Here is a 448,967-nt window from a genome sequence, read left to right on the forward strand (position 1 = left end):
ACGTTTTTGGTTAAAAATGACTTTTGTCATGGTAAGGATTTGGTCATATCACACCTTTTAAAGGGTTAGTTCACCCAAAAATGAAAATTCTGTCATTTATTACTCACCCTCATGTCGTTCCACACCCGTAAGACCTTCGTTCATCTTCGGATCACAAATTAAGATATTTTTGATAAAATCCAATGGCTCAGTGAGACCTCCATTGACAGCAAGATAATTAACACATTCAAATGCCCAGAAAGGTACTAAAGACATATTTAAAACAGTTCATGTGATTACAGTGGTTCAACCTTAATGTTATGAAGCGACAAGAATACTTTTTGTGCGCCAAAAAAACAAAATAACTGCCAAAGTCACGTGATTTCAGTAAACGAGGCTTCGAAGTGTTTCGAAACGTTTTGAAATGTCAATGGTTCACGTGACTTTGGCAGTTTGATACACGCTCCGAACCACTGATTCGAAACAAAAAATTCGTAAAGCTTCAAAGCTTCATGAAGCGGTGTTTTGAAATCGTCCATCAAATATAGTTATTGTTATTGTTCTAGATATTGTTGAATAAAGTCTTTATTTTGTTTTTTTGGCACACAAAAAGTATTCTCGTCGCTTCATAACATTAAGGTTGAACCACTGTAGTCATATGAACTGTTTTAAATATGTCTTTAGTAGCTTTCTGGGCACTTCAAAGTGTTAATTATCTTGCTGTCAATGCAGGCCTCACTGAGCCATCGGATTTTATCAAAAATATCTTAATTTGTGTTCCGAAGATGAACGAAGGTCTTACGGGTGTGGAATGGCATGAGGGTGAGTAATTAATGACAGAATTTTCATTTTTGGGTGAACTAACCCTTAAGTAATTAAAACAAGGAGCTGCTGAAAAAGTCAACAGATGATGAGCCAGAGGCGAAATGGAATGAAAAACTCAGTTTTGTCACTGCTTGTGTTATTTGTGTAAGACTTAAAGCATTGAATTTTATTAGTTGGTTTTGTTTTTTATTTTGTCTATGTGGACCACAAACAGCGAGGCATCTCACTAGGTTTTGGAACAGAGCTCATATTTTAGATGTGTGCGTGTCTTCTATATGTTTTTAGAGTGCGCATTACTAAAAAAGCTTTTGTTTGTGAAGAATTTGCATGTGATTGTGTTTGTGAGTTTTTCCTCACAAAGCCTGTAAGTTCATGACCGTGTATCTGCAGTAGCCCAGTGGAAATAGTCTTGTGAAAACAGCCTCTACACCTGTCACCTTTCATCCACTCCAGTGTTTCCGAGGGCAACATCATAATTAGGAGAGCTGTTAAATTTTGCATTCTGCTGCGCTGTTCTTTTAGGCCGGCGCGCTCCTTCCAGCCTCCTCAGCCTTCACGCGGCCATGCTTTAATCTTCATTTTCATTTCTGTAATGTGTTTTGCTTGTAGTTCCAGTAAAGTAGGTCTGAGTCTGATCTCACAGAGCACCCCAAGCTCTCTTTGAAAACTTTTTGGCAGGCCGCTAATGATAAGCTATTACTGTGTTCCTGAGCGTCTGGCGAGAAACCCATTTATGCCATTCAGTAAATGTGGAATGAGGTAAATCAGGGCTGGATGATGGTTTCCCAAAAACAGAACTGGTTCATAATTGATATGAATTTGATTACATATGAAGTATGAAACTTGCTACCAGAATGCCAAAGGAAAAGGACTGTTCAGACAGGATTCATTTTCTAAAGGACATTTAAGTTATAATTATGGGATGTCTGTCATTTCATCTACTGATTCAGATGGGATTGGGATCATTGTAGTTAATACTAATGTGTCTGAATGTGGGCATTATGGACGTTAATGCTCTTTGGATGTGATTAATTATCTAATTAAAACATTATGCATGTAATTAAGGGAGGAAATTGTAGGAATAGTCCAATCAATAATGAAAATTGTGTTATTTTTACTCACCCTCATGTCGCTCCAAACCACTTTGACTTTCTTTCATCTGTGGAAGACAAAAGGAGAATTTTGCCTGTTTCTCTTTTCATTGTGATTTAGTACCCATGGGAACTGAGGCTTTCAGGCTTCGAAAAGGATGCTAAAGCACCATAAAGGTATCATAAATGTGGTCCATACAACATGCTATTCAGAGTCTTTCGAAATCAAATAGTCAAATAATCAAAAAATTCATTGAGTTGAACTCGAGAACCAGATCAGTCAGATTTGTTGGTTTTGTGAATTGTATTCATTGAAAAGATTTGACCCATCTGATTTGTTCATGAATCAAATATCACTACTTCTCTTATGAACTCTCAAGAACAACTAGGGCTAATCATATGACCTGCTTTTAAGATACATTTCTTTTCCGTTCTTTTTTGAAGCATGAAAGTCCCAAATCCATATAACTGAGGGAAAAGAGTTTTTATTCTACAACATTCAGTGTAAGAAAAAATGTCATACAGGTTAAGAATGACATGAAGATACATGAATTACTTAGTGAATTAAGCCAGTGTTGTTGTGTCATGGAATATTTTAGCATGAAAAATGACACACTTCAGTAATTGTAGAAATAATCACAATCAGACATGATTTTATTTATATATATATATATATATATATTTTTTTTTTTTTTTTAATGAGGGGAAAGAATGACTGTACATTTAATTCATATGTAAGTTATTTTATCTCAGGCAGTACATGCAGTTTCCTATTCACCCTGTGAACTTTGTGACAAGCTCTGCCCCCACCAAGAAATAAGTGACTCAACCAGCGGGCACAATGCCAGCCCTCTACCCACGCTTCATGACCTCTCTCTCTTGTGCACAGTCACATTCTGGCACATGCACACTTACAAATAAACACTCAAACTATTTTTTTGTAAAGGAAGGTCTCTCTCTCTCACCCTCTGCTTCTCCTTTTCCCCTCCTCTCTGCCTGGCACTGCACCAAACACGTATATAGTCTGACTGCTCTGCAAACGGAAAATGACCATGCCTCTGTGTTTTAGTCCAGTTCTGATATTCATGCTGGTCAGCCAAAGTCAACCTTGACTGGTTAGAACAATAATTTCAGCTATTATCACTTCAGATACTAAGTTCTTTTTACAAAAACAATTCTCCATAATTGTGAAATTAATCCTTCCATCCATAAATTTGGCTGATTTGAAGTGAAATGAGAAAGTTATATGGTGATCTCTTTTAGGTTTAGCTAAAATGCTTGTAAACTCTTACATAAGCAAGTGAATACCACTGAAAAAAACGACTTCCTCTTTCCCTCGCTTGAACCATGCCAGCGTTGCAGCTAATATCTGAAACCTTTTCCTACATCCTCAAACAGCTTGTTCTCATGGTTTTTTGTTCTCTAATTTATTGCTTTTTTACCATATTTGTATTTAAATGGTTTAAGAAATAAGAACATTAACAAAATTAAACTATTTAGCCATTTCAACACAATCAAAAGCCTAATTGAGTAAACATACTCTAAGTCAAACAAAAATAAATGAGTTATGAATAAATTGGTATTGACATACAGTGCTCAGTGTAAATGAGTACACCCCCTTTGAAAAGTAACATTTTAAACAATATCTCAATGAACTCAAAAGCAATTTCCAAAATGTTGACAAGACTAAGTTTTATATAACATCTGTTTAACTTATAACATGAAAGTAAGGTTAATAATATAACTTAGAGAACAAAATTTTCAGTTTTACTCAAATTATGGTGATGCAAAAATGAGTACACCCCACTGAAAGTCTCTAGAGCAAAGCTAAATTTTAGACCACAAATGTCTAATTTAACAAGAATTCAACCATAGGTGAGTCTAATTATTCATTACACAGGTGTCCAACAGACAGTTGACTATAAAAGGGTGTTAAAACCCCTTCCCATTTCATGCTGTCAGCAATGGCACCACATGGAAGAGAAATGTCGCAAGACCTGAGAAAGAAAATAATTTCTTTACACCAGAAAGGTGAAGGCTACAAGAAGATCAGCAAAGCTTTACTTATCAGTCAGAATACTGTAGCAAAAGTGGTACAAAAAGCTGCATTTCATTGATGGCATCATGAATTCACAGATGTACTGCTCTATACTGAAAGAGAAGATGCTACCATCACTCTGTACCCTTGGTCGTTGTGCACTTTTCCAACATGACAATGATCCTAAACACACATCTAAGGCCACTGTTGGATTTCTGAAGAAGAACAGGGTGAAAGTGATTCAGTGGCTCCTGATCTGAACCCAATCGATCACCTATGGGGAATTCTGAAGAGACAAGTTGAGCATCACTCTCCATCCAGCATCCAGTCTCTAAAAGAGGTCATTCTTGAAGAATGGAAAAAGATAGATGTTGCAAAATGTCACCAACTTGTTCATTCCATGCCTAGAAGACTTGGTGCTGTCATTAAAAATCATGGAGGCCATACAAAGTACTAGATATAGTAGTTTTTGTTGTGGGGTGTACTCATTTTTGCATCACCCTAATTTGAGTAAAACTGAAAATGTGTAATCTAAGTCATATTATTAACCTTACTTTCATGTTATTAAACTTAGTCTTGTCAACATTTTGGAAATTGTTTTTGTGTTCATTGAGATATTGTTTAAAATGTTACTTTTCAAAGGTGGTGTACTCATTTACGCTGAGCACTGTATAATAAAATGATAAATATTCTATGCATGTAATGAAATTAAATTACATTTAAATAATTAGTCTGTAAAAACTGTTCAAAAGTTTGAGGTCTGTAAGATTTTTTTTTTTTTTTTTTTTTTTTACTTTTATTGAGAAAAATGCACTAAATTGATCAAAAGTGACAGTAAACACTTCTACATTGTTAACAAAACAATTCTATTAAAATAAAAGCTGTTCCTTTTAACTTTATATCTTTCAGTTTCCACAAAAATATTAAGCAGCACAACTGTTTTCAACATTAATAATAAGAAGAGATGTTTCTTGATCAGCAAATCAGCATATTATAATGATTTCTGAAGGATCATGTGACACTGAATACTAGAGTAATGGCTGTTGAAAATTTAGCTTTACCATCACAGGAATAAATGTAATTTTAAAATATATTAAAATAGAAAACAGTTATTTTATATTGTAATAATAATGTTTCACAATATTACTGTCAGTATTCACAATATTTACTGTATTTTTGATCAAGTAAATGGAGCTTCTGTGAGCATAAGAAACTTCTTTCAAAAGAAGAGAAAAAAAATCTTACCGAGCCTGAATTTTTGAATGGTAGTGCAAACATGCAGGTATATACAGTAACTATGAGGGCACAATCTAGTATTTTATGACTTGGAATTTTGGACAAGATTGTATATCTATCCATTTTTTTCTATTATTCATCCAACAGAGGTTCTTGATTCCCCACATGTACCTCCACAGTCTGTTACCTGTGGCGGTATTGACTTAAACCAGCTTTTTCTATAGGCTTTTCACAATTGAAAAATGTGAAGTTGAACCCTAGGTCATTCTTAACTTTATCTCAGACTTTATTCTCCTGTACTTTACTTTATCCTGGGTTGTCTAGTTTCAAGATTTCAAACTGTAAACTGGGGTTTATTGCATATTTATGAGGATAATCATATTGATTATGCAAATACAATATGCCACGACTTTGTTTTAATAACTGATTGTCCATCTGTGCCATGTAATTTTGCTCAGGTTATCTGATGTCTTCTGAAACTCATCAAAAACTAGCCTTTGTCTGCAGTTTAAAAACTCTTTGTTAAAGGGATAGTTCTCCCAAAAAGGAAAATTCTGTCATCATTTACTCACCCTCAAGTTGTTCCAAACCTGTATGAATCTCTTTGTTCTGTTGAACACCAAGGAAGATTATTTTGAAAATTGTGGGAAACTGAACAGTTCTGGGGCACCATTGACTTCCATAGTATTTATTTTTCCTACTATGGAAGTCAATGGTGCCCCAAAGTGGCCTGGTTACAAACATTCTTCAAAATATCTTCTTTTGTGTTCAACAGAACAAAGAAATTCATACAGGTTTGGAACAACTTGAGGGTGAGAAAATGATGACAGAATTTTCATTTTTGGGTGAACTATCCCTTTAAGTGTAGTGTAAAAAGCCCTGTACTTTGTTTGGATGCAATTAGTCATAAACTAATCTTCATTTGTTATTCCTCAAGGCATTTTATCCACAACTATATTTTTCGGCATACTTGAGTTATTTATTTGCACAATATTATTTAAGGACCAGGCATGGGTATAGCATGTGGATGTGATTTGCTTGACCTTTTCCTCATTTATGCCAACATATTATGCCAATGGTCATAATTTAAATGGCTCATCATTCTCTGTTGGTCCATAAAACTTTACTGAACAGAATAGATCTTACTGAAGTATAAAGCCCCTCCTCACAGGTGATCATAAAATCTATCTGTTACCATGTGAATCTGCCAGAGGCTTTAATATTAAGCTTTAGCTAGTCTCTGCGGTCTTATTCAGACCCAGCCCTCGTTCCTCAAGCATTGATCAACAGTGGCTTTCAGCATCTTCATCATTGGGCCAAATCACTCCAGCTGCTCAAACACAGCCCCATGTTTATGGAGCCCAATAAAGCATGATTTCCTCCAATCATATTAAACATGTGATTTAAAAGAGTGTCATTAGAGAAATGACTACACTATGTGCAAGGCTGATATATCAGGCCTGTTCTCAGTCATGGGTCGTGTCTCTGCCGATGAGTTTGGCCCGTAAAGCATTAGATCATGGGGTTTGGTGTGCCCATAGATGATATCACTGGGAAACCATCATCTGGAAAAGGGAAGGCTGGATACTCTTACTTAACACTACTCATGCTAACCTGTTATGACTAACAAATAAAGTTAGTCATGTTATATTCGCAGTGAATATGCAACAGCTAGCTTGGCTTGTTAAACAGATAATTCATCCAAAAATTAAACTTTTGCCATCATTTACCTACCCTCATGTTATTCCAAACCTGTATGAACACAAAAAGATATAGTGAAAAGTGTGTCAGTGTTTCTTCATGTCATCCAGTGTTGTTTATTCCCCACTGACTTTCATTCTTTTGTTTTACGCAGAAGAACGAAAGCCATAGATGATTGGAATGACATGAGGGTGAGTTAAAAATGACCCAAAAATGAAAATTCTGTCATTAATAACTCACCCTCATGTCGTTCCACACCCGTAAGACCTTCGTTCATCTTCGGAACACGAATTAAGATGTTTTTGATCAAATCCGATGGCTCAGTGAGGCCTGCATTGACAGCAAGTTAATTTACACTTTCAAATGCCCAGAAAGCTACTAAAGACATATTTAAAACAGTTCATGTGACTACAGTGCTATAACCGTAATGTTCGAGTATGGGCCTGAGTGACGTAAACGGGGGCGGAATTCCTTGTACGGGCACTTCTCCCGGAAGGGAGCGCGCACACACACGTTGACCAGAGAGAGCAAGAGCTCGCCCATCAACTCACGTTCAGCTTTACGGAAGTCGTCGGCAGCGCTGCACAGGTCACAGGACTTCACAAAATCAACAATGTCACCAAAGAAGTGTGTTTTGGTTGTGAGGGAAAAATAACTTTGCTTCCCAAAGAACCCAGCGTTAAGTGGAGCTGAGAGTTTTGTGCTCACACATTACATCGATGTACTCTCGATATTTGTCATTAAAATAACCATAGAAACTGATAGTTGCAATAATGTTTTTATTGGTTAAAATGAATGGAGAATATCTCATGTTTTTCCGTGGCTGTTTGAGCCCTCGGGATCAGCGCTTATGGTTTCATAAACAAGGCCCAGTTCTATGCTGGATTTACAGATCATTTGAAACTGAAAGATGGAGCGGTCACAGCAGTAATGATCCAAGTCATGAGTCGGAACCGCAGGTAGTGAGTAAAACTGCTTCAGATGTCTGTTTTGTTGGCAATAGACGCCTAAGTGCATATAATGTAAACAATATGAACGTAGTGAATTCATAAATTCATTATTCATCATTCACTATACGCTATATTCATTATAGTGATTCAGAAGTTATCCATGGATAACGCGATGGTGTATTGCGTGTGTTTAAATATATTTGTTTAGCTAACCATTGATAGCTTGTAGCCAATCTCTACACAAAAGCTGCACGTGCTTGTGACAGCTCGTCACTCTATCTCCGCTCACAAAGACACGCCTCCAGGCACTCGGCTGTTTTCGGAAAGACTCGGTACAGCGTATGTATCTTTTATAAATATGATAAAACTAAAGACTTTTCGGCGATATGAAGGATGCTATACTACTCTATAGGTACTTAAGATTAACATGAGATTGGCAGAAACTGTGTGTAATACCCCCCTTTAATTTTTTTTTTCTCATTTGTGGCATTTTCTGTCTGTATCGTCGCTTTTCTGCTGCTGTCTTTCTTGTTTATCTCACCATTTCTTCCTCTGTTTAAAAATTCATTATTTAACTTTTCTCAGTCCTCCTCTCTCTGTAGCATCTAATGTAGGATCTGTGAATTAGGTACTTCATGACTTCATAAGCAGCCACATGTGAGCCTGATTACCTGTGTATCATTGGCAGCATTGAAGGACTGCGGACCTTCTGTGGTGGTCCACACCAGTGTGCCCTTTGGCATCCAGCACCTGGAGGAGGAAAAGAATGTGGTACAGCCCATCATCCTTGAAGAGTTGAAAAAGGTGATGCCAGAGCTTCCTGAATCAGACAGCATCAAGTGTCAGAAGTGGAGGTATTCACAGGTGAGACGATATTAGTCTGTGTGTGAAAACTTGTCCAAAAGCCTTAATAATAATAATAAAAACAAATATATGACATCCAAAGTATGTAAGGTAGTACAACTAGATCTCTTTTATTGAATCCAAAAGGTTTTAATTATATTTTGCTACATATAAAGTAGGGATGCACCAAGCTCATGTACTTGTACTCATAAAAATACCCCCGATACCAAAGACCGATACCTCACGTGACATAACTGACAGAATTTTCCGTGTACAGAGACACCGGCGGCAGCAGCATAAACAATGTCAGCCTTAGAGGTGTGATAATAGACTTCAAAATTAATGATGACAACCCACACATTGCGAGCTGCATGCTTTCAATCACAATTCGTTATCGATTAGTGAAGGCGAGATAGGCGGAATTGCGCTGAATGACACAGACCAGAAGCGCTCTCTCTCGCACGCGCTTTCTCTCTTTCTTGCGCGCGGAAGAGAGAGAGAGAGAAAAAGTATCGGTACTCGTACTCGGTCCTTAAAAAATGGTATCGGTGCATCCCTAATAGAGTACCTCATGGATGACGTGTTTTTGTAGGCAAAACCCGGAAGCGAGTTAGCATTTTAGGACTTCCGGTTCCATCGCCCCGAAGTCAATAGGTTTTTTGAATGGGTTTTTGCTAAATCACCTGAAATAAGGTCTGTGGTTAACAAAGCCTCTAAATATTTTCACTTTTTTATCTATGACATAAAACACACCAGTTATAACCCGCTTGTGATTTTTTTTTAAAAAAAACCTTTATTGTGTCTTAAAAACGGCGGTTGCTAACAAATTGCTAAAAGGGACTACTTCCTTTGGCGGGGACTTTAGACGTCATCATGACAAACAGGACATTTGGACAGCATTTCTCATGAAAAAGTGGATAAGTATTCATACACAGTGCAGATCATAATCAGCGAGCATGTTTTTAAATAAAGTTGTTTTCTAAATAAAGTTTGAGGAAGCTTGGTGGTGGTGACGTTGATCCGCGACCATGGTGTGCTGTAGTCCGTTTATAGCCTACTGTTAGCTTTTTATATCTGACAACTTTATTTAGGCTTCAAAATGTATAAACGTTGTGTTAACTTGTAAAGATTATCTTGATAGACAAAACGTGTAAGTGTCATAACCCGTTGTTAAACACAGAGCTTATTTTTTGCAATTTTCCAAAAGTCTATGGGAAAAATGCATTGGCTTTGGATCGAGGGAACCCGTGCACCGCTAACTTCCGGGTTGGCCTACAAAAACATGTCATCCCTGAGGTACTCTATATAAAGGTATTTTAAAGATTTTGAAGTGTCAAAAGGTCATTCGGTTTTACTATTCAAAGGCCAATACAGCCATTCATTTGTGATTAAAATATCTTAAAATGTAATCAATGTATTTATTTTTTATTCTGGCATAATATATAATATCATTTATAAACATAGTGCAAAATGGTATTAAAATTATTTGTAGAAGTTGTTGCTTTGTTATGAGAGAGAATGTCTGGAGAAATGAATTGTATTGATGTCATTCGGAGTAACCAATATAAAGGGACCGTTTTGGATCAAGTCATGCAGTCAATATCAGGATGTGACATCATTCAGACACCTGCAAAGGACCACATGGTCATGAAGCAAAGTAACTAACTCTCTTTTAACAATTTGAAAAATTTATGTTTTCACTTGCTCCTAGCTAGCTAGATATCAGCCTGTTAGCATCGTTTGAAAATACTGTCATTCAGTATAACCAAAAGTGTCATTCGGTATAACTGAAATTTTGGTGGAAAATTTTGTCCATCTTGTAAAAAATGACAAAAGTAGTGTTAATTGAATATAAAAACCACATAATCTTATTGTTAACACTTAATAAAACTTCGAAATTAATTATATCTCCATTATGTTTGTTTTTTTTTTCACTTTTAAAAACCTTATTTGTCAATGACCTATATATATAATTGTTTATTATTAATATTAAATATTATTAAAATAATAAATTCTACATTCTAATAATATTTCACAACTGTTATTTTAAAAACTTTTGAATGGTAGTGCAAGTAATAATGTGGATTGTTATGAGTGTTAGACTGTTTTCATACTTGACAATTATTTGGTCTGAAACAGAATTCACTGTGAACTTTGACATCAGATAGTTTGATAGAATCTTAAACTAGGGTACTGAAGGCAGTGCCATAACAAAACATTATTTAGTTATTTTTATCATTCCATCCCATCATGGGTCAGTCCTTTATAATTCATATATAGTTCATTATTTTTAGATTTCATTTTTATTTTATCTCATTTCTTTTAGTTATTTTATGATCCCCTACATTTTGAATTTTCTGGAGAATTTTTCTTTAGTAAGGGTCCACTGTAATCTGTGTAATCATATATAGCAAGAGTGAAACGGAGATGTTTCGACTTATCCAGGCAAGTGCTACTAATAAAAGCCTCCCTGCTATACAGCAAAAGACATTCATTTTTAATAAAGCCAGGCTGATGGCTTCTTCAAACCACACTATTGAATGAAGAGAATGTTCTGCACTGCAAAAAAAAAATCTTCTTTATAGTTATTTTTGTCTTTTTTCCATGCAGTAAAAATATCTAAATATCCTTAAAACAAGATTAACTTGAGAAGGAAAAATGCATAAGATATTAAGACTTATTTTCAGATATTAAGACTTGTTTTATTTTTCTTATACCTTTGACAAATAGTTCTTCAAGCTTGAACCTAAATTTTGATCAGAGAAACCTAAAAAATTAACTTAAATTTAAGACACATTCTCTGTTTTATTATCTTCTGCAATTTTGCTTCTCTAATAAATAAATTAGAAATGGATGATGAATAAAAAATATATATTTTTACTGGAAAACAGACAAAATAAAGTTTAAGAAAAAACTAGTGTAACTTTTTCAGAAGAGTCTTGGTAGATTCACACACATAGAAATCCATACTTTCCCCCCACTCACTTGGCACACACACACACACAATCTTACAGTAGTACTTTATGCATTCACACACTGTGTGGGACTGCGCCCTTTCTCGCACAGTTGCATTCTCTCTCACACACACACACAGACATTCTCTGTCGAAGCCCCCACACTCTCAGCTCCTCTGTGACACGCAGCGTTGGGCCTCAGTTTGAGGTCAAAGGACATAGAACATCTGTGTGGGAGCGCTGAGCTCGCTGAGTGCCAGAGAGTGGGCCAAGGCCCGTTTAGACTGCACGGCCGGGAACACAACGCTTACTCACACACATACGCACACACATACACACACCTGTGCACGTGCCAGTTCCCGGTCAAACACACAGAGGGCATGGAGCAGGAGTCGGTCTTACAGTCATTTGCCACATCACAGTTTGCTGAGCATAAACCAGCAGCACACATTCGCACTCACCACATGTCAAAGTCATTGACTCCTCCAGACTCTAATGGCTGGAAAGACTCTTCAAGAGTCATGACTTTCAATCTACTGTAAATGTAGACTGCTTTTTGCAACAGGCACTATATTGTTTGTGCGTAGAACATTTCTTTTGTTGTGCTTAATAATGCATAACTTCAATTCATAATTAAAAGGCATGGTGGATAATGCACACACCACCTCAGTCACTAAACCATCTGTTGGGGTCTAGGTGTACCATTATATTCCATTTAAAATAATAAAATTACATGTGTAGGATTTAGGGCTGTCAAACCTTTTCTTCTCCCTTTTAAATTTGATAAGCTTATTTATTTTCCTATCATAAATGGGTGATTATACATTTAGCATATGTTTGCATTTAGCATTCAGAACAGACGTACAACCCATTTTTAGGTCACTGCTATAAAAAAGTTTGCATGACTATTTCAAAAATTAATGGTAAACAGTATGTGACAAATGCTGGTTAAAGTTCTGCAACTTGTTGCAACAAACCCCTTAACTTGAGAAAATACTTGTAATTCTCTTATAATTATAATATTCTGGTGTAATAGTAACTAATAGTGGTTTTATTAAAGGGTTAGTTTACCCAAAAATGAAAAGTCTGTCATTAATTACTCACCCTCATGTCGTTCCAAATCCGTAAGACATTCATTCATCTTCGGAACACAAATAAAGATCTTTTTAATGAAATCTGAGAGCTTTCTGTCCCTCCATTAACAGCCTACACAACTACCACTTTCAAGCCAAAGAAGGTGTTCCGAAGATAAACGAATGTCTTAGGGGTTTGGACCGACATGAGGGTGAGTAATTAATGACAGAATTTTCATTTTTGAGTGAAAAAATGAAATTTCTGTCACCATTGTCTGTCCTTCATGGTGTTCCAAACCTGTATATTTTTATTTTTAGGTAAACTATCACTAAAGGACATTGTTGCAACAGGCCCTGCAGTTTGATGTACCAAAGTTCCAACGTGCTGGAACTTCAATGTCTGAATGTACAGGAACGTGGGGTGAAGCAGAATTAAGGAGGTTAAGGAGTTCAGCCCTACTTACATCAGCGTACCTCTAAAATAAACCAAACAATTTGTTCTTGGCCAAGTTTCAGGCCAAACGTTTATCAATTGATTTACACACAGATTACCATTTAAAGATTCAAGAGGGGAGGGGGAGTTTGGACAGAATGATGATAGCGCTCGCTATGTAAGATGCCTAGCCCCAGGAAATGGACACTATTTCCTTGGCTCTAGTGCGTTGCACCTTGATGTTTATCTGGCGGAGGGTTGGGGCCGGCTGAAGCCTTTGTAATGGGCCGTACAGGGAATGTGTTTACTCTCAGTAGTCATTTACATGCTGCATTTCTACATTTAAACATTGTGCAGAGACGCCATTCTCGCTGTGGCTCTTTTGGAGCTATCTGCAAACGTGGGTCAGATTTACAGTGAGGACCTGTATCATTTACTGCTGACTGTAGAATACATACATCATTTTAATGAACCACAGAGGCAGTTTATAAAGAAGTTCAACCCAGATATTTAGTTTGCAGTGTAACATGTCTATCCTCTGTAAATATTAATATGTAAAAACTATACAGTTACAGCACACCCAACGTATACAGAGCAGCCACAAAACATTTCCCTGTAGTCAGTTTAGAGTTTTGAATATTGTCCTGAGACAGTTGTCCAGATAATTTTCTATCTAATCTATCTATCCATCCATCTATCCATCTATCTATCGCTTAACTTTCAAAAACTTTGTAAAGCTTTTTAAAGTTTTTTTTTATTAATATTTTAAAGTAGGGCTTTGAAAAACTTTGCCTTTCTAGTTATAACCTGGGTTATGCGCAGGTCACACATACCATTTGCTCTTTAGAACCCACAAGCCACAGAGACAGCGAGTATCATCCAAATTCTCCTCATTTTACCATTAAGTCTATTCTTGACTCTGGTTGACCCAATGAAGGCGCCTCCACTGCTATTAAAAGCTCTATATTTAACCAAATATATTAACAGCCTTTTCCCTCCCCCATCTCTTGTAAGAATCTTCATTATGAGGAAACAAATCTGCAGCACAACCAGTAGGGATGGCTTGATACCACTTTTTCATGTCCAAAACCAATACTGCAATTTTTTTTTAATCTAAAAATAAATAAGTAAGTAAATAAATAAATAAATAAATAAGACCTCTAATGAAAAGCAACATGGAGTCACAGGCAAGCCTTGCTCCACAATGAAAAGTTCATAACAGTTAGAGAACAAAGAGAATTTGTATATTATATTATGGTGCACAACACTGAGAGTGTTGCATCTGTCCAACAGTTTACTGAGCCTATTTCATCAGAGTTTTAAATTCCAGTTACTGTGTGAATGAGTTTTATTCAGTCCTCCGGTCCTCTCATTCGATAGCGAGTACCACACCATTCAGAATCACCAATAACTAGTTTTGTAATATGGAATAATAATTTTTATAATGAACCAAGCAACTGAAGTGAAATGAAAATTGCAACTGTACTCAACTGCCAGTGATCAAACTGCTTTCTCTATAGTCCTTCAAAGAAACGTGCAGCCCTTGTGTCACAGATTCCTTAACGAATGCTGAGTTTGGCTGATCAGCAAAAGCCATTTTCACTAAAACCTGACATTTAAATGGATATGTAATACATATCTACAACCCGAATTCCAAAAATGTTGGGACGTTTTTTAAATTTGAATAAAATGAAAACTAAAAGACTTTCAAATCACATGAGCCAATATTTTATTCACAATAGAACATAGATAACATAACAAATGTTTAAATTGAGAAATTTTACAATTTTATGCACAAAATGAGCTCATTTCAAATTTGATGCCTGCTACAGATCGCAAAATAGTTGAGACGGGGGCATGTTTACCATGGTGTAGCATCTCCTCTTCTTTTCAAAACAGTTTGAAGACGTCTGGGCATCGAGGTTATGAGTTTCTGGAGTTTTGGTGTTGGAATTTGGTCCCATTCTTGCCTGATATAGGTTTCCAGCTGCTGAAGAGTTCGTGGTCATCTTTGACGTATATTTCTCTATAGGTGAATGATCTGGACTGCAGGCAGGCCAATTCAGCACATGGGCTCTTCATAGTCACATAGATTCATAGTGCCTTCCAAAACATGCAAGCTGCCCATAACATATGCACTTATGCACCCCCATACCATCAGAGATGCTGACTTTTGAACTGAACGCTGATAACACGCTGGTAGGTCTCCCTCCTCTTTAGCCCGGAGGACACAGTGTCCGTGATTTCTAACAAGAATGTCAAATTTGGACTCGTCTGACCATAGAACACTTTTCCACTTTGAAACAGTCCATTTTAAATGAGCCTTGGCCCACAGGACATGACAGCGCTTCTAGACCATGTCCACATATGGCTTCCTTTTTGCATGATAGCGTTTTGTTGGCATCTGCAGATGGCACGGCGGATTGTGTTTCCTGACAGTGGTTTCTGGAAGTATTCCTGGGCCCATTTAGTAATGTCATTGACACAATCATGCCGATGAGTGATGCAGTGTCGTCTGAGGGCCTGATGACCACGGGCATCCAAATAAAGGTCTTGGGCCTTGTCCCTTATGCACAGAGATTTCTCCAGTTTCTTTTAATCTTTTGATGATGTTATGCACTATAGATGATGAGATTTGCAAAGCCTTTGCAATTTGACGTTGAGGAACATTGTTTTTAAAGTATTCCACAATCTTTTTACGCACTCTTTCACAGCTCTGCCCATCTTTACTTCTGAGAGACTCTGCCTTTCTAAGACATTCCTTTTATAGCTATTCATGTTACAGACCTGATATCAATTAACTTAATTAGTTGCTAGATGTTCTCCCAGCTGAATCTTTTCAAAATTTCGTGCTTTTTCAGCCATTTGTTGCCCCCGTGCCAACTTTTTTGAGACCTGTAGGAGGCATCAAATTTAAAATAAGCTCATTTAGTGGATAAAAGTGTAAAATTTCTCTGTTTAAACATTTGTTATGTTATCTGTGTTCTATTGTGAATAAAATATTGGCTCATGTGATTTGACAGTCTTTTAGTTTTCATTTTATTCAAATTTAAAAAACATCCCAACATTCCCGGAATTTGGGTTGTAATTAGTTTCTAAAACTTGATTGTGTTATGTCGACAAATTAATATTTTGTAACATTTTGGACGATTCACCCCATCACCCACATGCAAAAACTCCTTGGTTCTAACTAAATCACATGAGCTAAATGACATATTTGGACTTCAAAATGCAAAATTTACCAAAAGGTGATGACTGTTAATTTTGCACAATACAATAATTGTTGAAAGTAATTATAAAATGTAAAAAATATAATTTGGCTCAAAAAACCTGAGGGGATATGTCTAGCGCAACCTTCTTTAGATGCATTTACTGTCTGCATCAAATATGGATGTACAGTCTGTCCACCATCCTCTTATTGTGTCTTATAAATAAAGTAAGTGAAACTTTATTTACACTTCAGGCAAAAAAGTATCTCCACAATAATTCAAGTCAAGTCACCTTTATTTATATAGCGCTTTATACAATACAGATTGTTTCAAAGCAGCTTTACAGTGTTAAACAGGAAAATAATGATTCAATGATGCAAACAGAATTCAATTCTGCTGTAAAGCAGCTCTAAAAAGACAATAGTAAACAGTCATTATTCAGTTGAAATCAGTTCAGTGTTGATTCATTTCGGTTCAAAAACTGTGTAAAGTACATCAGTAATGAAATTAGTTCAATTCAGCTATAAAGCAGCTCTGCAGAAAAGTGATGTCATCATCCAGCTAAGTTGAGTTCTCATCCAATAGTGTCAGTACAGTCAAAATAGGTAATATTGCTGAATATTAAGTGTCCCCAACTAGCAAGCAAGCCAGAGGCAATACTTTCCACTGTCTTTGAAGCCTGGACACCATAAACCACAATGTGGTTTTCCTGATATTGAAAAAGCAACCTATAAATGAAGACTTTGTCCAACTAAACACTTTTTGGTATAAGCAGTTTTACATTTTCCATGTGCCACATTCAGTTGTCAAACAGGTCTGTTAGGCAGCATTCAGAAACGCTCTGTATTTTAGTACTGTCATACACTCAGACAGACTCCACGCTCGCAATCCAACCATTGATATCTGTGATCTGTTGAGGTTATTCAAAACATTACAATTGACTCCACCCTCATAGTCACCATCCAGATATATAGTAATATTTCTGTTGTAAATGAGAAAGAGATGAGAGAGAAGCCTTCCTGTAAACACTGTGCTGATTGAGTTCTCTAGAAATTACTGTACATACTTTCAGTAATAATTGGCTTCACTATATTCATTTAATTACAATTGTTTACAGAGACTGTAAGATGCTTAGTTTAGCATTTATTTAAATTATCATAAGTCTTAAGGAATATATTTACATATTATGTATGTATGTATGTATATAGCCTACATAAAGCTGCTTTGGTGCTTGGTTCTTGTGTTTTGCCTCCCTGAGTATCAGTGACATGAAATAAACAGTCCAATAAACATCCAGTGTTATATATGCATCACCCACAAAAATTTTCACATAGGGTTATGAGCACAATACTTTCAGTGTGCATTTATTTGCATACACACACACACATACACTCACGTTTTTTAGGACACTAAAGGTTAAAGGCTCAATATCAGAGTAAAAATGAGGTTGCATCAGTTATCGGACGTCCAATCACTCAATTTTGTTGTTCTCTAATTAGGTGACCAGATCGGTGGCTGATTGCCCAGGGCAGATGACACTGTTCTCGCAGCCTTTGCTGGTGTGTGGGGGGGATGGTTTCACACACTCCAATTTCGACGGCTGCATCGAGTCTGCCCTAAAGGTCTTTGAGGTTCTGAAGTCTTCTCTCTAAAAGGGGGGTGGGAAAGTATGCCTTTATTTTTGGTTTTTGTTATGGAGGATGGCACATTGATTTAGATTTAAGCCCCTCCCCACAGGAAGATGGATATACTGCACAAAGCACAGTAGAACTGTCTCGCCTGTGTCTGCAGACATGCATTTTGTTACAAAAACCAATTATATCGTCTGTGCCGGATGCTGAGGATTAGAGGACAACAGAGCACTGTGCAGGTTCAGTTGTAATGGAGGCTGATGCCTCATACTGGATTTGACACAATGTCTTGAACTATTGTATGATGTGTAGCAAACATTGTGTATGCGTTCAGGTATTCTCAACCTTCTCCTGTGATTAGTCTCAGATTAATAAAATAATTAAAACATGCTTGATTGTGTCTCTGTACGTGGGTAGTTGATGTTTTGCAATGTGACACACTATACTCCATTTAAAATATTTTATTACAGTAATTATTATATATGTATAGCTCAGAATAAAAATGTGAACCTAGCTCTAACCCTAATGTAAACCCGTGTAGTTACCTTATATTACCCAGTATTTTCTTAGGTAAAAGAAAGCAAAGTGTCAACACACTGATGTGTTGTGAAATGTGCATACAGAATTTTTATACAATCTTACTGTTCGTAGGTCAATTTGACACATATAGGCAGCAATTCAAAAACAACTGTACAGACCCAAAATACAAAACACTTCTGTGTTGTATGTCAGAGCTCGTCAACTCTAGTACTGAAGTGCCAGTGTCTTGCTGAGTTTAACGGCTTTTTATTTTCAAAGTTTGTGAAAATATAAAGTTGTTTTACCTGTTAATTGTCTGTCCCACTTTTGGAGTATTTTTTGAGTTTTCCAACTTAAATTGTTAAAAATCTTGAATACTTCAGAGCACAGATTTAAGTTTGTTATCTTTTTAAAGGGAACACTTTACAGATTATTGTAGAAGTAAAAAAAAAAATTGTTAAAGTAAAGTTTAAAAAATTTGTATAAATATATATTTTACAAAACATGTTCAACTCTAAAACTTATAAAAATAAAAGCTAAATATCTGAACAAGTTCTGTGCCAAATTTTAGGTTGATTATCTCAAAAACAAACTTTCAGTAAGATTTTTTGTGCAGAATACCAAACTTTTTCAGTAGATGACTCCACCAGTGACCATACAAGGACTCTTTGATTTCCATATATGGTTTGAGTGATCTGAACCATATTTTTCCATACTTTTCAAAAATATTTATGAAGTAGACATCCTATTCAGAAGAAGTTTGTGCAGTAATGTTAATATTTTATTTGAATTCAATCCCTAAAACACATATAAAAACATACGGAAAGAATCGAACGTGTTATAGTTTGGCACCACATCACAAATGAAGACTCTACCGCTATTTATCTATTGCTCTGTCATTTCTTTTGAAAATCAGTCACCAAATATGAAAACTATTGTCTGAAAGCTTTCAAATGCTATGTAGTTTGTCAAGATTACTTTAGGTTTAGACTAAGATATTATTGTTATAAATGAATAACGGGTGTCGGGGAGGGGCAGTCTTAAAAATAATATTTAAAAACATTTTTATAAATCATAAATTCAGATATTTATTATTTGGAATGTGTGAAAAGTATTGATATTAAAAGTTAATTATTTGTACATGATTGTATGTTTTTTTTTTTTTTTTTTCATAGTGTGATTTTTGGGGAACTGTATTGAATCCAATTAGGGTCAATTTGACCCGGAGGGTTAAAAAAAAAGTTATGCATCAAGCACTCTTGTTTAAATGTGTGTTTGATCTGGGTTTTTGATTGCATAGCCCAGAAGAGCTCAGAGATAATTTGTGCAAATCAGACCCATCTTGCATTTGGTTGTTGAGTGCAGGAGTGGGGGGAAAGTTGGCCCAGCTCGGCTGCCACCCCCTACTGCTCTGTGTACTGTAATTCTGCTTAGAGAAGCGAGAGCAGCCATTGACCGACTTGTGCAGCTTAGTGCTGCTGCATCTGGGCCATAATCTGGGACAAAATGTTTGGCAGCCAGTCTGGAGAGAGAGTCAGTCATAATCCAGCCATAATTATGGCCGGGTGGGCCCGGGGCCCACTGCACAGCTGGGCCTACCTCATTCTCTTTCTTGATCTCTCCCTTTCTCTCTTTCTTTATCAGTTACTCCCCCACTTCAAACTTCTGTTCTCACTACTAATATTAGCCTCTGTGCCCTTACCAGGATTATATTACTTCCCTCCTGAGATACACCACACTATCATTAATACAGAGTCAAAAAAAAAAAACATCTCAAGATGGATGGGTTAGATGAGTTTGAGTCAAACCTGATAGTCAGGTTCTCCAGCATGATTTCAGAATGATCCAAAGAGCATCTTAAAGGGTTAATTCAACCAAAAATGACATTTCTGTCATTAAGTACTCACCCTCATGTCGTCCCAAACCCATAAGACCTTTGTTTGTCTTCGGAACAAAAATTAAGATATTTTTGATGAAATCCAAGGGTATCTAATCCACACATAGGCAGCAATGACATTGCACCTTTTGACATCCAGAAAGGTACTAAAGACATTGTTAAAACCGGCGACATGACTACAGAGGTTCAACCTTAATATTATGAAGCGACAAGAATACTTTTTGTGCACAAATACATAACAAAAATAAGGACTTTATTCAACAAATTTGGTGCAATGTCGTTGCTGCCTATGTGTGGATCAGATACCCTCAGATTTCATCAAAAATATCTTAATTTGTGTTCCGAAGACAAAAGAAGGTCTTACGGGTTTGGGACAACATGAGGGTGAGTACTAGTTATTTGAATTTATAAAGTTGTAAATATGGATATCTTTCTTACAAAAATGCATTACTTCGCTTCAGAAGGCCTTTATTAACCCCCTGGAGTCATATGGATTACTTTTTTTTAATGGATGGATGCATTATTTTTGGCTTCAAAAACACGGCCCACCATTCACAACCATTACAAACCTTGGAGGACTAAGGATATTTTTAAATATATCTCTGATTGTGTTCATTTGAAAGAAGATAGTCATATACACCTAGGATGGCTTGAGGGTGAGTAAATCATGGGATAATTTTTATTTTTGGATGAACTATACCTTTAAGCTTCAATGGAAGAACATTTGACTTAGAAATAGTGCAGAATATTAAATTTTTATAATAAACTTTATAAATGTTTCAATATCCTAAAACTTTCTGTTTATTTCCATGTTTAAATTTGGTCCCAGAGTCCCAAATTTTCAATTCAGTCTCATACATTTAGATTCCACTGTATATATTGGTATATTATCTGAATATCTTTTATTTGTGCCTTGAAGAGTTTGATCATGTGCCACTGTGATTTTCCAATATAAACTAATCATCCATGCCTGCCATATTAAACAAATAGCAAAGCCGGGCTTCAGCAAGAATTTCATGTGGTAGCTACTTTCAGGAACGAAGCTTAGAGCAACATGTTGGAAAGGCAAGTCATCACCAGCATGTTCTGATTTTAAAGGAACTAAAAAGCAAAGGTTACACAGATAAAGATAATACTTTCCATTTTATTATATATGAATAACAGCCTTTTGTATGTGTTCCTCTTTCTCTCGCTGTGCTGGTCTGATCTGCTAGAAAGAAACAGAGAGCGGGAGAGAGAAAGAGCGAGGCTTTACTCTAATGGATACATTATTCATACAAGTCATCCTGCAAGGAATAGAGCTCAGCTGCCTGGGTTGCAAAAGCCTTGCCACAATGTTGCATCAGCCACCTCACTTTCATTAATACGCACATTACCGTCTAGGGCTCTTTGATCTTTTTTTAGCAGTCGATAAAAAAGAATGGGCTATGGTAGAACACTCCATTGCAGGGTTGACATTGTTAGTGATTTGATTTGGGTTGAGGATGATCGTCCTAACAGACTGATGGACAAGCGTCGGGGGTGATCGTGAGCCGATGAATGTTGTGCCACTCTCACCGACTGCTTGTGTGCCTGGTAGATGACACAGTCAGGCAAAGCCTTTGTTTTGCTGCCAAGACTCATTTCAAATGTTCCCCTGACTCCTTTCGCTTCTTACTTTCATCCCTCTCTGAAATCTTCTTGCTCTCATTTTCTTTTATCCTCTCTCTTCATCCCTGGTGACATTTCCCATGTTCACGAGGGTCCTTCTAGACTCTTTCTCTTCCCCCTCACTGTTCATTCCCCCCTTTTCTAGCCGTAAAGCCACAGAGAGCGTTGCCGCAGACACAAGGATCATAGCTCCACTGACCTATTTTTATAGGCTATCCCAACGGAGCATGGCTGCTGTGCATTCTGGGTATCTGATTTGCATTTTTGCAAAGTCACTGGCAGATGGCACCAGAGCTTGACGAGACAGCGGTAGGCTAATCCCTACCCAATTGACACAGACACATACAATCCTTCTCGGCATCATACACAATCCCATCCCCCACTCTGAGGCAGATGAATGGCAGTCATGTGTGTCCTCTTTAGGAAGACCCCCCTAGAGCTGGCTGTAAAGCGCTGGCTTCATATCAGAAGTGCTTAGGCCATCACTCACATTGAGAATGGGAAGGCATTTGTAGCTGGATTCAAGGGCATCACTAATAAGATTTTTTTCCCCCCCTTCATATTTGGTTAGAGGGAGAGATGTTTTCTGGGAGGAAATGAAAGGAGATAGTGCCTGGGTTTAGGGATATGAGGATCCTGTGTGGTTGTGTGTGTGTGTGTGTGTAAGCAGCAGACAGGAGATTGGGATGTTTAGACTCCTCTCCCTCTCTCACATCTCTAGGGAGCTCAGGCTTGTTTAATTAGAGGGGTGGTGCCACGGGTAATGGGCGCTGACGTCATGGGCCTCTTCTTCTCGCTCTCCCGCTTCTCCTCACAGGCCCAACAGCATGGCTTTCTCAGCAGTCAATATACCCAAAAGCTCTCTATTGATCTGGGAGGGACGGCTTCACTCACATGGCAGCAAACTACCCTTAGCTAAAGGCTGGAGCACGCTAGATGACTTTTGCACAGATTTTTTCCCCTGATTTACAGTCTGGAGGATTCAAAACTAGAGCCAGTCTGCAGATTTTGGTCTGACAGTTTTTGCAGAAAATCACATAGTGTACGATGGGCACAGGCTGAGATTTTTAGTTTCAGACTATGATTTCATACAGTTAGATGATGTTTGAGACTTTTAGCCAATTATAGAACACATATTGTTTTCATTTGTCTCCTGGTAACAAGGCACATATTCCAGCATGAGTTAGCTGTCTTCTGAATGACTTGAAAGTCTGGTTGCGTGTGATCTAGAAGATGGAAGGTGTGGTCGCATTAGCGAAATTTCACGGGTCCATTGTCTCTTGTCAATAGAGTAGCAATCTATAAAGCACACCTCACACAGGACTCACTTTCAAACCAAGCAGCTTTCTGTTGGTCAGAGTGGTGAATTTTCGCCCTTATTTTTCATGCGGATTCATAATGGAAGAACTCAATTTCTCCCACGAAATTTCGCTGAGCAACAGTAAATGTGATGGCACATTCAATCGTTTAGTGTACCATGTTCTGTTTTTCTCTAACCGTTTACAATTTCGGCAAGTGTATGATGCCTAGTGTTTTCGAATCTGTTCAGATTTTTAAAAGTTGTGTAGTGGAAATGAGTGGCACTAACAGCGTGTTCAGTTTTATCCAAAACAGATTAACATAAATCTGGCACGTTGGTTGTTGTAACGTACACTATACCCTACTCTAAATCTAACAAAACCTAGTGTTAGTACTTAAAACAGCACCTTTTCAATGCTACAGTAGTTAGCTACCTTACAAGCTAATAAAAAAGTAGCTAACTACATTGAAGCTATTTTGGCAATACCAAAATAACTATCATAGTATCTATTTATTTATTTATCTTGTAAACAGACCCTGTATCTGAATGTTCCTTTTTCCTTACTATGAAGTGGACAAAACAGTATATGAAAAGAGTAGGCGAGAAGTAACCGAATGACCTATCACTTCCGCTGAGATTCTGAAGAGTGCATATGATGGATACTTTACTATCCCATGAGGCCATGGGAGATGATTTGTGAATGGTTGTGAAGCGACACAAAGGAAACTGTAAGTCACATGACAATAAATAGCGATTTAGCGATTAATGAATCGAAACAACTAGCTTGATACTGCAAAGGCTACTCATTTTTTAAAAAGCCAGGTTTCTTTCACTCTGTTGAAAAATGTGGTTAAGTTAGTAGCTTCACAACTTCTCAGGACTGATAGCAGCATGTCAGCTGTCAATCTGGTATCAGCAGCTGCACATTAAACTGTCATGTCCTCTGTCCTGCCCACAGACTGGCAAAAAGCTAGACATCAAGGTGACTTGAGAACAACCCGTCCAACTAGTGCAAGCTTCCTGCCTGGGCTCTTCTCAGGAATTGTTTTGAGAGTGCAGAGAGTCATTAACAACCCTTATGCTTTGCGCAACGCTAGCAGGATCCGCGCCATCTGTAGCTTGTGAAATGGTGCCACACCACAAAGTAGGCCTTGTCAGGGAAATGTGTGTCCCCATAGGATGTAAAAATCACAAATGAGATCTCTTTCATATCTCAATTATTTCAGCAGTGCAATTCACATTCATTTTATTGTTTTATGCTCTTACAAGTATCTTTTTATTGTTAACATTTTTATTTCACCTAATCAGTGTTTAAAATTAACTTTTTATTGTGCTTTTGTTCCTCGTGGTTTTGTTTTGGTGGCTATATTCTGCATATATATTGCCACATGAAGTTCTGGAGGGGAAAATAATACTCTTTATACTGTATAATATTCTTAAAAATATTCAATATTTTGTTGCAATAAAGTTATCGACCAGCCTGTATTTTATTCACATGCCAAAGCCAGTTTTTAAGGCCTTTGCACACTGAATCCGAAATTTTCGTATTCGTGATCCTAAAAATTTGTCACGCACAGAGACCTTGCACACTGAGTCCGATGCGTATTAATGAATCCGTTGTGAAAAAATTCGCAAAACAATACAAAATGGAGTCTTCAAGCAGTGAGCAAGATTTAGTTATCCTCTCTCTTCTTAAAAAGAGAAAAAGAAAGAGGAAATATTGGGTCCATCCAATCCCGAGATTGCATAGAGAGAAAATTCACCAAATCAAGGAGCTGCATGATTATCCCGAGCGCTTAAAGTTTACTTCAGGATGTCAGTGGCTCAGTTTGATGTTTTGCTACTGGCACAATCTGTGTCTATATTCTGTCTCTTTGTATTCAGCACTTTGTTTGTCATACAGTGCTACTGCTTTGTGCTGTAGATGACGTGGATCAACTTGTCAGATGGCATTTGGGATTTTGGCGTTCGCTTGGTGGCTCTGAATTGTCAAAACGTCTCTCAAAATGCGTGCCACGGATGCGAAAAACGCAGAAAATCAAACCTGATCCGAATTTTTTTATGACGGACGAAAGTTTCGGAGGCAGTGTGTAAACGTGATTGACATAACGTGAGGTCGTATTTATTTTTTAACATGCGAAAATTTCGGATGCGAATTTCGGACTTAGTGTGCAAAGACTTTTACTCTCTTTTAGCACTTGATGAGTTTCAAAGGGGTCAAATAATGCCACTTTTACAAGATGTAAAATAGGTCTCTGATGTCCCCAGAGTGTGTATGTGAAGTTTTAGCTCAAAATACCCCACAGATAATTTTTTTGTGTATGTCCCTTTAAATACAAATGAGCTGCTGCTTCCATGAAGAGGGCGGAGTTTCAAGAGCTCATGTTAGCACATAGTGTTAGCAACTCCGATTACCTCACGAAGACTCACTGAAAATGTCAGAAACTCTTCAGCCTTTTATGTTCAAACCGAAGTCAATATGGAGAGACTCAAGAAGAATTGACAACATGTAGAATGCAACAGGACGTTTCTGAATGGTTAGTTGATGAATTTATGTAGCCGATGTGGAGTTAACTATCTTAAAGTCATTGATTAGCATATTCTGTCATAATAATCTATAAATCGTTGTAACTGTTGTAAGATGCCTACAGAGCTGGAGAATATATGCTGCATGAAGATAGAACAGGTATAGTTTAGTAACACCGCTAATGAGAAGACGAGCACATGGCGGTAGGTTAGTGGGGAAATAGATTTATTTATTATTCAGAATGCGCATTTAGAAGGGAAATATATTAATAAACATTTAAGTTGAAGGTTGAACATAATTAATGTTAATGCAGAGAATATGATTAATTGTTTAAAAAACATTTGGCAGCCCTAAAACCCTAGTAATAATTTGCGTTTTCATGAGAAGCTCTCTGTATATAAGTGCGCTGAACGCTGACCGGAAACGCTCGAGCCGTAACAAGTAGAACGTGTAAGTAGTTGTGCAAGTAGTCCATTGCAATAGAGTACCTCAGGGATGACGTGTTTTTGTAGGCCAACCCGGAAGTTAGCGGCGCACGGGTTCCCTCGATCCAAAGCCAATGCATTTTTCCCATAGACTTTTGGAAAATCGCAAAAAATAAGCTCTGTGTTTAACAAGGGTTATGACACTTACACGTTTTGTCTATCAAGATAATCTTTACAAGTTAACACAACATTTATACATTTTGAAGCCTAAATAAAGTCGTTAGATATAAAAAGCTAACAGTAGGCTATGAACGGACTACAGCACACCATGGTCGCGGATCAACGTCACCACCACCAAGCTTCCTCAAACTTTAGAAAACAACTTTATTTAAAAACATACTCGCTGATTATGATCTGCTCTGTGTATGAATACTTATCCACTTTTTCATGAGAAATGCTGTTTAAATGTCCTGTTTGTCATGATGACGTCTAATGCCCCCGCCAAAGGAAGTAGTCCCTTTTAGCAATTTGTTAGCAACCGCCGTTTTAAAAACACAATAAAGGTTTAAAAAATCACAAGCGGGTTATAACTGGTGTGTTTTATGTCATAGATCAAAACGTGAAAATATTTAGAGGCTTTGTTAACCACAGACCTTATTTCAGGCGATTTAGCAAAAACCCATTCAAAAAACCCATTGACTTCGGGGCGATGGAACCGGAAGTCCTAAAATGCTAACTCGCTTCCGGGTTTTGCCTACAAAAACACATCATCCCCGAGGTACTCTATTCGGTTGTTAAGTCTGACGTCATACAGCAGCGCTTCCGGGTCCAAACGCTCTATCTCATACCACAAGAAAACAATCTATAAAAGAAAATATAATCATAACCTTTATCTCCATACCAAAATCCCAGATGGCCAGACAGTGATTCATCTTTTATAAATGTTAAAATATTAATGTCTGTGACGCTGTGAGCACGGAGACGGTTGTGTAGACTGTAAGTCTTTTCAATGTTTAACTTTTTAAAATGTTAAATGTTTAATATGAATAAATAGCACTCATAAACGGCCGTCGAGACGGCATTCTCGAGTGAAACGAGTCGAGGCTTGGACCCAGAAACGGCATTCCTTACGTCATGACTTAACAAGTAGATAACATAGCCTCACCCCATTTGTTGCATGTTCCTGGGGGCAGGGTTTATGTAAATCGGGAAGAAGCTCATTGTAGTCCCTACCAGCCTTTTGTTGTAGTCCTTAAAAATCAATTTCTTTAAGATAAAATATCTCCCTTTGCTTTGAACTTTGAGCGTCTTTACTTTGCATATGTTTTTTATGTTCTAACAGCAACATTACACACTTTTAACTAACTAATATTAAAAAAGTGAAATCATAATCAACCACCCCTTTAATTCTGGACCCAGCTCTTAAAGGGATAGTTCACCCAAAAATGAAAATTCTATCATTTACTCACCCTCAAGTTGTTCCAAACCTGTATAAAAAAAAATTTCTGCTGAACACAAAAGAAAGTATTTTGAAGAATATGGGTAACCACACAGTTGATGGGCCCCAATGACTTCCATAGGAATTTTTTTTTCCACACTATGTAAGTCAAAATATCTCTTTTGCCCTTTTGCGATCAGGGGAGTAAGGTTTACCTGCGCAGCTCTCACTAGCTGGCCTCCGTTACATAAGCATACAATTTTCCTCTGGGTCCTTTTTTTCCTACAGGGGTGCTTCTTTGCATCACCCTCAAATCCTGTGCACCAGATCCCAAAATGCATATTTTAGTACTTGAAATGGTAAACATTTTGCTGTAGCTTCAGAGGTCTGGTTGTGTTGTCATAAGAAAAGCATTCTCAGATCAGAAAGCACGGACAACAGATGGGCTCGGAGCTCCAGCATGCCGAGGATGGACGGACACTGACCACTGCCCCACAGGAAGTGATGGCTCATAGCCCTCTGTTCAGTGCTGACGTACAGCCTAAGCTGTACAGGAACCTTTGTAAAGATGAGCAGATCAAGAGCGCACAGTGCTACCTTTGAGCAGATGCTGAATCAGTGATTTGTATGAAACCTTGAAAAGGGTTTTGCAGTTAAAATAGTTTGTGCTGGAGGCTGCGTTGGAGGGTACATGCATGGTATTGCGCTTAATGAGTATCCATGCATATGAATTGGACTCAGACATTATGTAAAACTAAGAAGACCATATGTGTCTGGAGCTCAGTGACGGGTTAAGTGTATGTTAAATTGCCTAACCTCTCATGAGAGGAGAAGAGTACTGAGAAGACTGGTTGTACATGTACTGCGGCAGCGGCACACCCTAACCCTTAACTTCTAGGGGAAGTGTGCACACTCACACTCTCAGGGGAGTGGAGTCGTCACACACACACACACACACACACCACTTAATATCTGTAAGCTTGAAACGCCACATGCCTCTCTTACTGACTGCAGCCAGACAGCTTTACACATTGAAGTTGTTTTGTTTGGGGGTTTTTTCCCACTTATAGTTTATTTCCAGGGCAATCTAAAATTATAGTTCTATTTTTACCAGCCCCAGCTCAGAAATGTATTAACTTTATATTATGTTAACTTAAAATAAAGTAAAACATGTCAGGGTAATTCAACTGTCCTGATATCAAAATGAAGAATATTAGTTTATGTTATAAAATGTTAGTCATTTGGTGCAACTCCAAAACATCAGAATATTTATGAATTAATCAAAATACCTTAAAACATAATTAAAAACTTAAAATTTTAATATGTGTACACTAACAAAATGAAATAGTATGTTATTTTAATAGAAAACAAACAAGGGAGTAAAGAAATATGTTTTGGTTTTATTTTGATAGTTACACCACATGACATTTTTCGAGTCATTAAATTGAAAATAAATTGAATTAAATTGAAATGAAACCAACTTTCAGGTGCATTTTGCCTTCATTAGACATAGAATAGAATTATATAAAATAGTTTTTTTTTTTTTTAAGGATCGCTCACGTGAATTTCTGACCCTGGTCTGGACCTACTTCAACTTCCTGAAAACAAAAAGAAGTTGGCCTACCAATGCAGTTTGAGTGCTATCTTCTCAGTGCTATAGACATTTTACAGTCTTTCCTTCATTAATCAGCTTTATAAAAGGCCTGTGTATAGAAGGAAGAGTGCGTTATTTGGCCAGAGCCATGAACAGGACAATCTAACGCTTGGCTAAAGCCTTTTCAGCTCAGATTAGACCAGCGCTCTGTATTACACACAATAGCCCTCCCCTAGTTGTAAATCTGTTACAGCTTTGGACTTTAGACTGCAGAAAAGAGGGCAGAAATCTGGGAGAGCTGGCGCGAGCACTTCTGCTCATTTTGGGGCTGAGTGGGGGAAGGGAGAGCGAGCGAGAGCCTGGGAGGCACAGCCAATCAGATGTAAGGACACGTCTGTTGCTTTGTTTTGACTGGTCACATACATTTCCCATCATTTTCCTCTCCTCAATGCCACAGAAACATTCAATATTCTCAGCCTGGTCTCATATGCAGTGTATTATTCATTTAGATGTTCAAAGGTATATTGCTTTCAATAGAATGGAGCATGTATATTGCATTTCAGACAGCCTTGAGTATATTAAACAGTCAGACAGAGTCTCTATAGAGAAGAATTCAATCGCTTCTGTTCAGTCTTATAACGTTTTCTGACACTGTCTGAACTGATCTGAACCCCACTAGAATTCTGTTTGTGTTTGAGTCTTTGATGAGAATATTAACTTCAGTCTGAACGTTAAATACATTCTTTGAATATATTTGATTATGTGTACCAAAAATTCACTATAAGAGGATATGGATAATGTTTTTGTTGTTGTTGTTGTTGTTGTTTTGGTAATTAACTTGAGGGAAGTGTAAACTCTTTTTACCAAAAAATGTATTTCTCAAACTATAATTTGGGAATTATACAGTACAAGTTGTATCATAAAAGTCCAGAACTCTCTCTCCATCTCTCTTTTCCTTTTAGATGATGCAGTAATAGGAAATATTAAGTGGGTCAATGACATGATTTATTTATTTATTCGTCAGGATCTCTTCGTTTATTCAAAAATACATTAAAAATGGGATTACAGTGACTTTATACAATAACCTCATGATGAGCATGTTTTAGTTTTTTTTTATCTTTATTTTTTTGGGGGATGCACATAAAGTAAAAAATATATAATTAAGAAAGAAGTTAATGATTCATGATATTTATAAAAAAGACTTATTTTTCAAAATATATGAATATATACTTTTTAAAATAATTATGATACGCTCAAAATACATTATCAAGGTGCAAGAATAAATATTGTTATATGCGTTTACCACACCACATAACATTTTAACCTTTTCTTGAAAATGGTATAAAAGTTTTTCAAAATCATATAAAACCAATAAGAACACAAAGAGTAAAATAGATTTAATTAACCAAATCAAAACAGGCACATTTAGGCCACTGTTGGATAAACATAAAAAAATGGCATTTTGCTCAAACTTTGTTTGTTTTCTTTCCCTTGCGACAGTAATGTTGTCATAGATACGGATGTTTTGGATTTGTCAACTAATGCACAACTCATCATGGATTTTTGGTCATGGACTTTGTGTTTTTGTTTTGTTTTTGGTTTTTTTTTGTTTGTTTGTTTTTTTTTACTTTGTGGATATTGAACCAAGGGGATTTCATAGTACACCTCTACTGTAACTATACTGTTTTTTGGGTTATAGGTCAGCAAAAAGGGAGTGTGATGATTTTTTATTTTATTTTTTCACTTTTTCTGCACAATTTTAGAGGAAAACTCTGCATAATGCATTCAAAGCTGGTGAACTGTGTTAAACAGAGCTGAAAACATTCAAATTATGTGAACTAGATGGCAATATTAGGACAAAGAATCTCAGAGTTACAGTAATTATTGGCATAATCCAGTTCAGAGCTTGCAAAGCAGCACAGTTTAGCTACTCCTCAAACATTATGGTTAGGGATTTGTTCTGAAACCCATGCTGTTAAGAAAGACACATTATCGTCATGGAAGTAAAGTAATTAGGACATGTAAGGAGAGTGGGGGATAGAAAAAGAAAGAATGCAACAGCATGAGAGGGAGAGAGACAGAGAGAGGGACTGTATCATGGTTTACCCGCTGCAGTGGCAGGCTGTGGCCTGCAGACTCTGGGGCTTTTATGGCTGTGGGAAAGGCCAGGAGGTCACCCAAATTTCGTCAGACATCATTTTTTTTTTAGAGAAAGCGATTTCAGCATATTTTTTCCCTCCACATGCCGTGTTTACTTTCATCCACTTCCCACTGTGTGGCTCCACTGCAGTCTGGGGAATATGCGCTCTGCGTTTGTACACCCCTTCCCTGCCTTTGCCTTTGGCTTGAGTGGGACGAAATCCATAAGCATGGTGCTTCAGGGGCTACATTCACACAGAATATACTTGACGGTACTTTTTTAGAATGACAAATACATTTATGTTCATGCATAGTGCGGTTAAGAATGATATTCTGTAAATGAACTTAAAACTGAATTGAGAGTGAGTTCAGTTCAGCCTGTGATGTGTGAACAGAACCCAAAAATTGATTTTAGATTAATCACAATCTTCATTTGAATGATACTTAATACTTACTTGATAGTCCCCCTGAAATCAAAATTTAAGTTTTTTAGCTTTAAGTATGAATATGTTAGCCTTAAGGTTATGAATAAGCAGGTGTGTTCCAAAACAGTGACAAAATTTGCATTTAGGAGATATAAGCATTCAAAACTTACAATCTCTTATTTCTGCTAAAATGGATCACGGATTTCCATGACTTCACCACGCACTTCAGCTTCTCATCAAATCTTCTGTCCAATCAAATGCTCTCTAGAATCTGAAGTCCCGCCCCCTCCTACACTCCAAACAGACACTGAAGCTGTGGCTGAAATTGTCATTTGTTTAAACATTTACTAGTTTCTACATGGTGAATGGCACATAGTGCACTATACAGAGGATAGGGAACGATTCAGAAAGTATAAATATGCTTCCATTGACGCGAATGAAGTCTGTTTTCATGTCAGTGTCACGTGAACCAACGCAGCATGAGCAGTCTGCTCTGGTCCAGAGACACGAGAGCACAGAGCGGATCATATCCGTGGACCACGATTTGGCTCAGACCACAAAAGGTATCGGACCCATTTGAATTCTGCACAGAATGCTGTATTTTAAAGCGAGATAGAGGAGATTAGGAGGAGAAGCTGTTAGAGATTAGAAGGAAACTGAGCTTTTAACGAGTTTAATGGCTCTGGCCGAGCTGTGGAATAAACGACACACTATTGGCTATTTTTAAAAAAGGGGCGGAGCTGTTCGATATGTCCCACCCCATCTTCCTGTTTCAGTTGAAATTACATCAACACGTTGAATAATGCTGCGCGTTCCAAGGCAATTCAGTGGGCCTTTAATATCCCAAGAGCAATCTTTTATACTTTATGTCTGTGTCAATATGGACTTAAAGCCAGTTATTTTTAGTGAATCAAAAAAACAAACAGTCAGTGTAGTCCGATTCACAAACACATATCTCTTAATGAGTCCGTTCTTTTTAGTGAATCAAAAACTTGCAGTGTGACCAGTGTAGTTCGATTCACTAACAAATAACTCTTAACAACCAGTTATTTTTAATGAATCAAAAACATACTGTGGAACCACTGTAGACAGATTCGTGAAACTAATATGAGATGTTTTTTTAATGAATCGTTCAAAAAGACGTTACCGGTTTGAATCACACTGAAGTACCACCCTGTATAATTTACAGCAGGGATTTTTCTAGCCTTTTAATCACTACTGGGACACAGGTCATCAAAAATGTGTCAGAATATTTTGATTTATCAGTAATATTTTACTAAGGCACAGTGGTATTTCACTGTGGCTTGTTCCTTAGTAAAAAGGGTCTAACAACGCCCCTAATTTACAGCATTACATTTCTACCATAAAGACTCAGAGGGCAGGTGAACGTTTACATGGTATTTATTCCATAAAGTATAAACAGATGGTAGTGACAGATGGTACAATTAAACATGGTACAATGTTTCATGTTTAGTTGTACGGAAAAGTTCTTTGGCATAGGCCCCGTCCTTCGTCCGAATCCTGGGGATGCAGATTTGGCTGATCCTGCCTGAAGATAAAGGCAGGGGCGGAGCCTACCCCTGATGGATGGACAGGGCCAACCTGGTGGTGGTGGGGAGGATGGAGGGGAACGTCAGCGTCATTAACTGCGAACGTGAAACAGAGAATTCAGTGCTCATTTAGGTGTCAAGCAGCGATTGGCCAGACTTATTACGAAGGATGACATGACAGTAAGTCTTCCTGGTAGAACTTGCGCCAGCGCTTTCATTTACACATTTGGCAGACACTTTTATCCAAAGTGACTTACAGTGCAATTTAAGGTATACATTTGATAAGTTCATGCATTCCCTGGGAATTGTACCTAATTGGCATTGCTAGCGTCCTGCTCTACTGTTTGAGCTACATGGATACAAGAATATAGCATTTGCTGGGATCCCAAATGAATCAGAATCAAATCAAAACAAATTGGAATCAAAATGGATTTGAGAGATTGGGAATCTAATAGCAGAAGTGTCCAACTTGGTAGAATCCCTCCTCTCTGGTGTAATGATGGGACTGGGAGATAGACTACTGGCATCCTGCTGCCTTTTTTGGGAAAAGGGAAGAAGTGGTGATCTTAAGTTTCATAAGATGGGACATGGCTTCAACTTGACTGGAAATCTCATTAGCAAACAACTCAGGAATAACAATGTGGTCACTGGACTGTAAAAGTCAGGAGAGAATCAAAGAGATTCTTCTCACTCCACACGCCAGACCCTCTGTTTAGAGCGCCAAAGCCCAGCTTTCTGATTCCACATCCCCCATGGACATTAATATTAAAACAATCTCGCTCTCCGAGAAGCAGCATTAATGACCAGTGAAGTAATTATCCTTACGACATACTGCAATCTCGACTTTCTCTGCTCATGTGAAGAGTGGCAGTGAGGAGGACCCTGCGACCCAGGCACTGATTATACTTGGAAGAACCGTGTAGTGCTTTGATCAGTCCCGACTTCCTGCAATGATGAATCTCTCGTTTGCTCTTGCCCCGCGTTGAGGCCTGGATGGAAGTCTTTGGGGGCGTTAGACAAACAATGGTTCGAGCTGTGGTGGGGGTGATGGAGGCACTGAGCTTGGAAAGAGAGCGAGAAGCTCAGCGGCTGTTTTGATGGCTTACACAGATGTTTGTCATCCCTAAAGAGTGGAGGCTTTCCCACCTCTGCCCCTGCAGCTCTCACAGGCTCTTGCACCTGAGAGCAAGTGTGTTCATGTGTAAGAATAAAAGACAGAGGACAGGACTGGCCATCGAGCTGTGACTGATGGCAACATGGGGGAGAACAGCCACAGGGCATCTGGAAAAGTGGGTTAACCCGTATCTGGCCCCACTGCCTCTGTGGGGAAAAACTACACAGACCTTCACAATCAGATACACGCAAAAGCTCATTCACATACACTAATGTGCTGTTTTGTTATTTATAATCAGGCTGTTCTAAAAGAAGACTGTATCCTTATTTGCATCCTAAACAATGTTTGCGATATTGGAATTATCATGTCCTGATTCATATGTTGAAGAGAGTATGACGGTTCACTTGAGAACTATAAACGTTAAAGGATTAGTTCACCCAAAAATGAAAATTCTATCATTAATTACTTACCCTTAAGACCTTCGTTCATCTTCGGAACACAAATTAAGATATTTTTTATAAAATCAGATGGCTCAGTGAGGCCTCCATTGCCAGCAAGATAGTTAACACTTTCAGGTGCCCAGAAAGCTACTAAAGACATATTTAAAACAGTTCATGTGACTACAGTGGTTCAACCTTAATGTTATGAAGCGACTAAAATACTTTTTGTGTGCCAAAAAACAAAATAATGACTTTATTCAACAATATCTAGTGATGGGCAATTTCAAAACACTGCTTCATGAAGCTTCGAAGCTTTATGAATCTTTTGTTTCGAATCAGTGGTTCGGAGCGTGTAACAAACTGCCAAAGTCACGACCCCAGTGGTCGACCATTGAAATTTGGAAACACTTATGATGTAACGAAGCCTCGTTTACTGAAATCACGTGACTTTGGCAGTTTGATTTTAGCTCCGAACCACTGATTCGAAACAAAAGATTTGTAAAGCTTTGAAGCTTTTGAAGCAGTGTTCTTTTTTTGCACACAAAAAGTATTCTCGTCGCTTCATAACATTAAGGTTGAACCACTGTAGTCACATGAACTGTTTTAAATATGTCTTTAGCTTCTGGGCATCTGAAAGTGTTAATTCTCTTGCTGGCAATGGAGGTCTCACTGAGCCATCGGATTTTATCAAATATCTTAATTTGTGTTCCAAAGATGAACAAAGGTCTTACAGGTGTGGAACGACATGAGGGTGAGTAATTAATGACAGAATTTTCATTTTTGGGTGAACTAACCCTTTAATAAAAAAAAGAACAACAAACATGGTGGTGTGTGAGACCAACTATGTTGTCATTACTTTTTGGAAGTTTTCTTTTTTGTTTTGTCCAGTACCAATAAGGAGACAATTATTTTTATGTTATGACCCATTAATGACAGTTATTAAATGTGTGTATATTATTAAATGAAACATTTAATTGATATAATTAATTAAATATTTTTATTTCTAAATATTTATTTTATATTTATTTAATTTAAAATGTTATTCATTTCACTATTTTGCCCAAACCATTTTTTTTTATTTTTTTTTATTTAAAGATTATAATTTACAGTGTTATTGAATTATTAGTTGTTAGATTAACTAATTATTAGATTAACTTTAGCGAAAGATGACAGCAATGGTAAACTAAATGGAACAATAGAGAAAATGAGCAGCGCAATGAAATATCCAATATTTTTTTCTTTTATATGCAACAATACCACTAAATATAACACAAATATCTAATACTGGCTGACAACCGATAAGGTGCAAATATATTGTGCATAATGGTTAATACTAATTCGCCTTTACTTGATTTATTAAATGAACAATCAGCTGCTCCAGGGAACTTAAATGCTGCTCTTAAAGACTTTAAGTCAAACTGGATGATTTTATGTGAATCTACTGTGCGTTTAATGCTTAAGTAAATGTGTCTTTTTATAATATAATCTATAAGGAAAATTGTCAGCCTCATGGATTTAATAAATAAAAGCCGTATTTATTTTGCCATTTATTGTATCACTCAAATGTGGTGGGGGTCAGATGAGGACTGTTATATTGATCTGACAGATGTGACGCTGCCAAACCAGAAATCAATAAAGAGCTCCAGTATAGCGTCATGTGTTGTGTCATTTTAAATGCATAATACTACATTTTTACTTAAAATGATAATGTGAATCAAATTTTAACTTCATCAAAATGATTTATTTGCTGTTATCCATGTTATATTTCATCTGAAACACATTGTGAACACACATTTAATAAAGATGCGGATTGTAAAATTTCAAAAGAGGGATGTTTGGCTTGCATTAACCGCGCATTATTAAATGCATCATTATTCAAAAGCATCAGCAGAACTTGATGCATGAAAAGACCGCGATTGGCAGGTCTTCAATGTACTTTCCCATCCCAAAAACACAATATAGTTTTACTGCATGTCTAAGTAGGTGAATTGGGACACAGTGGTGTTACACAAATAGTTTTGACTCTAAATTCTAATTGGATGAGCCACGTTTGAAGCCGTTGCAAAATGCAGATGGTTATGTTTATGTGCCAAGTTGTTATGTTGCTTGACAATTGAAAGCAGCCTGAATGTACAGCATGTCTATCCACAGTCAAAATGAAGAAAAATGTGATGTATCGCAATTACTATTATCAGAACATATTTGATGTTTAATACACGTGGATTGGTAATTTAGACAATTTTTGTATCACTTGCCATGGCCGTGGCTATAAAAACTCAGATTTACTTGATATCGCTTTACGCATCTGATTAACAATCTTAGGCTAATAAACTAAATTATTTGGTGAAAAAAATGTTTAATGTGAATATTAATAAGAATAATTGTAACTATTTATTGAACACTGGTATTTTTTTTTCATAATGCCATTGCCATCTGTTGCCTCAATTATTGGTGTTATGCTTTAGCTTTTTTTTTTTTTTTTTTTTTTTTAAATAAATTACATTATAAATAAATCGCTTTTGTGAAACAGATTGACTCTTTCTCTTAATCTCTCTTTTTCTTTCCTCCCCCTCCAGCCACCTCTCGCTCCCACGCTAAACGACACGCTCTCTGCAGCCAGAGGGTCTGGTCAGCGGCCCAACAGATGGTAGTTAATAGGCTGGTTGTAAAGATACTTATTATTTTGTTTCGGGGCTAAAAGGTTCCATCTCGCTGGTTGGTAATGTGGGTTATCTGAAGTAAATCCGTGGTATTGTTCTACTGGCCATTTAATCTGGGGTTGCGCTCCCTGACTAAAACCTTTTTAACCCTTTCACACACTTGTGTATATGCTTAAGACCCCCTCTGACATCCTCATTAACCCCTGCCAGCAACCTCCACCCCCACTGCACACTTGACCTTCAGAGCCACTCTTACATTTCTCACAAAAAAAAAGAAAGAAAAGAAAACCACTTTGGAAATGCAGGTCTGTCATGTTTAGCAGTATTGAAGAAATATTTACTTTCATTACTTGTTTTTGTATTATTTTGGTTAGTCCTTCTTATTCCAAACATGTGGACAACAGAGATGCAAAGTTAGGCAAAAGAACATAAATATGTAATAACATGTTAACATCATTTAAAGTGCCCCTATTATGCTTTTCGTATACCTTCCATGCAGTGTGTAATATAGCCATTTGTGAATGTAAAAGGTCCTCAAAGTTTCAAAGATCAAAGTGCACGACAAATAAAGTTATTCTGAAGTTAGTTAGTCCAAAGTTATTTTACTAAAAGAAAGAATCGATTCTGAACTGCCGAAACGAGTTGTCAGCAATTCCAGTCTCACTTCCTGTTACATACCTACATAACAATGTAACATAATGCCAGCATATATGGTCTTCATTTGCTGCCCATGAATGTCTACTTTGACCCACCATCTAACACTGTTGTTGTTGAGGCCTGGAAGTGTTTGGTTCGAGTTGTTGACATGTCAAGAAGACGCTGTTTCCAGTGCTGTGAATCCACTTTGCATGTACTTCAAAAGGATAATGGGCCTCATTTATAAAATGTTGCGCAGAAACCGTCCTAAATTTGATTACGATCATTTCACCGATGTGCGTACGTGTGATTCATAGAATGAACGTACACACAGAAAACAAGCGTACGCCTCTCTTTCAGATGTGAAATCTATAAATCGCAAATGATCTTGAACTTGCACGCAGCTGAATGGTTTCAGTTCTCCACGTTTTAAGCGACACCTAATTAATGTCATTTACATATAAAAGATCACCAGTCATCGTCCAAATCCTTGGCGAGCTGCAAGAATACCTTAGATTTCCAAAAACCTGCAGTAATCTGACAAGGAAAAGTGTGTACATCTGCTCAGACCCTGACGTGGCTCTAAGCACTTTTCCACGTCAAAGACCGTTTTATAAATATGAGCGTTGACGTGGATTTAAAGGGTTAGTTCACCCAAAAATGAAAATAATGTCATTTATTACTCACCCTCATGCCGTTCCACACCCGTAAGACCTTTGTTAATCTTCGGAACACAAATTAAGATATTTTTGTTGAAATCCAATGGCTCAGTGAGTCCTGCATAGCCAGCAACGACATTTCCTCTCTCAATATCCATTAATGTACTAAAAACATATTTAAATCAGTTCATGTGAGTACAGTGGCTAAATATTAATATTATAAAGCGACGAGAATATTTTTGGTGCGCCAAAAAAACCAAAATAACGACTTATATAGTGATGGCCGATTTCAAAACACTGCGTCAGGAAGCTTCGGAGCGTTATGAATCAGCGTGTCGAATCATGATTCGGATCGCATGTCAAACCGCCAAACTGCTGAAATCACGTGACTTTGGCACTCCAAACAGCTGATTCGACACGCTGATTCATAATGCTCCGAAGCTTCCTGACGCAGTGTTTTGAAAACTAGTCAACAGTATCAATGTTTATGTTTTTAGTACATTAATGGATCTTGACAGAGGAAATGTCATTGCTGGCTATGGAGGCCTCATTGAGCCATCGGATTTAATCAAAAATATTTTAACTTGTGTTACGAAGATTAACGAAGGTCTTATGGGTGTGGAACGCCAGGAGGGTAAGTAATAAATGACATTATTTTCATTTTTGGGTGAACTAACCCTTTAAGCGTACGCACACTCCAAGATCAAATCTGTGCATATGCACGCTTTATAAATGAGGCCCGAAAACTCGTGTTGGAATTGATACGTAAAAAAACTACACCAACGTTACTAGTCGTATCACTGTTTGTCGAGTGCTGAGGAAGCCTCTGGAGCTTAAATTCAGATATGGTAATGGTAGTTTCGTTTCCGACATGTGCTGTAACTATCAGACCAATCACAACATACTGGGCCGTCTGACCAATCAAAGTAGAGTAGGCTCTCAGAAAGGAGGGGTTTAGAGAGACTGAATCTTCTAAACAAACCGTTTTCAGACTCTTTGAGAAATGAGTTGATGTGCAACGTATATTATGGGAAAATTAAAGTGTTTTTTTGACCTTTGATGCATGTAAATCTATTGTAGACCTCCAAAACAAAATTAGGAACCTTTAAAATAGCATAATAGAGGCATTTTAAATTATGAACACAGCATTTGTATGAAAAACACCTTTTAACACCAGTTTATCTTGTTTTCATGTGGTTGATGTGCTTTTTAAATCCAAACACACATGTAAGACATACATACCGTTTCTATTTTTGGTGCACTTGCAGTGAACTTTGAGACACACTTGGAGCAGGGAGGCTGTATGAACTGTCAGGGGAGTGCTGGAGTTCACCGGGACCCGAGTTCTTTTGGTTCATCCTGGATTTAAGAGCACAGAGTCAGGCACAGATCCCGAGTTGTTCATCTGTTCATCTCTAGAAAACTACTTAAGTGCTGGGTGGATGCACTGCAGTGAACTTGATTTTATCAAGTTCAACATGTTCCTCATACAACAATCCAATCAACCAATCAGATTTAAGGGGCAAGTTTACAGTTTATGTGAAGTTTAGGCTTACAACCAGGGTTAGGTGCTCCTACATCAGTGTTATTCACCTATCATTTCACTCCGATTTTAGGGATAAGTTATGGGCAGGGTTTGGTTTAGGGGTAGGGATAGGGTTAGGACTAAATTTTTTTGACAGAAATGTTATTCCAGGATCAGCATAATATGTTGATGCAGGAACATATCTTGGCAAAATCATTGTGACCTAATATGCAGTTCTATATTTTGAATACTATGAAATTCTTGAATAAACAGAACTTAATCAAAAAACAAACAGTTAATAAAAGTACAGTGACATCAAAAAATATGGATACTTAAAAATTCATTAATATCTTTGCATGAGATACAAAATATCATACCAAGTAGCATTCATAAAAGGACAGCACACTTTCCAACCACAACAAAAGTTTGCTGAAATGATAACATATACTGTTCAAAATTAACAGAAAAAATATCAGATGTCAGATGATTATGTGCTGAACCTGCGTGAACATCCGCTAAAAACACCTTGAGACCAAATGGTAAGTAATTGCAAAAGAATTGGCCCAGCTAAAAAGTGTTGTAGGAAAAGGCTATTTACAATATCATCACTATTTAGGAGTTTGAAGATAAACAGCACAAGTTCCAGCACATTACCGTCTGTAACAGTTGAACCTTCCTGTTTCTGATTGTGCTATATGGTCCGAAGCAGACAACAACACAAACACACACATCTTTCCGTCATTACTTTTGTGTGGTATTTATCCACCTGCAGAGGCTGTAAAGGTCTGCCGCATTGCTTCTATGCATTGCCTTCATGTGTGACTCATCCCATGACCTCTGGTAACACAGAGACAGGCAGAACAAGAGAGGCAGTGTTGGCCAACATCTCACTGGTCTGAGCAGAGAGCACACGAGTATACAGGCCTCCTCCGGCCTTGCGGGGGGAAAAAAGATCCTTTTCCTTCAGTGATAGCCAGCCAAAGCAAACAGAGCAAATGAATAGAAAAGGAGGAACACACTGAACACACATTCTTAGGTCCAACTAGAGGATGTAAAATTATCTTGTTAATAATGATGTCTCCGGTTTGCTTAATCATAAAATACCTCATTTTTGCATCTGATGAAATAATCTAGTCATCCAGCAGCTGAGCTACATGCTACAGTTTTGATTTATGAATTCTTTTTATGTAAGTCCTTTTTTCAGTCATTTCCAGAGGTCTGAACTCTTCTATTACTGGAGGCAGGATCAAAATGAAGAGATCCTGTCTGTATTACTGGAATCTACATACAATCATGGCTTTACTTAAGTGGTACAAAATGTTTCCCTGCATGTCAAGCAGCAGTGTGGGAAAATGGGATAGCGGGAGCTTCTATCCAAGACAGTTCAGTTCAGTTGACTGATAGCATTACCACCACAACAAACATGTTGTCCCAATAGGATTTTTTTTTTTTTAAGTTAGAGAACTAGTCAACAGTATAAATTGAGAACTTGAGATAAAATATGAGACATATGATGTGTGAAGACAAGTGAATGTCACTAGTAAACACAATATTTTTATTGTGCATGTGTCCAAAAAAGCTGTATTTGTCAAAAAGTTCTACAAATGAAGAGTTAATTTGCAAAAACAGAATTCGTTTTTATTCATTCTCACTAATCATGGTTTTTTTTTTGCTTGTTTTTTTTATTGTGCATTCCAAGTAATATCAATCAAACTGCAGATGGGTTGTTTTAAGTAATAATAACAACAAAAAATACGTGTAACTTACAAAATTAAAGTTCATTGAAAGTAAGTTGTTTTTTTTTTTTATATTAATTTTTTTTCTTTTTTTTCAAAAGCAGATAACTCCACATTTCATGTTAAACCAAAGCAAGTAATATCTTTGCAATAGAGTACCTCAGGGATGACGTGTTTTTGTAGGCAAAACCCGGAAGCGAGTTAGCATTTTAGGACTTTCCGGTTCCATCGCCCCGAAGTCAATGGGTTTTTTTGAATGGGTTTTTGCTAAATTGCCTGAAATAAGGTCTGTAGTTAACAAAGCCTCTAAATATTTTCATGTTTTGATCTATGACATAAAACACACCAGTTATAACCTGCTTGTGATTTTTTAAACCTTTATTGTGTCTTAAAAATGGCGGTTGCTAACATATTGCTAAAATGGACTACTTCCTTTGGCGGGGACTTTAGACGTCATCATGAAAACAGGACATTTGGACAGCATTTCTCATGGAAAAAGTGGATAAGTATTCATACACAGCGCAGATCATAATCAGCGAGCATGTTTTTAAATAAAGTTGTTTTTTAATTAAAGTTTGAGGAAGCTTGGTGGTGGTGACGTTGATCCACGACCATGGTGTGCTGTAGTCCGTTTATAGCCTACTGTTAGCTTTTTATATCTGACGACTATTTAGGCTTCAAAATGTATAAATGTTGTGTTAACTTGTAAAGATTATCTTGATAGACAAAACGTGTGTCATAACCCTTTGTTAAACACAGAGCTTATTTTTTGCGATTTTCCAAAAGTCTATGGGAAAATGCATAGGCTTTCGATCGAGGGAACCTGTGTGCCGCTAACTTCCGGGTTGGCCTACAAAAACACGTCATCCCTGAGGTACTCTATTGCATTTACACACACACACACACACACACACACACAAACTGAAAAGGACAAACAAGGGATGTAAGACGTGTATGGTGTACAAGGACTGACAGGAGTCAAAATTATACATCCTTGATCACTTTTAGTCAGCTTTGACGAAACTTCCCTCAGCTAGCGCATCTTTTTGAAGTGACTTGAAGCCTTGTCACCTGACCTGAATACTGCGCGCTGATTCGCTAAAACAGACTTAACGGTTTCTGTACACAAACAACAAGGGCGCTTGTCGGTTTCTGCTGTAAAATGTGAACTCGCGACGCCTTGACAGTGGACAATACCAGCTTTTCTGACAAAACGTATTCAGGGTTCAGAACGTGCTATATCTGGAGAACAACGCACAGCAGTTAGTTCTTTTTTTTTTTTTAAAGTGGCGTTTATCGGTTTTTGCAAATTAACTCTTCAAATATTATTTTTGTTATGATACATAAAGTCATACATAAATTATTTTAAAATGTCATTTTCACCACAAAATGATATCAAAAAATGCCCATAGTTGAAGAAACATCCTTTGACTGGATACAAAGCCAAAGAATGAAATGCAGCAGTGTAATGAAAGATGATACAGCCATCATTTCTCTGCTTTCTTCTATAATTTCCGTTGATGAGCAAACTTTGATGTCCCACTCACTCCATGGGTTGTTGGAAACAGGTTTCTCCATCCTTGTCCATCTACATCCTCCAACTTACATGACTCTGCCCTTGTTTAATTTCCACTTCCTGCTTTATTCTTGGCTTAATCCAAACGAAAGACAGCTGTGCGGCAGAGCGAGGGGGCGGGTTATATGAGAGAAAGTGACCTCTTCAACTGTTTTAACAGATTGTGGGAACCAGAGTGTGCGCTGGTGTGTAGCACTATTGATGCATGGCAGTGTTTCCAGCCTTCTGTGTGTGATTTCAGTTTATATCATTGCAAATTGTTAACTATATTATTGCACAACTATCTATATAAAAGATAAATAAAGGTGGATATATAGTATATCCATCTTTATCTGCATACATACAGTATACTCAGGTAAAGTTATACACTACATAGAAACATCTAAACTGCTTGATTGTTTATATAATCTCAAATTGTAAACTATATTATCCCCATATAAAGTTGAAAATTTATATTTATATATATATATATATATATATATATATATATATATATATATACATACATAAGCAATATATACATATAGCAAATGTCAACTGCTTGATAGTTTATATTTTGCAATGATACAAACAAACACTACAAGACAAAAGTTTGGAATAATTAACTTTTTTTAGTGTTTTTGAAAGAAGTCACATGTTCACCAAGGCTGCATTTATTTGAACAAAAATACAGTGAAAAATTAATATTGTGAAATATGAATACTATTTAAAATCACTGTTTTCAGAAATCATGCAAATTTGCTAATTTGGTGTTCAATATTATTCACATATTATTATTATAAAATAATATAAATAATAAAATAATATAATAATAAAAATAATTATTATAAAAAGTCTTATTCCAAAATTTTGGCCTGTACGTATGGTATCGTCTAGCTCTAATCTGCTAAATGTGACAATAAGGCATGAAGATTTTATAAACATTAACATCGTGATTTTCTGTAAAGCTGCTTTGAAACAATGTGCCTTGTGACCAAAGTGTTGCTAAGTTCACCATTAGCCATATTTTAACCACTGCATGTACAACACATGTAAAAATAAATAAATAAATAAAACATTCTATGTCTTTAATGGTAATGTTTAACTAATCAATAAATTATTCAGTAAACCCATATGACAGAAGTGTTGCTATTTGTTTACCGCTCTTTTAAAATAAAAAGAACTTTTATAAGGCAACAGGACCTGAAAAAAGTAGCTTGAGTAAATATAAATTTAGCACACAAGCAGTGGGAAGAAGTGATTTTATAAAGACTTTGGGGCGAGGAAGAGAAAACAACTGACTCATTGAGGGTCATTTCATCTTCCCTTTCTTTGTTTTTTCCATCCACATACAGAGTTTTTGATCAAATGCTCCTGCAAGGTCATTCCTTCATAAAAAAAAAAAAAGAAAGAAAAAAAAAAGATTTTTATACATCCTCAGTTCATGTTGTCCATAGTGCAGTCTTGTGGAGAACTTGAAAGGCTTCAGTAGGGCTCCCCAGGGGAAGCTTCGTGTCTGTGTCTGCTCTCCTCGGGCCTTGTTCTGGCTTCTTAAGAGGGGGTAGGCGGATGGTGAGGGGGGTGGGGGTGGAAGCGACTGTAGTGTGTCCCCTCACCTCCCCAGGGTCATTGGGTTAAGGGCACAGGTTGAGCCCTAAACTGGGCGGCCCAGACAGGACATCTATCTCTCCCAGCAAGGCTCTGGAGACCGTAGGGACCTTCTCCCAGATGGGTTTCAGAAGAATCCATTCCCATAGCAGATGTTACAATACAGCATGTGGACATTTTGGTCTATGTGTCCAACGAGTGGCTTTTCCTTAAAGGGATACTTCACCTACTGTTGTTATCATCCTCATGTTGTTTCAAACCTGTATGCCTTGCTTTCCTCTGTGGAGCACAAATTCTTCTTTTTGAAGAATATTCTTACTCTTTTCAATATACTGTAATAGTAATGTAAGTGAGGACAAGACTAGGCTGTATCCAAATATGCATACTTCCATAGTAGGTGAATACCAATATGTGAAAATAGTTATCAAAATTCACAGTATTCATAAAATGTAGGCGAAAAGTACTTCCTACTTGCAGTGAGATTCTGATGTCTGCATCCACTGGACACTGTACTATCCCATGAGGCCATGGAAGAGGATGTATGGATGGTAGTGAAGCGACACAACTGACACTGGTAGGTCACAGGACATACACATATTCATACTATAAAGAACATACTTTTTACATATCGCAAAGTAATTTCTTATTCAAAAGAAGTTTTCGATTGCAGCCCTAGTGTGAATGATTTGTTCATGTATCTTTTTAATCCGGGTCTCAAGTTCAACTGACTCACTTTATGATCCGTTGCCATTAGAGGAGAAAATTAAAATGAATTATGACAGCTGTTTCTATCATATGACTTCAGATGACTTGCACAAGTCATATGGACTACTTTTATGATACTTTAAATGGTGCTTTTGTATCCTTTTTGAACCTTGAAAACTTTCTTTGTAATTGCGGCAACCAGCACATTATTAAAAATTCACCTTCTGTTCCACAGAACAGAGGAAGTCATACAGCTGTAGAATAGCATGGGTGAGTAAATGATGACAGAATTTTCATTTTTGGTTGAACTGTCCCTTTTTGAAAAAACTCTTATTTATCTCAGACTGAGACCTTGAGGGGTTTTGGTTGATATTAGTAAGGACATTCATGATTCTCTATTTAAAAATGACTGAAATGTATCATATTAGATACACCACAAAGACGGCAAAGAGATCAAATATCTTGTAATATTTTAGATTAACTTCTAAAATATTTCAAGGACAAACTCAAACCTCTCAGAGAGAGATCACCGCTTTACACAGATGAGGAAATTTGATCTACGGATGTATTTTTGTGGTATGAATTGAGAAGAGCAAGGAAAAGTACTGCTATTATAAATGTGATTATATAACAGATGTAGCAATCAAACAAATTTAATGAAGTACAAGAGAAAATGCTTTTCGTCAACTTTCAGACCACACACAACCTAGCCTTCAGCAAACAATGACTATAATTTTTGTCAATAACCCTAGACTAGCTGTTTATTGGATAGATTAAACCAAAACAATGGAGTCTGAATGTGATGTTCAGTTTGTGCTCAGCACTTTTAATGGGAAGGACTTGATTCATTACAGATGGCCACAATAATGTTTGAGGGCAAGTGTCACCAAATCAGACCAACAGTGGTGGCACAGGAGCAGCCAAGACACAATGTGAACACTAAACCTGCTGAAGTTAGTCTGACATACTATCTGGCATGTTAATGCCATATCGAAAATGCAAAAAATAAAAAATAAACCACTGACCCCAAACTTTTGAACACTATTGTGTGTGTGTGTGTGTTTGTGATTTATCTGGACACAAATTTGTACCACTATTACGACGTAAACATGAAATATGAGGACATTTCATGAGTTCTCATATTTAAAATAGCTTTAAAAACATAAAAATGTAAAAATGCAGAATGTTTAGAAGGGGTAGTGTAGGGGGATAGAATGTACAGTTTGTACAGTATAAAAACCATTACGCCAATGGAATGTACGAAGCCCCTGACATGACATGCAGGAAAAAAATAGTAGGCTAAATTGTGCGCACAATTTATTAATTCGTTCCCTCAATTTGCTAAAACGTGCGCACTATTTACTATTTCGTTTCTTCGATTTACTAAAACGTGCACACGATTTAGTAAATCGACGGAACGAATTAGTAAATTGTGCACACGATTTAATTTTTTTCCCTTGCATGTCATGTGCGGGGCTCCGTAGGAATGTCCTCACTTTGATAGCAAAACAAACCTGTGTGTGTGTGTTGTTAAATTTACATGTATATATACAGTTGTGGACAAAATTAGAGGTATCATACATGCATGTATTTTTTTAGTACTGTCCTGAATAAGATATTTTACATGAAAGATGTTTACATATAGTCCACTAAACAAAATAAAAGTTAAATCTATAAAAATTACCCCAGTCAAAAGTTTACATACACTTATTCTTAATACTGTCAATGGATGATTCACCTGGATGATGTTTTTGTTTTGTTTTGTTTGTGATGGTTGTTCGTGAGTCTCTTGTTTGTCCTGAGCAATTAAACTGCCCAATGTTCTTCTGAAAAATGCTCTATAGGTCCAACAAATTCTTTGGTTTTCCAGCATCTTTTGTATGGCCACGTTCACACAACGGCAGAATATGGTTGTCAGTCCTGTATTTGAGTCCTTAATACGGTTACGTTCACACACAGTACGGTTATTTACGGGAGTGACAACCGCATTCTATAACCGAACTCACACCCATAAATTTTCAGGTCTCACAACCACATTCTCGGAATATTCGCGCTGTGTGAACGGAACAGGACTGGACAACTAATTGTCTGTCACGTCATACAGTGCAAGAGAGCCGCTCTGCTAAGGTGTTTTGTGTGTGGTTTCGCTTTTGGTAACTTACTGCGCAGAGATGTGAACTGTGTGTCATCTGAAGGTGTTAGATCCAGTCACTGTTCTCCACCGGAGCGGCTCCCGTCAGTTTTGTGTTTCTTTTCCAAATTCAAATGCCGTGTCATGCGCGAGACGTCGCAAAGGACGTGACACGCGAGTGCAAAGGTTAAAGACTCCGACTAGCGCGTGTTTCCATGCTGCTGTTGGGTAATGAAGTTTTGATGGATGAACTCGCGGTTCACTTAGTCTCTTGTCATGTCAAAAGTGATCATACTTTTCAGTTTTATGGACGTCGCCATCTTTAATATTACGTTGGTCACTGTCGTTATGGTTACTAGTAAGAGAATATGAGCTTGATTCTCGTTGCACGTTCATACAGGCAGTGTTCCAGACGCTACTGTAAGTTGCTGTGTGAACGAGACATTTCAAGACTCACACCTGTAAGTAAATGTGGTTGTCAATCCCAAAAACCGACAGTGTGAATTTGCCTATATCTGAACCCTTTCCAGCCATGACTGTAAGATTTTGAGATCCATCTTATCACACTGAGGACAACTGAGGGACAGGGCAAAAAGAAATATAACTGGCAGGGAAAAAAGTAGCAAAACAAACAAACAAAGAATATATAAACATATAAAAAACTTAAATAAGGACTATCTTATTTAGCTAACTAATCTAAACTACAACTCCCACAGGGTTAAAAGTTTCCTAACAACCGAGAAAAACAAAAGAATCTTCCCGGACAGCTTACTTACCTACGCTTTCCCTCTATTCTTCTAATTCAACTAAACAAACAACAACTCACCATCTTGTCCAAAAAAAAACAACCAACATGTCAAAGATGTTTGAGGCACAATTTTAAAGTTTTAGGAACATTTTCTAATGCTAATTTACAAAAACCAAATAGTAGGCCTATTATGATTATTCCTGCACTATGGTGAATCACACTTGCCCTCTGCTAGAGATGAGTAAGCTCCTCATTCACCATAGCCAAATGAGTTACATTCAGAAGCATGCTGCCTGTTGCTGTTGAGCAGTGTTTGACTTTAGGCTCAGTCTGTTATACTCACTTATTGCTCTCTTGCACTGTTATACATCATGATTATCAGCATGTGTATGTTTGTTTACCCGTACAACTCTTTAGATTATCCATAGATAAAACTGAGATTACTTCTCATTACCCATGACCCTTTGTAATGACAGAGGTGCCAGACAGACTGAGAGGTCTCCATTTTTCTGTCTGTCTGCACTCAGCCATGTTGGCAGTGGAAGTGCTGATGACTGTGTAATGTCTTGGCTGGAGACGGAGAGGAACAAGGCACACCTGTCTGTCTGTCAGCAGACCCTCCACTCCAGCCAGAGCCAGCCAAGACACACGACCTCTACCTGGCCTCTCTGTCTCATGTCTGTATACAGAGCTGTGGATCAGAAGCCAAATCATGTTTTATTGCCCTCTTTTTCCAGATTTCCTACTCATAATTAAGCTGCCTTACACAGGCAACACATGATAAATGAGTAGTTTACAAAATATATATTTTGTAAGGATTTTTACCAACCAGCAATATTTTGTACAATGTATATTCGGTTATGTTCTGTTTTGGTTTTGTTTTCATTCTGTTTGCTCTGTTCCTGTTTGCCTAAGTTCCTATTTAATTTCCCTGACTGTTAATTAGTTTTCACACACCTGTTTCTGCTCTCCTTGATTATTTTCCCTGTGTATTTAAACCTTGAGTTCTTTCTGTTCAGTGTCCAGTATCATCTATGTAATGTGGTTGTGTTTATGATTAGCTCCTGCGATCTCATGCGTGTTCCGTTGTTGGTTTTTAAAAATACTGTTTTTGTTTCTCTACTCCTTCATGCACATCATTACAGCCACTGTGACACTATAGTTACAATAATAGTAATAGCAATATTTCGTTAAAAAAATTCAGAGAATATATCTTGAATTAAAGGGATATTTCACCCAAAAATGAAAATTTGATGTTTATCTGTTTACCATTGTCAAAACGATGTTTATCTGCTTACCCCCCTTAATTTCTTTTCGACTGAAGAAAGAAAGACATCAACATCTTGGATGACATGGGGGTGAGTAAATTATCAGAAATTTTGGACATAGTGGTGTATTAGAGGTAAAAAATGATATAAATACTGTCCGGTTTCTCGCACAAACTGATCGTTTCGTGTCTTAGGACATCAATGTGTCGTCACGAGCCGCAGGGTTTAATTTGGATTTGTCTGTGCATGTTTTTTTGACTCTTATAGATTGTGTTCCCATTGACATGCATTATATGACTGACAGACTGCAACGGTTGGAGTTAAAAATCATCATTTGTGTTTTACTGAAGAAACAAAGTCACCTACATCTTGGATGCCCTGGGGGTAAGCGGATAAACATCAAATTTTCATTTTTGGGTGAACTATCCCTTTAAGATTATTATTATGATTATTTAAATTACTATATAGTACTTTTATTATTATTATTATTATTATTATTTTGCTTAAAACAAGACTAAAACAATTTGCCAACGGGGTAAGACAAGTTCAACATGTAAACTGAGGGTATGTTTACATGACAATGATATGGTTAAAACGGAAAAGTTTTTCCTTTGAGTTTTCGGCATACAGATGACACCATTGTCAAAACAATTCCCATTCATACAAATCAGTGAAAATGACTAAAAACGCTGTATTCTGCTGGCAGGCCATTAGATGGCGATGAAACACTATAGACTGAACATGTAATGCGCATGTGCATGACATCATCGTTTTCACAGATTCGCGTTTTTGTTGTTTACACGGAAACCGTTTTCAAAAACTTGCACTTTAAAACCCGTTTTCAAAAGTTTGCATTTTCAGGCCACCAAAACGCCGTTGTCGTGTAAATGAACGGCCAAAACGCATAAAAAGTTTTCCGTTTTTAGTTGAAAACGGTGTAGTGTAAACGGCCCCTTATGAGATGGCGTTCCCCATGCTGAAAAAAACAGCATATGCTGGTAAGGTAGGTTTTGAAGCTGGTATGCTGGTTTGAGCTGGTCCTATGCTGGTCCTAAGCTGGTCCAGGACCAGCACTGACCAGCATAGGACCAGCATAGTCATGTGCAATTTTTTACCTATTGTATTTCCGATAATTCCGAGAGCACGTGAAGGCAGCATTAGTTCAAGATAAATTCTCTGAAAACAAGTATATGTAAATGCAAATATTTTATTTAAAATTGACAAAAATTGAAGAGTTGTGAATTGGTATGTCACCGTTTTATCATGTATGCGAAAACCGACCGCAGCTCCTACACATGCTTTAAGTACAAACAGTCTGATGCTGGTCTTCATGCTGGAAGACACAAGTAAATACGGCTTATGCAAGACTGTCCAACAGCACGTCTCACAATGAGACGCTTGTGACAGGCTGGAAACAGACAGGCTGTTTCATCCTCTTATTTGCTTCTCTTGTGAGAGTCTAATGTGGGGGAAAAAATGTAAAGCAGCAAAGTCTCTTATTGCCATTTTCCCAAACTCCAAGAAAAGGCATGATTTTTCCACACAAAATTACTTTCACAGAATGTAACTTTCTTTTTAAGCAAAATTTCCCCAGCTCCCAAAGAACAGCTTTTTCCCTCTCTGTAGCTACTAAGGCAAGAGCGTGTGGGAGGCGGTTATGTCATGCTCCTCTTGGGGAGTTACTATGCTGCTGCTGTTGTTAGGTAACTGCGGCACAGCCCTGAGCTTCAGTCAACTTCACTGAAAAGAAAAGCAGAACTTCAAATCCATCCGTTACATCTGATGATCAGGGCCACAAGTGGAAAACATACAGCAGAACCAGGCCTGCCATCAGGTCTGATTGTTTAGCCTTCAAGACCACAGCATTGACACTGATTATAGCAATGACACTCAGTACTTAGTTTTGGAATTGCAATAAACTTTCCTTGAAACCTCGATTATGTATCATTTTTAAAAATGTGTCTTAACCACTGGTTATAACATATCGGTTATAAAATATTTATGCATTTTTTTTTTTTTGATGAGGGTTCAAACACATGTTCGGAGCAACTGTTGAAAATTAAACAGCATGAATGAATGTGTAAAGATGCAAAATAGTGCAGATATATGTCAGAGAAAGAGAGAAACAGAAGGGAAAGCGCGACACCGTGATTCATCACGAGGTTGTGAGATCAAGCCTGGTAGAGGATGTCCATCATGACATGGTCACAGTGTGAATGTGGAAAGGGGATGCGGTGTTGAAACCTTTACTTCTGCTTTTGATTCCTGTCCTGAGCTGAGTTTGTCCTGGGTCACTGCTGGCTCTTCCTTCATCAGCAAACAGGACAATTTGGACTGTATATTAAATGACGTATGCACAATTAAAGCATTAGAGGCACAAATGTTATTTTGTTGTAATAATTATTAGATGTTGAACAAAATCTGTTATCCCTAACTTATCATGAAAAGTCATTTGTTTTAAACATGTATCCCCCCTTAAAGTCCCACCTTAAAAGGTCTTTAACAAATAATTAAAATCATAAATAAATGTCATAATTTTTATATAATCTGTTGAATTTTAACTCATTAGGGTCCAAGCCCTAAGTTTTTCAAACTTTCAGGCACTTTCTGGGCCTTAACATCAAAAACTCTTGAAACTTTGCACACAAATTAGTATCGTTGGCCATCAGGGCCGGTCACAAGTTGACATGGGGAGACATGGGGAGTCATGGGGGGGGGGCTCTGTGGTACACCCTTTTATATGGTTGTATTTGATGGGCCCTGTAGCACACCCCTTTTCACCTACAGTAACCAAACTTCATACACTTATAGATCTCATCGGGCCAAACAACTTTCGCATTCTAAGTCATACGCCAGCCTAACAGGAAGTTGGCTATTATGGGTTGTTTGAAAAACACATGCTCTGGAATTTGATATACCCCTCCTAGAGGATTCATCCGATTGCCACCAAACTAGGTCCGCATGAAGCCAAGACATTGAGGATGCTAAATTCCGAGCCAATTTTTGATATCTTGAACGGTTGGCGAGGAAACGAATTTGTGGCGAGAAAAGGGAAACAGGAAGTGTGTTATAACGTCTGCATACATTTACCGATTTTGATGAAACTTCAGCTGTGTGTTCGTTGTAGAAGGCCGATCACATGGATGTGACTATTGTGAGTCAAAGTAATAGTGCCAAATGCATAGATCCAGTTCATTTGTAGGCATTGACAGCATAGTTTTATATAATTAGGTTAAATAGTTTAGATAAAAACTTGACTTTAAGCTGCAAGTGATAACTTAAACGCTTATTTGAAATTGACCTATGTTGCTGAGAACAGTGTTTACAGACGTAATGACTTGCTTTTATTAGGTATTGCATTTGGATATATATTAGACATTATCAAAATATACTTTCTGTCACAGTTTATATTCTATATATATCTATATATTTCTTTTTTAATGTTGAATCTTCTGGCTCAACTAACTGTTAAACGGTATCCAACTAATTCATTGATCTCACTCTGTCTCTGTGTGTGTGTGTGAGAGAGAGAGAGAGAGAGAGAGAGAGAGAGAGAGAGAGAGAGAGAGAGAGGGGGGAGTCTATTTTACACTCTTGATGGTTTAGAGTTTAATCCTTTCATTGCTATGTGGTTTTTCCTGCATTACAAGAAATCTCTTAGGACAGGGATAGGCAATGTCAGTCCTGGAGTGCTGCTGTCCTGCAGAATTTAGCTCCAACCCTGAAAAAATAACTCACCTGCCTATAGCCTTAGTAATCCTGAAGACATTGATTAGCTTGTTCAGTTGTGTTTGATTAGGGTTGGAGCTAAACTCCGCAGGACAGCGGAACTCCAGGACTAACGTTGCCTATCCCTGACTTAGGATCTGTTTCCATCAGTTTTAATGGCAAAATAAATAAATAGAACCAGTTTATTTGTAGTGCACTGACAACATAGTTTGTTTCAACCCATGTTTGGGTCAAATCCAGACAAACCCAACCATTTGTTTAAATTTTTAAATTAAATGTTTAAACCCAACAGTTGGGTTTATTCATATTTGACCAAACATGCATTGAAACAACTCAGCATTTTTTAGAGTGTTCAGGGTAAATTCTCTGAAAACAAGTATATTTTATGCAAAAATAAATGAAACTTGTTTTGGGGTTTTTTCAATGTTTTATGGGAAAACAAGATGTAACTATTGATCAAGAAAAAGGTATTTGCAGTGTATTGGTATTCAGAATGGGAGTGTTGTATATTAAAACAGTGGCAACAAGTAATCATAAAAAAACTGTAATCAATAAAATCACAAAACAATGTCATATTTTTGCTGTTTCATTCAACTCACTGTATTTGTTTTTGTATTATTATTTTGCTTAAAACTAGCAAAACAATAAACAAATAAACTACTTGCTAATGAGGCAAGACAAATAAAGTTAGTGTAATGTAATAATGTAATGAAATACATTTCGGAGTATCAACTTATTTGAGTCATCTGTGTCCTAGACAGTGTGTAGATCTCTCATTAGACAATTTTAAAGGGGATTCTCTATTAAATTATCTATTTAATGTAGCGCTTAATCTCAGCCCAAAGATCAGACAAATATGAACTGACAAAAACAGACCTTGACCTTGAATAATAAAATACAAAATTCTAATTATTTCCTCTTATAAGGGTTTGTCATGCCACATTCATTTCAAACAGCGGATGCAGCGATATCAAAGATCAGTGGTGAAGATGACTGAGCTCATCAGTCTGTACATTAAACCAATTTCTCTTGGATATTAGTGGGGTTCATGCATGCAGTTTATGTAAGCAGCGTCTCTATGGCTCCTGTAGGTCCGACAGTGAGGCCTTTATTTATAGATAACCGGGCAGAAGGGTAAATCTGAGGTCATTAACATTAACAGATCTCCAGTCAGGCTCCAGACACAAAGTGTGGTTTGGGGTTTTCACTTGGACCTCTTTTTAAACCTAATAGAGATATATTTAAAATCTAAGTTTATTTTCTGGGCACAAAGATGTATCCCTTAAGGCAGTTTATTTACAGTAGGTAATAAATATTTCTTCGTGCTGTTGAGAAAATCTAAATAGTCCCCAAGAGTAGTTTTAGAGAAGTTAAAGAAGAAGAAAAAAACAGAACTACCTTCGTTTTACTGAATTTTTCTTCAGCTGACATGAAAAGAACCTTCAGCATGAGACTGAAGTCATGAGTTCAGCCTGTTACCAGAGCTGTAATTGGCAGCTGGCAACAAAAAGTGAGGCCTACTCAAGTAAAACAGTCATCATGCTAATGCATAAGGCCAGGAAAAGCAAGACTCCCCAATAGTATTTTCATGAGTGAGACAATCATTTCATTATTTGAATGAACACTGCTGATTTGTTTTTATGAATATTCACATTACAGTTTTAATTTAGGGCTCCTTATAGGAATACTCTAGGTTCAATACAAGTTACATAGAATAATTCTTTGGATCACTATAATTCATTTTGATTTCACCGTATTTTCTTAGGAAAAAAGGAAATATCTGTTTCAGTGAGACAATGAAATTTATAAACATAAAAATATGTCTCACTGGTATAAAAACAAAACCAAAACAATTTGACATGATTTTAGTGAGGATCTTTTTAAGCTATATGCGAAAGGATTTAAACAGCTGCAGTTCAAATAATACACAACTTTAACAGAAGAATTAAAGCAGGTTCTTTTATTAAACTATAAGCTACAACCAAAAATGGCCCCATTCACTTCCATAAGTGCCTCACCGCAAACTTGATTTTTTTTTAAACAAAAACAAAAAAAGGTATGAGTTGAAATTTTTGTGGTAATCAACATTATGTCACAAATGCTGTTGAAATACTCTTAAATTATATTGAACCTGAGGTTACACTTTATTTTAAGGTGTCCTTGTTACAGTTTATACATATAAGTACTAAGTAATTACTTAAGTTACTAGTGTTGTAGTACTCGAGACTGGTCTCATTTGGTCTCATTTCGATTCTGTGAAATAAGTTCCATCATGTGACTCTCTTTGGTAGAGTCACACATTAAACCGCTAAACATCCCAAAGACATCAGTGTACATTTAGAGTACTCTAGATTTTATTTCAAGACCAGTCAAGACCACAACTGCATGTGGGGATATCAATAAATTGCCTGTGCATTGTCTGATTTATTTGTTAGCATCATTAATGTGATTGGATGCAAAACATCCTGCTTCAAGTGCAATCAATAACTTATTTATAACTTATTCATAACTTGCTTCTGACATAACAGTAACAAAAAAAAACTGAATTAGAAATGTTATTGATTGTGATACCGGGTCAGAAATCAATGAAATTAAGACTAATGCCCACAAAATACATATATATACACACACCGATCAGGCATAACATTATGACCACTGACAGGTGAAGTGAATAACACTGATTATCTCTTCATCACGGCACCTGTTAGTGGGTGGGATATATTAGCGTAAGGATTTGAGTGAGTTTGACAAGGGCCAAATTGTGATGGCTAGACGACTGGGTCAGAGCATCTCCGAAACTGCAGCTCTTGTGGGGTGTTCCCCGTCTGCAGTGGTCAGTATCTATCAAAAGTGGTCCAAGGAAGGAACAGTGGTGAACCAGCGACAGGGTCATGGGCGGCCAAGGCTCATTGATGCACGTGGGGAGCGAAGGCTGGTCCGTGTTGTCCGATCCAACAGACGAGCTACTGTAGCTCAAACTGCTCAAGAAGTGAATGCTGGTTTTGATAGAAAGGTGTCAGAATACACAGTGCATCAGTTTGTTGTGTATGGGGCTGCAGTCATGCCCATGCTGACCCGTCCACCGCCGAAAGCAGCAACAGTGGGCACGTGAGCATCAGAACTGGACCACAGAGCATTGGAAGAAGGTGGCCTGGTCTGATGAATCACGTTTTCTTTTACATCACGTGGATGGCCGGGTGCGTGTGCATCACTTACCTGGGGAACACATGACACCAGGATGCACTATTGGAAGAAGGCAAGCTGGCGGAGGCAGTGTGATGCTTTGGGCAATGTTCTGCTGGGAAACCTTGGATCCTCCATCCGTGTGGATGTTACTTTGACACGTACCACCTACCTAAGCATTGTTGCAGACCATGTACACCCTTTCATGAAAACGGTATTCCCTGGTGGCTGTGGCCTCTTTCAGCAGGATAATGTGCCCTGCCACAAAGCAAAAATGGTTCAGGAATGGTTTGAGGAGCACAACGAGTTTGAGGTGTTGACTTGGCCTCCAAATTTTGCAGATCTCAATCCAATCGAGCATCTGTGGGATGTGCTGAACAAACAAGCCTGATCCATGGAGGCCCCACCTCGCAACTTGCAGGACTTAAAGGATCTGCTGCTAACATCTTGGTGCCAGATACCACAGCACACCTTCAGGGGTCTAGTGGAGTCCATGCCTCAAAGGGTCAGGGCTGTTTTGACAGCAAAAGTGGGATCAACACAATATTAGGAAGGTGGTCATAATGTTATGCTTGATCAGCGTATATAACATAATTATGCAATATCACATAAGCAAGGCCGTTTTCACAAAAATGAGCATGTTTGCAAACATGATATAGATTTTATACAAACATTCAATAAACAAAATGTTATATTTAAAACATTAATCTCAACATTATTTATGCAGTTGTAATTGTACGAATTCAGATGCATCTTCTGTGCCACCTCTGCAGTGCAAAGATGAATTTCGTGGTTAGTGATTTTATTTGATTGGTAAAAGCTCTATACGTCTTATTCTAATTGCAATTATCGATAAAGTATACGATTTTTCTCAGGCAGTAAATATGGATCTTTTAGATGAATGTGCTGGTCTTGTCTTGGTCTTGACTACAACACCAGCACTTACTACAGAGTTAGGCTTAGAGTTTGCTTTAGGTTAGGTTAGTTTCATGTAATTATTAATAGTTATTCCTATAATAACTCCATGTAACGAGTAACATGCTGGGTTCTTTCAACCTATGTTTGGGTCAAATATGGACAAACCCAACTATTGGTTTGAAATTTAATTTAAAAATTCAAACACAACAGTTGGGTTTGTCCATATTTGACCGAAACATGGGTTGAAACAATCCAGCATTTTTAGTGTGCACTAAAATAAAGTTAATAAAGCTGAAATTTATCCTTAAATACAAAAAAAAAAAAAAAAAAAAAAAAAAAAAAAAAAACCTAATTCATCCCTAATCAATGTCATGCAACTTCAGTGCACAACTATCAAATGCTGTCAAAAACAACAAACTGACAAGAATGAGACTTTATTGGATTTATGTGGAGTTTATAACACTAAGATAAAGGGCAGTTTACACATACAATTACAAACAAACATGTGATTTGTATGAGCAACATGATTACCTGTACAATATTTCATACATGGTTGGTTTGTGTATTCTCAGTGCATAGGCATTACACACAGAGCAACTGTTGCACAGCACAATAGTATCTGAACAGGCTGAAACGGAGTAAGGCTGTTTGCTTAAGAGACTGAAAATATACCGCGTTTACATTACGTGACTGTAAAAACCCTCTGAGGAGGAGAATGGTTTCTAATGGAGCATGGCCGAAGTCCAAAGGGCCCCCTGCTGCAAGTCTAGCTGGACGATTTAGTGCACAGTACCACCCCATACATCCGCACGCATGACATGATGTCCTATACGACAGTTTTTAAAGCGAGTACTTTTCTTCAACTGTAAACAAGAGGCACTTTGTGGCAACCACAGGCATCATAACATATTGCACAAATCAGCTAAGAAAGAGTGACGTGAAACATATACACTGGCACCTTTGAAGACGTTTTGTTTTTCATTAAAGCTGAAAATTAATTTCATGCTGCCTGTGAGCTCCACACACCCGTGCCACGTACAGGATGTCTGAGGGTCTGTGTGTAAAGGTACTGTGGCTAAATTGTCAAAATGGCAGGTGATGCGTCACATTTCACAGAGATGGGCTGAGGCTTAAAAGGATAATTCACCTAAAAATGAACATTCTGTCATCATTTACTCATCCTCATGTTGTTCCAAACCTGTATGACTTTAATAATATGGACAACAGAAGTAAAAGAAAGTCAATGGGGTCCAAAATAACACTGCGTTTCATTGTACGGACAAAAACAGTTATCTTCTTTTGTGTTCATACAGGTTTGGAATGACACGAGGGCGATGAAATGACAATTTTTGGGGGGAACTATCCCTTCAAATCAAAGCTCATCATGGGATACTCTTCGGTAAAGTCACATTAAACCGCTAAACATCCAAAAAACATCAGCGTACATTTAGAGGGACTACCTGCAGAGGGTCTTTGCCAGAATGTTAACGAATACTTTCATAAATAGTCGCTTTATTCATTTTTTTTCTATTTTATGCTTTCTTAAAAAAAACAAACAAAATATTTTCAGTCAATAAAAACATTTGATTCTATTGGGATGCACAGAGACAATATTTACGTCTTTTCACCTCTATTCTCCTACTTTTGATTGCTGTAAAGCATTTCCAGAGAAAAAAAAACAAACAAAAACAAACAAATACTGTGGACCGCTGACTGAAACCCTGCAAAGACCTGTAACAGTGCAAATGTCTAGTACAATATGTTGCTCTATTATAGTAGCTTTAAATAAGTCAGTGCTTGGGCAGAATGGTAGGTATCAAAGCAGTAGAAGAGTAAGCATTGTCAACTTCAAGTAAGGCAAAGAATACCTCCCGTGGGCCCCGCCTCCTCTTCTGAACACAAAGAAAATTATAAAACAAAAATGATCAAGCTTAATTTTGGCAGGTTTTCAGTGATGTGATAAAATGTAAACAAAATGAGAATCCTTGATAGGCTTGCTTTAACTCCTGGATTGGTTAGTGTACAATCTCATGAAGGAAGGCCAGGTCTCCTCCTCATATGAGGGAAACGTAATCTTTCTCTAAAGGAAGGCGAGATGTACGGTGTGTGCAGAGGGCTGGTGAGAAGAGTGAAGCCTGAACGTTAACAGTACGAGAAAGGCAGCTTACTCACTACCCTTAGTGAAGATTCTTGCCCAAGAGACTGAGAAAGGTTTTTTTTTTTTTGTGTGTGTATTTTTAATTTTTATTTTTTGGTCTGGCCACATCAGCCAGGTGTTAAAAAAAAGATTTGGCATGCTTAAAAGAAAATTATACATTTAAATATTCTCATATATAGGGCTTTAATATTTCTGAAGCAAGCACAAGACTTTGTGTAAAATCCGTAGCTGCACTATGCTCATTCCAAAGGGAACGAGGCCTGTTCAAGAAAAAAAAGAAAAAAAAAAAGAAAAAAAAAAATCTAAATGAATTCTAGCTAGTAAGGGACACCAAACTGTTGGAGACTAATTGGTTACGCACATCAAAGTGCAACTAAGAGTTACGACACGCACCGCAGTGCATTTGAACGCTTGCACCATGAGGTTCTTCACTCCGAAACGGCTGTACTGTGCATTGTAAGTTTGCAGTTTAGCAAGCACCATTGCTGGATAAATGATACAGATTTCATTAGATCATGCACGATAAGGCTACAAACATGTTTATAGGGAGCCAAAGATCTGATGTCTGACACAGCCAGAAAGAAAGAAAAACAATGGGAATGCTGTTGAATTCAAATCAAAACTTGCATCCAAGGTTGATACATTCAGAAAAGGGCGTCCTCCATGTTGACATGCATTACATGAGATGCTGTACCCCATCAACCCGATCTGACCTGTGATCACTGTAATGAACCGTGGCCACACGGAGCCCTCACGCAAGATTGATCCGTATCCCACAACAGTTTTATGACTGAAGCTAAAGTGAGCTCAAACCATGAACCTTTAAGAAGTGAAACAGAAAACAAAACCATCCAGTGAGAGCTGATTTAAACAAGTGCCAATTTTAAAGGGGAAACTTGTGAATTATAAAAATGAAGTGCCACTGAGGGACTGTTTATAGATTAAAATCCCATCTGCAGAAGAATGAGTGATGGCAATGACTTCCTCCCAAATACAATCAAATTGTAAATGACTTTAGAAACCTCTTTTAGAAAAACATTGTATACTATTTATTTTACAACATGGAAACTGATTCCAATAACATGCACACCTTCGATCAACATTATTGCAACACTGGTTTCCCTGTTGTGTTGTGTGTGTTTGCATTAAAAAAAAAAAAAGAGGAAAAAAATATATAATAATAATAATAATAATAATAATAATAATACATGGAGTTATTTGTTGTGTTTACTGCCAAGGTGTCATGTAGTTTAAAAGAATCATTACCACCTCCACTTTAGTAGTGGTAATAATGATGAAAGCAGACTGAAAAATTCCACTGCACAACAGAGCCCGACTGACACGTGGCGGCCTTCCAGCAGCATGAGAACAGTTTCACAGTAGGTAGGACAGACTAAAGAAGGACAGACATGGGGGCATGAATGCTGATTAAAGCACTGGCCTTGGTGTCAACAGGTTGATGGAGCAGCAAATTTCGATCTCCACTGGATTTCTCCCATAAACAATCTCACAATCTCCCATCCTGACTGGGTTTCCTTTCTTGTGTTACGGCATGAACATGTATTTACATAATAGCTACTGATGCCGTTTTCCACGGAACATCAGTGTTGATACTTCATGGAGAGGGGCAAATGAACAAAAAAATTGGTCAGCATTTTTGTCCCTAAAACTGGTGGCGTTTTGTGTGACGTGTCCTACTTCTGCTTGAGGAAAAAGTTAAAAAAAAAAAAAGTAAAAAAAAAAAAAAAAAAAAAAAAAGGGGGGGGGGAGGGGGGAGTACTTGCTTTCAGTTCATATTCAAGTTTTCTCCTTTATACAACTCTATTACGTATGGTTTCTTTTTTTTCTTCCCATAAAAATATTTCAAACTTTAGTAATCTGTTCTTCATCATACTGTTCATTTTCAGGGTCCGAGTCTGTTGTGTCCGAATACCGGTAATGGTCCGGTTCATTATCGCTAACATCCGGGGTTACAGATGTAGAAGTGCTGGCCTCCGAGTTGGATGGTTCTTCCACTGTTTTTGTGAAGTACAGCTTCACCTAATGGGTAAAAAAAAAAAAAAAAAAAGAAGAACATTTTAGCCATTTGAACATTTTTACGTTGGAATTTTGGATGAGAATACAACCACAGTTTAACACCTGAATGAATAGCATTTGGTAGCATTTGAATAGCACCAGTGCTTAACTCACCTTGAAGTTTGGAGAGAAGTATCGGTTGGCTTTATCCTTATTGGCTTTATCCAAGTCGTTCTTGGTTAAAGTCAGGATTAGATAATCCTTGTCATTCTCTACCCGTTCTGGGGCTTGGATTCCATCCAGTTCCTTCACTAAACCTCCGTTTTCAACCTTCTCTGAGCTCTCTTCTGGTCCAGGGATGAAGAAGGTGTTCACCCAGAAGTGAAACATCTTGTCCTGTTTAACAAAAATAAGTAAATAAAAGATACAATTAAGAAGTGTAATAACATAAGAAAATGCAAAACATCTTATAAAATAAGTCTTCGATTACAACAAGTTTATTTGTATAGTGCTTTCACAATACACATTACTTCAAAGCATATTTAAAGAAATTCATAATATTAATGTTTAGAATATCTAACGCCTTATAGTCCACACTGAGCAGTTTAGAACTGGGCAATAGGACAGTTTGTATTTGGCAACAATATAAACAACCAAATGGTGGAGATTTGCCATACGTTGCTTTATGTGTACTCCATGCACGTGGGTGAAGTTGGATATACGTACAGTAGTTGTAAATTGGAGTTATTGAAATACATTGTGTGAATGTGTGGTGTAGATTCTGCTGTACCACAACAGCAGTTTCTGATGCCAGACTTAATCTCAAATACAGCCGGTTCACACCCTTTCATTTGTTTTAAGTATTTTACTCAATATATAATTAATGGTTATGTAATACATAACACATTAAGTTCAATGTCCAAAAAAAAAAAAAAAAAAAAAAAAAAACCACACTACATAATGATATACCATTACTGTGATATCCAATTACTCATACATGATTGTTTTTATACCGCCCCACCATATAAGAAGCTGTTCTGCTGCTGATGCCAGACTTACTCATTTGTTATGAATAATCTTATATTCTGCTTCAATCAAGTTCAAAAATAAGTTATTTTAATAAACTGAGATCAAGTACCTCATTTGTATTCATTCATTTTGCATTTCATTCCATTTGTACTGTAGTATTTTTGAGCATTTTATTCTATATAACTCTGGTAACGCTTTACATTTAAGTTTGTTAACATTAGTTAACATTAAGAATGAACAATACTTCTAGTATTATTTATTAGTATTTATTAGTCTTAGTGTGTAACGTTAACCTTTTACCAATAAATTTACATCAAAGATGTATTTGTTAATATTAGTTAATGCACTGTGAACTAACATAAACAGCTGTAGTTCTATTAACTAACATTAGCAAAGATTAATAAATGTAAAAAAAATATGTATTGCTCATTGTTAGTTGATGTTAGTTAATACATTAATATTAAAAAAAAGATTGTAAAGTGCTACCATAATTCTATTAATATATAGCATTATATTGTACATAATTTGTTTGAATTCTGGTTGCATCAATGATTATTATTTCCTGTTTCTCACTGTAAAACTGCATTGAAATAATTTGTATTGTATAAAGCACAATATAAATAAAAGTGATAAAATATAACAACATTTGAGTTGAATTTCCAGCAAAAAGAACTATAATGTGATATATACCATTATCATGATATTAATTCTTTACTGCGATAAGATTAAAGACATGACATCCATTCCTATCATAAAATTTCATGCCTAAAAAAAGATGAAATACTGAGCAAAAAATAAATAAATAAATTAAATATTCATCCTTCCTTTTAACTATCATTTCATTGCTACATTTACAACTAGAAGATGCAATAAAGAAAAGCGGTAAAGATCTGTAAGAGAGCTCTGGGCTATTAGAGAACTGACACATACCTTTTTCATCATCTTGTTCTGCTTGTGGAAGAACTCCACCTTGATGTCTCCACACACAGGCAGCGGCTGCGGAAACTCAAAGTACATGTATTTCTCCTCTCGCCTTGTGTTCGCTGGGTTGGAGGTGTGGATTTTCACCTTCAGCTGGTACACAACAAACTGAGGATCTGTGAAATAAAACAATGTGTAATTGCCATTCCAGCTCTGTGCGACAAACAAAATGTAAGCTTGTGCATATCTGTTAACATGAAACAGAAGAGAAGCATAGAGGAAAACAATAGAAACAGCAGAAAAATTGATACAGAAAAGACAAAATAACAGTGGCATGCTAAGGGCCCTATTCTGAGAACAGCTGACCCAGGACCACGATTCCCATCTGCCTCGGATGAGACATCACAAACGACCACCCAAAAGTGGCATTAGGGGCTTTTACTTATACATGGCAAACACATTCTACAAAAGCAACACTGGCTAGGCTAACAGAGCAGAAAATGAGAAACATTTATATAAAAAAAAAAAAAAAAAAAAAAAAAAAAAAAGCTGATGTTACCCCAGTGCCAATTGGTTTTTCTGAACCCATGTGGAATCTGCTCACTCTTGCTTTTTACAGCAGAATCCCCTTGGAAAAAAAGAAGGAGATTAAAGACGGTCCAGTGGCCTGGCCAGAGCAAGAGAGAGGGCACTATGAGGTGAAGAAATGTTTAAACAGAGCTAACACACAATACACACGCATGCAGAGTTTTAACAGTGCCGGACTGAAATATTAATGGCCATAAAAGACTCTATGGAGGAAACCGTAAGTGCAACATCATTTGGAAGCCCTTTACGAGGTACGCTCTTTAAAAAAATAATTCACACATAAGTTGCTAAATAAAAATGTAATGGAGGATAAAGTTCAAATTTCACACAGTAGGTTGTCTAAAGCATCATGAACGATCCATCCTGGAGCTTGTGCGCCTTTCTGTCTGTAGCGAGTATGGCAGGCTTGGTCAGTGTCACCAAGAATGTGTTCAGAATAGGGCCCGGAGGAGGTACAGTCAGAGACAGAGAGACATGGATGCAGTGCTACAGCACCACTGGACAAACTTGCACTCCAAGTAAAGAGTTGGCTCTCTTGAAGTAGAGCAGCCTGGAAAATCTTTACACATTCTTGCCACTTTTCTTTGAATACGACAGAGCTATACGCCTAAAGTACATATAATAGTCCAGGAAGTACATTAGGTCTATCTGGATAAAGGTTAAATGTCTAGGTGCATAGAAAAAGACAGAAGTTTGAATTTGTAAAGTAGAATTTACAGCAGTTGAAGCAAAAAGGAAAGCCGCAAGCAGCTGTGAATACTGGAGAAGTGTGTTTGTGTTTGTGTGTGTGTGTGTGTGTGTGTGTGTGTGTGTGTGTGTGTGTGTGTGTGTGTGTGTGTGTGTGTGTGTGTGTGTGTGTGTGTGTGTGTGTGTGTGGCTGGGGGGGTGGGGTTGGGAGGAGAGATTTGATCTCAAGTTCCAGAAACCCTGTGTACACCTGGTATTAATGTCTGAAATGATCCGACCACAAGCAGACGGCGCTAAAATGAAGGTATAAATGGAGGAAGCTTTACAGAAATTCATGATGATATTATTTGTAATACCGTTATGCCTAATAGCCCACATTTAGCAATTTAAAGGTGGCCGATATGATCATTTGATATCCTATCACATCCTATAGGATAGTTTGACATCCTATTACCATAACAATGAAATATAGCTGCAAGCAGCAATTAAGGGGCCAAGTACAAAGGTGAAACGATAACTCGTGCCAGGATGGCTAGTAGGAGCATCAGACCAACTGCAACAATGAGCAATTAAAGAAATATTAGGACGATTTTAGGCAAAATGGCTGAAAAATCATAAATATAAAATCAATAGTCATGTAATTTAATTTAATTTTAATTTCACTTTCAAACAATGGGTGACGCTGTGACCAAATCAATGTGGTGTGGTCAGAATAAGGTGACGATGTGTGCATCTCAATCAGCACCCTAGATTCCTAAGACTTTTTGTATTTCCAGCGACACGATAATGTCCTCATAGTACATCACTACTGCCATTTATGAACAATAGCAGAACTGATATCTTTCTGACATATGTTTTAATGTTATTTAAAGTACATTATGATAAATACTTTACTTATGTGCAACATTTAAGATGTAAATAAATTATAAATGTTAGCTAGATTATGTTTATTACCTGTCTAGCAATGCATGCAAAGCATTGCAGAGATAGTCATTTTGGCATCAAGCCATCAAATTTGTTGATCTGGTATATGAAAACGGTTTTGTCTATCGGCGCGAAATCCATCTTTTTTACCGGCATGGTCTGACTCTAATTTGGTGAAAATTGGACAAACGGTCTAGGAGGATTTTGAAAAAGTATGTGTAGCAGGTTGGCTCAGCGCTTCAAAACTTCCGTTAAGGGAACACAGTGAGCACTGATGCTTCCTGGTTTTCATGGTGCATTGTGGGACTTTTTAGGGAGTGAAAGTTTCAGTGCCCTGGAAGGATTCTGCGACTGAGACAGCCCTTAAAATGGCTGACTCCCTGATCAATGCCCTGACTACTGAACTAGGGAGCTGACTGAGACGCACCCTATGTTTTTGGCATGACCCAAGGAATCTAATAAGACCAATTTCATTACAATAGGCAAAACTAATAAAAAGCTTTTAGCATTTTTTGAAAATGTAATTATAATTTGACCACAAAGTGGCGCTGTCTCAATTTTTTGAGTACCTTCAGGGCATGGTGCCAATGGCACATATAGAGTTTCGTAACAATACATCAATGCATTGGTAAAATATAGCAAATACAAAATGGCTGATATGGGAAAATTGGGTATCGTTAAACATTTTTCATATCTCCTGACCACTAGGTGGCACTGCGCCAAAACTGAGCAGGTACCCTCAGGTCAAGGTAGTCATAAAACAGACCAAGTTTAGTCAGAATATGCTAAAGCATTGTGGAGATATAGCCTCAAGTCCATTTTGGTGTGCACTTTGTCAAATTCGTTTGCGTGTTATTCGAGAACAGTTTGACGAATCAACTCCATATTCCATTCCATAACTTTTTGTTGTCATGGTCTGAAGATGATTTGGTTCATGAAAATTTTCATGACAGAATAAAATTCGAATAAAATCAAATAGCCTTGGGCCAAAGAATCAGAGGAAAAAAATTATTTTGTTTCTAGCCCTTTCAGTTCAAAAGTTATTAACAAACCTGAGTGCAAATTTGTACAGTTGGTTGCACTAGAGTGATTGAGTTAGAAACTATAAAATTGCTGTGGTTAAGGTTCAGACTGTCCTCTATCTGTGTGCTAAATTTCATAACTTTCCTGCAAGCAGTTCTATGAGCTGCAAAAGACTTCCAGAGTGGAACAATACATTTATTGATATATTTTTTGTCTATATATGTATTACTTTATTCTATTATTTTTATTTTATTGTCTATTCTCTTTATTATTTGTTATTAAATAAATTTTGTTAGCATATGAGACTTCTTCCAAAAACATCACAAAAAAAAAAATGGTTTCACTAACCTTACCTTCTTTTCAACATCCAACCAATCTGATCTGCCTGAGCCTGTTGCACATTTTCAATTTAACAACACACTAGGACTGGGTACCAACACAAATTCATAATGTCTGATGTTCATTCATGTTTATTTTGTGTTTTTCATGTTCATGCTATAACTAGTAGTAAAGCCGAAGAGATGATCAGTTCATGTGAACTCTTGCACTACAGCAATCTGTCATGCCATATTGAAGTGCATCAAAATGGTATTGTTTGAATTTCATTATAAAATTTAAAGAATTTGAAAGCTTAGAGTGATTCATTTCAAAAGCAACAAAATCAAAAAATATTGTTACTAAAAAGCCCTAATATGTCATTTATACATTTATAGTACATTTACATTTAATAATTTAGAAGACGCTTTTATCCAAAGCGACTTACAAATGAGAATAGAAGCAATCAAACCAACAATAGGGCAACAATATGTAAGTGCTAGTTCCAGTTAGTCTAGCACACACGTAGCAAGGTGTTTTTTTTTAAATAGATATATAGAATAGTAAGTGATAATATTAATGGGTCAAGCGATGATGAAAAAAAGTTTAAGATTAAACGATGTAAATTGTTGAATTTGGCTGAAATTTGGAATCTTACCCTTTATTTTATACTTTGGTATCTGGTAAACCAATTTATTCACTCCCATGCCACAGATGTTTAATATGTATGTTTCTGTATGGCACTGTATGGCACTTTTCAGAGACAGTTCTGTAATAAATAATATGAAGCTTGTATGTAACAAATACAATCCAGTATTATTGTCTCCATGTTTTCTGAAACTGAAGTGAAACAACTCAGAGAAATGTTCTCTAGAGCATGCAAAAACAGCAAGACTTTGTGTGTACGAGCACTGCTTGTGCGCTGCCAGCAAACTGCCTGTGATTTACTATGTGCATCTCATCGAAACAGACATAGACATTTGCGAATTGCGCATCCCTTGTGAAATGGCCTGTACTTAGAATTGCATGTTCCAACATTGCATTTGTCCTGTAAAAGCTAATGCTTCCTGGAAAACAAAGGACCTCCAACTAACCTATTCATCATCCACTAAACTAAAACAAGAGTTTTAAACTTTGCAGGGTACGTGTTAGGGCTGTGCGATGAACCATAATTGATTTTCGATTTCCGTTTACAAAGATTATGAAAACAAGATAACCGATCTCTTTATGATCTTTCTGAAGCATCAAAGTGTTCGTTGCAAAGGCAGTCAATGGAGAAACAGACATCTCTCAGATTTCATTAAAAAGATCTTCATTTATGTTCCGAAGATGAACGAAAGCCTTACGAGTTTGGAACGACATGAGGATGAGTATTTAATGACAATTTTCATTTTGGGGTGAAGACTATGCAGTGTTATTTTACATTTGATTACTTTATTCAGTTTCTGTTGTAAGCTATTACTTATCTGAATACAATTGTTAGTACATCTTCCTTAAATTATAGTACTGTTTATTTAATTTGTATTTTTGTTCTTTTGTATTTAATTGTCCATCTGTAATTAGTTTCTTTGCTCTTATTGTATTGCTGACAGTTTAGTTGTCTTCTATAACGGTTTTGAGGACCTTTTACTTTAGTTAACCTATTAGCTTTTGAAGTAGGCTATTGATAATTGTGAAATTTTAATATCTAAAATTACTCATATCATGAAATAAGACCGATCGTATCTCCCACCAATAGTCATGTTAAATAATAGTGATTTCAATATTGACCAAAATAATCATGATTTTTGCCATTATCGAGCAACCCTAGTATGTGTACATTTAAAAGAAAGTACCTGATCAATAAAGTTGGAAAAGTCAAGACACATGTGAAGTGCAAATTAACACCAGGTGTATACAGCAATACATCTCACCTGAAAACTTGTGATCTAATCACCCAAGACAGATGATAATACAATATAAACAACAGTGCTGGATAGACAAAAAGAGAAAGAGCACTTACTGCAGGTACCTCCACTGAACATAGGCACTGTCTCAAACACCATCTTGTGAAAGAGCAAGGCCACAGGTTTGTACTCCAGCTTATTCTTCAGAAGGTAGCTATAGTAGTACACATATCGCCTCTGACTGGGAATAGTCACTCCCTGTGAAATAGCAAACCCACAGTGTTAATGCAAACATCTCCGTGGCCTCAACACCAGATTTGAGTCATTAAAGGCAACATGACACATTTGCAATATACTTCTGTAATGCACTCTTAAAAATAAAGATTCCAAAAGGGAGGTTTTTTTTTTTTTTTTTTAAAGCAATGCCACAGAACAATAATTTTGGTTCCCCAAAGAACATTTTAGTGAGCAGCTCTTAAAAGAACCATTTTTTTTTTTTAGTTTAAAGAACATTTTAATCTAAAGAACCTTTTGTGCAATGGAAAGGTTCAATGGATGGTAAATGTTCTTCATGGAATCACTGATGCCAATAAAGAACCTTTGTTTTGTAAGAGTGTACGATGTAACAGTTGGGTTCCAAGATTAAAAATCCCATTCATTTTCTCCATAGGGGAACTGATTTGATCACACAGGACTTTGTAAGACTATGGAGCAGGGACCTTGGTTCCTCTAATGAATTTTTTTGTACATGATATAGTTGTGATAGTCTCAGTCAACATTACATTCATATTGGTGTTTTAGGAAGCCAAACAATTTTTATAAACAATTAATAAAAATAATACTTTTGTATTATTATTATTAACCCATATTAATATATTAACATTTAATGTAAAACAAATGCACTAAAAATAAATAAATATTTAATCATATTTAGAAAATTACAATACTTTTGTCTTAATTTCTTTGTTTGCAAGAGATAAACACTTGAGCTTTTATTTTGCTGGAAAACTGCTGTTGAGCTTTTATTTTGGCAATTTTTGTGAAAACAATCTCATTACAAATATAATGAAATGCTGTAATCATCTAGCCACAAAAAAAAAAAAAAAAAATTCTAGAAATTATGTAACTGTGAAAATGCATAAATGGTGCTCGATGAGTTCCCAAATGGACATTAAACTCACATCACATGCAGAGATGGAGTTTGCTGCACTTTGCTGTGAACCAAGCCACTCTGAGGGCACTAAGCCATATCAAATTCTTTTTCTGTTTGTTCATTTGACAGATACTTTGCCAAAGCAATAGCACAAAATTTAAGTTAGAGATCTATTATGAGAAGTTTATGAAAATCAAGTTTTTAATGTTGTTTAAATGTCTGTGGTGTTTTTAATATGCGTTAAGACAAACCTTGAGCAAATTCAGTCAACACTAATGCTGAGTATTTTCTCCGTAAAACAGCAGTGTACCAAAGACAGTCTCAAAAACATGGTTTGAAACCGCCCCTAAATCCTTCTGTCATGAACATGTAACGAGTTGTGTCAACGTGTGGGGTGGGGCATTATTTTAAGGGACGCTGATTTTTAGAAGACAAGCTGTCCGACTCCGAGATGGCAAATGGAAAAGTAACATTAGCAACCGGTTATTAGCTGTTTGATAATGTAGTCAAGCCAAAGGCTAATCATAAGAATAACCCTTATGTGCCGACTTTTATTTAATTTCTGAATGTATTATATATAGCCTAAAAAGACAATTACTCATCTCAGTTCGCAATCTCACAAAGTCTGTTATAATCAAAATAGTTGTCTATACTGCATAAATCTCTTTATTTACTTCATGTCTACACTTTGTTATGATGAGAGGATTCATGATCATGCAGAACTCAATGCTGAGCAAAAACTTTACCACCGCTTAAAACGTCTGAAGATTCTGACTAAATTAAAAACCCCTGATTGGCCACTGCATTCAAGAGATCAACAAACATGTCTGTGATTGGCTACATTGCTCATAGCTGCAAAAACACATTGTAAATAGAAACATTTGATGTTCTCCAGAGCGCAAACACAAATATGCACTGGAGCGTTTACCAAATCTGTTTCGGCAATATGATATTATTACAGTATCAAATGAGGGTGCTGTTGCTTTTGTTTGATTGTGCTTAGCACCCTCAAGAACCCCCGTAGAACCAGGCTTGCCTGTATAATTTGATCTTCCTCTTCTTTTTCCTGAATCAGTTTCTGTTTCAAACCACTGAATTAAACCAGTATTACCACATGCCACTGTGTAGCGTCTACTACAGTTGACCGAGTAGATCAGGCAGTCCGAGCAAGTGTGACTGTGTGGAGGTGAGGACTAATTTGCACATTCATGTATCCACGTATACTAATGTTGTCACAATAATGGAATTTCTAACTTGATACGATACCTTGAAACCTATGGGAAAAATACATATACATATTTTTATTATCTTCTCATGTTTTTTAATAATTTGGGTCATTTTGTTGCTTTATTTGAAACTCTGAACTAAATGGTCAGTAATAAAATAAGAACAAATAAACTGCAAATGATAGCACAAATAAATACAATAGAATAATGAGACAAATGAAAAGCAGGTGGGTTTTTTTTCAAGTTTTTCAGGTGGGTCTAACAGTAATATTCAGCTAAGAAATAAAAGCTGAATTTACAGAAAGTAAAGTAATTAAATGTCAAAAAAAATAACACTGGATAGTCTTGATTGTAAAAATGAAATTTATATTCCAAAACTGACTGCGTTTATTAGAATACTCGCCAAGATGGGCATTTTGACATAATTTACCATTTAAGCACAATAAGCCACAAAAAACAAACAAAAAAAACAACTTAATTTGGTACTTGTGAGCTGTTTGAGAGGCGGCTAGATCAGGGGTCTGCGCACTTTTGGTCAGAGTGTGAAACCTGCGCTAATAAGAAATTATCCACAATACCCACAACCCCATGCCATAATTCAGGCCCTGTAACACCAACACTATTCAACCAGAACGAATGAAACGAGTTACACGTGTCTACACTGGACGCGAACAATTCGACGTGACGCGTCAAAAGACAATATAGAGCACATTATAATGGATGGACAACAAATTCAATCCAAGTGCTTTGCAACGGCCGGTTTGTCGCGTTCAGTGTAGACAGCTTTTAGCTGTTGCGGCGTGGTGCGATGCAACATTAAAAAGAAAATTTTCAAAGAAAAAAAATGTAATTGTGATTATCAAAGACAAGTTTTAAGGGATAAAATTATTGACTGCAGGGGGACTTTAAAAATATTTTTCGGTTCAACTGTGGCAGGACAGATTATAGTATGGCGGGTCGGCAGAGTCTAGGCAATAAATGGGAAACACTGATAACTTAAACCTTTAAAAACAGACCTACTGCGAGCTACGAGGTTGTTAATTGATAGTATATGATTTTGTTGAAGCCTTTTTGTCCGTTTTTCAAATACTTTTTGGATTGTAATTCACCAGGTAGTTGGTTGGTTTTGTACATGGTTTAGAACTCTTTAACAAATACTTTTTTAAAAATCTCTGTGAAAAATTAAAGGGAAAATACTTCCAGAATAAAGGCCGCTGAAAAAGTTGATAGCTGATTTATTATCATCGGGACTTGACTGGATTGAAACACATTAGGCTATGATATTATTAATATGATGATAATACTTATAGAACAGTCTTGGTGTAACTTCATCAGTATGCAAAAACATTACAATTTGATGAGGCTGAAAACATTTCTTCTCTCACAGTAAGACTAGGAACATAAAAGTGATTAGGGTGGAATGCGATTTCATGTTGTCTTTAATGATTTCACAAAGCTTGTGGTGTCATCATTTTTGATAACCAAAACAGGTTCTAACAGACATTGGACTATTACAACTAATACTTTAAAAAGATAAAATGTATCAAAACGTTTGTTGTTGTGATTTACATTTCTATACAAAAGCAATTCAGAACTTGAGTGAGGAGTTTTTTGGAAAAAGAAACAAAGCAAAAATATATACTTCACCTTCTTGTCTCTGGTTCTAACTTCACCATAGAAGTCCAGAGCCTCTTGTGCTTTTTTGAATTTGCCTCGGTGTAATAAGTACGCACAAATCATGACACCCGTACGTCCCTTTCCAGCTTTGCAGTGAATGGCAGCCACATGATTGTCATTTTCACTGAGCCACTTATCCAAATCTTCACAGAAAGGCTTAATAAGCTCTAGCTGAGGAGGATTGTGGTCTTCAAACGGATACTGTGCAACTGCAAGAGAGAAATAATGAGTTAAATTGAGAGACCTTCATCATCATTACCACACAAAAAGTGATATCACATTTCAAAACCATCTGTAAAGAGCTGATTTCTGCAATCCGAGCATCTTACCTCTGCAGTTAAATTTGGCAGTATCATAATGTCTTTCTGCACATCTAAACAATACAAAGAAAAACAGATAAGTACAAAAGTTCAATGAAACACTTTTCTGCTAAGAACTTGGCATCAATGCCAAAACCAACAGAACAATCTCAGCTAAATAACAGAACTATGTGCAATGACAATGCCCTCCATTCACAATGATCAAACAGCTTGTTTTCTTCAACCTTCAATTGAACATGATTTCAGCTTTTTTGCTTTTATAACATCAAATTGGAAGAAATATTCTAGCAGTAAAAGCAGTTAAATGAAAACCCATTTACAAAATTGATATTACAGAACAAGTTTTTTGAAACACTTACAGATTATATATCTTGTAATGATTTTTATGCTTCGAATCCAAGAATCTGCAAAAAGAGAAAAACATTGTTAACTTTTGTTAAAGGAATAGTTCACCCTTAAAATGGAAAAAAAAAAACTGTCATTAATTACTCTCCTTCATGTTGCTTCAAATCCTTTATTATTTAATGGAATTTGACAAATATCTGTCCCTCTATCAAAAATGATGCTTCAAAAAGTTAATAAATCCAAGCTCAAACATGCTTACATGACCGAGGGGAGCAAACCTCATTGGTTCTCGTCGTCAAGCAAGTACAACCAACAGCTAGATTTACCATATCTGATGTACTTTATGTATGTGCATTGATCAAAGTTTATATGTGAATAAAAGCCTGAATTAACTATGTGAAGCGACTGTGTCACTTCAGAAGATTAAAGCACTCGATTCATATGGATTTCTTTTACTTATCTCTTTATGAACATTTTGAACCTTCAAAGTTTTGGTGGAAGAGACTATTTAAATGGCAGGAAATAAAATCTCTAAGGTTTCACAAAAAAATATCTTCATGCATATCAAAGATGAACAGAACTCTTATGGGTTTGGAACAACATGAGGGTGTCTCCCTACACTCTACAAATTGTGCCAAACTATTTCAATACACGATTTTGCATAAAGGAAATCATCTACAGGTAATTTCACCCATAAGTCTTAAGCCCAAAGTATGCTTTGTTTTTTTTAAGTGTACGTTTGCATATGCGTACAGTAGGACCCATAGCTTTTCAAAGTATACTCCATTTAATAGCGTGCATGAAAGCAGATCGTCAATGCATGCGCTCTAGAAGGTTTCATCTTTGTCCAGTGTCTGCACTATTTTTCTCCAGAAGTTATGTCAGAATTCAAGGACATTTTTATCGATCTCATGACCCCTCACACAAACACACAATGCGGGTGTCTGCTGTTGTTGCGCTCCCTGGTATTTTGTTGTTGTTGTTTCGTCTCTAGTTTCATTTTCTCCTGTGAAACAACGGCCCAGGCCAGTGTTGTCACCTTGTGGAACAACCGATTAGTGCAAAACAAATTCATAGGGCATGTACAAAGTACATGTGGTTACAAAAAAAATAAATAAATAAATAAATAAATAAAATTATATATATATATATATATATATATAATATATATATAGGGCAGCAAGAATACTATTCTGATGACGAAATTTCCGTCACGCGCACTGTATGCGGACCCCCGCGTAAGCATAAAAACCAAAGCATACTTTGGGCTTCAGACATAAATGTCACAGAAACTATGGATGACTAGAAAATAAATGTCTAATGCACTTAATTGTTGGAACGAAAGTAAGCAAAATCATTATTTTAAACTGAAAAAACCCTTTTTCTGCACAGACAAGTTTAATATTTACTCTCAACCTATTTACATCACAAATGCAATTTATTCATGACTGGAATGTCATACTGAATGACACACTGTCTACACGTGTCTACCATTAGTTACACATTTCTTAAAACATCAATGAATGTGACCACCACAATGCAAACTCAAAAGCAGTGCAAAAGATAATTTCAGAGGTTTAGGATGCATTATGTGACAGGCCTAGTCCAATACAGCTGTAAAGACCACAGCAGCTTTAGCTTTTTTTGCTACAACATGGGTTGTAAATGTTAAGTGACTCACAGACATGGAAAGGTTATTCTGACCAAATCTCCCGAGACAATACAAAGTGAATACTTACCGAACAACATCGTCTATGTTGTTTCTGTAGACACCCTCAAGTCTTTCAGCAGGAAAGCCCATGGCAATAATATTAGGATATATATCTGGGTAGCAGCGTTAGGGAAATCTACATTAGTCTTTCTAGGGAAATTGATATGGACAAGAAAAAAAAAAAAAAAACTATAATCATCTGATTAAACATGAACCTATTTATAAAGTCTACTGGCTGCTTGTCTTACACAATTATTACGATGTGAGGGAACAATGCAGAGCAGCACAGCATTTCAGCAGAGAACTTCAGCATTCCCACTAAAGCAGCGCTTTACTTTTTAGTTGTGCAATGAGAGCTCAGATAACAGAATTCTGGGTAATATAGAACAGATGGTGCTCGCTGTAAGACCAATGCATAGACCTCTAACCCAGAGGGCCACACAGGGGCACTAAATAAATCACACTGTGCCTCAACCCAGCCTGGAATCACTTTCCTTCCTCACCTTTCCATAACGAGTGCATCACTCCTTGAGCCTGACATACACGTGCAGATCTTTATTATTAAAAACAATCTAATCAGACCCTGATACAGCAGATGAATTACAGACCTGATAGTAGCAGAGAAATTCTACCAAAAAGAGACTCATGACTGTTTATTTACTTCAAAAATGTAACTTTGGAAATACAAAAAAATAATTAATAAATAAATAATTGTGTAATTATATATATATATATATATATATTATATATAAATTTGTATCCTTTTTTACAATTTCTCTCAAACAATAAAATCATTCTATGATTTCTGACAGAAAGAAAAAAAAAAAAGAAACATCTGGTCTGGACTAGAAACATCTTCCTGTGTTCTCAGATGGTGTAGCATGTGGTTCTCACTCCTGATCTGGCAAACTTGACATTTCAGCAAAAAAAAAAAAAAAAAAAATTGACACCTATCTGGATATGAGCTCAGAGATGGTGTGATTCTTATAAGCCATAGAGAGATCTTTAATTTTAATATATATAGACTCAAAAATCAGGTTATAAAACATTAAAAGGTTAGGATGCCAAGAGATTCACATACCCATGACACATAATATGCATGTTAACTTGTGAAACATGCTATGGGTCTGCATTTTAATGGCCCAGAAAACAAAAGGATTCTTTAAACTAAAGTCTGAAACACACTGAACAGAAACGCACGTGTTTAGTAAACACCAGATCTTGTACAATTCAAGCAGTCAGGATATTCACCAATAACACAAATGTGTTGCTTTTTTTTTTTTTTTTTTTTTTTTTTTTTTTTTTAAAACGTTCCCTATATAAATTGTCAGACCAAAATATGCAGAAACATGCATACCAAAGACATTTAGCTTACAAAGATATGTGCACAATATTATCCAAATTTAAATCAGCATGACCTTTTGTCACAGTGAATCTGACCATATCTCTTAAGATACATGGCATGCATAACTGTAAATGAGCTACAAACATAATACACTGAATAAGGCAATCATGGCAACCAACTGGTCACAACAATAAATGGCTCAACAATTTGAAGAAAAATAAATAATTAGTTATTTCTCACAAACATGAATATGTGGTTCTCTGATATATTGTTGTGAGTTACCAAATTAACATTATCTATGACCTGAATGCCGTTTTTTCAGCTATCAATAATAATTTGTGAAAGTCCTGTAAGATTCAACAAATCATGACAATGTATGCCATGACTGAGTCTATAGCATATAATATAATGTAAAGCTTTTATTTAAAATTAGAAATCTAAATAATTATTCATTTTTTTATTGAAAATTATAAATCCATTAATCTTGAATAAATGGGTCAGTTTTTGCAGTGGAGTCAGTGAAAATTCTGGCAGGGCAATATAAATTATTATTTAAAAAAATCCTTATTGTTAAGCTCTGTGTACATTTAAGAACAATAGCTTTACAGCATTCATAAGGCCAGTTTCTCCAGCCATAGATGTGTTGTGCCAATTTTAATCTAATCGAGGATTAAATTACACAAGTTATATAAAAAAAAAAAAAAAAGGTCTAGTAAACATATTTAAGGACTTGCGGTCAATTAAGTTTTATTTTATCAAGTGTTGTGTACCGTGTTGCTTTATCAGTATCATAAAAAGGGCCTAAAAGAATGAAGTCATTCATCATATTTCTTTGAAAACTTCTGTGAGAATTTAGAGGCCTGCATTCCACTTCAACTGACAGTGTGTGTTTGTGTTTTAAACAGAATGAGTGCATAGCATGATGCAACGCAATGTGTCAATATAGTGGACCCACACACCATCTGAACAGAGGGGCAAATCGATGTCCATTCAATCAATGCATTCACAGGTTACTCATGTAATACACTAAAGCTAAAGCAAAATAGCATTCATTTTTGATTCGTTTAAATACACTTAACATTTCAAAATTCTTGACAAAACATACACCAAAGCATGTTAGATTCCTATTGCTACTGTTACAGTGTTACAGAAATAACTGCACCTCTGGAATCATTTTATTTTGCCCTCTAACTGTCCTTCCAGCCCTATTTCTTAATGTTTTACACCTGACAGGACAACAATGATTAGGACAGGAAGGTGAACAGGACTATGACTGAACCTCAACAAGCATCTTCAATAACACTGAATCCAGCTGAAATAAAACAAGCTATCAAACCACATATGCTTTGCACTTCGTCTTTAAGAATATAAAGCACCAAATAACAGTCATCACAAAACCAACAATGTAGCTGTGCTTAAGTCACAAATGACATTGACATATGGCACATAACAGTGAGCAGGCATCAATGACGTTTCTAAAATAAAGCGCAACAGAGGGAGCCCTCTTTAACAAGACTGCTCGAATCCCTTCCTGCGATTACGAAAAAGACATATTTCACACGTACAAAAGCGTTTCCTTTTGTTCGCAAGCGTGTGAACGGACACATTTTTGCTCAATCAAAACTAAACCCAAGTTGAGCGCGAGATCTATTTTCTGCGAGCAGCTGATGCAACGGCTCTTTGTGTGACACCGCTTGTGTATTTCATCTAATCCATCGCATTATATAAACCAGCAAGACCTCTACGCGACGCATCTTTTGTTTTAAACCCCCAAACTGCAGTTTTCGTGCGAGAAGCCTTGAGTTGAAATGAACGCGTTTCGCCGTCAATCGATACACCAGATTACGTAAGAAGGGGAAAATGACATCTTACAACCTCGCTGGCGTTGCTTTTATCGTAGTTTACACATGCAACTTGCGGACAAGCCCAGAAAAACTGTACAAATGACAACTGTACAAATAAGTGTGCGTGCAGTCTGTTGGTTTTCTGTCTACTCGATAACTTGGTTAAATTGACAACTGACATTAATCTAAACTGCACTGACTTAGACTTGATCCAGTTACAAAAACCAATAGATCTAGATCATGTCAAGCTTCAGTCGCCGACTAGGTGCCAGTGCAAACAGTTTTTGCAAAGCAGCAAAAAAAAAATAAAATAAATAAAAATAAAATATTTAAAATAAGCAAACGCTCATTTCCCCCTGTATCTTCAGATGAAACGTCTGAGATTTCTCGATTTGAAACAAGATGCAAGCCATTACCTTCATTGCAGACACTGGTTTCTACACAATAGACAGAACAGGGACATTTGATTGATCAAAGAGGATACAGGTCAAGTCCAAGTCGAACCCATCTTCCTGGTATCTCCTTTTGTTTCGACTGACAAATTCCTTTATGATCGCAGCCATTGCTGTGAAAGGAGTCTGTAGGGTTTTTAGTGTGAGAGGGAGTATTGTTGCTTTCCGACGATACGTCGTCTTTATGCTCTGCTGGTTTCGCAGTCCCCCTGCTAGCTAGAATGGAGTCTGCTGTGCCTCTCTCATCAAGGGCCTCGCTCCAAACCACCACAGGCCCGGCTTCCAAAATGCCCTCCTCGGCTCAGAAGAGCCTCGGGTAAAACGATAAGCAACTTCCCACGTCTCGAATTGCAGAATTTCTAGAGCACGACAAGTCTCTGGTCGCACCGTAGCCGCCGTGATTGAGCGCAAAGGCGGAGAGAGGATCCTCTCCGGGCGCTTCCACGGTTGTCAGAGCCCCGCTCGCACTCAGCTCGCGCTCCGTCTAGCCGCTAGCTTCAACGGCTAGCGCGCTAGCTCGTCTACACATCCTTAAAAAATAAAAGCCATCGAACATACAACAATCCACGATGCCCAGGTTCCAACACATGAAATGAAAGGTGACAGCCTCCACCAAGAAATTAAAAACTCGATATTTAAATGTCGCGTAGGAGCGGTCTCCAATCCGGTTCCTTTCCTTCACTTCTCCCCTGTTAAACTCTCAAACTTCCATCATGGCTTCCCATTGAAAAAGGTGACGTTCGGACAACATATTCATCCGCTGTGCCAAATAGTCCCATGAATGCAGTATTTTATAATTACGCCAATGATTTTTTTCTGTATTTCAGAATATAAATACACAAATTATTAGGTACACATGTTGAACTGTTATGACGTTAAATTAACAAATACATCAACTATTTTTTTATGGTTACAGCAAGCGGAAGAATACAGACAGCGCACTACTTTTTGTTCCAGGGTCACGTGTGTACAGAAATGAGGGAAGTTTCCAATATTTTATATCAGATTTCAATTCAGTAATGTAGTTATTACGCACCAGCATTCTCGTTTCGTTTGAAAGAATTATTTATTGGTTTGGCACACCATGACTGAAAAGACCAACTTGTAGCTGTATTTTTATAACAATACTGTATACGGGGAAAATATCAGAATGCATCTAGTTACCCCCCTCACCAATGCCTCTACTACCCTGCAATAGAAGGCAGGAAATTACTGAAATGCTTACGCAAGCAGAAAAGTAAGTTACTGCATAAAGGCACAAGCACATCATTTGGCAATTATAATTGAAATAATAGAACTTAATTGCGCCAACGTATGATGTAAATTTAATGTAACCATGTATCAATGTTATAAGTGTGTTCTGTTCCATTTGCTCAAATGTGTATTTTGCCCCCAAGGACGGAACGGAGAGTTCTAGCTGCGTTTCAGATGGCAAATCGTTATTGTACAGCGCCATCTGTCAGAAAAGTCTAGAATGAATGTTCGTGGTTATTACAATGTCACATTTCCCTATATGCTTTTCCAGTACAACCTTTTCTAAATGGTTTCAAATGAACCTTATTAAATAAATGTTAAGTAACATAAAAAAATTCTTTAGTTAGCAAGCTTTTCCCATTTTTTAATAAAAAATAAAAAGAGATAAATTATTTTAAATAAATAATTTGCTTCCGTATTTTATCTATGAATGCAATAAATCTTACAATGTAAACCTCTTTTTTCTTATTTTTAAAAAGATGTTACAGTTGCAGTTACAGTTTATATTTGTATAGTATGTTTGGTGCTGTATCTAATTTATTTATGTTTTATTTGTATGTTGGATATGTTTGATTTTTCTTTATCTCATTCCTCACTTATGGTAGGCCTATCCATATTTTTTATGCGTATGCCATTTGCCATTGTGTAATAGCCTATCTTCCTGCATTCTTTGTTGTCTCTTCTTTGCCAGTAGAGGGTAGTGTTGGTGCGCAGAGATCGGATTGTCACATGTGACGATGGTTATTGAAAGTAGGCAGTTTTTTTTAAACTTTATTAAATGTTTTCAAATAACAAACAGGCATTAACATATTATCATTGTTAAACACACAAACACACACAAATTTATTTTTGTGCAGATAAAATTACATTTGTGTAGATAAACATATTACACAAAAATTCAATATTTTTGTTGTCCAAAAAGGCACCAAATTTAACAATGTGATAGTCAAAAGCAGGTATTACGTTTTTTTTGTCTTCAACCACTAATACAATCTGTCCCAAAAGGACTTAGGGCCCCCTTGGGACAGATCGTTTTACCCCACTCTACCCCTAAGTTAGGGGTAGGGTGGGGTAAAACGCCCCCTACTGTTTTTCCCAAAATAACCACTAGATAAAAATCAAGACATTTTTGTTGCAACTGTGGACTACATTGACAAGAGTGATGTAGAAGTATTTACAGTGAAGCTTACACTGGTGATGTACCTGAAAGAAAACGGATTTCACTGTAAATTATCTCATTTTCCGCAGTAAGAAAAAAAAGTGTTTTAAAGCTTGTTGTTACTCTGTTCTGAAAATCAAATCCTTCGTTTTTCAATCAAATGTAACCTAGGTGGTTGAATAAAATATTTGGACTTTATATTTAAAAATTACCTCAAGTTAGCATCAGGTCGCTAATTAGCTAGCCAGTTAGCATCAGCTAACAATATTTTTCAAATAAGATATTATAATTTTGTAAATCATAATTATTGATTATATTCTTTTTCATTTTAAGCTAAAACTGCCTGTACTCTGATTTTGTTGTAAATGTATAAAGAAACTTTGCTTTGTCAGACTGGGGGCATTTTACCCTACCCATGGAGGCATTTTACCTCACCTGTGGGGCAAAATGCCCCCTTGCTACAAATTCAATTTTTGTTAAAAATCTAATAACATGAAAACTCTGGACATTTTTCATTCTTGGTTTATAATTGATGTCATTGTTACTAAAACTATAGCTATTCTGGACACATTTAACTTTTGTTTCACAGAAAAAATGACAGTTCTTAAGGGAGGCATTTTCCCCCACCCTACCTTAACAATAGTACAATTGTTAAAATAAAAAATAAAAAAATAAAAAAGATGTTCCTGGGATTCAACATCTTTTTGACAGAATGTAGGCTACATACATTACTATCCCAATTAAAACTTACTCTTAGAAATTAGTTAGGCTACATGGATAAATGTCATTAAAGGGTTAGTTCACCCAAAAATGAAAATTCTGTCATTTATTACTCACCCTCGTGTCGTTCCACATCCGTAAGACCTTCATTCATCTTCCGAACACAAATTAAGATCTTTTTGATGAAGTCTGAGAGGTTGATGTCTCTCCATAGATATCCAACGCAACCACTCCAAGGTCCAGTAAGGTAGGAAAAAGACATCATTAAAGTACTCTATGTGACTCCAGTGGCTTAAACTCAATTTTATGAAGCGACTTGATTGCTTTGTTTGCTCAAAAAACAAATCATTCTTTTGATGATTTTATAAATTATAAGAGAACTGAGGCAGAGGTAAGAAAAGTAATAAAGATAACTAAAAGAAATTATTGCAGACAATTCTGTGATGAAATTGGTGTAAATATAGATATAAGTGAAATCTGTGGAATATGAAGATGGGTGGGAAACAAATGTATAAAAGTATTCCAGTTTTAATAAAAGAGGGTAGATATATAATGACTAATGAAGAAAAGACAGAGGAATTAGTAAAGCTTTCGTTAAGGTTCATATAGTAATAAAGGGAGCAAATTTTGAAAGAGAATCATGAGTTGGTTCGAGAAGTGCCATCTGGATGCATATTGGATTTTACAATGCATGAACTGAAGCAGGTGTTACAAGGGGTGAAACATACATCTCCAGACGAAATATGTTATGAAATGATAAAACATCTTTCAGATGTATCTCTGAACATTATTTTAGAGTTTTTTAACAAGATATGGGAGTTGGGAAAACTCCTTACCTCTTGGAAACATGGAGTGATAATTCCAATTGCAAAGCCCGGAAAGGATCACTCAATAGCATCAAATTATAGACCAATTTCTGCAAAGTGATGGAGAGAATGATAATTACCCGATTAAATTCTGTAAGGAAAAATCTAACATGCTCATATCAGAGTGGCTTTATACAATAGATTCAATAATATGTGTAGAATCTGAAATTAGAAAGGCAATAGTGAATAAGGATGAGTTCTTTGATGTGGAAAAGACTTATGATGCTTTGGAATGAGGAACTTTTAATTAAATTAGACAAGATGGGAATAAAAGGAAAAATGTACAATTGGATTATGGATTATTTTTGCTTAATAGGAACATACAAGTAAGGATCAGAAGAATTTATTCTAGGATTTACTCTACAGTTAATGGGACCTCACAATGAAGTGTGTATAGCCCAGTTTTATTCAGTATAATGATAAATGACATATTTTCAATGATTGGACAAGGATTTGGTAAATCTTTAAATGCGGATGGTGGTGCCTTGTGGAAAAGGGGGAGAAATTTAGTATATGTGGAATGTAGTTAATGAAGTGGAAAAATGGGTAAATAAGTGGAATTTTAGACTGTCAGTAGAAAAAAGTGATATGTTTCTCAAAAAAGAAGAAATCATCAAATATTAAACTAAAGATTTATGGTCAAATATTAGAGCAGGTAACAGAAATTAGGTTCCTTGGAGCATGGATGGACTCAAAACTAACTTTTGCCTCACATATAAAGAAAGTAACAGATAAATGTAAAAAGGAATAAATATTTTAAGATGCTTGGCAGGGGTAGATTCGGGTGCAACCCGGCAGGCATTGAAAAGAGTATATTGTGCAATGATTAGACCTATGATTGATTATGGCAGCATAGTATATAGTTCGGCATCAGTATCTCTGTTAAAAAAAAAAAAAAAAAAGTGGAACATCGCTCCATCCCGGTAGGTGGCGGAAATACACCTTAATCTGGTGTGCCAACCGCCATTAAACAAAAGAAGAAGAAGGCAGAAGGCTACGACGACGAAGAAGGTGGAGGAATAATAGTCTAATATGTGGTAAAAAAAGAAAAAAAAAGTCTGATTTCTGGAAGCAAATGAATCATTTGATTAAAAGGAAGCTGCATTTTTTAAACAATATTTCCAAGACCCTATAATAAAGACGCTTCTGGTAAGTGATCTGTTTGAGATACTGGAAGGTCACAAGATCCTCATTTCAGTAGCATCAGCTCTTAAGTGAAAATGGAAGCAAATTGTGCTGACACATTATCTGATTATTATAACAATTGAGCTTTGACTGAAATTTGCCGTCTGTACTGTGTATCTATTTTAGTTTAATAAATGCTCTGGACAGAACTTAGTGCCATTTCAAAACATAACGTCTTTTTAATAGTGGAGCGGTAATTAAGCGCAATAGTGTGCCATGGTGTGAACACTTTATTGAATGCTTTGAACATGGAGATGAAATTGTTGCCTCTGTCATCACATAGGGTCTGTCCTTATACCGTCACTTTGCTGTCTTTGCACTTGGCCACTTGTCTACTTAAAAGATGTTTTCCTGTATTTGTCCCAAGTGTTCGAGAGGGCGTGAAGATCCCTCGTGTGTGTAGAACTTTTTTGAAAAATGCAAGTAGCTTTTTTACTGTGCTTTATTTACACATTTTTTCTATACTTTGCACTTTAAAAAGTCCCTATGTAACAGAAGACTTATTAATTGAAGTGTTTCTAATAGATAAAAAGCCGTTTTGCACCAATACAATGTGCAACTACGCTTTACTACAAAATTATATGTAATATGTAATTAATTTAACTTACACTGAAAAGTCTTTTCTTGACATCTCACAATTTCGGGCCACGTGAGTTCCTAAACACAATGCATGATGGGATACGCCTAGCCTTAAATACTGCTGTGATGAAGTATTAGAGATATTGTGGATTTAAGGTCACTGAGCTTTGGCATTTTTCAGGCCTGGCTGGGACAGTCTTACTACCTGTCTTGTACTCTCAAGTAGCCAAGACTGCGTTTATGAGTACTGGGACAGGCCCATACTCTCATCTGAACAGCTTCATTTATTGTAGATGATTTTATGGAAGTTCATAAGTAAAAAGTAAAATAAATCAGTTCTTAGAACCCACTAGATTTTTAATAATACTATTTGTATTGTTTATTTTGCAGGTAAATGTGAGAAGATGGTATTAAAAGAGATTCCAACAGACAATATCACTCGCCCTTTGGGCAGGAATGAGGTCATAGGTTTACTCTTCCGCCTCACAATATTTGGTGCTGTCACTTATTTTACAATAAAGTGGATGGTTGATGCGATTGATCCAACAAGAAAACAGAAAGTTGAGGCACAAAAACAGGTATGCAGTTCAATTTCAGGGAAATATAATTTTTTGGAAATATCAGGGAGTTCTTGTGATTTCCAAGCATGGAAAAGCAATGTAATATAACTGTTAGGTGAGGGTCCAAGACTCCAAATATTATGGCTAGTTTCTTAATGGAGGGTTTGATGAATTCTGTCAGTTTGTATAAGTACAAAATTTCTTCTGTGTTAAATACAAATATTTGTTGTCCTGCTCAGCTCTGAAATGTTCCATTATATAGAAATTGTGCTTTATGGATACAATATCTATAAAATTTGAAAAGTTGTGGGATCCTCAAATCAAATGTAGCCCCTTTTTATTTAATTCTTTTCCTTATCATACAGAGTCAGATCTCCTTTTCATGTAGACAGAACATTCTAAAGTCATTATATTGTAATTCATTCCATTATTTGCCACAGGTATATACATACTTAATGGATTATGTTGCAAGTTTTAAGTACAACTTTTGACAAACCTCAGCATCACCAAAGGCTGGAGTTTAATAATGTGAAGTTTTGTTGCTCCCTGACAGGCAGAGAAACTTATGCGGCAGATTGGAGTGCAGAATGTGAAGCTTTCTGAATATGAGATGAGTATAGCAGCTCATCTTGTGGATCCGTTGACTATGCAGGTGAGGAATGATGTCACCGTCTGACTTTATTTACCAGTAGTTCATTTTCTCTATCACAGTCTAGTTTTGTATTTTAAGAGAATGCAAGTTACACAAATCATTTATGTGTGTCCACAGATTACATGGCATGACATTGCAGGTCTGGATGAAGTCATAACTGAGCTGAAAGACACTGTTATACTTCCGATCCAGAAGAGGCATCTGTTTGAAGGATCTAGGCTTCTTCAGCCACCCAAAGGTAGGCACTAGGATGGAAATATTTCACTCAACTCAAAACTCAACTCCACACTTTATTCTGAGGTGGTTTGCTTGTCATCTTCTCAGGTGTGTTGCTGTATGGGCCTCCAGGCTGTGGGAAAACTCTTATCGCTAAAGCTACCGCCAAAGAGGCTGGATTCCGCTTCATCAACCTGCAGCCTTCCACTCTCACTGACAAATGGTACGGAGAGTCCCAGAAACTAGCCGCAGCCGTGTTTTCTCTGGCAATCAAACTACAGCCCTCTGTTATCTTCATTGATGAGATTGGTAAATACTTCTGTTGATTTTTATGCTTTGCATTTCCTTCACCCACCCCTAATATAGACATCTCAGTAGTAAATAATTTTACGCTTTGCTTTTAAAGCTACAGCAGTTTAGCTTCATAGCACATTTATGGATCACTATAAATCTACTTTTGAACTTGGTTCCTTTTGCTCCGTTACAATCACATAATATGGTGGAAGATTCTGTATATTTGTCATTTTTTTTTAAATTAACGTCTATTCATCGTCATGTTTTAGATTCCTTTTTGAGGAATCGCTCAAGTTCAGATCATGAGGCCACTGCCATGATGAAGGCTCAGTTCATGAGCTTATGGGACGGGCTGGAAACTGACTTCAACTGCCAGGTACAATTCCGCATCTGTGTTCAATTCTTGTGAGGTTTACTGGTTTGATCAGTGACCCAAGATCCAAGTCATTTTGCTTTTCCCACTGACGTGTTGTGATTGTGTTCTCAAAGGTCATAATAATGGGAGCCACAAATCGGCCACAAGATCTTGATTCTGCTATACTCCGAAGGATGCCTACAAGATTTCACATCAATCAGCCGGTAAGTCCACTGATTTTAGCTCAAAATATCTTTGATGGTTTAAATGAAATGTTCAGTTTTACTGTTGAATCAATAAACTCTGTAGTGATTCTTATAAATAATCATTTGTCATGTGTGTATTTAGAATATCAAGCAGAGGAAAGACATATTGAAACTGATCCTGGAAAATGAAAATGTAAGTATTTAGTTAATTGGATTGTTGTTGCTATTGAAAGTTGCAAATGCTGAAAGAGTATTTTTTCATTTTCTGAAGGTGGAATCTGCTGTGGACTTTGGTGAAATTGCAAAACAGACTGATGGCTTCTCAGGAAGTGACCTCAGAGAGATGTGCCGAGATGCTGCTCTGCTTTGTGTGCGTGACTTTGTGCACCAAGAAAGGTAAACACTTATCAAAGGTCTTCAGGCATTGTCTACACCAATATGTTTTTGTTTGAAAACGCATCTTTTTGTTGTGGCCTTCCGTCCACACTGAAACTGTTTTTTGTCAACAAAAACTGGGCTTTTTGAAAATGCTTGCCCAAGTGGGTAGCCATACATGGAGACCATACATGGAATGGCAATTTTGAGTATGACCTGGACACAACAGTGAGTGGTGGGATATTTTGCTAATAAAATGATTGTGCCAGAAGAATAACGTGAGAACTCTACTATAGCCGCGTTTCCATTACAGATTTGCGCAAAACTTTTGCGGTATTTTCTAAATAACGATAAAAAACTATTGCAAAATGACGCCGTTTCCATTAATGTTTTGATGTTTTGCGACTAAAACGTCTTTTTTTTTCCCCCTCTCATGATAAGTCATTCCAAAAATCATGGCAACAGATGTTTGTAAGTTTACATATATCCCAGCCACTGCACTAGACATTATTTTTAATCAAAGGAGACATAGGCATGTTATCCAAGCATTTATGGCAAGGAAAGCCCCTAATACTTGGGAGCAGCCATGTATGAGGTGTTTCTGGGTGTTTCTCCCTCCTATCTGCTTCAAGGTCTTGATAAATTCAAATTGTGGCATTTCTTTGTTGTTTAGAATCCAGTAGTCCTGTAATACTTTTGTCTTTTATGAGTTTAATCTTTTATGAATTTAAACTCTCGTCTTTAGTCCAAACATACTGCACCCTCTTAAAAGAATGATTGACTTTTACATACAGCAGGTGACCTGTAAATGCGAAAAAACTGTTTCCATTGCAGTTTTGCGAAATATTCCTTTTTCAAATTGCCTGAAAAACCACCTCATGCGAGCGTGTGAACTTTTTCGTGATATATAGGAGTTTTTGTGAAATTGATGTGTTTGAGCGTATTTTCAATTCGCAATTTTAATTTGCGCAGTTTAAAGGGTAATGGAAACGCGGCTTATGTCTGCTCGCTCAGCATCATCTCCTGAGCTTTTCTTATGTTTTACGCATGTGCAGTAAGGTGATGTGTTTTCAAATGTTTCAGTATGGGTGAGCAACTTTTGGAAAACGTTAATGTGGCCGGAGAACGTTTTGAAATGAACGTATCCGGATTAAAGGGTTAGTTCACCCAAAAAATTATCCCATAATTTACTCACCCTCAAGCCATCCTAGGTGTATATGACTTTCTTCTTTCAGCCAAACACAGTCGGAGTTATATTAAAAAAATATTCTGGCTCTTCCAAGCTTTATAATGGGAGTGAATAGTAACCAAGATTTTGAAGCCTAAAAAAGCGTATCCATCATTAAAGTAATCCATACGGCTCCAGGGGGTTAATAAAGGCCTTCTGAAGCGAAGTGATGCCTTTTTGTAATAAAAATAGCCATATTTATAACTTTATAAACTAGAATCATGCGAGTCGGTTCCAGCGAAAGAGTGAACTTTGACCTGACGCATGATGTACTGACAAACATGGAAGCGCAGCGGATAGAGCAAAACAAATCACTAGTCACGTATTAGAAGTCTAAAATGAGAATTTTTAAAGAGAAATGTCGGAGGAGCTTCAGTTTGTTGCCCAGCCCTATTTGTTTGAACCGTGAGAGGCGTCTACTCTTACCTAAGCTTACGGTACTCCTACGTCATACACCAGAACACAACAGGCTCTTTTTTTTTTTTTTCTTTTTCTTTATCTGAAGTTTGAGGCTTGTCACCTTTACATAATGTCTAGAGTAAATATTTTAAATTTGATACAGTGTGAAATTGATCTACGCTGCTAACTTGTAAATCTTGACATCCATCCCATGACAGTCCAGTGGAAGACTTCATCCGTCCCATCGGGCAGGAAGACTTGAAGAGGGCAATTGAGAAGATGAAGAAGTCTAAAACTGCAGGAGTGCAAGAGGCATTTATGCACGTACCACTGGACTGAATGTGATGCTGCTATTTTAAAAGAACAAGAAACTATATTTGGTCTGTTTTTCTTTTTTTTTGTGGCATATCATGTCATGTTTTGTAAAAGGGGGAACTCAGGATTTACAAATGGTGGAAGAGTTTTTTTTCTCTAATCTTTTTTTGCACTGTAATTTCCAAACTCTGTTTTTGCCACTCAAGCAATGAGCCTTATTCAAAAAAAAAAATGAGTGAAATCTGAGTAAACCATTCTCAAGTAAATAGTCACATTTGAGACAATGGGACAGTTTATGAAAGAATGAACGACTTACATAAAACTCATTCTGCTTGTGTTCCAAGAATGAGGTCCATTGTGTTTGTCTTTATAGGTTTGGTTTGGGTTGTGTTTGTTTAATAAAACCCCGTGAGATGTTTAAGAAGATGGGCAACATCTTCATAAACGTGTAGTTACTATTACCAGTTACGTATAAGGCAACTATTTTCCCCTGCAAGAATTATTTTTTACATCACCAACCATGTAACATTTCAGCTGATCTATAAGAATGAAGTGTGATCAGTAACACTTTTAACAACTTTCAACTGTTTTGCCCCAGTGAGTGAATGATTTGAACGATGAGTATAGATTTTTTGGCTTTTTACATTGAATAAAATGTTTTAAATGTTGAATTTAGCCTAGATTAGAGGGAGTGTAATGGCCTGTTGTATAAATATTTATTTGCGAAACATATACTTGCACAAAATATTTGGGGCCAGTGCCAAGCCACTGCTATGTATGTACTCATCAGTCAGGTGTTATTTCTGGGGTTTGAATGGGCAAAGGAGTATTGAATAAGTGGAAAGAAACAATATTCTTCTGAAGAGATGTTTATGGATTGATGCACCACTTTAGAATGCTGAAAGTTTTTTTCCGTTACTAGGTTTCTTAATCTGCAGTAGTCCATTGCTCTCTTCGGTTTAAATGTATTTATAAGTCAGAATATATTTAAAATGTTTTGTTTACACTGTACAAGAGTTAGATAACCATTGCATTCTCTTAATTAAGTTTATTGGAATTACTGCCCGATGCACATATCAAATATTGTAAGAAATGACAAAGTGTAAATCTCAAATTTGCACAAAAAGTAGAATGAAGTACATACATTTCCTGTGAGAGAATAAATATGTTTAGGTTAGTCCAATAAGAAAATGGCAAGACAATAAATATGCTCTTGTTCCTTCACATTGGATTCCTCAAGAGTTTCATGTTTATGCACTCAGCACAAATCTTTCACATTCATACATCACTCTTTACAGTAACTCGTTCATTTGGGAATGTAACAGTAATGCCACATTTATATTAAGGCACATGGACGTACAATGACATGGAAATAAGCATGCAAGCAAGACAATACTGTGGTTATACTCTGCTGCCAGTACTGAATGTTTTTAAATTCTTATAAAGAATGTTATAGAATTATCTGCGTATACAATGAGAACAAGGCATTCTCCACTGGTGGAAATACTTCCAAGACAAGCACTTATCCGAATAAAACTCCAGTTGAGGTAGGCAAGATATTGGTCCTATTACTGTAAGACATACTTTGATCAGACTATAACTATATAACACATCTGAAACAGCAGTAGCTGTGAGATTTGATCCATCTATGCTTTTATACTGGGTGGAAACAATATATTTTAAAGTAATTTGCAGGGAATGAATATAGATAGCATTTATCTAAAGATGTGGTACATATGAGTCTAATAAAAAAAAAAAAAAAAAAATCTTACTACAATGTAGGATTGTAGTAAATAATGCATCTTTCTTATACCTTTACTGTATATCTGCATACCGTCCAGTGTCTTGTATTCACTGGTCCTTCTGCAGAGAACTATAGTATTCAGCTAGGACTTTCCACGCTTTGGGTGCCATGAAACCATCGGGGGGGTTCTCTCCGCTGCGGGCAAGGCTCCTCATTTTGGTTCCCGAGATGAACTCAAATTCACCATGTCTGAAAAGCAGAAATGCAGTTGACTTGAGTAAATACAGTAAATACAAATATACTGTATATACAAGTATTTACAAATGTCTATAAATATCGATAGTGTAGTGATTTTAATACTTATTCTGATTAACAATAATGCACAAATAAAGTTCAAAATGAATGAAATGGAGAGCAGTCAGAGACATGACAGAGGAATATTATTATTAATATTATTAAGTGTTATTTCACTCTAAATAAACACAAAGCTAAATGCGACATTCATTATAATGGGCTTATGTGACAATTGAGTAACACTTCATTTTAGTGTCTTTGTTAAATGTACTTGCTATAGTAATAATAGTATATTATGCATATTTACATGTAACTAGCCCTAAACCAAAACCTAATCCTAACCCTTACCCTATGGTAAGTACATGTTGTTAATTAATATTACTCAGTACTTAAATGTATAATTACACTGTAACAAGTACACCTTAAAATAAAGTAACCAATGATTGTTCTAGGTTTAATTTAAAGTTGTTATAATATTGATCATGTTCTGTAATTGTTGATAAAATAAAAACATTTTAATTAAAAATGATGGCTTTCAAATTCAATATATTTAAAGTTAAAAAGATGTGCATTAAACATTATGTAAAATATACTTCATCTTGATTCTACATTAATTTGGGGGTTCAATGTGTAAATATATTTATTATTGCAAATTTAAACAATTCACAGCCTTAATATATAATAACAAACATTTCAGTGCAGTTTAGAGGGCTGAAATTGAATATTTACGCACCTTTCCTTGTCATAGAAGTCCATGGCCTTCTTAACTCTGTTGTATGCAGCAACTCTGAAGGGAATAATCTCTAGAGAGGTGAGGCCTGGTGCCATGGTCAGCACTTTTCCACCATGTGTGGGCTCATACAGGTCCTTCTTTGTCTCCGGGTGGGGCATACCTGCCGGATCTCGTCCTACAATATAAAAGTTGGCCCCCGCGATCATCCTGGCCCGACAATGCCACTGTACCTATAAGGACGTTTAGAATTTTTGCCCTGTTCAGAATTGGTTTGACTCACAAATTCAATTATTTGTAATAAAAAAGGTCTTATTAAGCTGCCTCTTATTTGTTTCAGAGTAAAATGTTCAGCAAGAGTCTGACCTCTGTAGGCCCAGCATACATCATGGGTGAGGGGAAAATGGCCACAATGGTGTTTTCTGGATCCAGCACTCCTTCCTCTAGCACAGCAGCATGCTGTTTCATGCGCCAGTCCAGCGGTACGTCATCCTCTTTTGTCCAGCCACCCAGAGGGTGCAGAAGCAGCACAGGCTTCTTGTAGCCTCGCTCTAGCAGGCGACGCTTAGTGTCCTGCATCAGGAGCGCATGGCCGTTGTGCACAGGATTACGCAACTGGAATGCAAAAATGGCATCTGCCGGGAAAAGACACAATTGCAGTTAGTATTGTTGCACCAAAAAAAATCCTTATGGGAAGGATTTTTTTTTTTTTCTTAAAAAAAATTAATAATTCGAAATATTTTTCTTTGTATTATGTTGTAGTACTCCATGTTTCGCTTTTACCTGCTCTCATTTCTTTAAATTTCTGTCTTAGTTCCCGCGGAGTGAGACGGTACTGGTCAAGACCATCATTCCACCTAAGTCTCTCAAACACCTCCAGGTCTCCACCAGCCAGCCAATCACCACTCTCCATTACCATCTGTACAAAGCATAAAAGGTGTCATTACATTGTCTGATTGTATTAAGAAGTAGGCTATAACATAGAATCGTTATAAAAGCAATGACACAGAGATGTGCCTTCTCACCTTAATGTGTGGATGTTGTGGGCATGTTGTCCCCCACTGCCTTGCACATCTCTCTTCTTTACGATGCTCATAAAACTCAGGGTTGCGCATGATTGCCACTTTTTGACCTTTGAACTCCAGGGCAAAAGCAGTACAACCATCCAACCTCTCCTTGTCCTCCTTGGATACGGGCAGCACAATAGGAACAGACATGTTGATGATTCCACCTAAACACAAAAGATTACTAATATTACTATTTTTATTATGATTTTTATAAGAATAATAATATTATTATTATTTCATGTTATGTTGGATATTATTAACTAAATCTGCTAACTGAATACATGTAACTAGGTAAATGTAAAGTAAAGGTATTAAATATTACTGATTATAGCTATATTATTATTAAATTAATATTCAATTTTAAATACACTAACGTTCAAAAATGTGAGTTTGGAAAGATTTTTTTGTCGTCGTTTTTTTTTTTTGAAAGTTGTCTCTCATGGTCAATATATATATATATATATATATTAAAATGTAAAGCTGAAATTTCAGCAGTCATTACTCCAATTTCCAGTGTCAAATGATCCTTCAGAAATCATTTTAATATGCTGATTTGGTGCTCAAGAAACATTTCTTATTATTATCAATGTTTAAAAGTTGTGCTGCTTAAATTTTTATGCAAACCGTGAGATATTTTTCTCAGGATTCTTTGATGAACAAAGCATTTATTTGAAAAAGAAATCTTTTGTAATATTATAAATGTTTTTACTGTACTTTTGATAAATTTAATGAGTCCTTGGAAGTATTTCTTTCTTTCTTTCTTTCTTTCAATAATTCATACTGACTCCAAACTTTTGAATGGTAGTGTGTTTTTTATTGGCTTTCTGCCAATTGTAAAATACAGCAGAGACACTATAAAAATTATTATTATTGAGGGTGATGTCTCTATCAGTTTGAAAACGTCTTTACCATCAAGCAAAGTTCCAAAGTGCAAGACTTGCAGAAATTCTCTCTCTCTCATGAATCCCCTCAGTGGAGTCGCCCACCCCTCAGCCAGAACCTGCACCCACTGCAAATCCAGCTACAAGGCCAAAGAGAAACACAAACAGAACTTTCATTTTATTTCATGAAAAGAACGACAGTTTGCCACAAAATAACAACCATGACTTACGACATTTAACTTTTTTCTACAGTAATTCTTTCAGTTGCTGTTGCAGAATGTAAATTATGCAGTAGATTTCCATTTCCAAACACTAGGTTACAGTAAAAAGCTTTCAGTTAACTGAACTATGAGGAAATGCCTGTGGCGTAACATGCAGGGCAGTTGAATCCCACAGCAGTATAGCATGTGTGTGTTCACGAAGGGTTGCATTACCTCCGTGATGGTTACAGTAGGGAGTATTTTGGCATCACTCAGCACCATGTCCAGCTTGTTTTCAGGAACAAAGAGCTCATTCACTTCCTCTGTCACACCAGTGGGCACAATATCCTATGATAGTGAATCATCTGGTCAGTGACATTTCAACGTCGCTCAATGGAATACTGACAGTCTGTCAGATGGCACAAAGAAAGGGACATCTGACAAAACACATTATCTATTTGATGACCAGAAATGAAAGACTGACCCACCTGTTCCTTCAAGAGATCCACTAGCTGGTGAATGCAGTCATTGACAGTGAGCTCTCCAGTCTTCAACACGAGCTCGGGGGCTTCAGGTTTCTCGTAGTCAGAGTCTATTCCCGTAAATCCTACAAGAAAAAAATTTAGTTTAAATGTTTTATAGATACTCTCATTACTGGCAAATGATTGCTCCGAATTATTAAAGGGATAGTTCACCCAAAAAAGAAAATTCTGTCATCATTTACCCACCCTCAAGTTGTTCCAAACCTGTATGAATTTCTTTCTTCTGCTGAACACAAAAGAATATATTTTGAAGAATATGGGTAACCAAACAGTTGATGGGCCCCACTGACTTCCATAGTATGGGGGGGAAAGTCAATAGGGCCCAACTGTTTGGTTACCTACATTCTTCAAAATATCTTCTTTTGTATTCAGCAGAAGAAAGAAATTCATACAGGTTTGGAAAAACTTGAGGGTGAGTAATTGATGACAGAATTTTCATTTTTTGTGTAAAATATACTTTTAAGTCCAAAAAAAATGTTACAGTGTAATGTTTTCAATGTTAAAATATTCTCTTCTATCCAAGGTTAATATTTATTTTCCTGTAAAATCTTCAAAATACCTTTGATCTCTCCAGCACGGGCCTTTTTGTAAAGTCCTTTGACATCTCTGCTCTCACACACCTCCAGTGGGGCATTTACAAACACCTCAAAGAACGGCAGGCCTGCGTTCTCATGAATCTTCCTGGCATCGTTTCGATCCTGTTGCGACACACACAAAATCATCCTCTCAATCCATCATGTTTCCTTTTTCTTAAAAATAATGTCATAATTTAGAATCCTCTGATGTCACTAAATATCACCACACCTTTGTAAATGGAGAAATGAAACTAGTGATGCAAACCAGTCCGGCATCCGCAAACAGTTTGGCCACCTCAGCAATACGTCGGATGTTCTCTTCTCTGTCTGTGGCTGTGAAGCCTAAGTTCTTATTTAAGCCATGACGAATATTATCACCGTCGAGCGAGTAGCAAGGAATGGCATGGGAAACTAGATATTCCTCCAGAGCAAATCCAATTGTAGTTTTTCCAGCACCAGACAGCCCTGTAAGGAAAAAATATAGAACTAAGCTATTCTAAATTCACATAAATACACTTTTATTGTATGGAAAAAGATACAATATTTTATGTGAATAGTGACTAAGAATATCATTCAGCCTAACATCTCTGTTCCACAGAAGAAAGGAAGTCGTACAGGTCTGAACATGAGGGTGAGTAAGTGATGAATTTTTTGAACTATCCTTTTAATTTGATCTATTTAATTTTCTCCTGAAAGTTTCACAGGAGAATTTCCCACCTGTCAGCCAAACAGTACATCCACGAAATCCAGCTCTGGTCCCAACCACCTGGCCACGCTTGCTTCTACTCACATGGTGAGCCTGGTACACAACATTGGTTGCTCTCTGAATGTCCTATATACAAAACGAAAAGTGGATATACATGATGTGAAATGTAAGCTTGAGAACAATTTGCAAATCTGAGCCTAAAGCATTATTTCCATCTTTACCGATACCACTCTATAGGGACAATGGGTAAGATTTACAAAAGTGTTCATAGGGATAGTACACCCAAAATGATATCCTGAAAAATGTATCAATGTTTTTTGTTCAAACAATGGAAGTCAATGTTCACCTAAACTGTTTGGTTAACAACATTCTTCAAACTATTCTTGTTCCACAGAAGAAAGACATACCAGTTATACAGGTATGGAACAACATGAGGATTAGTAAAAAAAAAAAAAATAAAAAAAAAATGTTCATTTTTGAATGAACTGTCCCTTTAATTTTAACTTCATGAAAAATATAGCTTCCCAGAGTCATTTGACTGATAAGTAAGAATGGCATGTTACAAAAAAAAACACAAATACACATCTTTTTCTTTGGAAAAGTTTAATTTGCACAATTGTGTTCTTGTGGATTATATTTCTGTGTATCGGATTCCATCATCAGGATTGAGGAGGGAGCGCCCTCAGAAAGAGAAATGAAGAAACAAAAAAGGCCATTCACGCAGGACCATGGAGAGGTGGCCAGTTGGATCAGAGCCATCTCGCTCTCTCGCTCTCCACCCAGCCTCCTGGATACACAGGAAATCCCAGCTTGATGCAAGTAACCCTGGGGTTTGTTAATTCCCATTGGTACACAGTGTCCCTTTCACTGAGGATATGCAAAATCTGGTTTCATAAGGAACCGAGTTACAAATAACATTAAAGGGATACCTCACCCAAAAATGAAAATTCTGTCATCATTTACTTACCCTCAAGTTGTTCCAAACCTGTATGAGTTTCTTTCTTTTGCTGAACACAAAAGAAGTTATTTTGAAAAATTGTTGGTAACCAGACAGTTGATGTAGCCAATGACTTCCATAGTATTTTTTTTTTTCTTCTTACTTTGGAAGTCAGTAGCTACCGTCAACTGCCGACTGAGTTTCTTTTTTCCATGAACTTCAGAAACTCATACAGGTTTAGAACAACATAAGGGTGAGTAAATGACAGAATTTTCTTTTCTTTTTTTTTCATCTTACATGGGATTTGTGTGGTTATATATCAGATACACAGTCATCACAAACACTTTATGCAGCATTGTGGCATGCAAATTACAGTTCTGGCATGCAAAATAGAGACAGTTATTCTAGTATAAAAATACAGGAGTTTAATTTATACTAAAGAAAACTCCTAAACACAACATCAGCCATACAAAAGAATTTAAGTCATATGCCAAATCTAGACAAGGTGATGCAAAAGATAAACCTGAATCACAACATCCTGCCACATCATCACATATTTACATTTTCAATATCCGTTCAGCTGAAAGTAAACACTTGTGTTATTTTAAGTGGCTGTCACTCCATATTTATCCAGTAGTTCCCCAAGTTACACACGGATCAGTTAACTCGAACAACTCTTTGTGTAAATGTAAAGCCTTTCAAAATAAAGTTTTTTAATGAGAAATACATGCTCTTAAACCATTACTATTAACACAAAATACGTATATGTTGTAAAGTCTGTTGAAATTTCATATTTCGTATCGATGCAACTTTTAAAAGTTTAGCGAGAAAGAAACAAAAGAAAAGGCTGAACTTCAGCAAACGTAGCCTACCGTTCTCTGTTTTTTCAAACCAGACATGATGTCACAACGCGAACACGCTGGTCGAAGCTTTCTAAAGATGTGACCCGACTAACACGGAGTAAAATAAAGACAAGTTAGTGGAAGTCAGGATAAACTGGACACGTAGCACTCAGCGCTCTTCCTGAAATCCTCCCACCCTCAGATCAGCGTGCGCTGCTCACGTCACCATCACCACTACACACTGACACCACTGATTCTCAGTTACTATTACTCTACAACATCTCTCTCACAGCACACGGAATAATACAACACAGATACATTAAGACACAAACATGAAGAAGAAAAAAACATTATTAAATGATTATTGCTGCTCTGATCTGGGGTTAACAACTTCGATCTCACTGGAACCACTAAAAAGACATTTCTTTTACATATCAGCCCAGCCGACCCTCTTCATGGACCCTCAGCATGATGAAATAGAAAAAAGAAATGAAAAAGAAAAAATGCAGGGAAAAAAAAGAGAGAGAAAAAAAAAACTTTGAAAATACAGTATTACAAAGTTCAATAATTCACTAAGAGTTCACTAATGCAAATACATATTTGTAATTTAATACTAAGTTATTAATTACAAATTATATTATCAGTATAATAATTTGAGTGGAAAGTTGAAATATCAACATTTTTCAGAATGTCTCAGTATTTGGTGTGTACAGCACTATAGAGCAGCATGAGCTCCACAAGTTTGTGTAATGATAATCATGTTAAACATCTATCTATCTATTTCAGTTTTAGCCGTTTGTTTTAAATCCTAGAGCCCAGTTGTTCAAAAAGTTTAACCTGGATCAAACTGGAATCCCAGGATCAGATAATCAACCTTTTGTGCTTTTTTCTTCAAATGCAAGATTGAATTGGATCATTCTGATTCAGATACAAACTATTCCAGATCACCAAATCTGGATTACCAGAGCTCTAAATTGGCCTACAAAGCTACTACTAACTATGAAGAACTACCAGAAGAATAGTCAGTGCTTCAGTCACTTTATGTGTTTTGGTTTAAAGAGACAGAAAACAGCACAATAAAAGAGTACAAACATCCCCTTTCATTTTTCAAACAGTCAGACCTTATCTTTGATGGTTATGTCATCATAATTAAGATACAGTGATTATTGACATTTAAAATTAAATATATTTTTGTATGCCATTGACAGCTCTTTGGGGGATTACTTTGAGGACAAAATCATTTGTTTCACTTTAATGTATTAAAAGGCTTTATAAATAGCTGAAGAATCTAAGGATCTGTTTCAGTAGCAACCTGTGTGTGTATATCTTCAAGAGAGCAAGCAAATTAAGAAAATGAAGAAAATAAAACACAATTGTTTTCTTCATTTTCGTTTCATGTTCTCATTTATAATCGTTAATAATTTATGTAATTTATCTTTTGAGTATTTATACCATTTATCATTTATAACCATTGGCCATTTATGTATCATTTAATTATTTATTCTATTTATCATTAATTTATGTCATTTTTATTGTATTTATATATTTTATATTACTTATTTTCCTTGTTCTTGCAATGCTTGCTATTGTTGTTTAATCTTATGATTATGATGTTTCATGGAATGTTTGTCTTGACAAATAAAAGAGGAAATATCACAATTTCAAGGTTTTATGGGATGTCGTGAAGCAGTTTGGTATAACAACACTTTCCCCCAGTTTCACAGACAAGGCTTAAGCTAGTCCTAAAGATGACTAAATGCTAGACTAAAATGCATGTTTGAGCTTTTTTAACTGAAAGCATCTTGCACTGCCATATCTTAAAATATGTCACTGCCATTGTTTTGTCTCAAGATTCACACCAGTAGTGTTTTTTTTCTAGGGTATGTTTATAAAAGCTACTTAAATATCCTAATTGAACTAAGACCTAATCCTGGCTTAGTCTAAGCCCTGTCTGTGAAACCGGGCCATGATGTATTTGTATTCTGTTAAATTGCATTTATTAAAAAAATTACAAATTATTTGGCACTGTACACCCATATTCCTTTAGTACTTTGGCAAATAAAACAAAAACACACACAGAAATCATTCTTAAAGCACAAATGTCCACCCCTTGGCAATTTGGTAGCCTGTAAAATAAATAAAACAATATTCTGGACCTCAAACCACAGTATGAAAATAATAACAGAATCAAAAGTGAAGATACAGTCATTGCAAGAGCACAGTAATTGATCCCTGTAATCCACTATTTAATAACCTGACTCACAGTTCAGTGTTCCTGAGGTTTGGTTGAGGCACATCACATTCCTTATTAAAATCACAGCCATGAAGGAGCTTTGAGTAATGCTTTTTGACCGTTTCATACAGTGGAGCTGAATGATTCATGCTAGGAAAAGTCATGGGCTTCTCGTTTAGAAACAACTGTACTCTAAGTCCATCACTACATTCATACAGGACAATGACTAAGTTCGCAGCATAAGGTACAATCTGACTAGAGCGGAATGTGCGGTTGTGCTGCGATGAAAAATTCTCTGCAGTTAGAGGTTTTTCATCCTTGAAGAAGGCCATCAGAGAGAGCAGAGGCAGCAGTGTCTCAGCATGACCAACATGGATGGTGGCAGTCTTTTTTACCTCCCCAAATCTGTCAAATGACAGGAGACATTTTAAAACCACAAGTGAATACATAAACATCTCTAGTATGTATTATGGAGTGTTGTACGTGGACAAATACACCATAACTGACTGAGCACCAGTCCACCTCTCAATCTCCTTACCTGTGGTCATTAGCAGCCTTATCAAGACGCTTAAAAATATCATGGAAGAGAGGGCAGCTGGATTTACGGTTAATGTCATGTCCGTATCCCCTCTTCCAGTACTGCTTCAAGTCATTTTTATACTCCAGGACCTAACAAGAGGCCAAAAACATGTTACTGAAAAAGAGAACATGCATTTGGCTGCCAAGGTAAATCTAATTATGAAACGCAGGAGAAACCTATCATGCACATTTTATAGGCCAATGGGGACAATCACCAGATTACAGATTACTCAGACATTCCACGATCCCACAAACGCAGATTGAACATGTTCAATCAGTGAAAACAAGCGCCGCCCAACGCCAACAGAGATAACACACTGATCCAACAAAACCCTGACAAAGCGTCTGTTGCCGTTGGTCTGCTTCTGTCTGTGCAGTGTGAATTGGCCTTATGAGTGTTAAATCTAAAATTAAAAATAATCTTAATTCCAGTGCATTCTCTAAACTGTAAAGGATATAGTTGTGTCATCACTGCAGTAGCGAAGACGTAATAAATGCTGCATTAAAACAGAGTTGTTATATGTAATGGAGCTGACATGGAATTACACTTTGAATCTTAATAACATTCATTAAATCCACAGAAAATGGATGTTCTGAATTTCCAACCAGCATATACGTACTTGAGCGTCAGACTCATCCAGCAGATCACACCATGGAGAGTTCTCTGACTTGATGGCAAACTCATAGGAGCACAAAAAGAAAACTGCCTCTGCCATTTCTTGGAAGAAAATTTAAATCAAGATCAGGAAGCATCTTTGTTATTGACTATGTCAGTAGACAGATTAACATTTAGCAACTTCAGTGAACAGTAAAATAAAATGATACACTGTAATATAAAAAGCAAAATTACCTGGGGTGATTTGATTGTATGGAATCTCAAGGCGACTGGATAATTTCCTCCGTACTACATCCATTTTTGCTGAAGATTTAAAGCGTTCAACCTCCTTCAAAGCTGTTTTATTGTTCTCAACACTTGCAACAAATTTCTCACAATGATCAAAGAATCTCATGAGTGAATCATCCACATAGTGTTTGTAATCCATATCTATAAAACAAGAAGAAGTATGGTTAGTTGAATAACAGTTGAATAACCAAGGGCCATTACTTCAACTATAAATCTTGCTGGATTACTCATGTAGAGTTGTTTACATAGTCTGCACAGATAACAACAGACACTTTATGGCAGATGTGCTGAGGAAAGAAATCCCTCATTGTGTTTCAGTGTCTTTAAATGCCAGCTGCTTTTGCCTAATACAATTAAATGCTATGTAAATTTAGAATATCCCCACTGCAAATGTTTGCTATAATCTGAGCTTCAGCTTTGAAATAGTATCGCATGTGTCATAAATCATGGTTTGTCAAACTGGGATGCTAGTGCTAGGGGTTTGTGAAACAATTGAGGATGTTTTACTAAATGTATTTTTAGGCTTGTCAAAGTTATCATGTTAACTTAAAATATTAAATAGCCTACATGTTGAATTAAATATTAATTTTTGAGAGTAATGACAGTTTTTGTATGTAAGAGAAGTTAACGGCATAGTTCTTCTGTCGTCATTTACTCACCATCATGTCGTTACAAACCTGTATGACTTTCTTTCTTCTGTGGAACATAAAAGAAGATATTTTGAGAAACGTTTCAGTCCATACAATTGAAGTCAATGCTACTAACATTTTAGAAAATCTTGTGTGTTCCACAGAAGAATGAAAGTCATAGGTTTAGAATGTTATGAGGGTGAGTAAATGATACGAGCATTTTCATTTCTGGAGGAACTACTCATGTAAAATGTTTAAGAAGCCAACAAAGCTGGTAAAAGAAGGGACACTGAGCCTACCCTGAACATCCCAGAGTCTGTAAAGACCCTCTTGGAAAGCTTTAACACTATCAACACAGCGGTGCTTGGAGCTGGTGATGAATTCAATGCGGTTGGCACGGAGGTGATCCTCAGAAATCAAGGTGGGAAATGACCGTGCCAGTCTCATAGCCAAATGCCTGTGGTCATCTCGCCCTTTCTCCACCAGTCTCCCGTCCATGTCTTCAGTGTACCACATCTTCCATGTTTTAATGTCACTGAGCCTTGAGGCTGAACCTGACGCGTCAGACACGACCAGATCAAACAGTCGTGCGATCTTTTTCACATTTTCGGTGGTTGGATAGCGCGTCCCGTGACGTATCACCGACACCATATGAATGGCATGGCAATCAGGAGTGGGGGTAGCCAGCAGCGATCTGTTTACAAACAAAATGTCATCTAATAGATGTGGGTTCACTTCCTCGTACCTGCCTTTTGTCCCAAAGTAATGCGCTATAGCCGGTATCGTTGGCCTGGCGAGTTTAGAGAATGACAAACCAACCATAACGCTCAATGAAGTGATGAGAAAGTTCATAAGGAAATAAGTTATTTTCATTTCTGGATGTGCGATACCTGTTTCACCGAAAATACCTGTAGTTTGGTCACCTGTACATTCATTCAATTCCTAAAATAACCATGCGCCCTGCCAACTATGACGCACACTATTTGTGAAGCCAGCCTCAAACACGAGATACAAAACCTTCCGGGTCAAAACACAGCAGCTTCAGGTAAAGAAAAAAAAATCACTGATAATATCAGGAAAGCATTTAATAGATGTTTTATTTCAAAATTCATACAATACAACATTTAAGAACTAAGTTATATGCTTTAAAATATTTCATTAAAAAGAAAAGTGCTTGTGCTACACTAGATGGCGGTGTTGTGCATCACTTTAATGTAGTTTAACTCTCTGATGCTGGGAGATGTGTGCAATATAGGGCTAAAATGAAGTGAATGAAAAACTATTAAATCCGCTTCAATGTGTCTGCACATCGCATTATAGGTCTACTAACAAACCCTAAAAGTACAAAGCTGCACTGCACACTGTTTGTGAAAGAATATGTGAATGAAAACTTGTGATACTGATTAAATGTTTTTTTTTTTTTTTTTACATTTTTTAATGTATTTTCTAACTTTGATTCTTTAGTAAGAATTTAATGTTAAGTTTGTTTAGCCTAAATAAATATTGTTAATTATGTGGACTAATGTGCATTTAAAGCAGTGAACCAGGCTTCAGTGTTACAATATGTTGTAAACCTTGTTCTTAGATGAAATGTCTATTAAAACTAATTTTGTTGATAATTCAAAAAGAGCTTACCTCACTAAATTGAATTTCTTTATTGTCATTGTATGCATACAACTCTCATTGTACCTGTCCAACGAAATTACACTTGTAATTGTAAGGTTCCTTACTAGATACAATAATAAGAATAATGTTAAGAATTATACTAATACTAAGCAATACATTTTAATAAAATAAAAATAGAATAAATATAAACAACAATTTAAATGTCTGTAATAAGTCCAATGTGGAAAAGATTACAATAATTAACAGCAGTATACCCAGTATACACCATTATAAGAAATATAAAGCAATAACAACATCAATTGTTCAGAGATTTTAATAAAATTACAGTGTGAATAGTCAGATAGCAAGAAAGAAAGAAAGAAAGAAAGGGACACTTGGAAGATTTAACAACTTTTGAGGAAAAAAACAAACATTTATTTTGCATTTTTGCCATATTTGACATTTCTGAAGTAATGATACAAGACTGTATAGGATGCGGTCACGTTTTTTGTTCACTTTACATGGCCTGACATGTAAAGTTAACTATTGATGGGCTTTATTTCAATTTGTATTGTATTTTGTGTGTTTCTCTGAGATAAATTGTTTATAGCGCTTTAACACACAAACAGTATGCGAGCACATGCATATCTCTTCAGGGAACAAACAGGTTTGGTGAATTGTTTATTCTGCTTATTTCCTGATTAATTCATTGTAAATTTTGTGCATCTGCATATAATATTTTGTTATGCGTTTGTTGATATTTTTGTAATTAGCTGTTTTAACTCACACATGATAGCCGCAAATCATGAACTACTTGACTTGACACGTTCTGACTATTTGCCAAAACAGAGTACATTGCAGATTGGGGATGGAGATTTACAATCTCAGGTTCAGCTTCTGCAGGACGAGGTCGCTGTACTACAGCAGTGTTTTCGTGACTTGCTGGACCTGCAAAAGAGTATGATTGACTGCATTGTCAGTCAATCATGATGCCAGATGAAGGTACCATTCCTGTTGAGTCACGTGCGCAATCTTACCCTTTGGCCGCTTCTACACCATGTGTTCGAGGACAGTCTCCATGGGGTGATTCAAGGTCAGTTTTTGCTAATGTGCCTTATGTGCACCTGCGGTGGCTCAACCAACCTTGACTGATTTGTCAGCTATGTCTGGGGTCTTAACCTCTGTCCTCCTTCAATCAAGTCTTGAACCTCTAGTATTAGACGGCGAAGGAGTCCGTACAACTGGCTTCAGTCTGTCAACATATTTAGGACTTCACTAGACCTTACTGACTCCCAGATGTTACTTGAGCTCCCCCGTTTTCTGTCCAAGGAGACTGTCCACTGGTATGACACAGCACCCTTTGATGTGACAAACAGAAAAGTAATTGTGCACAGATTTCTGATAAAAGTCTTTAGTGGGTGTAGAATGATATTGTCACTGAACACTAGTAAAGAAAGAAAATTTGTTTGTGCCTACCTGCACATAATTTAGAGAGTAATAACATGTTAAATGATTGATTGGCTACTATTATTTTTGACACATAACTGGGACAAATTAATAATAGTTTGCATCATTGTGTAACCATTTATGAATAAAGTGTCCTTTAATATAAGTCATGTGTTATGTTTTAGAACTTCTCCTGGACATTACACTGAAAACTGACACAAACAAAACGTATAATGCCAAGATTTATTTTTGACTTTGTGGAGATGCTTCCTTCTGGATTCATTCTGGGATAGAAACAGGAACCTTTGAGGCATTCATGACACAAACCTCTTCTACCTTGTTGGCTGCGACAGGCACTGCCAAGAAAAGAAGCTCTTGGTTTAGAGCTGTCATGACGGGGAGCTCTGGAACGGTAGCAGGTTGGCCATGAGATAACATCTCGGGCAGCCATGAAGGGAACCTCTGGTGCCCTGAACAGTGACAAGAAACTGCCTTGACAAGAACCACTGGAACACAATTGGCAGGAGCATCTGGGGTGGCCATAGTAGGAACCTCTGAGGTGGCTGGAGCAGCCAACACAAGAAGATCTGGGGCTGGAGATGCTGAGATGAGGGCTCTGGAACTGGGGGCGGGGCCATGACAGGAACTTAAGCTCCCTGTCGTCCATGCTTAGGACCTGGACAGCTGTGACAGAAACTTGGGAGCAGGGGTGGCTTTGGCAAAGACCTCTGTGGCAGCTATGAGCGTGAGATCTGTGGAGCTCTAGCATCAAAGTGTCTGTGGCAGGGAGCCAGGGCATCCAGAGAGCTCTGGGACCTGGTCAGTTGACTTGAACCATGAGGAAGCTCTGCTACTAGTGTCTCAGACACAAAGCTCTGGAACGCTCTAGGGTTCCCATGATAGGGAGCTCTAGGAACTAGTGTACACCATTGTGCCTGTAGAAAAGAGATTTTTATGTTTAAATTACTACAACACGTTTTCTCTGTACCCATTAGTATGTGCAACACAACAAGTCTGTCTGTCTACACTTAAAGGATTAGTTCACTTTCAAATAAAAAATTAGCCCAAGCTTTACTCACCCTAAAGCCATCCTAGGTGTATATGACTTTCTTCTTTCTGATGAACATAATCGGAAAAATATTAATGAATATCCTGACGCATCCGAGCTTTATAATGGCAGTGAACGGGACCAATGAGTATGAGCTGAAGAAAGTGTCTCCATCCACATCCATCCATCCATCATAAACGTGTACTCCACACAGCTCCGGGGGGTTAATAAAGGCCTTCTGAAGCGAAGCGAAGCGTTTGTGTAAAAAATGTCCATATTTAACAAGTTATAAAGTAAAATATCTAGCTTCCACCAGACCGCCTTCCGTATTCATGTTACGAAGAAAGTGTAAACTGGCATCGCTTCAGTTACACTTTTTCCTTAAGTTGAATAGGGAAGGCGTAGGACGTAGCGTAAGCTTTGTGAACTGCAAAAGTTTTACTTTCTTCGTATGTTGAATACGGAAGGTGTTCTGGCGGAAGCTATATATTTTACTTCATAGCTTGTTTAAATATGGATATTTTTTTACACAAATGCATCACTCCACTTCAGAAGGTCTTTATTAACCCCCCAGAGCACACGTTTATGATGGATGGATGTGGATAGAGACACTTTCTTCAGCTCATACTCATTGGTCCCATTCACTGCCATTATAAAGCTCGGATGCGTCAGGATATTTATTAATATTTCTCCGATTATGTTCATCAGAAAGAAGAAAGTCATATACACCTAGGATGGCTTGAGGGTGAGTAAAGCTTGGGCTAATTTTCATTTGAAAGTAAACTAATCTTTTAAGAAGGGAAAAATGCTGCATATAATCTCAGCCAATCAGAACATTTTTGTTTAATACATACAGTATCTGTTTGTACATTTAATATATAATGTGAAGTAGGTTACCGGTGTTAAGTTCTACAGTTTTTTGTAGAACATAAAAATCGATTAGTGTCACATCCAGGGTGTCTGTGTTCACTAATAAGATCTCCTGTTTTGATATCTCTATGGAGAACTCCGCAGCTACAGCAGTTGTTAGCAGCCTCAACGACCTGCCACATCACATGCCTTGCGATCTCTTCAGTGAAGATGTCCCCAAACCTCTCCAAAAAGTTGAAGAGATTCTCGCAGGGCAAGGGGTGCTGCAAGAAAGACCATAATATAATTTTCAGAGAGGTCTTGCCAGTCCAGCAGCACAATGATTTGAAGTGAGCTGAGGCCCTTATTGGCAAGGACTATCAGATTTCCAGTGGAACAGGTTTGGGATGATCAGGCTTGAAGAAGGACAATTTTTATGTAGTTAGATGGAGGTTTGCTGTCTGATTAACTTTAATATAAAATTCAAAACATAGACTGAGAGGAGATAACACAGGGAGTGCAGCCTATTTACAATGTTGATATATTCCATGGCTTCCATTTTCCTGGCATATTTCAGTGCCACCTGATCAACAAAACAGAGAATTAGATACAATTAACATATCATATCATATATCATATCATATCATATCACTTAATCATATCACTTAAAGTTCTGTGAATTTAAATTCCAGTCATCAATTTAAAACCATGAGTGAACAAATTCCCAAATCTTCCTTCCCCCAGTTTATAGCCAATGTTGGAGTTTGAGCAGATGTCTAAAGAAAGATAACATTTCAAGCAGTTGCAGAAATGTCTGCAGTGTGACATTATATTCTCAATCTAAAACTATTTAAACATTTCATATAATTATTATATAAGTAGTTTCAATGGCATCATATTAATTAGGAGAATACATGGAATCTGTACTTGTCACACTGCAAGGACTATTTAAGTGACTATTTAAGTGAAAAGGAAACAAAGCAATTAATGCTGTGAAAACTCAATTAAATGTTGCTGTTACATCAATTAAACACACTCACTTTCCTTTTCCTTTATATATGAGAATAACTTTTGTCTTGAAACCTTTTAAATAGTAAGTTGTAGTCCATTTGAATCCATGATCACCTCTAGCTTTGTACTTTTTTGAGTTTCTGCAAATAATTTTAATGCTATTTCTGTTTCTAACAGTCCTCAGAAGTATGTGATGACTTTACAATTATAAATATATGTTTTCCTTGTTCTACTCGTTTTGCCATTTCCTTGGAATGGTTGCTTTTCCTCACATCCACTTGAGGGCGACAGACATCTTTTGGTATATGGAAGCTACAGGAGTCCAGTAGGACTGCCTGACGTCCAAAAAACAAAACAAAAGCAGTTACAGCTTAGAAATTATAACAAGATAATGTTGTCCTGTACCTGACAACTGATTCTTTTTCCATTGTGGAAGAAGAAAAAGCCCACTCCTACATTACAGCTGGAAATGCTGTTTTGCTGAGGGATCAGAGAACAAGCAAACAACTGAGCTACATTGTTTAATACACCACAGCAAATAGAAAATGTTTGTAAAACATGTTGTTAAATGCAACTTTAGATGATCTGTGTTATTGTATGTTGATATCAGAGTTGAGCAGATAGTCTTTCAACATTGCTCTAACGTAATCGAATGCAGAATCAATGTGGTTAATGTGGACCATGTTTACACCTGTATTAAGCTGTGCTACTACAATACCTTTGTACTAAGCTATATAAGCAATTTCTAAGACACTTGATAAATTAAGCTTTCTTATCAATGATTGTAGCCATCATGGCTTCTGTTGTAACTGTAGCAGTGGTAGGTCTAATATGCTCAGCTGACCACCGCCAACTTTATTTTTTTCTTTTCTAAATAAATTTAGTATGAGCAGCAAATAAAAACAAATCAGCAACCTAAAAGTATAAAAGCAGTAATGATTTAAAATAGTAATACTTTATTCCATGGGTATATTACTGTACTATGGTACTGAATGATACCGTATGGCACTACAGGATGTTTAAAGATACTTAAAGATCTACCATGGAACTACTATAGCACACAAGCAGGCAATAAAAAGCAGAATGCAAAATCAAGCTGATAAGAAAGGGGACAACATTCAATATCATGAGGATGTTCAGATTTAAACTAATCTCTAAGCCACGAGACAGTGTCTCACTGATTTGTATGATGGCACGATCATTGTATGTGGGGGCCTTTATGTAAACATTTATGAAGGTTATGTCTATTGTCTGTGCTATCAGCTCCTGCCAGCAACGTGTGCAAGTAGCTCGCAGAGGATGTGCAATGACATCCTCTTGCTTTTAAACTACTGGTCTTACATAAAATGAGACTATATGAGAAAAAAAGTATTAAACATGTTTTATTTTGTTTTCAGTAGTTTTCTTCCAAATTTAGTGGCCTTCCTTCATACAATTTGGTCTGACCCCAAATTTTCATGAAATGTTTGCTCTGCCGTCAAAAATTCACATTCTTAGTTTAAAAGAGCTTAAAATTGATTAAAAAGTACTTTTAAATGTTGTCAACATTGTGGGGGGTAACGCATTACTGATAACGCGAGTTATGTAATAAGATTACTTTTTCAAGTAACTGGTAAAGTAACGCATTACTTTTAAATTTATAACAAAATAGCAAGTTACTTTATTTTCCCATTTATTGACTTTGGTTTATTGAGTTGCAGAGGCGTTGAGTGCGTTGTCAACATGATGGTTATTGTAGTTCTAGACTAAATGTGCGCATGCATTTACGCATCTCACTTGCACAAAAACAGATTCAGTATTTCTCAAAATGAATAAAAACAGTCAAATGTAAACTCAGCATATTATGCAAACCTGTAATAAATATATGTATTTAATCTCATTTTATTAAGGAATGTCTTTGCTGCTTCGATAATCCAATTCCACCATACTGAAAAGCAAAAATGATCACATCACATCACATTTGTGTTTCTTTTAGGGCTGTGAATTTAACGCGTTAATTAGCCTAGATTAATTAATTACGGGGGGGAAAAAATAACGCGTTCAATTTTTTAACGCTTTTAAAGCTCTTGCCCCGCCCCAGACCTACATAGGTCATTTGACATTTCATACAGTTGACTGATGGTGAATATGACTGCGTGATATAGCCGATATAGAATGCAGTTAGAATGTCCATAAAATTCCAAATATGAAAGGCGATCGATTTGAACCCTTTGAATACAGTTATAATGTCCATAAAATTCAAAATACGAAAGGCGATTGATTTGAACCCTTTGAAGCGTACGACAACACCGGTAAGATCACAACCTTCACTGCTAAATTCAAACGTGTTTTGCTGGCGCTGAGCAAAAGATAGACGTGCCCAGTGTTTTTTTGTATCACAACCACATAAAGTAGGGGAGACCAGGGACAGTTGTAACAGGGGACGGTTATAACACCTTGAATTCCTCCAATCAGAAACAACCTAGAGTGATGACACTCACTGTGCACATGCTCAGTTAGTTTCCCTCCATTTTTGCCATAAAGGGAGCCACATTTGAATCTTCCTGACGGAGTAATCTACAAAAGATTGTTTTTGAGGTAAAAAAAACTACTTTTCTTTCTGATGTACTTTTTTGGATGCTGTTATAGGATCAAATGTCTATGAATTCAAACATGTATTATTAGAATCCCTGTTTTGTAAGCTAAAAATAGAAATGGCTAACAAGTGTCAAACTAGCAGTCAAGCTAGCTCACATGAGATGAAAACATGGTTGGTGATACTGGGACAGTTGTAACGCCCCGTTACAACTGTCCCAGTATCACCAACCAAGTTTCATTTATATTTTAAAAACTAATCAAGCTAAAAAAAAAACTGCATAGTTTCTCTTTAATGTGCAAATTAAAAGTAAAATGTGCAATGTGCATTGCAAATTAAATGTAAAATGTCATCAAATCACATTTTAAGGTATTTATCTTTTTTATGTAAAGATAGTCAGTGTGATAGACAGCATGCCAAATATCAGAAAGAGGAAGACAGACAGGGGCGTCCCATTTTCTGTGCTGGAAAGGGCTTCAGATGAAATCAGACAGGGAAAGTCAGTCAGGGGAGTGGCCAAATCATATGGCATTTGCCATGTGACTCTGCACCGAGTCATCCTCTTTTTTGTCATTCGTGTGAAAAACGGTAATCATTACTTAAAAACATGAAATGAATAGTCACAATAACATGACTGATAAATAATATTTTCTATTTTGAGTATATGATTGATTCATTATGTATATTTTAGACATGTTACAACCGTCCCTGTCATGCGTTACAACCGTCCCTGTACACTGGGACGGTTGTAACAGTGGAGAGACTGTATTAAAATCAATTTTGCAACCTGTACATATTTCATAAAACCATTTAAATACATTGTTTCAGCAGTTGACAGAAGTTTATAATATAACAAATTGGTTATTCCAGTAAAAATGGTTTTTGATGTATTGCTAAAAATTGCAAAAAGTGTTACAACTGTCCCTGGTCTCCCCTATTTTTTTTAAAGTTTTAGACATTTAAATAGATATTAAATACTAGCCAAAAATACATTTTGTTAAATACACACTGATGTTTATGGAAAGCGATAATAATAGGCTAATCCATATTCAATTAAAATCTGATGACGTGTTTTAGGCTATATCTGGTGCACATTGTGCAGTTAACTATAAAGTTTACTCTGTTCTTTTCCCAGTTCACCGCCCCTTACTTTTATGTATTTCAGGAGAAATGGGTGAATTTAATCCGACAGATCCGATTCTCTGAACTGTGGTGGCAGCACCCATCGTGCGTTATAGATCAATTTACATGATTTAAATGACAAAACACATTCAAATATTTGACAATATGGCGCCGATTTATGTTTCTGCCAGTTTGTGCCCACACTCCATAACCGAGCACGCACACGTAATATCTGAGCCAGAGTAGAGCCACGAGGACACTATGGCAAATTCCAAACGGCATTTTTGTGCCCTTGAAGGGCACTTCAGGAAGGGGACGCCATTTGTAGGGGTGTTCCAAACTAAAGTGAACAACTGAATCCCTCCACAATGGTCCCTTCCACAAGGCCGTTAGCGAAGGGAACATGCGATGGTCACTTCAAGGAAGTAATTTTATAATTTAATGGTCATGTGACCCAGCAAATACTCGTGATTCATTTCAAAGCTAGATGGCGGGAGAGTTTGAGTTAACTTACAAACAGAGCAATTCAAGTTGTTTTGTTTTGTTTTTGATATATTTCACGCATTTTTGTCATGTTATGTTTAAATAAATTTCATAGGCAAGAAATGTTTTAGGTAATGCAGGGTCCAAACAAGAAGAGGCAGCAAGCTTTAAAGTTGAGAGCAGAGACTACACTCACACACACACACATATAATGCATATTAAACTTTTTTTTATATATATAAAATGTATATTTATTTGAAACAGTTATGTTAACAGCAATAATAAGACATTTCTGTCGTAAGAACAGCAATCAGCTGATGGACACCATGCTGCGTTGTCATGGGAACATCCCAGTTGAAGATAATGTGGAAATGATGTTGTCTTTCGTTGCTCCCTTCAGCAAGTGCATTCCAAACGGCTACATAATAGCAAGCAAGTGCCCTGCTCACTCCAAAGAGCCTTTCAAGGGGACAAGATATATTTCACCCAAAAATTAAAATTCAGTTATAATTTACTCAACCTCATGGTCCAAAAGTTTGTGTAATAAACTCTATGTTGAATCAAATAAAATATTTCTTTTTGTAATGTCTATTTGATGCTTTACACAATAATGACTTTAATTTATCTTTTAGGGATAATTTCCTAGCCAAATTTGATGTACGATAAATTTGTGATTAATTAATTGCCACATCATGTAATTAATTTGATAAAAAATTAATTGCTTCCCAGCTCTAGTTTCTTTTTTCTTTTTTGTTGAAGTAATAGTGTTAAGCATTCTTCTCTTCCACCCTATTCTGCAATCTAGAATGGGAGCACAGCTGAAAGGTTTGTTTGAGCTGTGCCCTCTACTGTATAGGCATGAATTTGCATTTCCTTTAGCCTGAGGCTCATTCAACTAAGTAACACAATTAGTTACTTTTTTAGGGGAGTAGCGCAATATTGTAATGCATTACTTTAAAAAAAAAAAAAAAAAAACCTTTCCCCAACACTGGTTGTCAGTATTTAAATATTTCTGGTTTAGTGCTGCTAATTGAAAATGTGCAATTTGTACAACCCACTGTCCTCAAATTCACTACATGTATTGATAGTTAGTGTTTTATACTTATGTCAATCTACAGATCCTGGTCATTGTAGACAGGCTAAACAGGTTCTCCACAAACAACCTGTTGTCAGCTGTTTTTAAGAGACTGACATTAGTGTATTCAGCACCAGAGCTGCATAATTGAACCAAATAAATGTGCATCTTTGTTTGGTCTATAAGACTGAACTGGGTGTTACAAGTGAAGTTCATGGGAGAGTTTTTTTTTTTGCAATGCAAACAACATTCTCTTCCTGAGCTTCAGCGGATATCTGTTTCCCACACAGGATGTCATTCCCACCCTGAAGCCCCTGTTTTCCCTACACCTACTTCATAGTTGTTCCCTCACGCAGAGGGCCTGGCTGTGTGCTGCAGTCACAGGACATTACATTCTGCCCTTATGATCGTCACATCCAGTTATATCTTACGTAACATTTTCGGATGGGATCATTTAAATAATTAAAAGTCAGTTTAGGAGACACAGGGACAAAACTTTTGAACTGAATTATGCCAACAGCAAAATACAAATCCTGTTTGTTATGAATTACAAATAGTGGCACATTCAAATTCATGCAAATTAAGTGAAATATCAGCTTGTTTTAACTTCAAAATGGCAATCTTTTTGAGATATTTGGATGTTTTATGAAAAGATTTTTCATAAAGCCACAAAATGCTTCACACTTAAGATGGAATTCATGACTTAAAGGTAAGAACTGGAATTCATTACACTAAAGGTGAGATCATAACTTCAGCTTACCTGGGAAATTGTGTGACTAATACTGGCTGACAAGTGGTGTCCGGAAAACAGGCAAGTTCCTGTACTCTCATTGTAGGGGCCTGGGATTCTCCACCTCTTGCTGACATCACTCTTGCATATGAAACTCAGGATATTGCATATTACCTCATTAGTTCTTTTCCAGGTCTCTTGTATTCACAAGGTTATTTTATAAACCATATTTTTTATCAAAGACATTTGTGTTTAAAACCATGTGTCAAAAATATAATGAAATATTCATAAATAAATATTATTAATTAATTGTATTATATTAAATTATATAATATTGGTCATATCATATAATTATAAATAAATTAAAAAAATTATCCAAATTAATATGATATAAATATCATGAATGCCTCTCTCTTTCAACAGCAACACATTAGAAATATAGGATGTTGAAATACATTCTTTTGGATTTTTATTTTAATCTTTTATTTTTTATTCTTCTGACTTACCCTCGAAACATTTACATGACATGGCTTATATAGACTACGTAAAGACCGGGATACAATCACTTAGAATCAGTCATAGTATATTCATAGATTATGGTGATGGGCGGAGCCTCTATTCGTTGGCTAAATGAAGCCGTTTCTTCTCACAGTCTCTCTATGGATGAAGGCGAATGGAAGCTGGCATAGAGCGGGCTGCATAATCATTTGTTTCACCAGGATTTATGTCCATCTATGCAGCAATTTATGGATTATACGAATTAAATTTAGAGCTGCCCCTGAACTGGGTAACGATAAGCTCAGTGTGTATCCTAATGTGATTTAATTTTCTGTTTCACAGACCAGTGTTATATTATTAGGGTAGTAATCTGTGACTGCAGGACGTTATTTACATCAAGTCTCTTCGCAGCATGAACATGGATGAAGATAACCGAGGTAAGGTTTCTGTTTTATTTGCAAGCATAAGCAGCTGTCAGTCTCTGGTTTGTCTCAAAACCGAGTGAACTGCCTAGCTAGACAGCATTTTTGAGCGTAACAGGCGCGTGCAGTTGATTGGAAACGCGCTTTGATTCCCTAGATAGATAGCTCACTCGGTTTCTTCACTGTTAAGGATATTTTATTAATCATCAGCATTAAACGGGATGTGTAGGAGTAAAAAGTAAACTTTAATACAATGTTTTCTACTATTATTACTTTTAATAGGCTACTATCATTGACTGGATCAATAATGTTAGCCTACTTTATTTACACTTTAATAGTTTCTGCTTTTTATGAAAGTCGTTTCAATTTTTCGTGAAATTGACAGTGTTCGTGTTGTCAATATGACGTGTTGTCACTGTGTTTTAGTAAGAATGTGAACATCGCTTAAGTCTTATTGCCGGAGCCGTTCAGATGGCTGTTCATATGTAGGTCGTCAGTTTGTTTGATGTGGAGATCCTTTGAAGTACCTCGCGAGATGTTTATGAGTACAGTTGTGGTGCCAAGAGGTATAATGAGGCATTTAATTAGTCAAGTGCTCGTGTTTTTATAGAGCTCTGTATAAATTACCAATTTATTAATTAGAAAAAACTACTCTTAGAACTGAGCAGTAGCGTATCACGTGAGTGCCATGCTGCACTGTACCTGTGCTGATATTCAGTACAACAGCACAACTTGGAGAGTGATGTTGCTTTATACAATAGTCCAGCAAACAATAACTAAGTAACTTACAGTTAGTTATCTTCTCCGTCAAAGAAAATGGTTCCAAAAGAAGCTACAGCAATGAGCATTGGTTGTCACCAAAAAAAAAAAAAAAAAAACAACACGCAGACTGAAAGCTGGTATGGAGTAGCGTGAATAAGTGGAGCGGAGTGATGGAGATTTAGGCTGTGTCTGAAAACTGAAAAATGCTGCCTCCGCAGGCAGGATACAGAGGTAGGAAGGTAACAAGGCATGACCGAATCCAATGATCGTTCCATATCCTGTCTCCTGAGATTAGGGCTATGTATTGCCAAGAATCTGGCGATACAATACGTATCACGATACAGGGGTTACGATACGATATATTGTGATATATTGCAATATTGTAAGAAAGGCGATATATTGCGATATTTCTTGTTTTTTTTAGAAAGATCTAATTTTAGAAGGAACGGTCATAAAGAACACAACCATATGCATAAAACCTGACAAGCAACTTTATTTTATTTAATCAATACAGTATCATTTGCATTTATATCACTAATCACTATTTTGTGCAATCTAAATAAAGGGAAAATAGTAAAGTGACTGCAGGATTCTTTATGTGTATGTGTTTTAAAGGTTCACAGTATAGCAGTTTTTAATTTCTAAACTATTTAACAACAGAAAGTGCATAGTCCATTCCATGATTGAATGACTGTTTGTTTTATATTTAATACTGTAAAGCTGTTTGCTTTAAAGCAGTCCATTGTATAAAGTGCTATTTAAAGTACTGAACTGCAGAGCTGGTGCAACCATATCCACATCGCTATGATCAGATGCGTTACTCAAAGGTTTCATGCTGATTCAAATCAACTTTTAAATGCACTCCCAATTTTTACATTTTGCAATGCAATACGCTCCATTTATAAACATTTAACATAGGCTGCATTCGAAAGCTGAAAAATGATGCCTTCCAAGGTAGGAACCAGTTTTTGTCCAATTTTTTCCACTTTTGATGTTATTCACCAAAGCTCGATCTGTTTTGTTGTAGATCATTGTACTGTTACGCTGCCTCAGAAGCCTGTCCGAAATCAGTTTCAAATAAATAATTCAAAAAAAAAGTAAAAAATAAATTAATTTCAAATTTAAATAACAGAAACATTTTGAAAGCTTCTTACACCATTTGAGATATTTGTGTATTTTGATTATAGAATAGTTACAAATAACTATGGTATTTTGGTGGATACTATGGTTTCTATGGTCATTTTTTAAGGGACTGGAAGATATTGTTTATTTCTTTGGTTTATATTGTTCTTTCTTTAGATATTAAATTTGATTTAACTTTACTACACTGATTGTAACCATCTGGTCCATGGGTTATTGTGATCACCATTTTGGAAAGATTTCAGAACTTGCAAATTTTGTCAATTTGAACAAATTTTGGACAAGCACCAGAGGGCTTTCAGATTTTTCTGCAATGATTCTGCTTTCAGTTACTATGGGATCATCTACAGTATCTCATAGAAGTGAGTACACCCCTCACATTTTTGTAAATATTTTCTTATATCTTTTCATGTGACAACACTGAAGAAATGACACTTTGCTACAATGTAAAGTAGTAAGTGTACAGCTTGTATAACAGAGTAAATTTGCAGTCCCCTCAAAATAACTCAACACACAGCCATTAATGTCTAAAACGCTGGCCACAAAAGTGAGTACACCACTAAGTAAAAATGTCCAAATTGGGCCCAATTAGCCATTTTCTCTCCCCAGTGTCATGTGACTCGTTAGTGTTACAAGGTCTCAGGTGTGAATGGGGAGCAGGTGTGTTAAATTTGGTGTTATCGCTCTCACTCTCTCATACTGGTCACTGGAAGTTCAACATGGCACCTCATGGCAAAGAACTCTCTGAGGATCTGAAAAAAAGAATTGTTGCTCTACATAAACATGGCGTAGGCTATAAGAAGATTGCCAAGACCCTGAAACTGAGCTACAGCACGGTGGCCAAGACCATACAGCGGTTTAACAGGACAGGTTCCACTCAGAACAGGCCTCACCATGGTAGACCAAAGAAGTTGAGTGCACGTGCTCAGTGTCATATCCAGAGGCTGTGTTTGGGAAATAGATGTATGAGTGCTGCCAGCATTGCTGCAGAGGTTGAAGGGGTGGGGGGTCAGCCTGTCAGTGCTCAGACCATACGCCGCACACTGCATCAAATTGGTCTGCATGGCTGTCGTTCCAGAAGGAAGCCTCTTCTAAAGATGATGCACAAGAAAGCCCGCAAACAGTTTGCTGAAGACAAGCAGACTAAGGACATGGATTACTGGAAACATGTCCTGTAGTCTGATGAGACCAAGATAAACTTATTTGGTTCAGATGCTGTCAAGCGTGTGTGGCGGCAACCAGGTGAGGAGTACAAAGACAAGTGTGTCTTGCCTATAGTCAAGCATGGTGGTGGGAGTGTCATGGTCTGGGGCTGCATGAGTGCTGCCGGCACTGGGGAGCTACAGTTCATTGAGGGAACCATGAATGCCAACATGTACTGTGACATACTGAAGCAGAGCATGATCCCCTCCCTTCGGAGACTGGGCCGCAGGGCAGTATTCCAACATGATAACGACCCCAAACACACCTCCAAGACAACCACTGCCTTGCTAAAGAATGTCTCCAGACCTAAAAGCTATTGAGCATCTGTGGGGCATCCTCAAACAGAAGGTGGAGGAGCGCAAGGTCTCTAACATCCACCAGCTCCGTGATGTCATCATGGAGGAGTGGAAGAGGACTCCAGTGGCAACCTGTGACGCTCTGGTGAACTCCATGCCCAAGAGGGTTAAGGCAGTGCTGGAAAATAATGGTGGCCACACAAAATATTGACACTTTGGGCCCAATTTGGACATTGTCACTTAGGGGTGTACTCACTTTTGTGGCCAGCGGTTTAGACATTAATGGCTGTGTGTTGAGTTATTTTGAGGGGACAGCAAATTTACACTGTTATACAAGCTGTACACTCACTACTTTACATTGTAGCAAAGTGTCATTTCTTCAGTGTTGTCACATGAAAAGATATAATAAAACATTTACAAAAATGTGAGGGATATACACACTTCTGTGAGATACTGTAAATAGACTGTGGAGATAATGGTAGTGATTTAGTGTGAGAATTACTCTGTGAGAGTTGTTTTTGTATATCAGTGTAGAAGGAAAAAAAAAAAAAAGGGAACAGAACCAGAAACCAGAACTAAAAGCCAGACATCTCAAGCACCTTTGAGCATGCAGCCAGTTTCATTCCTATGCTGATTTACAGCCGTAATCACTTTATCTGACCAAGATCAATTGTAAATGTCTACAAGAACAAGAAAGCACTGAGATAGAGGTACCATTAGCTCAGTAGGTCTTTCCAGTTCCTCTTGTATCATGATCCTGAAAACTTCAAAGCCTTGGACTCAATGGCTAGTTTGTCTTATCTTACCGTGGGAAAAACCAAATGGAAAACCATTTTCCATCAGTTTCTGTGACAGATGGTTGACTGCAAAGAAAGACCGCTAGGATGTCAAGGACAGCCCTCTTATCAGAACCACAAATTTATGTCCTTTTTACATTTTTTAATCATTGCTCTGTCTTAAGCTAAGGACCAACAAAGAGGCGGACTTTCTCAGACTGATTAAAGGAGAGACAGTGAGGCCTGGCACTCATTAACATCGTCTGTGTCTGATGGCACCGGTGTCTGGTCCAGGCTCTCCTGAGGAGCCGTCTGGCACCAGGCATGACACAGGCAGTGGTCAAAACCTCATCAATGGTGTGACTGCACAAGCAGAGATCAGAAGGACACTGTGCCTGGCAAATCTGCTTAAGGTCAAGACAATGTCGCCATGTTATTATTATCAAAAACATTGTAGTTTACATTTCACTGCTGTGTAATATCCATTCTGATTATGTTTGCTGTCGATTGAGATTTTGATATGAGGTTTAATCTGTGAATATTACAGACTTTAAGATGATGTTAAAACATTTATCATGTGGATGCATTCTTATTATTGTCATTGGATAAGGAATGAGAGAGAGCTTTCAGCGTTCAGTGTTTGTTGAGTTCTAAGTGCCACATATGGAATTGATTTGAAGAAAGTCTGGAGAGCCTTCCAAGACGTTTTATGAGCTATAGCACCAGTTGAACATTGTTGAAATGATTGTTATTACTGTTATTGAATGCAAATATTTTCATATTTGAATCAAAAATGTGAAAGGAAAAAGTTAAAAATCTAAATAGTTTTTTGATGAGGTTGTCAAAACCTTTTGTCCCAGCAGGAGATTTAAAAACAAACAGTCAGTAGTACAAAAGACCCTTGTCCAGTTTTCCACCCACTGAGTCAGGACCGTCCCAGAGCCCCATCTCTTTCATGTCAGGAATGTTGGATTCGGCAGCCGCGCATTCTTGGGCATTACTGCTTTATCATTTGCAGGTTTTGTTAATACAGAAATAGACATTAAAGGAGATGTGGGTATTAGAGATAGATTTGGTCTATTGTATAATATTTTATAAAATTATTTTTTTTAATATGCAACTGTTCAAACGTTTAGGGGTCGGTAAGATTTTTTAATGTTTTGGAGAGAAATTTCTTATGCTCACCAAGGCTGCATTTATTTTATCAAAAATATGGTAAAAACAATAATATTGTGAAATATTGTTTTAATTTAAAATAACTTTTGTATTTTAATGTATTTTAAAATGTAATATGTGACCCTGGACCACAAAACCAGTCATAAGTCGCATAGATGGGTCAAAATTATTGCCAAAATTTATGCCAAAAACCATTAGGATATTAAGTAAAGATCATGTTCCATAAAGATATTTTGTAAATTTCCTACCGTAAATATATAAAAAATTGTATTTTTGTGAGTGGATATGCATTGCTAAGGACTTCATTTCAACAACTTTAAAGGTGATTTTCTCAATATTTAGATTTTTTGCACCCTCAGATTCCAGATTTTCAAATATTGCCCTATCCTAACAAACCATACATCAATGGAAAGCTTATTTATTCAGCTTTCAGATGATCTTTTAAAAAATTGACCCTTATGAATGGTTTTGTGGTCCAGGGTCACATATAAAACAGTTGTGCTGCTAAATATATTTGTGGAAACTGTGATACATTCTTTTCAGGATTGTTTAATGAATAGCAAGTTCAAAAGAACAGCATTTATTTGATAATTTTTTTTTTTTGTAAAATGTAAAAGCCTTCACTGTCACTTTTGATCATTTTAATGCATCTTTGCTAAATAAAAGTATTAATTTCTTTCAAAAAAGAAAATCTCACTTACCCTAAACATTTGAATAGTATTTCAAAAGTATTTTATAAAGAGGTGCTACATTTTCTATTAAAATAACCGATTAAATAAAGGTCCAGGATTGTTGGTTTTACATTAGTGGACTGTTGCCTTCATCCGATTAGATACACCCCATAACACTGAATATAGAAGCAGATGTTGTGGGTTGTTGGGGGTATATCCCAAACGTTTCTTTGCTAATACTGTTATTTGATAAATACACATTCAGGGGGCTCTAAGAGGATAAAGAGAACCACACACTGTTTAGAAAGCAACTTTTTTCTCTTTTGAATTGAGATAAGCTCTCTGTCCATTCCATCTGTCTCAGTAGTTAACAGTAATGTAAGTATCAGTCCTCTTCCTTATTCTGAAAAACAGAGTATTAAGTGTACCATTACTAATGGTAAAAAAAAACAATGATATGTCTATCAGGCTCATATCATCTCTGAAACTTGGTACTAGATATCTTATTATCAGCTCTATTATTGTGATATTTTCATTATCATTGACAGATGCATGAACTCAGCAATGAAGATGCGTAATGGTTCAACATATAGCCAAAATAAGCCTTTACAGGCTCTTTGTGTGCTTTTTTCATGTTTGGATAGGCTAGTGGCTGGGACACATCCACACTTCCTGTCCTGTGGGTCCTGGTCTGAGTGTGTGGTTAATATCAAATGGAATAAGCCTGTGGAATTAGAGCAGCTGGCGGCCTGTGCGGCTATTGAGAATAAGGATAAGATATAGTTAGAGGGATTGAGGCCAGTGTGTTTATTAAAGGGGTGTTAGAGCCCAGGATGCAATGCTTCCTGCAAACCCTCAATATCCATATTTAAACCCAGAATGTCAACATGAATCGAGTTCATCTTTTCCCACAAACTTACACTACCGTTCAAAAGTCACTGAGACCCCATCAGTGTACTGATCAAATGTAACAGTAAATACATTTATAAAAGAATATAAAAGATTCCTATGCAAAATAAATGCTGTTCTTTTTAATTTTCTATTCATCGAAAAAAAAAGATCAGTTTCCATAAAAATATTAAGCAGCTCAACTGTTTTCAACATTCATAATAATAAGAAATGTGTCTTGAACTCCAAATCAGCATATTAGAATGATTTCTGGAGGATCATGTTACTCTAAAGACTGGAGTAATGATGCTGAAAATTCAGCTTTACCATCACTTGAATAAATTACATTTTAAAATACATTAAAATAGAATATTATTTTAAATTGTAACATTATTTCACAGTATTACAGTCAGCATAAGTTGCAGCAGGGATGAAATAAAGAGCTGGATTTAGTCATAGCAGTAAGTTGATTTATTACCAAACTTAAAAGAAACAAAATACTGGAACTGAACAACCAACAATATAATGATGAGAACAGACAACAAACTGATCAAACTCAGGGTATAAATACACAGGCAAACTAATCAACGAAATGAACATCAGGTGCAACATTATCAAATCAATGAAAAACCATAAAAACTAACTCAAACATGTGCAAACCCACCCAAAACATACACACGAATGGAACCCAGAGTTACAATTACTGTTTTTTACTGTAATTTTGATCAAATAAATGCAGCCTTGCTAAGGATAAAATACTTTTTTTCAAATACATAAAAAAATCTTAACAACCCCAGACTTAGTTTATATGTGATTTTCAGTAGAATTTTGTCTAATTTAGGCTATGCTGAATTTTAATACTCTGCAGTCTTTTTCACAAACAGCTTTAATAGTTTCCTAGCAAAGTGTCACTCATGCTGATGGAATGAAGCGTTGAATTGATAGTTTTGCATTCCGTCGACATTCCTGTCTTTCCCACAGGACAAGGTGCAGCGTGATGATGTCATCACTATTCACAGATGTTTTAACATTTCTTATTTATTTATTTAAAAAAATTCAACATACAGTTTATATGAAAAACATGGAAAGTAGCTTGATAATCTTTAAATAATGCCTACCATTGAATTCAACACCTTAATAAAGACAATCTAATTGTCACAATGAGCCTCAGGCCAATTTCATGAGAAGGGAATTTACTTCTGTTCTAGTGACTTTTGCCAACTCCACAGGCAAGTTATAGGCACAGAATGTTCATATCTGAAAGGAATATTCTATTTTTACCCCATTCCATACTAGTTACATCTGACCATATCCAGACCCTGTTGCGTAATGAACAAATGGCTCCTCATTAAGATTTAGTATGGCTTTTACATAATAATAAAAGAGTGAAAAAAGACCATTGCACTCACTATAAAAGCTTAGAATGACAGCAATGAATCACTCTATAATGTTATTGTTAAGGTTGAACCTTGATTCATGCACTCATTCTCAACTTCCCCTCCATTGTCATGAGGCAGAACCAGACAACCGCAGGAAATTCCCCCCTGCCCCTCTTATTAGCCCATCTCTTGTCTAATCCTGCTGCGCCTGAGGTGCAATTATATAATGCACTCATAGTGTCCACATTTACAAGTACTGAGCCACAAGCAACTAAGGTCCAAAACACTCTCCTACTTGTGAAAAAATTAGTCAGTTCAGGAGTTATTGGTCTGTTGTGACTTAAGCATCTGAAACCTCCACAAATGAATTATGTAACACTCACAGAGGAGTATATGATACTCAGTACATGTTTTCTTTACTCGAACCTCCTGTTTCAGTGGGCACTTTAACGTTGTAAAGTTGGATTGGCTTATAGTCTGTTACTTAGATGCAGGATCACTTCCATCATGGAAGGTCAAGTTGTCTTGAACATTTGGGGTCATACCATAGGTGTCCTGAAGGAGTAATGTACTAATTTTTCCAGTCCAAAAGAAAAGCTTCCTTCTTGAGTAGCTACAAGATTTTTGGTTGCAATGTTATGTGAATTAACATTATTTATGAGGATAAGTGTGCTCTAGATTTTTATGGCATACACAGCACTTTGGGATTTGAGTTTAGGTCAGGGATATGGCTGTTAAGAAAAAGATAAGCTATACAGCTTCTTTGAATTCTTTGAATGTCTTGTATTATTTTTTGGTCATTATTATTCATTGTCTTTCAACAGTGCCTGAAGATCTTTCACTTGAAGAGAGAGATGAACTGTCTAACATTAGACGAAGGAAAAAGGAGCTGCTAGATGACATTGAGGTATCAACTTTAATGTAGTTGTTATTTTTTAAAATCATTAAGATATCTCAGTGATTGACATTTATCATGTCACCCTCACCACAAGTTCCCCCTAATGGGGGCTGAATGTCATTGTGATGGAATGCGTTTTATTTTACATTGCATTAAAGGGTTAGTTCACCCAAAAATGAAATTTTTAATTACTCACCCTCAAGACCTTCGTTCATCTTCGGAACACAAATGAAGATCTTTTTGATAAAATCCGATGGCTCAGTGAGGCCTCTATTGAGAGCGAGATAATTAACACTTTCAAATGCCCAGAAAGGTACTAAAGACATATTTAAAACAGTTCATGTGACTACAGTGGTTCAACCTTAATGTTATGAAGCGACTAGAATACTTTTTGTGTGCCAAAAAAACTAAATATCGACTTTATTCAACAATATCTAGTGATGCGGGCTATTTCAAAACACTGCTTCATGAAGCTTTGAAGCTTTACGAATCTTTTGTTTCGAATCAGTGGTTCGGAGCGTGTATCAAACTGTCAGAATCACGTAAACCATTGACATTCATCGAAACATTTCAAAACACTTATGATGTAACGAAGCCTCGTTTACAGAAATCACATGACTTTGGCAGTTTGACACACGCTCCGAACCACTGATTCGAAACAAAAGATTCGTAAAGCTTCAAAGGTTCATGAAGCAGTGTTTTGAAATCCCCCATCACTAGATATTGTTGAATAAAGTCGTTATTTTGTTTTTTTGGTGCGCAAAAAGTATTCTCGTCGCTTTGTAATATTAAGGTTGAGCCACTGTAGTCACATGAACTGTTTTAAATATGTCTTTAGTAGCTTCCTGGGCATTTGAAAGTGTTAATTATCTTGCTGTCAATGGAAGCCTCACTGAGCCATCGGAATCGGATTTTATCAAAAATATCTTAATTTGTGTTCTGAAGATGAATGAAGGTCTTACGGGTGTGGAACGACATGAGGGTGAGTTATTAATGACAGAAATTTCATTTTTGGGTGAACTAACCTTTTAAGAAAGATTTTTGATCAGTTTGATTAACTTTAGGATCAGTACTATAACTTAAGTTACCACTTTTTCTATGATTCTTTCAGAGGTTAAAGTTTGAGATCTCAGAAGTCATGACAGAGATTGAACATTTAACATGTGTCAGAGAGACGTAAGTTTCTTGTTCTTACAGATTACAAAGAGTTGTTTAGTATTGAGATGAAGATAATATTAGTTCACATACATGTTATTTTACAACACATTACAGCAAAAGCACTCAGAGGAACAAGCAGATTGCTGTTGGAAGAAAGAAATTCAATATGGATCCTAAAAAGGTATTATGGTTACAATTTCTTTTTTTACCTTACCATATAGAAAATGATGTCTAGGGTCATGTATTATTTTAAGTTTAAGCAAACATCATGAAGTGGTTAACATCTCAAACACCCTTGCAGGGAATCCAATTTCTTTTGGAGAATGATCTTCTGCAGCACACACCTGGGGACATCGCTCAGTTCCTCTATAAAGGCGAAGGCTTAAACAAAACTGTCATAGGAGATTATTTAGGGGAACGGTAAGTCACATCGCTCTCGCTCACATGGCAAGACTAGTCTTTGTGTGAAATATATGTGTGATGTTAGATAAGACGTTTCCATAAAAGATCCTGCTCTCTGTCTCAGGAAATGACTTCCCCTATTTGAAACAGCTGAGAATGACCACAAGTCCAAAACAATATTTAGCATATCACCCAGACAGCATGAAGGCACCTTATCTCGCCCTTACTGACATCTCTCAACACATGACTAGATATAAAACATTACCTCGAAACAGCGACCCAGTGCTACATCTTTCAATATTGAGTCAAATGAAGGTGCAACAACTTGGATACTCAACGTCACCCCCTGAGGCAGGTTTACTGAATAAGTAGACAAAAAAAGAGAGAGTAAGCTTGAACTACAGTGCAGTAGTTGTTAGATATAAAAATAGCCATGTCTACATAGGCATCCTGTCCAAGTTGATAACCGTTGTCTTGGCTATGCTCTAGCCTGAAGCTCAGTTGTACAGTCATCCATTTCGTTTGCTACTAGAAAGTATGGTCATAAAATATACATAGCAATTACTGTTAATTGTATTTACGAGGAGGAGCTGGAAAGCTGTAATTATTGTGTTTCTGATTAGAGGAGTTTGGAGACGTGGTTCTACCTTAGCTTGTGTAATCAGGCATATGCTGTGGTAAATCGCTTCATTACACTTTATGCTCCTATCGCTGCCTTTTTAAGACCCTTACATGTTTTCAAATGATGATTTTTATTTTTTATTTTTTTTTATTTTGTATTTGGTGTGAAACTGAAATGTGTAGAAAAGTGAGGAAATGAAAATCGACTGACACCTTAAGAGTCTACACTGTCTTTTGATTGACCTCAAATATAAATAAGTGTGTTTATCTCTGGAGATGGAGCTTAGAGCAAATGAGGAAAAACTACTGATGATTAAACATTTTTTCTCATTATTTTTAGAGATGACTTCAACATTAAGGTTTTGCAGGCATTTGTGGAGCTTCATGAGTTTGCTGACCTCAACCTGGTGCAAGCGTTGAGGTGAGACAGCTGTTTTGTCCACCATGCATGTGAGCATTCATCATATTTTAAGATCTGCATTGTATTTAAATATCGGGAACTTAAACCTATATCATTTTCAATATAATTTTTGCCAAGCTAACAAAAATACATTTCTAAGGGACCATTCGCACAGAGCTTGTTTTTGTGGTTAAAAATGCAGGTCAGTAGAATGAAAAATATTGCAAGGTCTAGAGACGTTTTTTCAAATGTTGAACTTCTTTTTACTTGAGCGCTATCTTTTTAGAACGTGTCAGGATGTTATATTAATTATTGTTTAGAACGTGTCATGCATGAGATGCTGCATAATGCTGCGTGAACGCAATTGTCAAACAAAACAGTGTAACGCGTGTTTGCATAGACAAACAATAAAAAAGCACAATGGAATGGAAAAACGTGTTCTGTGTATATGGCCCCTAATAAGTTTTCCCTAATATTTCCATTAAAGGTGGGGTATGTATTTTTTCAACAACACTGTTTGGAAGTTAGTCAGGCCGACACCAACAACAAACGTCTAACCAATCAGCATTAGGGGGGCGTATGACGGTCGAGGAGACAGAATGAGCAAGCTGGAGATTTGAAAAAAAAAAAAAAAAACACCCCGGAAAATAGATGATGAGACACAATACAAAAGAGCTCAAAAGAATATCACTGGAATGAAGGTTTATGACTGGGCAAGCACTTTAGGACCCGCATTACTATTAGAAAGGCTTTCCAGCGCTGGAGAGAGCTAAGTGGAAAGGCCTGAAAACAGACACAGAGGCTGCTTTGATTCCGCTCCACATGTAAGTAACACTGGGTTATGATTGTCATGATTGTCTGGGGCTGCTGTGCTGTTGGCGTCTAACAACGAACACTTGTTTGTATTCATTTTTGTCGTTCATTTTTGTGCTTCCTTGTCGTTTGTTCATTAACTGCACTTTATTTTTCATGAAGCATTTTGTTGCGTGTCAGCTGTGATAAACAGACACTCACTCTCGTATTGCGTGTGTAACAGTGGACAGCTAGTGAGAGTTGTGCAGATAAACCACTGAACACTTACAACCGCTGGAGAATGCGGTGTTTAGCGTCATTGTCAGTGTACTCGCTTGCCAGTGCCAGCAGCGAGCAGGCCGGGGTTTGAGACTGACTTGGAGCAGGGTGGTTAGGATTGGAGGGTGAGTTTTGGAGGTGGAGCAATGAAGAGAGGGGTGGGTTTGTTTGGGTTGATTTCAAATATCAACACTGTCCAACAGTGTTGTTGAAAAAATACATACCCCACCTTTAAGTTATAAATGTTATTTCTGAATGTACAAAATGTTTTTTTTTATTTTTTATTTCCTTTGTTATGTATAAAGGTCATAAACAGAAAGTGTTTATTGAACATCCCAGTTTATCATTTTACGAACGTTATTAATAAAACATTATTAGAGACCAGATAACTTTGGATTATTGTTCAAATTTGATGTATTTTATCAAGAGAAAAAATTCAAAGGAGACAAAATATTCCATGATTAGAGCAGAATGTGATTAGAGCCATTCATTGTCCTTGCATTGCTCTGTGCAGATAAAATCATACATACTTTCATGAATTTCCTGAGACAAAGGTCCATCAAGTAACCATTATAACCATTATAATGTCATTCCCATCTCTCCCTGGCAGGCAGTTTTTGTGGAGTTTCAGACTTCCCGGTGAAGCACAGAAGATAGATCGAATGATGGAGGCCTTTGCTGCTCGATATTGCCAGTGTAACCCAGGTGTCTTTCAGTCCACAGGTACAATCAGTAGTTTTATCAGTAGTAAAGCCCTGAGTACCTGAACCCCTCATTTTGGTATATCATTGACCTGAGCTTTTACTCAGCCTTATAAAACCCTCATTCCCAAAATAATATATAATATTAAAACTGTATAGTTTGCAGTTGAATTGCAGTACAAAATCTGCTCCACTATAACTGATAAATATTGGCCATGTTGAAAAACACACTGTTAGAGACACTGTATATAATGCAACACCCCAGAAACGGATTGAAGATACTGTGCTAAAACAAAGCGCAAAATGATTATTTATTCATAAACAGAGTCTGCAAATGTCCAAAGCATTAATATCTTTCTTTCAGCATGGAGTCATGCATAAAGATGCAGAAACATTAAAAAGTGGCCTGTATGTTGCATCAAACTCTCTGCTTTCAGAATTTATCATTTAGCAGTAAACTAATAAAAAATTAAAACAATAAAAAAGAGGGTTGCATCCTCTTCATATCTTTATATGCATGCTCCATTTAATTTGCCCATCTGGACCTATAGAGCTGACCGACTGATCAGAGTTTCTTGTCTCCACAGACACATGCTACGTTCTCTCGTTCTCCGTCATCATGCTCAACACCAGCCTACACAACCCTAATGTCAGAGACAAGCCCACAGTGGAAAGGTTCATCTCCATGAATCGGGGCATCAACGAAGGAGGAGATCTGCCTGAGGAGCTGCTCAGAGTGAGTTTCTGAATTTCTTGAAGGTTATATAATGATAGAATATGCATTTACATATTGTTTTTTTTCCCCACAGAATTTATATGAAAGCATTAAGAATGAGCCTTTCAAAATTCCTGAAGATGATGGAAATGATCTAACTCATACATTCTTTAATCCAGACAGAGAGGGATGGTTGCTAAAACTAGGTTTGTTATATATGTCTGTCGGTCTATCTATCTATCTGTATGTCAGTTCTGTCTATAATTCTATCTATCATTCTTTCATGGTTTCAAATTTGTGAGTTAGATAGATAGATTTAATTTATTCTAGTATTATCTAGCATCTCACTGTGTTGATCAGGATTACATAGATAATGCTGTTAGTGGCAGACCTTTAAAGCTTTTATGGCACTTCATTTTCATATTGTTAGTTTCATATTGTTAGTCAAATGTTAGTTGATGTGAAACAGTGACTACACTAATTCCATGCCATGCAATGATTTATTTACAGTATAAAGGTTCTGCCGCTATGACTATTAAAGGGTTAGTTCACCCCAAAATGAAAACTCTGTCATTAATTACTCACCCTTATGTCCTTCCAAACCTGTAAGACTTTCGTTTGTCTTTGGAACACAAATGAAGATCTTTTTTTGATGACAGAATGCTGTCAGATTTCCTTCCATAGACTGCCTTTGGAACTACCACTTTGACGCTTCAAAAACGTCATAACCCTCTATGGTACACAATATATCAATAAGGAAAAAAATATTTGTGTTGTTTTTTCTGCTTAAAATTGGACACTTTAACAATATCGATAAACATTTTCATTAATTTTTTAATTAATTTATTTTTTAAAGGTTTGTTGCCTCAAGGTAACATTGTACCACAATGGACAAATTGAAACATTTCATATTTTCATGTTGTAAAAATAAATATATTTACTGAAAACATCAATTTCGTTAACCAGACACTTGAATAAACAAATTTATCCAGTTTTTAATGTATTAAAAATTTCATATTTAATAAAAAGTAACATTTTAGCTGTTGAGCTGTTGCTCTCAGGCAACATTGTACCATCATGGAAAACAAGTATTACCAAAATATCATATCTTTATGTTATCAGATCAAGTTATCATATCCATCTTCATCCTCATCTCCATCTTCTCTCTCACCCTCACTCTCTCCTTGACAGATTGTCACTATGACCTAATCTTCCTCATCACAGTATGACCCCTCATCATCACCCTCATCAACTGGCAGTGCTACCTGTGTTTTATACCTTTTTGAAGTGCTATAGAAAATGTGCAGATCATAATATATGCAGATATAGTATGTGAATTACTATTCTTATAAGTGAATTACAAAATCATGCAAAAATGCAAATATATTTAGATAATTCTTTTCCTTACAAATATAATATATAACACACTAAAACATTTGATGATATATAATGTAAAGTTCTTGAAAATACTTCTTACTTACCAGTGAAGGTGACTGGACACAAATAAGTGAAAAATGCACTTTTCATTGGAGAAAATATGGAGCCATGTAACGTGCACATGTGCTGAAAGAGGACACAAAATGGACCACTGTGGGTCATGTGATCACTTTTTTGCACTTTCATTGATTAGTATTTGAGTTCTTCTGTCCTGAGGTTTGATCAATAGATTGGCGCCTTATTTTATTAAAAACAAACTAAAATAGACTATGTTGCCTGAAGGCAACACGGTACCATAGAGGGATAAAGAGATCAGTAAACTAACCCATATGAATCAAGCGGTTTAGTCCAAATTTTCTGAAGAGAATCAATCACTTGTTACTGGTAATCACACAAGAATGAACCTCACTGGTTACACAGCATGTTTGAGGTTCCGGGAGAGGTTTGATGTTGTGTGTTATTCAAGTTCGGTTGAGCTTCTGCTTATGTTCTCTGATCAATGTTTACATGCGAGTAAAAGCCTAAATGAAATCTGTTCCGTCATAATAAGCGATCGATTCTCTTCAGAAAATTTGGAATAAACTCGATTCATATGGGTTAGTTTTCCAATCTCTTTATGAAGTTTTTAGAGTGTCAAAGTAGTAGTTACAAAGGCAGTCTATGGAAGGAAATCTGACAGCATTCTGTCATCAAAAAGATCTTCATTTGTGTTCCGAAGATGAACGAAAGTCTTACAGGTGTGGAACGACATGAGGGTGAGTAATTAATGACAGAATTTTCATTTTGGGGTGAACTAACCCTTTAAAAGCACTTTTCCAGTATTTATTTTTTATTAATATGTATTTGAACTTGCAGGGGGAAGAGTGAAGACCTGGAAGAGGAGGTGGTTCATTTTGACAGATAACTGTCTATATTACTTTGAATATACAACAGTAAGTAGAGCTGCTCAACATTTCCTGTTTGGGAAATAAATAGATGTAATATTTATCAAGAAAATGTATCTGATAGCAAGATGTGTGAAAAGGAGGAAGGTCAGATAGAAGAGGTAGTCAGAGAGAAAAAGAGTAAGTGAACCGCAAAGAAGTGATTTGTTCAGTGTCTTAGCAGACACCAGCATCCTAAATCCATTCACTAAAAAGACAAAGCAAGCACAACATCAGGAACTGAACAAATTGACTAGTTTAAAGCAAGACTCAATAAAATTACTTGACAAGCAGTTCTTCAGTTAGTTTCATTTGGTATTGGGGGAGGGAACATTCTCCTTTCAGAGTATTTGATTAGGCAAAAATCTGTGTAGTGCAGGATGAGTTAGGGCTGTGCAATTAATCGTAATTTCGATTTTGGCTTCCAACGATTATGAAAACAAGATAATAGAGGTAAAACGATTACTGAACCGCTGCTGCATTCCATTCAGCACATCTTCCTTTCCTTCACAGTGGTGCGCTTTTATTCCTCCCTAACCCAAACTTAACATCCAAATCAGCCGAATAAGAGAAGTATGTAAAATGCAGTCTACTGTTGCTAAACTTCGGGACGTGCTTGATATTAAACATAAACAGTGCTATTAAAAGCGCATTAAGCCGCGAAACGGACGCTGTTCCCTAGGCGGCCACCTGTGTGCGCGCTCCGAGACAGTGCGAAACGTGCATAAACAAATGGCTTCAGATACGCGCCGAAACAGTTAAATAGCCATCACAAATATATCGAAATGCCGTTTTGGTAAGTATCCTCGTAAATGTAGTCGGTTATGTCGTAAGTGTAAACTGAGAAATGCGCGTGTGTATTGCTGCCTTCACGTGCTATGGGAAATTTGATAATTACCACTTCTTAAGTGATTACGAGCTCATCGCATTCATGTTGCGAAATGAAAGGGTGTTCATGTGCAATTTTTACCTAGAAAACTCTAGATAATTCTGAGAATTACCATAATTCCGAGACCTCGTGAAGGCAGCAAAACAGTAGCCTTATATTGGGTCCGTGCAGCTCTTAAAGGGACAGCAGCCAACATTAATGATTGCTAAAGTCATTGTTAATCTAACAAGAAAAGACAAAGATAAAATCACTCACTTGAATAAATACCTTTTTTAGTTTTAAATAAGAATTAGTCTATATTTAATGTATACAGCAGTTATTTTACATTTGATTACTTTGTTCAATTTCTGTTGGGTATTACTTTTCTAAATACCACTGTTAGTACATCTATCTGAAAAACCTAAAGCACTGTTTATTTAATTTGTATTTGTGTTCTGTTGTATTTTTTGTCTGCTTCGTTTGTAATTAGTTTTTGTTTTTATTTAATTGTTGACTGTTTATTGTCTTCTGTAGCTGTTTTGACGACTTTTTACTTACATTAATTAACCTAGTATTAGTTTTTGCTGAAGTATTGATAATTGTGATATTTCACTGACATTTAAAATTACTCATATCATGAAATAAGACTTTGATCATATCACCCCCCAATAATCCTGTTAAATAATTTTTCAATTTCAATATTGACCAAAATAATCATGATTATGATTTTTGCCATAATCGAGCAGCCCTAGGATGAGTCATCAGTTAATACATGTTAAATGTGTACACATGCTAGAAGTGAATTTTGTTTATGATTACACTAGCATATACATGACCTCAAAGTTACCAGGCATGGACTAAAACTCAAAAAAACACTCAAAGCAACAACCTCCCCCACGGAGTCATCTCATCAGCAAAGTGGAAGGAAATAATGCATTTTTTCCCTAGTTGTGTGCCAGATTTAGACCAAGAGACAGACAGTAGTTGCTTAATGTGCACATAGTTCCCTCACTTTTTTAAATCATGCTTTTTCTGTAAGTCCCCTTCCTCCACATCTCATTTAGGGGAAACACATTGTAGATTAAGTCCCAGGATTAATTGCTTTAATAACAAATAAACACAGTGGATTTAAGGTCTCTCACTCATGTGTTCACAGGACAAAGAGCCTCGGGGGATCATTCCACTGGAGAATCTTAGTATAAGAGAGGTGGAGGAACCAAGAAAACCAGTATGTTCCTCTTCAAGCTCTCGGTTAAACTATATTCTTTAGGCAGTCTTTAAAGGGATAGTTCACCCAAAAATGAAAATTCTGTCATCATTTACTCACCCTCAAGTTGTTCCAAACCTTGTATGAAGATGATATTTTGAAGAATATGGGTAACCAAAACCCCATTGACTTCCATAGTATGTATAAAAAAATAAAATAAATAAATAAATAAAAAAAATTTACTATGGAAGTCAATGGGATCTCATCAACTCATTGCCAACATTCTTCATAATATCTTCTTTTGTGTTTAGCAGAAGAAGGACTTGCATACAGGTTTAGAACAAGTGATGACAGAATTTTCATTTTTGGGTAAAACATCCTTTTAAGAAGAATCCTATATTTAGTCCCCTTAAGTTAGTCAATTAGAAATGAAGAAGTAAATGTGACTGTTTAATGCTTTGACCTTTCAGAATTGCTTTGAGCTTTACAACCCCAGCCATAAGGGGCAAGTAATTAAGGCATGCAAGACGGAGGCTGACGGAAAAGTGGTGGAGGGGAATCACGTTGTGTACAGAATATCTGCACCCACGCCAGAGGAAAAGGAAGAGTGGATCAAATCCATCAAGTAAGGCTTCACCATGTCAGCCCTCATTATTCTCTTCTAAGATAACCGATGTGTGTCGGCTGTAGGTCATATACACGCACCCACAGATGCTCAGAAAGGGGCACTGCCTTCTCTTATCATAGGACATCACCATCATGCTGATAAGATGAAGCGAGTGTTCCCAGTGTTTTAGACCTTGGCTGTGCACTGCAGAACTATTTTTGCCTTGTTTTCCAGTAGAAATACTTAAAATAAGATCAATTTAAATTGCATAGGATATTAAGACTTACTTTCAGATAATATTTTTTTAAATTTATTTCTCAATTTGAGCACAAATTTAGTCAGGTTTATACTTATAACAAAAAAAAAAAAATTGATTAAATGAGTGGATAGATCAATTAATTCATCAAATTCATTCACTGAAAGTTTTAATATCACAATTTGGATTATTAATTAAACGTATTTTGCTTTAAAGGGTTACACAAAAATGAAAATATTGTCATTTATTACTCACCCTCATGTCTTTCCACACCCGTAAGACCTTCGTTCATCTTCGAAACACAAATTAAGATATTTTTCATAAAATCCGATGGCTCAGTGAGGCCTGCATCTCCAGCAAGACAATTAACACTTACATTGCCCAGAAAGCTCCTAAAGACGTATTAAAAACAGTTCATGTGACTACGGTGGTTCAACCTTAATATTATAAAGCGATGAGAATACTTTTTGTGTGCCAAAAAAACAAAATAACGACTATTCAACAATATCTAGAGATGGGCGATCTCAAAACACTGCTTCATGAAGCTTCACAAATCTTTTGTTTCGAATCAGAGGTTCGGAGCATGAATTAAACTGCCAAAGTCACGTAAACCATTGAAATTTTGAAACACTTACGTAAAACACATGACGTAACGAAGCCTTGTTTACTGATATCACGTGACTTTAACGCTCCGAACCTCTGATTCGAAACACAAGATTCGTAAAGCTTCGAAGCGCACAAAAAGTATTCTCATCGCTTTATAATATTAAGGTTGAACCACCGTAGTCACATGAACTGTTTAAAATGCGTCTTTAGTAGCTTTCTGGGCAATGTAAGTGTTAATTATCTTGCTGGAGATGCAGGCCTCACTGAGCCATCGGATTTTATAAAAAAATATCTTAATTTGTGTTCCGAAGATGAACAAAGGTCTTACGGGTGTGGAACGACATGAGGGTGAGTAATTAATGACAGAATTTTCATTTTTGGGTGAACTAACCCTTTAAGGATGTTTATGGGAAAACATGAGAAAAAATTAGGACTAAAAATTATTTTCTGCAGTGTGGTGGATATATTAACCTCACCCTATAGTGCTGACAAGACCTATTAACAATGACCCACGTCCTCTCAAGGTTAAATGGTCTTTCCTGAGGATAGATCAGCATTTATCACTGGAGAAAGGAAAGCCAAAGACCACTTAGTGTCTTGCTGTTGGCCATGGCTCTGGTTTTGTTTTCCTGCTAGGTCTAAAACAGACCTGTTTTAAATTAAATGACCTCTGCATGTTCAGGTTGTATGTAGTATATAGCGACATGAAAATCTCTGAAGGTCACTTGTGTACTATTGTTGAAGATCTGTGGCACTATAGGCGTCTATGTAGGCGTCTAGTTAACACATGTCCTCTGACTCAACTGGGATTGTGGAACTGTTCTGTGGTCAGTTTAGCGTGGTGTTTTACAGCAAAAGCTGCATTGGCATGCCGGGAACTCTGAGCCACCCAAACCCTAATCAGTTTCACTGCTTTCAGAAATGAAAAAACTGTTATTGTTTTATATGGATGTGTACTTTTAATAATAACATGATTTGCTTGTATAATTCTTATTTAAATGTCATCATCCTACAGGGCAAGCATTAGCAGGGATCCTTTCTATGACATGCTGGCTACTAGGAAACGGCGAGTGGCTGCTAAAAAGTGAGCTGTAGACCTACAGTTTGGATTTTAAGGATCACTCTTCAAATGTAAACCTTCACATGGGATCCTGCACCCTTCAGAAGGTGACAGACAGACAGAGGCAAGAGCTCTCTGAGGATAAAGAAGGACAAGATTTTAAAAATGTTGGTGTCTGAATATGTCCTGTGCTAATCTAAAGGGTATGTACTTAATATTTCTCTCCAAATTAATTGTATGGGGAGTACAATGATAGTAATGGATGCAATTATATGCTGAATTTGTGTTTGTCAAAAAGAACTTTATGAGACTGACTCAGTATCTGCCTAATTCCATGTAAGGGTCAAATATAGAGTGAGTAGCGCCCCCTGCAGCCTACAGCAGGAACTTTACTGTCCACTATCACAAATATCCTGGTATAGTTGTGTGGAGATGTTCTCAAATCAAGTCTAAATTTAAGATGTGGCAATGCATAGATGGCCAAGAAATGTATGTAAAATATACCAAACTACTGGTGATAATGTCAATTCCACTCACATTTTTCCGAAAAAAAAAAAAAAAAAAAAAAGTCTATGAATACAGTAAATAAGTAAATACATTATGGCAGGGAATCATGCTGAGTATAATTTTTATTGCTATCGTATATCAAATTTCATTCATTGTCTTAATTGTAGTTTTAAATGGTTTTATGTTTAGTTGTTTCATGTCATAGTCATCAAAATCAGCAGGACTGGTTGCATGAATTAGAAGAGAAAATAATCAGAAAGGTTTTTTTTCATATTATATTTATTATGGTTTAATTTTCTTAAGATAAAATACTGTAAACAAAATTGTTTCTGAAGTTCTCTTACTATGCTAATTATTTGATGCCTTTTCAAAAATACAAACACCTGTTTGTATACACTTTTTGATTTAAATTGTTGCTGATTTAAGTTAACATATTTTGTTTTATTTATGTAATATTGCCATCTGTTATATGAATCCATTTTTGGTTTTGTTTTTTTACTGTTTGTAAATAACATATATACACACGCATTGAGTTTTAATATTTTATGGGGACTTTCCATAGACATAAAGCTTTTTATACTGTACAAAATGTATTGTCTATCCCTTAAACCTACCCATAACAGAAAACTTTCTGCATTATTAATTTTTTTTTTTTTTTTTTTTTTTTTTTAAACATCATTTAGTAGGATTAATAAGTTAATTTCCTCATGGGGATCAAAATATGTCCAATATTTTGTACCCTTAATGTACCAACCACACACACACACACACACACACACACACACACACACACAAAGTAACACCACAAAAGCCATAGTTCATTCATCCATGGATCTAAAACTGATGTATATGCAATTTTTGAATACAGCTAATCAGCTGTGAGCTTTTAAGTAAAGACTGATAACTCTGTAAACCTGAAACTCATAATTCCTATGTCGTATTGCAGAGCATAAAGGAAATACTCATAGATACACTCATCACACTGATTCTGATATCTGTCCACTGTTAAAACATGAATCCATATAATACAAATTAAGTCGACCATTCTTTCTCTATAATTTCAGCTAGTTTAAAGTTAACACAGCCCCTGTTACCTGTTATCATCACTGTCCAGTTCCATGTAGGGCAGCAATACTAATCATAGTGAAATACAGAGAATACGGTTTATTTTAAATAAATTCTACCAACAGTGCAGCTTCCTTTGCTACTTTTACCTGTTAGCGATAAGCCATAATGATATGCAACCAAACCCATCTGAAATTTAAGGCTTAAAATTGAATACCTGTATTATTTTATGGAAAACTATGTTTTTTATAATAGGTCTATGTAATGTTGTATTATTATAATAATGTAACAATAAGTAAAAAAATATTAACTTATAATCTGCTTAACATTTTTATGGTAAATATGCACGCATGCGCTTAAGACTGTATTTCAGAACTCTCTGTATGTGTCAGTAAATCAAAATTTAGATATCTTAGATGGAACATGGATACAGGTCTGTCAGTCCTGTCAATCAAGCCATTGGACCTCAACTCATGACCTCAAGAACTGACCTAATAAAACATTTTATGTTGAGATTCAAACAAAGGTCTGCTTTCTGTATTCTGCTTTCCTGTATATCAACTGGTAGTTCTCAGGTTCATCTCACTATAACAGCTGTGGCAGAAAGGGGTCAATGTTTGGCTGGTTTACTGTCCCTTCTGCCAAATACTACAATTAATTGTTTTTTTTTTGTAATAAATATTCAGTGTTCCTATTCAGGTACGCGTGACTTTTGTCCCTCTAGCGGTTAAAAACAAAACTGCATGCATTTTGCGGAAGAACATTGTTTTGGTTGTGCTTCGGCTCTGCCTGACTGAGGATGAATATGGTTATCCTCCTGCTCATAAAACATTCACTACTAGGCTTAAAAGATGTAGCCAGTTTAGATTAAAAGGATCTCAAGCCGACTAGCTGAAGACATTACTGTAGCTATACCCATTAATAGACACGGTACTTTTATGAAAATAAATTCTAGCATATAGCTACAACAACCATAATGAAATGACCATTCACAGTAGATAATGCTTTCCAATGAACCCTGTTAGAAAGCTACATATAGCAATTTATCTGTTCAATAAAATACCTTACTCACCTGTTGAGTAATAAAAACACATTTCGAATCCATCAGTTCTCGCCATCTCCGAAAAGTCAAGCCAATCTTAATTCTCGCTGTATTACCAGCTCTGTCGCGTTTTCTTTTTAGCAAGCAGAAACTCTGTTTGGCGTTTAAAAAACAACAACAGGTGATTCCCCGGATGTTCGAGATTTAGCATGCTCCATATCAACCTTTCTCGCTGGTCGTGACAACTAACCTATGCCACTCCCACATGCGTCAAAGTAGCCAACTAGACACGCACGGACAAGTGACGTTAAGTATTTAGCGCGAAAAGCATCTTGCACAGACAGGGCTTTGCCTAAACCAGGATAAGGTCTTAGTTCAGTTAGGATATTTAAGTAGCTTTTATAAACATACACAAGAGAAAAAAACGTTACTAGTGTGCATCTTGAGACAAAGCAATGGCTGCCTGTGCCTGTGACATATTTTAAGATATGTCAGTACAAGTTTCTTTCAGTTTAAACAGCTCAAACATGCACTTTAGTCTAGGACTAGCTTAAGCCTTGTCTGTGAAACCGGGGGATAATGTACCATAGTGAATCAGGTTAAGACAAAAACACGGAAAGAAGAAATGGATGGTGTATTGACTCATTCACATTCATTTAGAACAAACAAAGTTACATAGTGCACCTTTAATATTTGTATAGTTAGTAAAAATGGGGAACAAAAATCTTTACTGTTTATCCTCAGCCTTTTATTAAAAATATTTACAAAAAACCTAAAGTTAAATAATTGAAAATGAATTATAAAGCATTATTTTATAAAATACATGTTATTGGCAACCCCTTCATTTAATACTTTGATCTAAGATAATTTCTCCATACAGAATCTATCACTAAGAGGATAAACAGCCTGTTTTGCTCATATCTATAAAGGATGCCAATATTAGTGGAGGGCTGTGTTATTTTAAAAAAAAAAGTATTTAGGGAGCCATCTTGCTTTAGTTTAATAGCAATAAGGTTAAGGTAAGTTTTGCACGTTATTGCTTTACAAATATTGTGCACTCTAATCTACCGATTTGTGTGGTTTTATAGGAAGCTGCTTTCAGTATGTTGTCTATAAGCATAACTCTATTGAAATGTAAATAAATTATTATAGCCTGGTTTGCTGGTGTATAGGGTAGACGTATATAAAATGTGAAAGTATATGTTTCAGTAAGCTATGACTGTTATCTTACCATGTAGCTAAAACAAAAAACACTGCACCTTAATATCAATTGAGATGTTTTTCACACAAATCAGAAATCCCACAAGTCATTCTTTATATGTAAAAAGGAAACCCCATCCTTTACAAAACCAAACACTTCTCATTGTCACATACATGTTCATTCACTCCAACAAAATACTGTAAACATAGTGAGAGAAAATATTACAATTTCAGACATTAAGGCTGTTTCCTCTCACTCAACATATTGTACACTGTATACATTTACTTTGACATGCTACAGTCAAATGAAGAATTTGAATAACCATTGTCATGTCTTTTTCATTTTGTTGAAGGAAAAAAAAAAAAAAAAAAAAAGTTGACAAACATTCAGAGAACATGGTCTACATTACGAGTGGCTTTACAGAAAGTGTCTCTATTAAACTCCTGATACAGGACCAAAAACAAACAACTGATAGTACAGTTCAACTTAAATTCACAGTATTATCGTGACTAAAATCAAAGCGGATTCAAGAAAACTAAACAGCGAGAATTAAAAACAAAAAAGATGCAATGAAATTGCATTCTAGATAGGTGTGATTGAGGAATTTCAGAAAGAGAGTAATACAGTGAGATGCTAAAAAAGGAGAGGTACAATAGACAGCAAAGCAAACATCTTATGTCCTCAAGTGTGTCCAGGTTAACTGTGATGTAAGTGCACATGTAGCAATAGCAAAGGCTGCTCCTTTGAGACAGTTCTCTCAACCGATATGTGAAAATGGTGACATCATAACTTGAAGTCAAAAGACAAGCAGTCTTTCTCCGCCAATGCAGCATATAAATGTTCTTGTCGTTCCCGGGTTTGTATCCTTAAAGGGAGCGCTTGTCTCATCTTCACAAGTGAGAAAATCCTGAGTCTGTATGTCTGAGCAGCAATTCTGATGTTAAGCTCCAGGCTTTTGTTTTAATCGCATATATTAACTTTATATATAATTTTTTTTCATGATCAAAGTTCGTTTATGTACAGTGTACTAAAAATCCATAGCCTTAAAAATAAAAACAAAAAAGACAAAATAATGCAACTTTAAAATTCCATTTTGTGGTAAAAATACAGTATGTTCTAAATGTTAAGCACCATGTCAGGAACTGTAGCTGTAGATTTCCTGTCTTTCACATGCTTGCATGGGTGGTTTTCAGAGTCTTTAAAAAAAGTAGAAAGGGAACGAGACAATTAGAGCTGAGCTTTTGTACAAACTCTTACACAAGTAAAAAAAAAAAGAAAAAAGAAAAAAAAAAAAAAGAAGAAGTTCAAAAAAAGATTTCTTACCTAAAGTGTGATCAAATCAGTTTCCCTGTAATGAGGTTGTGACTTCCTGTGAAAACCAGAGATCAGTCAGATTTGTGCAAATATAAAAAATACATTATACACTTTTTTTATATATATATATATATATATATATATATATATATATATATATAAAAAATGTGTGTGTGTATGTATCTTTTAATATCATTTATATATATTTTTATATTTAATATTTAAAAATACATTTTACAAACTAATTACTTTTAAATTATTAAATATATTAAAAACAATTTTAAAAAAAAGGATAAGGCTACATTTGCTTAAACTGTATTTTTGTGGTTGAGTTGTCATAAAATGTCCTCTCAGAAAGACAACTCACTTCAACATCTGAAAGGGTCCTGTGATAGACACCATCTACATCTCCATTTCCATTTGAGAGTGTCTTTGTGCTGTCAACAGTGGTAGCATGATCAAAATGTTTGTATTTCACGTCTTTCTCTATCCCAGTATGACAAAGATCAAGTTCACTTCCACTGTAACAGCTCAGGCCATTAGCTGGAGAGAAAAAAAAAAAATAATTTTTTTTTTTTTACACAAAATACATTACTTGACAAATGCCATTTACATGTGAATGTGTAATGTCATGCCAAGTTCAAAAGTGCACGTATGTGACAGGATGTATTTGAGCCTGGAGAGGGTTTCTGAGAAAAATCCAGATTGTAAATTGTAGTCAATCACCAGCAAAACAATTTAACCAAAGAGATGCTGAATGCATCAGAGGATACCATCAGCCTACCGGATTAATTCAGTGTTAGCACTAGTCAGCTATCTGAAAGAGACTGCTAAATTTTGACCAGTGCAATGTCAAAAGTTGAGAAGCCTCTGCTCTCAAAAATAATCTAAATCACAAATGAAGTTTACCAAACACCAGGTGAACACTGTCCTAATGAGCTGACACATTTGCCATTTCTGCATCTAACCAGATAAATCATATTACTCACAAGGCACTGTTTATATAATGTATAAAAGGGTCTTGAAACAATCATTTTTATTGGCACATAATGGCAAATAAAGACTGCAAGGGTTATTGGTAATATTAAGAACAAAGTGATTTAAATATTTTAGTGAAAATGAAGCACCTCACCCTGCAATTATAACTGCAAAGTAATGTAAATGTTATAAAATTGTATATTATTTATACAAAAAAATAAATAAATAAGCTGAATTCTTAAAAACAACAATAATAAAATCACCATTAGGGAAAATGAGAATTACACACACACACACGCACAAAAAAAAAAAAAAAAAAAAAATAGTATAATATTGGCAATGATAATTTGGGGGAAAATGTGTTTAGTTTTTATTGTCACAATGAAAACTAAACACACAAAAACATTGTCACAATGCAAATTTAATGATTCTTTAATAATTTATTGTTCCCTTTTGATTTAGGCATTGTGACCTGAATGTGTAAAAAAAGTGCTAATCAGAAGTATGCTTCACACGTACACTTATCTGATTAAATTGTCCTGAAACATTTATGTCTTTACTATTAATCTGTTTTATTCAAAAAGACATCAAGTCAGAATCTGATGTCTAAGCTATTAACAATAATGCACCTTTTTGTCCATTGAGGTGTTGCTGGTCCTTCATATGGTGCCAGTGGACGCTGTGAAGAGACTCAGAGCTGTGGTGCTGACTTCCTCTTTCTGCACCATTCCTAGCTCTAGAATCGCGCTCTTCCCGCCTCAGAACGACGTCTCTCCCCGTGTGAGGCCTGTCCTCATCCTCCCTCCTCCTCTTTTTCTTTTTCTTCCTCTTCTTGTGTCTCTTGGAGCTGCTATCCTCATTTACCTCTGATGGATCCTTCTCTGAGTGCCTATAAGCAGAAAGTCACAATGATCAACTAGTCAATTTTTTTTTTTGTTTTCAATTCTCACACAAAGCAAAATTTAAATGGTCAATGACAAATAATAAATTATCTAATAATAAATGTTTATTCAAGCTTCAAATGTTTTTCAAATATTAATAAGCATTGAAGCAGCTGTTAAAATATTTTATAAGAAATAATACAAATCTACTTAAGACACTTTTCCAAGAATTTCCTTTTTAAAATCCTTTAAATTTTTTCCCTTATAATAACAATAATTTAAAATAAGGAAATTATAAAATTTAAAAAAATATTATTAATATTATTATAATATCAAAAAATATAAATAAGATGCATTTTCAAAACATTGTTGAATAAATCAATAGATCCGAAATCAAAAGAAAGGAGTAGCAAAGTATGACTCGCCTGTGTTTGTCTTTGTTTCTCTTTTTCTTTTTAGATTTCTTCGCTCGGCATTCATCTGAGCTTTCTCTTGCATCAACCGACGGACTTCGTTTCCGCTTGTAATGTCCGGACAGTGGGCTGAGAGAGCGGGAAGATGAGGGTCTGCCCTTTGAACTGTTCACTTTATGGGCTGTTCTTCCATGGGCACCTTCCACCCCACGATGGCTGTGACTGGAATATCCATCCCTGTTATGGTATCCAGAAGGACGGTAAGATTCACTCACAAACCTCCTATCTCTACTCCAGTTGCGTTCCTCTCTGGGTCTTCTTTGGGAGTGGTGGTGCTCTCGACGATGGTGTGAGAATCTGTCCCAGTGTCTCTCTACCTCACGATCTCTGTGATGCCGGTCTCTACTGGAGGAGCGCTCTCTAATGGGACGGCTATCTCGATGGCTGTACCCATAGCGGCTCCGGCTTCTTTCGCTGTATTCCCTGTGGTGCCTGTACCGGTCCCTGTCCTTCAGGGTTGAAGAAAATTGTGGCCGGTCTAAAATTTTATTCCGGTCCTCACCCGGTCTCTGTCCATCTCCAGAGCCAAACTTGTCTAAGAGTGATGGTTTTGACTCTTTGCTTTCCCCTTCATTGCACCTGAACACCTCCTTTAACCTGTGTGGACTTGTGTGACCATCACCCATTTGGAGGCTGAGACTGTTGTTGACCTGAACGTCTGACATGTCAGTCGCTGTATGGGTGGCATGGCTCTGAATCGACTCAACTTTTGAAGCTGTCTGGCCATGAAGGGCAGTTTCTGCAGTCTTTGAGACCAATGAGGCATTAGATGGAGGTGCAGACTCTACATGTGCACCAGACTGAGATAAAGAGTCCAAAGGAGGGTTCATCCTTTTGTTTGAAGGTGAGGAGCATGGTTGGTCATCAGTACTTGGCGGTTTGGAGCTGTTGAATGAATAAAGAAAACCCAAAGAAAGTTTATTCCTATTATTATATAAGAAACTTGATAATGCTTAAACAAAAAAAAACAAACAAAAAAATAGCCAGTGATATACCAATATAAAAATTTTGGCTGATAAAGTTCATTTATGCTGTGGCCGATAACTGATTGTTGATATTAAAATTTCATAGTATTTTATCTAAATAAATTTAAAATAAAATTAAATGCTACAAGCAGTTATTGTTAGCTAAAATTAAAATGATTAAAAATCATATTCTTTAAATGGAACAAACGCTGATTAAATATTAGATGAAAAACGGAAATTAGAAAAGTCACAAAGAAAATTAACTGAAATAAAATAAGCTGAAGTAGTAAAATTACTAAAACTTAATTAAAATGAAAACAGAAAACATAACAATAAAAGCTTAAATCAAAATATTAATCAATGCTATAATACTAGTAAATATTAATGCTAGTCAATACCAGCAAATGTTAATAAAATAACCTAAAACCTAAAAGTGAATTTATGCATCACAACTGTGTACAGTATGTTGTGCATCTCACCTTGATTCACTGTTTCCACACTTTAAGCTGAATTGCAGTTCTGAACTATCAGAAGCATTAGAAATGTGGGATGAAGAATGTGAAGTGCCCATAACCTGAGGAAAAAAAAGAATAAATAGAAATACTTTAATAAAGAAATATCCAGATAAAAATATGAAGCCTGTATAAATAATATACATGGCACAAAATAAAAGTTAAAATGTTGTACCTTATCAGTATGATTAAAACCATTGGCTTTGGGAAGGCCATTCTGAGATTTGTGAGCAGGTTCTGATCCATTTTCACGCATATGAAAGCCATTAGATCCGTTTTTTATTGAGGTAAGCTGAGGCAGTGAACTGGAATTGTGGGACTGGACATCATCCTTTACCCCATTCCCATTGCTTAAATCGGGAGCTAGATAAGGCTTAGCTGATCCATTCTCTAAGGCTCCAGCCTCTTGGTCGGATTCCTCAGATGATTCCTGACCATAAGGAACCAAGAAAGAAGCTCCAGTGTGAGTTCCATTGACCTGCTTGACCTGTGGGAAGCCTGAGGTAGACATTGAGGTGCTAGAGGATGTGGGCTGAGGGTGAGAGGCTGAAGATAAAGAGCAGTTAGGGCTTGACTGAGTCTGAGCAGGTCTCACAGGCTTGCCCTGACCAATGAGAAACGTCAACTTTGGCCTCTTGGATGAGTCAGGAATGCCCATGGGCCGAACAAGCGAAGCAGAAGAGGATGCGGATGCAGAAGAGGATGCATGAGATAGGCCAGAGCCTATTTTGGTCACACCACAGAAACTTCTGTTGGGTTTTGAGCCACCATGGTAATCTTTTGAAGAACCATTCCCATTTATGTATGATGAGTTCTGCAAAGTACACAAAAAAAGACCAGGTGAAGAGAAGAAATAAACCTAGTTGAACAGTTCAGGGCTGATTTGTTGAACCATTGTAGTTTGTCTGAATGTGTTATGCAGTACCTTCAGCATATGAGGTGGCAACTGAGGACCAATGAAGGATGTGGAGGTGTACTGAGGCCCATTCATCTTGAGTGGAATGGATGGTCGTGGAGATGATTGGCCTGGAGTATGGTTCATCTGGCTGAAGTCACTTCCATTTTTCACATCAGGAGACCTGAATTAAAATAGGCATTTTTTCTGAAGAGACTTCTCAGAAACACTCTTTAGTCCCAGAAATACAAATGATCTGTTTGAGTCATGAGAAGTGAATTAAACCTTTACCTAATGTAGAACAGTAAGTATGCTTGCTGATTAAGCACTGTTCTTATATCGCTGAGAGATACCGATGAGTCGTTCATCTGATACCACTGCCCATTGCTTGCCTAGAACCGAGGATCATATTATTTCAAACATAAATTATGTTGTAAGCACATAATATAAGAAGATGCAGGTCTGTACATGACGACTTACCTTAATGTAGCAGTAGTAGTGTCCAGCTTGGCAACTGAAACCAGAATGAACCAGCACAGCATACAGAGCATAGATTTGTGGCTCCCCTTGAGACTGAGACATGAATGGCCGCAAATCTAGATACTCAGTGTATCTCACATCCTGTGATGGAGGCAGGAGAATTATCCTAATTACGGTTGCCAAAGTTATTACATTAACTGATGATAATTTAATGCTGTTAAAACATTTTTAATGCATTTAAACACATTGACCTAGTCCTATTAAAGATCCTGCATTAAGGTGACCTCTCAAAAATATGTTTAATTGATTTAGTCATACCAGTTTGTCCACGATCTTAATGAGCAGTTACAGAATTATTTACTAAACGTTTGTGTTATGACCTTTATGCAGTGTACCTTTGTAATTTTTCCTCCATTGAAATTGGTAAACCGCTTCAGTGAGACAGTGAGAACATTAGAACTGCGATGAATGGTGAATCTCTTTGATGCAGTAACCATTTTCTTACATCTGCCAAGACAAAAGGGGATTACTGTAAACTTGAGTAAAAGTGTAAAAATAAAAACACAATACTATTCCACACTTACAAATTCTTTGGTCTCTAATTGCATTATTCCATTAAGGAAAAACAAAAATGAGCCCAAACAGGTTACAACTGAAAGAAGGCCCTTGTCAAGAATGGGCAACTAATGAATACAAATGTATGGTGAATGTATATGCAAAATTTAATTGTGGTTACATTTTTGGCCAATATAATGATGTGGTATTAATATGCACAGAAACACTTACTTGGAGCATTTATAAGCATTGTCCCCATCAAGTTGCTCAGGCTTAACAAACTGCTCAAATGCCTTAGTTAGTGTCTGAGCCGTCTGAAAATAAACATACAAAAAATTGCCAATACTGAACACTCTAAAAATGACTTGCTTCAACTGCAAGATACTTAATAATGAGAAGATTGAGTCACCTTTATCTCCAGTGAAACATCCAGATAAGGGTCAAAAGTATCTGAGACTGCTTTGCAATTCAAACATTTTACTGTAAAAAAAATAAGAAAAAAAAGAAAAGAAATGTGCATTAACAACCATAGCAACAGATGGAGAAAGCTGGAGCACAGATTCAAAATTCCATCATTCCACAAATTCTAAATTTAAAGGTGCCTTTTTGTAGACAATCATCATAGCATGTGTAATTCATAAAGGATAAAATTAAACTAGGGGTGGGCGATCTTCACAAAATTGAAACCCCAAGTAAGAAAGCATGTGGGTATCAGTCTCTTTCGCAGTTTACTGCGCTTTTAATAACTTTTTCAAATAAAGCATGTCCCGCAGTACACTGCATTTTACGACAGTCACGTTATGTGATTTGACTGATTTGGATGTTAAAGGATTAGTCCACTTTAAAATTAAAATTACCCCATGATTTACTCACCCTCAAGCCATCCTAGGTGTATATGACTTTCTTCTTTCAGACGAATACAATCGGAGTTATATTAATAATCACCCTGATGCTCCTAAGCTTTATAATGGCAGAGCACAGAAACCACCTGTTTGAAACTCAAGAAAGTGCATCCATCCATCATAAATGTACTCCACACGGCTCAGAGGGGTTCATAAAGGCCTTCTGAAGCGAAGCGATGCTTTTGTGTAAGAAAAATATCCATATTTAACACGTTATAAAGTAAAATAACTAGCTTCCACCAGACCACCTTCCGTATTCAACTTACAAAAAAAGCGTAACTGACGCTTGTTTCGTGAGTTGAATACGGAAGGCATAGGACATAGTGTAAGCGAGAGGAGTTACAATTTCTTCCTAAGTTGAATATGGAAGGCGGTCTGGCAGAAGCTAGTTATTTTACTTTATAACGTGTTAAATATGGATATTTTTCTTACACAAATGCATCGCTTCACTTCAGAAAGCCTTTATTAACCCCCCGGAGCTGTGTGGAGTATGTTTATGATGAATGGATGGATGGATGCACTTTCTTGAGTTTCAAACAAGTGGTTTCTGTGCACTGCCATTATAAAGCTTAGGAGCATCAGGAGATTTATTAATATAACTCTGATTGTGTTCGTCTTATATACCTCATATACACCTAGGATGGCTTGAGGGTGAGTAAATCATGGGGTAATTTTCATTTTAAAGTGAACTAATTCTTTAAGTTTAGGCTTTTAAGGCGAAAGAACACCGCTTTAAAAGGAAAGGAACGGCATACAGCACAATGATCATTTTATCTGATTATCATGTTTTCATAATCGGTGGAAGCCAAAATTGAAAACGAAACTAAAACTTGATTCATTGTACATCACTACTGCTGTTGAATTAGTTTTCAAATGCATCACGCATGAAAGACACATGATAGAGACATGAATCACATGATATAATTTGGCCAGTCAGCACAGCCATCTAGTAGCCATCTGCTGTATCTTAACATTACTACAAGGACATAAAAGACCACAATGCCTATGATTCGCTTGAAAAGTAGATTATGGACATCTTCAAGATTGATCATGATAAAAAATCTTAAAAATCAGATCGCCCAGCCCTAAATTAAACTTACAAAACCAAATCACAACAAACAAGAATCTAATGACCTACCTCTGGATCTCAGATAGCCCCCAAATATCTGATGTACAAAAGTGGTTGCTTGTGTTTGCCTGTCCAGTCTGACAAAATAAAAATAAAGCAGTATTAAACTAGATAAAGTTATGTAGTCATTACAGTTAATGCATTGATGAATGAGGAATGTTTGTTTCATGCCTTATAATGCTTGTAAAGTGGCAAACAAAATTGTATTGTGTGAACTCACTTGTTTCCAGGCAGGCAGGACTTTTGCATAGCATCCACTGTGTACCTCAAGAACTCATGGGCATCTTCTTGGCTTCCAAATCTGAAATGCTTTCCTATTCCTGAGGATAACAACAAAAGGTCAGTCAGTGGACAATGCTCTAAATAACTGTCATTCCCGGACCATTCCTTATCACTTAACTCCAACAAAAAAACACTGTGGCTTTACTTGTTTTTTTAAAGGAACATCATGGTTTAACCTTGATAATTATCTTTTCTTAACACTCAACTCTTATCTAGCATTGATAGTGTTCTGGTACAATATTTGGAATTTTTTTTTTTAAGTAGCACTTGAGCCTTTAAAAGTACTTTTAGGAGGTACACAGTAATTTTGTCAGATGATTTTTTAAAGCAAATGATAATCTTAGCACTCACGTTTCAGTTCATTAAGCACACTAATGGGCTTAATGACGTTTCCAGAGTTGGCGAACACTTGGATGATGTGATTCTGCATGGTACACATCATACAAAACCCAGGCTCATGACCTGCATGGAAAGAAAAACCATGTACAACATCAGAACAAATTCACGGCAAGTAGTACGTGCAATCTTGCAAAATCTTGTACAATTACATGTTTTGGAATGCTCTCTGGTCAGCATGTAGTTGGCAAGGGGAGCTGTGTAGGTCAGACACTGCAGGGTAGAGTTCAGGAAACATGTGTTGCCCAGGTTATGGAGACCTGCTCCAATGCGGGGGCCCTGGTTCCATTTCAAGCAGAGCCGCTCTGGGGGAAACAGGACCTTTTGAGGAAGAGCAATGCCATCCCCACTGGTCATCACCACTGCATGATACAAAAGAAAAACAGACATACATTACACATCAAGACTACAACATAACCTACTGTTGTACTTTAAAAGTGGTGCTACAGCAGCCTTTTAACATCAACAGTAAAGACAAGCACTTGCCTTGCTCTCTGGGCCTTTCGACTTGTAGTGCTGTGTTATTACTACCGTTCACAGTCGCTCCAATAGTTGGGGCCATACAGGCAGTCTTGGCCCTTGAAAGCTCAGTGGCAGAAGGGCTAACACTCCAGCTCGAACTACTGCTCTCCATGTCTCTGGAGGAGAAAGGTGTCAGGGAGCTGGAGTGCTTGCACCTCACTGACTCCAGGTCAGACTTCTCTGGAGGTTTGTCAACTATGGTCATTATTCATTTTCTGTGGAAAAACAGACTTGTCAACTAAATCATTTTTGACAAGACAGACAGATTTTCATTTGCATGTTAAGTGGTTTTAAAGGCACAGATTCAAATAAAACTAGTCTTAGTGTCAAATGCAACAGGTACCTGAAAGAAAAAGCAAATCTCTCACAAGAAAAAAAGTTCCTTTGCTCCTGAGAAATGATCTCTATAGTGTAAACTGCTTCTGACTTTCCCCTTTTTTTTCTAATAAAATACATTGTTTTAAACACAAACCGATATATTCACCAAACTAAAGTCAAACGTGTAACATTTTTAAAAAAGAAAAAAGGTTACAACAATAAAATAATCAACTGACCAAATATACATAAATCGTTGTTAATGTTACAGCACGGGGTCGGTGGGAAAACATGGATTTTTACTAATTATACAACTTGAATGCGTGTTACTATGTTATATATCATTACTGTAATATTTTGGCTTAGTTTAGGTTTTTTTTATAAAAGAAATGTTGCCTTTCGCGACCGTGACTACATAGTCTATATTATTTAAATCTATATCAACATTAAAAACTACATCTCTTTATAAAAACACAGCCTCAGATAGAGAACTTCGTAATAAGTAAATACAGAGCAAAAAGTCACTAGTAAAACGTCAAAGACAACAAGTTAAATGCCTGAGATATCGCGCCAAAAGTGAAAGTACCACAAACATAAGTGAACGTTTAACTTCAAACACACGAATCGAGCCTTATTACGCAAAACAAAATTGGTCTATATTTCTTTCCTTGTAAACTGTCAAGCATTGATCGAATAAGCTAATATGTTGGTGTAGTAGCCGGTGTGTTGATCTATTGAGCTGAGCGTCAGAATGGGCCCGTGGCCTTGGCTACTTCATGATAGCTAGTTTACAGTAAACTCTCATATAAACACATTCCACGATAAAACCCCAATAAAATGTGTGTACCTTCGATTAGGTCGTCAGACTCTACGACACTCAAAACACAGTTTAATTTCAACAGCGGTTCCGTGTGTGATTTTGTATGAGGAAATGATTCTGTAGTACACACTCTCTCCGCACGTCCGCCAACTGTTATTTCGCGTGCTCGGCTAAAGGCTTCGCGTGCGAGTTAGGCCTCTGCCGCACGTTATTTAAACACGAAATACTAACAATAAATGTATTGTTCGTATTATTTAAAGTATGCAAAATGCTTGTGAGTGAAATTTGACTAGCTAGCCGCCTTTTTTGTTGGCGTGAGAAGTTCTGACTGATTTAAAGACCGCTGTGTTGTAGCTACAAACGCCATGGTAACGGCTAAACGTAACAATACAGATGGAACGCGGCATGAACATGGTCACGCACTTCCAGAAGCCTGTCTGTGAATAAAAATGATATTGATATATGTGTTGCGTCCCTTCACAAACAGCAAGAACACAAAATCACTCATTTTAATTAGCTAAAATTCGATTTTAATCGGAAACGGGTAGAAAGGAGGGGCACGGTATTTAAAATTCACCGGTGCCGTGGCCGAGAAGGCAACGCCGCCGTAAGACTCATTGCGAAACCCGGTGTTTTCAATTTCGTGCCACGCAATAAACGCAACCACACAACGCGCGCTCTCCAAAAATAACCTGCAGCATTCACAAATCATATTCAATTCAAATAATGCACGTACCTGTAAATTTATGATTAATTTAAATGAGTTCATCCATTCTAAAATCCAAAGAGCGTCCGGCGGTGAACAATGACGTAGTTTCCCCACGGGTCCATCCGGGTACTTTCGTAATGTCAGCCAACCCAGTGTTGTGTGGATGTGGCCTTACTGAAGGGCCGTCAAGGCAGTTGAATGTCTTTGTTGCTGTCAACTCGTCGACAAGGAAAGCAATACCACTTTTACAACAACGATTTAAGCGATTTCCGTGGACAAATGCTGAGAAGTAGTATTTTGTACACATTTATATAATTGTAGAGGCAGATTTTAATGTCTAATAGTGGATACTGAGATGCCATAGCCTACCGTACGATTGGTGGATCGTACAGTAGGCTATGGCATCTCGGTATCCACCATGAAAATGACGGGTTTTTTTCCTATGCAAAACCTCATTGTACGTTATTTCTACGTTAAAGTTTAATGAAATAGTTGTATATATATACTAATGAGATGTTACTACAGAAATATGTGACATTACATTACTATAACACTTATAATGACCTCATTACATAAAAAAATAATGTATTTCAGTGCTATCATATCACTAAAATTACCTTTGCAGCTTTATCCATGACCTTGGAGTATTATTAATATTAATAAAAAATATTAAAACTGGCAATAATTGTACTGAATACTAATAATACTAAAGTGTACTGTAAGGCTATTTTGAGGAACTATTTACTCAGCTTTCAACAGTCATATAAATGGAGACTAATGCACCATTGGCACGGGACTTTACTTTACAGATCTTTTGTGAAGTTAAATATGACACTCATTTATATACATACAGAGCTGCACTCACACATACAATTTCCAAACAACAATTTACATCATTTACAAGTATTGAGCACTTGTAGCAGTACAAAAGAGCTACTATTATTATGTCTTTTCTGGACTGTGTATTGCATTTTGAGAGATCTGTAGCTCACTGATCTGTCTCCTGAGCTGAACAATTTCTTCTTCTTGTTCATCAATTTTGCGCTTTAAACTGTGGATAACCTACAATAAAGAATAAACACATTTTTTAACAGAGTTACAGGGTTCAAAGTTTCTTCAAAATATGAGGATAACTAAAATGAGGTTACATTTGTTTTGTTCAATTTTGTGAGGGTAAAAAAAGCCACACATACCATGTCATTGGTGCTGAAGAGGTCACTCTGAAGTAATTGAGATGCACTTGGTCGCATTGAGGGATCAGAGCTGGTCAGCAGACTGATATACTTGGCCAAAAGTGGCCAGTTGTTGGACAGTGTGTTAGGGATCTTGCCCTGCCGTAGTTCTCCAAGTGTGTGCACACGCTCCATCTCAGTCCCAAATGGCTGGAATAACTCAAATGCAATGACTCCTATGCTGTACATATCTGACTGCATAAATGAAACAAATACTGAGCATAAAGTTCTACTACCACATTTTTAGCATGTGCCTAAGATGAAACATAGTCACATTTAAGTACAGCACATAAAACAACAGTAATAACTGGATAGACATTATATTATAACAATTTGTAGCTTTAGTCACCTTACCTTTGAATCATAGTGAGAACCCTCAAGTTGTTCTGGGGCAGCATAAACAAAAGTTCCCACTCCACTAGTGTGAGCCGAGTCTGAAAAGTGCAATCAGAAATTGTTTAATTTAAGGTTGCATTAATTCACAGCTGTTACATACCATTAAATCAGCTGTAGTTTTGCAACAAACAGAATATTTAAGTACTTGAGTTCAGAATTTGTTATATCTAAAATAATTGTCATTTGCTCTTGTGAATAGTTCTGTCACCTGTGTTTACACCTGCTTGAGAGCTGGAGGGCAGCTGCTCATGCTCATCCATTAAAATGTTTTGGCACGCCAAGCCAAAGTCCCCTATCTTCACATGGCACTCAGGTCCATGTAGGAAAATGTTTCTAGGCTGTAAATAAATAAATAAATATACATTTTAATTCACTACAAACAAGCACTACAAAACACTGTGATTTTAAGCAACTATAAATAGAGTAGTCTAAACTGAGATGATAGTACAAACTTTATATGTTATTATATATATATATATATATATATATACACATTTTTTTTTATATTCATCAGGGTTTTATTGTTGCACAGATAGAACATCCACAGTAATGCATTTCCAAAATTGACACTTAACATATTAATCACAGATGAAAATGAGATTTGTTTAGAAATTTCATAGGTAGGCTTTTGTTAACTAAAATATGTGAGAGAAGATCCAAGGAGGATTACCAGAACTATCAAACCTTCCTGTGACAAACAGATAAAGAGTATGTTTGTAAGGGATAAGGAGAATGTTGGTCAAATTCACTGCAACTAATTTTGTTATTTTTACATTCGGTTAAATGTTATACTGGCTATAAACTGTTATGAGGCCAGTGGATGTATCAGTAAAATGAATAAAGCAATTGTTAAGTGTGATTTATTTTAAAGGCATTGCTAAGAAAATGGATTGTCAACACCATCTCAATGCATCTCTTAAGTTTAGGGAAATATGTGACCCTGGACCACAAAACCAGTCATAAGTCGCATAGGTATAATTGTAGCAATAGCCAACAATACAATGTATGGGTCAAAATTATTGATTTTTCTTTTATGGCAAAAATCATTAGGATATTAAGTAAAGATCATGTTCCATGAAGATATTTTGTAAATTTCCTACAGTAAATATATCAAAAGTTTATTTTTGTGAGTGGATATGCGTTGCTAAGGACTTCATTTGGACAACTTTAAAAGGCGATTTTCTCAATATTTAGATTTTTTTGCACCCTCAGATTCCAGATTTTCAAATAGTTGTATCTCGGCCAAATATTGTAATATCTTTAAAAAATTGACCTTTATGACTGGTTTTGTGGTCCAGGGTCATATATAATATGTAAAAATGGCTCTGTGAACAAAACAAAAGATTTGCAATTATAAAAAGGAAATGGTGGTTTCCTACTAAATTATGACATTATAACAAGATTACTACCTCAGGAGAGCGAATTTTTCTGTTGCAAAAGTCCAACCTCAAAAGCACAAGTTTGCTTTGCAAATTGTTGTGCCACACCAGCCCAATATCTGTTATCAAAACACTAGGCCTCCTCGGCTCTCCCATGTAGATGAATGCTACAGTTTTTATGTCAACAACCAACAAGCCATACATGACCTAGATATATGTATGGTGCACAATACCAAGTTATGTAAACCAACAAAATAAATACACATACCTTTAGGTCTCTGTGCATAATACCACGGGAATGAATGTACTCCACTCCTTCAAGTATTTTCTTTAAAATCTTTAATGCCTGTTCACAGTCAATTGACTCACAATGATCTGTGGATGAATGTATTGGATAAAAAAAGCTAACATAATAATTCAACAATATAATTATATGCTGTGATTGTATGTTTAAAACATCTAGCTCTGCAAATAAGCTTTTCTTGTCTTTCCTGTTTAGGCATGTGTCAGCCAATGCAAAAACAGGAAAAGGGTGTATATAAGTAACTTCTGAACTGTATAATATATTTATTATATAAAGGAAGGGAATCTGAGTAATCTATACTGTAAACTACAGTAACTCATATAAATAAAGTGATCTCACCTACTGACATAAGAGGTCCCGCCGTGGTCCTTGAGTTTCTTTCTTGTATCCAGTCTTTCAAAGATCGCTCACAAAGCTGCATTTGTATATAAAGCATTAAATGGAACTGAACCTATAAACAGGAACAAGCATAAACATAATATAAACATTATAAAAGATTACAAAAGAATTATTTCTCATTTAAATTAAATAGTTTACATTCAGTGGACCATATACCTCATGTGCCTGCTTTTCGGACCATTCAGTAGCGTCCATATCAATGTAAGAGTTATTGTTCAATTCAAGTCTGTTTTGACTAAAGTCGTCCTCTGAGAGTGTTGAGCTGTCCCATTTAGCTGCAGGGCATTTGTTCACCATAGCGCGAGGCTTTCCCAGAAACACACATGGAACAAAGTTCTGTGGGTTGCGGACATTTTTGGGGCAAACAGCATGTCCCATCTCTTCTTTTGAAGTTGAGGGTTTCACTGACATGCTTTCTAGTGTAGCCTGATTTTCTTTGGCTTCGGCTTGTTCAGAATGTTCAAAAACAATGGACGATCCATTGCTGCTGTTAGTGTTTTCCTGTGTGCACCTGAAGCAAGATGCATTTTCAAATATACTATTGTAAACTTGTTACAATTAGTTATTTATGTTGGAAAAAATGTTTCAAACCATCTTACCCATCTTTCTGTGATGGTTTCTCTAATGCTGGAAGCGTTTGTGAAACTAGTGAGATAAACAGAAAATTGTACAAGTTTGTACCATTTTTGCATGATTCCAGAAATAAGTCTGAATAATTAAAACGTCAGTCTGAATAAAAGCAAAGTATGATTTAAATGGGTATATCTCCTAATGTAACCAATGTCATTGAGAACACATCATTGGCACAACGTACTTTGCACAGCAGGCTGAACGTGCTCCATCCATGCAGTGTGATAGCCAACAATATTGCAATGCTGAAGGCTGGAGAGCACTTTAACCTCTCTAAGAACCTGCAAGGAGATAAGGACGATAAGACATATAATAGCTAAATCATAGAGATATGAGGGGTTCATTAGAACTGTAATAACTGAATCTGTGACATACTTTACCTTCATACAGTCGTCTCTTGTTACTTTCTTGATTAGAATTTTTTTCACAGCATATTCCTGACCATCAAGTTTGTTTGTGACCTAAAACAGTATAAGTGTTTTTAGCAGGGTTTCTGTAGGTTTTATAAAGGTAAATTTAAGACCAAGTAAAGAAAATTTGAGGAATTAATTAATGGGAAAACAATATATGTCAATATGTTCTCTAAATGTAAATGTCTTGTGAGAAACACAATGAGTTGTATTAGCAACACTGAGTTTGACAATACAACTTAAAACAGATATCCAATACTTTTTCATTCATTTTACAAAAAAAAAAAAAAAAAAAAGTAGTTTGAATCGCTCTAGAATATGGAAATATCTTTTACTGTACCTTCTGATCACACTGCAAAAAAATAATGTTCTTCCTTTGTATATTTGTCTTGTTTTCCAATGCAAATGTCTAAATTTTCTTGAATTTTCTAAATTTTTCTGTGAAATCGATCAAAATAAATTGAGTTTATGATTAAAACCAGAAAAAATATCTGCCAATGGGCTCAGAAAAATCAACTTAATTCAAAGGGAAGTTTTCAAAACTCATTGACAGATATTTGTTCTTGTTTTAAGCATACACTGATCATTTTGTTAATTTTTTCAAGACTTCATTTAACTTTTGCATCTCAAATTCTCAAGTAAATGTACACTATATTGGCAAAAGTATTGGGACACCCCTCCAAATCATTGAATTTAGGTGTTCCAATCACTTCCATGGCCACGGGTGTATAAAATCAAGCACCTAGGCATGCAGACTGCTTCTACAAACATTTGTGAAAGAATGGGTTGCTCTCAGGAGCTCAGTGAATTCAAGCGTGGTACCGTGATAGATTGCCACCTGTGCAATAAGTCCATTCGTGAAATTTCCTCACTACTAAATATTCCACAGTCAACTGTTAGTGGTATAATAAAGTGGAAGCAATTGGGAACAACAGCTACGCAGAAACGTAGTGGTAATCCACGTAAAATCACAGAGCGGGGTCAGTGCATGCTGAGGCGCACAGTGTGCAGAAGTCGCCAACCTTCTGCAGAGTCAATAGCTACAGACCTCCAAACTTCATGTGGCCTTCAGATTAGCTCAAGAACAGTGTGTAGAGAGCTTCATGGAATGGGTTTCCATGGCCGAGCAGCTGCATCCAAGCCTTACATCAACAAGTTCAATGCAAAGCGTCGGATGCAGTGGTGTAAAGCACGCCGCCACTGGACTCTAGAGCAGTGGAGACATGTTCTCTGGAGTGACAAATCACGCTTCTCTGTCTGGCAATCCGATGGACGAGTCTGGGTTTTGGCGGTTGCCAGGAGAACGGTACTTGCCTGACTGCATTGTGCCAAGTGTAAAGTTTGGTGGCGGTTGTTGTGAGGTTGTTTTTCAGGGGTTGGGCTTGGCCCCTTAGTTCCAGTGAAAGGAACTCTTAATGCTTCAGCATACCAAGACATTCTGGACAATTTCATGCTCCCAACTTTGTGGGAACAGTTTGGGGATGGCCCCTTCCTGTTCCAACATGACTGCGCACCAACGCAAAAAGCAATGTCCATAAAGACATGGATGAGCGAGTTTGGTGTGGAGGAACTTGACTGGCCTGAGTGCACAGAGTCCTGACCTCAACCCGATAGAACACCTTTGGGATGAATTAGAGAGGAGACGGCGAGCCAGGCCTTCTCGCCAACATCAGTGCCTGACCTCTTCTAGAAGAATGGTCAAAAATTCCCATAAACACACTCCTAAACCTTGTGGAAAGCCTTCCCAGAAGAGTTAAGGCTGTTATAGCTGCAAAGGGTGGGCCAACTCCATATTAAACCCTACAGATTAAGAATGGGATGTCATTAAAGTTCATGTGCGCGTAAAGGCAGGTGTCCCAGAACTTTTGGCAATATAGTGTATCTTGATTTAAAGATGTTTAGATATTTGTATTGGAAAACAGGACAAAAATACTGGGCAAGATAATCAATTTAGCAATGCATGCAACATTTAATGTCATGACTTTATGAATTTAAGACTTTCATCTTTGATTTAAGGCCTTTTTAAGGCCTTAATTTCTGTAAGGGCGAAGTAAGACTTTTTAAGACCTTTCTAAGACCCGCAGAAACCCCGTTTAATAAGCACTTTTCAACAATATGTGGTTACCATCTTTGGAGCACAAAATAATTAAAACTTTTTCTTACCTTAAACACTTTGCCATAGGATCCTTTACCCAGTGTTGCGATTTCTTCAAATTCACTAAGGTAACGGGATGTCTGTGCTTGGAAAAGTCCATCTTTGGTTCTAGGATAGAAAAGCATATCTCAGTTATTTGAAATGTTATAATACTGTACACTATCATTTAAAAGTTTGGGGTCAGTATGATTTTTTAAAATGAAATTATTACTTTTATTCAGCAAGAATGCATTAGATTGACCAAATGTGAAAGTCAAGGCATTTATAATGTTACAAATTATTATTTCTTTTTCAAACAAATGCTGTCCTTTTGACCTTTCTATTCATCAAAGAATCCTGAAAAAAAATCAAGATTTCCACAAAACATTAAGCAATCTGTTTTTAACATTGATGATTATAATAAGAAATGCTTCGTGAGCACCAAATCAGCTTATTAGAATGATTTTTTGAAGTATCATGTGACAGTAATGACTGCTGAAAATTCAGCTTTGCCATCACAAGAATAAATTAGATTTTAAATTTTATTAAAATAGAAAAGATATTTTAAATTGTAATATTTCATAATATTACAGTTTTTCCAGTATTTTTGGTCAAATAAATGCAGCCTTTGTGAGCATAAGAGACTTCTTTTTTTGAAAAATCTGACCCCATCTGACAGACCCCAAAACTTTTGAACGGTAGTGTATATTACAAAGCAATGTAAGTGGAGGTCCTACAAGTGTAAATGTTTTCACCTTAGACTCTGGCCTTCTGTACTCAAAAATCTATGTTCCTGCAGAATCCAAAAGATGAACAGGTACAGCAAAATAAGAATTTGCTTTCTTTTGGTTTTGTTGATGAAAGCAATAGCTGGACAGAAATCACAAAACAAATAAATGACACTGATGATGAATTGAGTTGGATTACCTGGGGGAAAAGTGATGAGCTGGTCGCATGCAAGAGCTCTGTGAATGCCCGGTTATGCTGTAGTCGTACTGTGCTGAACTCATCACTGATAGCCAGTGGAGAGAGAAGGTTCATGGCTGCTAAACGTTGGCCTATCACTGAAATAGCAGAGGTATTTGAGAAAATTAATTTTAAGACAAAAAGTAATAAATAAACAAAATTTGCCTTTTATAAGGCAATATCAATAACCGCTTACCTTTAAAAAGCATGCGTGAGCGTGTGGGATCGCTCTCGTAAACAAAGCACAAGTGTTCCAGTAGTGATCCCAGCAGCAGTTGGTTGGGAATGGCAGAGGCAAATTCCTGGATCGACGGATACTGTTTCCCCGCCAGCAACACCTCACAGTTATTGTCCGAGTCTGAGGCTGCATTTATATGACAAATACAAAGGGTAATAAACACTAATATGTTTGACTATGTTTGAATATAAATTATGTAAAAAATCAGACCAAATTGAGTCTAAAACGAATTGGATTGGAGATGCCTTACCTTCAGCAATAACTTTAGCAAGTAAGGCCATAATGTCATTTCCCTCTGAATCCATTTAGACACCAAACATTTACTGTACTGTCTTAACAGCTGAGCAAATAAAAATATACCAATGCTGCATCTTGTGTGTACATCAAGGGTGGGAAAGGTCTAAGTAACTTATCAGCTTGAAACAGTTTCAAGTTACCCCCCACACCCCTAAAAAGTCCCACAGATTAAATATTAAGTAGGCGGGACATCTTAAAACTGCATTATTACACTTTAGTCATTTGGGCATACTACATTGATAGTTTATGCACCTCATGTTTACAGTCTCTAACATCCAAAATCAGTAAAATAATCATAGAACTAACATTAATTTTTACAGACGCCCTGTTTGATCGCAGACTCTAACCATGACTAACTTACTCTGTGAACAGTGCAATGTCATGAATCAAAGGGGCTGTACTCAATATTGTTTTTTTGTAGTGGACTCACTGTCAAATTGGACGTCATCCTCCGTATCTCTCAGGCTGAACATTTCTCCTTTAGGTCCTCTATCTTGGGTGAAAAGGCCCCGTCGGATATGAAGGCTACAGCTGCTCACATTGGAAACTACACTGCTACTCGAACTTTCTTCTGCCATCTCTGTTGTGTGAAACATGACGTTTTTCTAAAAGACACTTCTGTGCATCACATTCATTAGCTCCATTCAGAAAGGGCCAACTTTCAAAAACCTAGCCCTTTTAATTGTGCGAACCCCACTCACAAGTTTTAAAACTGGCCGAATAAAAATATCACCCGTAAACTGACAGTGACCTGCCATGTTTCAAGGCACAGAAGTAAGGAAGTATCTCAAAATTATTATCATTTTTGATTAACATAATAAGACGTAATGCATTAAAACATTAATCAAATATACGATTTGTTTATGGGTGACATACTTGTATCTCTATAAAAAAATACAACTTAGAAGACAATAACATTAACAATGTTGTTGTGTCAGTGTCAGTTTCGGCTATTATCAGATTTGAACTTTGCACACAGTCCCTACTCAGGCAACCATGTGCAGGATGATGAAATGTTTCAAAATAAAACGTTTTTTTAAACCCGTTTTTTATTTTGTTACAAAGCATCACAATATGATACATCAATAAAAATTTACTGATTAATAAACTAGGAGAATATATAACCAAAAACATTTTTGGAAAATTTGGTTCCACATAGACTTCACAGGGGAAAAAACGCATTAAGTTAAAAATTTACTTAGCATAACAAAGTAATAAAAAAGAAAGATGAAACAGCCGATAGTACAGTTTGTATAGCAGGCAACAGTTGATCACATGTCACACAAACGCAAAACGTGGTAACCTGACGTTTTGCGTCACGCCGCAGGCGGGAAACGTATTCACGCTCACCGAACTGTGATTCAGAGGGCAGCATAGAGCGACAGTTATGCGCGTGCGTTTATTGGTATATGATATGGTAGAGTGTGTTCCATTGTAATTTAGCAAAACTTTTTTCTTGACGAAGCATTGGTTTTTCACACTGCACAATGAAAACACATTTCCCGCTCTTGTTTCTTCTGAAAACCGCAGAGAGCAAAAGCTATCAAAATAGCCATAGCCACAATGCAAAGCTTACAAGTTAAGCTTCTGTGATTGATATCATATATATTGAAACAGAAAGGATGTCAGATTCGTGGTAAGTTTTTGTAGCTTTGCATATCCTTTTTCCAATAGGTTGCTACGTTTTAACAACGAGAAATAACACTAGAATAGACTAGTGAGATTATCTGCTATACTGGAAACAGTGTTTGTATTGTGCAGTACTGTTTATTAATGTTTAATGCTGTTTGCTTGCCTTACATAGTCTGTATTTTAAATTCCTAGCCCAGGTTCTGCTGGAGCCATAAAGGCAATAGACAAACAGTCTGTGCATCAGATCTGCTCTGGACAGGTGGTGCTGAGTCTGGCCACAGCTGTGAAAGAGCTGGTGGAGAACAGCATTGATGCTGGTGCCACAAATGTTGGTGAGCTCAAGGGATGAGGAAACGTTGCACTTGAGATCATGCTACATTTGGTCAATTGTTTTGTTTTCATACAGATGTCAAGCTAAAAGATAGTGGAACAGAGTTGGTGGAAGTGTCCGACAATGGAAAAGGTGTTGAGGAGCAAAACTTTGAGGGACTAAGTAAGTTGCCTTTTTCTGAACTTTTAAAAACATTATAAAATCTGAATGATTACAGACCTTTGACCAGTAGTGTACCTATTTGTGTCTTCTCCACATCTGCAGCTTTAAAACATCACACCTCTAAATTAAGAGATTTTTCCGACCTGATACACGTGGAGACGTTTGGGTTCCGTGGTGAAGCTCTCAGCTCACTTTGTGCTCTCAGGTAACAATTTACTTTGGATGTGCCTTCTTAATTCTTACAGAATGAGCATTACATAATACCTGATGATTATAGCACAGTGATGATCTATTGATTATGGATTGATATGTTTGATTAATCTCTCTAATGCTTCCTTAATATACACTGTTATATATATCCACAGTGATATTAGTGTCGTGACCTGTCATGAGAGCGCTCAGATCGGAGCTCGGCTAGTGTATGACCACGATGGTCGTCTCACTCAGCGTGTGCCGCATCCCCGTCAGCACGGCACTACAGTCACTCTTCAGAAGCTCTTCTCCACGTTACCTGTTCGACACAAGGAGTTCCACCGCAACATCAAAAAGGTCTGCTGGGAGATACTTGGGTACATGGGCTTGTATCCATTTTAGGAAGGAATTAAATAGAGTTTTTTTCCACAGGAATATTCAAAGATGATTTTCGTCTTGCAGTCCTACTGCATCATCTCCACTGGTGTGCGCATTACATGCACTAACCAGATGGGACAAGGCAAACGCACCACAGTACTGTGCACAAGCGGCAGTAACAGCATGAGAGACAACATTGGAGCTGTGTTTGGACCTAAACAGGTGAGAATAACTTATTTTCTGTAGTGGATATTTTAAGAAGAATAATTCCTAAACCAAAATTGACAAACAGAACACATTGTCGTATAATTATAACAAAGTACCTGCGTTATTGTTTGTCCATGTTGTTTGAGAGTAACATGTATGTCACACCTTTTTATTTCCCTCAGCTTCAAAGTTTGATTCCCTTCCAACAAATATCTCCTAATGAATCAATTAAGGAAGACTATGGTCTCGGTGGGGTAGATGTTCCAAAAGACCTTTTCATGTGAGTTTTTCTGTGTAAACATTAATTTGTGGGTCCACCTAAGATTGACTTATTACCAGTTTAGCACAAATCAGGTGATGAAAACTGTATTATAACTTGGAATATTCCTGTGTAAACTAAAGTGATGTTTATTGGTATTATTACATTCTAGCATTGAAGGGTTTGTGTCACAAGGGGATCATGGTGTTGGTCGAAGTGCTACTGACAGACAGTTCTTCTTTATCAATAAAAGACCCTGTGATCCAGTTAAGGTGTGGTCTTTTTATATAAGTATGTATTATTGTGTTAATTATATGTAATAAGTATGATGTGTTCATATTTTTTGTAATATTTGCAGGTCTCCAAGCTTGTGAATGAGGTTTATCACATGTACAATCGGCATCAATACCCTTTTGTCGCTCTAAACATCACTGTCGCTTCAGGTAAAACTTAACAGAAGAATTAAGCAATTAAATTAAATATACTATATATATATATAATATTGTATATAATCATAAATAAATGTGTACTCTACCATTCAAAAGTTTGGGGTCAGTAAGATATTTAAATATTCAGCAAGATGAATTAAATAGTAAATGTGTTTACTGTCACTTTTGATGGATGTTGCAAAAAAAAAAAAAAGATTCTATTTCAAACAAACACTGTTCTGAACTTTCTCTTCATCAAAGAATCCTATAAAAAATGATCACGGTTTCCACAAATATTAAGCAGCACAACTGTTTTCATTAATACTAATAAGAAACACATTAATACTAATGAGAAATGTTGATTGCACTTTATTTTACAGTATGTGCACTTTCAATGTACTAAGGTTTAGGGCTAGGACCTAGTTAGTGTCATTACTACAGTAAGTAAATAATATGTTCGTGCAAAACAGGACTGTAAAATAAAGTGCTACTGAAATGTTTCTTAAGCACCAAATCGGCATATTAGAATGATTTCTAGATCATGTGACACTGAAGACTGGAGTAATAATGATGCTGAAAATTCAGCTTTGCGATCACAATTAGGCCCCGTCCACACGAAGCCAGATCTTTCCCTATTCGATCTTTTTTTTTTTCCTCATCTCAAGAAATATCTGCGTACACATGAAACCGCTGAAGCCAGCTCAAAACGATGTAGTATACATGCCAGACCAGTATGTGGCGCTGTAATTCTGCCACAGAGATGCACTTAAAACAGAGAATAAGACTTGAAGCATGCGCATAAACCTTGCGCGCTGTATACAAACTTTAGTAAAGCTTAGAAATAACGCTTTATTTTGGCTCAGTAGCTTCTGCAGCATGAACACATCTAGAGTCTGCTATTGTTGTTGTTGTTGTTGCCGCCGTTTTGTGCTGTTAGCGGTGTGTGACTAGGGTCGACACGTGGGGTGATGACATCATCGTTTCACAATATATACGGATAGGCTGTACACACGAAAACGCAAGGGCGTCATTTTCAGATATATCCACTCTGGGACCCGGTTTCAAAAAATATCGGATTCACCTTCTGAAAACGCAGGATTCATCTGGACAAAATGCCTATCTGATACAAAATTTTTGCGTATACACCTAAATGTGTCTCCATGTGGCCTTCATTTTAAAATAGAAAAGTTACTTTAAATTGTAATAATAAAATGTAACAATATTACTGTTTTGACTGTATTTTTGATCAAATAAATGCAGAAATAAGACTTATTTTGAAAACACTTTTAGTGTGTATTTAATACAAAGTATGTAGAATATAAAAGTATATATAAATGCAATATTTTTGAAACTTGTCATTTAATTGTGTCTTTTGATTCTTTGTTTCACTTTAGACTGTGTCGACGTGAATGTCACTCCAGATAAACGTCAAATCCTTCTACAAGAAGAGAAACTCTTGCTGGCCATTCTGAAAAGCTCACTCATTGCTATGTTTGAGACTGGTGTCAATAAAATCAGTCTCAATCACATTTCTCCAGCAATTACCAGTAAGTACAGACCTTTTAAGACAGCTCATTTGTTGTCTTGAAGTGTCATTACATATGTTGATGTTTCTCTTGAAGGCTTGTGTAGACCAACTGAGACAAACGTTGGTTTAGAAGATTGTGAAACTGGTTCAGTCTCTGAAGCTCTTCCAGATGATGGGCCCCCAAAGACTTCCATCAATCTTGCAGGACTTAAAGAAGCATTTTCAAATCATCAGGCTCCAGGAATTGGGTCAAAGCAGTCTAGTCATAAAGCTGCATGTGCTGGTCCTTCTCAGAAGAAGATGTTTTCCTTTGTGAGCTGCTCTAAAAAAATTACTGACATTATGAGGCCACCTTTAAAATCTTCTCCAAGTTTTGCCGATGTTACTTCCAATAAATCGACTGTTTGTCTAGCTAAATTTAAAAGCACCTTTGATAGTGATGCTGATGATTCTGGGGCTGCAAACCAAAGTTCTGCTGAAGATCATAAAGAGATTCTACATGAAAACAATTCAGACAAGAAGTTGGTTTTACACCCTATTATACATGAAACTGATGTTAAAGCTGAGACTATTGATAAATCTGTAGATGAGAAGTTCTGGAGTCATGAACCTTTGGTGCCAGAGACAAAGTCAGAACAAAACCAGGACAGAATCTACAGTCCTGAAGCTAAAAGAGCTAGACGTGAAGATGAACCTCCAGCATGGAGCTGTTTGGTGGACTCCAAAAACAAGAATGCTTCCCTGCAATTGGATTCACCTGTCAGCAGACAGAAGAAAACTGTGCTTTTGCAGTTTTCTATGCAGGAACTTTCTAAAAGGATGCAGAAGCTGCAGGCTCAGGTGACAGAGAACAATGATCGAGAGCTAAAATATAGACGATTCAGGGCAAAGATTAACCCTGGAGAAAACCAGAGTGCTGAAGATGAGCTTAAGAAAGAAATAAGGTTAGACTGATCTTTAGCTTGATCTCTTAAAGGGATAGTCCACCCAAAAATGAAAATTCTATCATCATTTACTCACCTTCATTTGTTCCAAACCTGTATGACTTTCTTTCTTCTATAGAATATGTTAACCAAACCAATTAAGTTTCCACTGGCTTACATTGTATTTTTTTTGTCCGTACAATGGAAGTCAATAGGAACCTAAACTGTGTGGTTACCATCATTCTTCAAAATATGTTCTGCAGAAGAAAGAAATGCATACAGGTTTGGAACAACCTGAGGATGAGTAAATATGACAGAATTTTCGTTTTTGGGTTGGAAAATCTCTTTAAAGATTTTTGAATCATCATATTTGCGTTTATATGCCATTTACAAGGTTTCAACTTTTTTTACAGCAAAGATATGTTCAAGGATATGGAAATCATTGGTCAGTTTAACCTGGGTTTTATTATCACCAAGCTGAAATCTGACCTTTTCATAATCGACCAGCATGCCACAGATGAAAAGTACAATTTTGAGATGCTACAACAGAATACGGTCTTAAAGGGACAGCGGCTCATAGTGTAAGTCCCAATCCGCACAAAATCCGCACAAACAAGTGGAACTAGGAGCGGGTATTTATTTTAAAGTTGACTTATTTTTTCTTTCTCCATACGCAGTCCACAAAATCTCCACCTCCCGGCTATCAGTGAAACAGTGCTCATGGAAAACCTTGAAATCTTCAGAAAGAATGGTTTTGACTTCCTCATTGATGAGGATGGTGGGTTATCTACTGTAGAAGATTTTCATGGTCATATCTGGTACATATTCCTACAATTGATGTGGGATGGTGGTTTGTTTATCAGCTCAGGTTATGGAGAGGGTGAAGTTGGTGTCTTTACCTACAAGTAAGAATTGGACCTTTGGCCCAAGTGACATTGAAGAACTCATCTTCATGCTTAGCGACAGTCCAGGAATCATGTGTCGACCTTCTCGAGTAAGGCAAATGTTTGCATCCAGGGCTTGTCGCAAATCGGTGAGTGCATCTAAGTTTTTCTTCCTGTCAGGAATATTTTGCAGCCCTGTTCTAACCCACCTGTCTGAACCCAAATAAATACCTGTAAAGGAAGGTCAGAGTCTGTGATTGAGCCATTGCATATTTGTATTCTTTTTAAGTTTTAATATGAACAGTTTGTGAAAGTTTTTTTTCTGTTTACACAGGTGATGGTTGGCACTGCTCTCAACATCAGTGAAATGAAGAAACTAGTGCTTCACATGGGGGAAATTGAACAGCCCTGGAATTGTCCACATGGTAGACCCACCATGAGACACCTCGCTAATCTGGATATGATTTCTCATGACTGAAACACTTTATTTTTGTTGAGTTTGCTTGTGAAATTCATATTGACTATCAAACACTATTGTTTTAATCAAGGATTTTATTATTATTTGTATTTTTTTATAATAAAATATCTTTCTCATGTTGTTTTTCATGATGTGTTTGAAGCCTTATTTTCGTAATTCTTTATCTATCTGTAATGTCAACCTGACAAATGTCTTGAAATACACCATCGAAACAGTGTCTTGAGGTGTGGTAACCGTAGTATAAGCGGAATAATTGACGACGGGCCATTGAATTCTTAGAAAATAATGCACACACGAGGGGCATTACCACCTCGGGTGTGTATTATTTTCTAAGAATTCAATGCCCGTCGTCAATTATTCCTTACTTTATCCATACAGCGGAATTAAATGGTCTCCAAAAAGATTTAGTTACCAGTTTTTTTATTTGTTTTTTCCCTCAGAAAGAAGTAAATCATTCTTTTTTTGTGAACTGTACTTTTAATCTATGCTCGTACAGAAACTGAATTTAAAAATAAAACTACTGTGAGAAATATTAATTGGAGTAAAAAAAATGTGACGATTAGCCTCGGTCCCCGATTATATTTTAATATTTTACATTCAAGTCATCTTAGTAAAGTTGTTGGCCTTTGTAACTTGCCGTACTGTATCATTGCTTAGCAACCGGTAGCGTGTTACTATGTACACACCACTGGGATGCCTGCAGGTTGGTGAACTAGCGAATACTTCAGACTACCTCTCTACCGGGGATGACTAAAGGACACAAAATGAAAAGTTCTAACAGATCTACACCAGAACCAACGCTAAGTAAAGTGTTAGGACAGTCCTCCACGTCCAGTGTAGTGTCAGAGTCCATCACAGAGCCTGACGATGGACGAGACTCGAGATCTGCTGTGTGTTCCTCCTCTGCAGTGTCTCAGCATACGAATGAGCATGATCAGTGCCGTAAAGTTCCCATACTTCACCATATAATCGTGGAAAGGTTAGACATTCTTGCAAAATGATAATTCTCAGATTTGTTGACAAATAGTGTTTTGTAGTGTTTGGGATCTTTTTTTCTCAGATATGAGGGTGATAAGTGTGGAGAAATGTTTCATGGAGAAGGTGTCGCTTATTTTCAAGGTGGCCATATTTACAAGGTGAGTGATGAACGATAATTTAGGGGTTTACAACCTTTAGACCCAGTATAGAACATGTAAATCTAATTCAAATGTATCAAATTTAAACTTTTATTAAGAACATTGACTAACATTACTACTTACAGTATATATTACATATATTATTGTATATTACTTAACAGTTCTAATTAAAACAATGTATGAATGTTGTAAGGGAGGAAAGATGAACATTCAGTAATAAATGCAATATTTTTTTCCTCACAAAATTGAATGATTATTTTTAACCAGATGCCCAGTTTAAAAACCCATGGGAACCCCGGTGGACCACCTTAAATTAAACAACGTTATTTCTGACTTCTACCATTTTGCATTCATTAGGGTAGTTTTTCACATGGGTTAATGCATGGCTCTGGTGAATATATCTGGTCGGACGGTTTAAAGTATCAGGTATGTAAAGAGTTCATGGAAGTCATTCAGTTGTTTAAAAATTTACATGAAGATTTACAATAGCCAGGATTGGATAAGTCACATAATACCCCAGTGTTTTGATTACAAGTTTTCTGAATTACACATCTTTTGGAGCCAATAATTATTCATTGCAAAATTTCCTTAACTTTTGCATTCGGCAGGGTGATTTTAAATTTAATGTTCCCATGGGACATGGGACTTACACCTGGCTAGATGGCAGCACTTATGAGGGAGAGATACACCAAGGTGTCCGTCATGGTGTCGGGATGTACAAATGTTTCAAAACCTCTACTGTGTACAGAGGACAGTGGTATCTGGGCAAAAGACAAGGGCAGGTATGTACGTACACACATCCATTGTCTCAACTTCCCTCGCATGCATTTAACTTACGATGGATACTGACACCATTTTCTTTAAGAGCTGCTGTGTAGCCAAAATTATATACTAGTTATCACTGTAAAGCTGCTTTGACACAATCTGCATTGTAAAAAGCGCTATATAAATAAAGGTGACGTGACTTGACTTGACTAATAATAAATATCTTGACTGGTGTCCTGCGATGGTGACAGGGGGTAATGTACTATAACCAAGCATCCACATCATGGTACAAAGGAGACTGGGTGAACAACCGCAGAGAGGGCTGGGGAAAGCGGTGGTATGTGGTAGTAATCATTTCTTTATAAATATTTTTTTTCTTTCTAAATTTATATTTATATATTTGTTTCCCATAAAGTTACCCATCTGGCAATGTGTATGAAGGACAATGGAAAAACAATGTTCGACATGGAGAAGGAACAATGAGATGGGTTCAGCTGGATCAGCAATACAGTGGACAGTGGGTAAATGGCATCCAGGTCTGTCATTTTCTAACTTTGCCCTTATTGTTAGGGTCATTCCCTATACATTATGTTTGATTTTTTCATAATTTTGTACTGAAAATTTTAGCAGAGGTTTTTTATTTAATGTAGGATGGAAAAGGGACACACACATGGTTCTGTAAAAGAGTTCCATGCTCTCAATACCCTCGTATGAACGAGTACACAGGAGAATTCGTTCAGGGCATGCGTCATGGTCGAGGACAGTTCTTATATGCCAGTGGGGCTGTGTATAGTGGAGAGTGGAAACATGACAAAAAACATGGACAGGTAAACCACCTTTCAAACTATGAAAATGTGAGATGATTGTGTGATTCCAACACTACAGATGTTTTTTTGCAGGGGAGGTACACTTTTGAAAATGGACGGGTGTATGAAGGAGAGTTTAATAAGGACTGCATGGCTGAATTTCCTGCCTTCACTCCTGGCCTGAGTGGGATTACGACTCCTTTTCCAGATGAGAGTAAAGTATTAAGTAATATTCATGACCAGAAGTAATAAACATTATTAGCTCTTCAGAATACTTGATTCTCATGCCTGCATGCACTGCTATTTGATTGGCTAATTAGATATTTGCGTTAACGAGCAGTTGAACGTGTACCTAGTAAAGTGGCTGGTGAGTGTATATAATAGGCTATTATAATAGTACAATACAAGAAACTTCTAATACTACTTATATCCCCGGTTTCACAGACAAGGCTTAAGCCTAGTCCCAGACTAAAATGCATGTTTGAGCTGTTTTAACTGAAAGAAACTTGCACTGACATATCTGAAAATATGTCAGTACCATTGTTTTGTCTCAAGATGCACAGCAGTAATGTTTTTTTCTAGGGTACGTTTATAAAAGCTACTTATATTTCCTAATTGAACAAAGGCCTAATCCTGGCTTAGTCTAAGTCCTGTCTGTGAAACTGGGCCATAGTGTTTATTTCTGTTCATTAGATGATTCATCCAAGAAATCTTCACAGTCAAGCACAAACTCACCGCTCGGATCTGACATGGTTTTGAACATCCAGAGCCTGTTAAATAGAGTCCCTGAGGCCCACAGAGATCAAGAACTCAAACAGGTTTTTGGCCTTATTTGAAATTAATCCTAAGGTAAATCCAGAGTCAAATCTGTGTTGTTGTGTAACTATTATTTTATTTACTGTGAAGGTGGAATATGCAGTGCTGAGACACATTGGTTTGTTGAGGGAAATCTATAGCTTCTACAGCAGCCTTGGACATGAGCAGTCTCCAGACAAAATATTCCCACTGACCCACCTGCAGTTCTCTCGATTTCTCATGGACTGTAAAGTTCACCAGCACAGAGTCACGCAAGCGCAAATAGAGCGTCTCATCACTGGTAATGTCTTTAATCATAGTAATGGTTTGTGATGTTTTCCCTTTTAATCAAATTTCTATTTGTTATCAAAGTTTTGCTTGTTGTCACTGTCTGAAACCAGATCAGGTTCATTCTCCTTTCACTGCCATTCTACCGAGAGAGTGTATCAGCTATATTGTCATTGTAGCATATCATATTTGCCACAAAGATATTGAGTGAGTATTTTCCTACAATTTTCCTACAATGATAAAGGTTTTTTTTTAATTTTTTTTTAATGTTTTTGAAAGTTTCCATCTAGTCACAGATCACTTGTCATGTTTCAGGTCTTCTAATAACATACTCGCAACATGTTTTTCAAAGCTCATGAGGCAGAACATCATTCCCAATGCAAAGAATGTGAAAGGTAGAGAGATACAGATTGTAATATGATTGTATTTTTAAAAATTCTCTTGAATGTCCCTTTTAGACACATCTATTATTATTTATTAAAAATATTTATTGGATTAGGATATATATACACAGTATGTATATATACAGGACATATATACAGTATGTATATATACACTATATTGCCAAAAGTATTAGGACACCCCTCCAAATCATTGATTTCAGGTGTTCCAATCACTTCCATGGCCACAGTTGAATAAAATCAAGCACCTAGGCGTGCAGACTGCTTCTACAAACGTTTGTGAAAGAATGGGTCGCTCTCAGGAGCTCAGTGAATTCAAGCGTGGTACCGTGATAGGTTGCCAACTGTGCAATAAGTCCATTTGTGAAATTTCCTCACTACTAAATATTCCACAGTCAACTGTTAGTGGTATCATAACAAAGTGGAAGCAATTGGGAACAACAGCAACTCAGCCACAACGTGGTAGGCCACGTAAAATCACAGAGCGGGGTCAGTGCATGCTGAGGCGCACAGTGTGCAGAAGTCGGCAACTTTCTGCAGAGTCAATAGCTACAGACCTCCAAACTTCGTGTGGCCTTCAGATTAGCTCAAGAACAGTGTGTAGAGAGATTCATGGAATCGATTTCCATGGCCGAGCAGCTGCATCCAAGCCTTACATCAGCAAGAGCAATGCAAAGCGTTGGATGCTGTGGTGTAAAGCACGCTGCCACTGGACTCTAGAGCAGTGGAGACGTGTCTCTGGAGTGACGAATCACGCTTCTCTGTCTGGCAATCCGATGGACGAGTCTAGGTTTGGCGGTTGCCAGGAAAACGGTACTTGCCTGACTGCATTGTGCCAAGTGTAAAGCTTGGTGGAGGGGGGATTATGGTGTGGGGTTGTTTTTCAGGGGTTGGGCTTGGCCCCTTAGTCCCAGTGAAAGGAACACTTAATGCTTCAGCATACCAAGACATTTTGGACAATTCCATGCTCCCAACTTTGTGGGAACAGTTTGGGGATGGCCCCTTCCTATTCCAAAATGACTGTGCACCAGTGCACAAAGCAAGGTCCATAAAGACATGGATGAGCGAGTTTGGTGTGGAGGAACTTGACTGGCCTGCACAGAGTCCTGACCACAACCCGATAGAACACCTTTGGGATGAATTAGAGCCAGGCCTTCTCGCCAACATCACTGCCTGACCTCACAAATGCGCTTCTAGAAGAATGGTCAAAAATTCCCATAAACACACTCCTAAACCTTGTGGAAAGCCTTCCCAGAAGAGTTGAGGCAGTTATAGCTGCAAAGAGTGGGCCAACTCCATATTAAACCCTACGGATTAAGAGTGGGATGTAATTAAAGTTCATGTGCACGTAAAGGCAGGCATCCCAAAACTTTTGGCAATATAGTGTATATATTATAAGTACATACTATATATAAATATACAGTATATATATAATTTTTTTTTTTTAGGCTCTCTGTTCTGCCATCCTGTCCATGCTGCGGTTGCATGTCATTACTCAGACAGATGCTGGGAAATTTACCAGGCTCTGTGTAAAGCAAATTCAATCCAGCCTGACCAAATCTTGACTGCAAGGCTATTTGTCTGGTTGCTCAAGGTAACAGGCCTCTTACATTCATCTAGACTCACCTTACTAAGAATTATTCATACGTAATTCTTATGCATAGTCCTATTCACAGGACCTCTGTCTATATGACAGTGAGCTAACCGTGTCCAAAGTGTTAGAGATCCTTTCTGTGAACAGTCCTGCAATTCATGATGGAATCTACAGCAACCTGGACCTGGAGGTCAGTAGCTGAACTCATATGTTTTTGGTTGATATTATTTTGATTTGATATGACAAATGATTTTGGTTGTAGATAAGCTTTCTGGAGTTCTTTGAGGCATTGTTGGGCTGTGCTGAGGTGAAAGGCCAGAGAATCCAAACTGATGTTGAGAGCCAGACTGACACAAGTCACTGGGACGACACTGTGAAGAATATTACAGAGCTGAGTTCAAATCAGGTCTGTGCTGCCACTTCTACTGACCCTGATCATCGATTTATACTTTTATCATTTAAATGGATTTCTTTTTCCATTTTTAAGAATGAAATTCTCTCTTTCTGGCATTTTCTCTCATGTTGGCAGTACAAAGTCTCTTGAGATTTGTAGATATCATGCAGTATCACATTTCAGTGGATCATTATCTCAGCTTGGGTGAAAGCTAACCAGACAATCTCCATTTAGGCGGTCTCATCTTTTGAAATGTTTCAGTCATCCCTATCTGAGGAGATGGAGCAAAGGCAAAGTCCTGTGCTTGCTTTCAAAGGTTTGACTTCACAAATGTAATTCATGATGGAAAATGTGGTCAGTCTTGTCACTATATCTCTGGTTCTCAACTAGGAAGCCTCAGCAAACTTCCAAAGGGGCCTCAAGGTGACTTAAAATGATTTAAATAAGACAAAACAAGCATTCAATTTTCATTTACCCCCTCAACAACTGTCCAGGGCTGCGTTTCTCAAAAGCATTGTAAGCTAAGTTGATCTTTGGTGCCAATCGTTTTATGATTTACTTAGGCCAGGGATAGGCACCTTCAACACTGGAGGGCCACTGTCCTGCAGAGATTAGTTCAAACCCCAATCAAACACACCTGAACAAGCTAATCAATGTCTTAAGGATTACTAGAAAGCTACAACAGGCAAGTGAGTTTTTAATCAGGGTTGGCGCTAAACTCTGCAGGACAGTGGCCCTCCAGGGCTGAAGTTGCCCATCCCTGACTTGAGAAACGCAGCCCAGAATAGTACATCAAGTGTTGTACTATTCTAGATGATGTTTGAAACATTGCATTCGCTTGGATAAAAGCATATGCTACATGAATAAATGTAAATATGGTTCCCACTATTTTGGAATACCAAAGTATATGAGGTGACCTTTTTAAATTAGGTTACCTAGAAAAGTCATGTAACATATCTTAGTTATTGTGCAAAGCTCTGATATTTTATCAGAAATTGAGTTATTTAAAATCCTGATATTTCTGTTTTTTTTACTATTATTTTATAGAAACTTAAGTAGGAGTGTCCATAGATTAAAACACATTTTGAAGGGAAAAATAAAAATAAAATAAAAAATCTAGGGGGCTTTGGAGTCAAAAAGGTTGAGAACCACTGCACTATATTGATTAATCATTTAGTATGAGCAAGGTATCTACATTACTACAGCTCTAGCTAGTCTCAGACTATTTAACAGTTGACAATACTGACAATAGTAATTATTACTTCCTTCACAAACAGTAAATACCATACATTTCTCTACCTCTTATTTATTCCTAATAGTGGGCTAATTTCATTTCCTCAGAGAAGGACTGGATACAGAAAACTCAGCAGTTCTTCACTCAGATCTTCTTCCCTGCATATGAGCACAGTGTGAAGGAGAAGAGACTCAAACTGAGAGAAAAGAACAGAAGTGCTCTTGCAGATGCTGACAAAGAAAGGTATTTATAAAAAAAAAAAAAAAAAAAAAAAAAAATTCAGGAAGTGTTTTTTGCAGCCCATATTTTTTATAATTTACAAGATGAATTATTTAAGACACACAGAGCAGCTGGAGGCTGAGGAGAGACAAGGCGAAGATGGAGACAGAGAGGCCCCAAACAACGATGCTAACCGCTCACCCCCCTTTCTCCCATGACCCGTGTGTCCTCTACTACATCTGTGATTTCAAAACAGTAGTAAATTCACAAAATAGAAGTAAATTCACAGAACAGAAGTACATAATTTTTGTCCTTATGATTTTAATTGGCATTCACAACAATTTTGACATTTAAAAGCCTTAAAAAACAATATTTTCTGAAGTCAAAACTGCATAGAGATATTATTGCTGTATCTAAATGTGCTCATTATAAAGTACAAAAAGTGAGTAGCAAATAGATACACAAGTATCAAAGGTATCTAGTTTAACAAAGCAAAAAATAAAAATAAAAACTATCCACGTTTAAAAAATGAGTGGATGTGCTTTTATTTGTTTGTGGGAGGTGTGAATGTGATCAGGTCACGTTCACACACTGACTGTCTCACTCTCTCCTTCTGCTCTGGGGTGAACAGCAACAGACTGTCCGACATCTGAAACACCAGAGAACAACAAGGTTATGGGAAGAAAATATGTAAAAAAATAAATAAAATTAAAATACTGACAACTCTCAGAAGTTGTGATATAGTAGTGGTTCCCACAGTCATTGAAAACCTGGAAACACCTGAAAATTATAAAATGGTGGTTTCCGGGCCTGAAAAACTAAAAATTAATAAAAGTCTTTAAGATTTTATTAATTAAAATGAACAAAATCTGAAGTCATGAAAAATTCTGTAGTCATTTTTTTCCAAGTTTACATTTATAAAATATTTAATCAGATAAAAATGGCTCCTTCTGAGTGAATTTCCATGACTGGAAAACTGTGGGAACCCTACTGAAAGACAGGAAATGACAGTTTATAAAGGAAAGATTTAAATCCACCTGACTGGTCCGGGGTGTGAACACCAATCTGGGAAGAGCTGAGACAGGAGTGCAAGAGAGAGAAGTGAGTGCCCACGTGCCCCCCAACAAACCATATTGTGAGCATTAATAACATTATGTGATATCAGGGACATAATGTACCTGTAGGTGTTGCCAAGACGTCAACAGGATGCTCCTCTGTCGGAGTCACAGGACTCACAGGACTCTCCATCTCAGCATCCACCACTCCAAGGGAGAACCTCTCTGTTGCAAGACCCGGAGACATGCTGTATCTCACTGTTGGCTGCAGGTAACGCTCAAAGTCCAAATCAGTAGCACCCTGGGAAAAATGTATCAGAACATGATCCATAAACTATCAAGTAAAAGAAAAAAAGCTCTGCTGATTAATAGTAGGATTTAGGGATACAGAATAAAGGTTAGCTACACTATGTAACTTTTGGCCCTCTAGCGAAGAACATTTTGGTTGTGCTTCAGCTCAGCTCCTCTGCACAGATTAATGTGTTTCAAGGTATTATTGTACACATTAGTACTTACAGCCAGAACTATTTTTCCTCAGTGTACGGATTTGACATGCCACGCATGGGCAAATGGCTTATGTATGCAATGTCCCACAAAATCCATCCAACTTTAAAATATTTCATGTATTATAGGTTTATCAAAATGCAACAGGGTAAAGACATGGTTTGTCATTAATAACTTTTTTTTTTTTGTTTGTTACATTGACAGTTACATAGTGTAGCTTTGCTAGCCCATAGTGATAAGCCAATAAAATTCTATTGTTATAGCCAATAACCAATAAATAGCTGATATTAAAATTGTCCAAATAAATTTAAAACCACTAATGTTGCGATGCCCAAATTTATTTGTAGCATTTAAAATGACTGATTTTAGTTTTTAATGTACAGTACGAAAAAAATGGATATTCATTTTGAGATTTGCTAAAGGTTACATTTAACAGTGTTATTAATGTATTAGTATTAATAATCCATATATTATTATTGATAATGACAAAGGTAATCAATGTGAAAATAGAGGACGCTTGAATAATTAAATATCCAATATAAACGGATCCCACAAAAAAAAAAAAAAACACACACACATATATATATATATATATATATATATATATATATATATATATATACACACACATATGTGTGTGTGTGTGTTTATGTATGTATATAAAGACACACACACACACACGTTTGTTTTTGTGAATTGAGGACAGTCCATATGCGTAATGGTTTTCATACTGTACAAACCGTATTTTCTATCCCCCTACGCTACTCCTAAAACTACCCATCACAGAAAACTGCACATTTTTAGTTTCTCAAAAAAAACTCATCCTGTATGATTTATAAGCCTTTTGAAAAATGGGGACATGGGGTAATGTCCTCATAAGCCACCCTCTCCTTTTAATACCTATGTCATACCCATGTCATTATACAAATTTGTGTCCTGATATGTCACAAACACACACAAACACACACACTAAATCAATATTGTGCTTTTCTAGTTGGATTTGGTAGATAATCACCTCATCTTCTTGATTTCCAGTCATTTCAACATTTGTACTGTTTGGAGAGCTGTATGAACAGTGGAAAGAGCATTAAAGATTATGAATTGTGCCATGTTTAGTGATTCATGTGTTACGAATTAGATGGCCTAATATAACAAAGCACAGCATACCCATTAAAGGCTGAAATGACCTCATTACTGAGATCTGTAGAAATGCTGAGATCTTTGGTTGGTGTGGAGGGCATCAGGATAGGGGAAGCAGGTGCACAGGCATTTTGGTCTGCTTCTGAGGAAGAGGTGTGAGATGAGCACTGGGCAAGAGTATCTAGACCGGCATCTACTCCAGTTGAGGCAGGCAAACTCTCTTCAGAGACCATGTCCTCTTGTGGGTCCTCTTGGGAGGAAGGACTGAGCATATACTCTGGCATGCAGTCCTCAAGCTGAGGTTCTGAACAATCAGCAAGGTGCTCGGACTGGCTGGGTAAGCAATGTGATTGGTCTACTGGACTGTTTTCTGGTCCATTACTGATATCTGGTTGAGTGTGTGAGGTACAGGTGGAGCTTAAATCATAATGAGGTTGGCTGTTGGAGCAGGGCTCTGTGTCTGGTGAAACGTGTATGGTTTGGTTGTGGTCAGGACTGATCTGAGGAGCTCTGGGAGATTGTGGCAGGGGCTCAGCAGAACGTAGAGGGGTGGAAGCAGGCAATACTTTGGGGTGACGATTTCGTGAAGGTGTGGCAGACACACAGGGAAGAGGGGAGGCATGAGAGACTGCATTAGATCTGCACTGCCTGCCTGGAGTGCTGAACTTAGAGCCACAGGGGGAAGAAACTGTACTGATCCGACATGATCGTCTAACAGCACCTGAAAAGAAGAAAATTAGACAGATTAAAAACACAAAGACAACATAAAAAAAGGATACTGACTGCAGTAAAAATAAATAAATAAATTTCTAGACTAAGGAATACCATAACTTAAATATTGAGTTTTTTTATACTCAAAATATTTAGGTTATACTTCAAATATTACTCTCAATTATAACTTTGCTAAGTCTGGACAAAAGTTTAATCCTGGAGTTTTATGGCTAGAGGCAGAAATTAGGCATGTGATCAAAAGACAAAACGAAAACCTGTTTTTTTTTTTCTCCCTTTGATTATGACTATATCAACAAGAATTGTTTTATTATTTAAATTATAAAAAGAAATACTAAAGAAATATTAGTATTGTACTATAAAAACAAGTATTTGAAAATAACAGCTTTAAAAAGACAATAGTGTCATTGTTCAGCTGAGGTCAGTTCAGTTCCGTTCAATAACTGTAAAAATCATCAAATATGAAATGAGTTTAATTTAGCTATAAAGCAGCTCTGTGGAAAATGGTGGTGTCATCCATCTCAGTTTAGTTCTCATCCAATGTTGTCAGTACAGTCAGATCTAGGGGTGGGCGAATATGACTAAAATCCTAGATCACGATGAGTAAATTTATTTCGCATCACAATAAAGATATGTCATGATATAGTTATTTTTGCTTTAAATAGGGTTATGATATCAAAATTTTGTATACCACTGAAAATGTCATATTTCTTGTAACCATTTTCAATATCACAAAAAAAAAAAAAAAAAAAAAAAACTCAAGCTTACTGAAGACCAGTAAAGTTTATTCTTACCTGATGGCTTGACTGGGCTTTCCACTTGGAAGAAACCTCCATGGAACACCACAGTCTGTGCAGGCAGTGTGGAAGCAGGGCCTGCATCATCCTGGATGTTGTCTGACTCGACAGCTTTCTGTTCAGTCTGCTTGGCTCTCATAGCAGCCTTCACAGCAGCCAGTCGACTCTTCGCTGCAGCACTGGCACCTCCACCTGCTCCGGCCTTCCCTCCTAGAGCAGGAGGCTTCTGTAGCATAAAAGGACAGGATACGAGAATTACACTTCATGTTTGAAATTATTAATTATTATTAAAAGATGGTGCTTATGTTGTTTACTTTGGCCACTCTTTTTCTGGCAACAGGCTTGACTTCCTCTTTCCAATCCTTTGCTTCTGCCTCTTTCAAGGCATTAAACTTCTTGTTAACATCTTCCACCTATTTTTAAAAAAAATCAAATAAAACAACATTAAACAAGGGTTGGATGTTATTTGAGCATTTTTAAAAGGGAACATCAATACACCTGAAAGTACACCATGTCCCAGAAGCCCTGCAAGTCAGTACAGGTTGTTATTTTCTCTCCACGCCCCAAGTCGCAGTCATCCACCAGCCCGTTGAACTGGCTGAAGCGCTCTTTCATCAACAGTCTTGCCTGGCCCACAGCAGTGCGCATCCGGTCTCGCACTACACGGACAAGGAGAAATATACTTATTTCATATAACTGTATATCATCACTGTCTTGCAGAAACCTTGTATATCCATATTTTGTCTTTTTATTTTTTTCGTAATTCATTACTGTTGGTCACTCTTTACGTCTGTCTGTGGGTTTTGCAAATATCTAACCAATGAGAAGTATTAAAAAGCTTGTGACTAAACCTTGTATCTCCATTGGATCCTCAAACTGACGGTAAAACCTCATAACTCCACCCCGCCTCTATAGTGAACCATACACATTTAGACCATCTCTACTTGTATACAATGCAAGGGTAAGTTAAGAACTGGTTGTTTGAATAAGTCTAGCATTTTCTTTACTCAAGAATCACTATATTTATAAAGGCTATTGTTTTATGTATGAGGAACAGAGAAGAGTGTCTCAGTCTAGCATTTATTGTTGAGTCATAGCCAATACTGTCTTAAATAGCCTCTGCACAAACTTTATCTTTAATAAGATGGCCAAATGACCAAAAACTGAGTGTCCACATATCTACAGTAAACTTTATGAAAACGTAATTTGATGCACTTACTGCCTCAGATGAGGCCGTTCTAATGACTGATACAACATATATGTTCGACAGTCTCTGGTCAAAAACTTTGTAACTCCATTTGAGCTTGATTTTGGTAAAATGTTAATATAATGGCACATGCAAGTGTCTGAACACATAAAAAGCCACTATATCAACTTTGACAACACTGTTTAATTATTCAACAAAAAGAAAAAGAAAAAAAGTAGCATTTCTGGAGATAGGAGGTTTCCGCCCGACAGTAACGATATTAAACATCAAATATGTTCTAATTAGCTGTGACTGTGCCATTTTCACTTTCAGTGTGGACAGAAATTATTCCTTGCTGGAAAGCTTGCGTCAAACCTAGTTAGGATACTGTGTTAGACTTTGTTGTTGAATTAGGACAACTTTGAATTGAATACTGGTCAAAACTAAAGCCTTACTCTCTTCCGGGATAGAGGCATCATCAAATCGTGATTCCCACAGCTCAGAAAGTCCAGTCAAACGCTCAGTCTCGCTGGCCATCACTGCCCTATTGAAACAACACATACAGTGAAACATTACACTACCCCTCAAAATTTTTGGGTCAGCAATTTTTTTTTAAAGAAATTAACACTTATTCAGGAAGGATGACAACAAGTTATGAAGTAAAATATCTAGCTTCCGCCAGACCACCTTCTGTATTCAACGTACGAAGAAAGTGTAAAACTCTTGCAGTTCACAAAGCTTACACTATGTCCTACGCCTTCCCTATTCAACTTACGGAAAAAAGTGTCAAACGCAACGCCAGTTTACACTTTCTTCGTAACTTGAATACAGAAGGCGGTCTGGCAGAAGCTAGATATTTTACTTCATAACTTGTTAAATATGGATTTTTTTTTTTTATTATTATTATTTTTTTTACACAAACGCATCACTTCACTTCAGAAGGCCTTTATTAACCCCCTGGAGCCGTGTGGAGTACATATTTATGATGGATGGATGTGGATGGAAGCACTTTCTTAAGCTCATACTCGTGGGTCCCATTCACTGCCATTATAAAGCTTGGATGTGTCAGGAAATGTATTAAAATATTTCCGAGTGTGTTTATCAGAAACAAGAAAGTCATATACACCTAGGATGGCTTGAGGGTGAGTAAAGCTTGGGCTAATTTTCATTTGAAAGTGAACTAATCCTTTAAATAGTGTAATAAAAGCTCTTTCAAAAAATAAAAAATAATAATAAAATTGTACCAATTCCAAACTTTAAAACAGTAGAGTATGTAATTTGATATAATGGCTGGTTAATTGTATAATATCTAATGAAAATAAAATAAAGACAATTGACCAATCCAGAAAAAGTATCCCAGAAAGCTGTGCATAAATGGAGACTAATGCATTACTAAAACACTAATAAAAAGTTACTACTACATACTAATGAGTCAGTTCTATTAAAGGTAGATATCTGCCTCACCTAAAATATGCAACATCATGCTGAGGCTCCAAGGGGGACGAAGGAGGGAATGGTGCTGCAGAGGTGGACGGCAAAGGGGAGGATGGGGCAGGAGGAGGAGAGGACACTGAGGGAGGGTTTGTGGGAAGATCTGGTGGAGGGGTTGACAGAGAAGGTGGAGGGGATGAGAGTGAAGAAGCAGGGTCAACAGGTTTTGGGGGAGAGGGGAAGGTGGGCTCCACGCTGGCTTCAGAAAGAATGCTATAAAAGAGAAATATGATAGTATTATTTCAGACCAGCTTAAATAACAAAGCTTACAGTTATCACACATTCACTTTATCAGAATGAAATTAAAAAGGTACCTTGGTGAGAGGAAGGCACTGGCTGAACGTGGAGAGAGGGGTGCAGGCTCAAACGAACTAAGACCAACAGGAGGCTGGAACACGAATCCCTGAGGAGCAAATGAGGGGGGAGCAGCTTTGGGTTCCTCTTCCTCAGAAACCACAGAATTAACAGCAGTGTCCTTTTTCTCAGCCGGCTAAAATATCCAAGCATAAAATATAATTCTTAACTTTCAGAAAATTACAAAACCAAAAAGATAGATATGACAGATCACCTCACCTTATTTTCAATATTTGTCTTTGTGTTGCCTGTGTAAGATAATGAGATGTACTGATTAATGACACACATACACAAATATCCTGTAGTTCTGGACTGATGCAACATTACTTCCATCTGAGCAACACTGTGGCAATATAAAACAATAACATGTACAATACCAGAAAATATGCCAATAGAAAACAACTGTAGCCTCATTACCTTGTGTGGCTTTGCCTCTGCCAGAAGAGGGCGCTGCAGGACATTTAACAGTTGATCTCGTTTTTGTAGTCCTTGAATCTAAATCACACAGAGAAAGTGTGTCACAGAGACAAAGTTTTCTGAAAAACCCAAGATTTAAAATGTTATGTTAAAATAAAACTCACCAGCAGCTGGTTTAACCACAGCTACCGGTGTCATTTTAGCAGCTGATCGTGTGGTTGGAGCTCTCACAGATGGTTCAACTGTAAAAGAAATAATAATGCTCTGCATGGGCTCTTAATTCAAGTGTACACTACCATCAAAGTTTGGGGTCAGTAATATTTTTTAAAGAAATTATTACTTTTATTCAGCAAGGATGCATTAAATTGATAAAAAGTGACAGTAAAGAGACTATGTGAACAAATTTCTGTTCCAGTTTTGAACTTTCTAATTCAAAGAATCCAGAAAAAAGTTTCACAATTTCTGCAATAATATTGAGCAGCATATTAGAATGATTTCTGACAGATCATTCTGAAGATTTTTTAATTTTAAGATGTTAAAAAGTTTAAAGTTATTTTTTAATTGTAATAATATTTTAAAAATATAATTGTTTTTATTGTATTTCTGTATAAACGCAGCCTGGGTGAGCAACTTTTTTTTTTAATCTTATTGACCCTCAAACTTTTGAACAGTAGTGTACATATATAAATTAAAGTGATAGTTCACCCAAAAATGAAAATTCTGTCATTAATTTCTCAGCCTCATGTTGTTCCAAACCCATAAGTCTTTTGTTCATCTTCGGAACACAAATGAAGATCTTTTTGATGAAATCTGAGAGCTTTCTGTCCCTCCATAAACAGCTATAAAATTACTACAATTTTGACGCTTCAAAAAGTTCATAAAGAGATAGAGATTGTAAAAACTAATCCATATCAATCAAACGGTTTAGTCCAAATTTCTGAAGGGACACGATCACTTTATAAAGATGAACAGATTGAATTTAGGCTTATATTCACATATAAACATTCATCACCTCACACATCATTTATGGTAAACGGAAGCTCAAGCATGTTTGCTTGACACATGCGAGAACATGTGTTACAGAGCACGTTTGAGCTTCCGGAAGAGGTTTGTTCTCACGCGTCAAGCAGGTTCAGTTGAGCTTCTGTTTATGTTCGCTGATCAATGTTTAAATGTGAATAAAAGCCTAACGAAAATAAAAGGGAACGAAAGTCTTACAGGTTTGGAACGACATGAGGGTGAGTAATTAGTGACAATTTTAATTTTTGGGTGAACATTTTGCACATTCCTACAATTAAGTGAGTGGTATTACCTGTAGCTGCTCTGGTTTTGGTAGTAGTCAGAGCTTTGGAATTGTTCTTGGCTGGAGCTCTGGTGGTCGATACGGTCTCAACTGTACAAACACAAAGAGTCTTCAACAACAGCATGAAGGCATCAAAGTTTGCTTCAAGACAAACGGCAGCGAAACCATTTCAATTTGATTGATTATAATGATTTGCATTTGGTAATATGAAAACCAGACAATTTAAACGAGCAGGACAAACCTTTCTTTGGAACAGCATGTCTTTCAACTGCAGGCTGTAATAACAACAAAAACAGAAGTACATAATAAAAAAACAAAAATGGCATGATTTCAAACTGTGACCACAGAAATCCAAAGGTAAAAGTTACAACATACACATACTTATATGTTCAGATTTATTTAAACAAAGGCAAGAGAACATAAAACTACCGTTCAAAAATGTGGGGTCAGTATGTTTTTGAAAGAAGTATCTTATGCTTACCATGGCTGGAATTATCAAATATGCAATGATCAAAAATACAGTAAAAACAGTAATATTGTGAAATATTAATACAAATTAAAATTTAATTTACTCCTGTAATTTTAAGCAGATTTTTAAGCAGTCATTACTCCAGTCGTCAGTGTCACATGACCCTTCAGAAATCATTCTAATATGCTGATTTATTGCTCAAGAAACATTTCTTATTTTGAAAACTGCTGCTTAATATTTTTGTGGAAACAGTGAATTTTTTATTCCTAAAGTATTTTTTCAAATCTTTTGTAACAAATGTATTTGTTGTCACTTCTGATCAATTTAATGCATCCTTGCCGATTTAATAATTAAAATAAATAAAATATCTTACGGACCCCAAACTTTTAAATGGTAGTGTGTATATAAAGTTAACAAGCTAATGAGTGCAGTTCTTTCCATGTAGGCCATTGTTTGAGCATCCTTACCAGCTCAACACAGGATTCATTGGTTCAACCAATGGTGCGAGTTAGCAGCAAGATTATATGTTTGTTGTTGACCAATGGCAGACAGGGGGAATGTTCAGGGAAATTTGTTTGAAAACTCGCATTTTTTGTCATTTCACTTTGTGACAGTAGTGGTGCAGAAATTACACACTTACATACCTTTTGATTTTGCATCATTGAGCGGGTCACTCGTGTGGACTGGTTAGTTTCTGTGATCTGTCATGAGGAGAAATGAGATGGGAAATAAAGTACTCTTTGTTATAGTCTGACTTGTTATTTGTTATTCCCATCACTCACCTTGCCTCTGCCTGGTCCAGCTGTGTTGGAAGGCAGATACCCAAGCGGCTGAGGCTTATACAGGCCGACCTTAAACACGCCTTTCTTTTCTTTCTCACGCTTTTCCTTCTCTTTCTGCAACATCTTGTTTTCTTTGTAGCGAGCGAGCATCTTTTTCCTCTCCTCAGCTGCAGCATTTGCATCTGTTAAGTACAATGGTAACTACTTCAAAACAAGGCCATGCCAACACAGAATCAAACAACAAAACTAACTACGATATTAACCATTAGCTGTATTTGTTTGGGGTGCTTTGTCTTGGGTGGCCATGATGCTGGACACATCCATTGAGAGCTCGATCTCCGGCAGCTGGTCGAGGTGCCTGCGCAGGTTTTGGATCTTCTCTCGGTTCTCTTTCTGAGATTGAGACCTACGTCTGGACATCTTCAGCCGGATCATAGACACACTGCTGTCCCGCTTGTACAGGTGAGCGAAGCGAGAGTCCATCCTACAAAAGTTTTCACAACAAGAACAGTAAATTACCTAATGCAGTGGTTCTCTATTAGTGGGTCGTGACTCGTAACCCAAAACTTGTTTGAAGGGGCCAGTTGCATAAACCTCTTAGACTAGTCATCTAAGTCATAGTTAGTCATCTAATTTTTTTTTCTTTAAGACTGGCCATAACTTTAAGTTACTTAAACAGGTAGATTATCTAATTTGAGATCTAAAAATTAAGACAAACTCTTGCCCCTTTGACTAACTGCAGTTGTTTATAATGCAGGTCTGTTTTTAGAGCAAATGCAGAAAAACTAAACGTAAATAATACAACCCTGTATAAACATAATTTTGCTTAGTTAGGACAGCTTATCAATAAATAGGCTTATCAACTTTTTCAAGGGAGATTAAACACTTTCATATCTTTGTTGTTGACATACTGACTTTGTCATTTTCATTCTCTGAGCATCCTGTCAGAGTTTTGGTTTGTTTTAGATAAAAAACAAAACAAATACAACCAAAATGTAGTAAAGTAAAAAACAAAAAAAACAAAAAAAACATGTTTATTTCTTATAGGAGGACTCTTTATATTCACATTTGTAATATAAAATTCAAATATTATCGTTCCTGAAGCAACACAGCAACAACACATGATCACAATTTTGCTCACTATACCAAACCATACGTTGTGAACGTTTGGAAGTTGTACACAATGGCAAACTAAGTTTAATTGTAAACCTTCTGATAGAAATAATAAGAGCGATTTCTTACCTTTATATTAAGGTGGGTTTCCGGAAGTGAAGAATGCTATATCCAAAGACTAAATAATAATTCGCAATATCTATATTCCGTAAACAAACGTTTACATGTCCTAAACGTACATACACAAGATGGCGGGCAGGTTTTGAAAAGTGAATATAGCTCTTCTGATTGGCTTCTCCGCAACAGAGAACCCCCCCGTTGATTGGTTAAAATTTGATGACGAGTTATGCGCCGCCCATTTACACATCCTCCTGACCCTGATAAGAGGCGCTGTACTGTAGCTATATGTTATTACTTTAATTCACCAGCTGTCTATGATATTTCAAAGGTGATATTTCTTTTGGGACTACTGCAGACGATTAATCCATTACATTCCTCAAATAAATAAATAAATCACACATGCTACATGTTGCTCTATCCGTTATTATTTTGAATGATTGTATTTGGAAAGGTAAGCCTCTTGCTGAGGATAAAAGTCAAGGTGGATCACCTTGACCAGATGTCCGGATATAATCATACATTCTGGCGTTTTGTATGATGCAATTAGCACAATTCTTCCCAAGCCATGTAAGGTTAATAATTTTCATCATAGAACATTCACTTTTCAGGCTAACAACTTATAAATCATAAAACTACTGGTTGTGACACTAAATTCAAAGTATGAAAATGATTATAAACCAGAATCAAGTATTTATATCACTTAAAGGCTACATGAAAGCTGGAATAATAATTCAATATGCAAGGAAAATCTGGATCAGATACGCTTCATACAACTCTTGTCTTAATCAGCATGAGGCAGTCAGAGACTTGAAATCTGTATCAAAACTGGAGCATGACAGCAAATTATTCTTAGATCTTATAACAATTTGAACAGTGATGTGTATTTGAACAAGAACAGCAAACTACATTTAATGAAACTGTAAATTTATTTTTAAGTAATGTATGTTAAACCATGATACTGATGACATGATGACATTTAAAATAAGAGGAAAAAAAAATAGCTTGACAGATTCATATCCTGAATTTCATCCTAATTGTATCTGTAAGGGATAAAATTAATCTGAACAATGGGAATGAAACACAAAAGAGAGGATAGCTAATGGATGCTTAAACATGACAATATGTACAAAAAAAAAACCAAATGAAAAGAGGTAATTACAGTAAAATTCAGATTTTATAATTAATTACAAGGAAGCAACCACATTTTTGTATAGATTAAATAAAAATCTAAAAAATTGCATGATGTGAAAAATCATTTTTACAATGCAATTATTGCATTACACTGATGCTGTCAGTAAAACCTGAACAGTTGACAGTTTTAGTGTAGTGAAGTAGTCCATGCCCATCATATCTCTTCAGTCCAAGAAAAAAATATTATTGAATTGTGTTGCACACAGCCTTTTCACCTCCTCTGTAACACAAATAGAAGGTTGGTGAGAGTTTATATCAAAAGAAAGGTTTTCAACACACTAACTTTTAAATCAACTTAAAAAAAAAAAAACTGTGATAAAATGTTAACTAGTAGATTTTGAATAATTTCACCACCATTATATTCACCAATTCATTGTTTGGTAAATAAATTTAGCATACCATTCACTTCAATGAGGTTGGCATTCTTCTGGTTTAAAATGACGTACAACTCCCTCTGATCAGACTTCTTTCCAACAACCCAGTAATCGGTCATCGCTTTAACAATGATTTCCTCATCCTCATCCACCCTACAAAATATGCACAGACACTGGGTTTCATTCACTAACCGTGCACACGCACACATTTGTGTGATATCAGTGTATGAAAATTTTCAAAAACAAATCATGATTCATCAATAACGTTTGTACTTTTAGGCGGAAGTTCTTTTGTGCGTTCGAACATGAATAAACCATGCAATTATTAGTGAACAATCCCAATAAATACTGATTTATTTTCTGGTAAAAAATTGTCAGTGTTCATTTTTTTCCTATACATCTATTTATGCCTCGTACACACTGGACGATTTTAGCCCTGATTTTCACTCACCACTTGCGCGAGAACTCCTGTCTCAAACGTGATCTTACATTATTTCCTGTAACATTTCTTGCATGTTTGGTTGTGAAACGTAGTTTGTAGACCAGACAGAGTTGTCAGCGATTCTTCCTATTGAAATGTTGTGTAATGTGTGACCCCCTGTCTCCGATCGGTCATGTAATGTGCACACAACAGCAACTAAATGTTAGCCCAGTCAGTCGTGTAGTGTGAGAAGAACAGAGATCCGACGACTTTAAAAATCGTGCAGTGTGTCCACCCGGCATTATTCCAAAATACTTTTACAAAATGCAATTCAAACATACAAAGCCTTCAATAAATACCTCTTTAATAAAATCAATGGCACTGCTTACCGTGCAAAATCGCAGTTGATGTCTCCGAGGATTTTCATGAGGTCCGGATGGACAGAGGTGAGGGACACACTGGCCGTCTTGCGCATGTGGATGGTGCTTTTCTCAGCCAAATTCATGTGGTTGAAGTAGATGAATTTAAACTGAGGTTCCTTCTCTGGCCTACAACAACAATTTTGAAAAATTTATTAAAGCTGTGCTACAGTATTCCCTCCTAGTGCAACATGCAAGGAAGAATAAAAGCAGTTATGTGTCCTTAAAGTGTGATAAGTGCCATGTAAGTTGATATGAGGGATTGTACCACACAAAACAATACTGCATACCACGCAGGGCTCAGGTAAGATAAGGACACACTGTTTAGATATGATTAATGGATAAGCTCCGGTAACTGCTACTGGAAGAGAGATGATACAGTGGAATGCCTGTGAGTGAAAGCCTTGTCCATATTTCTGAATGGTTACCTGGGTCACAGGATGACCCAGTCATTTAAGATTGATGGATGTGCGAGCAGTGAAGCAGGACTCATTTGAAAGAGTTGCAGTGACAGCTCAACATACATACACTATATTGCCAAAAGTTTTGGGACGCCTGCCTTTACGATTACATTCTTAATCCGTAGGGTTTAATATGGAGTTGGCCCACGCTTTGCAGCTATAACAGCTTCAACTCATCTGGGAAGGCTTTCCGCAAGGTTTGAGGAGTGTGTTTATGGGAATTTTTGACCATTCTTCTAGAAGCGCATTTGTGAGGTCAGGCAGTGATGTTGGACGAGAAGGCCTGGCTCGCAGTCTTCGCTCTAATTCATCCCAAAGGTGTTCTATCGGGTTGTAGTCAGGACTCTGTGCAGGCCAGTCAAGTTCCTCCACACCAAACTCGCTCATCCATGTCTTTATGGACCTTGCTTTGTGCACTGGTGTGCAGTCATTTTGGAACATGAAGGGGCCATCCTCAAACTGTTCCCACAAAGTTGGGAGCATGAAATTGTCCAAAATGTTTTGGTATGCTGAAGCATTAAGTGTTCCTTTCACTGGAACTAAGGGGCCAAAAAACAACCCCACACCATAATCCCCCCTCCACCAAACTTTACACTTACACTTAAGTATACCTTTATGTTATCATTTAATGATTTGAGGTTTTTTTTTATTTCTAGTACACATCTTAACATTTGATTTTTGAAGTGAAGCTCTGGAGTAGTACTGACCCTGATATCCTCCGGTTGATGTTGTACTGCTCACATATGTCAGACGCCAGCAGGGTTAGTTGAGGACCAACCAGGCTGTCTAGTTGCTCACAAAACTCACGACTCAAATCCACTGCCGCTATGAGCACAGAGGAAAGCAGAGTTTGAGAGAACAGTTAACATTTGACTGATTTCCTAATATAAGTCAAATGTTAACAAAAAAGCATAATAAGTTAAAATAGCTTTAAAAAGACACTTACCATTTACCATGAAGCATACAGCTGCACTCATTGCCTAGATAAGTAACATTCAACATGTGTTACATGTAATAACATGTAAAACATGAACTTGCTTCTTTTTCAGTAAAGATAATGAAAAATATCTTTATTTATATTTAGAAATAACAATAATAATAGATTAATATAAATGATAATATTAATGATTAATTATCATTATTATTAAAAATGTTTTTATTAATAATAAATAAATAAATAAATAAAAACATGGATGTTAAGTAATTAATCAATATCATGATTAATCAATATCTATGAAAAGTTCATTGATTCAAGGGTTAGTTGACTCAAAAATGAAAATTCTGTCATTTATTATTCACCATCATGTTGTTCCAAACCCGCAAGACCTTCGTTCATCTTCAGAACACAAATTAAGATATTTTTGATAAAATCCAAGTGGTTTTTATCTCCATTAGAAAGCAACTTAATTACTACATTCAAGGTCCAGAGAAGTAGTAAAATAGTCATCATGACTACAGTGGTTCAACCTTAATGTTATGAAGCGACGAGAATACTTTATGTACGCAAAAAAAAAAAAAAAAAAAAAAAAAATGACTTTATTCAACAATTTCTTCTCTACCCTGTCAGTCTCCTACGCCAGGGGTTTTCAACCTATGGGGGGGGCCCGCGAGCACCTGTTAATTCAGAAGCACACACTGGAGTGAAACAGCTATAAATGTGAGATTTTACTAGCAAATATTTAGTCATCCACTAGAGGGGGCAATTTGACTATTCTCCCAGCTAATCATTGGCTATGGTTACAGCAGGTTTGGTGCAACTGAATTTTAGCAAAACAACTAAAAACAAAATAGACTGGTGGCTTGTAAAAATCAAGAATATCATAGATGATAAAAACTAAGGTTAAACTGAATGAAAAACAAGCTCAGCCGTCACTCTAAAGTCGGTAAGCTGTTTATATTTTTAATTTTTTTGTTTTTAACGAATATCCTGTCTACACCGGACGTGAGCGGTGCGATGCAACACATAAAATCCCACAGTAAATTGATGCCTCGTTCTATTTCTGACATACTCCGTTACTTTTGACACAAAGAACAAATGGATTTGCAATGGTCACTGTTGCATCCAGTGTAGACATCCTCAAGCTGTTGTGGCAATGTGCGACGAGACGCGTAGAAATGGGATTTGCACACTTTATGCAGCATATTAAGTAATATAGCAATGATGCTCAACAGCATCAAGTCATATATGCATGATGTTTGCGTTGGTTGGGGGGGCGCAAGTGAAATTAAATAAACGCAGGGGGGCACCTGTCCTACGCAGTTGACGCAGTGCAGTGATTCCGTGTTTACATCTGAACGCCGGCTCAGTATTGGTTGACGCCTGTTCACGTGAGCACCAAGACACATGCGTGTGATGCTGACACAGGAGCCATCCTATACAGAGTCGGCATTCTAACGAAGAAAACGAAAGCTCTGCAATGTGCCTTCAGCGTAAACTACATAGGAGAACGAGAGGAAATTGTTGAATAAAATCATTATTTTTGTTTTGTTTTTGCGGACAAAAAGTATTCTCATTGCTTCATAACATTAAGGTTGAACCACTGCTGTCACATTGACTATTTTAACGATGTCTTTACTACTTTTCTGGACCCTGAATGTGGTAATTTCGTTGCTTTCTACTGGAGATAAAAAAGAAATTTAATCCAAAATATCTTAATTTGTGTTCTGAAGATGAACAAAGGTCTTACGAGTTTGGAACGACATGGGGGTGAGTAATTAATGGGTGAACTAATTAATTAATGACTAATTAATGGGTCATTTTTGGGTGAACTAACCCTTTAAAATATATAAAGAATATATTTTTTATATATATAAAGAATAACTGAGTTATGTTTGAGTGTTTCTCTCACCTTGTAGACAATCAAATGTAGCTCCTCGTAACTGTCCTCCGTGTTCACAAATATCCTAGGAAATCTGAATTTTGCATCTGGATCTTTAAGATTTGCTGGTCCTGTTAAAAATCTGTTTTCATAACATAAGATGTCAGTACAACTCTGAACATTTCAATATTCAATACAAATATTCACATGACCTCTTAAGACAACAATCTACAAATATCTCTTTCAAATGATGAATAATCTGTGATTGTCTCCATGGCCAGTGAATAAGTGCCAAGTCATAGTTCTCCATCTTTACAGTTTGCTACCAGCAACACTGTCCTGTCAACTTCCAGGGGGTGGGACAGAGCTGCATGAGTCACAGCCGACCCTCTGAAGAATACGCTCTCATTACCCTCATTACACACTATAGACACACCAACAAAGAAACTCTGAAAATTATTCTCAGGAGAATAATCTATAAATCTTATTGCTATCAGTCAAACACAACCCCACTGTGCCATCATCCACTTGTCGAACAATCAGACAGGCTTTTGTGAAGTCTGTTAGGCTCATTGTTTTCTCTTTGCCACCAAAGCAATTAAATTACCCTTGTGCAATCTGATATTTGGCAGTGTTGGTTGATCGGTGTTGTCTTAGCGCTGCGCTTGGCTGCTTGTGTCCCCAAAGCTTGGAGCCCAAGTAGACAGGCAGAAGGCCAAGTGCCTGCTGTTCTAGTCCTGAAATATTTGGATACTTGCCTCCCATAGTGCAACAGATTCCCAGCCACCTCTGGCCTGAGTGGAGAGTCTCTTCCTGCAAGCTGCCGAATGTTTGCACACACACACACACAAGATCATTCGTTAACACAGCTTTAGATGGCACATGACTTGAGCACATTCCAAAAAAATCACACAGTGAATGATTAGAGCATGACATCAGTTTACATTGCATCTAAACTCAAAGTGATTGTATCCAACATATATATATATATATATATATATTTATTCATTCAACAGAAATTTTAATATTTAATAAATATATAATTAATTTAACTATACACTACTGTTCAAAAGTTTAAGGACAGATTTTTTAAAAGAAATTAAGAAATTAATACTTTAATAATTTTAATTTAGCATGGACTATAAAGGCATTATACTCTTACAAAAGTTATAATACCAGTATATTGTTACAAAAAATCTTCCTTTTCATCAAGAATCCTGTTTCTTGAGCACCAAATCAGCAAATTAGAGTGATTTCTGAAGGGTCATGTGACAAAAGGAATTACATATTAAAATATATGATTTAAATAGAAAACTATATAAATATAAAATGAATTAATATAAAATTGCAATAATATTTCACAGTTTTTACTTTGATTAAATAAATGCAGGCTTGGTGAGAATAATAGACTTCTTTCAAGCCAAAAAGATGTTGAGCCTAAACTTTTGAACGGTAGTGTATAACAATTCACACATATGATATTTGCAAATAAAATTACTTGATAGACAGACAGGGGACTAAAATGCTTTAAAAAAGTATTATATTAAGATTATAATGGAGGCGATTTAGTTAACACATTGAAATGTGCCCCTAGTGTCTACTGTACAAACAGTTTTAGACTTGTCAGGTAAAAAGGGAAACTGATTAAAATGGCATTTCTATCAGAGCTTATTTGTCTAGGGCTTACAAATGTTTGATGTACAGATGCTCAGGCTATGTCTCACCTCAGGTTCAGTGTGCCGCGGGAACAGTGAGGTCGTCAGGTATTTGTACAGAATGCGCATGTCATCCTGCTCTAGACCACTCCTGCAAAATACAGCATAGAACATAAGACTAAAACTCAGACAAACATGCTCATTCAAACATAAGAAATAATGTTAATTCTGTTTAAATGTCTTGTGCCTTACAAAATGTGGTAGTTGGTAATATGTTATCAATGAGACACTTCAATTTAAACTGGTAATAAGACAAACAACATTAAACAAGCATAAAATCAGGCACTTCTGTGAAAGCAGTTTTTAAAAACAAGATATGAAAGTCATGATGTGAATTTAACAAAGAGGATTAAAAGTCATATTTTAAGTCTATCTGGATCCCTGTGCCAGACAGTTCGTGATTAAGAAGCTTTGGCTGTGTCGCTTTGGATGTCCCTGCAGTCTCATCTCTCAGACTTCCTGTCCTCTATGGCACTCAGTTATTTAAGGTAAACCCTCATTCATGTCACTCATTTGCAGTAGGAGTGATGTTTATAAATGTTTCGGGGAAAAATCCTTCAAAATCTTAATTCAACACATTAGTAATTATTTTCAACCTGTAATTAAAAACAAAAAAAAAATATTTAAAAGGTATAGTCCATCTAAAAAAATCTCAAATGTGTGATTTGAAGATGGACATATTCAAATATGACTCTTTTTGTCCTTTTTAAAGCTTGACAGCCCCTTATCATGATTCACTCTTAATGTATGGAAAAGAGCAGCATGAACATTCTGCTAAATAACCTCGTTTGTATTTCTCAGAAGTAATAAAGTCATACAGGTTTGGAACAACATAAGAGTGATTAAAAGATTTCTCATATTTGGATGAAATATCCCTTTAAAGTGCCCCTATTATGCTATTTTAAAGGTTCCTAATTTTGTTTTGGAGGTCTCCTACAATAGATTTACATGCATCCAAGGTCAAAAAACACTTTAATTTTCTCATTATATACATTGTACATAACCTAATTTCTGAAAACAGTTTGTTCGAAGATTCAGTCTCCCTAAATCCCTCCTTTCTGAGGGCCTACTCTGCTCTGATTGGTCAGACGGCCCAGTCTGTTGTGATTAGTCTACCTCTTACAGTGTGTATCGGCTCTGGGTTCCTCAGTGCTTGATAAGCAGTAATATGAACGATGGCATTGTTTTTTTCCATATCTATTCCAATGCGAGTCCTCATTCTTTTGAAGTGCGTGCAAAGTGGATTCACACCGCTGAAAACAGCACCTTCTCTACATGTCGACAACACGAACCAAACTCTTCCAGGCGTCAGCTGAAACTACAGTGTTTAAGGGTTTGTCCACGTAGACATTGTTCGTGGGCAGCCAATAAAATCCATAGGCTGCCATTATGCAAATTTGTTACATTGTTAAGTAGGTATGTAACAAGAGGTGAGACTGGAATTGTTGACGACTCGTTTCAGCAGTTCAGAATCGATTCTTTCTTTCAGGAGACAATAATTTTATTTGTCGTGCACTTTGATCTTTAAAACTTTGCAGACATTTTACATTCACAAACCATGAAAAATATTTGAAAAAGCATAATAGGGGTACTTAAAAACAACTGTGAGGGGTGTATAGATTGACATTCACCAGATCAGCTGATCATTGTAGAGGAAGGCTGTGTACTTGACCAGACTCAGGCTCTCTTCTACTCTATTGACAAATGATTGGATCTTTAGGTAGGTCATCTTGTCCAGAGGGAAAAAGCTGATTCCGCCGAACACATCCAGCAGGTCACATGACTGGAGATGAAGCGTCTGCAGGTACTAACACAGAGAAGATAACCACAATTTGCATTCAAACTTTGCATTAAAAATAATAATAATAATTTTATATATATATATATATATATATATAGAGAGAGAGAGAGAGAGAGAGACAGAGAGAGAGAGAGAGAGAGAGAGAATTGAATATTGAATATATATATATATATATATATATATTCAAAACAAGAGAAGACTGAATATTCAATTTTTAGAACAATATTCAATATCCTTCTCCAGACGCCAATTACTTTGTAATATATAATTCCATAATTACCAGATAAAATAATAAAAATAATAAAGTATATACAGTATAGACAAGTACAGTACAGTATCAGGTCTGAAGTTCTGCTTCTCAAGAAATCCCAGAAGAAACTGTACAACAACACTATGACCGCAAACATGGATGAAATTACCAAAGCGTCCTTTATAAGGCTGACGTAATGTAATCTGACAACTTGACGTGCTGAGATGCAGCTCTGGTGTGACTTTGCACAGCAGTCAGTGACATTTAACCTAAGGCACAAATTGCACTTTCACTGAGAGCTTCAGGGCACAGCCTGGGTTAGGGAGGGGGTGACGCAGAGGGTTTCCCTTGACCCAAACTGAATTATTTAGACAGGTGAGTAAGCATGATGCCCTCAGCAAGGAAATCTGAACCGAAGAACCAATAAGACAGGGCCTCCTGTTCATATATATTATATGGCTCATATTGTCTATTTGCAAATATATGCTAAATCTGACACCAGATATAAAATCCAAAATGTTGAACTACTGCAGATTTTCTCTTTGCTTGTCTGCAGAAATTTAATTTTCAAAGTCAAATGATCAGTGATGTCCTTGAGATGTCTGGCAAACAAGCTCACATGGCAGGACAACAGTACGACTATAAAGAAACTAGAGAAAACAATATTCAAAACCTAAAATTGATGTTGTCCCTTTTAAGACATACATATGCATGCACAACACAGACCAAAGGTATACACCGTCTACCTTTTATCTGATTGAAGGATTGGGTTCTCTTAATTAATACTTTATTTACCCTGTAAAAGAACTTTTCAAGCTTTTGGGTAAGCAGTTCCACTCCACCAGCCTCAAATGCCCTGCTGAATGTGCCGTTGAAGAGCTAAAGATCAACAACAACAAAAAACATCAGCTGTTTACTTTAAGGAGAAAGCAATATAACTAATATGTAAATAATAGATTAAACAGTGTTTACCTTATACATGCTGTAGCACTGTTGTAATACAGACCCATAAACTGAATCCTAGAAGACAAAGATGGGGGAAAACTCAGTCTACACTACAACAAAGTTTACAATAACAACCAAAGGTTTAGGGTCAGTAAGATTGTTTGAATGTTTTCGAAAGAAATCTCTTAAACTCACCAAAGCTGCATTTATTTGACTAATGATCAAAAGTAAAAACAGTAATACTGTGAAATATTATAACGGTTTTATATTTTAACATATATTTAAAATGTAATTTATATTTATGTGATTGCTAAGCTGAATTTTCAGCAGCCATTACTCTTTCTAATATGCTTTTTTATTTAAAAAAAAAAAAAAATTAATAGAAAAATCAAGGTCTCAATTATATTATATCAATTATAAGGTCTTTTATAAGGTTTTTAAGGTCTTTACTGTCACTTTTGATCCGTTTTATAAGTCCTTTCTGAATAAAATTATTCATTTAAAAAAAAAAATCTTACTGACTCCAGCCTGAACATTTATCTTTTAAATATTTTCAACTAACATTCCACATATTACTTACAATAATCTCTTCTTCTTGGTATTCTACAGTGGGTGGTTTACCATCTTTGTTGGGTTTTTCAACCATTGGATTTCGTACAACCTTGACAGAGGAATTCAAAAGGTACTTAGTACATACTTCAGCAGCACTGTGTCAGATTAGTTTGATTTTATTCTAAGTCTTCTTTTGTTTGGCTAGTGAAACTAAATCTCTACAAAACATCACTGATAGATGTACCATGACCATCCAGTAATTTTCCTCTGGCTCATGGAAAAACTGTCTGTTCTTCTGAGTGTGAAGGGATTTAGCTGGTTTGGTTGGACAGAAGGTTCTGTAAATAAGAAAATCTCTGTCAATCATGTCTGCCTTTTATTTAATAAAAGTTGTCCACCACTCTTCTTTCCATCATTAGTAAAGTGCTAACCTGGTGAACTGAACGATGGCCTCACAGAGTCCAACATTGCGAATCTTTTCGTTCTTCTCTATTTCGATGGGGTGGTAAAACAATATTTTCTTTTCCTCCTACAATGCACAATAACAGCTCTATAAACGTATGATTAACATATAATAACCAAAACATGACTTTAACCTGCATTTAATCACTTTTCACATTATTACCAAACCCAAATGAATTTTGTAAACATTTTACACATTTGCTGTGGTCAAATGTGTTACATGGAGCTGAGAACACTACACTTTTACGCTTTCTGTGGCCTCAGATTCCATGTCAGCCTAATTATGATGAACAAACACAACACTATGCAAAATCAATATTGTTTAGACTAGTTACCTCTCCCTCACGTGGTCCAAACTTAGGGTTATAGATGAAAAAACTGAGCAAAGATGGTGTGTACTGTTTCTCTTGCATTCCAGATGCCATTCTTGGGCTTATGAGAAGATATATGGCAGAAATAGAAAGCAGATCATTACCACACCATGTCTGATCTAAAATAATTCATATTTAGACTCTAATGACAGTATCATTGATGAAAATACCTGATCATCAGCATTAGTGTGGTCTGAGTCTACAGTTCCCTCTTTTTTCATTGACTTTGGAGTGCATGCCTTTGACCTGTAAACAGAATAAACTTTATTGAGATGGTCATCCACACCTCCAAAGGAACATATAATACATGAGGACAATGCGTGTTCATGGCAATACTTTGTAATATTTATCAGACATGTAATATGTTATTCTTTTCATTTGTTAAAGCTTATGTAATGTAATTTATTTAGATTGTTTGAAAAGCAAATATGCTGTGAATAAACTGCTTTTTTTACTTTTCAAATATATGACCTATACCGCTAGGAACATGATTTTCATAACTGATGGGGGGGAAAGGGGGAATCAAAAGCGTCTCACTTTCCATGTATAGAGTAACGATGGTTAGACAAATTAGCCTACTACTTACAATAATACTTTTAGACCATGTTACTCTTTACATGTACCTTGGACAAAAGCTGAGTTTAATTTAATTCTTTTAATTATGTAATTTAATTATTTAGTTTAAGATTGTTTTGAAAGCGAATAAACTGCCTTTTTCTTTTCTACTTTTCAAATTCACTGCTGCTAACAAGGACGTTAATTGCTAGGAACATAAATTTCATTACGGAGGCAAATAAATAAAAAAGGAACCAAAAGCATCTAATTTTCCTTGGAGAGAGTGACGATGGTCAGACAAATTAGCCTATTACTTACAAGCTAGCTAGTTAGCTGCAGCATTAAACCGACTGTTTCGAAAGCGACAACTATCACAAGTGATGTTCAGCCATTGGTGCTTACCTTCTACAGCATGACAACTGAAACAAGATGCTTAATTTGCTATCTCATGGGGAAAACAGAGCTGAGATCAATGAAAAAGATGTACTTCCTGCTCTTGACAGTCGCCTGTGTGTTACAGTTGGATTCGCTCGGGTAGATTACATCCGTTGTACAAACATAGTTCCGTCTAACTATTCCGTCTAACTAACTATATCCCGTCACTTAGTATTTATTTACCATTACAGTTTTTCTCAATCGATTTGACACATTTCTCCAAATGAATGTAGTTGCTCTCAAAACAATTAACACAGCAAACTAAGCACACTCTTATGTTGGCGAAACAGTTCAATATTCACTGCATAATGAAGCACTGCATTTTAGTAATGCATGTATCAAAAATAAATACTATCATCAAAACTACAAGTGTGATATCTGTTGATTTGATAACAAATTGACACAAATGCATGAATGAAAATACATGGTTTTTGTGTTCTTTTATCTTATTCTTCAAAGTTCTTTAATGACAAGTTTAGTTGTAGCCTATAGCAAGTTTTCAACCATAAATAAACAAATGTAGGGGAGAGTGGGGTAAGTTGAGCCATTTTTTTACTTATGTGGTCCTCATGATAAGGGAAAATAAGGCAGAAGTACAATGAAAGTATTTAAAGTAATTTCAGGATATTTCCTATCATTTTAAATGATCAGAATACATCTATGACAAAGGGTTCTAAAAATATGGCTTCTTATAAAAAAAAAAAATGTTCCTCTGGCTCAACTTACCCCAGGTTAGGGGTAAGTTGATCCGAGTCAGTAGGTGGGTGTAAACTGAGTGATCTAAATGAATCTGACTCAAACCCATGTGAAATTTTAAAGATACTGTACCTATTTTTAAAACTAATTTAACAAATTTCCTTTAACTGTTTGCATTTCTGAAACAATATGTTGAACACCAAAGTTGTAACCTTCCCATAAACAGACTAAACAGAGAGTTTGTTGAGTAAGATTAAATAAAAAAACTAAATATGATTGAAAATAATGAATAAATGTCACTGAAACTAATAAACATTTTAGTCAAAAGGTTCTTGACATGGTAGTTTTTTTCAATGTCGACCACGTTAGGCCATTAGGGGCTACAGATGGAAAGATATAAATGATTAAACATCATCTGGTTCGTATCAGAGAAGTATTTGGTGTACTTGTACACTGTTCCTATCAAATAAACTCAAAAATAAAGATAAACTAAACCAGTTGCGTAATATTAAATTGAAATGACACCAGTTTATACTTCAGATTTAACTTAAATTCAATGCCTTATGGTGCGGTAAGTTAAAACGCTGGCTCAATTTACCCCACAGCATTTGGCTCACTTTGCCCCATGGCTGCCATTTTAGGGAAAGCTAGCTAGCTTACCAATTCATGCTAATATTTAGCTAAATGACTTGCATGGTTTTATACGTTGCTAACCAATATGCATCATAAATATTTTTAGACCTGGTCAAATTTGCTTTGATGAAACAGCCATTACATCTGTTATGTTAAAATTTTACTTTGACAAGCCAAAAGCAGTTTTTAAAGTAAATAAGTGACTTCCATTCCTCCCATGTGCTTCTCCTTTTCACAGTCTGGCAGAAATTATGGGTGGTTCTAAAATATATGGTCACATGATAATAAAATGGTACAGTTGCCAAGATACAGGAGGTGGGTCAACTTACCCACTGGCTCACCTTACCCCACTCTCCCCTACTGCAATCACTGAATCAATGAACTTTATTGATCTTGCCTCTCATTTACATCTGGTCACAGCATATATATTCATGAGTCATGCATCTTGGAAAAATGTTGTATCCATCCTTATGTCTCAATTTTTCGACAGGCCTCTTCCATCACTTGAAGAAGACTTACTTGGTTGTAAGGGTTGCAATCATATACTTTCCATCTCCAAGAGGAGAAGAACTCCTCAACTGGATTCAGGAAAGGAGAATATTGTGGATGGAACACCATCCTGAAATGTGGGTGATGCTCAAACCACTCTTGCACCAGTGCTCAATGGTGAAAGTGGACATTGTCCCAAACAACTACAAAATTTTGCTCCCTTTGCTCCTGGTCACCCTGCGGAAAGTGGTATTCACTGAGGGAGTTTAAGAAATTCTGGTGCTTTCCTGTGTTGTATGGCCCCAAGACAGCATTGTGTGCCACAACACCAGTGGCTGAAATTGCAGCACACATAGTGATGTTGCCTCCTCATTGTCCAGCGACATTGACTGAGGCACAACATTTATATTGGGCTCAATGGGCTGAACTCTCAGTCTACCTTCTTTCAAGGAAAGACCATAATTTATGACATGATCAATTTAGGTGGCTTTGATTTCATTTGAAACCTTGTCTGTACTTTATCCTTCTACCTCTACTCCCTCCTCTTACACCTTGCTCTCCCCTTTCTCTCTGTCCATGTCTTCTTATTTTCTTCTCTTGCTCTTTCCATTATACTGTTGCCCTCTACCCATTTCTTCTCCCTCCTCTCTTCCTATACCCTCTATTCTTTGCCCCTCATCTTTTTCTACCTCTTCCACTGTTCCTCTCCCTCTCAGTAATACCCTTCCTCTTGATTTGTGATTTGTAATTTGTATGAAATGAAAGAAAACTTACAATCTGTTTAGGACCATTACAAATTGTTCAGATTACTGTGTTAATTGTTTTGAGAGCAGTGATCTGAGTTTGGAGAAATGTGTCAAATCGACTGAGAAAAACTGTACATATGGATGCATAGACAAAAGAACTATTAAATACATGTACTTGAAGTGTAGCAATGAAATCAGTTTAGTGGCATACAGTTTGGTATGTATCCTTTAATATCCTTTCCCTTGTAATATCAAAATGGTGTTTACTGATTAAGCCTAACTAGCAGATATGTTACACTGATTAAATATATAACCAGAAACCAACATTTTACTGAGAAAGTATATTGTTTTTTGTGGTTGTTGCTTTTTTTATGTAAAACATACCCCCAATTACATGAGCCCGCAGTACCTCAGCAAAAGTCTTGTTAGTTGGTTCAGTTTAGTAACACACCAGTCCAGTGGTTACATATATATGCTTGTAAATGGAAAGTTGGAAGTTAAACAATCCTAACATTGTTATATTTCAACATGTGACCGAGTTTTGAGTGGTGTCTGTCAGTTATTAAGTAATGAATCACACGAGACAGAAGTAGCAAACTTCATCCATCTTGTTTACTCTTCACTTCCATTCTCACATACATTACATCATTACACAACACTTCACAATAGTAGTCAACAATGTACAATTCTTCTTACTATTCTTTAATTCTATAATTGCTGTATAAGCTCCGCCATAGCTGTTTGTTAAATCTAACATATTGAGCCATGCACACTGGGATTATTTCAGTGGATCTGATGCCATTAAGGCACATGCTTGCCTGGCTCATTTTGCTCTTTGGCTTCAGCGCAGAAAGGGGATAATCAGAAGCCAGGATTGATGCGCCATTTTCAATTCCATTGTTCTAATGGGCTAAGCGGTAACCTGAGCGGGATATCCTTGCCATTCAGTATTGAGAGGCCCTCTTCACTGAAACTTACACCTGCTCTCAATGTCTGTACCTTTTGTGCCTACTTAGTCTGCTTTACATTTGAACTCCCTTGTTTTAAGGCTTTGGTTACATCTAGGATTTAAAGGTTTATATTTTGCAGTGAGCTATTATGTATTTATTGATTATAAAAAAAGAATAAAATGCACTGCTTGTAAATATAAACAACGGACCAAATAAAATAACAATTAAAAGTTATACCAGATTCTACGCAATCTCATACACACTGCTAGTTGAACCACATGTTTGAGAAGGACTGCAAGTTCTGTTCACAAATAATTGGAGATTAATTTATTCTGTTTTATAATTTTATTTTATTGCACTTCAAAAGTTGGCTGAGAACATCAGGTTACAGCGTAACAATCTCAAGTAAGTCAGTTAAGCCTTCTTTTGGGTTTTACATAGGACATTGGAACATTCTTACTATATTAACTAATAACAACAATATTTTTAAAAAAAACAATCTCCCACAGCCCACATCTCTATACACCACTGTAGCCATATAATTGTCATATAATTGCAAAATGTGTAAGGTTAAACTTGCTTTCTGAAATGAACTTTAGTTCGCCGTTTGTAGTTATAAGGTTGTTAAAGTCCCCCTGTGGTGAAAATCAAGTTTTTAATGTTGTTAATACGTCTATGTGGTCTTTTTAATATGCTTTAAGACAAACCATGAGCAAATTCATAAGTCAACACCGTTGCTGAGTATTTTGTCTTTAAAACTGCACTAATCTAGACAGTTTCAAAAACGCGGTTTGAAATCGCTGGTGTTTCTGACGTCACAAACTATTTTGTAACCAATCACGTCAATGTGCCGGCAGGCTTTAGCATATCATTAACTATGACTTCTCTGAAGCAAGGGAGTCGTGTAACATTATCAACACATTATCAGCTGTTTGATAACATAGTCAAGCAAAAGGCTAATCATATTAATTACCCTTATGTAGGGCAGCACGATTAATTGCAATGAAACCGCATGCGATTTGGCAAAGGCTGGGGATTATTTTATGAGCAGCTTGTCAGAGCTGTACGGCTCTGTGATCAGTAGTAAATGCTTCTCCATCTGAAAGCCAGAGGGCGCTCTTGCGCAGAAACTCCAAATATTCCATGCAGTAGAAGTCATCATACTATCGCTGTAGCTGAATAAACAGAAGATTAAAACGTTTTGGTTGATTAAACATGACTAATAAACACACGACTGCCTTATTCTGTGTAAGAAGCCACATCATCTAACAGAAGGATGCTCAACTGTCATTATGAAGTGAGTTTGGAGTAAAAACGTTATTAAATGTTGTCTTCTGTTGGACAAGATGTTAATAAATGCTTCTCATGTCTGGAAAGATGTTGCTTTTTCAAATGCACATTATAAGCGACTCAAACTCGCAGTGCTTTCAGATGGATTTGGAGCCATACTTCATTGACAAGCTGCGCATAAAAAAATAATCGCAGCCTGTGATTTCATAATCGCACTAAGCCAAAATGTTTAAGTGCGATTTCAATGTTATTTTTCTAAGCATGCGATTAATCGTGTAGCCCTAGTCCGACGTTGTAAAAAGCGATACCATTGTGCAGTGTTTACCTCAATATGTTGACCGCGTGGATCTCTGAGCTCGTGCGAGTGAGTGGGGGCAGGGCTAATTAGCATATTCATAGATCCGCGAATACTAAATGAAGCAAGGGTGTAAAGTTACATTCAATCTATTTTAAGGCATTTAAAGAATTTTTTTCACAGGAGAAACATTTAAATATGTAATTTTGGTGATCAAAGATGAGTTTTAAGGGATAAAATTATTGACTGCAGGGGGACTTTAAGGTCTATATAATTGAGCTCACTTTTTTCAGATGCACTGTGTACAAAAGTAAATGTGAATTTTCTTTGTTTTGTGCTTATGTAACACAGATGAATAAACTGTAGGTCAAAGCTTAACACCAGACAGTAGGAATAATGTCTTACAGAGTTAAAAGTTCACGCACAGTCACATGCAGATGGTTGTCTTGTATAGAAAAGTTAACTTGTATGTGAACAGAATCCACAACAACATCTCAAATCATAGAGTATATCTCAAGTATGTCTAATATATAAATATACTTGAGATAATATCTAAGTATATCTCGAATTACAAATTTATATAAAACACAGTAAACAAGATGCATCAGTTTAGTGACTTTATTTTATTTTCCCTGAACAGTTTTGTCATTGGTCATTTGGGGTGAACTGGACAACAAAACAGACACATATATGCAAAAGTCAAGCACATTTACTTTATGTACTGATTCTTATTTTGAAAAGAAATCTAGTGTAAAAAGTCAAATGAAAGATGAGGCTGCAGTGCTTATAGCTGAGGGCTCCAGTCATCTTTCAGGATAACACCATAGTCTGGAACTCTGTAGAGGAGGAGGAACATCAATTTATTTTGACAATAATATTATAATAGACTGATTTATGAACACTAATTAATAAATAAGACTAAAACAAGAAGAACGTTTTACTCTGAACTCTCTTTCTTAGTAATTTACATGCTGCTTTCAGACTTTGTGTTGTCTCAGACTGTGCATGACCGTTACTCAGGCTTGAAATAATAATTTGAGGTGACCCTGATCTTTGATCCTCTTATGCAATGCAATGGTAGATTTTTTTTCACTAGAGTTTCCATGATCTAACACAGCTATTCAATCTTAGCACTTGGTGTCACAGTAATGATCAGAGAAATGACATAATAGAGATCAAGCAAAGGACATAATATAACAGAAACAGCTACAATGTAAAATAAATACTCCCTATTCCAATACAAATGCATACAAAATGGTAAAACGTTTAGATGCATAAAACTGCAAAGAATGAATGAAAACAAAGAAACAATGAGAAAACAGTACCGTCTACTCCAATCCGGCCGTCGCTATCATCATCTGCAGCTGTAAGGAGGCTCTTAATCTCCTTTTCTGTCAGGGTTCGTGCCCCCGGGAAAAATCGCTGGAGAAAGAACCTGATGCACACAAATCCATTGATGAAAAGAATGAAGTGCTGCACAGCGGTCGTCACTGAACTCTGACTCTGAGCTCTGCATTTTAACCCATTTTTCATTTCAGATCTTCTTCTATGCAGTCACATAGAGCTAAACTCATCAATCAGCTGATCGAATATGATCTCTTTCACCTGTTCTGTCTAAAATGTGAGCTAAAAATGAAAGCTTCAAAGGACTGAATGTCATCTCTCCAGCCCTGAGTTCTAGTTCTGCTGATGTCATTACATAATGCAGATAAATCACTTAAAGCAGGGACAGAAAAAACATAATGACAGCATCTCCATGGATTACATTTGAAAAGGACTTAGTTTAAATGGAACTCTGGTATTATCAGGTAAGACATGGACATTTAATGTAAAGCTTATATGAAAGTAATTCTCTTTAAGCTCCGGATTTCATGAATGTCTATTGCGAGCATAGTATTTTTAGCATTAGAAGCGCTTTCTCTGATCACCCTAAACAACGAGGCAGCATATTGAAGCCATAAAACCTTTAGGAACTGTGCTTCGAGTAACATGAAAGTACAACAATGTAGTCTATGGCTTTGTATTATGTACATTTTGTGGGTTTTAGAGCATTAGCAAGCATTGAAATCATATCACATTGTTTGTGATGTGTTACACATGAATTCAGTACCAGCCAAAATGACATACTTGAGCTCAGCCTCCTCAATAAATCCACTGTTATCCTCATCTATGATACGGAAGACATCCTTCACCTCCTGGGGACTTTTCTGGCTCAAGCCACAAAGTTGGAAGAACTTTTTATAACAAAAGGAGTCTGGAGCTGTTGGAGAAAAGCATATGTGATCATCTCAACATGAGACAAAATTACAATTTATTTTATTATTATTATTATGATTATTACATTATTCAGTACATTTGGTTCCTCTTTGCTATACCTTGGCAGTCTTTGACAGCATTTTCAATGGCTTCAGCTGAGAGGATGGAAGTAAGAGACATATTCAAACTGTTGGAGAAAAAAATATTATTCTCTTTTTTAGATTTTATACTCTTTATGAATTTATAAATTAATTATATTTATATATTTGTAGAGTTTGTAAACACACACACACACACACACACATTTTAAATAGATTTAAATTAATTCAATTATTCAAAATGGACGGAAATAAGAGTAACATTTTAAAATCATCATTCACTTTCTAAAATGTTTTTTGTCTACATGCTACTTCTAGTCTATTCTAGACTACTTTCTGTCACTCTCATCTATTTGCTGAAATAGATAACTTTAAACTTTAAATTAAATTAGTAAAAATCCAAACCACCACAAGGATAGCCAGGACTAACGCTTATAAACATATGATCAGTTTATATGTGTTTATATTGATGGTAAGCGGAAAGCAGCATCTGACCTGTGAAGAGTTCTCCTCGCGCTGATCCAGAGTAGAGGTAAGGCTGTGTGATAGCGCCTCTCATCCACTGACAACTTATATATATGTATATGCTAATGGGACGGACAATGAGAGATGCTTGGGTTACCTGTCCGTGTATCAAATTCGTGTTGCACAGCTCGACTTGAATTTCTTGCCTAACTAATTATCCTTTACTATTTAAATGAGCCTCAGACCGAATGCACACACCTGCACTTCGCCCTAATAGTGCGTTCTTGGAAAGAAACGCTGCGCGCGCGCCCGTGTGTGTGTGTGTGTGTGTGTGTGTGTGTGTGTGTGTCACTTTTATCACAAGCCTGCCTGTTGTTTCTCTGAATATATCACTAAACAACAATTAGGCCTACTTTAAAAATAAAACCTTTTTTTCCCACTTTTGCTGTGTGTTAGACTTTTTTGTAAGCAAATATTTAACGTCTCATTCTCATTGGACGCCCAAACAAACAAACAAATAAATAAATAAAAATTTATATACATAGTGTTCTATATTTATACTGTACCGAAAATATATAAAGACATTAAAATATGTGTAAACAATTATTTTACCAATGAAATATTTTTTAGACATTTTTATAAACAAATTTCTAACATCTCATTCTCATTGGACACACACACACACACACACACACACACACACACACACACACACACAAACAAACAAACAAACAAATAAATAAAATGTATATACATTTATGTATGCTAGTGTTCTATATTTATACTGGACCTAAAATATAGACATTAAATATGTGTAAACATAACAATGTAATGGCCCCCCCATATATATATATACAACTATATACAACTTTTGCTGTGCTTTAGACATTTTTTGTTACATACACATAAATAAACTGTATATTCATTTGCGTATGCTAATTTTTGATTTTTATATTGGACATATGTGTCACCCTTATCATTATATTAACACATACCCTCATTAAAGTGATGTACAGTTCCATAAATAATGATAAATAAAAACTTAATAAAGACATCATCATTCTTTCTCAATTAAGTGTCTTCACTTTTTATCACTTTGTCATTTTTAAACCTTATAGTGTCATATAATGGTTTCAAGGTAGACATTTTACATGCATTCCCAGACTTTGCTGTTCCTAGCACTACTAGTTGAGCTACAGGAACACCTGTTATAGTTAGTTATGACTTCATATAGTCAACCCTGTTATCAATTTGTACTGTAAAAAGCTAATTACTGAACACTGGATATATGTGTAAATGATCAGCATTACAATGTTAAACTGTTAAATCCGTTTTTTTAAAGGATAGCTATATATTTTACAATTTTCACATTTAGCTTGAGATGTGATTTATTAACACATAAAGACATTTTTTTCTAACAGAATGTATTAACATCTTAAAATTTGCATGATGCATAAAATCTTCTTATCAAAATGAAAAAGGTCGCCCTTTTGTGGAATGACCCATCTGCACAGGCATTGCTTATGAACTGTTTGACCTCTGCTGTGTGAATCACCTTTGATCTGTTTCACAAGATTTAGTTAACATCATCACCTATTTTGCGCTCCATGCCAGTTAATTAATAACAATACTGTAAAATACAGTATTTGATGCTGATGTTTTGCTGTTTCACAATTATGCATGCTCACTCAGATTCTTATGCTTGATTTATTGCCAGGTTTGTTTGGCAACTTAAATACAGCTTTACATTTAATGAGATTCACTCTGTCTTAGCTTTAAATGAGTAGTCAGGAGTCCAATCCACTTAGGTAGACACTGAGACTAATCATCTACTCATGCAACTTAACACTTTTCTCTTACTTTGTCACTAATCTGACCGATATCCGACAGAGTAATGATTGATCTTACAGACAAAGAATTTTCTGCATCGTTTGCTGTTCAGGAAAATCAGTTAGAATTCAAAGTAAAAATGTACAGCAAAGATAATGGACAACTTACTAAAACTTATTATGTGAGAACTAAATATTACTCAATGCCCATAAAAAAACATGTCAAAATCCACATTATTTACATATTTTAATATAATGAATCAAATTAAAAAAGTGTTTCTAGCTTTTTCTGCTTAAAGATGTTTGATGATAATTAGGTAGACATGTAGTAATCTGTAGGAAAGTGATGAAGAAATGGCATTACCAATTGCCTTTGGCCTGTCATTGAAAGGGGAAGACAAGACATTGGAGCCAACCAGCCAACAAACCAATACACTCTAATGCACTGAACTGACTGGTAGTGTTACGGAGTAGTGATCTATCCATTTACATTCTCTAATTTGTTGGTACAGTACAGCCAACATGTCTTCTGCTGCGTTTTGTTGAGTCTGCAGTTGACATTAATGACAAATTAAAAATAAAACAAATGACAAATGTTAAAAAAAAAATCCTAAATAACCTGCACACTTTTTGCCTTAGATCACTTTGGTGTTTGAATCTAAAGAAGCAAAAAAACAAAAACAAAAAGTTTATACAGTAGAGAGGCTGCTAGAATGTGTAAGGCATATAAAATGTGGCACCAGACACCACCTAATGGCGGTCACATTGTACTTCAATATACATATGATACCTCAGTTCGGTTCATACTGTGCATATGCTTTTTAAAGTCACCATGAAATCAAAATGGACAATTCTTATTTTTTATGGAATGGAATATAGCAGCATTTATTATAAATGATTTATCTGTGCTCATCTTTAATCAAAATCACTTTCAAGGGCGGGTCAACCTGTCACTCACATGAGATCACAGCAATAGCAAACCACAATGATCCAACGCTCCAATCAATTCACGATGGACAAAATCAAGTCCCGCCCTACATTTTTTCTTGAGAAGCTGTTTCACTCAGAGATACATTATGTCACAATGGAGTACCTCAGGGATGACGTGTTTTTCTAGGCCAACCCGGAAGTTAGCGGCGCACGGGTTCCCTCGATCGAAAGCCTATGCATTTTTCCCATAGGCTTTTGGAAAATCGCAAAAAAATAAGCTCTGTGTTTAACAAAGGGTTAGTTAACGCAACATTTATACATTTTGAAGCCTAAATAAAGTCGTCAGATATAAAAAACTAACAGTAGGCTATAAACGGACTACAGCACACCATGGTCACGGACCAAGGTCACCACCACCAAGCTTCCTCAAACTTTATTTAAAAAACAACTTTATTTAAAAACATGCTCGCTGATAATGTGAAAATGAGTGAAAATATTTAGAGGCTTTGTTAACTACAGACCTTATTTCAGGCGATTTAGCAAATCCCATTCAAAAAACCCATAAACTTTAGTGCGATAGAACCGGAAGTCCTAAAATGCTAACTCGCTTCCGGGTTTTGCCTACAAAAACACGTCATCCCTGAGGTACTCTATAGGTAAGAAAAGACTATCGCAACTTTGAAATCTTCTAAAATGTACTAAACCTTTCTATTCTATAGTATTTACAAAGCCATCTTTTAGGGCCAATTCACGCTGCCCCAACAGACACCAACAAACACTGATTGAACACGGTCAGTCAGGTAAAAACAAACTCCGACCAACTCCAACAGACACCAACAGGGGTAACACACTGATCAGACAAAACCCAACAAACGTGTTTGTTGCTGTTTGTATGTGCGGTGTGAATCGGCCTTAATTAGTCTGTCTGAACCCCACAAAGCCAATGCAAATGTGCCTATCTTATAGAAAGTAGCTAAAGCTATAATGGTGAATAGAGTGCTGCAGAGATGACGTCAAAACACAGAAGACTAATTCACCAGTGGTTCCCTCGAGATTTTCCTATGTGTTTTTATAATGGGATTCGATTTATGAGTGAAATAAGGTCTGTGGGAAACATACTTGAATATTTTACGATAATTAAACATTTTCTTCTACAACATAAACTACATACAACTACACAAAATGCACAATTTTAGCTGTTATGTTTATTTTTTTTAAACATTTGTTTCTAATAAGTAACTAGATAAGAACTTGCGGGGTATCAATGTGTGTAGTTTACGTTGTAGAGCAAAACGTTCATGTATCCTCAAGTTGTGGGTTATGTAAACACATAGGAAAATCTTTGAAGTCATCCTTGCATCACTCTGTTGTAATATATTCAGACAATAAAAAGACAAAGACTCAAAAATGAAAAATAGTATTTATTTTCTCATTGTCCTTTCCCAAAAACGGGATCAAAGATTTTACAGAAACCAACATTCATATCTACAATGCGAAAGACCGTGTGGCATTGACAGTCATTGTGAACGAAGTGCAGCATGGGAGTGGACAGTCAGAATTGTGTATAAAAATCAGCCACCGAGATAAAAAAGTGGAGATCTCAGGCTACGATACTGGTTGTCAGCAAAAGTTGTTGGTCAGGTGCCATTTATGCCTTGACCAAGACGGCAAACTCTGTAAAATTAAGGAGAAACAATGAATCAGAAGACATTGTAGAGTGGCTGGAATTATATGTTAGCAATTATGGATTTATAAATAAGCAAATTCCTCACCATCAACTCCAATCTTGCCATCACCATCAGAGTCTCCAGCTTTCAAGAAGGCCTTTGTCTCTGCATCAGTGAGTGCCCTGGCACCAGCAGAGAAGTTCTGCAGGAACAGCCTGAAGAGCACAAGCAAACAATCAACCTCAAGAATTGTTCCAGGGTTTGAACCAGTAAAAAGTGATTTAAGACCAGACTTACTTGAGCTCTTCCTCCTCAATGAAGCCGCTCTTGTCCTGGTCAATGACAGCAAAGGCCTTCTTGATGTCATCAGAACTCTTGGCGGTCAGGCCAACCTTGGCGAAGAAGTCCTTGTACTTGAAGGAGTCAGCAGCTGGAAGGTAATTTCATCAGGTGTTTAGCATGATGGTGGACATAAATGGTAGAAGGACTAAGAAGAACATTTGATTTAAGGGTCTTGAAAAACACAACAAGCTCTAACAAATGCTGTTTTCACTGATATTTCCATTAAATGAAAATTCTGTCATCATTTACTCACCCTCATGTTGTTCCAAATCCACACAACTTTCTTCCGTGGAGCACAGAAGGAGATGTTAGGCAGAATGACAGTCTCAGTCACCACTCACTTTCAATGCTTCTTTGTCCATACATGAAAGTGAATAGTGACTGAGACTGTCAGTCCCTAACATTCTGCTTTTTGTTCCACGCAAAAAAGAAAGTCAAGTGGGTTTGGAACGACATGAAATTGATGTTCTCGCTTTAGGTTGTAGGTCAATGGGACGGTCCAGAAACATGCAGGTTACCTTGGCAGGCCTGCAGGGCTGCAGTGATGTCAGCCTCATTCAGAATACCAGCGAATGCCATGATTAGCCTAAAAAATGGCAGAGGGTTTCATTTTAATTGGATATATACATTAATTTGAAGTTATACATAAATAAATAGCCTATACATCATTTTAATTTAATTCAATAAAACTATGTCATTTCAGCTTTATAATACTCCAGACACACAGATCATCAGAAATGATTTGCTTCCATATGCTTGGTAAATATTTAACAGCAGTCATATTAATTGCATATGTCTTTAACAACAGAGTGTGTTATGATAAATCCCACCCAGTTCTGGCGTAATCAAACCGCTTAATAAAGAGCGACATCCAAACACGTCCAAACTCCAAGACACAAATTATTCCCACTCCAGGTGGCCAAGAATTAATACGTCAAACCATCCTCTCCGGACCAGCCCGAAGTCGTATGGCCGTTGTTGCTCGAAGTTTTTCTTTCTTCGTTGCAAGATACTGTAAGCTGAGCTCGTGTAGTTTCATCTGTGAAGACACTCACCTCTGGTTGTCTTTAGGGTTTAGGTTTGGATTCGCAAGGATGAAATTGGCTACTGCAGTGAGCACCAACTCCGTGGCTTCCACCTTATATACCACTACTCAACCGAAATATAAGGCATAATGTAATGGACACCGCATGGGAGGAGGTTGGTTGAAAAACTCGTCCAGTAGTCAGGCTATTCTATTTATATGAGGATGCTTATGTATAAGTCCTTAATATCGCGCCGGCTAATAATATACGATGCTGATATGGATGAAAGCCCTCTGTAGTATGAATCTGAAGATGAGCGGCAAGAGTTAAGGTCACATTGCCTGAGAGAAACTAAGTACGCTTACAGTCGTGTAACTAGGGCAAATCATCTCACACGCTTTGAAGTCTCAAGAGGAAGCGCATGAATCACAAACGAACCCATAATACTTTTCAGTCGATACTGTGTGCTTTGGAAATGTAAGGTAAATGCAAACTCACAGATGAGAGAGCTTGTAAAGTGTGCTTATGTGACACGAATATATAGCCAGTGATTTCAGTTTTCAGTTCTCGCTTCTTTCTTTTGCATCTATCCTAAGGATGTGTGCTTCCCTTGAGCACCTCTTGCCAGCGTCACGTTTGATTTTAAAGTCATGAAATAGACAGTGATTGACTTAATCAGGCTTATGATAAAAATGTGTCTAAAATTTGGACGTTGTTTAGAGAGAGGCTTCTTGTTTGATTCTATTTAGCAGTTTACTGTAAATTAGGCTATGTTTCATCTATGCAAAATCAGTAACCATAGGCTATGTTCTACAATAAAGATGATTATGGCCCCTTTTTTTGCTGTCGTGTGTGATAATGACATTTTTTTTATTGACAGTTTTGACAGTTAATGAGCCTTGGGTTACTTATCCCAAGTTTAAGGATCCTAAATCCTAAATCATTTCAAAACCAAGTCACATTGATACAATACACATTGTTTCAAAGCAGCTATACATGAAAATAACAGTGTTAATGTTGTAAATTCCATCAGTTATGAACTATATCTTGATGAATTATATGAATTATGAATTATATCTTCTATTTCAGCTCTATTAAAGCAGCTCTACAGAAGACATTATTGAGCTCTAATGTTGTAAAGTTAGTGTCATCATTCAGCTCAATTCAGTTAAAATCTTGTTTGTGTCAGAGCAGTTAAATTGATAATATTACTGAATATTAATTGTCTTTTTAATAACCTCTTTAATTTAAAACTCACATTTAAATATGATGATAATTGTGTGTGTATACAGTGATTCTTTGTTCTAACTAAATTTTAAATTTTGTGCATAAATAGGCTACCTATAGAATTTAAAATGTTGAAAAACATTTTTGAAATATGATTTTTTTTTTTAAATGAAAACCCACTTTCAGCACTCTTTAAAGTTATCATTAAGTAAATAAAGAGACACAATTAAAGCTAGTTTAAAAAATAGCTAATTTGTCATTTAAAAGAGTTATTAAAAGATTTTTAGGAAATATTAGTAACACTACTATGCCATATTTTGAATTATTATTTACTATGCTTTATATAAGATCTGATTCAGAAAAGAAGTGTGCATATTGATATATTAGATATATTTTCTTTCTTTGGCAAAGAGAGTCAAAGATTTTAATTGAATACTATGAATAAATGAATACTTTTCTTTAGTTAGTATAACAATTACACAGAACTGTGGTGTTAAAAGTACACTCAAGTAAAGAAAGTGAGCCTCTCCTTTGCTTCAGTCATGTTGTATGTGATATGCCTTTGGGATCTGAGTATAAAGTGACATGCTCAATCAGTCACTGAGAGCTGTGAGTGTAAGTGTAAGTGATGCCTGCACAAGGCTCATTAGCTCACTTCCTGTTGATCATGAGGACATTAAGTGAGCATGTGTACAAATCCTCATGGTGACCTGTGTTAGACAGGAGTCACACTAAGCCATTGCCTGTTTACATTCAAAAACTGCTCATACCTCTGTCATTTCAACTAGATGCCTAGGCCTACTCATTCACACTGCTTGCTAAAGTGTTAATGCCTGTGCTTCTTCTACATGAATCGGATGTGCTAGTGCACCACTGTTCATGTTTAGACACTCTTATAGCAGTTTGAACACTTAAAATGAAAAAAATAGGATTTTTTTTCCCCCTCAGAGTAAGATATTGAGCCAAGAATTGTTTTAAATCGAATGTGTTTTTATTTCCTTAAAGTGCAAAAGAGGTTGTAAGTTTGCACACAGAAGGTTTTTTACAGAACAATACAATGCAATGAAACAACATTAATAATAAATAGCTTTTCAAGACATTGAGCGTGCGTTCTTTGCAAGGAGGAGTTTGCAGGGCATTCATAAATAAATATAAAAAAGATGATAGGTAAGCAGAGCTCTGGTTCCAAAGACAAGGGTCCATGAATGCTTAGGCCTTTACAAGCAAAGCAAACTCTGTGGAAAGAAATTGATAAAGAAAAACAATTACAGTCTGAAACTGATCATCTTAACATCTCATTCATATCAGTAAGAACAGCTAAAAGTTTAGAGGTACAACCTTCTGTCTTGACTAACATCATCCAAAAATGTATACTATGAAGAGTATACCAGAACTAAATAATTATTGATGCATTTTCATGAAGTTTTACTGCAGGTCTATTATTGGTTTAGCTTGGTTAGCCACATATGTAGCTTTAAATATAAAACTATAAATGTAGTAACAAAATCAAGCTATAAATGTAAGAAGGAAAATAAGTTAATATTAGGGTTTATCTGTAACAGAGTTTTTAAGCATGATTGCATCACCAGAAGTCATAGGTTTAATGATATATTGCCATATAATGCTTTGACACCTCAGTAATATAAAGTCATAAAAAAAATTATGAATATGAGATTAAGTACCATCAACGCCGATTTTGCCGTCACCATCGCTGTCACCAGCTGAGAGGAAGGCCTTGGTCTCAGCATCAGTCAATGCCCTGGCGTCAGCAGAGAAGGTCTGCAGGAACAGTCTGGGAACATTGAGGAGAATGGAAATGAGAAAACTGAGTAAAATGTTCCATAAGTGAGAGAATAAACATTAAGTAATAACTTAGTAATAGGCTCTGTTGCTTTCGTACTTCAGCTCATCCTCCTCAATGAAGCCGCTCTTGTCCTGGTCGATGACGTAGAAGGCCTTCTTGATGTCGTCGGGAGTCTTTGCGCTCAGGCCGACCTTGGCGAAGAAGGTCTTGTAGTTGAAGGAGTCAGCAGCTGGAATTACACAAGAAAATACATTAAAATCAATGAATTAATCAACAGTCTATTGTTACTCTGTGGAGAGTGTTTTTCAGTCTATTGTTTTCCTATAGCAGAGGTGTCTTACCAGCGCATTCCTTAAGGGCTGCAGCCACATCTTCGTCCTTGAGAATTCCTGCAAATGCCATTTTGATTTATCTGGAAAAAAACCCACATAAGATGATGATACATTAAGATGCTTAAACGTTTTGACATTCAATTTGGAAAAAAATGGAACATTTAGTGTAAATAATTAATAATTCCTTGCAAAGCAGACATGAAGCTGTTCCACCAAACACAAATTAACTGTCAATTCTCCAATTACAGTTAAACTTGCTCCTACAGTCAAAATATGATCTCTGTGAGATCATGCGAGAATGCCAGCCTAACGAAAAACCGAATCATTAAAAAAATGGATCACTGCAAGCTCATCCAACATCTCAGAAAGTAGCAGGTCCTTGGTTTGGTTAAATGAAGAGATTGGTGTATTATCGCGTTTTCAGTCCTGCTGCAAGTCCGTTTACATCCTCATTTTGTTCCTCCATTTTTCGTTATCATATTCCATGGTGATTAGAGAAATTCACCGAGCCCTGGTGTATGATCCTCATGGTCTATCCGGTAAACTCACCTTTGCGCTGCGCTGGCAACTGTTCCACAGATGTGCGACGACTACCCAAAGCACCCATGGGTCCGGCTTTTATACTTTTGTCTCTGGGGTTGTAACGGACACCATTTGCTTAGGTTGGGTAAAGTTTAGAAAAAATGTGTCCACTAGTCATATAGCCCTATTTTTATCCTTTCAAAAGTGGATGCTCTGAGTCCTTATGGGAAACATAGGAGGGACATCCTAGCGCGCATCAGTGTGTGCATGAAAATGTGCGCAATGTCATTTAATGCAGTAATTCTCATATTAAAAACGTTTTTCGTATTTTGCCCGTTTTCAGCACTGTTCCATTCATAGTTTGGAAACAATTATTTCGGTCTGTCAAATAGAAAATCCCTGTAGTAAGAAGCATATGCTGGATAAAATGAAATTCCCATTTTGCAGTCTATTTATTTATTTATTTATTTATTTATTTATTTATTTATTTTTGAAGTTCCTATATCCATATGATTAAATTCTTTGTTATTTTATATGTGTTGTTCTCATTAGGTTTCTATAACTCGTTTTTAATTGTTTAATTTTTTAATTCCATTAATATTCCTTTCAGATATTTTTCACAATTTTTTAATGTTTTTTTTTTCCTTGGGAAGTAAGGGGGGGGGGGGGGGGGGGGGGGGGGGGGGGGGGTTGTGGTGCGAACCCATTTACAGTCTCTGTACTATATATATTCTACATGCAAGATGATGCTAAGCAGATTCTGGGACAGCTGGGGGCTTGGACGGGAGCAAACGTTTCAGAGTTTCAGATTACAAGCAAATATGATGAAACACTTAAGATTATATTTCTGAAGTAGGTTACACAAATGTATGTGTATTCAACACTGTCTTGTTTTGCATCATTTTGTGCATTGGCTATCAAAGTTGCTATTCCTTTACAAAGTGTATTGTGATTTTATTGTGTTCATTTGTTTGCTCAACAGCTACTTTACTTTGGATGATAAAAATATTATAATTAAAGATTAAAAATTAAAGTTACTGAATGTAAATGTTTGTCACCAGCATGCATAATCACTGCTAAAGAATTCTCTTTATAGGCAACATATATTCAAGATGGGTGGCATGGTGGCTTTTCATAGCAAGAAGGTCCCAGGCTCAAGCCCTGGCTGGAGTGTGGAGTTTGCATGTTATCCCTGTGTCAGGGAGGGTTTCCTCCAGGTGCTCCGGATTCCCCCACACAGTCCAAATACATTCAGGTTAGGTGGATTGGACATGGCAAATTGGCTGTCGGTGTGAATGCGTGTGTGTGAGTCCCAAACCATGTAATGGGGAGGGTTGGGGAAGTCCTGGCAACCTACCCCAGAAAAAATATTGCCAAGAAAATTCATGGACAGTCTCTCACGTTTGGCAAGAGATGGCCATGGAATCACCAAGAGTCTGATATGACTGAAGCGGTAATAGCTAGACGGATATTCATGATGACTTATTTGCAACATATACACAATGATTATGCAAAAAATATTGTTTGAACATGTTTATTTTCTATTATGTTTTCTAAGCTCAAACAATAACATTACAGTAAAACATACAAGACAGAGCGCAATCCTGCACAATTAATTTTTTAAAACTGCTACTGACAAAATCCCAGTTGCTTTTTTCTTTGTTTGACAGTCACAGCTGGTCTCAGGAAGCGTTAACAAGGGCTGAAAATTCTACAGGAAATGAAGAGATGTCGATTAATCGCTTACATTTATACATATTTATAAAGTATCTGAGGATATATACCAACCTTCCCATCCAATCTTCCCATCCCCATCCATGTCTCCAGCCATGAGGAAGGCCTTGGTTTCAGCTGCTGTAAGAGCACGAGCCCCTTTTGAGAAGTTTTGTAGAAACAACCTGAAAAAATGAGTTACAATACAATAAGTAATCACATGTGAAGAGTATTCGTTTGAAATGTCTGTGTAATTAAGGAATAAAAAGGTCATGTTGATACTGATACACAAACAACTGCCGCCATTTTGCATATCAGTTATTGAAAATGAAGTCTGAGGACTATTAACAATTGACTGTAATATTCTTGTTACATCTTGTTGCCTATTATTTTTTAGCGAATGATTTCAGTTAATATACAGAAAGATTATAAAACAGTTTCAATTCAACTTCATGTCCACGTAATAATTTATTTGCTGTGTAATAAGCTGAATGACTAAATATTATCCATAACATATCACAGGATTGTGCACAAATGTCATCTCAAATTTAACAGTTTTTCAGTCGCTCTAGCTGCCACATAAACATATGAAAAAAGTAAATTACTCAACTGTAGCTCATCCTGTTCGATGAACCCACTCTTGTCCTGGTCCAACATTTTAAAGATCTTCTCTATCTCACGTGGAGACTTCTTTGACAAACCTACTGTGGCGAAAAATGTCCTTGGGCTGAAAGAATCCTTTGCTGTGGAAGTCAAATAAAAAAAGGCTGAACATCAGTGCAAATTCGGACAAAATTTTGGACTAAAAAACAAACAACTTTGCAATAAGAAAATCTTACAGCAATGTTCAATTTAAACTAATTCACAGAGGTGAATCTCAAGTATGGTTCATTCATACACTACCTTTACATGCATTAATGGCAGTTGAAATATCAGAGGCAGCCAAGACGTCTGTGATAGCCATTTCCCAACGGATCTGAGGAAATTCTGAGGCCTGTACTTCCAACGGTGTCTTCACTGATTATAACAGCAAAGCTTGGAGTCTGAACGCCACTATATGTAATGTCAAAAACCACCAGTGTTTGTATGTCATCTGCAGCTGTGTCCTTTACACCACCTGACCTGTCCGAGACACAGTAGGACAAGCCATTGTAATAGTTACTCGAGTAAAGCACCTCACAATCTACTGAATTAAACAAACAAACACACAAAAAAACGTATGATTTATATTAGATGTGATGTGTCGCTAAATATCAGCAGGTTATATTTGGTTTGTTCACTTAAAGTGAATATCTTTGTAAACATCCTGTTATTGCTTCCCTGTCATTATTGGACGTCTGCCTACACAATATGATTTAAAGGCAGCGGTCGTGAAATAGATTCAATGGAGAATTTTGCGCAGAGAAATCTGTTTATTTCCCACAGATCAAAGGCCGATGGCTCCATCACAGTGTTGAAACACAATAAGATGAAGTCCAGCTGTTTTCACGTGTTTACGTGACTCTATACCGATAGCTTTGTCTTTGTGCACGTGCTGATCTACAGTGCGCTGATGTGACGTCAGCTTCACTTCCTCCACAGGCTCTTTTCCTGAGGATGGAGTGTGTGCTGCCAACCAGGGGCCAAAGCAATGACAAAAACATCCTTCCAGCCCACTACCTGCCCTTGTGGCCTTGTCCCGTTCCATACTACCTCTTGTTTGCAGGAAGGCCATGTTTCCTGAGTGACAGGGATTTGAGGGAGATCGGGGCTGGACTTTTCATATTCTCAATAACACCTTTTTCTTTGTCCTTGCTTATACATTACATCAGGTGCATTAAGAGCGTTTGGAGCCATATCATATTATAAACGCTTTTTAAAGGGACAGAGAAAAGATTTGATCTGGTGAGTGAAGGTGATTTAGAATATAACATTATTTGGCATAATATTGATTTAAATCTGTACAGTTTAACAAAATAGTAGGGAATATTCAATTTTTTGCTTCTCTTTATTGTTTTAAGAACAGCATTAATGACTGTGTAAAATGTATATTTAATGACAAGTTGATTGTTTTATAGTATGAATAGTGTGGTAGTGTGTGGACAAACAAAACGTAATGGTGGTTGTTCATTGTTGATGAGTGTTGATTGCCTCTTTTTATGACTGAATGTATATGGCAGCTCTTTTTAGTAACACGTTGAACACGTTGAGCTCAGAAAAAATTTGCTTTTAGGGGTACAACAGCTTGTCACTAGGTGATAGTACCCAAAGAGGGATGACTTTGTACCTTATATAACCCTAAAATGTGCATATCCTTAGTAGTAATGTATCCTTAATGTACTACTATGAAACCTTTTGGGATAAATAAGGTACAAAGATGTCAATTTGAGGGTATTGCCCCAGTGACAAGCTGTTGTACCACCTAAAATAATTCAAATTTTGCACATTTGTACGAGATACAGAAAATTCTTCTGGGACAATGACATGTGCAATGTGATTTAAAACAGCAATTTCTTTTATAATTATTTTGCATGCGTTTCATATTTTATGAGCTTTTATGGAATATTTGTACATTTAAAAATGTATTTGTCAGGTGGAAGGAAAAATGATGATGGATGCACACTGTTCTTTTAAAGGGATAGCTCACAAAAAAAAAAAAAAAAAAAAAATCTGTTATCAAAATAAGGTCATACAGGTTTGGAAGGACGTGAGGGTGAGTAAATGATGACATAATTGTCATTTTTGTGAGAAACAACACAAGTTTCAAACTTTCAAGGTTTTATTTGTTATTAGTTAACATTAACTAACAATGAACAATACTTCTGCAGTGTTTAGTATGTTAATCTCAACATTAAAGGGATAGTTCCCCCTAAAATGAAAATCCTGTCATTATTTACTCACCCTCAAGAAGTTCCAAAACTGTATGAATTTCTTTGTTCTGCTGAACACAAAGAAAGATATTTGGAAGAATGTCAGTAACCAAACAGATCTCACCCCCATTTACTACCATAGTAGGTTACTGACATTATTCGAAATATCTTCCTTTGTGTTCAGCAGAACAAAGAAGTTCGTACAGGTTTGGAGCTACTTGAGGGTGAGTAAATGATGACAGAATTTTCATTTTTGGGTGAACTATCCCTTTAAGAGCATGAATATGAACATTTTTAATAACTAAGATTAACAAAGGTTAATAAATGCTGTAAGAATATATTGCACATTGTTAGATCATGATAAAAATGGTAACCAATATCCCTTTAAATCTTGAAATATGCACTTTATTAATCAATTACCCATGCATTCATTCATTCATTCATTCATTCATTCATTCATTCCTGTGGTTATTTTCATAAATACTTACTACAGGGGGTAGTTAAAAGAAATGATTAATAAGCTGATAAGTGAGCAATGTGTTGCAAAATCATTACATGTCTGGAACACACCCTGTTTTATTTTGAGATGCTCTTTTCCACGCCAAGGTTCTCAGTAACAGACTGGAATTTCTCACTAAGCCTCTCTTGATAGATTTACAACTGGTCTGACGCATCATCAATTGTTCTTGATCCGCCAACAGCATTGTCATCAGAGCATTAGACAATTACAATGAGGGATTCTCATGGTGGGAATACCTTTCAAAAGCTGTCCCTAATTAAAGCTGATCATGTCTTTCATAAACGAGTGCAGAGATTGTGCTCTTCCCTGTCTCTCAGGTTTAGTTGCATCTCTATCTATTTCCAGCTGACCAGCTGTGATGGAAGCATGCCGATGGGACTCTCAGATTTAGCCAAGACGGCCGCCTCAGTTTCAGTTCCCGCCCCTCCTCTTCCCTGACATTAATCACTCAACACCAAGTGTGTGTAGTTGAAATGTTTGTGTGTGCATGTATGAACACCCTGAGGTGACCTCGGCCCAGATCACATCATTAGCCGTAAATCTGAAAGCACACACAAAACAAACACATTTAGAGCACATTTGGGCTCACCGTCTGATTTACACACAGACGAAACGAGGCCTTACGCAACACCTGTCCCACGATTCCCCCTGCACGTGAGCGATGCAGCCGTAGACTGCTCCACTTCCATGACTGTGAAATACATGAAGGCGCTAATTGAGCAGCCTATCTTGCCAGGCTGCGAATTCCCCTTGTGCTGATCGTTGATATGCCCCTTGGGGGTCTGTAAAAGTGGCAAGAGGCCAGAGAGAGTCCTGGACCTCCACAATGAGATCACCAAGACTTGGATCAGTTGAGTAATGCCACTCATGTGTCATGCCACAGAGTTGGACACTTGGATCTCGTGTCCTCAATCTCCAACAAAGCCTGTGAGCAGTGGGTTTCGTGCCGCTGAAAATTAGAAAAGCCCCCCAGGAGCTCCAGGTCTTTCCCAATGCCATGCTGACATGCAAAAAGAGGTCTTTTCATCTGGTTTTGCAGGCTGTGACTTACTTAAAGGTATAGTTTACTCAAAAATGAGAATTTTGTCATCATTTACTCACCGTCATATCATTACAAACCTGTACGACACAGACAAAAGAGGTATTTTAAATTTGTCTATACAATGAAAGTCAATAGTGTCCGAAACAACTTTGGTCTCCATTGACTTTAAATGTATGGACAAAAACAATTCTTAACAATTCTCAATATTCTGATGACCTGGATTTAGTACTAAGAGTGTTCTGACTGTGAAAAGAGATGGCCATATGATGATACCTCTCTGTTTCATAGTTAAAAATGCAAAAACACGCTTCTCAGTAACAGCTGATAAAGATTTTTGAAATCACTTAGCGGAAGTGCTCAGCAAACAGACTGCATTAAAGGAATGGATGTTTGTGTGTAAAATCACACCAGCTGTTCTTGGTGGAATGTTCTTCATTGACAGTTTGGTTTTTAATCATTTTTAAAGAATGCTAAAGTGTTTATCATAGCGCTAACTGCACTGTAAAAAAATATTTTCATGATTTGTTATCACAACATTTTTTCTTTTGTCAAATCAACTTAATTAATGTGGTTCAGATAACATAATATTTCGAGTTTCTGTTGATTAAATCAATCGCCTTCATTGTATTAACTCAAATTTTTAATTTCAATGAACTCAAAATTTTAAGGCAACCAGGTAACTTACAATAAGTTAAACCAAGAATTATTTTTTACAGTGTGTGAAATGCGTTAAAGCTCAATGTGCATGTGCATAGCTACACATTTTATCATTTGTGTGGGCAGTCTGTTAAAGCGGTCCCAAGTAGTGTCTTTCATTCAATGGGTTTTGGAGCGAAATGCAGTGAGCCATGCAACAGGAGCAGGGCATGCCAGTTCCATTACGACTCTGTGACTGTCCCTCTGCATGTACAGTGTCTTTGGGGTTTCCCTGAGCTGCCGCAGACCTGGCTCTTGTTTTTATGAGTATGACAGTATCTCTTGGATGGACTTCACACTTAGCAGAATGGCAGCACCCAGCCATGACACTGGATACAAACCTGGCATCGCATTTTTATAGCATTTTCTCTATTTTGAGATCACGTACATGTTCTCAGCCTGGTACAGATCTCATGTGGCAGTTTCAGTGCTCCAGTAAGTGAGACGTCTGCCAGACTTAAAACAGGTGACATTTTTTCTTAAACTCTATCTTGTAAACAGAGTGAAGAGGGGCAAATAGAAGGCAAGGGGTCCCCGCAAGTAATACACGCTAGGGTTACAGTTTATAGGGCAAAGGTGCCAATGTGTGATTCAACACTTTAGACCCAATATCAGACTTGCCATTAAAGTTTGTCAAATAAAATTTTTGATCTTTAATTAAAATAATGTTTAAAAACAGAATTACATGAAAATTAATATGGACTTTAGTTTAGAGAAGCTGACCAACCAAAAAAGTTTTTATTGCTTTTAATCCCATTTCAGTTTATTTAAAAGACTAAATGAAACTAATGTTCTGATCAGCATTATATCATGTAGTAATGTGAGTTAACACTGAAAGTTCTAAAAGAAACTCACAACAACATAAAGTAGGATCTGGAATATTTAAAGGATTTCTGGATGCCTTCCAAAATAACTGATTTCTTTAGCAGATGGTTCTCTGTATCAACCCTTCTCTTATCTAATTTCTTGTGCATAAAAGCGGCTCAACACGTGCACATCTTGTATAAGCCTTTCTAAAAAACTCATTTGAGGAATAGCAAATTTAAAAATAAATAATAATTTTCATTAAACAGCGTGTCCTCTCACCCACAGTACCCTAAACCTGATCCATGACTGCAGAGCAAAGGCAGGCAGACTGCCGAGACTGACAGAGCTTTTTTTATTTTTAAATTATAGTGACACAGCATATAGCAAAATCTACTGAACATCCCTGGCCTTATATAGCTTCTATAAGCTGTCAACTGAGAATACAGAGTGCTACACTTTGATATGTCCCCTGTAAAAATGTATTCTTGATCTGGTTACTATTTTAACTCTCTAATAAAATACAACTATTATAATCATATAGTTGAGGCTCACTTCAAATGAGTGTTTTGGCATCTCTAAAATAATACTTCAGTCCATTTTATTCTCAAAATCTCACCAGATCACTAGGAAATATTCTTGATAGCTAAATAATAATACTCTAAAATAGCCTGTATTCTCAATCCACTGCAAGGTGACAGAAAAACTGAGGTGTAATGGAAATATTGGAGCCGAATGTTAAGACACATCACCTCAGGATCCACTAGAGGGACTCTCACTGTACAAAGTATACATAGCTTTGTGTAAAAAGGTGTTTGTTATTTTTATTTACAACTAACATCTGCTTCAAACTGATGTTTGACTTCATCAAGATGGGATTTGTTTTTTTAACAGTCCAACTAGTGTCCAATTTTATTAGAGAGTATATAAAGTTGGTGTTTGGGGTTTTGTCAGGTAACAAAACTTCATGCGTCCTCAGTCATGTCATACCAAGAGGACTGTAAATAGTTAGAGTGGAGTTAGCCTCAACTGGCCTCTCTGTTGCAGCTATCGCTAATATGGCTAACATTTAACTTCCTACCACTCTAAATTAGACTGTTCAGTAGTTCACTCCTAGTGCCAAATCAACCCAGCCTCAGACCCAGTAACCCAGTAACTAAAACCATAAAATAAATGTTAACTGAAATAAAAAAAAATAAAAAAAAAACTTTTTTATAAAATAATTTTTTTTTTCTTTAAATAATAAATTATTTTATTTCAGCTAGTTGCAACATTTGTCATTTTCATTTAGGCCCCATTTTCGTTTTAAAACTCATAAGTTTTGTTACGGTGACGCCTGTCGTTTACACTACGCCGGTGTTTTCGAGACTTTCGAAAACGCTGCAGAGCCCGTTTTAGTTTGAAAACGCCGGGGTTGCTGCCTACGTTCGTTCTGCGTCTCCTTAACGACCGTTTGAACAATAACATGGAGACTTAATTGCAATCTTTGCTGGTTTTGTTGTAATTTTTAGCAGCCATTGTGCAGTTAAACTCAGCATTTTTTTAATACTGCAGCTGCCTACATGCGCAAGATCCAACTGTTTACACTTGTATGCGCATGCCCAGTGTGCATGAACAGTCATGTGACATGCGTTTTCGGCCATGTGTACGAGGATCGATTTCATTTTAAAACACCGTTTTAAAACAAAAACGCACTATTGTAAATGAGGCATTTAAGTTGAAGTTCTAAGACAACTAAAACTAAATAAACAAACTAAAAATGAATAAAAACTATATATAGACAAAAATAAATAAAACTGACAAAAATGTAACAAATTACCAAAACTTTAATTACAACTTTAACTAAAATAAAAAACAGAATAGCCTATATAATTCACAATTTTAACAAAAATTACAATAGTAGCCTATAACGATCAGCCGCAGATTAAACAGCCTTTGTGGCCAAACATTGCATGTCCTGATTCTTTCCATATATTTTATTTATTGTTTGCATAAATATTAATAAAAAAATTATTTACTTCAACACAATAAGGTAACACATTATTGTAAAGTGCCTTTTACACGTTACATGTACTTACTATAGTAATAACAGTAAATTATACATAATTACTCTCAACTAACCCTGAACCAAACCCTAACCCTATTTACATGTTGTTAGCTGATATTACTCAGTGCTTAAATGAATAATTACACTGTAACTAAGACACCTTAAAATAAAGAGTAACCAATAATTGTGTATTAAATAGCATATTAAATATTTATACAATTAATTTATATATATATATATATATATATATGAATGATATTTTTTAACATATTTATTATAAAATAAAATAAAATAGGGGGATTTAAAGTTTACATAGCTGAAACTGAGAAGAGAAAATTATTATGGTGAGATGTATTAAATTCAAATGGCTTACTATGGCTTGAAATTTTATTGGCAGATCATTGGACTAATTTATAAACATATAAATTAATGAAGCAATGTAAGGCACCATTTTAATTTAAGCAGAAGGTGGTAATATATTTGTGTTTACAAATCCATCTTGAATTACTCACACTATTCAGACCGTCTGTACACCAAAAGCTGCTGTACAAGGCACTTCCCAACTTTTCCAAAAAAGGTTACGACAGCCAAGGCTGACGTTTCATTTTTGTCCCCTACCCATAATGCAATGGGGCACCAGACGAATGGAGTTGATTTTGTAGTGGGGCATGTAACTCTCAGCGCCACTGGCTCTGATTTGCATGCTCAGAATAAGCCCAAAGGCATCCAATTACACAGCTCTCATGGATTGTTTGGTGTCACTTATCATCTGTTTGAGAGATATGATGATTCTGCTCTTCGTGTGTAAAAGGATAGCATGAGGTTCTGGGCCCCTTTTTTTGTGAAGTGTTACCACTCAAATGGTGGGAAGATCAGCACAAACCCACTTAAAATAGTGAACCTCCTCCCTTTTTGGTAGCATGCTAGGCTTCGGGACCCCCTACAAGGTCCGTCACCATAGTGCAACTTCTTTCAGAATGAGCACATTCCCCTCAGTGATTTATGAAAAAGACACAGAAGCGCTTTTTCTGAGAGTGAAACATGATCCCAAATGATTTATATGTGAGAACTTTATTCTCAGAGCTTTAGTTGTACTGGTATTCATGATATTTTATTTGATAAAAGTTGTGTGAGGTAGCATGATGTTTTGATTCAGGCACTGGTCATAGTCTCTCTCTTTTTTCTTTTCTTTTTCTTTCTTTCTTTCTTTCTTTCTTTCTTTCTTTCTTTTTAAACATCCTCTTTAGAAACATATATAAAGATTAAGAACCTCTGGTTTAGCAATAATACCTTATTAATTTGCTCCAATAGCAGCCCTTTCTCTGACCCTTTCAGCTGGTCTTCAGTTTCAGAAGCTTGGAGCAAAACCGTGACAAGTGTACGAAATTCCCGATGAAGAAACCCGAAGCTCCCTGTACCTTCTTGTCATGCATCTGATTGAACTACCAGCTGCATGTTTGCTCCTCCCCATGCTCGGGCCTGATGGGAGCGTGTGCATGCGTGTATCTGTTGCCAGCTGGGAACAATATCCTGATGCTGAATGAGTGTGTTGAGTAAAACTCCAGCATCAGTGATTTTGTTGCCAGAGGAGCACCTTGGGCATCCTGTGCATGTGTCCTCAGGGATGGAGCTTCCCTCGTCCTGGTCTGCAGTGCAAAGATGCCTCAGAAATTGTGGTATTACGCTAAGTTCGTGTCTTGTATCTGTATTATCTAAATATTCCACTCTCATTAGTAGGCTAATAAATATATATCTGAAATATATTATTTATATAAATAAAACCTACTTATATATTTAAATATGCACAAAAAATACTCAAAAACATCAGAGAAAGTCAGTTTGGGACTACATTAGTATTCTTCATAAGGTGTTGTGTTCATTATTGGCCACTGGGTGTCCGTAAATTCAAATTGAGGTTGTGTTTTCTACAATGTCCAGCAGAGGACGCCAGGCCCAATCCAGGACCTTGTCTGTATTTGTTACATGCATGAAAAAGAGCAGAAAGTCATGAGGTGAAATCTGGAGTCTTTGTGGAATTTCGTTTGAGCAAATTCTGTTATTTTCTTTTGTCCTTTGATTGCTGTTTACTGCTTACTAGAGGAGGACCAAAAAACTTCTACAGTACTACTACAGTGAGTGGTTAATTATTAGGCAAGTCCATTTTCTGATCATATATTTTTCAAAGCACAATTTACCAATTTCAAACCACATTAATCTTAACAGTTACTATTAGGACTGTAATTGTCAATGAAGGAAGGTTTGTATTAAAGGGCTAGTTCACCCAAAAATGAAAATTCTGTCATTAATTACTCACACTCATGTCGTTCCACACCCGTAAGATCTTTGTTCACCTTCAGAATGCAGATTAAGATATTTTTGATGAAATCCGAGAGGTTTCTGATCCCCAAGTGAAAGCAACGTAATTACCACATTTAAGATCCAGAAAAGTAGTAAAGACTTCGTTAAAACAGTCCATATGACTACAGTTGTTCAACCTTAATGTTATGAAATTACTACAATACTTTTTGTGCGCAAAAATAACCACTTTATTCAACAATTTCTTCTCTTCCCTGACAGTCTCCTACGCTGTTTACTTTGTAGGCCCTGTCCCAAATGGCACCATAAACCCTCATGGTCTTCCTCTGAGTCTGCACTTTCGTGACATAATACCGCTTTGACTGCCGGGTAGAAGTCCTCTGCGTAGCTTGCAAGCTTGCAGGCTCAGCATTGAGGGCACATAGCGAACATGCGCACGCAGTGGCCATTGTAAGTCCACAAGACCAAAATTTCACATGAGGTGTGCCATTTGGGACAGGGCAGTAGACTCGGTGCAGCGCTTCCAGGTTCGATGTCAGAACGCCGACTCAGTATTGGCTGTTCACGTGAGCAGCGCGACGCATGTGTGTGATGCTGACGCAGGAGCTGGTGTTGTGCCAAATTTTGACTCCCTGCCAAATTATTACCGCCCTTGTTGAAGTCACTACCTGATTGCCTAATCCTAAAGCCCTGGATATACTTGTACGTGCACAATCGAACGCACAGCCTTGGAAAGTATACTTCATTTGACTTGTTGTACACATATACAGCTGTTCGACATATGCGCAGTTTTGAGCAATCTCTCGCCATGAGTTTCAACCCACGTAAACATCTTTGTATTCTTTCATGCTAGAGTTGTACAAATGAGGGTATTTTCTAACCTCTCGTCTATGTAGGCCTCCATTGTTGCTGTAGCTTGCATGCGTTCCGCTCTGTTCTGTTTATGCAGTTTTTCTTTGACTACCTTGTGAATCGACACCCCCAAGGCACGGTTGCCATCTTGTGGATAAACTAATTACTGCAAAAAATTAATTGCGCATGTGCGACCTGTGCGTACAAGTATGCGCAATTACAAAAATCCGGCGGTGCGGGTACAGTACGCATGTACTCTTCTGATGACGAAATTTGCATCACGCACAGCACACTGTAAGCTGACCCTTCACGTACGCATAAAAAGTGAACTATACTTTTGGATTAACCCCACCCCTAATCCTAAACCTACCAATACTAGGGGCTAATAATTTGGCGGGGGTCAGAATTCGGCACAACACCGGCCCTGGAAGCTCTGCTCGTCGCTTTACTAACATTAAGGTTGAACAACTGTAGTCACGTGGACTATTTTAACAACGTCTTTACTACTTTTCTGGACCTTGAATGTGGTAATTACGTTGCTTTCTCTTGGGGATCAGAAACCTCTTGAAATTAATAAAAAATATCATAATTTGTGTCCCGAGGATGAACGAAGGTCTTACGGTGTGGAACGACATGAGGGTGAGTAATTAATTACAGAATTTTTTTTGGGTGAACTAACCCTTTAGAGTGAAAAACGCCTTATTAGAGATTTTTTCTACAGGTATAATTGACCAAAAAAAGAGATTTAACTGACAATGAAAATTATAATAAATTATAAAATGCCCATGAAAAGGATACAACACTAAGGCGTGACTATCGGACAATTAAATGCTATGTAAATAACACTCACAAAAAACACGTTGAGAAGAAAATACTAAAATATTAACTCCAGCAGGAACTGAGCATCACCCAATAAACATTTTTTTAAAATGTTGTACTACAACATTACCTAATTGCAACCAAAATACAACATTGTGAAAAGTTGTAAAAAAAAAAAAAAAAATGTTTTGTGTTTTCTGGGTACATTACCTGTACAGAAAATTCCACCAATCAGAGAGCCGAAACAAGCAAAATGCGCCAAAAGAACTCTTTAGCTCCGCCCACTCCTATGAAGCACCGTAAATGCCGTAATCAAGTTGGTCTCCTTATCAAAAATATTTAAACACTTGAATATATATATGCATATATTGCAATAAACCTATACACTGTAAAAAAAATTCATGATTTGTTATCACAACATTTTTTCTTTTGTCAGATCAACTTAGATAATTAATGTGGTTCAGATAACATAATATTTTGAGTTTCTGTTGATTAAACCAATCGCCTTCATTGTATTAAAGGTGCAATATGTAATATTTTCTGTCCGCTAGAGGTCGCTAGAGGCCTATTCAAAACAAAGGCGTAGCTTGATGACGCCAAGTTTGAGAACGGAATCTTGAACATGTGGTCTTCACCTCAACGGGCAGCGGAAAAGAATTGGGATAGGACTCGGGAAGAAATCATGTTCATGCATGCGATTATTAACGTTATTGTGAAGCAGAGCAGGACCGAGTGTTGTGGGAGCTGAACGAGACCGCTGGAGCGATTGCGCAACACACGCCGTGAGCAGCGGAACTTTTATTATGCCACAGTCGCCGGCGCCGCTTCCGCTTTTCCGGTCATGAGTATGAGGTAACGCAGCTCTGTTTATTATATTAGATACATTTGAGTGTGTTGCAAATGATGTTATAACGTTACTTTGTGCGTTCGCTCAGCAGCTGCTATGAGACACTTGTTGCACACTGCAGGAAGCTAGATCGATTTTAGAATATCATATTAAATGCTGGATGGCTTGTGTTGATAAATGGCATGCAATTAATTTTAAAACGTATAATATTGATTAATATGATGGAGAAAATGTTGTATTACTGTTACTAAAAATAAAGCTGCATCTGATTATGCTATGTTAGCTACTTCACAAAATAGTGTTTTTCTCTGAGGCATGGTACTCGCATGGTACTTATTTAAACAATAAGACTAAACGTGTTGACCTATAACAATAATTAGTTTTCTGTCTATAAATATATCAAAACAGTTGTTCCCTTGCCTATTAAAACATGTTAATATTAAAGTGTCTTTGGTGTTTTCATGGTTTCTACAAAATAAAACTGGAAACCGAGGGTAAGGCGGGTATGACGCAATTGACAGGCGACTCCTCACACGTCCCGGAGCCTTGGTTAAAATTGCAATTTTCTCACGATTTACAAATAGTTGGAAACATTTGGGATATTGTAAGTACTCAAGTGAACAACACATATAACACTGGCCAAGGGGGTTTTGGATATTTTACTGCAAATATTTCACTGAAATTAAAAATTTGAGTTAAAGGTGCAATATGTAAGAATACATATTGCACCTTTAACACAAATTTTTAATTTCAGTGAACTCAAAATTTTAAGGCAACCAACTAACTTACTTACAATTATTTTTTACAGTGTATATATATATATATATATATATATATATATATATATATATACATTTTTTCCCCGATTATGCTGTTCGCAATGCTGTTTCCGGTCTTAAGTTGTACCTTTGTATTTTTATATTTTATGTTTACATTTATATTTATATTTCCGATTTTCATATAATTTTTTGCTTCAAATCAAAGTTTGTAATGTTATGATTTACCTCATAGCTGATTGGTTTGGTTCATGGCTTATTCAATTAAATTAAATTCACATTTATTTGTATAGCGCTTTTCACAATACATATCGTGTAGCTTTACAGAAAATGCATGTCAACATTACAATTTAGAGTAATCTGTCATCAGAGTAATCTATTATCAACATTACAATTTAGAGTAATCTCTTATCTGTTAGCAGAGATGTATGAAAAAAATACTCCTGGTCGGAATCAAAGCCGCTAAAAAAGTGGGCGGGCACTGTTTCACTCTATTGCAGTGATCTCATGTGAGTGACAGTTTGTCCCGCCCTCACGTCTGTAAACACGTCATCAGAGAAGAGAATAGATGTCGCTGCAAGGGAAAGGGGAAGTTATTTTGATTAAATATTATGAGAGCACATGAATTTATGAAATAATGATGTGCACAAATACATATTTTATAATAGGCCTAAATACTGCAATATTCTATATATAAAAAAAAGAATGATTAATTTTGGTTTCATGGTGATATGGTGAAATTTATGTATTTTATATCGTAGAATAAAACGCCAGTGTCTGCAGGATTAGACACCCTCAAAGTTTTATGGGAAAATACATATTTTATTTAACAGCTACATGGAAAATAATTATTTGATTTCAGCCATTTACAAACTAAACTTGCAGTCAAAATGATCTATGCATTTCTGCAATTCTTTAACTGCTTGCTGGTGAAATTGACTTCTTACCAGCAAGATAAGGTGATATACATCTTTATTAAATGAGCTAAAATCCTTAGCTTATTAATGTAGGATGTTTGGTAAGTAGTTTTTTCAACAAAGTTTTCGAGTAAGTGCATGTTTTTATTTATTTACAGGGTGTGGAGAAGGCTGGGTTCAGCATGTCAGAAGATATCAACACAGAGGTGTTGAGCCAGTAGGTAAAGAAGCAGGGATTAGTTCTCTACCTCAACTGAGAGATTTCCTCTATGCATACAGATGGATGGTGAGTGTATGAGAGTGTGTGTGTGTGTGTGTTTCTTGATTGACTTCGTCACAGTACCTATTGAGTCAGCTCTCTGAGTCATCCGTTTCGAGGTTGCCTAGAGACAGCGGCGGGGAAATGTTTCCTATTGCGCATTCGCTGATGCTTGGCTTCGATATTTATTCAAGCACTGCAGTAAGAGGGCAAGAGAAAATAATTGATGCATTTCACATGATTGCATGGATGTTTGGCCATCCATAAAAAATGTTTACCTGCGGATTCTGAACTTAACTTGTTTTTCATGCTTACCGAATCGACTTCCTAATAAAACTGATGTATGGTAGGACTCAGTTACCCTGAATCAGTGTTTCCAAAGCTTTCTTGTGTCACGTACCACAACAGCCCACCAGTAAGGCTCAAGTATCCCTTCATAGACACCATACCATAAATGTACCAATTTTGACTCATATTAAACTTGACATCATTCAGCATATTTTATTAATATTATTAAAATTGCCTTTTTTGTTTTCTTATTTTCATATTTTATTTTAATCTTCATATATATATATATATATATATATATATACATATACACTATATTGCCAAAAGTTTTGGGACGCCTGCCTTTAGGTGCACATGAACTTTAATGACATCCCATTCTTAATCCGTAGGGTTTAATATGGAGTTGGCCCACCCTTTGCAGCTATAACAGCTTCAACTCTTCTGGAACCTTTCCACAAGGTTTAGGAGTGTGTTTATGGGAATTTTTTACCATTCATCTAGAAGCGCATTTGTGAGGTCAGGTACTGATGTTGGACGAGAAGGGCTGGCTCGCAGTCTCCGCTCTAATTCATCCCAAGCTTGTTCGGGTTGAGGTCAGGACTCTGTGCAGGCCAGTCAAGTTCCTCCACACCAAACTCGCTCATCCATGTCTTTATGGACCTTGCTTTGTGCACTAGTGCGCAGTCATGTTGGAACAGGAAGGGGCCATCCCAAAACTGTTCCCACAAAGTTGGGAGCATAAAATTGTCTAAAATGTCTTGGTATGCTGAAGCATTAAGAGTTCCTTTCACTGGAACTAAGGGACCAAGCCCAACCCCTGAAAAACAACCCCACAACACAATCCCCCCTCCACCAAACTTTCGCACCTCAGCATGCGCTGAACCCGCTCTGTGATTTAACGTGGCCTTCCACTTCATAGCTGAGTTGTTGTTGTTCCCAATTGCTTCCACTTTATATATATATATATATATATATATATATATATATATATATATATATATATTTAACTATTATTTCAGTTATTGACATTTTTTCGACAGCCCTTAAAGTCCTAATATTTCCTAGTTGTAAAAAGTCCTAATATTAAGTAAGTTAATAATAAGTTCTTTTATAGGTTTAACCGAGCAAATCTAAAATGTTTTTTGGAGTCCCTGAAACTGGAATCTGCTTAAGAGGTTGGGATTTGGGAATGACTGCTCTAATTAAAAACATTGTTCCTTCTCAGTAATTCAAGTTGAGATATCAGGTTTCGAAGTTGTTTCACCCTCTGCACTGAGGCATCATTTAGTAGCCTCACAGCTCAAACAGTAGCCATTTTAATTTGCTCTCTGTGTCTGGAGGACAGTACAGCATGATGCTCCTCCCACAGACCAACACCTCCTCAGAACACTTCTCTTATGAAAGACGTCCTCACCAGTGAAAAGAAAGAAGCAAGTTACACTCATAAAACTCAGATGCAGTTTGAATTCTGACATTTAAATCAAAGACAATGCTGAAAACACACATTAATATTATTTTCCAATGAGCACAACTCACAGGAAAGTCAACTGAACTTTAGGAAAATTGTGTAAAGCCTGTTCGGTTCCAACAGTGTGTTGAAAGATAGATCATGAAGTGGTTTTACAGGTTTCCTGTGAAAAGAAACATCGTGTTGCTATACAAATATTTACCGCTACCAAGTAATGCACAGAGGTTGGTGTGTGTGCAGCTGATGACAATATTTCCTGTTTTGACACACACCATCCACGTTAACAAGAAAACAACCAACTCTACAAAGCAGGTGGAGACACCTACTGCACAAATTCATGCCTTCTGAAGCTGCGAGGCATCCCCTTACAGCTGCAGGATTAGTCAGTGTTGACCTGCTTTTCTCTCAGAAGCATGACATTTATTATTATTATTAGTGGTTATTAATGGTTTGCATGGTCTGTATAATGTTATGAGCTAAATGGTTCATATTACACGCCATTTTTGCAAGTCATCTTCATCGGAAATGTGAAAATTAAAAAAAATGATTTGCTTTGTTATTAAATTATTCTAGAAATAATTATTATATACTAAAATTATTTAACTATTATAATATATTATTTATAATATAGGTAGATAGATAGATTTTTTGCAGATGTTTTCTGTATAAAGATGTGATCTGATGCAGCATTTCCTTTGGCTGCTCAAGCCAAACGGACATAACAGGCTGTACTTTTCCCCCCTCTCGTCTGACCGGCTTTTCGGTCATGGAAAAACTGACTTGTCCCCCACTTTCCCCTTTTATGACGCTGCGTGAGTCAGGCATTAATGCACTGGTTCCTGGCTGCTGTTTTGTCCAGTCAGATCATGTGTGATGACACAAGTGGCAGTATGACATCAATGGGTGATGCATGAAAATATCAGCCATTTGGTCACATTTTAGATGAGATTAGGATATCAAAAATGTGTATAAGCACTGAAACTAGCTGGTCTTTTTTTAATCATTATGTAATTGTGAGGAAGTGAAACAAAGAGCATTATTAGCATAATGATATTAGATACCAGATCATTTTTGGAATAGTTCACACCAAAATGAAAATTCTGTCATTTTTGCTCACCCTCATGTTGTTCCAAACTCGTATGATGCAGTAGATGCAGGATGAATGTTCACAATGATCTTTTCAATACAATGAATGTGAACGGTGACCAAGTATTTTGGTCTTTTTTTCCCCTCACAGATATCACATCACATATCACATTGCTTCACAAAGAGAAATGTGAACATTCTGCTAAATATCTCCTTTTGTGATCCAAGAGTAGAAAAAAACATCAGTAACACTTTTTTTTTAGTGTCATTGTTACACATGTAGTAATAACTGTATTTAACCCTAAACCAAATCCTCATCCTAACGCTAAACCTATAGTAAGTACATACAGTTAATTATTATTACTCAGTACTTAAATGTATAATTACACTGTAATACTGATACCTTAAAATAAAGTGTAACCAAAAAAATCATACAGGTATGGAAACAACATGAGGGTGAGTAAATGACAGAACTTTTATTTTGATGAACTGTCCCTTTAATCAGTAGTTTACATCCTCAAAATCTTCATCTCAACATTCATTCAGTGGAAAAATTTACCTTTGGCTTCATTTAAACACTGTTCTGTGTGAAGAAACATCAGGTGTGCAGAGCAGCAGAGAAAGGCTCCATGTTTAAACAGCTATTTATACATTTAGCCTTGAAGGCAGCCAACTGTAAGCTTTGGGCCTTGATTGAGCAATGAAACATTTGTTTACTAATCAAAATAGTTTGTGTACATGGTTTCTTATCACCTTAAGTTCTCATCAAACACCCCATTACGCTTTTAACAATGTTTTCATTTATCATTTACATCTCACAAGCTCCCCTGACTGGAATGTAGCGCTTAGCATGTGGTTGCTAATGAGTGACTTATTTACTCAAGGGAAATGTGAGCAAGACTTTTAAAGTTACCTTCGTGTGGAGTATGCAAATCAAAGACTTATCTTGAAATATAACACAATGGTGTACAGTTGTAAACTATACCTGTTGCGGTACATATATCAGTACTACCAAGTGCTGATAAACTAAGGTACTACTAAAGTGAATACCTGTGTGGATTTGCATGAATGAATGTTCAGGTGTTCTTAGGTGTGTTTATATAGTTTTTATGCCTGTTTGTGAGCTTGCTTTTGTATGAGGCTGTCTCCTAAGCTCTTTGCTTACAGGCAGATTGTTATCAGTGTAAGTGGTGTATACCGGAGGTTCCACACTAAATAAACTGAGGGTTGGGATAGAAACTGTTTCCATAGCCTCAGCATTGAGTCCTTGCACACTAAACCGAAGCAGGGAGTCAGTTTTGCCCAGCCTGTGTCCAAAACGCTGCTCGACCAAGGCCATCAGTGATGTGGGGGAGGGATCATTTGAGCTGATAGCTGCTGTGAGTTAAACAGGTGTGAAGTGTACTTATTCCCAGAAACTGTGAAATTGTCCTGTTTGTTCCACACCACATGTAATATGTTTAGAGTGTCTTCATATTATGTGACAAGATCAACAGTCCATCTATACTCAAAATTATGTTGTTTTCTTTTTGTGCTTCATGCAACACTGTACAATTAAAAACACAACTGATGATTTGCATAAGAGCAAAATGGACTGGTCTTAATGCTGGCGCACTTAGAACAGGTTCGCTGTACTCAGGTACAAAATAAACACGTCTGTGTTTGATCTGTCTGATACCACAGTTTATAAAAAGGGTGGTTCTCTGCACACATCTACACTTGTACAAATAAAGGTTCCAATTAGAAGAGTTTAAAAGTCTGATAGAGGTTCCACAAAGGACTTTTTATTTTCTAACATTTTGTTCTTTAGACAACCACGGTTCTGGTGCTTTATATATCCCCACTAGATACAGGCTCAAGTAATATTTTTGTTTTTGACACAAATCAGAAACATGTTCCTAGAAAGTCATACTATAGAGAGAGAGAGAGAGAGAGAGAGAGAGAGAGAGAGAGAGAGAGAGGAAGGAAGTGTTAGTTCACCCAAAAATGAAATTTCTGTCATTATGTACTCGCTCTCATGTCGTTCCAAACCCATGAGAACACAAATTAAGATATTTTTGAAGAAATCCGAGAGGTTTTTTATCTCCCATAGAAAGCAATGAAATTACCACATTCAAGGTCCAGAAAAGTAGTAAAGACATCGTTAAAATAGTCCACGTGACTACAGTAATTCAACCTTAATGTTATGAAGCGACGAGAATACTTTTTGTGCGCAAAAACAAAACAAAAATAACGACTTTATCAATTTGAGCTGTTGTCATACGCAGTTGACGTAGACGTCAGGCTTCCGTGTTTACATCCGAACGCCGGCTCAGTATTGGCCGACACCTGTTCACGTGAGCAGCACGACGCATGCGTGTGATGCTGACGCAGGAGCCAGCCAATAATGAGTTGGCATTCTGACGTAAACACGGAAGCCTGCATTGCGTTCACTACGTCAACTGCGTATGACAACAGCTCAAATTGTTAAATAAAGTTATTTTTGTTTTGTTTTTTAAGGCTACTTAATGACAAAAATTTCATTTTTGGGTGAACTAACCCTTTAATCACAATCAATTTTTAATCTATAAATGTTTCTGCCAAATTCAAAAAAAAAAAAAAAAAAAAAACTGAAAGGAGTTAATTTACATGTACCTCTTGTAATATATGTTCCCTTGGTTTAGAATAATTGCTTTAATAAAGAATGTAGAAACCAATACTGGATCCTAATGTCAAAAAGGGAAATAAATAAAAAATACTATGATATAATAATATTAACAAAATAACAATAATGTCCAAAGAACCATATAGCACAAGAAGGCATCACAGTAAAGTAAAGCTCTGAAAAGTGCTTAATGATATGTATGCAAGGCCCATTTGAAATGCAAAGGTCTAGGCAAATATTACGAAGTGTTTTAACTTGATAAAGTGCCTTGGAAAGAGTAGTAAAACATATCAATTCAGTCATCTGCAGGAAACACCATTGCAATGTCTGCATATTTCTTTCTTGCAAAAATCAAAAAAGCTACATAAACGTATTAACGATTATCAATGGAAAGTCCCCACTAAATGTAATGTACGAGAGTATGTGATTTGCATTGTTAACAGCGCCACAGCTTTAAAATAAAAGTATAGTGCTTAAACCACCTGCAGCAACAGCAGCAGTATCACAGACCGCTTTTATCATCATCTGAAAGCGTGAACAAAGTTTCAGATCGCTATTTCCGATGCTTGCGCCAGCTCATGGGTGACTCGAGAAGAAACGGGTCCCTCCTTTGATTGGCCACAAAAGCGCTACGTGGACATCGAGCAGCAACAGGTAGAGCGCGTGACCGTTATCATTTCATTCTGACTGCGGCTGTCAGGACGACAACAGCGCTTCACGTCAGCTAATTATCGCTCTCCGCAAGGCTCTTATCGCGCAAACATCTTCTCGAGTTTGGTGGAAATCTATTTCGAGGTAAGCAAAACTTTTTTCCCCCCGAAAGCAGGGATGATTGATTGGCAGCTTTTAAGACAGCAGCGACAACGTGTAGTGACGATGTGGATGTTGCTCACTTGATGAATCTAGTTCACTAGCATGGCTTAATGTTATCAATTTCATTTTCAGTTTATATATATATTGTATTATAGATTTTTTTTTTTTTTTTTACAACTAAACTCAAAGTTTTTAACTATTAAACAGACTAGTTAAACAGGGATATACGAGATGCTAGTTTAACTATAGGGAAGAATATTACACATTATCCAGAAGTATGTCTTCAAATCTAATCATTTGCTGCAGGATGCTAAAACAAGTTTAACCTTACTTATTCTTCATATATGCCAGCATATTTTTCAGTATCCACATTTTTAAAGCCATCTATACTGATATATGATGTTATTTTTGCATGTTCATTTCCTCAAATCAAATGTGAATGATAATATTCTAGGGCCTACACCAGGGTGTGGGTGAGTCAAGTATGAAGTCCAAAGGAAAGGGGTCAAAGCGGGGCAGACAGTCTTGGGCAGAGCAGGACGACCCAGACTTTACGCTGGAAACCGAGCCAGGTTCCAGCGAGCAGGAGGGTTCAGAGGCGTCCGTGAGGCTGGGTGGGACGTGGAGAACACTGAGGGGCGAGGGGCATGGTCGTACCCGAGTGGGCGCGCGTCGCAGGCGCCAGCACGGCAACGCTAAGGAACGCAACGTCCGCAGGCTGGAGAGTAATGAGAGAGAGAGGCAGAGGATGCACAAACTCAACAACGCCTTTCAGGCCCTACGGGAGGCCATTCCTCATGTCAAAACAGACAAGAAACTTTCCAAGATTGAGACTCTCACGCTGGCCAAGAATTACATCAAGGCCTTAACCACCATCATCCTAGGCATGTCGAATGCCTGCCTGCCTCACGCAGAAAGTCACATGGAGACTAATGCCTCCCGGCTCCTGCAGTGCTATCAGCAGCATCTACAGGAGGAGGGAGAGGAAGACCTGTCCAACTACCTGAGCCACATTCACAGCTTCAGCCAGGGCAGCTAACACACACTGCCACATAACAGACTCAGTGAGCACTAAATGACAAGTGTAAATATGTGCATGTTACATTCATGATGAATACCAGCTCCTAAAACAAACAAAAAGGTCCGTTCGAGTTTACAAGTTAAAGCTGGTCCATAAATAAGGCTCATTTATGTACAGAATATGCACAGTTTATGTAACAACATGTTGCCCACAAACAATGTGGATGTTATTTGACATCATCTAGCTAAATTGTTAGCCAGTGACTTTTTGGATTATGAAGGGACACAATCTACTGGTTCTTAATGTAGTTAACCCAAAAAATGTCACAAAAGAAGATGCTCATTGTGAAAGTTAATGGGGTCCATAACTACACCGGACCCCCTGACTTTCATTGTTTGGACGATAAATATCATCTTTTGTGTTCTGCAAAATAGTCATAGAACTCTTACAGCTTCATACAGTCATAAAGCTTTGGAACATTTTTGGGTGAACTATCCTTTTAATAGGGTAAGCATTTAAAACAAATGCAAAGCTGTGGAACAGATTTCATATTTATTGAGGACACGAACCATGCACATATGACACTGAGAGGATTTTACTGTACTCAAATAATGACTCCACTGTCCTTACCCTGTTATCTGTCTACATTTAATAATTTAAAACTATATTATCTTTTTTTTTTTTCTCTCATGCCTGCATATAATTTCTTTATATGTACAGAAGCAACCTTAAATAATGCCCATAAAGGATGTCACAATGCCATTTCACATTAGAACCATTATTACTCATAAATAATCCAAATTTATACATCCACATGTACAACATAGCAGAATAGGAATAAAACTGACTATTCATCCTGATAAAAACCATTTGGAAAGATTTAGTATAAATACTGTTACTTTCTGAAATTTGTGCTGCCTTTAAACAGAATTATACCACATACACATCCATGTATGAATGAAATATGCTGACATCCTGAGAAAAGAAATGTTTCGCAAAATTGTCTTCACATTGCCAAGCTAAAACTAAATAGTGTCTGAATTTACACTACCATTCAAAACTTTGGGGTCGGCAGAATTTGTTTTGGAAAGATGCCTGTCTGCTTATATTGTGAAATATTATTGCAAATGAAAATAACTGTTTACTATTTTAATATATTTTAAAATGTAATTTATTTCTGTGATGGCGAAGCTGACTTTTCAGCAGTCATTACTCCAGTCTTCAGTGTCAAGATCTTTCAGAAATCATTCTAATATGCTGATTTGGTGCTCAAGTATTGTTTCGTATTATGCTGCTTAATGATTTGTAGGAACCCTGATACATTTTTTTGCCCCCAGGATTCTTTGATGAATAGAAAGTTCAAAAGAACAGCATTCATTTGAAATAGAATAGTCTTTACCATCTCTTTTGGTCACTTTAATGCATCCTTGGTGAATAAAAGCATACATTTATTTCCAAAAAAATTCTTACAGACCCCAAACTTTGGAACTGTGGTGTATTTGTACAGTCTCAGCTTTGAGTAAGAATTATAAATAACCAATAACCTTATACAAGCAGATGATGAAAGTATTACGGACTGTTTTACGCTTTAACTGATGTTTGACGGCAATACAGCCGAGCTGCAAAATCCCAGACGCAGGTGTTTGTTTAAAACTGTTTTGTGTGTGATATTCAATATAAAATGCTTGTAGAGTAGCTTCAGTAGCTTACACTGTGACATTTTTGTATTTAATGCCCCTGGATTCAAATAAAGAACTAAAAAAAAAAGCTAATGGGCGATTGTGATTTGACCACAGACAAATAAACAAATATTAAATTAAGATCCTCTAACCAACAGTGCCATGTAAAAAACATGATGACAAACGATGGGAGTTTTAAAAAGGAGAGGGCATTACTGGAAGTGGCCTTATTATCCATGAGAGCCCTTGAAAATTCTTTCAAGCTAACTGGAGAATGTGAATTCAGCTAAAATACAAGCAAAAACACAGTCGTCTACATGTGCGGGAACTTGAGACGAATGATTTTTTTTTTGAGTGGAAATGATTCACTCTGCTCTGTACAAGAGAAGCGCTACAGCAGGGAAGAAAACAATTTATGGCTACAGTAGAGACGGTTAGCATGAAGGGCTCAGCTGTTTGACTAACAGCCCACTGGGTTTCCGTTCATCTCTGGCTGGTTACTGGTTCGCAGTGGACTGCGTGTTGCCATTTGGTTGCTTCCGTTGTCTGTCAGGGACGGCATCAGGATACGAGGTGCCTCCATTGCATTCCCTCTAACTGTTACGTGATCCCATCCGCCCTGAGAGAAACAGATGATTTCTTATTTTCTATCTGTTATGCACAGTACTACTAGTGAACATAAAGATAACATCAGCAGTGCTCACCCCAATGCCATAGTCCCACGAGTGTCCTTTTGGTTCCATCGGCAGCACCCCCAACCGGCGACACACAGTGCCACAGCTCAAACTGTGACTGCCCTGCACCTTATCTGCAATGATCCACACCTTAGGAAAAACACACACACACATCTGGCATTTAGCAGAGCAGCAAACCTACAGTAGTTAGACTGGTTACAAGTAAATGGTATAGACCTGGTCCAGAGGTCCAACAGACACTTTGCGCACGTTATTGGAGATGTGCTCCCATGATGAGCCCTGAGGGTAACTGGGGGTCACACCATGTCTGTACCATAGGTTACCTGCTCATACAAGACCATGAATATAATAATAATTACTATGACAATTATTGTTTTTATTTGACAGTTTTAAATAAAGCATCATGTATATCACTGCTGATTGCTTTAGACTGCACAGTAAGCATAGATTCTTCTACATTAAAAAAAAAAAAAAATGTGGCAATGATGATTATCTGTGTGCAAATAAATTATATATATTTTTTAATATTAGATTTTTTTTATTTTTAGGATTATATTATATTATATTTAGTGCTGTCAAACGATTAATCACATCTAAAATAAAAGTTTGCGCTTACATAATATGTGCGTACTGTGTATTTTTATTATGTATATAAAAATACACACATGTATATATTTAACAAAAGTATATTTATATATAAAATATTTATATAATACATTTTATATATATATATATAAAAAATATTTATATAATACATTTTATATATATATATATATATATATATACATATACACATACACACACACATACATATGTGTGTGTATTTATATATTCATAATAAAAATACACAGTATGCACATATGTAAATGCAAAACTTTTATTTTGGATGCGATTAATCACAATTAATCGTTTGACAGCACTAACTATATTATGTTATATTATATTATATACCATTCAAAAGTCTGGGGTCTGTACGTTTTTAATGCTTTTGAAATGTGCTCACCAAATCTACATCAATTTTGTTGAAAGATACAGTAAAAACGAAGTCTATTCTACTTTAATATACATTTTAAAATGTAATTTATTCCTCTGATGGCAAAGCTGTTTTTCATGGAAACTATGATACATTTATTTTCAAGATTCTTTAATGAATAAAACATTCAAAATAACAGCATTTATTTGAAATCAAATTCTTTTGTAACATTATAAATTCTTTGCTGACACTTTTGATCAATTTAATGTAATAAAAGTATCAGTCAATAAAATATTTATTGATAAAAGTATTAATTTATTTAAGGAAAAAAATAAAGCCTTTATGTATAATGCATAAAGATATTTATAAAGTATATCTATTATATATGTTTATATATAATATATCCTAATTTAAATGATTGTAACCAAAGTTAAAATGCATTATAATATTTGCAGATTCTTTGTTACATCAGAAATTGGTTGTTTGTCATGTGTTTTAATTCATTATACTTTCTAAAGGAGTAAAAATGAATAGATAAGTGTTATAATGTATTATAACTGTGGTTACAATTATTCATGAGACCATACAATGCATTATAAGGTACATTAAAAGGCATAATTAATGCATTAAAAATACTTTTATAATAAGGAGATACAGATATCTTGGAGATAGAAGCCTGTTATTACATTTAGTTTAGCATTCATAATCTTGGCTCTTGCCATTTGCACATACTGTAAAAATATAAATGCAGTTAAGCTTGATCAATTATTGTCATTAAGTAATTTCACTGTCTCAAAGCAGCTTTTAGGAGCAACACTGCAGAGACCAAGATATAAAATAGATCAGAGTACACATTTCACCATTGATCAGTGACATCTGTGCTTCCCCACTTTTGAAGAGTTCCAGTCGCCACTATAGTATTTACACTTTTTTATCAGTGTGATGTGTTTGGTGTACCATTTTCATCCACTGTGTATACAGACGTCCTGCCCACTGACACCTGTTTAAGCTTCTGTCCAGTTGGAGAGGGGATGTGGTACCAGCAATCTCCTGCAAACAGATTAAACTGTTCTAATGTTGCTGCAGAAATACTGCAGGCAACGCTGCAACATCAGCATGACAGGAATGACTTGCATTAAAATGTAAAATAGGAGAAGTGTATATTGCTACATATTCATGGGGTCATACATATACCCATAAAGGTTTTGTTATAGAAGGTTATTCCCTCACCTGCCGGGTTCTGAGCGGACACGGAGCCCCTATAGAACGCAGAGCCATCCTTAGCGATGGCCCAAACCTGGTGAACGGCACCTATGGAAATCGACTTGAAAGGCTGGTCAGTTCCCACATGTAGCCATGACGACCCCTGCAAGCAAGCCACATCATCAGTCAGGTTTACATCATTCTGGGAAAAGTCTCATGGAGATAATGCTAAATGTGTTTGTGGAGTATTTGTACACTATTTGAAGGGAAATTACTGAGTGCTAAACCAAATAGTGGTTGTCTAGAAAATGAGGAACTTGGCTCTTACCCCAGGGGTCAGTGAGGTGACACCCAAGCGGCACAAGACGTCTCCCTTGTTGCTGATGGCCCATAATGACACCTGTTCCACAGTGTTCTTCGGCCCACAAGGCAGGATTGTTATGTCACTCAAAGCTATAGGCGGGACTTCCTGCCAGGGGCCGGTTGTTGTGAGTTTACACTTTCTAAGTTGAAAGAAGAATGTATAAATATTGGCGAAGGGAATCGAATTTAACAATTACAAAAATTGTTCCTTTACGATTACAAAAACAATCTTTTAGTAATTTCGAGGAAGTGCACCAACTCCGAATAAATGTTTCATTATAGGCTACAGAAATACTAAAACGACGCTATTTTTGGTCACCACTGATGTAGTAACACCTTTTTAATCAGCGTGATGTGTTTGGTGTACCATTTTCATCCACTGTATATACAGACAAGGGAATCACATTTAACGATTACAAAAGTTCTTTTACAATTACAAAAAATTAGGGCTGCCCCCTAATAGTCGACTAACCATCAGTCAATGAGAAGAGGCTTAGTTGACCAAAATTTTATTACTCGCTTAGTTGCAGGAAAAAAATAAATCCACAGGAAGTGGCAAAGTCACACAAATCATTAAGAGCTGGACAACCAAACGCTGGCCTATCATTCATCGACCTCAAATATGGCTTATCATCTCAAACATGTGAGTAGTAGCAACTTTACATGGCCGCTTGCTTTGTTTGTGCGGAGTGTGAAAGCTGAATAGTAGCGCGTTTACTGTATGACAGCTAAAATGGAGGCTCTAGTTCGATCACTTGCATTTAAAATGACTCTGTCATTTTTGGTCATATAGATAAGAGTAATACATCTTTTGAATCTGTGAAGAGTCTACTTTTATGTGTGTGCACTCACAATAACAACAAAACGTGCTTTTGTATAATAATGAAACCAAACAGGTTGCGATTTCTGCCGTCTCTCTGTGAACTTGAAAAAAAAAAAAAAAAGAAAAGAACCTAAACTTATTGTAAACTTGCCTCACAGACATGGAAGAATATGTATAGAAAGCAAAATGTCTACTTTTAAAAGAACCAATTCAAAAGGAAAACAAATATTCACACTGTTTTTCCCAGATGCACTCATATAATCATTACTTCTGCTGGTGCACTGTGGCAAGCTTTATGCATGCGCTTGAACATTGATTAGGCTATGTAGGCACTACAGGCTCTTTATTATGATTTATATGGTTTATTAATAAACGTGCGATTAGTTGACTATTGCTTAAAATGAATGACTACTAGTTGACCAGAAAAATCTTTAGTCAAGGCAAAATGCAGATGTTCAAAAACCTTTAACAGAATAGATACCTTGATAAACAGAGCTGGAGAGAGCAGACTACCTTAAAGTCACCATGAAATCAAATTTTAATGGAATATTGCAAAATGTATTATAAATGGTTTGTGGACAAAGCGGCACCAACTGCTGCAGTAATGTGGTGTACTCAAATGACTTTGACATAGTCCTACTCCTTTTATGTTTACCCATTTTAAATGCATATTGCCCTTCATGCACAGTTGCCCTGAATCCACCGGGATGGTGGTGGTGCTGGGGTATGGGCCCATCATCGCTGCGTGCAGCTATATATTTTTTAAAATTTCATGTGTTCTTGTAATCTTTAGTCAAAATAACTTCCCCTCCCTCTTTCAGTAACATATATTTATCATATAATGTGTTTACTGAAGCAAGGGAGAGACAACCTGTCACTCACATGATGTCATATCAATAGCAAATCACAATGATCCAATCAATTCCTTATGGACAAAATGGTCCCACTCTACATTTTTTCACTCTGATATACATCACAGTAATGAAGAAAAGACTATCGCATCCATTTCATGCCAACTTTAAACAATCACTTAAACAGTGCTACATACCTTGCCCAACGCCTGCGGCGAACAAAGTCCTTCATTGTTTTATATCCATGGTAAGACCTAGAGCAATGAATAATACATTCACAAAAAGCAAAAATGAGTTAGCTTGCTCTCACATTTGAAGGTAATACTGCTGTTAATACAAAAAATGCCCAGGTAAGAAGAGTGACTAGCAATGCTGACTGCCAACATAACTTACGCAGGAAAGTCAGCTGCATACTGCCAGCCCTCTCTGTCTGTCCCTCCTGACACAGCATAGTCAATAGTCCAATCTGACACCTGCAAAAGTATTAAGACATTCAGCGATTTGCTGCTATAAAGCAACCAGACATCATTCCTTGTCAATTTCAAATGACAACTTCTTTATGTATTTGGAGAAAATGGATAACAGCACAAACCCAAGTCCAGTTGGGGGAGGGTGGTTTAGTGTTGTTTTTAGTGCACTCCTTCAGACCTGAGGCATCGCTCCACATGTAACGGTCAGTAGGGAGACCCCTGGGGGAGAAACAGTGAGGCACAGCAGTGAGCGTACTGAACACTTCTGGATTACAAACATCATGCTCTATATTAACCTGTTAGTGTAACCAGTGACAGGATTCCAGCGCTGGTTCTCATAGATGTAAACACTCTTCACATCAGTCTGTGTGTAGATGTTATCTGTGCTGCTTGCCAAACCTGTATGTGTAAGATAAACACAATGTTAATAAAATACATGAAAAAAAACACAGATTTGTTTAGAAAGAGAGGTGATGCATTTACCCTGAAAGAAGCCTCCTCCATAGCCTCCTGTGTGGACCCAGGCGGTGTGGTCATAGCCGATCCCCCACACCACACCAAGACTGTTGGACTCAATCATACGCAAATGCCCTCCGACTTGACGCCAGAACCTGTCCGTAATAACAAAGATTTTGATTTTATTTTTGTCTGAGAGCAGTCATATTTGCCTAATGCCTATTCATGAATTCATTGCTACAAGCCAACACAACAAGACAATGGACAAAAGTAACAGGTTTATGAATATACACTATTGTTCAAAAGTTTGGGGTTAGTAAGAATTTTTTTTTTAAAGCAATTAATACTTTATTCAGTAACGATGCATTAAAGGGTTAGTTCACCCAAAAATGAAAATTCTGTCAATAATTACCACCCACATTTCATTTAAAAAATGTAAGACTTTCGTTCATCTTTGGAACACAAATGAAGATCTTTTAGATGAAATCTGAGAGCTTTCTGTCCCTCCATAGACAGCTACACAACTGAAACTTTGATGCTCCAAAAGGTTAATAAACAGATCATAAAACTACTCCGTATGTATTGACCAGTTTAGTCCAAATTTTCTGAAGAGACACGATCACTTTATATGATGAACAGATTGAATTAAGGCTTTTATTCACATATAAACATTAATAAACTCACACATCAGTTGTGGTAAACAGAATCTCAGGCATGTTTGCTTGACGTACGACTAAAACCAATGAGGTTCATTCTCGTGTGTTACACAGCACGTTTGAGCTTCCGCAGAGGTTTGTTCTCACACATCAATCATGTTCGGTTGAGCTTCTGGTTATGTGCACTGATCAATGTTTATATGTGAATAAAAACCTAAATTAAATCTGTTCATCACATAAAGAGAGTGAATTTCTTCAGAAAATTTGGACGAAACCACTCAATTCATATGGATTAGTTTTAAGATCTCTTTATGAACTTTTTAAAGCGTCAAAGTTTCAGTTACATAGGCTGTCTATGGAGGAACAGAAAACACTCAGATTTCATCAAAAAGATCTTCATTTGTGTTTTGACAATGAACGAAAGTCTTAGAGGTTTGGAACCACATGAGAGTTAGTAAATGATGACAGAGTTTTTATTTTTGGGTGAACTATCCCTTTAAATGTATCAAAAGTGACAGTAAAGACCTTTACATTGTTACAAAGGATTTCTAATTCACATAAATGCAGTTCTTTTTAACTTTCTATTCATCAAAGAATCCAGAAAAAAAATAACACGTTTTGATAATGATAAGAAACTTTTCTTGAGCATCAAATCTGCATTTTGATTTCTGAAGGATTGTGTGACACTGAAGACTGGAGTAATGGCTGCTAAAAATTCAGCTTTGCCATCACAGTACTAAATTACATTTTAAGATATATATATAATGTAAACATATTGTAAATTGTAAATGCATCACTGGTGAGCATAAGAGGCTTCATTCAAAAAAAAAAAAAAAAAATCTTCACCGACCCAAAATTTAGAATGGTAGTGTATGGCTAATTCTCCAATGAGGGACTCGTGACATCTTCAAACTATGTTTCATTCATGTTAAACATTTAGCTGATGGCTTTTGTCAAACTTTAAGTGCATTTTGGTCTAAGGTGATGATGTGGCTTCTGATGTTGTGAGATAGTATTGATAGTATTTTGATTTTTCTGCTTGGTGTGCTGGTAATAACAGCAGTATTATACACTTGTTCACATAAAAAAAAAAAAAAAAAAAAAAAAAAAAAAATCAATCTATCATTTGATTCTTACATCTGATCACATGGTGTAGGGTAGGGAGATGCCTCTAGTTCTTTTGTTGGTTCGCTCACAAAGATGTCACCTTTACAGGTGACCGACCAGATGGCTTGTTTCGAGGGAGGGCCCTGAATACCTCTAGAGTCACAGCAGGACACACTGAGCAGAGCCAGCTGATAGGATGAACAAACTGTCAGTCAAACAGCAAGGAAATCACAGAGTGCAGTGCAAGTTGTTGGGGCTCAATTTCCCATATTTCATGCTCTCTCCTCACCCAGTCATGCATCTCCAGCTCTGTGGCTGCAGCCAGGCGGATGGGCCATCTCTGTTTGGTTCGCTCTGCTGTATAGATAGCAAATGTGTGTTTGGAGTCATTCAATACCGGCACCAGGATTGTCACTTCGTTTATGAACACGTGGAGATACTGGACAAAGGAGGAGCAGAAAAGAATCAAAGCAAAATAGGGGCTGAATTGATCAAATGAGTCAATCTAGACTACATGAAATCACTTTACAAATTTATTTTCTGTGTTGATGCACTACTGTTCAAAAATCTGAGGTTGGTAAGATTTTTTTAATGTCCTTGAAAGAAGTCTCTTATGCTCACCAAAGAATTTTCAGCAGCCATTACTCCAGTCCACAGTGTAACATGATCCTTCAAAAACTATTCAAATATGCTGATTTGGTGCTTAAAAAACATGTGTTGTTTTTATTATTGATGTTGAAAACAGTTGTGCTGCTTAATGTTTTAGTGGAAACAGTGGTAAAATATTCTTTGAGGTATAGAATCTATTCATTATAAATGTCTTTACTGTAACTTTTGACCAGTTTAAAGTGATAGTTCACCCAAAAATGAAAATTCTGTCATCATTTACTCTCCCTCAAGTTGTTCCAAACCTGTATGAATTTCTTTCTTCTGCTGAACACAAAAGAAGATATTTTGAAGAATGTCAGTAACCAAACAGTTTATGGAGCTAGAAATATGACAAAATGATGTGAATTTGAATTGTAATTGTGAATTTGAATCATTTGACAGAATTGAATATTAAGTGCCATTTTATAATGATTTGAATTAAAAAAATTTAAACTTAAATCCTGGACATTTGAAATTGAAATTTTTTATGGCACAATTTTCTACATATGTATTTTCAAACAGCATATTTTTTGTTCTGAATTTTTAGACTGCAAATATTCACTTCTTAAAAATACAGCTTCAAGTTTTCAAGATGAATAACAAATTCGAAACACCAAATTCAATATTCTAAAATTCAAAATGCAGAAATTCAGATCGTACTGAAAGTAGGTCTGAGGTTCAACTTCCGGGTTCCACAGGGAAGAGTAGAGGATCTCGGAAAAGTCGAACGTTGCATTTTGGCCAATTACAGAGCAGCAATAATTCTCAGCATGCTAGACATTTATTTGTGGGGGTCTCTGCTACGCCTGTTTGTTTTAGTATAAAGTATATTTAGTATGGAAGTGATTAGCATGCGTAACAGTCACACATAACTCTATAATTACTATATTTCTGCTGCATTCTGTTATCGAAGTTGGATGAGGCTATTTCACTCGCTGATGTTTTGAGCTCAAAAAATGTTACAAATGATTATTCAGATATGTGTAACATAGCAGGCACGATTACATGATTTATTTCCGCTCAGTATTATGCAAATTGTAGGCTTATTAAAGGTAGGTCTGTGACCTATTAAAAATACCATGAAAAAATACCTCTTCATGGTCACATCGCACCTGCTGTCCTTCTGTGAACGGAGAAAAACAGACTAAATTATAGCCTGTAAAAGGAATAGGTCTAAACGAAACATAGGCTATGTTACTCCAATTAATTAACAGATTAACAAAAGAAAAAACTGCGTAGTATAGGCTGTAGTGTTGTCACGGTACCAAAATTCCAGTAGTCGGTACCAATACCATAAAAATTTACGGTTCTCGGTACCAATTTCGGTACCACAGCAAAATCTGTTGGAACTATTTTACTATTTTATATAGCCTATTTTAAAAACATATTAAATATGGTAATCATACATATAAATATTTGGAGCGTGTGTGTATGTTTGTGTGTGTATATATACACCTCAATGAAATAAATTTTGAAATTATATATATATATATATATATATATATATATATATAAAAAATGCTCAAACATCCATTTTGTAACAGACGTGCGTGTTTTATTAGTATATTAGTATAGTATTTTAGCTATTCCTTCAATGAAACGACACACTACAGCCTGTAAAACTATAAAATAAATATCGGTAAATAATGGTAACCTAAATAATAAGAAAGTTAAATATTATTAAAAAAAAAAACCCCAAAAAAACCATTCGTTTTTTATTTCTACACAAAGATGCGTCATATAGCCTACTGCTCTGCTCTTTGAGAGGGATGTAGGACACGAGCAGGAAAGAGACCATTTCGCTTTAATAATATCTTCATGTTATCTCCTGATGTTACAAGGAACTGACACTTGTTGTAAAATGGTCTGAAGAGCGAATTTTATCTTTACACATTCAGGCTGCCAGGGAAGGCGAAAGTAAAAATTACCAGCGTGTGAAACGCGCCATACAAATAAACTTGACGCGCCTTATAAAGTCTAATAACAAGCACAAACTGTGTTAAATAGAAACTGACGTGCAAGCAAAAAGGTTTCTGTCCTACGTGTTTTTTCTACTTTACCACAGTAAAGAATGAGAATAGCCTATAATAGGCCTAAAAGCGAACGAAAGGAAGAAACGTTATAATCCCCTGCGTGAGTGAAGATTTGGGAAAAGAAACAGAGATTCCATGTTCAGTGGAATAACTAATGGAATATTGTTAAATTCTCTGCTAATTGGGTGACCAGATCGCGATTTGCAAAACAGAATACAAAGCTTAAATTTATGGACTCACGTAGGCATACCTCTCTCATTCGGCATGAACCAAAATGTTTCCATGGCTGCGATGTCACATTTAATTGCTAACCTATTATTTCTTTTGTAAACAAAGCTTTGTGCTTCACTCGTGTCATATTCAAGTAAATACTGGCACAGCCAGAATATACCCGGATTCTCGGTACTACCGGTACTACAGAAATGCTGGTATCGTCACATTTTCAAAATTTCAGTACCGACTTGGTACCGAAGTACCGGTACTTTTGACAACACTAATAGGCTGTGCTGAATTTTGGTTAATTTTTGCGCTCCACAAACCTGTTCACAGAAATGATAGAAAGCGCATCCTGTTTGTTTTCTTTATTTTACAAAAGCACAGTGTTTTTTTTTATTTGTAAGTGTTAACAAATAAACGTAAATGTATGCTTTAGAGTTTCCAATGATGATGTGTTATCTGTATGACCATAAATGACGAGTATTATAGCCTACTGCTGTTTAAGGAAAAAATCCAATTGATCACGCCGGCGCATCACGCCTACAGTACACACAACAGGCTATCAGTTGGATTGTTAAATTGACATCACAGCCTGTTCATCTAAATAAAATGCATTCGACCGAATAGCCTATAAAAATTACACTGCTCGAGTTCAGCGTGACCACCGCCTCACTGTGGTGTTATGCCAAGCACATTTTTGCTGACGTGAAGAATGCTATTTTACAAGGACACTGAACAAGAGTGAAGTACAAAAACTTGTTAACTAAGTAAAAGTTTAGCAACCAAATGTCAGCCTACATCTCGAATAATATGGAAACATTTGGATTAGTGCTGAATGAGAGAAAGCCCAACGCCATTTGTTTCACTTTTAAATAAATTCGTTTTGGCTTTGCATTTAGGCTATATGCTGTTTATAATGAATGCCGCTATAGTTAGTGCTTTATTTTACAATTTTAGCCTATATACATTTTTATAGCCTATTACTATAATTGTATAGGACTATATTTTTTTTCTATATTTACTCGCATTATATATTTATATATAATATATAGTAGGCCTATTACCTATATAGCAAATGGCAACTAAAATAGCCCAAATAACATTTTTTAACATTAAAGCAAAAGTTATAGGCCATAATGTGTTTACACAATGATAAGTAGAGGTTGCAATTAAGAGAGATTCACTCAGTCCATTTTAAATTCTAATTTTTGCCGCCTCTGAAATAGGTTAAATCATATAGCCTACTAACGAACTTCAAGTAAATATGCTAGAAAATGTTACTCATTCAATATGTGCATATATTGCATGGACGGAGAAGGAGCATAATTGTCTATAATGTAATTTATCTGACACAGAGACACACATCTTTAGAGCAAAGATCCATCAAGAAACGCCACCCATTCACTGCGTCTTCATGTACAGTTTTCTTTTGTGTGCAGAAGTCGTTCGCCAGAGATGATAGCGTAGGCTAAATTGAATGCCAAATTCAGAAATCACTTGTGCACATCGGGCAGGTAATAATAATAGTAATAATAAAATTAATAACAAAGATTCTAAATAGGCTAAATAAATGAAAGTGAGCTGGGAAGCGGACCAAATCAGTCTCCCGACCAGCGGGGCCTGTGGTCATCCCACAATACAAATGATGTTAAGTTATCCTAAAAAAATATAGGCTACATAAAAACCTGACATTATCCTGATGGGACCAGCTGCACTTTCTGAAGTGAGCAGAGATAACCAGTAGAGCCTGGCTGATCTGACAACTCCACAAATGAAGCAAATAATTTTACCTTGTGCAGTCTTAAAATAGGTCATTGTTGCTTCAATGGCTCACTGCTTTTTAAGTTATTTTAAGGCGGGGCATAGCACTGTCTGTGTGAACACGACAGTCATCCAATTGTGTTTGTGGTGTTTGTTGGAGTTTGGAGTGTGAATTAGCCTTTAAATGCCTTAATAAGCCTACAATTTGCATGATATTAATAAATCATGTAATCGCGCCTGCTATGTTACACATATCTGAATGATCATTTGTGACGTTCTTGAGCTGAAAACGCCCAACATCCAACTTCGATAACAGAATGCAGGACAAATATAGTAATTATAGAGTTATGTGTGACTGTTAACCATGCTAATCACTTCCATACTAAATGCACTTTATACTAAAACAAATAGGTGTAGCAGAGACCCCCAGAGATGTCTCGCATGCTGAGAATTATTGCTGCTCTGTAATTGGCCAAAATGCAACGTTCGACTTTTCCGAGATCCTCTACTCTTCCCTGTGGAACCCTGAAGTTGAACCTCAGACCTACTTTCAGTACGATCTGAATTTCTGCGTTTTGAATTTTAGAATATTGAATTTGGTGTTTTGAATTTGCTATTCATGTAGAAAACTTGAAGCTGTATTTTTAAGAAGTGAATATTTGCAGTCTAAGAATTCAGAACAAAAAATACGCTGTTTGAAAATACATATGTAGAAAATTATGCCATAAAAAATTTTACATTTCAAATGTCCAGGATTCAAGTTTAAAAAATTTAAATTCAAATCATTATAAAATGGCACTTAATATTCAAATCTGTTAAATGACACTTGTAAATAATTCAAATTCAGATCTTTTTGTCATATTTCTAGCTCCATAACAGTTGATGGGCCCCATTGACTTCCATAGTATTTTTTTCTTTTGTGTTCACCAGACAAAAGAAATTCATACAGGTTTGGACCAACTTGAGGGTGAATAAATGATGAAAGAATTTTCATTTTTGGGTGAATTATCCCTTTAACTCATCTCTGCTGAATAAAAGTGTGAACCCCAAACTTTTGAACAGTGGTGTATTTCCTATTGAAACATGAAGATGGGCGGGACATATCAAGGGCTTGTAACTTTAGTCTACTTTCCAGCTATAAACATTGTGGCATCAATATTTTTTGTACATTTTTCCCAGAAAAGAAAAAGCAAATGTACATTTTAAATATATGCATGTGCTAAAAGACATCTTTTAACAATACACTGATCACAATAAATGGCCTCAAAATTAATAAACATGGATTTTTATTCCATAAGGGTCTTCTCTATGTAAGATTACCTTCTTCTCATCATTAAATGTGTAGTAGATAAACAGAATCCCATCCTTGTTGCCCTCTGCTCCTGAGAACTGCTCCAGTGCAAACTGAACATCCACCCATTTATGAGGCTTCCAGTCTCGCCACCACTGCATGGTGCCTTTCTTCACCCACACAGACTAGAAAGGACAGGAATCAGGGTGAATTATCAAATGATACATTTTCTTGAGGTATCTATTCAGTTCTACCAAGCTGAGGGCCACTGTGACAGTAACTGACTGCTTTGACTATCAACTATTTTTACTATTCCGACTAACTCTCGGAGCACTTGTATGGACACTTACTGTTGCTATACCAATGATGGTCTGGATATAATAAAAAAAAAAAAGATGAATGACAAAACTGGTTAGTATTGATGAAAAGATCAGATGAGGTGAACCGTATGGTGTGTGAGCACTACCTGTTCAATGGCCTGCTCATAATGCATGAAATTCTCCATTTCTCTCTTGGATCGTTCGCTGAGCTGCTCAAATATCTGTTTACGCCATGCTGCCGTTTGAGCAGGTGTGATGGAGAGAGACATGGCCTGCATGGAGGAGTTCAGGGCTGAGGAGACGATTACATTTGACACGGTCAGGGACAAAGTGAATCATCAAATTCAATTACACAGATTATACACAAATGACCCAGCTGACCTGTGGATGTAGATGAGTTGAACCAGTTGAGCTGTAAGTGACAGTCGACCAAACATCCCCCGCCACTGACCCAGGCCCATTTTGGATGCTCATCTGGCCCATAAGGCTCCTCTAGGGCCAAGTTATAGGTTGCTACAGAGGACAGGCTGCAGGTTTCAGCTGCGTCTACTCCAGGTCCGGATGTGAGGTGCGTCTGGGCTTCCTCCAGGTCCACATTGCTCCATTGAGGGTTCAGCCCACCTGATTGGCTAGGAGACAGAACCTGGGCTGGAGAAGCCCTGTCCTCTACCTCTTTTTCTGCGTGATCCTCCTCAGGAATAGATGGGCCAGCTGGGGGGAGGTCACGACGACTGATTTGGCCTTCGCGATCAGACACGAGCTCAGAGATGAAGCTGTCACTGGTCACTTTGGGGATGCGTGGTTTAGGGCTGTCTCCCATTTCAGGAGTTGGGACAAGTCCACCCACAGCTCTTTCAGTATCAGGGTCCACATCACTCAACACTGATGCCTGGGACTCCAAACGCACCTCACCACCAAAGAAACAACCAGCACTGCAAGGTGTAGAGGCACAGAATGTTAACATGTACAGTACCATAAGTTTGGAATCACTAAGACATGTTTATATAATTGATACTTTTGTATCATTTGATTGATCAAAAATAGTCAAAAACATTATTCATGTTTCAAATAATTGTAAGTTTTAACCTGTGATGCCAAAGCCCTTTTCAGTATCCATCAATCCAGTCTACTAAGAGAACATCTAATGAAATGATCTAATCCTTCCCCTCAATAAATAAATAAATAAATAAATCTAAGACAAATCTTTCTATCCCCTCTAATAAGTACTCAATGGGAAAACTGTCACTGTAACACTGTAAAAAAAAAAACCTAGCATTTAATGAGAAATTATATTATTTTTGTCACAAGACAATCCATTTCTATTAAAAGAAAATAATACCTGACATGTAATGAAAAATATAAATATTATTTCTGACACATATGACAATACATTGCTTTTAAAAAAAGAATACATAACATTTAGTGAAAATTATTATTTTTGCCACATACTGTATGACAATACGTTTTTTTAAACTGTTATGCTACTTAATACATTATCTTTTTCAGTTACCGAATTATTGATTACAGTTGCATTGCTGAAGTCGACTTTCGTTTCAAAAAAGACCAAAAAGAATTATCTTTCTCGAAAAATTCATCAGATTATTGTTCTTTTCAGAGATGAAGGCTGTTAAGTGCTTAAGTGTGCAATTTTGTCTTAAAAGAAAACAAACTGCAAAGTGTACTAACTGCAAATCATCCTTCTTGAATGATTTACACCACCTGGTGGTGAATTTTTTCAAATGCAACACATTTTGCACATTATACACATATCTATTCTATACAGGCTAAAGACTGAAGCTAACTAACCTCTGAAGGCTGCTTGCACTGGCACTAGAGTGGGAACGGTCACTATCTCTAGGTACAGAGACAACCTTCCAGGTCTTCCCGCTCAGTTCGCTGGCAGTCACACCCTGACGGAAATACACCGCCCGGTCTTCAAAACCAATACCCCACACCTGAGCACAGAGTTACATCACATGACCTTCAGAGATCTCAGTGTAATAACTGCTGAAATGGTTTCAGCACATATAACTCATAGGTGAATACATGAATATGTCATAATATCTGGTATTTTAACAGACCAATATTTGTACATTTGTGTGTGATAGGTTTCCTTCAGAAAAAAAAAGTTTATTTTACATTTTCATATAATGTATTCATTCAAATCAATATATTGGTCCATATGAAAGTTTTTTATTCTGTAATTTTGTGAAAGATGTTTATGCTTAATTGGGGTCATGACATGAAAAATTAAATTTGCCTTGAACTTTTGACATATAAGAGGTACCATTAAAACATCCAGCAGGCTTCATAGTTTAAAACTCCAGTGCACTGGATGTGAGCATTGCATCAAAAGCAAATAGAACCCATTATAATCACTGATGCTGTCAACACTGAATACAGTATACAGATGCGTGTTCAGTTTCTGACGTACTCCATGCACTTGAGTCTGCCGACAACAGGACAAATGGATGAGTGAAAAATTTTTCGTTTTGATGTGTCCAGTTTAAACAGCTTGTTTGTGTCTATGTACAGACTTCAGAAGTCTGTACATAGACACAGAGTCCTGAATCGCATCAGAGTATTATATGTTTGTTCGGAATATTTTTGTAAATAAGACACAGTCTAATAGAGATTTCGCAAAGAAACTTTTGTTGAAAGATGAAGCAGCCAACTGTATTGGATCTGACAGCAGCTGCATCACAAACCAAGTAAATGGCTTCATAATGCTTTGTCTGTAAATGACGGTTTTATATGGCTATTGTATGTGACACTTGCTCACATACAATAGCGAGTGGGTATTTATACTGTTTCCTATTCAATAACATTAGCCAATCATAACGGATCAGTTCAGTCAGTCAGAATGAGGGTTGAAAATAATACATTTTTACAGACACACACACACACACACACACACACACACTTATATATTGTTTTATTTGTGCAAAAAAACTTAACATTATAAATGAACCTCAAGGAACAAAATAAAAGAAAAAAACATGTCATGATCCCTTTAAGGGTGAACCACCCATATGTTTATTCAATGGAAAAAGTACATTAGATGCAGAAATTAATGAGGTAAACTATAGTGAGAACATTACTAATCTCTGACCTGGTCATTGAGACCCACGTTGATCATGACCATCTCTCCAACCATACCAATCCAACCAGAGCCACAAGGATTGTGGGAATTCACACCCCGTCTAAACCAGACCTATTAGAAATAAGAAGATGAGGGGGAAAAAAGCTAAGTAACAACAAAAAAAATATAAATAAACAAAACAAAATAAATATGTCCATAACCATTCAAAAGTTGGGGTTGGTAAGATTTTTTAAATGTTTTTGAAAAAAGTCTCTTCTGCTTACTGAGGCTGTATTTATTTGATCAAAAATACAGTAAAAACAGTAATACTGTCAAATATTATTACAATGTCTATTAAAATATATTTTAAAATGTAATTTACTCCTGTGATGGCAAAGCTCATTTTTCAGCAGCTATTACTCCAGTTTTAGCATCACATGATCCTTCAGAAAGCATTCTAATATGCTGAGAAACATTTCTAATATTATCAATGCTGAAAATCGTGCTGCTAAATATTTTTGTGGAACATTATAAATGTATTTACTGTCACTCTTAAAATATTTAAGATTTTGCTGAATTTCTAGTATAGATATTACAATATGAATGATAATATAATTTTATAATTAAAAAAAAAAAAACTACTAAGTTGGAAAAGAAAAGAAGTGGTCACTAGTGGTCTCAGATTTTGGACCCAACTCTATGTGCAAGTGTAACTATATCAAATTAAATGATATTAAATTAAAATAAGACTTACTTTATGATCTTTAGTGACAGCCCACACTACATTCACACCAACAGCTACGTGTACGGCTCCCGCTCCAGGGCTTGGAGACTCCACTGTGACCCACGATGACCCTTTTATTAAAATATTATAAAATATAGACAGGGGATATAAATACTTTATCTACTCAACAAAAAAATTTAAGGTCAAGAAAATGGTAACTTGGCAAAAGTGAATGTACTGCACCACTACGCTCACCCCTGAGACAATCTCTGCCAATGCCCTCTCTGACCAGCAGATGACCCTCCCACAGGACGGCCCACACCAGGTCACCCGGCCCACAGCTGATCTGCACAACCTCCCCTGGTACGGACACCTCCTCCCAATAGGAGCCCTCAGGATTATGGTGATTAATGCCACACCGGAACCACACCTGCTCGAATGTAAAAAAAAAAAAAAAAAATCTTTTGGGTCCCCTTTTTGAAAATAAATGGACATGATGCAAAATTGTATCTGTGTTCCAAGAACCAATAATTCATACACTCTGTATCGAACTGAAAAATGAATAAATTACAAGTGCATGGGGTGTTGTTGGACACGGTACAGTATGTAAGCCTGGAATGAACTGAGTTCTGACCTTTCCCTGCAGAGAGACCGCCCACAGTGCCAAACACCCTCTGGGCTCCTCAGTGATCTCCCAACCACCACAAGTGATGTCATTAAATGGGTCAGGAAGAGACTCAGTCTGCTCCGAGGGGATCTGCTCTCAAATATAAAATTCACAGACATAAGACAAGTTTTTCATCAACGTTAAAGACACCCGTTGAAGATAAGATATATTGCTCTCAAAACCTTTGTACTGGTACACACCTTGACCCAAGTTTCCTGTGCCTTGTACCTTCTGTATCGTATCCATCTGCGGCGACGCACACAAGAGTTCCACTTCTTGTCTTTTGTGTAAGTGGCTGGAAAATCAATGGCATATGTCCATCCCTGAAAACACACAGAAGATCAGTTATGGCTTAAAGCAAATCAGAGCTCTTTTTGTGGTTTTACGGGGCATTGCGGTACCAAACCCCAGACTACCTGTAGGAGGTGGTCTAAATTCGGTTGGATTGGAACTGTAGCACAATTCGAGTTAACGTGAAAGCAAGTTGTTCAGCAAGTAAAGTAACGTGCCTGTTTTTTAGATGATGATAATGACAATGTCATTATTATTATTTTTTTCATTTTAATAGATTAATTTACAATTCCACCTTATACCACCTTATATTAACAGTGAGAAGAGAGCACTCAACTCATATACAGGTGCTGGTCATATAATTAGAATATCATCAAAAAGTTGATGTATTTCACTAATTCCATTCAAAAAGTGAAACTTGTATATTATATTCATTCATTACACACAGACTGATATATTTCAAATGTTTATTTCTTTTAATTTTGATGATTATAACTGACAACTAAGGAAAATCCCAAATTCTGTATCTCAGAAAATTAGAATATTAGTTAAGACCAATACAAAGAAAGGATTTCTAGAAATCTTGGCCAACTGAAAAGTATGAACATGAAAAGTATGAGCATGTACAGCACTCAATACTTAGTTGGGGCTCCTTTTGCCTGAATTACTGCAGCAATGCGGCGTGGCATGGAGTCGATCAGTCTGTGGCACTGCTCAGGTGTTATAAGAGCCCAGGTTGCTCTGATAGTGGCCTTCAGCTCTTCTGCATTGTTGGGTCTGGCATATCGCATCTTCCTCTTCACAATACCCCATAGATTTTCTATGGGGTTAAGGTCAGGCGAGTTTGCTGGCCAATTAAGAACAGGGATACCATGGTCCTTAAACCAGGTACTGGTAGCTTTGGCACTGTGTGCAGGTGCCAAGTCCTGTTGGAAAATGAAATCTGCATCTCCATAAAGTTGGTCAGCAGCAGGAAGCATGAAGTGCTCTAAAACTTCCTGGTATACGGCTGCGTTGACCTTGGACCTCAGAAAACACAGTGGACCAACAGCAGCAGATCCCAAACCATCACTGACTGTGGAAACTTTACACTGGACCTCAAGCAACGTGGATTGTGTGCCTCTCCTCTCTTCCTCCAGACTCTGGGACCCTGATTTCCAAAGGAAATGCAAAATTTACTTTCATCAGAGAACATAACTTTGGACCACTCAACAGCAGTCCAGTCCTTTATGTCTTTAGCCCAGGCGAGACGCTTCTGACGCTGTCTGTTGTTCAAGAGTGGCTTGACACAAGGAATGCGACAGCTGAAACCCATGTCTTGCATACGTCTGTGCGTAGTGGTTCTTGAAGCACTGACTCCAGCTGCAGTCCACTCTTTGTGAATCTCCCCCACATTTTTGAATGGGTTTTGTTTCACAATCCTCTCCAGGGTGCGGTTATCCCTATTGCTTGTGCACTTTTTTCTACCACATCTTTTCCTTCCCTTCGCCTCTCTATTAATGTGCTTGGATACAGAGCTCTGTGAACAGCCAGCCTCTTTTGCAATGACCTTTTGTGTCTTGCCCTCCTTGTGCAAGGTGTCAATGGTCGTCTTTTGGACAACTATCAAGTCAGCAGTCTTCCCCATGATTGTGTAGCCTACAGAACTAGACTGAGAGACCATTTAAAGGCCTCTGCAGGTGTTTTGAGTTAATTAGCTGATTAGAGTGTGGCACCAGGTGTCTTCAATATTGAACCTTTTTTTTTACAATATTCTAATTTTCTGAGATACTGAATTTGGGATTTTCCTTAGTTGTCAGTTATAATCATCAAAATTAAAAGAAATAAACATTTGAAATATATCAGTCTGTGTGTAATGAATGAATATAATATACAAGTTTCACTTTTTGAACGGAATTAGTGAAATAAATCAACTTTTTGATGATATTCTAATTATATGACCAGCACCTGTATTGGCTATCAAATAATGTTTAAAGCATCAAGAAAGAAGAAAAAAGAGAAATTGAAAGAGAAAAGAAAAAGGAGAAGCAAAAGGAAAAGGAGGTTGAGGGAAGGACAGAAAAAGTAAAAAAGGAAGATGGAAAAAGAATGGGAGGGGGAAAAAGGGGGAAAGAAAGAAAAAAGGGGAAATCTTTTCAAGAACGGACTACCCTAAAACACTCCAAACTGATGTCATTTTTTGTTTGTCTTTATGTGTGTTTTGTATAGTCTTTGTAAGTATACCACCTGTTTTGCTAATAAAAAATATATATTATAACCGATGTATGTATTTTCTTCATAAATTAAATTAAATCGACAAGGGGGAATGCAGGGGGGTGACGGTGGTAACAAGTTTTGTTCACTCTGCTGCACATACGTAATAGCACCAAATTAATAATACAAAAAAAAAAAACAACAAAACAAAACAATATATTGACCCAAAAACCCCCTTAAAGGCATCAATACTGACCCCTTTTTCTGTGGTCTCTCCTCCAAAGTTTTCATCCACGTACCAGTCCGCCTCCCACTCCCAGTTGTCAGAGGGCAGCTGAAAGTCACCCAGAGGCTGGTGCTTCAGCCCTGTGACATCACTCCACTGCCAGCGGTCACTGGGCAACAGCCGGTCCGAGAAGCCATCGACAGGGTTCCACCTCTGTGAGGGAACAGGAAACACACTATTGAGTCGTATTCACTACCAAGTGCTCTAAAGTCAATGACAAATAATAGTGTTTACAATAAAATCTAGTTTAAAACACGTGTAAAGTTCTTAGGAATATACTCTTTGTATTCATGATGGTTTCATATGGTTTTGAAAAATTTATTAAAAAGACAACAGTTATTTTAAATTGTAATATTATTTCACAATATTACTATTTTTCCTGCATTTCTGATCAAATAAATGCAGCATAAGAGACCTCTTTTAAAAAACATTTTTAAAAATCTTACTAAGATTTTGATTTTCATGAATTATTCATATGTATCATGTTTTTAGGGACCACCACATGACACTTTACAACCTAAACTAACTAAAAAGGTCAAATTGTGTAATATTTTTGGAGACTTCAGAGACTTCTTGACCTTGACACAGCCGTGAGGGTCTGCAAGGGTCCTTTCTTAAAAATCATTTCCTGTTTATATTTTTTTCTGCTTGTTGGTTGAACCGCATATCTCTGATTTGGCAAGTTAGGTTTTTACAAATATTAATAAGCAGTGAAGTAGTGCCGTAAAATTATTTCAAGTTAAAATATTTTATGTATATTATAATATTTTTTAATATTATAAAGATAGGACAAAAAATAAGCGTCAATGACCCACATGTCAGTCTGTATATTGCTATTGAGCACACCTGGTTTTCATATGTCTCCTCTTGGTAGCGGATGGGCACATCACTGGCATGGACATTCAGGTAGATGTTGTGATCACAGGCAATGCTCCAGCAGCACTGCTGCACAGCTGTGACGCGCTTGAACTCCAAGTGGGCATCGCGACAATGTTCCCACTGCTGTCCAGCTGTCGAAAGGCTATAAACCCTCCCGTACACATCAACAGCCCACAGGAGGGAGCTCGGCATGATGCACCCTGCTGCAATAGACAAAAGAAAGAAATCTGCAGATAAACAAACACCTCAGCATCAGTTTGTGGCAAGAAAAAGTGTTTAGAAGGAAACAAGGACACATAAAGTGAATTACTCTCACATGAAGCAGAATTTACTGCCTACTCTTTCCTCTGCTTTGACAGCAGATCTACAGTCAGCTGAATCTCATTACTGATCCTCAAGCTGCCAAAACACTGCTGATATACTGAAGGAGACCTGTTGAACACTTATTTTCTTGCTTCCTACGCTATAAATAAAACCCAAGATCCCAGCAATACACAATAAACTCTATAAAGCTCCAATTAAATGACAGACTATCCTTACAAATCATTAATGTGGTGGTACCATGTTGAGCATGTTATAGTATTACCATGCTATTGTAATACCATGGAACTGAATGATTTCCATATTCAATTACTATATTAACATAGCACTACAAGGTACTTCTCAAAATATTATCAAATTAGTACTGTAAATGAGCAAGTAAGTAGTAATTTGGCAAATACTATAGTAAAAATAATAATAAAACATTGAATATGGTACCAAGTTTTTTTTTGTATTTTATTTGTTAGTTAAGTTCAAAATGTTAAAAAACGTTACTAAAGCAACTGATTTAATAAGATTTCATGCTGTTGAGCGCTTGTTTGTTGATGCAGATAATACCGGTTAGCACGCTAGCTAGCAATGACAGCTCATAAGAAAATAAACAAGTAGAGTACTTTACAACTACAAATTATATCGGAGAAAAAACATGAATACGACTAAGATACAGTCAAAAGAGAAAAATATTGAAATGAATGACCGCACCTGCCTGTCTTCTGCAGTGACAGGTGCATTTACATTACAATAGGGAGGTAAACATATCCTAACAGTTCATGCATTCTCGCTGTAGCAGACAGTATTTCAGCTGATGAGCAGCGTACATACCTTATCTGTGTCAGGGTGTAAGCACTGTGCTTATGTTGTCATTTTGAGACCATTCAGCTCTGCGAAATCGGTCTGTGATTTGCTCGATGTGTAGACATCACAGATATCCTAAACAGGAAGTGGTAATAATTGTGTAGCACTGGCTTATTGGCCCGGCAGGGGATGCCAATAACTCATTTTAAACGATGATGGGATGGTATTTGGTAAAGGTTGTTACAGTGGTTCCCTCATAGTGTACACACCACCCCCACTGCATGTTTACCTTCTGGTAGCGTAGTTAGGGCAAATGTTTCATTTTCCTTAAGGGAGTCGATTTCCTCTTTCATGGCCTTAGCCCACATCCGTGACACACTTGAACTCATAGCTTCCTTGAATGTTTGTGGTACAAAACACATTCTGTAACAGTAGTCAACACTGGTTATAATCTGGTCATCACACTCGACATCAGAAACATAATCATTCAAATTTTGGGGAGCTCTCTTATTTTAGGGTAACATGTACTGTGATCAACTCCCGACTGTGAACACTATACCCTGATTTTTAGTCTCATTTTGAGGTTCACAAGTCTCTTCTTGGGTCTGATCAGTCACATTCTATTTTGACTGGGAGAATACATATCTTTCCCCATGGAAAGCATACTTTGACACTGAAATGTCGGTCTGTGTCTGGTGCTCAGTAACACACTTTGTTACAAATCTCACAAGCCTGTGCTTGTGAGAACTTTTCCTGTTTCTGGATAGTAGACCAGGTATGCAGGGCTGTTTTTGTCATAACCTACAAAGATTCCTTTTTCACATTGTGTATCCAATTTCTTTTTGTCGTCCCTGTTAAAAAAAAACCCCAGCATATGCTGGTTAGGTATGTTTTGAAGCATGGAAGCTTGTTTGAGCTGGTTTATGCTGGTCCTTAGCTGCTCATGAGCTGGTTTAAGCTGGTCCTTAGCTGGTCATGTGCTGGTCCTAAGCAACTAGCTCCAGCTCAGGACCAGTTTAGGACCAGCCCATGACCAGCTAAGGACCAGCATAAACTAGCTCAGGGTGTTTGTATGCCTAACCCAAATGCTCTTTTTTTTTTCTTTTCTTTTTTTAGAAAGTTCAGGTTTTTTTCCCTGTCAGGGCTGCTTCCTGGCTTCCTCAAACCCCACACAGCCAAAGCCATATGGGCACCGGTGAACAAAACAGAGGCATCATGGGACAAAGACAGACTGTACGCCCAGGGCTCGCTGGTCATGGAGAAACAGCAGAAATACGGGCAGTGCTGCAACCCACAGACATTACTTTTGTAGCCATTTTGAGAGATTTGTGGTGAACAGCAGGATGCTACTTTGTTACAATGCTGAGGTGTGTTCTTGCTTCAGTTTTAATTGAACATTTGTGCCAAGTGCTCATTTTGATAGCTTTTATGTTAAATGTGTAATATGCTGAATGAAGAAAAAAGTATTATGGAAACCTTAATGACGGCCTCCTTATCCGATCTTTTCATTTTCCTTCTACATTCGGCATGTCGTGATCACAATCTGTTGATTTATCACATCTAGCCTATTAAAGAGTTGGGATGTCAAGCAAACTATTTTAAACAATTGTATAATTATTGCAAACAGATTTCGTGACCTCGTATTAATTTTAAGTCTACATGGAATGTTTGTTCTTTTGAAAAAATGTATTTGTCACACCGCTGGAATAAGTGAACTGCATAAAGTCAAAACCTGATTAAAATGGTGTAAAACATTAACTGATTACTGTACCAAAAAACATTTTACTTTACAGATTCAAATTGTAACAAATATAACATTTTATTTGTTATCCTAAAAGAATTCTATAATAAAAGGAATTTCTATAATCCTCTGAAAACAATCATAAAGGATCATGGTATCTTATTTGATAAGACTCTTACTAATTCCAAAAGACTGATAATAATAATATTTATTTATTCATTTGTGTGTATAGATAGATAGATATACTAGTAATCACCACTAGATGGCAGCACTTTCATCATTTCTTGCAAGTCTGAATATGCTTAAATTCTTTAAAACTTTCATTAGTAGAAAGAGCAGAGTTTTTAAGCTAAATTCACTTTCGATATTGTCTCTGTTACCAGTTTACCAGTCAGAAAATAAGTAGTCAAATGAAAAGTTAAACAGATATAAAAACAAGCAATGGATTTCTTATATATTTTTAAATATGATTTTTATTAAATTCAGCTTCTTTTTAAACTCATTAGTTTATAGGCCAATATTGAATTATAGTTTACATAGAATCTATAGTTATTAAAAGTCAATATTAATTCCTCATATATACAAAAACTTAATTTGTCACATGTATGCTCGACTGATAGCAGTTAAATCATTTAAAGTATTATACTGTTATACTGTCATCAACTGTTTGTGAATTACCATTTCACCAACACTCAACACCACCATTTTTTATTCTTTACAATAGTTATTCTCTTAATTTTGTTGTGATTGTTGTTATTATTGTTTTTGCTATTATTATTATTATTGCTGTTGTTGCTATTTTTTGCATCCTATCGTAAATGTGTTTCCATCATGGTTTCTTATTGGGTAAAATGATCGATTCAATCTTGGTGTTTCCATCCAGTATTTTTGTTTTGTTTTATATAGCTATCCCAAAATTTTCATAAAAATGTAAACATGCCTGAAGAGACAAACTCTGACACCCAAGACTAAAGTAAAAAGTAGTAGTAGTCTGAGCACAAGTGAGTTTCACGAGCTTTTATACAGGATTTCTGCTTGTGACGTCATGACGAAGAATTTAGAACGTTAGTGACTCAAAGATGTGATTTGTTGTCGTCTTTGCGCGTGCAAGCAGCAGAAATCCAGGTGCGTTCAAATTCTCTCTGGTATGCACGTGACGTCTCAGTCGGCCGTTGTGACTGCGGCGGTTAGTTCGCTCACTGGCAAAAAGATTGAGTGGCAGCATGGTTATCAGCGTGAATGCCGCTAAAAACACACCAAACACATTCAAAACGGGTTAGAGCTTTGCGATTAACTGTACAAATAGATTTGACAAGAAATCCGAGGTATATTTTTACAGACTGCTGAAAGCTAAAGAAAAGAAGCAAATGAATCGCTGAAATTCACAGAAACTGCACTCCGGGCAGCGAAACGTGGATTTTCAGTTATCATTTTGTCAATATGTTGAATTTTGGGGTAAAATCATACCCTATATATTGTTATATATTGTATTGACAACTCATCAATTAAATATTTGCCATCTTATATTCTGCATAATTGGGTGTTTTCAAATAAATGACAAAAACTATACAAGTTTTAGGACTGGATAATATATTACATTGATATAAGTGATCATCCGGATTCAGGCATACCTATATTGTATTAAAGCTTTTCACAGGCAAATTTGGTTTATGTATTTCCCCGGCGTCGAAATCAGGCACATATAAATATCTGTAAACACGATTCCTGGGTGCAGCTTGCGTGTCAATATTCATGGATTACTAGATCTTTGGTAAGTTGTAACAGGAACACTATCAAGTCCAACCTTTAGTTTAATAGTTTGTCTTACTCGTGTTTTCGAAGTTTCCCCTCCAGTCATTCAGCAGGCTCTTTTGCCGCTCAGTCCGGCTGAGGGAGACTGTTCCGGCGGGAAAGTGACGTCAATGCAATGCATACCCTCTACAAAAAATAGGCTAATTAACTTTGTTGTAACCTGAATTGTTATATTCTATCGTAATTGTAGAATGCGTCTTTTTTTTTTTTTTTTGTGGGCGTACATTACCAACCAAATATAAAACACGTTTATTTACCCATTTCCATGAGCAAATGATAGCTGCACTTTTTTTTAGTCTCAGCCTTGCCTACAGTACTTAAGGAAAAGGGCACAATTAAATTACTGTTATTTGCTATGGAATAATGGTCCCTTTATCCTTGCAGGATACACATCTCATATAAACCCATTTATGAAGGAAGTATTCAGATCCACCAAGGTTAAAAGTATTTTGGATTAGCCACTGTAACCAATACTGCAGAGTTATAAAAATCCAAGGCATTTTCATACAGACATATATATATACATAAATCTTTATTTCTGAGTAATGTGGTATGACAGGAAATGGGGCATTGAATCAATATCACAACACACAAAAAAGAAAAAGTTCTGAGAAAAAAAAAAAAAAAAAAAAAAGACTTTCCCCTACAAAATAACATGCTTGCAAAGGCATAACATGTACATGAACTTACAAGACTTAATAAAAAATGTTAAAAAAATCAGTATTTATTTAGTTAGGACCCAAGCATTTCTCTTCTATGGTGAAGAATGCTCACAAGTTTGAGACGATGTCCAGCTAAAGCCAATAAGCCAAAAATCAACTGTGCAGCTAGTACGAATGCTATCACCACACATTGCACTCATCTTTAACATGAGGAATAAACAATTTAAACTAAGTGTCTTTACATTGTTCTCCTTTAAACGTGTAAAAGGTGTGAAGGATAAGGAACACATCAGAATTTAAAATGACGAAATCATGATATTGTATAACAAAAACAGGCTAAAATTAATACATCCCAACCAAAACAATTTGGCAACTGGCAAATCTCACACTACTTCACTGTATTTTGAAATGAAATACGATTTGGTCATACGTCGTTTTTCTAATTAGGGGCTGCAATAAGTCAACTTTAAAATATACATTTGGGATTTCTTTTTACCTTTACAAGGCCCCAGACATAAGACCAATATGGTCAGAATATATCTATTCAAGAGCCTGTTTGGTGCTGTGCATTCTCTTGGAAACTCAAGTGTATGAATCCAGTTACAATTTAAAATAATAATTTAATCAAAGTCTAAAATTCTTATAAATAATGCCTCCTGTAAATATGCTGGTTTGCATTTTTAGAAACTTTAAGGATTAAAATTGATGCTGTAACAGAATCCTTTCATTTGGTTCTTCTGCCATATTTACAATGCGTCAATATAGACAAAACCACGAAGACATAACTTCACATCGGGGCAGGGGCTGAATGAACTCTCATCATATGATTGGTGCAGATCTGTCATTTGTGATGGTGGGTCGTAGTTTGACCGTGGCAAATGGATTCCCACCCCTGAGGGGGAAAACAAGCATTGTGATGGCAGAGAAAGGGTTAAATTCTAGAGTGCTGTAGTAATATGGGGAATTATATCTGTTAAAAGATACTCACCCAAGGAATGGAGCCACTGAGTGACCATTTGGCAAAGACACCTGTTGCAAACAGAAATAAGAATGAAAAGTGATCAGCATAAACGGTGCTTCCATTCTTAATAACTTGAAAGTGCGGAGCTGATTTTCCCTGTCAGACTGGTTCGATTAGGATGTCAGCACATGATTCAATCACTTCACCAGCCGACTAAGTACCTGGAACAATCGTTGTGTCCTATGACCTCATCATATGCGTAAAGAATCTCGATAATCTTGAAACGCTTGCTTTCTCTGCCTGAGTGCTGACAATCTAATCATAACTACTTCAAGAGAGGATGAACTGTAAACAGTCAGGGAAGGTACTTTATATGAGAGAAGGATGTACTGGGAGTATCCTAGAGTTAAAATTTTGATCCACTGACACATTTTGATCAAGGCAGGCCTTATTTCCTTATTTCATATTAAAGGAGTAGTTAACTCAAAAAAATGAACATTCTGTCATGATTTACTCCATGTATTTTTTCTGAACAACAACATAGCAACCACAGGCTGTTAAGCTCCCCACCCCCCCAAAAAAAAAAAAAAAAAAAAAAAAAAAAAAATATATCGCACACCATAGAAGTACTCCATATGATTAATTTTTCCGAGCAACAAGTTATAATGACCACAGGCTGTCAAACACCAAAAAACCCAAACAAAAACAACCAACAAACCAACCAAAAAAAAAAAAACTATATAAGTAATCCATATGCCTAATTTTTCTAAACAAATGCTTATATTGACCAACAGGCTATCAAACTTCAAAAAACAACAACAACAAAAAAATAGTCACAAGTCATTTTAAGTCACACCATGGTCTTGCAAAGCTGTGGGTCCCCAGGACCAGGATTGATAACCACTGAAGCAGAGTAAATGACAGAATTCCTATTTTTGGGTGAACTAACCATTTGTTCATCAAAGGACAGACTAGAGTTTACAGACCTGCCACAATAGTCCACATGTGTCTACCAGAGTCACCAGCCCACCATCATATGATCACATTCAAGGTGAATTAGTTGTGTCTAAACACTTTCAATTGGATCTCTGTGCCCTGATGCAGCACATGTATCTTGAGGTCTTTCAGGAGAGGGAGCCAGATACTCGCATACAGTTTGCCATCAGTTAATATAGTGCAGCTCTAATAGTCTCCACTATCCCTTGCAATGAGAAAACCAGGTAGGGAGCATTTTTCAGATGTCTTTTTATTTTTCACAATGATAGCAATGCAGAGCATTCATCTACCCCTCCCTAGGCCCCCTGGCAAAGAACAAAGGTTACATTACTGTAGTACGTAAGTGATTATTGCCACTTATTGATTTAAAGGAACACTCCACTTTTTTTTGAAAATAGGCTCATTTTCCAACTCCCCTAGAGTTAAACAGTTGAGTTTTACCGTTTTCGAATCCATTAAACCGATCTCCGGGTCTGGCGGTACCACTTCTAGCATAGCTTAGCATAGTTCATTGAATCTGATTAGACCGTTAGCATCTCGCTCAAAAATGACCAAAGAGTTTTGATATTTGTCCTATTGAACTTGACTTATCTGTAGTTACATCGTGTACTAAGATGCTGCGTAATATCATTGCGCCTGCTGCACCGGCAGCAAAGTTCCTTGATTATTACGCCGGAATGAGAGTATAGTTCCTAGCCATATCGGCTTAGAAAATCGCAACTTTTCATTTTCCGTCGGTCTTAGTACACAATGTAACTACAGATAAGTCAAGTTTTAAATAGGACAAATATCAAAACTCTTTGGTCATTTTTGAGCGAGATGCTAACGGTCTAATCAGATTCAATGAACTAAGCTAAGCTATGCTAGAAGTGGTACCGCCAGACCCGGAGATCGGCTTAATGGATTCGAAAACTGTAAAACTCAACTGTTTAACTCTAGGGGAGTTGGAAAATGAGCCTATTTTCAAAAAAAGTGGAGTGTTCCTTTAAATTTATATGATTTAAAGCCTAATGTATAACTGAACAAATACAGTGGGGTCTAAAAGAGACAACTAGTAAAAATACTTATGCTCACCAAGGCTGCATTTATGGTTCTGTTTACAACTGGTCACTTTGTTTTTTTTCTGATCGGACAGCTATCCAACCAGACCAGGTGTAAATGTCCTCCGAAATGCAATCACTCAAATCACTTCAGGATGTGGTTTGAGACGCATTCCAAACAAAACTGAACAAGTATAAATGCATCTGGTTGTTGAAGCTATGTAAATTTTACTCCTCCCAAAAAATAAATGTGTAAGCGTGTTATACCGGATCACTACTGCAATACGGATCGCCACAGATATGGCCCATTGCAGAAGAGTAGCTGAGTATCTCTTCAGCAAGCCGACGCGCAAACTGCCGCAAATGAAGCTGAAAGTTCGACGTGCCATCCTGAAGCTCAACACACAATCATCTTCATTAAAAGTATAGAGAGACTAAATCATCTTTCCAGTGCTGATGCCACTTGATCTTGAAATTAGCTGATGATAAATAATGCAGCTCATATATATCTGTTTCTTTCGCTGATGATTTATATTCATTTTGCATAGCTATCTGATCAGTAAAAACGCATGAAGTGACCAGGTGTAGACAGGCCCTATATGTTATACAGTATTAAAATAAATGTTTTCTATTTCATTTTAAAATGTAATTTATTCCTGTGATGGCAATGCTTAATTTTTAGCAGCCATTACTCCAGTGTCACATGATCCTTTCTTATCAATGTTGAAAACAGTTGTGCTGCTTAAAAAAAAAAAACAAAAAAAAAAAAACAAACATGGCTGGGAGCACAAAAACCATATTATATGCATCTTTAAACTTTACTGTAAGCATCTTTTAGGTCTCCATTCTGTGCTGTAGCAAAGGTTTCATTTTTGCCCTAGAGGGAAACCTGATTCGATCAGGGGACTACCTCCCACAATGACTTTGCCTTCTTTATTTCAGCTACTAAAGGGTAAGTCACCCAGATACTCCCCTCTGTCTCTCTTTCCAGAAAATGGCTGCTTATTCAACTAACTTTGCACTTAGCAATACTATTTGCCACCGCACTCTGTTTACCGTATTCTGTGGAGAGGGGGTGGAGGGCTTGATGGGTCTGTCCCTGGATGAGTCACTGTAGTCAGGCGGGGGCAGCAGCACTGGTTGCTCCACCTCCTCGTCTTCCTCCGGCTGCTCTGGAAGATCAGTCACACTCTGGCTACGCAATGGGCTCTCGACTCTGCTGAACAAAGTGCATAAATTGATGTTTTACTGTTTTGTTAATGGTTAGATAAACATTATTTTCAGTTGAAATCCCATCATTTTTGCTCTCAAATTAAAGGAAGAGCAGTGTCACCTGTTTGCGATTACTGGCTCATTGTAAGTCCGGCAATAAGATGAGGGAAACCAGCCCCGCCTGCAATTGAAAGCAAAAAATATTCATAATGTGCATCACGATTTTCTAACAAAAATGGGTGTCAGCTCCATTTCAATATGCATTAAGACTAATTTTTGTTTTCAGTAGTTGTATGACTAATCAGAAACCACTGTAGTGGTACAAATGTACAGCGAAACACCATGTAGTATGAAGAGTTCATTTGGTTTTGGTTGCTTAGGAACTGTCACACCGCCAGCTGCGGATAACTTTGAACTGAGCCTTCAAGAGTGCGTCAGTGCATTAAGACATTTTCACTTCTCAAAATAGTGGTGGCAGCATAATGGGTAGTGAGGGAAAATCTGTGGACCTTGGACCTCTGAAATGGCAGATCTGGTCCGGAATAACAGAGCTGCTCATTAAATTATGCAAAATAAACAAATGTAAGACCACACAAAGCACAGACACTGATACTTTCACTACAGTAGGATCATTTGTGTACATGTCACTATGAATAAATGTTTACATGTAAATGTTAATATAACAAATACTGTAAATGCGCCTGTTAGACTTTAAATGATGTTTTTAATAAGCCACTATCATCACCAAATCAAAAATTGTTGTTTTTAAAAAGGTAAACAATATGATGGTTTAATCTAATCAAAATTCAGCTTCACCCTAATGAACAGTTTAACAAATTTAGAACTTTATAAATTACATTTATTATGTGCATTAAGAAATCTGAGACAATTCTTTTGCTGTCTCTGTGAGTTTATGATAAAGCAGAGCTGTGCAACACCAATTTTTCTGTGGATTAACTGATGCACAGGTTAATTCTTCACAAGACTAGCAATGTACGCTAACAAACTAAATAGTGTCAAATTTGATTTCATACAGACCACTAAATGTGAAAGAAAACTTAATTCATTATCAGTTTCATGCTAATACTAAAAATCAGTTTAAACAACTCGTCTGTGCCGTATCTCACTAAGCGAGAATGTACATTCTCATTTACAATCAAGTCCTTAAACTCAAACTCGCTCTAAAAATGCCAGGTCAAATGTCAGCTCGCCCCGTTGTTACACCACCCACATTGGAAGCACATTCCCAGGTCAAGAAAACTATTAATTTGGAAATAAAAGACTGTGATAAGTGGAGAATAATTGCCCCTCATCATGTCTAACTGAAGGTATCATTTTTGTTTTGTGCTAATAAGTTTAAGCCAATAAACCTACTGCCCTGCAAAGGCTTACAGCAGCAGCAGCACTTGTTCCCTCGTAATAACTTATGTAAGCACCTCTAAGATGTTTGACATGTCGAACATGCCTTACCAAACTGTGTGAATTAGAAGAGTAAATCTGACGAATAGAAGCATGGAACCAGTATTTCCAGCTCAGAAAAGCTAATGTTGCTAACATCCAAGTCAAAGTGGCACCATGGACAAAGAAAATATAATGAAAAGTTTCAGTGTCCTTAATGTGCCTCATATTGTTAAAAACCTATATGACTTACTTTTTCGTCTGCAGAACACAAAAGGTTCAATGTTTCAACTGTTTTTGTCTATATAATTAAAGTCAATAGAGTCCAAAACAAATATTGGACCCCACTGACTTTCATTTATTGACACAAACACACACACACACATACAAAAAATAAATAAATAAAATACTGAGATTTTTTTCAGAAACTTTTTTTGTGTTCAGTAAAAGAAATTCAGTCTTTTACTAAAGTAGTGGTGTTGCCAAGTATGGTGTGCCATAATTTGTGCTCTACATTTCACCCATTCAAGTGCGCGCACACACACAGTAGTGAACACACACACACCATGAACACACACCCGAAGCAGTGGGCAGCCATTTTTGCTGCGGCGCCCGGGAAGCGTTTGGGGGTTCAAGGGCACCTCAGTTGTGGGTAATGAGAGTGGAAGAAAGCGCTGTTCATTCACTCCCCCTTACATTTCCTGCTGGTACTGAGACTTGAACCTGCGACCTTCGGGTTACAAGTCAGACTTTTTAATCATTAGGCCACAACTGCCCCTAAGGTTTGGAATTTTAGGTTTGGAAAATCATGAGGGTGAGTAAACGATGACCGAACTTTTTTTGGGTGAACTATCCTTTTAAGGATGAAAAGCAATTTTGAATTGAATGAATGTTTTTTCAAACTTACTGTCCAGTATGTTCTAGTTCTCCATACAGCCATCCATCTCGCTCCTCTTGGATAAGCAGCGTAATAATGTCTCCATCATCAAAGCTCAGCAGGGTCTGGTTATTCCCTGCTGTGTGGGGGAAGATAGTTTGCACCCTGCTCTTCTTGGCCACATCCATACCGCTAGACACAGATTCAGACCTAGACAGGCCATTTTCATCTAGACTGTCTTGATCTGTTGATTTCAAAGCAAGTGCAATTTAAGCGACATTAACAAAAGATATTTTGTGGCAGTAATCAGCTAAATTAGTAATCACAGTGATGTTTCAAGGACTGCCTCATCAACACAAAGACTAGTGCGCTTGATTTTTGAGAGCAGAAGTGATGAAGTCTGATTAGATCAAAGTGTGAGGGAACCGTAAGCTTGCCTGAGTAGTGCTCTGATGAGATGGTGCTTTTAGGAATGTCCTGGGAGAACATGCCGGCCAGTGGACTCGTGTGGGCTTTGAGTGATGGGGCTGGGGGCGGAACAATCGAACCAGAATTGGTCTGAGGAAAAAAAGTGACAATGTCATAATGTCAGTATGCCTTTTTTTTTTTCTTTTTTTTTTCAATAAATGTGAACAAAACTGAATGGGTTGATGTTCTGGCTTAAATAAGTGAATGCTATGTGTGTATTAAAAAAAAAAAAAAAAAAAAAAAAAAAAAAAAAGAGCATTTAAACAGTCATATATAAATTGAATGGAGGTACATCATGTTCTAACATGGGACTAACCCGGTCACTGTGCTCCAATGTAGGCGAGGACTCGGGTATGACTGACATTGTCCGCAGATTTTCAATCATGGTTATCACTGTGTCTGGCACCCTGGTGGCATCGGTACACTTATCTTGCCAGCTGGGCAGTTTGACGGTCAGTATCTCCTTGGCCTGTGGGTGCAAGTGCACATACAGTTTGATATTAAGAAATTAATACTTTTATTCAGCAAGGATGCATTAAATTGATTGAAATTTACAGGCATTTATAATGTTACAAAAGATTATTGTTTCAAAATTAATGCTGTTCTTTCAATCAACTTTCTATTAATCAAATAATCCTAAAAAAAAGAAAGAAAAAAAAAGGTAACATGGATTCAATTTTCCAAATCAGCATATTAGTCATATTCATATATCATATTATTGATTTATGAAGGATCATGTGACACTGAAGACAGGAGTAATGGAGTTTAGACTTCTTTTAAAAAGATTAAAAACATTGTACTAAAAAACTCTTCATGTAGATGTACCATTTTAATTAATTGTTCCCAAATCTAACAACAATATTAACTGGAAAATCAGTAAGTTTAATATTTGAATCAGAAAGCTGAATATTTTCAGTAAGTCACCTTGTCATGGAAGGCTGCTAGCTGATAGGAGAAGGCACAATGTTTATCCACTAGGAAACAGAATCTCCTTTTCTCTTCCAACAGAGCTTCCTTACATCCTTCTGCAATAAACTTCTGCATGTCTGTCTGCCGGGATGAGATGGTCTCCATACACTAGAAATAAAATCAATCATACAATATGGCTGCATCACAGTATACGCTCATAGTAGTCAGCTAGAGTGGTACAGATGTACTTGATTTCTTTCTTGAAATACATCTTTTTGGAACAGATTGCATTTGAGAAATACAAACAAAACATCACATTTAACAAAATGAGATATATCAACATATTTAAGAAGTCCACACAGTCAACACCACATGCTAATGCAGTCATTTTGCTTTTATAGAACAGAGCTGTTACCCAGCAGACCTGTGAAAATGACACTAGAAACAGAGCTCTGTTCTTCTTCACAGGATTCCCCTCGCTATTATACAGTAGTTCTGTGCAAGTTGTCATAGTGACGGTGGACGTTGCTTGTTTCCTTGGAGTTGTTTTCAGAATCGTTTGCAGATCATGCCTGGACATGAAAGTCCCACACAAGTATTGTCTCAGTGCAGTATGAATGTATGATATGACTTCATGGCTATATGAATTTATGATTCAGTGGGTTTTGTCAGGGACATGATCTGACATGTTTTTGGCTAAGATTCGAGTCACTACTATGGTAAATGACATCTCATCAACTCAAGCTGTACATACTTGCATGATGACAAGTTTGCATCTGCCCCCACCCAAAAAGATCATTTTTAAGCTACATTTTTGGCCTTTTTGCTTTTATTTTATATAGGACAGTAGCAGGACAGAAAGGAAATCATGGGAAAGGGGAACTGGACCAGGAAAGGACCTCAAGTCGGGACTTGAACTCTGGTTGACCGAAGTGCAACCACACCACATGTCTGAGCTTTAAGTTTGATACTGTGCTTACAATGGCAATTTCAAGTTTCAGATTTATTGTGATTTGCAAAGCCAATACAAATTGCACAATGGCTAAAAAGCATTTTAATGTGAATGTTTGACTCCGTTAAAACAATTTTCATGATTGTGGGTGAAGCTTTGTTAAACTCAGCAGCAGCTCAGTTCAATTTTCCTTCAGACATCGGTCAAAAAAAAGACTGAAACTCAGAAGCAAACATTACATAAAAAACGGTTTCCGCTGCTAACCGTTCAAGGAAACAATACACCTTTGAAAGGAGGAACACAATGGTGACTGTTGAGCTTTTAAAACTGATGATTGAAAGAGCCCACCCCAGTAGAATGAGTGCATTAAGTATCAAATCAGGTTGATATTGAGCCAGAAAATAAATCGAATAGATCCGTTCCCTTTGTCATGCAGAGCAAACCCTTTGTCATGAGTTTCCTTGATAACTTCCTTTTGACTTTTAGATTTTGGATTTATAAGTAAAATATTGTCTGAAGTGAATATTACTTGAAAAGTCACATTTTGCCCTACAAAATAGAATTTTGAAGCCACTGTTTTTTTTAAATGTTGCTATATAAGGATTAAATGGTTGACTTAACATATAAACACATCCTTGTCGTAGTTGTAGTCTTTAATAAAACTGCAATGAAGTGAAATTTCATCTGTTTTCTAAATGCATATTATAGATCTTATTGTGAACAATTCATTCGAACATGCCTTTTATTTTTCAAAAAAATGACCTCATAATGTTTATTCAAAATGACAAAACTGGACCTTCAACTAGTCCTACATACATCTGGTGATGTATGTAGGACTTGGGATCATTTAGTACGCTTAAACCCCGCCCTTTCAAACTCACATTCATCTGCCTCCGTTTTTGAGTGCAACACCCGCATCTCAAAATCAAAACAATAATCCACGCATAAAGTCCCCGTCCTACATTTTTTCTTTTTTCGTTACACAGTACAAGCATAGTAGCTGCAAAATTCACGACTGAGGTATGACTGTGTCTTTTTTTGTTGATAACAAATGTGTATGTTTGGTCAAGTAATATTAAATCACAGACAATTTTACTTGTAAACCACTAGCCTAAAATCCTAGAGGAAAACCATTGCTCAAAAATGCTAATTCTTGTCCATAAATTAGGACTACAAACTAAACAGCTTTGTTGCATGATCAGACAGAAAAGACTGCCAGATAAGATAGATTTAATTTAAAAAATACAATAAACCCTCACCTCATTTTCTTTGATCTCATATTTGGACGAATGTTTTCCTTGACTTTTTCTGCGCAGTTTCTTCAGGTCAGCCTGTGATTTGTCTAAGAAGTCTTGCTTCAATTTGTGTTCCGACTGGTATCTTTTGAATGTGGCCTAGAGGGAATGTAATACCACAGCGTTGATGAAATGTCCTTGCACAGGTAAGTGCCATATGGGAAGTATGACGAGGAGAAAAACCAGCAATACTCACATTCATGTACTTGATATCCATATCAGTTTTCTTCTCCAGTTCAGTGATGAGCTCTCTGTGGAACCTCATGAACTGTAACAAAAAGGTTGGCAATAAATCATCATCATCACACAGCGATAACAATATCTGATAAATTCCAATACTACGATAACATGACTATGTAGAGAATTTGAACAAAAAGGGTTATCTTATCAGCGCTGGTGGTTAAATATTTATAACACAGAGTTTGAATACCAAAGATCAGCTGATAAAAATGGTTTTGGAGGAAGAAATAACCTAAAAGTCAAGAGAGCAAATGGTCAGCCCTCAATACAGTCACATACCACAGATAAGCTCAGCACATACACTATCCCTAAGGTAAAACATGACTGTATGAATTATAATATCAAATCACATGACTACAAAAATGTCTGAAGTTACAAATACACAAAGCTCATGTCGTAAAGGTTAGTCCAATAGCATTGCCAGCTACAGTTCTGCTCATAGGTTTTATGACTTGAATATGTTTTTCATAATTGTATTTTGTATCTTTATAATGGCTTTACGGCAATATTATGAAATTTACATTTAATTTATTTAAAATAACTTTTTAACCGTTCTTATTTCATTTATTTTAAAATGACATTTATTCCTATGATGGCAAAGCTTAATTTTCAGCATCGTTACTCCAGTCTTCAGTGTCACATGAAATCATTCTAATATGCTGATTTGCTGCTCAAGAAACATTTCATATCATCAATGTTCAAAACAGGTTCAGGATTCTTATAAAAAAAAAATTTTTGGTAACATTATAAATATCTTTACGCACATTTTTGATCAATTAAATGATTGATTGAAACGATTGATAGTTTGAACAAAACTATTAATAACATCTTACTGACCTCGAACTTTTGAACAGTAGTCTATACATTCCACAAGGCAAAATAATAATAATTCTGAATTTACAGAAATTAACCCCAAAAGGTTCCAAGCAGTCACTGATGGCCAGCATTGGCCACACACAATATAAAGAGTCAAGGGTATGCAAACTTTTGAGCAGGAAATTAGTTTAATTTATATTTATAACTTGTGGAACATACAGAATATCTGTTCTTCAGCTTCTTCTGCAGTTGGAGAGGAATAAGAAAAAAAACTGATGTTTCAAGATTTAGAACCTTGCATACTTACAGACTCCTCCAGCTCCAGTTGGACCTTCTTGTGCACTTCTGAAATCTCCATTAACACCACTCCTGAGAAGAAAAATGAAACATTATTGCTACATTACTGGTATTTATAGTGTGTTTTTTTATAGTTTTGTTTCCATCTCAACTGGATAAACAGTTCAAAGTTGCCTTCAGAGAGTTATCAAGTACATGTGTATTTCTCTATGACTACACCTTTAGCATGCGTCTTTCCTACTCTGTATGATCAGTGTCATTTCATCTTGCTGGGGCTCCATTAGTGTTGCTCATAAAAACAAACCTTACAGCAAACAAACTAAGGTGAACTGCAGCATTATCACAAATCTAGCAGTTATAAAAGCATCATTAGCATGGTAAGGTCAGTGGAGTGAGTCAGTAAATGCAGTCTTTGTACTGAGTGTCAGCACCTGCTCTGTGTTTTCACAGCCCCAGAGATGTAGCATAAAGGTACACAACCTTACAAAGGTTACAGGGCATCCCTGTCGATTGAAAAAGCCTAAATGGAGAATCATTATCAGTAAAATCAACTTTTAATGTATAAAAGCTAAATGAAAAACTGCAATGCAAATGAAGTCATAATGTACCCCTAGTAAATTTAATCTATGCCTCTGCTGCCCTGGATTTTTTCTTCATCAAATTCCCATCCTACAATTTTTCATGATAATTGTCATATTACGGATAAAATTGGATTTGAAGGATGCATCATGTTGATTCCAGATTATCTGCAATAGTCAGTTGTCTACAATGGATAATTGCATCAAATGATGGTATTCCGAACCGGTAACAGTTCCCTCCTCCATTTTGTGTGATCGGATCCGTACATTGGACCTGGCCATCTCGAGGATGTTCCATCATATCACCAACAGATTTCACACTAGCTCTCTTGGCAACACCGATGCTTTTTTTGTCAGCTCCAGATTCCAGTTTAATTTGTTGGTACTGAAATTATGTATCGTTTTAGCATCAATATTGCGATGTGCGCATCAGCAATAGTCACATCGCAGGATGTGCGATGTCAAGTATAGGGATCGTAGTTAATCTGTACAGACCAGGCACTATGGTTTAAAACAACGAGATTCTCAGAATTAAGTTTAACTTTCGTAGAATTTTATCATTTCCACGTTTCAGGTCCTGTCAGTTTAAACATTCAAGCAATTTTAAACCATATGAGCGCAATAAGACGCAAAAGAGAGCTCAATTTTTAACTTGCGTGCAAACACTGAATTCCAAAAAATATAAAGCACTGTTTATTTCATTTGTATCTTTGTTCTATTGAGCTTGTAAATTGTTTATTATTTGCTCTGCAGATGCACTGCCTGACAAAATCACCCCAATCATTCTAGAATTATAAATTATTTCCAAATAAAACTATTGAAGTCATCTGGTTAAATTGTTATCATATGGCAATATGTATCGTAGAAAAATTTTTTTTTTTTTTTTTTTGAAATATCATGCAGCCCTACTGCCAGCACACTGGTTTCAGGACACACACAGCTGCTCACAGTCCGTCTGGACCATACAGCCGTAAAGTAGAATCCGATCAGTGAGCTGTAATCTGGTCTTTCCATCTTGGAAACAGCTCGACACCACAGTGCCTGCCAGCACAAATCTTGCGGTCAAACCGTTTAGATGAACAAATGCTGCCCTGATTGTACAATGGACTTAGGGAATGTGGGCCTGAATTAAGCTGTCTATCTCCAACCAACAACCGAAAATGTAAACAACGCATGTTAATTGTCCATTTTAGTATGATTTGAGTTAATTTTTGTATTTGAGACAATGCGCCCAGATTTACAGTGGGTATTCAAAGTATTCAGACCCCCTTAAATTTTTCACTCTTTGTTATATTGCAGCCATTTGCTAAAATCATTTAAGTTAATGTTTTTTTCCTCATTAATGTACACACAGCACCCCATATTGACAGAAAAACACAGAATTGTTGACATTTTTGCAGATTTATTAAAAAAGAAAAACTGAAATATCACATGGTCCTAAGTATTCAGACCCTTTGCTGTGACACTCATATATTTAACTCAGGTGCTGTCCATTTCTTCTGATCATCCTTGAGATGGTTCTACACCTTCATTTGAGTCCAGCTGTGTTTGATTATACTGATTGGACTTGATTAGGAAAGCCACACACCTGTCTATATAAGACCTGAGACAGCTCACAGTGCATGTCAGAGCAAATGAGAATCATGAGGTCAAAGGAACTGCCTGAAGAGCTCAGAGACAGAATTGTGGCAAGGTTACAAAAAAATTTCTGCTGCACTTAAGGTTCCTAAGAGCACAGTGGCCTCCATAATCCTTAAATGGAAGACGTTTGGGACGACCAGAACCCTTCCTAGAGCGGGCCGTCCGGCCAAACTGAGCTATCGGGGGAGAAGAGCCTTGGTGAGAGAGGTAAAGAAGAACCCAAAGATCACTGTGGCTGAGCTCCAGAGATGCAGTCGGGAGATGGGAGAAAGTTGTAGAAAGTCAATCATCACTGCAGCCCTCCACCAGTCGGGGCTTTATGGCAGAGTGGCCCGATGGAAGCCTCTCCTCAGTGCAAGACACATGAAAAAACACCTGAAGGACTCCAAGATGGTGAGAAATAAGATTCTCTGGTCTGATGAGACCAAGATAGAACTTTTTGGCCTTAATTCTATGCAGTATGTGTGGAGAAAACCAGGCACTGCTCATCACCTGTCCAATACAGTCCCAACAGTGAAGCATGGTGGTGGCAGCATCATGCTGTGGGGGTGTTTTTCAGCTGCAGGGACAGGACGACTGGTTGCAATCGAGGGAAAGATGAATGCGGCCAAGTACAGGGATATCCTGGACGAAAACCTTCTCCAGAGTGCCCAGGACCTCAGACTGGGCCGAAGGTTTACCTTCCAACAAGACAATGACCCTAAGCACACAGCTAAAATAACGAAGGAGTAGCTTCACAACAACTCCGTGACTGTTCTTGAATGGCCCAGCCAGAGCCCTGACTTAAACCCAATTGAGCATCTCTGGAGAGACCTTTTTTAATAAATCTGCAAAAATGTCAACAATTCTGTGTTTTTCTGTCAATATGGGGTGCTGTGTGTACATTAATGAGGAAAAATGGCTGAGCAAATGGCTGCAATATAACAAAGAGTGAAAAATTTAAGGGGGTCTGAATACTTGTATCTTTGCCAAATAAATCCCGGGTGCCATTAATCAAAGCGCAGTCAGAATACAGTGCAATACAAAACAGTTAAGTATCAGGTAGAATCGCAGGCGTTGATTGATTGGCACATACTGTCTTTCATAACATTGTTTCTGTCCATCATGCACTTTAATAGATTGTTTCTTAAACATTATCAACATCTGTAAAGCTTGTCTTAAAAAAAAAGAAAAAAAAAAAGAAGTAGATCAGAAGTAGATAAAAAGTTATATCATTTAAGAAGTGACGAGCACTGAGCTCAACCAACCATGTGGGTGCACCATCTTGTTTCATGGTTTTGCTGCATGTGTTGTGTTCTTTATGATTATGCATATAGGCCAGTTCGAAATACACTAATTTGTATTTTGAAATTTTTATAAACTCAGATTTAATGAAATATCAGTGTGAAAGTGTGCCTGCCATATTACAACTTAGCAGAAACATTGTTAACAATTATGTGTTTCTGTGTTATATTACATCTCGTTCACATTATCTTGACTTAAAATATGTGAGTGACACAGGGAATCTTCGTTTTGGTAATGCCATCAACAGCATGGCATTATATATGCTATTTTAGGTTTCAACCTTCTGAGAATAAAACCATCCCAGGGTTTTATTCTTGGAAGGTTGCAACCTAAAATAGCATACTAAAAACATTACAAACACAACTGCTGTTTGTTTGTACAACACTGTGCTTCTTCACCATTGACACTACACTACCAGATTATTAATATTAAGAGCAGACTTAAGAATGAACATATTCTTATACAATCTCTTTCTGTTTAAACAACAAACTAATGCAGTTTTGATGCCATGAATTCCTATGACAAGGAAGAGAGTTTCCTGGACATGACAGGTGATGCTTTCAAAAGCAAGTTAATATTATGCAAGAGTGACTAAGACATGACCTGACACAATAAAGCCTTGCTACAACAACAACTAAAATTACTGTGCGCATCAAACTATTCCCATGGTACGCCCTTCAAGTGCACCTACATTTATTTGGATAATATGAAAGTACAGCACATTGTCAGTGAATTGCGTTTTAAAGTAAAATTAGAATGCCTCAGGTATAAATAAACAGGCTCAGGGATTTCCATGTCTCTGTGATCTATGAATGCCACACTTCACTAATGCATGAGAAATCCCCTGTCCTAATGCAGTCACCTCCAATGGGAAAATCATTTGAAGAAAACATTTGCAGACTGAAAACATTTTGATGTGAAATATGTGCAACGTCAAATGCAGGAAATGGTGGTGTTAATGTCAAAGTAAATCGCTTTTTGGAACAAACTTCTATAATGTGACACTTCTCTGAATGACACAGGATATTCACTGAGAAATAAACTTATTTTTACATTTTAGAATAAACAGAATGTGAATTTGCTAACACAATGCCCAAATAGCTATTTGGAGATTAGTTAATATTATCCAATAGCCCGCACAGCTTAAGTTACATCAGTAGAAAATGAAAGTTGTTTCAGACTGGAAAAGCAAGTAATGACATTTAACTACAAGGAACTATTTTTTTTTCTTTGGAATGATGTGCACTGATGATAAGTTCACAATAAGAGCAGGAACATGAATTAAATTAAAATTGTCCTTATTTTATTGCTCATGTTGACTTCAAATTCAACACATTCTATAAATTAAGTATAACAAGGCTACTTGTTGTATAACCCATTTAAAGGTGCAGTAGGAGATCTGGGAAATGCTAACGTTAGCCTGCTAGTATTGAAAGCATATGATCCCACCCTCCCTGCAAATCGCCGTCCAAAGCCATGCCTCCTCCAAAACACAAGAATGCACGCACACACAGCTGCTCTTGGCAAAACGTCACAAGAGACGGCATAAAAATGACCTCATGTCCCAAAGCACATAACATTACAATAATAATGAACGTAAACAACTGGTACCTGACTGCTGCAGATTAATTTCTGTGTTGATACTGACATGGAAACGCATGATTCCGAGTCTGAGGACGTGAACATCTCTGGTTAGAACGTCACGGGTTGCCATCTCTTAATTACGGTGGTAGTTATGGCATGAACGCAGCATTGCTCATTGTTTTGATTCGGTAGGAACTGTAAAAGGTGGCTGCTGTTTGTTTGCGGTGCTTCGTGACTGAGGTCTATCTGTAGTATAAACTGCAAAGCACGAAACGTGCTGATGACGTATGATGTCTGCGCGAACAGGGTGCACGAGGATATGTAAAAACATACGCTGACAGGCAGGTTATTTCATTTCAAACATTTTATGGTCCTATGCCTTCCACAGAATATATATGTATTTATGAAAATACATATAGACCGTTTAACATAGTGATTGCTATCAGGATATGAGAAGACTTTCAACCAGAATTACCTATTACACCTTTAAGGGATAGTTGACACAAAAATGAAAACTGTCATCATTTACTCACCCTCAGGTTGTTCCAAACCTTCAGGAATTTCTTTTTTCTGCTAAACACAAAAGAAGTTATTTTGAAAAATGTCGGTAACCAAACAGTTGATGGGGCCCCATTGACTATTTTTTCCATACTAAGTCAATACCCATTGACTATTTCTTCCATACTAAGTCAATAGGGCCTGTCAACTGTTTGGTTACTCATGTTCTTCAAAACATCTTCTCTTGTGTTCAGCAGAAGAAAGAAATTCATAAAGGTTTGGAACAATTGAGTGTGAGCAAATGATGACAGAATTTTCATTTTTTTAGTTGAACCATCCCTTTAATATTTGGGTATTATGCTGAAAAGGTAACATGAAATGGAAATTCACTGTTATTTTTTTTTTAAATGCATCTTCATATTCATCTTACTGTGAGATATTCATTGATGAATTTTTAGTTGACCTTGTTATTTAATCTAAATGTCATAATCTTCCGTCAAAAACGACAGACTTCTCTCTGGTGGCATATGCCAGACTCCATCCAAACAACAACCAGTAGACTGAACCAAGACCCTGCTCCCTGCATATTTTTTCCTTTCGATAATCCATTTTACTCGGATGTATGTCACAATACGGAGGAAAAAAGATCTGTCACTACTTCAGTTACATCGCAACCCTAATTTTATCATCTAATTTATGGTTGTGTTTGTTGTCCTCTACTGTCTAAGTGCTTTCCTAGAGTTCACATGAAAACTAATGAGAAGCATCATTGTGACTAACAGAAAAATAAATATTTAAACTACATTACAGGAAGAGTTAGAAAACTCTTTGAGGAAAAATCCAGACAATGATTTAATGCCTTATTTCTTGAGAAGGCTGAAAGAGTTTAAAAAGCATTAATGTGCGACAGCATTGCCAACCACAGTAAATATCTCAAAAATCGCTAGTACAATGCCCTAGGGGTTGATAAATAGACCTATTTCCACTCAAAAACATTTTCAAGTACATATTATCAAGCACCTAAACCAAACAGTCTTTGACAAGTTAGAAAATCACCATGTTCTTACCAACCACATTCTGGTTTGTGTTTGTGCAGTGAGATCATGTCTGTCTCACACAATTCCACCATAAGATGACAAACATCTTGCCACTAAGAAACTTGTTTTGTTAAAATAACAAAAGTACTCCTGCATTTGAACGCTCGTGGTCTTAATTTTAGAAGAGTGTGTCAGCAAGAGAAAAAGGGTGGTGACCAAACTGAGCACTTCTCACATACCAGTCATACAGCCTCAATTGAATGTTTAAATTCCCTAGAGAAATCACAGTTTAAGAACTAAATGGAGAGTTACAGTGGTAATTCATTATCTAGTTTCATTTAATGACGTGTGACCCAGACATGCAGTCTGGAGTTCTAATTAATTACTACCAAGTTAAAGGGTTAGTTCACCCAAAAATGAAAATTATCCCATAATTTACTCACCCTCAAGCCATCCTAGGTGTATATGACTTTCTTCATTCAGTCAAACACAATCGGAGTTATTTTAAAAAAATATTCTGGCTCTTCCAAGCTTTATAATGGGAGTGAATAGTAACCGATATTTTGAAGCCCAAAAAAGCACATTCAACCATCATAAAAGTAATCCATACGGCTCCAGGGGGTTAATAAAGGCCTTCTGAAGCGACGTGATGCCTTTTTTAAAATTAATTTAATTGTGTTAACCTACATTTATTTGGAACTATTCTGGAACTTTCTTGCAGGCATGTTGATGTCGACAATGCTCAGTTAATCAAGCTTTTGTGTCAATCAAGTGTCACAAGCAATACATTCCTTATCTACGGAACAGGTTAACATAGAAGGCTGCACCAGTAATCACCACAGCATTAGATGTTGTTATGATGCATGGTCTTATGACTGAACTAAATGTTAATATAGATGGCAAGCACTTTGAATTTGCATATTCCTTTGGAACATTTGAGCTATGATGCTTTATGAAAGGGGTTCAGGGGCGGAAAGGTTTGCAGACAAAGTCTCAAAGAGTAACTGTTTGCTTTGCATGTTTGCTGCTGGTATGTGCAGAGAATTCTCACTCTCTGGTGGTCATCTGAGCCGTCTGAAAGGGATTCCAGGAAGAACAGGGAACGGCAAAGCCAAAGGAGCTCAGTAAAACACAAAAGGACACATCACTGGAGAGCAAAAGCTCATTTACAGTAAGTAAAAAAGTATTTGTAATAAGAACGTTGTGTACAATTTTTTTGAGCAAATTAAAAGATTAATATGAAGGCAAAGCCATTCATCTTTGTAATTTGCACAAAAAAATCCAAACCTGCAGTGGTGGGGAGTATGAAAAGTTGCCATGGAACAGATGGTAGTTTATAAATCACAGTAAAGCTCTGTCATTATTTCCAGACGATATGAATCAAACTGATGCTGAGTCACAAAAAGTCAACAAGAACCAAACCTGTCTGGGCTTAAAGCAGACGCAAATACAGAACTGTCTTTCGACAAAATGAGGAAATAACTGGCACTGGATTTTCAAAGACATGTTGAGTGCAATGAATCATCTACAAGGAAATGTTAAGCCACTCTGTGCACAAAGCGCATACATTTCGGCGAAGGCCAGATTAGGAGCTCTGGGCGATGGTTTACAGAGTAATACTCACCCAGCTCCCTAGAAACCGGAGAAACGGCAGCATTTTCCCCAATCTTTGAGACTGCATCGAAATATGCCTTTCCAGCAAAGGTCATTGCTGCAGGAGAGTGAATAACTCATATTGATTAACAGGAACTGAAATCGAAGGTGCGTGTACTAAAACAATTTTGAGATTTTTTTTTTTTTGGTCAGAGATTATTTGAGCAGTTTTATGCAGAAAATGGAGTATGGTGCATATTTATTTTTACGTAAATGAATTGATGTGATTACCTGTCACTGATTTCTCATAGCTCTTTCCCAGGTTAACCAGATTCCGTAGTCCTGGGTTAAACTGTTCCATCACATTCTGGAGAGCAAGAAACAAAGCTCATATTTCAAAGTTACATGGAAAGCAGCTTACTGCTGTTGAATGAAACTGACTCAAATGAATGTGCCTACACTGGGTGGATATTTTGAAAAATATCTGTTTTTTTTCCATTCGATAAAAAAGTAAGTGGGGTTCAAATATCTTCCAGGTTTGGAACAAGATAATGTTGAATTAAATGATGACAGAATTATCCCTTTTTTCCACATTTCAAAAGGACACATTTTTCTCCTTCTATGTAAACTACATTTTATTGTCCGTGCAATAAAATACACCATATTTATGTTAACTTTACTTTCTAAAAATACCTCTACTAATAATAGCACTGTTTAAACATTGACTTATAATTATAATTATATGGCCTATGAGATCAAAGTCCTGCTCAACTCAAGGTCCCCCTGGGTCTCTATTGATATGTCCTTCTGTAATGTAATTCTAGGCAGTTCCACTGTTAATTCCCAAGAACACACCCTTGGCAAAACAATGAACAGTCAAGTATGCAATAACAGAAACAGTCCAGCACAAACAGGTTTCTTAACTCAACCCAGAAACCCAACTGAACTGAAACACTTTAAAATGCACTCATGCCTATATTGCACAACTTACACGTATACCTTAATTACAAAATGTAAGAGTGCCATAAAATAGCACTTCATTATTAAACTAACCAACACAACTTCAAGGTACGTACTGAGTTTAGTAACAGGTGGTCTATGACAAATAAGATACATACACGCAGTTTAAACCGACTTTTACCTTATATGTGCTCTCGGTGAGTTTGTTCACGTCCTCCGGGGTTCGAGACATTTTAGCAGGTATTCCTCAAACGTCCTTGATAACAATGTGTTTGTTTTAACTTTCCCCGTTCAAATCGTAAATCTGTGTTTTCGTCCCACCTGTTAACGTGTGTGAAGCGGCAGAGATCAGAGCGCTCATGCGCTCTCGAGGAGAACACGATACTGCACTGATGCACCGAAGGAGGATGAAACCTTTCCGCGCGACCTCATGCCACACGTGGAAAGGTGGGATCCGTGACGTCATAGCTTTCTGAGCTCAAACAGAAACGTCCACCCGTTTTATTTCGTTTCTCATTGTTGTTGCTTGTTACTTTTATATATTATTTTGAGCGTCATTTTTTTTTCACACACACATTTACACTTTTACATTTACATAGGCTACTTAAAAAGAAAAAAAATTATAGCCTACATTAATAGTCGTAAAGTTGTACAGTCAATGGCGAAATAATGTAAATACATGTTAAGTCTATATTATTAAGTCTATATTTTAGCCTATAATACAGACTGTTCGTTTTCGTTCGTGAATTGACAAAGATACTCTTGATATCTTAGAGTAATTTAAGCTCATTTTGTGCATTTTTGGACTGAAACTGGTACCATAACAAGCCTGACAGTGAGAGTGATATTGAGAGTGATCAAAGACTGATATCAAATTCATTCGGTATCAATTTATTTATTAATTTCTGTGACGGAAAGAGTCTGATAAACATTTCACTTTTTACAGCGCCACTTTGTGGCCGTTTGTGTTGTAGCCTACTATAGAATAGAGTCTCTGAGAAATATTTGGTGAAAAGTGTTACTCGGCCAACTAGCCCAAGTCTACATATTTATAAACCTTTGGGATAATATAGAGACTTTTGCACGTTGTCTAGAAATCTATCCTGAAGTGTAGAGGAATGGGCTTGTGAATTATTCACGTTTCTGCATGAATTATGTTCTCTTTGGCAGCACAACGCACATCATTATTAAGATGAGCATAAGGATTCAACACGCGAATATGATTTCAAGCCTTTACCAAACAGCGTGAAAGACATAAAAGCTTGAACTACTCAGTCATACTCTCACAAGTCACAAGCTGTACAGATTTGGAGTCCACATGAACTGGTAAATATAGCCTAGCTTATATTTCTGAGTAATAGATATAGGCTAAACATATGTTTCTCTTTCATGGCTAATCATTTAGTTTTTAGTTTTTATGTTGAATGTTTATATTTTAAGCTGTAAACTGATTTCCATCAGGATCCAGAGTGTTGTGGTTCACACTTTTCTCTCACTGATTTCCTCTCTTGCTTTTGGGATACCCAACGAGTTATCCCATCAGTTATCTGGTAAGCTGACTTGTCCTCTTTTGACTTGGTTGTCACTGGTGCAGGTTTTGATGTTACATTGTTTCTATTTCACCATAGGAAATGTCAAAGGAAAGATCATTTTTCATCAAATGGAAGGAAATTCAACATACTTGCGGGATAGTGGGAAGCTGGCGTCTTGCATACCCACCATGGTTTCATTTGAGCTGTCTGACCCGAGACATAACTTGCACTCTGTCACATTTATATACACATGGGACTTGGGCAATGGGTAATCTTTATTTGATCATCCATTTCAGTAAACTAATCTTTTAGCTATAAAATGGTTTTCTTTACAGTTGTCTTTGTTTTTTAGGGAAGTGCGTAAAGGCTCAGAGCCTTTTGTGAAGTGTTACTACACATTACCAGGAAACTACACGTTTAAATTGAGCATCGGAACCAATACATCCCAACATTCCAGAATGACTGGGCTGTACTCTGCAGATTTAACTGTGTTAGGTGGGCGCATAATCATTATCACTTATCATCAATGTTCTGATTTGACTATCTATATAGTAGCCACCAGTGGTGTTAACATGTCAAAGATTCTTTTGTTTTGTAGATGCCATAAGGAGCATTGAATTGAGAGGACCTTTAATTTATAACGTGGATGAAAGCAGCAGTCTGTCCTTTCAAGTTGGAGGAAGGTAAAATTTACTTCAAGAAAGTTTAAAAAATATTTGGAAAGTCAATTTCTTCATATAGTCTTTAAATCTCCATCATCCTGTTCTTTATTTTTTTTCTATCGCATGTGTGTAGTCCTCCAGTTTGGCTGTGCTGGAGAGTTTTGTCTGATTGTGAAACACCCAGTCCAGCTTCCTGCAATTTAGTCAGGCTCTACGGGAACATATTCAATCTGAGCTACACCTTCACATCAGTAGGAACATATTGCTTGGACCTGAGTGTGAGAAATAATATCAGCAACCTCCAGACATCCTACAACATCTATGTGCAGAGCAGCCGTAAGTATATAATTATCTACAACAATTTTTTAATCAACTCTATCGCTATGAAAGGATTCCTATAAGTGGAAATCCTTGTTATAGAGTCATATTGTGGCACTAAGTCACAAATGATTTAGCACAATGTCCAGGCTTTTCCTTTGCATGCAATGAAAGTGAATGAGGACCAGGGACCCCATCAAACATAATGATGACAGAATTTTTCATTTTGGGTGAACTGTCCCTTTAAATACATGGAAAGATGAGACATGAGAATGAGCTTGACCATTACAAATCAGGATACTGTGTCTGACCACATTTGACGCAAAACAGCATGGTCGCTAGCATACCTTGAGGCCACTGATTGTTCATTCATGATTCATTTATCTTCAGCATGAGAAGTCTGAATTACCCAATAGTGCAGCATTTTGACATTCAGGTTTTAAAGAAAGTTTTATGACTTTTAACAGGTTTCAAATTAAAGTGATAGCCCTAAATCGAAAAAATTAAGTAATCATTTACTCACCCTGGTGTTGTTCTAATGCCATGTGTTCTTCTTTCTTTTATGGACCACAAAAGGAGAATTAAAAAAAAAAAAGTCCTGCTTGCGCTTGTCCATATAATGGCAGTGAATAGTGACCAGCACCAAGCTTTTTAAAAAAGAAGCAAAAGTATCACAGAATGATCCCATGTGACACATGCTGTATATTCCAGGTGTTCTGGGGGTATATGATAGGGTTTTAGTGAAAAACAAACCAAAATGTAATGTATTATTTAATGAAATTCTTGACCTTGGCTTTTCTGTGTTTGCACATTCCAGACAGACTGTCACTTTATGTATTAGTTGTGGGGATTTAGGTGCGTTCACGTAAAACGTGTACACTTCCTCATAGAACTTGTAATTACAACTTGTAAACTCAGAATTTTCAGAGACCTCTGATTTGTATCACGTGACTGCTGTACCAACTGACCGCTGCAGATTAATTTTGCCGTTGATAGCGTTGCCTTATATTTACGAGTCCGAGGACATGAACAATGAGTTGGGGGCGTGTCAGTGAGAAACGTGGCGGCTTATAGGTATTTAGCAGTGACATTGTCAAGCTTTTTTATTTACAACAAAATAAGCTAATTCCTTGCACAAAATAATAGCATAATATAATATGTAACTATAAAGTTTAGTGGCTTCCTAAATTAATTAAAAACATTAAAAAGCAAAACACCGGATGTACATTATTTGTTCTTCATTTTCTAGAAGTAGAGTTTAAAAACCTTGCCATATTTTTGTGTAGTTAATTAAGAGAAGGTACACTGCCATCTTGCTCCGACAAAAGTAACTTGAACACACCTGACGTCGTAAACACGACTTCCCAAATTGTAAATATGAACTTCCCAGGAGGACTTGAATGCATCACTATTGTGATGTATGTAGGGGTGAAATTGCTTCTCAAACAAGAAAAAATTACTTGATTTAGTCCATCGGGAATTGATTGGATTGTGGTTTGCTATGATCTCATGTGACTGACAGGTTGTCCCGCCCTTGCACCAGTCATCAGAGGGTGCTTCTCAATACTCAAATTAATGCTTCCTAGTTTCCTCGCTCCTCCGTCCTCCAGCCCGTGACCCGGAAACCGATTGTACGCAGCCATCTTGAAGAACATCTCAATTCTCTAATTGCACCGTGAGGAGGCGAGGAACAAGGAGTGATGATGCTTCCTGAGGAGTCATGAGTAAGGATACTCAGGGTGCTTCTCATTTCTTATTTGTGCATCCTTGTTTCCTTTCCTCGTATTTTAGCTCCACCCCCTTAGGATGCAAGGGAAGGATACACCTGTGTACCCTCGCTCATGACTCCTCAGGAAGCTTCCTCACTTCCTCGTTCCTCGCAGTGCAGTTAGAGAAGTGAGATGTCCTTCAAGAGCGCTGAATTCGACCGGTTTCCAGGTCACGGGCTTGAGGATGTAGGAGCGAGGAAACATGGATGCATCGATTTGAGCATTGAGATTTATAATAAATACTGTAATATTCTATAAAAAAAAATAATAATTGTCAATTTTGATTTCATGGTGACATAAAATCGTTAAGACGTTGCGTTCACGCCATGTCACAATTACCATTTTTAGGAGATAACAATCTACACTATCAATGCCAAAATTAATTTGCAGAGATCAGGTGATATATAGCGGTCACGTGGTAGAGGTCAGAGGTCAGAAAATTCTGAGTTTACAAGTTGTAACAAAGACTATAGAATAACACAAGACGCGTCACTCCTACTGTTTTGAATGGGAGAAAGTGCAACGCGCAATATGGCGGAATAAGTCCCGCCTTCTAAATAAGAGCCAATCGTCAACTGGTAAAGTCATCGCGTCACTGCAGCAACCGTTAGAAGCTCCGGTTTCTATAGAAACAGTCAGACGCGCGCCTCCGAAATAAGGCATAAGAGACGTGCATTTAGAACTGCGCATGCGCATTAGCTTGATCCAGCCTAAAAAAAATACCGTTTTTTGTCATGATTCGAGCGTTTAGAAACAAAATTTATGAGACAGTTGTTGCCAGATTTCATTGGTGATTTCAAATATGAAATTTAATCGAAAGCTTGGCAAACATCTTTGGAGAATTTGATGTTTCCCCATTCAAAGAGATAGGAGCTGCACTTGGATGCCCGAAAGGAGTTTCAAAGATGGCTGCCGAGTGAAATGACTTGTCTTAAAGGGACTTTGGTTGTAACAAGTCAAGTCAGAATTCCGACATGGCGTGAACGCACCTCCAGTAGGTGGCGTCGAGTTACTGTTTTTATGATCGGATCATTGAATCATTAATCAACCGATTTGTTCAAAACACCGATTCATTCATTAATGTGTTGGTTAGAAACGCGTTGATTCTGTGTCAATTCTTTAACTTCGTTTGGAAATTAGTAGAGCACAGAACGTAACTGGCAATATTGTGTCGAAAGTGTAAGTTACAAAATGTTAACTTCTTGTTTATTTGACTATTTGTTGTATAAAAGTAATATCACTATTGATGCTGTTGGCTGAATAGGCCGTGACTCGGCCGTCCAGTCCCATTTCCCGCTAATATTTGTATGCTATATTTGTCTTTGTTAAACATTAAGTCTCACATGTAAATATATTTTCCCCTCAGATGTAAGTCTTATCTTCATTTTACCCTGCGCTGCAGTTATTATTGCTACCCTCATATTCATCTCTGTGACAGTGTGTCGTCCACGGCAGCAATCCCTCACGTCTAAGGCACCGGTGAGTGATTCGCATCAGGAAAGACAATAAAAACAGAGAATAATGTGTGAAGATGTATTTTTTTCGCATTTTGTGGTAAGAGTTTTAAGTGTAACATTCAGGTTTGTCCACTAGAGGTTGACATACACCAGAAAGTATTAAAGCCTTTTGTTGTTAAAAGGATGATTTGGATTTCTGTATCCTGCTAAATTATCAAGTAGCGAATCCATGCTTCTTTCTTTCTTTTGTGGGGATGAAGATGTATAACGTATTCACTTAAAATTAAGCTATGAGCTATTTAATTTTGAGTTAAATATTTAAATATTTTAAAGGTGATTATTAGGAAAAATGTCTTCTATGCAATTTTAAAGAATAGGCTATTTTTAAATCAATGTAGTTTTAAAGGATGGATAAAATAGCTTCTTGTGTGTGTGTGTGTGTGTGTGTGTGTGACTCTATAGTTACCTTAATCTAATTTATTGAAATAAGTGTTAAAATAGGTTAGAAATAAGTAAGACTAGTTACCCCTTGACTAACTTGACTAACTCAGACTTCACTCTTAAAAATAAAGGTTCCAAAAGTGGGTTTTCCACAGCAATGCCATAAAATAATTATTTTGGGTTCCCCAAAGTACATTTCAGTGAACAGTTCTTAAAAGAATCATTGTTTTCTTATTGTAAAGAACATTTTAATAATAAAGTGTCGTTAGCAAATATAATAAGTGTAATTTTTCTCTTTTTAATTGAATTAAAATTATATAATTTAACTCTTTTTGTCTGTCTTCAGGTGGCAGATATGAATTATCTATCCTTCACAGACATCGAGCTGCGTGTCAAGGATGCAACCATCCCTTTACGGGGTAATTCTCCTGCTTCTAAGACAAATGAAGCCCTGCCCCTTCTTCATCAGCCAGAGGCTTCCTAAAACACCCAACCCTGTTAGTCTCACTGTGACCGCCCTGGTCTTCAGTACACTTGAAGTATTCCTTTCAGTCTATCTTTCATTGCATTATTTTGCTACGTTGTCTATCTATTTACATTTGAAGCTAAGATAGAGATAGGCAGGTTTAGACTTACCATCCTATGAATCAACACAATACAGAACCCATGAAAGCTTTTCATTTTGCTCATCTGAATCACCCTTCTGTGTCAATGTGAACACACTAATTCTTCTTCCTGTTTTCTCTGCTCTTTTAGTTCATACTTGAATGGGTTTCAAGGTTTCACTGCACGAAGGTTCCATTTGTTAATGCAAAACTCCTTGAGATCCTAATGGATGTTGACATTGGTGATGAACCTTTAAAAGTAGGAGAGTATATGAGGTTAGATGGATTGCATGCAGTTCAACAAGCGTGCCTTGGAATATTGTTACAATTTTAAACCTGACCCAAATGTACAAAACACACCGATGTACAGAACAGCATGATCATTCTTTGCGAGTGATTATGAGTGAGAGTTTCCTTGTATAAGACCTAGAGCTCTTTCTGCTGGAATGAATGAATCTGACCTGTATATTCCTGCTGTGATGATCAATGACATTTGCCATCTGCACTGTGAGGTACCAGGAAGACAAGAATTACAGCTCCACAAGGGACTGCAAAATACCTCTCTAGGTTAAAGGCTACAGATGAGCAATGCATCATACGTCTAGTAATAACTGTGCCCTTCAGCTCAAAAGTAGCTGAGGCATTATTCTTGCCCTTGGAAGTGTAACGGAAGTCATATGTATGACTTGAATATGTTTCTTTACAAAAGTTTAGCAAAGATTTAGCTCCATTTTTTTTCATGAGGAAACAGTCGACCAATTAATACAACCTGTCACCTACACACTGATTTGTCATAACTTGGTTATAGTGTAGGGTCAGTAAGATTTTTTTTTTTTATATATATTTTTGAAAAAATGTCTATGTTCACAAAGGCTTTATTTATTGGAATACCGTAATACAGTGAAAGCAGTAATTTATTTATTTGAATACAAAAATACAGTAAAACTAATATTGTGAAATATTATTACTACTTTAAATAACTTTTTTTAAATATTTTAAAATGTAATTTATTCCTCTGATGGCGAAGCTCTTCAGCAGCCATTTATCCTCCAGTCTTTAGTGTCACATAAGTCTTCAGAAATCATTCTATAATATGCTGATTTGGTGATCAAGAAACATTTTTTTATTGTTAAAAGAGCTGAAACAATTTTTTTTTTTTCAGGATTGTTTGATTAATAGAAAGTTCAAAAGAAGAGTAGGGTGAATTTAGGTTGATTGAGACACTTTTTCTAAATAATTTTAATGGCAAAAAAATGTCCCAATCAACCTGAATTCACCCCTTTTTATTTGAAATATTGAAAATTTTGTAACATTATATGTGTAAATGTCTTTCTCTTTTGATAAACTTAATGCATCCTTGCTGAACATAAATATTAATTTCTTTAAAAAACATGTTTGAACAAGATTATAAATATCTTGAGGTGTGCTGTATTTTAGGAAATGAGGCCATTTTGGAACGCTTTAGTAAGAGATCTAACTATTGGAGATAATAAACCTTTGACGTGTCACTATTTTACTTTGCTTTTACTTAAGGAATGAAATCATTTTTAATAACGGTGCTTCTAACATATATTTTTGTAATATTAATAATTTATAATTGAATTAGATTTTAAACAGCTATCCCTTTGAGATCTCATCAGTATTTTCTCATAAAACACAATCATTAAATTCAATAAACACAATGTCCACCTTTATGTTATTAATAAATCTTACAGTGACAACCACAAACTGTGCCTCTCTTAAAAAAAATAAACATTCGCCATCTTTTGAAACTATTTTTATAATATTCTTTAGCAGTAATGTTTTAAATGACCCAATTATATTTCTAAACAAATACCAAATCCATCACTCTCCACTATTATTGCTGCTTTGCAAATGATAAATCACACAGTAGTGTAATCCATTCTACTTCCCCTCAAAGCTCATGTTGATGTGTGACTGAAATGCATTTGGCAGAGCATGAGTAAACAAAATTCTTTAAAGTGTTAATCATCTCAGGGATGTGAGCTGTGAGGAAGCTGGAGATTTTCTCTCCCTGTAGGTGAAGGTCACGGAGATACAGCTGTTTTTTTTTTTTTCTAGAGACCTTCTCAACATCCCCAGCTAAATACTGTATGCGCTGACCTCTAACACCACCCGATAACTTTTCATTGTTATGTCCACCTCTCTAAAGGTCATTTTCTTTTTTTAAATAGTTTTGTTTGTCCAGAAATGTCCCTCTGTGACACGAGCTTTGGCTTGGGACTGATCTCATCCCTTAAGACAGGCTAATGCCCTCTGAGCCACCTGTCCATCAGAGCAGTGTGATTACATGCTCTCCTTCCACTTTTTGACCTCAACCACAGTTATATCTGCAGAGGTTACATTCATAACACAGTTCTATCTCATTATCTACTGTATAATTTGGTCAAAACAAATTTGGTAATAAATTTGGTTTAAAACAAATTTGGTAAAAACAAATTTACCATGCCACAAACAAGTGGTACAATGAACAATGTCTATTGTAAAGTCAATTGCTGGCTATTACAATGTTATATTTATTTATTGGTGCTGAAAAAAAGAGTAAACCACAATAGAAAATATAGCAGAAGAACAAACAAAAACGGCAATAAAAAACAAAAAGGTTTCAACGCTAACTTTATTTTTCATTGGCAATTACAGGTTAGCAGTGTCAAGCAAACCTTGAATAATTGGCACAGTAAACAAAAAAGGCTTTTCATTAAACAAAATATGGGTATCTTGACATTGCATTTACAAACAAAACAACACTAAATTACATATCTGATATAAAAGCAGGGTATAAAAATATGATCATATATTCAAAGAAACAGACCTTGTAACATAATTCACAGTTCATTCATTAATTGTGTTCAAAATATCTGACAGTGTTAAAGCATTTATAATCTTCAATGAGTAGTTCACTCAGCATATAGAGAAATGGGCTTTAGACTCCAAAAAGAGTTGATTTTCAATATTTTTAAATAAATATGTATTTATAAGAATGTATGACAGATTGATGGTGCTTTAACCACATTATTTGCTCTGATGGTTTGAAATAATGCTAAACAGGCTAAAGGCGCCGCTGTAAAAGTGATCCGAAAATTTCAGACTTTTGACTTGTACAGCACATGATCTTCCTATATAATATGTGGCCTTGTTCTTCAAATCAAAAACAGCTTTGTAATCAAAACGTGACTTACAGTATGCTCCCTAAGGACAACAATGAACACTCACAGAGGACATGGAAAGACGTGAGAACTTTTACTATATAAAATCTGAAAGCTTTTGCTGCATTCATGCCATGTCACAATTACTAGATGACAACCCGGGACACCCTACTTGGAGCTGTTCATGTCCTCAAACTCAGAATTATGTGTTTCTATGCCAAAGTGAATGTGTAATTTTAGCAATCAATAGCCAAAACCTTAATACAACAAGTAATGCAAATGCCTTATTAAACTTATAGTTTATTTAGCGGGGCATTACATAGTTATTCTATGCTAACTCTGTGTCAGCTACATTAGTCTTGTATGTTTTTCATTTGTTTTTATTTATAGATTATTCTTGCATTATTAAGACATTAGTCAATTATAGGAATTATTAAACAAAAATATTACAAAATAACTGCTTAGCGACATTTTACTGCTGAAGCTGCTGCCATTTTGGGTGTTTCCGCATGATGAGTTTTAAAAATCAGAGTTAAGTTTTTCAAGGACGTAAACACTTTTTACAAGTCGTAATCTCATAATTCCAGTAATTCCAACATGTCATGAACGCAGCTATATAAGCATGTGTGTGTGTGTGCTTTTCTGTACACCAACAAGGTGACATGGTAATATACCATGGAGTGTCATGTAAATACATGGTACATAAACATGATGATCTTTCAGTAACATGGTATTTATCAGAGTACCATGGTAGTACCATCTGGTACATTACTTTCTGTAGTGGCAATAAACCTCAGCCACAGATATGTCGACTGAATATATCAACTGAAATGTTACATTTATCTGTATGCTGTAATCTGTCCAAGAATATTTAAATATATTGTTGATATAGTTGATTTAGGTTGCTTTTTCTTAAAACTATTTGCTACTTCTTGTTTGAGTGATGAAGATAAATCTTTTTTGAGATGAAAAGTATCGCTTACTAGTATCCACAAACACTTTTAATTGTCAAATAGCCGGTCTTCACATAGCTCCAGCGGCCACTTTGAGGCTCCACCAAACACCTCGATGTTACTGTCGGTCCAGGCCACCACATTCCCAGGGATGTAGGATGAGCAGTTTGACATGGCAATGATATCCGTGGAGCGCAGGACCCGATCCCAGATGTTAAAGTGGCTCAGCTCCCCCACAAAGGCCTGGGTGGCATCAAAGCGTCCCCCTACTACATCCTGTTGAGGCCATAAACGACAGGCCTCGTTAAGACAACAACAATAACCCCTTTTTATTCACTCTCAGAGCATGTGCATGCTAACTCTACGACATTGTTTGCTGCCTGAGGTCAAGTTTTATTTAAAATATAAAGTTCATGAGTCAGTAACACTATTGTGCAGGGATGGCATAATATTACATTTACAGTGCGACTGGGTCTGGGAATGCAGCAGAAACTGCTGTATCAGCTCTGCTTCTGTTCTCACCTGCTCTTGGCCCAGGATGAGGACTCCTCCGGGCTTGATAGGGTGCCAAGGGGCCAGATTGTCTCCTGAGCCCAATCTTTGGCCATCCTGATAGGCTTCCCAAAGCCCATCCCTAGTAGTCCAAGTGATGCAGACATGGTGCCACCTCCCGTCGCTCAGTGATAGAGGTAGTTGTGCCACCTATTTGACAACAGGAGGTATTCGAAAATACTTTATCAATATTATTTTCTTTTTATTTTCTTTCTTTCACGAAGCACAAAGTGAGATCTTAAGTTTCTGTTTTCCACACAAGGAAAATGGATGGTTGACAAAAAGCACCAAAAGTAGCCATATGAAGCTGTACAATTGCTTTGTATGAGAAACAGACTGAAATTTAAAAGGATAGTTCACCCAAAAATGAAAATTCTGTCATCATTTATTATCCATGTGTCGTTTCAGACTTAATTTATTTTTATTTTTTGGTTTCTGTACATCTAAAAAAAAAGACATTTTTCAAAATGTCTTCTTGTTTTACAGAAGAAAGAAAGTCATACAGGGTTGGAATGTCAAGAGAGTGAGTAAATGATGACAGAACGTTAGGTTTTGGGTGAACTATCCCTTTAAGTCATTGTACACTGATAATCTTCCTTTGTGCTTGTAAATCTCATTTGCAGTCATGTTTTTTAAACTTTCCATGTTGTGTTTCCAGGTCACATGACTCCACCTCATGCAACACATCAAACACATTTTTTTTTACACAATTGGCAATGAGATTTCAAAGCTGAAGTAGATAGAGAGATTAACAGTGAACAATTATTTTAATTTTAATCTGTTTTTCAGAAGTGAGACGACCAGAGACAACGTTATTGGATTACATCATGTGTCTGCACAGCGTACGTGAACGCGTTGATGACGTATGATGTCTGAAAGGGAACACATTCTATCTTTTCATTCTGACCGAATACAATGATTGAACGTTTTATGATCCTACTCCATCCGCAGATGATTTATATATTTATAAAAATACATTTAGACTGTTTAACATAGTGATTGCTATCAGGATATGAGGAGACTTTCAACCAGCATAACAAAAAATGTTTCTGTAGGGAATCACCTATTGCACCTTTAACATCAGTGTCCTCACAATATTCAATGCTAAACTTGCTTTTCTTAATACGTTGTTTCTTTACCTTGTCATTGATGAGCAGTTCTATGGGGTTATGGCCCCATTCGATCAGTACGATCTCATTTGCCTGTCCAGGCACTCCGTAGGAAAACGGGGTTCCAATGCCGGGGCTCGAACCTGACTTGAGCCACATGCAGACAGTGAAGGCGTACATTTCTGGTAGGCTTTTCTTTACTTGTCCAAAAAGATAATTAGTGCGAAGAGGAAGAGAGATCTTGAAATTCTCTGGTGATTTGAATCCAGCTCCTCCTAAAACCAAAAAGTGTGATTTATTATTGCATAATCACTGGAATAATGCAGAAATATGCTGACGGTCCACAAAACAACCTGATTACGCCCTCAGCCCTAACTCTTTCAAATCAAACATTAAGAAAAATAATGTGGACAGCTATGATTGAGACTAGATTTTAATGTACAGGAAACCAAGAAGCAAACTGTAACACTATAGTGGCTAAATATATATATATATATATATTTTTTTTTTTTTAAAGTTATGGCTTTATTAGATAGGACAGTTTAGAGATCAGACAGGAAAGCATGGGGTGGAGAGAGAGGAACAGGATCAGGACCTCGACCCCGGAAATAGAACTCGGCTCGCCGGATATATGTTGCAATATGTCAGAGCGCTGCCCACAAGGCTATCAGCTTTAACAAATATGGGAATTTTGAAGCGCATAGTGCTAAACAGTTAAAAAAAAAACGTTGAAATAAAATGTTACTAAGCTCCTCTACTTTGGAAAGAAGAATGACTAGAGATTGTAGGAGTGTTTTGTACAGACCTTTCTCCAGTTCAGAGATCCTGTTCATGAGAGAGTTGAGGGTATTGTCTGTGCGCTGGCGATGAGCGACAGTCTCATTATATAGCTGGGACTTCTCTTCCTCAAGCTCATTGACCTTCTTCAGCAGTTGATCCTCCAAGTCCTCCAGTCTACGCTGCAGTAGATTTCTCAGCTCATTAGGAAAGGAGGCACCAGAGATATTGGCTCGCATTTGCTGTTGCTTTGGAAAGAAATGACAAAAAATAAATAAAATAACGACAAGCATTGGATTTCTAATTATAGCTGACAGAATTGTACAAAAGCTTTTTCTTTGCTTAATAGAACCTATTCCGTTCTGAACTAAGAACATTACAAAGAAGTAAAACTCTTTTCTACATAATCCAGTTAGTTTTCTTTCTTTTTTTTCTTTTTAATTTTTTGACATCAATATAATATTTGATGTCCAGGACCCAAGGAAAATGAAGAAATTATCATGTTTTTTATTCATAAATCAAATTTAGGTTTCAAGCTTCTTCTATAACACCTGTGCAGGTGAAAACATTTGCAATAATTTGAGGAAGTCAAAGAAATCAATGTCATTCTTGAAAAAAAAAAAAAAAATCACTCTGCTTTGTAATCTAATTTTTTTCTTAAAATCAATTAATTGCTAATGATAATTAGGAAATCACCTAATATTCCTCTTTATTTATTTATTTTTTTATTTTTTTATTTTTTTAAACAGAAAGAGGATGTTTTCATGGCTAAACCATCAAATTGTTAGCATCTTTGAAAAGAATATCTTGAAGATACACCATGTAGGATAAATAAAAAAAATAAACAATAAAAACATGTAAATAAATCTCTGATGATGACAAAAATTAATAGCCAGGTCTCGTGAGGTTATATCTGTATGGTTAAGGTTTTTTTTTTTAATGACACAGGTACACTGGAAAAAAAGGTAACCTGTCCTGCAATTGTTACCTTAAAGAGCTATTTCTACCTGATTTAATTAGATTTTTTTATATAAATTAAGGCCTATGTTGATTCAGTGATGTTAAATAATATATTTAACTAGTTAATTACCATTAGTAGGTTACCATTTTTCAGTTTAAGTAAATACAAATATTTTAAGGAATTCACTTGGTTTATATTTAATGGAATTGGAATACATATAGTTTAGCCCAATTCTGCCTTTTTATTTAGCAAAAAGGGCTTCACAGAAAGAAAAAAAAGGATTAACATTTCATTAAGCAATTAACCCTAAAACACTAACTAAATTAACTTCCTCCAAACTAGGAAGAACAAAAACTCATTCAGTGCCAGATGGCAAGATCACTTCATGTGTGAAAAAAAGAGGGTTTGTTAGGGTTACCGTTTGCTCCATCATTTCACACAGTCAGATTAACACCTGACATTTAAATGGCATCGACACATTCCAGACATTTTGTCGCTTGGGGCATCATAAGTAACTTGGCCATTTGTGGTTAAGGGATAGAGACGTACTAACTAATGAGATAATCCCTGTAAATCTTCAACGCCTCCACATAATTACCAAAATAGTCGTGGCAGAGAACCGTCCAGCACAACTGTGCTTTTAGTCATTTAATCTCTTTATTTACACATGTAGAACACGGCAAAGTGTCAAACTTGTATAGCTGAAATAAAGACTCTCTTACCTCTAGGTTTTCCAGTCGATCCTTCAGACCCTGCATGGTCTTTCCAAGAACGTCAATGGTGTCATTTGGATCTTTAGGCACATCATCCATTGTGTCCTTATTAATTTTCCTAAATATTTCGGAGTCAGACTCGCATCGTGACAGTTTAGACGTCAGCTCTTTAATCGTCACTAACTGACTGATAATTGTCTCCTTCTGTTGTAAAATTGTCTCGCGAAGTTGCATGACCGTGTTTCTCAGTTCTTCCTCTTGGACCGATGAGCTCTGAACAGGCAGAGACTGCACAGGGCAACTTGTATCCTTATCAATGGGGACTGCAGTACATATAAAACGCTCACCTTTTTCATTTTGTCCATAGACAGCTTTTACACACGTCAGTGCATAGACGCACATGAGTCCGGCGACCAGATGAAGCATCTTGTAGTGATGTAACAGGCGCGCGGAGAGGTTTAATAATCTGTATGCAAATGTATTGTGTTGAATCGCAAAACTTACCTTAAACTACACATATCGAGTAAAACATTTCCATCGGTTGATATTAGTGATGATCCCCTGCCCTTTGAACTACTGACTCCGCGCTTCTCGCGCTAGTGCTGCTGACAAGAAGAGCGACACAGTCAACAAATGAACTTCAGCGATTGGAGGAATCGGATTGGCTGTAGTAGCCTGTTAACGTCACTGGCCCTTGTAGCTATAAAATAACCTTCCTAAAAAAAAATCAAGCACCTTTAATCCAACATGTTAGCGAGAGAGTTTCTTAACAAAAGACACATATCTCTTCAAAGTCCTCTTTAATCGGTGGGCAGTAGCAAAGATATAGGCCTAAGTTATAAGTCTATTTAACAACACATGGATTAGGCTATTTGAGTATTACTTAGTGCTTCGGGTAATAAACTACACTGTAACCTTTAAGATTTTGGGATTATATTGTATTTATAGCGGAGAAGGTGACAGTGGTTTGTTTAAACGTTTGTAATGTTGATATAATGTGCATATTATAAATTGCTTGTCTGTTATAAATTAGGTCAAATTTAAAACTTGTTCCAAAGCTGTGCAAATGATTTTCACATAGGCTACAAAAATAGCATTGTTACAGCGTAGCTCACAACCTGTTGTAAAACTAATTGAAAACATGGCCATGTAAAAAATTAACTGCAGTAATAAAATTATGTTTGATATAGGCTAATAATTACCATCTTCCATCACCACCCTACTGGAAACAACTATAAACGAGATACATAAAAACATAAAATACATAACATCCTACAAAGATGGCAAAATCCAAAATCCTTGTGGGGACATTTTTTGGTCCTCATGAGGAAAACAGCTAATAAATCATAGTAAGTGATGTTTTTTGAAAATGTAAAAATGCAGAAAGTTTTCTGTGATAGCTAGGTTTAGGGTTAGCGGATAGTTTGTACAGAATAAAAATCATTATGTCTATGGAAAGTCCCCATAAAACATGGTAACCCAACATTTCTCTCTCTGTGTGTGTGTGTGTGTGTGTGTGTGTGTGTGTGTGTGTGTGTGTGTTTGTGTGTGTGTGTGGTCTGGGTAAACCCATACATTGTGGGGACTTGAAATTGTGGGGACATTTTTGTTCCCCATAAAGTAAACATGCAACTTATAAATCATACTAAATTATGTTTTTTAGAAAATATAAAAATGCAGAAAGTGATTTTTCTGTGGTCGTGTTTAGGGGTACGGTTAGGGGATAGAATAAAAGTAGTATTATGCATAAAATAGAAAAGGATATTTCTAGTTTTTTAGACATTTTGATCAAAAGCTTGTGTGGATATTATATATCAAATTATATTACAAATTACAAAGATGGTTGATGCCGGTTCTGTCATTTAAAATCTATAAACGCAAATCAGATTTTACTTTCTTACCTAAAAATTTGTTTTTGACTAAATTAATTTTTTCAGATACTTATACAACTTCTACTGTCTGATCATAGGGTGATGGTGGTCATGTATGAATTGCACCTTTGCTCATTTCTAATTGGTTAAACTAATTTTAATCTGAACACCGGTGTCCCCTATAGCTCACGTATGTTCTGTAACAACGGATGTGGGCAAGATGAAGTTAAATGAGATTTAGATTAGTTGCAGGTCGCTGTGAGAGGTCACGTGTCATCTGCAGTAAAATGGAAATCAAACAGCCAGTGCTGCATTATAAGCTTATAAGCTTATTCACACTGCTGTGGGCAGGCAACAATATGCGTTAGCTTTTGCCAGGTTACTCAATGGTCATGTCATCGTCAAACTGTTCAAAATGTCTAATAGGCCTACTTTAGTTTCAAATGTTTTAAAACAAATATTCCTAATTATATAAGTAGAAGAAATAAAATTAGAATACTATAATTATATTTATAAAAATATAAATAATTGAAAAAATATTAATATTGAATTACGTAACTAAACGTGGTGTGCCTTTGGACCGGAGCAGAGGTTTAACAGGATCGTGATCAGAACTTGGCTTATCACCAGAGCCACTGCAGAGAAAACTGATGCCGGGAACAGCCCAAGCGTATTGCTGAGCCTGGCAGAACTTTGACACCTTCCCAATGGTGGTAAGAACATACTGTCAAACGGACACTGCACAATTAATACTGTGTGTTAGAATGTGTTAGTTTCATATGGATACAAATGAATTGACAATCAGGACAAGATAGTATCAAGACAGAGACCTTTGTAAGTGGTAATGGAAATAAAGGAATAACCAGTCAAAAATAATTATTTTTATATAATTTTTAAAAATAATTTTTTAAAACTGACCATTGTGTTAATGGTGAGATCATCTGTACAGTATATTCTTTGGTTGTCCAGTTCATAAACAAATGACAATTTTGTTCACAAAAACTTAAGAACCCAGGAGTGACTGAATCTGTTTGACAGATTATTCACTGAATGAACTCACTGAGTCTGTTAGTAGGCTACTGAATAAATACGTGGCTTACTTGCTGGAAGGCGAGTACATATGGCGTATATTAGGCAAATATCCTTTGGTTAGTACAAAATGATGTTGGGCACAGTGGGCCATCATTGTGATTGTAAAAAATTGTAAACTGCAATTGTTACCTTAAAGGGTTAGTTCACCCAAAAATGAAAATAATGTCGTTTATTACTCACCCTCATGTCGTTCCACACACGTAAGGCCTTCATTCACCTTCGGAACACAAATTAAGATATTTTTGATTAAATCCGATGGCTCAGTGAGGCCTGCATTGAAAGCAATGACATTTCCTCTCTCAAGATCCATAAAGGTACTAAAAACATATTTAAAACAGTTAATGCGAGTTCAGTAGTTCTACCTTATTATTATAAAGCGACGAGAATACTTTTTGTGCGCCAAAAAACCAAAATAACCACTTTTCAACAATATAGTGATGGGCCGATTTCAAAACACTGCTTCGGAGCTTTACGAATTGAATCAGTGACTCCGAAGCAGTGTTTTGAAATCAGCCCATCACTATATTGTTGAAAATTCGTTATTTTGTTTTTTTGGCGCACAAAAATATTCTCGTTGCTCGGTGCAATGCCAAGGTCATTGGTAAATCACTTTGGATAAAAATAATCTGACAAATGTTGGCTATAACAATAAAATGCTGAGATCATTTTAAAATATCCTATATTCTTTATATAAAAAAGACCATTTTATCTTTTGAACTTAAAATTGGTTAAATATTTCTAACATCGAATGATAGACAAGACCTGCTTTGTGTAAGATTTAACTCCTGGTCCTGGATCCTCCACATTTTGAATGCCTAAGAAAAATCGGGCTGCAGCGCTTTGCGTCACTGCTTGTGAGCTGCAACCAATATAGCGCGGCCTATGTAGTCTAGTTCAAAATCAAATGACATTTATGAATCGATTCTTTAATTAATTATTCACAAAAACTTACCAGATTGAATCTGATTGATGGGTTATTCACTGAATGAACTCACCGAATCAGTCAGAGTGGATACTGAATAAATAAAATGACTCACTTACTGAACGGAAAACAAAAATTCATTCTCTCTGTTCCTGTGGATAATATATTGTCCTAGAATGCCTATTCTCTCTAAAAATAATATATTTTCTCTTTACCATATGCCTCAGATTTATGTCTTAGTTATCCTCATATCATAACTAAAAGAGAACAAATGCATTTTCTTTAATTCATATTTCACTCTAAAAGGTTTTTGGTGCGTCTAAAGATTGATTAGGCCTATATCTTTCTAGATGGGTGCTAGAATGAAAAGTTTTGGGAATCTGTGATCTTCTAGTGAACCTGTTTCAACTCATCAGATCATTAGCAGAGTGCGCATGAATAAAATTAGACAAATATTGTATCAAACAAGGTCCACACATCCAAATTGTGCAGTGCTGAAGTCCCTTCGTATGACCAGGGTTGGGAACCACTGCTCTAGGCGATTTATCCAAAAGTAGCCTGACATTACCCCATAGAAACGTAAATATAACTGAAAAGTTAGTCAATAAAATTTCAAGGAGAAACACATTAGTCCTTGCCCATGAATAGAGCGCTTAGATGACTAATAACATCTTATACAATCATGTTTCTGAGAAATGAAAAAGCCATTGAATAAACAAGGCCCTTCACAAAACATATCTAAATAAGTTGATGCACTCTGCAGAGAAAATGTTATCCAGATATTATATTTTGAGCCTGAAACCCTACACTCATTAAACTGAATAGATGAGAGGTCTGTTTACAGTGGCAACACATTTATGCTGTGAACCTGTGACCCTCTTTACAGCAAAATGTGAATCATCAGGTGTTCAGTGAACATCGCTGTGCTCTTACAGCCTCACACAGCAAGCACTCTAAATTTTAGATTTCAGTTCATTTTCTAGTTTGCCTCTCTTCCTTTACATCCACCTACCATAATGATGCATTGTCTATTTCTAAATGCATGCTATTGATCTTATTGTGAATTATTAATCCATGCATATGTTTAATTTTTAAAAATTTGTTTTAACCATATAATTTTTAATCAAAACTCCAACCTCCAGTCTCAACCTCCAGAAAACTGCTTAATGCCGCTGTGTGAGTGTTTCTAATAGAACAGCAGAGGAAGTGACTGCAAATTTGACACCTTTCTCTCATTTGACCAATGTAATTGTCACAATTTCCCCTGTGTTTCATGTGTTCTGTGTTGTAAGACTCTTATTTTGAAGTGTATTTTCTGTTTCCATTGTTTCCTGCGTTCACGTCCTGTGGTTTGTTCCTGTTTACCTAATTTCTAAAGCTGCCTTGTTTGTTACCATGACAATTCATTACACACCTGTTCCTTGTTAGCCACTTGTTTTTCGGTGTATACACTCTTAAAAATAAAGGTTTGTTTCCCATTTGGTTTTATGTTTCTTGTCTGGATCTCGTCATCCCTTTTTGGATTTGGATTTTTAATGTTTGGATTATCTTTGTTTGTGTTGATTCATCAATAAACTACTACAAATGGATCATCGCCTTTCCTCTTCCCTGTGTAACCGTAACAGTAATAAATCTCTCAATATTTTCTTCCTCTTTTGGAAAGTCATAGAAATGATATCATGGATTTTTTCTTTTGCTATATTGGGGCGAATAGGAGCGCAAAAATTGTATTTGTTGTTTCCATTTACCAAAGGAGTTTAACCAACTTTGACAGCTTCTGCTTCTGAGAACCCGGAAATGTGAAAAGAGTCAATTTGCATTAATTTAAATCTACAGGTGTGATTTTTTTTTTTCAATTCATGTAAAACTATCACATAAAACAGTTCACAGGTTCAGTGGGAGACAGGATTCCGTTTCTGCTTTTATGCTCCCAGCTTAACAGAGGGGCTATTGAAATGATAATGTGACCTTTCACCATCTGGGCTGTTGAAGCTCCACCAGGATTACATCTGCTACCACTGCTGTGATTGTACTCAATTAGTATGATTGGTAATATACAGCTGTGATGATGTGAAATTTATATATATATATATATATATATATATATATATATATATATATATATATATATAGGTATAGGTATATATATATATAGGTATATTTGTGGGTTTCTTATTAATGTCTGTTTTACATTCATTATATCAAATCATAAGTCTCAACATTTCACTGTCATGTAATTTATAGTGACCCCAAAAGTATATGAACACTTATTTGAATGTCATTACATTACATGACAAAATATTGAACCAAGTGGCATTTATCACAATTAAAAATATTATAAGCACACTTTTAATGCAAAAAAATGTTCATTCAAATTAATACAAAACTATTCCGGTTCTTAAATGTTACAGAAACATGCCCATTGTAATAAACTACACTTGCATAGGACAAGTGTGAACTTGAGGGGAACTAAATACATTCACTGAAATGTCCTTAAGTTCAGTTGTCAAAATCAAAACAGAATCACAAACACAGGGAATGAAATTACCTAAATGTTAGTTCTTCATTTAAGTTCTTAAAGTTAGTTCTTAACCAAATACATCCTAAATGAGTTTGTTTGATATTTCGTTATCTCTGCCACGAAATTCTGATGTTTTATTAGTGACTTTAATGGTCTTTTTAAGGATTAATACACCTGGATGAGTTTCGATGAGAATCCAGCTTTTCTGTCGCCCACAAGTGGTCACATATGTACCTGCATGTTATTTGCCATTAGATATATTTATTTAGCATCCTTTTTATTATCATAATTATTATGGATTCAGTAAAAAGCAGCACATCATTGCAGCTGATCTGTAAAGGATTTTCAGTGTCATTTATCCAATAGTATTACCTATAAATCCGATTCAACCTAAACGTGTCGATAAATTATTTTTTTTAAATAAATGAATTGTTTCTAAATCCCCCTGAATCGATTATTAAAATATTATGTTGTTTATTGGGGTGCCGTAACGTTAAATTAAACATTTTATATACCAGTTTAAATGAAAACTGGAAGACCATCGTTTTCGATGGTCTTCGCACGCCCTCTCTCTCTATGATATCCGTCCGCGTGGAACTATATTCCTATCTAAATGTGAAAATCACTGCTTGGAACACACCTCGGAAACCCAATTCCACTTGAGAAACACTAGTATAAATGCATACAATTCGCTTGATACGGTTTACAAAATATAACAATTCACACAATTAGTAAACAAAACAACGGCGGATTGATTTCAGCCCTTCCACTAAATTTCATTCGGTGTAGCGGAAGTTCATTTACAACTCCTTCCGGTCCCCTTGCTGGTAAGTTGGTGCTGTTTTTTTTGGGAGTAATTTTATAATTTAGATACATAACGAGTGCAGAAGTTTCTCATTAGCATTTTGTGCGAAAGAAAATCGACCCAGGTATTTGCACCAATTGAGGTAAAAAATTAAATTGTTGAGTTCTGCATGTGAAAAATGTCTTGCACTTGATATGGGTTAGCAGCCGGCTAGTCAGTTAGCGGCAGTAGGCTCTTTCTTTTGTAAATGGCCTGGTGTGCTGCTAGCTTATTATATACTATTGCAAACACAATCCTTTTCAGAAAGCGTAGAAGTCTCTGTTTCCGTGGCAGCTTTGTGATAGATAGGTTTATTTAGTTTTTAATATTAGCACTTTGGCTCGAGCGTATCATGTCATGTCAGTGAGCGTGACTGCAGTAGGCGTGTTGTTGCAGTTTGGCGCGCCCATTGCTTCCCCTATACTAGAGGTGAACTTATCATCTAGTCTGCATAAAACACGTTGTAAGTAATTGTGCTGGATGAGATGTAATTTTTTTTTTTTTTTTTTTTAGATCATTCTTGTTGTTTGCATTTGATAGTTATATAAATACATTGTCAAGTTACGTTTGTTTGTTTGTATGGCGCTGTAAACAAAACAGATTCAAACAGCCTTACAGTAATAACCAGGAAAAAAAAGCGTCAGTTTAGCAAAATTCTTCAGTTATGAAACAAATTCAGTTGTAATTACATTTTCAACTATAAAGCTGCTCTACAGACAAAAGACAAAATAGTGTCATTATTCAGCTCAAACTCGTCTTTATGTTTATATTTCTTTAAAAAGACCCACAGATATGACCATTCTAAAATTTAAAGGCAGCTATATATTTTCATGTATAAAGACCCAATTTTTATTGTGATGAATTACCATTAAAATGTGTAAAATAAATTTGAAAATATTTATTTTCTATTGTTACATTAAATTTTTTCTATTCACTATAGTACTGTAAGATGTGTTTATTTATATCAAATTCATATTACTGTATATTAATGTTTTATTATTTTAATCACATTTACGTATTTATTTTAATTATTTACACTTCTTTTTTGCCCTGAGTTTTGTAATGGACACCCTAGTCCACGAACCCTATTTTGCTGCAGACAAGGTGTTTACGTACAAATTACCGTGGTAATACTGTGGTTTTTTTTTGTGTGTGTAGATAGTACTACCGTTCATTTTTGACATGTGGTATTGTGTAAATACCATGGTATGTGAATTTGGCAATAATTCGGTACTACTACATTTGTTGAATACTGATATTGTACTATAGTATCATCACTGTTCTTGTTTGAGCAAGGCTGCTTAGTAAAATTGACCATTCCTCTTGTGTTTACTCGCCTAAAGATGTTATGAATTTCTACTGAGACGAGCGCAGACATTAGTCTGCCCCTATTCAGCGGAATCCTGTCTGTCCCGGCCGCCACCATGTCTTTCGTGCCCACCCCGAGCCCCACCGTGGTGGATCAGACGACCCTCATGAAGAAATACCTGCAATTTGTGGCGGCACTCACTGACAACAACACACGTGAGTCTATTTCCTTCTGCTTAAACTATTACTATGTTAGATGAAAGCGTTGTCTCTGCTTACTTGTGTGTGTTTCCTTCATTTAAACATCAGCGGATGAAACCAAACTGAAAATGATGCAGGAAGTCAGTGAGAATTTTGAGGTAAGCACTTATATTTTGCTTATGAAAAACTTGTAATGAAAGCTGCTTTCTAGTAGTAATTGATGTTACTCTCTTCCTCCTCAGAATGTCACATCCTCACCACAGTATTCTACTTTCTTGGAGCACATCATCCCTCGTTTCCTAACATTTCTGCAGGATGGAGAAGTGCAATTCCTTCAGGAGAAACCAACACAGGTGTCCTTTTTGATAAAAATCATATTGCTGTAGTCATCATCAAGGCCTCATTCCTGACATTTAAGTAAACTTGGGGTGTCTTTGATTCTTGTTATAGCAATTAAGGAAACTCGTCCTGGAGATCATCCACCGAATCCCAACTAATGAACATCTGCGGCCTCACGCCAAAAACATCCTCTCTGTCATGTTCCGCTTCCTTGAGGTCAGCTTTCTTTACCCGAATGCCATATTTCATCTGATATAAGGAAAATAGCTGTAGAATTCTCATTTTAGAGAGCATTTTATTAGACAAATGTTTGTTGTTGTTGCATTTTTGTTCTGTATTTACATAAACATGATCAGCAGAGACACAATGATGAGAGCGATGTGCTTTAGTCCAGAGAATGGTACTGTGTGTAAGATTGAGTGTGTGTGTGAGTGTATGTGTGTGTGAACTGTAAAGTACCAATAAGCCTGGGCGCTGAAAGTAAAACTGATAAGATCTGAGTGTCCAAATGCTGAACTGTGTCGATTTTGACTTGATCACTTAGTCCTTTTGAACAAAATACGGCAATATTATAGTAATAGCCTGATGCTATTATACTATAAATATATGCATATAAAATTTTTTTTTTTTTTTAGAATACACTAACATATAGACAGTTCATTTTGGGGTCAGTAGTATTTTATTTTTTTTTTTAAGAAAATAATACTTTTATTCAACAAGGACGCATTAAATTGATAAAAAGTGTCAGACTTAGATTAATATTAATTATTCCAAATAAATGCTGAACTTTTGATTAATCAAAGAATCTTGAAAAATGTATCTGGATTTCCACAAAAATATTAAGCAGCACGACTGTTTTCAATATTTATACTAATAAAAATGTTTCTTGAGCAGTAAATCAGAATATTAGAATAATTTCTGAAGGATCATGTGACACTGAAGACTGGAGTAATGATGCTGAAGATTCGGCTTTGTAATCGCAGCAATAAATTGCATTTTAAAATACATGAAAATGGAACACAGTTCTTTAAATTGTAATAATAGTTCACAATATTAATGTATCACTATATTTTTGATTAAATAAATGGTGAGCATAAAAGACTCCTTTTAAAAAATGTAAATTACTGACCCAAACTGACTGGTATTTTAGATGGTCTGAAAGCTATTATACATGGACTAAAAGCCACAAAACTCCAATTTTTATTTTATTAAGTCTTTAAAGGGTAATTACTTTTAAAGAGTATTCAAAGAGATGATTATTTAATTTAATTTATTTAGCAGGCACTTTTGTCTAAAGTGACTTAGAAATGAATCAGTGTTTATAGTAAACAATTTATTTTACATTTTATGTAAAACATCATTTTGTGTGTGTGTGTGTTTTTTTTTTTTTTTTTTTTTTTTTTTTTTATATAAAAGAATGGCTCTGACTGGTTTTTGCCTCTGTGTTTCATCATTTAGATTGAAAGTGAAGAGAATGTGCTTATTTGTTTACGCATAATCATTGAACTGCATAAACAGTTTCGCCCGCCGATCTCTCAAGAGGTGAGATGCATCCTTCTGGCACTCTGTGATGTTGACTAGCATTTGCATTTCCTGTGTTTCAAAACATGTTATTATTAAATAACATCTTCCTGCCAACTCTTACAGATTCATCATTTCTTGGACTTTGTGAAGCAAATTTACAAAGAACTGCCTAAAGTTGTGGTAAGCTGTTTTATCAAGAGTTAAATTTATAGTATTTGTTTGTGTTAAAGTATCTGTTTTCTGAACCTGTGTCTCTGTCTCTCAGGCGAGGTATTTTGAGAATCCTCAGGTTATAGCAGAAAACACAGTGCCTTCTCCAGAAATGGTGGGCATGATCACCTCGGTATTGGTGAAGACCGCACCGGAGCGTGAGGACAGCGAGACTCGGACGGTCAGTACACATGCTCTGTAACTGCAGCAGACCTGCACACAATCCTCATTATCTGAATAGTTTTGACAAATATGATCAGCAGAGACACAATGATGAGAGCGATGTGCTTTAGTCCAGAGAATGGTACTGTGTAAGATTGAGTGTGTGTGTGTGTGTGTGTGTGTGTGAGTGTGAGTGTGAACTGTAAAGTACCAATAAACCTGGGCGCTGAAAGTAAAACTGATAAGATCTGAGTGTCCAAGTGCTGATTTATGTGGATTTTCAGTTGGTCACTAATGCCGGGTACACACTGCATGATTTTCAAAGTCATCGGATTGCTGTTCTTCTCACACTACACGACTGACTGGGGTACCGTTTAGTTGCTGTTGTTCACATTACATGATGGATCGATGACAGGGGGTCACACATTACACAACATTTCAATAGGAAGAATCGCCAACAACTCGATCTGGTCTACAAACATGTTTCACAACCAAACACATGCAAGAAGTGATACAGGAAATGACGCAAGATCATGTTTGAGACAGGAGTTCTCGTGCAAGACTGGATTTCTTCCTGTTAAAATAATAGCCCGCAACAATCTTGTGATCAAAGTTGTCTGTGCGCTGATTTGCAACAAAAAAGAAGAATGTAAGGAAGAGAATGGTTGCTTGCAGAAGCCATGCTTGCTGATGGTTCTGTTGCAGGTCTATGACTCCTCTCCCTGATCTTTCCCTCACCCTGTATCTTGTTCTCTCATTGGCTGTAGGTTGTCGCTGATGTCATTTCCAGTCAAAATAATTTTCACACTGCAGGACGCTTGAGTCACAGGCAGATCTAAATATTTAACATGCTAAATATCTCATGGGCATCAGCGTTTCTCTCAGATCGCGTTTTTGATAATACGCACTATACAATTGTCGCTCACGTGAATGAGCGTCGATTTGCCTCAATTCAGGCATTTGTCGGCGATTCACTTTTTGTGGAAAAATCGTGCAGTGTGTACCCGTTATTAGTCCAAAATCTGGCAAAATAACAGTAATAGCCTAATCTTATACTCCAGATCTTTTTTTTTTTTTAAGCACATCCGTGTATATTGTAGTAACACCTGTATTGCGTCATCCAATCCCATGTGGTCAGCCGAAATATACCAGCTGATTTACATCTGGTAGTAACACATCAGTGTTTAACTGCATATTAAAAAGCAAATAACAGACATAAAAAGAAAATCTCTGCTTTTCCAAATTTCAATGGTTGTTTTATTTTTATACCTGATAAATGGCAATTTTTGTGCAGTGATTGATTGACAGGCAATAGGTAGTCTTTCACTGCTGTCTTGGATGTATCAAGTCAGAGTTTACGCTACAAATTGAATGTTGTCACATTTGTTTGTGACCACCACAATATGTGTATTCAGTCACAAAATGTTTTGAACCCTGATTGCACATGTATTTTGTGCCAACCACTAACATGTGTAAACTGTTTATGTTCCTTGAGTATTATAATGCAAATGACATTTTTTTTTGACACTAGAGGGCACCAAATTCCTGCTGATGAACTTTGTGCAAAGAGGCGCTAAATGCAGTTGCAGTTTAGCTCTTCTGAAAAGCTGTAAAGCTGTTTTGAAACAATATGTATTGTGAAAAGTGCTATACAAATAAACTTGATTTGAACTGACTTACTATCAACAAAGACAACTCCGTATAGGTGCTAAAAAGTTTTATGGTGACACCTGGTGTAGTTTCTCACTGGCCTCATCCTTCTCCTCTGTGTCCTCCAGCATACCATAATCCCCCGGGGATCGCTGTCACTCAAAGTTTTGGCAGAGCTTCCCATCATCGTAGTCCTCATGTATCAGGTGAGAGCCCATAAAAACATTCAATATGGATGTTTAGACATTTGGCTCATTTATAAAAAGTGTCGTCAATCATCTGAAACTGATACTTTCAAGCTAAATCCATTGTTTACTCAGACCTGGCACACTTATCAAAAGGATTGTTGTGATTAGATTTTTTTGCTTTTTTGTTGTTGTCATCATGAGCTTTAATTGTAAAGAACATCAGTTTTAATGTTTTGAGTCAGAAAATGGCAGTCTGCAGCTGTTAGGAAGCTACACTCAATCAAAACGCGGCTTTTGGTTTACCATCTCTACATGTTATCATTATACATCTGACCAGCAGGTGTATTTCTATTTTCTGCCTAAAATCTAGCACCCACAGATATCACAGATAATGCTTCAGAACTTGTTACGTGTTGTAGTGTCTTAAATCCTCAAGGCAGCTGTAAACCAAAGTTTTGCATTAAAAATTCCACTATAAAATTAAAATGCTTAGATGCATTGTTAGATCTATACTGGAATTTGCATTTGAGTCAGACTCAATTTCTGTAAATTGTACTTCAACACTGTGTACATTTCAAACAGGGGTCTGCTTTCTGTCTGTGGCCCACTGTTTTTGATACATAAATTGCTATTCTGTATGATGTCTTTCCTAGCTGTACAAACTGAACATTCACAACGTGGTGTCGGAGTTCGTGCCTCTTATCATGAACACCATCATGCTGCAGGTGTCTCCTCAGGCTCGGTCAGTGACCTCTCTCGTTTCGTTGGCTGTGTGGCGTTACATCACCGCTAATGCACTGAAATGAATTTCATAGATGCAATTTAATACATAGTGACATTTAAAGGTTTTTCTGGTTTCTGTCCATGACAGGCAACACAAGCTGTTCAACAAGGAGCTTTATGCAGATTTTATCGCCGCTCAGATCAAGACCTTGTCATTCCTTGCTTATATTATCCGGATCTACCAGGTAGCATGGCTCCCTAAAACTTAGCTTGGCCACCTGTTAATTAAACTTTTCTAAACTTGTTGTAATGCTGAAACAGTGACTAATGTGGCAATGTGAAACGTGTGTGTATCAGGACTTGGTTGGGAAGTACTCCCAGCAGATGGTGAAGGGGATGTTGCAGCTGCTGTCTAACTGCCCCCCTGAGACGGCTCACCTGCGGAAAGAGCTGCTGATCGCTGCCAAGCACATCCTCACCACAGATCTACGCAGCCGTGAGTCAGCCACCGCTAAACACTTTGCAGATTGTTGGCAGATATTCCCAAATAAGATATGCAAAGCGTTCGCTATTGTAGGAGCGCTCGCATCTGGTGTTAATTACACCACTGAGCTTCATGGGGTACCGCTTTGATATGTAGCGGCTGCATTCTCTTTGAGCTTCACCCCTCAATCAATAGCATTTGAGAGAGGAATCTGATACACTCTTCTAAATCATTAATCCTGTAGAGAAGGTTAAATGAATCGATGAAAAACTCTCACTGTTGAGACCTGACATTGATGTATCTCAGGGTTCATGGGCCCTTGAGCCGTTTTGGTTGGGCTTCAGAGCCTGCGATGGCATCTGATAAAGTCTGTTTGTGTTGCAGAATTCATTCCATGCATGGACAAGCTTTTTGATGAGTCGATACTCATTGGCTCAGGATACACTGCGAGAGAGACGCTAAGGTAAGAACGCAGATTAATCCCCCCCCAAGCTTATATGGTATTGTGCATTATAAGCAGTCTGTGCAATTTGCAGGGAACACATTTAACTTCCAAAGCATAGTAAGGTGCGTAGGCAGTGTTTCAAGGCATCGGAGATGCTCTTATGATGTAAAGGCTCTTTTCTAAGGCCAAATTCTAAGGTAGGATACATGCAGAGAAGACAATCCCAGAATGCATTGCGATGAGCAAGGTGAAAAAATTAATGAAGAATGTTGCCAAAGGAATATATATATATATATATATATATTTTTTTTTTAATTAACATTTAAACCACTTACAACATAAAACCAACCAGCCTGACACTTACAACAATAGGACAAAAACATGAAGAAAAAAATAATAAAATAATGAATTAAAGAAAGCTCTTTCTCTCTATAAATAAATAAATATATATGGGCGACATCTGACTCTCGAGTTGGGGGGAGCAAGAAAAAAATCTTTTTTTTTTTCTTTCTTTTTTTTTGCATGTACAAAATGTCGCAAATTATTTGCAGAAATTTTAAGCAAACAAGTTTAAGTTTGCTTGTTGTTTATTTACTCATTTATTTAATAATTCACTTAATTTTATTATCACGGGAAATGACGATATGTGAATCAGTGTCCGTCATTTTGCGAGCAACTGGTGATAAAGAAAAATGCCACGTCGCAATATTGAAAATATTTCCATTTTAAACCATGAAGGCGAGCCAGTGGATATCACACAAACAATGTGCAAACTTTGCATGTACTGCAATGTCCGAGTCTCTCCTGTCACTTGATGTTTCTCACGTGTTTTCAGTTGGCGCAAGCAAGAAACGTTTGCTAGACTGTGGACTAGCTTTGACTCTCTGAACAGTGGCCGCGTGCAGCCGAATTTTTATGACCACGGACTGTGCGCGTGCATGCGCCGAACGTGTCTTTCCGTGCTCAGGGGCAAAAGAATTCTCTTTGAAAGGCTTGCGCGCTCAACTGTGCGAGAGACGGAGCGGAACGAGGAAAATGAAGTTTACCTGGGCCTTAACCGCTCCAAATTGTAGTAGAATGGAGCTGACGGCTCACATCGGGAAAAATATTGTATAATGTCAGATCAATCCCCCCCTACTGTCGCCCGTGTATGTGTGTGTGTGTGTGTGTGTATATAATATAATATATAAAATATTATATTATATTATGTTTATATTCAATACACACACACCTCAAATATTGTAATCATATTATGAAGATATGGAGTTTACATTTTGACATTCTTCTGTTGACAAATATGTTGATTATAAATGAATGTACAATTCATTTATTACTGAAACTCTATGAATAAAAATATTAGGAGTGCATATTAAAATTATTGGCTGATACAGATAAGCTGATAATTTTCACGTGATTGATAATTGAAAAATGGATGATATTAAACTTTGTTTAAGGAGTAAATGATAAATAAATAATAAATTACATCAGTAGTTTTATATGCTAGTAATTTTTTTCAAGTGAGTAACCATTTTTAACCGTTGTTATTTGTGATTAACTTAAGTTTTAGATAATGGCAAAGATATCTCTTAAAAAGATTGCATTTACAAATTTTTAATTAGACTATGTAGTTTACTTTTTAGAGTATGGCATTGTTAGCTTGAAAACCTGCTAACACCAAACTCCAGTGAAATCAGTTGCAAGTTGTGAAAAGCACTGTTTAATTGACACTTGTTCATACTTCATTGTTGCCTAGGTAGAGGTAGAGGAGTCAGTCACTTATGAGGTTTTATTTTGGTTAGGTTGTCATCAAATGCAACGTATCAGAATTGATAGTTAATGGTGCTTGACTGAGCTGAGATGCCCCACTGGGCAGAGGATATCCAGGTGCCCATCTTCATGTGCCAGGCTGTCCTGGCATTGCCCACTCTCTGTCTCCCTGCCCCAGATGTCATATGCCTGCCAACACCACCTCTCTCTCATCCACGGCTTCCATCAGCCTTCAGCACGCAAATTTGGCAGGAATCTCAATCTGTCAAAGCCATTAGTGTCGTTTATTCTGAAACTTTGCCTGAAATCCCCCAAGTATCGACCCAAGATATTATCAACCAGGGTCAAGAGCTATTTGCTCTTTGAGGGTTGGTTTTTGATCAATTTTAGGCTGGAGGTTCTACACCACAAGAGCAGGGATGTCTGTACCAAGTCAATAGTACTATAAAATGACGCTACAATTCAAAAGTTTGGGTTTAGTAAGATTTTTTTTTTTTTAAGAAACTAATACTTATATTCACCAAGGACTTGATCAAAATGAACAGTAAAGACTTTTATAATGTTACAAAAGATTTCATATTTCAAATAAATGATGTGCTTTTGAACTATCATCAAAAGAAAAAAATATCATGGTTCCACAAAAATATTAAGCAGCTTCATATTAAACTGTTTTTAACTGTGATGATAATGAGAAATGTTTCTTGAGCACCAAATCAACACATTAGAATGATGAAACTATTGAAATGATGAGGTGAAACTCAAAAAACTAGAGTAATGGCTTCAGCTTTGTCATCACAAGAATAAATTACATTTTAAATAAAATATACTAAAATAGAAAACAGTTCTTTTAAATTGTAATACTATTTTACAATATTACTGTTTTTACTATAATTTTTGATCAAATAAATGCAGCTTTGAGCTTTTGAATGGTAGTGTATGTTTGTGAATAATCAAAAGCAGTTAAACATGGCTGTTTAATGAGGTATTTTGAGCATTTGAGTTTAACGAGGTATTCATGTAAACAAGTCATTATTGCTGTTGTCTAACAGTGAGTCTGGTGATGTTACAGGCCCTTGGCATACAGCACACTAGCAGACCTAGTACACCATGTTAGACAGAACCTTCCGTTGACGGACCTCTCCTTGGCGGTGCAACTGTTCGCTAAGAACATTGACGATGAGTCCCTTCCCAGCAGTATCCAGACCATGTCCTGTAAGCTGTTGCTAAACCTCGTAGACTGCATTCGATCCAAGAGCGAACAGGAGAATGGGAACGGCAGAGACATTCTCATGAGAATGCTGGAGGTGAGATAGATCACATTAGCCCATGTAAACTATGTTGTGATTGTGATTACAGTGGGCTACAAAATGCCACTGACTGGCCATATGTAAATGCATTTTTAAAGCACAAAAACATTGATCTGACATTATACAATTTCTATATCCTCAGGTTTTTGTGTTAAAGTTCCACACCATTGCACGGTACCAACTGGTATCCATCTTTAAGAAGTGTAAGCCCCAATCAGAGATGGGTGTGGTGGACTCCGGGGCATTACCAGGAGTCCCAGCAACCCCTACTGTAGCTACACCCGCCTTACCTCCACCTGCACCCCCAACACCTGTCACCCCTGCACCACCTCCGGCGACGCCTTTTGATAGACCTGGCGAGAAGGAGGACAAACAGACCTTCCAGGTGTCCGACTGTCGCAGTCTGGTGAAGACCCTCGTATGTGGAGTGAAAACTATCACATGGGGCATCACTTCTTGTAAAGCTCCTGGAGGTGAGATGGACGGACATTCTTGGCTTTAGATTGGCCATGTTCACACAGCAGCAGAATACGGTTGTCAGTGCTGTATTTGAGTCCTTAATATGGTTATGTTCACACACAGCGCGGTTATTTACGGGAGTGACAACCGCATTCTATAACCGAACTCACACCCGTAAATTTTCATGACTCACAACCGCGTTCTCGGAATATTCGCGCTGTGTGAACGGAACCGCACTGGACATCTAGTCGTCTGTCATACAGTGCGAGAGAGCCGGTGTTTTGTGTGTGGTTTCGCTTTCGGTAACTTACAGCGACGGAGATACGAGCTGTGCGTCATCTTAAGGTGTTAGATCCAGTCACTGTTCTCCACCGGAGCGGCTCCCGTCAGTTTTGTGTTTCTTTTCCAAATTCAAATGCTGTGTCATGCGCGAGACATCTCAAAGGACGTGACACGCGTGTGCAACACTTAAAGACTTGCGTGTTTACATGCTGCTGTTGGTTAATGAAGTTTTTATGGATGAACTTGCGGTTCAGTTAGTCTCTTGTCATGTCAAAAGTGATAATACTTTTCGGTTTTATGGACCTCGCCATCTTTAATATTAAGTTGGTCACTGTCGTTATGGTTACTAGTAAGAGAATACGGGCTTGACTGTCGCTGCACGTTCATACAGGCAGTGTTCCAGACGCTACTGTAAGTTGCTGTGTGAACGAGACATTTCAAGACTCTCACTTGTAAGTAAATGCGGTTGTCAATCCCAAAAATTGACCGTGTGAACGTGGCCAAAGTCATTAAATATTAGCTCTGTTTAACATTTTCTTTTGTCTGGACTATATTGATCTTTTTTGAATCTTTGTGGGGCATCTCAAAGTTATTGAAGAGTTAGTTCTGCTCAATATTTCTATTTAAATAATTAAGTTGGGCATTAAATGTTGGTATTGTTGTATTTCAGAGGCTCAGTTCATTCCCAACAAGCAACTCCAGCCCAAAGAGACACAGATCTACATCAAGCTGGTCAAATATGCCATGCAGGCCTTGGACATCTACCAGGTACGACCGTCCACTGATTAGTGCAGATTAGCACACCAAAATCCTCAAACATTCATCTAAATTTTCTGATAGAATAGTAGAGGTGTGTCCAGTTATGTTGCCATATCTGAGTGTAATACAGTCGGTTTGCTTGAGAGCACATGATCCCGAGAGCTGAAGTTTACAGCTTATCACAGAGCCAACCCCCTTTTGGCTAGGTACAGATTGCCGGCAATGGGCAGACGTACATCCGTGTGGCTAACTGTCAGACGGTGCGGATGAAGGAGGAGAAGGAGGTTTTGGAGCACTTTGCGGGAGTCTTCACCATGATGAATCCTCTCACTTTCAAAGAGATCTTCCAGACCACCGTTCCATACATGGTGGAACGCATATCCAAGAACTATGCCCTACAGGTACTGGTGCTGCAGTTTTAATTCACTGCAGAATTGAATTGACAGAGTGACTTTATTGGTTTTTTTAAGGCTTTTTCTTTCTGCAAAATACATTGACCGTTGATATGACATGTTTAATCCTTTAATAGATTGTAGCAAATTCATTCCTGGCTAACCTGACCACCTCTGCACTGTTTGCCACCATCCTCGTGGAGTATCTGTTGGAGCGTCTTCCTGAGATGGGCTCCAATGTGGAGTTATCAAACCTCTATCTCAAACTCTTCAAACTGGTCTTCGGCTCAGTCTCTCTCTTCGCTGCTGAAAATGAGCAAATGCTCAAGGTGAGCATTGTCTTATGCACATGCAGGTTTATAAAGTAAATTGTAGCCTCTATTGTTTTTGAGCTGGCTAAGGTGCTTATTTAGATTATTGAGTAGGTAATTCACAATTTTTTCAGAGCGATTGGATAGAGGGATCGCTCACACCCTCCAAGCTCTGATGACACTGTGCTGTCTAACGCCTCAGCGCCAGTAACCGTGCTGCATTAATTTTAATGCGTTCTGTCAGCTCCTCTGATGAGAAATGACACTTGTGCCTCAGATTGACAGGAAAGACCAAAGTGAAGGTCACTGTGAAATAGTGGAAAGGAAGAAGCTTCTATATCTCACTTCCCATCAATCCTGTTGCCCACTGAAATTATCATCATATCAGTGTCACTGTTTTGAAATAGTTTTTTTTTTTTTTTAAGCTGGTTGCAGTTTACTTTTCACTATTTTTACACATACTCGTTTGTTTCACTATATTGGAGAGGACTTTGACATTGCATTTTATGTCAGGTTAATGATATTTTCTATTGCCTAACCTAACCCCTACCCCTTAACGCAACCCTAACCCTAACAGAAACATGTACAAAACACTAGATTTATATAAAAACATGTTTTGGCTGATTTATAAGCCTTTTTAACTAGTAAGGACTAGTAAAATATCCGTAATATTTCACAATATAAGTGAGGACATTTCGCTTTCACAAGTGTTGCCAAACCTGTAAACACACACGCATACATTACTGTTCAAAAGTTTGGGATTATTAAGAGAGAGATATATATATATATATATATATATATATATAATTTTTTTTTTAATCAAAATAGTACTTTAATGCAAGGATGCATTAAATTAATCAAAAGCGACAGTAAAGATATTTATGATATTGCAAAAGATTTTTATTCCAAATAAATGTCTATAATAATGCTGTTACAATGTTTTTGGAACTAAATGAGAATAATGAAATGATTTCTGAAGGCTTACATGACACTGAAGACTGGAGTAATGGCTGCTGAAAATATAGCTTTGCCATCACAGGAATAAATTACATTTTTAAATATATGAAAATAAAAGTTTCACAAATGTTTTTTTTTTTTTTTTTTTTTTTTAATCAAATAAATGAAGCCTTATAAGCATGAGACATTTCAAAAACATTTAAATGTTTTACCAACCCTAAACTTTTGAATATGTAAGTGGCTGTCAAATGCATGTATAGTATAGTAATAAATATAACTATTGTCAAATATACGCCAATCAATCTGTCTGGCCAGTTTATCACTAAAGCATTGTTATTCACACTTACTTACAATGACGATGACACAGAAGTTTTTTTTTTTTTTTTTACTTCTAAAGAATATATTGAATCCATGTCTTTCACAGCCTCACCTTCATAAAATAGTGAACAGTTCCATGGAGCTGGCTCAATCTGCCAAGGAGCCCTATAACTACTTCCTGTTGCTGAGAGCCCTGTTCCGCTCTATAGGAGGGGGCAGCCATGACCTCTTGTACCAGGAGTTTCTGCCTTTGCTGCCTAATTTGTTGCAAGGTGAGTGAGATCACTAACCTTAAGTTATTTCAGAACAGTAGTTCTCAAATGGTGGATCACGACCATTCTGAAAAGGTCACGGACAGTAAGTAAAAAAAAAAGTGCTAAATGCAAAAACAAAATATAGCAAACCTTATAAATGAATATGAGTATCTTCTCTTCATATATCTTCTGTTGTTGGTGTCAGACCAAAATCAGTTTAGAACCACGTCTTTAAAAAATAAATAAATAATTGAAGTGAACTGAATTATTTATTAATTTTTTTACCACGAAAAACCACTAAATAAACTAAAAAACGGAATGACCGCTCTGAGTATTGATTCTTTGTGTCATCTCTTTAGGTTTGAACATGTTGCAGAGTGGCCTCCATAAGCAGCACATGAAAGATCTGTTTGTGGAACTGTGTCTCACTGTCCCTGTGCGACTGAGCTCTCTTCTGCCCTACCTGCCCATGCTCATGGACCCACTGGTGTCTGCACTCAATGGTTCCCAGACTCTAGTAAGCCAGGGCCTGCGCACACTGGAGCTCTGTGTGGACAACCTGCAGCCTGACTTCCTCTATGACCACATCCAGCCAGTCCGAGCTGAACTTATGCAGGTAAAACCATTGACCTGTTACCTTTGATCTGACAGAGGCCTTAGGGATGATTCAAATGTTTTCTTAATGCCTTTATGAACAGGCATTATGGCGAACGCTCCGTAACCCTGCAGAGACCATCTCCCATGTTGCTTACCGTGTGCTGGGCAAGTTTGGAGGAAGTAACCGGAAAATGCTGAAGGAGTCACAGAAGCTGCAGTATGTGGTGACTGAGGTTCAAGGCCCCAGCATCAAGGCAGAGTTCACCGACTGCAAAGCTTCCATTCAGCTGCCTATGGAGAAGGTGATTTAATTAAATAAATATATGCCCTGCAGGTTTCAAAGTGAAGCATGGCACTATGTTCATTTACATGTGCAAATGACATTACATTACATATGCGCTCATGTAAATGAACACAGTGCCATGCTTCACTCAGAAACCAGCATTTATTTGCCTAAAAACAATGATATAAAAATAAAAGTGTGATGGTTTAATGTTTGAAAATGAAGATATATAGTGCAACGTTTTGTTTTTCTGCTTTATATGTATTGCAGTATCTTGCAATGTCATGTCAGTTTTTTTCATGAAACACAAAAAAGATATTGAATAATGTGCCAATTTTGTCCAAATAATGACAGGTTAATGTAATTTTGATATGGCAAAAAAACACCATAAAAGTGGTCCATATGAGTCCTCCAAAACCAAATGATAACTTGTGTGCAAAGCCAGGTCAAAATTCAAGCGTGACTTCAGAAGACTTGGAATATAGTGCACAAGTAATACAGATTACTTTTTTTTTTTTTTTTTTTTTTTTTTTTTAATTTCTTTTATTTTGGAGTTTGTCAGCAGGGGATCGAATTTGGTTTAATTTCATGGAAAAGAATGCCCAATACATTCTTCAACATTTTGTCCTTTGGGCTTCAAGTGACATTTTCATTTATGGTTTAATTATTCCTTTAATAGGAAATTGATAAATCTATTCATATAAAATAGCGCCTTTTCAGTGCTGAAGAGATTTGAATTTGAGGTTGATTTGAGATGAATCCACTAGTGTTGGTTGTATTTAAGAACCATAAGAGGCTATGTCATGTTTTTGAAAACACAGAACCACTGCGGCATACGTAAACACTAATTTTGGTTTCTGGCTTGCATCTCTATAAACCGTAACAAATCCACTTCCTTTTATGTGTCAATTTGCTCTCAATATGTGTGTGAGAGGGATGGGTAGGTTCAGGGGTTGGAAGAGGGATTCTCGTCATGTAATGAATCCTTGTCAAAGTGTAGTGTGTGCAGAAAGACATCATCTTCCCCAGGTAATTAAATAGATCATCAGGCTGTAAGCTGTGTTCATCTCTTCCCTCCTGCCCACCCCCCTCTAATCAATCTCTCCCTGCTGTGCAGACGGGATTATTTACTCCAGCTAATGGCCTTTCCTGCTGCTCGTCGCTGCTTGGGAAAACGCAAACTGTCATTTCTGTAATTGTGTTCACTCCACAAAGATGGATGCTACCGCCGTTGTGCCGTCGCTGCTTAATTTCATTTGCATGCGCCCTATGGTTGCCGCAGGCGGCAGCTGCTGTTTGCAGCCGCCCAGAGCTCAGCGATGTGTTTGGATCGAGACAGACAACAACTCATTCTGTCCCCCATAGGACCGGCCTTCACTCTCGAAGCATGCTTACTTGTTTCAATATGTGTGGGAATCAGTTCACAAGCACAGTTTGATTTGAACTCCAGCCAAACTGAGCCGTCTTCCCATTTAATATGAAGCCGTACTTCATTCCTTCTATCTAGGAACCCAGACGTTTGTAAATGAGAGCTAATGCTGCGTAGTTCAAGGAAGTTCTCTACGCATCTTCTCCAGTCAGAGACAGATTGTCTCCCATCAGTGCTGATGGGCTCTCTGCATGATTGCTTGATTAATCCTGCCCATATTTATCTGATTTCCAAGCATCATGGTATTAAACAAAATTTAAACATTCAGACATGGTGTCAGAGTTCATTACAAGGGGTTCCTTGGCTTGTTTTCTTGATGGCACTGAAGAGGAACAACAATTTACTGTGAGGGGGAAAATTCCCAAAGAGTTTTAAAGAAAAACTCATGCTTTTATATATAATACACACACATACATTTTTAGGGGCCAGGCCTCCACTGTAGAGGCCTTGAGCTTTTGAAAAATGACATGGTTTGTGTAGAGGGACCTCTTGGGAATAGAACATGTGTACAAGGTTATGTGACATTTATAATAATGTCTCAACAAGGCAGAACAGCTCAGGACCCTCAGGAATTGTAAAACAGTGCTGAACTGAGAAGTATGGCCCTCTTTTCCACAGCCAATGTGCCACTTACTTCACCTTTTCACAGAGCACATCGGTATTAAGAGCTGGTTTTGGGGTTTCTGTCTTGAAATGACCTGCATGGCTGTCAGTGGTCACACTGTCTTTGGCAATAATTCATTCAGACAGCCCTTTCTGTGTCAAGCTGCCTTTTCTATCCTTGAATCTTACTAATTAGCTCATCTTCTCCCTCGACGTGTCTTGCCACTTTAGCTTGTCTCTTTATAATTTAAGGGTTTAAGAGGCATCTAATCACTGCAGAATGTTTTAATGTTTGATGGGTCTTTAAGTGTCATCACAGAAAATTTCACTCAAGCGAGGGAGATTAGTGTCGTATAAATGTGCAACGTAACTTGAATAAAAATGAAGTGTGATCATATGTAATTTTGTGATGAGATTTTTATCACTTTAACTAGATTTTTGTGTTGTAAATGGGATGTATTAAGCTGTTTAATGTTATTTTTGATGCGTATGTTTGGTCCACTAATTCTTAATGCTGTTCTCCTGATGTTTTTAGGCTATTGAGACTGCACTGGATTGCCTAAAGAGTGCCAATACTGAGCCATATTACAGACGACAGGCCTGGGAGGTGATCAAATGCTTCCTAGTGGCCATGACCAGCCTGGAGGACAACAAACATGCCCTTTACCAGCTCCTCGCCCATCCCAAGTAAGACAACCATGTTTCATGCACTGGCACCTGTGTGAATAGCTCAATATGTTTATGTTGTGAATAGCAAAATTTTTTTAATTAAAAATCTCAGACTTATTACGGTTATATTGTTATCTAAATGTTAGAAGGCCTTGTGTTTTGCATAATGGCTCGTCCTGACAACAAGAGTCTCCGTTTAAAAAAAAAAAAAAAAAAAAAAGAAAGAAAAACAAAACAGAATAAACATATTTTTAATGTAGTGAATTTTTTTTTTTTTTTTTTTTTTTTTTTGTGCGCAAATATAGCATTTTTAAAAAAACAAAAACAAAAAACAATTAATCGAGGAAATAATCTGCATATCATTATCAAAATAACCATTAATTGCAGCCCTATTCCTGTACACTCTTGAGGGTGAAATGTGCCTCTGCATTTTTCACTGTTTTTGCTATGTTTGCAGCTCCTCTGGGCCTCATCCAGCCTGGCCGCCACTGTCTACAGTGTTCAAAGAGCTAATTACTCAGAGCCGTTTCTACTGGCTGGGCAAGAGGGTCACATAACAGAGTCATTGATCTCCACGCTGAGGCTAATTGACTGTACTTTATCTGTTTACCCCAAAAGCCAGTCGTACGTGCCCCTTTCTGAAATAACTGGGTGTCAGTTATATGGGAAGAGAGCCGCTGTCGCTGTCAGATGTCTTGATTCATGACATCTTCTCTCCCTCTTTCAGTGTGGCACACTGTGCTGGTCATCATGAAAAGGGCCTTTTTCAGAAGGCGGAATGCCCTCTTAATATCGCAAATGCCAGGCCGGATAATTGAGTCCCATTCAAGTGGCAGCGTTATGAATTTGAATTGATCTGACCGCTCTCTTTGGCTCAGTCCTCTCCCTAAGCCAAGCCTTTTAAATAGCGATAATGAAATGGAGCGATCCATCACCACTGCTACCGGCTTTGGCATTATAGAATGCAAGCTTGAGGAAGGATAAAACACTCACTCCATCACTGTGCTGCTATCAGCTGGGGTAAATAACCAAACATGAGACAAAATGTCAGCCAGACACAAAGCCAGACTCCCATGGGGCTCAGCTGTCCAAACACAAAAGCCTTTTATACTCGGTAATCAAATCAAATTGCCTGATTGGGTTATTCAACCTCAGGCTCTTGTAATGGAGCGAGTTCATGGATGCAATGCGAATTATGAGCTAAATCCCTTTGCTGGTTTTCAACAGCTTCACAGAGAAGTGGATCCCTAACGTGATCATCTCCCACCGGTACAAAGCCCAGGACACCCCAGCACGCAGGACGTTCGAGCAGGCCCTAACGGGGGCATTCATGTCTGCGGTCATCAAGGATCTCAGGCCTAGCGCTCTGCCTTTCGTTGCCAGCTTGATCCGCCATTACACCATGGTTGCAGTGGCTCAGCAGTGTGGTAAGGAATCCATTTGCCTATGTGCTAATGTCATCGATATTGAAGTTCAATCTTAAAGGGTTAGTTAACCCAAAAATGAAAATTGTCATTAATTACTCACCCTCATGTCGCTCCAAACCCGTAAGACTTTAGTTCATCTTCGGATTGCAAATGAAGCTTCAAACACAGCACGTTTGAGCTTCCAGAAGAGTTTTGTTCTCACGTGTCATTGAGGTTCGGTTGCTTATGTTTGCTCATCAAAGTTTATATGTGAATAAAAGCCAAAGTTAGATCTGTTCATCATATAAAGCGACCGTGTCTCTTCAGAAAATTTGGACGAAACCACTAATTCATATGGATTAGTTTTCCGATCTCTTTTTGAAGTGTCAAAGTTTCATTTGTGTAGGCTGTCTATGGAAGGACAGAAAGCTCTCAGATTTCATCAAAAAGATCTTTATTTGCATTGCGTAGATAAACGAAAGTCTAATACATCAAAAAGTCAAAACATCAGAAGTGCACTCAGGTCATCACATAACATTCAATTTTCTGCCCTAGGTCCCTTTTTGCTGCCATGCTACCAGTCAGGCAGCCAGCCCAGCACAGCCATGTTCCACAGTGAAGAGAACGGCTCCAAAGGCATGGACCCTCTCGTACTGATCGACGCCATCGCCATCTGCATGGCTTATGAGGAGAAGGAGCTGTGCAAGATTGGGGAAGTGGCACTTGCTGTCATCTTTGATGTTGCCAGCATTATCCTAGGCTCCAAAGAAAGGGTGAGGTTTTCACTAGATATTCATTTTCCCACAAACCCTTTTAGAAGACAGTAGGATTTTCTGTTGAAACTCGATCTGGTTCTTTTTTCAGGCATGCCAGCTGCCGTTGTTCTCCTACATAGTGGAACGACTGTGCGCATGCTGCTATGAGCAGGCCTGGTATGCTAAGCTAGGTGGAGTGGTGTCCATTAAGTTCCTGATGGAGAGGCTTCCTCTGATCTGGGTGTTGCAGAACCAGCTCACTTTCCTCAAAGCTCTGCTCTTCGTCATGATGGACCTCACAGGAGAGGTACAAACACTTTCTAATGTCATTAGAAATCATTTATCTTTGGGTTACCTGCACAAACTTTTGTATCCCATAATGTCTCTCAGGTGTCTAACGGTGCAGTTGCCATGGCAAAGACCACGCTGGAGCAGCTGTTAATACGATGTGCCACTCCTCTTAAGGATGAGGAGAAGACTGAAGAGCTTCTGTCTGCCCAGGACAAATCCTTCCACCTGGTGACCCATGACCTGGTACGAGAGGTGACCTCCCCCAATTCCACTGTCCGCAAGCAGGCCATGCACTCTCTGCAGGTTCTGGCTCAAGTCACAGGCAAGAGCGTCACCATCATCATGGAGCCTCATAAAGAAGTGAGTATGATATACTTCAATACGATTATAGCAAGAATTTCTTTGCTGGCTCAGTCAGATTTTTACTTGCCCTGCCAACATTTTCACTGGCCCCACCATTAAAAATGATATATTTTATTATTAAAAACATTTTTATTTGTTTGGAAAAAAATTAATTATTCATAAAGTTTTCTCTAAAATAGAAATTATTTGCAAATAAAATTAATTAAAATGATTAAAATTAAATATTCATTTATTTAAAGTTTTCTCTGCTCAAATAGAAACCATGTATTAATTAAAATTAAATATAAATTTTAAATGTACTTTTTTTTTTATATTTAAAAATATAATTTATTAGGTTGCAACAGTAGATGGGAAATATACTACTAAAATTTAACTCCAATTCGTGAAGCAATTTTTAGATGTTATCCTGCTAAATAGTTATATTTATGAGGTATTTAAATCAGGAGAATTCATGGCCACAATTTTCAATGTTTCACAGAAAAGCAATTTTCTATTGCTATTTTTTATTTTACAAGACAATACATGCTTATATTCTATAAGATTAGATAACACTAGACTGTCCAAGTGACCTTTCCATCAACTCTCTCAACACGGGCCCAGGGCTGTAACACAATTCTTATTGTTAACTCCTGCAAGGAAGCAACATTAGGTTAACTTCCTTCCTCTATTTAGGGAAAGTTTAAAACTTCTTATTTCCTCCAGGTGCTGCAGGATATGGTTCCTCCAAAGAAACACCTGCTGCGGCATCAGCCTGCCAACGCTCAGATCGGCCTGATGGAGGGCAACACCTTCTGCACCACCCTGCAGCCCCGCCTCTTCACCATGGACCTCAATGTGGTGGAGCACAAAGTCTTCTACACAGAGGTCGGTCTGAAACTCTGCACTAAAGTGGGTAATATGTATACATTAACACATTGATGCTCTGTGAACTTCCTTTCTGAAATCCTTTCACAGTTGCTGAACCTGTGTGAAGCTGAAGATGCTGCCCTGATGAAGCTGCCCTGTTATAAAAGCCTTCCTTCACTTGTGCCCCTACGTATTGCCGCTCTTAGTATGTGCTACTTTTTCATTCATATATACAAGAACTTTAAAAGCTCTGTTCCAAAACATAGTAGGCTGCCTTGCTGTTTTCTGCCTACACAGATAGCTGCCTTCTAAGGTAGCATCCTAACTGAAATGGAACCTGATAAGAACCTGGAACCTGATATTGATTTTGAACACTTTAGAGGCAGCAACTCTGTATGTTATATAAATAAAACTCCTCGCACAAATCGCGTAGGAGGATTGGCTCTCAGCTGGTTGGAAATGTTTGTTGTTAGCATGTTGCTAAAGTAAAGTAGTCCATGTTTAATTAGATTTAATTTGTTTTATTGATACTTTGTGTACTTGCACTACAGTTCAAATGTTTGGGGTCAGTAAGAATTTTGTTTTAGTGTTTTTGAAAAGTCTTATGCTTGGCAAAGCTGCATTTATTTGAAAACAGAAATATTATTTATTTGAAAACAGAAATACTGTAAAATATCATTACAATTTAAAATAACTATTTTAATATATTTTTAAATGAAATTTGTTCCTGTGATGGCAAATTTTCAGCAGCCATTACTCCAGTCTTCAGTGTCACATGATCCTTCAGAAATCATTCTAATTTGATGTTCAAGAAAGATTTTTTTTTATGATCACTGCTCAAAAGAGTTGTGCTGCTTAACTTTTTTTTGTAGAAACTGTTATTTGAAATAGCATCTTTTGTAACATTATAAATGTCTTTACTGTCACTTTTGATCAATTTAATGCATCCTTGTTGAATAAAAGTATTAATTTCTTTAAAAAAAAACAAAAAAAACAAAAACATTTTGACTGATAGTGAACATTTATCTTAGTCTGCATTTGTTGCAATGCATTTTGGTATTGCATTCTCTGCTGAGGATATGCAGTGCTGCCTTCAAAATGTGTTCAGAAATGTGCCTGTGGTGCCTTAACATGCTGCTGCCTACATAGGCAGTTCACTAGGTATTGGAACAGAAACATAGTATTCTGATACTGTCAAATACTGATAAATGCAAATGCTTTGTGAGTGCCACATAACTGAAAGAAAATAATACATGTGTACTGACTATTAGGGCCTGTAATCTTGTCAATCTTTTGGATTTTGCTGTTTAACACTTGCTTGTGTGTTTGTCCAGATGCTCTGGCGGCCTGTAACTACCTTCCCCAGTCCCGGGAGAAGATCATAGCTGCCCTCTTCAAGGCCCTTAACTCCACTAACAGTGAGCTCCAGGAGGCCGGAGAGGCCTGCATGAGAAAGGTCAGCCCTCTCCCTCCACCAGCCTCATTTCCTTTCTCCAATCTCTCTGTCTCTTCCGCACTCTCTTCCTCTGCCCTGCTGCCTCTAATGAGTGCTGCCTGAAAAGATCAATACAGGATGGAGTGAAACAGGCTAAGAGGAAAATGAATTTGGCTGTGATGCATCGTCTCATTGCGGAAGGCTGGCGTGGCCTTTCTTTTTGCACTAGTTTAGAGTTTTTCTGCTTCTGTGAGTTGACAGGACAGTAGCGAAAAACAGGGTTTTAAGATGCCATTATCGTGTAGTCTCCGTTGTAAGGCATGTAAAAGCAGCTGTCTCTATTAAGCACCCATGGGCTGTTTAATGACCATATATATGCGTTGAAGTCTGAGTGTGTATTAATGTTCCTGTGCATTTCTCAGTTCTTAGAGGGGGCTACTATCGAAGTGGATCAGATCCATACGCATATGCGTCCCCTGCTGATGATGCTCGGAGACTATCGCAGTCTGACGCTCAATGTGGTCAACAGACTGACATCTGTCACGAGACTCTTCCCCAACTCCTTCAATGACAAATTCTGTGACCAGATGATGGTAAGTTAATACTGTAAAACAGTTTAGTGTTCATGAATACAAAAAAATTTAAGAACCAATTTGTGTTAAATGCATCTTAAGCTCTTTTACCACCTAAAAATAATATAGACCTTTAGTTTGTAACAAAGAGTTTGTTTGGTACTTATGTGCTTATGATAAAAGGTACAGGTCATTTTTACAATACAGTTTTGTCTCTTTCCAATGTGGCGTGACGGATCGCGTGTAGCGCCTCAGTTCAAGCGAAGCGCCAGTGTGGAGCACATGTGAACTGATCATTTTTCATTTTACTACTACTAACAGCACAAAATAATTATGAATGAACATCAGGAGGTATGCTGAAAGATACAGTACAACTTACCGAAATTGGTATCATGTAATCGCTCAATCAGTGTTTCAACCGTGGGAAGACGACAATAAAACAGCTTATAAACAATGTCACGTAAGGTTACATTTACCTCAGAAAAGCCATTCAGTCAAAACCCGTTAGTCAGCTAGAAAAAATAAACTCTAGAGAGGAGCATTTTGTATTTAATGTTTAAATCCTTATGACAGCCACCATTTAAATGTTTATATATAAAAAAAAGACTAGAAACATAATTATTAAAATTGTATTATTATAACGACATTATTATTAAAATGTCCTTATGTGTAAGTAGCCTACAAATCAGTTAATTTTTACCTTTAATTTATATTATAGTGATGTAAAAAACTGGGTTTTTTTTTTTTTTTTAATGAGTAGAAACATAATTATTAAAAATGTATTATTATATCGACATTATAAAGACAAATCAGTTAATTTTAACCTTTAATTTATATTATAGTGATGTATCAACTGTGATTTCTTATATAGTTTACAGCATTAGTTACTTATTTTTTTTCCTTGAAGAAAAATTGCCATCTACTGTACCTAAAAGGGCGCAATTAACCATTATTGAATCAAAACGAATTATAAGCTTGTAAATCAAAATTGAATCATGAAATTTGTGTCAATGCCCAGCCCTACTATTGATACAGATACATTAGATAACTGCTTAATCACTTTTAACACTTCGTTGTGATTTTAACAATTATGGGTGTGATGTGACAAAACACCGTAAGTAAAAACGTATGTAAAACACCTTTGAACCTTACCCGTAATTCTAAATGAATATGTATGTGTATGTATGTGTTTTTGTAATTTATTTTTAAAAAAAAATGTATTTTTTATTTTGTTTCATTTTTTTATTTTAATCTATTTTTTTTTCCAAAGTGTTGAAGAGTATAGCAGATAATGGTAGAATACACTACATTATTCAAAGAATTTAAACTGTCAAGAGAGCAGACTCAATGTTTTTCCTGCTCTCGCAGCAACATCTGCGTAAATGGATGGAGGTGGTGGTGATCACGCATAAAGGAGGCCAGCGTAGTGATGGCAGTGTGAGTATAAGCTTTTTTTGATATCTCTGTTATATGCTGGGGTTTGTTGGTCTTTGATGCCAACAAAGGCCAGTATTTTGCTTTTCCTTGAATTATTTGTTGAAATTTCACAAGGATGAAGGCTCGTAATTTATCCGTGAGCGGAAGGGTTCTGTGGATGTGGAGAGCTGAGATGAGCGGTCTGGACTGGACTCCCCCATCCAGCCCAGGTCGCTCCACTCAGACTCTGTGAGTGGCCATATTACAATCAATGATTAATTAGGCGCCATCCACCCCCAGGCCGCCTAAGTAACGAGCCTCAGAGTTCTGGATTCTCGTTATCTTGTTGGACAGATAACCTTGTAGAGTAAGAAAAGGTGAGAGGGGAAAAAGCCTTGCTGTTTCCATGCTTCAAAACGAGCTGCCATTCTTTCTGTCTCGTTCACGCCCTGCCTTTCTCTAAAATATATTATAATTACATGCAAATTGGCCCTCTGTTCCTGCAGTTCTTAATATTCTTACAACAATGACAGAATGACCAGCCATACATGACAATGAGGTGGGGTCAGTCAGGTTCATGGTTGGAGGGGTGGGGGGCATTCAGAACACTAGTTCCAGAAGATTAGTTTAGTCATACAGAGAAAAAGAAGGTCGATTCAGGGAGAGTGTACAGATTTAGCCTTCATGAGAGCGCATACTCAGATAAGCCCATGCTGGGTTGCTAGTTCTGTACAGGGTTTGTTCCTTATTGCTTGTTTTTCAATGTTTCCTCAGTGTAAAAATATCTTGACAGTGTCCCAAAAATAGTGAGAAGATGCACTCAGGGATCATGAAGACTGTGCATTGTTTTTCTGTGCCATTCGTTACAAAAGGAAATTTTTATTAATATTTGAAAAAAAAAAAAAAAAAAATGTGTGGTTCTTATTTTAACCCTAGGGAAAATATTTTTTCACAAAAATCTGGTATTTATTAAAAGTGCTAAAATTTTGGCATTATGACAGTTATACTTATTTTACCCCCTGAATTATTCTTACTGTAATGCAAAAAAAAATAAAATAAATGGTTTTTATATGCATTTATTCATCATTGCAGCTTTTGTTGTAATGTCTTTAAAAATGTAGTTTCTTTTAAAGACATTACAACAAATGCTGCAATGATGTTTTGCTGTTGCAATTAGGGATGCACTGTTACCAAAACTGGCATCGATATCAGTCCCAAAACTGTGCTCTTGTACTCCTACTTGTTCTGATAACATGCAGTGTTTGTGTCCACACAAAGAAATACCAGAATATGTAACAGAACGGAAAGCAGAATGGAGATATCCAAGATTAAGGATGTCTGTTGTAAATATGTCTAATTTAGGGGTATGACCAAAATCGTACTTCACAATATGAATAATTTTATTTCACGATAACGATATGTATCACGGTATAGTTATTTTTGCTTTAAAGTTTTTATTTCAAAATTTGATACCATTGAAATTTCATAAAACTCATCACCAATATCTATTTAACTAAGTTAAAGTTAAAAAAAAAATAAAAAATTATCTCAGTGAAGACAAGTAAATAGTCAGTGATAAAATAGGAACCAAAAAATTAATTATAAGCAATAGGACAAAAATCCACAATAGATCAAAGACAGGCATTAAAAAGACCTACCTGAAAAACTTCAAAAACTAGAAATAAAAAATACAATAGAACAAAGATACAAATGAACTGGACCCACCTGAAAAACTTCAAGCACTAGATAGACCTATAAACAGGCTATTACATAAATTGTAAGATTAAAGTACAAAATATACAAATATACAAAAAACACTGCATAGTCTTCACTGTGTAAATTTAATTTACATCTATTAAAGTTACAAAAGCAAATGCACTAATCTATTATACTGATACACATGAGCTTTCTTTCTCAACTGTTTACGTTCACTTAGACATAAACGTTTACGTGTTTATGAGGATACTCGCGGAGACTGCATTTTGACACATTAAAATGTGTGTATTTGACTGTTCAAGCCCAACAAGGCGCCAAAAAGAACTCAATTCAGTACTCATACACTGTATGAACAGTGGCTTTATGTGCACACGTTTCAGGTGTGTGTGCTCCGAAACAGTCTCTCAGCACGCACATATGCCGAAACGAGTCCTCTTTTGCTGCTTATTGCACTTGATTGGTTTAAAATCACTTGTTTTTAAACCGCAAGGCTTAAAACGGATTGAAATTATACGTTTTCGTGATGGTGCAGCACAGCGATAGAAATGATAGTTTCTACTGATTAATCGGGTCGACCGGTATATTGCCCACCCCTAATCTAATTAATAGAATATTAAACATAATTTCAACATTCACATCTGTATAATTCTTGTTCGTGAGCTGATAAAGTGAAACACTTATTGGATTGAGTGCACATAGATGTGGAAAACGTCATGTGATTACTGTACTGCTGCAATTGAGCAGTTTTAAATGTGTGCCATTAAATGAAAGATAAAATACAAGAGAATGGTAAAATGAGCAGTGAAAGTAACAGAAGCCTGTGCATTTAAATAGGCATAAATAAGCTTGAAAATGACTAAACAAATGATGTCAACAAGTATGATAAATATTCTTTTGGTTTCTCTTGCCAATATTCTTTAAAAATTACAAATGCAATGAAAACACAGGACCAAATATGAAAGTATCAGTGTCATATTCTTTAGAGAAAAATGTTTTGTTGGGTATTACAGTAATTTGTTTATAAAAAACAATAATAGAAAAGACAATACCAGATGGATTACAGTAATAAACAAAATGTAATAAATAAAATGTGCTTAATATTTCTGAAAATAATCTCAATACAAAAAATCTTAATATCTGATTCTAATAGTAGATTGTTTTCTTTATGCATTTTTTTTTTTTTTTTTTTTTTTTTTTTTTTTTGGACAATTCTTGTTAGGTTTTGTGAGGCTCACTTAGATATGTGTAATACAATATAATGTATGTATGTGTATATAAAATATTATCCCCAATATAAAACATTATTTAAAATATTTAAGGCACCTTTGTCTGTTTTTAAATTATGGAGAGGTTATGAAGATAATTAAAATGCATTTAAATGTTTAGAAATGATCATTGGTTTTTCAGTTATTTAGCACAATGATCTTAATCCCTATACTTTTGTAGGATGCCCTTCTCACTAATTAATCAGTGCTGAGTATTACCGCCCAAGATTTCTCAAAAAATCAATGGACCTGTGGATGGAATCCAGCTGAAATGCTGCCCATTCCATCTCTAGCTTTTTTACCTCAGGTTTTTTGATTTTTGCCCTCTGCACTGATTTTTTTTTTTTTTTTTTTTTTTTTTTTTTTGAGACTTGAGTTAGAAAGAAGTGCGCAGCCCAGAAGGAAGATTTCTCTGCACAGAAATACGCACACCCCTCACCATTCACCTGAACCCATCCGCTCAATCCATACAGTACTCATTACCCACACTGCTTTGCTGATTGTTTTGTTGTCTCCTGTTCTGGCGCAGCCTGCCATGGAGGGTGTAGAGGTGAGATGGCGGCCTGCTGTGGGGTCTTCACTGGCTCCGCTCTCATTGTGCTCGTGGTTACTCTGTGCTAGTGGAGTCTTTGTAACTGTATCTCTGTCCGTGGTGTTGTGTTTGATCCCTAAGTTTCACGTTTCTGAGGTGGTCCCTCTCAAACTTGCGTATGATGCACCAATGGATCTGTGATTGTTTTTTCAGGAACCAACCTGCCACTGTGACTATCCTGCAAATGTTCCCCAACTTGTCACTGTTGATTTATGTATTACAGGAGGGTAGGCTTGGTTTTCCACTGCTGGTTATCTCTAACAAACACTGTGATGCATTCCTCTGTTCACCTCTGCAGGAAATGAGGATCTGTTCAGCGATTATAAACCTTTTCCATCTGATACCAGCTGCTCCACAGACCCTGGTCAAACCTTTGCTGGAGGTGGTCATGAAGACAGAGAGGGCAATGCTCATAGAGGTACAAGACTTTTAGTCTAATCTGCATGCAAAAATACATGCCAAGTGCATGCCAGCTAAAGGGAATGCTAGTTCAGTTTGTTTGAACTGGGCTTGTTAATTAATCAGTGTATTATGCAAGTCATTTAAATATTTGATCAAGTAATCAAATGAATCAAAGATGATCACATATCAATATTTATATCAGCACACAAATGAAGATAATTGAAAGACTAATGTGGCAGATTTGTAAATCATTGAAATAGACTATATTCACACACACTACTGTTTAAGTTTTTTTTAATTAACATGTTTATTTATCAAGGTTGTATTAAATTGATCTAAAATGACAGTAAAAACATTTACAATGTGGCAAAAGATTTCTATTTCAAATTAATTATTTTTTTTTTTAACTCTTTTTAAAGAATCCTGAAAAACAACTGTTTTCAACATTAAAAATAAGAGAATTCTCTCGAGCATCAGATAAGTGTGTTAGAATGAGTTCTAAAGGATCATGTGACATTGAAGACTGGAGTAACGGCTGCTGAAAGTTCAGCTCTTGCCATCACAGAAATAAATTACATTTTTAGAAATGTATTAAAATAGAAAAGTTATCTTTTAATTGTTGTAATATAATATTTCATAATATTACTGTTTTGGTCAAATGAATGCAGCCTTGGTGAGCTCACTGATTTGAAGGTTATTTTATACTGTGTGAATATTGTGGGTTTTATGCAATTCTTTTTGATGTTTTTACTCCACAGGCAGGCAGTCCCTTTAGAGAGCCGCTGATCAAGTTCCTGACGCGTCATCCATCTCAAACAGTAGAGCTGTTCATGATGGAGGCCACTCTCAACGACCCACAGTGGAGCCGCATGTTTATGGTGTGTTTATTTTTCTTCTCCATACCTCATACTGTATTTTGTTTAAAAAATTCTTGCCATGATACGCTATGAATGTTACATTATTTTATTTTTTTTTTTTCTCTTCATCTTTTTACCATTATTCATTTGCAGAGCTTCTTGAAGCACAAAGATGCCAAGCCACTTCGAGATGTCTTGGCTTCTAACCCAAATCGGTTTGTCCCTCTGCTGGTTCCAGCTGGGCCTGCAGCAACTGTGAGACCCGGGTCTCCCTCCACTAGCACCGCCCGCCTTGATCTGCAGTTCCAGGCCATTAAGGTGGGCCACACTCTCTTAACAGAATCATTTACTGTTAGATTTGATGTAATGTGTTCTTTTGTAGAGCCTGAATATTAATGAGCATTCAAACACTTCTTCAGATCATAAGCATCATTGTGAAAAATGATGAAGGATGGTTGGCGGGTCAGCACTCTCTAGTGAGTCAACTCAGACGTGTATGGGTCAGTGAGGCTTTCCAGGAACGCCACCGCAAAGATAACATGGCTGCAACCAACTGGAAAGAACCCAAACTTCTAGCGTACTGTCTGCTTAGCTACTGCAAGTAAGTGTTTGGAAATTGGAAATACAACATGTTTTCACATCGATTTTGACACTAAAGTTGTGCATTTTCCTTCAGACGCAACTACTCTGAGATTGAGCTGCTCTTTCAGCTGTTGAGAGCCTTCACTGGTCGCTTCCTGTGTAATATGACCTTCCTGAAGGAGTACATGGAGGAAGAGATCCCCAAGAACTACAGCATCACGCACAAACGAGCGCTCTTCTTCCGCTTTGTAGAGTTCAATGACCCACACTTCAACGATGAGCTTAAGGCAAAAGTGAGGTTATACCATTTATACTGCTGTGAGTTTTAAGATGCGAGGAAAAATGATGAAATTTGCCTTTGTGAAGACCTCTCATTTTTGATTAAGAGCTACCATGAGTGTGACTGATGCTATGACACGGACCTCTATGGTCAACATTATAAATTCCACCTTTCTGTTCAGAGAGGCCCAGCGTCATGCTCTCTTAGCACTGACCATCTAATGCAGCTAACAACCAGCCTGTGCTGAATATGTATGTTTGAGAAGGGGAAGGTGACAGGGACTGTCCGTGCATGACACACTTGGTTCTCAAAGGCACGTCTTCACCGCCAACCGAAGTCTTTGAAGAACGCTAATGAATATTTATCTGCAGATTACTCTAATATCCATTGCTCATATGCTGAGGGGTTTGTCTTTAATCATCCCTGGAGAAGATGGGAACACTTTCTTCTAGCTCGGATGCACTAGTAATTCAGATGTTAACTTGTTTTGGTGACATTTTCACCATCACTGAGGCAAAACCGAAACTAATCTTGCCTTTAGTTTTAAAGGGTTGGTTCACCCAAAAATGAAAATTCTGTCATTAATTACTCACCCTCATGTCGTTCCACACCCGTAAGACCTTCGTTCATCTTCGGAACACAAATTAAAATATTTTTGATGAAATCCGATGGCTCAGTGAGGCCTGCATTGCCAGCAAGACAATTAACACTTTCAATGCCCAGAAAGCTACTAAAGCCGAATTTAAAACAGTTCATGTGACTACAGTGGTTCAACCTCAATGTTATGAAGCAACGAGAATACTTTTTGTGTGCCAAAAAACGCAAATAACAAAATAACAACTTTATTCAACAATATCTAGTGATGGGCGATTTCAAAACACCGCTTCAAGACCCTGGAAGCTTTATAAATCTTTTGTTTCGAATCTGTGGTTCGGAGCGCGTATCAAACTGCCAAAGTCACGTGATTTCAGTAAACGAGGCTTCGTTACGTCATAAGTGTTTTGAAATTTCAATGGTTCACCACTGAAGGGTGTGACTTTTGCAGTTTGATAAGTGCATTTCCTGGGCCCCACTGAGCCGTCGGATTTCATCAAAAATATCGTAATTTGTGTTCCGAAGATGAACAATTTCTTACGGGTGTGGAACGACATGAGGGTGAGTAATTAATGACAGAATTTTCGGGTGAACTAATCCCTTAAATGACAAAATGTCACTTACTTTAATGCAGCATTTTTAACAATGGTCCCTTCTGTTTTTATTCTGTGAGCATCCTTATTGTCTAGCCCTGTGAATGAGTGTTTATAGTGGGCTCGCACTATCTGGAGTACATGGACCCACCGGTAAACGGGTCATTGTGGTATTCAAGGCTGCTCTTGTTATTCCTACTTCATTTTTATTCATGTGAAAGAATTCCATCAAGTTTGAGAAAAAGATCAAATGCCAGTTGATTAAAATGAACTGGATGTTCTCCTCCAAATGCCACCCTCTATATTGACATTGAGAAACAGTAGCAGTTCATTGGCAGATAGTCTTCACAGTTTTGATGGCTGAGGCCATTCCTGCTCTGCTAAATCACCCCTCACAGCCAAACAGACGTTGCATCCCATACATTCCCCAGGAGAGAGCTCAGCAGCTGCACGCTCTTAACAGAATACACGTTTAAGGTGATGTTTTCAGGCAGCTGGAGCCTCGGTGGTTTGGGCTGTGATGGATTGTGTAGAAAAGGATTTGTTGTGATCCATCACTCATGTGAACGGTAGAGGGGCTCATTAGGACGAGGGATAATGAAGGAACACCTGCAGCCCTACGGCACCAATGTTTGAATAAATCCACATGCTGATGCACACTCTAGTTACTAAACAACACAACCATTGTGTCTGACTAGACAAACCATTGTCTCATCTAAGTACAAAGCTAGTATTATCTCATAGCCTAAATTAGCGTTCAAAGACACTAATTATACAACACATAAGAGATGACATCTGGAAAGTCAAGGTTGGAGGAATTAGGGGTTTTAAGCATCTAAAAACATGGTAACAAATAGCCGATGATGGTAATATGATCATCATCAGAGTGGTTAATAACAGTGAGCTTTCAAAAGAACTGAATCTGAGCTGCCACATTGTGCCTGTCCCTTTCTCTTCTGTCATCGTACATTTTAATGGATTTATTTATGCTGGAGCTTCCAGAACAGCCCTGGTGTTGATCATTTAAGCAAATTCAGTCAATTTAATAAATTACAATGCTTAAAACAATGTTTCTATAGTTGTATATTGTCAATAAAATTTTTATTATTATCATTATTATTATTATTATTATTATTATTATTATATAAATATAACAAATTATTATATTTTAACAATCATAAGTACATCTAAACAAAGTAAGTAAACCAAACATTATTAAAACAAACTTAAATATACATTTGAATTAAAGGCCATTTGAAGTATGGGTCAACAATATGGACAGCTGAAAAATGTATATTTTTTTTTGTCCAACAATAGTAATACTACTCATTTGAGAGCACTGTGAAGGTGTCTGTTTTTTGATGTAAATAAATAAATGTAGCTTGTATATTATTTGTCCATTGTCCAGGTGTTGCAGCACATCCTGAACCCAGCCTTCCTGTACAGCTTTGAGAAAGGGGAAGGCGAGCAACTCCTTGGGCCACCCAATCCAGAGGGTGACAACCCTGAGAGCATCACTAGTGTCTTCATCACCAAGGTAAACCCTATCCAGCAGTTTCAGACCAGCTGCAGTGGTGGTGCTGTCACACTCTCTCTTTATTGAGTCACTAGTTTATGTAGGATGACCTCTGGCTGTTATTTCACTGGCAGATATTTCAAGGCCACACTAAAGGTCATAGTGTTTGTTTTTCAAACTAACCCAATGAGACACAGAGGTGAAGGTTAATAGCCTTCATTTAATTCTCTCATAAATTGATTGTCTTTCCCCTGCTGTTAATCATAGCAAAGAGCAAACTAATCAGTCTGATTGTTCCCAGGGTCTGTTTTCAACACCTACAGCAGAAGAGGAACCTGTTGAAGTTGAAATAAACTTTTAAGTCTGCTGTACATCACAGCACTGAAAACAATGCATCTTTTAGTGTGTTTTGACATATACCCCTCTCGTTCTTGTAGGTTCTTGACCCTGAGAAGCAGGCAGATCTGGCAGACTCACTGAGGATTTACCTGCTTCAGTTCTCGACCCTGCTGGTAGAGCACGCACCTCACCACATCCATGACAACAACAAGAGCAGGAACAGCAAGCTAAGGCGTCTCATGACCTTTGCTTGGCCGTGCCTGCTCCCCAAAACCTGTGTGGATCCGGCCTGCAAGTACAGCGGCCACCTCTTGCTGGCTCACATTATCGCCAAGTTTGCCATTCACAAGAAGATTGTGTTACAGGTGAGGAAAAAAAGAGAGAAAAAAAAAAAAACAAGCCTGTGAAAATTTTTGATATCAAATATGATGTTGGCAAAAGGTACATTTTGTACAAATAGGTTGTAGAGTACAGATGTTACTTGTATTACCTAAAACCAATTTGTTTTTGTGTATCAAAATATGTTTTTGAAAACTGACACTACCATTCAAAAGTTTGGGGTCTGTAAGATTTTTTTTTTTTAATTTGTTTTTAAAGGAAGTTTCTTACCAAGGCTGCATTCATTTTATCAATAAAACTATAATAATATTTAAAATATTACAGTTTTTACTGTTTAAATGTTTTCTTTTTACATTTATTTTAAAATGTAGTTTATTCCTCTGATGACAAAGCTAAACTTTTAGCAGCCATTACTCTTCAGTGTCACATGGTCCTTCAGAGATCAGTCTAATGTTCTAATAATTTGCTAATACAAAGCTTTTTTTTAATCAATGTTAAAAATAGTTGTGCTGCTTTATATTTTTGTGAAATATTTATATTTGAAATAGAGCTGTTTGTAATGTTATAAATATATTTACCATCACTTTTGATCAAATTAAAGCATCCTTGCTGAATAAAACTATTAATTTCTTAAAAAAAATAAAAATAAAAATAAAATCATACTGACCCCAAACCTTTGAATGGTAGTGTAAGTCAATATGTTGAGATATTTTTCTGTTTTGTCATTTTATTTAAATAATTTAAAAATCATTAGATTCTATATGTTATTGTAAAGTCACACCAATTGAAGGAAATCAACAACTTAAAATATTAAAATATTGATGGAATTTATCTTTTTAAATAAAAAAGACTAAAGACTAAAATTAGAGGTTTCAATTTTCTTCCTGTTTGTGTAGAATTTTTTTTGGCTTGGGTCATGATGTAATTAAAATAACCTACAGATTTGGGCTGTTGAATCTTTTTTTTTTTTTTTTTTTTTTTTTTTCTTCCTGAAATAATTAACCCATAAAAAATAACACATTTACAAATATATATGATTTCAAGCTTTTGCTAATAAAATACATTTCTCAAACCCAAATTCCTCACTCACCTCAGTATTGCAAATGATAGAGCTTTTGCTACTCCAATTTTAGTCTTTGGGTAAGTCACTTCAGTCAACTTTACTCTGAAATGCTGCTAAACGTCAATATATCTGTTCTGTGCAGGTTTTCCACAGTCTGCTAAAGGCTCATACTATGGAGGCACGTGCCATTGTTCGACAGGCCATGGCAATTCTCACACCTGCTGTACCTGCTCGGATGGAGGACGGTCATCAAATGCTCACTCACTGGACCCGCAAGATCATTGTGGAGGAGGGCCACACAGTTCCCCAACTTGTCCATATACTTCATCTCATTGTACAGCATTTCAGAGTATGTAACATCACTTAACCATCTCTAAAGATAATTGTCATACTAATGTCTCCCATATTACATCTAGTGCATATCAACAGTGTGTTTGATTTGTAATCATATGACTTTCAATGTAATAGGTTTTGTAGGGCTGGGAGATAGAGCTTAAAATATCTTGATATTTTGACTTTTGCTCTGGGTGATATTTTGTTTTTGCTTGTTTAATTTTATTATCCAATATTCACATTGTTCAATTTATATTGTGTAGCATTAGGTATTAGTTTGTTCAGTAATTCATAAAACATTTAGTTTTTTTCTAGAGTTTGCTTGAGTGTATGTGTCTCTGCTTACAGGTATATTACCCAGTGAGACATCACCTGGTTCAGCACATGATCAGTGCTATGCAGCGATTGGGCTTCACCCCTAGTGTGACTATCGAACAGAGGAAGTTGGCAGTGGATTTAGCTGAGGTGGTCATCAAATGGGAGCTCCAGAGAATAAAAGACCAACAGGTCTGTTGCTAGGAAATAAGATGGCAAAATCAGTGTTTTGCTTTTTATGTGTGATTTAATTATATGTGATTAAAATGTATTGTGCTTTAGATTCTGGCAGTTTATTGGGTATGAATTTCTTTTTGCAGCCAGAATCGGAAGCTGATTCAGGAAGTGTGGGTGAGGGCACGAGCGGAGCCTCTGGTGCTATGAAGAGAGGAATGTCTGTTGATTCGGCACAAGACGTGAAGAGATTCCGCACTGCTGCTGGTACTGTCGGCACGGTGAGGAAACCTTAAACCGCTTGCTGAAGCCTGAGTGTGACCACTGTAATCAGTCTTTCACACTATTTACCCTGATGGACTGTGCCATGTTTAAGTACATTGGCTGTATTGTGTTTGTGTTGGTATGTGCAGGTGTTTAGCCGCAGTCAGTCGATGCCAGGCACTGAGGCTTTACTTACCAAACCTGTGGAGAAGCAGCACACAGATACTGTTGTCAACTTCCTTATCCGCATCGCCTGCCAGGTAGTTATTTCATACCTGCTTAGTGAATCTTACTGAAGCATCGACTAATACTTACACAGGCTAAATCCTGCTCTGTGTTTGCAGGTGAATGATAGCACTAATGTAGCAGGCTCCCCCGGTGAGCTGCTGTCCCGTCGCTGTGTGAACCTCATGAAGACTGCCCTCAGGCCGGATATGTGGCCCCGTGCTGAACTTAAACTGCAGTGGTTTGACAAGCTCCTCATGACTGTGGTGAGTCTTTTTTGTTTTTTCATTATTCCAGAAATGGTAAATTTTGAACTTCATTGGTTTTTGGTCTATTTTCTTTTATTCTTATATATAAAAACGTGTTTATTAGAGATGTACCGATTTCAATTTTCTTGGCCGATTCCAATTTCTGATTTTTTTTATTTTTTTTTATTTATTTTTATTTTTTTTAAGTGTGACCTGCCAATTCCGATTTTCTTTTTAAAGAACTATAACTGACAGCATACAAACAAAAAATTTACATTTCTGCAATGCAAAATTTTATTTTCATAAAAAACAAGTAAAAAGACAATGGGGTAAGCAAAATAATCTTGTTTTTCGGTTTGAAATAATATTATTTTGCTTACCCCATTGGCAGATTATTTTGCATATTTTAAGCAACAACTCACTTAATTTTGACTTATTTTTTCTGAAAACAAGACAATAATTTTTACTTGTCTAGAAAATGCTTCTTGATTTAAGAATTTTTAGATATTTGGACTAGAAACAAGACAAACTCTAAGTAAGAAAAGCATTTTTTGCAGTGAAAAGTTATTTAGTTGAGAGCAGAGAGCGACTTTCTTTGTTTTTTGTTCTTTTATTAACATGACAGGCAGCAGCTTAGCCTGCTGTCACTTTATGCACTTTATGCATGTTAAATACACTGTTCAATATACTGCATATACTGTCAATATACTGTAACTAATTAGGTTCCAAAACTGACTGTTTAACTGAATACTTGCAAAGACTGGTATTTTGACAATTTTGTGTGTATTTGACTATTAGAACGTTTAAGCGCAGTAAGCCACTCATTTTGTTACTTGCGACTCACAAGCTGCTTAAGAGTGAGAGGCGGCTTATCTGCGGTCCATCAGAGTTGTGCGCGCTTTTAGTGTAAGTGCGAAATCTGTGTAAATTAGTAAAATTATGCTCAATACAAGCACGGTGCGAATGAGACAAGTGAGTGAGAGAATGCACAACTGACATTATGCCTGTGCCGCTGGCAACAAAATGAATCGGGTGGGAATCGATAAGACGTGAGGTTTTTTTAATGAATTTTTTGATTTTACTAATTTTACGCAGGTTTCGCGCTCACACCAAAAGTACGTGCAACACTGATCTATATAAGTGGACTGCGCATAAGCCGCCTCTCAGTCTTAAGCAGTTAGTCGCAAGTACCAAAATGAGTGGCTTACTGCGCTTAAACGGTTACCGGTCTGGGTCGATCCCTGGCTGGTCGATCGGTGCATCTCTAGTATGTATGTATGTATGTATGTATGTATGTATGTATGTATTTATTTATTTGAGACCGGCTAAAATAGGGAAAATGAAAGGAAATGGAATCAGGGAAATACCTCAAGATGGATTTGAAGTCAGGAAGAACTTTGCTGTTCATTACATTGAGTGTATAACTGCTAGGCCACAACTAAATTTGAGTCTGGATGTGAGATTTATTAGTTCTTGTCTCATTGTAAAAAAAAAAAAAAAAATAACCCCATAAAAGTTTGACTTGTGAAAGTCAAATTCACTGTCTTATAGTAGATGGTGCTTTTAGAAAAGCAGAAATACCCTGGTTACTCCAGACACAAAGTGCTATGTATCTTTGTTTGTGACACCTGCTTGTCATGGAGAAGAAAAGAAGGCAAACAGTATTTGCATGTTTTCAAACAGCTGTTCAGATTTTACTATGGTCTTAATCAGTGAACACCAAATACAGGACTACAGAGACGAGAGCTGAGTCCGGATTCATCTGCTATTAGCAAAATATCTCTCAGCAAAATACTCTCTTCTTGAGTGCCACCATGTCGTGGTTTTATATAACAGCAGCAGCTGTGGGCATTTGATCAAAACTGTGAATCCTATTGCTTGGGTGTTTTTTTTTTTTTTTTTTTTTTTTGCAGTGTGATGGAAAAGAGATTAGAATTGATCAATGAAAAATTGATGCCGCATTGATGGCATTCGAATGTTCCTGTTGTTCTGAACAGACTCTTCAACAGCCGGTTGTTCAAATTCAAATGTTTATTGCAAATTTTCGTTTGGTGTGAACAGGACTTGAAGCGTTCATCTTGGAGATGAAGACCGCCATATCCTGTTCCTCTCACATCCCTCTTCATTATTTCCAGTGCCTTTCCAAGAGCAGTTTTGATGCCAGCCAAATCGATATCCTCACTCTTATGAATGATTTTTCTTTCTTTGGAGTTCACTGGTGTGACTAACTCAGCTGTCATTTGAGAGAACAGCTCTCAGTTAGTGAGTGTCAGCCACCTGCACTATTATCACTGTAACCTCCCATCCCTCTCTCACTTCCTTTTTCACTCCACCTGTTATCATGCAGTGGGCTTCCTGTTGTTTGGACACACCACTCTATTGATTCTTTTCAGAGCAGACAGTTATGCGTCTCCCTATGCTCATGTAGGCCTGTGATTGAAATGCTTTGATATGGCAGAGAGGAGTGCGCCTGGACCTTGCAGACTTTTAATTTGCCCTTTACTCATCCAAAGATCAGATCATGCCTTCACATCCTCCTGGGAAGTTCCTGCTTACTAGATCAGAAAAATTAATGCATTGGGAAATCTCAGTCTCAAATGTTTCCCCATTGGTCATTATGACGTGGTGATATTCTGTACATATGATGACTCCCACATGACACATGCAGACTCTTTTGTGTCCTCTTGTAAAACAGCCATAGAAGCTGATGATTACCACCCTACCATCCCAGGCCTCTGGCTCCGGTGACACAAATGGTGGCACAAGCACCTGATTTGGTAGCACTAAAAATAAGAGTTAATAGTTTTTAATACATGGCTACATTATAATAATAACATAATAAAATTTGTTATAATTATCCCACATTTATGCCCCAATAACAGTTAGTGTTGCTATAGTAAATCCATGGTTAATGTTGGTGATTTGGTGGTTGAAAAGCCTTCTCCCTGGATCGTTGTGGCACAATGTTTCTCCTGTTTTCTGTTTCAGTGTTGAGAATGTCAGCACTGTTTCATCTGGCTTTAAACTAGTTTAAATCACTGAGATATTAGTGGTTTGTGTAGAAGAACTCTGCGCCAAACTTGAACACTCTTCCAGCGTTGTTTAGTGGTCGCGTGATCGAGCCGGTCAGCGAGTTGCTCACTCTGTGCTGTCTTTTGCGCAGAGTTGATAAATCGTCTGTGTGGCCTGGTTCAAAAGGGTAGAGCTGTTTCTTTCCGCTTTTGACGCATGTACCATTTAACATATCTCGTACACAACAGAAATGGCAGCGCTTATCAGTTAGTTGAATTGGTAGAAGCACCAGTGCGACCTCTAACAAAATCTAGTTGCACCGGCAGGAAAAAAGGTCGCAAAATGCGACCATTTAGACACAGTCTAGCGCCCTGCATCCCTTCCATCTTTATTTTTCAGAGTGGGTCAATGACACTTCCTGTGGCATGAGTTTGACAAACAGGTCACTCATCGTCTGTACCCCAGAGCCCTGTTGAGAAAGTGAGATGCTCTTTTCAGGTGCTCTTATCCAAACTAATGAACAGTGTTGCAAATCTTAGGGGCTTTTATCATCTCATTGTGCCAGCTTGTCAGTGATTAAAGGACAGGCTGCAGGGATGGGTTTGGCTTTGTGGAGATCTGTCTCCCAGTCTCTCGGGCCTCAGGGCCAGACCTTAGTTGTCAATATTTAGTGGCCCCTGAAACCTAATCAGCACTGGTTTTTACTCATTGTGCCAAGCCTGTGCATTACTTGTCTTAAATGAGAGAATAAAGGGATTTTTGAAAAATGAAGTTACCTGTTTTAATTAATTTCAAAACTTTGTGACCCCAGAAGTTTCAGTAGTTCAGTTAAATGTCATTATTAACTTTTATCAAAAGTTTGGGGGGCAGGGATTTTTCTTTTTGCTGCATGGATGCATTGAATTGATCAAAAGTGACAGTAAAGACATTTTATAATGTTATGAAAACTTTCTATTTTAAATAAATGCTGTTCTTTTGAACTTTCTTCACATCAAATAATCCTGAAAAAATGTATCCCATTTTCCACAAAAATATCAAGCATAACAGTTTCAACATTAATTATAAGAAATGTTTCTTGAGCACCAAATCAGCATATTAGAATGATTTCTGAAGGATCATGTGACACTAAAGGCTGGAGGAATGGCTGCTGAAAATTCAGCTTTGCCATCACCGGTATAAATTATACTTTAAAGTGCCTGTATTAATGCTATTTTAAAGGTTCCTAATTTTGTTTTAAAGTTCTCCTACAATAGGTTTACATGCATCTGAATTAAAAAAATAATAATAATAAAAGAAAACTTTCATTTTCTCATAATATACATTGCAGCATCACCCTTTCTCACAGTGACTGAAACTGCTCGATCAACTATCCAGTCCCTCTAAACCATGGCTGGGCAACTCTGGCCCTTGAGATCCACTTTCCTGCAGATTTTAGCTCCAACTCTGATCAAACTCGCCTTCCTGCAGCATTCTAGTAATCCTGAAGATTTTGATTAGTTAGTTCAGTTATTTTATTATTATTTTATTAGGGCTGGAACTATGCACTGCAGGTAAGTGGATCTTGAAGGCCAGAGTTGCCCACCCCTGCTCTGAACCCCTCCTTTCGAAGAGCCTTCTCTGCTCTGATTGGTCAGATGGCTCAGTCTGTTGTGATTTGGTCTACGGCTTACAGCACGTCAAAAACGGACTGCTATTACCATATCTATTTTTTTTTTGAAGTGCATGCATAGTGGATTTGCTTTTGTAGCACAGAAAACAGCATCTTCTCGACATGTCAACAACACAAGCCAAACACTTCCAGGCTTCCACTTCCAGTGTTTGAAGGCGGGTCAAAGTAGACATTATTCGCAGGCAGCCAATAAAGACCAATGAAGGCTGGCATTATGCAGATTTGTTACAAACCTAAGTAGTTTTGTGCAGGAAGTAAGACTGGAATTACTAACTCAATTCAGGCAGTTCAGAATCGGTTCTTTCTTTTGGTTGTCTTTTGAGACAGCAACTCTATTTAGCTTTTACTTTGATCTTTGAAACTTTGCTCATCTTTTACATTCACAAACAGCTATATTAAACACTACATGAAAGCATAAGAGACTTTTCTCAATATATTAATAAATCTTACAGACCTTAAACTTTTGAACTGTAGTGTCAATTCCTCTGTACCTCATCATTTAGCACATCCTCTTCTGTTTTTCAGGAGCAGCCAACGCAGGCGAACTTTTCCAACATCTGCACAGGACTGGAGATTCTCAGCTTTCTTCTGTCAGTGCTGCAGCCTCCTGCCATCCTCGCGCATTTCAAGCCCCTGCAGCGTGGAATAGCAGCTTGCATGACCTGTGGAAACACCAAAGTGTTGAGGGCAGTCCACTCTCTCCTGTCCAGACTCATGAGCACCTTCCCCACAGAACCCAGTGAGTACATCAAGCTCTGATCAATGATACCTTCTCCTAGAGACCCTAGTTGAGCGCAGCTGTGGATATGTATGGTAAAAAAAAAAATTGCATCATTTGATTTGCTAGAGTGCAAGACACAGTCAAGGCAGTCTGCCTGCAAGTAGTATAGTCAGCAGCTGTTAACAGACAAATAAACGTGTTGAATCTCCACAGAGGTTGCGAAATAACTTCAGACACGGTGGTGATTATCGGCAACACGATATGATGCCACTGTTAAATCATTGTTAAAGTTGGCATGAAATGGAAGTTGCGATAGTCTTTTCTTCCCTATTGTGACATGTGTCCAATTGAATGGCTTCTCGAATGAAAAAAATGTGGGGAGGGACTTGATTTTGTCCATTGGGAATTGATTGGATTGTTGTCATTTGAAAACTATGGTAACTATGTGCATTTTTCTTCCAATATTTTGGTTTTCCTTTAGGCACATCCTCAGTTGCTTCCAAGTATGAGGAGCTGGAGTGTTTGTACGCTGCCGTAGGGAAGGTCATTTATGAAGGCCTTACCAACTATGAGAAAGCCAGCAGCGCTAACCCAACTCAATTGTTCGGTGAGAATTTAATAGCTCTACTACTTGGCCAAAGGCTGACAGAACACTAAATAGATATTAATTTTTTTTTAAAAATGTCTTAACTTTTTTTTTTTTTTTTTTTTGTCTGTTATATAGTTGGTATGGAATGCAAATCAGATATTTAAATACTTAATTATAAATGGTTCACACTTTATATTAGGTGTCTTTAACTACTATTTACTACTGTTTTATTGTTTTTTTTTTTTTATCAAATAAATTCACCTTTCTTAAACATTAAAAAAAATCTTACCAACCCCAAACTTTTGAATGGTGGTGCACTTTAGTATGGTTTCCTTTCAGATGAGGTATTTAACAAAAGAACACACATCTTTAATTATTTCATAAGTGAAAATAAAAAAGTGATAACTCTATTGGATAACATTCTAAAGTTACCAGTGTTTCATTTCAGCTCAAAATGGCACCACTGGTCAATAAATGCCTCCTGATTCCGCTCTGGCAGTGCTCTAGAGTTACATTTACCACTGATGTACTGTATGTGTCTCCATCAAGGGTGACTTTTTACATTCATCTTTCCTCCCCAGAGCTGTGATCTAAGAAATGCATTACTCATCCATTTTTTTGTGCCCCTATCCTTACCCGGTAACTCGGTTAGATTTCTCCAGAAACGTCCTTGTAATACAACTACAGGGACAAAGGAGCTGCACCCAAAGTCATTAGCAGGCGCATGTCGCTTGCTGTCCCTGACAGTGTTGTGAGGGCAGTGGGGCGTCATGTTACCGGCTTCTCTCTCCTCTCTGCTTCCAGGAACGCTGATGATCCTGAAGTCCGCCTGCAGCAACAATTCCAGCTACATCGACCGCCTCATTTCCGTCTTCATGCGCTCCCTTCAGAAGATGGTGAGGGAGCACCTGAGCCCGCAACCCAACCCCGGAGCCGCTGAAACCAGCACAGGTGACCATTCTTTAGACACTTGGGTCAAGGAGGTTTCGTTCTTTCCCAAAGATACATTAACAATTCACTTCAGAAATTCAAGTAGTTTTGGCATAATTTATTAATTACTTTATTTATTATTTATTTATTGCATTAGGGCCCTAGCACCGATGGTGTGAGGACCCTATTGGAATTGCTCCGTTTCTTATTATTCTTCTCTGAAATGAATCGCATTTAAGGCCTAAACATGCTCAAACTCAAGAAACTTTGCACATGCGTCAGAAGTGGTGAAAATTTACATCTTATATGTGTTTCAGAATAAGGTGTGGCAAAATGGCTCGATAGCGCCACTTACAAAATTTCAATGTAGTGCCTCTTGCACTACGTTTCACGTACAAGTATGAAATTGAGGTAACACACACACAGGTAACAGCCCAATACCTACAAAAGAGTCTCTTTTGTAGGTGAAACCAACAAAAGAGACTCAGCAAAATCTGAAAACCAACAGGAATTCAGATATTTTTAATTTTCTTTGCAAAATATTTGCTGTTTTTACCATTTCCAGATGTTGTATATTAACAAACTCCTCCTAGAAATTTAATCAAATCAACGTCATATTTGGTCAGTCTAATCTAAAGGCCTTTGCGATGTTAAATTGCGAAGATCTTGAGTTTACACTGAAGGGCATGTCTGACAAAGGCACACAATGTCCGATCTGCCCCAGAATTCACAGGTTTGATAATAGTCCTGACTTGAAGACATCGACACAGCAATATTCAGTTGTAGTCAAAGTGTCACCTGCTGTCGGCATGTCGAAATGCCATATTTCTCTTATATTTACCCCCTTAAATGCATGTCGCCCACTGTTCTCTGTTTTCCTAAGGCCACCGGGTGGTGGTGGCCCCGGGTGCGAGGACCCTTTCAACGCTGCTTGCAGCTTTAATTACTTATTATCATTTTAAATATCAAAGCAATATGATGCAACCAACATGCAGGAAAATAAAAACGGCAAATGATATCATAGAGAGGACCCCTGCAGACCCTCATCACTGGGTGTCAAGATCAATAACTCATAAAATTTCTGATATTTTGACATTTATGATATATTAGTCATTATTACAATGTGAATTTTTCTTGAAAATGGAATGAAAGTTTTTGTTTTTTTTAAAAAACCATACAAAACAACATGATTATAACAGGATTTTTTATGTATCATGTAGACTCTTTTGGCATTGACCCAGTAAGTAAATTTAAACTGAACAGGCAATACAGAGGTCAGATCAGTTCTTCAGATGTCGATGCCCTCAGAGGATTGCTAAATCATCTGAATCAATCCTAATTGGCTGCTGTCTAGAGGCAACCATGTAAAGTTAATGCAATATAGTATGCTATGCTCAATTTATAGAATTTTGTGCTTTAGCACTGGCCTCTTTCTGTCATTAACCCATCTGCACTCAGTTAAGATCACTTCCTCCCTTCCAGGAGGCCGTTTTCAAGCCTTTAAAGATTTCAAGCTTGACTTTATTTTGGATAGTGTATGGAAGCCAGCTGAGGTAGGTTAAGATCTATTGCTTTGTCTGACAGAATGGGTTTTCTTCCTCTTGGCCCAGAAATGACAGTCTGTCTTAAATTTAGGCTTTTGACAGTATGATGGAAAAATATACACTCTTACTGGGACAGCTTTAATCCTGTTGTCTGCAGTCATCTGGAGGAGTTTAAAAAGTGGGCAGAACGACAAAAAGACACGTTGTCACCTTGGAGCAGAGTGTGAGAGAGAGAACCGTTAGCTTGTGCTGTCCATATTTGACCACTGGGTGCTGCAGGAGGGCCAATCAAATGTTCTGAGACCAGCCCACAAATCCATCCATACTGAGAAACATCTTCTGTGATTGAAGTCAAAAATCTCCCACTGTGTCCACTGGAATATAAAATCCAGACAATCCCATCTGCTCAGTGCCTTCTAGATGCTATTATGGTTTTTAAATGGTACATAGAGATGGGATTGAACAGACAAGCGCACATTCGCATGCTCTCGGCCCTGCCTGTCCTGTCTGAAAGGCCTCACACTGCAATGTCACCCTGACAGCGTAGCCCAAGACCTCCTCACAGCATGAGTCAGCGGCGAACTGGAAATCAGCCTCTAACATATTCTCCTCCAAGGGTTCGACTCATCAGAACAATCACATTTTACCTTGAGCAAATCAAGCAGAAAATACATTCAGAGGCCAAACTAAACTCATAACCCGTCTCCGTTCTGCTACGACTCTCCATGCTAAAACTCAATCACGTTTCCCCCATTTTCAGCAGGCAGAATTTCGTATTTTATGGTTCATATCCTCAGCTGTCTTTAGCAATTTTTGATGTATGTTCAATGCTTGCCTTTGAGATTTATGTAACATTTGACTCTGTATGTGAGCTTGCGTGTAGTTTTTTTCCTCTTTGTTAGGTTTGGAAAATGATAGAAGGCCTGTGAACCTCAATAAAAGGGAAAATAGTGTTCAGCTGTATCACAAATTTCTGTTGAATATCGCTCTCATATAATCGTGTGCTCACATTTTTCTGTGTTGTTTATAGTGACGAGCGAGTTGGTCATGCTCAGTCTGGATCTGGTGAAGACGAGGCTGTCGGTCATGAATATGGAAATGAGAAAAAACTTCATCCAGCTCATTCTCACCTCCCTCATCGAGAAATCTCCAGACCCAAAGATTCTTCGAGCTGTGGTGAAGATTGTGGAGGAATGGGTGAAAAACTCTGGCAACCCCATGGCCACCAACCAGGTAAAATCTGTCAGGCTGATGTCTCAAAATATTAAATCTCTCAGCGTCTGGTGTTATAAGAGGAATCAAATTTTCCTTGGCCTTTGGAGTTTAGACTTCATTGTACTATTAATACATACTGCAGCAACTTTCAGAACTCAAAACTTTGCCAATCCAGAAAGATTTACATTTACATGTCAATCACTCTTGGGTGATTAGAAGCTTTGCTGCCCAATTATTCCTACCATGTGGTCTATTGGTTCTCAACATTTTTGACTCCAATGCCCCTATTTGTTTGCTGAGCCTCCTGGTTAAGAACCAGTGGTTTAGATGGTTTAAACTGGTGGTATCCTTCCGAAGGATCGCAAAGTTAGAAACGTGCAGCAGAAGTTTCCTTTTATAAGATCTCTAATCATTTTAATCTGATCTTGATAGTTCACTTGGTACATTTTTGACATGGATTGTTTAGTGGTCCTGTCACAATGTAAGATTTTGCAAAGCAGCTATTGAATGATGGGACAGTTAAAATGATAGTCGACAGCAAGGTCAGAAAGAGGATGGAAAATGATCATTATAACTGGACCTCAGGGAAAAGTGTTCAATAATAAAAAATGTATGACAAGACACCTTAAAAGGGACTTTAAATGTATTTATTTTTCATTTATTTATGTATTTTTTTTTATTTTTTTTATTCTTTGGAAAAAAAAAAAGCTTTAGAAAGCAGAGGAAATTTTGTTGTCAATTTTAACTGGATGTGGTCTAAGAGGAAAAAAGGGAGAAAAGAGTTGAAGAGTTATTTCTGCACCACCAAAAAGAATTGCAAAAACAATGACTGTTTTCAAACAGATTTGCCTTTGTCTGTTATTGGTCTGACCACTATAATCCCACCCCAAACTCACGTCACTGCGTAAGCCAGTGTTGTTGATTTAAGATACAGAAACAATCAGGACTTTGTATTGATATTGCCACAGTTCTTACAATTTTTAGGCGAATCAACTATAAATGGCTTAACCTGATTCATATTTCATGCATTATTGATTTAACATGATGTAACTGTATGATTTCCAATTCTGTAGACTTGCTAACCTCGCAATAGTAAACCAAACTTGTGTCGACTCGGAGTACACCTGTGTTAAACATTTGAGCTCAAAGCCTATCCTGCTGTAAATGAGGCATTGTGTATTCAGCGCGCTGTGGCCCGGACAGCTAAACTCAGGTGTCTGTTCTGTTAGCCCAAGGCGAGAGAGCAGACAGGGAGAAAAAGGAGCCAAGCAAAGGTGCTGCACAGCTCTCCTGATAGATGAAAGATAAATGGACTGTATCAATCTGTTGCCCCCTCCTCCTCACCTCTCCTCACTTCTCCTCTCCTCTTGCAATCTCTTTTTATTCTGTCTTATTCTCTCTCTTTCTCTTCGTAGGTACCTAATCCAAGAGAGAAGTCCATTCTGCTGGTGAAAATGATGACCTACATTGAGAAGCGCTTTCCTGATGACCTTGAATTGAATGCCCAGTTCCTGGATCTCGTTAATTACGTCTACAGGTAATTACGCCGATTAATCACAGGGTCTGCTGTCCGCGGTGGCCCTCCATCTATTGCCATTAGCAACAAGACTCCGGCTGGTGGGTGGTAGGCCCTGTTTTGATTGCTAAAGTTGGGGCTGTGGGTGTTTGGCGGCTGAGGGGCAAAAGGCATTAGGGGCCACCGTCACCCTGGGCAAGAGAGCATTTCTCCAGCATCAAGAGCAATTCAACCCAGTGAGAACCCACAGGCCTAAGTCAACAGCAGTAGTTGCATCTGTGCTGGAACACATGCAGTCCTTAATAGCTGTGGATTACTAAAGAACCACCAAGTTGTTTGTCGCGCTGCATTTCATGCTGTCTCATAAGGTAAATATAACAACGGTCTTGCAGCGTTTATCTGAAGCACTTCGGTATTTGTTTTTTTCAGGGATGAGAACCTTTCAGGAAGTGACATCACATCCAAGCTGGAGCCAGCGTTCTTGTCAGGGCTGCGCTGCACCCAGCCACTGATCAGAGCAAAATTTTTTGAGGTGTTTGATGCATCAATGAAGCGACGAGTCTATGAGAGACTGCTGTATATTTGCTGCTCACAAAATTGGGAGGCCATGGGCAGCCACTTCTGGATCAAACAGTGCATTGAGGTACAGACACATATTTTATTGAGAGAGAGAAAAAAAAAAAAAAAGGAAAATGCATGAAAATGTGAAAATTTGTTTAATTTTTCTTGCTCAAGTTCACGTTTATTTATAAAGCACATTTAAAAACAACGTGTGTTGTACCAAAGTGCTGTACAGTTTTACACAAAAGATAATAAGCTAATACATAAGATAAAATATAAAGTTGGTTAGAGATTCACCAATATTGAAATTTTTAGAGAAACCTGCTAATTGTTTTTGGCTAGCTGATTTAATATATGTTATTAGACTTTTTTTTTTTTTTTTTTAATAGTAAATATAATACATAAAGTATTAAATGAAACCTTAAATGTTGATTGATATAAATAAACAAATATTTGTTTAAATTAAATATTTGTTTATAATAAATATAAAATGCATAATAGAATATATTATATAATAAATAATTAATATAAATGGATATACTTTTATTTATTGATTTATTTACATCAACATTTTTGGTTTCATTTAGGATTTTAGGAATAAAATTTCTGATATAACATTGCATGTCAGCGCAGGATGTTTAAATTTTTTGATAATAAACATTTTTTATGAAGAGTTCAGATGCAAAAACCTCTAAGTCCATCTGTCATGTTTTCTTTTAAATAAGCATTTTTACCAGGCTCCTATGTTTAGGTTCAGCAATTTTACTTTAATGTCAATGAAAAGGTTATTAGTCATTTATTGAAATGCCTTATTTTCAAAAATGTCACTTTAGTTAATTCATTGTTATTTAACTAATTTGACTAGCTTTTGCTGCAAAACCAGCTAAGTCCACATGTGCTTTTTTTGCAAAAACCTCAAAGTCCACCTTTTTGCTTTTGCTGACAAAGGGAAGTGGCGTTTTGTCGGTTTCTGCTAGGGGTGTGACAGTTTACTGTAAAAAATCGTTCAGTTCTCCACCCACAGTTCGGCACGTACTTACACCGTGGTTCATCCCAAATCTGACGACGCATCTATATGGTTTGGTGAAAACAACGTGCAAAACAGACAGACGGATTCGGCTAATGTATGTTTCAGTTGATGGATACACATTCTGGTTTCACAATACGTTACAACAGCGACGATAAAAAGAACATGGACAAAACAGTCACTCGTTGTAAACAAATCTTCTATGACGTGCCGAAAGGTCTACGAGCAGTTATTTACGCCGTCATCCCCCGGGTGTTGATAGCGCGCGAACGCAGGTGAGACCATCTCACGTTGCTAACTCATTTAAACTTTGCCAATTTAAACATTCATCCGTAAGACGCGAAAGAGATTTGTGTGTTCATCCGAAGCGCGTACATGGAGAGCCGCGTCATAACACTCAAATACTCTCGTGCAAATTCTCTTTTAAGTCTTGCACCTGAAAATTCACACAAAAATTATGTCAACATGCCCATCTTAGCGAGTATCCTAACGAACGTAGGTTATGTCTTAAGAGAAAAACGAGACAGACAACGCATGTCATGTGTATCAGTATCAGTGTACTGGATATTTGAATTATGTCTTAACGGATTAAAGAAGTTTTAATTCAGTGTTATTTTATATTTGATTACTTTATTCAATTTCTGTACCTGAAAGCTGTTAGATACCTGAAAAACCTCTAAAGCATTGTTTATTTTACTTGTATCTTAGCTCTCGTATTTATTTGTGCTGTTTCTTGTAGTTAGATTTTGTTTTTATTTTCTTTATCTTTATTTGACAATTGTCCTATTTTTTTTTTTTTTTTTTTTTTTTTTTTACTGAACATAGCACATACCGAACTGTACTGAAACCGTGACACTAAAACCGTGATACAAACCGAACCGTGAGAAATCTGAACCATCCCACCCCTAGTTTCTGCCAACAAACCGGTATTTCTGAAAAGGCTGACGCTTGGATTTAGCGGATTTGAAGCGAAAGTAGTTGATGAATGTATACTATGTGCAGAGAGCATTCACTCAATATCATTATCTCATTTTTGACAGAGGTGGCAGTTAGCAGCTTTTGCATCTGAACTCTTCATATATTGTACATCTCCAATAATTATGTAAGCTCTATGCGGAGTTGATAATAATTCATAATTATGCACATGCTTAAATTACACAGATGCTAATTGCACCTTGCATTGCACTTAAATGTATACTGTATCATTTTAACGTCACAATTTTCGCCTTGATGATTTTATCAAAACTTCAGCTGGATTTTAGATAATTTTTCTCTTGGTGCTAATGCATTCTTTATAATGTAACAGCTCTGGTTTTTGGCTGCTCCCGCTCAAGTCAGGTCACAATCCATCCATCTCAGCCACAATCAATGCTACTCTGGCTCTTGAATTATTAATGCTGTCCTACACATGGCGGCTGTGTGCGCGATTCATCCTGCCGTGATGGAGTAGAAGAACATTCACTGTTGGAGCTCTACAGATGGTGTCAAGCATTTAGATGTATGTACGCTAGTGGTTAAAAATGGCAGCTGTTAAACAATGCTGGCTCATGTAGGTGTCATTTATGTGTGAACGTTAGCTACTTTCTTCCATGTGATGTGTTCCTCACAGAAGGAGCAGCTGTTTGCGTGTGTGTTTGAGCAATCGTGGCAGTTCAGAGTTTGATTCTGTCGTTTCTGCTTCACAGCTGCTGCTGGCGGTCTGTGAGAGGAACACCACCATTGGCACCAGCTGCCAGGGCTCCATGCTCCCCTCCATCACCAACGTCATAAACCTGGCTGACAGCCATGACCGTGCAGCTTTCGCCATGGCAACGCATATCAAACAGGAACCTCGTGAGAGAGAAAACAGCGAGACCAAGGAGGAGGTCAGCTGTGCCATTCTGTGTATACAAACATCTGTACAAAAGAGCTTGTTTGTGCCTTTATTGCCTAATTTAGCGTTAGTATCAAATTCCTATATATATATATATATATATATATATATATATATATATATATATATATATATATATAGATAGATAGATAGATAGATAGATATATAGATAGATATAAATAGATATAGAGAGAGAGAAATTTTTAATTGCATTATCACCAAAATAATGTGTTCATCAGAATTTAGGAATTTACTTCATTTTTATGAGTTGGAATTTTAATTGATTCACTATTGATGTTTAACTACATTTTGAGTTGGGGAGATATTAGAGCAGGGGATCAAAAAATGGCGGTTTGTGAGGGAACTGCAAGGGATTCTTGCAATTATGTATGTAAAATAATTACAAAAAATATATAATAATATAAGAAATATATTAGGGCTGCCCCCTAATTGTCGACTAAACGTTAGTCGAAGAGAAGAGGTTTGGTCGACTAAATTTTAATCATTCGATTAGTTGCAGGAAAAAAAAAATCAAGAGGAATTGGCGAAGTCATTGTAATATGTCGTAGTAATATGTCTGGCAAAAAAATCCAAAGTGTTGGAACATTTCGAGAGTGTAAAGAATGACCACAAAAAGGTGACATGGGAACTTAAACATGACTTATTTAAAACATGCAAGTAATAGCCTAACTTTAGGCACTTTACATAACCGCTTGCTCTATTGTTAACGTTAATCTATATAAATGTGCACTAATATTAGGCGCATATCTAAGTGTTCATGCGAAAGCTAAACTTTTACTGGACCTCTGAGTTGCACTGATATTTCTCTTTAAGTGTTTCAGTTTGCTTTATATTTATTTATTCATTTGTTTTATAATTTATATTTATGTCCTACATTTTAAAAATATTTTTGTAAAATTTCAATTTTTTTTTTTAATAGATGATACAGTTATTTACTGTATATTATAGGTTATTTATTTTTTTGCATTTTGATCTCTGAAAGGTTCATGCCATGTTTGCTGATGTTACTGCGGCAAACTTTATGCACACACTGGAGTGCTTACTTTTTTTTTTTTTTTTTTAGTATTTCTCCCTCGACTAATGCTGTCTGCGTTTCCATTGCGGTCTAAAGTGCCGTGAAGTTTAGGCAAATTATTCTAGCGATGCAGGACTGTGCGCAATGTATACGCTTAATAAAACCTGAACCTCGTTGTCGGTCCATCGGTCGTATTTGTTTGACTCCATTGTTGATTTGAATAGCAAACAACTCTTACTGCATACACCGCAAAAGACTTTTTAAAAAATGGTGGTTGAAATAAAATGCTGCATGGACACAATCAATCAAAATGCTCCGTGAACTCAACTAATTTATTTATTTATGTATTTATTTATTTATTTATTTATTTATTTTAGTAAAATTGTATTTTGAAAGGTTAACGGGTAATTAATAATAATAAAATAATAATAAAAAAATAAATTTAATAATAAATAATAATAAAAAAAATTAATCAATTGTGTTCCACCTTGAAAATAATATATGATTTAATATTACGCTTTTCTATGTATCTGGCATTGATCAGACACTGATTATTAACATCATCTAATGTTGATAATTCTTACTTGAAATGCATTATTTAAAATGTCACTTACACCAGCTATATGAAATTTCATTGTTATCTTATTCTATTTAAATTCTACTTCCTTAAATTCTATTTTTTTTTTTTTTCAAATCTGTATGTTGCATCTGACCCCAATTAAAGTTCAGTAATTTAATTCAGGAATTCAGAGACATTCTCAGTTCAGTTCCAAATGTTGTGCAACTCGTTCATAGAGGCCTGCTGTAAGTGTGGCAAGTAAACAAATTTTCTTCCAATATTTGGTGTTTTTGTGACCTTTTCGTCTGTAGGATGTGGAGATAGACATTGAACTAGCACCTGGAGACCAGACCAGCCTCCCCAAGACCAAAGAGCAGGCGGAGAGAGACGCAGGCAACCAGCTGCACATGCTCACCAACCGCCACGACAAGTTCCTGGACTCCCTGAGAGAGGTCAAGGTGAGCAATCACCTCAACATATGTCGCCCTCACGAGTGCACCCTCAAGCACTGGGAAAAACAAAGCAAAACTTAAAAAAGGACACTGGTTGCATAAAGGACATATGTAGGAAAGAGTCACATGCAGAAGTCATACAGGCTTTTGAACAGTGTGATTTAATATGCGCCTTTGGTTCTTTTTACTTTCATCTCTAACCTGCTCTTCCTCATTTGGCTGCTCCGTCATAAGCGTCTCCGTTAAAGAGAGTTTGATCAGGGCAACATGGGATTCTGTCTCTGAGTGCTTTGAGGTCACAGCGTCATTGATTTCTATTTAATCCTGGACACGGTTCTGCTTTATATGCACCTCTCAAGCAGGCTTTAGATAAATGATGAAGTGAGGAGTTCAAAGCCCTGACCTGCCTCCGTTGCCCACCGGAGCTGCTGTCGGGAACCACAGCACACATTTGAGTTCTGACTTATGCTAACATCTCCATTCCTCTTGTGGTCAAAGGTCCAAACCTTTTTCGTGCAGTAATGCCCTAAGAATTATTCAGTGGCAAGATGTGATTGACCGGTCATGCATTTTAAAGAACACTGATCCCTTATGAAAAGTCATTTTTGAGAAGGAATAGTCTCGTTTGCCCTTGAATGTTTGGTGTCATAAGTGAAGATTCAATTGTAAGTATCTCTTTTTGCTGCAAACATGGCAGTGAAGCAAGTTTGAAGAGTGTGTATTGAGCAGGGTTATTAGTTAACTAAAACTAAAACCATTAAAAAAAATTCTCATATTCATTTTGTTTAACTTGATCATCTAAAATAACTAAAACTAAAACTGAAATAATATTAAAAAAATCAATATAGACATTTTAAAAAAATAAAAATGACAAACGCACAAAAAAAAAAAAAAAAAAACGGTATCCAGTTTTATTTGAAATATTTTGAAAAGTAAAATGGTCATTATTACATTGACAAAGGGTTCTTAGTAGACTTTGGAACTGATACAAGGTGCACTTCTGTTAATCGGCTGAGCTGGCACTGTTATCAGCCAATGTGATAATCTCAATTGGCTAAATGTCGGTTGATTAATGGCTGATGTATTGCCTATCACTAAATGAGTCTCTTGTGTGTGTAATCAGACGGGAGCACTGCTGAATGCTCTGGTTCAGTTATGCCACATCTCCACCCCACTTGCCGAGAAGACCTGGGTCCAGCTCTTCCCCCGCCTCTGGAAGATTCTGTCGGACCGCCAGCAGCATGTGAGTACTTCACTGTCCCAGTTCTCCAAAGAGCTGAGCTGACAATTGGCTGTTTTCTTCTAAACATTTTCCATCTAAATGCAGCATATGACTGCTGACGCTTTTAAACTGACCTTTGTTGTGGTAAAAGTCTAGACTGACTGTTTTACTACTAATAATGCATATGACTGCAGAATCAGCATGCAAAATATGTGTTAATGGTGTCAGAGGTTGTGCCTATCCGCTCATCTTGGAGACCTTTGCATGGGTGGGGGTGGGGTCCAACGGGCTGTCTTTCTGCCCCTGTCTCTGAACTTAAACAAGCAGCATTTTGCTAATGAGCAGAAATTAAACCTTTTATGCAAATATCAGAGTTTAATGGACCAGATGTCTCAAGTATTAGAATTCTCATTAAAGAGCTTTAATTTGGAGTGACTGTAGACTGTTACAACACATATTCAGAATAGAAATCTTCTACTTTATGGCTTTTGTTTTGTAGGAGGTATAAATAAAACTAGGACATATTTACTGAGCCCAGTCTTTTCTATAATAATAATGCAACACTCTTTGTGTAACATGGGCTATTTTTCTTTAGAGTTGTCACGCCTATTGCATATTTATGGCAAATTCTCCTTGTTTGGTGATCTACTTGAAGATGTTTATTGTTTTCATCAAACTTATACTATTCTATTGATTGGGGTAGAACATTATTAAAAATCAGGCTGATGCCATTAAGCATGCGTTTTGTCCAAAAAAAAAAAAAAAAACTAACTAAAATGAATTCTTAAATCAATTATTGTTTTCTTAAAGCATACAATTTTTATTACTTTTTTTTACATTTTATTTTTATTTGAAAATATTTTATTGTATAGATATTAATTGAGAATTCCTGTGGATTACATTTAACAGCATTAATAAATTCTTTAGTTTGTATTAAAGAATAAACTTGTGGCAGCGTTAGGTGATGGCAAAGGTAATCTAAATGTAACAATAGGGAAAATGAAAATGGCCAATAAAACTCAGCCAATGACTAATATTGAACAAATATATCGCGCATTTCGAATTTTTAACTTGCGTATCCTTTTTTGCAGGCACTGTCGGGCGAGATGGGTCCGTTCCTGTGTAGCGGTAGTCATCAAGCTCAGAGAGATTGTCAGCCCAGTGCTCTAAACTGCTTTGTGGAGGCCATGTCTCAGTGCGTGCCGCCCATACCTATCAGGCCCTGTGTACTGAAGTACTTAGGCAAGACCCACAATCTATGGTTACGCTCCACCCTGATGCTGGAGCAGCAAGCCTTTGAGAAAGGCCTTAGCTTGCACATCAAACCCAAACAGAGCACAGAGTTCTACGAGCAGGAAAGCATCACTCCTCCACAGCAGGTAGAGTGATTCATGTACCCTTCTTCTTTTTGTCTTTGTTGCCAATGATATTCTTGGCAAAGGAAGTTTTGTGTTCTGAAGGTTTTCCAGTGTCACTCAAAATGAACTTGTGTGCTGAATTTCCAGTTGGCTTTGTTTTGACCTGTCAGTGAGTTCAGTTTGAAGTATCCCAGCATTCAAGCTGCTTATGCTAAGCAGTCATCTTATTGGGATACCTCTGAATATGGATGTGTTTGTCCCCTATACTCTTTGAAGATGTGTTTTTGTATTCCCTCAGGAGATCCTCGACTCGCTGGCGGAGCTCTACTCCCTTCTGCAGGAGGAGGACATGTGGGCGGGGCTGTGGCAGAAGAGATGCAAGTTTCCCGAGACAAGCACTGCCATTGCTTACGAGCAGCATGGCTTCTTTGAACAGGTCGGAGAGAATGAAATGATTGTATCGGCATGTATGTATTCAGGGCCTTATGATGATTGTGGAATACAGTCATAATGGCGGAATGTCATTAAATTTGGCAAAATTTGGATGAATAAATCAAAAGAAGGGTTGTACACTTAATCAAATCGCTAATGTCAGTGAATATTCAAATGCAAAAAGACAGTTCAGATTTTGTATTATTACATTTCACAATTGTTAAACTTTTTTGTATTTATTTGATTTACCAGTGTTATTGATAATACATTTGTATATAATCATAAAACAGCACATCCAGAAAAACACAGAATTTCTGAAAAAATGAAACATTTCATTGGTTATTATTATTAAAATCTTAATAAATTATAAAATTGTTAGTTTTAGAAATTCAATGTATTAGGCATACTTTTTGATTATCAAATTGAATTAAACCATTAAAACAGGATCCAGAAAAATGAAAAATACAGAATTTGGGAAAAAATAAAATGGATTTCTTATGTATGACTTATGTATTGTCCCCCTCATGTTTTAAGATGTTAATTCTGGTTCCTTTATCATTAGGCTCAAGAAACCTATGAGAAGGCAATGGAGAAAGCTCGCAAAGAACACAATGTTTCGCCCGCCATCTTCCCGGAGTACCAGCTGTGGGAGGATCACTGGATTCGGTGAGTTGAATGACCCAACACATATAAAGCAGACTCAACACTTGATATGTCCACCGTCAAGCACGTTTTTCATCCTCATCAAAAGCAAAATACTGCAGCAGGCAACAAAACCACAGCCGATAAGACACTTTTTTTAATTTATGCAGATGGATATTGTCAGCTGTCAAAATGCTAATATGAAAAAAAACAACTCTCTTATGAAATTCATGAACATTCTGGACCATCTGTTATATTCTAATATATAATATATAATGTATAATGTAATAAAATAATCACAATTTTATGTTGATTTCCAGCTGTTCTAAAGAGCTGAACCAGTGGGAGCCTCTGACTGAGTACGGGCAATCTAAAGGCCATAACAACCCATACCTGGTGCTGGAGTGTGCTTGGAGAGTGTCCAACTGGGCTGCCATGAAAGAGGCTCTGGTGCAGGTAAACTCAGTACCACATTGCAATTAACACACACAGGGATTTAAGATTTGATCAATTGCATTTTTTCCTGATAACAGAGGAACCAACTTAAAATACTGTCATTTTTGGTCATATAGATAAGAGTAAAACATCATTCGAAAAGGCTTGTACTTTCAGTTGTGTAATCTCACAGTAACAAGAAAACATTGTGCCTTCGTAAAATAAAGAAAACAAACATGATGCGCTTTCTGCCGTCTTGAAAAAAAGAAAACATGAAAATAGTTTCCACAAATCAATTTCTCAAACTATTTCACTGTCACTTTTGATTAGTTTAATGTGCTCTTTCTAAACAACAGTATTAATTTCTTTAAAAAAAATATGTATGTCAAGGGCCTGTAAGACTTTTTCCTAAAGTGTGTTGTTTTTGTTTTGTTTTTTAAATTTGGCTAGATACTCTGCTTTTTTTGAGTAAAATTTGCAAACACACTTACAGTCCAGTAAGATAACTTAAAACCATAGTTATGACTTCGCTGTGACACCTCAAATTATTATTGGAGTTTCACCATATTGCCAAACGCACCACTTTTTTTTTTTTATGCAGAAATTCACACTCTTAACTGTGCTTGCCGAAATTTTTATGACTTCAGAATTGTAGCCTTGCCATCGGTGGGTAATTTATGGGCTTCACTTCTAAAACAAAGTAGAAAAAGTGTGCGATAGAGGCTGGACACATTATAAATACTCTTGGCTCTTGTTCAAGGAGACTTGGAACGAATCCATTCAGGTTTCTGTCCTAAGGTGACACCTAATTAAATTGTCCAGCCCAGCAACCCTCCCACTCCTCCTCCTCTTCCCTCTCCGTTCGCTTTGCATCTAATATTTACGGATACGTGCTTGAATAATTGCTCAAACATCTGCTGGGAAGTGATTTGTTTTCTCCGTTCCAGGGCAGGCTGCTTGGCAGCAGCAGTTGCTCTCAGGAAGTTTAAATGTCCCCTCTTTCAATTAAAGGCGGGTGGATAAGGCCAGCCCTGACGCAGGGTTATTTATCAAATGTCGGCCATGATAAGCGCACACTGACCATAGTGTAAATCCCTCCAAATTGTCATACTGCACAATGCCAGCAACCTGTACCGACTTTTTATTCTCCCTACGACCACCTATTTAGCTCAAATTGCAGTGTGCAACACCCACTGTGGAATAGGGTGACCAGATGACCATGAACAAAAACTAGGACACACATGCTGCTCAAATAATGGATTCAAGTTCAAAATCATTTATAGCGATCAAACTAAAGCTAAGATTAGCGTCCTGTCTGCAACCCCATCAGGATGTGCGGCAAGGCTTGTAAAATCAAAACCAGCCACCAGTCAACTGTTCAAAAATCTAGGGTCAGTAAATGTGTTTTTTTTTTTGTTTTTTTTTGTTTTTTTTTTTCTTCTCCAAGGAGGACACATTAAATTGATCAAAAGTGACAGTAAAGACATGTAAAGTTACAAAAGATTTCGGTAACACTTTACAATAAGGTCTCATTTGTTAACATTAGTTAATGCATTAACTAACATAAACTAACAATGTGCAATACACTTGATACAGTATTAACCTTTGTTAATGTTAGTTAATAAAAATACAGTCGTTCATTGTTCATGTTAGTTCACAGTGCATTAACTTATGTTAAGAAATACAACTTTTGATTTTAATGTATTAGTAAATGTTGAAATTAACATTAAGATTAATAAATGCTGTAAAAGTATTGTTCATTCTTAGTTCATGTTAACTAAAGTAGTTAAATAATATTAACTGATGAAAACTTATTGTAAAGTGTTACCAAGATTTCTATTTTAAATAAATGCTATTAAGCAGCAGTATTAACCAGCACAACTGTTGTCAACATTGATAAAATTAAGAAATGTTTCTTGAGCAGCAAATCCGAATATTAGAATGATTTCTGAAGGATCGGTTATTTGAAATTGTAGTAATATTTCACAATATTGCTGTTTTGATCAAATAAATGCAGTCTCGGTGAGCATGAACCATTTAAAAAATCTTACAACCCCAAACTTTTGAACGGTAGTGTATGTTGATACAGCTGTGTTTCCTGTTTGCATCAGGTGGAGCTGAGCTGTCCAAAGGAGATGGCCTGGAAGGTGAACATGCATCGTGGCTACCTCGCCATCTGTCACCCAGAGGAACAGCAGCTCAACTTCATCGAGCGGCTGGTGGAGATGGCCAGCAGTCTGGCCATCAGAGAATGGAGGAGATTGCCACACATCGTTTCTCATGTTCACACGCCCCTGCTGCAGGTGAGGACCATCAGTGCGTGAGCTGACAAACACCCTTTAACCAGACGTTTTCCAGCTGTAATTTAATGTTCTTGATGGTGTGTTTCACTTTTTCGAGCAGGGTAACTCAATCAGAGCACCACTAGCGATCTTATCTAAATTGATTGTCAATTTTAAATAATGATATCTCAAAAGCTGAACATCTGGTCTGATATCACCGCTGACAAGCTAGAGACTCGGGCAATTTCATTTCATGTGTGAGTGTATGACTTCATATAAACCCTTGTAGCAGAGAGAGTGGCTAAAGCAGACACTTTTCTTATTGCCTTTTTCGCTCTGCATTTTTGCACAATATCACTTTTTCCTTTGTCAGACCTGGTCCCTTCTTCCTCCCTCCCTCCCTCTTTTTAGCCCTTTGGCCCTTTCTAAAATGGCTGAGATAGTGTTGACTGCACCATTGTGGTTCTCAATAGGTAGCTTGTATTAATATTCAACAGAAAGAACAGCCTCCTGACTGCCACACGCATAATCAGGCAGAGCACACAATGGGACGGAGCCGAGGTGATATGTGCCTGTAGATTAGGGTAATGTGTGAGAGCTGTCCACGCACCACGTCCTCTGGGGACTGTTAGAGACTAGAAGCACTCTTCTTGAGCTCGGCTGTGGTGTGATGGCAAATATGACAGCCAAATTGAGGAAATGAGGCGTTGTTGTTGGAGATTGTGAATACACCACACAGCGTGTTATGGGTAATGGCTGATAGTTCTGTGGTTCGCATGATTGAAGAGTTGGATATAGTAGATGTAATCAGAACATTTTGAATACAAGGGATTTTTGTTGCTTGATACTATTAGTAAATTGAATCTGTATACCGTAATCTATCAGTATTTTGTTATGATTATTAATATTATAAAAAATATTGTTTTAAATAAAATTGTAATTTATAATACTAATAAATAATAATTATTATTATTTGATTTTTTTTAACTTCTCCTTTTCTCTGTGAACTGCTTGTTAAAATGAAGAAACAAAGATGCTATGACACAATTATACACTAAATAATTGTATTTGCATTTTCTGAAGGAAATATCAGTGCTTGTAATGCAGAATTAGTTCACCCAAAAAGGAAAATTTTGTCATTAATTACTCACCCTCATGTCGTTCCACACCCGTAAGACCTTCATTCATCTTCGGAACACACATTAAGATATTTTTCATAAAATCTGATGGCTCAGTGAGGCCTGCGTTGCCAGCAAGACAATTAAAACAGTTCATGTGACTGCAGTGGTTCAACCTTAATGTTATAAAGCGACGAGAATACTTTTTGTGTGCCAAAAAATATATAAATATATATAATATAATTTTTTTTTTTTTTTTTTTTTTTGCTGCTCTATTGATATGGCATATATGAATTTAGTATGCAGAATGTACAATAGAATACCAAATCATGAATCACAATTAATTATGCAATTGTGACATCAGCACTAAGATACATTTCTGGTCATTCAAATTTGGAGATTTCATTCTTTAATTTATCTATGCATTTAATAATAATTCTTATTAGTGTAAGAAAAAAAACAGCTGTTATTAACATACGTTAATGGCCACAGTTTAGTGGCTGTTTTAGTCAGGCCTTCAGAAATGCAGTCTTTGCCCCAGAGCCTTTGACATTAGTGATAATTGAATTTACTGATAATTGAATCTGTTTACAACTGCACGCCTTAATGCAACCATACAGAAGAACCAAGTCCAATAAGAGACTGGAGAGGCAGACAGGAGCCGTGAGACAGAAAGAGTGAGAACGCCACCAAGTTTAAAATGGCTCGTAATTACTTTTCCCCATCAGATAGTGTTTGATTAAATACCTGCAAGAAAATTAAATTTACATGATGAATGGGCACTCAGAATGAAGGTTATAATGTGCCATCAGCTGATATTAACAGATAATTGTGAAAAATATTGTATTGCTTAATTTATTTTGTTTTGGGGGGATTTGATTTGGCAAGTCCATGGACTGATTTGAGACATTTATCTTGTAAAGCAGGCATTACTATTGAACGGATTGTTTTTGGATGCGTGTATGTGTGTTCACGGGCATAATTCATTATCACGGCTCAAGCTACTCATCGTGTGCGTAGTAAACCATCATGTTGTAAATCACCTTGTAAGTGCCAGACTCCCTCCCTCACGTCTTTCTTTTCCAATTCATAGAGGCGATTAAAGATCTATGTGGTATTTTGGTTAAGAGTGCAGGGTGTGTTTACCATCTGATATGTTAAGGTCATGCATCGGTAGTTTGTAAGGAATGAGTAGCATTTTTTTGGGTCACCGTGGTCTGTGTCCTCTGCTGGTGTGGTCTAAGTGTCATCTGAGAGCGTGATTAGGCATTATGGGAATAGACGCTTCACTTGTGCGCTTCCCTCTCTCTGCCCGTTCTCTGAGTAAATGGCTTTTAAGATACTTTGATCCATCCATTCGTTCAGCCACCTCAAGACTTCATTTCTCTATTTCTTTTTCTTTCTCAATAGGAATCATAAGCCTGTAATACATTCGCAGTAATAGATTTCGGAGTGCTTTGTGTGTGTGTGTGTGTGTGTGTGATTGTGTGTGTACCTGGTTTCCCTATGTTATGGGGACCAAATGTCCCCACAAGGATAGTAATACCAGTAATTTTTGACCTTGTGGGGACTTTTTTTTTTTTTTTTTTTAATATATACAGTGGATACGGAAAGTATTCAGACCCCCCTAAATTTTTCACTCTTTGTTATATTGCAGCCATTTGCTAAAATCATTTAAGTTAATTTTTTTTCCTCATTAATGTACACACAGCACCCCATATTGACAGAAAAACACAGAATTGTTGACATTTTTGCAGATTTATTAAAAAAGAAAAACTGAAATATCACATGGTCCTAAGTATTCAGACCCTTTGCTCAGTATTTAGTAGAAGCACCCTTTTGATCTAATACAGCCATGAGTCTTTTTGGGAAAGATGCAACAAGTTTTTCACACCTGGATTTGGGGATCCTCTGCCATTCCTCCTTGCAGATCCTCTCCAGTTCTGTCAGGTTGGATGGTAAACGTTGGTGGACAGACATTTTTAGGTCTCTCCAGAGATGCTCAATTGGGTTTAAGTCAGGGCTCTGGCTGGGCCATTCAAGAACAGTCACGGAGTTGTTGTGAAGCCACTCCTTCGTTATTTTAGCTGTGTGCTTAGGGTCATTGTCTTGTTGGAAGGTAAACCTTCGGCCCAGTCTGAGGTCCTGAGCACTCTGGAGAAGGTTTTCGTCCAGGATATCCCTGTACTTGGCCGCATTCATCTTTCCCTCGATTGCAACCAGTCGTCCTGTCCCTGCAGCTGAAAAACACCTCCACAGCATGATGCTGCCACCACCATGCTTCACTGTTGGGACTGTATTGGACAGGTGATGAGCAGTGCCTGGTTTTCTCCACACATACCGCTTAGAATTAAGGCCAAAAAGTTCTATCTTGGTCTCATCAGACCTGAGAATCTTATTTCTCACCATCTTTAGCAAACTCCATGCGGGCTTTCATGTGTCTTGCACTGAGGAGAGGCTTCCGTCGGGCCACTCTGCCATAAAGCCCCGACTGGTGGAGGGCTGCAGTGATGGTTGACTTTCTACTCGACTGCATCTCTGGAGCTCAGCCACAGTGATCTTTGGGTTCTTCTTTACCTCTCTCACCAAGCCTCTTCTTCCCCGATAGCTCAGTTTGGCCAGACGGCCAGCTCTAGGAAGGGTTCTGGTCGTCCCAAACGTCTTCCATTTAAGGATTATGGAGGCCACTGTGCTCTTAGGAACCTTAAGTGCAGCAGAATTTTTTTTGAAACCTTGGCCAGATCTGTGCCTTGCCACAATTCTGTCTCTGAGCTCTTCAGGCAGTTCCTTTGACCTCATGATTCTCATTTGCTCTGACATGCACTGTGAGCTGTAAGGTCTTACGTAGACAGGTGTGTGGCTTTCCTAATCAAGTCCAATCAGTATAATCAAACACAGCTGGACTCAAATGAAGGTGTAGAACCATCTCAAGGATGATCAGAAGAAATGGACAGCACCTGAGTTAAATATATGAAAGGGTCTGAATACTTAGGACCATGTGATATTTCAGTTTTTCTTTTTTAATAAATCTGCAAAAATGTCAACAATTCTGTGTTTTTCTGTCAATATGGGGTGCTGTGTGTACATTAATGAGGAAAAAAAAATGAACTTGAATGATTTTAGCAAATGGCTGCAATATAACAAAGAGTGAAAAATTTAAGGGGGTCTGAATACTTTCTATACCCACTGTATATTATAAAATGAGTGTATGTGTGAGTGAGTGAGCGAGCGAGAGAGAGTGTGAGAGTGCAAGTGAGTGTGATATATGGATTTTTGGGTGACTAGCCCTCAGAACTAAACTGAGCAGGAGCTTTGAAGAGAGCTTGCGATGGTTGCATCTTCCTGTTAGATGTTTATTATTAACTACATTGAGATTCTCATCTGTTTATTCCTGGATTATCTCATTCAGGCGGCCCAGCAGATTATTGAGCTACAGGAAGCTGCTCAGATTAATGCAGGCCTCCAGCCTGCCAACCTGGGCCGCAACACCAGCCTCCACGACATGAAGACCGTGGTGAAGACCTGGAGAAACAGGCTGCCAATTGTCTCAGATGACCTCTCCCATTGGAGCAGCATCTTTATGTGGCGGCAGCACCACTATCAGGGTATGCAAGGATATGGCGATGAATTCCAGTGACATTCTGATTCATCATTTTATATACAATTTTATTCTTTTTCTTCTGCAGCCATTGTGACCGCTTATGAAACTAACACGCAACATGACCCAAACACTAACAATGCCATGCTTGGAGTGCATGCCTCCGCATCAGCCATTATTCAGTATGGGAAGATCGCCCGGAAGCAAGGTCTGGTGAATGTGGCTTTGGACATTCTGAGCCGTATCCACACCATCCCCACCGTACCTATTGTAGACTGCTTCCAGAAGATCCGTCAGCAAGTTAAATGCTACCTGCAGTTGGCTGGAGTCATGGGCAAGAATGAATGCATGCAGGTGAGTGAACTTTAAGCACGACTACATATTTTCAAATTCGACTAGTCATCGAGTTCCCTGAGGAAGACCTGTATAATTACTGTTGTTTTGTGTTCACCTGACCCTGATGAGATGCATTTCTTACAGAGCATTCTGTATTCAAAAACACATAGTGCGGTCACATTTACCATTGTTTGGTGAATTTTTGTGGGTGAAATACAATCATTATAATGGGAATACACGTGATTAGGAATTTTGCATACGGGTGAAAGATTTCCGCATGCAGAATATTGCTGTTCATTCAAGTTGGCCACAGATTTGCCACGTTAACCAACATAAAGCAGCTTGGTTTGAAAGTGACTTCACTATTGAATTGCTACACTGAGTATTCAGCATCGACACTGGACATTTTTGCCTACTATATTTTGCTAATGCAACTGCACCTTAAAATCAACATGAAACGGTTGTGCTAATGTTTTCTTGCACTATTGTGATGCATATGTCCAAGTAAAACAGTTTCTTGAATGAGAAAAAAAGTTTTTGTCTAAAAAGTCCATCAAGAATTGATTGGTTCGTTGGATCATTGTTTGCAAATTGCTGCAATCTCATGTCAGTGACCAGTTGCTGGATGGGAGGGATTTTTGTCCTGTGTGAAGTTATTGTTTTTGATTAAAGATTACGAGGGCACATTAATTTAAAAACAAAATAATGTGCACAGATAAATCATTTATAATAAACGTTGCAGCATTCCATTAAAAAATAACAATTGTCAATTTTGATTCCCTGGTGACTTTAACAGAATAGACGGTACACAAAAGCCAAATATGAGTATCTGAATGTCATTTGGCTGTAGCTTTTTGAAGGAGATTAATTTAAATACAATGAATTTAACTTTTCCTAGCAGGTTTTTGCAAATAAGAAAAACTGGATAACTAGTCATCCTTTGTGACCTATCTGTAAGGTTAATAAGTTCATATTTTTTAAAAATCCAATACTTTTTTTACAATACTTTACAATTTACAATACCCTTTATTTTTTCTCAGCATTTAATTATTTTTTTTTTTTTACACAGAATATGATTATATATGTTTTTTGCTGCTGTCATTCTGACTTCCTCTATACCAAATCTAGTTTACTTTGTTGACTCACCTGCTGATTTTGCTGTTAGCCGGACTCTCTTAATCCAAATAACGCTGCTCTCATTACGGTGAGAATGACTGCGGTGCTGTCACAGTAAGGAATGCATTCCAAACAGTGTAAGGAATGGGCTGCTTGCTGCAGCATTCGCTTAAGCCTGATTAATGGAGCTGCCTCAACTGAGCTCAAGTCATTAAAGTACCATTGAATTTAATAAGTCTCTCTCTCTCTCTCTCTCTCTCTCTCTCTCTCTCTCTCTCTCTCTCTCTCTCTCTCTCTCTCTCTCTCTCTCTCTCTCTCTCTCTCTCTCTCTCTCTCTCTCTTTTCTCTTTTCTCTCTGCTATCACTTGAACCTGTTCTGTTCTCTTTATCATTTCTCTGGCACACTTTAAGCCACTAGCTCTCACCTGAGAGTCTTAGATTGAGGTACAGAGATGTCTACAGCAGATATACTCTGTTGTCAGTGGTGTTGACTTTCGATGTATGGGAATTCTAGGTTAGAAAACTACACATTGGCTGAGTCCGACAAATTAAACTCATTGTTTTTGAGGGATGTAGAAACATTCTACATGAGAAAATGAAAAATTCATACCTGTGAAATACTTGCAATCATTGTTATTGTATTGTCAGGGTCTGGAGGTGATTGAGTCCACTAACCTGAAGTACTTCACCAAGGAGATGACCGCTGAGTTCTACGCTCTCAAGGGCATGTTCTTAGCCCAGATCAATAAGTAAGAGTTGATCCCTGGCTTTGTTCATCTTCTCTCCTTTTCTGCCTGTCACTTTGAGGCTTCTCCTTATCACCCTCATTCACACTTTCTTTGTCTTTAATTGACACCTCTCTCGTTATCTTTTGTTTTGTGCACAAGTCTGATTTGCTCTGACAATGAAGAATCGGAATTGTCGAGATCATTAAGAGCTCACTTTTTAAAATGAACAATTCTGACAAAGAATCATTATGGAAAGGAAAGATAAACATGTGTGTGTGCATGTGTTTGTGCCACTAATCATCACTTCTAAAACTTTATTCCAACAATGAGGTCAGAACAGTCGTTAACAGTCAATATGAGAATATGATGAGTAATTAACCTTATATAGTTTGTCTGCTGCAGAGGATAATGACACTGAACTCATGATGAGAGATTATCTCCTGTCAAATTTCTATTGACTGGCATTTTCACGAGTCAATCTGATGAGGATCTGTCATGTAATTGGTTAATACTGTAGTTTTAACCACCTACAAGATATTTAAACAAACAGATGTTTATTTAAACAAACAGGCCTAACAGGATTTTAAGATAACGAACAGGAGAAATCTTCAAAAACATCTCACCTCTCGGTGGTCAGCATGGGCACACGCTGACCGTCTGCGACTATGCAGCCCCATACACAACAAACTGCGATGCACTCTGTATTCTGACACCTTTTTATTAGAACCACCATTAACATCTTGAGCAATTTGAGCTACAGTAGCTCGTCTGTTGGATTGGACCACACGGGCCAGCCTTCGCTCAATGAGCCTTGGCCGCCCATAACCCTGTTGTCAGTTCACCACTGTTCCTTCCTTGGACCACTTTTGATAGATAATGACCACTGCAGACCGGGAACACCCCACAAGAGCTTCAGTTTTTGAGATGCTGTGACCCAGTCGTCTAGACATCACAATTTGACCCTTGTCAAACTCGCTCAAATCCTTACGCTTGCCCATTTTTTTCCTGCTTCTGACACATCAACTTTGACGACAAAATGTTAATTAATATATCCCACCCACTAACAGGTGCCGTGATGAAGAGATAATCAGTGTTATTCACTTCACCTGTCAGTGGTCATAATGTTATGCCTGATCACACCGATATATATATATATATATATATATATATATATATATAATATATATATATATATATTCAATCATGTTACAAACTGACATGAAAAGATTATAATTCTTACCATTTACAATAATTTGTTTACAAATATATAGTTTAAAAAAAGAACAAATGAAGAGTTCAGATGCAAAAGCCGCTAAACGCCTTCTCATTCAAAAATGAGATAATGATATTGAGTGAATGCTCTCCACACATAGTTATACGTTAATCAAATACTTTCGTTTCAAATCTATTAAATCCCAGCATCAGCCCATTCAGAAATACCGGTTCGTTGGCAGAAACCGCTAAACGCCACTTCCCTTTGTCAGCAAAAGCCTCCACAGAATAACCAATCGGAAGACGCGAATCGAAACATATGATTTCAAGATGAATGACAGTGTGTGTGTGTGTATGAGCCGGCTTTCAATTGACGAGCTGCAAGATTTTATCATGTTTTGTCCATCGTTACAGTGGCAATGACAGGATTTCGCGTTTAGCATTTTACTATGTCTTGTTGTCCAAAGAGTTGGACTTAGAAGTTTTTGTGAAAAAGCACACATGGACTTAGCTGGTTTTACAGCAAAAGACAGTCAAATATGTTAAATACCAATGAATTGACTAAAGTGACATTTTTGAAAATAAGGCATTTCAGTAACTGACTAATAACCTTTTCATTGCCATTAAAGTGAAATTACTGAACTTACACATAGAAGCCTGGTAAAAAAAAAAAAGCTCATTTAAAAGAAAACGTCAATTCAGATTTTTTTTTTTTTTATAAATCATAGAAGTGAATACAAACAATTGTCAGTATGAATTATTATTATTATTTTTTTATTTTTTTATAATTTAATATGTCCAGACCAAAACAGCATTGTCATTATCTAATAAACAGAAACTGATAACAACCTGCTTTTTTGCATCATAGCTATAATATATGCCTTGCTCTTTTCCTCCTCATGGGTGAATTGATGCTGGCCCGACACTGGATTGAAATAGCTTATTAAATACACATGCTGAATAATTAACTCAATGGCAATTTGTGAAATCTCTGTGATCAGCAGAAGTTTCCCCCAGCCTCAGCAGAGCCTAATGTAATCATTACATTTTCACTCTCTATGAATATTAACGTAGGGATTTGATAAAGCAGCAGAGCTGTCGGAGGAAGATGTTTGACACTTGACTGGGCGTGGGGACTTATGTGCTCTCTAGGCCCGACTCTCAGCAAAGGCCATGAGCAGAAACATATTATACATGTCCACGACTGACGAGACGCTTCAGTGGATTTGGCCTCCCCAGACTCCCGTTGCAATCAAGTGTAATTCTGTTGCTTGCCACATACTCATTAAAACTTCCCATTATATGTGATTGGTTTAGTAGGTGTGTCGTATGGTAACATTTAGAGATGGTGATGGTAAGGACAGAGGCTTCAAGCACAGATTATGAGTCCCATCCAGTTCTTTCAGTCCCTTTATAAAGCCCTTTACGAGCCTTTCTCAACTTCTATTCTTAAACTGCTTCTGTAAAAGGGCCCTAGAAAAAATGCTCTTGGGGGACAAATTCTCAAAGCTCTAAAATGGCTGATGAAACACAAATATTGGACCCAGTCAGCTAATTTCAGTTAGGTGCTGGCCAACTGAATAGTTTTTTGAAGTAATAGTGTTTCTCATCAAGTTTTTTTTTCTATCAGAAACTTCTCAAACTGGACATATAATTATGATCAATTTTACATGCCTCCTGTTTACCAGTTCACCTTTGGCAGATATTTTACTGACTCAAGCTTAATCCTCCAAATTGCTCATGTTCTTTACATTCTTGTGATATCAAGATTGTAATGATCAGAACTGACATGTTCCTCGCTCATTCAATTTGTTGTCTCATCTCTTCTACCAGGTCTGAGGAAGCAAATAAGGCGTTCTCTGCTGCAGTGCAGATGCATGATGTTCTGGTGAAAGCCTGGGCTATGTGGGGAGACTACTTGGAGAACATTTTTGTCAAAGACCGCCAGCCCCACCTTGGCGTCTCTGCCATTACCTGTTACCTACACGCCTGCCGCCATCAGAACGAGAGCAAGTCACGCAAATACCTGGCCAAGGTAAGATCTCCTCTCTCTTGCTGACCTCATTGAGTTGTCCAGGTTTCTTCCACCAATGAGGGCCATGTCAGTATAAAAACCTGGCACCCAAATTGTGTTTGTTAAATAGTTAAACAGCAATCTATCATTGTTCTCTATAATTATCTTGTGGTTGAGATTGTGGTAGAAATTCCCGCATGCACCTGACTTAAGTTAAACCAGGTGTCTCGGACACCTATAAATTTATACTCTACAAGTAGTGTTGTCAAAAGTACCGGTACTTCGGTACCAAGTCGGTACTGAAATTTTGAAAATGTGACGATACCAGCATTTCTGTAGTACCGGTAGTACCGAGAATCCGGGTATATTCGGTACCCACTGATAGGGCTGTGCCAGTATTTACTTGAATACGACACAAGTGAAGCACAAAGCTTTGTTTACAAACGAAATAATAGGTTAGCAATTAAATGTGACATCGCAGCCATAGAAACATTTTGATTCATGCCGAATGAGAGAGGTATGCCTACGTGAGTCCATAAATTTAAGCTTTGTATTCTGTTTTGCAAATCGAACATGGAATCAAAATTCCAAAAATTGGAAAAATTGAACATGGAATCTCTGTTTCTTTTCACAAATCTTCACTCACACAGGGGATTATAACGTTTCTTCCTTTCGTTCGCTTTTAGGCCTATGATAGGCTATTCGCATTCTTTACTGTGGTAAAGTAGAAAAAACACCGTAGGACAGAAATTTCTATTTAACACAGTTTGTGCTTATTATTAGACTTCATAAGGCGCGTCAAGTTTATTTGTATAGCGCGTTTCACACACGCTGGTGATTTTTACTTTCGCTTTCCCTGGCAGCGCTAAATCAAATATAGCCTGAATGTCTTGCCCCTGCGGAGGATAAAACTCGCTCTTCAGACCTTTTACAAGTGTCAGTTGCTTGTAACATCAGGAGATAACATGAAGATATTATTAAAGAGAAATGGTCTCTTTCCTGCTCGTGTCCCACATCCCTCTCAAAGCGCAGAGCTGTAGGCTATATGACGCATCTTTGTGTAGAAATAAAAAACAATTTTTTTTTATTTTTTTTTAATGATATTTAACTTTTATTATTTAGGTTACCATTATTTACCTATATTCATAGTTTTACAGGCTGTATTGTGTCGTTTCATTGAAGGAATAGCTAAAATAAACACACTCGTCTGTTACAAAATGGATGTTTGAGCATTTATTTATTTTTTTTATATTTCAAAATTTATTTCATTGAGGTATATATACACACACGCTCCAAATATTTATATGCATGATTACCATGTATACAATATATACAATATGTTTTTAAAATAGGCTATGTAAAATAGTTCCAACAGATTTTGCTGTGGTACTGAAATTGGTACCGAGAACCGTAAAATTTTTATGGTATTGGTACCGACTACTGGAATTTTGGTACCGTGACAACACTATCTACAAGGCGTCTCCACTTTGAGACCTGTTCGAGTCGGACGACGTCTCGCCCCTTGTGAACACTATCACTTGGGAATAAGGTCCCTAGTGTTCTACTTCAGCACTATCATTTAGGAATGAAAATAAGATCTCTAGTGCTCTAGCCTGTTGTGCAGCAATAATTAGACTCCAGACAATGCCTTGGAATATGCTTTAATCATGGCCGGGAGGATCTCAGATCAGTTTCTGAGAATTCCCCCTGACAGAGAGTACAACAGTTTTTATAGAATAGGAGTATGGCAAAGGTGACATGATTCATTACATTATTTTTCAACAATATGATTGGTTCTTCATATGTATATTTCAGCAAACCTTTCTGTTACTAGATAAAAGCAAATCTGGAGTTCTTGATTACTTCACCTTGTTATTCAGTCATGAGGTTATATATTTAGACAGCTGTCTAGTTTTGTTTCCCTTTTTGTTGTATTCAGACATGATTCAGGCACACTTTGGCCCAAGTGTTAGGGACATCCAGTTGCACCAACTCTGGCTTTAGTTTTCCTTTGTAGCTTCTTTGCCTTATTTTAAGGCTGGCAACAGTTAATGCACCAAATTTCAGTTAGATTAGTGTTATTTTCAGTTAATAAAGACTTTTAGTGTTTTAGTTTTTGTTAATGATAACACTGGTAGCCTAAATCTTTACAACAATGAGACAGCTGCATAAACCAACCAATAAAACATCAAGAACTACTGATCAATGGCCCATCATACTGTGTAATCTAGATGTCAACATGCACTTAGTGATTTACTTGTCAAAAACTGGCAAAAATGGTTGGCAGAGATGCACAGAGCGTGTCATAATAGGATAGCATCTTTTTTGACAGGCCTGTAATTAGTTTTACCATTAAACCCATTTACCATAAAACACAGGCAAACTCTGTGCTTGTTTGTGGTCCAGTAAACCCATTCTGCTCTGATGGCTTTGTTAAATGGGGGCATATCTGTCACCGTGTGCCATTTTTGAATTAATGCAGCTGCAGCGGGGGGGATGCACTGCATTCAGACTGATGAACCTCCAATGATGGATGTAATTATATTATTAGACTAGATGATGGGTTTTGTATGGATACTATATACATGGCAGTCTGCTCTCTGTTGAGTACTGTAAGCTAGATCAAACAGCTCCATTTGGCTTTTTACTTTTTTCCAGCATGGGTTTGAATGCAAGGAGCACTTTAGATTATGTCTGGAGTGCTGATGGCCACTGAAGCTTTAGAGACTGTGGCGTAGTTTACACGTGATTAATGAGAGTAGCTGCTCGCTGATTATCAGTAATTATCCAAAAGCCGTGTGGCCTGGGCTGTCCAGCGCTTAATGTCTCCATCAGGCCTCAGCAGAGATATGAAGGTTCATCTGTTACCATCCCTCCAGCCACCATACCGGAGCCCCACCAACAATACAAGAAAAGGCAGCAGCTGACTGGTGGGAGTGAAGCGGTCGAGATGATTTTACAAGCCATTAAACTCTTGAGTAGCTATTTCAAGGAGCTGATGGCCTCATCTTCAATCGCTGACATAGTTTTAGTTTAAAATGAAAACGTTACCTGTTCAGTCCCACAGGTTGAACATTTCATCCATGAATGTTTGTGCCAGAGATTGGAAAAAAAAAATGACTTTGGGACTTGACTTTTTAAATTAGAGACTTGTCTACATGAAGAGGTATTTTTCGCATTAACGCAAAGAAAAAAAGAAGAGAATTTCTCATTTGAGTGAGGTGTTTACAGAAAATTTGCCTTTAAAAAAAAAAAAAAAAAAAAAATTATCCCTCCCAAATAGTTTAAATATTAAATTATTTTAAAATGTGTTATTCATTTAAAATGTCCATGGCATTAAATAAAGATATAGATAATAAAGAAATTACATTGACATTTTACTTAAGCATAAGTCCTGGCTGTTTCTATGAAAATCTCTAGACATATTATATATATTTTTAAATGGATGAAATGAATTGTCCTTCAGCAGGGTTTATAAAATCAAAACTATTACCAAGAGACTGACTCTCTCTTCTTCTTCAGGTGCTGTGGCTGTTGAGTTTTGATGATAAGAACACCTTGGCCGACGCTGTAGACAAATACTGCATTGGAGTGCCGCCTATCCAGTGGCTGGCCTGGATCCCTCAACTCCTCACGTGTCTGGTGGGCTCAGAGGGGAAACCTCTCCTCAACCTCATAAGCCAGGTTGGATTCCTCACTACATTACCTTTTCTTAGCAGCACATTCATGCTTGATATATCCGTCTAATCATGATTAATTTCTTCTGCTGTCTTTAATAAGAGACGGTCTTCATTCAGTCCCCTCTTTGTCAAATTCATAGTTTACTGGTTCCCTTTTTAATTATTTATGAAAAGCATTGTTATTGGGTTAATATCAAACACTCTCCAGCTGTGGGAACAGAACCACCAATTAAACAAGAGACTAATTTGCCCTCCTTGGAGTATTATTTCCAAGCCATTTAAAAAGCTCCTAAACTTCAAAGAGGAAACAGCTGCTCCAAGGGCCCAAAGAAAGGGAGAAAAAGGAGATGGAGGAGAGAGATCTGTGTACTTAACCCACGTAAAAAAATCCCTAAATCCCTCTCTCGTTCACCGACACGTTCCAAACGGGTTTTGCATGCAGCTCGACCACCTCTTTTCTCACGTACACATGCCAGACCAGCGACTTCTAATCTCTCCATTTCAGCGCTGACGCACCCGTGCAGTGGAAATGCTTCTCTTTGAGATTAAGTACACTTGAGTCCCTGATAAGCACCAAATGAAATGGATATGTTTGCACACCATAATCTCAATTAATGGAATTGTCAAGGCTGTTTTAGGGATGACAAGTCTCCTTGTTGAAAGATCTTTGGGGTCTGATCTAAGGCAGCATTGACGAATGAAATGTAGATGTTTTGTAAAACTCTTGATTTTCAAGTGAAATCTCCAGCGGATGGAGCACCTTTATCTCAGGTTCTGAATTATTTAGCTGTGCTCCAGTTGGCGGGATGTTTTAAAAACGTTTGGTGAAATATTGATGAAGGTGAGCTGTGGGGTGCTTTGAGATGAAACCGAGGCGAGGGAAAACTCAACACCTTTATGCACGCAGACACCCATCGCATGCCAGCACTCACACACCCTAAAATATGATGAGAATTCTCTCCAATTTTAGGGGTGATCTCTTCCCCTTTTGCCTCGTTCATTTTTAATGTGATACTTAACAAGCTCTTAACAGAAGGTCTTGGCCATGGCTGCTTTTCATGTAAAAGCCCATCTGGACTCTGAGGTGTCTCTTTACACCTAAAGGCCAGCCTGCTTTCCGCCGTCTGCTTGACACAGATCGTGTTTCCACTCTAATGGGCTGCTTGAGCTGGGTGCTGTGAGACCTGAGAGGGGCTGCGGGCGGTTTGAGAAAGGAGCGCTGTCTGCCGCCTTCATATTTGTCTTCATCCCCCCTCACACTGATGCGGACAACATTCACACGCCTCATGGATATTACAGTGCCAGGAGAGAAAGAAGAGAGGAACAAGTTGATAAGCGTGTTTTTGGGACTATTACATAACAATAAAAGGATCCAAAGATTGGGTTATGAGTCAGACTCCTCTGTTGGTTGGATTTAAAGCATAGAGACTGGGGGCAGGCATTTTTTTTCTTTGAAATATGTGAAATAGACCTCATAACTTAGTGCTTTGATTACAGCTTAAATATGTGGTGTGTAATTTCTGTGGCACCAAATTGAATTGCAAAGATACAGACTGTTTTCAAACAGGTTTCCCAAACACTTCAAATCAAAAATTGATCGTTTGAAAACATACCTTTGGTTAAGCAAGTGTTGCCATGTCGTGCCACTCAAAAAAACAAAAAATGAATATGTATGTATGCAGGGCAAAAAAAAAATTAACTTTTTGCCACACCCGCCAATGGCCGGTGACTTAAGAAAATTTACCGGCCATACATTTTTTTATTTTTTTTAACCTGCTGTAAAACTGATTTCGTAAAAACAGTTATGACACCAAAAGTTTAGATACCAGTGAAAATTCATAATTCTATATACCAGTTTCGATACACAGTAACTATACAGTAACTATAGATAACTATAATGATATACAGTGCTTCCCACAGATTTGAAATATACTTGCGGTGTGGTAGCCAGGTGAAAAATCCTCCTATTACCCATGGCACAAAAATGGTCTACTACATGTGACAAACAACAAATAATTTATTTTCAACATTTTTATTTATTGAAATTCATTTTAATTACATAGGCTACTATTACATTTAATTACATACTAATATTATGCAATTATGCACTGTAAATTATGCAAAATTACAGCATTTAAATGGTAGAGTTCTGTTTGCTTTGTCATATAGTGTCTCTCTCAGTGAATGGGTCACACATTTTACTGATACTAGTAAAATCTATATTAAATAATACGTGTCTCATGTTCTTAGAATTTTCTTCCTGTGGGGGAGCATCCCAGCCAGAGACTACAATAGTTTACTATGAATTAAATGGAAATCAAATTAAATACAATTTATGTAACCAAAATACCACTTTTAATTATAAACAAGCCCAAAATACACAGGGACTCTTATTTTGAAATGTATATATTATTATAATATGATCCTTCAGATGAGAGAAAATATGCATTCTTACAAACGTCTCTAAAACATATTATATAAAGGCCATAAAGTAGACATTGTCATAATTCATCAGCTCGAGTTCATTAGCAATTGCTTGGCATAAATGTGCGCTATTCCCATATGCGCATCATTGAAGCAGTCTGAACTGAAGCGCTGTTGTGCGAGCCTGTAGAATGCGCAACAGCGCCACCTTTGTGACACATCCACCGCGTCTCTGCAGCGTACATGGGAATGTCAGCGGGAATAAACAGTTCTCATGCACACAGAACGAGCAGGTACGAAACACGTAGGGTGAGGGGAGATTCGATTGCGGATGGTTTCGTTATCTCGAGCGGATAAAGTATAAGAGGATAAAAATAATAAAAACAATATATATATATATAATATATATATATATATATATATATATATATATATATATACTTGGGCGGCCTGCCCAAGTAAAGTCTAAGTGTGGGAAGCTATAATTATCTATATTAGTGTCCACACCAATGCATGTCTGTCTATACTGTCTGCCGCTTTAAATGTCCAAGCTCTTTAAATCAGGATGAATTCTGATTGGTTGTCATTGTTTTTAACGTTCATTAACTGTAAAAAAAAAAAAAAAAAAAATTCTGAAAGTGATTCCAGCGACATCGTTTCTCTGTGCCATTGTTATAGTTTTTATATTTAGAATATTTAGATTGTTACAGCTATATCTTATACTTATTGTCCTTCCTGGGATATTACTCGTGATCAACGATTAAAAAAGACTTGTTCTTAATGCCAATGTATCAGTGCTGTTTTGATAAATACATGAGCTTTTGGGCTAAAGCATTAAACAGCCTGAAACTTCTCTCTGTGATGCTGTTCAAGGACACAGCAGATCTCCGAAAAGGAGAAAGTGTACACTCGGGCTTGACAAGCTTTTAGCGAGTGTCATATTGAGCCATGGTTTTAATCTGCCCTTGATGTTTGTCCATCTCATTGCTTTCCCCCTACGGTTTCATTTTCAAAAGCCTGCACTATCACAGAGAAGTTTCAAAACATGTCAGCACAACGTTTCTCACTCTCGCTCTGACCCAAGCCCACAGGGACGATCTGAAATGTAATCTGCAACTGTTTCTCTTAGGTGGGACGTGTCTACCCTCAAGCAGTGTACTTTCCGATCCGAACCCTGTACCTGACGCTGAAAATCGAGCAGAGGGAGCGCTACAAGAGCGGTATGACTGGAGTTTTCTCAGAACATTCACATTGAACAATATAAAGTCCTACAAAAGTCAGTCTTTTTTCCTTCATGTGCTTTTGTCTCTCTTTTTTCCTCAGACTCTGGCCAGCAGCAACCCAGTTCGGCGGCTGCCCAAACCCACTCTGCGTCTGACCCGGGTCCCATCCGTGCCACCGCTCCCATGTGGCGCTGCAGCCGGATCATGCACATGCAGCGTGAGCTCCACCCCACCCTGCTTTCCTCTCTGGAGGGCATCGTGGACCAGATGGTCTGGTTCAGGGAGAACTGGCACGAGGAGGTGAGTGGTTTTATGTGTTAAAGAGAGGGTTTTTGTATTCCAAAGGTGAGGGGCTACCTCTTAAAGCACATCAGCCCCGAGCGCAAGTTAAACATGACATGAATGCGTTTTCTGTCCGGTTTGCTTACGTTCTTTAGTCTCATGCCACATGCTCTCGTACACGTAACTGTTTTCAGAGGGCCGGCTGACCAGATGAAAGCTGACAGAGGGGAACGATTGGGGCTCAGTGAGGCTGAAAAGTGGTTTTGCAGTGCAGGTGGACATTGGCGCTCCAGCGCTAATCGGGCTTTGGCGAGGGGCTCGCCGTGATTGATGGGTGAGGGGAATGTAGACTGAACGTGGGGAGATTGGATTGCTGTGACAGGGCTGATGCGGTGATGCGTCGAGGCTGGACAGGGATGCAAGAGCCCCACTCCTTTGGGACGCTTAGGGCCAGACGGCAGTAGAAGAGGACGGAAAAAGGGCAAGGAAAGAAAGTTTAGCAAGGGGAACTGGAGGATGAAAGAAATTGGCATTGAGAGAGCTCAGTGAAGTAAAACGTGGGTTTAATTTTCCAGACATTGATGAAGTGTAGTCCCAGACTAAATTAGTCTGTTAATGGTGATCTTCTTCACTTGAAGTCTAAGCTTAATCTCTGAAGCAGAGACCGGTAGAGGCAGGCTTTTACTGATCTCTCTGGTGAACATCTTCGTCTCTGAAGGATTTTTAGTATTATCAAAATGGCAAATTGGATTGAATATGTGGGAATGGTGTTATCCTTCATGGTAAATTGATAAAAACTGGTTAACCATTCATCCTTGTCTCTTGGTTTCTCATCTTTCCCTCATTTCCTTCCTCAGGTTTTGCGGCAGCTCCAGCAGGGCTTGGCGAAATGCTACTCGGTGGCATTTGAAAAGAGCGGCGCTGTGTCTGATGCTAAAATCACTCCACATACACTCAACTTTGTGAAAAAGCTGGTCAGCACATTCGGCGTGGGCCTGGAGAATGTCTCTAATGTGTCCACCATGTTCTCCAGCGCCGCCTCAGAGTCCCTGGCCCGCCGAGCTCAAGCCACCGCTCAAGACCCTGTGTTCCAGAAGATGAAGGGCCAGTTCACCACAGGTCAGAAAACACACAATTCAATTCTTGTGCTTGTTATTTTACATAGAAAAATGTCTTTAAGCAAGGTGATATTTTTGTACCTCTTAAGTTATGAAATGTAATTTTCTCTACATCTGAAATATTTATTCTGTTTTTCTTTAAAATGGCATATTACGGAAGTTTAGTGCATTTTGAATGCCATTTCTTCAAATGTAGTTTAATTTCACTGGCCGCAAAAGCCCAGATAAAATAGTTCAAGTCTACTGACTCTTTGAGAACGAGCTGTCACTCGCGGACTTCTCATAGAAGTGTCGGCAGAAGTCTAAACTCAGGCAAGCGCACTTAAAGGATCACGTCCCCTGTGCACAATTACACATGCTTTTGCTCTTGTCTCTGTTCTGCATAACCACTTCTGCTCAGAGTTAACCACAGGCCTCTCCACCAGACCGACTCAGAATAATTGGCTCTGTGAACCATGTGATTAGATTTAATGGGAAGATGACTATGGGCAGAACCGTGTGTGTATCAAGGTGCTGTTGACTGTAAAGAAATTACACGACTTTAAGTCAACATGCTTAGCGAAAAAACAATACACATTCCAATTATGTGTAGATTGGTTTGGAGGAAAAAGTACAAAATATTTTTTTTTGGTAATTTACAAAATGTTTTGTATTTTGTAATGTTATTTTTATTTATTTAAAATTAGTTTGTTGTTTAGTTTCATGAGGTTAAGGGAGAAATATGTAATTTCTGTCACTTAAATGAAATGGCAAACATAATTTTCAAATGCTCAAATCCATTGGTGAGCAAAGCGTTTTTTCCCCAAACTCATCCCACAGGTTGAGCTTGTTACGAAATTATCTTGCTCACTTTTACACATGTACCTTTAAATCGTAGTCATCTCTCTCTCTCTTTTTTTTTTTTTTTACTTTTAGTGAGGAACCAAATACTGTGGGTTTTTTTTTTTTCTGTTTACCTTCAAATCCCAAATGTCCTTCACCCCCCTCGAGATGTTTGTTTTTAAAATCTCTCTTAGTGTGGAAGAAGTTGGCACGGCTCTTTCCCGAGGCCAATTTTGTACATGTTGCCCGACAATAACCTTCCAGTGCCCCCGGTGTAGACCTAGCTCTCAGGAAGCAGAGCATGTGTGATCCGAGGCGTATGTTAAAACAAACTCCCCCTCAGCTGTCCTCTGCTCAGAAGAGCAGAATATGTTTATACTTTCCTTCCCTGTCCACCTACAGTCTCTCCACCTCAGTAAACCTTGAATCCTGTAGCTACTGTTCTTGTTTGCTTCATATGAAGTTCTATCCTGAGGCTTGTGTGTGTGTGTGTTCATGGCCTTAGAGGACTGTTAAGGTTGTAAGGGTGTAAAACAGATGTTATGGTGCCAGCTGTCTCTGGGCAGTGAGGCGTGGCCAGTGCGCCCTGAGCTTTCTTTACTCACCTGAAACCGCGTGCTACTGGGAATGAATTTTGGAGAGGGACCAGCAAAGCACACAGCCTCTTCAATTCCTGTATCCTTCTCCCCTTTTCCCTAGGAGTTTCCCTCTCCATTCTAACACACGTCCAAACACACACTCCAGCAACATTTGTTAAGGATCTTTTAAACCAATCACAAACAAGACAGGAACATGTTATTGTTTATCAGATGTGGCCTTCCCAAATACTTTTTTTTTTTTTTTTTTGCTAATAATATTACATTTTTAACTGTTGATGAGATATAATTTAAATGTTAATTTTGTTAATTTTTGCACTCAAAGAATATTTGACCAAATTAAGAAAATTTCAAACTTCCATTAAAGACATAAAAATGTTAAAATTAAACAAAATTTAAAATTAATGAAGTGTATATTTACTTATATTTTAAGTAAAATTCATATTTAATGTATTAAAAAATTGCATGTACTATGGACATGGGTCATTTTCCTGAGGTAAATGTAATGTTAGATGACAAGTTGTTCATAAGCCATTTTATTGACATTGTCTCATGGTTTAATACTGATTGGGTAATTGCATAAACTTTGTCTACACTGAACGAGAGTGGCGCAATGAAACGCGTCAAAAGCAAAGAGCCCATTAGAATCAGTGATTCTGTCTACAATGAATGCAGCACAATGCGACAGTAAACTGATGCCCCATTCTATTTCTAATGTATCACACACGCTTGCGCTACTTCTGACAACAACAGTACAAATGGATTTGGAACTCTCGCTTTGGAAATTTGTGTAGACGGGCTCAAGCTGATGCGACGGGACAAAGGTTGCACTCGGTGTACACACAGTGTAATGATACATTTTGTTTGTTTTTATTATACACTGCCTGGCCAAAAAAAAAAGTCGCTGTTTGGATTTTAATAGGCAAATACAAAAAAAAAAAAAAGTCTATGGATGGATCATTATTACAGTGTTTATTATTTTTCTAGCATGTTATGTTTGGCAATGGTTATTTTAACCCTTAAAGATGGAGTGTATAGCTTTTCATTTCGAGTGTGTAGCTTTTCATTTCTTAAACAACCATGTATTAAGATGTATCATGGCCATATTCCAGGATGACAATATCAAGATTCATCAGGCTCAAATTGTGAAAGAATTGTTGGGAGGGAGCATGAAGAATCATTTTCACACATGAATTGGTACTGACCTTAACCTCAGTGTAAGTTTTTGGGATGTGCTGGAGGAGACTTTACAGAGTGCTCATCTCTTGCATTGTCAATACAAGATCTTGACCAAAAAATAATGAAAAAATGAAATAAATTTTGTGATGTTATTTCCATCAAGAGGTGGGAACATGTAAGTGAGAACATTTTAAGGAACATATAACATGCTAGAAACATAATAATCACTGTAATAATGATCCATTCCATAAAATCCAAACAGCGACCCTTTTTTTTTTTTTTTTTTTTTTTTTTTTTTTGGCCGGGCAGTGTATATTTTAACACTCCCCTAATGTTTGTTCCTATTTTCTATGTTTGAATTGGCAGCTGTCTGTCACACACATTTAAATTGCATTTAAAGATGGAGGAATTACTTTACCTAGTAAAGTAATTTAATTTAAAGGCTGAGTTACATTTGCTTCATATTAGACTCTTTTTTTTTTTTTTTTTTTGTTTCAAGTAGATAGTCATAATGCCATCATTTCATTTGAATATTCTTCTGGAGATTTTTGTAGGTTTTTTTTTTTTTTTTTTTTTTTTCCTTCCTTTACAATCACCAATTTACAGATAAATTTGCTTATTGTCTACATTTCCGTTTGCTGTGAAAGTAATAATGTAGTGCTGGGTGAAAATACTAGTAATAGTACTGCGATATAGTACTAGTGGTGTTAATATTTCAGAAATGCTTGTTTTACCGTAGTGGGGTTATGCTATTCTCGAGCGTTGCTGTCTACATTGATCTAAAGCGGGAGCATATCTGCGGGGCCGAGGCTGTTTCAGGGCTCCTGTTGTGCTGTACACTGTGTTCACTCAGGCATTTCAGTGATGGAATTTAAAGTAGAGAATTCACCAGAGACTGCTGCACAGCGAGCAGCGCAGGCAGACGGCCGATGGGGGGGGGTGTATTTTTAGCGCTTGGCCACCTCCACCGCCCGAGCATTATTAGGTGCAGAAAACTTCCGCCTTCGGTGTATCTCATTCACAGGTCAGAGAGCAGAGACTTTGTTTTCTACAGCAGCGGGGAGCTCAAATCCCCCTAGAGTTGAGCTGATCCTGGGTCAGTTGGAAGGCTGAAACGGAGCGCACCGTACTCCCCATCCATGCTCAAAGGTGCTACATTTATCAGAAAAGAACCTGTGCTGCCCAGGAGGCGCTGTTATCTGAAAACCCCCTCGCTTCGGGCCACCGCCGCTGCAGGGGGATTGTCTGTTCATTTTTTTCTAAATTGATTGCACCAAGTCGACCGCTGCGCGTAGCGGTGCTTTTCAAGTCAAATCTCTTTCTTAATGCTCACTGGTCATTAAGCACCTAAACAGTCTTTAAGTCTCTCAGAAAGAGTCAGATTGGCGGAGATTACAGAGCGTGTCTGATTTCATAAGACATCATCTAATTTGGGGCATGGAAATGGGCAGGAGCCGTAGTGCTTATGGCAGTTTACTGCTAAACAAAATGTCACACGGGACGTTGACGATATTGCGAGTGTCATGCGAGCAGTAAGAGTTTCTTAAATGGCCTTTCATTATGTGTGGCAGCCACATCTCACTGGCTTTGACATGAGTGGCAGCTCAATACAAGATGCTTTTGAATTAAAGCCTCTTCTGCCAAAGCGTTAATTATACAAAGATATTTTTTCTGGAGGGTGTTTTTCCTCTTAAATGTCTAAAATTAAATGCCAAGCCATTTCTGTATCTGCGGAATGTGGTTTTATTAATGTGGCACAACAGAAGTATGAAAGTGGAGCAGCTTTTAGCCTATTTGATAAAGACGTTCTGGCCTGGAGGTTGTCTCTAAAATTGGGAACGTGGCTTGCATTCCGACCATACCTTTTTGTGTGAGCTCTCCAACTTAATGCACAATGTCATTTAGAAGTTGCATTGAGCAGTTAATCCTTTTTTTCCCCTCCTCATGAACCTTGATGTTATCAGCCCCATCACGTCGCAAGGGGAACCTGGGAGGAAGTGCACCACTTCTGTTTCCCTGATCCAAAGATAACATCTCCGGTCTCAGTCTCTTTCACACACTCTCTGCCACATTTACTCCGCCATGTGTACCTATTTCACACATCCAGAGTCTTTTCCTCCACTTGTTTTTATTCCATCTTCTTTTGCAGTTTTTTTTTTTTTTTTTTTTTTTTTTTTTTAAAGCTATCTGTCTGTTCCTCTCTTTTACCGTGCCCCATCACTCTTTCCGTACACAGATTTTGACTTCAGTGTTCCCGGCTCCATGAAGCTGCACAATCTCATTTCAAAGCTGAAGAAGTGGATCAAGATCCTGGAAGCAAAGACGAAGCAGCTGCCCAAGTTCTTCCTGATAGAGGAGAAATGCCGTTTCCTTAGCAACTTCTCGGCCCAGACTGCTGAAGTGGAGATCCCGGGAGAGTTCCTCATGCCTAAGCCCACACACTATTACATCAAGATTGCCAGGTAACAATCAATACACACTAGGGATGGGGTTGTTCTGGTCGACTGATCATTTAGTCATCCAATAACTGACTAGTCGATCTGTCTTGAGGAAGTTATAAATATTTAGCCTAGTTTCAGTGTTACCTGATGCATTTTGCAGCATTAAATATCAACCCTCAATCTCAAAAAAAAGATAGTCAGCTGCACTAGTCATTTATTCGTCCAACTAGTTATTAGATTTAATAATTTATTTATTTTTACAAATAGCATCTGTGTAGGGGCCAGCAAAACCAAAACTAACCTACTTATTCAGGACTTGCTTTAGACAAATTAGTTAGACAAACTAGTAGGTGTGTGACAAAATTTCATGCCACGAGATGTGAGGTGAAAAGCTGTCTTGAAATATTGCTTTGACGGAGTGCGAGGGTGAAATTAGGATAGAATATGCAACCACTACGTTTACACTACACCTCCACTGTCGTTTTGCTTTTTATAGAAATAAAAACCATTTAATTTAGTTGAATAACGGTTGCTTCAATCCCATCCAGCTAATCCAACACAAGCTGCAGAGTCGTACGTAATACAACAGGAATCAGAGTTCACTGATCATGTGTTGAGAGTAAGTGGCGAGATGACTGACAAGATCATGACGGGATTCATTGCACAACAGAACCTAAGTGTCTGAAAAATGTCTTATCTTTTAGAATGCGCACTAAGCACCACCACTCCATATTCAGAGTACGAAAGTAAAACGCGAGCGCGCGTTAAAGTGTTATTTCAATACCCCGCGTTTTGAAAGCGGCTCCCTGATTCATGCAAATATCTCCCAATATGAAAGCTATATTAGGCTGGGCTGTGTAGTTGTAACCATCTCTTAGCACTGTATAATGCTTGAAGAAAAAATTGGTCTATTTGCACTTAGAATATTATGAGAGTACTTTGATTATGGTTGCACTTATTGTTTGCACTTAATAAGAGAAAACCTATTATTCATTTTTATTTATACCATTTTTTTTTTTTTTTTTTCTATGATCAATTTTAAGAGAAATGAGTTCAGTTAGGAGGTCTAAAGTTGTAGAAGCTCATAAATCATGTACAGTTCTAAGGTCTGAAAAGACTCATATGAAATCATACAGGAGAGAAGCCAGTCAGTTGAGTTTGTGCTTGGGTGTTGGGTCTTTTACTGCATATGATAATTCATACTCAACAAGTAGAACTGAAATGACATTCATTACATCTCGTTCTCGTGAACTCAATCTCGTGTCTCGTCTCTTGAGATAACCGTCTCGTCACAGCCCTACAAACTACTATTTATTAATATGGAGCTTTATGTCCCTGATACATTCTTGGACTTGTAGGTGGTTTTTGATTAAATATTTTTTAATTCTCCCTTTGGAGTTCTAAGCTAGACTCCAGCTGAGACCTTAATTCTCAGTGATTACTTAATCACTTACCCATCATTCTCTCTCTCACACCCTCTTACTCTACCTCCTAAGGTTCATGCCCAGGGTGGAGATTGTTCAAAAGCACAACACAGCTGCTCGACGCCTCTACATCCGCGGGCACAACGGCAAGATCTATCCGTACTTGGTGATGAATGACGCATGTCTGACGGAGTCCCGCAGAGAGGAGCGTGTGTTGCAGCTCTTGCGGCTACTCAACCCCTGCCTGGAAAAGAGGAAAGAGACCACCAAGAGACACCTCTTCTTCACAGGTACTACGGCAACCACAAATCACACAGAAACGTCGCCTTCCCCATGAAATAGCACTGACTATTTATGTCAGCGCCTTGGACATGACCTTGCATTTGAATGAAGTTCAAGCCTAAAGTTTATTTGTAATGAATAAAAAAATCATATAAAAGTATACTTAAAACATTATAAAGAATAAATTAAAATAATAAATTGTTTTAAATAATATGAAATTTTAAATTAAAATGTAAGGTTTTTTTCACTTCTCTAGTTGCATCTATTTTGAATTGTGGCATACATGTTCAGATCTGCCCCATTTGAATGCTGTCCATTTGCTCTCAGTGCTGAACTTAATGGCCTAGTTGCTCTCAGACAGATTGGGGGAGATAGAAGAAAAGAAAAAGAGGCAAGATTGAGGTGAAAAGTACCAGAAAAGCTGTGTAGTTTTAACAGAAGAGGAAAGAGAGGGGATTGGAGCAGAAGGAATGAAAATGAGGTTGCTCTTCTCCCTGTGGAGACTGAGGAAGATCTAAATTGTCTTTTTTGTGACAGACACATTAAAGATGAAGCTCTCTCAGGTCAGAGGTCCAGGATGCCACGTTTTAGCTTTTGCTGGAACATTTTGTCTTTTGCTCCATGTTTTTTTAAATACAAAGAAAAGAGGTTGATTTTATGCTGTAATGCAATTAATAATCATTAGGGATGTTTATATGCACGTTCTGTTTTTATCATGAATTAATGCATTTCGCTTAAGTAATTTATTATGTGTATGAGATGTCCCAGTGGTCATGTGACATGCTTTTCTTTTTACTCCAAAGAGACCCTCACAGGTGTTTGTGGCTTCTTTCAGCTGTTGATTTGTCTTGTTTAAAAATGATCTGACTCTGTAAATGGAATGATTGTATGAACAGGTCTGTGAAAACGTTTAGAGGTATTTTAGGAAATGTTAACAGTCATTTATCAAAGCCAAATAGAATCCATAAAATGCCTTTCATGGAAAATGATCAGAATAACTGCTAAAACGTATAGACAATGGGATTTTGAATTGCTTTATATATCAGTAGAGTACATCCTCTTTAAATCTGTTCTCTTCTCAGTCCCAAGAGTGGTGGCGGTGTCTCCTCAAATGCGGTTAGTGGAGGACAATCCATCGTCTTTGTCTCTGGTGGAAATCTACAAGCAACGTTGCGCTAAGAAGGGCATTGAGCACGACAACCCCATTTCCCGCTATTATGACCGGCTTGCGACTGTTCAGGCTAGAGGAACCCAAGCCAGCCATCAGGTATGCCATGAATAATATAAAAAAGTATATCAATTAAAAAGGTATGAAAATCTCATGAAATGGCCAAGGACTTATTTATATACATAAATATAAAAATAATTACCCTTACTCTTTGCTTTTGATTTTGGAGGAAAATGAACTGGATAAAAATGAACTGAACATTTACCCTAATATGCAGTTAAGTAACTTCTATCTTTTCAACCAAAATTTTTTTTTGTCCATGTTTTAAGGTCCTGCGTGACATTCTAAAGGAGGTCCAGGGCAACATGGTTCCTCGTAGCATGTTGAAGGAATGGGCTCTGCACACCTTCCCCAACGCCACAGACTACTGGACCTTTCGCAAAATGTTCACCATCCAGCTTGCTCTAATTGGTCTGGCTGAGTTCATGCTGCACCTGAACCGTCTCAACCCAGAGATGCTACAGATCGCACAGGTACCTGAATGACTTGACGTAATGGAAAGATCTCATACTTGATACTAGCTCTCTTTCATCAAATATACATGTATCCATTAAGTCCAAAGTGTGTTGGGTCATCACACATGCTTCAGTTTTTGTTGGCCACTCTCCAGCTGTCCTCATGATTGTTTGTTCTGCAACATTTGCGATATAGTATCAGGTCAGAGCAGGTCCGTAGAGTGCATTTGAAAGTCTTTTATTAGAAATGTGCGTCAAACAAGCACCTCATCCTATGATTCTTATCTGCAGTTTTCTGACAGGCGGACGAATGGGCGGCTAAGTGGGTAGAGTAAGCCCCCTTGCTGCCGGTTCCACTCTACAGATCTCATTAGGCACTGGGAGATTACCACGGCAGGCAGAGCGGACAAGCAGATATGTGCTGTCTTTGTCTCGGTCTCTCTCTCAATAACACACACAAACCATCATGCATTTCTCTAGTGTATCACTTCCAGAGTGTATCTCCGTTTGACTTCAGATATTGCGTTTGGTCCTGTGCAGGGTCTAAATACTGAGCTTGAATCATGTTTGAACACATTCTTATTGTGTTTGGAGGAGTTTCATAATACTTGAGTGACACTTCATCATTATTAAACTAATAAGAAAATATATTTTCAGACAATTATAGCATTCTTGATCTTGATCTTGTGAAATAGTTTATTGGTGATGACGACGCTCTACATCAAGGGCATCAGAAAGCAAATGGAGATTATTTTTGTTCATATGCTGATGCAGACCACAGTGGGTGTAGGATCAATACATCCTCACATTTTTGTGGTCGGATGTCTACATAGCTATCCAGTTTTTCCCAGAGTGCTATAGATTATCTGTTGTCTGATGTTAGTCCCACTTGAGTCCCACATGAGCAAATAGGCTCCTTTCCCAAATTTGCTTTATTTCTCTGGATGGAAACTAATGACTTGGCGCCACATGATATTTGCTCTCTCAAAGTTAGCCGAAGTCTGCAAGGTCAGATTCTCAGAGATTAATTAGTTAACACCACCCTAATGTGTTGTTCCCTCAACAGGATACTGGAAAACTCAATGTATCATACTTCCGCTTTGATATTAATGATGCCACTGGTGATCTGGATGCCAACCGGCCCGTCCCCTTCAGGCTGACGCCCAACATCTCTGAGTTCCTGACCACCATCGGCGTATCTGGACCCCTCACGGCTTCCATGATAGCGGTAGCACGTTGCTTTGCTCAGCCTAACTTCAAGGTATGCTTTACGAGGAACAATAATGAGACTCCACACTTTTAGTCTCGAGATCTTGACCCACTCTCAATCTGTGTCTCCTTTCAATCAGGTCGATGGCATCTTAAAAGCAGTTCTTCGGGACGAAATCATCGCTTGGCATAAGAAAACACAGGAGGACACATCCATGCCTCTGTCCCCAGCTGGACAACCTGAGAACATGGACAGTCAGCAGCTGGTGTCTCTGGTCCAGAAAGCTGTGACTGCTATCATGACCCGCCTTCACAACTTGGCCCAGTTTGAGGGTGGTGAGAGTAAAGTAAACACTCTAGTGGCGGCTGCTAACAGCCTGGACAACCTGTGCCGCATGGACCCTGCCTGGCACCCCTGGTTGTAGGCTGTGTAAAGAAAGAAATTCTGGCAGATCTCAGAGAAATGCAATACTGTGAAAGAGAATGTCAGAGTTGATGAATTTGTCCTGCACAGGTTTAAAAAAATGTCTCGGTTTGAGTTAATGTATTTGGAAGGGGTTATAAAATGCGCAAACTGTAATTTAAAAAAAGAATATGATATTACCTAAGATCTTTAGTATTCACTGTTATATTCACAGGTATGAGATACATGCAGCAATTAAAAACAGCTTTGTTTGGTTGGACAGAGATTATAGTGAAACTGATAAACTTAGTAAAGTGCTTTTTTTTGAGACTGTCATGATTGTCAGCGAAGAGGTGTGACGGTACAAGACAGCCTTTAAGAAAATACTGTTTCCACAGCCTTTTCTCGGCTCCACACTGGAAGAGGGTGCAGCAGCCATCCCAGCAGATTTTATGCAACTCCCATCAAGCTCTCCTTTTACGCCTCTGCCATTTCTCTCTGACGGCAGCCTTTTAAATTTAGTTATCTAATTTACATGAACCAACACTCAGAAATGTTCAGCATGTTGTTATGTGTATGTCATAATTTAAAATTGTATGTGGACATTTTTTTTTTTTTTTTTTTTTTTTTTTTTTTTACCTTTGTACATGTAAAAATGACATTGCATCCCTTAATTGCTGTGTACTTTTCTACAGGTTTGTGTAATTTAAAAAGCCGTCATGTGTTACTGTCAAACATTCAACCATAGATTATTTTCCCCACAAAATACTCTGGAAAGGCAAAGACTTATGAGCCTTAAGACAGGGATAGCTCTATATTTAGCTCATTTTTAGTTAATCATAGCACATACGATTAATTTATACATTATTACAGCTCAAAGTTTTTGAACTTTGCCTTTTTAGGAGTGTCCCAAAGCATTTGTATCTCACTGATACACCTAAAAGCATTTTTGTATACATTCCCCTCTTTTGTAAAGGTACAGAATATTGTGCCAACATATGGATAGTTACCTCTGCAATGTAAATATGCATTTTGTTTTAATAAAATGCTCTTTTTCAAGAAAAAAAAAGGCATTGGTGTTTTCATAAGAACGGCGGCCCAAACTGTGCTGTCTGTGGATGTGTAGCCTGACTTCAATGTGATGTGTATCTCTGGGTGGTTGATTGAAGGACACTTTCAAAAAAAAAATAACCTTGTCTCTCGCTGATTGTCTGAAGTACAGGAGAGGACCTGAGTGAGAGCACGCCATGGAGTCGTTTGGGTCAGGTCAGATCTCAGCCTGCTTTTCCTTCTTTATTACACCCCGTCAGTATATCTCACCGAGCGCCGTCTTCTCAGAGTTACACATGCTGTCAGCGCTGGCTTCAATCCCATAAACCATTGCTTCACCCTGTATGCTTGCACAGCACAGGTGCTTATCCTTCTTCCTCTGATCTCTCTCCAACCCCTTTCTAACATCAGTCAGGGACCGTGCACTCCCATCTTTGTCCTCCTTTTGAGGTCCTTTGCCACCAAACAGTCCTGGGGGCTGATGTACAACTCCACTGTCTGAACTTGAAAGAACTGCAATATTTAACTCTGAATGTGAGAGATGTGTCAGGTCCTCACTGTGGTTTGGATGCCCCCCACCCCCTGCTGCATTGCCCATGATGTCTAGACTGATAGAAGGAGGTTGTGGTTGACTGATTGATGGAGCCCCCTTGGGGGGAGCTGTGATTGGCAGACACATGGAAGACAAACAAACCACCATTTCTTGTGGCAGCACAATGAGAGAGAAGAAAATCTTACTTGATGACCTCATATACCTGCTAAAATTCAGAGTGACATTCATGAGTGAAAGTTGAATGAGTATTATTCCTTCACTGTTATTAACCTTAAAGGTGAGGCATGTCATTTTTGATGTTTAGATATCTTTTATTATCACAGTTGAATTTGCAGACTACAAGTGACCCCTTAGGAGGATGATTTTAATGTTAACACTGGCGCTCTCAAAACGTTGCAGTTTGTTTGTATTTCATACAATTATCAAATAATATGGCTTGCTGTGCGGTTAATGGTCGAGACAGATGTACGTCTGTGTACATGTGCACGCATGCGGAAGATAAACAACACGTTGTTGGATTGTCTTGCCAATGGCTAAAAGTTTTGTCCGCCAGATTTACTACAATGACAATGGCTGGAGAATATGCCTCTCAAGGCACCACAAAATACGACCCACTGCTTGGATATTATGAATAAAACTGCTGCACTATTTTGAAAAATTATACTTTGGATGCGGGCTCATTTTTTTTTTTGTTAGAGTCCAATGTAGGCTATATGATCGTATACAGTTTTACAACATTAACGCTGCTCAGATTGCATAATTTTTTGAAGAACGATGATGAAGAGCAGATCGTTCAGAAGAAAAGCGATGCAAACAATGGACAATATATCAATATTTCATGGATATAAAGCTTTTGTGGACAAAAGGTGTTGTTGGATGTTTTTCAATGGACGCTCATGGACATTTTACTCAAGTGCGATGGGTTGGATTCATCTCGCGATTGCTATTTCATTACTAAGGTATGAAGTCCCGTTTTGATTTCGCGTGTTGTCATTTGCACACTCGACACAAATTACAATATTACTGTTGCTGGAGCATCTATATCGTAAAACAAACACCGTAGATTGACAGTAAACTTTTAGAACTTTCAAATGATATAACTATTAATATTTTAGATAGAATCTAAGATAGATAGCTCCTTAGCCTGAGCTAGCATAGTCACGTCAAGCTAGGCGGGCGTGGTTTTTTCAGCAACCAGGCGCCTCAGTTCCAACCACGTCCTGCCTCTTTGCCCATTTTCAGTTATCCGGGATTGACGCGCTTGCCAAGATGGCGACGGCCCACTTTAGGCTTCAAAAATGCTCTTCAGAACCTACGGGTGAAGTCACGGACACTACATCCATATTTTTTTTTTTACAGTCTATGGTTTATGCTCACTTTAAAAGTTTTTATAAATATTTAAAGCAACGATAGAGCTGAAGTAGTGACAAATCTTTTCTTCTGTATTGTGACATCTGAGTGAAACAGGTTATCGAAAAAGAAAAATGTAGGGCAGGGACTTAGTTCTGTCCATCAGTTGTTTATTAGATGGAGGCAAATCTGAATGAGAGCGTGCAGTCAATTGTAAGAAAGGTACATGGCTTAAGCAGACTAAATAATTGGAGAAGTTCAGCATACCTCACCAAAGGGAAGAAAAAGTTATGACTAATTAAATTATGAGGTCAAAAAAATGATGGACTAACAGACTTGTTTCTGCATTTTTGACATTAGTACTGAAATTATGTAATAAATTCCATTCTCAGTGATGTTTGAGAATAATTTAGGACTAAACTGGGACTAAAAATTTGAACAAAAAATGGAAGCAGTATGTCTGTGATGAAACTATTTAATCATTCATATCTTCATAGGGTGTCTGGTATAATTCCAGCAAAAGCTCTTTTGAGTTGGTTTTACCCAAGGTTATTTGGCAAGTCCAGTTGTTTTTGAATTAACCAGACTGTTACAGATCCCTTTCAATCATTAGTGTGAAATCAAAATATCCAAATAAATGGATGTTGAAGTGTCTTACCGATTGTGACCTTGCTTCCCATTATGAGCCGACAGCTGCAGGCTTACGATAAAATGTGTGGGTACTAAACGCTAAGCTGACATGAGCAAATGTGTCCGGAGGATGTGTCACCTATAAACCACAAACATACCTCTTTTTTCAGACCCTAGACAAATTACAGCGTCCTGTGTGAGTCTTATCTGCGATCTTACCGAGCGTGCCTTGAACCGAAGAAAATGTCATTTAACGCCTCTACACAGGATTTGAATTGGGATTGTTTTTGCTGAATAGCAGATTTCTCATACAGTTGAGCAACCATTATATTCTGCTGTTACAAATTAATGGCAAAAGTTTTCAAGGTGATGCTCTGCGGTGCATTACCAAGTAAAAGTCATTTGAAGGAGCGCCACATGCTAGTACTGGGAACAGTTGAGCTGATCAAGGATAGGTTTTGTGCCTGCCTCTTTGGAGGACCCCTCTTGAAAGATGTCCAAAAAACAAGATATAAAGTTGTAAATACAAGGGGACCTCTGGTGAACTTTGGTCTATCTAAATCATGGGTGTCCAATCCTGTTACTGGAGGGACACCTTCCTGCAGAGTTCAGCTCCAACCTGCTCCAAAACATCTGCCTATGAGTTTCCAGTAACCCTGAAGACCTTGACTAGCTGGTTCAGATGTGTTTAATTAGGGTTCAGACTAAACTCTTTAGGAAGGTGGCCTTCCAGGAGCAGGATTGGACACCCTTGAAATAGATAGACCAGAGTTTATCAGGATTCTCCTTGAATTTGCAACTTTATATCTTATTTGGACATCTTTCAAGATGGGTCCTCCAAAAAGGCATCGCAAGACCATAATCTGTCCTTGATTAGCTCAGCTGTTTCCGGTACTAGCACATGGCACTCCTTCAAATTACTTTTTCTTGGTAATGCGCCAACAGTGCATCACCTTGAAATTATACATCTCCATTGGCTTGTTTCTGGGTTTCAGGCCCTTCAGCTTAAGGCCCCTGGCAATCAGAGGCCCTGAGCATTTTGCCCCATTACTCTTATCCATAATCTGCCTTTAGCTTATTTAGTCAAGGTATCAGCATTTGAGTGCCTTGCAGTAACATTCATTATGAACCAATTCATATCCTGAACCAATAATCACTGATTTCATTGACCAGCAGGTTGGAGAGGTACATAGTGTCATTTTGTTTGTTGAGGATAAAAGACACATTCTCTGAAATGAACCTCTGCTGAAGTATTAGCTTCATTACCTGAACTTTCCCAGTGCTCTTCCCGGGATCATTCTCTGCAGTTCCTCTGTCTTCGGATGCTTGTCAGAAACACTTCACGTCCTAAACCAATTAACCAAGCTCTTCTCGGAGTGCCCTGATCTCCTGACAGGATGGGAGGAGAGGCTGTTGTGCGTCTGACAGGATCTCTCCCCGCTTCTCCTCCCAGTTCGCTGATTTAATTTGTTTGGTAATATGAGGATTGGCGTGTTCAGCCCAGATTCACTGCAAAGTGAAATTGGACAAGGGCATTGGAGCTTTAACATGTAAAACTGTCTCACCTTGACAGCTGGCTGAGTGGACTGGGGATTGCCTGCGGAGATACCTGAAAGGACCACACACAATTCATTCTCCATTGTAGGGGTTTAGGGGACATCATGATGAAGGAGAAAACCTATGTAGTGTTTGTTAAAGGGAGGAATAGAGACACTGTAAATCTCTTGATCATTTCGGTGGCTTAGCAGTGAACTTCTCCCGAATTGTCCAAGACACGGTTATAGGGTTACTTCCTCTTGTCCATCAGCCCATATACAAACAAAATGAAAACTTATTTACTGTATTTTACTTATTTATCTCCCTTTCTACTCCATAAATGTGTTTAGATGGAGAAACGCTGACACTGCAGCTACAGAAGATAATCAACTTACTCTGTCCAAATGTCAGTGAACATTACTTGGGTTGAATCCAGCCCGTCAGGTCCTCTGCTCTTCATCATAGATCATACAACTTTGACTGACATTAATGGATTCCTGTGGGAATTTGCAGAATGCTGAGTATTTAAAGTTAATGTGTGGACATTTTTGTGTTTAAATACTTTCTCCTGCCCCAGCTAAAAATTCAGAGACAAGTGATCCACTGGACATTTCATTTCCCTAGATAGTGTAAACACTGTGGCACAATTTTTTTTTTTTTTTTTTTAAAACATAGCTGTTTATTTGAGCATCCTGACCAGCTCAGCAACACTGACTCAACCAATGGTGTAAGTTTGGGGCAGGGCTATCTTTTAGATTGACCAGTGGCAGATGGGTTAAGTATTCGGCAAACCTGTTTAAAAACAGTCGTCATTTTTATTTTGTTTGGTGTCATTAGAGGCACATAAATTACACACTTGAATTGGAAACACCCTATAAATTGGCTTAATGAGTGCAGATTTGTTTTCTATTCAAACAGGAAGTTTGGGAGGGGCATATCAAGGGGCTTGTCCATTTTTTAAAATGGCTAATTGCTACTTGCTAGTCGATGGTATCTCATTCTAGAGAGTATTTAATTGGATACAAATCTGTGAAGTGCAGGATGAGTCATCAATATTCTTGGTCTGTTTTCCTGGGAGAGAAAGACTGTTTTAAATGCGTGTAGGCCTATCTGTTGAAATTGATTTTGTCAATGTTTAGAAGTACAATAGCATATAGATTACCTTGAAGTGAACACACATTGATCAAAAAGCACAAATATTCATATAGTAACCTATACACTCTAAAAAATGCTGGGTTAAAAACAACCCAAGTTGGGTTGAAAATGGACAAACCCAGCAGTCGGGTTAAATGTTTGCCCAACCTGCTGGGTAGTTTTATTTAACTCAACTGTTGTTTAAAAATTACAGTATTGCTTGCTTAAAATGAACCCAAAGTATGTTGGAAATTAACATTTATTAATATGTTTAATAAATGAACAGTTTAACGAATAATAATTAAACAATAAACATTTTTTTAAATTGCTTATTAATAAATGTTCACCTTTTGATTATTATTGTTGCCTCTAGTAAATATGTGTCTGATTTTTAATTTCCAACCTATTTTGGGTTCATTTTAAGCCAGCCATATAGTAATTTTTAAACAATATTTGGGTTTAATAAAACTTCCCAGCACGTTGGGCAAACATTTAACCCAACCACTGGGTTAAAACAACCTAATTGCTGGGTTTGTCCATTTTCAACCCAACTTGGGTTGTTTTTAACCCAGCATTTTTTAGAGTGTATGAAGAGCTGACAAGGTAAGTAACAAGAATCAGCCCACAAATGTTTTAGTGTTATAATATTGTCATATTTATGCAATGCAAATGAAACTGAAATGACTGAATAAAATGGTAATATCCAGCTGGTGTGTTAATTAGATAAAGTACATTAAACCGTGCACTGCCATGTTCTTTTGCACTGCAGTACTGCAGACATTATTCCCAGACTCTCTGCCTAGTTGTCCTGAGAGACCGACACCAGGAGCATCTTAAGTCCGGCTCATTTCCACCTCCAGTGAAGGGAGACGGCTCCTTAAGGTGTGTGTATGAGGTGTAGCCCTCAGGGAAGATAGCTGATCTCAGCCAATCACAGTTTCCTGCAGATAGGCATGATCCTTTTGGGGACTCAGTTTGGAGACTTGCTTTATTTTTTTAATGCTTAGGTCAGAGAATATAGTTAATGGGTATTCAAAATTACTACTATTCAGTCTGCCATATATTCGTAATATCCAATATAATTGCTTTATTCATAATAAAATCATAACCATTTTGGGAACAGGCCAACATTAAATCTGTATGTGCAGAATCCACACAAAGTTCTGCTAATTTCCATAATCAGAATACCAATCATTTAAATGGTTCTACATGTCTAATTTGATTGTTTAAAGCTAACAAAATAGTGTACTTTCAGCTTCATTTAACACATTTTACCATTTTAAATCAATTTTAATCCACAGATTTTCCACACAAATCAATGCTGAAAATCTGAAAAAAAAAAAAAAAAAAACCTACAGATTCCATCTGGGCCTACTTATGATTTTTGCTGTATGAGTTTGGTTTGATGTTCATCTGAAATTCTAATATTATTCAGAATGGCTTATCTTTAGTACATTGTTTCCAAACCAGATATTTAATTTGGTTTGCTATGATGAAATCCTGCTCTATTTTCTCTTAATGTTTTATGCTAAACACAGCTCTGGATGGGGCCAAATGGCTCTTTTCTGACATCCTGCTGTATCAGCAGCACAGCAGCATGTCGTCACCCGACCGACTGACGCTTCGGTATCCTGGGATTACAGTCTTAATGAAACATTCCCTGCACCATTTCTCTTTATGGCCTATAATGATTATTAAACAGGGCCGTGGCACTATCAGGAAAGCACAATAAAAGCTAATGATGTAGCCAATGCTTTAGCCAAGCTTCATCAAAATACCTGATATTTCTGCATTGGGAATCCCTGATTAAATATTTAATTACAGATTTCATACCTCAATTCACTGAGGTAGTGTTTGTACAAATGCTCTGGTGAGGTTATTTATAGTATTTCAGAGATGCACTTGATCAGTGTGGTTGCTTATACTTTGGTTGCTTCGGTTGGGTATATGTTTTTGGTAACACTTTATTTTAGGGTCTTTTAACTAGTTGCTTATTAGCCTGCATATTACTAGAATATTGGCAATTTATTAGTACTTATTAAGCACATATTAATGCCTTATTCTGCATGACCTTATTCTACATTCTTAATCCTACTCAACACCTAAACTTAACAACTACCTTACTAAATATTAATAAGCAGTAAATTAGGAGTTTATTGAGGGAAAAGTTGTAGTTAATAGTTTATATATGTTCCCTATACTAAAGTGTTACCATGTTTTTATGTAAATAATTAATCATGTAAAAATATTTTAAAGGCCTGCCTAGTTTTTTCTGAATAAACCATTTTGTCATGCAGACAAATTATTCAAATTATGGAACAATACACAGCCGTATTGTATGCTCTGTTAGTGTCTATGCATAAAGAAGACCTCGATTTATCCTGCTATTTGATTTCCATAAAACAAACATCACACTACATCATAGCAGCACTTGCTGATTTCTCCATATGCATAAACCATTAGCTTCCATTACAAGCAATGTGTTCAAGCTAATGAGCAAAGCATCGCTCCCTAGAGAGAAAAACAAACAAAAGGAAAATCAACTAAATCTAGTTTACAAAGCAAATCCTCCTCCTGCTCTTTACAATCTGACAGACGCGGCTCTATACTGCCAACATTTGTATATAATGGGATCATGAGTTCAATGGTCTCAGATGTGATTTTAGAGGCTGTTACACCAAAAAAAATGATGTTTAATAGTGTTTAACTCTATAAAGCTTATGTATCATATTTGATGCATGAAATTCTCTAAATGATCAACATGATCAAAACTTTGCTGAAAAACCTGTTGTCCACAGTCTACTACATGCCTTCTGCTGTCTGACAGTTCTTACTTTTTTAGCAAGTAAAAGGCCTTTAGTAAAGTTTTAAAATACATCCCTCTTCAGGTTGTAGTACAGGTATCTTTTTGCTGTGAAATCTTTAAGGATTTTTATAAAGTAAATGTAAGAATAACTTTTATGTTGTAACAAGTATTATAAAACAGTTCCTGTCCTTGACAGGCTATGACTGCTTCACCCAACGGTTCTGTTTATCACTACGCAACACCCTTAGCAACGTAAACTGTTTGTTCTCAATTGATATTGTTTATTGAACCTTACTGTATTATGTATTAGAATATTGTGAGAAAAAGATAGACTGAGCGAGTTTATTACCTGCATTCAGATTTAGCATTTTCCTTCAGGTCAGTCCTATGTTCATAATAAAAAAAATCTGTTTAAATGTCCACAATATCTTGTCCTTTTAACAGTTAAGAGGTTTTCCCATGACTGACAGCTCTAGTCAAAGCATTTGTTGTTTGCGTCTTGCTCCGTGATCACAACAATTCAGTCTTTTCAATATAAAAATCTTCGCTACTGAGTGACTCACTCATAAAGACAGTCTTTGCCAGCATCTAATGTCGTAATAATGTAACTTCTGTTACTGTTCACGGTTAGGGACTATTTTTTCTGCGGAAGGAAGGCTTTTAGTGATTTTACTTCATGAAAGTTGCATTGATACATATTTTTTGGCTTTAATATTTGTATTGTGAGGTAACCGTTTTATAAAAGCAATAAGGTACTCGAGGCTAGTGCTGTATCGTGAATACAGCACTAGCTGTATTATTAGCATTATTATTAGCTTTGCGTTGTGCCTAACAATGCCCTTCAGCCGTGACTTATTCACGATACAGCACAGCCTCTTAATACCTTATTGCTTACATATTTCATGATGAACATTTACATTACAAGATTATCAGAATTTAATCTAACCTTTCATCCGACGTTTTTATAACAGCATCTGCACCAAATTGCACATTTTTGCTCAATTTGGGCCTCTAAATAAAACTCTTTTTTTCTTCAGTGTATTGTCACTATGAGCCATAAAAGCATATATGGTATGAATATGATACAAAAACACATATGCATAACTTTTTTAAAATCTATATACATATATATATATATATATATATAATCTATGAAATCTATTTCTTTATTTTGTCTAACATTTCAATAAACTGTTTCATTTCAAAAAATGTGTCAGGCTTTTACAGGGTTAATAAGTCAGGTGGCTTAAATATAATGTTTATGCTTTCTTAAACTGTGAAATTGCTAATAAAAAGTCCTCAGCTGTTACAGAACACAATGTCATATCAAATTCTGTATTATTTTTTATAACCATTTGCCTTGTGATTGATTAGCGCATATGATTATTATGTTCAATAGAGCAGAGGGAACAATAGAGCATACGTGAATGCATAAAAAATTGGTGAATCTCTTTCCTTTGCTCCGTTTGAATTGGAAAGTACGTCTGCTTCTATTTTCATCAGCAGGCTAATGTAATGTCATGACTAATATTATCCCCATTGACATGACAGGCACAATTTATTTCTTAATACTCTCAGAGGGAAGCTAGCTCAGCGGTGCTTTTCCATCTCACTGATAGCCATCAAACTGCGGCCCTCATTTCAAACAGGGCTCAGCCGTCGCACTGCTATGAGAAAAGGAGGCCTTTCATTCACACTATTTCTCTCTTCTGTCTGTCCACCCAATCGCCTGGAGAAAAGTCAAACAACACCATTTAACTCTGTTGTCCATTACAGCGGCATGATCTATTAACAAGAAGGCAGATGCATCCCAATGACAAATTCCAAATGTAATAGGATTCTGACTGATCATGATCCTGAATTATCTCTGTGGCCAAGTAGTGATTATTGCACATTCCAACACCTCATACAGCTATGAGTCTTATATAATGACTTTTTTTTTCTTTTTTTTTCTGCATAATGATGATGATGATGATTATAATTATTACATTCAGTAGATCGGTGCTAATTTAAAAAGATCTACACATTAGGAAATAAAAAGTGTGAATAGTCTAAATGGTGTGTATTCACATGAGATGAAAACTGTACTCAATCATTTTCTAATAAACGTGTTTTTATATGCAGTTTTTATATGCAGTTTTCAATGCAGCAATCAAATGTAAATTCATGTGTCAGTTTTTTCATGTCTCAAAAAAAGAGGAAAAAAAACAAATACAATTCTATGTTGCATTTTTACATTAACAATGTAATTAATGTCCTATTTATTAAACCAAGTTTAAATGTCATTAAGTTTTTAAGCATTTTTACGTTTATTCCAAAATAATAACTGAAGGCAATAACAATTTAAACAACCTATTTGGTCACACTTTAGTTTAGGGTCCAATTCTCACTATTAACAAACTATTAACTATGACTTTTGTCTCAAACTCCTAATTACTGCTTATTAATAGTTAGTAGGTAAATGTGAAATTTAGGTATTGGGTAGGATTAAGGGATGTAGAATATAGTTGTGCAGAATAAAGCATTAATATGTGCTCTATAAGTACTAATAAACAGCCAATATCCTAGTAATATGCATGCCTAATAAGCAACTAGTTAATAGTGAGAATTGGACCCTAAACTAAAGCGTCACCACTGGGTAAACACTGGTCACAAACATGGAGATGTACCTTCAATTTCACCAAGCTGATTGCTCACTAATCCCCCCCAGTCATTATATTTGCAGGCCATTTTCAAGTTTCATTTTGACATGACAAAGTGATATATCTAAGTGGGTGAGTTGTTTACATACTTTTTTATTAATCTTTCCATTAACGGCATCATTTATTCATTCAAAATGATTTGCGGATGCGGAACACGCACGAAAACAAAAGGCAGGATTTATCGCACAAACAATCATAGCCAATCATAACAAATTATATCCAATCATAGTGCGAAGGAGGCATTGCCTCCTCCCATATGACTTTCTCCCATTCATTCTCAATTACCCCCATTAAACCCACCATATGCTTTAGGGGGTCTGTTAAAAAGTCAATGGGCTCAGAGGAGGCAAGAGAGTGCCTCCCGCTGTAACTTTACCTGCTGGTGTCACTGTTGGACAGTGTTACTTTAGAAAAAAAAACTTTTTTTGTACAATGGATTCTTTTCTTATCCAATTTTTTGAGGAGGCACTGCCCCCCTCAATATTATATTATTATTCCTGCAGTACTGAAGGCAGTGAGTTTCAGAACCGCATTTCTAGGACCCTAGGGTTTTTGTTGTTGTTGTTGTTGTTGTTTTTGCGACATCGCTACCTAGCCAATTCTACTCCATCAGAGAAGACCAAATTAAAACTTCAAACAAATAGATGCAAAGACTAGACACATGGAAATTATTCATTTTTTTATTATCTTTCAACCTTATTTTAACGTAAGAACGTGCATGGCCATTTTAAACTTGTGTTGTGGATTTCGGTGTCAGCAGTCTCCAGTTATTATTTAGCGGTGCAAAAACAGTTTGTTGTGCTGCTGGATGTTGTAAACTGGTATTTGTTTGAAACAAATTTGGTTAAATATTTCAAGTGGGTTACCAATGAGTATGTTTAGGGTTAGGGGTTGGTTAGGACAATATATCAATTACATTTTTACAATTAAACAATATAATTTCTGAAAAATAATAATAAAATTAGTAAGTGCTATAAAATAGTATAAACTAAAAAAAAAACTAAAAAAAAAACTAGGGTCCTAGAAATGCAGTCCTAAAACTGCAGCCTCCAGTATTGCAGGAATACCCTACTCGCCTCCTTGGAGGAAACACCCCCAGTACACACAATTCTGACTGGTTGGAAGGTGTGCATTCAAACTGTGTAATGCGCAGCTAGTTCCAATCAGTTCAATCACCGTTCTGTATAAATGCGCTGCCTACATTGAAGCACACATCACTCCTACACAGAGTTCAGAGATCGAGACCACATAACTCTTTCAGGACAACAAAACAATGCCCTATGACTTATTAGTAAATTAGCTTTGTTACTATCACTATAAACTATCACTACATTATATTTCTCAGGAGCAAGTTGGTAAAGTCATGTTTTTAATTGAACTCACAACTTCATTGTTGAGAGAGACACTGCACATGTGATGCAGATGCAGGTAATTAATTTCAAATAAATATTAGAATTAATTAGAAAATATATAATCTTACTGCACTTCTTCATCTCTGTGTTTAAAGAGTGCAGATTGCTATATCAAATTTTTACTAATGCAAATTTTGAAAACATCAATAACAGCTTTAAAGGTGCAGTAGGTGATTTCTGAGAAACACTGTTGAAAGTGGATCGGAACAAGCACCACAACCCACTTGTAGCCAATCAGCAGTACGGGGCGTATATGCTCATTATAAGGGAGGAGAGAGAGTGAGCAAGAGGGAGATTTGAAGAAAGACTGTAGAAAAAGAGATGCTGAGACACATGAGAGACAAATAGAAAAGGTCTGAGGAATATCACTGGAAAAAGAAGTGTTATGATCAGGCAAGAGCTTTTGGACCCACGTTAATATTATAAAGACCTAAACGGGAAGGCCTGCAAACGGATGGCAAGATTGCTTTGTTTGTGCTCCAGACGTGAGTAACATGTTTTGCTATGTTTTATAGAACCAAGATATGCTGTTGTTGTAATGTTAACTATAGTAACAGGACAGTTTAGAGTGTCATTGTTTTTCTGGAGCTAGTGTGATGCTGGCGACCAGTGCTGGGTAAGTTACTTCAAAAAAGTAATTAATTACTAATTACATATCATCAATGTTGTATTTAAAATACTTTTTAAATTATTCTGTCTGAAAAGTAATTTAATTACTCAATAAGTAATTCAACTCATTACTAATTACTTCTTAAAATCCCTATAAACCTTGACCGGATAGACAATAGAAAGGAAACTCTTTTAATAATTTAGATATGAGTCAAACATGGAATAGTTTAGCCTTTTATAGCTTTTTAAAACATTTTAGCTTTATTAAAACATACTATAATACTTAAAAAATTTATTTTGTTGTTTGATTATTATTTATAATACAGACAGCCAATAGTAGACGGTAGCATGTTTTAAAGGCTGATATCACTAAGACCTAATGGACGGAGACAATATGCTGTTACACATGCTGTTCACATTCACATAACCAATGTGAATATACGCCAAGATGGGCATTTTGACATAACTGTGTGTATTTGAATGTTTATGTGTAATAAACCGCGAAAATTTGACACTCGCGAGAGGCAGCTATGTGTGTGCGCTTTGGTGGAGAGCGCACTGAAAGAAGACCGTCTCTCAGAGAACGCGCGCGTTTTTTTCTCCCTAGGACATAGCTTACATTTTACCGTAATGTTCTTGCCTACCTGTGTCAAAAAAGTGAAGTAATTGGAATATTTCCATTCTGCAAAACAGCCACTCGCTTCTGCCGACATCTTCAGACAGCGACTACGCAGCCAACTGGTGCGAAGCTGCGAACTCACGCACAACTGCACTACAGCTAACGATTTTAAAGAGGCAGCGTTCACCTTTACCTTTAGACGACAAATTTAGATTTTAAATTCAATATTGATTTAAACAGAACTGTTGAACTAATTTACAGTATGTAACGCAAGTACATTATAAGTAACTGTAATTAAATTACCTAAAAATGAACAGTAATCCCTTACTTTACTTTTTCAGTGGATAAGTAATGTAATTACAGTAATGCGTTATGCATTACACCCAACACTGCTGGCGACTAACAATGAACTCTTGCTTGTACTCTTGTGTACGTACTGTAGGCTATGTTCATTTTCATTTTGTTATTTCACTTTATTTTTCACAAAGCATTATTTTGCTTTGCTTCAGCTATGGTAAAGAGACATCTACTCTTGCATTGCGTGTTTGTGAATTTTGGGGGTGGAGCAATAAGGAAGGGGTGTTTTTGTTTGAGTTGATTTCAAATATCAACAGTGTTTCTAAGAAATTGCTTACTGCACCTTTAACTTGTCAGTTCTGGCAAGTGCCTATGTGTATATAAAAATCATATAGTTTATATTAAATTATATTTAATCATATAATTTAATATATAGTGTTCTATATAGTTCTGGCTGTGTCTTTGTGACAGTGAAGCCAATCATTCTCTTCTTTACCAGTTCTCTTCTTTAGAGACCCACCAAATGGTGGCATTTATAGATAAACCTGACTTTAAAGAACCAATAACTGATGATTACATAAAAACAAATATTTGGTCAAACAGATAATCATTTCCCACCCCACTTTTTAACTATCCCTTTAACATCTGCAATAAAACCAAATTCAGTCCCACACAGTCCTATGCTGAGGCAGGCACTTTGAAGAATGGTAAGGCTAAGAGCTTAAGAGAGATAAAGAAGACCCATCAAGTCTGCTGTGCTCTGTCACGTGGGTTGTTCTGAAACTTCATTCCATTAAGTGTGCTGTTCTAATGCTAATTAGCTGGTATAATTGCTTTTCAGTTCTTCAGCTGTGATTATCACCTGAGTTGTGTTCTTACTGATTTGTCTTAGTCTAAGCAGACAAAAGATTACGTCTGAAATTTGCCCTTCAGTTTTCATCAACAAGCAAGTAATTCAAGTCCTTCAATGGTGTTCAGTATTATTTTGTCATAGGAATAAAAGGAAAAACTCACCAATTGTTACCAGGCACAAAAAGTAATTCTCATCAAAGGACACTTGCCAATGCCTTCAGTGTGGCTTTTTTTCATAGACGGCCAACAGCGTGTAAATGTCTGCAGCGTCATGATTAATGGACTAAATGCCCTTACTGTATCCTTCACTGTGGCTACTGTATCCTCACCAGTCCTGTTCCCTAGGGAGACAACATCCAATAATGTACACATTGATTGGAAAGCACACAGGAAAGGACCGTGCAGCTGGGCTGAAGCAGACTGATGACTAATGTTAGATCCTAATTGTAAATTTACACAAAAGTGGATGTAAAGGATTTGCTTTTTTTCAGCATAAGCCATTAATATTCATTATGTTCCAGAGATGCTTTTTCTCAGCAAACACCACAATTTGTGCATATAATAAAATATAGGGTAGAATATACAGTATAGTGTAATCAAGACTACCCAAATACATTTTCAAAAGAGACCCTGTTGCAATACAAAACACTACTGTGGGCAGTCTGCTCAAAAATGAACTTAACACTATAAGCTACATGGAAAGGGTATACTGTATCTTGCTACATTTATGCTAAATAGTTTTTTTTTTTGTGATATATTAAAAATAATAAGCTGTAATTATTAAAAAAAAAGAGGTGTAAAACAAACTTATCCATTTGTTGTGCATATGTTTGTTGAGGAGAAATAAATCATGTAACATTACATGACCACATTCTATCAAGACAAAGCACCTTTAACAGGATTCCAACATAAAATAGTATTTAAGAAAGCATGCATTAAAGTGCTGCAGGTATGACTTGTTTTTGTAGGCAAAACCCAGAAACAAGTTAGCATTTGAGCCATTCCTGTTCTGTTGTCTGCTTTCAAGTCAAGGGTTTTTTGAATGGGTTGAATTTTGGTTGCTGAAATAATGTCTGTGGTTAATACAAGCTCAAGACATTTTCATGTTTTATTCTATTAGAATTCATAAAAATTATCCTAAAAGAATCATAAACTTTTGTTGGTCACAGAGCTTATTTTCTGCAATAATCCAAAAGCCAATGTAAAAATCCTATTGGTTTTTTTGTCATATTATGTTAGGTTGTGAAACCAGGTTGACCCACACTAGATGATTTTCAAATCTTAACCAATTTAACGGTGGGAGACCACAGACATAAGGTCAGTTTCAACCCATTTTTAGAATTATATCCTCCGAAAGCACACACTAAAGATTTGTCCAGACCGCGAGAACACACACCTGTTGATTGTAGTAACATTGTCACAGTGAGACAAGATCTCATAGAGACTCACAAGATCAAACGTGACTTGAGAAGAAAAACAAATGGAGGATGACCGACATCATCAGCTGGTTCTCCTGGCGTGAGTTTTGTTTTATGGTAAGAAAAACAAAGGAGAAAAAAATTGGGTGATCTTTCTCAGTACTCCACTTTCATGGCATGCTCGCTCTTACTGGCTATCGTGGGTATCACATCAGAGGCGTTCACGTTCAAGAGTCTTAAATATCAAACATGTTAGAACACCACCTCGCTACTGAGAAATGTAGTTAATCATTGAAGGCCCGTTCACACCAATGTTAACTGTAGCTACAAATTTTTAATAACTGTTGTAATTCCATGAGAATAGGGAAGCCCACAACTCAACTATAACGATAATGCCACAGAGAAACGTTATCGTTGGAATCACTTTCAGAATGATTTTTCCCCAGCTGATGAACATCAAAAAAATTGAAAGCCAGTCAGAATTCCCAGATTTTAAACAGCTCAAGCATTTAAAGGGTTAGTTCACCCAAAAATGAAAATAATGTAATTATTACTCACCCTCATGCTGTTCCACACCCGTAAGACCTTCGTTCATCTTCCGAGCACACATTAAGATATTTTTGTTAAAATCCGATGGCTCAGTGAGGCCTGCATAGCCAGCAATGACATTTCCTCTCTCAAGATCCATAAGGTACTAAAAACATATTTAAATCAGTTCATGTGAGTACAGTGGTTCAATATTAATATTATAAAGCGACGAGAATATTTTTGGTGTGCCAAAAAAACAAAATAACGACTTACATAGTGATGGCCGATTTCAAAACACTGCTTCATGAAGCTTCGGAGCATTATGAATCTTTTGTGTCGAATCATGATTTGGATCGTGTGTCAAACCACCAAACTGCTGAAATCACGTGACTTTGGCGCTCTGAACCGCTGATTCGACACAAAAGATTCATAATGCTCCGAAGCTTAATGAAGTAGTTTTTTGAAATTGGCCATCACTTTATAAGTCGTTATTTTGTTTTTTTTGGCGCACCAATAATATTCTCGTCGCTTAATAATATTAATCAATTAATTAATATTGAACCACTGTACTCACATGAACTGATTTAAATATGTTTTTAGTACATTAATGGATCTTGATAGAGGAAATGTCATTGCCGGCTATGCAGGCCTCACTTAGCCATCGGATTTCAACAAAAATATCTTAATTTGCGTTCCGAAGATTAACAAAGGTCTTACGGGTGTGGAACGGCATGATGGTGAGTAATAAATGACATTATTTTCATTTTTGGGTGAACTAAGCCTTTAAAGTGGCAGGTGAAATATCTGCAGCGTGCACTTATAATAAACAGAGCATTATCATTCGTTGGTGTGGATGATAATAGCGTTATAGTTATCTTTATAGTTGTTGTTCATGATGTGAAAGGGCTTTAAGGGCTGTGTAAATCCATTAGGCAAGAAGCAAGCTACTTTACAAAATATTTGGCAAAACTGACTTGTGTATGGACTCCAACGCATTCATCAAGAAAGATATGAAGCACATTCATCTGTTAGATATTTTACATGGCACTGTTATTCTACCTGCCCATATATCCTGCTGGATGTCCTCCTCACATACTTTACAAAGGTCAGGCCCTCCATATGCCTTATTGTGACAAGAAATGAAGATTAAAAGAAGAAGAGAGATTGAAGCTCTTAATATGTACAGTGTGCTCTTGCCTCAGAGGGTCAGAGCCATATAATCATCCGCAATAACATTCTTATCTACCTAGAACTGTAGTTACACTAGACACTGGGAACAATTGTCAAATTAATCAAGGTGTCAGGTTATGGTAGAACAAATAACCTCATTCGGCGTGTATGTGATTGGTAGATTGTACCTGGACTCTCTACTGTAGCTATAATTAAAAGCAGTAATATAGTTGTCAATGTCAATAAATCAATTCTCCCTCTCTGCAGGAAACAAGAGGAATGGCCTTGTCCCTGACTTTTAATAGTAAACATATCTTTTAATTCAGTCCTCATGAGAGATCTGCTCTTAACATAACCTGAGCTAAAATAGCTGAAAAAACCTCACTAATTGCTAAATATCCTGTTTTTCTGCCATGCGAGCCCATGTTTTGGCTGACCTTGGTTTAGCCCTGACGAATGCGGCTAAAAACTCACTCATACTGTAGCTTTTTATACTTGATTTACAATACCGCAAAAGTTTAGCATTTATAGAGGCTGGCTATCTGCTGTATAATCTCATTTAGAGTGAAAACAGAGATAATATCCAAAACTTTCCTCCCTGCAAATTTGGCAAAAAATGATGTTAGCATAATTTTTAGGAGCCTGAAACTGTCAAGGTAAGCCATAAATTTTCCATCTGCTTCTGCCGTTGCAGTGTCTCATTTAAATGAACACACTTGACACACCCTGGCAATTGAGACAAATGAACAGCACAGACATTGAAAGTATGCAAGCGTGTTTGTGAAATGCACAAGTACAGGCGTAGAGAGTTTCTTTACTGTTTTACCAAGGTCCTCTGCGAGTGGGTGGTAAATTGACAGCCTGTAGTAATTACTGATCATGGCAGTGATAGCCCTGTAGATTAAATCCCAGATTGTTTTCAATCAGCTATTTGTGAATACGCCTTGTCTCATCGGATCTGGAAGGATGCCAGATAATTGGAATTAGAGCTTCGGAGGTGTGTTGCGCCATTAAACGGCAGAATCAATCATTGGGATTGGGACACTCGACTCCCACTTCAATTGTTCACATGCGTCATGTTTCATGGATTAAAAATGAGAGTGGCTTTCATAACAGCGTTGGCAAGAAAAAATATTCACAGTTGTCTGCTGTGCGTGAAAATGATTCCTTTACAGTGTTTTATATTGTCTGCTCGTTATCTCTTTATTATATGGCTTGCTCATTATCTTCATCCTATTTTATCACACAACTTCATTACAGTCAGAAACCTCAGCTGGAAAGGTGCTGAGCAGCGGTGCTCTGTTTGCTCATGCTGTCTTGGCCCCAGACATAGTTGTATCAGGTTAGTGTTAAACAGGAAGAGTGATGAGGTTTTGCTGAGAGACAGCATCTCTATCATGCCAAGAAAGTGTCATGGGCTCCCAGTCTACATCAGTGTCAGCGAGAAAAGGAACACACCGTCAGGGAAACAGGATGTCTCACGGATGAGCCCTGACTACTTCTAGTTCACATTAATGGGTCTGCTTTGCTTAATTGATGTGAAGGAAATTGTTTTCCATTTAAGAAGTACTATTATGTTGTAATGGTATTCAGTGTGGATACATTATGGAGTGGAAAAACCAGGATAATGACTCCCTTTTTTACAGGGAGGAATTATGTTAAAGGTAGGGTAGGCAAAGTTTTTCATAAACACTTTTTTGTTATAATGGTTGAAATTCTCTTCACATCCTGATAGCAATCAATATTAGAAGTGGTCTAAATATTAAAAAAATGTACATATATCTTCTGTGGAAGTCTTAGGACCAAAAGATGTTCTTCCAATCATTGCATTCGGTCCGAATGCAATGATAGGATGTCTTACCTGCCTGTCAACATATGTATTTCCATACCTCTGCACACCCTGCTCGTGCAGACATCACACGTCAGCAGTGTGTTTGAAGCTATGCAGAGTTGTAGACAGACAGTTACTGAGCGCTGCAAACAAACTGCAGTCATTTTACAATTCCTTTTACAATTCCTCCTGAACCAAAACAGCAAGCTAAAGCCCAAAGTATAGATCACTTTTTAGGCATACGCGAGGGTCAGCGTACAGTGCGCGTGACACGAATTTTGTAATCAGAAGAGTACGAACGTACTGTATGCACACCGCCGAATTTTTGTAACCACGTGTACTTGTACGTGCAGGTCGCACGTGCATTATTATTTATTTTTTTTGTGGTAATTAGTTTATCCACAAGGTGGCAACCGTGCCCTGGGGGTGTCGATTCACAAGGTAGTCAAAGAAAAACTGCATAAACAGAACAGAGCGGAACGCATGCAAGCTACAGCGACAATGGAGGCCTACATAGACGAGAGATTGTGCGAAGAGGTTAAAAAGTACCCTAATTTGTACAACTCTAGCATGAAAGAATACAAAGATGTTTACATGGGTTGTAACTCATGGTGAGAGATTGTTCAAAACTGCGCATGTGTCGAACGCCTGTGTACATGTATGAGTCAAATGAAGTATACTTTCCAAGGCTGTGCATTCGTCTGTGCAAAGAACTCAGTATACCCAGGGCTTAGTTCATGCTATGTTGTAATTATCATAAGATGACAACCTGTAACATTCCACTCCTGTTCACGTCCTTGGACCGGGAATTATATGTTTCTATGGCAACACTATCAATGCCGAAATGAATCTGCAGCAGTCAAGTGGTACAAGTCAGAGCTTGTTTACATTTATTATTATTGTAATGTTATGTACTTTTAAACACAAGGTAATTCAACGCTGTCTCTCGTGACTCATTACAGACTCTACTCTGGCTGTGCGTGTTCATGTGTTTTGGAGAGCACCCAGAAGGGAGGGCTCTTACTCTTTCAAAGGTAGCTTGCTATTGTTAGCCTCTCAAAAATTGCCTACCGTTTATATTATATTATATTATATTATAAACTACCATGAAATTTTGACAATAAAATTTATACTGTTTTAACAATTTTCTACACTAACAGAGCTAGGCAGTCAATAATATTCTTGAAAGCTAAAGTATAATTAAGTAAAGGGAAGATCATCAAAGGAGATCATCAGAGATAAAAGTAATTTGGTTACTTGAAAGTAATGATTGACTTGACTTAATGCTATTGTGCTAATGCTAACACTAACAGTGTTCTATAGACCAACTTATCAACTGCGTTTTCAAATAGTAACAATAACACTTTATTTCAAACAATTTGTGACCCTGGACCACAAAACCAGTCATAAGGGTGATTTTTTTAAGTGAATAAATAAGCTTTCCACTGATGTATGGTTTGTTAGGATAGGACAATATTTGGCCAAGATTTGAAAGTCTGAAAATCTGCGGGTGCAAAAAAATCAAAATATTGAGAAAATCGTCTTTAAAGTTGTCCAAATTAAGTCCTTAGCAATGCATATTACTTACAAAAATATATTTTTGATATATTTACGGTAGGAAATTTACAAAATATCTTCATGGAACATGATCTTTACTTAATAACCTAAATGATTTTTGGCGTAAAAGAAAAATCGATAATCTTGACTAGGGATGCACCGTTATCGGGCCGATACCAAGCTCATGTACTTGTACTCGTACTTGTAAAAATACCCCCAATAGAGTATCTCAGGAATGATGTGTTTTTGTAGGCAAAACCCGGAAGCGAGTTAGCATTTTTTAGGACTTCCAGTTCCATAGCCCCGAAGTCAGTGGGTTTTTTGAATGGGTTTTTACTAAATCGCCTGAAATAAGGTCCTCTAAATATTTTCACGTTTTGATCTATGACATAAAACACACCAGTTATAATCCGGTTGTGATTTTTTTAAACCTTTATTGTGTCTTAAAAACGGCGGTTGCTAACAAATTGTTAAAAGGGACTACTTCCTTTGGCGGGGACTTTAGACGTCATCACGACAAACAGGACATTTGGACAGCATTTCTCATGAAAAAGTGGATAAGTATTCATACACAGCGCAGATCATAATTAGCGAGTATGTTTTTAAATAAAGTTGTTTTCTAAATAAAGTTTGAGGAAGCTTTGGTGGTGGTGATGTTGATTCCTAGTCCGTTTATAGCTCACTGTTAGCTTTTTATATCTGACGACTTTATTTAGGCCTCAAAATGTATAAATGTTGTGTTAACTTGTAAAGATTAGTGTCATAACCCTTTTTTAAACACAGAGCTTATTTCTTGCGATTTTCCAAAAGTCTATGGGAAAAATGCATTGGCTTTCGATCGAGGGAACCCGTGCGCAGCTAACTTCCAGGTTGGCCTACAAAAACACGTACAAAACAGTAGTAATAGAGTACCTGAGGTACTCTATTACTACTGCTAAATCTCACCACAATCCCCAATCTGAGAGTGATAAAGACCGATACCTCATGTGACATAACTGACAGAATTTTCCGTGCACAGAGACACCGCAGCAGCAGAAACAATGTCAGCCTCAGGGGTGTGGAAATACTTCAAAATTAATAATGACAACCCACACATTGCAAACCGCATGCAAATCGCGCTGAATGACACAAACCAGAAGCGCTCTCTCTCTCTCTCTCTTTCTTGCGCGCCATCCCAGTTCTCTCAGACAGCGCGCGATCAGTTCTCCTTGCGCCTGAATGGTCAAATGCACAAATAGTTGTCAAAATGTCCATCGTGTGGAGTATTTCACATAAATACAGTCGGTTATGGCTTTAGTGGACGCAGTAAACAGGTGGGTAAAAAAAAGATATATGTCAGTATATTACATCCATGGATTCGGTCTTAAAGGGAGAGTAGCCTAATTAAATACTTGTCTGTCATTAATGTTAGTAAAACAACAAAAGATGTTAAATAAATGTAATTATATATATATCGTAAAATAAAAACTCACATATCATGTTATATTGCCCACTCGTCCCTTCCACCATGGGAAACCTAGCCAATTGTTAACATTGGTTCACAGTGTTATGTTATGAACATTTGTTCTTTAATATTTGTTTAGCACTTTTTGAAAGGCAGGTTAAAAAAGACTTGTTTGTTTTAATTATGCCCTTTGAAGGTTACATTGTGAAATTTGTGCTTTAAGTTTGTGAAGAAGCTGTCCTACATTCATTAGTCTCACTGTGTTGTGCTTGGAAAACTGCCACATCACCAAAAAAATAAAATAAATAAATAAATAAATTAATATATGTATCGGTATCTGTGAGTACCAGAAAAAAAAACTATTGGTACTCGTTCTCAGTCCTTTAAAAATGGTATCGGTGCATCCCTAATTTTGACCCATATGTATTGTCGGCTATATACCTGTGCGACTTATGACTGGTTTTGTGGTCCAGGGTCATTTTATAAAATGAATAATGCAGTTAATAATGATTTATTAGTTCCTTTCTACTTGTTGTTGTAAAAAAAACATTTATATAAATGTTGGTGTGGTGAGAGTATTGAAAAGTTTTAGCTGGATAAAAAGTGCAGTTCGCTGACAAGCTGACCGTGGTTATTAATACTTCAGTATGTTGATAGATTTTTGAGATATTTTCCAATGAATTAGCTTTGCATCAGTGCCCTGTAAAAGTGCCTACTATTGTAATGAGCTTGATTTTATAACAACACTTCACTGCACCGATCCCAAGGCCTAGGGCGCTAATTAAAACATTGAGCTATTAGCAATAATTCAAAAGGCAAGTTACAAAGAGATGAAAGCTTATGCAGAGAGGTTTAATAAAACATGTTAGCTTAAGAAATGTTCAATTATGTTGAAGTGAGCTGTCAAAAATACTAAACAGGCTACTGGCTGTGATATATGGTTTATATTTACAAAATTATTCTGTTGCAGTTTTGCTCCAGGGTGTAGAGAAACAATGACATGAAAGTGACTTTCAATATCAACCGTGGAACCGAGACAGTCTAATTGTCCGAAATAACAAACACTGATGTCTTTTGTTGGGAGTGTTATTAATTTTGTGTATTTAATTTGTTTTATGCAGCTTTGTTCAAAACTCATTTCCTACTTCAAAACCTTTGTATTTTGCAATACTTGTGGTGATGAGGGTTTACAATATGTGAATCTAATAAGACATCATCTCAAATAGGAAATTAAAATGCAGTTAAAGATTGATGAGACATATGGTCATGTGTACACAACATGATACTTCTGAAGCTTAATTATCAGACAAAATGCTAATCTTGTGTATTACACCTTGTTAAATATAAATATAGCAGCCATTAACACTGAAAAAACTGTGAATATACAAAGATACACTGCTGCTGAACACATGTAGTTTGCCACGTGTTTACAGTGAAAGCGATTTAATGGAGGCTCCTGTCCCATGTCAATGGCAATTCATCAGAGAATACAATTTAATATAGGCTGTAATGAGGGCTGACAGGAAATAAATATTAATTAAATGAGATCAAAAAGTGCTCTAGCACTTACCTTCATTAAACTTTTAGCGACTGCGTAATTTGGTGTGTACTGCAACTCGGAGAGGGGCCGCATGTTGTTCTCTGAGTGTCGGCTAATCTGTTTGTGTACACAAAATGGTGTTACTACAGGCTAATGGCCCAGCAGTCAAGCACCAAATATCAGCTTTCATAGATCTTATGAATTTTAGATTTTGAAATTAGCTCCAGCAGTCACATGAGTGCTATCTATTTCATCTGTTTCACGAGCGGTATCCATTTCATAGGAACGGATCAGCATTCTTCTTTTGATGTTCCCAGCGGTTTACTGATTACCATTCGCTGTGTGGATGCTCCATTGTTTATTGATTAGATGTTCATAAATTGAGAAAGAATATCGCAACGATGAAGTTGTTAAAAGCATTTTTAAATCGATTACTGTTGGCAAGTGGGAAAGTGCTAAAGCGGAGGAGAACTTTAAAATGAGTGAGGGCTTACTGCAAACCCCAGAGTCACATTGAGAGATTACAGGCAGAGCAGCACTGGAGCAGTCAGGATTTATTTCCTGTCCCCTTTGGTTGCAATATTGTGTTTTTAAATTGAATATGGTTATGGTAATGTTTTTGATCAAGGATGTTGGGGCTACAGATAATTGAGTTGTTTAGATTAGAAAAAGCATTTCTCCATGCCATTACGACATGACTGCCAGGACGGCTAGTGCACACTGTGGCTCGGTCGGCTGTTGCTATAGCCGTATAGAAAATAATGTTTGAATTGTAATGCTGTTCTCGTGAGTCAGAGTCATTTGTCTTTGTTCTGTGTGCTTGTGTCTAGCTGTGTATCACAGGAAAGATGAATGCGGCTAATAGACTGTGACACAACCATTAACTACAGCTGTAATGAAAGTGTAATAGAATCAAACAGTCATTTCTCTGCAGAGCCCCAACAGATACAGGTAAACGTCTGAAGACCGGACCAAAAAGGCCTATGCTTCACCTCCACATTTCGCCCTTGAACTCCCATCAGCATCACTGGAAACATCAAACACCTAGGTAAAAAAGTGGCTGACTGATCAGCTCCTTTACATATGAAACAAATCCACGGACTGCATTATTCTTTTAGTCTTCAACAAAGGAATAAGGTGTTCTTTCATGTGTGATCTCAGCTTTTGTGAGCTTGTGTCCTTGCTCTGTAGGAAATATTGACTTTAGAGATATTCCCTCATTTTATGGAAATGTTACGCTCTCGAGTGTCAAGATCATAAGGGACAATAATAAGCTCTTGTTATTAAAGGCTGCTGGCCCCTTTTCTTTGGACCTGCAATAATGGAGGCACGCGTTTGTCTGGTGAGCAATTGTCTTGTAAATGGGGAAATAATTCCCAGAACTAATTTTAATTTTTTTCATATCATTTACATAATATCAATATTTGTAATTACCCCTGGGTTATATCATGAGTTAAAATAAAACAGCATAAGCCATGCCTTCTGTGTCCAACTGTAATAGTGAAGTGATTTCCACATTGGCTGGACAGATATACAAATGCTTATCAAATTATTGCATTATTATTATTAAAGTCCTAAAGTGATCCTCACACTTTAATCAGAAAAACTCTAATAAGTAACTTATTAAAGATACATTACCAGTTATAATTCAGTCTTCTAAGGTGTTGCTAGACCACATCTCAACTATAAAATTGTCAGGTGTTGTTTCTTTGTTTTCCTGTGTTCCAATCACTTGTTAGTTGTCATGGTTACCAATTGAGTTGTGCACCTGTTTCTTGTTCAGTTAATCATGAGTGTGTATTTAAGCCCTCATTTCTTTCTGTTCATTGTTCAATGTTGTCTGTACATATTATGCAAAACTGTTGTGCTTGAGAGTTGAATTTACTTGTTGTAGATTACTTGTTTTTGATTTATTAGTTAAATAAAATTAGAAGTCTGCTGCAGCGATCCTTCTCCTCATTGCCTTCTTTATTCTCCTCACTCACTAAATGTGACAGAAAACCAAACTGAACAGAAAGGAAAATGGATGTTATTGCAGCAAATTGCCTTCACAGAGGAGGACTGTATTCTGGAGCTAATCCAGGGGTGCGTCCTCTGGAAGATTACGTAGAGGAGTTCCTGTATCTAAGTCATCATGTGCCCTGGAACGATAACACACTGAAGAGCTGCTTCTGGAGTGGGCTCGACGACCACCTCCTGATGGTGATGCAGGCGGGGAACTCCATTTGCACACTGCAGCAGTACATTGATTATGCGCTGTGGCTGGTAGGGCCAACACAGGGCCTATCCACCCAGAGGACATCCTCACATAGAAGCCCAACCAGCGTTCAGCCACAGCCACCACGGACCATCAACCAGAGCCCACCACTGACTTGGAGCCTGTGCCCACCACAAATCCAGAGCAAATGCCAGAGGCCATCTTTATCCTGGAGCCCGAGCCCACCTTGGAGTCTGACCAGGTGTGAGAGTTGGCAAAAACATTCATCATGGATGGTGCGTTAGTGGAGTTTGAGGGCATGGAGTGGAGTCCCGCCCATCCTCCCACCACTGAAGTGAGTGTGCTGAGCTGGGTCCCCACTGAGGTACTATTAGATGAGCTGGATGATGTAGTGTTTTATGGTCTACAGTCTCCGCTGGTCCCGTCTAGTCCCAAGTCATCTTCGTCACCACTGGTTCAGCCAAGTCGTCTTCATCTCTGCTGGTTTAGTCCAGTCTCAAGTCTACTTTGTCACAGGTTCCACCCAGCTCCAAGTCTCCTTTGATGCTGTTGGTCCCGTCCAGCCTCCCACTCCCTCCTCCTCTGCCAATGCCATCCTGTTCCTCAGCCCCACCTCCGTTGCCTCCCTTCAGCCCCTCCTTTACTGGCTCCACCCTGCTGCTCAGATATGCCTTGGGCTTTCAGGTCTCCAGCTCTGCCATGGTTTGTCAATCCCTATAGCTCCACCTCAGACCTCCAAGCCCTGGACTCCACCTTGGCCTGTCGACCTTTCTGCTCCACCTTGGTCCCATGCTTCCTCGGCTCCACCATGATCCATCATCCCTTAGGCTATGCCATGCTCCCTTATCCCTTCAGCTTCGCCTTGGTCAGTTGTCACCCTGTTTGTGCCATAGATTTCCGAGTCTCAGGCTATACTTCTTCCTCCAACCCCTTCATCCTTATGGCTCTGCTCTGGGTCACTCCCTGGCTCCTCCCTCCATCATCTCCTCCCTGCATCATCTCCTCCTTGGGTCCTCCCTCTGATTTCCCCCCATGGACTATTCCTCCTTCCCCCCTCTGATAGACTTTTTTCAGTTTTCTCCCTCCTCTCACCATTAAGATGTAGTTTCTGTTTACGGTGTCTACCGGGAGGGGGGAGTTATATCAGGAGTTTTGTTTTCATGGTGTTTGTTACATGGTTTTCCTCCTCATTCACCAAACCTGACAATAATATAATTTATTATGTTTATAATTTTACCACCGCTCTTTGAAATACTCGATTCTGATTTGTCAATCGCAGCAGTCTGATATTTCCTAATGAAATTTCTGATATGTCATCTGTAGTAGTGCTGTGTAAAACCAAAGTCACAATAGAGACTTTTCACTCCATTGACCTCCATTCATATGCATTTGAACACAGCAGACTTCATTCTGTGAATGAAAGTTCAGGTTTGGTGAACTCTGACCAATAAATTATCTGAACACCACACCTCTTGGCTTAATTTAAATAACACAATCTTCAGTAAAGTTGTGTATTATTATGTATTATTTTATTCTTTATTATATAAAAAAACAAGCCATAGGGCGTGACATTGTTTCCTGTTCAGTATTGTGTCCGAAGTAAAAGTCGTGGCTTTAAGTCAGCATGAATGAATCCACATATATCCAAGTGAAACGGCTTCTCAAACGAGGGAAAATGTGAACTTTGTTCACTGGGAATTGATTGTTGTCATTTGCTGGGTCACTGAAGTTAATGGTTTTGAAAAAAGAGGGCACATGAATTTAAAAAAAATTATGTGCTCGGATAAATCATTGATAATAAACACTGCAACATTCCATAAAAAATAAGAACTGTCAATTTTGAGTTCATGGTGACTAACTGAAAACCGACACTGATTTCCTGCTTCTTGAATGCAAACTCAATTGGCACATCACATAATTTTGGATTGTTTTAACAATGACCTGTCAGGGTTTATTTTGTGGACTGTCTAACTGGATCCCCTACTTATTATAGTCCTAAAATTTACCTCACATTTTAATCAAACAAAATCTAAATAATTATCTAGTGTCATAATTTAGTAATTGTCTGAAATCTAATGTAATAATTAAAAATCTTACATATAATAGCTCAATTCAGTCTTCAGAGGTATTGATGGATTATAAACTATTATTATCTTGGATGAAAACAAAGATTTATCATATTTTCCATTTGATTACATTTAATAATTGTTGAGGAGAAAAACATGTTTTCCTGCATAATCACCTTTCCAATATTATGAACTGCTCAGTTCACACATATCTGTGTGACACATGGAGATGAAGACACATGAGTCACGATTAGCATGAAAGAAGAGTGACTTGTCATTCATAAGTCGTGATACACTTGAGTGGCTGTTAGAGAAAAGTGACATTTTTTTCTCTTGCCATGAAAGACAGCAAATTACAAATATCCGGCTTACTAATGTCATGCAACGCCAACATACTTATTGATCTCGCCTTTGCACTGAATCCTCATGACAGACAAGTTATAATAAACATATTTACCTTCAAATGATTATCTCTCTGCTTGAACACACAAACACGCAATTGGATAGATCCAGCAATATATCAAAGAGGAGTCTGGTGATGAAATTCCAGCTTGATGATGAATCTCTCAGGGTTGTATATCTGGGGAAATAATACAAACGAATTTAGTCTGATGAAGAAGCTCGATACACTCCACAATCTAATGATTTAATAACAAAGGAATTATAATGTGCAAACGCAAGGTGCTTCTAAAGCTCAGATTCATTCCCTTTGTTTAAAATGCTGGATGATGCACTATTAAAACAAAACCACAGCAGGTGACTAATTAATCATGAAGCTTCATTACAACCGAATGATAAACTCCACTGAGTGACAGCATTATATATCATACAAATCATAAAAAGCAAAAAACATGATAATACACAAACCAGGTGTATCAATTTCTTTGAAGCAAAGCAAAATTTGAAGGAAAGTACACTTTATAACTGAAGGACCATGCATCATACATCATTAGAAACATACGGTTCAGTCCAGTATATAGCAATTTTCAGTTTATGGAGCTGTAAGATAGATGTGTCACGTCTTTTCAAGTATTGTGGGGTCTGCTCGTCGATACCAATCCAACGTGCCAAAAATGGCTGGATTAGAGAATCTTTCTCTGGTTCTTCAAAGGTATTCAAACAATTTTCAAGACCAGCAACTTTAAAGTCTATAACAATTGATTTGTTTGCCATGGGAGCAGACCCATTTAGACTCTTTGGGGCGTGAAATCTTTGTGAGGAATGGGTGTATCAATCAGAAACATGAAGAGATAGAAAGAAATAGAGGTTTGAGTTAAATATAGACATTGTTTGATGTACCAAATCCCTGCAGTATAAAACAAAGAAAAGAAATACTTCAACTCAACAGAGGTAGAAGTCTGTCCTTCACCACACTGCATGAAATCCAGTAGAAGAGGTTTCCTTAGCAGGGCTAATTTTCAGAAATCTGGCGTAGAGTGCACTTTTATTACATCTAAAATAAGATTTGGAAATATATGTTTCATTCAAATAGAAATATTTTAAATAATATTTTAATAAAAGACATCCCCAGGACACTTGCTCTCTATTGTTTAACAAGTTGAAATTGCACGTCAGGTTCAGACATCCTTATGACCCGAAGCTCTGAATTCTCATTCCATCCATCATGTTAAAGAAGAAACCGAGAGAGTGGTGAACAGATAGCACACCGCAGACAACCGAAGCTGAAAATATAATTACATTTTATTGTCTTGCTATTTATAACTAATTTCAATTGTGAAGGGGAAAAAACAAAATGTTTTGATACCTTTCCTCATTGAGGTGCCATACATTAGAGGCTACACTGTGAATATAGTTGCTGAGTGAATATATTTTTTGCTATATCTTGCTAATCTCAATCAGGATGACGGTATCAAATTTAAATGGGTACATTTATACTAAATATAACAAAAACACTCTAATTTACATAACCGAGTTAAAAAAACATATAGTATATAGTACAGTAAGTCAAATCAGTGAAGCATTTTTGTGAAAATTTTCATGAACTGTCTGAACAAACCACGCGGTGTAATGAGAAAATGTAACTATTTTTTGAAGAATCGGTGGCAAATTTGTATAAATTCATGATTTGATTCATATGAAGACATGCAATTTTAAGAAAAAAATGTAAGCATGTAGGTCCATCCCTAAATATAACCCTCAGTGTGTCATAAGCAGACGTACAAAATGTATCAGTGAGATTATTCATACTGTACAAATTCCACCAAAACATAAAATACTTACAAATTACCATGGCCACTGCTGGAAAGAACCAATTCATAGAATGAACCAAACTTTCTGCTTCATATGAGAGAGATGACCAATCCGAGAATCAGACTTTCCAGTGCTATCCGCTAGTTAAGTCTGTTGTTACGTGTCACCGTTTTAGGGTGCAAATGCTCTATCAAATGCCAAAAGCAAACAAATGGTGCTAATGTGCTACTTAAAAATCATGATCTTAACCTTTATCTCCATACCGAAATCTCAGATGGCCAGACAGTGATTCATCTTTAATGAATCATTAAAATATTGGTGTCTGGGATGGTGTGAGCCCAGAGACTGTAGTGTACACAGTGAGTTTTTAAAAGCTTAGCTTAAATGTGTGATATGAATAAATAGTGTTCAGAAATGGCTGTTGAGAGAGTATTCTCAATTGAAATGAGCTTCAACCTGGAAACAGTAGGCTATTCCTTACATCACAACTTAACAAGCATATAAGAGAGAGAGGGGTAATTTAGGTGAGTACAATAAAAACATGTTTTAGCATTTGGTTGCGCTACTGTCATTGTCATTGTAAAAAGTTAGGCTATTATTAAAATAGCTACTTTCATACTACTGAAAAATGTAGCATCTCTACTTTTAGATTCTCCCCAAACTTTGTATTCCACGTTATACAGCCGGAACTGTCCGTTTCATATTGTTTTTTAACCTTCAATAACCATTAATACATACAACAGATAAGATTACATGTCATTTAACTAATATATGAACGTAGGAATAGCACGGTTCAGTGGCATCAGTGCTCAACGGGTTGTCAGACAAGCCAAAGCTCTGAACACTGTGGTGTGTATGTGTGTGGTGGAGGTGGGGGTTGCTAAAGCGATTTGATGAATCACATGTCATCATTTTCCATCTTGAATTTCAACCCATAAATCTTCTGATCTCTGTCGCCAGTAATTGTTGCTTCATACCAGTGTCCCAAACCTCAGCCCCTGAACTAAAAACCCAATTACTCTTGCATGAAAGCCAGAGTAATTAGCCTTGACTGATAGGTTACCATACCATTATGCTCCTAATTAGGTCCCTATCAGACCCAATAATATATAATATTGTACTTCAGACTCTACATAATCAACCCGGATGACATAACTCAGTGCATAATCATCTGTCTGCAGGAGAGATAGAGCTGTTAACTGATGCTAATGCACTTTTTAAACAGTTTGGTGTTGACAGGGATTTCCTGTACTGTAAATGGCAACAATTTACTATATTTGACATTGTGACTGACGTGCAAAGCATCAAATATGAGATGTATATACCTGTATCAAAGGGCAAAGAGGACACCGGTGCTAACAAAAATATGTTCTAAGAAAAATATGTTCTATGAAAACATTATTTCTGAATGTTCAAAATGTCCACTTTTTAAATGTTTTAAAAACAAACTTTAAGGGAACATTCCATTTCATCATTTTGCGAGAATTATGGACGAATTCCAAACTGCGTTTTTGCACCTTTGAAGGGGGCACTATTTGTAGGGGTGTTCCAAACGAAAGTGAACAACTGAATCCCTTCACGAAGGGCTCTTCTAAGTCTGTTAGTGAAGGGAAAATGCGATGGTCACTTCAAGGAAGTATTTTAATCGTTTATGGTCATGTCATGTGACCCAGGGCGACAAGTCCTTGCGAGTCATTTTAAATCTAGATATGATGGGAGATAATGGAGTTAACGTATAAATATAAATAGATTAATTCAAGTTGTTTTGTTTTGTTTTGTTTTGTTGTGATATACACACATTTTCATCATGCATTTCATATTAAGTTTAAAAAAAAAAATAGGTAAGAAATGTGTTTAATGCTTTATGTGTTTAATGCTTAATTTATAAAGTTAAGTATAAAAACTTCATTATAAATGTACATTTATTTGTATCATATTAACAGCAATAAGATAATAAGAACATTATTAAAGACCAGATAACTGAATGAATGTTCTATTAATGTAACTGGAAGAATGATTCTTCTACCTTATAAAGAACCTTGCCAGAATGTTAGCCAAAGTTCTGAGAACATTCTCTATGCTGGGTAGAGACTAGTTCTGTGCTTGCTAACAACATTGTGTGCTTTGTGGGCACTTAGCAAAATGAGCCCAGGCTAATGTATCTCAAATGTACCCGCCTGGGACACACAAAGTCACTGTCAGACAGATAGCTTTATTAGCACAGAATTGCAGAAGGGAGAAAATTGATTTAAATTAGGGTTAATAGAACTTGCAGAGAAATCTAAAGCAGCATCCATTAAGTGTCTTTAATTCTCCTTTCATTTTCTCTCTAATCCACCTCCTGGCCTCCAGCCTCTACCAACTGACATGGAGGATAATGAGTACTGGCAGGCGTTAATTGCTCCGTCCATTTTACAAAAACCTCATCCTCCAGCCTTGACCATTAGCTCCTCTCTATGAGCGCGAGATAAGGCCTAACTGACTGCATTTGGGGCTGACGCCATGTTGGCCACAGAGAACACAGGATTCTGTCTTTCATGTATCCCTCAGGGTTTCTTTACATGGCAGATTTTAGGCTAATTAATATAATTACCGAGTCATTGACCATAAGTTAGACACAAGACTCCCCTCTGTTAATGAAATGCTCACGCTGTGTGGAAGCTGAGGAGTCGGACCCAGGAACTGCGCTGCAGGAAGATGCTGCTGATGTGAATTTCTTTCTTTTTTCCCCATATGGCACAACATTCTGTTTGGAATCTTCTTAAACATCATCACCATCTGTTTTCAAAGAAGAAAAACAGATGAGTTGCAATTTATACACTACATTTCAAAAGTTAGGAGTCAGAAAGATTACAAAAAATCATTTTATTAAGAAAGTATGCATTAATTAAAAGCTTTATAAAAGGGTTCTATTTCAAATATATGCTGTCCTGCTGAACTCTTTATTCAAAGAATCCTGGAGAAAAAAAAAAAAAATGTATCATGGTTTCCACAAAAGCATTAAGCAGCACAACTGTCTTCAATTATAAGAAATGTTTCTTGAGCACTAAATCAGCATATTAGAATGATTTCTGAAGGATCATGTGACACTGAAGACTGCATTGGCTGTGTTAGCAAGGTGCAGACAGACAGATGAAGATCAGGTTCAAAATATGAATTTATTTATTTTAATAAAATAAATCCACAGGGCAAGACAGAAGATACTCCAACACAATGCTAACGCAAACAAGCCCATACAATAAACACAGTAACAAGAACTTAAGTACTGACACAAACAAGGTAGTTAACGATACACAGCTGAAAGGAACAAACTAATCACATCTGTAACCATGGAGACAAAGGAGTGGCAGAAAAAACAAACAAACAAACAAACAAACAAACAAACAAACAAAGGAACACAGGAACTAATGAAATACATACTAAAAGTCCATGAAAACTAAACTAACTGAGACTACTGGACTGGTGACATTACGCCCCCGCCGAGAAAGCGCAACCTCATGCTGCAACTAAAGAGGAGAGGGAGGGACAGTGGGGGCTTTGGAGGTGGACGAGGAGGTGGTGAAGGGATGGGAGATGATGACTAAACCCCGGCGACGAACACTCTGTAGCCGTACGAGTGGAGAGACTGAGCATAGCGGAGGGCTCGTAAGTCCATAGCGTAAGTAGAGTGATGACTGAACAAGGGGAAGCCGGTGGGATGAGGGAACCTGGTGGATCCGCAAGTCCGAGGGTCTCTGAGCCAAGGCAGGGCCAACGGACAGAGGTGGAGTGAAGGGATCAGAGGCCAGAGGCAGAGCTGCAGGATCCTTTCGCTCGGGCAAGGCTGGTGGTTGCACTACCTGAGGCTTTACGTCACAGCAAGGCATTCCGGGGGAGACGAAGGGCTCAGAAGAGTATTCAACAGAGGCGGGGCTGGAGGATTGGCTGAGCTTTGTGGTGAAGGTGATAGAGGTAAGCTTGATTTGAACAGTAACTCCACTTCCCAACAACCAACGAAACAGTCTCAGTCTTGAAACAGCAATGATTCAGAACAAAAAGATCAATCCATACAGTTATTAGTGCTGTCTTGAGACAGCTATGATTCAGAGCAAAAAGATAGATCACAGTCCATACCTGTCAACGATACAGTCTCAGTGCTGTCTTTAAACAGCGATGATTCAGAACAGACAGATAATACCAGGTGGGATAGGGTGGGAGGCAGTACCTCCATATCCTTATCATTCAGCAAGTCCTCTGTCTCCTTCTCCACCAATATTTCCTCAGCTGCTGATGATGCTGACTCACTCTGGGGCTCTGGTTCCGGGGCGATGATCGGCGCTGTCCTCTTTTCCTTGGGCTCTGGCTCACTCAGCGCGGTGGGCAGCCGCTTTCCGTCTGCGGGGGGCACTCGCAAAATCTTCGTGGTTGAAGGTGGTGGGCTAGGTTCTGGGTCTGGCTGTGTTCCAGATTGGGGGTAGATGCTCTCCAGACACCTGATGACGGCCTCCCTCTAGTCAAGTCCTGTGGTGGATGGTGATAATTCACCCCAAACCAGAACAATGATTTCAGGGTCTTGTTGTCGTAGGGGCAGGTGATGCCGAGATGGCAGAAATTCTCTATGTAACTCAATAAATCATGGCTCATCTGAGCCACCGCAGCAAATTTTGCAGCGTATTCCATCTTTGGTCCGGTCTTCTGTTAGAAAGGTGCAGACAGACAGAAGAAGATGAGAATCAGGTTCAAAATACAAAGTTTTAATAAAATAAATCCACAGGGCAAGACAGAAGATGTTAACGCAAAAAAGACAGGACAATAAACACAGGAACAGTAAAAACTTAAGTACTGACACAAACGGTAATTAACAATACACAGCTGAAAGGAACAAACTAATACCTGTAACGATGGAAACAAAGGAGTGGCGGGAAAAATCAAACAAAGGAACACAGGAACTAATGGAATACAAATTAAAGGTCCATGAAAACTAAACTAACTTAGACTAATGGTGACAGGCTACTGAACTGAACTTTGCCATCACAGGAATAAACAGTTGTAATAATATTTCGCAATCTTACAGTGTTTACTGTTTTAGATCAAATAAATGCCTTGGTGAGCATAAGAGACTTTTAAAAACAGAAAAAAAAAAAAAAAAAACTTACCAACCCAAATTTTTGAACAGCAGTGTATTTTCTTTACTTTTTGATTTTAATAATCACAATGATATCTTTTAAAAATGATTTTTTTAACATCTGTTTTGTTCTTTTTAAAAAGTATAAAATTGTAAAAATGTATGTGTAAAAGTCCATTTTTAAGACATGCCTTTATCCTTGCAGTATGTTTATCACAAAAAGTGTTCACCTGAATTCAGTGTGCAGATCTTTGAGAGCAGATATAATTACTCTGGGATGTGAAGAGTAATGCTGGGGAACAATAACACATTTCTCTCAAAGGTCTTGAGGAAGCTCTCCACCATCTGCTTCAACCATATGGCTGTACTATATCAAATGAGATATTGCTTTTGAAACACAAATATCTCTACTGCTTCTCAACTAATTCTATTTGGCTTTGCAGCTCTATACCATTACCAGAGAGTATTCACAGAGCAGGGCCAGAGTGGCTAATCAGGAGAGTGGAGACAATCCCGATGGGCTGTGCCTCATTTGGGTGTAATGTAATGTAATGTGATAATCAGCTATGATGATAGAATAAAAAACTATTGTCTACAGAAAGTATAATAATAAATTTTGTGATTTTATTATTATATTCATTGCCTAAAGTGTCATAGCAGGTCATGAATGTGTTGCAGGCAGGCCTTGAGTTCCTTGAAAAATTAAAAAGTATTGTTTTGTTTTGAAGATAGTGTAACTATACTATTAAAATGGAAAAAAAATGATGTATTTTCACAAATAAATATATAAATAAAAATCCAAGCATCATATAAATTAACATATAAATTGCAAATATTCAATTTTATTGACAAGTTTTAGCATTGACATTTTTAGAAGCTTGCAGAAGTGTGAAATGGACTTACATATTTCCTTGCCCACTGCCATTTGTCATGTGATCAGTCACATGACAAATATTCCTGTAATTCAGTGCCCAGAAGCAAAGATGGCATTCTCCATCCGGAGAACCCAATGCCAACTGACTGCCATTGAGATGAATGACAATGCTTACAGATACGATTACATTTTCTCCAGATATTATAGATCTCCTTGGTAATATTTCACCAGGAATTCTGCCCAATTTTGCCGTCAAAATTACTTGACTTCAAGTGTGATTACAGAAGCTTGTAAGATCATCTAAAAATCTTAGTAGGTCTCATAGGGTTGTCTTTAAGTTTACTTTATCACTAAAAATGAATTTTCTGGGGATTTTTATTAGTTACATTTATTGTCTGTCTTTATAATATTTAGTCTAAAATACTTTTATGTTTAGAGAATAAAAATAAAAACATTTAATTTGGACAATGTTATAAAAGTAAATGTTTATTGAATCTAATGGGGTAAACAGGACAATAGATAGATCAACTATCAACAGTGATCAATGTTCTGAAAACTCCCAGTAGAACATTACAGCCATGTCACAGATTGATGGGATCTTAGATTTTGAAAGAAATCATTGTGAAATATGTCAGATAAGAATATTTAGCACCTATCAGTGGTGTTAGACATCCTTCAAATGAGACTTTTTATCACAATGAGCTTCCCACTCAACTTTCTGTCCTCTGCTCAGTCTGTTAGATTGAAATTCAGTTGCCGATGTAGCTTCTTTTGAAGCACATCTCAATTTGAATTTCATTTTTATGTCTTAATCTTGCAGTCTTAATCAAAACTGTGCTTTATAAGATACATCAGTGATTTGAGTGAACGGGAATCAGTGGCCAGCAGTTTAATGATGAAGTCTCTTCTGATCCACTCAAAGGTCAGTCAAAATCACACCCCGGGCTTTCGAACCTCATAAAAAGCAACCAGTTGTTTAAAAGATGAGATTATTAAGATGAAAATGAATACTGACATTTACTGACAGTGATTTTTAATAACTCCTAGGATAAGTGATGTATATTTTTGGTTGCAAAAATTGGTTGTTTTTATGATTTTTCTCTCAATTTCTTGATCAACCCTGTTGCATTTGCTGGTTACGTATGTTTTGAAGCATGACAGCTGGTTTAAGCTGGTCCTTAGTTGGTCCTTAGCTGGTCATGAGCTGCTTTAAGCAGGTCAAGTGCTGGTCCTAAGCAGCTCAATCTCAGCACCAGCTTATAACCAGCTCAGGACCAGTTTAAACCAGCTCAAACCAGCTGCCATATGCAGTTTTTTTTCACCAGGGAAGAACTCGTGGATTACTTGTTTATACATTTTTAAAAAAAAATATTTTATATTATAGTTTATATTTTATATCTCATCTCAATCATGGGCCATTTAAAACTAAACTAAGATTAGAAATGACTTCATTAGTCATTCAGGGACCAAAAAGATGATATCAAAACAAATGAGGGACATTTCCTATTACGAGCACATCATCTTTGACAGTAATCTATCCCCTCTTCTTGGCTACTAAGAAACCAAGGCCCGCTGTGGCCTCATTGACAGTAGTGTAAATGAGTTATAGATCCATTTCCTCCCTCTACACAAGATCACTGCCAGGTAATTGGGAGGCCAGATCATAAAGAAAGAAAGAAAGAAAAATCATTGGCTCTCGCAAACCGGACAGCTCTGTCCCTTCCCCCCTCGTCTCTGAGAGTAATATAGATATTATTTCAGCCTCTGCCCCATTTTCCTTTCAATGAAATTATGATGTCCTCCACCCAGTGATTCAGTGTAAAGGGGAGAATTGGATGCAATATGAAAGCTTTATTGATGTAGACAATTACTGTTTGGGCACTACATAGGTCAGGGGGGAGGGACTGGGGGGTGTCTTCGTGATTCAATGCGACCTGGGATTAGTAGGGGAAAGATAAATGATCTGCTAAATAATGTTATCATCTGACAGATACACAAAGGAGATATGTATCAGTACACAGAATGTGTTCAAATAATGACTGTGTGTATGTGTGTTGTCAAGTAAACTCTCTCAAAACACACACGTTTCATACTCTTACTAGTTTATTTTTAACGTTTTTTTCTTTTAAGTAATGAAAATTCCCTCCAAAATATCATTTCCACCACATCTTAAATTATATGTTGTATGATTCTGTAGAAATGACATTTCTTTAAAAAAAATTGTAATAAAAAGTCCTTTGTCTTGCGAAGGCTAAATTCAGTTAGCATTTTATCTTAAAATACACAGTTCATTTTTTTTTTTTTTTTACAATTAAATATTTTTTCACATTTTTGACAAAATTACATTGTTATTGGAAATAATGCAGTAAAATATTCTGCTCACAAATGATATTAACTTAATATTTCTTTATTTTCTTATCATTTTCTTTCATAATATTCAAGTTTTATTGACACAGTTGTGTCCTTGGTAAACAAGTACTGTATGCTAACGTTTGGAAAAATGGAGTAAAATTGTTGGGTGTGGTGGAAATGGTGAACTAATGAACTAAGGGACAGTGATAATCTTTGAAAAATTTATATAAAGCATTTTCACACGATACTGTAAAAACTGAAATAGTTTATTTCACCCTTAAAGGGTTAGTTCACCCAAACATGAAAATGATGCCATTATTTACTCACCCTCATGTCGTTCCAAACCCGTACGACTTTTGTTCATCTTCGGAACACAAATGAAGATATTTTTAATGAAATATGAGAGATTTCTGTCCCTCCATTGACAGTCTACGCAACTACAGTACCACTTTGATGCTTCAAAAAGTTCATAAAGAGATTGTAAAACTAATCCATATGAATCAGGCAGTTTAGTATAAAAAAAGAGACTTGATCGCTTTATATGATGAACAGATTTAATTTAGGCTTTTATTGTATATAAACATTGATCAGCGCACATAAACAGCTCAACCGTACTTGCTTTGAGGCACGAGAACAAACTTCATTGGTTCATGCGGAAGCTTAAACGTGCTGCGTAACACACAAGAATGAACCTCATTGGTTCTTGCAGATCAAGCAAACATGCTTGATGTGTGAGTTGATGAATGTTTATATGTGAATAAGCCTAAATTATCTGTTCATTGTATAAAGCGGTCATGTCTCTTTAGAAAATGTAGACTGAACTCAATTAGTTTTATGATCTCTTTATGAACTTTTTGAAGCATCAAAGTGGTAGTTGACTGTGAGAGGGACAGAAATCTCTCAGATTTCATTAAAAAGATCTTCATTTGTGTTTCAAAGATGAACGAAAGTTTCATTTTTGGGTGAACTAACCCTTTAAGATGCTTTCATAGTTTTAAACATGACACAATTCAAATTTTTACGATAGATCTTCATAGTTTAAGACTGAACTGATAAAATCTATAAAAGGATTTGAAAAAAGTCAAAAGTTTAATGTGATTTTTTCAACCGAATCTCATGGCAATTTGTAACTATTTTACGTTTTAGTGAACTGGTGGCTATTTCAATTCATATACGTTTTTACGATCTGCTTATGCCTCAACGACAGGTATGTTTAGAGGCGGACCTTCATGCTTACTTTTTTTCTAATAATTGTACATTTTTGTATGTTTTACATCATATAAATTCATACAAAATCATCACCTTGTAACGTTTCCCCATGAGATCAGATTGGATTTGCATAGAACAAAATTAAAAAGTTTTATTCTGTTGGATTGAATAAAAAAATCTATCCCTTCGACACTTGCTCATTTCAATTGTCAATGACATCTAATTGTAGCAATTTTATTAGTAACTGGAAACAAACTCGACTAGCATTTGCAGTCATGTTAATCTTTTGTGCAAATTCAGCATTGAATTGACCCTCGTTTGTGCGTAAAATGACGGCATGGCAACAACACTCTACTACAACAACTCTTCCTCTTCTCTAAAGCAGCCCAACATGGCCTCACCCCTTTGTTGCATGTTCCCGGGGGCAGGATTTATGTAAATTTTAGGATTTGTGATGTCACCAACCTGGGAAGAAGCTTGTTGTAGTCCCTACCAGCCATTTGTTGTAGTCCTTAAAAAGCGATTTCTGTAAAAGAAAATACCTCCCTTTGCATTGAACTTTGAGCACTGTAACTTTGCAGATGTTGTTTATGCTCAAACAGCAACATTACACACTAACTAAAGTTAAAAAAGTGAAATCATAATCAAAGACCCCTTTAATGATGTCATTACTCAAAATTTGCCCTACAGTGCACTAACCTTGAATATATTTATTGAAAGTACATTCACATAAAATGCATTTTATGGAGGGGTGGAAAACGAAAATGTATGCTGGAAGCCATCATTCTGTGTTTTCATCTTACATATATTTCTGTGAAATGAGCTCCATGGCATTTGACTGTGAACGTGTTGAAGGACCCATGCTGCATTCTCTGATGGCTGATCTAATATTGTAGGGGAAAGTGAGCCTGCAGGGCCAGAGCTAACAGACAGAGGTTCAACTCCCACGTGTAATGAGAAGAGACCAATGTGTGTCTGTGTGTGTGGGTATCTGTTACAATGCTCTAATTGGATGTTTGATATACCCTGACCTCCTGACAAAGCACACCTCTGCAGGTGAAAAGCACAGGAGGTGCATGCAGCAACATGCTAGACTAAAGTTAAAGGTCTTGTTAAACAAAGGTGGGTATGTTTGGGCCATTTTTTTTCCCGACTACCACATAAGGTAATGTTCTAATTGGATTTCTCCTGGAAAATTCCACTCTCAGATTGCTGCCACAGACAGCGTGACCTTTTTGGTCTTAACAATTTGCATTGTCCTTTCATTGAAGAAGGAAGGTGCTTAATTCACATACACAGGCATGAGGTAAATTGCTCCTTTCATTTGTTCCATGTCCACTACTGAAACCAGAGAATATTAGGTTTCAGATGTACAAGTTGAAATAAAGAATGGAGGGCTTACTTTCAATACGAAGGGCTGGTATTTTCAGGTTTGACGTTCAGGTAGACTACTGCTTTTGTACAAACAGAGTTTGTTTTCATAAAAAGGCGATACATCTTTTCATTGTCTTACTTGTGCTGAAATATTGCTGCTATCTCTTATCTAATTTTAATAGTTACTTCCAGTCCATAAAAATGTAATCAGCACTTTTCGCTGGTTGTCTCAGTCCGCTTGTTTGTGTTTGCTCGCTCCAGACAGATTGTCAATTTGTGTATTAGCTCTGGGGATTTTTCAGTGACTCTTTCTGCGGGTTATATCGTTACACCAGTAGGTGGTGACAAGTTATTTTTTTATGAAATATTGCTGTATTATTAAATGATTTATCAGTGCACATCATTATTTTTTAAATTCATGTGTCAACAAAATACTGTAACTTCTCCTTGCAGTGACATCTCTTATTCTCTGATGATGTGTTTACTGGCATAAGGGCAGGACAACCTGTCACTTAAGGTGCGTTCACGCCATGTTGAAATTACTGTAATTTCAAAGTTTCAACTTGTAAAAAGTAGAGCTCGTAATTACAGCTTGTAAAATGGGACTTTTCTGAGAGCTTCTACTTGTACCACATGACCGCTGCAGATTCATTTGGCTATGATAGTGGTGCTATAGAAACGCATAATTCCCAGTCAGAGGACATGAACAGCTCCAGTAGAATGTCACGTGTTATCATCTGGAGCCTACGCAGCATTACATGAGATCACTGGAAAAGCAAACCACAACTATTGCCCATAAACAGAGTGTCTATTTAGACTAAGTGCAAATAGCGTCCCTTGTTGGGAAACGCTATTTACACTGGCTCCGCCCACCAATGTCTGGATGGGCCACTCAAGTTTTGAAAAAGACATGCAGAATTCAATGTCTTCCGTGGTGCAGCAATGGTGAGTAAGGCTTGCAAACATAGCTTTTAACGCAATTGATGCGGGTTCGAATCCGCCTTTTGCCAAGTTCGCATTTATTTTCAAGAAAAATTGAAATAATGTTCTAAAAGTGGAAATAAAGTGTGAACGAGTGTTTAATAATATTATAAGTGTTTATTGGGTAGGGTAAGGGGAAGGTGTAGGGAAGGTTTTTATTCTCTCAATAAGATAGCATCCATTTAATAATTTTAATAAATATAATAATTTACACTCTATGATATTATTGCATCCTGTTAATGTACAAAAATACTGAGGTGCAAATAGTATCTGACAATATAAAGTATAGATAGCATCTAATTACTATTTACTCTTATTGCAAAGAAATGATACTTTTACATGGTGTAAATAGAATGTATTGCTATTTTCACCTAGTGTAAATAGCATCTATAGCTATTTACACTTAGTGCAAATAGCCGCTGCCTTCAATCAATTCCCAATGAACAAAATCAAGTCACACCCTACATTTTTTCTTGTTCGAGAAGCTGTTTCACTCGGATCACAATAGGGAAGAAAAGTCTATTGCAATTTCCGTTTCATGCCACTTTAAAAGCACTTCGTTCAAAATACTGTTTCATTCAGGAATGAATTGCTGTTGATGCACAACGACTTGCATGTGGCTTTGTTTGAAACAATTTGCGTGGTATCCGGCACTATTTTTTGTAAAATGTAGGTTACTCAATGTAATTGAACTTAATTGAAAGAAATATTTTATAATATTGTATGTTAATTGTATTTTGTTTGCTTATGAGTTGCTACCATAGATATAATTTATATCTATAGTTGCTATACGTCAACTGTTCTCTGTCAACTGTCTTTTCTTCCCTATTGTGACGTACGAGTGAAACAGCTTCTTGAACAAGAAAAAATGTATGGCGGGACTCAAATTGGCAATTGATTGGATCATTGTGGTTGATAAATACTGCAATTCCATTAAAAAAATGAAGAATTGTCAATTTTGATTTCATGGTGACTTTAAGTGTTAGCCTATATACAATATTGTTCATGTGCCTCAGCTTCAGTCTTTTGTTCTATTTAGAGTGCATCCTTCATCGTGGTGTATGCAAACAATTCAAAATTGAAGGTCAAGGTCTTATATTTCAAATGATTAAATAATATATTAATTAATTCTGCTCAACTGAATAAATAGATTAATCACCCTCTGTGTAAATGAGTGTAATTATAAAATCAGTGCTTAAATGAATTTATTATGTCAGCTATACATATTGTTCTGACAAATTTGGATCATTTGGCCATTAAAAATCTGGATGCTACCTTCCAAACGGCAGGTCTCCTAAAAGTTGTCACCATGCTTTGTTTTTGAGAAAACTGCCACTTTTAGAAGAATAGTTTACATGACTTTCTTCTGTGGATGGTGCCAGTTAAAAGTAAAAAAAAAAAAAAAAAAAGAATTGTGAGATTTAAATCGGAATTTAAATCGGAGTCAAAAAAGAGAAAAAAACTCACAATTTCAAGTTTATATCTCACAATTCTGAGTTACATAATTCTCATAATTATGAGTTATAAAGTCCAAATTGTGAGATAAAGGCCTGGTTTCACAGACACACATCACACATATCAAAAGTAACCTGCTCTGTCTTGTCTGTCAACGCGTTGTCAGTGTCCTCTTTGCTCCGCGATTTTTCACTGCGTGAGAACACGATGTGTGGCGAGAGATCGGCATGGCTTGTCGGACGTAGCAACAGTAATTTAAAGGGGGCGGGTCTTTGCGAATGTGTGGCACTGACATACAAACCTGATTCCAAAAAAGTTGGGACACTGTACAAATTGTGAATAAAAAAGGAATGCAATAATTTACAAATCTCATAAACTTATATTTTATTCACAATAGAATATAGATAACATATCAAATGTTGAAAGTGAGACATTTTGAAATGTCATGCCAAATATTGGTTCATTTTGGATTTCATGAGTGCTACACATTCCAAAAAAGTTGGGACAGGTAGCAATAAGAGGCCAGAAAAGTTAAATGTACATGTAAGGAACAGCTAGAGGACCAATTTGCAACTTATTAGGTCAATTGGCAACATGATTGGGTATAAAAAGAGCCTCTCAGAGTGGCAGTGTCTCTCAGAAGTCAAGATGGGCAGAGGATCACCAATTCCCCCAATGCTGCGGCGAAAAATAGTGGAGCAATATCAGAAAGGAGTTTCTCAGAGAAAAATTGCAAAGAGTTTGAAGTTATCATCATCTACAGTGCATAATATCATCCAAAGATTCACAGAATCTGGAACAATCTCTGTGCGTAAGGGTCAAGGCCGGAAAACCATACTGGATACCCATGATCTTCGGGCCCTTAGATGGCACTGCATCACATACAGGAATGCTACTGTAATGGAAATCACAACATGGGCTCAGGAATACTTCCAGAAAACATTGTCGGTGAACACAATCCACTGTGCCATTCACCGTTGCCGGCTAAAACTCTATAGGTCAAAAAAGAAGCCATATCTAAACATAATCCAGAAGCGCAGGCATTTTCTCTGGGCCAAGGCTCATTTAAAATGGACTGTGGCAAAGTGGAAAACTGTTCTGTGGTCAGACGAATCAAAATTTGAAGTTCTTTTTGGAAAAGTGGGACGCCATGTCATCCGGACTAAAGAGGACAAGGACAACCCGAGCTGTTATCAGCGCTCAGTTCAGAAGCCTTCATCTCTGATGGTATGGGGTTGCATGAGTGCATGTGGCATGGGCAGCTTACACATCTGGAAAGGCACCATCAATGCTGAAAGGTATATCCAAGTTCTAGAACAACATATGTTCCCATCCAGACGTCGTCTCTTTCAGGGAAGACCTTGCATTTTCCAACATGACAATGCCAGACCACATACTGCATCAATTACAACATCAAGGCTGCGTAGAAGAAGGATCCAGGTACTGAAATGGCCAGCCTGCAGTCCAGATCTTTCACTCATAGAAAACATTTGGCGCATCATAAAGAGGAAGATGCAGCAAAGAAGACCTAAGACAGTTGAGCAACTAGAAGCCTGTATTAGACAAGAATGGGACAACATTCCTATTCCTAAACTTGAGCAACTTGTCTCCTCAGTCCCCAGATGTTTGCAGACTGTTATAAAAAGAAGAGGGGATGCCACACAGTGGTAAACATGGCCTTGTCCCAACTTTTTTGAGATGTGTTGATGCCATGAAATTTAAAATCAACTTATTTTTCCCTTAAAATGATACATTTTCTCAGTTTAAACATTTGATATGTCATCTATGTTGTATTCTGAATAAAATATTGAAATTTGAAACTTCCACATCATTGCATTCCTTTTTTATTCACAATTTGTACAGTGTCCCAACTTTTTTGGG

The 448,967-nt window shown here is 37.0% G+C and overlaps 22 protein-coding genes and 2 long non-coding RNA genes across 44 annotated transcripts in view; 8 read left to right on the top strand and 16 right to left on the bottom strand.

The window, feature by feature from the left end:
• rnls (renalase, FAD-dependent amine oxidase) overlaps positions 1-18,353 on the top strand; it is a 50,131-nt gene extending 31,778 nt beyond the window's left edge. For all 4 annotated transcript variants that reach the window (XM_051914023.1, XM_051914024.1, XM_051914026.1 and 1 more), the window contains 2 exons: positions 8,509-8,684; positions 17,832-18,353. In XM_051914023.1, coding sequence (XP_051769983.1) covers positions 8,509-8,684; positions 17,832-17,984 — 329 coding nt within the window. In that variant the 3' untranslated portion in view covers positions 17,985-18,353. The remainder of the gene's footprint in view (positions 1-8,508; positions 8,685-17,831) is intronic.
• Positions 18,354-33,262: 14,909 nt separating this feature from the next.
• Positions 33,263-48,385, bottom strand: LOC127523389 (uncharacterized). Its single transcript, XR_007932859.1, has 3 exons — positions 48,228-48,385; positions 40,179-40,295; positions 33,263-33,523 (listed from the first exon to the last, which is right to left on the bottom strand). It is a non-coding gene; the product is annotated as an uncharacterized LOC127523389 (long non-coding RNA).
• Positions 48,386-58,460: 10,075 nt separating this feature from the next.
• Positions 58,461-80,392, bottom strand: ptenb (phosphatase and tensin homolog B). 2 transcript variants are annotated; one of them, XM_051914007.1, is made up of 10 exons: positions 79,695-80,392; positions 76,050-76,134; positions 74,325-74,369; positions 73,975-74,018; positions 73,616-73,854; positions 69,706-69,847; positions 64,726-64,794; positions 64,176-64,342; positions 62,391-62,612; positions 58,461-62,240 (listed from the first exon to the last, which is right to left on the bottom strand). In XM_051914007.1, the coding sequence occupies exons 1-10, from the start codon at positions 79,771-79,773 to the stop codon at positions 62,064-62,066; spliced, it is 1,269 nt and encodes a 422-aa protein (XP_051769967.1). In that variant the 5' UTR covers positions 79,774-80,392; the 3' UTR covers positions 58,461-62,063. The 2 variants fall into 2 exon arrangements, with proteins under 2 accessions (XP_051769967.1, XP_051769968.1); XM_051914008.1 differs by lacking the exon at positions 64,726-64,794 and having other exon boundaries at positions 79,695-80,391.
• A 4,179-nt stretch (positions 80,393-84,571) lies between these two features.
• atad1b (ATPase family AAA domain containing 1b) lies at positions 84,572-91,249 on the top strand. Of its 3 annotated transcripts, XM_051914021.1 has the most exons (11): positions 84,619-84,810; positions 85,214-85,265; positions 85,816-86,003; positions 86,539-86,637; positions 86,755-86,875; positions 86,962-87,162; positions 87,417-87,523; positions 87,637-87,726; positions 87,851-87,901; positions 87,980-88,104; positions 89,929-91,249. In XM_051914021.1, the coding sequence occupies exons 3-11, from the start codon at positions 85,830-85,832 to the stop codon at positions 90,047-90,049; spliced, it is 1,089 nt and encodes a 362-aa protein (XP_051769981.1). In that variant the 5' UTR covers positions 84,619-84,810; positions 85,214-85,265; positions 85,816-85,829; the 3' UTR covers positions 90,050-91,249. The 3 variants fall into 3 exon arrangements, with proteins under 3 accessions (XP_051769982.1, XP_051769979.1, XP_051769981.1); XM_051914022.1 differs by lacking the exon at positions 85,214-85,265 and having other exon boundaries at positions 84,572-84,672; XM_051914019.1 differs by lacking the exon at positions 85,214-85,265 and having other exon boundaries at positions 84,614-84,810.
• papss2b (3'-phosphoadenosine 5'-phosphosulfate synthase 2b) lies at positions 91,059-98,945 on the bottom strand. The gene is made up of 12 exons (XM_051914001.1): positions 98,574-98,945; positions 96,776-96,890; positions 96,288-96,523; positions 96,043-96,181; positions 95,430-95,548; positions 95,176-95,289; positions 94,770-94,881; positions 93,819-94,024; positions 93,577-93,712; positions 93,160-93,428; positions 92,797-93,026; positions 91,059-92,018 (listed from the first exon to the last, which is right to left on the bottom strand). The coding sequence occupies exons 1-12, from the start codon at positions 98,598-98,600 to the stop codon at positions 91,877-91,879; spliced, it is 1,845 nt and encodes a 614-aa protein (XP_051769961.1). The 5' UTR covers positions 98,601-98,945; the 3' UTR covers positions 91,059-91,876.
• Positions 98,946-99,565: 620 nt separating this feature from the next.
• Positions 99,566-103,893, bottom strand: minpp1b (multiple inositol-polyphosphate phosphatase 1b). Of its 2 annotated transcripts, XM_051914005.1 has the most exons (6): positions 103,188-103,311; positions 102,919-102,955; positions 102,206-102,400; positions 101,976-102,073; positions 101,315-101,445; positions 99,566-101,181 (listed from the first exon to the last, which is right to left on the bottom strand). In XM_051914005.1, the coding sequence occupies exons 3-6, from the start codon at positions 102,396-102,398 to the stop codon at positions 100,803-100,805; spliced, it is 801 nt and encodes a 266-aa protein (XP_051769965.1). In that variant the 5' UTR covers positions 102,399-102,400; positions 102,919-102,955; positions 103,188-103,311; the 3' UTR covers positions 99,566-100,802. The 2 variants fall into 2 exon arrangements, with proteins under 2 accessions (XP_051769965.1, XP_051769964.1); XM_051914004.1 differs by lacking the exon at positions 102,919-102,955 and having other exon boundaries at positions 103,188-103,893.
• A 234-nt stretch (positions 103,894-104,127) lies between these two features.
• On the bottom strand, positions 104,128-139,947 carry LOC127523390 (uncharacterized). Its single transcript, XR_007932860.1, has 3 exons — positions 139,618-139,947; positions 107,885-108,120; positions 104,128-106,874 (listed from the first exon to the last, which is right to left on the bottom strand). It is a non-coding gene; the product is annotated as an uncharacterized LOC127523390 (long non-coding RNA).
• cyth3a (cytohesin 3a) lies at positions 115,462-139,070 on the top strand. 3 transcript variants are annotated; one of them, XM_051914016.1, is made up of 13 exons: positions 115,462-115,767; positions 124,868-124,950; positions 126,053-126,117; positions 126,214-126,280; positions 126,401-126,519; positions 127,463-127,543; positions 129,204-129,316; positions 129,882-130,030; positions 130,104-130,215; positions 132,302-132,378; positions 134,394-134,465; positions 134,915-135,069; positions 136,929-139,070. In XM_051914016.1, the coding sequence occupies exons 1-13, from the start codon at positions 115,743-115,745 to the stop codon at positions 136,999-137,001; spliced, it is 1,191 nt and encodes a 396-aa protein (XP_051769976.1). In that variant the 5' UTR covers positions 115,462-115,742; the 3' UTR covers positions 137,002-139,070. The 3 variants fall into 3 exon arrangements, with proteins under 3 accessions (XP_051769976.1, XP_051769977.1, XP_051769978.1); XM_051914017.1 differs by lacking the exon at positions 115,462-115,767 and adding an exon at positions 119,593-120,342; XM_051914018.1 differs by lacking the exons at positions 115,462-115,767; positions 124,868-124,950; positions 126,053-126,117; positions 126,214-126,280; positions 126,401-126,519 and having other exon boundaries at positions 127,463-127,572.
• Positions 139,948-140,885: 938 nt separating the features above from the next.
• Positions 140,886-153,550, bottom strand: usp42 (ubiquitin specific peptidase 42). Of its 3 annotated transcripts, none has more exons than XM_051913996.1 (19): positions 152,944-153,550; positions 151,037-151,287; positions 150,703-150,912; positions 150,506-150,616; positions 150,093-150,192; positions 149,882-149,949; positions 148,251-148,321; positions 148,073-148,155; positions 147,682-147,793; positions 147,287-147,427; positions 147,098-147,198; positions 146,837-146,990; positions 146,087-146,725; positions 145,879-145,973; positions 144,387-145,319; positions 143,710-143,969; positions 142,470-142,645; positions 142,112-142,157; positions 140,886-141,984 (listed from the first exon to the last, which is right to left on the bottom strand). In XM_051913996.1, exons 2-18 carry the CDS (start codon positions 151,275-151,277, stop codon positions 142,128-142,130), a joined length of 3,525 nt encoding a protein of 1,174 aa, XP_051769956.1. In that variant the 5' UTR covers positions 151,278-151,287; positions 152,944-153,550; the 3' UTR covers positions 140,886-141,984; positions 142,112-142,127. The 3 variants fall into 3 exon arrangements, with proteins under 3 accessions (XP_051769956.1, XP_051769957.1, XP_051769958.1); XM_051913997.1 differs by lacking the exon at positions 152,944-153,550 and adding an exon at positions 152,235-152,864; XM_051913998.1 differs by lacking the exon at positions 152,944-153,550 and adding an exon at positions 151,416-152,201.
• Positions 153,551-153,696: 146 nt separating this feature from the next.
• eif2ak1 (eukaryotic translation initiation factor 2-alpha kinase 1) lies at positions 153,697-162,084 on the bottom strand. 2 transcript variants are annotated; one of them, XM_051914000.1, is made up of 16 exons: positions 161,732-162,084; positions 161,255-161,344; positions 160,963-161,130; positions 160,728-160,864; positions 160,556-160,593; positions 159,830-159,929; positions 157,637-157,717; positions 157,441-157,537; positions 157,226-157,271; positions 156,783-157,137; positions 156,567-156,678; positions 156,192-156,298; positions 154,753-154,882; positions 154,503-154,582; positions 154,110-154,343; positions 153,697-153,978 (listed from the first exon to the last, which is right to left on the bottom strand). In XM_051914000.1, the coding sequence occupies exons 2-16, from the start codon at positions 161,307-161,309 to the stop codon at positions 153,859-153,861; spliced, it is 1,860 nt and encodes a 619-aa protein (XP_051769960.1). In that variant the 5' UTR covers positions 161,310-161,344; positions 161,732-162,084; the 3' UTR covers positions 153,697-153,858. The 2 variants fall into 2 exon arrangements, with proteins under 2 accessions (XP_051769960.1, XP_051769959.1); XM_051913999.1 differs by lacking the exon at positions 161,255-161,344.
• Positions 162,085-162,589: 505 nt separating this feature from the next.
• pms2 (PMS1 homolog 2, mismatch repair system component) lies at positions 162,590-168,831 on the top strand. The gene is made up of 15 exons (XM_051914289.1): positions 162,590-162,937; positions 163,126-163,265; positions 163,340-163,426; positions 163,529-163,631; positions 163,792-163,975; positions 164,051-164,218; positions 164,386-164,483; positions 164,635-164,734; positions 164,821-164,905; positions 166,285-166,437; positions 166,513-167,362; positions 167,755-167,922; positions 168,019-168,119; positions 168,205-168,374; positions 168,560-168,831. The coding sequence occupies exons 1-15, from the start codon at positions 162,924-162,926 to the stop codon at positions 168,701-168,703; spliced, it is 2,565 nt and encodes an 854-aa protein (XP_051770249.1). The 5' UTR covers positions 162,590-162,923; the 3' UTR covers positions 168,704-168,831.
• Positions 168,832-168,973: 142 nt separating this feature from the next.
• On the top strand, positions 168,974-176,599 carry rsph10b (radial spoke head 10 homolog B). Of its 4 annotated transcripts, XM_051914290.1 has the most exons (18): positions 168,974-169,682; positions 169,764-169,839; positions 170,197-170,265; positions 170,448-170,621; positions 170,856-170,941; positions 171,020-171,140; positions 171,255-171,431; positions 171,504-171,624; positions 172,104-172,228; positions 172,317-172,506; positions 172,607-172,700; positions 172,809-172,888; positions 174,343-174,488; positions 174,571-174,678; positions 174,751-174,894; positions 175,117-175,198; positions 176,224-176,359; positions 176,454-176,599. In XM_051914290.1, the coding sequence occupies exons 1-18, from the start codon at positions 169,450-169,452 to the stop codon at positions 176,551-176,553; spliced, it is 2,262 nt and encodes a 753-aa protein (XP_051770250.1). In that variant the 5' UTR covers positions 168,974-169,449; the 3' UTR covers positions 176,554-176,599. The 4 variants fall into 4 exon arrangements, with proteins under 4 accessions (XP_051770250.1, XP_051770251.1, XP_051770252.1 ...); XM_051914291.1 differs by lacking the exons at positions 168,974-169,682; positions 169,764-169,839; positions 170,197-170,265; positions 170,856-170,941 and having other exon boundaries at positions 170,489-170,621; XM_051914292.1 differs by lacking the exons at positions 168,974-169,682; positions 169,764-169,839; positions 170,197-170,265; positions 170,448-170,621 and having other exon boundaries at positions 170,637-170,941.
• A 37-nt stretch (positions 176,600-176,636) lies between these two features.
• dlgap5 (discs, large (Drosophila) homolog-associated protein 5) lies at positions 176,637-187,964 on the bottom strand. 2 transcript variants are annotated; one of them, XM_051914287.1, is made up of 20 exons: positions 187,805-187,964; positions 186,826-187,046; positions 186,563-186,744; positions 186,425-186,481; positions 185,553-185,586; positions 185,321-185,401; positions 184,173-184,250; positions 184,009-184,086; positions 183,811-183,839; positions 183,552-183,727; positions 183,211-183,450; positions 182,202-182,290; positions 181,059-181,219; positions 180,875-180,973; positions 180,558-180,786; positions 179,062-179,755; positions 178,910-178,958; positions 177,514-177,691; positions 177,373-177,410; positions 176,637-176,984 (listed from the first exon to the last, which is right to left on the bottom strand). In XM_051914287.1, exons 2-20 carry the CDS (start codon positions 187,043-187,045, stop codon positions 176,880-176,882), a joined length of 2,817 nt encoding a protein of 938 aa, XP_051770247.1. In that variant the 5' UTR covers position 187,046; positions 187,805-187,964; the 3' UTR covers positions 176,637-176,879. The 2 variants fall into 2 exon arrangements, with proteins under 2 accessions (XP_051770247.1, XP_051770248.1); XM_051914288.1 differs by lacking the exon at positions 177,373-177,410.
• A 738-nt stretch (positions 187,965-188,702) lies between these two features.
• ccz1 (CCZ1 homolog, vacuolar protein trafficking and biogenesis associated) lies at positions 188,703-200,701 on the bottom strand. The gene is made up of 17 exons (XM_051914295.1): positions 200,534-200,701; positions 199,747-199,822; positions 199,541-199,637; positions 199,175-199,272; positions 198,988-199,081; positions 198,772-198,852; positions 198,219-198,266; positions 198,042-198,125; positions 196,827-197,002; positions 195,205-195,286; positions 194,239-194,300; positions 193,511-193,622; positions 191,608-191,641; positions 191,369-191,486; positions 190,171-190,329; positions 189,386-189,513; positions 188,703-189,206 (listed from the first exon to the last, which is right to left on the bottom strand). Exons 2-17 carry the CDS (start codon positions 199,758-199,760, stop codon positions 189,151-189,153), a joined length of 1,443 nt encoding a protein of 480 aa, XP_051770255.1. The 5' UTR covers positions 199,761-199,822; positions 200,534-200,701; the 3' UTR covers positions 188,703-189,150.
• Positions 200,702-206,269: 5,568 nt separating this feature from the next.
• On the bottom strand, positions 206,270-208,708 carry pvalb9 (parvalbumin 9). The gene is made up of 5 exons (XM_051914769.1): positions 208,515-208,708; positions 208,041-208,108; positions 207,793-207,925; positions 206,991-207,100; positions 206,270-206,501 (listed from the first exon to the last, which is right to left on the bottom strand). Exons 2-5 carry the CDS (start codon positions 208,099-208,101, stop codon positions 206,476-206,478), a joined length of 330 nt encoding a protein of 109 aa, XP_051770729.1. The 5' UTR covers positions 208,102-208,108; positions 208,515-208,708; the 3' UTR covers positions 206,270-206,475.
• A 3,943-nt stretch (positions 208,709-212,651) lies between these two features.
• On the bottom strand, positions 212,652-214,519 carry pvalb3 (parvalbumin 3). The gene is made up of 5 exons (XM_051915466.1): positions 214,308-214,519; positions 213,771-213,838; positions 213,208-213,340; positions 213,016-213,125; positions 212,652-212,917 (listed from the first exon to the last, which is right to left on the bottom strand). The coding sequence occupies exons 2-5, from the start codon at positions 213,829-213,831 to the stop codon at positions 212,892-212,894; spliced, it is 330 nt and encodes a 109-aa protein (XP_051771426.1). The 5' UTR covers positions 213,832-213,838; positions 214,308-214,519; the 3' UTR covers positions 212,652-212,891.
• Positions 214,520-216,473: 1,954 nt separating this feature from the next.
• Positions 216,474-218,250, bottom strand: LOC127524106 (parvalbumin-2). The gene is made up of 5 exons (XM_051915467.1): positions 218,190-218,250; positions 217,650-217,720; positions 217,405-217,537; positions 217,187-217,296; positions 216,474-216,739 (listed from the first exon to the last, which is right to left on the bottom strand). Exons 2-5 carry the CDS (start codon positions 217,708-217,710, stop codon positions 216,714-216,716), a joined length of 330 nt encoding a protein of 109 aa, XP_051771427.1. The 5' UTR covers positions 217,711-217,720; positions 218,190-218,250; the 3' UTR covers positions 216,474-216,713.
• A 1,466-nt stretch (positions 218,251-219,716) lies between these two features.
• LOC127524156 (parvalbumin, thymic-like) lies at positions 219,717-229,288 on the bottom strand. Its single transcript, XM_051915559.1, has 5 exons — positions 229,124-229,288; positions 220,779-220,997; positions 220,486-220,618; positions 219,951-220,060; positions 219,717-219,873 (listed from the first exon to the last, which is right to left on the bottom strand). The coding sequence occupies exons 2-5, from the start codon at positions 220,837-220,839 to the stop codon at positions 219,845-219,847; spliced, it is 333 nt and encodes a 110-aa protein (XP_051771519.1). The 5' UTR covers positions 220,840-220,997; positions 229,124-229,288; the 3' UTR covers positions 219,717-219,844.
• Positions 229,289-240,668: 11,380 nt separating this feature from the next.
• On the top strand, positions 240,669-242,706 carry bhlha15 (basic helix-loop-helix family, member a15). Its single transcript, XM_051914336.1, has 2 exons — positions 240,669-240,900; positions 241,373-242,706. The coding sequence occupies exon 2, from the start codon at positions 241,403-241,405 to the stop codon at positions 241,955-241,957; it is 555 nt and encodes a 184-aa protein (XP_051770296.1). The 5' UTR covers positions 240,669-240,900; positions 241,373-241,402; the 3' UTR covers positions 241,958-242,706.
• tecpr1a (tectonin beta-propeller repeat containing 1a) lies at positions 242,473-266,910 on the bottom strand. Its single transcript, XM_051914335.1, has 25 exons — positions 266,750-266,910; positions 265,574-265,809; positions 264,698-264,880; positions 262,158-262,280; positions 261,925-262,047; positions 261,546-261,720; positions 261,321-261,421; positions 260,597-260,698; positions 259,291-259,439; positions 257,866-258,416; positions 257,631-257,776; positions 257,194-257,349; positions 251,505-251,654; positions 251,246-251,403; positions 249,480-249,607; positions 249,293-249,395; positions 249,119-249,215; positions 248,920-248,999; positions 248,724-248,780; positions 246,818-246,992; positions 246,517-246,652; positions 246,244-246,336; positions 244,530-244,636; positions 244,323-244,442; positions 242,473-244,237 (listed from the first exon to the last, which is right to left on the bottom strand). Exons 2-25 carry the CDS (start codon positions 265,796-265,798, stop codon positions 244,079-244,081), a joined length of 3,597 nt encoding a protein of 1,198 aa, XP_051770295.1. The 5' UTR covers positions 265,799-265,809; positions 266,750-266,910; the 3' UTR covers positions 242,473-244,078.
• Positions 266,911-270,788: 3,878 nt separating this feature from the next.
• baiap2l1a (BAR/IMD domain containing adaptor protein 2 like 1a) lies at positions 270,789-292,044 on the bottom strand. 2 transcript variants are annotated; one of them, XM_051914339.1, is made up of 14 exons: positions 291,755-292,044; positions 290,905-290,980; positions 290,645-290,731; positions 282,409-282,470; positions 281,242-281,313; positions 281,010-281,144; positions 278,814-278,966; positions 278,206-278,358; positions 277,859-277,979; positions 277,452-277,665; positions 275,268-275,327; positions 274,991-275,150; positions 271,926-271,966; positions 270,789-271,829 (listed from the first exon to the last, which is right to left on the bottom strand). In XM_051914339.1, exons 1-14 carry the CDS (start codon positions 291,803-291,805, stop codon positions 271,757-271,759), a joined length of 1,458 nt encoding a protein of 485 aa, XP_051770299.1. In that variant the 5' UTR covers positions 291,806-292,044; the 3' UTR covers positions 270,789-271,756. The 2 variants fall into 2 exon arrangements, with proteins under 2 accessions (XP_051770299.1, XP_051770298.1); XM_051914338.1 differs by having other exon boundaries at positions 274,991-275,153.
• Positions 292,045-292,557: 513 nt separating this feature from the next.
• On the top strand, positions 292,558-300,085 carry tmem130 (transmembrane protein 130). Of its 2 annotated transcripts, XM_051915548.1 has the most exons (9): positions 292,558-292,899; positions 293,035-293,123; positions 293,202-293,373; positions 293,458-293,600; positions 293,704-293,788; positions 293,901-294,103; positions 297,221-297,333; positions 298,099-298,171; positions 298,509-300,085. In XM_051915548.1, the coding sequence occupies exons 1-9, from the start codon at positions 292,892-292,894 to the stop codon at positions 298,517-298,519; spliced, it is 897 nt and encodes a 298-aa protein (XP_051771508.1). In that variant the 5' UTR covers positions 292,558-292,891; the 3' UTR covers positions 298,520-300,085. The 2 variants fall into 2 exon arrangements, with proteins under 2 accessions (XP_051771508.1, XP_051771507.1); XM_051915547.1 differs by having other exon boundaries at positions 298,099-299,868.
• An 892-nt stretch (positions 300,086-300,977) lies between these two features.
• On the bottom strand, positions 300,978-307,232 carry nptx2b (neuronal pentraxin IIb). The gene is made up of 5 exons (XM_051915546.1): positions 306,599-307,232; positions 304,944-305,163; positions 304,169-304,413; positions 303,000-303,179; positions 300,978-302,753 (listed from the first exon to the last, which is right to left on the bottom strand). The coding sequence occupies exons 1-5, from the start codon at positions 307,013-307,015 to the stop codon at positions 302,526-302,528; spliced, it is 1,290 nt and encodes a 429-aa protein (XP_051771506.1). The 5' UTR covers positions 307,016-307,232; the 3' UTR covers positions 300,978-302,525.
• A 6,565-nt stretch (positions 307,233-313,797) lies between these two features.
• trrap (transformation/transcription domain-associated protein) lies at positions 313,798-403,273 on the top strand. Of its 3 annotated transcripts, none has more exons than XM_051914374.1 (72): positions 313,798-313,822; positions 315,183-315,363; positions 315,457-315,506; positions 315,591-315,701; positions 315,799-315,903; positions 317,146-317,229; positions 317,335-317,391; positions 317,477-317,602; positions 319,362-319,439; positions 320,075-320,163; positions 320,293-320,389; positions 320,502-320,640; positions 321,013-321,091; positions 323,910-324,144; positions 324,290-324,620; positions 325,559-325,656; positions 325,854-326,048; positions 326,177-326,368; positions 327,732-327,897; positions 328,239-328,495; positions 328,578-328,778; positions 331,327-331,478; positions 332,688-332,887; positions 333,422-333,639; positions 333,731-333,928; positions 334,012-334,272; positions 334,978-335,139; positions 335,230-335,326; positions 336,456-336,577; positions 336,979-337,149; positions 338,497-338,565; positions 342,055-342,075; positions 342,416-342,535; positions 343,278-343,397; positions 343,530-343,694; positions 343,796-343,977; positions 344,053-344,251; positions 346,834-346,962; positions 347,379-347,645; positions 348,825-349,031; positions 349,364-349,522; positions 349,651-349,785; positions 349,918-350,028; positions 350,113-350,259; positions 355,448-355,661; positions 356,113-356,250; positions 357,037-357,183; positions 359,737-359,939; positions 361,337-361,458; positions 361,867-362,080; positions 364,711-364,890; positions 366,805-366,951; positions 368,069-368,188; positions 369,259-369,546; positions 369,824-369,961; positions 370,520-370,623; positions 370,920-371,055; positions 373,146-373,337; positions 377,844-378,039; positions 378,121-378,386; positions 380,133-380,233; positions 383,258-383,459; positions 386,961-387,122; positions 390,672-390,762; positions 390,866-391,065; positions 391,905-392,166; positions 396,999-397,224; positions 398,700-398,917; positions 399,992-400,176; positions 400,407-400,610; positions 401,659-401,853; positions 401,942-403,273. In XM_051914374.1, the coding sequence occupies exons 2-72, from the start codon at positions 315,264-315,266 to the stop codon at positions 402,224-402,226; spliced, it is 11,538 nt and encodes a 3,845-aa protein (XP_051770334.1). In that variant the 5' UTR covers positions 313,798-313,822; positions 315,183-315,263; the 3' UTR covers positions 402,227-403,273. The 3 variants fall into 3 exon arrangements, with proteins under 3 accessions (XP_051770334.1, XP_051770335.1, XP_051770336.1); XM_051914375.1 differs by having other exon boundaries at positions 356,125-356,250; XM_051914376.1 differs by lacking the exon at positions 342,055-342,075 and having other exon boundaries at positions 356,125-356,250.
• The last annotated feature ends 45,694 nt before the right edge of the window (positions 403,274-448,967 follow it).

The sequence above is a fragment of the Ctenopharyngodon idella genome, chromosome 12 (assembly GCF_019924925.1).
Source record: "Ctenopharyngodon idella isolate HZGC_01 chromosome 12, HZGC01, whole genome shotgun sequence".
NCBI lineage: Eukaryota > Metazoa > Chordata > Actinopteri > Cypriniformes > Xenocyprididae > Ctenopharyngodon > Ctenopharyngodon idella.

What these genes read in the sequence shown, in the direction of transcription:
- ptenb (XM_051914007.1), bottom strand. Translation starts at nt 79,773, where the DNA reads ATGGCTGCGATCATAAAGGAATTTGTCAGTCGAAACAAAAGGAGATAC. An exon ending in CATTACAAGATATATAATCT is followed by an intron (nt 74,019 to 74,324) that starts GTAAGTGTTTCA and finishes TGTATTGTTTAG; the next exon opens with ATGTGCAGAAAGACATTATG. An exon ending in TGCCAAATTTAACTGCAGAG is followed by an intron (nt 73,855 to 73,974) that starts GTAAGATGCTCG and finishes TCTCTCTTGCAG; the next exon opens with TTGCACAGTATCCGTTTGAA.
- atad1b (XM_051914022.1), top strand. Translation starts at nt 85,830, where the DNA reads ATGGTATTAAAAGAGATTCCAACAGACAATATCACTCGCCCTTTGGGC. An exon ending in GCTTCTTCAGCCACCCAAAG is followed by an intron (nt 86,876 to 86,961) that starts GTAGGCACTAGG and finishes TCATCTTCTCAG; the next exon opens with GTGTGTTGCTGTATGGGCCT. An exon ending in TATCTTCATTGATGAGATTG is followed by an intron (nt 87,163 to 87,416) that starts GTAAATACTTCT and finishes GTCATGTTTTAG; the next exon opens with ATTCCTTTTTGAGGAATCGC.
- papss2b (XM_051914001.1), bottom strand. Translation starts at nt 98,600, where the DNA reads ATGTCTGGTTTGAAAAAACAGAGAACG. An exon ending in GTTTGAAAAAACAGAGAACG is followed by an intron (nt 96,891 to 98,573) that starts GTAGGCTACGTT and finishes TTTTGTATATAG; the next exon opens with GACATTCAGAGAGCAACCAA. An exon ending in TGGATCTCTTGAAGGAACAG is followed by an intron (nt 95,290 to 95,429) that starts GTGGGTCAGTCT and finishes TCACTATCATAG; the next exon opens with GATATTGTGCCCACTGGTGT.
- minpp1b (XM_051914004.1), bottom strand. Translation starts at nt 103,761, where the DNA reads ATGAAAATAACTTATTTCCTTATGAACTTTCTCATCACTTCATTGAGC. An exon ending in TGGATGAGTCTGACGCTCAA is followed by an intron (nt 101,446 to 101,975) that starts GTACGTATATGC and finishes GCCTCTTGTTAG; the next exon opens with GTCCTGGAGTATAAAAATGA. An exon ending in AAGGCTGCTAATGACCACAG is followed by an intron (nt 101,182 to 101,314) that starts GTAAGGAGATTG and finishes GTCATTTGACAG; the next exon opens with ATTTGGGGAGGTAAAAAAGA.
- cyth3a (XM_051914016.1), top strand. Translation starts at nt 115,743, where the DNA reads ATGAACATGGATGAAGATAACCGAG. An exon ending in TTAACATGTGTCAGAGAGAC is followed by an intron (nt 126,118 to 126,213) that starts GTAAGTTTCTTG and finishes AACACATTACAG; the next exon opens with CAAAAGCACTCAGAGGAACA. An exon ending in AACCTGGTGCAAGCGTTGAG is followed by an intron (nt 127,544 to 129,203) that starts GTGAGACAGCTG and finishes TCTCCCTGGCAG; the next exon opens with GCAGTTTTTGTGGAGTTTCA.
- usp42 (XM_051913996.1), bottom strand. Translation starts at nt 151,277, where the DNA reads ATGACCATAGTTGACAAACCTCCAGAGAAGTCTGACCTGGAGTCAGTG. An exon ending in TACTTACTGTTCTACATTAG is followed by an intron (nt 146,991 to 147,097) that starts GTAAAGGTTTAA and finishes ATTTTAATTCAG; the next exon opens with GTCTCCTGATGTGAAAAATG. An exon ending in AGAAACAAAGACAAACACAG is followed by an intron (nt 143,970 to 144,386) that starts GCGAGTCATACT and finishes TTCTGCTTATAG; the next exon opens with GCACTCAGAGAAGGATCCAT.
- eif2ak1 (XM_051913999.1), bottom strand. Translation starts at nt 161,897, where the DNA reads ATGTTTCACACAACAGAGATGGCAGAAGAAAGTTCGAGTAGCAGTGTA. An exon ending in CAAGAGACGACTGTATGAAG is followed by an intron (nt 157,538 to 157,636) that starts GTAAAGTATGTC and finishes ATCTCCTTGCAG; the next exon opens with GTTCTTAGAGAGGTTAAAGT. An exon ending in TCAAGCAGGTGTAAACACAG is followed by an intron (nt 154,583 to 154,752) that starts GTGACAGAACTA and finishes TGCACTTTTCAG; the next exon opens with ACTCGGCTCACACTAGTGGA.
- pms2 (XM_051914289.1), top strand. An exon ending in CATTTCTCCAGCAATTACCA is followed by an intron (nt 166,438 to 166,512) that starts GTAAGTACAGAC and finishes TTTCTCTTGAAG; the next exon opens with GCTTGTGTAGACCAACTGAG. An exon ending in CCAGGGCTTGTCGCAAATCG is followed by an intron (nt 168,375 to 168,559) that starts GTGAGTGCATCT and finishes CTGTTTACACAG; the next exon opens with GTGATGGTTGGCACTGCTCT.
- rsph10b (XM_051914290.1), top strand. Translation starts at nt 169,450, where the DNA reads ATGACTAAAGGACACAAAATGAAAAGTTCTAACAGATCTACACCAGAA. An exon ending in GAGATCAAGAACTCAAACAG is followed by an intron (nt 172,229 to 172,316) that starts GTTTTTGGCCTT and finishes TTTACTGTGAAG; the next exon opens with GTGGAATATGCAGTGCTGAG. An exon ending in ATTTGCCACAAAGATATTGA is followed by an intron (nt 172,701 to 172,808) that starts GTGAGTATTTTC and finishes GTCATGTTTCAG; the next exon opens with GTCTTCTAATAACATACTCG.
- dlgap5 (XM_051914287.1), bottom strand. Translation starts at nt 187,045, where the DNA reads ATGGACTCTCGCTTCGCTCACCTGTACAAGCGGGACAGCAGTGTGTCT. An exon ending in CAAAACCAGAGCAGCTACAG is followed by an intron (nt 184,251 to 185,320) that starts GTAATACCACTC and finishes TTTCTTTTACAG; the next exon opens with TTGAACCATCTGTGAGAGCT. An exon ending in TCACACCCCGGACCAGTCAG is followed by an intron (nt 176,985 to 177,372) that starts GTGGATTTAAAT and finishes CTGGTGTTTCAG; the next exon opens with ATGTCGGACAGTCTGTTGCT.
- ccz1 (XM_051914295.1), bottom strand. An exon ending in AATCTGTTGCACTATGGGAG is followed by an intron (nt 193,623 to 194,238) that starts GCAAGTATCCAA and finishes TTATGAAAACAG; the next exon opens with ATTTTTAACAGGACCAGCAA. An exon ending in TGTATGCTTCATGGTAAATG is followed by an intron (nt 191,487 to 191,607) that starts GTAAGTGTCTTT and finishes CTGTGCTCATAG; the next exon opens with CGGCAGTGGATTTGAGTCGT.
- pvalb9 (XM_051914769.1), bottom strand. Translation starts at nt 208,101, where the DNA reads ATGTCTCTTACTTCCATCCTCTCAGCTGAAGCCATTGAAAATGCTGTC. An exon ending in ATTGAGGAGGCTGAGCTCAA is followed by an intron (nt 207,101 to 207,792) that starts GTATGTCATTTT and finishes TGTGTGCATCAG; the next exon opens with GTTCTTTCTCCAGCGATTTT. An exon ending in CGGCCGGATTGGAGTAGACG is followed by an intron (nt 206,502 to 206,990) that starts GTACTGTTTTCT and finishes CCTCCTCTACAG; the next exon opens with AGTTCCAGACTATGGTGTTA.
- pvalb3 (XM_051915466.1), bottom strand. Translation starts at nt 213,831, where the DNA reads ATGGCATTCGCTGGTATTCTGAATGAGGCTGACATCACTGCAGCCCTG. An exon ending in AGCCCTGCAGGCCTGCCAAG is followed by an intron (nt 213,341 to 213,770) that starts GTAACCTGCATG and finishes ATTACCTTCCAG; the next exon opens with CTGCTGACTCCTTCAAGTAC. An exon ending in TGGCAAGATTGGAGTTGATG is followed by an intron (nt 212,918 to 213,015) that starts GTGAGGAATTTG and finishes TTAATTTTACAG; the next exon opens with AGTTTGCCGTCTTGGTCAAG.
- LOC127524106 (XM_051915467.1), bottom strand. Translation starts at nt 217,710, where the DNA reads ATGGCATTTGCAGGAATTCTCAAGGACGAAGATGTGGCTGCAGCCCTT. An exon ending in ATTGAGGAGGATGAGCTGAA is followed by an intron (nt 217,297 to 217,404) that starts GTACGAAAGCAA and finishes CAATGTTCCCAG; the next exon opens with ACTGTTCCTGCAGACCTTCT. An exon ending in CGGCAAAATCGGCGTTGATG is followed by an intron (nt 216,740 to 217,186) that starts GTACTTAATCTC and finishes TTCTTTCCACAG; the next exon opens with AGTTTGCTTTGCTTGTAAAG.
- LOC127524156 (XM_051915559.1), bottom strand. Translation starts at nt 220,839, where the DNA reads ATGGCTATCACAGACGTCTTGGCTGCCTCTGATATTTCAACTGCCATT. An exon ending in ATCGAACAGGATGAGCTACA is followed by an intron (nt 220,061 to 220,485) that starts GTTGAGTAATTT and finishes TCATTTTTTCAG; the next exon opens with GTTGTTTCTACAAAACTTCT. An exon ending in TGGGAAGATTGGATGGGAAG is followed by an intron (nt 219,874 to 219,950) that starts GTTGGTATATAT and finishes CATTTCCTGTAG; the next exon opens with AATTTTCAGCCCTTGTTAAC.
- bhlha15 (XM_051914336.1), top strand. Translation starts at nt 241,403, where the DNA reads ATGAAGTCCAAAGGAAAGGGGTCAAAGCGGGGCAGACAGTCTTGGGCA.
- tecpr1a (XM_051914335.1), bottom strand. Translation starts at nt 265,798, where the DNA reads ATGCCGAGCTCCCTCCTGTGGGCTGTTGATGTGTACGGGAGGGTTTAT. An exon ending in AGCTGGAGATGCATGACTGG is followed by an intron (nt 251,404 to 251,504) that starts GTGAGGAGAGAG and finishes TCATCCTATCAG; the next exon opens with CTGGCTCTGCTCAGTGTGTC. An exon ending in ATACACAGTGGATGAAAATG is followed by an intron (nt 244,637 to 246,243) that starts GTACACCAAACA and finishes TTGTATGAGCAG; the next exon opens with GTAACCTATGGTACAGACAT.
- baiap2l1a (XM_051914338.1), bottom strand. Translation starts at nt 291,805, where the DNA reads ATGTCTCGAACCCCGGAGGACGTGAACAAACTCACCGAGAGCACATAT. An exon ending in CATTGGAGCACAGTGACCGG is followed by an intron (nt 277,980 to 278,205) that starts GTTAGTCCCATG and finishes TTTTTTCCTCAG; the next exon opens with ACCAATTCTGGTTCGATTGT. An exon ending in TCAGTGGCTCCATTCCTTGG is followed by an intron (nt 271,830 to 271,925) that starts GTGAGTATCTTT and finishes TTTCCCCCTCAG; the next exon opens with GGGTGGGAATCCATTTGCCA.
- tmem130 (XM_051915547.1), top strand. An exon ending in TGCAGATTTAACTGTGTTAG is followed by an intron (nt 293,601 to 293,703) that starts GTGGGCGCATAA and finishes TTTGTTTTGTAG; the next exon opens with ATGCCATAAGGAGCATTGAA. An exon ending in TCCTTTCAAGTTGGAGGAAG is followed by an intron (nt 293,789 to 293,900) that starts GTAAAATTTACT and finishes GCATGTGTGTAG; the next exon opens with TCCTCCAGTTTGGCTGTGCT.
- nptx2b (XM_051915546.1), bottom strand. Translation starts at nt 307,015, where the DNA reads ATGCTTCATCTGGTCGCCGGACTCATGTGCGTCTATGCACTGACGTGT. An exon ending in ATCGACTGGAAAACCTAGAG is followed by an intron (nt 305,164 to 306,598) that starts GTAAGAGAGTCT and finishes TTCTTTCCAAAG; the next exon opens with CAACAGCAAATGCGAGCCAA. An exon ending in TCATCCTGGGCCAAGAGCAG is followed by an intron (nt 302,754 to 302,999) that starts GTGAGAACAGAA and finishes TGGCCTCAACAG; the next exon opens with GATGTAGTAGGGGGACGCTT.
- trrap (XM_051914374.1), top strand. Translation starts at nt 315,264, where the DNA reads ATGTCTTTCGTGCCCACCCCGAGCCCCACCGTGGTGGATCAGACGACC. An exon ending in CTCGTTAATTACGTCTACAG is followed by an intron (nt 361,459 to 361,866) that starts GTAATTACGCCG and finishes TGTTTTTTTCAG; the next exon opens with GGATGAGAACCTTTCAGGAA. An exon ending in TATTACATCAAGATTGCCAG is followed by an intron (nt 397,225 to 398,699) that starts GTAACAATCAAT and finishes CTACCTCCTAAG; the next exon opens with GTTCATGCCCAGGGTGGAGA.